Raw genomic sequence first — 524,344 nt, 5'->3', positions numbered from 1 at the left:
TTCTAACACAGGTCTTCCTGACTCCATTTGTTCAGTCGTTTTTATTTGTGTCTGACTCTCCAAGACCCCATTTGGGGTTTTCTTGTTAAAGATACAGCAATGGTTTGCCATTTCTTTCTCCAGCTCATTTTTACAGAAGGGAAAACTGAGAGAAACAGGCTTTAAGTGACTTGCCCAGGGTCATATAGCTAGGAAGTGTTTGAGGTTAGATTTGAACTCAGATTCTGACTCTAGGACCAGTGCTCAACCCCCTGCCCTTCTAGCTGCCTTCCTGATTTAATGTCCACTTAATCATATGCCTAGACATTCCAGCACCTCCACAGTTCAACTGTTTTTCTGTTTCATTCTCCTAGTACTCTTCTTCATGTGCTGTAATACCCTCCTCTTTAGCCAATATGGGTTGCTCCATTTTACTCAAACACATCTCCATCTCCCACTTCCTAATCTTTGTAATTTAATTGCAAACTCTTTTGTTTCCTTTTCTTCCTTGAAATCCTACTTTTCCTATAAGGTTAAACTTATATATCACCTCCTCTAGGCTGCCTTCTCTGATTCCCTGCCCCCCCCCCCCCAGCAGGAAACGATCTCTCCTTGCTTTCAGTCCTCAGAGAAATTATTTCTATCACCCTGTGACCCTGATCACAGAGGGGAAGAAGTTATAGAGAAAACTTTAAATTCCAAATGTAAAAGAATAAATAGTCCTTTACTCATGATAAATGGGCACCTCAGAATGGAATGGGGGTATCCAGAGTAGTAGTTAGTTCCTTTTCTTCAAGTGAAAATTGGATGATCTCTATAATCTTTTGACAAGGGAGTATCTGCTTAGAGGTGGGACAGACTAAGTGACCTCCTTTCTAGCTGCATAATTCTATTTTATTTAGGGCTGGTTTTTGGAAAATGTTGACCTTCATCTTAGAAAAGCTTCCTTATTTTTTTTTAAATATATGGCAGCTCAGTCCACAATCCTTTGAGTCCATTGTAAAGAACTCTAAATTCCTCTATCAGAACTGCTCTGGGATACAAAGTAGATAAACTAAAGAGTGAAGTTACAAGTAGTAGAGAATGGATGAATGAATAAATGAATGAATGAATGAATGAGCTATGTTCAACATTTGGGCTAAGCATAGGGCATTTAAACAGAAAATGGAGATAATCCCAGCTATCAAAAAGTTCATATTCTAATAGAAGGAAGAAATGAATATCAGAGTTTTTAGCCTTCTCTACCTGCCTCTCCCCCAGCCTTAGGGTACAGAAGTGACCATGGATCTTTTAAGTTTATTTATCTATCTATCTATTTATTAAGGCAATGGGGTTAAGTGACTTGCCCAAGGTCACCTAGCTAGGCAATTATTAAGAGTCTGAGGCCCAATTTGAACTCAGGCACTCCTGACTCCAGGGCTGTTCTAGCCTTTGTGCCACCTAGCTATCCCTAATGCATCTTTTTTAAATGTCATTTCCATTGATTAAAAAAAAAATCCATTTTTAAAGGTGAATCATTTGATAGTGTCAAAGATTTTGGTGTCCATAATTTCTTTCTAGATCTTCAGTAGCTGTTTGATGAATTATTCTTCCCAGAACAATTGGAATATTATTTTTGCTAATAATAATAGTACTAAAATTTAACATTTCAACCATACTTGAAAGCAGAGGACTCCTGAATTGTGGCACAACTCCAAAATTTACTAGCTATATAGACTTGGGTAATTTGAATCTGATTCTCAGATTTTTTTGGAAATAAAGATAATAGTTTTTGCTTTAAGATTAATGTGAGGAAAGAATTCTTTATACCTTTTAGTGCTATAGACATTTGGGTTATGGTAAGGAATAAATAGGAGGGGACCTATCTTTGGAGGGATTTTAGGAATGTCATTGACTTCAGACTTCTTAACTAAGTCAACTCTGTGGAGGAGGAGTAGAGTGATTCCTCCTAAGGCAGATTTTGGAAACACTGGAATGTGTAAAAAAAAAAACCCAGGGCATCTCCACTGGCCTTTCCCTATGCTTGATCTTATCCTGGGAGTTTATCTCCCAATGAGGTTTGTTGTTCATTCCTTTTCAGTCATGTTGGATACTTTGTGACCCTATTTGGGGTTTTCTTGGCAAAAATCCTGGAGCAGTTTGCTATTTCTTTCTCTAGCTCATTTTACAGATGAGGAAACAGAGGCATCCAGGGTTAGGTGACTTGCATAGAGTCACATAGCTAGTAAGTGAGGTCAGATCTGAACTCAGGAAAATGGAATTTCCTGATTCCAAGTCCCAAACTCTATTCACTGTGCCTACCTAACTGCCCACCCATCTTCTAATAATCTTTGTTAAAAAGAATAAATGAGGGGTGGCTAGGTAGCACAGTGGATAGAGCACTGGCCCTGGAGTCAGGAGGACCTGAGTTCAAATGTGGCCTCAGACACTTAATAATGACCTAGCTGTGTGACCTTGGGCAAGCCACTTAACCCCATTGCCTTGCAAAAAAAAAAACCCTAAAAAAAAAGAATAAATGAAGGAATGAAGGAAGCATTTATTATATGCCAGCCTCTGTGCTAGGTATTATAGATATAAATAAAATAAAAGCAAGCAAGTTGATCCCCACCCTTCCAAAGCTTATATTCTAACAGCTAAAGACAACACATAAAGGGCAAGGGGGAAGGAGGGAAGAAGGTTACCAACACAGAAGCATGGTTTAGAAAAGTTCACCTATCTGTAATTTCTTCATCTGTAATCAGTCAGAGTTTGAATTCTGATGAGGAGGCTGGCCAGAGTGCAGGTGGCATGGTTTGGCAACAACAATGAATAGGAAGCTATGGGGACTTAGAATCATAGCCGAGAGATTAGAGCAAGCAGTTAGTCCAATGCCTTCATTTTAGAGGTCTCAAAGGAGGAAGTGACATGGCTAGGGTCACACAGCTAGCATCTGTATCTTGACCCCCAAATCCATTATTTTTGTCACTATACCACACTTTATTCCAGTAGTCTATAATATGTATGCATATCAACCCTTATATGAAGATCAACTGAATCATTTCCTTCTGTAACCTTGCCAGCAGGAGTTGCCCAAGTGGAGGGAGCATCTGGCTTTTGAACTCAAAATTCCAATGAAATTATCCTCAGAACTCTATCTATTAAGTTTCTGCACAACTAAAACAAGTGAAGTTGCAATTACAAGAGAAAGAGGTGACTAGGAAAAAAATCTTTGCAGCATTTCCCTACAAATGATTTCATATCAAATATATAGAGAGAACTGATACAAATCTATAAGACTAGGAGCCATTCTTGGGAACAGATTGGATATGGGGGAAAATGAGGAAGAGGAGTTGAGAATGATGTCTAGGTTGTGAGCCTGGGAGGTTGGGAGGATGGTGATGCCTTTAGCAGTAATAGGGAAGTTAGGAAGGTTTCAGGGGAAAGATTTATGGATGGAGAGAGGAGTAATATCTGGAAATAACTATATATAAAGCAAAAAATCAATAAAACTTAAAAACAAAATGAGGTGGGGTTGAACTAGCTGCTCTCTGGGGTCTCTTTTAGCTCTAAATGCTGTTATCCATTTTCTTAAGTAACTGGGCTAGGATTCAAACCTAGGTCCTTTGACTCCAAATTCAGTATACCTTCCAACCTCACATAGTAATAAATCAAGTTAAGCAAGCAGGCTTTTATTTTCTACCATGTGTCAGACTCTGTGCTAATGCTGGCCTCTAGAATACATTTCTGGAGGGCTTTATGTTCCACAGAGTGCTTTTCTCATAATCACACCATATGATAGGTTATACCTCACATGGTAATCAGCCCATATTGTTTCTCATTCATTTTCTTCATTTTGTAGATGAAGTAACAAGGGCTTGGGTAAAGCTCTGATCACATGGTTAATATGCATCAAATACTTCAATTTGTTTCTTATCACTACAAGTCCAGAACTCATTCTAGTAGCTTTTATATTTAATGCCATACCATCTGTCTGAAAATGCTGTAGTCTTTCTTCTTCTAAGCCTCTTTAACCTTGACAATATCTCTTCAGTGTCACCGATGGGGACCTTCACTACAACTTTACCAACTTGGATAGATTTTTGGATCTTCTCTGGGAGAACCAACTCATTCCAGGTAAATGGATCAGGAAACACTGTCATTTTTATAATTTCAATGACTCCTAAAAGAATTCTGAAATTAAAGAATTCCAGTGAATTCTTTAATCCCAGTGATAGAGAGGTAATTAGAATCCAAAGGGGAGATCTAAGCCTTGTGCCGACTCTGTCCCTTCCTTTATGAGATAGTATCATTTACCTCTCAGACATCTTGCCTTCAAGATTAAATTCAAACTCCTTTCTCTGGCATTCAAGGCCCTCTACAATCTAACTATTCTGCTTCTCTAGCCTTAGCTTCTATAGCTTCCTTGACATAGGCCCTCATTTTCAATTCATGGAGTTACCTTATTGTTCCTGGAACATACCAGGCTCATCCATGTTTCTAGACATTTGTTTTATCCATTCTTCCTGCCTATAATATCCAGTTCCCTCCTGTTTGCCTTCCTAAACCTTACCTATCTTTAGTCTTGGAATTCTAGGAGTCTTCCTTCCCCTTATTGATCTCTCCAGTTTCTGAATTCATATAAATGAAGGAATCAATGAAGTCAACCAACTCATAGAGTGCAAACTGAGACCCTCCTGGGCACTGTCTACTTGCACTGGCCTTGATGGTTTGTCTATCATACTATTTGTTCCCATTTGGGAAAGTTTTCTTAATGAGACTGAAAAGTATTTTCATTTATTCAAGGGTTTGAGTTGATGGGGAGCCCATCTGGCTACTTTACCAATTTTGAGGACAAAAATCAGGTATATGAATGGAAGAACCTTGTCACCCTTTTGGCTAAGAGATATATTGGTAAGTTTTAAAAGACTTTGGTTAACTATTTTATTTTCCCCTAATTAAATGTAAAAACTGTTTTAAAACTTTGATTCTTACATTTTTGAGTTCCATATTCTCCCCTCCTTCTCCCCCCTCCCCTCCCCTGTCATTGAAAAGTCAAGCAATTTGATAGTTATACATGTGCAGTCATGCAAAACATGTTTCCTTATTAGTCATGTTATGAACAAAAACAGGTTAAAAAACCCTACCATACAATCTGTTTTGTTTTTTTCCCTTCCCCAGTATATTCTTGCCTCTTCCTTCCCCTTTCTCTTGTCTGTCATTTTTCTCCCTCCTCATCTTTTTCTTCTCCCTCTTCTTTTCCCTCTTTATTCCTCCCTGTCTCTCCTTTGCTTCCTATCCATTTTCACTCTCCCTCTCTCCTTTTTACCATGTTCTTTTCTTCTCCTTTTTTCTTTCACCTTTTCTTTTCTACCTGTCCCTATCAGCCCACATCCCCAGCCCTCTCCCATCACCAACACTATTACTTCTTCTCCTGTTCCAATCCCCTGCCTATTCAGGCTCCCCTTTACTGACTTCCCTACCAATCTAGCCTCTCCTTAGAGACCTTCAGTAATGAAAAATTCAGTATCTCCAAGAGCAGCCTATGCCAGTCAGTTATTCAGTCAGCTAGCATTTTTTTAACTATTCCAGCCATTGTGCTAAACCCTGGAGCCATAAAAAAAAAAAACAACAAAAAAAAAGGCAAAAGATAGTTCCTGCTCTAAAGGAACTTACTGTCTGTTGCCAGAAACAACATGCAAACAATTATGTTGCAGACAAACTATATGCAGGATAAATTGGAGATGATCTGAGAGGGAAGACCCTAACATTGAGAGGGTTCAGGAAAGCCTTCTTTCAGAAGAACTTTAGCTGATCCTTTGAGGAAGCTGGGGAAGCCAGGAGGTAGAGCAGATTTTAGCTAGGTCTAATTGTTAGCAATTTTTTCTTCCATTGAATCTAAATCTGCCTCTTTAACTTCCCCTTGTTCTCCTAGTTCTGCAAAGAAAGTATGTATATGATTGTAGTTCCAGACCCAAAAGCCACTGAATCCAACCTCCTTATTTTACAGATGAGGAAATTAGGGCTCAAGGTTTAAAGGGACTTCAACTTGGTATCAAAGGCAGGATTTGAACCTAGATTCAAAGGCACGGTTCTCTTCTCACTAAAATGATAAAAGCCAAACCTCTGTCTTGCATGGCATCCCTTCAGAATTGGGGCCAGGGGGCTTAGAACATGGAATGTCAGTGGTGTAGAGATCTTAAGAGATCTTAAGGCACTTAAAGACAGTAATCACATAATGAGGTGAGATATGGAGGAGAAAGCAATGTGAAAAGGATGAAGTGGGTTTAGAATGAATTGTTCACGTTTTATTGATGCTTTTCATTCAACTGTTCCTACCCCAGAGTCCCTGGAGAACCATCCCTTGTTACAAGGAAAAATGGTGGAACAAAAACAGTCATCTTCTCCCCTTGCTGTACCTCTAGCAGCCTGCCTGTTGTTGGACCACTGGGGGAGATAACTACTTTTCATTACCTGTTGGAGGAAGCTAGAGATCATAGCTCTAGGACTGACGTTAGGTTTTTGTCCAATTTTTTTTTATTTTTGCAAGGCAGTGGGGTTAAATGACTTGCCCAAGGTCACACAGCTAAGTAAGTATTAAGTGTCTGAGGTTGAATTTGAATTCAGACTCTCCTGACTCCAGGGCCGGTACTCTATCCACTGCGCCACCTAGCCGCCCCTACTTGTCAATTTTAACTTAGCAATGCCAGGAGACAAGGAACATTGGAAGTGGTCAAGAGAGCCAGGGAAGACCCATCTGAACCCATGAGGCTGGGAGAAAAACTTAAGGACTCTAAAAGAAATTAACAGAATTACTTTCAGGTATCCCCATAACTCAAACTAACAAAGTGACTTCAGTCAGGTTCATTCTCTTTCCTGTGCATTAGTTTCCTCCTTTGGAAACTGAGGGGGTTGGACTAGATAGTTTCTTAAGATCTCCACTCCAATCTGACATTCCATGTCCTAAGACCCCTCCCAGCTCTGAAATTCTATGTTCTCCCAACTCTGACATTCTGTATTCTGTGTTCCAAGATTTTTCCCAGCTTTATGGGACTATTCTATGTTTGTTTTTCAGTGTTTCAGGATAGAGTATCTCCAGGGATATTTAATAAATTTTAAGACTTATTTTTATAATTAATTCAATTTTCACATGCAAACTGCTGGTGATTAACTTAGATTTGCTTGCTCTCAGAAGCTGGAGAATAGCACACTAGCGCTCTCCAGGGAAATGGTTAGCATAGTGTTTGGAAATGTAGAATCACTTTAGGATCACTGGGGGTGGCAGTGTGTGGGCTGAAATGTTCATCACCAGTTCCTCTCTGTGAAGAGTGAGCTGACAGTATTCTTGACTTCTCTCATGATCTTCTTTGTAGAGAAATATGGGTTAAGCCATGTCTCCAGATGGAATTTTGAAACTTGGAATGAGCCGGATCATCACGACTTTGACAATGTGTCCATGACGATCCAAGGTATTTGCAATTGCACATTTTCTGAGATGGCAGCAGAATGACCAGAAGAGGATGGACTATGGGGTACTCACTCTAGGTGCAAGATGGGGGTTTTCCTACCATTAATGCAAATGCATTTATTTTTATTCTAATGTTTTATTATATATTTGTATATATATGTTTATAATATTTATAAACTTATTTGTATATATATGTTTATACATATTATTTATAGTGCCCCTGGAAGGGCAGTTCAGTTCAAGTTCAGTTTGGTTCTATTCCCAACTCTGCCTTTGACTCACTGTGTGACCTTGAACATGCCCCTTGTCTTCTCTGAACTTGCTTCCTTTTCTATTAACTGAAAAGAATAGAATAATAGGTAGTAGGATAGTCTCTAACTCTGGTTCTTTGACTCTGTGGTTTGCTCAGCTCTTTACTAGATCTTGTGAGGGAAATGACAAAATGATCTACAAGACCTTTTTACATGTATTGTATTATTACATCCTCAAAACGACTTGTAGAGGTCTGCAGAATTATTATCCTCATTTTGCAGATGAGCAAGTTGAGGCAGCTAGGTAGCATAATGGAAAAAGTGCCTCTAATACTAACTAGCTGTGTGACCCTGGGCAAGTCACTTAACCTCTGCTTCAGTTTCCTCATCTGTAAAGGGAGCTGGAGAAGGAAATGGCAAACCACTCCAGTATCTCTGCCAAGAGAATCCCAAAGGAGGTCACAAAGAGCCAGCAATGACTGAACGACAATAACGAGAAGTTGAGATTCAGGTATTAAATGACCTGCCCAGAGTCACACAGTTTGAGCAGCTCAGTTGGGGAGTCTCATGATTCTCAGTTCAACATTCTTTTACCATCATTCTCTTCTTTTGGCCTCTGTTCTTGAGGGCTTTATATGATGTTTGGGGGATGGGAAGGGATGCCATGAAATGACAATGAGAGAAAAGTTCAGCTCAGTATATGATTGGAAATCAGAGAATGTCGTGCAGACTATAAGTTCTATGGAAGGACAGAGAAGGAAGAAAACTGTGTGAAATTGAGAAGCCTGGGAAGAAGACAGGGGAGATTCCTTAAAGAATTGAAGAATTAGGACAATTCTTTGGTATAAACCAAATTGTTTTCAGTCAATGTTTAATAAGCACAGTGTTTGAAAGATTGGGTAGGTATATGGATTAATATATAAATTAATAGAAGGATGAATGAGTTAATGAAAGAGTAAATGGGGGAATGTTAGTGAGTAAATGAATAAATGATCAGCAAATGAGTAAGTTGGGTAGTTAGGTGGCTCAATGAATAAAGGGCCAGGCCTGATGTCAGGAAGAATTATCTTCCTGACTTCAAATCTGGCCTCAGACACTTACTGGCTAGGTGACCCTGAGCAAGTCACTAAATCCTGTTTGCCTTAGTTTCCTCATCTATAAAATGAACTAGAGAGGGAAATGGCAAACCAGTATCTTTTCCGAGAAAATTCTAAAATGGGGTGGTGAAGAATTGGACACAACTGAAAATGACTGAATAATAATAAATGAATGAAGTGGATAAAGCACCAGCCCTGGAGTCAGGAGTACCTGGGTTCAAATCCGGTCTCAGACACTTAATAATTACCTAGCTGTGTGGCCTTGGGCAAGCCACTTAACCCCACTGCCTTGCAAAAAAACCTAAAAAAAAAAGCAAACAAACAAAAAAAATAATAAATGAATGAATAGCTGAAGCAATGACTGCAATTTTTGGATGTAGGCTTCCTCAACTATTATGATGCCTGCTCAGAAGGCCTGAGGGAAGTCAATTTGGGCCTGAAGTTTGGAGGTCCTGGAGACTCCTTCCATCCATTCCCTAAGTCCCCCATTTGCTGGAACTTACTCAGTCACTGCTACAATGGGACAAACTTCTTCACTGGTGAGAAAGGTGTGCGCCTGGATTTTATCTCCTTACATAGGAAGGTAAGTGGGCTTCAGGTGGATCCTTCAGAGTGCTGAACTGGGGAGCTAAAGAAACCACAAGATTTCTGTCAGACTTACCATATATTAGATCCTTGCCCTCCATTGTGCCTTTGCTTATACCATCCTCTATGATTGGAACAAACTGGCCACACCCACCTTTTCATCCTTTAAGAGCCTTCTCTCAAGGCCCAGCTCAGGCAAGATACTCCTTCAATGAAGTCCTTCCAGATCTTCCCAACTTAAAATGACTTCTTATCAAATTAATCATAACACTTTAACTAAATGTCTGCTTTTTTCTTTATTATGTTCATTTTATATCATACTCACGTGTCTAGCAATAGTGGTGGTGCTGGAGTGGAATGTTACTCAGGGTTGATGATCCCTTTTATCCCATGTCTTGGCTACTAGCCAAACAAGTCAAGAAGCTTTTCACTGATCTTCTGCTTACCAGACCCTGTATTAAGTGTTGGGGATTCAAAGCAAGGCAACAAAATGTTGCTGCCCTTGAAGATATTACATCTAATGGCTCTTTCTGATCTACTCCCTGCTTTCCTTTCTAATGAATCAGACAAAAATGATGGGAATGGAAATGGCTAAAAACCCCCATCCTCTCTCAAAGCTAGCTCCATAGCTTACAGCTTACACACACACACACACACACACACACACACACACACAAGTAAAATTTACTGACTTATTTGCTTATTTGTCTTTAAAGATCTGGGTCAGAGTGGCTAGGTGGCACAGTGGATAGAGCACCAGCCCTGGAATCAGGAGGACCTGAGTTCAAATCCAGCCTCAGACACTTAATAATTACCTAGCTGTGTGGCCTTGGGCAACACCTAGCCAGTAAGTGTCTGAGACCAGATTTGAAGTCAGGAAGATAAGTCTTCCTGACATCAGGCCTGGCCCTTTGTTCATTGAGCCACTTAACTGACCAACCTATTCATCTGCTGATCATTTATTCATTTATTCACTAACATTCCCCCATTTACTCTTTCATTAACTCACTTAACCCCATTGCCTTGTAAAAAAAAAACCCTAAATATCTGGGTCAAAGTTTTTCCCAGTATTTAGAAGCTGTTTACACACTCACATGTTTATGTCTGTTTATATATTATCCACATATTCAAGTACATATGTACATACACATGCCCACATAAACACACATATGACTTGGTAATTCTCATTTTTTCACTCTGAGTCCTCAGACAGCACTGGCCCAGTAAGTTGTGAAATCTCATTTGGGGCATTCTCCCCATTGTCTCTCTGGCAATGATACACACAAATGAATGATTCAATGGTCATCCACATTGATCATTAATTAATCATTCACTAGACTCTATTATGTACCAATATTTTTCAAATATTATCTCGTTTACAAGAAGGGAAGAGAAGAATGGGGAATCACCAATTCTGGTCTCATCGACCATGTCTGCTCCATGGTTCCTGTTGATCATACAACCCCCATCCTGGAGTCCAACAATAAGAATTTCCTGACTGGCATGCTTCCTTGAAGTTCCCATGGGTTCTTCCCTTGATTCCCAATACAGCTTCTAGTTAAGCTGGCTGCCTCTTCACAGCAGCCAAGGTGTTGGCACTCTCCATCCTAGGCAATGACTAGGGAAGGGAGAGGACTATCTTGTCCAAGTCTGGGGCCAGGTCAGCCACCAGGGCAGGACAGTTCCCCGGGGAACTGTCCTGGGGAACTGGAAAGAATTGCTTGATGATTTCTCTCTTTGGTGAAGCAGGCACCAATCTCTAATATCTGTATGTCCTTGGTACCCCAAAGGGATGTATATATGGCTTTCTCCTCTCCTAGATTGTAAATTCTTTGAGGGTAGAAATGGCCACTGTGCACAACCCCTTGAACATAGGAAGTATGAAGTGAAAGAAGGGGGTGAAGAGTGACCAACCTCCTGGCCAATGCCTCTGTGGTCTGACAGCCTATCTTGGGATTCTTGCAGGGTGGGGGCAGCTCTATCTACATCCTAGAGCAGGAAAAGGAAGTCGCCGGGCAGATCCAGAGCCTTTTCCCCAATTTCACCCATGTACCCATTTACAATGATGAGGCTGACCCCCTGGTGGGCTGGTCCCAGCCCCAGATCTGGAGAGCAGATGTGACTTATGCATCCATGGTCGTGAAGGTGAGCTCCCTTCTATCTTCCAGGCTTTCTGTCTTTGTGGAACAAGATACTTCTCTAAAGCATTTCATAGATGTCCATACTTGTTCACTTCAATGTGACCAGCTAAAAATTACAAAGAAGGTGGAGGGGACAGGAAGGGAAAGCAGAAGTGGGGAGATACAGAAAGTGGGGGGAGAGAGAAGAGGAGAAAGAAAGAATCCAGAGGGGTGACTAGGTGGCACAGTGGATAAAGCACAGGCCCTGGAGTCAGGAGTACCTGGGTTCAAATCTGGTCTCAGACACTTAATAATTACCTAGCTGTGTGGCCTTGGGCAAGCCACTTAATCCCATTTGCCTTGCAAAAAAACTAAAAAAAAAAAGAATCCAGAATATGTGTCAGACACTGAACTGATTTATAAATATCTGACTGGATCCTCACAACAACCCTGGGAGTAAGTGCTATGATGATTCCTATTTCACAGTTGGGGAAACTAAGGCATGTTGAAGTGAAGTGACTTGAGTCACACAACTAGCAAGTGTCTTGAGGCCAGATTTGAACTTGTCTTCTTGACTCCAGGCCCAGCATTCTGATCACTGGGTTACTTGACTGCTCTTAGGTTTTAGGGGAGAAAGAGAGAGAGGAAAGGGAAAGTGGGGAGGTAGAGAGACAGTCAGACAGAAACAGAGATGGAGAGAGATAGAGAGACAAAGAGAGGGAGAGAGAGAGAGAGAATAGAAAAGAGTGAGAAAGGAGGAAGGAGAGATAGCAAAAAGAGACAGAAAAGTGAGACTGGCAAAGGGATGAGAGAGAATGAAATAAACTGAAAAGACTCTGGGCTGAGTCAGGAGACCTGGGATTTGTACTGGTTCTGACACTAATTGAGGAATTTTTTTTCCTTTCTCTGAGCCTGTTTACCCCACTTTAGATGATGCTTTCCCTCATTTTTAGATGAAGTGATCTCTGAGGCCCTTTCCAGCTCATATGCTCTGTGACTCTCTGGGACTTGAGAAGGGGAATGGAAACACCTCCTGGTGGGGTGCACTGTGGGTAGGTGGGAAGTTTCATTTGTTCCAGGCTACCATTCCTTCTAGGTCATAGCCCAGCATCAGACTCTGCTGCTGTCAGAGACCAACAACACCCTGAACTACACCCTGTTGAGCAACGATAATGCCTTCCTGAGCTACCACCCACACCACTTTACCCAGAGGACACTGACTGCCCGCTTCCAGATGAACAACACAAAGCCACCCCATGTGCACCTAGTCCGAAAGCCCGTGCTCACTGTCATGGGGCTGCTGGCCCTGTTGGGTAAGGTTCATCAACCCATGCAGATGCTGGGCATAAGGTTCCAGAAGCCCTCATTCTCTCTCTCCTACCCCCATCTGTCTGCTTTCCTTTGGCATCTCTGCCTCTGTGCCAGTCTCATTTCTTTCTCCCTTTCACCAGCATGGAATTATCTCTGTCCCCTCAGGCTCTTCTTTTTCTTGGTTCTTTCCCCTTCTCTCATCCCCTTCCTCTCATTTCTGTCTCTTCCTTATTTCTGATTCTCTCCCCTCTGTCTCTCCTGCTCCTTGCCTTCTTTCTTTCTTTCTTTCCCTTTCTGTCTCTCTCTTTCCTTATCTCTTCTTCTGTCTCTTTCTGTCTCTCCCTCTCCCATTCATCCCCCCGCCCTTTCTCTCTCCCATCTTTCACACTTCTCTTCCTCTCTGTTCTCTCTTTTCTCCCTTTGTCTTTTTTTCATCTCTTTCTGTTTCTATCTCTGCCTCCCATGTACATTCTTTATTTCTTTCCCCACACTCTGTTCCCCCTCCCTCCCCCCCCCATCACTTTCTTTTTTTCCTTGTCCCTCTCTTTCCCTCTCCATCTCTGATAGGGACTGAAAATACTATCCCTGGAGTAGGGGTAGGGGATAAAAGAGGATCTAGCGAGCTTAACCTGCTTAGCCTGAAGGAATGAAATTCTAAAGGTGGAAGGAATGAGGTAGGAATGATTTTCCTGGAACCCCTTCCTTCACATCCCATTGATATGTAGCCTCTCCCATGCACTGAAGCTTTACCAATCCAGTCCCTAACCTACAAATTTTGGTCTCTACTCCCATCCTTACAGGTGAAAACCAGCTGTGGACAGAGGCTCACTGTGATGGGCTACTGGTGGACAACAATCATACAATGGGAGTACTAGCCACCTCCCACTGGCCCAAGGAGTCCTCTTCATCAGACAGCTGGCAGGTCACAGTGCTGGTGTATGCTAGTGATGATAATCGGACATCTGCCAACTTCAGTACCATCACCATACAGCTCAACAATGTCCCAGCAGCTACAGGTGAGAGCCTGTAGGGGATTTGGGTGAACTTCCAACCCACTTTTGTATTACATTTTCTTCCTATTCAAGAAACTTCTGTGGGTTCCCATCAGGTATGGGATAAAGCCAGGATGCCTTTGTCTCACTGTCCAGTAAGCATTTTGGTATATTTCTTTGTGTTGTGCACACACACACACACACACAAGCACACATACACACTAAGTTCTAGCCAGCTGTGATATTTCTTAGTCATTTGCTATCTTTGGGCCTCAGTTTCTTTAAAATGAAATAATCCTTTTACTGCCCAATTTACAGGTTTGAGGCAGAAAAAAAGCACTTTATGAAATGTAAAGTACTATGGTCATAGGAACAATTCCTCAAATTCTTTGAGACCCTCCTAACTTCAGTCCTCTAGTCTCTGAATCTATGATTCCACCCTACTCTACCCTGACTAGGATAGGAACTTTGTCCAACTTAGCTAGTCTCATCATTGCTTCTCACAAAACCTCTTCTCTAAATCTTATGCATCCTTAAAAGAGCCTTCTCAACATCCTATCAATTTGAGGAAACCTGCCTCTCAGTGCTTCAACCCTCAGTGAACCACCCCCCAATCTCTCTCTCTCTCCCTTTCTCTGTCTCTCTACCTCTCTTTCCCACTCTCTGTTTCTGTCTTTCTCTGTCTCCCCCTTTCTCTCTTTCTTCTTGTACTGCCAACATCAATATGAAGCATAGAATCACATTGTCCAGGTTTTCCAGTCCTGTCTGATTCTCCAAGACCTCATTTGGAGTGATTTGCTATTTCCTTCTCTAGATCATTTTTACAAATGAGGAAAAATGAGGCAAACAGGGTGAAGTGACTTGCCCTGAGTCACATAGTGTCTGAGGCCAGATTTGAACTCAGGAAGTGTATTCCTGACTCCAGGCCCAGCACTCTATCCACTGAGTCACCTAACTACCCCTCAAATCATAGACCATCAAAAATGGAAGGGAACCTCAGGGATCAAGTCCAACATCTTTATGAGAAGATAGCTTCAGAGAAGGGAAGTATTTCTCTAAGGTTACACAGAAAGTAAATGGTCGGGGTGGCTAGGTGGCACAGTGGATAAAGCACAGGCCCTGGAATCAGTAGTACCTGGGTTCAAATCTGACCTCAGACACTTAATTACCTAGCTGTGTGGCCTTGGGCAAGCCACTTAACCCCATTGCCTTGAAAAAAAAATCTAAAAAAAAAGAAAGAAAGTAAATGGTCCTTGGTCATATCTTGCCCTGTATAATTTTGTCCAACTCAATACCCTGACCCTCAACTCTTGGTCTGAACACATTATTATGTCTTGGCCCTTTGACCTTAACTCTCTATCTACGAAATTGTAACCAGATGGGGAACTTCTAAGAGCAGGGGCTTCTTCCTTCTCCCATTTGCCTAAATTATAATGCATCACATCATAGTCCTGGGCACATGAAGGGGATCAATGGCAGTGCAGTTAATCATAATAGGGGAGGGGGTGAGGGAATTGATGAACACTAAGACTGGTCCTCTTATCTTCTGCCCTGGTCAGGTCCCATGGAGAATAGACATCATGTGTTAAGGAAGAATATGACAAACTGAAAGGCATCCTGGGGGAGGTATATGGCATGTGAAGACTGAACACTAACCCAGACAAAGATCCAGTCAGGGAACTGGACATATTTTTCACCTGGAGAAGAGAAAGCAAGGATTTGAAGTATCTAATCTATGGAAGAGAAATTAGTCATATTCTGCATGGTCTGAAGGCACTCACACACAGAGAATAAGGAACCAGTGTGATTTGCTAAAATGAGTGCCCAGGTTTAGAGTCAGTGGAACTAAGTTCAAATCATAATTTAGTCACTTATTAACTTTATGACCTGGAGCAAGTCACCTAACCTTTCTGTACCCCAGTTTCCTCATCTGTAAATGATCTTTTCTCACTTTCTGCTCCACATGAAGGGATTCACCTGACAGAGAGGTTTTGGTACAAAGTGGAAAATGAGTCCTTTTAGGGATGGAGAATATGACCAATGGAGGAGTTTTTGGTTTATTTTGTTTGATTATGCATATTTGTTATAAGGGTTTTATTTTTGTTTTTTTCTTTTTTTAGTGGGAGGGGATTTGAAGAGAAAATGGATTGTTAATTGAAAAAAAATAAATTTTTTTTTAAAATCAGAGGGTTGGACTAGATGATCTCTAAGTCTATGATCCTATGAATCTTTTAATAATCCTACAGCCTCAGCACTAAATGGGGCTTCTTCATGACCCCATCTGGGGTTTTCTTGGCAAAGATCCTGGGGTGCTTTGCCATTTCCTTTTCCAGCAAACAGGGTGACCCAGACATTAAGTGTCTGAGGTCATTTCCTTCTCTAGTTCATTTTACAGATGGGGAAACTGAGGCAAACAGGGTAAAATGACTTACCTAGAATCAAGCAGTTAGGAAGTATCTGAGATTTGAACTCAGGAAGATGAATATTCCTGACCCCAGAATCTAAACTCTAGCTACTTGCTCTTCAGAAGGCATCTACTCTTACCCAAATCTGAAGCAAGACTCTCAACACCAGTCCTAATGGGAGGTCATTCACACAGCCATCAGAAAATTCACTGATGGAAGACTACCTCTGGAAGGCAGATCATTCTGCTTGTGGAAAGCTCTAATTGTTGGGATGCTTTTCCCTTACCACAAATTGAAATCTGCCTTCTTAACATCTTCTGTCCCACTGCTCCTACTTCTTCTGCCTGAGATCAAACAGAGCTAATCTGAGTTCCCTTCCTCATTTAACCTTCAGATACTCAAAGACAGGGACCACATCTTCAGAATTCTTAAAGCCCCCTTGGCCCAATCCCCTTTACCTTGCCAACCTACCCTGTTTCCAGTCTTCAAACATGATTCATTTTCTACCCAACTCAACCTCTCCTGTTTATTGAATCTTGGATCCATTTCTCTCCAGACCTTGTCTACATGACCTACTATATGGACAATAATCTCACCAACCCTTTCCTGGAATGGAAGAAACTTGGCTCACCTGTCTTTCCCACCATGAAGCAATTTCAGCAGATGAGAGAGACTGAGGTACAGCCAAAGCTATTTGGTGGGGGGAGAGCCTGGAAGAAACAGGACTAGATGATGAGAAGAGATAGTCTACAGAATGGGAATAAGAAATGGAAAAAGGGGGCCAGAGCGGCTTTGGGAAAGACAGGGAAAAGATTCATGGATGAGGGATGACAAGAGGGACACAAGGGATCTAGATGAAACTAAAATTCACATCTCCTGCCTCTAGTTTTATGATTCATTTTACTTTATTCCTAGATCTTTCATGTGAAAGCCCAAGAGAAAAGAGGAACCAGAAAGACCCTTGGTCTGGGGGATATGGTCAGAGAGATGAAGGATTTACATTTGTCCTTACTCGGTGAAATGAATCATAGGACTAGAGGCAGGAGATATGAATTTTAGTTTCTTCTTTCTGGGAATCAGTTTCCCCCTCTGTAAAATGAAAGGGTTACATGTTTCCTCAGAGCCCTCCCACTGCTGACATTCTACAATCCAATTCCATGAGTCCAAATACTTGGAATAGTCATCCAGTTCTGTGTGAGGAGATTGTCTAATTCCTATAACCAGCTCCCGATGTTGTGTTTTATTTCTGTAGGATGCTGTAGCCATGGGCCCATTTCCATTTCCTGAAAATGGTCGGCTGACCCTGAAGCAAAAACTTTCAATACCATCAATTCTTCTCCTTCATGTGTGTTCAATGCCACACCTGCCCCCAAACCAGGTACAATATTGGGGTTCTCTGCCCAAAAATAAAGCATAAAACTCTACCCAAGACTTCTTCTACATAATAATTAGGTTCTTATCCCAGCCCATTTGTACAGTAAATATGAGACTGAGGATCTGGATTCAGATTTCAGTTCAGCTTCAAGAAATTGAAGTCATCAGGCCACTATCTTAAAATACCAGTCATCTCAGAAAGGGAGCTATTGAACACCTAAGAAATTGGAGGCCTCAGGAGCAGTGTGAAAAAAAGCCCAGGGGAGAGAATGAGCCAAGTGGGGGCAGAATAAGGGAAGGAAAGTGGGAAGAAGCAGGCCTTTCTGGAACTGAGAGACCTTCTTAGCATGAAGTATGAAGAAGGGGCAGGTTTAAGAGGAAAGGGAATAGCTTCCATTTTTGAATATGTTTATATTATTATCCTAATGGGACATCCATATGGAGATGCCCAACAGATAACTCAAGCTAATCACCTGAAGTTTCAGGCAAGAGATGAGGCTAGAAATGTAGTCTTGCACATCATTTGAATACAGATGATCATTGATCATCTTTATCATTGATAAGGTGAAAAAATGTTTTAAAAAAGAATATCAAGGTCAAAAAAGGATGATGGACCAGCAAGGTAGACTGACAAAGAGCCATCAACACGCAGGGAAGAGGAGAATGAGAAGAAAGCACTGTCATGGAGGCCAAAGACTATCTAAGAGAGAAGGGGAAAGTGGACAATATTGAAAACAGAGGAAATATGAAGTATGAGAATTGAGAGAAGACCAGGGGGCTTAGCAATTGTAGTAATGGAAGTCCTTGCAAAGAGCAGTTTCAGGTGAATGATGGGGTCAGAAGGCAAATTTTGAAAGGTTGAGGAGAGTGGATAATGACTAAGAAGTGGACCCTGAAAAGGGAAAAAATATAGGGTAATAAGGATGTCTGGGTCAGGTAAGGTTTAGTTTTTTTCAAATTAATTAATTAATTATTTTTAGCATCCTTTTCTTTTAAAATTTTGAGTTCCAAATTTTCCTCTCTTTCTCACCCTAAGAAGGTAAATAATGTCAATTGTGCATGTGAAATCCTACAAAACATATTTCCATATTAACCAGAATTTTTTTATAAAGAAATAATAGAATAAGTGAGAAAATTAAACTTCAATCTACTCTCAGAGTTAATCTATTCTCTCTCTCTGGGGGTGAAGAGCATTTTTCTAGATCAATAAATCCTTTGGAATTTTCTCAGACCATTGTATTGATCAGAATAGTCAAGTTCAGGTAAAGTTTTTAAGACAGGGAGATCTGGGCTTTCCTATCAGCAACCGGGAAGGTTCCCTAGGCAGGAAGTTCTAAAGTCTCTTGACCTTTCAGACTCCAAATGTAGTGCTCACTCCAGAGGACTGGGATTCATTAATTATGAACTGGCTCTATTCACACTGACAAGATTTCTTTTTCACTTTACCCCTGGATAGGTCAATGGTGTCCGCATCTTGCCTCTCACAAGAGGGCAGATCACTGTGCTTTGGGATGATAGCTGTGTCAACTCAAAGTATGTATATGTGATCCTGTGAACCCCCTTAGGAATGTGGGATCTCAGAGCTGGGAGAGGCTCTAATAGTCTTTAAGTACAAACACCTAAATTTTACTAATGAGGAAATCAAAACCCAGTGTCATGGGCTTCTTGTGCTGTTATAAGCACTCTCTTTAAATGGGGGGGGGGGTAACTCAAAGGGAATATTCTCTGAGAGTATGTATGCACTGACTTCTTTTATCTTTCATCAGGGGAACATAGACTATCAGAGGAATATCCTTAGAGACCATATCTTTCAACCCTCTCTCTTTACAAAGGAGGAAATTGAGACACAAATAAGGGAAGGGGCTTGGCCAAGGTCATAGAGCTGATTAGAGGCAAAAGCAAGACTATTACCATCTGCCATTGCCATTTCTGTAGCAAATTTCTTCTACACAAAGTGATTTCCTCACAACAGTTCTGTTAAGTGAAGTGTGTCAACAATACCATTTCCCTCTTTTTTAAATTATTTTTTTATTTTAAGCAATGGATTAAGAGTGACTTGACCAAGGTCACACAGCTAGGCAATTATTAAGGATCTGAGGCTGGATTTGAACTCCCATCCTCCCAACTCCAGGGCCAGTGTTCTATCCACTGTGCCACCTAGCTGCCCCCCTTTTTCCTCTTTTTATAGGTAGAAAATTGAGACTTAAGAGCAAAAATTTGCCCAAGATTTAAGATGATAATGTTTGTCCTTGGTTCTCAAAAAAGACCATGACATCAGGGAGGTGATGCCATGACAAGCACAAGAATTGGATTTGAGTGAGAGCGGCTGTGCTAAATCACCAGCCTCACTTTCTCCTCCAGAACCATCTGGGTCCAGTGGTCAGATATGAATCAGGATGATTGGAGATGGCCCTGGAGCAAGGCAATCAGGGTTAAGTGACTGACCTTGGAGTCAGAAGGACCTGAGTTCAAATTTGACCTCAAGACACTTGATACTTATACAAAATGTCTGAGGTTCAATTTGAACTCAGGTCCTCCTGACTCCAAGGCCAGTGCTGTATTCACTCTGTCACCTAGCTGTTCTTAGCCCAGAATACATAGAAAAAAAATAAATGTTGAGATAGATGCAATCAGGCGCGTGCTAAAGCCAGCTCAAACCCATACTGAGAGCTGATTGTTAAATTTTCAGTGTGAATATTTATATCTTGGAAATCAGCAAATGCAACAAATTGGCTTGGATTTATTGTTTTGTTGATTATGTAGACCTAAAAAAATGAGAAAGACAATATTAATAATGCAAATTCAATTTAAAAGTATGTTGGACTTCATTTTTTTTTCAGTTAGTTACTAAAACATTTACTATCATACCTTTGAGCCAAACTCCTGTGTCTTGGTTTCTAGTCCAGGACTCTCATCCGTAGACATCAGTGGAGAGAGATTTGGATTTGAAGCCAAAAGAGATGTAAATTCAAGTCCCAACTATGACATTCAATCTTTTTTTTTCCCTTTGCTGAGTCATAGGATTTTCCAGTAGACTTGTGTATAGACTTAAATGCTAGGAGACTTGGAGAATCATAGTGCTGAAAGGGACCTTAGAGAGATTGGTTGACCAGAGGGTCCTCTCAACCTCAAGATGGGAATCAGAACCCAGGGAAGAAAAGTGTCCAATGGAAAATCTTGCAGCTATTAAGTATCAAGGACTGAGAACCCTGCCTCCATCTGTCCTTATATACCCTTTCTCTGAAGGTCCACAGTAAATCACCATGGGCCTATTCCTTCCCTTCAGTTTCCCAGTTCAGTTGTTAGTCTCCCCCAATTGGATATGGTCCCTATAACCCAACCATGGCTAGTCTCCAATCTGAGCTCCCTCTGACCCCAGGCCCCAACAACCTTTTTTCTCCCTTTTATTCTGGCTCAGATACCAGAAGGGAGTCCTCTAGATTGTCAAATTGGGCTTCTATTATACAACACTGCCCCCTTCTGTCCTTTTGCAAGATCACTCACTGGAGCAACATCCAGTAATTTTGAAAGAAAAGCATTCATATTGGAATTGATAACTGAGTTGAGCTTTGAATGAAGCTGCAAAAAATGAATCAGACATAAGAAAGGGGGATTGTTTTGTGTTTTAAGTAGGAAATGGGATGCCACATAGATGGAAATTTAGGTAGTTCAGTCAAGCTGGAATGAGAATATATAATCTGAAATTAGTCAGAAGAGGGAGGTTGGAAATATATTTTTTTTTATTTTGGGGGGCAAGACAATTGGGGTTAATTGAGTTTCCCAGGGTCACAGCTAATTAGTGTCAAATGTCTATGGGTAGATTTGAATTCAGGTCCTCCTGACTCCAAGACTGTGCCATCCAGCTGTACCAGGATCCAGATTTCAAAGGTTTTTTTGTTTTTTTATTGTTCAGGGATTTTTTGGCAAGGCAATGGGGTTAAGTGATTTGCCCAAGGTCACACAGCTAAATAAGTATTAAGTATCTGAGACTGGATTTGAACTCAGATCCTCCTGACTTTATGACTGGTACTCTACCTATTGTACCACTAGCTGCCCCCTCAAAGGGCTTTAAATATCCAACCATAGTATCTGTGTTTCAATTGAATCATATTCCAAATTCCCCCCTCTCCTTCTTTCCTTGATTTACCCCTTACCCTGGGCTATGACTTGGCAGAATTAGCTGTTAGCCCTAATTCATGAAACTATGAATTGAATCTTCATCTGATCCTGACCTTAGTCCTAACCTTGATATACTTGACCCAATCCTGACCCTAAACTTGACCCAAAGGACAAAACTCATAGAAAGCAACAAAAATTTGTGGCGAGATGAATTTTGGCTCTATGATACTTTCTTGCCCAAGAGACTTCTATGGTTCCCAATTGCCTCTAGGCTAAAATATAAAATTGCCATCTCGGTATTTGAATTTTGTTGCAATGTGACTCAAGCTTATCTTTCCAGCTTTATTTACATATTCCCTTTCATGAGCATCTCATTCCAACCATATTGACTGATATATGACATTCCTGTATATGACATTTCATCTATCACCTTAATGTCTTTGCCTATGCCTAGGATTTATGTCCTCTTTGTCAGCCCTTAGAATAACCTTAGATTTTTTTTCAGGTACTGCTACCTACTACAAATAGCCTTTTTTGATGTTCCTAGTTGTTAATGTTTACCCTTTCCCCTAATTATATTATATTTCTTTATCTTTTTAATGTTATATTCTCCTACACTGTCACAAACACCTTGAGGACAGATTCTATTTTTACTTTGTATTTGTATCTCATGAGCTGAGCATGTCTTACATATAGTAGGGGCTTTAAAAATGTTTTTTGAATTAGATTTATGAATGGGAAAATTTTCTGATAATTGGAGAGGTCCAAACATGAAGTGGGCTGAGGAGGCAAGAGGTCTCCATCACTGGCTGGATATCTACTTGTTGGGATCCATTCTTGTCCCAAGAAGATATTCTTGGTCAGTTTTGTGACATACTCTGGAGCAATTAGATGGCACAGTGAATACAGTCCAGGGTCTAAAGTCAGAAAGATTCATCTTTATTAGTTCAAATCCAGCTGCAGTTTACCAACTGTGCAATCCTTGGCAAGTCACTTAACTCTTTTTTTTTTGCCTCAGTTTTCTCATCTGTAAAATGTGTTGGAGAAAGAAATGGCAAAACATTCTGCTATCTCTGCCAATAAAATCCAAATTGGGGGGTGGTTATTAAATGATCTTGTATCTTTCAACTGAGGCTCTAAGCATGACTCAAACTGGAGGGTCTTTCTCATAATTATTCTCCCTCTGTTCCCCCAAAGGTGTCTAAGGACATATGAGGTTGAATTCTCCCAACATGGACATATTTACAGAGGGATCCACAGGAAGGAGTCAACTTTCAACCTTTGTGTCTTTGCTCCAGGTGAGACTCCAAAGTCCTGGGATGTTTGCTTTTCCTTCCTCCACACCATCCCTAACTCAACCTTTCCAAGCTATTTCCTTTGGTCTCCTCTCCTTCCTCCCAAGACTTCACACCCCCCACCTTTTAACATCTCTCCCCTGAGATTTTCTCAGCCCTAGCATCCAAACTCCTTTCATTCTTCCACAGATGATGCCAATGTCACTGGCTTCTATCGACTCCGTGCTGTGGATTACTGGGGCCGCCCAGGCCCATTCTCCATCCCTGTTTACTACAAAGAGGCAGTGGCATGAGGTGGGCAATGATCCAATAAGACAATCCTTCCTGGAGAACTGAACAGGCTGGGAATCCTGAGACTGATATTCCTTGAGGAGAGACACCTGTGGTCTTGTATTTGCATTGGACCTAAAGTCAAAGGGCTCAAGCTAGAGTTCTAGCTTTAATACTTTACAGCTTTGTGAGCTTAGATACAGTTTGGACCTCAGTTTCCTCATCTGTAAAGTGGGAGTTATTATATTTGCCCTCATGAAGTAATTATGAGGAAAGGGCTTTTTTAATCTCACAATTAATACTCTATCAGTCATCCTGTGTAGTTTTTGAGGCCAGGTGTGAGATGATGGTCCCTCCTTCCTGCAGGACCAACATAGCAGTACTGGCCTCCTTGCTCTTTTCTTCCTTGACAGTTTGGTGAAAAGGCCTCTAGAACTTGCTTCCTAGCAATCATCGTAATAATCATTGTCATCCAAACTCCTATTTCTGTGTCCTTATAATACTGGCAAAATGCTTTCCCCATAGGAGTTATAAAAGGTGAATGATCCAAGGATTAGTTACAGATGAGGAAACCGAACCAAGAGATGAAGGGATTTGTCCAAGAAGGCCCTCTTGACTCTCAAGTGAAGTTCAGATTCTTTCACTTGGTCCTTCCCAGAGAGACACCATCATTCCTTTCTCTTCCATCCCATGTCACTCATCTTAATTCACTATGCTTCTCAGTTATCTTCTTCTCATTAGCTAATCAGTACCTGGTCATCCCTTCCCCATCACTCTACCCCATTTCCAGTTCCAGAGACATAATTAAATCAATTCTGTCATTGCTTTGGAGGGAGGTTAGGGTGGGCAGGGAAAGATCGGTAAGAGGGTAAAGAGGGGTGAGGGTGGGTGGAGCAGCAGTCCATGGTGGCTGGGGAGGGGAATGGTATCATCTACTTTAAGGCTCCATTCATTACCCCTATAATCTCCCAAACCCAATTATGCCTCCCTGGCCACCAATGCCCATCTATGTTATATTCCCAGCACAGATGACTTTTGGCACATATACTTTTAAAATTCTTGTTCCAGTCAAAATGCTCCATGGGTTGTTCTCTGAATCTTACTTAGACCATCCCCTATTCTTGGGACAACTTCTTTCCACACTTCTATTGGAATTTTTACCTATTCTTTAAAGCCCACCTCCTCTATGAAGTCTTCCTTGATCTCCTTTGTTTGTAATGACTTTCTACCTTAGTCCTTCCATGATATTATTATTTCTGGAACGAAGGCCTTCATTTCCCACAAGACTTGGACTGGATATACTAAGGTTTTGATGGGAGAATTTCCTATAAGGTAAAAGGTTTAAAAAGTGGGGTCAGTACACTTACACACTGTTGAAGGATCTGTTTCATCGGTCCAACCTTTACAGAAAAGAATTTGGAATTCTGTGAGAAAAATCATTAAACTGCATACTCTTTTGGTTAGAGATATCAACATACCCAAGCTAGTCAGAGAGAGAAAAATAGACCATTACATACTAATATAAAAACATCCTTCTTGCAGTAGCAAAAAATTTAAAAATAATTGAGTGCCTGCCCATTAAATGAGGAGTAACTAGTCAAATTGTGACATGTGAAAGTAAAAAGAGATTGATATTCTATGAAATGGATGTGGAACAATGGCTGTATGATCCCATACAGAGCAAAGTAAGTAGAATCAGCGAGGTGCTATACCCAATGAATACCAAAATGTAAAAGAAAATGGCATCCAAGAGCAGTGCAGCTCTCTGATCAGTGGGGGACCTTGTGCATAGGTTTTGCTGATTGGTTTTGTTCTAAGAGTTTTCTTTATTATAGGGCAGATATAATAAGAGAACAAAAGGGAACAATATAACTTTTAAAACCTGTTTTTAAAAGCAGGATTGAGTGAACAGTCATAGGAAAGGAAAGAAGCAGGCAGAGGAGAAAACAGAACATGTGATTATGACCCCAGGAATCATGACTGGACACAAATGACTTTAGAGCCTTGGCAAGTGACTTCAGTATTCTTCATCCTGGGCTCAACCAGGTGCGACAGTGGATAGAGTACCAAACCTGAAGTCAAGAGGATTGAGTTCAAATCTAGCCTCAGACACGTACTACCTGTGTGACTCTGAGCAAGTTACTTAACTTTGCCTCTTAAATAAAAAATATTCTTCAACTTGCCCCTGAAAAATTCTCAGGAAGACTCCTAGATAGCAGGTAGCACAATAACTTAAACATTGACCATAAAGATGATGTTCTTATATTGCTATATCCTTTAGGAATCAAAGGAGATGAAAGTGGAAGTTGATTGTAATTCCTCTGGAGCTGTGGGAATTTATACTCACTTCATATGTGTGGAAAATACTGATTCCTATCATTATTATTTATATTGTTTTCATGACTTGATTAAATACTTTTGCTATTGGACTTATGTCTCTTTTATGGTCTGGCAATAGAGAATAGATTGGATGGGAGTTCAGGTTGTGAGTGGTGTGACTGAGTCCTCCAAATACCCAAATAACCTGGGAATAACAAGCGATGTATATTATAAAGTATGATTGCATGTTATAAGTATGTTTATGTCTTATCCTACTACTACTTTATGACTTCCATGAGGCCCGGGACCATGCCTATCTAAACTTTATTACATTGTTAGTAAATTTAAATCAACTTGCACATCGAGTGGGTAGTTTTCTCATAGCCTTTTGAATTGGAAAATATTGTACTCTTACTTTATAGTTGAGAAAACTAAAGTCTCCAGAGGTTCAGGGACTTGTCATAGCCATGTCTTCTGACTTCAAATCCAAGACTCTTTCCTACTCCATCATGCTTATAAAACAATGATGATAGAGAATACTGGCTCTGACTGCATCAACAGCTATTGCTGTTTCCTGATCTTATTAAGGTGTGGTGTGTGTATGGGACGGGGTGGGGGTGGGGGCATCATTTGGGGATTGGGACCCAGGATCCTATTGTTCTGGAGTGTGTCATTTGCTATCCCTGGATAGCAGTTTGCTGATTCCCCAAAACATTGTTTTTATACAGTTGGGAAGACTGACTGAGATAGAGCATTCCTAGTGCCTAGTTTGGAAGGGAGAAATTGGGAGCTAGCAGGGCAGGAAATAATATAGTAAGAGGCCAGAGCTCAGATGATCTGGCTGAACTTCTAGCTCTAACCCTGACTTTCTCTCTAAAATGGGGGTGGGGTGGGGTTAAAATAGGGAGTTAGACTAAATGATCTTTAAGGGTCTTTCACCTCTGACCCTGAGTATCTGTGTGCTGAAAGAATAAGGGAGAATGTCCGATGGAAGGGAAACAGATGAATGCCCTTACTATGTAGATGGAAGTACATAGGGGAAAATGTCCAAGGCACTAGGATTTGAGTCCAGTTAGGAAGGAGAAGGTAGCAGCTGCTGCCAGCAAAGCTAGTGAGGGCAGCAGCCTCTAGCCTGCTCTGAAGATTCCTGCAGGCAACAGAGGAAAGCAGAGAGGGTCTGAACCTTTGGCTAGGGTTCCCTAAACGGGGCCTTCTATTGGACCTACATAAATGAACTTTAATAGGAGAAAGAACAACAGAATTAGATGAGACCGCCTTTTGGCAGTGCCATTGAGGTTTGGGGGACTCTGGTTTTCCATTTTTGTCTGTTACTCTGATGTCCTTGTGCTATGAGTCTGTTATTCTATTGTCATACTTGTGCTATGAATTGCCCAAGGTCTTGGATGCAGAGAACACTTGAAGTTCTGGGCAGAATGACTATGCCCCAAAGTTAGCGATAGCTGAAACTTAGGTGCCCCTTTAGGGCCCATTTTTGCTTTCTTGGGGACAGAGTTCAAAGACCTAAATGGAGAGGGCAGGAGAAGGGAGAGAAATTCCTACTTCTGAGAGTAGAGGGCTTATAATGGTGGGATATTGGGGAGGGTTGAGGATGGTAAGTCTAGGGCTGAGGTGTTAGCCTTGGGAGGAGAGTTGAAAGGAGCAGGTCTTCAGGGGTAGAGGTGTGTGTATGGGAGCATGGGGGAGGGGGGACAGCTAGGTGGTGCAGTGGATAGAGTAACAGCCCTGAATCAGAAAGACCTGAGTTAAATTCTGGCCCCAGACACTTGACACTTACTAGCTGTGTGACCTTGGACAAGTCACTTAACCCTGGGGCCATCTCCAGGTGTCTTGAGCCATATCTGTCCACTGGACTTGCCCTCATTCCCTCTCTTAAATTCAGCTCACTTACATTTTTTTTTTAGTTTTTTTTACAAGGCAATGGAGTTAAGTGGCTTGCCCAAGGCCACACAACTAGGTAATTATTAAGTGTCTGAGGCTGGATTTGAACTCAGGTACTTCTGACCCCAGGGCCAGTGCTCTGTCCATCACACCACCGTGCCACCTAGCCACCCCCCCCAACTCACTTACTTTTCAAGGCTTTACTTTCCTGATGTCATCCTCTTCTTTGAGAATAAAGGTTGAACATCATTTTGTGTGTTTGTGTGTGTGTGTGTGTGTGTGTGTGTGTGCATGAAACATCAAAGGAACATCAGGAGTAGGCTATTATCTCTTCTTTTCTCCTCGATGTCCAGGCTTCTGTCCTTTCCCAGTTGGGTGAAATGGGGAGGGAGGGAGGGAGGAGTGAAGGACAGAGGCCTGGGGCCAAGGAGCCAGATCTCTCCACAAAAACCTCTTTGGCCCTGTACATCTCCCCGGAAGCCAGATGCCATGTGTGTGGATGTTCAGCCCCCTGTCTTCCCTTTCAAAAACTGTTGTGCTGTTTCTATCACATTTATAACTCCAAGGATAAAGAGGAAAATGGGCATTTAATGTGTTTAGAGACCCCCCAGGAGCAGGCATCTCTGGGGGTGACCAAGCTGCAGTACAGTCTTCAGCAAGCTCCTGTAGATGGGGGTGGGGTGGGGGAGGGGAGAGAAGGGGGGAGAGAAAGAGAGAGTCAGAGAGAGAGAGAGAGAAGGAGGCAGAGAGGCAGAGAGGGTCGGGGGAAGAGAGGAAGAGAGGGATGGAGGAGAGAGAGGGAAAGAGGAATGAAGTGGGAAGGGAGTGAGGGAAAGACAGAGGGAAAAGAAATGAAAGGGAGGGAGAGAGACAGAGAAAAGGAGGGAGAGAGACAGGGGATAGGAGAAAAAGGAAGGATGGAGGGGGAGAGAGAGGATGGAGAGAAAGAGAGGGAGGGAAGGAGAGAGAGGAAAGGAAGGAAAGACAAACAAAGAGGGAGAAGGAAGGAGAGAGAGAGAGAAGGTGGGAAAGAAAAGAGAAATAGGGAGGGAGGGAGAGAGAGAGAATTGAGAAAGGCAAAAATGATTGTTCTGACCCCTCCCTCTGCACTCTGGCTAAGCTGTGTTTTAGTCACTTTGGTGCTAACATGTCTGCAGTGACTCCATAGGAGGTGTTGCAGCTCTTTCCTTGATGGGCACCTGTGCTATGACAGGAAGGCTTTCCATTCTCTCCCTTCCAGATGTTTTCATCGAATAGCCCCAAATATCTTGAATAATCCAGGCTGACCAAGGGGAAGCTGGGGGATGGGAGAAGTACTATCCAAGACTCCATGGGAGGGGCTGACACCAGCCAGAGATAAGCTGCCTAAACTGTAGGGATAGGAGGAGATTGGTGGGAAGAGGTTGGCAGCAGTGACTCTTCCTAAACCAGTAGGGGATTGAAGCCAGATTTGCATATTACAAGAAGGGATTCCTATGACTCTCCAGCACCCCTCCCCCAAACCCCAGCTTGTGGTTGAGGACCATCTACAAAAGATGGAAGAACAAAGCTTGTGTGAGTTTTAAATCACTTTTAGAGGCTTGTTTCTGGATCAGACTAGGGAGCTGATCCCTCATAAGGTCATTGGAGCAGGTGGGGGTGGGGATGTCACACAGATGCCCTGAGAGAACCAAACTTTAGAGAGCAAATGAAGGAAGAGCTTAGTGACAGAAAGCAGAGAGTGACATCACCAACAACACTGCTACCAAAGCTGAGGGCAGTGAAAAGGGTCTGGAGCAGAGGAGAAGTGACAGAGGGAGACCTGAGCAAAAGGAAGCAAGGTCTGGAGAGATGTCTGCCATCCCCTAGGAGCTCAGGGCAACTGGGAGCTAGTGATGCTGAAGGCGGGCATCCCACTGGAGCCAATGGGAGTCCTGGAGGGGAGCATTCAAAGAGAGAAGCAGGTCCTGACCCATGACTGGAGCCTTCCCCAGGGCTAGACCACGAATCCTGAGATAAGTCATCTCTCTGGGGAATGACTGCTTACTAGGGGCATTGTTATCATTTGGGGGATATGGATGTGAATTTGATACATTTCTGTTCAATTCTAAATAAGACAGTTCATGCTTAATGGCCTGTCTGCCCATTCCCTTGTAAGAGGAGCCTGTGGCTCTGTGGGGCAATGTCTATCTGGATAGGTCAACAAGTCAGACCCAAAATGCACTGAACCTACCTAGTCCTGACCTTCCTAATATCACACAATAAATAACAGAGTCAGAATTTGAACCCAGGTCTCCTGGGATGGTTCAAATCCATCCCTTTTTCTACCATAGCTATCAAACAACCAGCTACAATACTCCCAAGTATAATCTGAACTGGAAAACAGTAAACCAGATAAAGATCAAATATAATCTTGATAATGTCAATATGTTAAAATGAAATACAAAATAGATTATGTTGATATAAACATAATATAAGGTGACCCACAGTTTTATGCAACTTAGTTATTCCATTTCTATTTGAGTGTGATACCACTGGACTGCACAATAACATATATAAAGGAAATATGCTTTTATGAAGTACATACTATGTGCCAAGCACTATTCCATTGAATCTAGGTGCTATTATTTCCATCCCTATTTTACAGTTGAGGCAGACGGGGACTAAGTGTCTAACCCAGGGTCATATAACTAGGTCACATTTACAGTCATTTCTTCCCAACTTCGGGTTCAGCACTCTGTGCACTTAGGTGCCACCTCGTGACAGACTCAAATTTTACACTGATTTCTTCACAATGAGGTGGTTCAAATATTTTTTTATTTTTTAAAAGTTTATTTATTTGTTTGTTTGTATGTTTGTTTGTTTTGCAAGGCAATGGGGTTAAGTGACTTGCCCAAGGCCACACAGCTAGGTAATTATTAAGTGTCTGAGGCCGGATTTGAAATCAGGTACTCCTGACTCCAGGGTCAGTGCTCTATCCACTGTGCCACCTAGCCACCCTGAGGCAGTTTAAATTTGATGTATCCATTGCTATAGTTTAGGAAATTGAGGCTTAGAGTTCAAGTTCACGATCCTGTTTTTTTAATGAAGCAAAGTTCTGAACCCAAGATTCTCCTCTAAGTTCAAAAGAAAACATGGAGAGTGGAAAATGTTCTAGATTTAGAGTAATTCAAATCTTAGATTCAAATCTGCCACTCACTACCTGTGTGATATTGAGTAAGTTACTTGTCTTCTCTGTTCTCGTTTTTCCCATCTGATAAATGGGATGGTAATAATGATATTAATAATTGATAATAATAATGATAACAATAAATAGCCAGCCCTCCCTTCAAATTCCTAGTGTCCTTCAGGGCCATCTCTTATATCATCTCCTCCCTCCCACCCACCCACTTCATTCATTCTCTCTCCCTCTTCTCTAATTCTGTTGAACTTTGTGAACTGTTTACATGTCTTATCTCCAGAAGGATGCAAGGTCCTTGAAGGGAGCAGATAAATTTCATCTTTGTCTTTTTATCCCTGGGGCTCAGCACAATCTTACACTTCTAGCTTTACTTATAACTTTATAAATATTTGTTGATTGGATTGCTGATATCACAGGTTAATCAGGAGGAAAATGCTTTAAACTTCACCAAATGCTATATAAATTTAACTTTTTATTTCTACTATTTCATATGTCTACTTCTCAAGTCATTTTTTTGAGGAAAAAGATCATTCTACAGTTGGGGAAACTGAGACTCAGAAAAGGGAAAACTCTTGCCCAATGTAATAATAGCCAACATCTATATAGCACTTTGCATATATTATCTCACTGTACAACCTGTGAAATAGCCGTTATTGTTATAATAACCATTTTATGTATGAAACAGGCTGAGAAGTGTTAAGTAATTTGCCAGGTCACTTGCACAATGGATAGAGTACCAACTTGGGGTCAGGAAGACTCCTCTTCCTGAGTCCAAATCCAGTCTCAGACATAACTGTGTGACCTCAGACAAGTCATTTAACCCCACTTGTATCAGTTTCCTTATCTGTAAAATTAACTGGAAAAGGAAATGGCAAACCACTCCAGTTTCTTTGCCAAGAAAGTCCTAAATGGGTCAGACATGACTGAAACAACCGAACAACAACAAAACTTGTAACTATCTGAGGGAGGATTTGAACTCAGGTCTAACTCCTCTGCAGTCCTTTATCCACTGCACCACCTACTTGCCTAAATTGTACAGTGAGTCAGTGACAGGGCTAAGACTAGAACTCAGGCCATGAGGCAAGGTAGTGCCCTGGCCTACATGGGGTGTGGGGGTCCTTCCCTGGGACTCCATTCTACATGATTAATTCCTGTTCTTAATATTGACTGAGATATACCTGTCTGAAGCACTGGCTTGAACTGTCCAGATAAGCATATCTCTTCCTGCTTCTGGCGGACAATCCTCTGGATAGCAGGAGGGAGGCCCCGAGGATTTCGGGAGAAGACTATGGCATAGCCATCAGCACATGTCCCATCTTCTCTCAGAAGCCGGCAGGCATAGGTCACTGCATAGTGGTTATAGTCTGTATCGACCACCCAGTAGTCATCCCCTGAATCCCGAAAGAAAAGACAGTTATTTATTGGAAGAAAGCATCAGTTCAACAATGTCCACCCCCTTAAGACCTGTGCTTTAGAAGATAGAGAAATCGATTTGAAAAATAAAAAATAAAATCATCTATATTCCAAACTGAAATAAAAAGACAACAGGTTAACATTTAGTCCTTACTATGGGTCAGACCATCTGCTATATAAATAGAGAATTTTACTTTCAAATACAAGGCTCAAGCAGAGTATAAAAGAGTAAACTGAAAAAAGCAATAAAAGATTCAATAAAGTCAAACTGTTTGCACTCAAAAAAATAAGATAGAGAAATCTCAGAACTGATCATTGGGGAGTTTGTGGTAAAGAAAATGGGGGAGGCAGGGAATGAAAGGGGAGTGGTGAGAAGAACCCAGATCCACATGTGGAACAGATAATAGTACAGGGTAGTGAGACTTAGAACAAATAAACCTGAAATTGGAAGCCAGGATGCCCAGTTCTTTCTTGTTAAGACTGAATTGAGGAGGGGCAGCTAGGTGACGCAGTGGATAGTGCACCAATCCTGGGGTCAGGAGTACCTGAGTTCAAATCCAGACTCAGACACTTAAAAATTACCTAGCTGTGTGACCTTGGGCAAGTCACTTAACCCCACTGTCTTTCAAAACCCCAAAATAAAGAAACAAACAAACAAACAAATAAATAAAAGACTGAATTGGAGAGAAGAGGACTGTATCCTAAGGGTCACTTTAAAATTACTGGGCTTCCTATGAGGAGAATTCTGGTATCTGTTGAGTCAAAGAACCTTATTTTTCTCTTCTCTATATACATCCCCTCCTAACTCATCACCATTACAACCTGTGCAAAAAAACTATTGGCAGGGGTCCATTTCTGAGGTGGCTTTGCTGGTCCCTGGAAGAGATGGCTGGGCTCAGGGTCAACTCCTCACTCCTCAAACTTCACCTACCTCCACTGGACAGGTAGCTGGCCAACCCCTGGTAAGTCATGTACATCTTTGCTGGGGTTCTTGGGTCAGGGACTGTATACTGAGCTGCCATGTCTGCACAGATTACCCAGAACCTGGAAAGAGGAATGGAGATTTCTGGTCAAGTCTGCAACGAGAACTGTGTAAGCCATCATCCAACAGGCATTGGTTGAAGTAACCCTGAATGCTGGGTGAGGAATAGACTAACAGAAAATGACCCTTCTCTCAGGGAGCTCCTAGTCTTGGCAGGTGATGGAAGAGGAATGAGAGATGGCACAGACTCATACACGGAGCAGAGAACTAGGTAAACTGCAAGTAATTAAGGATTGATATGGGTACTTTAGACTCTTAAAGGTTGTTGCTGCTGTTGTTGTGTAGAGACTCAAAGAAGAGAATGATCCTGGGGGTTACTGAGCAGTCAGAGGTGGTTTCCTTAAGGGAGAGGGATGGGACTTAAGATATGTAGGAGAGAGGTTTGGTTTGGATCTTTAATTTCATTGGTGTATAGAGCTCCCAATGAGGGGGTGCCAAGCTCTTCAGCTTGTGATTTCCCCAGAGTCCTTTAAGTGTCAGAGATGAATTTTAATTGAGATCTCTCCCTAGTCTATTTACTCATTGCTGTTTGGGGCAGCTAAGTAGCATGATGATGATGACGATGACTTTATTCTTAAAGAAGACTATAAAATTGAGGAGGTAATGCTTGTGAATTGGATTTGAGTGAGGTGTGCTATGCTAAGTCATCAGCCTCACTTTCTTCTCCAGAGCCTTCTGGGTCAGATATGAATCAGGACAGCTGGAGATGGTCCTGGATTCAAGGTGATCAGGGTTAAGTGACTTGCCCAAGGTCACATAGCTAGTAAATGACTGAGATCGGACTTGAACTCGAGTTCTTTTGACTCCAAGACCAGTGCTCTTTCCAACGTATCACCTAGCTGTCCTACGTGGAACCATTGTACATAGAATTTTGGGTTTGAAATATGGAAGACTCATCATCCTGAGTTCAAATCTGGCCTTGGGCATACTCTAGCTGTGTGACCTTGGGCAGGTCACTTACCCCTATTTTCCTCAGTGTCATCCTCTGTAAATTGAGCTGAAGAAAGAAATGACAAACCATTCAATGTCTTTGTCAAGAAAACCTAAATGAGGTCATGAAGAGAAGGACACAATTGAACAAGAGCAATGATACTGCTTTAAGATTTGGGAATGAAATAAAGGTGGGGGAAAGCAAGTTGCAAAGCTAGGTTGGGGTCTGATTGCAGAGGGAATCTGCACATTTTCCTGGAGACAATGGGGAACTCCTAAAGGTTCTTTAACAGAAGAGTTATGATCAGAGTGGGGCATAAGGAAGATGCAGCAATGTATAGGATAAATGAGAGGGGTGAACCAGAGGAAAGAGGACCAACAAGAAGGCTGTGAGAGATAGCTCTGGGGCCAGAACAGGAACAGGCCTCCTGGTCCTTGCCCAGGTCCTCAGTGGCCTTTCTGACTTGTTAGGAGACAGCCAAGTGACCTAGTAAATAGGGTTGGTGTCAAGAAGTCTAGAATTCAAATTTTGTCTTTGTAATTTATTATCTGGGCAGCCCTGAGCAAGTGACTTAGCCTCAGTGTCCTCATTTATAAAATAATGATAAAGATAGTACCTACCCCATAGGGTTGTCTGAGAATCATTAAGAGGTAATCAATATTAGGTAAATATTTTGATAATCTTAAAGTTATATCCAAATGCTGGTTATTTTTCGCTTCAAGTTGGATTGTTTGTGGGCTCTTGCTAGGGGACAAGGCATGCCCCATTCCCTTTATGGAGGTAGGGTCTGCTCTATATAAATCTGTTAAATGAAAATTCAACCTAATGCAAAAAATGATTTTCATTGGACTTGATTTTCAAAACCATGATCACCCACCCCCCTGCCTAGGAATTTTACTGCTTACTCCACAAAAAATTCCTCTCTGTTCTTGAATTTCACAACCCAGATTCCAGCTCTGACTCTAATTCAATTAAAACCAATAAAGTGGGGGGAAAAGATTCTCATAAATCTTGAGAATTGTAACTCTTAACAGAGAGAATATACCTAGCCAGAAATGATGGACATTCATGATCTATCCATGAGACTGCTATCTAAAGAGATGTAACTGGCTTTAACCCCATTTGGGAGAAAGACTCTAATAACTCTCAAGAATCTTAACTCTTGGGGAGGCTAGGTGGCGTAGTGGATAAAGCACCGGCCTTGGAGTCAGGAGTACCTGGGTTCAAATCCGGTCTCAGACACTTACTAATTACCTAGCTGTGTGGCCTTGGGCAAGCCACTTAACCCCATTTGCCTTGCAAAAACCTAAAAAAAAATCTTAACTCTATTCGATAGAATATACTGATTGAGAAGTGACAGACACTCAGAATTTTCTATGACTTAGATACAATGATCTAAAAAACACTACCTCCTTAAAAAGGGGGGGGACAGGAAAGAGATGGGAGGAGGGAAGGGATTGAATGGGGGTAAATCTCATTACACTAAGAGGTACAAAAAACCTATGATAATAGGGGGAAGAAGGGAGCAGATAAGAAACACCTGAATCTTCTTCTCATCAGACTTGGCTTAAAGTCAACCTACACATACTCAGTTAACTTATAAAACATCTAACCTTTCAAGTATTAAAAGGGGAAAAGGGGAGGGGGGACAGAGAAAGGGAAGTGGAGTGGGGGGAAAAGGGGAAATAACAAAAGGAAGGGAAGGGAAAAGGGAAAAAGGGAAAGGGGAAAGAAAGGGGAGGGGTGATATGGGAGGGCAAACACACTGAAGGGGGTGGTATTCAGAAACAAAATACTGGTGAATATGGATAAGGGAGGGAAGGAGGAAAAATACAAACAGAGGGAAGATAGCACAGAGGGCAATAATTAGTAATTATAACTTTGAATGTGAATGGGAGGAACTCTCCCTTAAAACGTAAGCAAATAGCAGAGTGGATTAAAAACCAGAATACTACAATATATTGCTTACAAGAAACTCATTTGAAGCAGAGAGATACATATAGGGTAAAGGTAAAAGGTTGGAGCAAAATATATTTTGCTTCAGCTGAAGTAAAAAAAGCAGGGGTAGCAATCCTTATCTCAGACAAAGCAGCAGCAAAAATAGATAGCATTAAAAGAGATAAGGAAGGAAACTTTATCCTCCTAAAAGGTACCATAGACAATAAAGTCATTTCAATATTGAATATATATGCACCCAGTGGGACAGCACCCAAATTCTTAAAGGAGAAGCTGAAAGAACTACAGGAAGACATAGACAGCAAAACTCTACTAGTGGGAGACCTCAACCTCCCACTATCAGATCTAGATAAATTGAATCATAAAATAAACAAGAAAGAAGTTAAGGAGGTAAATAGATTGTTAGAAAAATTAGATATGGTAGACTTATGGAGGAAACTGAATGGGAATAGAAAGGAATATACCTTTTTCTCTGCAGTACATGGAACTTATACAAAAAATTGACCGTGTACTAGGACATAAAAGCCTAATGATCAACTGGAGAAAGGCAGAAATAGTGAATACATCTTTCTCAGATCACAATGCAATAGAAGTCATATGCAGTATTGGGCCAAGAGATATAAACCCAGAACAAATTGGAAATGGAATAACCTCATTTAAAAAGTGAGTGGACCAAAAAACAAATTATAGAAAGAATTAACCATTTTATCCTAGATAATGATAATAATGAAACAACATACCAAAACCTATGAGATTCATTCAAAGCGACTCTCAGGGGATATATTATAGCTCTAAATGCTTACATGAATAAATTGGAGAAAGAGGAAATCAATGAACTAAACATGCAACTACAAAAATTAGAGAAACAACAAATCAAAAATCCCCAATTAAATACCAAATTAGAAATTCTAAAAATTAAAGGAGAAATTAATAAAATCAAAAGCAAAAAACTATTGAATTAATAAATAAAACTAAAAGTTGGTATTATGAAAAAACCCAATAAAATTGATAAACCTTTGGTCAATTTGATTAAAAAAAAGAAGAAAAGCAAATTGCTAGTATCATAAATGAAAAAGGTGAACTTACCACCAATAAGGAGGAAATTAAAGTAATAATTTGAAATTATTTTGTGCAACTCTATGCCAATAAATTTGATAATCTAAGTGAAATGGATGAATATTTACAAAAATATAAGTTGCCTGGGTTAAATGAAGAAGAGATTAAATACCTAAACAACCCTATCTCAGAAAAAGAAATTCAACAAGCCATCATTGAACTCCCTAAGAAAAAATCTCCAGGGCCTGATGGATTCACAAGTGAATTCTACCAAACATTTAAGGAACAACTGGTTCCAGTTCTATATAAACTCTTTGGAAAAATAGGGAAAGATGGAACTCTGCCTAACTCTTTCTATGAAAGCAATATGGTGCTGTTACCTAAACCAGGAAGAGTTAAAACAGAGAAAGAAAATTATAGACCTATTTCCCTGATGAATATAGATGCAAAAATCTTAAATAAAATCTTAGCAAAACAATTACAACAAGTTATCACTAGGATAATACATTATGATCAAGTAGGATTTATTCCAGGAATGCAGGGTTGGTTCAATATTAGGAAAACTGTTAGTATACTCAATTATATCAACAACAAACCTATCAGAAATCATATGATCATATCAATAGATGCTGAAAAAGCTTTCTGACAAAATACAGCATCCATTCCTATTAAAAACACTAGAGAGTGTAGGAATAAATGGACTGTTCCTTAAAATAATTAGCAGTATCTATCTGAAACCATCAACAAGCATTATATTCAATGGGGAGAGGCTAGAGGCATTCCCAATAAGATCAGGGGTGAAACAAGGATGCCCATTATCACCACTACTATTCAATATTGTATTAGAAATGTTAGCATCAGCAATTAGAGAAGAAAAAGAAATTGAAGGAATTAGAATTGGGAAGGAAGAGACAAAACTCTCACTCTTTGCAGATGACATGATGGTCTACCTAGAGAATCCCAAGAAATCATCCAAAAAACTACTGGAAACAATTAGCAATTTTAGCAAAGTTGCAGGTTATAAAATAAACCCTCATAAATCCTCAACTTTTCTATATATGTCTAGCAAGATACAGCAGGAAGAGCTAGAAAGAGAAATCCCATTCAAAGTAACCTCAGACAATATAAAATACTTGGGAGTCTATTTGCCAAGACAGACTCAGAATCTTTTTGAAAACAATTACAAAATACTTCTCTCACAAATTAAATCAGATTTAAATAACTGGGCAAATATCAACTGCTCATGGATAGGTAGAGCTAATATAAGAAAAATGACAATTCTACCAAAACTAAACTATCTGTTTAGTGCCCTGCCAATCAAAATTCCAAAAAATTACTTTAATGAGTTAGAAAAAATTGTAAGTAAATTCATATGGAGAAATAAAAAGTCAAGAATTGCCAGGAGCTTAATGAAAAAAAGTGCAAAAGAAGGTGGTTTAGCCCTACCTGATCTAAAATTATAAAGCATCAGTCATCAAAACTGTTTGGTATTGGCTAAGAAATAGAGTGGTGGACCAGTGGAATAGACTAGGTGCAAAAGCAGGAGATGATTATAGTTATCTGCTGTTTGATAAACCCATAGAGTCCAGCTATTGGGATAAAAATTCTCTCTTTAATAAAAATTGCTGGGAAAATTGGAAGGTAGTATGGAAGAAATTTAGATTAAACCAACACCTAACACCCTTTACCAAGATAAGATCCAAATGGTTACAGGACTTGGACATAAAAAACAATACTATAAGCAAATTAGAAGATCAAGGAGTAGTTTACCTGTCAGATCTATGGAAAGGGGAGCAGTTTATGACTAAGGAAGCATTGGGGAACATCACCAAAAACCAATTAAATGATTTCAATTATATTAAATTAAAAAGCTTTTGCACAGATAAAACCAATGTAATCAAGATCAAAAGAAATGTAGTAAATTGGGAAACAATCTTTACAACTAATGATTCTGACAAAGGACTCATTTCTAAAATATACAGAGAAGTTAGTCATATTTTTAAAACAAAAAGCCATTCCCCAATTGACAAATGGTCAAAGGATATGCAAAGGCAACTTACAGATGAGAAAATCAAAGCAATTCATAGCTATATGAAAAAATGCTCTAAATCATTAATTATTAGAGAAATGCAAATTAAAGCTTCTCTGAGGTACCACCTCACACCTCTCAGATTGGCCAATATGACCAGGAAGGATAATGATCATTGTTGGAAGGGCTGTGGGAAATCTGGGACACTATTGCACTGTTGGTGGAGCTGTGAACTCATCCAACCCTTCTGGAGAGCTATTTGGAACTATGCCCAAAGGGCAACAAAAATGTCCATACCCTTTGACCCAGCAATACCATTACTGGGTCTATATCCTGAAGAGATGATGAAAAGGGGTAAAAACATTACTTGTACAAAAATATTTGTAGCAGCCCTGTTTGTGGTGGCAAGGAATTGGAAATCAGGTAAATGTCCTTCAATTGGGGAATGGCTTAGCAAACTGTGGTATATGTATGTCATGGAACACTATTGTTCTATTAGAAACCAGGAGGGATGGAAATCAGGGAAGCCTGGAGGGGATTTGCATGAACTGATGCTGAGTGAGATGAGCAGAACCAGAAAAACACTGTATACCCTAACAGCAACATGGGAGTGATGTTCAACCTTAAAGGACTTGCTCATTCCATCAGTGCAGCAGTCAGGAGCAGTTTGGGGCTATCTGCAAAAGAGAGTGCCATCCGTATCCAGATGGGGAGCTATGGAGTTTGAACAGAGTTCAAGGATTATTCCCTTTAATTTAGGAAAAAACAGATATCTTATTGTCTGATCTTGTTACCTCTTGGACTTCTTGTCTCTTCTTTAAGGATGTGATTTCTCTCTCATCACACCCAATTTGGATCAGGGTACAACATGGAAGCAAGGCAGAGACTGACAGATTGCTTTCCATTGGGGGGGAAGTAGGATTGGGGGGAAATTGTGAAACTCAAATGATATCTTTAATAAAAATAAATTAAAAAAACCAATTCAGTGATATTTATAGACTTACTATTATATTCGATGTGATTTAGCAGGAAAGCTTCTGGCCCTAGAGTCATAAAATCTCGGTTTCAAATAATAGCAATGGCAGTGATTTACATAATGTTCTTGGGTAAGATCCTGCTATGCCTCAGTTTTCCCATCTGTAAAGTGAAGGGGTTGGGTCAGATCCCTAAGATCCTTTCTAGATTTAACAATTGAAGAGCTAGGGACTGCCCAAACTCTAACATTTTATACTCTGTGTTCTAAGATCTTTCTCAGCTTGATCCTCTGAGTTAAAACAGAGGTGCTTGTTCTCATTCAAGGCCCCAGGTCCCAAGTAGGCAAACAAAGACTAGATGCCACTTCTCCCAGCCACAGCATTCTGTATACTGTTAGGGTCTTGGAGATCATCTAGTCCAGTGTCCTTATTTTTATCCATGAGAAAAATGAGGCTCACAGGTCAAAACTATAATAATGAATGTATGTTGTAAAGCAGTAGATTTAGGTTTGATGAAAGGAAAAACTTCCTGACTATTGGAGTTGTCCAAAAGTGAAATGGGCTCCTTCTGGGGATAGTGGGAAGAATGTCCTCATTGGAAGTCTTTAACCTAAAGCTAAATGGTCCTATTGGGGTAATGGAGAGGGAGATTCTTTCCAGGGCCAGGTGGGACTAGATTCTGTGATTCTAAAGATTCTGTGATTTTGTAAGATCACACATAGAGTTCATGAGAGAGCCAGAGCTCGATTTCCAAAGTCATTTTTAGGGTTCTGATTGCTCTTGGTTCTTCTGAACCTCTAGGGATATGTGGAATTGGGAAACTGTGTTTAGAATATCTTAGAAAGTCAGAACCCTTGGCTTTCACTCTTTCCTTCTCCCTACAACTCACTTACCCAAAGAGCTTCACACGTCCCTGGGAGGAGGCTGTCATGGTGCCATCCATCCCAATGGTATACTCTGCAGAGATGTTGTCCTGAAGAAAGAGGCCTTCTGGATCCTTCTTGGCCAGGGCATACCACTTCCCTGCATACTGGAAAGCAAGAGAAGTAAGGCATCAGCAAGGACCAGTGTCATTCCTGTTTGGCCCTAGGTGAGCCTGCCTCCTATTCAGGAGTTCTCACTCTGTTATGGTGCTTGGGACCCAACTCTTGTGCCCCTTCTCCCCTAATCCCTACTTTAGAACCAAGCCAGCTTTCACTAATTATTATGAATGATAATAATTAGCAGTCATATAGGACAAATAGCTCATATGCTTTTTCCAGTTTTCAGATGATAAAACTGCTCAGAAATGTTAAGTGCCTGGCAATCATAGTTCCTACCTTGACTTTGGAAAGGAAACTTGGAGATCATCCAGTCACCTCTTTCATTTTCTAGGAAAAGAAATTGAGGCTCAAGAGAAGAAGTTTTACCTTCTTACAAGACAAGGCATGGTGGGCACAACTGAGATTCCAGAGGATGGGAGCTAAAGCATGCCATACATCTACCGACAGAATGGAAGGAGGACACACAATTTCAGAGGAGGACAATGGGGACTTTGTTTTTCTTGACTATTTGTAGTTGTTCTAAGGGTTTTCTTTTTCTTTTCCCCCTTTTTCTACTTGAAAGTTGAGATAGAGGAGGTTAAAAGGGTGGGTGGGTGGGGACCAAGAGGGTCATTGAAGCATCTTAATAAAAAAATAAACAAAACAGAATAGATGGAATGCCAGAAGGGAATACAACTAAGTGGGACAGCTTTGGAAGTTCCATATTTAATTTATTATACACTTAAAAGGAAAAGGGAGCCACTCATGTTAGATAATGGTAGTATGTAGTTCTCTTTTTCTGTTCTATTGTGATAGGAAAATGTTCACCTTATTGGGTATTTGTTAAATACAGAATAATTTTTTAAAAACTAAATACATATACAACAAAGAGGGGCTTTTCATTTCTTGGAGGCAGTTATTAATTATTGTTTGAAGCCTGACTTAGGGGAAAAGGTCCTGCACTAAGAGTCAGCAATAAGTCTCACTCAGTTCTATCACTGATAGCTGTGTGATGCTGGGAAAATCTCATTTCCTCTCTAGGCCTCAGTTTCTCCAGCAGTAAATTGGGGTGGGCTGAAGAAATAGACTTGATGATCTATAATGTCCCTTCCAGTTTTAACTTCCTGCATTTCTGAATTATCCAGTTCTCTCTATCCTTCAGCCAGTCTCCTAAGAGCTCACAGCCAGCTCTGTCAGCAGATCCTAGAGCAGGAGTGTCCTGAGGGAATCCTGATAATAGAATAATGTTGATAATAATGATGATAATATTTATGGAGCACTTTAAGGTGACAAAGCATTTTACAAATGCTATTTTATTTTTTTCATTACAATTATTGTTATCTCCATTTTTCAGATGAGAAAATGGAGGTAGAGGGAGCTTAGAACTTGCCCAGGGTCACAGAACTAAGAAATATCTGAGGTTGGATTTGAACTTGGGTCTTCCTGACTCAATTTCAAGGGCTCATCTGCACCACTACATACCAGTCAGATCTGTTACTGGCTAAGCAGGAATGGCCCCTGGACATGGGAATGGGAGAGCAGCTAGGATGGATCACTAGAGAAACCCTAGAAGTTGGAGTGTCACTCACCCTCTTGGGGTCAAAGTCAACCTTCACAGGGATGGAGTCCACAACACAGGTCTGAGCCAGGCCAAAGCTGGGCAATGCCAGAAACAGGCAGATTCGCCAAGTCGACCTCATCCTGTACACAGGGGGCTTGAGAAAAATAGAGCAGACTGAATGATACAACAATAGTAATTGATATATAGACTGCACTTCAAAGTTTATAAATCTATCTCTTCAAGAGAACCCTATGGAGTGGTCCCATTTTAGAGAGGACAGGTTCAAAAAAGAAAATGACTTGCTTACAAAGGCCCAGACAATGGTAAATGTCAAAACCAGGATCCAAATCTGCAGTTGGGTGACTCTAAGTCCATTTTGCCCCATAGGTTGGAGTTCTGGGACACATCACCAACTAGATGGAGGGCTAGACATTTCCTCTGATCCTCTCAAATCTTTCCAAAGCAGAAATTACACACTCAAATATAAAGCTGCTTCAGTTGCCTTTCTGATCTAGGACAGCGATGCCAAAATCTGATAGAAATGGAGCCACTACTAAACTATTCATGAGGATCCCTGTGGGCAGCATATTGACTTAGAGAATGATTAAGACAATTAATTATTAGGATTAATAAATAATGAAATTATTAAAATAAACAATACTAACAAACTACTCATGTTAACATAATGGAGTTAATATTAATATATTAACTTATTACCATTATCTTTGCTCTATTGTATTTTTATTTATTTTGTTAAATAGTTCTCAATGTTATTTTAAATATGGTTCAGACTGTTTGCTACATTGATGCTGCCTTTGAGCAAATGTTTGACACTTATGGTCTAGAATATCCAGAATCCAAAAAATGATAAAAAGAAAGATAAAAACAAATCCAGGAATGGACTCTTTCAGCTCCTCTCTCCAACCTTCTATCTGCCAGTAGAGAGGCTAATTATACTAGGTGTTCACACCAAACCCAAGCCCAGACCTCTATCTTTCCTCCCCATCTCTGGTAGCTCCAGGCTGTGGAAGGGTACTCCAGCTAGGATAGCCCATCAGAGGTGCAGCAGTGTTTTAGGATATGAAAGCCTACTGAGTTCTGTGCTGCAAATGATTTCCAGAGGACAGCAGAGAACCAGAGAGATGGTCAGGATATGTGTCTGACCTTAAAATAGATTTCAACTCCACATCATTTGGCAAGCATGCAGAAGGGCTATGTTTGGGAATTTTATTTTGGTTTGTTTCATTTTTTCCTCAGTGGGAGATATGGGAATCAAGAGAAAATGAATTTTGGATCATTAAAAAATTAAATTGACTATCTCAGCATTTAGCCTGGTTTAGCTGGCCCAAAGAATTCTTGGAGAGGAGGAATTAAGGCTGAACAGGTAGACTGGGAAGGGCTTAAAAGGTTCCCTAGTTTGTGTTTCAACCTGGAGGTAATAGAGAGCCATTGGAGTTTGTTGAATATAGGAGTGACTTGGTCAGCTTGAACTGGGCAGGTTCCTCAACCTCTGTTTTCTCAACTTAAAAGCTCCCTTCTAGATCTGAATCTCCCAATCCCATATCTTCATAGAAAATTCAGTCCTTTTCATCTCTTGGAGCACTGAAGTACCCCCTTTAGCAGAGGGAGAGAGGAAAGGGAAAGGGAACGAGCATTTCTTGAGTTCTTGCTGTGTTTAAGTTATCACAAAAATTATTTCATTTGAGACAATATTTCCTCCCTTGCACCTTGATTCAGACAGGATTTCTGTTCATTCCCAATCCCCAGAAAAATGAAGTGAGACATCCAACCAGTAATTCTCCTCTCCCCAAAAAAGGGTTTTCCTTCCTCCCAACCCTCCACAGCCTCTCATCTTAACCAGGAAGAATTTTCCTCTCCCTCGTTGGCTTTCTGGGGAACGAGGGGTGCAGGATCTCTATCTCTGATACCAATAATTCAAAGCTCTGCTCTGATTTCCCTGAAATTACAAACATCTTCCCTGATAGGTGGCCATCCAACCAAGGCTTAGATATCTCTAGTGGTGGGAAATTTACCATCTCCTGAGGTGACCCAACCTATGGCAATAAGATATTTTGTTTTATATCCAACCAAAACCTGCATTTCTGCAACTCTTACCCCTTCTAGTCCTATCACAGATTCTATGCTCTGAGATCCTGCAAATCTTTGAGAAGAATTCAGATTCAATGGTCTTGTTATCAACTGGCAGAGACTCTCCTTACCTTCTGCTAGTGTCTCTTGGCTTCAAATTCCAGGACTCACTTTTCAGGTCCTTAAATACTATGAGGCAGCCAGTTAATAATCTCCCTCAGCCAATCCAAGGTAATCTAATTTTAGGTTGGATTAATAGAAGTATAATATGCAGAACAAAGTTCCATCATTCTCTGCCTTGATCAGACCAAAGGAAAAAAGTCTCAGTCTGCCTTCTGAATTCATCAACTCTCTCTCTCTCAGGAAATGGGTACATATTTCAGTGCAGATCCTCTAGAATCATGGTTGTTCATCGTGTTGATAAGATTTCTTAAGTCTTTTGAAGTCTTTTATCTTCACAGCTTTGTTACTGTACAAATTGTTCTCCAGAATGTTTACTCTGCATCAGTTCATCTCTGCATACTCTGCATCAGTTTACTTTTCTCTGTACAAATCTTCCCACTGTCTCTGAAACCATACTTTTATCATTTCTTGTAGCACAAAATATTCCATTAAATTAACATACCATAATTGTTTCAGTCATTCCCTAATTGACAGGGTACAATTTAAGAAAGCAGTTTTGTTAAACAACTTCAAAAGACTTAGGAACTCCAACCAACCATAACCCCAGAAAATAGATGATAAAGAATTATACTTATTTGCTGACAGAGATGTGGTAAATTCTGCTACAGAATGCAATATATATATATATATCTTTTTTTTTTGGACAGGTCAATAGGAAAATTGGTCTTCCCTTCCTTCCTCCTTCCCTCTCTTCCTCCCTCCTTCCATCTCTCTCTCTCTCTCTCTCTCTCTCTCTCTCTCATGGGAAAGAGATGGAAAGAGAGAAAATAAATTTTTCTTAATTAAAAAAATTAATTAATTAAAAAAAGGTCATGGGAGTCCAAAGCACTTACCAGCAGGATTTATCTCTTTGTCATCAGTTGCTATGAGTACTAATCAACCCTAAAGCCATCAGTTAAATAAGATGACATAAATGCCACTCCCTTCCCAACTGAAAACAGATGGTAATCTACTAATGTTAAAGCAATTAATGACCCTTTGTTCATTTTCTCATCCCCTTCATGTCTTTATTAAGATCACAAGAAAAAATTCAAAACTGAAATTCCCAGGATTTTAGCTTTTTGGGAAAGTTGGAAAATCTCCAATCAAATTAGAAATTATGTGTTGACTCTGTGAGCACCAAGGACAAAACTCATTCTCGCTTTGCAGGTGGCTGTGAAAATTCTATTTTTTCACTGTTCTCCTAACTCCCCACTGCAAGATAGGATGGCACAGGAGAGAGAACAATTTTCATACATTCAAAATGATCAGAATAATCTTTTCTCTATTCAATCATAGAGACATTATTAGGAAAGTTATAAAAGTGTTAACTGGAGTTGTCCTAAGCCTTTAGAGTTGGCAGGACCCATAGAAACCATCTTCTCCTTCATTTTACAAATGAAGTAGCTGAGGTCCAGAGAAATTAAATGACTTCACCAAAATAGTACAGGTAGTAAGTAGCCAAGCTACCTAGGATTCCTGAAATCCAGTGTACTTTATACTATATAGTTTAGTCAAGTGAAAAGACTATTGAATTGGGGATCAAAGAACCTGGGTTCAGACCTCCTCTACTTTACCCTCTCTGGGCCTCAGTTTCCTCAAATATGAAATGAGGCAGTTGTCTTCTCCAGCTCTAAATCCATGATCTTATAAGGGAAGAGGATAAGCCTTTGTTATATAACAACCCAGTGAGGTAGGTATTATTATTAATAATTCCATTTTATAGTTGTGATAGATGGCTAGGTTGAGTCCAATCTGGAGTCAGGAAGACTCATCCTCCTGAGTTCACATCCAGCCTCAGACACTTACTAGATGTGTGTTTCTGAGCAAGTCATTTAAGCCTATTTGCCTCAGTTTCTGCATCTGTAAAATGAACTGGAGAAGGAAGCATAGTTGGGAAACTGCCCAGAGTTTCAAAGCTAATGAGTACCTAAAACTGCAATTTGAACTCTTATCTTCCTGATTACAGGCCCAGTGCTTTCTCTATTGCACCATCTAACTCCGGTCTCACATCACACTGCTATTGGTATTATTTAAGGTATGTATGGAGCTCTCTGTAACCCTGAGGAGCTCAACTGAGGTTCTCTAAGCCTCCGTTTTTTACTTCTGCAAAATGATGATAAGCATTTACATGAGGAACTCACAGGGCTATTATGGAAAAAGTGACTTGCAAGCAGCCTTTGGAGTGACATAGAAATGGAATTTATTCCCATATTCAATCATCTGCTGAGTAGTGACCCCTCACTCTCATCTTGGCAATCACAGTTGAGGCATGTGACTTATAGGGACTGGATGTCCTCTGTTTCTGAGCCTTGGTCTAGGGCAGACCCGTCAGACTGTCTGCTTCCCATAAACCTGAGCCAAAACCTGATGTGGCCAACCTTAATCTGATGAGATTATAGATGTTCTAACCAGGGTTAATCTCAGCCTAGAGGTAGGAGTGGGGGAGGGGATGGGGGATGGGAGGAAGCTTTGGTCTGAGAAGGAGTGCAGGAGGCCAAATATCTGGGGCGTGGGGGAGGTTTTTTCTGAGTTTATCACTGCATCCTAGAAATCATCCTGTGAACCAACGACTATCTGAGGATCCAAGGCAAGGAGAAGTGAGGAAGAGGAGAATTCACAAGCTAAACCCACCTGCTACTATGGATAATCTGGAAAAGGCAAAGAACTCAATTTTCAGCTTCCCCTTTCTCCTCCCTCTCCCAGAATTCCTAGTCTTTCATTTTCAGTGAAAGAACTGGAACCATTTAGTTTAGAAAAGAGAAAACTGGATTCTAATCCTCCTCCTTCTGACGCTAATTCTTTGAGAGCCACTGGTTAAATCTTTTTTCTCTCCTAAGATCTCAGTTTTCCTACATGACTTGTAAAAGAACCCACCTATGGCTCAAAACTTATTGGAAAAATAAAATCAGATAAAAAAGATAGAAATGAGAAGAATTATTATTAAACAGTACAATAGAAATTTCTTAAAGGCAAGGACTTTTTTTTTTGTTTTTGTCTTTGTGACCCCAACACCTAGCCCTTGCATTAAGATTAGACTGGACCCTCTGATTTCATTGGTTAAAAAAAAGCTCCCTCTAACCTAACAGCTAAGTACTTACTCTGCATTTTCTAATCCCTGAAAATTATCCCGAGGTTAAGTGATTTGTTCATTGTCAGAGTAGAGACTGGAGGTTTCAGAGTCCAGCTCTCTAAACACTATTTCAGGTTATCTCCTGCCTTATATGAAGTCTATTCTTAATAAATGTTTTTTTTTTCTTTTCAACATTTTATTTGTTTTCCAATTATATACAATAGTAATATGTACCCACCATTTTTTGCCAGGCTCTGAATTCTACAATTTTCCCCCCTCCTCCTCCCTTCCCCCCACCCCAGAAGGCTATCTGACAGTCTCTACATTGTTTCCATGCCATACATTGATGTAAATTGAATGTTATAAGAGTAAACATAAGAATAAACATAAACCCCCTTCCCCCAAGAAGATGGGAAACCTCAAGGAGAGAGAGAGAGAGAGAGAGAGAGAGAGAGAGAGAGAGAGAGAGAGAAGAAAAAATGTACTTTAGTCTGTGTTCAGATTTCAATGGCTCTGTCTCTGGAGTGAGTTGCTTTCTTTATCATAAGTCTACCAGAGAAGTTGCTTCAATATTTTTCCCACAGTTGCTATTATTAGCTGTACCTCCACTCTATTTCTTCCCCCTCTCATTTATTCTATTCCCTCTCTCTCTCCTTTCATCCTGGCCCTGTCCAAAAGTGTGTTGCATCTGAGTACCCTCTCCCTCCATCTTCCCTCTCTTCTATCACCTATTCCCCCCTTCCCTCCCCCTATTCCCCTCATTCCATCCTTTTCCTCCCATCCTTCTCCAGGGCAAGACAAATTTCCTCACCCTATTAAGTGTGTATGTCATTTCCTCCCTGAGCCATTTCCAATGAGAATGAAGGCTCATTCATTCCCCTTTGCCTCCCCCCACCACTCCATTGAAAAAGCTTTTTCTTGACTTTTATGTGAAATTTCTCAGCTTCTTCTTCTTCTCCTTTTCCTTCCTTCCAGTACTTTCCCCCATCACCTGTTGACTCCATCCCTTTACCACATCATATCATTATATTCCACTCCTTCCTATGTCCTGTCTATATATGCTCCTTCTAACTGCTCTTATTAATGAGAAAGTTCATATGAGTTATCAATGTGCAGGAATACAAACAGTTCAACATCATCAAGTTCCTCATAGTTAGTTCCTCTCTTCCACTCCCTCTATGGTTCACCAGAGTCCTGTACTTGGAGATCAAACTTTTTGTTCAGCTCTGGTTGTCTCAATAGAAAATTTTGAAAGTCCCTTGTTTCATTGAAAATTCATCTTTTCCCCTGAAGGAGGATGTTCAGTTTTGCTGAGTAGTTGATTCTTGGTTGTAAACCAAGATATTTTGCCTTCCGGAATGTCATATTCCAGTCTCTACGAGCCCGTAATGTAGATGCTGCCAGATCCTGTGTAATCCTGACCATGGAACTTTGGTAGTTGAATTGTCTGTTTCTGGCAGCTTTTAGAATTTTCTCTTTGATTTGGGAGTTTGGGAATTTAGCTATAATATTCCTGGGAGTTTTTCTTTTGGGATCCCTTTCGGGGGTGACTGGTGAATTCTCTTGATTTCTATTTTACCCTCAGTTTCTAGGATCTCAGGGCAATTTTGTTGTATTATTTCTTGAAAAATGAAGTCTAGGCTCTTCTCCAGGTTGTGGCTTTCAGATAATCCAATAATTTTCAAATTATTCCTTCTGGATCTGTTTTCAAAGTCAGTTGTTTTTCCAATGAGATATTTCACATTTTCTTCTAATTTTGGAGTTTTTTTGGAAGAGTTTTATTTCTTCCTGCTTTCTTGCAAAGCCATCAGCTTTGCAAGTTCCATTTTGCATTTGAAGGAGCTATTTTCTTCAGAGAGTTTTTTTATCTCCTTTTCCAGCTGGCCAGTTCTGCTTTTTAAGGCAATCTTCTCCTCATTTGCCTTTTGTTTTGCTTTTTCCATTAGGCCTAAACTGGTTTTTAACATATTATTTTCTTCAGTATTTTTTTGTATATCTTTTACCAAGGTTTTGATTTGGTTTTCATGATTTTTCTGCATCACTCTCATTTCTCCTCCCAATTTTTCTAATACAGCCAAATTGCCCTGAGATCCTAGATGACCACAGCACTGCTCTCTGCCCTGGGGCTATAAGGAGGGATCCAACTATCTTAGTAGGGAAGTCCAAACAGCAACCTGAGTCTGAGTGTAGGCAAACAGCAGAGTCCTATCCCAGGGAGAGCAGAAAAATCTCTGGGGTTGCAGGCTGCTTTCTCCCAATTCTTGCTGCAGATTCTGTGGCTGTACTCCTCACTCCACACTCACCCAGGTGCAGCAGAGTTCTCTAACCGCCCCTTCAAGCTGTTGCTGGTGATCTCTGGGCTGTACTGGGCTGGGGTTTGCTAGGCTGCGCCATGGCTTTTTGTCTAACCCCTGGTCCTGGTGAAGCACATCTTTCCCAGGGAACTTCTAAGTTATCTTGGACTGGGAAAATGTATCACTCAGTCTTTCTGTGGATTCTGCCCCACTAAATTTTAGCTAGAGTCATCTTTTTTTTGTTTTTTTGAGGGGTTTGGGGGTTGGAGTTCTCGGGAATGCTGCCTTCACACCATCATCTTGGCTCTACCCCCCTATTCTTAATAAATGTTATTGAATTGTTTAGTTGTTAAATTCATTTAAATGTCAGTTAGTTCAAAGTGAGTACATGATTTAAATAATAAGGGTGATACATAAACAAATTTGGAGAGTCAGATCTAGGAGAAGGGAGGAATTTGTGACCAAATCAGAGGTAGAGAGCATTACAAAGTATAAAATGGATAGTTTTGATTATATTAAATCAAAAAAGTTTTGCACAAACAAAACCAATATTAACTAAGATTAGAAGAAAAGTCGAGGGGGCGGAGCCAAGATGGCGGCATTAAGTCAGCATTTCCTGGGAATTCCTTCCCCCCAAAACTCCAAATGACTCTAGCCAAAATTTAGAGGGTTAGAACCCATAGAAAGACTGGGTGATACATTTTCCCAGTCCAAGATAACTTAGAAGTTCCATGGGAAAGCTATATTTCACCAGGACCGGGTGTTGAAAATAGCCCTGGTCAAAGAGCAGTCCAGAAACAGCTTGAAGGGGCAGTAGAGAATTCTGCTACACCAGAATGAATGTGGAGTGAGGAAAACCAGCCGCAGAATCTGCAGTGAGAATCAGGAGAAACCAGCCTGTACCTCCAGAGCACAGCCTACAGATGGTAAGGGGGTCAGGGGAGACTACAGAAATTTCTCTGCTCTCCCTGGACTCTGCTGTTTGCCCACACTCAGATCCAGGTTGCAGTTTGGGTTTCCATACTAAGATAGCTGAGCAGGACTCCTCCTTATAGTTCCAGGGTAGAGGGAAGTGCAGTGGTCGTCTACATATCAAAGCACAGGCAAGAGAGCATAAGACCTTGGAGGAATAAAGGTCCCAGTGGGGTTCCCTGCTCCAAAACAACCCCAAAGCCTTGGAAGTGTTGTAAATTAGTCTTGGGCTGAGGAAATGAGTAAACAACAGAAAAAGAAGAATCTGACCATAGAGAATTACTTTAGTCCCATGGAGGAAGAAAACACTCAGATGATGACAAAATCAAAGCTTCCATATCCAAAACTTCCAAGAAAAATAGAAAATGGGCCCAGATTGTGGATGAGCTCAAAAAAGACTTTGAAAAGCAGTTAAAGGAGATGGAGGACAAATTAGGAGGAGAAATGAGAGTGATGCAGAAAAATCATGAAAACCAAATGAACATCTTGGGGAAAGAAATACAAAAAAATACTGAAGAAAATAATATGTTAAAAACCAGTTTAGGCCTAATGGGAAAAAGCAAAACAAAAGGCAAATGAGGAGAAGAATGTCTTAAAAAGCAGAAATGGCCTGCTGTGGGGTGACTAGGTGGTACAGTAGATAGAGCACCGGCCCTGGAGTCAGGAGTACCTGAGTTCAAATCCAGACTCAGACACTTAATAATTACCTAGCTGTGTGGCCTTGGGCAAGCCACTTAACCCCATTTGCCTTGCAAAAACCTAAAAAAAAAAGAAAAAAGAAATGGCCAGCTGGAAAAGGAGATAAAAAAGCTCTCTGAGAAAAATAACTCCTTCAAATGCAGAATGGAACTAAAGGAAGCTGATGACTTTGCAAGAAAGCAGGAAGAAATAAAACTCTTCCAAAAAAACCTAAAATTAGAAGAAAATGTGAAATATCTGATTGGAAAAACAACTGACCTTGAAAACAGCTCCAGAAGTAATAATTTAAAAATTATTGGGCTACCTGAAATCCATGACTAGGAAAAGAGCCTAGACTTCATTTTTCAAGAAATAATACAGGGGGTGGCTAGGTGGTGCAGTGGATAAAGCACCGGCCTTGGAGTCAGGAGTATCTGGGTTCAAATCTGACCTCAGACACTTAATAATTACCTTGCCGTGTGGCCTTGGGCAAGCCACTTAACCCCATTGCCTTGCAAAATCTTAAAGAAAGAAAAGAAAAGAAATAATACAACCAAATTGCCCTGAGATCCTAGAAGCAGAGGGTAAAATAGAAATTGAGGGAATTCACCAGTCACCTCCTGAAAAAGATCCCAAAAGAAAAATTTTCAGGAATATCATAGCCAAATTCCAAAACTCCCAAATCAAAGAGAAAATTCTAAAAGCTGCCAGAAACAAACAATTCAGCTAATGAGTCTCCATAGTCAGGATTACACAGGATCTGACAGCATCTACATTAAGGGCTCATAGGGATTGGAATATGATATTCCAGAAGGCAAAAGATCTTGGTTTACAACCAAGAATCAACTACCCAGCAAAACTGAACATCCTTTTTCAGGGGAAAAGATGGACTTTCAATGAAATAGGGGACTTTCAAACTTTCCTATCGAAACAACCAGAGTTGAACAGAAAGTTTGATCTCCAAGTACAGGACTCTGGGGAACCAGAGAAGGACTATGAGAAGCTTAATGATATCAAACTGTTTGTATTCCTGCATGGGAAGAAGATATTGATAACTCATATGAACTTTCCATTTATAAGAGCCATTAGAAGGAGCATAGGAGCATAAATAGACAAGGCACAGGAAGGAGCAGAATATAATGGTATAATATAGTAAAAAGTTGGTGATAAAGGAAAGTACTGGGAGGAAGGGAAAGGATATGAAGAAGAAGCTAAGATATTTCACATGAGTCAAGGAAAAGCTTTTTCAATAGAGTGGAAAGGGGGAAGGCAAGGGGGAATGAGTGAGCCTTCATTCTCATCAGAAATGGTTCAGAGAGGAAATAACATACACACTTAATAGAGTGAGGAAATCTATCTTGCCCTAGAGAAAAATGAGAATAAAGGGATGGGATAAGGAGGAATGGGGGGAGGGAAGGGGGAATAGGTGATAGAAAAGAGGGAAGATTGAGGAAGAGGTTACTCAGATACAACACAGTTTTGGACAGGGCCAGGATGAAAGAAGAGAGAGGATAGAATAAATGAGAGTGGGGAGGAATAGAGTGGAGGGAAATATAGCTAGTAATAGCAACTGTGGGAAAAATATTGAAGCAGCTTCTCTGGTGGACTCATGATAAAGAAAGCGACTCACCTCAGAGACAGAGTCATTGGAATCTGAACACAGACTGAAGTACAATTTTTTTCTCTCTCTCACTATTCTTGAGGTTTCTCATCTTCTTGGGGGGAGGGGTGTTATGTTTACTCTTATAACAAAATTATTGTAATAATAGTAATAAATTAAACTTTGATTGCAAAAAAGGAGGAGGAGGAAGAGAAGGAGAAGGAAGAAGAAGAAGAAGAAGAAGCAAGTATCTCTGACAAAGGCCTCATTTTTCGATATATGGTAAATTATACAAGGATTTGAACAAGAAGTTTTCAGTTGAAGAAATCAAAGCTATATATAGTCATATGAAAAAAATGCTCTAAATTACTATTAAAGAAATGCAAGTTTAAACAACTCCAAGATATCATCTCACATTTATGAGATTGACTATTATGAGAAAAAAGGAAAATGATAAATGTTGGAGGGGATGTGTAAAACTTGGGACATTAATGCATTTCTGGTGGAGTAATGAACTGATTCAACCATTCTGGAGAGTAAGTAGGAACTATACCCAAAGCAGAATAAAACTGTGCACATGCTTTGATTCAGCATCTCCACTACTAGATCTGTATCTAGTTACAGATATCATAAAAAAAGGGAAAAGGACCCACATATACAGAATTATTTATAAAAGCTCTTTATGTGATGACAAAGAATTGAAAATTGAAGGAACTCAAAACAAGGTTTAAATGAATGTTAAAACTTATCTCTTTATTTAATTGAAGAAAAATAAATGTATTTATTTATTTATTTTAGTTTTTGCAGGGTAATGGGATTAAGTGACTTGCTGAAGGTCACACAGCTAGGTAATAAGTGTGGATTTGAACTCAGGTCTTTGTGACTCCAGGGCCAGTGCTCTATCCACTGTGCCACCTAATGGCCCCAGGAAAAATTAAAAATTTTTAAATAAAATATTATTTTTAAAAATGTTGACTAATGATCTTTGTATCTTTGACCCCTATCCTCCCCACCTCCCAGAGTAATCTGTGTCTTAAGGACCTACCTGGGCACTTATGTCCCATCATACCTATCTCTAGAGCACTAAATCCTATTCAATTAATATTTTAAGTCTTCTAACTCTAAGATCTATGGGTCGCACCCTAAGGTCTGACAGGAATTACTGAATTACCTCAGTGATTGGAGTCAGAACTCACTGTATGATACAGTCTGCTGGAAAACTGGAAAGCTGTCTGGCAGAAACTAGGTCTAGATAAACATATCATACCCCATACAAGGTAAACTCTAAATAGACATGTGATTTAGAAATAAAAGGATAATAAATAAAGAACATGATGAACAATTTTGAGGAGAAAGGAAAAAACAAGCCTTTTAGATTTATGTATTGGGGAAGAGTTTATAATCAGGATCACAGATCCTGGGATCCTGGGATGAACAATTTGATTATACAAAATTGTTTTTAAATTGGCACAAAAACACCCAATGCAGTAAAATTAGAAGGGAAACAGATATCACTGAAGATTTGCAAACTAACTGGGCAAAATCCTTGCACCAATTTTTTTTGATAAGGATCTCATTCTAAGAATTAATTCAAATTTGTAAGAAAAAGAAGCATTCCCCACTTGATAATGGTCAAAAGATATGAAAGGTGCGGGGTTTTTCTAGGTTTTTTTTTTTTTGCAAGGCAATGGGGTTAAATGACTTTCCCAAGACCACACAGCTAGGTAATTATTAAGTGTCTTATGCCGTATTTGAACTCAGGTACTCTTGACTCCAGGGCCACTGCTCTATTCACTGTGCCACCTAGCCACCCGCAAAAGGTGGTTTTTAAAGGAAGAAATACAAGCTTTCAATAGTTGTATGAAAAATGCTCCAAATCACTAATAAGTAAAGAAATGCAAATTAAAGCAACTCTGAGTTTCCCTCTTATACTCAACAACAACAAAAAAGAAAGAAAATTAATATATGTTAAGGGGCTGTGGGAAAACAGGCACAGTTAGCTACTGTTACACCAGAGTGATGAATTAGTCCAGCCTTTCTACAAAGCAGTTTGTAATTATGCCTCAAAATGTCTATGTCTATGTCAACCCAGCTATGCATATTCTTTTACCCACTGATACCACTTCTAGCTTATTCCCCAAGAGAGCAAAAGAAGAGAAAAAAGCACTGTATTTACAAACTGTACTTTTAGCAACTTTTTTGTTGGCATCAAAGAACTGAAAACTAAGAAGGTATTCAATAATTGGGAAATGGCTAAACAAGTTATGATAAATGGATGCAATATATTATTGTGCTGAAATAAATTATAAATGGGGTGGTTTAAGAAAAGTTTGGGAAGATGCCTATGAACTGATTCAGAGTGACATGAGTGGAATCTTGTAAAACAATTTATATAATATCATTGCAAAATCAAATAAATTTGAAAAATTTAAGAAATCTGATCAATACAATGATCCCAGAGGACTCATGATAAAACATGTTCTTTCCAGAAAAAAAAAAGTTAGGACTTATAGATTTGGATTTTTGTTGTTGTTGCTGCTGATGATTTAATTTTTTTTATTTATTTGTTTTTCCAACTACATGCAATGGTAATTTTCACCCACCCTTTTTTTTTGCAAGTTTTGAGCTTTACGTTTTTCTCCCTCTCTCCCCGCCTCCCCCCTCCCCTTGACAGAAAGCAATCTGATATAGGCTCCACATTTATAAGCATGCTAAATGAGGATCCATATTGAACATATTGTGATTTGGACTTTTTAAAAAATTAATTTAAAATTTATTTATTTTTAATATGACCAATGTGGAAAGTAGTTCTCCATGACTCTTCATATTTGCTACAAGGGTTTTTCTTTTTTTTTTCTGTTAATGGGAGGGTGAAAAATAGAAAAATATGTTGTTAATTAAAAAAAGTTTACATTTAATTTAAAAAGGCAGCAATGAATTAGATGAGGGGGGAAGGGGAAAGAGAAAAGAACAGATAATTCTTATACCTAAAGACTGACAAATGCATTTATTTACAAGATTTGGGGCTGTAACTTTGGTGTATTAGAAAACACTTTAGATTGAATGCCTACAGACCTGGGTTAGAATCTTGGCTCCAACACTTAAAGGTTCTATGACATGAGTATTTTATTTTAGGATCCTAGATTTAAAGTTAAAAAGATCATTAATAATCTAGCTGAGGGAGCAACTACGTGGCACAGTGGATAGAGCACTGACTCTGGAGTCAGGAAGACCTGAGTTCAAATTCGACCTCAAACACTTAATAATTGCCTAGATGTGTGACCTTGGGCAAATCAATTAAGCCCATTGCCTTGTAAAAAAATAATCTATAATAATAGCTGAGCCCCTGCATTACCAAATGAAAACACTGAGACCTGGACCGAAACAATGATTGCATGGGTAATAAAGTAATGAAATGATAGAGATAAAAAGAAAGGCCCTAAATACAGCAAAATATTTGTAGCCTGAGTAAGTCACTTAATTACCATCTGCCTCAGTTTCCTTAACTGTAAAATAGGGACAAAAATAGCAGTTGTTTTCCAGTTGGAATGATCAAATGAGATAATATTTGTAAAGTGCCTGGGTCACTGTATTTATATAAATTCTAGGTATTGTGATGATATTTGCTAGCAAAACACTGTTTTAGAATGGGAATTTCTATTATTTGACAGAAAAAGAGAAGGGGGAACTACTCAGAGCATTGAGAATGAACCTCAAAGGAAGTTCCAAACCCTGGAGCTGTGGGAGATTTTGGATCTAGAGTGTGAAATGACTTTGAGGGGCAATAACCTCATTTTACAGATGAGTAACCTGAGAAATGGAGAAATTGAGTGATTTGTCTAGTTCACGAAGCTGACTGACATCTGAAATGGGACTTAAACCCAGATGTTCCTGACCCCATGTTCCCCACCCTGACACTTCAACTAATGGTCTAAGTCAAGGGGAAATAGTATATGAGTCACACGAAACAATGAATGCTAAAGCACGACACCCCCCCTTCTGGAGCACTTTCCCAAGCAGCATCTTGCCAATGAATTAGGATGTGAGATAGTGAGGGTGAGCAGGAAAGAGCCCTGGATTTTCACCTTGCCACCTCCACCTTGCTGGGTGATCAAGGATAAACGTCTTCCTTTCTTTAAGTCTCAGTTTTCTCCTTTAAAAAAAAACAACAATTAAACAAACAAACAAACCAACCAACCAGGGCTAATGTTCCAAAGGGTCGCCCTGACCATGGACATCTTGTAAATTGTAATGTGCCCTAGAAGAGTTGCTGAAGGGGATGACTGATGTTTTTGTTCCTGATCTAGGGACCGCTTTGTGTACACTGACCACCAGGGGGCACCCCACCCCGGTCACACTCTGAAGATGCTGATGACCCAGTAAGAAACCCCCTCTTTTCTTTTCCTCTTCAACCTCCTATTCTAGGGCAGGTTATTGAATTAGGGGTCTAGGGATAGATTTCAGGGATACTCACATGAGAAAACCATTCCATCTTTATTTCAATGAATTCGTTTCTGCTTTGTAATACAAAATATTTTTTTTATTCCTACAAAAATAATATTCTGAGAAAGGGTCCATATATACTATCAGACTCCCAGAAGGTCCTAGGATTCACTAAAAAAGGTGAAGAAGCTCTGGTCTAGAACTTGGCTGCCCTGAGAAGATGTTGAAATAGAAAGACAGGTGCTGCTGTTGGTTTTCTTTTCTTTATTTTTACTTAATCAGACTGACGTATGATGTCATGGATATGAGGAACTCCCTCTACCAGGGCAATTTCTCTCCAACTAAATAGTTATTTGAGAGTTGCAGAGTAGAGCTTTGAGTACTTGGAGAGTAAGCAGGCAAATGACTAGCCCAGAATTGGGGCTGGTATATATGTTTAATTCTTTAATTTTTTTCATTTTTTTTTTGTAATTACACGCAGAGGTAGGTTTTCAACATTCATTCATTTACAAGTTTATGAGTTCCACGTTTTTCTTTTTCTTTTTTTTTTTTGCAAGGAAAATGGGGTTAAGTGGCTTGCCCAAGGCCACACAGCTAGGTAATTATTAAGTGTCTGAGATCAGATTTGAACCCAGGTACTCCTGACTCCAGGGCCGGTACTTTATCCACTGCGCCACCTAGCTGCCCCGAGTTCCACATTTTTCTACCACCCTTCCATCCCTTCCCCCTCCCCATGGCAGCGACCAATCTGGTAAAGATAACAACTAGTTCTTTGAAAGAGGGGGGAAAATCTATGGAAAGGGAAGCAGTTTATGGCCAAGGAAGAGATGGACAATATCATTAAAAACAAACTGAATAATTTTAATTACATTAAATTAAAAAGCTTTTTGCACAAACAAAGTCATTAGAACCAAGATCAAAAGAAATGTAGCAAATTGGGAAAAATTTTTGCAGCTAGTATTAGTGTTTCTGACAAAGAACTCATTTCTAAAATATACAGAGAACTGAGTGAAATTTATAAAAAAAACCTCAAGTTATTCCCCAATGACAAATGGTCAAAGGATATGCAAAGGCAATTTGCAAATGAGAAAATCAAAGCTATCCATAGTCAGATGAAAAATTGCTCTAAATCATTATGGATTAGAAAAAAGCAAATTAAAGCATTTCTGAGGTATCACCTCTCAGATTGACCAATATGATCAGAAAGGACAATGATTAATGTTGGAAAGGATGTGGGAAATCTGGGACACTAATGCATTGTTCATAGAGCTGTGAACTGATCCAACCTTTCTGGAGAACAATTTGGAATTATGACCAAAGGGCAACAAAAATGTGCAATCGCTTTGATGCAGCAACACCACTACTGGGTCTATACCCTGAAGAGATCATGAAAAGGGGTTAAAAACATCACTTGTACAAAAGTATTCATAGCAGCTCTGTTTGTGGTGGCAAAGAATTGGAAATCCATGGGATATCCATCCATCATTTGGGGAATAGCTGAACAAATTATGGTATATGTACCTCATGGAATACTATTGTTCTATTAGAAACCAGGAGGGATGGGATTTCAGAGAAGCCTGGAAAGACTTACCTAAATTGATGCTGAGTGAGATGAGCAGAACCAGAAGAACACTGTACACCTTAACAGCAACATGGGGGTGATGATCAACCTTAATGGACTTGCTCATTCAACCAGTGCAATAATCAAGGACAGTTTCAGAATATCTGCAATGGAGAATACCATCTGCATCCAGAGAAAGAAACTATGGAGTTTAAACAAAGACCAAAGACTATTGCCTTCATTTTTTTAAAGAAAAAAGTTGTCCTATACTACATAATTTTGCTATCTCTAATATTTTATTTTTTTCCTCAAGGATATTTTTCTCTCTCAACACATTCAGTTTTGATCAATGCATAGCATGGAAACAATGTAAAAATTATCAGATTGCCTTCTGTGGGGGGGGGGGGAAGGAAGGGTGGGGGAAAACTGTAAAATTCAAAACCTTACCCAAAAAATGATAGGTAGAAACTACTATTATATATAATTGAAAAACAAACAAAATATTTACATAATTAAAAAAGAGAGGGGGAAACCCTCAATAACCCACATATGCACTCACTTTCGAGTGTAATCTATGCTATTAACATTTCTTCCTCACCTCCTTAAGTCTAGACTGTCCACAAAGCCTCGATAAGGCAGAATCTGTTGGTTTCAGAGGCATTGGCACTCACACTGAAAATGGAACAAATTGACTTTCAGGAAGATCAGAGCTGTGAGCTCCTACATACAACTGGGATGTTGCAGAGGTAAAATGTGAACCCAGATCTTGCTGACTCACTCTTTTTCCATTATTCCATAGTACCTTTCTGGTGAACTTTATCTCTTTTTTGTAGCATGTAGGAAACTGGACTTTCCTTTTAGGACCCCAGGAACTCTACATAATCCTGATGTACCAGAGGGGACAAGCTTTGAATCACTGGGAGAAGCAGGGGTCAACATTTTATAGGTGAAAAAATGAGGCTCAGAGAGAAATATTGATAATGGTCCCAAAGCTGGATGGTGGAGATGGAAAACTACAAAAGTCTTCTCTCCAAAACCTCTTCTTGTGTGTGTGTGTGTGTGTGTGTTTTCACACACCTCAGATTCTCCACTTGCCTGGGAGAATGCCACCTCCTCTCAACCTACATTATGAGCTCCAAGAGATAACAGCAATTGCCTTTTGATTACTACTTAGGACTGAGCCTAAACTGTCTCTTTTTCATATCAACCCTGTTCCTGGGAAAGGTATCATTATCTCCATTTTGTAGATAAGATTCAGATAGATTAAGCCACTTTCCCAAGGTGCAAAAAAAAAGTGAATGAATGACTAAAAGAAAAAAAAAATTATTTAGCTCTTGCAGTGTGCCAATCAACAATAGGTCCCAGGTGCCATTTGGTCATTGTTTGACCCTGCCTGATTGGCTCAGAAAGAAGAGCAATTGTTTCTGTTTTGGCCAAAAACCTGTTGTTGATTGTGCTAAAGAGGTCATTCTTTGTTTCTTTTCTTTTTTTTTCCTCCTGCTTTAATCTCTGAGAAACCCTGAGGGTCTTCTTTTCACAGGTTGATTTTTTTTAACTAGGTAAAAGTGGCCATTCTTTGTTTCATCTCTTTCTGGGCATTGTCTCAGTCAACCAGAGACCTGTTAACGACCTTAGTTCAAAAAGGTCAAGGTCTCCTAGGGCCATCTCCAGTCATTCTGATCCATATCAGATGGTACTAATGGAGAAAGTGGAGCAGGTGATTTAGCACAGTACCCCATCTCCCTCCACTCAAATCCAATTCACTTTTGTATCTTGGTATCACTTCCCTGATGCCATTTCTTCTTTCAGAATGAAGGACAAAGACCATCAAGCATCACCAACTGCAGGCTTAGCACCACAGGTGCTAAGGTTAGGGATGCCAGCTTCAAAAAACAGACAGTTCTTGCCCTCTGGGAGCTTGCTGTCAAAGACCAAAGCATTTTCTTTGACTAGAAGATGTCTCTCCTCATCTCTTCAGGCTCTTGGCTTCTCCTGCTTCCTTCAAGTTTCTATTTAAATCCTAACTTCAGCAAGAAACCTTTCCCACTAGTCCCCTCAATGTAAATGCCAACCCCTTGAGATTATCTCCAAGTTATCATACACACATAGATACACTTTTACTTACGTAAGTAAATATGGATATATAGAGGAGATGGATATATACACACAAATATACACACATATACACACGCAGACCACACATACATGTGTTTACTTATGCACATACATGAACACACATACACACATATAATACACATTTGCATAAACCTATCTACAAACATAGCTATACATTATACACATATACATACAAATATATATTAACTCATCTAAGCTATGCCCTCTTTGGGACTAAAGTTCCTATGAGCTCTTTTATTAAGTGACTGGCACACAGTAGACAAATATATATTGTTGACTTGAGTAGCGAGGCATGGTACCAGGGAGAGAAGTTTTTATCTGGGACATCCTAGGAAAGGGGAGTGGAGTCACTGGTCAATCCACTGGTGCACTCTTTTCTGAGGCAGTTGGGGAGTGGGGTTCTTGGAGGGGGGAAATTCTGTCACCATGAAATTCAAAACTGAATGCATAAATTCCTCCCTTTGGGGTGTAATCTATACTATTAACATTTCTTCCTCACCTCCTTAAGTCTAGACTGTCCACAAAGCCTCCATAGGCAGAATCTGTTGGTTTCAGAGGCAATTGGCACTCATATTGAAAATTGAACAAATTGACTCTTTCAGGAAGATTAAAGGTGTGAACTCCTACATACAAGTGGGATGTGTCAGAGGTAAAATGTGAACCCAAATTAAAGATGGAGAGGATTTTCACAGCAATAAAGTTAGTGGGCTGATGGTGAAGGTTAGGTCTGAAGTGTGAGTCTGTAGCAGGGTAGAACATAGTGAAACCAAGACCAGAAAAAGGTCTCCTGGCTCCAGGTCTGAATTTCTTCCTTTCCACCACTGATTCCTAGTCACTGTTGTTAACCCAGCAGAAATGGAACTGTGCCCTGGAGGGGGGGAGAGGCGGGAAGGGGGTAAATTGAGGCTGGGAAGGCAGGATGTAGTCTCATTCCATTTTGTGTAATCCATATTCTTACCAGATTGACCCACCTGCCATTCTTCTTATCTGAAATGAACATAGTGAGTTCATCCTTGTTTCTATCTGCTGAAATCCTTCCCTTCTTTCTCACTACCACCTCTCTTGGAGAAACTTTCCCAAGCTCTCAGCTCCTGTGAAAGTGGTTCCCCTTTCCTACAAGGCTTAGTGATTTGCTCCAGGTCATGAGGAGAGTGATCTGTCCTGGTGCCCTCAGCATAGATGCCTATCTTCAGACAGTTGACAAGATAACCCAGTGAAAGGGGCAGGTCTTTGGGTAGATTAGGTCTCAGGTTCTGAATTTTCATATTTTTTTCCCAGCTCTTTAGCCTGGCATTTATCTTGGAAACTTAAGCTAGACAGGCTAGTCTAGGTCAGATTATAATAAGAGACTACCTGTTCTGACGTTGGTATCTCCAAGATGAGCCAGGCTTTAGAATCCTCATGAGTGGGTGAGTGGGGAACATTGACCTTGTTAGTGAAATAGGACTTCAGTGTCTGTGTATGTTTAATCAGAGCTGGAACTAACTCCTCCTACAAATGCAGGTTGGCATCTTTTTTTTTAAGAGTTATTTTATTCTGTTAATAACATGCAAAGATAGTTTTCAACATTTCTCTTTTTGTAAGCTTTTAACTTCCACATTTTTTAGCTTCCTTCTTCTCTTCCCCCCTCCCGACAGCAAGTAATCTAATATAGATCATACATGTATAATCTTGTTTAACATATTTCCAAATTAGTCAAGTTTTGAAAGAAGAATCAGAACTAAAGGAGGAAAAACCCATATAAAGCATAAAGATAAAATAAAACATTTTAAAAAGTAAAAACAGAATACTTTGGTCTGCATTCAGATTTTATTGTTTTTTTCTAGATGTGGATGTCATTTTCCATTACAAGTCTTTTATTTATTTATTTTTTGACTACTCTTTCATCGCAAGTCTTTTAGAATTGTCCTTGATTGTTGTAGTCCATCATAGTTGACCATCATACAATGCTGCCATTATTGTGTACGGTGTTCTTTTGTTTCTGCTCACTTCACTCAGCATCAGTTCATGCAAGTCTTTCCAGGCTTTTCTGAAATTGGCCCACTGCTGATTTTTTACCAAACTATAGTATTCCATCACATTCATATATCACAATTTGTTCAAACAGCCTTTGCAACTTAAAGTCTGGAAGAATTACCTAGGGAGCATGTGATATGTTAAATGATCTGCTTGGATCCCCCACATATAATAAGAGACAGGATTTAGACCCAGGTCTTCTTGGCTCCAAGGCAGATCCTTAGCCTGTGAGACTTTTCTAATATTGTTATTTTGTTATCTACCATTGTATTTGAGTATCTCTCTTCTCCTACCCCACTTGGACAGTGTCTGCCACATAGTAGATACTCAGAAAGTGTCTGTCTTGTCTGCCTTTTAAATGTCTCCCCTTAAAATTATTGTTACTCTTTGCATAAAATCACAAACTTTTAGAACTTAAAGATAATTTGTTGGAGCAAGAAGGAAACATTAAAACATAGAATGTGAAATGTTAGAGCAAGAGAGGGTTATAAGGGCAGAGAACCATAGGAGCACAGATTTCAATTAGAATTGGTCTTGTATTCAAATCCCCTCATTTTACAGATGGAGAAACTGAGGACCAGAGTTGAACTCAGCAAAATGAGCCTTCCAGGCTCCAGACCAGATGCTCTGTGCTGTGCACTATGGGGTCAACTAGCATCCAAAGAGGTAAAAATCAGTTTTATTCATTTGGTGAGGGAGAAACTTTTAAAACAGAGCAAAGAGGGAGGTTATCAAGACAAGTTATGTGCCTATATGGTCACCTGCCTATCTATAAAGTGTGCCCGAATTGTTCTTCACCATCAACCCACGAACTTTATTCCTGTGAAAATCTTCTCCATCCTTAAGGACTAGTTCAAATACCACTGCTTCCTAAAAGTCTTCCTATTTTCCTTTCTTCTAGGATAAGAAATGATCTTTTCATCCATGACCCTTTCTAACTCTCCTATGTGGCTTCTGCAGGGAGTGGGTTTGGGGGATGGCCAATCTACAGTCTGGTGGGAGTGCAGAGGCCATGAAGGTGGATAAGTAGGAGAGTAGGCTGGAAAGATCTATTTTGCAAAATTTTGTATTCTGGGATCAATAGATAATATTTTAAATTGTAATAATAATAATAACTGATGTTTATATAGTGCTTTAGATTTTACAGAACACTTTGCAAAATTATCTTACACAACAGGCCTTTAAGATGAGTTCCACAACTCATCTAATGTCCATTTTATTGATGAGGATGTTGAGATTTGCTGAGACCAGATGACTGCTTCATGGCCACACAGCTAGTCTGGGTTAAAGTTGGGATCAGAATCTGGGTGTTCCTAATTCCAAATCCTATGGTCCAACCATTAGAAGATCCTGCCTTGAAAAGGAAAAATGGAAACGATTTGTTAAGAATTACTGTAATAAGTGATTTTCTCCATCAAGGACAAATTCTATAGCAGACCACATTGTGATAGACATAAATTGGATTGAAGAGAGCTTGGTGATTAGCACTTATTGATTTGGAAAAGTATTTTGTTCAGTATAACAAAATGTCCCTTTACTGTTCCCTTCGAGGAGGGATGTCACCTGTGAATGTCAATTTTTTTTCCTAGACAGGTGTATTGATAGAAATAATTTGGATGATGCTTCAATCATTGATGTCTGCAAGAAATAAAAGTGAGAGTCACTTACTGCCCAAAGGGATTCCCTTCTGTCCTACAAGACGTTACATGGTGTCCAGGGCTGAGTTCCATTCACAGAGTGTCCTATAGATTGGGAAGTTCTCCAGGTACTCGAGTCTATTTGTGGATAATATTGTACTGGTTGCATCAAAGCTAGAAATAGTGTGGAATCCACTGAGATCAGTAATCTCCCAAATGAGTTGAGTCTAACTATCCACACAGGAAAATCCAAGTGGATGAGGAATATCTGTTATCCTTTTATAGGAAATTGGAATAATTGCTTCTAGAGCATGTCCATCCATCAAGATATTACTCGGACAAATATTATGCATGAACAACGTGTCTAGAACCATATGAGATTTTGACCAGTGCTTTTAATGATCCTGAGCTTCTCTCAGAAATAAAAGCTCATCTTTTTAGCATTAAAATACTTCTGGTGATGCTATATAGCATGAGTCATGGAATACCATAGTCTCTGACAAATTCAAGTTGGGGGTCACCCAAAGGGCAATGGGGAGGCACATAGCCAATGTGAGTAAATTAAAGAAATGGTACACAGGATGTCCGATATGTGACTGGAAAAGGCAAGTCATGTAACTGGAATGGGAGTAACTAATGTTATCTATGTAATGATAAGATCTAGAGCAAAGCCTCTCTCACATTGGGTGGACCTCTTTGGGGGATTTATAGAGAGATAATGACCATTAACTATCCAAGAGGAGAGGGTATGAATGAATGATCATTTCTACTGGTGGTGATACTGAGGAAATCAGGAACCTAGAGAAAAGTCAAAGTCTTCCCCACCTGAAAACCTCCTCTGGTACTTCCTTGTGGAATGGAGGTGACACTGTGTCCACAAAGACTGTGCTGGTGCAGTGCAAGCTTTGGCAGATGCTAATAAGCCGAGAAGTGTTCGGAGTTTGACCTGATAATGGAGTGTGCCCATATTATTTGAGGATTTACCTGGATAAGCAACTTCCTTCTCACTATACTTTAAGATGGGAAGCTCTGAAGACACGTTGGATGTGAATCATGGGATATCACAGCTCTCTGAAGAATTCAAATTGGAGGTCACCCAAAGGGTAATGGTGGAGGGTGTGAGTCGATTGTGGTATGTGGATAATAAAGAATCACGTCATTAGAGAGAAGAAAGTGGGTCAGACATTTATTGAGAGATAGCCCATGTGGCCCCTAAAGCATGGGTTGGATCTTTTGTGGAGGTTTGATGAGAAGATATAAAAGTGAACCTAAAAAAGAAAAGAAGACATAAAAGTGATGCAGTGTCAACTAAGAGACTGGGCTTGGGGGTCACAAAGACCTGAGTTCAAATCTCATTCCTGAATGCCACCCAAACCAGATTAAAATATAATTGAGAAATATTTAACAATATAAGTAAAAATACATTCGAGTTTGAATAAAGTTAATATTTTTAGAGTCAATAATGTGGCTACAGGTATTATTATGGATAATTCAGTAGCCCCAGTTTCTTTTTGATGATATTGATGTAGACCACTGAGGAGAGTGCCCCATTAGTGTTATAACAGATCTTTTGAACTATGGCATCACTCCTCCGCTATGACCCATCCACTTTCTCATGGTGGTGTGTAGGTGACCTTGCCTTCTGGAAGGAAGACCATGACATCAGAGCACAGACTAGGGAAGGATGAGAGAAGCACAGTTCTAGAACAGGAAGAGTTTCTCCCTTTTGGTGCTCTTATTTTATAGATAAAGAAACTGAGGCTTAGAGAGGTTAAGTAAATTGTACAAAGTCACACAATAGACAGTAGAATAGAGTGCCTGACCTGGAGTCAGGAAGACTCCTTTTCCTGAGTACAAATCTGGCCTTAAATACTTACTATGTGACCCTGGGGAAGTCACTTAATTCTGTTTGCCTCTATTTCCTCATCTGTAAAATGTCCTGGAGAAGGAAATGGTAAATTACTCCGGTATCTCTACCAAGAAAATCCCAAATGAAGTCACAAGGAGTCAAACATGACTGTACATCAACACTCAAAATACTCTCTCCTAATGATGTGTAGTATCTCTTTCAGTGCACTTTTTAAAAAAATATCACTTTTACAGAAACCTGTTGTCATCCAAAGAACTGAAGGTTGCTATGTTTGTAAATTCTCTTAACACAAAGCTTTGCACAGATCAGGCCTGTAAGAAATGCTACCTTATTCCAAAGGCATCATTTTACAGATGAGGAAACTGAGAGATGTGTGTAATAAGTTGGTGGTGGAGCCTAACAGGCTAGAATTTAGGCTTCCAATTCTGAGGTCAGGACTCTTCCCACTACACTTCCCACTCTCTTACAGGGAAAGCTGTGTGGTCCTCCAGATGATGCCTCTGCAGATGATGCATTTGGCCATCCCCAGTTCAAAGCAGAAAACACCCTTAATCTACAGTAAAGCCAGGCAGACAAGTTCAATTGCTGCTAATTCCTGAAACGTGCTAACTGTAGAACAGATTGACTTGGCAGAAGACCTTCCAGAATGAACAAAGGCTGCAGGAAGTGAGGCCTTTGTGGGCAGATGAGAGCCCTGGGAAAACCCCTACATTTCCAGGGCCCCAGGTCTTTTCAGGAAAAGTGGAAGGAAAGGGCCAAAGTACATCTAAGTTTCTCCTGAGAGTCTATACTGAGGCCTTAGGTGATTTTAGGATTGTGCTACCAGACAGTTTCTGCCCTCAGGGAATTCATGGGGAGGGGAGGAATGGAGATCCTAGAGTAGTAGACCCCTGCCCTCAGGGAGCTTACATTTGGAAAGGGCAGATAGAGAAGATCTCCCCTTCTGGGAGCGTTATATAGTCTAGTCCTGCCTCCACCCCATACCAGCTTGGTCATTCTGCACAAGTATCTCAATCTTCCAATGTTCTTTTTTTTTTTTAATTTTGTTTATTTAAGGCAATGGGGTTAAGTGACTTGCCCAAGGTTACACAGCTAATTAAGTGTCTGAGGTCAGATTTAAACTCAGCTCTTCCTGACTCCAGGGCTAGTGCTCTATCCACTGCATCACCTAGCTACCTCACTTCCAGTGTTCTTGAGGCAGCTCTTGAGGACTAAATTTCAGAGAAGTTGCTGACCCTGAGTTGGGCTGAGGGAGTTCTTTTTGTCAGTGAAATTCCTGGTCTCTTTGCTAAACTCGGTTCTATCCCCAGGGCAATGATGCTCTTTAATTGATTGAATGCGAGATCTTAGAGTTATGGAGATCTAGGAGTTCAATCTTATTTTTCAGATAGAGAAACTGAGGCTCCCCATCTTGAATGTGGGATCCTACCATAGTATTAAATTCAAAAGTGGGCTTAATATAATCCTATAAATTGTGTAGATGAAAAGAAAGGTCCAAAGAAGAGAGTGATTTGCCCAAGGTCACACTGGGACTAAGTGGCCATTTGATTGTGGATTTAGTTCTTTCATTATATACCTCATTTCCTTCTTAGCAGGGACCTGAGTCCCTAGGAAGTGATCCTTCCACTTCACCTCAGTTGAAGATAATATGAAAATGATACCACTTGGTATCAAGACTTGGAATCAAATTCCACCCTGGACACTTATTTGGATGACCCAGCTCAAGTCAATTAAACTCTCTGTGTCTCAACTTCCTTATCTGTAAAATGGGGATAATAGTGCCACCTTCCTACAATGTCTTGAGGATCAATTGAATTAACAATGTAAAGCAATGTAAAGCATTTAATCCCAAAAGGTATTAAATTCCCACAAGAGGGAAGCAGGGTTGGGGATTAATATCTCCATTTTTAGGTGAGGGGAAAAAACCAAAACTCATGAATGACTGCACAAGCAGTCACAGCTGCTCATCATAGAATTTTGAATCTGGAAAAGAGACTGGTACTCTCATACCCTCCAAGAACTTTGATTAATTCAGTTCAATTCCATAAACATGTATGAAGTGCCTACTGTATTGAGAGTATTTGTAGCTGGAGGAGCCACACGAGACACACAGTTAATTTAAGACTGAATCCCTGCCCTCAGGGAGCTCACAGTCTGGTAGGGGGAAGAGATAGTTACAGATACATAGACCTATAATAAACAACCTCACATGGTGACTGCATTGGAGAAATTACCCTTGACTCTGGGGTGATGTAAGAGTGAAAAGAGATTACCAAGTAAGACTTGACCTATGGTCATGAAATTGAAAGCAATGCAAACCAGCAGATGAAAATGCTAAGCTTTGAAAAAATTCAGATTTGCTTCTTGGTTCCTCTTCTTCTTTAAGCAGTTCGGATTACTTCATTTCATACTATGTCTTTAGAGTTTGCCTTTGAAATGAATGTTTGGACCCTGGGTTTTTGTCCCCTTACAGAAACCTCCTAACCCAGTCTCTTCTCTACCCAATCTCCTTCTTTGACTAGGTTTCCATTCTCTCTCCATGTTGTTGTTTTGTCCTTTGTCATTTTTTTCTAAAGTTTTTGCAAGGCAATGGGGTTAAGTGGCTTGCCCAAGGCCACACAGCTAGGGAATTAGAAAGTGTCTGAGGCTGGATTTGAACTCAGGGACTCCTGACTCCAGCACCAGTGGTCTAACCACTGTGCAACCTAGCTGCCCCTTGTCCTTTGTTCTTAAAGGGGATCATGACATCAGGGAAGTGATATCATCACATGCAGGTGAGATAGATTTAAGTGAGAGGATGCTGTGCAAAGTTATCAGTTTCACTTTCTCCTCTGGAGTCCTCTGGGTCCAGTGGCCAGATACAAGTCAGGAAGATTGGTGATGGCCCTCCCTTCTCCATAGACAGGAGGGCAATCAGAGATGGTGCCACATGAAGCCTTACTCCCCATCCCAAAAGATGGTGAACAAGGTTACTCTGACAAGGTTGATGATGATTATACCAGGGGCTGGGGGCTGAAGGTATCTCTTCTCTGAGACTGGCCTTTTTCCTCTTCCCTTTGCTCAAATGTATTTGTTGAGACTTGGACATGGGTGTGGGCGGGTGGGGAAAGTGAATGAGGTTTGGCTAGGCAAAGTCAACTCCAGGTAGCTCACAACCATGGTGATGATGATGGTGGTGAGCATTAACTCATTTGCCCATGGATTTAAGGTCTGAAAAAGTCTTTCCTTATTCCTGTTCAGGTGGGTTGTATTTTTTTTTTTTTTGGTTTGTTATGTGTTCTTGCTTGTTTGTTTGTTTTTGTGTCCCCGTGTTCCTAGCACAGGAAATAGTGTAGAACAAGAGAATAATTTGTGCTTATTAATGAATTGCTGGAGGACGATTTGTAGAAATGAGGAAACTGAAGCTCTCTGAGGCTGAGGTGATTCATCCAAATACAGACTCTGGGTGAATGACAGTCAGGGATGTGAATCGCAATGGAACAAAAAGAGGATTAAATACCTGTGGTGTGCACATTCTTTGCAAGAAGACAAGGTTTTGAAAGATTGTCCCTTTCTCATCAGGGTAGGATTCTTTACAAAGTCAGTCTTGGGCCTGGTGGGTTGGGGGGTTGAAAGGAAAGGGCACTTTTCAACAAGATTGGAATTCTTTTTGAAATTCTTTTGAAATTCTTTCTAGTTTCAAATCTAAAAATACATACTTACAACAAAGAGAAATCAGAATCCTGCCCTCAGTGTGCTTATAGTCCAGTTGTGGGGGTGGAGTTGCGGACTAGATCCATTTATCAATAACTAAATTACAAACTTGGATTTTAAGGATAAGAATAGCAACTGCCATTTATAGGGAACTCTAGATTACCATCAGGGCAGTTTAGATGACCCAGTGGATAGAGAGTCAGTCCTGCAGAGGGAAAGACTCATCTTCCTGAGTTCAAATCTGACACTTGCTAGCTGGGTGACTCTGGGAAAGTCTCAGCAGATAGAGAGTCAGCCCTGGAGTCAGGAGGACCTGAGTTTATATCTGGCCTGAGACACTTGATACTCACTAGCTGTGTGACCTTGGGCAAGTCACTTAATCCCATTATCTCACCCTCTTTTCCCCCTCTAAAAAAAGAAAACCCCAAATGGGATCGTAAAGAGTTGATCACAAGTGAACAAGATATGTCAGATTTGTGCAGCATGTTGGATGGGATGGGAAGGGGAATCAATTCATCCTAGAGGAAACTATAGGGTGAAGAAGGCAGGCAATCATGGGACATATTTACAGATTTAGAATGGAAAGAGACTTTAAGTGATCCTATAATTCAACATAGTTTCCCCTCTCTATTTTGTATGAGGAAACTTAAGGTCAGAGAGGTTAAGTATATAGCAATTGAAAATAGGGCCTCTGTCCAAATCCTGTGTTCTTTCCATTATTCCTCACTGCCCCTACTGGGGGCTGGTAAGTTGTTTGTTTTAGTTAAAGTGGCTAGGTTGTAATTATGGGTAGACTGTATGCATTTGAATCTCAGGAATTTTTAGCACAAAATCCTAGTCTGTTCAATGATAAGAAACACAGGTTCATAGAACTGAGAAGCTACCTCAGAGGCCATTTAGTTCAACACCCTCATTTTACAGATGAAGAAACTGAGGCCCAAGGAAACTGAGTAGGCAGTTGAATGGATTAGGTCCATGTTGGGCCTGGGTTTAAATCTTGTCTCAGACTCTTCTTGTGCAAATCACTTTAACTTCTCACTGCCTCAATATCCTCTTTTGTAAGATGGAGATAGTAACTGCAGCTACTTCCCAGGGTTGTTGAGAGCATCAAGTGACATATTGGTTCCTGGGTTGATTCTTATCCTTCCTTCATTATCAAAGAAGACCAAAAATGACATCACTATAGAGGGAAATTACAATGTGTCTGACTGTAGCTGATCAGACCAATAGGAGTTTGGAATACTCTACCAGGCACAATAAGATCATGTGAACACTTTGTACATAAATGCCTTTTCCCTTCCCCCTTCCTTCTGGATAATAAGAGACAAGAACTCAGTTCTTCTGACTCCAAATTCAGTGTCCCTTCTATTATATCTCAGCTTCTGCCTCCTGGCTTAATTTTTGATTCATTCCTCTCCCCACCAGTCAGGGTATCCCACAAGGCTCTTAGACATAGGAGGTTGAAGCATGAATATTTGCATAAAATAGGATATTTACATGTAATTTGCATAGATGATGTTGTGGTCCCTGGACTTCATAATAATAGCTCCATAAATATTTCTCCTTAAGGATTATTTCAGAAGAAACACATGAAGTAAAGTGGATATAATTGCCTCCTTCTTACAGAGAAGCAAATCTAAGCTTAGAGTGGGGAAAGAATTTAGTTATTTGTCAGAACCAAGACTGCAATTCAGATCTCCTGATTCCCAGGCCACATTGCTCTTTCTATCTTACCACATTTTGCAGGAACCCTCATGGGCTGGGCAGGTATATGGGAGACTGGAGTCTAGAAGGAGGAATTGAGGACTGGGAGGATGGAGGAAAAATCTTGAAGTCATTCATTGGGGCTGAGTTGACAGATGCAGATCTAAATGTCTCCCTCATAAACATTGCATGTTATAGGGCAGCATATTTGTCTATTTGATCTCAGGATCTCTTTACACCAAATTATTGACTGTGAGGGCTTTTGTTTATATGGTTATATCTACGGATAGTATTTACCACGTTAGAATTAAAACTGATAAATTTCCAGAATATTAGTTTAAAATAAACTCATTACATGTTAACATAAATAACACTTTTTGTGAAAAATAATTACGTTTTCCAAAACAAAAACAATTTAATGAGAAGAGTGGCATTGCTTTACATATTTTTGCAAATCTCCTTAATGTCTGGTTTAGTAGAAGACAATTGGATTCTCATATTTGCTTTTACTTTCAATCTGTTATTTGAGATTTGGCAGAGGTAAATTAAGAAATCTGATCTCACACTGATATGTAGTTGGAAAAGGGAATCTTTTAATAAGCAGATATCACAGACATCATAGAATCATTACGAAATCACATTTGACCTCCGGGACAACCATTTTGAGACTGATGAAAGAGAGTTAAGAGAGAAGAATGTTCAACTTGGGTCAGAAACCATTAAGACCCATCCGCTACCATTTTCCAGCTAGAAAACCATGAGTTAGTCGATAGGAGTTCTCAGGGAATCTCCCTTTCTTCATCTATCAATAGGATAATGATACACTCAGTGTCAATTGTGTCCAACTCCTTATGATCCCATTTGGGAATTTCTTTTTTTGGGGGGAGGGGGGAGAAGGTGTGAGACAACGAATGGGGTTAAATGACTTGCCCAGAGCCATACAACGAATAAGTATCAAGTGTCAGACATCGGATTTGAACTCAGGTCCTCTTGACTCCAGGACCGGTACCCTCCTTATTCAACAGAACTTTTTATCTTCTCTGGGATGTTGAGATGTATTTTGCAAGCCTTAAAGAGCTATATATCCTCCTTTCCTTTTCTTAATCTCCAGGATAGAATTTTCAGTTAGAGGCGATCCCACGGAGTCATGTACTCCAAATCCATCATTCTCTGGGCTGGGAAACTAAGGCCTAGAGAGAGAAAGGACTTTTCCAAAGTCACCGAGATGGGACTTAAATCCGGCGTCTTATAGTCTGGGAAACTTAGGCCTAGAGAGAGAAAGGACTTTCTCAATGTCACGCAGGGAGGACTTCAGTCCATCATTCTAAGGGCTGGGAAACTGAGGCCTGGAGAGAGAGAGAGAAGGGGCTGGCCCAGGGCAGGCGGCTGGGACTGGGCTCCTCTGCACCGCTGCGTTCTCCCCAGACTTTTCTTGCCTTCTGGCCCGCCCGCTCCCCTGCCCGGGCGCTCCGGCTGAGGGGCCCGGCGGGCGCTATGGCCGGCTCCGGGCAGCAGGGGGTGGCCTGCGCCTTCGCGCCGCGCCGGGGCGAGCGGGCAGAGGCCGCCCCGCGGCCGAAGGGTTAACGTGCGGGAGGGGGCCGGCCGGAGTCCGAGGGGAGGAGGGGCGGGGCGGCGCGGCGGGATTGGTGGGAAGTTGTGTGGCGGGGCGGGGCCGGGCGGGCGCCGGGGCCACAAAGCCCCGCGGGGAAGGTCGCTCCTGGCCGGCCGCGCGCCTCCGCCTCTGCCCCGCTGTCGCCCCGCGTCCGCCCGCGCTCCCCGGCCGGCCCGGCCCCCCGCCCCCCGGCTCGGCGCCCCTCTCTCCCTCTCTGGCGCGGCCGGAGCCCGCCCCCCGCCCCCCGACTCCGCGCGGGCATCCCCGCCGCCTCGGTCCCGGGCCGGCTGCGTGGGGGCGGCCCCGGGGAGCCCCCCGGGCCGGGGAGCCCGGCAGAGCCCGGGGCCGCCGCAGGTAGCTCGGGCCGCGCCCGGGGGGCTCCCGCCCGCGGCCGCCCCGCCCCGCCCCCGGCGCCCCGCCCCCCCCGGCCCGGCCCGGGCCCCGCGGGAGGGAGAGGCCGGCGGGCGGCCGCAGCCTCCGCGCCAGGTAGCGCCCCCGCCGCGCCGCCCCCCGCCGGCCCGCCCGGCCGCCCGGCCCGCCCCGCCGCGGCTCCGGAGGGCGGAAGGGCCGCGGCCACCATGCGGAGCTCGCCGCCCGCCGCGACACCCTGAGCGGCCCGGGGCGCCGCCGGCAGCGCGGGAGCGCCCCGGGAATGAGCGCGGGCCGAGCCGCGGCCCGAGGCTGTGAGCGGCGCGGCTCCAGGTGAGTGCCGGCCCGGCCCGGCGGCGCAGGTGCCCTCCGGCCGCGGGGCAGGGGCTCCGCCGAGCCGGGACGCCCCGCCGGAGCTGCGGTCCCCGATGGGGCCCCCGGGCGGCAGCGCGGGGGACGGCGCCCGCCGCCCCCGGCCCCCGACATCCCGGGCAGCCCGCGCCCCGGCTCCCGGCTCCCGGCTCCCGGCAGGTGGTTCTGGGCCGGCGGAGCCCGGGGAGCCGGGGTGGGGGGCGGACGGACCCCTGCCTGGCCCCGGGACCCCAGCCTCGCCCCGGGCCGCCTTCGGATGCTCGCCTCGGCCCCCGCCGGAACGCCCGGCTGGAACCTGCCCGTCCACCCCGTAGTCCACCTCGACCCTCTGTCCAGTGATGGCGGGGCTGTGTGGGGGTCCCTTCCTCGGACTGGGGAGCCTTCCGGAAGGGCAGCAGTTCCCCCAGGTCTGGGGCTGCAATCGTGACCTCTTCATTCACTCCCTCGGCCCCCAGGCTCTTCAGGAGCCGCTCGGACCCCCCAGGGACTCCGGGGTGCCTGCACTGTGTGTGTGTGTGTTACTGCAATGTGCATATGTTTGTGCAGTGCGTGAATGTGTGTTTAGTGTATGAGTGCGTGTAGTGTGTATCTGTATGAATGTGTGCCAGGAATTCCGCCAGTGTTTTAGTGTGATGTGCATCTGTATTTGTGTAGTGTTGTGAGTGTGTGTGTGAATAGTGTGCGAGTGTGTGTAGTGTGTATGTGTTAGTGTAATGTGTGTATGTGTGTAGTGTGTAAGTGAGTTGTGAGTGTAGGCATAGTATGTATGTGTTAGTGTAATGTGCATATGTTTGTGTAGTGTGTGTGAATAGTGTGTGTGTATGTAGTGCGTATGTGTTAGTGGAATGTGATATGTGTGTGTGGTGTGTGAGTGTATAGTGTTCCAGTGTACAGTGTGTGTGTTAGTAGAATGTGTGTATGTGTTTGTGTAGTGTGAGTGCATGGTGTCCCCGTGTGTGTGCTTGTGTGTGCGCGTGTGGCAGACCGGGGCGGGAGGAGATCTTTCCTGAGGAGGAAGGAACTCCTCTCTCCCCCCAGCAGCAGAGCCCCCCAGCCCAGCCCTCTCGCCCTCCCCAGCTCTGGGACCTCCCCTGGACTTTTTTCCCTTCTAGAACCCACCCTTTCAAACTCGCCCCTTCCCCTCTGTCCAATGACGGCGACCGCCCGCGTCTCTAACCCCCCCTCCCACTCCCTCCCTCCCACGTGGGTCAGGTCTGCCCCTGGCCCCGGGGGCAGAGCCTCCGCAGAGCCCCCTCCCTCCCCCCAGGTCTGCTTCTCCAGGTTCAAGAACTTCTGGTGCAAATTTGTCGGCTAATGGCCGGGTGCGATTATTCTCCGGGTTGGGTGTTGTGCGCCCCGGGGGCACGGAGCGCTTACAACGGGGAGTTTACAAGGGCCAGGAATTCCGCCAGTGTTTAGAGAGTGAGAGGTAGAGGAATCCATGTCAACCCTTTGTCTGGCTTGGAGACCTAGAAAGATTGCCCCCCTCCTTTCTCCCCCCCCCTTCTGTCTCCCCCCTCTTTCTCTCTCCCTCTTCTTCCCCCCCCCCCCATCTCCTATTCTTTCTGTTTCTCTGGCAGAAACAGGAGCCCAACTTCCTTTCTGACAGGAGCCAGCAGCAAGTGCAACTTTAAATAATGGGGGGGGGGTAAGGGGAGGGGAGGGGAGGCCAGGCTGCCAGCGGCTGCTAAGAATAATTCAACCTTCAGATAATGCAGCCGGGAGCCAGCCTGCGCCGGGGGCTCCGGACTACTTCCCTGGGCAGAACACTCCGACCCCTGATGAATGGGAAGACTTAGTGCTTCACTTTTGCTCCTGGACTGTCTCGAAAGACTTCCCGGATCTCCTGCTGCTTCTGGGGCTGCTTGGGGGGGGGGGGGGGGTTGGGGGTTTTTTGGTTTTGCTGGAGAACTTGTCAACTTTTTTTTGTTTGTTTGTTTAAAGCCCAGTCAGAGGAAAGACCTGGGTCTGCCTTGCCCACCCCCACCCCCTTGTAAGTAGAGAAGCCTCCATTCTTAGGAGACCTGAGATTGATCGTCAGGGAAAGACAAGTTTTAGCAAACTCTGGAAGGGGAGAGCGATCTGGAAAGGCTGTTGGGGGTGGGGGGAGAGCCTAGCTTGCGTCTTTGTTTTGGGGGTGTTTGAATAATCCTGGTTCTGGAGGATCGGAGGTGTTGAGTCCTCTCTTCTCCCTTCTTCTCCCTTTCCCCTCCCCTCCCCTCCCCCTTTTGTTTTCTCCAGATTTTGAGGCCACAGAATATTTATACATGAGGAGGATCTAAGCCCAGAGATGGAATTTTGGTTTGCCTTCCTCTTCTTGGGGATTTTCTCGATGTCTGATTCTGCCAGAGGTGAGTAGACTGAGCTCCCAGGAGGCAGGCCGGCTTTGGCTCTCCCCAGCTGCTTCCCGGTTATTTCATTGTCTGTAGGTCAACTGGATTTCCTTTCCAAAAAGTATGAAATGTCTCTTTTTCTTGGTTTCTCTCTCTCTCTCTCTCTCTCTCTCTCTCTCTCTCTCTCTCCTGGCTCTCTGTTTCTGGCTCTCTTTGGATTGGTTCTGCCTTCCCTCTGCAGCCATATAGATTTGTTCACTGATGCGGAAAAGCAGGCCATGTTCTTGCTTACCCACATTTTCCCACCTGGCTCTGGGCTGTCCCGATGTGACATCATTAATTAAGACACAAACTCGTTTTTCTCTCTTTCTCCTTTTGGTTTTTGGAATACATTTAAAAAAAAATAAGAATACTCTAGTTACAGGTGAGTTCTGGGAAATGTCTTTGCTTACTGAAAGGTAGAGGAGAAGCCTTGGTTAAGTAGCTTCCAGATTTGGGGTATCATGGTTGAAAGCAGACAATAGCATTCCTGGCTGGCCGACAGGGCCTCTCTATCCCCCTCTTCCCCTCCCTGTCAAGCCTCCCCTTGTGTCTTCCCAGTAGCAGGCCAAACAAACACATCCATGGACTGGCCCAGCTGACAGACCTGTGACAGTCCTCAACAGCTACTGCATATTTGAGCTCTAGTCACCCCGGGCCAAGCACTCAGATTTCAATAAGCAGGTGACCCTGCCAACCTACCCCCAAGACATGAGTTTAAAAAAAACACAACAATGATAAAATAGAGGCCTAGTCCTGAAGGGGGAGGTGGTGGCTAGGGGGCTCAGCCCCCTAAAGGAGAAAAAGTTGGAATAAGCAGTGGCCTATTCTGGGCTGAGGGGGTACCTTCACCTTAAAGAAGTGGGGGGCTCTCTACCACAGTTAGGTGAGTCAGGATGGCAGTCCCCTTACTACCTTCCCCTTAACTCCTGGTAGGAAGACAAGTCTGTATTTCAGGAGGATAAAGAAATAATGATGGCGCTGATTAGATGGCATGGACTAATGGTTCAATACTTATTTCTCTTTTGGCCTTTTACTTGGGTAGCTGATCTTTTAGACCAGTTTAGAATCATCCTGGAAACCAATGGGTTTGCAAAAGCCCACTTCCTTTCTGGAAACAAGAGGTCTAAGGCTCAGCCTCCTTAGAGGCCAGAGCACTGCATTGGCCAGGCATCTGGGAGATGAATGAGGGGGAAAATAGCATTGAGGTAGACAAGGAGGCGGACTGAGAAGTCTGGATTCCAGTCTGGATGGGCCTGCCTCCATTGTGGGGAATGGAGGGAAGAAGGTGACCTCATGGATGTATATTATTCTTGCAGCTGGTCCCCAGGGCCTCTGCAGAGGGGGTAGGTTGCATGGGGGAGAAGTTCAGTCTTCAAGTCTCTGTGGGTTGGGGGCCCACAGAATAGAAATCTTTTTTAACTTCCTTACCTAATATTCTCTTCAATACTCTGGCCTAACTCTCTAGTTCTTTTGGGTTTGGGAAAGACATGCGTGTCCTGAGTTAAGTGAGTGGTTACCCGAGGTGAAACTTTGGTAAAGAGGCAGAAAACAGGAGAGCCAGAGTATTCCAAGTGATTTTGAAGCCCAAGGGAAGGAAAAACTCACTTTAGCGGAAGTTGGCTAGGGTTGCATGAAGACCTCATGGATGAAAATTGCAGTTCTTTCTCCAAAAGATAAAAATATCAAGTATATTCAGAGAGAAAGCAAGGGAATGCCCCCGCTGAGTCCTGGCTTCTAGGGCCACACAAACACAGATAGGAGGGTGGAGGTTAAACATAACACATCTTCTTCATTTTATCCCTAGGGGAGGAGGGGGAAGTAGCTCATCATCGCTGAGGCTAGGTGTTGTTATTGGAAATGGAGACTCAAGTCCTGTTCATTCCCCAGACTGAGCCTATTGGACTGAAGGAAAACCACTTTTTGTTCCTGTGTGTTGGTTTCATAGCCAGTCTTAGAGAATGTGTTTCAGGAAAGTTGGGAAGGTGACCTTGTTCAAAGAGAAAGCAAAACTATATCCTTTGCAGGGACATTGTCCCTGTCTTTGTAATTGTGATCCAACCAGAAGCCTGTAATATGATTTGTCTAGTGCCATTGTTTGGAGCTAGGAAAGAGTTGGTTTTGACCTGTTGGCCTGGTTGGGGCTGGCTCTTATTTGGAGCTATTATTATAATCCTCAGTGTTATACCAGGGTCCTGCTGAAGTTTTAAGTGTGGGGAAAGGAATCATCGAGTGACCCCCTGGCTGGACTAGTGGATAAAGACTCACATGGAGTATTTTTAGGGGTGGGAAGAAATCTTTCTTGAGAACTGACCATGTGTGTGTGTCCCTAATGGTAGATGTCCCCTGGAAGCAAATGGGGTTTCATTTTGCTGGGTCAGAGGACTAGCCACCAGGTTTGGCTTGGAGGCTCCTGGGAGGCATAGCTGGGGAGAAGGACTGGACACTGGCTGCATCCCCATGGTTCCCCCCAATCTCTTTTTCTTGGACTCTGTGCTCCTGGGGTCAGGGGATGGATTAATGTTAACTCACCCTCTCTGCCTCTTCTTGTACCCCCACCGTTTCCTGGCTTATGGTTCAGAGCCCCCCTCCAATTGGAGCGGCGGTTTCCAAGCCCTTCCTGCGCCTCGAGTGACCGTATATGGCAATGTTTGGGTCGAGCTGCAGCAGGTCCAGCAGGATTGGCCCAGGCTCGGCCCAAAGCCACACACACGTCCCTGCCCCCTCCTTCCTGCCCAGGGAGGGACGGACTAGTCCAGTGGGTGGGGGCTGCCCACAAGTTTGGGATCAGCACTCCCCAGAACAGGGCAAGGGGTTTGCTCTGGTGCCTTGGCTTAGGGGAATAGATATTCCTTTGGAAGGGAATGGGTTAATCCCCTTTCCCCCTACCCCCCCACCCTGGAATTGGCACCGAGATTTGGACTTTGATTTCTCTTTCATCTTCTTTGATCTAACTTGTCATCCCTTGTGCCCTCTCTCATTACGGGCCAGTTGGGAAGCCCACCAAAGTCCTTTCCAGTGCCCAGCCCAGGAGAAGCCCCTCTATGGGGGGAGGGTTGGAATTCAAACCTCGCTGCTCAGGAGGGAGTTATTCAGTGTCACTGGGCCTGGCATGAGACACTCCCTCTCTTTGAGCTGCTGGCACTGACCAGGGTTTGGTGGGCAAATGGGGAGGCTGAGTGGCCAGTCTTCTCCGGGGTTAATTTTATAGGATAATAATAATCGCTGTCATTTCTGTAGTTCAATAAGATTTTACTCTTTTCTCAGGATAACCTTTACAAGGAGGTAATATATTAATCCCATTGTACAGATGAGAAAAACTGAAGCCCAAAGAGCTGCCTCCATAGTTATGCCCAGGGTAGAAAGGATCCAATTTTATACTCAGATCTCCTTAGTTCAGATAGGTGGCCCCTTTTATGAGACTGATCATACTGGAGGAGAGAATAAGATTCAAAGGTAGAGACTTAGGGTGGAGACTCCCTATTATCTTCACCTGGCTTTTGACTCTGTTCTAAAGCCAGTGGAATGAAGTCTTACCAACTTCTTTTCTTCTCACCCCTTTTCTGGGAACTCAGTTTTTTCTCACAAACCCCCTCTTCATTGGCATGCCTGGGTCTTACAATTCATCTGATGCTTTTCTTAATCCTACACTCTTCTGAGTTCAAGAGTCCCATATACACAAGGAACTTCTGGAAAGGAACTGAAAGATTTTTCAGGGAATTTTTTTTTTCCTTTTGTTCTCCCCAGCTTTTCTTGAATTTTGTTTGAACTTCTCCCCTTCTCCCCCCCCCCCCCAACTTGAAATTTCTTTCCCAAATGTGTTATGTTTGTGAGTGGGCCAAGTTGTGTATGTTCATATGTGTTCCTAAACCAACAAAGTGTCATTACACTTGGAGAGAAGTACTAAGAAAATAAGTATTGCATGTTATCAGCTTTCCTTCAGATTTCTGTTCTTCAGATAGAGAGAGAGAAGAGAGGAGGGGAAGAGAGAGAGAGAGAGAGAGAGAGAGAGAGAGAGAGATTGATTGAGATTGCTACTTTCAAGATTTCCTTATTTAAAAATAAAACAGTACAATCAACAACTACTCTCTCTAAATTCTCCCTAAGTTACAAAACATTGAAATAAATAAAAAAAAACCAACTTTGACTTTAAAATACTTAAGTATTTACCTTCTTTTCATTTTTTTTGGATCCATGCCAATTTCCATTCTTGTAGAGAAGATTGGAGAGATTCAGTCCAAAAAACTTTTGCAAAGAGAGTGGTAAAGCAGAAGGTATTCCTTGTGCTGCATGCTGGGAAGTGTTTCCAAGGTGTGAACTTTTCCTGTGGAATGGTTTCTGATCTTTTTGGGTTTCCTCAGCATCCAAAGACAAAAGGATATTTTTTTCCCTGAGTTGTACCTGCAGTCACAGGGATCACAGCCCATAAAGAATACTAGATTAAGAGTTTACAGATAAGAAAATTGAAACCAGGATCACCCAGGAAGTGAGTGTTGAGTCCTCCTTCACGCCTGGATTCCCTCACTATAGAGCTAGGTGCTCTCTCATTTCAAATCACTCTGAGTCTCTCTTGCTCCAGCCGCTCATGGCCAGTGGCTTTTTGATTTTAAACAAAGTCTCATCACCACTTTGATTTTATAGGGTGCCCTAGTTATTAAAATTTATTAAAATAGATCTTTTTATTTGTTATAAAAGCAGCATATCCCCAAATTTCATCATACTTCTTTATTGGTGGTTCTTAGGGTCCTCTGGCTTCAACTATATGGGTCTTCCCCCTCACTACTCAGAACCCAACCTTTCCACTTTCCATGATAGTTCTGGAAGTGCTGTGATCCAAAAATTCACTCCTTCAGGGTCATCTGCCTGGTAATAAGCATTTTTTTAGTTTTTTTTCAAGGCAATGGGGTTAAGTGACTTGCCCAAGGCCACATAGCTAGGCAATTATTAAGTGTCTGAGGTCGGATTTGAACTCAGGTCCTCCTGACTCTAGGACTGGTGCTCTATTCACTGTACCACCTAGCCACCCCTAATAAGCATTTTCAGTGGTAGGGCTGGCAGTTTTTCCAGCACTTGGGATGACCTCCATACAAGTAACAGGATTCTCCTAGTTGTAAGACTTTTTTAAGCAGACTTTTAGGTAAAATAGTCATCCTGTGATTTTAAATCAGAAATTCTCTGAGGGCAAGGATTGATTCCTATACTTCAATTTAATTCAATTCAGTGTTTTTAATTAATTGTCTTCTACTTATCAGGAATACTGAGGCTAAAATGTAAAAAGCCCTGCCCTTCAGGAGGGGCTTATATTTAACTTCCTAACTCCCCCAAGGAGCTGGCACACAATAAGCCCCTTAATAAAAGCACTTTAGGTTTGAATTTGTATTGCTTTAAATGCTCATCCTCAGTGGCTAATGTTCCTGGGTTCACTGACCAGATGTGCTTATTAATAGCAACAGTGATAGTTAGCATTTATATAGATAGCTCGCTTAAGATTTTCTAAGTTCTTCACAAATGTTAGCCCATTTGAGCCTCCTGACGATGTTTCTCCTTTGTTCTTGAAGAAGACCATGACATCAGGGAGATGATACTATGACAGTATGTGAATTGGATTTAGGTGGGGGGGGCTATGCTAAATTACCAGCCTCCCTTTCTCTTCCAGAGCGTATTTAGGTCCAGTGTCCAAATATGAATCAGGATGACTGGAGATGGGCAATTAGGCTTAGGTGACTTGCCCAAGGTCACATAGTTACCTGGGATTTGACTTTAGGTCTTCTTTCTGGAGTCCAGTGTTCTTTCCATAGCATTAGACTGTGATGTTAGAATGAAAGAGTTTCTCTCTAATATGGCAGATTTGGGTGGGGGACCAAATTCTTAAGACTGGAGGTTGGATTTGAAGATTGAGGTGGCTGAATAGGAAGGCAGCTTCAGTCCCAGGGCTTGCTAAGACCTCAGGACTAGATGAACAGGAGTTTGTACAGTCCTGGTTGTGGGAGGAAAGCCTTTTCTGATGCTTGGGGAAATGAATGGAGTTGAGATGATGTTCTTGGCCTATTTTGGCCCTGGCTCCTGGAAACGGTAAATAAATCATTGTCACCAAGAGGGGTGGAGGGGAAAAAACCCTGAACAAAAGTCTTCTTTTGCTTGGTCTGGAAAAAATAAATGTGAGGCCGTTCCTTTATTCATTGCACAGGCCGAGAATCAATGGTGCTTTCTCTGCTCCCTAGGCTGTGGGCCCCAGTGAGAATTTGGAGTGTGTTTGAAAGTCCTGCCCTTCAATGCTCCCCTTTCACACGGAGTCCCAGTGTTGCTGTAATCAGTGGAAATATTTTTTTTTCCCCCAGCTTCGTTTAACTTAATAAACCACTTGTCCTATTTGGTTGCTTTCCCTAAGTTTGCCCTTTTATGCTGAGGATACATTTAGGGGATTTTGTGGGTTTAATGAAAGCTAAGGACCTTGGGCTTTCAATCCATTACCTTTATATTAGGGCTGGGCAACTGGGTGACCTTGGGGGAGTCATTTAACTTTCTGCTCTTTTTTTTTTTTCTCCCCTTCCCTCTCCCCAGTCTCTCTCTTGGAGAGGGGTGTAAGTAAGCTTCTCTGTAGATCTCTAGAAGTGATGGTGAACTTTCTCTGCCTTTCCTGAGTTAGCTTTGAGATCCTGTCTCCTTCATCCCAAATTGTTCCAGATACTCTAAGGTTAAGCACCTTGTTAATTTTGTAAATTCTCCTGCTGGGCAGATGAAGACAAGAAATCTGACCTTTTTAAAAACATCTTTTCCAAGGGCACTTGTCTTGGGGTTGGAGGCAGAATGGACTTGGGATCCAGGATTCACAGCTATGTCTTGGGCAGATTTCTTGGCTATTTTCCTAATTTCTCTATTCTGGAACATCAAAGCAGAAAGGGACCTTAGAGACCAGAAAGTTCCAATGCCTAGATGGGAAAACTGAGGCCCAGAGCCATGTCTTAGCCACATCTCCATGCAGAGACAGACAAAGACAGGATTTAAGAGTGTAGTTCTCCGAACTTCAAGCTCTTTCTACTATAGCTATAGACCACTTGAAGGTCTCGTATTTAATTTTGCCTTATACAGGGAAATTCAATAGGATTTAGAGCTGGACAGAATCCTAAAGAGCACTGAACCCAACTTACACCTTTATACAGAGAGAAGAAGTGAGTGGCTCAAAGTCCAATTGGTTAGAAGTGCTGGGATTCAGGCCAGATCCCTCTGACAACAAATTCACTGCTCTCTCTGTTGCCCCACATCACTGCATTTTTTTTTGTCCAAATATTCAGTGTAGGAGATAGAGGCACCAGGTTCCTCAGATTGTCCCTCAGTCCCACTGGGGAGCTAAGACCCAAAGAGGGCAATGCAAGTAATATGTTCCTAGATCATGCGTGATCAGATCACAGATTACAGAACAGATCAGATCAAACTTTTGCTTCCCCTGCAGGAGGTTAGAAGAAGAGAACTATACATTAGGGTCTAGGGAGACCCCAAAGGGAATGGAACTTGAGTGTTGAAGAAAGAGGAGATTTGAATATAGGGAGGGAAAGGAGTAGGCATTTTAGGGGGACATTATTTCTACAAGTGTGCAATGGGGCATGAACTCCAAAGTTGGGGGGTGGCTCTGGTTATAATGACTGACTGGAGCTGAGATATGTTTATCAGCTGAAGCAGTTCCAGAGAGTGTCTACTTAGAGAAAGTGGAATATGGAATGACCTGGAGGGGAAGGATTTCCCAAGGAGGTATGACACAAGTTAAGTCAGTCCTGAGATCCACAATTACATGTTACCTTATAAATCTAATCTAGTGGAAATGACTTGGAAACTATATATCCTAGCTCTTGACACTGTTTTTGATCCTGATTAACAGCCTCTCTGGATCTCAGTTTCTTCATCAGTAAAATGGTCTTTTCTAGGTCTAACATTCTATGGTTCTATGATTTTTGCCTCTTTAGTTTGTGACCCAGACTCCCTAGAGCATATTGATCTCAGAGCGTGAAGGAGACAGGTAACAATGTCCAACTCTACATTTCCAGGCTGTAAGGGTGAGGTCTTAGTCCCTTCCATCTCTAGTAAAATGGAAAGCATTATGGGTTTGGAAGATTTCAGGCAGGTTATTTCTGCCCTTTCCTTGACCTCCTCTCCCTCCCATCCTCCTTGGCTTTCTCATCTATACAATGAGGAGGCTGGAATAGATGATTTCTAAATCTCTTTTTTTTTAGTTTTTTATTTATATCTTCCATTTATCCCCATCACTGCTCCTTGGCACAGGACCTAGGTAGGGTGGAGGACAGGAGGTGATGTTTAGGAAATATTAATTGTGAAAATATTAGAGTAAAGGAATTCCAGGAATATCTTTCACTCAGAATCTCAAAGATCCAGAGAGGGGTGCCTAAAAATCCTGATGCTCAGCATAGACATATGTAGGAATGTGGACAGCACAGGAACTCAGATGACATGGATCTAGCCACCTAAGGAATACAGGGAGGGCAGCTAGGTGGTGCAGTGGATAGAGCACTGGCCCTGGAGTCAGGAGTACCTGAGTTCAAATCCGGGTTCAGACACTTAATAATTTTCTAGCTGTGTGGCCTTGGGCAAGCCACTGAACCCAATTTACTTGGCAAAAAAAAAAAGAACAAAAACCTTAAAAAAAAAGAAATCCAGGAACCTGATCCTGGTATAAGGCTCCAATTCAAGATTGAAAGTTGTAGAGATAATAAAACACTAAGATCTAGAAGTCACTGAAAAGAAGGTGAGAGTAACTCCATAACAATTACGAGAGTTATTTACATCAAAGAAAAAAAATGCTATGTGTTTAGAAATAAGCAATTTAAGTACAAAGAAATTACAGTCAAGATCTTGCAAGATATGGAGGTTTTTATAATGAAAGAGAGAAGATCTTGGAATACAAAAGGCAAAAAATTAAGACTTAAAACAAAGAACCACTTATCCTGAGAAATTCAGTATAATTCTAAAGGGGAAAGCATAGACCTTTTATTGCAATAGAGGATTTTCTTGAATTCATGAGAACACTCTACATAGTAATAACATTGAAAAGAAAAACAACGTTGGAATGCTGAGCATGTCAGTGGTCAACCAGGACCAGTGATGCAGCAGGCTATCTATCTCTTGGCAGATAATGAACTCAGCATACAGAGATAACCTTTTTTTTTTTTGATTGTGGCCAATGTGGATTTGTTTTGTTTGGTAGTAGTGATTTGTTGTGTTTTTCTTCTTTTCTTTTCTTTTTTGGTAGGTTTGGAGAGGAGGGGGTATTCAAAATGTGGCCCCTCCAAAAAAGGAAAAGAAAAAGGGTCATTAAAACATTTTAAAAAATGGTTATAAACTCTTAACTTCTCTCATTTAGTTTCCACAAAGTTCCTATGGATAGTGAGGGGCCATTATCTCCATTTTACAGATGATGAATCAGTCTGAGGTTGGTGACTTATTTGTGGTGAGACAGATAGCGAATGAATGAGCAGGTTTTTTTGATTTTAAATTAAAATGCCTGGACAAGAGAATAGAGTTAAAGAAAATTAGGTTCTTATTAGCTAAGCTCGTCAGATGTTGGCAGGATTAGGCAGAGTTCCTTGCAAGAAATCTGAGGAGGATAGGGAGCCCCTCTGAAAAATCCCTGGTCTTTCCTTCCATTCTGCATCTGAGCTTTGTCCTCCTGTTTTCATCCATCCATCCATCGGTCTCTCTATCTGTCACCCCATCCATCCATTCACATTTTGGACAGCATTTTCCTCGGCAGCCCTGTTCTCACTCACAGTCTCCCCTTTGTTCCGGGAAACACAGTGTTCCTATTTCATCAGAAATTACTCCAGTTTTTGAAGATGAAATCCAGCCAATAACTCCAGGCTACTTCTTCCATTAAGTGTTCAAACTTCATCTGAGGTTTCACTGTGGCAAATTGTGGCCCAGAGTTATTGTTTGTATTGTGACTGAGTGGATTAGGATTGTATTGTGATTGAGGACTTTGTGATATTTTTTTCAGGTCCCTTCTGTATGTGGCCCTTTTCTCTCTTTTTTTTTAACCTCCCTTACTGTTCTTGATTTCCCTCTTCCATCTCTCTTCTGTCCTATTCTTTCTTCTCTCTGTCTTTCTATGTGTCTCTTTTCTGCCTCACCCTTCCATCCTTATCTGTCTTCCCTCCTTCCTATTGCCTATCACCCCTCTTCTCTGACTCTCTCACTTCTTTATTCCCCTATCCCCAAACCCCTTCCTCTTTTGTTCTTTACTGACCCACCCCTATACCCCCTCCTCCTTTCTTCTTTATTCACCTACCCCCTACACCCCCTCCTCCTCTCTTTCTCTGTCTTACCTCACTCCCCATGATCTCCTTCTCTCCATGTTTCCCTTGCCCCTGCTGCACTTGTTGAAATCAGAGCACTTTGCATCTTGGCAGGAGACAAACTCATTTTTCCTGTGCCTGGTAAATTTGTTTCCTGAAAGATTTATACCATCTTGGGTATCCTGTCAAGCAGCTGAGGAGTGAGTAATGAGGGAGTGCCACACACTGGCTGAGACTCTAACTCTGTCAAGTTTGGATATGTTTGAAACTGTTCAGGGGTCCTGAAAAGCTCATGGGCAAATGGAGCCCACCAGTAATCTCTCTCATCTGTCTCTCTTGAGTCCCATTCACCTGGGGCTTGGCAAGTGAATGAATTTTCCTGTGATTTGGCTATTGGCAGTGAGGCACAGTCCTTTTTTCCCCGGTCCTCCCCTCCCCACCCCCACCCCTAGGCCTCAGATATTGCACTGCCCATTGCCCAGCACATTTTCCTTCCCTGGTTCTGCTTCTAAGAAAGCAAGAGGAGCTGTAGGTGCAGAGGAAACATGGCAGACTAGTTTCTCTTCATAGACTCATGTGCCTGTGATTGAATGAGGAAACCAACAATTTACCAGGGCTTGGGTGTGAATCTCAGCTCTGATTTTACCATGAATCCTGGCTCCAGTAGGAACAAGGACACAAGTTTTAACAATTCCCTTCTTAGAATATAAGGTCCTTGAGGTCAGGGATTTGGGATGATCAATGCCATTCACTGCTTGGACTCCAGGAATCACTTATTAAACATGTTTGGTTGGTTGAATTCAAGTATTTTCAGAATCATAGGCTATGGATAGGAAAGGATGTTGGACAACGTCCACTTCACTGCCCTTTTTTACAGATAAGGAAACTGAGGCCCTGAAAGGAGAATTGATTGGTGAAGGTCACTCAAGGAGTTAGTAGCCAGAAATTTAATCTAAGGCTTCTAGGTCTAAATTCATGGTTTTTCCCACTATCCTTATTATTTAACTAGAATTGGGGGTACAAGAAGATTCTTCTATTTTGGGTGTTCTCACGGAAGGGAGGTTAATTGTTTTTTTTTATGTCATGTTCATTTTCAAATATTTTCTTCTTCCCCTGTCTAGTGAACTTTCTTTTGTAACAGAAACGAAAAAAACCAGTTCGATAAAACCAACATGTAGATCACATCTGTCATCTTTAATATCATTTTCCACTCATGGTCTCCTGGCTCTGCAATGTAAGGAAATTTATTTTTTACAGCTTTTCTCCTAGAGGCTAGGTGAAATGAATGAGACGATTTAGTGACAGGATTTTAAAAAAGAAGTCCACTTTAAGTACTTTTCACTGTGCTCCAGTCCACTGGAAAGGCTGGAAGGTAGGAGGAGATTTGGTTTTTAATTCTGACAGTCATTGATTTTTGCTCTGTGACCTTAGATAAGTCACTTGCCTGTTTTTCCCCTTTCAGTCTCATTCACAAAAGAAAGGAGTTGGGCTTGATCTGTCATGTCCCTTCAAGCCTGAAGAAAACAAGTTTCTGACTTAACTTGTATTATTTAACAAGCTGTTAATGGTTAGAGGTCTTACTCTTATGTATAGAGAAAGCTCATTTGCAATAATCTGATTAATGCAAGGTGGCAGATGGATGCTGATAAAAGTATCTGAAATGTTGGTTCTCTTAAGTTGGTTGGCCTTCCCATCCATGATCCTTCCCCGTTTTATAAATTTTCTTATTTTAATAACTTTTTGTCTTTGTCAATAAGTCAAAAGACAATTCTATTACTGCCATGCTTATGGTCATGAATTCCAAGTTGGCAGGGTATTTCTTTTCTACTTTCAAGAGTTTTTCTTGTCCTTCTGGAGCTTAGATTCTCATAAGGAAGAGCAGCTCATGGTAATTGAGTAGTAAAGAGTCTATTTTAGGAGGACACATTATTACCAGCATCAAATAATCGCAGGGAGGTCAAGGATGAGGACTGATCTAAGGTCATTGAGTCTGGTGTCTGGAGAGAAGAGAGTTAGTTATCTGAGTGGTGAAGACTAAGGTTAGATGGGAGGGGGATGATGACATTTATTTTTGAGGAGGGATAGTGATTGTAGGTGATTTTTTCCAGAAAAGGAGCAAAATAGGATGATAGGGTAGAAAGGTCAAGGGGAAGTCTCTTTTTAGAATGGAAGGAAGTGGCTAAGGTAGCTTAGCAGATAGGGTACCAATCCTGGAGTTAGGAGAACCCAAACCCTGGCCAAGTCATTTAATCCCGATTGCCTCCAAAAGAAAAAAAAAGAATTGAGGGAGGGTAAGTATATTTTTAAGTAGCTGGGAAAGAAATTCACTGGGTCCAGATCCATCTCTTGAGGGGATGAAGACAAGGGCTGTATGTGGTACATGCATTGGTTGATTTAACTGAAGTAAAAACTTTTAAATTTAATTTCATTATTAACATTTTCTCCATCAAATTCTTCAGTCTAGAAAAACATCTAGACAGTAAATCAAACTGATTTGTAACCTCTTGCTGCTTTCTGAGAGAGAAAAGCTCACAATGAAACTTTAACTGCAGGGTCTTGTATGATGCACTGGCCTCAATATGCATCTAGATGAAGAAGGTATTAATGTCTGAAGACTCACTAGAAAGTTGCAGGAAGTCACACTGACAATCTATTAATGAGAGTTGAAAGTACATCACCAGGTCATCTGGCTTCTAATATATCCAGAACTGACCAGGTATAGATACAAAACAAAAGTTAGCAAAAGCAAAGAGTATATTTGAAAAACAAAAAAGAGCTGTCTGTCTCAGGAATAGGACATAAGTCTTTGCAGAGGATGATTCTGCTCCACATATAAGCATTCTTTAACTGAACTAAAACTGATTGGATGCCCTTTACATTACAACCAAATGGAAGAACTGGTCTTGGTCTGGATCGGGGGAGAGCTACTTCTTCAGAGATCAGAGGAGAGGAAGGGACAATGGATATAAACCTTTTGAAAACCTTTGTGCTGTAGGGGAAGAGGTAAATGAGGAAGTTTCTGTTGAATAGTCTTGATTTCAGTAATGTAGGAGGTCCATTCTAGGCTTAGATTCTAGGTTAGATTCTTGGTGCAGGAAGAGTTTGGAGGAGGGAGAGAAGGGAGCAAGGAAAGTTTTCTAGAGATGGAATAGGGGAGAAAGGAGGGGTTTGTCTTGGGAAGGAGGAAGAAGGAAGACATTGTAGACTCATAGCTCCAATTATTCAAGCTCCCTGTGTTATTGGTATTAAAACCTACAAGTAATTAGTGTTTCAGTCAATACTTGTTGAGTGAATATTCCTTTTTGGGGCTTGACCTTTCTTCCTCCTCTTAGTCCCAGACAGTCAGACAGACATACAGAGACAGCCTTGGCTTTCCCCTTTTTGATAACCAGGTCATGGTTTCTGAGGCAATTACTTGTTTTACTAGTAAGACCAGTTCCTTCATGAACCAAGTGGCTCCCTGGCTTGTCCAGCTCCTTGTCTGGGACTGTTCCTCCTCCCTCCAGCCTTCTGTTTCCCTCATTCTCCTATTCCCCAATGATGGGATTGGAGGCTGGATTTGGGGGTCTTGTGATAGATTTGAAAGTTGAATGGGGTGTTTCCTAGGGGCAGGTAGAGACTCTGGAAAGATTGTGGTTGGGTAGCCTGAGTTTCCAACAGAGATTGATCTGGTCTCCAAGTCCTGCTTTGCCTCTTTCAGGATTAGGGCTGAAGTTAGGTTTCTTTTGGCTCCCTCTGCTCTTTATCCTCCATACATCTGCCAAAATAATCTTTCTGGGACTGGATCTTTGTTAATTCCCTTAACTCAGTAACCTCCAATGGCTCCCTATTACCTCTTGGATAAAATCAAAGTTCTCTAGCACTGAAAGTCTTCCATAGATTGGCTCCAACTTCCCTTAGTACCCTTACCATCTTTCTTCTTGCACTCTGTGTTCCAGACAAACAACCTACAAACTATTCCCTGACTGAATGACTTGCTTCATCTGGGTCCTCCCTCTTTACTTGAACCTATCAGAATCCTCCTTTTTCTTCAAGGTTCCACCCAGGGTTCACCTTGCCCTTTGACTCTTTCTCAATGGTCCCCTCCAGTTGTTAGTTCTTTACTTCACTTCTGATGACTTGGCAAAGTATTTATTGGGGTTCATTCATGTATTTTATCTCACTTTTTTGAAAGTAAAGCCTGTAGGGTAGGGGCTATCTGATTTTTTTTTGTCTTTGTAATCCCAACACCTGGCCTCACACATAATAGGTAAGTTTAATCAATGAATTTTTTAGGTCATTTCTCAAATTTCTCATAGTAAGAAAAGGGAATTGGGAGGTTTTTAGTTTTTTTTTTTGAGATTTTTAGTTTTTTTTTCCTTCCAGATCCTAAGAGTTCCTAATATGAAAACTGAACAAGTGATGGTACTTCTGAGCCTTTTCCAGGGAAGTGTGATACCTGTATTACTTGCCACCCAGAAGTTAAGAAACTCAGGGTTCAATCTATACCACACACACACACACACACACACACACACACACACACACACAAACAATGTTGCATTTAACCGTTAACCTCCTAGGTAACTCTCAAAAACCCCAAATTGCAGAAGGGTTGTCTTTCTGCTTTGGAGGAGAGAACTTCAGCCCTGAAGTCACAGATAACAGATGAAAAAATTAATTGCTTCCCAAGGTCGCTTTGAGGAAAGCCCTAGACAGATCCCAGGTGATATAAATATGCTTAATTATTATCACTTACTGTTATGCTTAATGTTATCCCAATTTATAAATTTATTGTATTCAGACCTTTGGTAAGGCAGGGGGTGGTAGGGTAATTTTTTATATCTATCCTTTAGTTACCTACCAAGGATGCCATAGGCAGAGGGCCAGACCCCATGGATCCCTTTGATTTTCAGATGTATCTCAAGGTTTGGTATAATAAGAGAAAAGTAAAATATTTTGAAAATTGTAAAGTGATTATGGGATATGATTGTGATCTTCTTATCTTAAAGAATCCCCATATGGTGTGAGAGTTGGCAGGGACTTTAGAAGTAAATGAGTTTACTCCTCTCATTTTATAGCTGGGGAAACTGAGACCTAGAGAGGGAAATGTGATTTACCCAAGGATAAGCAGTGGGTTGGAGCTTCAAAGTTCTTTCTTTACCTGAGAGAAGAAAGCAAACATTCTTTTTTGAAGACTAAAGACTAGCCAAGTGGAGTTAGAATCTAATTTTTATTTTATCTCAGAAGATCCCATAAATCCAGGAAGTTTTCATCATGGACTTCCAAGGGATTTGGGTTCTATCTGCCTTGAAGATAATTTGAATAAATTTGGGGTTAGAGAAATCACCACTTAAGACAAGTCATAGATTTGGGGGGGGCAATAGATTTTTGAATGATGCCAGAGGGGATTTTGAATCCTAGTGTTGTGGGGCAGCTTAAGCAAAAATGATTTTCCCCTTGCAGAAAATTACCAAATTCTGATTGGCTCCAGTCCCAGGCCAGTGTCGTGGGGGTCACATGCATGGCCAGAAGAGCCCTGAGGCTGGACTGCTTGCTTGCTCTCCTGGGCCTCACTCAGGGGAGGTGGCTTGGTCTGCCGGCTCTGGACACCCTGGCAGGGGAGGAAGGAATGTGTGTGTGTGTGAGAAAAAGAGAGGGAGTTTGCAGTTCACAGGGGCTCCAGCTTTCCCCCTCCCTCCCTGTTCCCCCAAGTGATTGACGGATGTTTACTTATCCTTTCTGCTTCCCCCCCAGTTTATCACCATGCCTGGCCAGAGGAAATGAATTAACATAATTTACTGTTTTTAAAACAAGACGCATTGTGAACGCTGCCCCCCTTCCCCTTTCCCCCTAGCCAGGGTGTTCAGGGTGTTTCCAGTCCGGGCCCTGGGGGAGAACAATGCCCCAGTTATGGAGTCGGGCCTGGAGGAACCATGGACTGGGAGAGGGAAGCCAGTGACCTGGGATGGGACCAGCAGTGGGGACTGGGAGGGGGAAGGGGGTTTATGTGTGCAGTTCTGTTTTTGTTTCTTGGGGAATTTCTCAAAAACGGATTGGAGAGAAGCACTACATGGGGCGGGGGTTCAGGGGTGGCAGAAGGAGAGTGAAGCAGAGCCAGCCCCGGCCAAGGGCATTGTTCTGGGCGGAAGTTTTTAGCCCAGAGCTTTTTCCTTTGCCCTGAGCTTGCAAGTTTGTAGTACAGTTAGTCTAATTATCCAGGGCAAGAACTGAAGCACTGCATAGGATCTTGGTGTCTAGAACTGCTGGGGAGGCCTGGAGGCTGTCTGTTCCAGCCCTTTTGGTTTAAATGTGAGGAAACTAAGGCTCCCCAAACCTTTGTGACTTCAGTTCCCATAGTCACAGAGATGGGATCCTTAGCTTGCTTTCCTGACCCCAAGTGGGGGTCTCATTCCTAATAAAGAATTCTTGTCTGGCTGAGTCAATCTCCTATAAGTTCCTGGTCAAAGTGGAAAGCAAAGTTTGCTGGCCTCCAGGACAATGTCCTCAAACCAACCACACCAATAAGGACTGTTGGAGAATATGGCCCATGCAGGGATGGACCATGACCTATTGCCCCATCTCTGCTGGGTTAGGTCAAGTGGAAGGAGTCTTATTTTTGTTCCAACCCTGTTGGGCATGTCATGGCACCTCCCTGGGGCCCAGTTGACTTATTTGTAGGAAAATTTTAATCTCTGTCCCATAAAAAAAGTATAGAGCAGTTGGAGTAACCATCCCTCAGTAGGTGGGAGGGGGCTCAGCTGAGCCAAGGTCAGGGTGGAAGACCACTGGTCTTTGTGGGCATGATGATGTAAAGTGTTGGGAAAGATTTTAGAGAGGATCTGGAGATCAGACTCCTGGGAAATTCTGAAATTGTGGAGAGGGATTTAGGGAACTGATAGAATGGACTCCAGGGATTTGGGTCCTTTCTTGATTAATGTAGTATCTTCTGATGTTATAAGTTCATTTCATTCCAATTTAACTATAGTTTTACATGCTTCCTTAAAGAGTTAGAGGAAGATAGAAGCTTTCTTGGTCATCTTTTTTTTTTAATTGTTTTACAAGTTTTTAACAAAATTGAATTCCCCTTGAGAGCACAAGCCATACATCAATTATATATGTGGAATCAAGTTATTTAAAAATTGTTATCTTTTGTTTTATGTCATTTTCATATCCAAATATATCTTTTTCCTGTACAAAGTAAGCCATCCATGTTACTGAAAAATATGGTAAAAAAACCATGTTAAAAAAACAAACAAACAAAACAAACAAAAAACCACAGCAAGATAATCCAGCACATCTACTATGTCTGATGGTATCTGCAATATTCTGTACCCATAGTTCCTTTCCTCTATAAAGAGATGGGGGGGGGGAATGAAGTGTATTTCCTTATTTCTTCCAGGCTAAGCTTGGTTAATATAATTATAACATTCTATTTTACGTGTTTAAAAAAATTCTTTCCATTTATATTGTTTTAGTCCCCCGTGTATATTATTTTCCTTTTCCTGCTTACCTCACTTTGCATCTGAAAATATAGATCTTCCCATATTTCTGAGTTCTTCATTTTCTTTGATTCAATGCAACATATCTTTTGTCAGTAAAGGCAAAAGGGAGGTAGGCAAGGACAGACCAGGTCCCTGGCCTTGGGGAATTTATAGAGTCTACATTGATGACTTTCTCATCTGTGAGACTGGCCCATGTCCTTCCACAAATATTCCTTGGGATGTATGAGGTGAGGACATTTACTTATTGTCCTGGGGGCCTTCTCCCAGATCCTTGGACATGATGTGGACAACAGTAGAGCTTATGAGTTTGTCCCTCTGTCATCGCTGGGAAAATACTGGGTTTAAAAAGATCGTTTGTGTTGCAGGGAGGACTTTGGGGTCATTAAAAGTCATTAAAAGTACCATATACTTCCTCCTCCTTCTCCTCCTCTTCTTCAGTCCTCAGTCCAGATCATCTGTAGTGTTCTGCCAAGACATGTGCAGATGGACCAGTTCAAGGAGCTGACCATCCCACGCAAAGGACTGGATTGAGTAGGACTAAATGCTTCCTTAAAGGCTTTTCTCCAACAACAAAAAAACATTCTTAGAGAGCTATAATAACAGACAACTTTAGTTTATGATGCTCTGATAGTTTGGTTTAGGGATTAGCCCTATGATTTCCTTAGTATAATGAGTTCCAAATGAAGAAATTCCCTCTACAAATCCAAATTGCATCCTTTCTGCAACTAAAGTTTTAGGCAATTACTCACTGAGAGGTAGGTTAAGTGACTTGCCCAGGATCATACAACCATGATATATCAGAGCCAGGATTTGAACCTGGATCTTCCTAGTCACTGATTATCTCAGATAAGGCATAAAAAAGGGAGGCATCAGCATATGCTGCACTATCCACCTTGGTCCAAAGTGGAGATTTTCTGTAGATAGCAGGTGCTTAATTCATGCTTCTTCCCTCCCTTCTCTTCCCCAAAGAGGTAGTCCATTTGGATAATTCTATAAAAATTCAGCATTAATGGGGGGAGATGGAAGTGACCCAGGACTGTAGCCAGGTTGGTGAGTGAATGCACCCAATATGGGTCTGAACAAAAGAACTCATATACTACTTGGTTGCAAGTAGGGGAGCCAACCCTCAGGAGTGGAGAAGGAGGAGGGCTATGTGGGAGGTCAGGAGACACTTCTCCCTCAGTCTGGATTCCTGGGTTCTTGGCTCAAGGAGAAATTTAATTGTGTACATGGCTCTATGGAAGGATCTGAAATGTGGCCCTGGGGACAAGGAAAACATGATTGACTAGGCAAACACCACCTTCCCCTTGCTTTCAGTCTCAGATCCCATGACCCTCATTTGAGGTTATATGTCTTCTGGCAGCCCGATACTCATCTTTGGAGCTGGAGGATCTGGTTCTGTCTCTTGTTTGGCCTCGTTTGGTTAAGTTCTCAGCATCTCTGGCCTTGGCTCTCTCCTGTAAAAGTGAACGGGAAAATCTAAAATCCTCCTCCAGCCTTATCTTTTGCTCTTCCCAAATTCAGGGCTTTCTTTTATAAGCAGCCAGATCTCTTTGATCATCTGTAAAAGTTGGGTTCATGCCACCATCTTCCCCTCTCCAAAGCTGCCTCCTCCTGAAGGGCTCAGTTCCTCTCCTACCTTCTCCAGGAAGCTTGGAAGAACTTAATGAACAGTTTCAGGTTTTTGGTGTGCTTTCTTCCCAATCATCTTTTGAGGCAGAGGGAGTACCATTATCCCCATTTTACAGATGAGGAAACTAAAACCCAGTATAACCCAGCGATTTGCTTAAAATCAGATTACCTGATTAAGATCAGATTATTGGAGCTGGACCCAAATGACCAGGCTTTCTAGGGGTTTTTCTCTTCATCTTGCTTTGCTCTTCTCAGCCTCTAGGTCAACCCTCTTCTCTGAGCTCTAGCCTGCTCCTCCCCCTCCTCTTGCATGCCCCTGGTTGCTAGCCCTCTATGTTTCCCTGCCTTTCATTCTTTTCCTATACTTTGTATTCCTCCAAGTAGAGCTCCCTGAGCCAGGAGCTTAGGGCTGCTCCTGTATTTTTAGTTCTCAGATTCCAGGATCTTGTCCATCTCCTCCATCCTTCTCCTTCTGTTCTGTGATTGCCCTTTTGAGGTTGCTGAGTCCTTCTTCTGGTCCTGCATAGTGTGCTCTACCCTTAGAATGAGGAATAATGAATAGGTTTTCCCCAGGAAAACTTGTATTACAACCTGGAACTGGGACTCAAGAGACGAGGGTTCTAGACCCTGCTGCTTATTTCTTACTTTCTTTCTTTCTTAAAAGGTAAGACTGAAGAGAATCTTTGGTAAAAGTCTCTTCCATCTCTGCCCTACTTCTGGCTTGGGTTGGGCTTGGGGGTGAGATTTATGCTGGGAAGATCCCTGCATCCTGTATCCCTCTTCCTTTCAAATGGGAGAGTCAGCATGTCCTGTCCAGGAGGGCCTCCTGGTATCTCTGACGGCAGCCAGACCTCTTTCCCAGCTGTTGTCTCCATCAGTCCCTGTTACAAAGAAGATGTTGAAAAATGAACCTTAGGCTGCCACTTCTCCCTACCCCCCTTCTCCTTGCATTTCATTCTCTTCCATTAGTGTCAGACTGAGGTGTTTTATCACCACTGTGTAACTCGTGCTACCTGAGGGCCTGGAGGGGGGAGGGCCCCCCTGCTCTGAGGCCCAGCAGGACCCTCCAGGAGGCTGGGGGACTGTGATCTCACCCCGCAGAAGTGTGGGGCCCTGGGAGACAAGACAGATGACCTTGGAGCTAGAAAGCTCTGGGTTCTCAGTGGAGCCTCTGTCTAGTACTGGCTGTGTGATCTTGAGCAAGTCAGGTTCCTCTTTAAGCCCTAGGCAGCTTTCTGAGAAGTTACCAGCCTGCCTTGGGATACTGCATACTATGCCAGTGAAGGCAGAGATCCATCCCACATTTGTTCATTCTTTTATCCATTTCATCAATTTAGAATAATGCCTTATCATAGGGCTTAGCTTGTTAGAACCCAAAGGGGTCTTAGAACATAGATGTCAGAGCTTCAAGGGATGTTAGTGCAGAAAACATAGATGTATGTCAGGGACCATAGAACATCAGAGGTGGAAGGGGACATTAGAATATAGCCCATAGGAAGGGAGAGACCCCAGATCTAGCTTCTTTGGGTTCAGCTGCTGCATTTTACAGATTGGGAGAGACATCTGAGGCCCAGGGAGAGGACCAATGAATGTTCCCCTCACATAATGAACTGGGGATTTGAAACCCAGCCCAGGGCTTATTCTAGCACCCTGATCTCACTTCATTTCTAATGCATTCTATTACTCAGCATACCCTCTTATCTCCTCTGGGAAACCTTCTCTTGGTTATTGGTGATCTACCTCCTATTGCTGATTAGCTAGAGTGCTTGTCCTGGAGTCAGGAAGATCTGAGTTCAAATCCAACTTCAGACACTTGCCAGCTTTGTGACCCTGGGCAAGTCACATAACCCTGTTTGCCTTAGTTTCTCCAACTGTAAGATGAGCATAATTATAGCACCTACTTCTTAGGCTTTTTGCAAGGATCAAATAATATATTTGTAAAGCGCTTTGCACAGTGTCTGAGCTATATAAATGTTTATTCTCTTCTCCTCCTTCCCTCTGAAAAGCTTCCTCTCTGTGGTCTCTGTGGCCCATGTGGAGGGGGTTGGGGTTGGGGGGGATGGGATTTTAGGAATTGACAGGACCTGAGCTTCTTTACTTTACAGATGGGGAAAATGAGTCCCAGAGAGGGGAAGGCCACTACAACAGTTAGTCAGTGACAAAGCTGGGATTAGAAGCTGGGTCTCTTGACTGCCAGGCCACAAATTCCCCTTAGCTAGGCCCAGAATGTTGGTGTGGGGAATCTCTTCCTGAAATTCATTTTTTTTTTTTAGCTGAAAAGGAAGCAACAGACTAATGAACTTCCCAGGTGTCCCTGGTCCAGGGAAGGCCCTTCCCTTTGCAAGAACAAGGTTTTTAACCTTTCCCTGCCCAGTGACAATTCCATGTTCCACCTTCACCTCTGTCCCTACAAAAAAAAAACCTCTTCTTCCTCAAGGCTGAGTGACAGCTGGGGGGGGGGGTGTCACAAGACAAAACCTGAGAATTGCTGTAAAGATTGGATGCAATTAGAGTGGAGGCTTAAGGATTACTGGGAAAAACCCAAAGCAGCCAAGCAGAGAGATTTAGGAGAAAGGCCCCAGGCAACAGCAGACACCTCTTTGATTTAATCTACCTCTGCAATAAGTAAATAAATAAAAATCCTTCTCTTACCTGGAGCTTGAGCTTTCGGTCAGCCCTTCCCACTGAGGGGCATTGCCTGGGATGGCCTGGCATCATTTGCCATGCGTCATAGTGGAAGAGAAGACAAGATTTAGAGATCTTGCCTCTACCCCTTAGGGGCTGTGTGTGTTCCTGAGCAAGTTACTTCTGATTTTCTGCATCCTCTCTGATGACATCAGAGAGTTGGGCCAGATTAGTGGTTCCTTACCTTTATTTGCATCATGGGCCCCCCTGCCCTCCTCAGGTTAGGAGTTTTTGAACCTTTATCTAAAAAAAGTTTTAAAGACAATGAAATATATAGAGTTACCAGGAAAGGGAAACCAATTATATATTATAATGACATATAGCATATATTATAAATTATTATATAAAATAAACATTATATAATTATATAAATATTAAATATATTGAAATACTTTATCAAAATATTAAAAAAAACAAAAACAAGTTCTGAGGGACCAACTACATTCTTTCAAGATTCTGAACTTGCTCAGTTTTGGTTTAGGGGGGAGGTTTCCCATTCCCCAAGGTTATCATTTTCTAGTGGTGTGTCCTTTCTGAATTCCTATCCTCATCTCCCCCAGCTTGTACTGAGCCAGTAATTGTTTGATGATTTTGCTTTCCTAAGTCCTTGTGCTTGGTTGTATTGCTTTAGGAGCCAAAGGCCTTGCCTCCGGAAGTCCACAGTCTGATTGGAGAGAAAAAAACTAGCATGTGGTAGAGGAAGTCATAGAAACATGCAGAAACTGGGGACTGGAAGAAGGTGGAGAAGGCAGAGAGGGCGACCTGGAAGAGGCTGAGTCTTGAGCTGGTCCCTGAAACTGAAGGTCTTGCTTTAACTTTGCATAGTTCATAGATACTTGGAGGTTAATATATACAATAGAATGGAAACTCCTGGAGGCAAATCCTGGTTGACTTTTGGCTTTGCACACAGCTTCTGGCACAGTTCTGACACAGGGTGAGCATCTGAGTAAATGTTTGTTGATTGAATAATTGGCAGGACTTGCACAGGTAAGAAGAGGAAGCTAGAAGGAGAGAATTCTGGAAGAGGGCTGTGGGTGTGAGCATGAACAAAAAAGATCCCAGCCATGAGATTGGTGGGAATGGGATAAATAGGACCTGCCCTGATGCTGAAGATAGGTAGGTAGATCTGAGGTTGTTATTCTCATTTTACATATGATAAAACAGGACTTCAAAGGGCCTGACCCTGTATCAGCACTAATGTCAGAACTGGGGTTAGAACCCAGTCCTCCTGACTCTCCTGCTCAAATATCCTTTATCTCTCATCCCCTAATTATGCTTGTTCAACTTTCTTAGAAATATTGTTCCCAGAAGTGGCCCAAGTGGGGAGGGCTGCCTGGTGAGTGGACTAGCATTGGTTAGACAGGAGAATTTTTTTTAGACCTTGGCTGAACTCAGCTCCCAGGAGAGAAATGTTGGGCCATCTTACTCAGGAAGTCTAGGCAAGGTCTCCTGTCCAGGGCCAAACTTCTTCGAGACCGCTGATCATCAGGTCACTTGACTGTTCATCAGGAGAAATTCAGTAGCTAAGGAGAAAGGATCTGGCCCTTGGGCTTCATAGCTCTGCATTTTGTAGGAGGAAGAAAAAGAAATTGAGAGAGAGAAAACAAAAGCCGGGCGTCTGACATGTGTGAGCTACGTTTCCGAGCTTTAGGAATGATGGATTCCGCCCCTGTATCCGGTGACAGGCATCCCTGGAGACAGACAGTCTGTGTTGTTTTAGTGAGATGAGGAAAGATTAGTCGTTTGCAGCAGGGAGTGGTGTTTTCTAGGGCCTGAGAGTGGAGGTGGGGCCAGGAGGGACTCCCAGGCAGTGCTCATTCCTACTCCCAGCTCCTTCCCTCCTCTGGTCACCCCCTCCCCCCCAGTCCCCAACTCTCCTCCTAGGTTCTAGAATGCCCTACTCTGTCTTAAATAGACCCACAGATTGCCAGGATAGACCTCAGATCAAGCCCAGTACACACAGGGGGTAGGAATCGTCTCTATAAAAACTCATCAGTAAACATGTGCTGTGCTTGCTGCTGGGGGAGATAAGAGGTAAGGGAGGCCACTGATGAAGGTTAGGTAAGAGTCTCTATAATATAGTGACTTTAGAGTCAAGGCTGAGGTCATATTATTTCCCTACTATTTACTGCTGTTTTCCTCATCTGTAAAATGGGGTCTAGATGACCTTTAGCTCTAAATATAATCCTATCCATTCCTGCTCTCATGGAGCTTGCAGTCTAACAAATAAGACTTAATCATAGATAATGATAAGATGCTTTATTAGCATACACTACAGGAGACATTTTGGAGCAGAGAGATATAGCTTCAAAACCAGGAAGATATGGGCTCAAATCCTGCCTCCGATGTTTATGGGTTATGTGATATTCAAGTCACTTAACCTCTTATTGCTACAAACCAGGGCCTGTTTTATTGTTAAGCTCATTGTCTAGACTTGAGAAAGTGATAGAGAAAATGTCAGTAATGTACATTAAACTTAAGTGTCTTGGGTATGCATTTTTTTTTGAGGACTGATTTTTAGACATTTACTATCACCCCCTGAATTCAAGAAACTTCAGAGACTCACAAGAGAGGTTTTAGCAACATCAACACGGTGGACTTTGGTTTTGCATGGCAGAGTATGCATGTTCTTGGACATTTTGGGGTGACTGGAATAGTGTTTGTCCACTGACTATTTGGGATAGATGCTTCCTTGGCCAAGATGTTTATCCTCTCAAGTTTGAGGTTCCTCTTTCCTCTAAGGTCTTTGCCAATCATTTCTGTGAACACTAGGGATGCACTTTGAGCATGAGGAGAATTGAGTTTGCATCTTGGTTAGATATTTAGCCCAGGGCAACTTCCTTTTCCTACTCTAAACCATGGTTTCCCCATCTGCAAAACATGGAACATTACCTCTACCCTTCCCCCCTTCTCCCTCGCAAGTACTTTGTAAACCCTTCAAGTGCTGTAAAAGTGTGAGTTAATAATAATAACAGTAATGAAGATACTAAAGCAAAGAATGCCCTTGTAATGTGAGTAATTCCCCCCACGCCCTGATTTTATCCTTTTGTAAGGGAAGGTTTTCACATGTTTATAGGAGAGAAGGCACACCTGTTTTATGAGAGGAAGGGAACAGGCCCAGGCTCAGCCCGTCTCCAAAGAACCAAGTGTCTTTGGGTCTCCTGGAAGGTTGAGGGAACTCTCATCTGAATCCCAGACAGATTTCAATGACCATCTTCTCCCACATGAGCTAGAGTCAGCCTGACCAGCTTCTCCTGGGGTGTCTCAGGACCTTGTTGAGACTCTGGATGGCTGGCCAGCCTTAGTAGTAATGCCATGAAATTCTTCGCTGGGGCAAGGAACACGTTTTCTGTCATTTAATCTTTAAAAAATGTGCTTTGTGCAGAAGCCGTCAGACACTGCCTTTGCTTAGTGGGGAATGAATGACTTGGCCCTTTATTCCTGCCAGCTGTTGTCTGAACCCCCCTCCCCCTTCCCCAACCCCCCCCCCCCCATGTTTCCCATCTTGTTTGCTGTGAGGTCTTCAATGAGAAGGATGTTAAACCTTCATTGCCCCAGCTGGAAGGCTTCCAACTCCTGCCCCTCCTTTTCCTCATCCTCCTTCACCTCTTACCTGCCTCTTGACAGCATTGTTCCAACTTGGCTCCTTTCTCTCCTCTGCTAAGTAGCTTTCCTCTTCCTATTTCTCTTGATTCTGTTTCCTTTTTTCCTCCTTCCATTTCTCTTCTCTGAATTTTTTTCTCTCTTCCACTTCTTTCTGCTTTCCCCCCTTCTCTCATCTCTACTCTCTCCATCTCTCCTTTCTTCTCTCCTCTTGTCTTGTGAATCCTCTCTTCTTTCTTATTCTCTGCTCTTATTTTTCTCTCTTTAAAGCATAGATTTAAAAAAAATTATTTCCAAGTTCTCTCTCCCTTTCTTCATTCTTTATTTCTCTAATTCACTATTAAGTGCCAACTTAATACAACTCTCTCCCCTCATCACCTCATTCGTATTCTCATGATAATAAAAATGATCCATATTTATATATAACTTGAGGTTTGCAAAATACTTTGTCTTCCTGTTTCCTTCTCTTCCTGCTTTTCCTTACCTCTTCACTTGATAACAAGCTAATAAATATTAATCAGGTTGAATTGATCCCTTTTTCCCCCTCTCTCCAAGTTTCTACTGCCATTTTGTTTTAGCTGCTTCTGTTCCATTCTTTCCCTCTTACCTGTCTCTCTTTCTCCCTGTTTTTGTCTTTCCAACTTTATTGTCCTCCTTCAGTTTTCCTTTTCTTTGGTTCCTGTCCTTTCTCCATCTTTCTTAACTCTTTTCATCTTTCCATTTTTTATCTTCCATTCCCCCTTTGGATCTTCCTTCCTCCTCCCTTCTTTCCCTTTCCTCTTCCTCTCTGTTCTCTCTCTCTCTCTCTCTCTCTCTCTCTCTCTCTCTCTCTCTCTCTCTCTCCTCCTGCCACCTGTTTTTTGTCTTCTTTTTTCATTTCTCTCTCAGTTTCTCTCCCAACACTGCTTTTCTTCTCTTCCCTCTTTTTTCCCATAACCAATTAACTTTGCTATGGAGATAGAGAATTGAATGTGTTTCCTCAGTTTTAAATGTGGTTTAGCAACCTACAGGTTGGATGGACAACTGTCTATCTCAAATGCTTCTTTGGGAGCAGAGATACACCTGTGTAGGTCAGAAGAGTGGACATTTACCCTTTTCTTGCCCCTTTCCACCCCCTCCCCCAAGAGGCCTCTGAACTTGGCTTTGGCACTGGAGCAGCTCAGGGGTCAATTGGGAGCCCTGAAGCCCTTCCTGAGTGAGTCTGCATTGGGCACGCACAGCCATGCACCAAAGATTTTTATAGTCAACTGTTTCCCCATGGTTTTGCACCCTGAGAAAAAAGAAGCCCAGAGCATGTTCTCTCTCTATTCTTTGTATTCACATTCTCTCTCTTGTTTTCCCTTCTGGATCTCACTCTGGAGAGTCATCATGGTGGAACCCAGAGAGGGTCAGAATGGGAATGGGGAATCCCACATCTAGGCTATTTGAACCCATCTTTTTAGATCTTTATTTCCTACTTTTCCTCTCTCATTGGGCATATTATGAAACTCAAGTGGGAATATAAATGTGAAAATAGGAAACTATTTCTCCCTTCTCCCTCTCTTCTCCCCCTCCCCCCAATAATCTTTTCTGCTTTTCTCAATCCTGTCCATCTCTGAGGGCCAAGATGAATCCCTGCCTCCTTCAAGAAGCCTTCTCTGATTACTCTGACTCACATTGCTGCCTTTTTCCAGTGTTTATAGATAATATTAATTGTTTAAGCAATAGACTCTGTTGTCCTCTCTCTCTCTCTCTGCGATCTTTGAGACTGATTTTCCTGAGACTGGCTGAGTTAGAGGATCCTTTGGGGTGCCAGTTGACTTTCTCTCAACTAGGAGATCTTCACTGAGTGAAGAGCCCAGGTCTGTTCCTCTCTCCATCTTCTCCCTCCTCCCCACTCCCCCTGCCTTAAATGATGAGTTCTCTTTCCTCTTTGCTACTCTCCTTCCTTTGGCAAGGATTCAGAACCTAGCTCACAATTCATCTCTCTAATCCAACTCCTGCTCATTGGGGACTTTGATATTGGTGTCTCCCTGATTCATCCAATTTTCATTTGTGGCTCCAAGAAGCTTTAGCATACCTAGTTAAACCACCTCAGCAGACAGGCTAAACCAGGTGGAGGGTAATTTACAGGCATCAAATCTGTGGGTGAGTTAGGGGATGGCTACCCTAAGGATGTGAAGACTTCCCTCAGCTGAATGGGTGGTTGAGAACAGTTTCTTCCAGTGGCCATGATGGTGACTGAAGCAAGCACTGCGTAGCACCTAGAGCTTGGAGAGATGTTGATGATGCCAAGGTCATCTGCTGCATCTTGGCCCCTTCCCAGTATCCAGAGTTTTGTCTTGCTACTGGACTTATTAACTTAGGAAGAGAGAGAGAGAGAGGTTTACAACTTTGTGCAACTCTGCCTTATTTAAATCTAATTCACTGGGAAGTCAAAACCTCATTCCATGGTATTATTGATCCTCTTCAAAAAATGAAGGATGGGGGTGGGGCGGCTGGGTTGTGCAGTGGATAGAGCACCGGCCCTGGAGTCAGGAGGACCTGAGTTCAAATCCAGCCTCAGACACTTAATAATCACCTAGCTGTGTGGCCTTGGGTAACCCACTTAACCCCATTGCCTTGCAAAAACCAAAAAAAAAAGATAAAAACTGAAGGATGAACAACATCATACATACAAAAAAACTACAATCTTGAGTTTTATTATGCCTCAGCTACTCATAGTGATGTGCATATCTTAAATCTCACTTTCACAAATAACCGTCTAGTATATTGAGCTCTTAGCATATGCCTCTTAGCATAATCTTCTGTCTTTTTCTCTCCTGGCCTCTTTTCTGATAAATTGAGTCTTGCTCTTCCTTCCAGCTCAAGTCCTCCATCCCTCCCTTTTCCCCTGGTCTGTTACCCCGATCCCCACTTGATTCTCTTGCCTGGATCCTGAAGATGATGAGTTCAGTGACATATATTGCCCTTTGCCTACTTCAACTTTGCCAACCTGCAATTGTGGAATAGTTTTTCCAACCTCAGTGACTGGAAGAAATCCTGCCATCTTGCCAACTGAGTACATTCATTTATCTAATTTCAACTGCTCTCTTCCTGCTTTGGGGAGGAAGGCACAATATTTTTATTCATCTTTGATGGATTTACTATTCTACTCTCCTAGGGACTATTCCAAATGATCTCTGCCCAAGTCTTCTTAGCTCCCTAATTCTTTCAGAAGAAAATAGGAGCCATCCTCCACAAGCTCACTCTTCTCCTTAACCTTCCCTAACCTCCCCTTTGTCTTTACCAATCTACCTCCTTTCTTTTGCCTTTGAGGACTGTCAGCTCCTCTGTTCCTCTCATCCTCTTCTATTTCTTCCCATTTTTCCTTTTCAGTCTCTTCCTTGTCTAATGACTCTTTTCCCCACTATCTAAAAGCATATTTGATGTCTACTCTTTCCTCAAAATCTTTTCCCTTGACCCTTTCATATCCTCAAACTGTGGTCTCCTATTTCTTTTTTTCTCTTTTACTTAAAGATTCCTAGAAAGAATCAAGTACACTCTCTGGGAATACACTTAATTGCTTCCCAGTCCTTTTCATTCTGGTTTCCAAACCCACCACTTGATTGAAATTTCTGTCTCCAGGATTACTGATGAGCTTTTCACCATTAAATCTTAGGTAGCTTTTGATATGATTGTCGTCCTGGCTGCTTGGCCTACTTTGCCTTCCATGACACAGCTCTGTCTTGCTTTTTTGGGGGGGGGCAACTCAATGGGGTTAAGTGACTTGCCCAAGGCCACACAGCTAGGTAATTATTAAGTGTCTGAAGCCAGATTTGAACTCAGGTACACCTGACTCCAGGGCCTCTGCTCTACCCACTGGGCCACCTAGCCTCCCTGAAGTCTCCTTAATTCTTAACCTCCCCTCCACTATCTAATCAGTTTCTAAACCTTATGGAAATTACCTCTACCATATTAGAAATCTATTATTCCTCCCACTCTTAACACTTGCCTGTCCATTCTAATTTAGAATTTTACTTATCCTCTCTTACTTCCTAATTGCTATCCTTCCTTCTTACCTCTTTTTCTCTGAACTTCTTAATGCATAGATTTGATCATATTACTTTACTGCTCAAACACTTCTGGTGCCTCCCCATTGCCTCTAAGATAAAATACTGATTCTTTATCCTGGCATTTAAAACCTTCCACAAATTTGTTCCTATCTAGCTACCTTTCCAGCCTTATTTTCCTTTATTTATTTCAGTCTTTTTTCCTTTTTCCATTATTTCAGTCAAACTAGGCTACTAGCTATTCCCTGAAGTTGACATTTCATTTCCTGACTCAACTCATTCTGCCAAGTTGTCCAACATACCCACATTGCTTCTTTATCTCATTTCTACTTTTCAGAGACCTTGATTTTCTTCAAGGCTTAACTCTGATGCCACCTCCTCCACGAAGACTTCCTTGATCTTTGGTGCCCAAGTTTTTCCCTACTCTATTATTTGACTGTATATTACACAATAGTAGTGTCAGATTCACATAGAAACAAATCCCTGTGGATCTTGTAAGACATTCTCCTAGTTACATTTAAATCTGGTTTAGGCTGTTCTTGGGAGTTTTGTTGGCCATGTTATATTGAGTCTGACAATTCTAGAATATAGTATCTCAGAATAGAGGCTCCTTGCCATTAGGGATTGGATTTTTCCTCTTTGTATTCTCTGGGCCTAACATGGTGCTATGACCATAGTAAAAGAGATGATAAAGATGTTGAGTTGGTTCATCTTAACCTCCCTCAAATTTCTCCTTTTGGTATTTAAAGTCCCTTTACAAGCTGCTCCAACCAGGGGAAGCAGTTAGATTATGCAATGGATGGAGTACTGGACCTACAAAGCTCAGCTCCAAGGTTAACAGAAAATCTTTCTCTCCCTTTCCCTCAACTACCTACTGGTGCTTTTTCCTCCCCCACCCCAAATTGCCTTATATTTACTTTGTGCATATTTTGTATTTCCTCATGTCTATGTGTTGTTTTCCTTAATAAGAACAGGGACTGTGTTGTTTTTGCCTTTGTATATCAGCAGTTAGCAGAGTGCCTGGCTTAGAATCAGTGCTTAATAAATGATTGTTGATGGTCTGATTGAGTTGAGTTGAAGAGGACCCCAGAGGTCATCCCGTCCACCTGTGCAGGAATATCCTGTAAACCCTAATCCAGCTGCAACATGAAAAATTCCAACTTGGGAAATTCACCATCTCCTTAGGTCCCTTCCACTTCTGGATAGGTTTAATTGTTCCCTCCCTCAGTGAAATGTGGTTCCCTGGAACTTCCTCCCTCCTTCTTAATTCTTCCCTCTGGACCTAAGCAGAATGAATTTCCTCCTTCTCTGGAAAGCTCTTTTAATACTTGAAGGCAGCTATTGGTTTCCCTCATTGTGAGATTTTCTCTTCTCTTGGCCCCACTTTTCCCAACTGATTCTTACCCAACATGCTTTTTAGTCCTCTCTCTCCATCCTAAGTCTTTTTTTCATCAAAGAAGGTAGACTTTAGAGCTAGCCTACTTGGCACTGAGATATGGTCTGACTACAACAGAGCATAGTAGGACTTCCATTATTATCCCCTCTTTTGGAGGAGATTTCCATAGTGTAAACAAGCTTACTTAGGGAAGCTAGTGGGGATATGTAGCTGGAGAGAGGGATGTATCCCTATGCAAAATGCAGAGGGAAAACGCATTGTTCAAGGCCACATATTGAGTCAGTGTTACTCAGTGGTACCCAAATCTTTTGACTTATTGTTCAGGGCCATTTGATGAGTCAGTGATACCCAGTGGTGCCCAAGTCTCTTGACATACAGACTAGGGCTTTTTTTTCCCCCCATGTCATATTGAGTTTGCCAAGCCCTGAACCAGAAAACATTGCTACCAGGAAATAGAGGTAGAAGTCACTGAAGGAGGCTGGTGAAGCCAGAGAGGCTCCATCCCCACCCACGGGATGCTGGCTCTCTGGCCTGGAGCTGCTCACAAATGGTTAAAGGAGAGGTTGAGCGTCATTTTAAAAGGGGACCTACCCCCAGCTGAGATGGCATGTCCAAGCAAGCCTGGAGGTGTGGAAACCTGCCCTTGAGATTCTCAACAATGTATATGTGTGAGTGTGTGTGTATGTGTATGTATTAGATGGGAGCCCATGATTCTAGGCACATGCCTTTTCATAAGCCTTTATCTGAGGGCATTTATCTAGTTGTACTTACACCTGGTTTACACATGTATGTGTAAGTGTGCACCTGAATGTATGTGGGTATATGTGTGTGTCCTTGGGAAGGGTGAGAAACAATAACAGTGAGGCTTGGGGGCTGGGGTGGGGGTGGGTCAGTTGGTGAGGGTGAGAGGGCCAGAGGCCTATTTGAGAGGGCCAGACTGTCTTTGTCTGTCTCCTCCTGCAGATAAGGAGCTTGTGAAAGTCAGTGTCAGCCTCAGCTTGGTGTAATCAACCTTGGAAAAACCTTGTATGTGCTGGTCCCTTTAAGCCACAATTAGAGCGCGCGCACGTGTGTGTGTGTGTGTGTGTGTGTGTGTGTGTGTGTGTGTGTATGTGTCCACATGCAAACACTTGTCCCAAACCAGGCCCTTGGGAGACAGAGGGGGACATTTTTTTCCCTTTGGCTCCATTCCCAGGTGAGCCCTGAGGGGGTTCATTTGAAGACTTGACATCCTTTGCCCTGCCCAGAACATCTTCACTCCTCCTTTACCCAAATGTATCTTGTCTGTTTTTTAGGCCATCATCTTCAGAAATTCCTTCTTTGGGACAGGATGTCTAAGTTCTGAGCTTTGAACTCCCTTCAGCCCCTTCAGGTTGGAACTAGGTTTTTGATACTCTTATTTTGTTCTCTGAGTTCCTGAGGCTATGACCTTGCTGCCCAACCAGTCTGCCCTGAGGTAGGAAGGAACCAGACTCCCACATGGAGGTAGGTGATTGGTCCTTAGGACACACATAGATTCAGGATCAATATGATAGACTTAGCTCAGTGAACAAAGACAATTCTGAAAGACTTGTGATGGAAAATGCCACCCAAATCCAAATTTAAAAAACTATGGAATCTGAATACAGAGTATTTTCACTTTAAAAATTTGTCGTGATTTTTCCTTTCTCATTTTTCTCCCTTTTTTCTGATTCTTGTTTTACAAAATTACAAATATGGAAATGTATTAAATATAATTATACATATATAATCTATATCAGATTATTCTCTGCCTTAGGAAGGGAAGGAAGGAGACAGAAAAATTTTTTCAGCAAAAAAATCATTGTTGAAAACTATCTTTATATGTAATTGGAAAAAAATTCAATTTAAAAAAGAGAGAACATCAAGGATGCTAGGACTTTTTGAGATTGCTTGGTCCGGCTCTCATTTTATTTATTAATTTTTTAATGAAAATTTCCTTCTCCAAAGATCTGCCTTTTCTCTCTCTACCTTTACCCTCTTCCCCACTTGACAAAGCATGAAAAATAAAACTCCTGTTAGAAACCTGTATAGTTAAGCAATATAAATTCTTGAATTAGTCACATCCAAAAAAAATGATACCTCAGGTAGGTAGTCTTTCATCATTAGTCCTTGGAAATCCTGCTTGGTTATTGTGATGATCAACTGCCTTCTCATTTTAAAGAGATAATTAAATGGCTGAGGCAGGACATAAACTTAGTTCTCCTGAGTTGTGGGCCAAGATTCTTTCTTTTGTACTGAGCTGCCTGCTTGGGCATCTCATCTGCAGCCGATAGCTTTGTGATGGGCTCTGGGATTTCACATGCTTCATTGGGGCTTTGGAGATAGGTACAATCCTGGGGGGCTAGATTCAGATACAGACACCTACCTGTTACTCACACTTCTTTGGACATCACCTTTGGGCAGTCTGGAAGGAGCCAATGACAGGTTCTCATCAGGTTCTAGCTTTCTTGACAAGGTTATTGGAATTTTAATCTTTTATTTTCTCTCTCTCTCTGTCTCTCTCTCACATTTTTTTTTTTTTTAGGTTTTTTGGCAGGGCAAATGGGGTTAAGTGGCTTGCCCAAGGCCACACAGCTAGGCAATTATTAAGTGTCTGAGGCTGGATTTGAACTCAGGTACTCCTGACTCCAGGGCCAGTGCTCTATCCACTGTGCAACCTAGCCACCCCCCTCTCATTCTTAAGCTTTTTTTCTGCCATGAACTGTTTTGGCAATTAGTTTAGGGTCTTGAAGACCCCCTCTCAGAGTAAAATTTTTTAATGCAGATAAAATTCAGAGGATTTTAATCCAGAATTCCTTTTGCCCTTGGGGCTCCTCCCTCTGACTGGGATTCCTCTGAGGTATCCAGACCAATCCTTTCTTCATTTTCCACAAGGCTATACTTGGATATTCTGCCCCTTTGCCAAGTATCTCCCCATTTCCCCTTTCATTGCATTTCTATATATTGTCTTTCCTATTAGAATGTAAGCTCTTTGTGGGGAGGGACTGTCTTTCCTTTTGTTTATATTTGTATTCCCAGCTTTTAGCAACATGTCTGACATACTCTAAGAGCTTAGTACTTTTTGACCAGAATAATTAGTTAATAGTTTGACAGAATGGCAAAAGAAATCAATTGTACTGAAATAGAATTATCAACATTTTTTTAAAGGTTGGAGAACTCCAGATTGCTTTAGAAGGCAGCCAGGGAAAGTGCCTGAATGATTGAATCTTCCCCTGGTCCTCCAGGATCACAGGTTGGAGACACCCCAAATGGTTCCAGCTTGGGCTGGAGGAGTCAGGAATTCATTTTCCCTTGGAAAGGAAAGCCCTGGTGTTTGGGGAACCACTGTGTCATGGGGAGAGATTTCATGGGGAGAGATTCCTTTGGGATTTGCAGAAATTTTTAAGTTGGCAGTTTCAGAAAGAAAAGAGCAGGATTAAGATTTTTCTAGATTAGAGAGAAAGAAATGTATTCCACAAACTCCCAATTTTCCTTTCCCTGGAACCTTGTTCTTTCATCCACTCTTACCATATCTCCATGTGTTCTTCCTGTGTCTACTCTCCCACTCTATCCTTCTCTTCTCTATCTCTCTCTGCTTTGAGCTGTAATCATTCTCTCTATATTATACCTACTTTCCCTAATATTTTGTATTTACAGTAGATGTTACTCTACTAGTCTCCCCACCTCTCCAACCAGTCTATAGCACTAGTAATTTTAGGGGTTTAAGATTTTTTTTTTATGAGGCAATGGAGTTAAGTGACTTGCCCAAGGCCACATGGCTAGGTAATTATTAAGTGTCTGAGGCTGGATCTGAACTCAGGTATTCCTGACTCTAGGGTCGGTGCTCTATCCACTGTGCCACCTAGCCGTCCCCACTAATAATTTTAAAAGCACTAATGAGAGGTGGGAAGAGGTGGACACAGTCCTTTGCCCTAACCTAGACTTATTGAACCCCATAGTCTTCAGCTGAAACTTCACACCATCTCATCTCTCCATGACCTTTGGCCCTGTGAGGTGACCCTCATAAAGGAAAGGACTCAGGGTCCTAGGGACACCACAACCTTAGGACTAGTAGAGAACAGCTAGTCCTCCTCTTGGGACAGGGTGGGGCAGGAAGGGAGATTGACTTCTGCTCCTAGCTGGATGACTCTTCTGGCTGGGACTTCATATTTCATAGAACAGTTAATCCAGAAGGGACTGTCATTTTATAGAGGGGGACACTGACATCCAGAAAGGGGATAAGACTTAAGTCCCAACCCTGAGTTGATTGACCAGCTTTGTTTCCATTCTCCCACTTCCTGTCATTGCTGAGGTCTCTCGGGTTGTTTAGCCAACAGGGAAGATGCTGGCTTCCTCCCAGGCTAAAGGGAAATTAACCCCAGGGTATCCTGTACCAGAAGTTAGGAGGCCTGGGTTCTGAAGGCCTGGATCCTTAGCCTTAGTTCTGGTCTCTGAAGTGATAGGAATTTAAAGAGTTAGGATGAGATTAGAAACAGGCGACCCAGTGGTTCTAAACTTGGGTTACTGGTATCATTAACAGAAATAGGAAAAGCCAGAATGAATTGGTTTTGGAATAGGGAGAAGGGAAAATATTTTAAGATTATGGATTAGTTTCTGTTCTGCCCTTTAGAGAATGAAATTTAGGACACATAAAGTGTGATGTCAGGAGAAGTCAAGGAGGGCCCCCCAATGCATTAGGTAAATATTACTATAGCAAAAATAGCAGCTATCAAAGGAAAAAGGTGTATGGGTTGACATCTGTATCAGTAGAGGGAATACCCACTTTGGTGAGATCACATAGGGGTCATCATACTGGTGTTTAAGTGGAAACAATTCATTTTGGGACCTTGTTCCAAATCTCTGTGCCTCAGTTTTCCCCTCTATCAAATGAGGACTAGATGTCTTTTTGGTTTTCTAAAGTCTTAATAGTGTGGGTTTAAGATCATTTCTAACTCTGAATCCTGTGATCTAAACTTAGGTTTGATAAGGGAAACTGACACAAGCAGCATTCTTCTGCCATTTGTGAAAAAGAGAACTAGCAAATCTCCTGCCTTGTTGACTTTCCATGAGCTTTCTGGAGCCCTTGAAGGTTTCTGGGAAGCATTTGGAGGGCTCTGAGATTTATTTGTTTTTCAGTGGGGGTTGGGAAAAGGAATAGTTTTCTCTTAAAGGTCCAGGGCAGAATTCTGACCCAGACCCAGCAGGGAATAGAAATCAAATAAGAGCTTGTCACGGTGGGTAGAAAAAATGGCACGTGGGCCCTTGCCCCTAACTGACTCTGAGTTGGAAGGTCAACCACAAGACTTTACTTGACTACATCACTTGGTTTTGAGGAGGACAGATCTCTAAACCTGGCAGGACCAGGAGAAGAAAACTTTGGAAGAGGTAATGGCTAGTGTTCAGAAGGATTAGAAGTTTGGCAATCTGGGTTTGAATCCTGGCTGGTGCCATCTTTGGTCCAACCCTTTCCCTCTCTAGAATTCAATTTTTTCCTTTATACACATCATCTCTTAGAGATCCTTCTAGCTCTAAATCTTGTGATTTTGATTCTCCAAAAGGAAACATAAATTTAATTTAGACACTGAAAGACTGAACAAATTATTTTGGACCAGAGTGGTAAAATGAGGGTGTTGGATTAGATGACTTCTAAAGTTCTGTTTTTTTTTTATTGTGGTTCAATCCTTTTTCAGTTTTGTTCAACTTTCTATGACTCCATGTGGGTTTTCTTGACAGAAGTATTGTAGTGGATTGATGTTTTCTTCTCTTAACTCATTTTACAAATAAGGAAACTGAGGCAAACAGTTAAAAGTGATTGACATAGCTAGTAAGTGTCTGAGGCTGTATTTGAATTTAAGATGAATCTTCCTGATTTTGGTCTCAGCACACTAGTCACTATCTAACTCTCTGAGGTCCCTTTTGGCAACAAATCCCAGATCCATAGTCATGGGAGACCCTCTGGAGCATATGACCCTTAACCTTGGACTTCAAAAGATGAAGATGTAGCTGGGTGTAAGGAATAGGGATGGGGAAAAAGGGGTGACTAGTATGTGAATGCAAAGTTTAGACTGCTGTGTTTTCTTGAGTCTTTAATGACTTCAAGATCTAGCAACTTCCATTTTGTATTGATAGGGTCCTGAAGAGTGCTATTGGTCTAGCTTGGGTGACTTCCCAAACAAACTAGGATTTTCTGGAGTTTCTGATAGGAGACCTCCGAGTTGGCTCTGAGTGATTCCAGCTCATACACTCATCTCTGTCTGGGCCCTTCTAGAGGGATGGAGTCTGACCCTTGGGTCAGGACTATGAGGAATGCCATCTCCCAATGTTCCTCTTTGCCTTTGTCCTTTCCCCTGCTATCCTTTTCCTCCTTTCTTCCCTTCCTCTTTTAGTCCCTCTGTCCTTTTGCCTCTTTTCTTCAGGATAAGTAGAAGCCAAGGAGGATAAGGGCAGGAATTAAAAAAAAGACCTTTGGATATGGTGACTCTTTGGTCATTGATGATTTTTGAGAGTCCCTACTTAGTAAAATGCTGTGTGTGTGTGTTTGTGTGTGTGTGTGTGTGTGTGTGTGTGTGTGTTTAGATATTCAGGAGGACAGGAGTTTCAATAGCCTACTTGCCACTTACTGGCACCGGGCAAGTCACAATCAGGGTCATCTCTGTCCTGATTCATATCTGGCCACTGGATGCAGATGGTGCTGGAGGAGAGAGTGAGGCTGGTGACTTAGCACAGCGCCCTTCACTCAAATTCATTTCACATGTTTGTCATGACATCACCTCCTTGATTGTCATGGTCTTCTTCAGAAAATGAAGGATAAATGTGTGTGTGTGTTTAAAGCTACCTGCTGGTGAGTAAGATAACTTTTTCAAGTTATCAGGGAATGGTAGGAAAAATATAAGAGTTTAGATTGTATGCAATTGAACCAAAATTGCATTTCATCTTTACCATATACCACTTTAGGCAAGTCACTTAACCTTGCCTCCTTTCCTCATCTGTATAATGAAAGATTTGAATAAAATAATCTCTAAGCTCTGAATCTATATATTATGATCTGAGAGAGATCATGTGCTTTTTTTTAAGCATTTGGGGAGACCTGAGACTGTTAGCGCTTCTCATGGAGTGGGGCGATGATTCCTAACTCAGTCCCCATGGTGCCACTGACTCCTGGACAATGGAGTGTGGATGGTTCAGTGCAGTCCATCCCTTCAGCTGTTCGGGCAGCTTAGAGCTTACTGCTGAGGGTCAGGGCCCAAGGTACCCCCCCATGGTAGAGGTTTGTGCATGTGCATGGACACCCCGAGAGGATTCATGCAGATTTCATTTAGTCTCAGCCCGGCAGGGAGAGAACTGGCTCTGGGATGGGAAGCAGTGCAGCTTTTCCCTTTCAAAGTTCAGAGAAAATAAACAAACCAGCCTCCTGCTGATAGGCAAATAACTTCTGGATGAAGGCTGCCCTGGTCCAGATGTTGACAGAGGGGCTGCAGGACCCTTCCCCCGCTCCCACCCCCACTCCCCATGTTAATAGTTCCAACCTGTTGATCTGGAAGCCCTGCACTCCCACCCCCTGCAGCCTGTTTTTAAATAGAAAACCAGAGAGAAGAGGCATGTTTTTCTAGGGAGACAGAAAACAGAGCCAAGCCCCAGATAATCGGCCTGGCTGGCTGGTGAGGCCTGGTTGGGAGGGCATCAGGCGTCAGAACTCTGACAGATACTGTTTTCGGGAAGCCCAATTCCTTCTTCTTGAGGTCAACTGATGGGGGGAGGGGGCAATGGGCTGGGGGGCTTGAGCTTGGCTCCAAAAGCAACTTTTTACCCTCTTCTCAATTGGATGAATAAATGACTACTTTAACAGAGATGTAGAACCGCTGGAAGCATGGGCCTGGAGGACTGAGAAAGGGCTTTGTTTCTCCCAAGGCCTCCCATCCACTCAGCCTGACCTTGGCTGTAGCCTGAGACAGTGGAAGCCCCCAGGACCCTCCCTACTGGGTCCCCCAGAGGTGGAAATCGTGAGTTGTGAAGAGTGAGATGTACAATGAGGCCTTGATGACAGATTCATTCAGATAATATCCATGGGCTGCTGAGGCTTCCCTGTCATCAGATGCTCGTAGGGCTGGTGGGGGGAAGACGGGGGGGAAGACGGTGGGAGAGACATACACATGCAGGCAGAGACAGAGACAGGCCTGCCAGGAAGGGAGGCCCCTCACCCAGACTGTGGAAGCCACATAAGCCCAACTAGAATCACATGTTCTCAAATCTAGAAGAGACCTCAGAATAGCCCCCGCCCAGGGCAGGAATCCCCTCTGTCACATTCCTGAAGGAGCCTTTGCCAGCCTCCACTTGAAAATGCCTCTTGTTAGGAAGCTCAAGATCTCTCTAGTCAGCCCACATTATATGGGCAGCCTGCTCCCATCCTTAGGAAGCTCTTGGTTACAGTGACCTGAGCTGAAATCTGCCTCCTTCGATTCCTCTAACTGGGCAGAATATGGAAGAGAACATGTAATGTCTTTGTTCTTCCCAGTTCTCATGCTGCTGTCTCTACCCACCTGCTGCCAACCCCATGATCCCTCCCAGATCATAATATTATAGATTCAGAGTTTAGAGATTATCTTGTTCAAATCTGTCAGTATACAGATAAGGAAACTACCTAAAGTGATATAATGAGAGGTGTATATATATATATATATATATATATATATATATATATATATATATATATATATATATAATTTAAACTTGCCCTCTTTTGGACCCAAACCCCAACCCCAACTCAGGCTTTTATCCCAACTTTAACCTTGGCTCTACAGCCTGACCTGTGGCTTCTTGTGTGGGTTCTAACTCAAAATTCCAAGCCTCAGGCTTGGGTCAAACTCTTGCCCCAGCACTCCAACTCCCATTTTCCAAACACTGTCATTCCCATTCCCATGTCCTGTCACTTTTGAGATCAAAGATGTTGGAGCTGGAAGGTTTCTTGCTTCTTGGGGAGAAGACACAAAAAAGACTTACTGGGCTTATAGGAGTGAATTTGTTCAGTGTCCAGGTAACTTTGTTTCCCATTCTCTCTTTCTCAGAAGACCTAGTCTTTGGTTCTCAAGAATGGTCTTACTAGAATGTCCAGTTGATGGCCCTCAGACCAGTGTATGAGCTCTCTAGAGATGCTTCCCAAACCCAGTCTCTATGATTAGAGCTGGGGATAGAGGACTGAGAGCCATGAATTCCTAAACCCCCAAGGGTGGGGAGACAGGTAGGGGTGGGGGTGGGAAAGGGGAGAGCCAGGGATACTCTTGTATTAGCCTTGATGATCTCAGTTGTTCTGACTCTACTGTGACAGTATCCATTAGTTTGCTAGCATAGATGTCATGAGATTGATTTCAGAAATAGCCCAGAGAAGCAACCACATGGGGAAAGAACTTCTAGGCCTCAGTTTCCTCATCTGGAAAATGAGAAGGTTGCTCTAGTCAGTCTCCAAGATCCCTCCCAACTTGCATATCCTCAGAAATGGCCCAGCAGGAAGAACTTTGGGATCCTACTCCTTCTCTCCATCTTGCTTCTGCCTGGGGAGGTTGGGATAAATACTGAGCTTTGGGCCTTTAGCTCAGGCTTATGTGCTGACTTCATCTTGCATCTTAATGTCTGAAAAGAAGGAGAAGCTGTTTGTATATTAGCAAAAAAGAATGTTAGGGTTTGGAAATCTCAAGATCTGGGTTCAAATTCTGTCTCTGCCTATTACTGACTGTGTGTCTTTGCCTCTCTAGACTTATATTTCTTTATAAAATAAGAGTAACATCACTTGCTTTCCTGAAAATATCCTTTATTTCTCCCAAATAGTGGGCTGAATGACCACGAGTTTTCACTGGTCAGCGAGGCCAACAGCCCTCCTAGTGATGTAGGGGAAAGAACACTAGGGTGAGAGTCAGCAACCTCTGGTTTAGCTTCTGCTTCTGATGCAAATCTCATCCATTCTCTGGAGTTTATGAATGGAAAGAAAAACCCATTCCATGAACTTCCCAGGAGTGGGAAGGAGCGGGCGTTTTAGCTGGAGAGGCATCCTGATGTGGTGGACCAGGCTTTGGATTTGGGGGTTTGGGTCCAACCTCAGCTGTGGGATTCTCCAGGACCCCGGGGGATGTCCTCTTGCCCATGTCAGCTGCAGTTTTTGTGTCAGGAAAAAGAGGATAACAGCCCTGGCTCCTTCACAGCTATTGTCAACTTGGTCAAATTGAAAGCAACTTTGTAAACATGGGAGCAAGTAAACAAGCCTTTATTAGTAAGCACTTTGCTGAATACCGAGGATTAAGGAGCTGGAGATCTTATGGGAAAGATGGCATATAAACAACACATATATTTTCTCTCTCTGACTCTGTGTCTCTGTATCTGTCTCTCTCTCTTCTGTCTGTCTCTCCCTTCCCCCCTCACTCCCTCCTCTCCTTCCTCTTTCTTTCCTTTACTCGTCCTCTCTCTGTCTCTGTCTTTCTTTCTCCCCTTCCTCAACTTCTCCCTTTCCCTCCTCTCCCTCTTCCTCTTTTTTCTTTTCCTTCCTCTTCCTTCTCTCTCTGTCTCTGTCTCTCTAGCATGGTGGGAGACAGAAGAGATGACTGGGAAAGGTCTCTTGCTGAAAGTAGGATTTCAGCTGAGTCTTGAAGGAGGCAGGAGGGATGGGGAGGGGGTGGGAGGGACAGTGAGCCTTTATTGTTGTCATTAGCCCCCTAATTACAATGACTCCTTCTTGGTGGTTCTTATTAGCCAGGCCTGACCCTAGCATATCCTCCTCCTCCCCTCCCCTCCCCTCCCTGCCCATCCTCCTCCCTTTTTGGAGGATTGCTGGGTGCCTCAGGCCAGAGGCAGAGAGGCTAGTGGGAAAGCCGGGGGTCTGGAGCCCCCAGAGCTCCCTGTTGGCGGCCCTTGCCAGCCCAGGGCCCACAGGCTGAGAGCTGCCTGGGTGGTGAGCCAGGCTGATAGGTGGGGGAAGGAGGAGGAGATTGGTGGCCAGCCTCCTTCTTCCTCTGCACCCTACGCCTTCCCTGGCCCCGCTCCCCTGCCCTGGGGCGGCTCCAAGTCTCAGTGTAGAGACAAGATTTATACACTCACGGGACAATTAGAGAACAATGCACACCATGTCTATTCAGGTGCTAAATGGAGGCATGGCCTGGGGCGCCCTCCCTCCTGGATGGAAGGTCTTATTTCCCTACCTCTGCTTCCCTGAAGCCTCCCAGACTTTTCCTCTGACACAACTTTCCCTTCCCTTGGGACTGTCTTTCAACTGATCACTTGTCATTTTATTTAGTGAAGGAAGCCCTGTGGAATTTGGGGTCTGGTTTCAAATCCCAGTTCTGACTTTATTACTAACTCTGGTGCCTACCTTGGCAGTCCTGGGTAGTCACTTCATTTTTTTTTTTGAGGCAGAGTTAAGTGACTCATCTAGGGTCACACAGCCAGTAAATGTTTGAGGTTGGATTTGAACTGAGGTCTTCCTAACTGTTACCTAGCTACCCTTTCTTGCTTCATCTTTCAAGGTTCAGTTTCTTCATTGGTTAGGCAAAGTTCCTTTCAACTTTACATGTATGATTCTTTAATTTTTCTACTTATAATAAAAATTATTTTTGATATTTTATCTTATTTTTCCAATTATGTTATGGCAAATTTTCAACATTCATCCACTTTCCTGTTTATAAGTTGCACATTTTTCTACCATCTTTCCATCTAAACCCCCCACCCCCGACTGTGAATAGTCTGGTAAAAGTTGTACATGTACTTTCATGTTTGACATATCTACATTTTAGTTATTTTGTGTATGAGGAATTAGGACTAAAGGAAAAGAAAGAGAACCATGGAATAGGAAGGAAAAGCATAAGAGAAAAAGAAAAATGATTTTTAATTGATATTTTATTTTTCCAATTGTATGTAATGGAAATTTTTCAACATTCATCCATTTTTGTATTTAGAAGTTACACATTTTTTCTACCACCCTTGCTTCCCACTTCACCTCCCCTGGACTTTTGTGTTTAACATACATATTAGTCATTTTATATATGAGGAATTAGGACTAAGGGAAAAGAAAGAAAACCATGGGATAGGAAAGAAAAGTATAAGAGAAGTTAAAAAAAATATTTTTTACACTTATTTTCTTTTATCCTCAGTTACTTTCTTTCTGGGTCTCAGTTTCCTTTATGTGTTAGGTGCTTTCCTAAAAATCTCCATTATTTCTCCCTTGTAATGTGATGAGTGACCCTGGGTTTTCACTAACCAGAAACACAAGCAGCGCTCCCAGCTTAGATGAACTAATTCTAAAGGCTCCTTCTCCCTGTATTGTGTGACCTTCTTCGGAAAGTTAGTCTATAACCATTTATTAAGCTTCTGTTATAGGTCAAAAATGCTTCCAAATATCTCATTTGATCCTCATAATAACTGTGAGAGTTGGAGGGGGCAGAGTTATTATTTTCTCCATTTTATATTTGAAGAAACTGAGGCATAGAGAGGGTAAGTGACTTGTCTAAGGTCACACAATGGGTAAATGACTGAGTCTGGATTTGAATCCTCCTGCCTTGCTGGCTCCAGGACTTCTATCCACTGGATCACCTAGATGCCCCCAAGTCTACATCCATATACAAATTATCAATAGGATAAATAAAAACATTGAACAAAGGGAAGGCACTGGAATTAAGGGGGATAGGGAGAGGACTTCTGGGACTGAAGGAAGCTGGAAGTGGGGAGGTAGAGATAAGAGGGGCATACTGTGCTGGGGGCTGCCAGGGAAAATACCAGAAGGCTGGAAATGGTGACTAGTGAGGAAGGTGTAGAAGGGCCCTCCAACCCCCAACAAACAAGTAAATGTCTTCTCTCTTCCCAGAAGCCACCCTCTGCTCCTTTAGGGGACTGGCTGAATGTCTGACCCCAGCTCAGAGTTGTCAGGCCTGAGACTTTGGGGAGTCTTCTACCTCTTGGCCTCCTGGGGGAGTTGGGGGTCCCAACAGAGAGGGAGGAGATGATGGGAGTCTGGGGTAACCATTAACCAGGGTCTGCCTTGTATCTGAATGGAGCAGGAAGGGAGAGGCAGGCCCCTGCAAAGAAGGAAGGGGCTCCTTCCCCGTCCCTCCCCTCCCCTGCCAGGGCAGGGCCCTAATTGGCACTTTGGCTCCCCAGCAGGGTCCCTTCCAAGGCTGGTGACTTGGAAGGGGCAGAGTCCTGGGCTTTCCAGGGGACCCAGCCCTGCCTCCTTTCCTCAGCCTCCAGGGGGCAGGTCCTGGGGACGGGAGGGGCCCCCTTCTGCTTGTATTACAAGCACTGTCTTGTTATACAAAACAAAGCCCTGGGGGAGCAGGGAGCACCCAGAACTCAGTGAGCAGCCTGGATGGAGACTGAGAGCCTTTCTGGCTATGAGTGAGAATGTAGACTAGGCCCTGGGTGGGGTATCACTTGTGAGTGTGGACATTTGGGGTTCCCTGAGTGTGCCATTGAGTTGCTATATTTTTCTGTGCTTAGAATCTGGGAGAAAGGCTCAGGTCCTGGCCTCTTGTCTCATCCAGGCTGTGTGTCCCAGGACTAGGGACTCACCCTCTTTCTGGACCCAGACAGCTCCCCAAGACCAAGCTGCTGAAGTGGTTGCAGTCTGCTTTGGTAGAGGGAGTTTTCTTACCTGGAATTTCCTGCAACAGGAAAATCATAGGTTTGGATCCAAAACCAAAAAAATCTGACTTTGTATGTGGGAGCTCTCCAACATTTTTATGATGTGTGGCCATCTGCCTCTGTTTGTCCATCTGTGTAAATAGAGAGTATTCTGTCTGAGAGGGAATTTCAGCCTGTTAGCTGGGCAGTTCAGGACCATTTCAGAATGGGGGTAGTGGGGCAGGTCAGGCCTGTGAGAGGGCAATGAGTCTGGCCTTGCCCCCTTGTTTCAGCTTGAGGGCCTGGACTGCTTGGAGATAAGAGGGAAGTGTGAGAGAAGTCTGGCAGACGTCTGCCTCCCTGCCCCTCTGCCCGCCTGGCTGAGGCAGCTGCTCCCCTGGGCTAGATAAGCCTACCCTTTGAGCCAGGAAGTCCTGAAACACTTTTCTCTGGGCTACAGTAGGGGGGTAGGGAAGGGCATTGGAAAAACCCTCCTCTCCTTACCCCCCCACCAGTATCTGTATGACACCAGGAATGTGGTCCATGGTGCCTCTATCTCCCTATAACATACCTAAGAATCCAGATTAGGAGCTGGAAGGAAGCTTAGAGGTCATTGAGGCTGGGGAGGGGGAGGGGGACATCATCAGAGGAATTCTGAGAACTTAAAAGTGACTAGCCTTCTGGCAACCTGAGGCCTTTGACTGTATTCCTCTCCTCTGCCTCCCCCATACCATATCCTCTGCTTTCCCCAGGTCTGAGGACCCCCTCCACCCCACCAGAATTTTCCCCAAGGAACAAGGTTCTTCTCTTTAGCTCAATTTAGAATAAGGAGTGGCCTGAGTTTGAATCTTGCCTCTGACTCTTAGTTGTATAAGCCAGCTTCTTGGAAACTTAATAATCTCCTTTATAAAATAGGATTATTTGTCTGAACTTCCCATGGTGGTTGTGAGAACCAAATGAGATAATGTATGGAAAACATATTATTAATGAGTGGTGTTGTTGTCCCTCCAGGGCTCTTTTGGAGCAATAAGCCCTAGAAGCTTCAGCCAAGCTGGACAGGATCCAAAGTTGGGACTGGAGCTGAAAGGGACTCTAAAAATCACTGTTTGGTTGTTGTTAAAGCTGAGGGAATGGAGTCCCAGAGAAGGAAGGTTACTTATTCAAGGTCATACAGCAATACTGGATGAGCCAAGAATCAAAGAGTTTTCTGACTGCAAATTCCTCCTTCTTTTCATTGCTCTATGGCTCCCAACCCTTAGGTAAAGGGGTGTCCTCTTTGACTGTCTCTGAGTCAAAGTAGCCCGCCCACTTCTCTTCTCTCAGTGATCCCATTTGTGTTAAAGCATCTTTATGTTCAGGGGCCACCTCACCTAGTTGATGCCTTTATCTCATGATCAAGCTCTGATTTCACTCTTGAACCCTAACCTCAAGTCACTTAGACAGTGAAGAAGTCTGTCACCCCAGAATGGCAATTACTATTTATTTCATTCACCATTGTAAAGTTTCTTATTTTTGTTTGAAAACTGTTATTTTTCCTCTTTCCAAACTCTCATGCCTTATCCAGATTTTATATATATGATTTAATTTTCTCCCCGAGGATTGCTTTAGCTGCTTGTGCTTTAGCTGATATTGCTTCATCATTATAATTTTCTTTTCATAATTATTAATTGTTTCTATGATTTGTTCTTCTAACTCATTATTTAGGATTTCATTTTTTAAGCCTTCAATTGGGACTGTGCCTTTTGTTTTTGTTCCCTGAACTGATCATTATTTTTAGCATGTTATGATCTTCAAAGGATGTGTTTTACTATTTTTGCCTTTTCCCATTTATTTGCAGTGTTTCTAGGCCAATTTTTATAAAAGCTTCATGTGGCACTGACTATCACCTTCTTTCATAGTTCCATTTGAAAGATGCTCTGCCTAGATCTAGTTGATTGCTAAACCTTGTTCTATGTCCATAATATTTTTTCACCTTTTTTTTCACTCCCAGGTTAACCACCCTGATTTAGGCTTCCATCTCTGCTTACCTGAACTTTTGCAGTAGTCTCCTAATTGGTCTCCCAGCTTCTACTATTTTTCTTCTCTAATCCACTCTCTATAAAACTTTCAAAATAGTCTTCCCATTACACAAGACTGACTTTCATTTCCCTGTTCAAAACCCCAAACCCTCAGGATCTCCTTTTTATCTACAGAGTATAGTAACCAGTTCCTCAGCTTGACATTTATATCCTTTCCCAGTGAGCCTAGAATCCACCTTTTCAAACTTATTTTATATCTATCCTCATGTAATTCATGTCTGATTTTAATGTATTGATGTATTAATAATTTTGAAAAAAGCTACAAATACATGTGATTTTCTAAGTCAATGTGAGACTATTAAGCTTTTCATCCACCTTGATTTTTCTTTTTTTCCCCCTTCAAATCCAAGCTCAGAAGCTCTAGGAAACCTGCCCCATCTTTCTAGCTTAAAGTGTTGTCTTTCCCATCAAATTTTCCTTAAACTCTTTTTTTTGGAGGGGAGGTTGGAGGAGGCAGAATTTCTTTTTTTGATGTCCTGTTTGCTTAAGGACTTGGAATTAAGAAGAATTTGAGTTCAAATCCTGCCTCAATGTACTTAGTAGCTGTGTGATCCTGATAAACTGACTAATTTCTTTCATCTAAAGTTTCCTCATCTGTAAAATGGGTATAATAATAGGACATACTTTATAGGATGGTTATGAGGCTTAAATGAGATAACATGTATGTAAAGTATATTGCAGGCTTTATAAATGCTAAATGTTATTTTATATAATTATTTGTGTGCTTTGGGGACTTGCATTTTTTTCATTGTATCCTCAGAGACTAGCATAGTGGTTACTTAATACATGTTTATGCAATTGTATCCTTTTTAATCTAAATACTCTGGTTCAAAGACAATGTCCCATTTGATATCCCTTTCCTAGTATTATTAGTTCTGTTAGGGGCCTACTAGAAGCCAAGAGAATGGAATTTTAATGGTGGGACCTTGGGTACAGTGTGAATGTACATGGTAGAGTGTGGTCAGCAGGAATCCCTTTTATAATATTCCCCCTATTAGTGGTCATCCAACCAACCCTTGAAAACTTTGAGATGGGGGGGGGGTAAATTGTCCCCTGAAGCTGACCATTCCCTTTTTGCATAGCCTTCAATGTTTTTCCTACTTCCATCAGAATCTTCAATCCTTTGCTCTAATTTTGACTTCAGGGCTTCAACAGGACCACTCTAAGAGTGACCACTATTTTTTTCACAAGTTAACCCTTCAAATAATGGAAGACACCAGGCATATCCTTCTCCAGGTTAAATGTGTTTGGTTCCTTCTCTCCATTCTTCTTCTTCTTTTTTTTTTTTTTTGCAAGGCAAATGGGGTTAAGTGGCTTGCCCTAGGCCACACAGCTAGGTAATCATTAAGTGTCTGAGGCTGGATTTGAATCCAGGTACTCCTGACTCCAAGGCCGTGCTCTATCCATTGTGCCTCCTAGCTGCCCCATTCCATTTTTCTATGGTTATCTATTGTCTCTTTGTTATCCTCACCATCTTCTTTTGGACACACTTTATATTGTCTGTGTCCTTCATCAGATGTAATTCTCTGACCATCATACTTGCCATGTGGTCTGATAAGGACAGAAGAGAGGGGACTGTCCCCTCTCTTCTTCTGGATACTGTACTTTCCAAAGGGGCAGTTGGAGAGCTGGGCTCAGGTACCATCTCTGAAGACATATTGGTCATGACCTAGACTAACCCCTACCTCATCTCTCAGTGTTCTAAGTCAATGGTATCAAACTCAAATGGAAATTGGGACTCCTAAACAGCACATAAAGATTGCCATGAGCTGCCCACTGACTTAGAAAATCACATGTATATGTAGATTTTTTAAAAAATGTTAAAACTAAAATTAGACAGGACTACCTTTTATTTTGGTATGCTCAGGTGTGGACTGAATAGATCAGTGGGCTCTTTTAGAAGTCTCTTTGTCAGGTAATTTTTTTTTTGCAAGGCAATGGGGTTAAGTGACTTGCCCAAGGTCACACAGCTAAGTAAGTATCAAGTGTATGAGGTCAGATTTGAACTCAGGTTCTCCTGACTATAGGAATGGTGCTCTTATCAACTGTGCCACCTAGCTGCCCTCCAGCTAACTCTTAAGATTCCAAGTTACATTGGTAGGTGGAATTTCCTCTTTGGACCATTGCCAATCTCAATGAAATTCCAGGTCCAATGTTTGTTTCTATTCCTATATTTAATATCAGTCTAGAGTATGAGATTTTTTGTTTAGCATTTAAATAAAGAAGTATATATAGAATACAGACAACATTTTTAAAAGGTCAGTTTTGGGAGGAAGAAGGACCCTATAAATTTTGGGAGAAGGGGACGGGATTAGGAAAGATTTGGTGTGAGAGGTGGTGCTTGAGCAGAGCTTTGCTGGGAAGCAGGGGAGTCCATGGATGGAGGTAGGAGGGAGTCAGTGCATTTTAGTTATGTTATATACTCAGCTCAAAAGCCACACTCCAGTGGTCAGAGGCTTCCAGAATTATAGGGTTGTATATGGAGAATAGGTCGTCTCTAATCCCCTCATTTTACAGATGAAGAACTGAGACCTAGAGAGATTAAGTCATTTGCTCAAAGTCTCATAGTATGTGACATGAGAGGATTGGCAAGGCCAGGTTAACTATGCCACAGAGGAAGTTAAGGATCTCACAGTTACAGATTCAAAGCTGGATAAGATCTTAGTGGTCATCTCGCTCAATCCCTTCATTTTATAGATGGGCAGCTGAACTGAAAAGGGCCCTCAAGTCATTTCATCCAGGGTATCTTAACCTGCCATCTATGAACTTCTGAAAAAATGTTAATTATCTTTCAATATGTTTTGTTTCCTTTGTAATATATATGTATTTTTCTCATTTAAAAATATGATTCTCAGATGGTATCCAAGTGTCTCACAGGACATATAAAAGGTTAAGCCCAGTGAGATAGCCCAACACTCCCTCCTTACATTTTTATAGAGAAGGGAACTGAGGCCTGGAAAGGGAAGGTGATTTCTCATGCATAGTAAGTGACAGAGGTAGAATTCAAATCCAGGCCCCTTCCTAGGGCACCATGCTGCCTCCTGCTTGTCCCTGGGCCAGGCCTTCTAACCCTGACTGGGGCCACTTTTCCTGCTTTTAAGGAGGGTGGAAAGATGGATGGTTGAAGTGGCCCTGAGGGATTCCCTGAGGGAGCCGCTTGGGGTGAGACAGTCACCAGGGCAGATTGGATCACAGAACCCTTTTGGCGCCTCTCAGAACAGGGCCCCTGGGAGGAGAAAATAGAGAAGACTGATGGATGTCATACGAGGCCAGGCCTCTGTCCTAGGGAGAAACTGGGCCGGGAGCCTGTTGTCCTTTCCTCCCCCCTCATTCCTTCTCATTCTGGTGTTTTTACAGGTGTCCCACAGAGACTGAGGGAAACTCCTGCTCAGACACAGCCAGTCCTCCTCCTCTCTTTCTTCCTCTTCCTCCCAGTTAACCCTTATAGGCAGAGACTAAGGCAGAGATAAGCCAGAGATTGAGACCACTGCAATGAATTGCTTTATTTACTGCTGTAGCAGTCACTCCTTTTTCTTTGCTTTATGGATGTTCCTTTCTTTCTTTTTTCCATTGAATTATTTTTCTCAATTACATGTAAGTAAATTTTTTTAACATTTAAAAAAAAGACTTGAGGGGCGTCTAGGTGGCATAGTGGATAAAGCACTGGCCCTGGAGTCAGGAGTACCTGGGTTCAAATCTGGTCTCAGACATTTAATAATTACCTAATAATTAGCTTGGGCAAGCAAGCCACTTAACCCCATTTGCCTTGCAAAAAACAAAAACAAAAACAAAACTTGAGTTCCATGTTCTCTCCCTTCCTCCCTTCCTTCTTCTTGTGAAGGCAAGCAATTGGATATAGATTATACATGTTCAGTTTGCTTTGCCTAAATTTATATTAGCCATGTTGTTAAAAGAAAACACAGACCAAAAAAACCAAGAATAATAAACCAAAAAAGTATGCTTCAGTCTTCATTCAGAATCCACCAGTTGTTGCTCTGGAGGCAGATAGCATTTTTCATCCTAAATCCTTTGAAAGTGTCTTGGATCATTGTATTACTGAGAAGAGCTAAGTCATCCACGCTTGATTATTGTACACTATTGCTTTAATTGTGTACTGAGGTCTCCTGGTTCTGTTCTTTTCACTTCACACCAGTTCATCCTGAAAACATTCTACTCATCATTTCTTACAGTATTCTATAGCAATCATATGCTACAACTTATTTAGCCATTCCCCAATAGATGGCCCTCAGCTTCCCATTCTGTGCTACCACAAAAAAGAGCAACTATAAATAGTTTTGTTCATATAGGTCCTTTTCCTTTTTCTTTGATCTCTTTGAGATACAGACCTAGTAGTGGTATTACTGGATCAAAGGATTAAAGTTTTATTTCCCCTTGGACATAGTTCCAAATTATTTTCCAGAATAGTTGGATCAGGTCACAACTCCATCAACAGTGCATTAGTGACCCTCTTTTCCCACATCCCCTTCAACACCTGCCATTTTTGCCAGTCTGATAGGTTTGAAGTGGTTCTTCTTCTTCTTCTTTCTCCTCCTCCTCTTCCTTCTCCTCCTCCTCCTTCTTCTCTTCTTTCTTCTTCTTTTCCTCTTCTTCTTTCCATCACTTGTCACTCCCCATTCACTCTCCCTTGATCCTCATACTTGGAAAATTATACCATTCCTTTATCTCCACATTTCAGAACCTCTACTTTGGCTAGGTACCTCAGATGTCAGCTCCTACCTGAATCTTTTCCTGATCCTTCTCAGTTATTGTTCTTCCCCTTGGGAAAGATAGTGATGAATGGGCTGTTTGGAGCCTGGGTGTTAAGGGGTGTGTGTGTGTGTGTGTGTGTGTGTGTGTGTGTGTGTGTGTGAAGAGGTGGCATTTTCCAGACTTAAGGAAGTCTGGGGGAGGAGTTCATATTTAGACACATTTCTAGGGACACCAGACTGCCACTAGGCTCCAAGTATTGATGTACTCCATCTCCCCTCTTTCTCTGTTGCATGGATTCTGATGCTGTTGTTGCTGTGTTGGCTGACTAATTTCCCCAGGGTGTTTTGGGGCCTCCTTCTGACCTCTGTTAACCAGGAATAGCTGTCCCTTTCACAAGGGCTGTGCCCATCTCTGCTGTTTTTACCACTGTTCACACCTGCTCTCCCTGTTCCCTGTCTTCCTCCTGGGGAGTTGACTGCCTCACTCCTCTCCATCCTTCAGCAGCATCCCACCTCCCCCTACTTAGCTCTCAAGTCCTGCCTCACTGGAGCATTTGGGAACAGGACCCTGGCTCTTCCCTCACCCTTCCATTTGGCATCTTATGTTGCTTCAAGAGCTGAAGTAATTTCTTCCTCCAAATAATTATAATAATGCTGATGATAATTGTTCACATTTCTGTACTGCCTTGGTTAAAAGGTAGTAGACCAGTATCCCTATTTTGCAGCTGAGCAAATCAAGGCCCAGGGGGAAATGATTTACTTCAGGTCCCAGATCCCAGCTAGGCTCTTCACATTTTGCTCTGTTCACAGTCCACTTTCCCTTTCCCCTGACTCAGAATTTCCAGAGAGTTGAGGGATGAGTTTCTCTTAGAAGCCTCTAGTTGTGTGTAGAGGTGGGAGGGGATAATAGGCAGGGGAAGAAGGGTGTAGTTACCAAATGGTTTAAGTGCTGGGGGGTGTATATGTGTGGAAAAGTGGGTGGAGAAATGAATTGGGTACTAAAGGTGAGTTAGAGCTTAGGTCATTAATTGGGGTTAAAGGAGAGGTCAGGTCAGGCCTGGGGCACAGGGGGAGGAGAGTTCCCTCCCTCTCAGGTGGTTGCTTGGGTCTCTTGTAGGTTTTACTCAGCTTGGGCCCAAGGAGCATCCTGCCCTCTCTGGGCCAATTTGTGCGAGCCAAATGGGAAAGGAAAACAGGCTTCATTCACCAGTTATTGAGTTCACAGCCCAAACCTGGTCAGGACCTTCAGAGCAGAGACTTGTGGGTTGTGAGTTTGTTTGTTTTTAATGAGGAGATAAGAGAGAGAAGGGAAGGCCTTCTAAGTGATCCTAGTAGGAGGTCAGCAGGCCCCACTCTGCTGGGGACTGTCCCAGGTCAAGTCAACAGACCCTTCAGTGATTTAGGCAACTCTCTATCAATGATAGAGAAGGGTTAGGACTTGCCTTGGTGGAGGGCATTTTCTCCTCTGGGAGTCCCTTCCAGAGCCTACCCCCTACTTCATGTACATGAAATGATTCTACACAGTGCCTCAGGGCGATAGGCAGGGGAGATGTTCTCATTTTCCAAATGAGAAAATCTGACTTTCAGAGAAGTGCTACTTGAGTGAACTTGCTGTAGATGTGAGGACTAATTTAGGGGTATCAATGTTGAGGTTGGGCAAGGTTCGGGTTTTGCCAGGTACCCCCTTACCACTGAGATTTAGAATGTCCTGGATCTGTGAGGTCCAAAGAGGCTGGTGACTTTGTTCTCAGCCCTGCCTCACTTAAATCCAATTCATTTGTATGTCATGGTCCTCTTTGAGAAAGAAGGACAAACAACACCATGGACAAAGTCACCTTTTTCTGAGTCTCAGTTTTGTCATCTGTAACATGGGCATGATGTTAATTCTTAGCATGCTAAGAGACAGGGGAATCCTGCAGATGCTAAATAATTGTTATTGTCATCCATCTGGAAGAAAACCAATTCTTCCCCCAGCATGCCCTCAGCTACCCCCGTTTCAAGTTTCTAAAGTCATGTTTCTAACCCTGCTGAGAATGAGAGAGAGAGAGAGAGAGAGAGAGAGAGAGAGAGATAAAGATTGAGAGAGATTGTGACAGAGATAGAAAGAGAATTCAGAGAAAGAGAGAGAATGTAATTATCTTGTAATCCAACTTGGGGGCCCCACAGTGAGGACAGGAGACTAATTGAAGGAACTGGTCAGTCCCTGCAGGCCTTGGGGGAGCAGTCACCAGAAGAGGAGGGTGTTGGTGGACCCCCTTCTGTCCCCACCCCTAGTCCTCCCTTCCCTGCCCCCCTCCCCAACCCCTTAGACAAACAATGCTTCCCTTTCTCTACCTCTAAATATAGAGGCTGTGGTCGACTTTAGAAATATTGGGATGGAGTTAGAAGCCCAGCTCCTTCACTTTCTAAAAATAGGAGAAAATGAACCTCCCGGGTGAAATGATGAGTGTGTTTGAGAGAGAAACCCCAGAATCAGTAGGGGCCTCCTGACTTCAGCTTGTGCAGGGTTTTCTGTTTGAGCTTCCATGACATTTCCCTTTTCTGTGTGTATTTATTTGTTTGAAACAGAAGCCAGCAGGAGTAAAATGACTTGTCCAGGATCACACAGGAAACTGGTGTCAGAAGTGGTAGGAGAAGCCAAGTCCCTCAACTCACAATTGGGTTATCTTTTTTCTTGATCAAATCATCCATCTCTCCCAGGCCACAGATACATCTGCAGACTTGCCCAGAGTTACACAGACAGACAGAACACACATGCAGTCTTGTAATCCACATAGGAATTTACACATATAATCACAGACCTATATACACATGTGTGTCATCAATGTGTTCTTAAATTCTTTTATGGGAACTCACAGATAAAAATAAGTATTGGCACTGTCCGCATCGTCTGCACTATCCGCACTGTCCACACTATCCACATGACCACACTGTCCTCACTGTCTACTGGGTATACCTCCTCAAAGGGTGGCTACGTAGTCAAAGGTGAATTCCCTGGTTGTTTCCGGAGGCTTCCCCAGGAACGGGCGGCATCAGGATTCCCTGGCAGACAGTAACCCTGTGTGCTGGCCTCTGTGGGTGGCCTTTCTCTGTAATTAACCCCAGGTCTCTCCCTTCCGTTCCTCATTTGTAGGAAGTGGCTTATGACATCAACCCTAACCCTGAGCATTCCCATTCAACCTGCAGAGGACTGTACTTGTGTGTCTACTTCTTTTATTTTTTTTTAATTTTTTTGGAATTATAAAGATTTTATTTTTTAGAATTTTACATTTTTCCCCTAATCTTACTTCCCTCCCCCCACCCCCACAGAAGGCAATTTGCCAGTCTTTACATTGTTTTCATGTTATACATTGATCCAAATTGAATGTGATGAGAGAGAAGGAAGAAACACAAAGTATAAGAGATAGTAAGATCAGACAATAAGATATCAGTTTTTTTCCTAAATTAAAGGTAATAGTCCTTGTTCTTTGTTCAAACTCCACATTTCTTTCTCTGGATACAGATGGTATTCTCCATTGCAGAGAGCCCCAAATTGTCCCTGGTTGTTGCACTGATGGAATAAGCAAGTCCATCAAGGTTGATCACCCCCCGCCCCCCATGTTGCTATTAGGGTGTACAGTGTTTTTCTGGTTCTGCTCATCTCACTCAGCATCAGTTCATGCAAATCCCTCCAGGCTTCCCTGAATTCCCATCCCCTCCTGGTTTCTAATAGAACAATAGTGTTCCAGGACATACATATACCACAGTTTGCTAAGCCATTCCCCAATTGAAGGACATTTACTTGATTTCCAATTCTTTGCCCCCACAAACAGGGCTGCTCTGAATATTTTTGTACAAGTGATGTTTTTACCCTTTTTCATCATCTCTTCAGGGTATAGACCCAATAGTGGTATTGCTGGATCAAAGGGTATGCACATTTTTGTTGCCCTTTGGGCATAGTTCCAAATTGTTTTCCAGAAAGGTTAGATGAGTTCACAGCTCTACCAACAATGTATTAGTGTCCCAGATTTCCCACATCCCTTCCAACAATGATCATTGTCCTTTCTGGTCATATTGGCCAGTCTGAGGGGTGTGAAGTGGTACTTCAGAGAAGCTTTAATTTGCATTTGTCTAATAAGTAATGATTTAGAGCAATTTTTCATATGACTATGGATTGTTTTGATCTCATCATCTGTAAATTGCCTTTGCATATCCTTTGACCATTTGTCAATTGGAGAATGGCTTTTTTAAAAAAAAAAATTTGACTCAGTTCTCTGTATATTTTAGAAATGAGTCCTTTGTCAGAAACATTAGTTGTAAAGATTGTTTCCCAGTTTACTACATTTCTTTTGATCCTGGTTACAGTAGTTTCGTCTGTGCAAAAGCTTTTTAATTTAATGTAATCAAAATCATCTAGTTTGTTTTTAGTGATGTTCTCCATCTCTTCCTTAGTCATAAACTGCTCCCCTTTCCATAGATCTGACAGGTAAAGTAGTCCTTGATCTTCTAGTTTGCTTATAATATTGTTTTTTATGTCTAAATCCTGTAACCATTTTGATCTTATCTTGGTAAAGGGTGTTAGGTGTTGGTCTAATCTAAGTTTCTTCCATACTAACTTCCAATTTTCCCAGCAGTTTTTATTGAAGAGAGAGTTTTTATCCCAATAGCTATTTTTTGATTTTCATTTTAAAAAGTCCAGTCCAGTTCTCTCTCCCTGGCCTCCCATCCTTGACACTGCTCAGCTAGCTTCTTCTATCTCAGTTTGCTACTCTGTAAAATTAGAACATTGGGTTAGAATCATAAAGTTAAGTCTAGAAGGGACAAAACAGGCCTTTTGAGTCCATTTGACAGATGAGAAAACTGAATCCTACATAGCCGAAATGATTTGCCCAAATTCCGATAAAGAGTAAGGGATGGTAGATGGTTTTGATTTCAGGTTTTTGGATTGTGAAGGCAGCCCTCTGTGTAATGCTAAAAGTGTGTGTGGTGTGTGTGTGTATATTTATGTGAGTATGTTTGAGTGTTAATGTGAGTGTATGTTTATGTATGTGTATATGAGTGGGTGAGCATGTGTGTGTTTATGAGTGTGTGAGTATATTTGTATATGTGTGTGTGTATATGTATGAGTATGTGTGTGTGAGAGAGAGAGAGAGAGAGAGAGAGAGAGAGAGAGGGAGAGAGAAGTAGGTTTGGGTTGGGGGAATCTCCATCCAACTACCTCTAGTTCTTCTTTGTAATAATAACAATTTATATTTTGATGTGACTCTAATATTTCTTAGGCAACTAGGTAGTACAGTGAATTAGAGTGCTGTCCCTGGAATCAGGAGAACCTGAGTTCAGTCACAGCCTCAGCTACAAACTAGCTGTGTGACTCTGGACAAGTCACTCAACCTCAGTTGAATTTGCCTTAGTTTCTTCATCTAAAAAAAAAGCTGGAGAAGGAAATAGGAAAACGCTCTAGTACCTTTGCCAAGAAAACCCCAATTGGGGTCATAAAGAGTTGAACACTACTAATCCACAAAAGAACTAAGATTTCTACCTCATCACACTTCTATGAGACAGAAAGTACACACAAGCCTGGAATCAGGAAGACCTGAGTTCAAACTCAACCTCAGACACTTATTTGCTCAGTTTCCTCAATTGTAAAATGGGGAAAATAGCACCTACTTTCTAGGGTTGTTGTATCAAATAAGATATTTCTAAAGTGCTTAGCACAATACAGGACTCATTGTAGTTACTTCATAAATGGTTGTTCCCTCCTTCCCACCCTTTTTTACTCCCAGTAGAAGAAACTGAGGCCCAGAGAAGGGGAAATGGATTTATTCAGGGTCTCATGGGCTAGAGAGTGATAGAAGTGGATCCTGAGTCTTGTTGTTCTCACCAAGGACTATTCTTTTCCTCCTCCTTCTCTTCCTCCTCTTCCTTGTTTTTCTTCTACCTCTTTCTCTTCTTCCTCCTCCTCCTTCCTCCTCCTCCCCTCTCCCTACCTTAGAGCCTAGAATACTACTCTCAGGACAGATCTCCAAAGTCCCAGGAAACCTAGGAAAAGTGCAGATGGAATCATAGGGCCCTGGGCCTCAGGGTGTGTGTGTGTGAACCTCAGGTTCAACCCATGCCGTCCTCAGTTGGGGGACACTATGTTTTTAACAAGATTTCTGAGCTTGTGTTTTTGAGTGAGAGTAGGAGCACAGCTGGTGAGGCAATTTAGCTCTAATGGGGTCTTTAGCTACCTCCCAGCTCTGGTGCTACTCTCTCCCCTCTGTCTCTCTGTCTCTGTCTGTCTGTCTGTCTGTCTGTCTGTCTGTCTCTCTCTCACACACACACACACACATACACACACCTGGTTTTTATCAGCTCTAGGCATGAACTTTGGACATTCCTCTTAGCTTCCCCCCACCCTTGGCATCCCCAAGCAGGCTACTCAAACCTCTGTCCATCCCAGGGCCAGCAGAATGGGTGCTTGGTCTTCTCTGGTGTTGAAGTACAGAGAGCGAGGCTTTCTTTTGACTAGTATTATAGACAAAGCCCTGGGTTTGGTATCAGAAGCCTAGGGTCCCTTCCCTTGGCTGCTACTTCCAATTTCCCCAGCTGTACAATGAAGGGGCTGAATTTGATACACTCAGAGGTTCTGGCTCTAAGATCTTTTCCAGATTCAAGGAAAAAATTCTTTTTTCCTTAGGTCTGGGATTTGGGGGTCTTTGCTTTCCTCAGGTCTAGGGGGATGAAGTCTGAAAGTAAGTCTCAGGAGCTTAGCAGGAGATGCGGGCTCCACTCTGGTTGGGGTGGTGGACATTTCAGTGTGTGAATATCTTCTGCTTCTTCCTGCAAGAGGAAGCATTCAAGGCCTCTCCCAATCTAGGCCTGCCTTCCCTCTTAAAGTCCATTCCCATGGTTTCCCAGCATGGCCCCCTGACCATCTTTCTGTGGGCTGTAACTGCCTGGCCCATATCTGCCTCTTGTGTCTTTGCCCACATTGTTCCCCAGTCCAGAAGGCTTGCTCCCCTTCTTTTCCAACTCCTTCGAATTCTGTAGAATTTCACTGGAATCTCATATCCTACAGGAAACCTTTTCTCACCTCCCTAGTCCATGAGATCGCTCTTCTTTGCTGAGCTTCAGTCACTCTGGCGTCTTTGGTCCTCTTCAAGAATGAAGGATGAAAAGTGACTGGGAGAGAAATTCCCTTTTCTGGATCCAAGTTAAAAAGTATTCCTCATAAGAGTTCCTAGGGAAGTGTAAATAGTACATGTGTTATTATCCCCATAGGGGAAACTGAGGCTAAGAAGTGTTAGAGTTAGGTGTGAACTGGTAAGGGCCTCAGATCATAGAATTTCAGAGCCAGGAGGGGCTTTAAGTGTGTCAGTGCCAGAGCTGGGAGGGATCTTAGAACATAGGAGGATCTTAAAAGCATAGGCTTTCTGAGCTGAAACAGACCTTAAATCATAAGGTGTCAGAGCTGGGAGGGCTCTTAGATCATGGGATGTCAGAGTGGGAGGGTTTTTAAGCATATAGAATGCCAGAGGTGGAAAAGATCTTAAAATAAAGGATTTCTGAGCTGAGAGAAACCTTAGAATAGAAAATGTCAGAGCTGGGAAAGAACAAGAACCCAGAAGGTCAGAGCTGGTAAGGATCTTAGGTCATAGATGTGAAAGCCAGGAGGGATCTTAGAACATAGAATGCAAAATGTTTGAGGCCTTTACTCTAACCCCCTTATTTTCCCATATGGGGGAATTGAGATCCAAAGATGAGAAAGGATTTGTTTGGAGTCACAACAGGTGGATAGTCAAGCTTCTACTAGCACCTAGTTCTCTTGCCTCCTAACCCTGGATTTCCCCCCAACCCAACTCCAAGGGACAAGTGAGTCAAATTCTTTCTACTGGAACTCATGTCTGATATGTCAATGCAACACATCATATAAAACACCAGCGGGGTGGGTGCATTGTTTTAATACATCTGGTGCTTATTAGGATTTGGCTTCTTATCTGGAGCTGTGCCAGCCTTCTGAAAGTGATGTGTGAGGGTCACTGATAAAGCCCAGCCATCCTTCTGTCCATCTCCCTGACAGATCCCAGACCAAAAGCTCTTGGGGAAAACCCTGTCTCTCATTTGACCATCCAGGTTCTCTCACGGAGTCAGCATCCAAAATCTGGTAGATAAAACAGCTACTGTTGCTATGGTGCAGACAGACCCACAGAGACCAGGCGTCCGCATGGGAATCCAAGCAGACTGCTGCTCTGTTCTGTTCTTCCCACCGGTGGCAGACTGGTGGCTGCCAGTGTCGGGAGATTATGCAGAAAATGAGGGGAGAGGATTGGACTTAATCCAATAGAAAGACATCCAGTTTTCTGGGCAGATTGTGATCCTCTCTACCTCTGATATCCCATATCCCTCCCCCAGCTGACATCCCATGTTCTACGATCCCTCCTCCAGTTGACATCCCATGTTCTAAGATCCCTCCCAGCTCTGACCACTAACACACTAAAGCCCCTCCTGGCTCTGAAATTCTATGATCTGAGCCCCCTACCAGTTCACAGCCTAACACTTCCTAGTTATGCAGCCTCCCCAATCTGAACCTCAGTTTCCCCCATGGGAATAACACATGTAAGGCCTTGGATTCCTACTCTGCCTCAACCTCAGTTCTCAATTAAGCCCAAGTGCCATTGATTATATATTATTATGAGGATTTTTTTTAACTTGCAAGATAAAGTTTTAGAAACAACAGTTTGGACAGTGGAGGATGATGAAGGAAGAGAGGCATTGGTTTCTGGAGCCACCATTTTGGGATAAGGTAGCAAGGAGGGATACTGGAGTTGGCATGTTGGAATGAGATGGCAGAGGTCCAGGAGGTCTGGTCATGTCATCAAGGTATGGTCAAATTAATCTTGACCAGGCTTGGTGGTTAAGAGAGCCAGTGACTCAGTGGTTAAGGGACCAGATGTCTTAGAGATTTTGAACCACAGGTATCTAGAATATTTAGAGTCTTGAGCACTTAGGAAAGGAAAACCCCCTAGTGCCCAGGAAATGTTTCCCCTTGAAACTGATATATTGATGAATACATTCCTCAGAATGTGAGGGACCAACATGGGGATTCCTCAGATTTGGGAGTGGGTGGGCAGAGTACACAGGAGAGGGGAAATGCTGAATTGTTATCCTGACCCTGATCACCGAATCTAAAGGTCAGGGACTCAGAGTCCAGTGGCAAGAAGGCCAGCCCTGCCCACTTGTTCTGGGGTGGTTGGATTGTACCAACAGTCTTGATAGACGTCCAGTAAATATTTGCTGAGCAAACGAATGTAAACACCTGGGCCTTACTGTGTCCTCTATCTCAAAGGGAGGTGTTACATGGTGCCCTCTGACAGGTTCAGAATTTCAGGGGGCCCTCTCTGGGGGAGTCTACCTTGGAGCAGCTCCTACCTGCATTTAGGAAGTAGAAAAGCACTTTCCCTTGGGTGCCTCGATTCTCTCATCAGTAAAATGAAGGGGTTGAACTCAAAGATTCTTTCTAGCTCTGAATCTGTGATTCTATAATCCTGTGATTTCCCCAGCCTCTAGAAACCCAATGGAGGAGGGCAGGAGACTTTAAATGGGACCTTAAATGTACAGTTTAGAAAAGATAAACTACGCCTTTTCTCCTCATCCTCCCCTCCGTCAACTGAAGCTCACAGACTTAGCTTGTTGGAATCTAGGAGCTTAGGGAAAGAGGAATGTCAGAGCTGGGAGGCCTGTAGAAGCCATCTCATCAGTCCAATTGATGTGTTTTGCAAAACACGCTCTAATGGTGGTATTTTAGGCATGAAGATAGGCAAGTAAGGAAGGATTTGCTGAGGTTGGAATGTGCTGGGACTCTTATTCTAAAACCAAGAATGTCGTCCCATAATCATCCCTGGGAATTGGAGTAAGTGGGGTCTGTGTGTGTGTGTGTGTGTGTGTGTGTGTGTGTGTATGGGTAGGGGGGTGTTGGTATGCTGTTCCTGCCTCTCTTTGGTTGTGAATTTCTCAGTATCTGCACTGCTACTGAATGTGTGGACGGGTCCTGCACGTTTCTATATGTGTCCGAACATCTCTGTATTTTGATGTCTCTGTACTTCTTCGTGTCTGTGCTATGTGTCTCTGACTCTGTACTCCACATTCTCATGTGGGTATTGTGGGGCCTCTCTCCTCTCTCCTGGCCCCTTGGCTGCAGTAGAAAAAGGAACCATGGTCCCTCAATGGTTTCCCCTTTCCCAAACAGCTGCCCTGGAATGTGGGGCTCTGGTTACAGACAGACAGACCCTACCCCACCCTGCCAGCCTGGCCTCTCCCACCCTGGCTGGGACTCTGGCTCTGACTCCTGCTTGGCTGGGTCCTGGGGAGCCCGGGTGAGCAGTTGTGGGTGAGGGTGGGGGGTAACTTGGCCTGGGATGATGCCCAATACCCCAGGGATGCTGGGAGGGGCTGAGGTAGACTTGGAAAGGTGCTTTCCTCTTTTCCTGAAGTTCTCATACCAGTGGCAGTGATTAATGGAGTGGTAGGTATTGAGTAGGATTGTGGGCCCCCCCATCCCCATCTTCACCCTAGTAAATCCCTCATGAACTCAGCCCGGTCTATCTTTGGGATCCTTCATAATTTGCTAGGAAGAGCTGCGGGCTTGCTTTGTGAGGGAAGAGCCTAAAGAAGAGAGTCATGCTTAGCTCAGAGGAAGAAAATCAGCTTTGTGGGAGGGTAGGAGTGGGTACTCTTGAGTAGTCCTGCCAACCTGGATAAAACCTTCAGGACTGGGACAACAGTCCCTGGATCTAGACTCTCGAGGAAGATGTATCTGAGAAAATAGGGAATAGGGAGGCAGACCAGGGTGTGACTGACAGTGCAAAACATCTCTTTTCTTGAAGGGGATCCCTGGTACCATTTTGCCTTAGATTTGATGATTGTCATTGGAGGGATACTTCTGTGACCCCGTTGTTTCAGGCAGAACCAGGAGGGCCAGGCCCCACTTGACCTTCACCTCAGGGCCAGAATGGGCACTAATGTAGGTAGAAAAATCCCATTCTGACCTATATGCCCTTACCCTTCTGTTCTCTTCTTGGAAACAGGCGGCCTTTTGCTGTCCAGGCTGAGTCCATGGGGCAGAGGGGAAGGAGGGCTCTGGCTCCTCTCCAAGCTTTAAGTGTCTATGTTGGAGGGGAGAGCAAAGGGTCAAGAGCTGCCTATTTCTGCTTTAGCGGCCCAAGTGGCCAAACAGGAACCTTCCTTGGCTAAGGAGAAAGGTTTTGTAGGGTCATGGGATCACAGATCTACAGTTGAAGGGGAGGGGGAATCATAGAGATGAACTTATCCACCCCCACCCCCCCTTTACAAATAAGAAAAATGGAAGCCTACGGAGGGGAAGTGATATTTCTCTGACATCACATAGGTAGGAAGCGGCAGTTAGGATCTGACTCTTTTGTACCAGGCTCTTCCCTCAATACCCCCTATACAGAAGGGTTAGAGGCTAAGAGCTCTAAGTGTTGGGTAGGAAATAGAAGAGAGGAGACTTGGATCTACCCTCAGGCAGCTCACAATCTGGGGGACATAGAAAAAAAAAGACAAGGTAAGTAGATGGAGTGTTGAGGTGTAGCTACAAATAGCATTAGTATTTTGCCTCTTAGCGGGAAAGCCCCATTCTGTCCTGGTGTGAAGGACAGGAGGGACCTGGCCCACGTAACTCTGTGTGAAAGAGAGACACAGAAGAAGATATAACATTTAAATAGTGTGTCCCAAAACTATTAATGTACTCTTAAGCTATTAAAATGTTGCTTTGGGGATGCTCTACTATTCCTTATTCTTAAATGTTTTAAAGGGTAGTGGGTGTTGAGACCCCACTACAAATAGCTATGATATGCTGTCCTTATTACATATGAGAGTTTTAAACAAGGTGATGGATAGAAACCTGGGGAGGCCAAGGGGTGGGAGGGGAATAATCTTACTGGTAGCAGCAATGGTGAAAGGTATCTTGGAGAGGTGGCATCAAGCTGGTCTTGAAAAGGATGTTAGAATTTAGTAGAACAAAATATTCTAGGAAGCAAGAGCTATTTGGAATTGGGGAGGGGGTGCTTAGATGTTATATGGGCAAGACTTTGAGGAGAAAAGGATGATCCAGGCAGGGGGAATAGTGTGAGCAAAGCTTCTGAAGTAGGGATGAGGCTGGTCCTCTTGGCTAGAGGGAAGGACTTGTTTTGGAAAGGAGGATAGAATGGGGCAAAAGTTAAATTGGGGTCTCCTGCAGAAAACCTAGACTGCTCTGCTAAGCAGTTTGGACTTTATCCTATAGGTTGTGATGGAGCCTTTGAAGATATTTGAGTAGAATTCCCAGACAAGGATCTTCTATGTGAAATGAGTAAACAGGTCATTTAAAAAATAGTCTTATTGCCACGTTGGGGTTTTTTTGCAATCATCTCTCAATAATGATTCTCCCTCATCTCAAAGTATAATTAAGCAAAACAAAATAATACATTGACCTTCGATTGACCACCTCATCCCAAACCTCTAGCCCATCATTTTTCTGACAGAGCAGGAGGTGTGCTTCAGTCAGTCAATTCACAAACAACTCTCCATCTTTTTCTTTCTGCCAGGTATGTCATCATCTGTATTCTCAAGTCTGAATTGATTGGTGCATTGATCAGAATTCTGATTTTCATAATGTTATTCTTTGCATCATTTTGTAAATAGTAAAAATACAAGTCTTTCCAGGGCTCTCAGAATTCTTCATATTCTTCTTTTATTTCATCAAAATTATATTCCATTACTTTAATAAGCTACAAATTGTCCAACCATTCATTCCTTTCCCTTGGGTACCCTGTGTCCAAGTTCTTTATACTATAAAATGATGCTATAAAAATGTTGGTCCATGTTGCTTCTTTGCATTTAACTTTGACCTTCTGTGACTATCGGTGGTATTGATGGATGAAAAGATTATATACATATATATATATATATATATATATATATATATATATATATATATATATATTCTACAATGGTTGAATCAATACAGCTTCACTTGTATTGTATTAGGGTGCCTGCCATTCCACAGCCCCTACAAACATATTTGGGACTTTTGTCTCTTTATGTGAATGTGTGTGTGTGTGTGTGTGTGTGTGTATAACATATATAAATATAAACACATACATACATATAGATATATTATTTTTTTCTCCCTTCCCTTCCCCTTCCTCCCTTATTCTTCTCCCTTCCTCCCCAACTTCAGTCTTACTCTGATGCTTTTTGGAGATAATCCTTAACTTTTGACCATTGTACCAGGAGAGCAAACACCCTCCAACAGATCTTCACAGATCAGAGAATCTCTAGGTCTGGGCTATAGAATGGACCATATGTCCTATTGAAGGACCATCCTTAGTACTATTAGCATTCCTGTGGCTTTTTGAAGATTGAGCTTTCCCTGCTACTGTCCTATAGGGTGGATCATGCAGGCATCATTATTTTTGTTTTACAGGTGAGGAAACTGAGATGCAGAGAAACAGGGGAAAGAGGAGATTTGCCAAGTAGACTAAGCACCAAAGTTGGAATGAGAGATCCTAGGTTTGAAATCCTTCTCTGCTCTGCTACTTATTTTACTTGGACACAAGATAAAGTATGCCATGTCTATGGCTTCTATCTCTTCACCCACTAAGTGAAGATCTCTATCTGGAACAGATTTTAGTCATCTAGAGAAGTGACTTGCAAAAGGTCATACAGATAAGCATAACCTTTCATGGAGATTGTTTGGTTGGTTGTTGTCCTTCATTCTCCAGGGCAGATGCCTTATCCACTGGGCTATATATTAGGAACAACATTTTTTATTTCTCTGGGAATTACCCAGCACCTTTTGGTATGGAGATCATCTCAGAATGATCTTTTTGTTTTGTTTTTGAAAGGCAATGAGTATCCTTCATTTTCAAAGAAGATCAAAAGTGACATCTCTATGTTGGGGTCAATGTACAATCTGTCTATGACTGATCAGCCAATATGAGCTCAGAAGGCTCTACCACATGTTAGGCACAAATAGGCCAGTTGAACATTTGAAGAGAGATGTCTCTAAATTTGTGCATCTCACAGTTAAATGAGTGATGGATGGAAATGGCAGAAGTGAGTTCTGAATGCTTGTCCATTTACTGAGTTCAGTTATCTCTGGATGAAATGAGTTTCAGTGTTCTTTCTGGTTATATTCCCATGATGCTGTGACTGTAAGTATCAGATCTAGGAGTCAAGCCCCTGTTTCCAAGTATTTTTCTCACCATCACAGTAGCTAAAGTCAAAAAGACTCCTTGCTGGACCTGAGCTAGCCAGTTTTTCTTTTTTGACAACAATAACACATGAAAGCCTACAAAGGTGTAGTGATGTTGGGAGTTTTCCTTAATGGAGGGAGTCCTGAGATAGATGAATTTGGAGATTAGAAGTTGAGTAAGAAGATCAGCTAGAAAGAAGTTGTTGGCTAGGGGAACTGTAGTTGGCTTGAGTTGGAAGAATTGATTTTTACTTCTGTTTTCCCTCCTATTAAGTGGAATGAAGGGTAAGCTGGTCAGAGGTGAGCCTCCAGATGGATTCTCTGTTCAGGAGGGATTAGGGTTTGGTTTCAGGAAAGGGTAAGGAATTGGCAGCTAGGCTGGCGAGACCTTAATCCACCTAGGCTCCTCAGCTGAGGCAAAGTGAGAGCTCTTGGGCTGAGCTCCTGGTAACTCTGGACTGGGCCCCAGGCTCTGGGTGCATGGGATGGGCCAATTCACACCAGCATCCCAGACCCCAGTGGCCACTGCTGCTCCCCCCATAGGAAGCCCACTCATTAAGAATGTATGTGTGTGTGTGTGTATTTGATCCAATTTAAATGCCACATTCTATAGAAGACCATTTTTTATTTCTCCACAGTTGCTGCAGAAGAGGGTATGGGGGCTTATTGTTTTGTACCCATTTTGTGTCTACTTCTATAGATGTATAGATGTCATCTTTTCTTATAAATTATAAGCTTCTTGAGGGCAGGGATGTTTCTCCTTTGTCTTTTGAAATTCAGTTCCTACCCAAGTCCATTGTCTGGCTCTATACTGATGATCTTCATTCCACCAGTATAGGTTGCAAGCCTTCTGAAACTTTATATTGTGTGAGTCTTATCCATTTCCTTTCATATCTTTCAGAGAAGATCTACTTAGAAGTCTTCTAGTATTTCATGCATATCTTCCCAGTGCTCAGCAGTCCAGGTCCATCTGTTATCCTTTGATCTTTTTGTAGTTGTTTGTTGTTGTTTGCAAGGCAATGGAGTTAAGTGACTTGTCCAAGGTCAGACATCTAGGTAATTATTAAGAGTCTGAGGTTGGATTTGAACTTAGGTCACCTAGCTGCCCCTTATCCTTTGATCTTAGTTCATGAATGACCCAGCTGATTTTTCAGTCATAATCAGCCCTTTATTAATTTTTCATGTCACTTTGTGACTACAAGTAATTTTTGTTAACATGTTGTAGTCTGCTTATCTGTACTGTCTATCTTTCCATTTCCCTTTGGACCCTCTACAATTTCTATCCTTGTGCTGTTCCATGACTTGAAGCCAAATGGAAAATTTTTGGAAAATATTTTTGGAAAATATTAGTGTTAAAAAGATATTTAAGCAGTAGAGATTGTTTAATTCACTGCTAGTTCTTCAGGTGTCATATTACTTATTCTCTTTTCTCCTACTATTCTCTGCCCATCTATCTACTGTGTCTGTCTAAGACTAATGTCCTAAGTAGACTATCCACTCAACTGCATGTCATCATATGGTCAAAATGCATTCTTCATCCATTTTGTTTTTCCTGTGTAGATTGCTAAATTCTTCTGAATGACTTTGAAAAGTCTCTTTAGTGTTTTTAGATCTAATGTAATTAATAAAATGTCATATATAAATGGGAGCATCTGAAGAATATTACCATCCATAAAAAATTCTCTTTCCTTTTGGAATCTATATAGGACCTGCTCCAAAATTGTGTCAAAGCCTGTTCTTTAATAAGCAGAGAAAATGAAAAAAGTTCTTTGTAGTTAACTATATTAAAGGGATGTTTGATGGTGTTAAAGCACTATGGAAATGTTAGCAATAATATTATGTGTGGTGGAAACCCTGTTGGAAGAAAGCCATCAAGCCACAGTTGGTTTTGTGGTGGTGGTTTTGAAGTTTTTTTGGGAGTAATCAACAAACAGGTTTATATTTCTATACCTTGAAGTCATTTGTGTAGACTAGGCTGTAGAGAAGGGGCAGGAAACTGTCAGACATATTGATTTGGCATTGCCAAGGCAATTGCAGGCAGGACTCAAAATTTCAATAAATCTAGGTGCTTTTTAAATTATTAAATTATTTAATTAAGTAAATTACCCAAATATAGCCTGCAAATCATGTTATAAATATCCAAATGACCCTTGTCAGAAAAAAAAGGTTGCCTACTCCTGCTGTGGAAACTCATAAGGAAAAGGCAGCTGTTCCCTTGCTTGTATTTTTTATTAAGAATGCTGTCAATATGTGCATGGATCTTTTTAACTCTTTCAGTACAGGAGCATATTATGTTGAAAAATACATATTTTTGCAAGTTTTATTTGTTATTTAATTGTTTTAGGTTCATTTATAGGGTAGTTGGGAAGAAACTAACTTAAACTGCAACTATAATTGATCCCTTGTAAAATTCCTATTTTGGCCCCAATTTGTCACAAAATATTCAGCATTGGGATAAAAGGGAAAAAAATTGTTTTCAGCACTGGAAGAGTTAATAAAGATATTAAAGAGATGATTTTTATAGGCATGTGGGTTGCTAGTTACTGATATCTTCTGGTTGCCTTTTGGGGAGTGTTTAAATGATCTGTGATCTCTATTCTTTTAGAAATTTTAGAAAATTCCCTTATTTGAGTGTCCTAAAAATTAGACTCTGGCTACTTTAAAAATTATGTCACCCATTTACTTTGGGACATGACCATTGTGAGAATTTATTTTGCTTGACTATGCATATTTGTTACAAGGTTTTGTCTCCCTTCCTTCCTTCCTACATTTTTTAAATTATAGGATTAAATTAAAATAGAAGAAAACAGAAGGAAGGCCAAATGGAATTACAGATGAATGAGCAGGATCTTACCCCATATAAAATAATTAATTGATAAATGATGTTGTGATACCAAAGTGAGGAGGCAAAGAGATGTACAAAATTTCCTAGGCAGGAAAGGTGTGACCTTGTTCAAAGTCTCAGAGCCTGGAACCATTGATCCTCAATGCAAAATTCTTTCTCTGACTCCACAGGTCTGGATCATAAAATTTAGAGTTGGAGGCAAATTTAGATATAATGGATTTCAGGGATTCTGAACCCAGGGCCTGTGAACTTGGGTTAAAAACATTTTTTATAACCATATTTCGACTTAATTGATTTTCTTTCTATTCCTATGTATTTTATTCATTTCGAAAACATTATTCTGAGATGGAGTCCATAGGTCTTACCAGATAGAGAAGGTACTTAAGACACAAAAACTATCAAGAATCTTGGGATTAGTCCAATTTCTTTATTTTACAGATGAAGAAATAAAGTCCCAGAGAGGGGAATTGCTTTCCCAAGGTCACATAGGTAGCAATGATTCAGGTCCTCTGACTTCAAATCCATTCTTTTTGTCATTAACTCATCATATCACATATTCTTAACTTCAAGAAAAGGTGGGGAAAGCTTCTTTGGTGTTCTTCCATTAGAAAATCCCTCCTTTACTACTTGCTTACCTGTGTGCCTTTGAGCAAATCACTTCTCCTCCTTGATCCTGAGCTTCCCTATCTGTAAAGTGAGGTCTTGTTGCTTCCAAGGTTCCCTCAGAGAGATCAAGATGATGTATGTCATTGAAGTCTTTCATATTTTCACAGGGTTTGTCTGGCATAATTTGTTCAATATAGGGAAAAACCTTTGACCAAAGCTGTGTGATATAGGACAAGTTTCTTTCCCTTTCTGGACCTCAGTTTCCCCGTCTATAAAATATGGGCTAGGTGGTCTCTAAGGGCTCTTCCTGCTGTGATACTCTGTGAGAGGGTGCTGGGAGGAATGAAGGCTTCCAAGTTTGTCAGACGCCTTCTAGTTCCAAAGCCCTTCCTGTGATCATCTCATGTGAAGAAGGCCTCCATTGTGGGCCCATGCTCCAGTAAGTCAGTTATTTACAAATATCACCCAGGCAGGTCCAGGGCCTGGCTCCCAGTCAGCTCTTCACTGTGGTGGTTTCTCTCCTTCCCTGCAGACATAAACAATGACACTTAGAATTTCCTGTTGGGGAGCCTGGTGGGCAGTGTCTGTCTCTGAGGGAAATGGCTAATTATTTATTAAACCAGGATGTGCTGAAAGTGGGTTACACACAACTTCATGGGCCACTGGGGCATAGGGATGACTGGGGAGAATCTGTGTTTACACACTCGTGCCTGTTACATGGGAACCAGGGGTTGTGGGAAGGAGGAGATAGGGTGGGTCTTGTCATGTTTCTTCATTCAGTCCTTTCCAATCCATTTATGAGCACTGTCTGGAGGTCAGCAGACTGGATTCAAGTCCAAGCAGTGACTGCCACAAGTGAGCTCTCTGACCCAGGTGAGCCATAGGTGGGCTCACTCTCTCTTTCCTTTCTTATTCCCTTACCTGGAGTGCAGTTAGATAGCAGCTGAAACTCTCTCTCCAGGCTTATTGGAAGGAAACTCAAACCTTTGTAAATCCTAAAGGAATGCTTATGGTGTGGAAACTCTATATGGACTTTGGAACATGTACAGAAAAGAACCAGATGCTGTGATGCTTGTCTACCCTCATCAAGTTTCTAGTTTAGGACCTGAGAGGGCTATAATACATATTAAAACAGGGGCCAAAGATCACTTCTATATGGTCTGGGGCAGGGCTAGGGGCAGAGAAGGCTTCTCGAAGGAGGCTTTGATGGAAAAATGTCTACTTACTTCCTTTACTTGAGAAAGACCACACTGGCTCTAAGTAGATAGTGATATATGCTGGAGGATTCTTTTCTTGAGTCCTTATATGGGAATCTGTTCTCCCAGCCATTCTGGGTGCCTCTGAGGATAAGGAACCTCTCCTTCTTCCCAATTCCCCATATATGGTAGTGGTGTTTGGGTGAAAGGTCCCTTGTAGAACCGGGCACCTGGGCACCACAGGAGTTCACTCCCTTTTCCTGATTTTAAAATTCAGAGGTAGCAAAAACATCTCTTTTGGTGCCTGTGAAAGTTTGCATAATGATGTTAAACCAAGTTTTAATTTAATATAAGGGAGTTTATAGAGGCTGACCATGGAAAGCACTTGGGTTGGGGAAGAGGAGAGATGTTTTTTAGCATCATAGGACTTTGGATCCAGAAATAGAAGGCACTCTAGAAATCATCTAGACCTCATGTGATCCTCACAACAATCCTGGGAGGCAGATGGTATTATTAACCTCATTTTACAGATGAGGAAACTGAGGCCCAGAGACATTAAGTGACTTTTCCAAGGACACACAGAAAGCATCTGGGGTAGGATTTGAATGTAGGTCCATGCCTCGTGTTTTATTATTAGGAAAACTGGGGCTCAGGGAAGGGGGGTGCTTTTCTGGTATGACATAGAAAGTTAGTTGCAGCATATCCATTTTGGGATTTTTATCACCATCAATCACATAGTTACTAATAAACATTTGACTAGGACCAAAGGAAATAGAAATCTCTCCCCTCTTTTCTGGAAGGAGGGACGACTGTTCTCCCTTGGTCTCATTCAGGCTCCTCTGAGCTCTGCTCCCTAACCTTAGGCAAGGTATCTTCCATTCCACCTCCATAAAAGGAGGAGGTTGGACAACATGATCTTTCAAGTGTTTTTTAAATTCTATTTTTTTTTCTTTTTAGTTTTTGAAAGGCAATGGGATTAAGTGGAATGGAGTGATGTTTGACTTAGTAGGTAAAGCAGAGGCCTTGGGATCAGGAAGTCAGGAAGATCTAAATTCAAATCCTACCTTAGATGCTAACTAGCTTGTGTGATGCTGGGCAAATGACTTCTCAGTTTACTCATCTGTAAAATAGGGTTAATCATAGTCTCTGCCTCCCAAGATTGTTGTGAAGGTCAGATAACATAGATGCATTGCTTTTCACACCTTTAAATGTGATTTAAACATTACTATCTCCCAACTTTTCAGACCACTAACTGAGTTTGACTGGGTGACTTGAGTTCAGTTCTTTCCTTGGATCTGTTTCCCTATCTGGACTAATTTCTCTAGCCGCAGAACCCTAGTTTTGACCTCCTGTATTCTAAGGGGTCCACCCAGCTCCAATAGAATAATTTTTATCAGAGAGCCAGATGAGAAGCTGAGCTGCCTTTCTGCCAGTGTGGGCCTTCCCAAAGAATTCTTCTCTTCATGGGATGCGGACGTGTTGGCTATTAAACAATAAAATATATATAACCCTTGGGACTCTTTAAAACTTCTTTAAAATTTCTTTATAAACTTTACAGTATAATGTGTGGGTATATACATTTCTTTCCAATACAAGAGGTTGTTCAAGGCCCTGGCCTCCTTAGGAATTTCTTCTTTGTAATCGTTTTGGAGTATTTTTGGGGGTGGAGGAGAGGGTGTAAGAATAAAGTTCCCTTTGATGATTTCTTTTTGTGTGGGATGGGTAACCCTTGGCCATAGGCTAATCTTGGGAGAACAGTGACACCCTTTCCCAGGCCCATTAGATCAGATTCATAGATCATTCAAATCTTAGAATATATATATATATATGTATATGCTGTCTGACCTAGAGGAGACCCTAGAGGGATCATCCACCAACATGGCATATCAGTTTCCCCTTCCCCCCCCCCCCATTTTACAGGTTGGGAAACAAAGGCTTCACCAGTGGTCCTCTTGCTTCAGGTCCCACAGAGACTTAGCCTTAGAGCTGAGATTAGAACCAATATCTTCTGCCTCCCCTCCACCAGCTGCCTGTTGAAAAGCCTTTGGCCCATGGGAAGGCAGGAATGTGGAGTGCGAACTGACCCTCCCTTCCCTCTGAGGTGTTGCTAAATCTCTAGCCAAGGCTCCAATTGCTATCAAAACAGAGAACATCTAGTGGGTTTCCGGAAGGACCGTAAATCAAGTTTTAATACAGGGCCAGAGCTTGGGGAGTGCATGAACTTTTCAGTCTGACCCAAGGACTCCTGGTTCTTGTACCCTCATGCCCCTCCCTATCCCAGGAGTTCTGAGAGAGAAATGGGGCCTAGGAGCCTCCCCAGCCCCTCCCCTCCCCCAGTCTTATCATGTCCCCTTCCCCAGGGGATTCTTTCCAGTCCATCCCTTCCCTTCCCCTCCTCTTCAATCTGCTTCCCTCCAACATTCCCCTCCTTCTGAAATGCTTGGTTGGCAGGCATCCAGGGGTGTTGTGTAGCGGGAGGACCAATATCTGGGGGAATGGGGGAGGAGGAGGATGGGTGGAATCCTTAGAGAAGGAGAAGCAAAGAAGGACCTCTCTCGACCTCTCCCAGGAGCCTGCCGCCACTGGGATCGCTGATGGGAACGGATACTGAGCCAGCTGTTTGTGGAAGACAGGTGTGAGGCTGCCCCTTCCCAGGCAGGGCCAGCCTGGGACCAGGCACTCTGTCTTCCTTTTGGATGCAAATAGCTCAGCACATTTGTCTGGGTGTAAGTGAGCTGAAATATTTAAACAAATAAAGCAATGGTGAGCACTCTAGAGATGTCCAGGTACCCTATGGTGTATTTTCACAAAGGGAAATAGTGTACATCTGAACACTCACTTACAGCCAGAGAGGGAGATGCTAATTCACAGAGATGTGCATAGGGAGCCACGAACAAGGGTAGGAAGAGGTCTTTCAGAAACATCACATCTGGGTGGCTAGGTGGCGCAGTGGATAGAGCACCAGCCTTGGAGTCAGGAGTACCTGGGTTCAAATCCGACCTCAGACACTTAATAATTACCTAGCCATGTGGTCTTGGGCAAACCACTTAACCCCATTGCCTTGAAAAATCTAAAAAAACAAGTAAACAGAAACATCACATCATATGACATAGCATCAGATGCATAACATCACATCAGATACATTCAGATTCATAACATCACAAAAAAAGTAACTATTCTCAGAGACAGACACAAATGCTCACAGACACCCATTGTGTGTGTTTTTGTGTCCCTATGTGCCTACTGAGGTGTGGACAATCTTAAATATTATGTAGAGGTGTTTAGACTTTTCTTGGGAAGCAACAGGGAATCATTGAAGATTCTTGAGAAGGGGAATGACCCCATTAGATTCATGATTTAAGAAAAATCTTTCTTTAAAAAAAGTTTAGGGGCAGCTAGGTGGCACAGTGGATAGAGCACTGGCCCTGGAGTCAGGAGTACCTGAGTTCAAATCCGGCCTCAGACACTTAATAATTACCTAGCTGTGCAGCCTTGGGCAAGCCACTTAACCCCACTGCCTTGCAAAAAAAAGTTTAAAATTTTTCTTCCAAACAATACCAAACAAAATGGAAATTTCCACATATATAGTAGAACAGAAAAAGAAGATAGTTCACAAAACTGCAGACCTCTATTATGTACAACTGACCTAAGGAAAATTATTTTAATAGGACTGGTGAAGAACAAGACTAGAGGCAGAAAAACCTGTTAGGAAGCCACTGTTCAATCAGGTGATGATAAAGGTGTTGTGGTGGGGAAGTGGTGGGGAACTGGGGTGGGGGGAGAAAGAGAGAAAGGAATTAGTTTGAGAGGTGTAGCCATGGAAGGGACAAGACCCTGATGATTGGCTGTAGGAGGCAAGGAACAAGGAAGAATCAAGACACACAGCTCAGGTTTTATTATGACAGTTAATTGAGAAAATATTTTTCAATATAAAACATTGAAATTGTGTAATAGGAACTTTGGTTCCTCATTCTTTTGAAAGATAGACAGACAAAACATTTATCAACTGTTTACCATGACACAGGCATTATGCCAAGTGCTGAGGTTACAAATTGAAGCCAGCAAGAAAATCCTGGCCTCAGGGAGCTTAGATTCCAGTAAAAGATAACATCCTTGACCTTGTTGCCTCCTCCTTAGGGATATCTATTGGAAAGAAATTATTACTATCTTGATTTTGGTTCTAGAGTTGGGTCTCTTTCCAGACTCTGAGCTACTCAGGTCTGCTAGTAGTTGTCAGGTAAATTAGAAGGTGATGAATGTGATCATGAGGTACCAGTGACATGAGATCTCTGAAGCAACAGATTTCTGGGATTGGCTAGGAGAATCAGAGGAAGCTTTATTTCTCTTGAGGAGGTTGGGGTCACTCAGTTCTGGCCAGCTCACAACCTTATAGAGGAGACAAGATACTGATCCAAGAAATGAAGAAATGAGGAAAGATTCCTATAATAGATTTCAAAGATTTAGGGTTTCAAAATTCAGCAACAAATTGAGTAAGCATTTATGGAGTGCCTCCTGAAATCAGAGCCCTTTTGTTTGGTGCTAAAAATGGTTACAAGTAGTAGATGGACAACTTAGGTGGCATGGTGGATAGACCACTGGATATGGACCAAATTCAGCCTCAGTCACTTATCAGCTGTGAATCCCTGGGCAAGTCACTTACCTCAGTTTCTTCATCTGTCAAATAGAGAAAATAATAGTACATACTTGCTAAGTTGTTGTGAGGATCTGGTTCCTAGTAAGCAGTATTATTATTATTATTATTATTATTATTATTATTATTATTATTATTAGATAACATGCTATAGTGAAAAAGAGCACTGGATTTTTTCATCAGGAGAGATCTGGGTTCTAATTCTGCCTCTAATAATTATTAGCTATATGATCTTGGGTAAATCACTAAACTCTTGCCTTTCTAGTTTCTTCATCTGTCCAGTGATAATCATCCTTGTCTAATCTAATCACCCAGAGTTTGCTCACAGGCATTTTATAAAGTCTCTTAAAAGGAAAGCCTTTTATAGAACTTTCTGTTGTTGTTCATTCATTCATGTCCAACTCTTGGTGACCCTATTTGGAATTTTTTGGCAAGGATTTAGATTTCCTTTTCCAACTTACTTTATAGATGAAGAAACTGAGACAAACAGATGAAGTGACTTGCCCAGGGTCACATGGCTAGTAAGAATCTGAGATTGGGTTTGAACTTAGGTCCTTCAGGCTTCAGAGCTGGTGCTCTATCTATTGAGCCACCTGGCTGCCTTTCTAGAACTTGATTTTGTTGCTACTGCTTCTGTCACTGTCACCATCAAGCTTTTACTGAGTAATGTGGGACTCAGAGAAGGAGAGGATCAGTGTGGATTAGGGGTGGAATGGGAAAGTTTCAGGGAAGAGTTGGAGCTTCAGCTGAATCAGGATAATTGCATAATTGACTCCATGGCAGGTGACAAGGATGAGGTGGCATCCTTTCAAAGCATTTTTCTCATTACAGTTGGTTTCCTCATAGTTCTCTTTAAGGGAAGTGGGGAGGGCTTATCACCATTTGACAGAATGAAAAACTGAGGTCATTCATATATCTATATTGCTATATTGCTTGCCTTCTCAAGAGTTGTGGGAGGAGAATTTGGAACTCAAAATTTTTGAAAAATGAATGTTAAAATTTTCAAAACATGTAATTGGAAAATATTTAATGAAATTAAAAAGATGTAATATATATGTATATATATCATAGAGGTCCTGTGTGTGTGTGTGTGTGTGTGTGTGTGTGTGTGTGTGTGTGGTGTGTGTCCAGGAAAAAGGCAGTGACTTTAAGCAAGTCCTCCAGCCAGTTAGTGACAGACCTGCAACTTGAACTCATGTATCCTGATTCACAGTGTAGGGCAACTTCCCCCAAACAGGCCAGCATCTACCCTGTCCTTTAAAAGCTTCCTGGTCCTTTTGAGTTCCGCATCTGGTTCTGAGAATCTGGGAGGTTAAAACAGGAGGAAAGACTGACTTCTTCCAATTCTGGATTCTGGGCATCCATAGCCCCAGCTAGCTTGGGGTAGGGGGATATGCAAAGAATCTTAGCTCACCAGATCCTTTGTCCAGGATCCAAGGTTGATTTGGCCTGAGATTTATCTGTGTGTCCCTGGGGTGGGAGTGGGGGTGGGGGGTGGTCAGGGAAAGGGGAGGGAGGTTAGGTCAGTGAGGAATGGAATCAGCACATGGAAAGGATGATCTAGGGTTGTTTGGTAAAGAAATGTGCTATCTTGCAAATTCTTTAACCCCAACAACTGCTCCACTTCCACTCTGCCATTCTCCCATCTCTGGGATGACCACAGTCTGACCTTTAGAATTGCTGTACCTAGAAATGCATGAAGGAATTAGGACTCCTTGTTTTCAAGAGCCTGTCCAGTTATTTATTTGGGCTTCAGGGTATCTGAGGAGCAGTCATGGAGGAGCTAGAAAGGAACAGGCTTCCCCTGGGGCTTGGAGGTGTGTGTGAGTGAGTGTGTGTGTGTGTTGGGGGGGGGGTAGTTAGGATGTCTGAGAGGAAGGAGAAACCACAGTGATTCACAGAGCAGAGGGTACTCTTTTTTTTTCTTTTTAATTTTTATTCTGAATTAAAGTGAGCATTTCCTTTTATAAAAATGCAAGGGAGAAGAAAGGAGATTGTATGGGACACTACTGGTGTCTGACCCCTTGCTAGTCTTTTTAGGTATATAACAATAACACGAAACTTTCAAAGCTGTCTTGTTTGTCTATGTCTCCTTCTGTCCTCTCTATCCCCTATTGATTTGTAAAAATCTTTCATCTTCCCTTCTTTCTTTTCTTCAGGTTATGCTCTCTCTTCCTCTCCCCTCCCAGTACACATAGTAGATTTAAAAAAAAATTATTTGTTGAATAATTGTTTGGGGAAAAAAAGATTTAAAAACTCTTTCTAACTACTATGCAAAATGAAGCAAAATAAATTCCCATTATAGTGTGATTTGAAAATTGACATATCTTTCTGACCTTGAGTCCATCACTTTTCTGATAGTAGCAGAATCATGGCTAGTCTTTGTAATGCTAAAATGCTGTTGTGATTGTGTATCTATCTTGTGGATACAAGAAAACTATGTATATATTAATGTATATTTTATATATATTTATATTGTTCTTGGGCACAAAGTAAATTCTTATTAAAGGTTCAGGAGTCAGGGTGGTGTGGTAAAGCATGGGTCTCAGAATCTGGAGACCTGGTTTTGAATCTTTACTTTTCCACTTATTATCTGTGTGACTTTAGCAAATTACTTCCTTTTTTCTGGGCCTCAGTTTCCTCTATAAAATGAGGAAGTTGGCTTAAATAATCTCTGGGGTCCTGTGATTCTGTGAGGCTGAGGAGGTGAGTCAACTTTTCTGTGGTTGTATCAATAGTAGGTGTCAAACATTGGGAATCCACTGAGGTCTTCTAACACCCAGGCCAGTGCTGGTATAAGGGGGTGAATCACTAGGCTGCTGAAGTAGAGCCCAGCTCAGTTATATTTCCTCTTGTTTTGTAGGCCCTCCAAGGATCTCTGACCGTGTGGCTCCCAGGCAGTCGGCGCGGCTGGGGAGGACTGTCAAACTCCTATGCCCTGTGGAAGGGGACCCACCACCCCTCACCATGTGGACTAAGGACGGGCGCACCATCCACAGTGGCTGGGCCCGTTTTCGGGTCCTCCCCCAGGGTTTGAAGATCAAGGAGGTGGAACGAGGGGATGCTGGTACCTATGTATGCAAGGCCACCAATGGCTTCGGCAGCCTGAGTGTCAATTATACTCTCATTGTGATGGGTGAGTGTTATTGTACCCCAAGAAAGGGTGGTCAGTACTGGACATAGGAAGGAAAGAGGGCAACACCAGGCCTGGACTGAGTGTAGGGGGCTTAGTTGATAGAAGGGTAGTAGGGGAGAAGGGCTAGAGTTGACCAGTCTTATACAACATGGTGGCAGGGGAAGGAGTGTTCTCTAACCATTGTTCTATATCAACCATCAGCTTGAAGGAGTGTGGCTGGACTGAAGACCTTGTTCTGTGTAGAGTGTAGCCAGAGGGAAGGATGTTGGACAGATTGGTGCTAAAATGGTTGGTGCTGAATTTCTTAGATGTCTTGCAGAGAATGTCTCAGAGTAGCCTAGAGCACAGAAAAATAGCAAGGAAAGACAAGGATAAACAATGGCATATGGTGGAAATAGCATTGAGTCTTAAGTTCTGGAATTTGGATTCAAGTGCTGACTCTGCCCATTAATGTGTGTGGGGTGTGTGTGTGGGTGTGGGTGTGTGTGTGTGACCTTGGACAAGTCCTTTGCTCTGTCTCAGTTTCTACATCTGAAGAAAGAAGAGGGGATTAGGCTAGAGGGACATTTGGGCAGCTTTTCTCTCAAGATCCTAGAAGTCTCTTACATATGTGGCTTTTCTTTTTTTTTTGTTTTTTTCTTTTTTTCTTTTAGTTTTTGCAAGGCAGTGGGGTTAAGTGACTTGCCCAAGATCACACAGCTAGGTAATTATTAAATGTCTGAGAATGGATTTGAACTCAAGTCCTACTGACTCCAGGGCCAGTGCTCTATCCACTGTATAACCTAGCTGCCCCTTACATGTGTCTTAATGTGCACTTTGGTGTATTTGATTCCTTGAATTTGAGGCAAAATATAGAAAGCAAAATATGTATGATTGAAGTAATTCTGAAGCCCCCCTGTTGTTTCCTTAAAAAAACTTTTTCTCCCTTATAAGACCAGAACCTCAGAACCTTCTGGTTGCTCAACCCAGGTGCTGTTCATGACATCCTCCTTTGGTCAGGATCTAAGTGAGGGGTGGTGCAGAAAAGACTGCCTCAGGAGGTGGGTCCCTGGAGGTCTTCAGGCAGAGGCTGAATGACATCCCTTGGTAGGGATGCTTAAGGTGAGGTCCCTGTGGAGGACTTGATATAGCATATTTCTAACCCTGAACATAAGAAGACCTGGATTTGGGTTTCATCTTGAACACTCAGTGAGTGTGTGATCTTAGATAAGTCACTTTTCTTTTTGGCCTCAGCCGCTTGATCTAGAAAATGTGAATATTAATCCTCTTACTATTTATCTCCCAAAGTTGTTATAGGGAAGGGCACTCTTAACTGAGGGAGCTGGTCTATCCTGTCAGAAGGTGAGACAGGTTCTTTTGTTGGAATCCTGCATCAGAGTATCAAAGAATTCCTACTCATGATGGTTGGGTAGATCTGGGGAAATCATATCTCTCACAGGCTGTTTTGTCATTTCTGAAATGAAGGAGTTAGATGTGTTGATCTCTATAGTCTCTTCCAGTGTTAATATTCTATTATTCTTTGGAGTTCTCTGGAATTGGGAGACAACTCCCCAAAGTTCAGAGATGCCTCTGAGAAGATTCATTCTAGCCTCCTCTTCACAAGAGTAAGAACTACTAACAGCTTGCTTTTGTATATCTCCATACACTTTGTGAAATACTTTACATATATTTATTTCATTTGATCTTCACACCAACTGTGCCATTATTATGTCCATTTTACAGAAGGGGAAATAGAGACAGACAGAGGAAGTGTCTGAGGCTAGGTTTGAATTGAGATCTTTCTAAGTCTAAGGCCATCCATCACTCTAGCCACTGGTCTGCCTTGCTACCTAGTCCATTCACATTTTCAGTCACAGGGACTTTGCCTTCTTTCCCCACCCTACAAAGTAGCCTCTTCAGTCATCACTAGGGAAGAAGCTTCTTCCAGCAATACCCAAATCCATAACTTCTATCCATTGGTTCTAGAAATGGATGAGATAGTTCTCACCCTCATTGAGTTTCTAATTTGGGGAGGGGGGGGAGGAGGGTTGGTGATTAGTGGTGAGGTACATACAAATACTTATATTGTAGAGAAAAGGTTCCTTACAAAATAGACTGAGAAAATGGAGGAGGGACTGATCACTTCTAGTGAGGGGTTCAGGGATTATCTTCATGGAGGAGATTGGAGTTTCAGTGTACCTAGAAGGGTGGGTAGGCTTGAAAGGTAGAGAATGGTGTGTGTGTGTGTGTGTGTGTGTGTGTGTGTGTGTGTGTGTGTGTGTGGTGAGAGAGAGAGAGAGAGAGAGAGAGAGAGAGATTTTTGTAGTAGATGGTAATACATTCTGGCCAGCCAGAGCACAGAGTTCTGGTGGGAAATAGTTTCAGATAAACCTGGAAAAGTAGAATGGTGCCATATTGTGGCAGTTTATTCAGCAACCAGTTGAGAACCATTTAAGGTTTCTGAGCTTTTGCTGTATCTAATTTATTTTGCTTCCTCCTTCCTGGATCTCCAGGTCACTGGACCCATGGGATAACCCATACAGGGGTTCATAGAATCTTAGGACCATAGAATTTCAAGCTAAAAAAGGACATTAGAGATCATTCACTCCAAGTCCTTTATTTTATAAATGAGGAAGTAGAGAGATTTAACCTTCTCCACTCATGTGTCAGGGCCGGGAGCCTCTAAAGGCCAGAGGCAATATGCCAGCCTCCTCCTCAGCTGACCTCTCCAGTCCTTCTGGACACCTGATGCTCCTGCTTCTCCTCAAGCCTCATCAGTTCAGATACAGGAGCTCATCCTGCTCGTGGCAACAGCCCTGGGTGGCAAGTTGGGAAACCTGACTTCTCCCTGTGGCTCAGGCCCCAAATGGCTGTGTGACCTTGGGCTAGCCCCTTCAGTGCCATCACCAGACTTCACTTTGCCTGCCTATTAAGTTGGGGGGGGTTGTTAGCCAGCTGTCTCCAAAGTTCTTCCCTTCCAACTCTCCCCTTCCTTCTGCCTGGGACCTCTCAGGCTCTTCTTCCTGACCAGGGCCAGGCAGAGGGAGTTGGTTTTTTGTATTTCAGGTTTTTCACAGCTTGTTCCGCCGTCAGCGCCATTTGATGCGAGGCGCGTGGGGGAGCGTTTTACATGAGAGGGATCATCCCTCTTCTCCTCTTTTATGATCTGCACAGGCGCCCAGAGCAGCAGCCACCAGCAAACATCTGTTTGCTCTCGCAAAGGATCCCGCTGCTGGTTCTGAGGGCTTTGAGTTGTGGGTGGAAAAAACCAGAGGCTGTACAGTGGGACAATGTGGTTTACATTAGTGTGTTCCAGTGAACTCGTCGGCCTGTGGCCCAGCATCTCCAGATAGGGAGAGCCGAGTTTCTGGGCTGGCGAAGGTTCCAGTCATATGGTGGCAGAAAGTCGGATTGTAGTGAGATGAGAGAGAGCCCAGTGAAGAAGAAATAACATGGGATTCAGAAGATCTGGGTTCAAATCCCAACTCTGGCACTTATTATTTCCAAGATCCTGGGCAACTTCACTCAACCTCCCCGAGTTTTGGTTTCCTCCTGTAAAATGAAGATAATAATCCCAGCACTTCCCCCTTTACAGGGCGGTTATAAGGAATGCACTTTGTAAACCGCTATAGAAATGTGAGCAGTTACTACAGTTATTAGATACCATTTAGTCCAACCCCTTCATTTTCTAGAGCAGAAAGCTAAGACTCATAAAAGAGTCGTGATTATAAGATCATATAACCATCAGTTCTAAAGCTGGAAGGGGTCTTAGGGGGTCACCCAAGCCAAGCCTCTCATTTTTCTGGAAGAGGAAATTGAGACTAGGACGAATCCCTGAATGAGGAAATGACCTGGCCAAGGTTTGTTGTTGTTTAGTTATTTCAGTTGTGTCTGACCTTTTGTGACACTATTTGGGGTTTTCTTAGCAGACATCAGAATAGTTTGCCATTTCCTTCTCCAGTTCATTTTACGGATGAGGAAACTGAGGCAGACAGAGTTATGTCTTGCCCAGGATTATACACAGCTAGGAAATGTCTGAGGCCAGATTTAAACTCAAGTCTTTCTGACTTGACAGGGTTCTCTCCACTCCACTTGCCAGGGTTGCCAGCAAATTGATGTTAGAAACAGGACTTGAATCCAGGTTCCTGGATATACCTAGACCCCAAATGATTAGTATCTTTTACAGATTTCATGCTGAATTTGAAGACAATGATATACTATCACCTTAGTTCTATCTTTTTCAATATGGGAAACTTATAGTTTTCCTGACTTTTTCTAAAGGCTCATTTCCTGGGAGAGAAATTGAGGGCACAGTAGAAGCAGATGTCTCTTTGGGAGGGTTTGTTAGCACTTAAGAGTCAGCTGCCCAGACACATGAGAGCAGATGAGAGCCCTGCTATGTCTGAGGGTCTTGATCCCCTTTTTCTGTTTTAGGTCAGTGATGTAGGGTGAGATCTCTTCTATATGGAATTAGGGAAGACTTCTGGTCACTGGGAATACTAGTCTTGAAGGATGAATAGAATTTCAACAGAAGAGGATACAAGCTTAGGATTATGTTTCTTTTTTTCATTCATTCATTCATTTATAGGATGCAGTTTATATGCTGCTGGGAAGTGGGAGAAAGCTGGCTGAAATCAGGAAAGAGCCCTCATTCCAGTATTTCTAGAAAGGACTCTGGAGGAAGGGAGAGATAAGGCTGAAGAGATATTAGCTAAGCCACACATTGGCAGTCCTTGAACGCTAGGCTATGGATTTTGAGGAAATGAAGAGGAGTATTTCCCAAGGACATAAGTGTGTCATTCTTCCAGTGCTGTATGAATGTCAGTCCCCTCACCACCCCTCCCCCTCCCCTGAGCCCAGGCCTATGCTCAGCATTGGATCCCAGGATCTCAGAGCCGAACAGAGTCCTGGAGCCTTTGGTCCTTGGCACAGAGCTACTGACTGGCTGTGTTCCTGTAACTGAGCAGACTGGACTGGAAGTATAGATACAAAGTGGGGTGACACAGTACAAATAGAGTGAACTTGGATTTTACAAGACTGTAGTTCTAATCTTGACCCTGCCACTAACTATGTGACCTTGGCCAAGTCACTGGACTTTGTTGGGCTTCACTTTCTCACCGGTCAAATAATGATACAAGTCTTAATAACATAGTCTATATTAGAGATGATTGAGAGCAGGATTAAAACATTATCACTGGTACATGTTTGTATATGTTTAGTATATGTAAATATAGGCATATATGTGTATGAACAGTTAGATGGCTCAGTGAAACAAGCACCAGACCCTGGATTCAGGTGGACCTGAGTTCAACTATGGCCCCAGTTACTTGACACTAGTTTGGTGACCCTGGACAAGCCACTTAACCCTGACTGTCTGGGATCCAGGACCATCCCCAGTCATCCTGACTCATATCTGGACACTGGACCCAGATGACTCTGAAGGAGAAAGTGAGGCAGGTGACTTATTGTCACTCAAACCCAAGTCACTTGTATTTCATGGCATCACCTCCCTGATGCCGTGATCTTTTTTGGGAACAAAGGGCAAACATCATTATGTTTATATTATGCTATATTACATTACCTTAAGTTGCATTACATTATAATACTTTCTATTATTCTGTTCTATTCTATATTATGTAAGTTTTGTAAAAAGCTACTGCTGTTATGACCCCCATTTTATTGATGAGATAACTGAGGCTTCCATAGAGACTTAGTCATGCTCACAGAAGATTTGATCCCATCAAGAGTCTTCCTTACTCTAGGTTAAGTGTACTCTCTCTGTTGAGTTGCTCTTTGTGAGATGAAATTTTCAGAATTCCAGTCTTATCAGTGGCCCTGGAGGCAGCTCAAGGCTCTGTGCTGAAATGCAAAGTAGACTAAATTTGGAATCCAGAGACATGTATTCAAAACCTGCCTCTGGGCCTCAGCTTCCTCTTCCCTAGGGTAAAAGGGTTGGACTGAATGACCTTTGAGGTCTTTTCTGGCTCCAAATCTGCAATCTCATTAGGCTGGGCCTGGATCAGAGCAGGCCAAGACTGAGCTGAGCATGCAGAAAAGAAGTTTCCATCCTATTTCCAAACTCATTTCTCTTTTATGTTACTTGGTTGGGGAGTCAGAGGCATAAAACCTTTGGCCCTTTTCACTTGGTAAAATAATCCTTTTATGAGATGCCTCCTTTTCTGGGAGAGGAGTTAAGCACCCATCCCTGGAGGAGGGACTGGGACTCAGAATTGGGCCCACTTCTGAAACCTTTGGCCAAACCAATGCAATGGTTTGTTAATCTGCTATATAAAAGATCTTACCTTCTAGAGAATTCTTAATCTTTTTTTTAATTTAATGTTATGGAATGCTTTGTGATCTGTTGAACCTATATACCCTTTCTTAGAATAATGTTTTGTTTAGTTTTTGCAAGGCAGTGGGGTTAAATGATTTGCCAGGGGAGCATGTGATATGTTAAATGATCTGCTTGGATCCCCCACATATAATAAGAGACAGGATTTAGACCCAGGTCTTCTTGGCTCCAAGGCAGATCCTTAGCCTGTGAGACTTTTCTAATATTGTTATTTTGTTATCTACCATTGTATTTGAGTATCTCTCTTCTCCTACCCCCACTTGGACAGTGTCTGCCACATAGTAGATACTCAGAAAGTGTCTGTCTTGTCTGCCTTTTAAATGTCTCCCCTTAAAATTATTGTTACTCTTTGCATAAAATCACAAACTTTTAGAACTTAAAGATAATTTGTTGGAGCAAGAAGGAAACATTAAAACATAGAATGTGAAATGTTAGAGCAAGAGAGGGTTATAAGGGCAGAGAACCATAGGAGCACAGATTTCAATTAGAATTGGTCTTGTATTCAAATCCCCTCATTTTACAGATGGAGAAACTGAGGACCAGAGTTGAACTCAGCAAAATGAGCCTTCCAGGCTCCAGACCAGATGCTCTGTGCTGTGCACTATGGGGGTCAACTAGCATCCAAAGAGGTAAAAATCAGTTTTATTCATTTGGTGAGGGAGAAACTTTTAAAACAGAGCAAAGAGGGAGGTTATCAAGACAAGTTATGTGCCTATATGGTCACCTGCCTATCTATAAAGTGTGCCCGAATTGTTCTTCACCATCAACCCACGAACTTTATTCCTGTGAAAATCTTCTCCATCCTTAAGGACTAGTTCAAATACCACTGCTTCCTAAAAGTCTTCCTATTTTCCTTTCTTCTAGGATAAGAAATGATCTTTTCATCCATGACCCTTTCTAACTCTCCTATGTGGCTTCTGCAGGGAGTGGGTTTGGGGGATGGCCAATCTACAGTCTGGTGGGAGTGCAGAGGCCATGAAGGTGGATAAGTAGGAGAGTAGGCTGGAAAGATCTATTTTGCAAAATTTTGTATTCTGGGATCAATAGATAATATTTTAAATTGTAATAATAATAATAACTGATGTTTATATAGTGCTTTAGATTTTACAGAACACTTTGCAAAATTATCTTACACAACAGGCCTTTAAGATGAGTTCCACAACTCATCTAATGTCCATTTTATTGATGAGGATGTTGAGATTTGCTGAGACCAGATGACTGCTTCATGGCCACACAGCTAGTCTGGGTTAAAGTTGGGATCAGAATCTGGGTGTTCCTAATTCCAAATCCTATGGTCCAACCATTAGAAGATCCTGCCTTGAAAAGGAAAAATGGAAACGATTTGTTAAGAATTACTGTAATAAGTGATTTTCTCCATCAAGGACAAATTCTATAGCAGACCACATTGTGATAGACATAAATTGGATTGAAGAGAGCTTGGTGATTAGCACTTATTGATTTGGAAAAGTATTTTGTTCAGTATAACAAAATGTCCCTTTACTGTTCCCTTCGAGGAGGGATGTCACCTGTGAATGTCAATTTTTTTTCCTAGACAGGTGTATTGATAGAAATAATTTGGATGATGCTTCAATCATTGATGTCTGCAAGAAATAAAAGTGAGAGTCACTTACTGCCCAAAGGGATTCCCTTCTGTCCTACAAGACGTTACATGGTGTCCAGGGCTGAGTTCCATTCACAGAGTGTCCTATAGATTGGGAAGTTCTCCAGGTACTCGAGTCTATTTGTGGATAATATTGTACTGGGTTGCATCAAAGCTAGAAATAGTGTGGAATCCACTGAGATCAGTAATCTCCCAAATGAGTTGAGTCTAACTATCCACACAGGAAAATCCAAGTGGATGAGGAATATCTGTTATCCTTTTATAGGAAATTGGAATAATTGCTTCTAGAGCATGTCCATCCATCAAGATATTACTCGGACAAATATTATGCATGAACAACGTGTCTAGAACCATATGAGATTTTGACCAGTGCTTTTAATGATCCTGAGCTTCTCTCAGAAATAAAAGCTCATCTTTTTAGCATTAAAATACTTCTGGTGATGCTATATAGCATGAGTCATGGAATACCATAGTCTCTGACAAATTCAAGTTGGGGGTCACCCAAAGGGCAATGGGGAGGCACATAGCCAATGTGAGTAAATTAAAGAAATGGTACACAGGATGTCCGATATGTGACTGGAAAAGGCAAGTCATGTAACTGGAATGGGAGTAACTAATGTTATCTATGTAATGATAAGATCTAGAGCAAAGCCTCTCTCACATTGGGTGGACCTCTTTGGGGGATTTATAGAGAGATAATGACCATTAACTATCCAAGAGGAGAGGGTATGAATGAATGATCATTTCTACTGGTGGTGATACTGAGGAAATCAGGAACCTAGAGAAAAGTCAAAGTCTTCCCCACCTGAAAACCTCCTCTGGTACTTCCTTGTGGAATGGAGGTGACACTGTGTCCACAAAGACTGTGCTGGTGCAGTGCAAGCTTTGGCAGATGCTAATAAGCCGAGAAGTGTTCGGAGTTTGACCTGATAATGGAGTGTGCCCATATTATTTGAGGATTTACCTGGATAAGCAACTTCCTTCTTACTATACTTTAAGATGGGAAGCTCTGAAGACACGTTGGATGTGAATCATGGGATATCACAGCTCTCTGAAGAATTCAAATTGGAGGTCACCCAAAGGGTAATGGTGGAGGGTGTGAGTCGATTGTGGTATGTGGATAATAAAGAATCACGTCATTAGAGAGAAGAAAGTGGGTCAGACATTTATTGAGAGATAGCCCATGTGGCCCCTAAAGCATGGGTTGGATCTTTTGTGGAGGTTTGATGAGAAGATATAAAAAGTGAACCTAAAAAAGAAAAGAAGACATAAAAGTGATGCAGTGTCAACTAAGAGACTGGGCTTGGGGGTCACAAAGACCTGAGTTCAAATCTCATTCCTGAATGCCACCCAAACCAGATTAAAATATAATTGAGAAATATTTAACAATATAAGTAAAAATACATTCGAGTTTGAATAAAGTTAATATTTTTAGAGTCAATAATGTGGCTACAGGTATTATTATGGATAATTCAGTAGCCCCAGTTTCTTTTTGATGATATTGATGTAGACCACTGAGGAGAGTGCCCCATTAGTGTTATAACAGATCTTTTGAACTATGGCATCACTCCTCCGCTATGACCCATCCACTTTCTCATGGTGGTGTGTAGGTGACCTTGCCTTCTGGAAGGAAGACCATGACATCAGAGCACAGACTAGGGAAGGATGAGAGAAGCACAGTTCTAGAACAGGAAGAGTTTCTCCCTTTTGGTGCTCTTATTTTATAGATAAAGAAACTGAGGCTTAGAGAGGTTAAGTAAATTGTACAAAGTCACACAATAGACAGTAGAATAGAGTGCCTGACCTGGAGTCAGGAAGATTCCTTTTCCTGAGTACAAATCTGGCCTTAAATACTTACTATGTGACCCTGGGGAAGTCACTTAATTCTGTTTGCCTCTATTTCCTCATCTGTAAAATGTCCTGGAGAAGGAAATGGTAAATTACTCCGGTATCTCTACCAAGAAAATCCCAAATGAAGTCACAAGGAGTCAAACATGACTGTACATCAACACTCAAAATACTCTCTCCTAATGATGTGTAGTATCTCTTTCAGTGCACTTTTTAAAAAAAATATCACTTTTACAGAAACCTGTTGTCATCCAAAGAACTGAAGGTTGCTATGTTTGTAAATTCTCTTAACACAAAGCTTTGCACAGGTCAGGCCTGTAAGAAATGCTACCTTATTCCAAAGGCATCATTATACAGATGAGGAAACTGAGAGATGTGTGTAATAAGTTGGTGGTGGAGCCTAACAGGCTAGAATTTAGGCTTCCAATTCTGAGGTCAGGACTCTTCCCACTACACTTCCCACTCTCTTACAGGGAAAGCTGTGTGGTCCTCCAGATGATGCCTCTGCAGATGATGCATTTGGCCATCCCCAGTTCAAAGCAGAAAACACCCTTAATCTACAGTAAAGCCAGGCAGACAAGTTCAATTGCTGCTAATTCCTGAAACGTGCTAACTGTAGAACAGATTGACTTGGCAGAAGACCTTCCAGAATGAACAAAGGCTGCAGGAAGTGAGGCCTTTGTGGGCAGATGAGAGCCCTGGGAAAACCCCTACATTTCCAGGGCCCCAGGTCTTTTCAGGAAAAGTGGAAGGAAAGGGCCAAAGTACATCTAAGTTTCTCCTGAGAGTCTATACTGAGGCCTTAGGTGATTTTAGGATTGTGCTACCAGACAGTTTCTGCCCTCAGGGAATTCATGAGGAGGGGAGGAATGGAGATCCTAGAGTAGTAGACCCCTGCCCTCAGGGAGCTTACATTTGGAAAGGGCAGATAGAGAAGATCTCCCCTTCTGGGAGCGTTATATAGTCTAGTCCTGCCTCCACCCCATACCAGCTTGGTCATTCTGCACAAGTATCTCAATCTTCCAATGTTCTTTTTTTTTTTTTAATTTTGTTTATTTAAGGCAATGGGGTTAAGTGACTTGCCCAAGGTTACACAGCTAATTAAGTGTCTGAGGTCAGATTTAAACTCAGCTCTTCCTGACTCCAGGGCTAGTGCTCTATCCACTGCATCACCTAGCTACCTCACTTCCAGTGTTCTTGAGGCAGCTCTTGAGGACTAAATTTCAGAGAAGTTGCTGACCCTGAGTTGGGCTGAGGGAGTTCTTTTTGTCAGTGAAATTCCTGGTCTCTTTGCTAAACTCGGTTCTATCCCCAGGGCAATGATGCTCTTTAATTGATTGAATGCGAGATCTTAGAGTTATGGAGATCTAGGAGTTCAATCTTATTTTTCAGATAGAGAAACTGAGGCTCCCCATCTTGAATGTGGGATCCTACCATTGTATTAAATTCAAAAGTGGGCTTAATATAATCCTATAAATTGTGTAGATGAAAAGAAAGGTCCAAAGAAGAGAGTGATTTGCCCAAGGTCACACTGGGACTAAGTGGCCATTTGATTGTGGATTTAGTTCTTTTATTATATACCTCATTTCCTTCTTAGCAGGGACCTGAGTCCCTAGGAAGTGATCCTTCCACTTCACCTCAGTTGAAGATAATATGAAAATGATACCACTTGGTATCAAGACTTGGAATCAAATTCCACCCTGGACACTTATTTGGATGACCCAGCTCAAGTCAATTAAACTCTCTGTGTCTCAACTTCCTTATCTGTAAAATGGGGATAATAGTGCCACCTTCCTACAATGTCTTGAGGATCAATTGAATTAACAATGTAAAGCAATGTAAAGCATTTAATCCCAAAAGGTATTAAATTCCCACAAGAGGGAAGCAGGGTTGGGGATTAATATCTCCATTTTTAGGTGAGGGGAAAAAACCAAAACTCATGAATGACTGCACAAGCAGTCACAGCTGCTCATCATAGAATTTTGAATCTGGAAAAGAGACTGGTACTCTCATACCCTCCAAGAACTTTGATTAATTCAGTTCAATTCCATAAACATGTATGAAGTGCCTACTGTATTGAGAGTATTTGTAGCTGGAGGAGCCACACGAGACACACAGTTAATTTAAGACTGAATCCCTGCCCTCAGGGAGCTCACAGTCTGGTAGGGGGAAGAGATAGTTACAGATACATAGACCTATAATAAACAACCTCACATGGTGACTGCATTGGAGAAATTACCCTTGACTCTGGGGTGATGTAAGAGTGAAAAGAGATTACCAAGTAAGACTTGACCTATGGTCATGAAATTGAAAGCAATGCAAACCAGCAGATGAAAATGCTAAGCTTTGAAAAAATTCAGATTTGCTTCTTGGTTCCTCTTCTTCTTTAAGCAGTTTGGATTACTTCATTTCATACTATGTCTTTAGAGTTTGCCTTTGAAATGAATGTTTGGACCCTGGGTTTTTGTCCCCTTACAGAAACCTCCTAACCCAGTCTCTTCTCTACCCAATCTCCTTCTTTGACTAGGTTTCCATTCTCTCTCCATGTTGTTGTTTTGTCCTTTGTCCTTTTTTTTTAAAGTTTTTGCAAGGCAATGGGGTTAAGTGGCTTGCCCAAGGCCACACAGCTAGGGAATTAGAAAGTGTCTGAGGCTGGATTTGAACTCAGGGACTCCTGACTCCAGCACCAGTGGTCTAACCACTGTGCAACCTAGCTGCCCCTTGTCCTTTGTTCTTAAAGGGGATCATGACATCAGGGAAGTGATATCATCACATGCAGGTGAGATAGATTTAAGTGAGAGGATGCTGTGCAAAGTTATCAGTTTCACTTTCTCCTCTGGAGTCCTCTGGGTCCAGTGGCCAGATACAAGTCAGGAAGATTGGTGATGGCCCTCCCTTCTCCATAGACAGGAGGGCAATCAGAGATGGTGCCACATGAAGCCTTACTCCCCATCCCAAAAGATGGTGAACAAGGTTACTCTGACAAGGTTGATGATGATTATACCAGGGGCTGGGGGCTGAAGGTATCTCTTCTCTGAGACTGGCCTTTTTCCTCTTCCCTTTGCTCAAATGTATTTGTTGAGACTTGGACATGGGTGTGGGCGGGTGGGGAAAGTGAATGAGGTTTGGCTAGGCAAAGTCAACTCCAGGTAGCTCACAACCATGGTGATGATGATGGTGGTGAGCATTAACTCATTTGCCCATGGATTTAAGGTCTGAAAAAGTCTTTCCTTATTCCTGTTCAGGTGGGTTGTATTTTTTTTTTTTTTGGTTTGTTATGTGTTCTTGCTTGTTTGTTTGTTTTTGTGTCCCCGTGTTCCTAGCACAGGAAATAGTGTAGAACAAGAGAATAATTTGTGCTTATTAATGAATTGCTGGAGGACGATTTGTAGAAATGAGGAAACTGAAGCTCTCTGAGGCTGAGGTGATTCATCCAAATACAGACTCTGGGTGAATGACAGTCAGGGATGTGAATCGCAATGGAACAAAAAGAGGATTAAATACCTGTGGTGTGCACATTCTTTGCAAGAAGACAAGGTTTTGAAAGATTGTCCCTTTCTCATCAGGGTAGGATTCTTTACAAAGTCAGTCTTGGGCCTGGTGGGTTGGGGGGTTGAAAGGAAAGGGCACTTTTCAACAAGATTGGAATTCTTTTTGAAATTCTTTTGAAATTCTTTCTAGTTTCAAATCTAAAAATACATACTTACAACAAAGAGAAATCAGAATCCTGCCCTCAGTGTGCTTATAGTCCAGTTGTGGGGGTGGAGTTGCGGACTAGATCCATTTATCAATAACTAAATTACAAACTTGGATTTTAAGGATAAGAATTAGCAACTGCCATTTATAGGGAACTCTAGATTACCATCAGGGCAGTTTAGATGACCCAGTGGATAGAGAGTCAGTCCTGCAGAGGGAAAGACTCATCTTCCTGAGTTCAAATCTGACACTTGCTAGCTGGGTGACTCTGGGAAAGTCTCAGCAGATAGAGAGTCAGCCCTGGAGTCAGGAGGACCTGAGTTTATATCTGGCCTGAGACACTTGATACTCACTAGCTGTGTGACCTTGGGCAAGTCACTTAATCCCATTATCTCACCCTCTTTTCCCCCTCTAAAAAAAGAAAACCCCAAATGGGATCGTAAAGAGTTGATCACAAGTGAACAAGATATGTCAGATTTGTGCAGCATGTTGGATGGGATGGGAAGGGGAATCAATTCATCCTAGAGGAAACTATAGGGTGAAGAAGGCAGGCAATCATGGGACATATTTACAGATTTAGAATGGAAAGAGACTTTAAGTGATCCTATAATTCAACATAGTTTCCCCTCTCTATTTTGTATGAGGAAACTTAAGGTCAGAGAGGTTAAGTATATAGCAATTGAAAATAGGGCCTCTGTCCAAATCCTGTGTTCTTTCCATTATTCCTCACTGCCCCTACTGGGGGCTGGTAAGTTGTTTGTTTTAGTTAAAGTGGCTAGGTTGTAATTATGGGTAGACTGTATGCATTTGAATCTCAGGAATTTTTAGCACAAAATCCTAGTCTGTTCAATGATAAGAAACACAGGTTCATAGAACTGAGAAGCTACCTCAGAGGCCATTTAGTTCAACACCCTCATTTTACAGATGAAGAAACTGAGGCCCAAGGAAACTGAGTAGGCAGTTGAATGGATTAGGTCCATGTTGGGCCTGGGTTTAAATCTTGTCTCAGACTCTTCTTGTGCAAATCACTTTAACTTCTCACTGCCTCAATATCCTCTTTTGTAAGATGGAGATAGTAACTGCAGCTACTTCCCAGGGTTGTTGAGAGCATCAAGTGACATATTGGTTCCTGGGTTGATTCTTATCCTTCCTTCATTATCAAAGAAGACCAAAAATGACATCACTATAGAGGGAAATTACAATGTGTCTGACTGTAGCTGATCAGACCAATAGGAGTTTGGAATACTCTACCAGGCACAATAAGATCATGTGAACACTTTGTACATAAATGCCTTTTCCCTTCCCCCTTCCTTCTGGATAATAAGAGACAAGAACTCAATTCTTCTGACTCCAAATTCAGTGTCCCTTCTATTATATCTCAGCTTCTGCCTCCTGGCTTAATTTTTGATTCATTCCTCTCCCCACCAGTCAGGGTATCCCACAAGGCTCTTAGACATAGGAGGTTGAAGCATGAATATTTGCATAAAATAGGATATTTACATGTAATTTGCATAGATGATGTTGTGGTCCCTGGACTTCATAATAATAGCTCCATAAATATTGCTCCTTAAGGATTATTTCAGAAGAAACACATGAAGTAAAGTGGATATAATTGCCTCCTTCTTACAGAGAAGCAAATCTAAGCTTAGAGTGGGGAAAGAATTTAGTTATTTGTCAGAACCAAGACTGCAATTCAGATCTCCTGATTCCCAGGCCACATTGCTCTTTCTATCTTACCACATTTTGCAGGAACCCTCATGGGCTGGGCAGGTATATGGGAGACTGGAGTCTAGAAGGAGGAATTGGGGACTGGGAGGATGGAGGAAAAATCTTGAAGTCATTCATTGGGGCTGAGTTGACAGATGCAGATCTAAATGTCTCCCTCATAAACATTGCATGTTATAGGGCAGCATATTTGTCTATTTGATCTCAGGATCTCTTTACACCAAATTATTGACTGTGAGGGCTTGTTTATATGGTTATATCTACGGATAGTATTTACCACGTTAGAATTAAAACTGATAAATTTCCAGAATATTAGTTTAAAATAAACTCATTACATGTTAACATAAATAACACTTTTTATGAAAAATAATTACATTTTCCAAAACAAAAACAATTTAATGAGAAGAGTGGCATTGCTTTACATATTTTTGCAAATCTCCTTAATGTCTGGTTTAGTAGAAGACAATTGGATTCTCATATTTGCTTTTACTTTCAATCTGTTATTTGAGACTTGGCAGAGGTAAATTAAGAAATCTGATCTCACACTGATATGTAGTTGGAAAAGGGAATCTTTTAATAAGCAGATATCACAGACATCATAGAATCATTACGAAATCACATTTGACCTCCGGGACAACCATTTTGAGACTGATGAAAGAGAGTTAAGAGAGAAGAATGTTCAACTTGGGTCAGAAACCATTAAGAACCATCCGCTACCATTTTCCAGCTAGAAAACCATGAGTTAGTCGATAGGAGTTCTCAGGGAATCTCCCTTTCTTCATCTATCAATAGGATAATGATACACTCAGTGTCAATTGTGTCCAACTCCTTATGATCCCATTTGGGAATTTCTTTTTTTGGGGGGAGGGGGGAGAAGGTGTGAGACAACGAATGGGGTTAAATGACTTGCCCAGAGCCATACAACGAATAAGTATCAAGTGTCAGACATCGGATTTGAACTCAGGTCCTCTTGACTCCAGGACCGGTACCCTCCTTATTCAACAGAACTTTTTATCTTCTCTGGGATGTTGAGATGTATTTTGCAAGCCTTAAAGAGCTATATATCCTCCTTTCCTTTTCTTAATCTCTAGGGTAGAATTTTCAGTTAGAGGCGATCCCACGGAGTCATGTACTCCAAATCCATCATTCTCTGGGCTGGGAAACTAAGGCCTAGAGAGAGAAAGGACTTTTCCAAAGTCACCGAGATGGGACTTAAATCCGGCATCTTATAGTCTGGGAAACTAAGGCCTAGAGAGAGAAAGGACTTTCTCAATGTCACGCAGGGAGGACTTCAGTCCATCATTCTCTGGGCTGGGAAAGAGGTCTAGAGAGAGAAAGGACTTTCCCAAAGTCACAGAGATGGGACTTAAATCCGGCGTCTTATAGTCTGGGAAACTAAGGCCTAGAGAGAGAAAGGACTTTCTCAATGTCACGCAGGGAGGACTTCAGTCCATCATTCTAAGGGCTGGGAAACTGAGGCCTGGAGAGAGAGAGAGAAGGGGCTGGCCCAGGGCAGGCGGCTGGGACTGGGCTCCTCTGCACCGCTGCGTTCTCCCCAGACTTTTCTTGCCTTCTGGCCCGCCCGCTCCCCTGCCCGGGCGCTCCGGCTGAGGGGCCCGGCGGGCGCTATGGCCGGCTCCGGGCAGCAGGGGGTGGCCTGCGCCTTCGCGCCGCGCCGGGGCGAGCGGGCAGAGGCCGCCCCGCGGCCGAAGGGTTAACGTGCGGGAGGGGGCCGGCCGGAGTCCGAGGGGAGGAGGGGCGGGGCGGCGCGGCGGGATTGGTGGGAAGTTGTGTGGCGGGGCGGGGCCGGGCGGGCGCCGGGGCCACAAAGCCCCGCGGGGAAGGTCGCTCCTGGCCGGCCGCGCGCCTCCGCCTCTGCCCCGCTGTCGCCCCGCGTCCGCCCGCGCTCCCCGGCCGGCCCGGCCCCCCGCCCCCCGGCTCGGCGCCCCCCTCTCCCTCTCTGGCGCGGCCGGAGCCCGCCCCCCGCCCCCCGACTCCGCGCGGGCATCCCCGCCGCCTCGGTCCCGGGCCGGCTGCGTGGGGGCGGCCCCGGGGAGCCCCCCGGGCCGGGGAGCCCGGCAGAGCCCGGGGCCGCCGCAGGTAGCTCGGGCCGCGCCCGGGGGGCTCCCGCCCGCGGCCGCCCCGCCCCGCCCCCCGGCGCCCCGCCCCCCCCCCGGCCCGGCCCAGGCCCCGCGGGAGGGAGAGGCCGGCGGGCGGCCGCAGCCTCCGCGCCAGGTAGCGCCCCCGCCGCGCCGCCCCCCGCCGGCCCGCCCGGCCGCCCGGCCCGCCCCGCCGCGGCTCCGGAGGGCGGAAGGGCCGCGGCCACCATGCGGAGCTCGCCGCCCGCCGCGAGACCCTGAGCGGCCCGGGGCGCCGCCGGCAGCGCGGGAGCGCCCCGGGAATGAGCGCGGGCCGAGCCGCGGCCCGAGGCTGTGAGCGGCGCGGCTCCAGGTGAGTGCCGGCCCGGCCCGGCGGCGCAGGTGCCCTCCGGCCGCGGGGCAGGGGCTCCGCCGAGCCGGGACGCCCCGCCGGAGCTGCGGTCCCCGATGGGGCCCCCGGGCGGCAGCGCGGGGGACGGCGCCCGCCGCCCCCGGCCCCCGACATCCCGGGCAGCCCGCGCCCCGGCTCCCGGCTCCCGGCTCCCGGCAGGTGGTTCTGGGCCGGCGGAGCCCGGGGAGCCGGGGTGGGGGGCGGACGGACCCCTGCCTGGCCCCGGGACCCCAGCCTCGCCCCGGGCCGCCTTCGGATGCTCGCCTCGGCCCCCGCCGGAACGCCCGGCTGGAACCTGCCCGTCCACCCCGTAGTCCACCTCGACCCTCTGTCCAGTGATGGCGGGGCTGTGTGGGGGTCCCTTCCTCGGACTGGGGAGCCTTCCGGAAGGGCAGCAGTTCCCCCAGGTCTGGGGCTGCAATTGTGACCTCTTCATTCACTCCCTCGGCCCCCAGGCTCTTCAGGAGCCGCTCGGACCCTCCCAGGGACTCCGGGGTGCCTGCACTGTGTGTGTGTGTGTGTGTGTTACTGCAATGTGCATATGTTTGTGCAGTGCGTGAATGTGTGTTTAGTGTATGAGTGCGTGTAGTGTGTATCTGTATGAATGTGTGCCAGGAATTCCGCCAGTGTTTTAGTGTGATGTGCATCTGTATTTGTGTAGTGTTGTGAGTGTGTGTGTGAATAGTGTGCGAGTGTGTGTATGTGTGTAGTGTAATGTGTGTATGTGTGTAGTGTGTAAGTGAGTTGTGAGTGTAGGCATAGTATGTATGTGTTAGTGTAACGTGCATATGTTTGTGTAGTGTGTGTGAATAGTGTGTGTGTATGTAGTGCGTATGTGTTAGTGGAATGTGATATGTGTGTGTGGTGTGTGAGTGTATAGTGTTCCAGTGTACAGTGTGTGTGTGTTAGTAGAATGTGTGTATGTGTTTGTGTAGTGTGAGTGCATGGTGTCCCCGTGTGTGTGCTTGTGTGTGCGCGTGTGGCAGACCGGGGCGGGAGGAGATCTTTCCTGAGGAGGAAGGAACTCCTCTCTCCCCCCAGCAGCAGAGCCCCCCAGCCCAGCCCTCTCGCCCTCCCCAGCTCTGGGACCTCCCCTGGACTTTTTTCCCTTCTAGAACCCACCCTTTCAAACTCGCCCCTTCCCCTCTGTCCAATGACGGCGACCGCCCGCGTCTCTAACCCCCCCTCCCACTCCCTCCCTCCCACGTGGGTCAGGTCTGCCCCTGGCCCCGGGGGCAGAGCCTCCGCAGAGCCCCCTCCCTCCCCCCAGGTCTGCTTCTCCAGGTTCAAGAACTTCTGGTGCAAATTTGTCGGCTAATGGCCGGGTGCGATTATTCTCCGGGTTGGGTGTTGTGCGCCCCGGGGGCACGGAGCGCTTACAACGGGGAGTTTACAAGGGCCAGGAATTCCGCCAGTGTTTAGAGAGTGAGAGGTAGAGGAATCCATGTCAACCCTTTGTCTGGCTTGGAGACCTAGAAAGATTGCCCCCCTCCTTTCTCCCCCCCCTTCTGTCTCCCCCCTCTTTCTCTCTCCCTCTTCTTCCCCCCCCCCCATCTCCTATTCTTTCTGTTTCTCTGGCAGAAACAGGAGCCCAACTTCCTTTCTGACAGGAGCCAGCAGCAAGTGCAACTTTAAATAATGGGGGGGGGGGGTAAGGGGAGGGGAGGGGAGGCCAGGCTGCCAGCGGCTGCTAAGAATAATTCAACCTTCAGATAATGCAGCCGGGAGCCAGCCTGCGCCGGGGGCTCCGGACTACTTCCCTGGGCAGAACACTCCGACCCCTGATGAATGGGAAGACTTAGTGCTTCACTTTTGCTCCTGGACTGTCTCGAAAGACTTCCCGGATCTCCTGCTGCTTCTGGGGCTGCTTGGGGGGGGGGGGGGGGGGTTGGGGGTTTTTTGGTTTTGCTGGAGAACTTGTCAACTTTTTTTTGTTTGTTTGTTTAAAGCCCAGTCAGAGGAAAGACCTGGGTCTGCCTTGCCCACCCCCACCCCCTTGTAAGTAGAGAAGCCTCCATTCTTAGGAGACCTGAGATTGATCGTCAGGGAAAGACAAGTTTTAGCAAACTCTGGAAGGGGAGAGCGATCTGGAAAGGCTGTTGGGGGTGGGGGGAGAGCCTAGCTTGCGTCTTTGTTTTGGGGGTGTTTGAATAATCCTGGTTCTGGAGGATCGGAGGTGTTGAGTCCTCTCTTCTCCCTTCTTCTCCCTTTCCCCTCCCCTCCCCTCCCCCTTTTGTTTTCTCCAGATTTTGAGGCCACAGAATATTTATACATGAGGAGGATCTAAGCCCAGAGATGGAATTTTGGTTTGCCTTCCTCTTCTTGGGGATTTTCTCGATGTCTGATTCTGCCAGAGGTGAGTAGACTGAGCTCCCAGGAGGCAGGCCGGCTTTGGCTCTCCCCAGCTGCTTCCCGGTTATTTCATTGTCTGTAGGTCAACTGGATTTCCTTTCCAAAAAGTATGAAATGTCTCTTTTTCTTGGTTTCTCTCTCTCTCTCTCTCTCTCTCTCTCTCTCTCTCTCTCTCTCTCTCTCTCTCCTGGCTCTCTGTTTCTGGCTCTCTTTGGATTGGTTCTGCCTTCCCTCTGCAGCCATATAGATTTGTTCACTGATGCGGAAAAGCAGGCCATGTTCTTGCTTACCCACATTTTCCCACCTGGCTCTGGGCTGTCCCGATGTGACATCATTAATTAAGACACAAACTCGTTTTTCTCTCTTTCTCCTTTTGGTTTTTGGAATACATTTAAAAAAAAATAAGAATACTCTAGTTACAGGTGAGTTCTGGGAAATGTCTTTGCTTACTGAAAGGTAGAGGAGAAGCCTTGGTTAAGTAGCTTCCAGATTTGGGGTATCATGGTTGAAAGCAGACAATAGCATTCCTGGCTGGCCGACAGGGCCTCTCTATCCCCCTCTTCCCCTCCCTGTCAAGCCTCCCCTTGTGTCTTCCCAGTAGCAGGCCAAACAAACACATCCATGGACTGGCCCAGCTGACAGACCTGTGACAGTCCTCAACAGCTACTGCATATTTGAGCTCTAGTCACCCCGGGCCAAGCACTCAGATTTCAATAAGCAGGTGACCCTGCCAACCTACCCCCAAGACATGAGTTTAAAAAAAACACAACAATGATAAAATAGAGGCCTAGTCCTGAAGGGGGAGGTGGTGGCTAGGGGGCTCAGCCCCCTAAAGGAGAAAAAGTTGGAATAAGCAGTGGCCTATTCTGGGCTGAGGGGGTACCTTCACCTTGAAGAAGTGGGGGGCTCTCTACCACAGTTAGGTGAGTCAGGATGGCAGTCCCCTTACTACCTTCCCCTTAATTCCTGGTAGGAAGACAAGTCTGTATTTCAGGAGGATAAAGAAATAATGATGGCGCCGATTAGATGGCATGGACTAATGGTTCAATACTTATTTCTCTTTTGGCCTTTTACTTGGGTAGCTGATCTTTTAGACCAGTTTAGAATCATCCTGGAAACCAATGGGTTTGCAAAAGCCCACTTCCTTTCTGGAAACAAGAGGTCTAAGGCTCAGCCTCCTTAGAGGCCAGAGCACTGCATTGGCCAGGCATCTGGGAGATGAATGAGGGGGAAAATAGCATTGAGGTAGACAAGGAGGCGGACTGAGAAGTCTGGATTCCAGTCTGGATGGGCCTGCCTCCATTGTGGGGAATGGAGGGAAGAAGGTGACCTCATGGATGTATATTATTCTTGCAGCTGGTCCCCAGGGCCTCTGCAGAGGGGGTAGGTTGCATGGGGGAGAAGTTCAGTCTTCAAGTCTCTGTGGGTTGGGGCCCACAGAATAGAAATCTTTTTTAACTTCCTTACCTAATATTCTCTCAATACTCTGGCTAACTCTCTAGTTCTTTTGGGTTTGGGAAAGACATGCGTGTCTGAGTTAAGTGAGTGGTTACCCGAGGTGAAACTTTGGTAAAGAGGCAGAAACAGGAGAGCCAGAGTATTCCAAGTGATTTTGAAGCCCAAGGGAAGGAAAAACTCACTTTAGCGGAAGTTGGCTAGGGTTGCATGAAGACCTCATGGATGAAAATTGCAGTTCTTTCTCCAAAAGATAAAAATATCAAGTATATTCAGAGAGAAAGCAAGGGAATGCCCCCGCTGAGTCCTGGCTTCTAGGGCCACACAAACACAGATAGGAGGGTGGAGGTTAACATAACACATCTTCTTCATTTTATCCCTAGGGGAGGAGGGGGAAGTAGCTCATCATCGCTGAGGCTAGGTGTTGTTATTGGAAATGGAGACTCAAGTCCTGTTCATTCCCCAGACTGAGCCTATTGGACTGAAGGAAAACCACTTTTTGTTCCTGTGTGTTGGTTTCATAGCCAGTCTTAGAGAATGTGTTTCAGGAAAGTTGGGAAGGTGACCTTGTTCAAAGAGAAAGCAAACTATCCTTTGCAGGGACATTGTCCCTGTCTTTGTAATTGTGATCCAACCAGAAGCCTGTAATATGATTTGTCTAGTGCCATTGTTTGGAGCTAGGAAAGAGTTGGTTTTGACCTGTTGGCCTGGTTGGGGCTGGCTCTTATTTGGAGCTATTATTATAATCCTCAGTGTTATACCAGGGTCCTGCTGAAGTTTAAGTGTGGGGAAAGGAATCATCAAGTGACCCCTGGCTGGACTAGTGGATAAAGACTCACATGGAGTATTTTTAGGGGTGGGAAGAAATCTTTCTTGAGAACTGACCATGTGTGTGTGTCCTAATGGTAGATGTCCCCTGGAAGCAAATGGGGTTTCATTTTGCTGGGTCAGAGGACTAGCCACCAGGTTTGGCTTGGAGGCTCCTGGGAGGCATAGCTGGGGAGAAGGACTGGACACTGGCTGCATCCCCATGGTTCCCCCAATCTCTTTTTCTTGGACTCTGTGCTCCTGGGGTCAGGGGATGGATTAATGTTAACTCACCCTCTGCCTCTTCTTGTACCCCACCGTTTCCTGGCTTATGGTTCAGAGCCCCCTCCAATTGGAGCGGCGGTTTCCAAGCCCTTCCTGCGCCTCGAGTGACCGTATATGGCAATGTTTGGGTCGAGCTGCAGCAGGTCCAGCAGGATGGCCCAGGCTCGGCCCAAAGCCACACACGTCCCTGCCCCCTCCTTCCTGCCCAGGGAGGGACGGACTAGTCCAGTGGGTGGGGGCTGCCCACAAGTTTGGGATCAGCACTCCCAGACAGGGCAAGGGGTTTGCTCTGGTGCCTTGGCTTAGGGGAATAGATATTCCTTTGGAAGGGAAAGGGTTAATCCCCTTTCCCCCTACCCCCCACCCTGGAATTGGCACCGAGATTTGGACTTTGATTTCTCTTTCATCTTCTTTGATCTAACTTGTCATCCCTTGTGCCCTCTCTCATTACGGGCCAGTTGGGAAGCCCACCAAAGTCCTTTCCAGTGCCCAGCCCAGGAGAAGCCCCTCTATGGGGGGAGGGTTGGAATTCAAACCTCGCTGCTCAGGAGGGAGTTATTCAGTGTCACTGGGCCTGGCATGAGACACTCCTCTCTTTGAGCTGCTGGCACTGACCAGGGTTTGGTGGGCAAATGGGGAGGCTGAGTGGCCAGTCTTCTCCGGGGTTAATTTTATAGGATAATAATAATCGCTGTCATTTCTGTAGTTCAATAAGATTTTACTCTTTTCTCAGGATAACCTTTACAGGAGGTAATATATTAATCCCATTGTACAGATGAGAAAACTGAAGCCCAAAGAGCTGCCTCCATAGTTATGCCCAGGGTAGAAAGGATCCAATTTATACTCAGATCTCCTTAGTTCAGATAGGTGGCCCTTTTATGAGACTGATCATACTGGAGGAGAGAATAAGATTCAAAGGTAGAGACTTAGGGTGGAGACTCCCTATTATCTTCACCTGGCTTTTGACTCTGTTCTAAAGCCAGTGGAATGAAGTCTTACCAACTTCTTTTCTTCTCACCCCTTTTCTGGGAACTCAGTTTTTTCTCACAAACCCCCTCTTCATTGGCATGCCTGGGTCTTACAATTCATCTGATGCTTTTCTTAATCCTACACTCTTCTGAGTTCAAGAGTCCCATATACACAAGGAACTTCTGGAAAGGAACTGAAAGATTTTTCAGGGAATTTTTTTTTCCTTTTGTTCTCCCCAGCTTTTCTTGAATTTTGTTTGAACTTCTCCCCCCCCCCCAACTTGAAATTTCTTTCCCAAATGTGTTATGTTTGTGAGTGGGCCAAGTTGTGTATGTCATATGTGTTCCTAAACCAACAAAGTGTCATTACACTTGGAGAGAAGTACTAAGAAAATAAGTATTGCATGTTATCAGCTTTCCTTCAGATTTCTGTTCTTCAGATAGAGAGAGAGAAGAGAGGAGGGGAAGAAAGAGAGAGAGAGAGAGAGAGAGAGAGAGAGAGAGAGAGAGAGAGAGATTGATTGAGATTGCTACTTTCAAGATTTCCTTATTTAAAAATAAAACAGTACAATCAACAACTACTCTCTCTAAATTCTCCCTAAGTTACAAAACATTGAAATAAATAAAAAAAACCAACTTTGACTTTAAAATACTTAAGTATTTACCTTCTTTTCATTTTTTTTGGATCCATGCCAATTTCCATTCTTGTAGAGAAGATTGGAGAGATTCAGTCCAAAAAACTTTTGCAAAGAGAGTGGTAAAGCAGAAGGTATTCCTTGTGCTGCATGCTGGGAAGTGTTTCCAAGGTGTGAACTTTTCCTGTGGAATGGTTTCTGATCTTTTTGGGTTTCCTCAGCATCCAAAGACAAAAGGATATTTTTTCCCTGAGTTGTACCTGCAGTCACAGGGATCACAGCCCATAAAGAATACTAGATTAAGAGTTTACAGATAAGAAAATTGAAACCAGGATCACCCAGGAAGTGAGTGTTAGAGTCCTCCTTCACGCCTGGATTCCCTCACTATAGAGCTAGGTGCTCTCTCATTTCAAATCACTCTGAGTCTCTCTTGCTCCAGCCGCTCATGGCCAGTGGCTTTTTGATTTTAAACAAAGTCTCATCACCACTTTGATTTTATAGGGTGCCCTAGTTATTAAAATTTATTAAAATAGATCTTTTTATTTGTTATAAAAGCAGCATATCCCCAAATTTCATCATACTTCTTTATTGGTAGTTCTTAGGGTCCTCTGGCTTCAACTATATGGGTCTTCCCCCTCACTACTCAGAACCCAACCTTTCCACTTTCCATGATAGTTCTGGAAGTGCTGTGATCCAAAAATTCACTCCTTCAGGGTCATCTGCCTGGTAATAAGCATTTTTTTAGTTTTTTTTCAAGGCAATGGGGTTAAGTGACTTGCCCAAGGCCACATAGCTAGGCAATTATTAAGTGTCTGAGGTCGGATTTGAACTCAGGTCCTCCTGACTCTAGGACTGGTGCTCTATTCACTGTACCACCTAGCCACCCCTAATAAGCATTTTCAGTGGTAGGGCTGGCAGTTTTTCCAGCACTTGGGATGACCTCCATACAAGTAACAGGATTCTCCTAGTTGTAAGACTTTTTTAAGCAGACTTTTAGGTAAAATAGTCATCCTGTGATTTTAAATCAGAAATTCTCTGAGGGCAAGGATTGATTCCTATACTTCAATTTAATTCAATTCAGTGTTTTTAATTAATTGTCTTCTACTTATCAGGAATACTGAGGCTAAAATGTAAAAAGCCCTGCCCTTCAGGAGGGGCTTATATTTAACTTCCTAACTCCCCCAAGGAGCTGGCACACAATAAGCCCCTTAATAAAAGCACTTTAGGTTTGAATTTGTATTGCTTTAAATGCTCATCCTCAGTGGCTAATGTTCCTGGGTTCACTGACCAGATGTGCTTATTAATAGCAACAGTGATAGTTAGCATTTATATAGATAGCTCGCTTAAGATTTTCTAAGTTCTTCACAAATGTTAGCCCATTTGAGCCTCCTGACGATGTTTCTCCTTTGTTCTTGAAGAAGACCATGACATCAGGGAGATGATACTATGACAGTATGTGAATTGGATTTAGGTGGGGGGGCTATGCTAAATTACCAGCCTCCCTTTCTCTTCCAGAGCTATTTAGGTCCAGTGTCCAAATATGAATCAGGATGACTGGAGATGGGCAATTAGGCTTAGGTGACTTGCCCAAGGTCACATAGTTACTGGGATTTGACTTTAGGTCTTCTTTCTGGAGTCCAGTGTTCTTTCCATAGCATTAGACTGTGATGTTAGAATGAAAGAGTTTCTCTCTAATATGGCAGATTTGGGTGGGGACCAAATTCTTAAGACTGGAGGTTGGATTTGAAGATTGAGGTGGCTGAATAGGAAGGCAGCTTCAGTCCCAGGGCTTGCTAAGACCTCAGGACTAGATGAACAGGAGTTTGTACAGTCCTGGTTGTGGGAGGAAAGCCTTTTCTGATGCTTGGGGAAATGAATGGAGTTGAGATGATGTTCTTGGCCTATTTTGGCCCTGGCTCCTGGAAACGGTAAATAAATCATTGTCACCAAGAGGGGTGGAGGGGAAAAAACCCTGAACAAAAGTCTTCTTTTGCCTGGTCTGGAAAAAATAAATGTGAGGCCGTTCCTTTATTCATTGCACAGGCCTAGAATCAATGGTGCTTTCTCTGCTCCCTAGGCTGTGGGCCCCAGTGAGAATTTGGAGTGTGTTTGAAAGTCCTGCCCTTCAATGCTCCCCTTTCACACGGAGTCCCAGTGTTGCTGTAATCAGTGGAAATATTTTTTTTCCCCTAGCTTCGTTTAACTTAATAAACCACTTGTCCTATTTGGTTGCTTTCCCTAAGTTTGCCTTTTATGCTGAGGATACATTTAGGGGATTTTGTGGGTTTAATGAAAGCTAGGACCTTGGGCTTTCAATCCATTACCTTTATATTAGGGCTGGGCAACTGGGTGACCTTGGGGGAGTCATTTAACTTTCTGCTCTTTTTTTTTTCTCCCCTTCCCTCTCCCCAGTCTCTCTTTGGAGAGGGGTGTAAGTAAGCTTCTCTGTAGATCTCTAGAAGTGATGGTGAACTTTCTCTGCCTTTCCTGAGTTAGCTTTGAGATCCTGTCTCCTTCATCCCAAATTGTTCCAGATACTCTAAGGTTAAGCACCTTGTTAATTTTGTAAATTCTCCTGCTGGGCAGATGAAGACAAGAAATCTGACTTTTTAAAAACATCTTTTCCAAGGGCACTTGTCTTGGGGTTGGAGGCAGAATGGACTTGGGATCCAGGATTCACAGCTATGTCTTGGGCAGATTTCTTGGCTATTTTCCTAATTTCTCTATTCTGGAACATCAAAGCAGAAAGGGACCTTAGAGACCAGAAAGTTCCAATGCCTAGATGGGAAAACTGAGGCCCAGAGCCATGTCTAGCCACATCTCCATGCAGAGACAGACAAAGACAGGATTTAAGAGTGTAGTTCTCCGAACTTCAAGCTCTTTCTACTATAGCTATAGACCACTTGAAGGTCTCGTATTTAATTTTGCCTTATACAGGGAAATTCAATAGGATTTAGAGCTGGACAGAATCCTAAAGAGCACTGAACCCAACTTACACTTTATACAGAGAGAAGAAGTGAGTGGCTCAAAGTCCAGTTGGTTAGAAGTGCTGGGATTCAGGCCAGATCCCTCTGACAACAAATTCACTGCTCTCTCTGTTGCCCCACATCACTGCATTTTTTTTTGTCCAAATATTCAGTGTAGGAGATAGGGCACCAGGTTCCTCAGATTGTCCTCAGTCCCACTGGGGAGCTAAGACCCAAAGAGGGCAATGCAAGTAATATGTTCCTAGATCATGCGTGATCAGATCACAGATTACAGAACAGATCAGATCAAACTTTTGCTTCCCTGCAGGAGGTTAGAAGAAGAGAACTATACATTAGGGTCTAGGGAGACCCCAAAGGGAATGGAACTTGAGTGTTGAAGAAAGAGGAGATTTGAATATAGGGAGGGAAAGGAGTAGGCATTTTAGGGGACATTATTTCTACAAGTGTGCAATGGGGCATGAACTCCAAAGTTGGGGGTGGCTCTGGTTATAATGACTGACTGGAGCTGAGATATGTTTATCAGCTGAGCAGTTCCAGAGAGTGTCTACTTAGAGAAAGTGGAATATGGAATGACCTGGAGGGGAAGGATTTCCCAAGGAGGTATGACACAAGTTAAGTCAGTCCTGAGATCCACAATTACATGTTACCTTATAAATCTAATCTAGTGGAAATGACTTGGAAACTATATATCCTAGCTCTTGACACTGTTTTTGATCCTGATTAACAGCCTCTCTGGATCTCAGTTTCTTCATCAGTAAAATGGTCTTTTCTAGGTCTAACATTCTATGGTTCTATGATTTTTGCCTTTTTAGTTTGTGACCCAGACTCCCTAGAGCATATTGATCTCAGAGCGTGAAGGAGACAGGTAACAATGTCCAACTCTACATTTCCAGGCTGTAAGGGTGAGGTCTTAGTCCCTTCCATCTCTAGTAAAATGGAAAGCATTATGGGTTTGGAAGATTTCAGGCAGGTTATTTCTGCCCTTTCCTTGACCTCCTCTCCCTCCCATCCTCCTTGGCTTTCTCATCTATACAATGAGGAGGCTGGAATAGATGATTTCTAAATCTCTTTTTTTTTAGTTTTTTATTTATATCTTCCATTTATCCCCATCACTGCTCCTTGGCACAGGACCTAGGTAGGGTGGAGGACAGGAGGTGATGTTTAGGAAATATTAATTGTGAAAATATTAGAGTAAAGGAATTCCAGGAATATCTTTCACTCAGAATCTCAAAGATCCAGAGAGGGGTGCCTAAAAATCCTGATGCTCAGCATAGACATATGTAGGAATGTGGACAGCACAGGAACTCAGATGACATGGATCTAGCCACCTAAGGAATATAGGGAGGGCAGCTAGGTGGTGCAGTGGATAGAGCACTGGCCCTGGAGTCAGGAGTACCTGAGTTCAAATCCGGGTTCAGACACTTAATAATTTTCTAGCTGTGTGGCCTTGGGCAAGCCACTGAACCCAATTTACTTGGCAAAAAAAAAAGAACAAAAACCTTAAAAAAAAAGAAATCCAGGAACCTGATCCTGGTATAAGGCTCCAATTCAAGATTGAAAGTTGTAGAGATAATAAAACACTAAGATCTAGAAGTCACTGAAAAGAAGGTGAGAGTAACTCCATAACAATTACGAGAGTTATTTACATCAAAGAAAAAAAATGCTATGTGTTTAGAAATAAGCAATTTAAGTACAAAGAAATTACAGTCAAGATCTTGCAAGATATGGAGGTTTTTATAATGAAAGAGAGAAGATCTTGGAATACAAAAGGCAAAAAATTAAGACTTAAAACAAAGAACCACTTATCCTGAGAAATTCAGTATAATTCTAAAGGGGAAAGCATAGACCTTTTATTGCAATAGAGGATTTTCTTGAATTCATGAGAACACTCTACATAGTAATAACATTGAAAAGAAAAACAACGTTGGAATGCTGAGCATGTCAGTGGTCAACCAGGACCAGTGATGCAGCAGGCTATCTATCTCTTGGCAGATAATGAACTCAGCATACAGAGATAACCTTTTTTTTTTGATTGTGGCCAATGTGGATTTGTTTTGTTTGGTAGTAGTGATTTGTTGTGTTTTTCTTCTTTTCTTTTCTTTTTTGGTAGGTTTGGAGAGGAGGGGGTATTCAAAATGTGGCCCCTCCAAAAAAGGAAAAGAAAAAGGGTCATTAAAACATTTAAAAAAATGGTTATAAACTCTTAACTTCTCTCATTTAGTTTCCACAAAGTTCCTATGGATAGTGAGGGGCCATTATCTCCATTTTACAGATGATGAATCAGTCTGAGGTTGGTGACTTATTTGTGGTGAGACAGATAGCGAATGAATGAGCAGGTTTTTTTGATTTTAAATTAAAATGCCTGGACAAGAGAATAGAGTTAAAGAAAATTAGGTTCTTATTAGCTAAGCTCGTCAGATGTTGGCAGGATTAGGCAGAGTTCCTTGCAAGAAATCTGAGGAGGATAGGGAGCCCCTCTGAAAAATCCCTGGTCTTTCCTTCCATTCTGCATCTGAGCTTTGTCCTCCTGTTTTCATCCATCCATCGGTCTCTCTATCTGTCACCGCATCCATCCATTCACATTTTGGACAGCATTTTCCTCGGCAGCCGTGTTCTCACTCACAGTCTCCCCTTTGTTCCGGGAAACACAGTGTTCCTATTTCATCAGAAATTACTCCAGTTTTTGAAGATGAAATCCAGCCAATAACTCCAGGCTACTTCTTCCATTAAGTGTTCAAACTTCATCTGAGGTTTCACTGTGGCAAATTGTGGCCCAGAGTTATTGTTTGTATTGTGACTGAGTGGATTAGGATTGTATTGTGATTGAGGACTTTGTGATATTTTTTTCAGGTCCCTTCTGTATGTGGCCCTTTTCTCTCTCTTTTTTTTAACCTCCCTTACTGTTCTTGATTTCCCTCTTCCATCTCTCTTCTGTCCTATTCTTTCTTCTCTCTGTCTTTCTATGTGTCTCTTTTCTGCCTCACCCTTCCATCCCTATCTGTCTTCCCTCCTTCCTATTGCCTATCACCCCTCTTCTCTGACTCTCTCACTTCTTTATTCCCCTATCCCCAAACCCCTTCCTCTTTTGTTCTTTACTGACCCACCCCTATACCCCCTCCTCCTTTCTTCTTTATTCACCTACCCCCTACACCCCCTCCTCCTCTCTTTCTCTGTCTTACCTCACTCCCCATGATCTCCTTCTCTCCATGTTTCCCTTGCCCCTGCTGCACTTGTTGAAATCAGAGCACTTTGCATCTTGGCAGGAGACAAACTCATTTTTCCTGTGCCTGGTAAATTTGTTTCCTGAAAGATTTATACCATCTTGGGTATCCTGTCAAGCAGCTGAGGAGTGAGTAATGAGGGAGTGCCACACACTGGCTGAGACTCTAACTCTGTCAAGTTTGGATATGTTTGAAACTGTTCAGGGGTCCTGAAAGGCTCATGGGCAAATGGAGCCCACCAGTAATCTCTCTCATCTGTCTCTCTTGAGTCCCATTCACCTGGGGCTTGGCAAGTGAATGAATTTTCCTGTGATTTGGCTATTGGCAGTGAGGCACAGTCCTTTTTTCCCCGGTCCTCCCCTCCCCACCCCCACCCCTAGGCCTCAGATATTGCACTGCCCATTGCCCAGCACATTTTCCTTCCCTGGTTCTGCTTCTAAGAAAGCAAGAGGAGCTGTAGGTGCAGAGGAAACATGGCAGACTAGTTTCTCTTCATAGACTCATGTGCCTGTGATTGAATGAGGAAACCAACAATTTACCAGGGCTTGGGTGTGAATCTCAGCTCTGATTTTACCATGAATCCTGGCTCCAGTAGGAACAAGGACACAAGTTTTAACAATTCCCTTCTTAGAATATAAGGTCCTTGAGGTCAGGGATTTGGGATGATCAATGCCATTCACTGCTTGGACTCCAGGAATCACTTATTAAACATGTTTGGTTGGTTGAATTCAAGTATTTTCAGAATCATAGGCTATGGATAGGAAAGGATGTTGGACAACGTCCACTTCACTGCCCTTTTTTACAGATAAGGAAACTGAGGCCCTGAAAGGAGAATTGATTGGTGAAGGTCACTCAAGGAGTTAGTAGCCAGAAATTTAATCTAAGGCTTCTAGGTCTAAATTCATGGTTTTTCCCACTATCCTTATTATTTAACTAGAATTGGGGGTACAAGAAGATTCTTCTATTTTGGGTGTTCTCACGGAAGGGAGGTTAATTGTTTTTTTTTATGTCATGTTCATTTTCAAATATTTTCTTCTTCCCCTGTCTAGTGAACTTTCTTTTGTAACAGAAACGAAAAAAACCAGTTCGATAAAACCAACATGTAGATCACATCTGTCATCTTTAATATCATTTTCCACTCATGGTCTCCTGGCTCTGCAATGTAAGGAAATTTATTTTTTACAGCTTTTCTCCTAGAGGCTAGGTGAAATGAATGAGATGATTTAGTGACAGGATTTTAAAAAAGAAGTCCACTTTAAGTACTTTTCACTGTGCTCCAGTCCACTGGAAAGGCTGGAAGGTAGGAGGAGATTTGGTTTTTAATTCTGACAGTCATTGATTTTTGCTCTGTGACCTTAGATAAGTCACTTGCCTGTTTTTCCCCTTTCAGTCTCATTCACAAAAGAAAGGAGTTGGGCTTGATCTGTCATGTCCCTTCAAGCCTGAAGAAAACAAGTTTCTGACTTAACTTGTATTATTTAACAAGCTGTTAATGGTTAGAGGTCTTACTCTTATGTATAGAGAAAGCTCATTTGCAATAATCTGATTAATGCAAGGTGGCAGATGGATGCTGATAAAAGTATCTGAAATGTTGGTTCTCTTAAGTTGGTTGGCCTTCCCATCCATGATCCTTCCCCGTTTTATAAATTTTCTTATTTTAATAACTTTTTGTCTTTGTCAATAAGTCAAAAGACAATTCTATTACTGCCATGCTTATGGTCATGAATTCCAAGTTGGCAGGGTATTTCTTTTCTACTTTCAAGAGTTTTTCTTGTCCTTCTGGAGCTTAGATTCTCATAAGGAAGAGCAGCTCATGGTAATTGAGTAGTAAAGAGTCTATTTTAGGAGGACACATTATTACCAGCATCAAATAATCGCAGGGAGGTCAAGGATGAGGACTGATCTAAGGTCATTGAGTCTGGTGTCTGGAGAGAAGAGAGTTAGTTATCTGAGTGGTGAAGACTAAGGTTAGATGGGAGGGGGATGATGACATTTATTTTTGAGGAGGGATAGTGATTGTAGGTGATTTTTTCCAGAAAAGGAGCAAAATAGGATGATAGGGTAGAAAGGTCAAGGGGAATTCTCTTTTTAGAATGGAAGGAAGTGGCTAAGGTAGCTTAGCAGATAGGGTACCAATCCTGGAGTTAGGAGAACCCAAACCCTGGCCAAGTCATTTAATCCCGATTGCCTCCAAAAGAAAAAAAAAGAATTGAGGGAGGGTAAGTATATTTTTAAGTAGCTGGGAAAGAAATTCACTGGGTCCAGATCCATCTCTTGAGGGGATGAAGACAAGGGCTGTATGTGGTACATGCATTGGTTGATTTAACTGAAGTAAAAACTTTTAAATTTAATTTCATTATTAACATTTTCTCCATCAAATTCTTCAGTCTAGAAAAACATCTAGACAGTAAATCAAACTGATTTGTAACCTCTTGCTGCTTTCTGAGAGAGAAAAGCTCACAACGAAACTTTAACTGCAGGGTCTTGTATGATGCACTGGCCTCAATATGCATCTAGATGAAGAAGGTATTAATGTCTGAAGACTCACTAGAAAGTTGCAGGAAGTCACACTGACAATCTATTAATGAGAGTTGAAAGTACATCACCAGGTCATCTGGCTTCTAATATATCCAGAACTGACCAGGTATAGATACAAAACAAAAGTTAGCAAAAGCAAAGAGTATATTTGAAAAACAAAAAAGAGCTGTCTGTCTCAGGAATAGGACATAAGTCTTTGCAGAGGATGATTCTGCTCCACATATAAGCATTCTTTAACTGAACTAAAACTGATTGGATGCCCTTTACATTACAACCAAATGGAAGAACTGGTCTTGGTCTGGATCGGGGGAGAGCTACTTCTTCAGAGATCAGAGGAGAGGAAGGGACAATGGATATAAACCTTTTGAAAACCTTTGTGCTGTAGGGGAAGAGGTAAATGAGGAAGTTTCTGTTGAATAGTCTTGATTTCAGTAATGTAGGAGGTCCATTCTAGGCTTAGATTCTAGGTTAGATTCTTGGTGCAGGAAGAGTTTGGAGGAGGGAGAGAAGGGAGCAAGGAAAGTTTTCTAGAGATGGAATAGGGGAGAAAGGAGGGGTTTGTCTTGGGAAGGAGGAAGAAGGAAGACATTGTAGACTCATAGCTCCAATTATTCAAGCTCCCTGTGTTATTGGTATTAAAACCTACAAGTAATTAGTGTTTCAGTCAATACTTGTTGAGTGAATATTCCTTTTTGGGGCTTGACCTTTCTTCCTCCTCTTAGTCCCAGACAGTCAGACAGACATACAGAGACAGCCTTGGCTTTCCCCTTTTTGATAACCAGGTCATGGTTTCTGAGGCAATTACTTGTTTTACTAGTAAGACCAGTTCCTTCATGAACCAAGTGGCTCCCTGGCTTGTCCAGCTCCTTGTCTGGGACTGTTCCTCCTCCCTCCAGCCTTCTGTTTCCCTCATTCTCCTATTCCCCAATGATGGGATTGGAGGCTGGATTTGGGGGTCTTGTGATAGATTTGAAAGTTGAATGGGGTGTTTCCTAGGGGCAGGTAGAGACTCTGGAAAGATTGTGGTTGGGTAGCCTGAGTTTCCAACAGAGATTGATCTGGTCTCCAAGTCCTGCTTTGCCTCTTTCAGGATTAGGGCTGAAGTTAGGTTTCTTTTGGCTCCCTCTGCTCTTTATCCTCCATACATCTGCCAAAATAATCTTTCTGGGACTGGATCTTTGTTAATTCCCTTAACTCAGTAACCTCCAATGGCTCCCTATTACCTCTTGGATAAAATCAAAGTTCTCTAGCACTGAAAGTCTTCCATAGATTGGCTCCAACTTCCCTTAGTACCCTTACCATCTTTCTTCTTGCACTCTGTGTTCCAGACAAACAACCTACAAACTATTCCCTGACTGAATGACTTGCTTCATCTGGGTCCTCCCTCTTTACTTGAACCTATCAGAATCCTCCTTTTTCTTCAAGGTTCCACCCAGGGTTCACCTTGCCCTTTGACTCTTTCTCAATGGTCCCCTCCAGTTGTTAGTTCTTTACTTCACTTCTGATGACTTGGCAAAGTATTTATTGGGGTTCATTCATGTATTTTATCTCACTTTTTTGAAAGTAAAGCCTGTAGGGTAGGGGCTATCTGATTTTTTTTTGTCTTTGTAATCCCAACACCTGGCCTCACACATAATAGGTAAGTTTAATCAATGAATTTTTTAGGTCATTTCTCAAATTTCTCATAGTAAGAAAAGGGAATTGGGAGGTTTTTAGTTTTTTTTTTTGAGATTTTTAGTTTTTTTTTTCCTTCCAGATCCTAAGAGTTCCTAATATGAAAACTGAACAAGTGATGGTACTTCTGAGCCTTTTCCAGGGAAGTGTGATACCTGTATTACTTGCCACCCAGAAGTTAAGAAACTCAGGGTTCAATCTATACCACACACACACACACACACACACACACACACACACACACAAACAATGTTGCATTTAACCGTTAACCTCCTAGGTAACTCTCAAAAACCCCAAATTGCAGAAGGGTTGTCTTTCTGCTTTGGAGGAGAGAACTTCAGCCCTGAAGTCACAGATAACAGATGAAAAAATTAATTGCTTCCCAAGGTCGCTTTGAGGAAAGCCCTAGACAGATCCCAAGTGATATAAATATGCTTAATTATTATCACTTACTGTTATGCTTAATGTTATCCCAATTTATAAATTTATTGTATTCAGACCTTTGGTAAGGCAGGGGGTGGTAGGGTAATTTTTTATATCTATCCTTTAGTTACCTACCAAGGATGCCATAGGCAGAGGGCCAGACCCCATGGATCCCTTTGATTTTCAGATGTATCTCAAGGTTTGGTATAATAAGAGAAAAGTAAAATATTTTGAAAATTGTAAAGTGATTATGGGATATGATTGTGATCTTCTTATCTTAAAGAATCCCCATATGGTGTGAGAGTTGGCAGGGACTTTAGAAGTAAATGAGTTTACTCCTCTCATTTTATAGCTGGGGAAACTGAGACCTAGAGAGGGAAATGTGATTTACCCAAGGATAAGCAGTGGGTTGGAGCTTCAAAGTTCTTTCTTTACCTGAGAGAAGAAAGCAAACATTCTTTTTTGAAGACTAAAGACTAGCCAAGTGGAGTTAGAATCTAATTTTTATTTTATCTCAGAAGATCCCATAAATCCAGGAAGTTTTCATCATGGACTTCCAAGGGATTTGGGTTCTATCTGCCTTGAAGATAATTTGAATAAATTTGGGGTTAGAGAAATCACCACTTAAGACAAGTCATAGATTTGGGGGGGGCAATAGATTTTTGAATGATGCCAGAGGGGATTTTGAATCCTAGTGTTGTGGGGCAGCTTAAGCAAAAATGATTTTCCCCTTGCAGAAAATTACCAAATTCTGATTGGCTCCAGTCCCAGGCCAGTGTCGTGGGGGTCACATGCATGGCCAGAAGAGCCCTGAGGCTGGACTGCTTGCTTGCTCTCCTGGGCCTCACTCAGGGGAGGTGGCTTGGTCTGCCGGCTCTGGACACCCTGGCAGGGGAGGAAGGAATGTGTGTGTGTGTGAGAAAAAGAGAGGGAGTTTGCAGTTCACAGGGGCTCCAGCTTTCCCCCTCCCTCCCTGTTCCCCCAAGTGATTGACGGATGTTTACTTATCCTTTCTGCTTCCCCCCCAGTTTATCACCATGCCTGGCCAGAGGAAATGAATTAACATAATTTACTGTTTTTAAAACAAGACGCATTGTGAACGCTGCCCCCCTTCCCCTTTCCCCCTAGCCAGGGTGTTCAGGGTGTTTCCAGTCCGGGCCCTGGGGGAGAACAATGCCCCAGTTATGGAGTCGGGCCTGGAGGAACCATGGACTGGGAGAGGGAAGCCAGTGACCTGGGATGGGACCAGCAGTGGGGACTGGGAGGGGGAAGGGGGTTTATGTGTGCAGTTCTGTTTTTGTTTCTTGGGGAATTTCTCAAAAACGGATTGGAGAGAAGCACTACATGGGGCGGGGGTTCAGGGGTGGCAGAAGGAGAGTGAAGCAGAGCCAGCCCCGGCCAAGGGCATTGTTCTGGGCGGAAGTTTTTAGCCCAGAGCTTTTTCCTTTGCCCTGAGCTTGCAAGTTTGTAGTACAGTTAGTCTAATTATCCAGGGCAAGAACTGAAGCACTGCATAGGATCTTGGTGTCTAGAACTGCTGGGGAGGCCTGGAGGCTGTCTGTTCCAGCCCTTTTGGTTTAAATGTGAGGAAACTAAGGCTCCCCAAACCTTTGTGACTTCAGTTCCCATAGTCACAGAGATGGGATCCTTAGCTTGCTTTCCTGACCCCAAGTGGGGGTCTCATTCCTAATAAAGAATTCTTGTCTGGCTGAGTCAATCTCCTATAAGTTCCTGGTCAAAGTGGAAAGCAAAGTTTGCTGGCCTCCAGGACAATGTCCTCAAACCAACCACACCAATAAGGACTGTTGGAGAATATGGCCCATGCAGGGATGGACCATGACCTATTGCCCCATCTCTGCTGGGTTAGGTCAAGTGGAAGGAGTCTTATTTTTGTTCCAACCCTGTTGGGCATGTCATGGCACCTCCCTGGGGCCCAGTTGACTTATTTGTAGGAAAATTTTAATCTCTGTCCCATAAAAAAAGTATAGAGCAGTTGGAGTAACCATCCCTCAGTAGGTGGGAGGGGGCTCAGCTGAGCCAAGGTCAGGGTGGAAGACCACTGGTCTTTGTGGGCATGATGATGTAAAGTGTTGGGAAAGATTTTAGAGAGGATCTGGAGATCAGACTCCTGGGAAATTCTGAAATTGTGGAGAGGGATTTAGGGAACTGATAGAATGGACTCCAGGGATTTGGGTCCTTTCTTGATTAATGTAGTATCTTCTGATGTTATAAGTTCATTTCATTCCAATTTAACTATAGTTTTACATGCTTCCTTAAAGAGTTAGAGGAAGATAGAAGCTTTCTTGGTCATCTTTTTTTTTTAATTGTTTTACAAGTTTTTAACAAAATTGAATTCCCCTTGAGAGCACAAGCCATACATCAATTATATATGTGGAATCAAGTTATTTAAAAATTGTTATCTTTTGTTTTATGTCATTTTCATATCCAAATATATCTTTTTCCTGTACAAAGTAAGCCATCCATGTTACTGAAAAATATGGTAAAAAAACCATGTTAAAAAAACAAACAAACAAAACAAACAAAAAACCACAGCAAGATAATCCAGCACATCTACTATGTCTGATGGTATCTGCAATATTCTGTACCCATAGTTCCTTTCCTCTATAAAGAGATGGGGGGGGGGGAATGAAGTGTATTTCCTTATTTCTTCCAGGCTAAGCTTGGTTAATATAATTATAACATTCTATTTTACGTGTTTAAAAAAATTCTTTCCATTTATATTGTTTTAGTCCCCCGTGTATATTATTTTCCTTTTCCTGCTTACCTCACTTTGCATCTGAAAATATAGATCTTCCCATATTTCTGAGTTCTTCATTTTCTTTGATTCAATGCAACATATCTTTTGTCAGTAAAGGCAAAAGGGAGGTAGGCAAGGACAGACCAGGTCCCTGGCCTTGGGGAATTTATAGAGTCTACATTGATGACTTTCTCATCTGTGAGACTGGCCCATGTCCTTCCACAAATATTCCTTGGGATGTATGAGGTGAGGACATTTACTTATTGTCCTGGGGGCCTTCTCCCAGATCCTTGGACATGATGTGGACAACAGTAGAGCTTATGAGTTTGTCCCTCTGTCATCGCTGGGAAAATATTGGGTTTAAAAAGATCGTTTGTGTTGCAGGGAGGACTTTGGGGTCATTAAAAGTCATTAAAAGTACCATATACTTCCTCCTCCTTCTCCTCCTCTTCTTCAGTCCTCAGTCCAGATCATCTGTAGTGTTCTGCCAAGACATGTGCAGATGGACCAGTTCAAGGAGCTGACCATCCCACGCAAAGGACTGGATTGAGTAGGACTAAATGCTTCCTTAAAGGCTTTTCTCCAACAACAAAAAAACATTCTTAGAGAGCTATAATAACAGACAACTTTAGTTTATGATGCTCTGATAGTTTGGTTTAGGGATTAGCCCTATGATTTCCTTAGTATAATGAGTTCCAAATGAAGAAATTCCCTCTACAAATCCAAATTGCATCCTTTCTGCAACTAAAGTTTTAGGCAATTACTCACTGAGAGGTAGGTTAAGTGACTTGCCCAGGATCATACAACCATGATATATCAGAGCCAGGATTTGAACCTGGATCTTCCTAGTCACTGATTATCTCAGATAAGGCATAAAAAAGGGAGGCATCAGCATATGCTGCACTATCCACCTTGGTCCAAAGTGGAGATTTTCTGTAGATAGCAGGTGCTTAATTCATGCTTCTTCCCTCCCTTCTCTTCCCCAAAGAGGTAGTCCATTTGGATAATTCTATAAAAATTCAGCATTAATGGGGGGAGATGGAAGTGACCCAGGACTGTAGCCAGGTTGGTGAGTGAATGCACCCAATATGGGTCTGAACAAAAGAACTCATATACTACTTGGTTGCAAGTAGGGGAGCCAACCCTCAGGAGTGGAGAAGGAGGAGGGCTATGTGGGAGGTCAGGAGACACTTCTCCCTCAGTCTGGATTCCTGGGCTCTTGGCTCAAGGAGAAATTTAATTGTGTACATGGCTCTATGGAAGGATCTGAAATGTGGCCCTGGGGACAAGGAAAACATGATTGACTAGGCAAACACCACCTTCCCCTTGCTTTCAGTCTCAGATCCCATGACCCTCATTTGAGGTTATATGTCTTCTGGCAGCCCGATACTCATCTTTGGAGCTGGAGGATCTGGTTCTGTCTCTTGTTTGGCCTCGTTTGGTTAAGTTCTCAGCATCTCTGGCCTTGGCTCTCTCCTGTAAAAGTGAACGGGAAAATCTAAAATCCTCCTCCAGCCTTATCTTTTGCTCTTCCCAAATTCAGGGCTTTCTTTTATAAGCAGCCAGATCTCTTTGATCATCTGTAAAAGTTGGGTTCATGCCACCATCTTCCCCTCTCCAAAGCTGCCTCCTCCTGAAGGGCTCAGTTCCTCTCCTACCTTCTCCAGGAAGCTTGGAAGAACTTAATGAACAGTTTCAGGTTTTTGGTGTGCTTTCTTCCCAATCATCTTTTGAGGCAGAGGGAGTACCATTATCCCCATTTTACAGATGAGGAAACTAAAACCCAGTATAACCCAGCGATTTGCTTAAAATCAGATTACCTGATTAAGATCAGATTATTGGAGCTGGACCCAAATGACCAGGCTTTCTAGGGGTTTTTCTCTTCATCTTGCTTTGCTCTTCTCAGCCTCTAGGTCAACCCTCTTCTCTGAGCTCTAGCCTGCTCCTCCCCCTCCTCTTGCATGCCCCTGGTTGCTAGCCCTCTATGTTTCCCTGCCTTTCATTCTTTTCCTATACTTTGTATTCCTCCAAGTAGAGCTCCCTGAGCCAGGAGCTTAGGGCTGCTCCTGTATTTTTAGTTCTCAGATTCCAGGATCTTGTCCATCTCCTCCATCCTTCTCCTTCTGTTCTGTGATTGCCCTTTTGAGGTTGCTGAGTCCTTCTTCTGGTCCTGCATAGTGTGCTCTACCCTTAGAATGAGGAATAATGAATAGGTTTTCCCCAGGAAAACTTGTATTACAACCTGGAACTGGGACTCAAGAGACGAGGGTTCTAGACCCTGCTGCTTATTTCTTACTTTCTTTCTTTCTTAAAAGGTAAGACTGAAGAGAATCTTTGGTAAAAGGCTCTTCCATCTCTGCCCTACTTCTGGCTTGGGTTGGGCTTGGGGGTGAGATTTATGCTGGGAAGATCCCTGCATCCTGTATCCCTCTTCCTTTCAAATGGGAGAGTCAGCATGTCCTGTCCAGGAGGGCCTCCTGGTATCTCTGACGGCAGCCAGACCTCTTTCCCAGCTGTTGCCTCCATCAGTCCCTGTTACAAAGAAGATGTTGAAAAATGAACCTTAGGCTGCCACTTCTCCCTACCCCCCTTCTCCTTGCATTTCATTCTCTTCCATTAGTGTCAGACTGAGGTGTTTTATCACCACTGTGTAACTCGTGCTACCTGAGGGCCTGGAGGGGGGAGGGCCCCCCTGCTCTGAGGCCCAGCAGGACCCTCCAGGAGGCTGGGGGACTGTGATCTCACCCCGCAGAAGTGTGGGGCCCTGGGAGACAAGACAGATGACCTTGGAGCTAGAAAGCTCTGGGTTCTCAGTGGAGCCTCTGTCTAGTACTGGCTGTGTGATCTTGAGCAAGTCAGGTTCCTCTTTAAGCCCTAGGCAGCTTTCTGAGAAGTTACCAGCCTGCCTTGGGATACTGCATACTATGCCAGTGAAGGCAGAGATCCATCCCACATTTGTTCACTCTTTTATCCATTTCATCAATTTAGAATAATGCCTTATCATAGGGCTTAGCTTGTTAGAACCCAAAGGGGTCTTAGAACATAGATGTCAGAGCTTCAAGGGATGTTAGTGCAGAAAACATAGATGTATGTCAGGGACCATAGAACATCAGAGGTGGAAGGGGACATTAGAATATAGCCCATAGGAAGGGAGAGACCCCAGATCTAGCTTCTTTGGGTTCAGCTGCTGCATTTTACAGATTGGGAGAGACATCTGAGGCCCAGGGAGAGGACCAATGAATGTTCCCCTCACATAATGAACTGGGGATTTGAAACCCAGCCCAGGGCTTATTCTAGCACCCTGATCTCACTTCATTTCTAATGCATTCTATTACTCAGCATACCCTCTTATCTCCTCTGGGAAACCTTCTCTTGGTTATTGGTGATCTACCTCCTATTGCTGATTAGCTAGAGTGCTTGTCCTGGAGTCAGGAAGATCTGAGTTCAAATCCAACTTCAGACACTTGCCAGCTTTGTGACCCTGGGCAAGTCACATAACCCTGTTTGCCTTAGTTTCTCCAACTGTAAGATGAGCATAATTATAGCACCTACTTCTTAGGCTTTTTGCAAGGATCAAATAATATATTTGTAAAGCGCTTTGCACAGTGTCTGAGCTATATAAATGTTTATTCTCTTCTCCTCCTTCCCTCTGAAAAGCTTCCTCTCTGTGGTCTCTGTGGCCCATGTGGAGGGGGTTGGGGTTGGGGGGGATGGGATTTTAGGAATTGACAGGACCTGAGCTTCTTTACTTTACAGATGGGGAAAATGAGTCCCAGAGAGGGGAAGGCCACTACAACAGTTAGTCAGTGACAAAGCTGGGATTAGAAGCTGGGTCTCTTGACTGCCAGGCCACAAATTCCCCTTAGCTAGGCCCAGAATGTTGGTGTGGGGAATCTCTTCCTGAAATTCATTTTTTTTTTTTAGCTGAAAAGGAAGCAACAGACTAATGAACTTCCCAGGTGTCCCTGGTCCAGGGAAGGCCCTTCCCTTTGCAAGAACAAGGTTTTTAACCTTTCCCTGCCCAGTGACAATTCCATGTTCCACCTTCACCTCTGTCCCTACAAAAAAAAAAAACCTCTTCTTCCTCAAGGCTGAGTGACAGCTGGGGGGGGGGGGTGTCACAAGACAAAACCTGAGAATTGCTGTAAAGATTGGATGCAATTAGAGTGGAGGCTTAAGGATTACTGGGAAAAACCCAAAGCAGCCAAGCAGAGAGATTTAGGAGAAAGGCCCCAGGCAACAGCAGACACCTCTTTGATTTAATCTACCTCTGCAATAAGTAAATAAATAAAAATCCTTCTCTTACCTGGAGCTTGAGCTTTCGGTCAGCCCTTCCCACTGAGGGGCATTGCCTGGGATGGCCTGGCATCATTTGCCATGCGTCATAGTGGAAGAGAAGACAAGATTTAGAGATCTTGCCTCTACCCCTTAGGAGCTGTGTGTGTTCCTGAGCAAGTTACTTCTGATTTTCTGCATCCTCTCTGATGACATCAGAGAGTTGGGCCAGATTAGTGGTTCCTTACCTTTATTTGCATCATGGGCCCCCCTGCCCTCCTCAGGTTAGGAGTTTTTGAACTTTTATCTAAAAAAAGTTTTAAAGACAATGAAATATATAGAGTTACCAGGAAAGGGAAACCAATTATATATTATAATGACATATAGCATATATTATAAATTATTATATAAAATAAACATTATATAATTATATAAATATTAAATATATTGAAATACTTTATCAAAATATTAAAAAAAACAAAAACAAGTTCTGAGGGACCAACTACATTCTTTCAAGATTCTGAACTTGCTCAGTTTTGGTTTAGGGGGGAGGTTTCCCATTCCCCAAGGTTATCATTTTCTAGTGGTGTGTCCTTTCTGAATTCCTATCCTCATCTCCCCCAGCTTGTACTGAGCCAGTAATTGTTTGATGATTTTGCTTTCCTAAGTCCTTGTGCTTGGTTGTATTGCTTTAGGAGCCAAAGGCCTTGCCTCCGGAAGTCCACAGTCTGATTGGAGAGAAAAAAAACTAGCATGTGGTAGAGGAAGTCATAGAAACATGCAGAAACTGGGGACTGGAAGAAGGTGGAGAAGGCAGAGAGGGCGACCTGGAAGAGGCTGAGTCTTGAGCTGGTCCCTGAAACTGAAGGTCTTGCTTTAACTTTGCATAGTTCATAGATACTTGGAGGTTAATATATACAATAGAATGGAAACTCCTGGAGGCAAATCCTGGTTGACTTTTGGCTTTGCACACAGCTTCTGGCACAGTTCTGACACAGGGTGAGCATCTGAGTAAATGTTTGTTGATTGAATAATTGGCAGGACTTGCACAGGTAAGAAGAGGAAGCTAGAAGGAGAGAATTCTGGAAGAGGGCTGTGGGTGTGAGCATGAACAAAAAAGATCCCAGCCATGAGATTGGTGGGAATGGGATAAATAGGACCTGCCCTGATGCTGAAGATAGGTAGGTAGATCTGAGGTTGTTATTCTCATTTTACATATGATAAAACAGGACTTCAAAGGGCCTGACCCTGTATCAGCACTAATGTCAGAACTGGGGTTAGAACCCAGTCCTCCTGACTCTCCTGCTCAAATATCCTTTATCTCTCATCCCCTAATTATGCTTGTTCAACTTTCTTAGAAATATTGTTCCCAGAAGTGGCCCAAGTGGGGAGGGCTGCCTGGTGAGTGGACTAGCATTGGTTAGACAGGAGAATTTTTTTTAGACCTTGGCTGAACTCAGCTCCCAGGAGAGAAATGTTGGGCCATCTTACTCAGGAAGTCTAGGCAAGGTCTCCTGTCCAGGGCCAAACTTCTTCGAGACCGCTGATCATCAGGTCACTTGACTGTTCATCAGGAGAAATTCAGTAGCTAAGGAGAAAGGATCTGGCCCTTGGGCTTCATAGCTCTGCATTTTGTAGGAGGAAGAAAAAGAAATTGAGAGAGAGAAAACAAAAGCCGGGCGTCTGACATGTGTGAGCTACGTTTCCGAGCTTTAGGAATGATGGATTCCGCCCCTGTATCCGGTGACAGGCATCCCTGGAGACAGACAGTCTGTGTTGTTTTAGTGAGATGAGGAAAGATTAGTCGTTTGCAGCAGGGAGTGGTGTTTTCTAGGGCCTGAGAGTGGAGGTGGGGCCAGGAGGGACTCCCAGGCAGTGCTCATTCCTACTCCCAGCTCCTTCCCTCCTCTGGTCACCCCCTCCCCCCCCCAGTCCCCAACTCTCCTCCTAGGTTCTAGAATGCCCTACTCTGTCTTAAATAGACCCACAGATTGCCAGGATAGACCTCAGATCAAGCCCAGTACACACAGGGGGTAGGAATCGTCTCTAAAAACTCATCAGTAAACATGTGCTGTGCTTGCTGCTGGGGGAGATAAGAGGTAAGGGAGGCCACTGATGAAGGTTAGGTAAGAGTCTCTATAATATAGTGACTTTAGAGTCAAGGCTGAGGTCATATTATTTCCCTACTATTTACTGCTGTTTTCCTCATCTGTAAAATGGGGTCTAGATGACCTTAAGCTCTAAATATAATCCTATCCATTCCTGCTCTCATGGAGCTTGCAGTCTAACAAATAAGACTTAATCATAGATAATGATAAGATGCTTTATTAGCATACACTACAGGAGACATTTTGGAGCAGAGAGATATAGCTTCAAAACCAGGAAGATATGGGCTCAAATCCTGCCTCCGATGTTTATGGGTTATGTGATATTCAAGTCACTTAACCTCTTATTGCTACAAACCAGGGCCTGTTTTATTGTTAAGCTCATTGTCTAGACTTGAGAAAGTGATAGAGAAAATGTCAGTAATGTACATTAAACTTAAGTGTCTTGGGTATGCATTTTTTTTTGAGGACTGATTTTTAGACATTTACTATCACCCCCTGAATTCAAGAAACTTCAGAGACTCACAAGAGAGGTTTTAGCAACATCAACACGGTGGACTTTGGTTTTGCATGGCAGAGTATGCATGTTCTTGGACATTTTGGGGTGACTGGAATAGTGTTTGTCCACTGACTATTTGGGATAGATGCTTCCTTGGCCAAGATGTTTATCCTCTCGAGTTTGAGGTTCCTGTTTCCTCTAAGGTCTTTGCCAATCATTTCTGTGAACACTAGGGATGCACTTTGAGCATGAGGAGAATTGAGTTTGCATCTTGGTTAGATATTTAGCCCAGGGCACTTCCTTTTCCTACTCTAAACCATGGTTTCCCCATCTGCAAAACATGGAACATTACCTCTACCCTTCCCCCCTTCTCCCTCGCAAGTACTTTGTAAACCCTTCAAGTGCTGTAAAAGTGTGAGTTAATAATAATAACAGTAATGAAGATACTAAAGCAAAGAATGCCCTTGTAATGTGAGTAATTCCCCCCACGCCCTGATTTTATCCTTTTGTAAGGGAAGGTTTTCACATGTTATAGGAGAGAAGGCACACCTGTTTTATGAGAGGAAGGGAACAGGCCCAGGCTCAGCCCGTCTCCAAAGAACCAAGTGTCTTTGGGTCTCCTGGAAGGTTGAGGGAACTCTCATCTGAATCCCAGACAGATTTCAATGACCATCTTCTCCCACATGAGCTAGAGTCAGCCTGACCAGCTTCTCCTGGGGTGTCTCAGGACCTTGTTGAGACTCTGGATGGCTGGCCAGCCTTAGTAGTAATGCCATGAAATTCTTCGCTGGGGCAAGGAACACGTTTTCTGTCATTTAATCTTTAAAAAAAATGTGCTTTGTGCAGAAGCCGTCAGACACTGCCTTTGCTTAGTGGGGAATGAATGACTTGGCCCTTTATTCCTGCCAGCTGTTGTCTGAACCCCCCTCCCCCTTCCCCAACCCCCCCCCCCCATGTTTCCCATCTTGTTTGCTGTGAGGTCTTCAATGAGAAGGATGTTAAACCTTCATTGCCCCAGCTGGAAGGCTTCCAACTCCTGCCCCTCCTTTTCCTCATCCTCCTTCACCTCTTACCTGCCTCTTGACAGCATTGTTCCAACTTGGCTCCTTTCTCTCCTCTGCTAAGTAGCTTTCCTCTTCCTATTTCTCTTGATTCTGTTTCCTTTTTTCCTCCTTCCATTTCTCTTCTCTGAATTTTTTTCTCTCTTCCACTTCTTTCTGCTTTCCCCCCCTTCTCTCATCTCTACTCTCTCCATCTCTCCTTTCTTCTCTCCTCTTGTCTTGTGAATCCTCTCTTCTTTCTTATTCTCTGCTCTTATTTTTCTCTCTTTAAAGCATAGATTTAAAAAAAATTATTTCCAAGTTCTCTCTCCCTTTCTTCATTCTTTATTTCTCTAATTCACTATTAAGTGCCAACTTAATACAACTCTCTCCCCTCATCACCTCATTCGTATTCTCATGATAATAAAAATGATCCATATTTATATATAACTTGAGGTTTGCAAAATACTTTGTCTTCCTGTTTCCTTCTCTTCCTGCTTTTCCTTACCTCTTCACTTGATAACAAGCTAATAAATATTAATCAGGTTGAATTGATCCCTTTTTCCCCCTCTCTCCAAGTTTCTACTGCCATTTTGTTTTAGCTGCTTCTGTTCCATTCTTTCCCTCTTACCTGTCTCTCTTTCTCCCTGTTTTTGTCTTTCCAACTTTATTGTCCTCCTTCAGTTTTCCTTTTCTTTGGTTCCTGTCCTTTCTCCATCTTTCTTAACTCTTTTCATCTTTCCATTTTTTATCTTCCATTCCCCCTTTGGATCTTCCTTCCTCCTCCCTTCTTTCCCTTTCCTCTTCCTCTCTGTTCTCTCTCTCTCTCTCTCTCTCTCTCTCTCTCTCTCTCTCTCTCCTGCCACCTGTTTTTTGTCTTCTTTTTTCATTTCTCTCTCAGTTTCTCTCCCAACACTGCTTTTCTTCTCTTCCCTCTTTTTTCCCATAACCAATTAACTTTGCTATGGAGATAGAGAATTGAATGTGTTTCCTCAGTTTTAAATGTGGTTTAGCAACCTACAGGTTGGATGGACAACTGTCTATCTCAAATGCTTCTTTGGGAGCAGAGATACACCTGTGTAGGTCAGAAGAGTGGACATTTACCCTTTTCTTGCCCCTTTCCACCCCCTCCCCCAAGAGGCCTCTGAACTTGGCTTTGGCACTGGAGCAGCTCAGGGGTCAATTGGGAGCCCTGAAGCCCTTCCTGAGTGAGTCTGCATTGGGCACGCACAGCCATGCACCAAAGATTTTTATAGTCAACTGTTTCCCCATGGTTTTGCACCCTGAGAAAAAAGAAGCCCAGAGCATGTTCTCTCTCTATTCTTTGTATTCACATTCTCTCTCTTGTTTTCCCTTCTGGATCTCACTCTGGAGAGTCATCATGGTGGAACCCAGAGAGGGTCAGAATGGGAATGGGGAATCCCACATCTAGGCTATTTGAACCCATCTTTTTAGATCTTTATTTCCTACTTTTCCTCTCTCATTGGGCATATTATGAAACTCAAGTGGGAATATAAATGTGAAAATAGGAAACTATTTCTCCCTTCTCCCTCTCTTCTCCCCCTCCCCCCAATAATCTTTTCTGCTTTTCTCAATCCTGTCCATCTCTGAGGGCCAAGATGAATCCCTGCCTCCTTCAAGAAGCCTTCTCTGATTACTCTGACTCACATTGCTGCCTTTTTCCAGTGTTTATAGATAATATTAATTGTTTAAGCAATAGACTCTGTTGTCCTCTCTCTCTCTCTCTGCGATCTTTGAGACTGATTTTCCTGAGACTGGCTGAGTTAGAGGATCCTTTGGGGTGCCAGTTGACTTTCTCTCAACTAGGAGATCTTCACTGAGTGAAGAGCCCAGGTCTGTTCCTCTCTCCATCTTCTCCCTCCTCCCCACTCCCCCTGCCTTAAATGATGAGTTCTCTTTCCTCTTTGCTACTCTCCTTCCTTTGGCAAGGATTCAGAACCTAGCTCACAATTCATCTCTCTAATCCAACTCCTGCTCATTGGGGACTTTGATATTGGTGTCTCCCTGATTCATCCAATTTTCATTTGTGGCTCCAAGAAGCTTTAGCATACCTAGTTAAACCACCTCAGCAGACAGGCTAAACCAGGTGGAGGGTAATTTACAGGCATCAAATCTGTGGGTGAGTTAGGGGATGGCTACCCTAAGGATGTGAAGACTTCCCTCAGCTGAATGGGTGGTTGAGAACAGTTTCTTCCAGTGGCCATGATGGTGACTGAAGCAAGCACTGTGTAGCACCTAGAGCTTGGAGAGATGTTGATGATGCCAAGGTCATCTGCTGCATCTTGGCCCCTTCCCAGTATCCAGAGTTTTGTCTTGCTACTGGACTTATTAACTTAGGAAGAGAGAGAGAGAGAGGTTTACAACTTTGTGCAACTCTGCCTTATTTAAATCTAATTCACTGGGAAGTCAAAACCTCATTCCATGGTATTATTGATCCTCTTCAAAAAAATGAAGGATGGGGGTGGGGCGGCTGGGTTGTGCAGTGGATAGAGCACCGGCCCTGGAGTCAGGAGTACCTGGGTTCAAATCCGGTCTCAGACACTTAATAATTACCTAGCTGTGTGGCCTTGGGTAACCCACTTAACCCCATTGCCTTGCAAAAACCAAAAAAAAAAAGATAAAAATTGAAGGATGAACAACATCATACATACAAAAAAACTACAATCTTGAGTTTTATTATGCCTCAGCTACTCATAGTGATGTGCATATCTTAAATCTCACTTTCACAAATAACCGTCTAGTATATTGAGCTCTTAGCATAATCTTCTGTCTTTTTCTCTCCTGGCCTCTTTTCTGATAAATTGAGTCTTGCTCTTCCTTCCAGCCTCAAGTCCTCCATCCCTCCCTTTTCCCCTGGTCTGTTACCCCGATCCCCACTTGATTCTCTTGCCTGGATCCTGAAGATGATGAGTTCAGTGACATATATTGCCCTTTGCCTACTTCAACTTTGCCAACCTGCAATTGTGGAATAGTTTTTCCAACCTCAATGACTGAAAGAAATCCTGCCATCTTGCCAACTGAGTACATTCATTTATCTAATTTCAACTGCTCTCTTCCTGCTTTGGGGAGGAAGGCACAATATTTTTATTCATCTTTGATGGATTTACTATTCTACTCTCCTAGGGACTATTCCAAATGATCTCTGCCCAAGTCTTCTTAGCTCCCTAATTCTTTCAGAAGAAAATAGGAGCCATCCTCCACAAGCCCACTCTTCTCCTTAACCTTCCCTAACCTCCCCTTTGTCTTTACCAATCTACCTCCTTTCTTTTGCCTTTGAGGACTGTCAGCTCCTCTGTTCCTCTCATCCTCTTCTATTTCTTCCCATTTTTCCTTTTCAGTCTCTTCCTTGTCTAATGACTCTTTTCCCCACTATCTAAAAGCATATTTGATGTCTACTCTTTCCTCAAAATCTTTTCCCTTGACCCTTTCATATCCTCAAACTGTGGTCTCCTATTTCTTTTTTTTCTCTTTTACTTAAAGATTCCTAGAAAGAATCAAGTACACTCTCTGGGAATACACTTAATTGCTTCCCAGTCCTTTTCATTCTGGTTTCCAAACCCACCACTTGATTGAAATTTCTGTCTCCAGGATTGCTGATGAGCTTTTCACCATTAAATCTTAGGTAGCTTTTGATATGATTGTCGTCCTGGCTGCTTGGCCTACTTTGCCTTCCATGACACAGCTCTGTCTTGCTTTTTTTTGGGGGGGCAACTCAATGGGGTTAAGTGACTTGCCCAAGGCCACACAGCTAGGTAATTATTAAGTGTCTGAAGCCAGATTTGAACTCAGGTACACCTGACTCCAGGGCCTCTGCTCTACCCACTGGGCCACCTAGCCTCCCTGAAGTCTCCTTAATTCTTAACCTCCCCTCCACTATCTAATCAGTTTCTAAACCTTATGGAAATTACCTCTACCATATTAGAAATCTATTATTCCTCCCACTCTTAACACTTGCCTGTCCATTCTAATTTAGAATTTTACTTATCCTCTCTTACTTCCTAATTGCTATCCTTCCTTCTTACCTCTTTTTTCTCTGAACTTCTTAATGCATAGATTTGATCATATTACTTTACTGCTCAAACACTTCTGGTGCCTCCCCATTGCCTCTAAGATAAAATACTGATTCTTTATCCTGGCATTTAAAACCTTCCACAAATTTGTTCCTATCTAGCTACCTTTCCAGCCTTATTTTCCTTTATTTATTTCAGTCTTTTTTCCTTTTTCCATTATTTCAGTCAAACTAGGCTACTAGCTATTCCCTGAAGTTGACATTTCATTTCCTGACTCAACTCATTCTGCCAAGTTGTCCAACATACCCACATTGCTTCTTTATCTCATTTCTACTTTTCAGAGACCTTGATTTTCTTCAAGGCTTAACTCTGATGCCACCTCCTCCATGAAGACTTCCTTGATCTTTGGTGCCCAAGTTTTTTCCTACTCTATTATTTGACTGTATATTACACAATAGTAGTGTCAGATTCACATAGAAACAAATCCCTGTGGATCTTGTAAGACATTCTCCTAGTTACATTTAAATCTGGTTTAGGCTGTTCTTGGGAGTTTTGTTGGCCATGTTATATTGAGTCTGACAATTCTAGAATATAGTATCTCAGAATAGAGGCTCCTTGCCATTAGGGATTGGATTTTTCCTCTTTGTATTCTCTGGGCCTAACATGGTTCTATGACCATAGTAAAAGAGATGATAAAGATGTTGAGTTGGTTCATCTTAACCTCCCTCAAATTTCTCCTTTTGGTATTTAAAGTCCCTTTACAAGCTGCTCCAACCAGGGGAAGCAGTTAGATTATGCAATGGATGGAGTACTGGACCTACAAAGCTCAGCTCCAAGGTTAACAGAAAATCTTTCTCTCCCTTTCCCTCAACTACCTACTGGTGCTTTTTCCTCCCCCACCCCAAATTGCCTTATATTTACTTTGTGCATATTTTGTATTTCCTCATGTCTATGTGTTGTTTTCCTTAATAAGAACAGGGACTGTGTTGTTTTTGCCTTTGTATATCAGCAGTTAGCAGAGTGCCTGGCTTAGAATCAGTGCTTAATAAATGATTGTTGATGGTCTGATTGAGTTGAGTTGAAGAGGACCCCAGAGGTCATCCCGTCCACCTGTGCAGGAATATCCTGTAAACCCTAATCCAGCTGCAACATGAAAAATTCCAACTTGGGAAATTCACCATCTCCTTAGGTCCCTTCCACTTCTGGATAGGTTTAATTGTTCCCTCCCTCAGTGAAATGTGGTTCCCTGGAACTTCCTCCCTCCTTCTTAATTCTTCCCTCTGGACCTAAGCAGAATGAATTTCCTCCTTTTCTGGAAAGCTCTTTTAATACTTGAAGGCAGCTATTGGTTTCCCTCATTGTGAGATTTTCTCTTCTCTTGGCCCCACTTTTCCCAACTGATTCTTACCCAACATGCTTTTTAGTCCTCTCTCTCCATCCTAAGTCTTTTTTTCATCAAAGAAGGTAGACTTTAGAGCTAGCCTACTTGGCACTGAGATATGGTCTGACTACAACAGAGCATAGTAGGACTTCCATTATTATCCCCTCTTTTGGAGGAGATTTCCATAGTGTAAACAAGCTTACTTAGGGAAGCTAGTGGGGATATGTAGCTGGAGAGAGGGATGTATCCCTATGCAAAATGCAGAGGGAAAACGCATTGTTCAAGGCCACATATTGAGTCAGTGTTACTCAGTGGTACCCAAATCTTTTGACTTATTGTTCAGGGCCATTTGATGAGTCAGTGATACCCAGTGGTGCCCAAGTCTCTTGACATACAGACTAGGGCTTTTTTTTCCCCCCATGTCATATTGAGTTTGCCAAGCCCTGAACCAGAAAACATTGCTACCAGGAAATAGAGGTAGAAGTCACTGAAGGAGGCTGGTGAAGCCAGAGAGGCTCCATCCCCACCCACGGGATGCTGGCTCTCTGGCCTGGAGCTGCTCACAAATGGTTAAAGGAGAGGTTGAGCGTCATTTTAAAAGGGGACCTACCCCCAGCTGAGATGGCATGTCCAAGCAAGCCTGGAGGTGTGGAAACCTGCCCTTGAGATTCTCAACAATGTATATGTGTGAGTGTGTGTGTATGTGTGTGTATTAGATGGGAGCCCATGATTCTAGGCACATGCCTTTTCATAAGCCTTTATCTGAGGGCATTTATCTGGTTGTACTTACACCTGGTTTACACATGTATGTGTAAGTGTGCACCTGAATGTATGTGGGTATATGTGTGTGTCCTTGGGAAGGGTGAGAAACAATAACAGTGAGGCTTGGGGGCTGGGGTGGGGGTGGGTCAGTTGGTGAGGGTGAGAAGGCCAGAGGCCTATTTGAGAGGGCCAGACGGTCTTTGTCTGTCTCCTCCTGCAGATAAGGAGCTTGTGAAAGTCAGTGTCAGCCTCAGCTTGGTGTAATCAACCTTGGAAAAACCTTGTATGTGCTGGTCCCTTTAAGCCACAATTAGAGCGTGCGCGCGTGTGTGTGTGTGTGTGTGTGTGTGTGTGTGTGTGTGTGTGTGTGTATGTGTCCACATGCAAACACTTGTCCCAAACCAGGCCCTTGGGAGACAGAGGGGGACATTTTTTTCCCTTTGGCTCCATTCCCAGGTGAGCCCTGAGGGGGTTCATTTGAAGACTTGACATCCTTTGCCCTGCCCAGAACATCTTCACTCCTCCTTTACCCAAATGTATCTTGTCTGTTTTTTAGGCCATCATCTTCAGAAATTCCTTCTTTGGGACAGGATGTCTAAGTTCTGAGCTTTGAACTCCCTTCAGCCCCTTCAGGTTGGAACTAGGTTTTTGATACTCTTATTTTGTTCTCTGAGTTCCTGAGGCTATGACCTTGCTGCCCAACCAGTCTGCCCTGAGGTAGGAAGGAACCAGACTCCCACATGGAGGTAGGTGATTGGGCCTTAGGACACACATAGATTCAGGATCAATATGATAGACTTAGCTCAGTGAACAAAGACAATTCTGAAAGACTTGTGATGGAAAATGCCACCCAAATCCAAATTTAGAAAACTATGGAATCTGAATACAGAGTATTTTCACTTTAAAAATTTGTCGTGATTTTTCCTTTCTCATTTTTCTCCCTTTTTTCTGATTCTTGTTTTACAAAATTACAAATACGGAAATGTATTAAATATAATTATACATATATAATCTATATCAGATTATTCTCTGCCTTAGGAAGGGAAGGAAGGAGACAGAAAAATTTTTTCAGCAAAAAAATCATTGTTGAAAACTATCTTTATATGTAATTGGAAAAAAATTCAATTTAAAAAAGAGAGAACATCAAGGATGCTAGGACTTTTTGAGACTGCTTGGTCCGGCTCTCATTTTATTTATTAATTTTTTAATGAAAATTTCCTTCTCCAAAGATCTGCCTTTTCTCTCTCTACCTTTACCCTCTTCCCCACTTGACAAAGCATGAAAAATAAAACTCCTGTTAGAAACCTGTATAGTTAAGCAATATAAATTCTTGAATTAGTCACATCCAAAAAAAATGATACCTCAGGTAGGTAGTCTTTCATCATTAGTCCTTGGAAATCCTGCTTGGTTATTGTGATCAACTGCCTTCTCATTTTAAAGAGATAATTAAATGGCTGAGGCAGGACATAAACTTAGTTCTCCTGAGTTGTGGGCCAAGATTCTTTCTTTTGTACTGAGCTGCCTTCTTGGGCATCTCATCTGCAGCCGATAGCTTTGTGATGGGCTCTGGGATTTCACATGCTTCATTGGGGCTTTGGAGATAGGTACAATCCTGGGGGCTAGATTCAGATACAGACACCTACCTGTTACTCACACTTCTTTGGACATCACCTTTGGGCAGTCTGGAAGGAGCCAATGACAGGTTCTCATCAGGTTCTAGCTTTCTTGACAAGGTTATTGGAATTTTAATCTTTTATTTTCTCTCTCTCTCTCTCTCTGTCTCTCTCTCACATTTTTTTTTTTTTAGGTTTTTTGGCAGGGCAAATGGGGTTAAGTGGCTTGCCCAAGGCCACACAGCTAGGCAATTATTAAGTGTCTGAGGCTGGATTTGAACTCAGGTACTCCTGACTCCAGGGCTAGTGCTCTATCCACTGTGCAACCTAGCTACCCCCCTCTCATTCTTAAGCTTTTTTTCTGCCATGAACTGTTTTGGCAATTAGTTTAGGGTCTTGAAGACCCCCTCTCAGAGTAAAATTTTTTAATGCAGATAAAATTCAGAGGATTTTAATCCAGAATTCCTTTTGCCCTTGGGGCTCCTCCCTCTGACTGGGATTCCTCTGAGGTATCCAGACCAATCCTTTCTTCATTTTCCACAAGGCTATACTTGGATATTCTGCCCCTTTGCCAAGTATCTCCCCATTTCCCCTTTCATTGCATTTCTATATATTGTCTTTCCTATTAGAATGTAAGCTCTTTGTGGGGAGGGACTGTCTTTCCTTTTGTTTATATTTGTATTCCCAGCTTTTAGCAACATGTCTGACATACTCTAAGAGCTTAGTACTTTTTGACCAGAATAATTAGTTAATAGTTTGACAGAATGGCAAAAGAAATCAATTGTACTGAAATAGAATTATCAATATTTTTTTAAAGGTTGGAGAACTCCAGATTGCTTTAGAAGGCAGCCAGGGAAAGTGCCTGAATGATTGAATCTTCCCCTGGTCCTCCAGGATCACAGGTTGGAGACACCCCAAATGGTTCCAGCTTGGGCTGGAGGAGTCAGGAATTCATTTTCCCTTGGAAAGGAAAGCCCTGGTGTTTGGGGAACCACTGTGTCATGGGGAGAGATTTCATGGGGAGAGATTCCTTTGGGATTTGCAGAAATTTTTAAGTTGGCAGTTTCAGAAAGAAAAGAGCAGGATTAAGATTTTTCTAGATTAGAGAGAAAGAAATGTATTCCACAAACTCCCAATTTTCCTTTCCCTGGAACCTTGTTCTTTCATCCACTCTTACCATATCTCCATGTGTTCTTCCTGTGTCTACTCTCCCACTCTATCCTTCTCTTCTCTATCTCTCTCTGCTTTGAGCTGTAATCATTCTCTCTATATTATACCTACTTTCCCTAATATTTGTATTTACAGTAGATGTTACTCTACTAGTCTCCCCATCTCTCCAACCAGTCTATAGCACTAGTAATTTTAGGGGTTTAAGATTTTTTTTTTATGAGGCAATGGAGTTAAGTGACTTGCCCAAGGCCACATGGCTAGGTAATTATTGAGTGTCTGAGGCTGGATTTGAACTCAGGTATTCCTGACTCTAGGGTCGGTGCTCTATCCACTGTGCCACCTAGCCGTCCCCACTAATAATTTTAAAAGCACTAATGAGAGGTGGGAAGAGGTGGACACAGTCCTTTGCCCTAACCTAGACTTATTGAACTCCATAGTCTTCAGCTGAAACTTCACACCATCTCATCTCTCCATGACCTTTGGCCCTGTGAGGTGACCCTCATAAAGGAATGGACTCAGGGTCCTAGGGACACCACAACCTTAGGACTAGTAGAGAACAGCTAGTCCTCCTCTTGGGACAGGGTGGGGCAGGAAGGGAGATTGACTTCTGCTCCTAGCTGGATGACTCTTCTGGCTGGGACTTCATATTTCATAGAACAGTTAATCCAGAAGGGACTGTCATTTTATAGAGGGGGACACTGACATCCAGAAAGGGGATAAGACTTAAGTCCCAACCCTGAGTTGATTGACCAGCTTTGTTTCCATTCTCCCACTTCCTGTCATTGCTGAGGTCTCTCGGGTTGTTTAGCCAACAGGGAAGATGCTGGCTTCCTCCCAGGCTAAAGGGAAATTAACCCCAGGGTATCCTGTACCAGAAGTTAGGAGGCCTGGGTTCTGAAGGCCTGGATCCTTAGCCTTAGTTCTGGTCTCTGAAGTGATAGGAATTTAAAGAGTTAGGATGAGATTAGAAACAGGCGACCCAGTGGTTCTAAACTTGGGTTACTGGTATCATTAACAGAAATAGGAAAAGCCAGAATGAATTGGTTTTGGAATGGGGAGAAGGGAAAATATTTTAAGATTATGGATTAGTTTCTGTTCTGCCCTTTAGAGAATGAAATTTAGGACACATAAAGTGTGATGTCAGGAGAAGTCAAGGAGGGCCCCCCAATGCATTAGGTAAATATTACTATAGCAAAAATAGCAGCTATCAAAGGAAAAAGGTGTATGGGTTGACATCTGTATCAGTAGAGGGAATACCCACTTTGGTGAGATCACATAGGGGTCATCATACTGGTGTTTAAGTGGAAACAATTCATTTTGGGACCTTGTTCCAAATCTCTGTGCCTCAGTTTTCCCCTCTATCAAATGAGGACTAAATGTCTTTTTGGTTTTCTAAAGTCTTAATAGTGTAGGTTTTAAGATCATTTCTAACTCTGAATCCTGTGATCTAAACTTAGGTTTGATAAGGGAAACTGACACAAGCAGCATTCTTCTGCCATTTGTGAAAAAGAGAACTAGCAAATCTCCTGCCTTGTTGACTTTCCATGAGCTTTCTGGAGCCCTTGAAGGTTTCTGGGAAGCATTTGGAGGGCTCTGAGATTTATTTGTTTTTCAGTGGGGGTTGGGAAAAGGAATAGTTTTCTCTTAAAGGTCCAGGGCAGAATTCTGACCCAGACCCAGCAGGGAATAGAAATCAAATAAGAGCTTGTCACGGTGGGTAGAAAAAATGGCACGTGGGCCCTTGCCCCTAACTGACTCTGAGTTGGAAGGTCAACCACAAGACTTTACTTGACTACATCACTTGGTTTTGAGGAGGACAGATCTCTAAACCTGGCAGGACCAGGAGAAGAAAACTTTGGAAGAGGTAATGGCTAGTGTTCAGAAGGACGTTGGATTAGAAGTTTGGCAATCTGGGTTTGAATCCTGGCTGGTACCATCTTTGGTCCAACCCTTTCCCTCTCTAGAATTCAATTTTTTTCCTTTATACACATCATCTCTTAGAGATCCTTCTAGCTCTAAATCTTGTGATTTTGATTCTCCAAAAGGAAACATAAATTCAATTTAGACACTGAAAGACTGAACAAATTATTTTGGACCAGAGTGGTAAAATGAGGGTGTTAGATTAGATGACTTCTAAAGTTCTGTTTTTTTTTTTTATTGTGGTTCAATCCTTTTTCAGTTTTGTTCAACTTTCTATGACTCCATGTGGGTTTTCTTGACAGAAGTATTGTAGTGGATTGATGTTTTCTTCTCTTAACTCATTTTACAAGTAAGGAAACTGAGGCAAACAGTTAAAAGTGATTGACATAGCTAGTAAGTATCTGAGGCTGTATTTGAATTTAAGATGAATCTTCCTGATTTTGGTCTCAGCACACTAGTCACTATCTAACTCTCTGAGGTCCCTTTTGGCAACAAATCCCAGATCCATAGTCATGGGAGACCCTCTGGAGCATATGACCCTTAACCTTGGACTTCGAAAGATGAAGATGTAGCTGGGTGTAAGGAATAGGGATGGGGAAAAAGGGGTGACTAGTATGTGAATGCAAAGTTTAGACTGCTGTGTTTTCTTGAGTCTTTAATGACTTCAAGATCTAGCAACTTCCATTTTGTATTGATAGGGTCCTGAAGAGTGCTATTGGTCTAGCTTGGGTGACTTCCCAAACAAACTAGGATTTTCTGGAGTTTCTGATAGGAGACCTCCGAGTTGGCTCTGAGTGATTCCAGCTCATACACTCATCTCTGTCTGGGCCCTTCTAGAGGGATGGAGTCTGACCCTTGGGTCAGGACTATGAGGAATGCCATCTCCCAATGTTCCTCTTTGCCTTTGTCCTTTCCCCTGCTATCCTTTTCCTCCTTTCTTCCCTTCCTCTTTTAGTCCCTCTGTCCTTTTGCCTCTTTTCTTCAGGATAAGTAGAAGCCAAGGAGGATAAGGGCAGGAATTAAAAAAAAGACCTTTGGATATGGTGACTCTTTGGTCATTGATGATTTTTGACAGTTCCTACTTAGTAAAATGCTGTGTGTGTGTGTGTGTGTGTGTGTGTGTGTGTGTTTAGATATTCAGGAGGACAGGAGTTTCAATAGCCTACTTGCCACTTACTGGCACCGGGCAAGTCACAATCAGGGTCATCTCTGTCCTGATTCATATCTGGCCACTGGATGCAGATGGTGCTGGAGGAGAGAGTGAGGCTGGTGACTTAGCACAGCGCCCTTCACTCAAATTCATTTCACATGTTTGTCATGACATCACCTCCTTGATTGTCATGGTCTTCTTCAGAAAATGAAGGATAAATGTGTGTGTGTGTGTGTGTGTGTGTGTGTTTAAAGCTACCTGCTGGTGAGTAAGATAACTTTTTCAAGTTATCAGGGAATGGTAGGAAAAATATAAGAGTTTAGATTGTATGCAATTGAACCAAAATTGCATTTCATCTTTACCATATACCACTTTAGGCAAGTCACTTAACCTTGCCTCCTTTCCTCATCTGTATAATGAAAGATTTGAATAAAATAATCTCTAAGCTCTGAATCTATATATTATGATCTGAGAGAGATCATGTGCTTTTTTTTAAGCATTTGGGGAGACCTGAGACTGTTAGTGCTTCTCATGGAGTGGGGCGATGATTCCTAACTCAGTCCCCATGCATTTGGGGAGACCTGAGACAGTGCTTCTCATGGAGTGGGGCGATGATTCCTAACTCAGTCCCCATGGTGCCACTGACTCCTGGACAATGGAGTGTGGATGGTTCAGTGCAGTCCATCCCTTCAGCTGTTCGGGCAGCTTAGAGCTTACTGCTGAGGGTCAGGGCCCAAGGTACCCCCCCATGGTAGAGGTTTGTGCATGTGCATGGACACCCCGAGAGGATTCATGCAGATTTCATTTAGTCTCAGCCCGGCAGGGAGAGAACTGGCTCTGGGATGGGAAGCAGTGCAGCTTTTCCCTTTCAAAGTTCAGAGAAAATAAACAAACCAGCCTCCTGCTGATAGGCAAATAACTTCTGGATGAAGGCTGCCCTGGTCCAGATGTTGACAGAGGGGCTGCAGGACCCTTCCCCCGCTCCCACCCCCACTCCCCATGTTAATAGTTCCAACCTGTTGATCTGGAAGCCCTGCACTCCCACCCCCTGCAGCCTGTTTTTAAATAGAAAACCAGAGAGAAGAGGCATGTTTTTCTAGGGAGACAGAAAACAGAGCCAAGCCCCAGATAATCGGCCTGGCTGGCTGGTGAGGCCTGGTTGGGAGGGCATCAGGCGTCAGAACTCTGACAGATACTGTTTTCGGGAAGCCCAATTCCTTCTTCTTGAGGTCAACTGATGGGGGGAGGGGGGCAATGGGCTGGGGGGCTTGAGCTTGGCTCCAAAAGCAACTTTTTACCCTCTTCTCAATTGGATGAATAAATGACTACTTTAACAGAGATGTAGAACCGCTGGAAGCATGGGCCTGGAGGACTGAGAAAGGGCTTTGTTTCTCCCAAGGCCTCCCATCCACTCAGCCTGACCTTGGCTGTAGCCTGAGACAGTGGAAGCCCCCAGGACCCTCCCTACTGGGTCCCCCAGAGGTGGAAATCGTGAGTTGTGAAGAGTGAGATGTACAATGAGGCCTTGATGACAGATTCATTCAGATAATATCCATGGGCTGCTGAGGCTTCCCTGTCATCAGATGCTCGTAGGGCTGGTGGGGGGAAGACGGGGGGAAGACGGTGGGAGAGACATACACATGCAGGCAGAGACAGAGACAGGCCTGCCAGGAAGGGAGGCCCCTCACCCAGACTGTGGAAGCCACATAAGCCCAACTAGAATCACATGTTCTCAAATCTAGAAGAGACCTCAGAATAGCCCCCGCCCAGGGCAGGAATCCCCTCTGTCACATTCCTGAAGGAGCCTTTGCCAGCCTCCACTTGAAAATGCCTCTTGTTAGGAAGCTCAAGATCTCTCTAGTCAGCCCACATTATATGGGCAGCCTGCTCCCATCCTTAGGAAGCTCTTGGTTACAGTGACCTGAGCTGAAATCTGCCTCCTTCGATTCCTCTAACTGGGCAGAATATGGAAGAGAACATGTAATGTCTTTGTTCTTCCCAGTTCTCATGCTGCTGTCTCTACCCACCTGCTGCCAACCCCATGATCCCTCCCAGATCATAATATTATAGATTCAGAGTTTAGAGATTATCTTGTTCAAATCTGTCAGTATACAGATAAGGAAACTACCTAAAGTGATATAATGAGAGGTATATATATATATATATATATATATATATATATATATATATATATATATATATATATATATATAATTTAAACTTGCCCTCTTTTGGACCCAAACCCCAACCCCAACTCAGGCTTTTATCCCAACTTTAACCTTGGCTCTACAGCCTGACCTGTGGCTTCTTGTGTGGGTTCTAACTCAAAATTCCAAGCCTCAGGCTTGGGTCAAACTCTTGCCCCAGCACTCCAACTCCCATTTTCCAAACACTGTCATTCCCATTCCCATGTCCTGTCACTTTTGAGATCAAAGATGTTGGAGCTGGAAGGTTTCTTGCTTCTTGGGGAGAAGACACAAAAAAGACTTACTGGGCTTATAGGAGTGAATTTGTTCAGTGTCCAGGTAACTTTGTTTCCCATTCTCTCTTTCTCAGAAGACCTAGTCTTTGGTTCTCAAGAATGGTCTTACTAGAATGTCCAGTTGATGGCCCTCAGACCAGTGTATGAGCTCTCTAGAGATGCTTCCCAAACCCAGTCTCTATGATTAGAGCTGGGGATAGAGGACTGAGAGCCATGAATTCCTAAACCCCCAAGGGTGGGGAGACAGGTAGGGGTGGGGGTGGGAAAGGGGAGAGCCAGGGATACTCTTGTATTAGCCTTGATGATCTCAGTTGTTCTGACTCTACTGTGACAGTATCCATTAGTTTGCTAGCATAGATGTCATGAGATTGATTTCAGAAATAGCCCAGAGAAGCAACCACATGGGGAAAGAACTTCTAGGCCTCAGTTTCCTCATCTGGAAAATGAGAAGGTTGCTCTAGTCAGTCTCCAAGATCCCTCCCAACTTGCATATCCTCAGAAATGGCCCAGCAGGAAGAACTTTGGGATCCTACTCCTTCTCTCCATCTTGCTTCTGCCTGGGGAGGTTGGGATAAATACTGAGCTTTGGGCCTTTAGCTCAGGCTTATGTGCTGACTTCATCTTGCATCTTAATGTCTGAAAAGAAGGAGAAGCTGTTTGTATATTAGCAAAAAAGAATGTTAGGGTTTGGAAATCTCAAGATCTGGGTTCAAATTCTGTCTCTGCCTATTACTGACTGTGTGTCTTTGCCTCTCTAGACTTATATTTCTTTATAAAATAAGAGTAACATCACTTGCTTTCCTGAAAATATCCTTTATTTCTCCCAAATAGTGGGCTGAATGACCACGAGTTTTCACTGGTCAGCGAGGCCAACAGCCCTCCTAGTGATGTAGGGGAAAGAACACTAGGGTGAGAGTCAGCAACCTCTGGTTTAGCTTCTGCTTCTGATGCAAATCTCATCCATTCTCTGGAGTTTATGAATGGAAAGAAAAACCCATTCCATGAACTTCCCAGGAGTGGGAAGGAGCGGGCGTTTTAGCTGGAGAGGCATCCTGATGTGGTGGACCAGGCTTTGGATTTGGGGGTTTGGGTCCAACCTCAGCTGTGGGATTCTCCAGGACCCCGGGGGATGTCCTCTTGCCCATGTCAGCTGCAGTTTTTGTGTCAGGAAAAAGAGGATAACAGCCCTGGCTCCTTCACAGCTATTGTCAACTTGGTCAAATTGAAAGCAACTTTGTAAACATGGGAGCAAGTAAACAAGCCTTTATTAGTAAGCACTTTGCTGAATACCGAGGATTAAGGAGCTGGAGATCTTATGGGAAAGATGGCATATAAACAACACATATATTTTCTCTCTCTGACTCTGTGTCTCTGTATCTGTCTCTCTCTCTTCTGTCTGTCTCTCCCTTCCCCCCTCACTCCCTCCTCTCCTTCCTCTTTCTTTCCTTTACTCGTCCTCTCTCTGTCTCTGTCTTTCTTTCTCCCCTTCCTCAACTTCTCCCTTTCCCTCCTCTCCCTCTTCCTCTTTTTTCTTTTCCTTCCTCTTCCTTCTCTCTCTGTCTCTGTCTCTCTAGCATGGTGGGAGACAGAAGAGATGACTGGGAAAGGTCTCTTGCTGAAAGTAGGATTTCAGCTGAGTCTTGAAGGAGGCAGGAGGGATGGGGAGGGGGTGGGAGGGACAGTGAGCCTTTATTGTTGTCATTAGCCCCCTAATTACAATGACTCCTTCTTGGTGGTTCTTATTAGCCAGGCCTGACCCTAGCATATCCTCCTCCTCCCCTCCCCTCCCCTCCCTGCCCATCCTCCTCCCTTTTTGGAGGATTGCTGGGTGCCTCAGGCCAGAGGCAGAGAGGCTAGTGGGAAAGCCGGGGGTCTGGAGCCCCCAGAGCTCCCTGTTGGCGGCCCTTGCCAGCCCAGGGCCCACAGGCTGAGAGCTGCCTGGGTGGTGAGCCAGGCTGATAGGTGGGGGAAGGAGGAGGAGATTGGTGGCCAGCCTCCTTCTTCCTCTGCACCCTACGCCTTCCCTGGCCCCGCTCCCCTGCCCTGGGGCGGCTCCAAGTCTCAGTGTAGAGACAAGATTTATACACTCACGGGACAATTAGAGAACAATGCACACCATGTCTATTCAGGTGCTAAATGGAGGCATGGCCTGGGGCGCCCTCCCTCCTGGATGGAAGGTCTTATTTCCCTACCTCTGCTTCCCTGAAGCCTCCCAGACTTTTCCTCTGACACAACTTTCCCTTCCCTTGGGACTGTCTTTCAACTGATCACTTGTCATTTTATTTAGTGAAGGAAGCCCTGTGGAATTTGGGGTCTGGTTTCAAATCCCAGTTCTGACTTTATTACTAACTCTGGTGCCTACCTTGGCAGTCCTGGGTAGTCACTTCATTTTTTTTTTGAGGCAGAGTTAAGTGACTCATCTAGGGTCACACAGCCAGTAAATGTTTGAGGTTGGATTTGAACTGAGGTCTTCCTAACTGTTACCTAGCTACCCTTTCTTGCTTCATCTTTCAAGGTTCAGTTTCTTCATTGGTTAGGCAAAGTTCCTTTCAACTTTACATGTATGATTCTTTAATTTTTCTACTTATAATAAAAATTATTTTTGATATTTTATCTTATTTTTCCAATTATGTTATGGCAAATTTTCAACATTCATCCACTTTCCTGTTTATAAGTTGCACATTTTTCTACCATCTTTCCATCTAAACCCCCCACCCCCGACTGTGAATAGTCTGGTAAAAGTTGTACATGTACTTTCATGTTTGACATATCTACATTTTAGTTATTTTGTGTATGAGGAATTAGGACTAAAGGAAAAGAAAGAGAACCATGGAATAGGAAGGAAAAGCATAAGAGAAAAAGAAAAATGATTTTTAATTGATATTTTATTTTTCCAATTGTATGTAATGGAAATTTTTCAACATTCATCCATTTTTGTATTTAGAAGTTACACATTTTTTCTACCACCCTTGCTTCCCACTTCACCTCCCCTGGACTTTTGTGTTTAACATACATATTAGTCATTTTATATATGAGGAATTAGGACTAAGGGAAAAGAAAGAAAACCATGGGATAGGAAAGAAAAGTATAAGAGAAGTTAAAAAAAATATTTTTTACACTTATTTTCTTTTATCCTCAGTTACTTTCTTTCTGGGTCTCAGTTTCCTTTATGTGTTAGGTGCTTTCCTAAAAATCTCCATTATTTCTCCCTTGTAATGTGATGAGTGACCCTGGGTTTTCACTAACCAGAAACACAAGCAGCGCTCCCAGCTTAGATGAACTAATTCTAAAGGCTCCTTCTCCCTGTATTGTGTGACCTTCTTCGGAAAGTTAGTCTATAACCATTTATTAAGCTTCTGTTATAGGTCAAAATGCTTCCAAATATCTCATTTGATCCTCATAATAACTGTGAGAGTTGGAGGGGGCAGAGTTATTTTCTCCATTTTATATTTGAAGAAACTGAGGCATAGAGAGGGTAAGTGACTTGTCTAAGGTCACACAATGGGTAAATGACTGAGTCTGGATTTGAATCCTCCTGCCTTGCTGGCTCCAGGACTTCTATCCACTGGATCACCTAGATGCCCCCAAGTCTACATCCATATACAAATTATCAATAGGATAAATAAAAACATTGAACAAAGGGAAGGCACTGGAATTAAGGGGGATAGGGAGAGGACTTCTGGGACTGAAGGAAGCTGGAAGTGGGGAGGTAGAGATAAGAGGGGCATACTGTGCTGGGGGCTGCCAGGGAAAATACCAGAAGGCTGGAAATGGTGACTAGTGAGGAAGGTGTAGAAGGGCCCTCCAACCCCCAACAAACAAGTAAATGTCTTCTCTCTTCCCAGAAGCCACCCTCTGCTCCTTTAGGGGACTGGCTGAATGTCTGACCCCAGCTCAGAGTTGTCAGGCCTGAGACTTTGGGGAGTCTTCTACCTCTTGGCCTCCTGGGGGAGTTGGGGTCCCAACAGAGAGGGAGGAGATGATGGGAGTCTGGGGTAACCATTAACCAGGGTCTGCCTTGTATCTGAATGGAGCAGGAAGGGAGAGGCAGGCCCCTGCAAAGAAGGAAGGGGCTCCTTCCCCGTCCCTCCCCTCCCCTGCCAGGGCAGGGCCCTAATTGGCACTTTGGCTCCCCAGCAGGGTCCCTTCCAAGGCTGGTGACTTGGAAGGGGCAGAGTCCTGGGCTTTCCAGGGACCCAGCCCTGCCTCCTTTCCTCAGCCTCCAGGGGCAGGTCCTGGGGACGGGAGGGGCCCCCTTCTGCTTGTATTACAAGCACTGTCTTGTTATACAAAACAAAGCCCTGGGGGAGCAGGGAGCACCCAGAACTCAGTGAGCAGCCTGGATGGAGACTGAGAGCCTTTCTGGCTATGAGTGAGAATGTAGACTAGGCCCTGGGTGGGGTATCACTTGTGAGTGTGGACATTTGGGGTTCCCTGAGTGTGCCATTGAGTTGCTATATTTTTCTGTGCTTAGAATCTGGGAGAAAGGCTCAGGTCCTGGCCTCTGTCTCATCCAGGCTGTGTGTCCCAGGACTAGGGACTCACCCTCTTTCTGGACCCAGACAGCTCCCCAAGACCAAGCTGCTGAAGTGGTTGCAGTCTGCTTTGGTAGAGGGAGTTTTCTTACCTGGAATTTCCTGCAACAGGAAAATCATAGGTTTGGATCCAAAACCAAAAAAATCTGACTTTGTATGTGGGAGCTCTCCAACATTTTTATGATGTGTGGCCATCTGCCTCTGTTTGTCCATCTGTGTAAATAGAGAGTATTCTGTCTGAGAGGGAATTTCAGCCTGTTAGCTGGGCAGTTCAGGACCATTTCAGAATGGGGGTAGTGGGGCAGGTCAGGCCTGTGAGAGGGCAATGAGTCTGGCCTTGCCCCCTTGTTTCAGCTTGAGGGCCTGGACTGCTTGGAGATAAGAGGGAAGTGTGAGAGAAGTCTGGCAGACGTCTGCCTCCCTGCCCCTCTGCCCGCCTGGCTGAGGCAGCTGCTCCCCTGGGCTAGATAAGCCTACCCTTTGAGCCAGGAAGTCCTGAAACACTTTTCTCTGGGCTACAGTAGGGGGGTAGGGAAGGGCATTGGAAAAACCCTCCTCTCCTTACCCCCCCACCAGTATCTGTATGACACCAGGAATGTGGTCCATGGTGCCTCTATCTCCCTATAACATACCTAAGAATCCAGATTAGGAGCTGGAAGGAAGCTTAGAGGTCATTGAGGCTGGGGAGGGGGAGGGGGACATCATCAGAGGAATTCTGAGAACTTAAAAGTGACTAGCCTTCTGGCAACCTGAGGCCTTTGACTGTATTCCTCTCCTCTGCCTCCCCCATACCATATCCTCTGCTTTCCCCAGGTCTGAGGACCCCCTCCACCCCACCAGAATTTTCCCCAAGGAACAAGGTTCTTCTCTTTAGCTCAATTTAGAATAAGGAGTGGCCTGAGTTTGAATCTTGCCTCTGACTCTTAGTTGTATAAGCCAGCTTCTTGGAAACTTAATAATCTCCTTTATAAAATAGGATTATTTGTCTGAACTTCCCATGGTGGTTGTGAGAACCAAATGAGATAATGTATGGAAAACATATTATTAATGAGTGGTGTTGTTGTCCCTCCAGGGCTCTTTTGGAGCAATAAGCCCTAGAAGCTTCAGCCAAGCTGGACAGGATCCAAAGTTGGGACTGGAGCTGAAAGGGACTCTAAAAATCACTGTTTGGTTGTTGTTAAAGCTGAGGGAATGGAGTCCCAGAGAAGGAAGGTTACTTATTCAAGGTCATACAGCAATACTGGATGAGCCAAGAATCAAAGAGTTTTCTGACTGCAAATTCCTCCTTCTTTTCATTGCTCTATGGCTCCCAACCCTTAGGTAAAGGGGTGTCCTCTTTGACTGTCTCTGAGTCAAAGTAGCCCGCCCACTTCTCTTCTCTCAGTGATCCCATTTGTGTTAAAGCATCTTTATGTTCAGGGGCCACCTCACCTAGTTGATGCCTTTATCTCATGATCAAGCTCTGATTTCACTCTTGAACCCTAACCTCAAGTCACTTAGACAGTGAAGAAGTCTGTCACCCCAGAATGGCAATTACTATTTATTTCATTCACCATTGTAAAGTTTCTTATTTTTGTTTGAAAACTGTTATTTTTCCTCTTTCCAAACTCTCATGCCTTATCCAGATTTTATATATATGATTTAATTTTCTCCCCGAGGATTGCTTTAGCTGCTTGTGCTTTAGCTGATATTGCTTCATCATTATAATTTTCTTTTCATAATTATTAATTGTTTCTATGATTTGTTCTTCTAACTCATTATTTAGGATTTCATTTTTTAAGCCTTCAATTGGGACTGTGCCTTTTGTTTTTGTTCCCTGAACTGATCATTATTTTTAGCATGTTATGATCTTCAAAGGATGTGTTTTACTATTTTTGCCTTTTCCCATTTATTTGCAGTGTTTCTAGGCCAATTTTTATAAAAGCTTCATGTGGCACTGACTATCACCTTCTTTCATAGTTCCATTTGAAAGATGCTCTGCCTAGATCTAGTTGATTGCTAAACCTTGTTCTATGTCCATAATATTTTTTCACCTTTTTTTTCACTCCCAGGTTAACCACCCTGATTTAGGCTTCCATCTCTGCTTACCTGAACTTTTGCAGTAGTCTCCTAATTGGTCTCCCAGCTTCTACTATTTTTCTTCTCTAATCCACTCTCTATAAAACTTTCAAAATAGTCTTCCCATTACACAAGACTGACTTTCATTTCCCTGTTCAAAACCCAAAACCCTCAGGATCTCCTTTTTATCTACAGAGTATAGTAACCAGTTCCTCAGCTTGACATTTATATCCTTTCCCAGTGAGCCTAGAATCCACCTTTTCAAACTTATTTTATATCTATCCTCATGTAATTCATGTCTGATTTTAATGTATTGATGTATTAATAATTTTGAAAAAAGCTACAAATACATGTGATTTTCTAAGTCAATGTGAGACTATTAAGCTTTTCATCCACCTTGATTTTTCTTTTTTTCCCCCTTCAAATCCAAGCTCAGAAGCTCTAGGAAACCTGCCCCATCTTTCTAGCTTAAAGTGTTGTCTTTCCCATCAAATTTTCCTTAAACTCTTTTTTTTGGAGGGGAGGTTGGAGGAGGCAGAATTTCTTTTTTTGATGTCCTGTTTGCTTAAGTACTTGGAATTAAGAAGAATTTGAGTTCAAATCCTGCCTCAATGTACTTAGTAGCTGTGTGATCCTGATAAACTGACTAATTTCTTTCATCTAAAGTTTCCTCATCTGTAAAATGGGTATAATAATAGGACATACTTTATAGGATGGTTATGAGGCTTAAATGAGATAACATGTATGTAAAGTATATTGCAGGCTTTATAAATGCTAAATGTTATTTTATATAATTATTTGTGTGCTTTGGGGACTTGCATTTTTTTCATTGTATCCTCAGAGACTAGCATAGTGGTTACTTAATACATGTTTATGCAATTGTATCCTTTTTAATCTAAATACTCTGGTTCAAAGACAATGTCCCATTTGATATCCCTTTCCTAGTATTATCAGTTCTGTTAGGGGCCTACTAGAAGCCAAGAGAATGGAATTTTAATGGTGGGACCTTGGGTACAGTGTGAATGTACATGGTAGAGTGTGGTCAGCAGGAATCCCTTTTATAATATTCCCCCTATTAGTGGTCATCCAACCAACCCTTGAAAACTTTGAGATGGGGGGGGGTAAATTGTCCCCTGAAGCTGACCATTCCCTTTTTGCATAGCCTTCAATGTTTTTCCTACTTCCATCAGAATCTTCAATCCTTTGCTCTAATTTTGACTTCAGGGCTTCAACAGGACCACTCTAAGAGTGACCACTATTTTTTTCACAAGTTAACCCTTCAAATAATGGAAGACACCAGGCATATCCTTCTCCAGGTTAAATGTGTTTGGTTCCTTCTCTCCATTCTTCTTCTTCTTTTTTTTTTTTTTTGCAAGGCAAATGGGGTTAAGTGGCTTGCCCTAGGCCACACAGCTAGGTAATCATTAAGTGTCTGAGGCTGGATTTGAATCCAGGTACTCCTGACTCCAAGGCCGTGCTCTATCCATTGTGCCTCCTAGCTGCCCCATTCCATTTTTCTATGGTTATCTATTGTCTCTTTGTTATCCTCACCATCTTCTTTTGGACACACTGTGTCCTTCATCAGATGTAATTCTCTGACCATCATACTTGCCATGTGGTCTGATAAGGACAGAAGAGAGGGGACTGTCCCCTCTCTTCTTCTGGATACTGTACTTTCCAAAGGGGCAGTTGGAGAGCTGGGCTCAGGTACCATCTCTGAAGACATATTGGTCATGACCTAGACTAACCCCTACCTCATCTCTCAGTGTTCTAAGTCAATGGTATCAAACTCAAATGGAAATTGGGACTCCTAAACAGCACATAAAGATTGCCATGAGCTGCCCACTGACTTAGAAAATCACATGTATATGTAGATTTTTTAAAAAATGTTAAAACTAAAATTAGACAGGACTACCTTTTATTTTGGTATGCTCAGGTGTGGACTGAATAGATCAGTGGGCTCTTTTAGAAGTCTCTTTGTCAGGTAATTTTTTTTTTGCAAGGCAATGGGGTTAAGTGACTTGCCCAAGGTCACACAGCTAAGTAAGTATCAAGTGTATGAGGTCAGATTTGAACTCAGGTTCTCCTGACTATAGGAATGGTGCTCTTATCAACTGTGCCACCTAGCTGCCCTCCAGCTAACTCTTAAGATTCCAAGTTACATTGGTAGGTGGAATTTCCTCTTTGGACCATTGCCAATCTCAATGAAATTCCAGGTCCAATGTTTGTTTCTATTCCTATATTTAATATCAGTCTAGAGTATGAGATTTTTTGTTTAGCATTTAAATAAAGAAGTATATATAGAATACAGACAACATTTTTAAAAGGTCAGTTTTGGGAGGAAGAAGGACCCTATAAATTTTGGGAGAAGGGGACGGGATTAGGAAAGATTTGGTGTGAGAGGTGGTGCTTGAGCAGAGCTTTGCTGGGAAGCAGGGGAGTCCATGGATGGAGGTAGGAGGGAGTCAGTGCATTTTAGTTATGTTATATACTCAGCTCAAAAGCCACACTCCAGTGGTCAGAGGCTTCCAGAATTATAGGGTTGTATATGGAGAATAGGTCGTCTCTAATCCCCTCATTTTACAGATGAAGAACTGAGACCTAGAGAGATTAAGTCATTTGCTCAAAGTCTCATAGTATGTGACATGAGAGGATTGGCAAGGCCAGGTTAACTATGCCACAGAGGAAGTTAAGGATCTCACAGTTACAGATTCAAAGCTGGATAAGATCTTAGTGGTCATCTCGCTCAATCCCTTCATTTTATAGATGGGCAGCTGAACTGAAAAGGGCCCTCAAGTCATTTCATCCAGGGTATCTTAACCTGCCATCTATGAACTTCTGAAAAAATGTTAATTATCTTTCAATATGTTTTGTTTCCTTTGTAATATATATGTATTTTTCTCATTTAAAAATATGATTCTCAGATGGTATCCAAGTGTCTCACAGGACATATAAAAGGTTAAGCCCAGTGAGATAGCCCAACACTCCCTCCTTACATTTTTATAGAGAAGGGAACTGAGGCCTGGAAAGGGAAGGTGATTTCTCATGCATAGTAAGTGACAGAGGTAGAATTCAAATCCAGGCCCCTTCCTAGGGCACCATGCTGCCTCCTGCTTGTCCCTGGGCCAGGCCTTCTAACCCTGACTGGGGCCACTTTTCCTGCTTTTAAGGAGGGTGGAAAGATGGATGGTTGAAGTGGCCCTGAGGGATTCCCTGAGGGAGCCGCTTGGGGTGAGACAGTCACCAGGGCAGATTGGATCACAGAACCCTTTTGGCGCCTCTCAGAACAGGGCCCCTGGGAGGAGAAAATAGAGAAGACTGATGGATGTCATACGAGGCCAGGCCTCTGTCCTAGGGAGAAACTGGGCCGGGAGCCTGTTGTCCTTTCCTCCCCCCTCATTCCTTCTCATTCTGGTGTTTTTACAGGTGTCCCACAGAGACTGAGGGAAACTCCTGCTCAGACACAGCCAGTCCTCCTCCTCTCTTTCTTCCTCTTCCTCCCAGTTAACCCTTATAGGCAGAGACTAAGGCAGAGATAAGCCAGAGATTGAGACCACTGCAATGAATTGCTTTATTTACTGCTGTAGCAGTCACTCCTTTTTCTTTGCTTTATGGATGTTCCTTTCTTTCTTTTTTCCATTGAATTATTTTTCTCAATTACATGTAAGTAAATTTTTTTAACATTTAAAAAAAAGACTTGAGGGGCGTCTAGGTGGCATAGTGGATAAAGCACTGGCCCTGGAGTCAGGAGTACCTGGGTTCAAATCTGGTCTCAGACATTTAATAATTACCTAATAATTAGCTTGGGCAAGCAAGCCACTTAACCCCATTTGCCTTGCAAAAAACAAAAACAAAAACAAAACTTGAGTTCCATGTTCTCTCCCTTCCTCCCTTCCTTCTTCTTGTGAAGGCAAGCAATTGGATATAGATTATACATGTTCAGTTTGCTTTGCCTAAATTTATATTAGCCATGTTGTTAAAAGAAAACACAGACCAAAAAAACCAAGAATAATAAACCAAAAAAGTATGCTTCAGTCTTCATTCAGAATCCACCAGTTGTTGCTCTGGAGGCAGATAGCATTTTTCATCCTAAATCCTTTGAAAGTGTCTTGGATCATTGTATTACTGAGAAGAGCTAAGTCATCCACGCTTGATTATTGTACACTATTGCTTTAATTGTGTACTGAGGTCTCCTGGTTCTGTTCTTTTCACTTCACACCAGTTCATCCTGAAAACATTCTACTCATCATTTCTTACAGTATTCTATAGCAATCATATGCTACAACTTATTTAGCCATTCCCCAATAGATGGCCCTCAGCTTCCCATTCTGTGCTACCACAAAAAAGAGCAACTATAAATAGTTTTGTTCATATAGGTCCTTTTCCTTTTTCTTTGATCTCTTTGAGATACAGACCTAGTAGTGGTATTACTGGATCAAAGGATTAAAGTTTTATTTCCCCTTGGACATAGTTCCAAATTATTTTCCAGAATAGTTGGATCAGGTCACAACTCCATCAACAGTGCATTAGTGACCCTCTTTCCCACATCCCCTTCAACACCTGCCATTTTTGCCAGTCTGATAGGTTTGAAGTGGTTCTTCTTCTTCTTCTTTCTCCTCCTCCTCTTCCTTCTCCTCCTCCTCCTTCTTCTCTTCTTTCTTCTTCTTTTCCTCTTCTTCTTTCCATCACTTGTCACTCCCCATTCACTCTCCCTTGATCCTCATACTTGGAAAATTATACCATTCCTTTATCTCCACATTTCAGAACCTCTACTTTGGCTAGGTACCTCAGATGTCAGCTCCTACCTGAATCTTTTCCTGATCCTTCTCAGTTATTGTTCTTCCCCTTGGGAAAGATAGTGATGAATGGGCTGTTTGGAGCCTGGGTGTTAAGGGGTGTGTGTGTGTGTGTGTGTGTGTGTGTGTGTGTGTGTGAAGAGGTGGCATTTTCCAGACTTAAGGAAGTCTGGGGGAGGAGTTCATATTTAGACACATTTCTAGGGACACCAGACTGCCACTAGGCTCCAAGTATTGATGTACTCCATCTCCCCTCTTTCTCTGTTGCATGGATTCTGATGCTGTTGTTGCTGTGTTGGCTGACTAATTTCCCCAGGGTGTTTTGGGGCCTCCTTCTGACCTCTGTTAACCAGGAATAGCTGTCCCTTTCACAAGGGCTGTGCCCATCTCTGCTGTTTTTACCACTGTTCACACCTGCTCTCCCTGTTCCCTGTCTTCCTCCTGGGGAGTTGACTGCCTCACTCCTCTCCATCCTTCAGCAGCATCCCACCTCCCCCTACTTAGCTCTCAAGTCCTGCCTCACTGGAGCATTTGGGAACAGGACCCTGGCTCTTCCCTCACCCTTCCATTTGGCATCTTATGTTGCTTCAAGAGCTGAAGTAATTTCTTCCTCCAAATAATTATAATAATGCTGATGATAATTGTTCACATTTCTGTACTGCCTTGGTTAAAAGGTAGTAGACCAGTATCCCTATTTTGCAGCTGAGCAAATCAAGGCCCAGGGGGAAATGATTTACTTCAGGTCCCAGATCCCAGCTAGGCTCTTCACATTTTGCTCTGTTCACAGTCCACTTTCCCTTTCCCCTGACTCAGAATTTCCAGAGAGTTGAGGGATGAGTTTCTCTTAGAAGCCTCTAGTTGTGTGTAGAGGTGGGAGGGGATAATAGGCAGGGGAAGAAGGGTGTAGTTACCAAATGGTTTAAGTGCTGGGGGGTGTATATGTGTGGAAAAGTGGGTGGAGAAATGAATTGGGTACTAAAGGTGAGTTAGAGCTTAGGTCATTAATTGGGGTTAAAGGAGAGGTCAGGTCAGGCCTGGGGCACAGGGGGAGGAGAGTTCCCTCCCTCTCAGGTGGTTGCTTGGGTCTCTTGTAGGTTTTACTCAGCTTGGGCCCAAGGAGCATCCTGCCCTCTCTGGGCCAATTTGTGCGAGCCAAATGGGAAAGGAAAACAGGCTTCATTCACCAGTTATTGAGTTCACAGCCCAAACCTGGTCAGGACCTTCAGAGCAGAGACTTGTGGGTTGTGAGTTTGTTTGTTTTTAATGAGGAGATAAGAGAGAGAAGGGAAGGCCTTCTAAGTGATCCTAGTAGGAGGTCAGCAGGCCCCACTCTGCTGGGGACTGTCCCAGGTCAAGTCAACAGACCCTTCAGTGATTTAGGCAACTCTCTATCAATGATAGAGAAGGGTTAGGACTTGCCTTGGTGGAGGGCATTTTCTCCTCTGGGAGTCCCTTCCAGAGCCTACCCCCTACTTCATGTACATGAAATGATTCTACACAGTGCCTCAGGGCGATAGGCAGGGGAGATGTTCTCATTTTCCAAATGAGAAAATCTGACTTTCAGAGAAGTGCTACTTGAGTGAACTTGCTGTAGATGTGAGGACTAATTTAGGGGTATCAATGTTGAGGTTGGGCAAGGTTCGGGTTTTGCCAGGTACCCCCTTACCACTGAGATTTAGAATGTCCTGGATCTGTGAGGTCCAAAGAGGCTGGTGACTTTGTTCTCAGCCCTGCCTCACTTAAATCCAATTCATTTGTATGTCATGGTCCTCTTTGAGAAAGAAGGACAAACAACACCATGGACAAAGTCACCTTTTTCTGAGTCTCAGTTTTGTCATCTGTAACATGGGCATGATGTTAATTCTTAGCATGCTAAGAGACAGGGGAATCCTGCAGATGCTAAATAATTGTTATTGTCATCCATCTGGAAGAAAACCAATTCTTCCCCCAGCATGCCCTCAGCTACCCCCGTTTCAAGTTTCTAAAGTCATGTTTCTAACCCTGCTGAGAATGAGAGAGAGAGAGAGAGAGAGAGATAAAGATTGAGAGAGATTGTGACAGAGATAGAAAGAGAATTCAGAGAAAGAGAGAGAATGTAATTATCTTGTAATCCAACTTGGGGGCCCCACAGTGAGGACAGGAGACTAATTGAAGGAACTGGTCAGTCCCTGCAGGCCTTGGGGGAGCAGTCACCAGAAGAGGAGGGTGTTGGTGGACCCCCTTCTGTCCCCACCCCTAGTCCTCCCTTCCCTGCCCCCTCCCCAACCCCTTAGACAAACAATGCTTCCCTTTCTCTACCTCTAAATATAGAGGCTGTGGTCGACTTTAGAAATATTGGGATGGAGTTAGAAGCCCAGCTCCTTCACTTTCTAAAAATAGGAGAAAATGAACCTCCCGGGTGAAATGATGAGTGTGTTTGAGAGAGAAACCCCAGAATCAGTAGGGGCCTCCTGACTTCAGCTTGTGCAGGGTTTTCTGTTTGAGCTTCCATGACATTTCCCTTTTCTGTGTGTATTTATTTGTTTGAAACAGAAGCCAGCAGGAGTAAAATGACTTGTCCAGGATCACACAGGAAACTGGTGTCAGAAGTGGTAGGAGAAGCCAAGTCCCTCAACTCACAATTGGGTTATCTTTTTTCTTGATCAAATCATCCATCTCTCCCAGGCCACAGATACATCTGCAGACTTGCCCAGAGTTACACAGACAGACAGAACACACATGCAGTCTTGTAATCCACATAGGAATTTACACATATAATCACAGACCTATATACACATGTGTGTCATCAATGTGTTCTTAAATTCTTTTATGGGAACTCACAGATAAAAATAAGTATTGGCACTGTCCGCATCGTCTGCACTATCCGCACTGTCCACACTATCCACATGACCACACTGTCCTCACTGTCTACTGGGTATACCTCCTCAAAGGGTGGCTACGTAGTCAAAGGTGAATTCCCTGGTTGTTTCCGGAGGCTTCCCCAGGAACGGGCGGCATCAGGATTCCCTGGCAGACAGTAACCCTGTGTGCTGGCCTCTGTGGGTGGCCTTTCTCTGTAATTAACCCCAGGTCTCTCCCTTCCGTTCCTCATTTGTAGGAAGTGGCTTATGACATCAACCCTAACCCTGAGCATTCCCATTCAACCTGCAGAGGACTGTACTTGTGTGTCTACTTCTTTTATTTTTTTTTAATTTTTTTGGAATTATAAAGATTTTATTTTTTAGAATTTTACATTTTTCCCCTAATCTTACTTCCCTCCCCCCACCCCCACAGAAGGCAATTTGCCAGTCTTTACATTGTTTTCATGTTATACATTGATCCAAATTGAATGTGATGAGAGAGAAGGAAGAAACACAAAGTATAAGAGATAGTAAGATCAGACAATAAGATATCAGTTTTTTTCCTAAATTAAAGGTAATAGTCCTTGTTCTTTGTTCAAACTCCACATTTCTTTCTCTGGATACAGATGGTATTCTCCATTGCAGAGAGCCCCAAATTGTCCCTGGTTGTTGCACTGATGGAATAAGCAAGTCCATCAAGGTTGATCACCTCCCGCCCCCCATGTTGCTATTAGGGTGTACAGTGTTTTTCTGGTTCTGCTCATCTCACTCAGCATCAGTTCATGCAAATCCCTCCAGGCTTCCCTGAATTCCCATCCCCTCCTGGTTTCTAATAGAACAATAGTGTTCCAGGACATACATATACCACAGTTTGCTAAGCCATTCCCCAATTGAAGGACATTTACTTGATTTCCAATTCTTTGCCCCCACAAACAGGGCTGCTCTGAATATTTTTGTACAAGTGATGTTTTTACCCTTTTTCATCATCTCTTCAGGGTATAGACCCAATAGTGGTATTGCTGGATCAAAGGGTATGCACATTTTTGTTGCCCTTTGGGCATAGTTCCAAATTGTTTTCCAGAAAGGTTAGATGAGTTCACAGCTCTACCAACAATGTATTAGTGTCCCAGATTTCCCACATCCCTTCCAACAATGATCATTGTCCTTTCTGGTCATATTGGCCAGTCTGAGGGGTGTGAAGTGGTACTTCAGAGAAGCTTTAATTTGCATTTGTCTAATAAGTAATGATTTAGAGCAATTTTTCATATGACTATGGATTGTTTTGATCTCATCATCTGTAAATTGCCTTTGCATATCCTTTGACCATTTGTCAATTGGAGAATGGCTTTTTTAAAAAAAAAATTTGACTCAGTTCTCTGTATATTTTAGAAATGAGTCCTTTGTCAGAAACATTAGTTGTAAAGATTGTTTCCCAGTTTACTACATTTCTTTTGATCCTGGTTACAGTAGTTTCGTCTGTGCAAAAGCTTTTTAATTTAATGTAATCAAAATCATCTAGTTTGTTTTTAGTGATGTTCTCCATCTCTTCCTTAGTCATAAACTGCTCCCCTTTCCATAGATCTGACAGGTAAAGTAGTCCTTGATCTTCTAGTTTGCTTATAATATTGTTTTTTATGTCTAAATCCTGTAACCATTTTGATCTTATCTTGGTAAAGGGTGTTAGGTGTTGGTCTAATCTAAGTTTCTTCCATACTAACTTCCAATTTTCCCAGCAGTTTTTATTGAAGAGAGAGTTTTTATCCCAATAGCTATTTTTTGATTTTCATTTTAAAAAGTCCAGTCCAGTTCTCTCTCCCTGGCCTCCCATCCTTGACACTGCTCAGCTAGCTTCTTCTATCTCAGTTTGCTACTCTGTAAAATTAGAACATTGGGTTAGAATCATAAAGTTAAGTCTAGAAGGGACAAAACAGGCCTTTTGAGTCCATTTGACAGATGAGAAAACTGAATCCTACATAGCCGAAATGATTTGCCCAAATTCCGATAAAGAGTAAGGGATGGTAGATGGTTTTGATTTCAGGTTTTTGGATTGTGAAGGCAGCCCTCTGTGTAATGCTAAAAGTGTGTGTGGTGTGTGTGTGTATATTTATGTGAGTATGTTTGAGTGTTAATGTGAGTGTATGTTTATGTATGTGTATATGAGTGGGTGAGCATGTGTGTGTTTATGAGTGTGTGAGTATATTTGTATATGTGTGTGTGTATATGTATGAGTATGTGTGTGTGAGAGAGAGAGAGAGAGAGAGAGAGAGAGAGAGAGAGAGAGGGAGAGAGAAGTAGGTTTGGGTTGGGGGAATCTCCATCCAACTACCTCTAGTTCTTCTTTGTAATAATAACAATTTATATTTTGATGTGACTCTAATATTTCTTAGGCAACTAGGTAGTACAGTGAATTAGAGTGCTGTCCCTGGAATCAGGAGAACCTGAGTTCAGTCACAGCCTCAGCTACAAACTAGCTGTGTGACTCTGGACAAGTCACTCAACCTCAGTTGAATTTGCCTTAGTTTCTTCATCTAAAAAAAAAGCTGGAGAAGGAAATAGGAAAACGCTCTAGTACCTTTGCCAAGAAAACCCCAATTGGGGTCATAAAGAGTTGAACACTACTAATCCACAAAAGAACTAAGATTTCTACCTCATCACACTTCTATGAGACAGAAAGTACACACAAGCCTGGAATCAGGAAGACCTGAGTTCAAACTCAACCTCAGACACTTATTTGCTCAGTTTCCTCAATTGTAAAATGGGGAAAATAGCACCTACTTTCTAGGGTTGTTGTATCAAATAAGATATTTCTAAAGTGCTTAGCACAATACAGGACTCATTGTAGTTACTTCATAAATGGTTGTTCCCTCCTTCCCACCCTTTTTTACTCCCAGTAGAAGAAACTGAGGCCCAGAGAAGGGGAAATGGATTTATTCAGGGTCTCATGGGCTAGAGAGTGATAGAAGTGGATCCTGAGTCTTGTTGTTCTCACCAAGGACTATTCTTTTCCTCCTCCTTCTCTTCCTCCTCTTCCTTGTTTTTCTTCTACCTCTTTCTCTTCTTCCTCCTCCTCCTTCCTCCTCCTCCCCTCTCCCTACCTTAGAGCCTAGAATACTACTCTCAGGACAGATCTCCAAAGTCCCAGGAAACCTAGGAAAAGTGCAGATGGAATCATAGGGCCCTGGGCCTCAGGGTGTGTGTGTGTGAACCTCAGGTTCAACCCATGCCGTCCTCAGTTGGGGGACACTATGTTTTTAACAAGATTTCTGAGCTTGTGTTTTTGAGTGAGAGTAGGAGCACAGCTGGTGAGGCAATTTAGCTCTAATGGGGTCTTTAGCTACCTCCCAGCTCTGGTGCTACTCTCTCCCCTCTGTCTCTCTGTCTCTGTCTGTCTGTCTGTCTGTCTGTCTGTCTCTCTCTCACACACACACACACACATACACACACCTGGTTTTTATCAGCTCTAGGCATGAACTTTGGACATTCCTCTTAGCTTCCCCCCACCCTTGGCATCCCCAAGCAGGCTACTCAAACCTCTGTCCATCCCAGGGCCAGCAGAATGGGTGCTTGGTCTTCTCTGGTGTTGAAGTACAGAGAGCGAGGCTTTCTTTTGACTAGTATTATAGACAAAGCCCTGGGTTTGGTATCAGAAGCCTAGGGTCCCTTCCCTTGGCTGCTACTTCCAATTTCCCCAGCTGTACAATGAAGGGGCTGAATTTGATACACTCAGAGGTTCTGGCTCTAAGATCTTTTCCAGATTCAAGGAAAAAATTCTTTTTTCCTTAGGTCTGGGATTTGGGGGTCTTTGCTTTCCTCAGGTCTAGGGGGATGAAGTCTGAAAGTAAGTCTCAGGAGCTTAGCAGGAGATGCGGGCTCCACTCTGGTTGGGGTGGTGGACATTTCAGTGTGTGAATATCTTCTGCTTCTTCCTGCAAGAGGAAGCATTCAAGGCCTCTCCCAATCTAGGCCTGCCTTCCCTCTTAAAGTCCATTCCCATGGTTTCCCAGCATGGCCCCCTGACCATCTTTCTGTGGGCTGTAACTGCCTGGCCCATATCTGCCTCTTGTGTCTTTGCCCACATTGTTCCCCAGTCCAGAAGGCTTGCTCCCCTTCTTTTCCAACTCCTTCGAATTCTGTAGAATTTCACTGGAATCTCATATCCTACAGGAAACCTTTTCTCACCTCCCTAGTCCATGAGATCGCTCTTCTTTGCTGAGCTTCAGTCACTCTGGCGTCTTTGGTCCTCTTCAAGAATGAAGGATGAAAAGTGACTGGGAGAGAAATTCCCTTTTCTGGATCCAAGTTAAAAAGTATTCCTCATAAGAGTTCCTAGGGAAGTGTAAATAGTACATGTGTTATTATCCCCATAGGGGAAACTGAGGCTAAGAAGTGTTAGAGTTAGGTGTGAACTGGTAAGGGCCTCAGATCATAGAATTTCAGAGCCAGGAGGGGCTTTAAGTGTGTCAGTGCCAGAGCTGGGAGGGATCTTAGAACATAGGAGGATCTTAAAAGCATAGGCTTTCTGAGCTGAAACAGACCTTAAATCATAAGGTGTCAGAGCTGGGAGGGCTCTTAGATCATGGGATGTCAGAGTGGGAGGGTTTTTAAGCATATAGAATGCCAGAGGTGGAAAAGATCTTAAAATAAAGGATTTCTGAGCTGAGAGAAACCTTAGAATAGAAAATGTCAGAGCTGGGAAAGAACAAGAACCCAGAAGGTCAGAGCTGGTAAGGATCTTAGGTCATAGATGTGAAAGCCAGGAGGGATCTTAGAACATAGAATGCAAAATGTTTGAGGCCTTTACTCTAACCCCCTTATTTTCCCATATGGGGGAATTGAGATCCAAAGATGAGAAAGGATTTGTTTGGAGTCACAACAGGTGGATAGTCAAGCTTCTACTAGCACCTAGTTCTCTTGCCTCCTAACCCTGGATTTCCCCCCAACCCAACTCCAAGGGACAAGTGAGTCAAATTCTTTCTACTGGAACTCATGTCTGATATGTCAATGCAACACATCATATAAAACACCAGCGGGGTGGGTGCATTGTTTTAATACATCTGGTGCTTATTAGGATTTGGCTTCTTATCTGGAGCTGTGCCAGCCTTCTGAAAGTGATGTGTGAGGGTCACTGATAAAGCCCAGCCATCCTTCTGTCCATCTCCCTGACAGATCCCAGACCAAAAGCTCTTGGGGAAAACCCTGTCTCTCATTTGACCATCCAGGTTCTCTCACGGAGTCAGCATCCAAAATCTGGTAGATAAAACAGCTACTGTTGCTATGGTGCAGACAGACCCACAGAGACCAGGCGTCCGCATGGGAATCCAAGCAGACTGCTGCTCTGTTCTGTTCTTCCCACCGGTGGCAGACTGGTGGCTGCCAGTGTCGGGAGATTATGCAGAAAATGAGGGGAGAGGATTGGACTTAATCCAATAGAAAGACATCCAGTTTTCTGGGCAGATTGTGATCCTCTCTACCTCTGATATCCCATATCCCTCCCCCAGCTGACATCCCATGTTCTACGATCCCTCCTCCAGTTGACATCCCATGTTCTAAGATCCCTCCCAGCTCTGACCACTAACACACTAAAGCCCCTCCTGGCTCTGAAATTCTATGATCTGAGCCCCCTACCAGTTCACAGCCTAACACTTCCTAGTTATGCAGCCTCCCCAATCTGAACCTCAGTTTCCCCCATGGGAATAACACATGTAAGGCCTTGGATTCCTACTCTGCCTCAACCTCAGTTCTCAATTAAGCCCAAGTGCCATTGATTATATATTATTATGAGGATTTTTTTTTAACTTGCAAGATAAAGTTTTAGAAACAACAGTTTGGACAGTGGAGGATGATGAAGGAAGAGAGGCATTGGTTTCTGGAGCCACCATTTTGGGATAAGGTAGCAAGGAGGGATACTGGAGTTGGCATGTTGGAATGAGATGGCAGAGGTCCAGGAGGTCTGGTCATGTCATCAAGGTATGGTCAAATTAATCTTGACCAGGCTTGGTGGTTAAGAGAGCCAGTGACTCAGTGGTTAAGGGACCAGATGTCTTAGAGATTTTGAACCACAGGTATCTAGAATATTTAGAGTCTTGAGCACTTAGGAAAGGAAAACCCCCTAGTGCCCAGGAAATGTTTCCCCTTGAAACTGATATATTGATGAATACATTCCTCAGAATGTGAGGGACCAACATGGGGATTCCTCAGATTTGGGAGTGGGTGGGCAGAGTACACAGGAGAGGGGAAATGCTGAATTGTTATCCTGACCCTGATCACCGAATCTAAAGGTCAGGGACTCAGAGTCCAGTGGCAAGAAGGCCAGCCCTGCCCACTTGTTCTGGGGTGGTTGGATTGTACCAACAGTCTTGATAGACGTCCAGTAAATATTTGCTGAGCAAACGAATGTAAACACCTGGGCCTTACTGTGTCCTCTATCTCAAAGGGAGGTGTTACATGGTGCCCTCTGACAGGTTCAGAATTTCAGGGGGCCCTCTCTGGGGGAGTCTACCTTGGAGCAGCTCCTACCTGCATTTAGGAAGTAGAAAAGCACTTTCCCTTGGGTGCCTCGATTCTCTCATCAGTAAAATGAAGGGGTTGAACTCAAAGATTCTTTCTAGCTCTGAATCTGTGATTCTATAATCCTGTGATTTCCCCAGCCTCTAGAAACCCAATGGAGGAGGGCAGGAGACTTTAAATGGGACCTTAAATGTACAGTTTAGAAAAGATAAACTACGCCTTTTCTCCTCATCCTCCCCTCCGTCAACTGAAGCTCACAGACTTAGCTTGTTGGAATCTAGGAGCTTAGGGAAAGAGGAATGTCAGAGCTGGGAGGCCTGTAGAAGCCATCTCATCAGTCCAATTGATGTGTTTTGCAAAACACGCTCTAATGGTGGTATTTTAGGCATGAAGATAGGCAAGTAAGGAAGGATTTGCTGAGGTTGGAATGTGCTGGGACTCTTATTCTAAAACCAAGAATGTCGTCCCATAATCATCCCTGGGAATTGGAGTAAGTGGGGTCTGTGTGTGTGTGTGTGTGTGTGTGTGTGTGTGTATGGGTAGGGGGGTGTTGGTATGCTGTTCCTGCCTCTCTTTGGTTGTGAATTTCTCAGTATCTGCACTGCTACTGAATGTGTGGACGGGTCCTGCACGTTTCTATATGTGTCCGAACATCTCTGTATTTTGATGTCTCTGTACTTCTTCGTGTCTGTGCTATGTGTCTCTGACTCTGTACTCCACATTCTCATGTGGGTATTGTGGGGCCTCTCTCCTCTCTCCTGGCCCCTTGGCTGCAGTAGAAAAAGGAACCATGGTCCCTCAATGGTTTCCCCTTTCCCAAACAGCTGCCCTGGAATGTGGGGCTCTGGTTACAGACAGACAGACCCTACCCCACCCTGCCAGCCTGGCCTCTCCCACCCTGGCTGGGACTCTGGCTCTGACTCCTGCTTGGCTGGGTCCTGGGGAGCCCGGGTGAGCAGTTGTGGGTGAGGGTGGGGGGTAACTTGGCCTGGGATGATGCCCAATACCCCAGGGATGCTGGGAGGGGCTGAGGTAGACTTGGAAAGGTGCTTTCCTCTTTTCCTGAAGTTCTCATACCAGTGGCAGTGATTAATGGAGTGGTAGGTATTGAGTAGGATTGTGGGCCCCCCCATCCCCATCTTCACCCTAGTAAATCCCTCATGAACTCAGCCCGGTCTATCTTTGGGATCCTTCATAATTTGCTAGGAAGAGCTGCGGGCTTGCTTTGTGAGGGAAGAGCCTAAAGAAGAGAGTCATGCTTAGCTCAGAGGAAGAAAATCAGCTTTGTGGGAGGGTAGGAGTGGGTACTCTTGAGTAGTCCTGCCAACCTGGATAAAACCTTCAGGACTGGGACAACAGTCCCTGGATCTAGACTCTCGAGGAAGATGTATCTGAGAAAATAGGGAATAGGGAGGCAGACCAGGGTGTGACTGACAGTGCAAAACATCTCTTTTCTTGAAGGGGATCCCTGGTACCATTTTGCCTTAGATTTGATGATTGTCATTGGAGGGATACTTCTGTGACCCCGTTGTTTCAGGCAGAACCAGGAGGGCCAGGCCCCACTTGACCTTCACCTCAGGGCCAGAATGGGCACTAATGTAGGTAGAAAAATCCCATTCTGACCTATATGCCCTTACCCTTCTGTTCTCTTCTTGGAAACAGGCGGCCTTTTGCTGTCCAGGCTGAGTCCATGGGGCAGAGGGGAAGGAGGGCTCTGGCTCCTCTCCAAGCTTTAAGTGTCTATGTTGGAGGGGAGAGCAAAGGGTCAAGAGCTGCCTATTTCTGCTTTAGCGGCCCAAGTGGCCAAACAGGAACCTTCCTTGGCTAAGGAGAAAGGTTTTGTAGGGTCATGGGATCACAGATCTACAGTTGAAGGGGAGGGGGAATCATAGAGATGAACTTATCCACCCCCACCCCCCCTTTACAAATAAGAAAAATGGAAGCCTACGGAGGGGAAGTGATATTTCTCTGACATCACATAGGTAGGAAGCGGCAGTTAGGATCTGACTCTTTTGTACCAGGCTCTTCCCTCAATACCCCCTATACAGAAGGGTTAGAGGCTAAGAGCTCTAAGTGTTGGGTAGGAAATAGAAGAGAGGAGACTTGGATCTACCCTCAGGCAGCTCACAATCTGGGGGACATAGAAAAAAAAAGACAAGGTAAGTAGATGGAGTGTTGAGGTGTAGCTACAAATAGCATTAGTATTTTGCCTCTTAGCGGGAAAGCCCCATTCTGTCCTGGTGTGAAGGACAGGAGGGACCTGGCCCACGTAACTCTGTGTGAAAGAGAGACACAGAAGAAGATATAACATTTAAATAGTGTGTCCCAAAACTATTAATGTACTCTTAAGCTATTAAAATGTTGCTTTGGGGATGCTCTACTATTCCTTATTCTTAAATGTTTTAAAGGGTAGTGGGTGTTGAGACCCCACTACAAATAGCTATGATATGCTGTCCTTATTACATATGAGAGTTTTAAACAAGGTGATGGATAGAAACCTGGGGAGGCCAAGGGGTGGGAGGGGAATAATCTTACTGGTAGCAGCAATGGTGAAAGGTATCTTGGAGAGGTGGCATCAAGCTGGTCTTGAAAAGGATGTTAGAATTTAGTAGAACAAAATATTCTAGGAAGCAAGAGCTATTTGGAATTGGGGAGGGGGTGCTTAGATGTTATATGGGCAAGACTTTGAGGAGAAAAGGATGATCCAGGCAGGGGGAATAGTGTGAGCAAAGCTTCTGAAGTAGGGATGAGGCTGGTCCTCTTGGCTAGAGGGAAGGACTTGTTTTGGAAAGGAGGATAGAATGGGGCAAAAGTTAAATTGGGGTCTCCTGCAGAAAACCTAGACTGCTCTGCTAAGCAGTTTGGACTTTATCCTATAGGTTGTGATGGAGCCTTTGAAGATATTTGAGTAGAATTCCCAGACAAGGATCTTCTATGTGAAATGAGTAAACAGGTCATTTAAAAAATAGTCTTATTGCCACGTTGGGGTTTTTTTGCAATCATCTCTCAATAATGATTCTCCCTCATCTCAAAGTATAATTAAGCAAAACAAAATAATACATTGACCTTCGATTGACCACCTCATCCCAAACCTCTAGCCCATCATTTTTCTGACAGAGCAGGAGGTGTGCTTCAGTCAGTCAATTCACAAACAACTCTCCATCTTTTTCTTTCTGCCAGGTATGTCATCATCTGTATTCTCAAGTCTGAATTGATTGGTGCATTGATCAGAATTCTGATTTTCATAATGTTATTCTTTGCATCATTTTGTAAATAGTAAAAATACAAGTCTTTCCAGGGCTCTCAGAATTCTTCATATTCTTCTTTTATTTCATCAAAATTATATTCCATTACTTTAATAAGCTACAAATTGTCCAACCATTCATTCCTTTCCCTTGGGTACCCTGTGTCCAAGTTCTTTATACTATAAAATGATGCTATAAAAATGTTGGTCCATGTTGCTTCTTTGCATTTAACTTTGACCTTCTGTGACTATCGGTGGTATTGATGGATGAAAAGATTATATACATATATATATATATATATATATATATATATATATATATTCTACAATGGTTGAATCAATACAGCTTCACTTGTATTGTATTAGGGTGCCTGCCATTCCACAGCCCCTACAAACATATTTGGGACTTTTGTCTCTTTATGTGAATGTGTGTGTGTGTGTGTGTGTGTGTGTATAACATATATAAATATAAACACATACATACATATAGATATATTATTTTTTTCTCCCTTCCCTTCCCCTTCCTCCCTTATTCTTCTCCCTTCCTCCCCAACTTCAGTCTTACTCTGATGCTTTTTGGAGATAATCCTTAACTTTTGACCATTGTACCAGGAGAGCAAACACCCTCCAACAGATCTTCACAGATCAGAGAATCTCTAGGTCTGGGCTATAGAATGGACCATATGTCCTATTGAAGGACCATCCTTAGTACTATTAGCATTCCTGTGGCTTTTTGAAGATTGAGCTTTCCCTGCTACTGTCCTATAGGGTGGATCATGCAGGCATCATTATTTTTGTTTTACAGGTGAGGAAACTGAGATGCAGAGAAACAGGGGAAAGAGGAGATTTGCCAAGTAGACTAAGCACCAAAGTTGGAATGAGAGATCCTAGGTTTGAAATCCTTCTCTGCTCTGCTACTTATTTTACTTGGACACAAGATAAAGTATGCCATGTCTATGGCTTCTATCTCTTCACCCACTAAGTGAAGATCTCTATCTGGAACAGATTTTAGTCATCTAGAGAAGTGACTTGCAAAAGGTCATACAGATAAGCATAACCTTTCATGGAGATTGTTTGGTTGGTTGTTGTCCTTCATTCTCCAGGGCAGATGCCTTATCCACTGGGCTATATATTAGGAACAACATTTTTTATTTCTCTGGGAATTACCCAGCACCTTTTGGTATGGAGATCATCTCAGAATGATCTTTTTGTTTTGTTTTTGAAAGGCAATGAGTATCCTTCATTTTCAAAGAAGATCAAAAGTGACATCTCTATGTTGGGGTCAATGTACAATCTGTCTATGACTGATCAGCCAATATGAGCTCAGAAGGCTCTACCACATGTTAGGCACAAATAGGCCAGTTGAACATTTGAAGAGAGATGTCTCTAAATTTGTGCATCTCACAGTTAAATGAGTGATGGATGGAAATGGCAGAAGTGAGTTCTGAATGCTTGTCCATTTACTGAGTTCAGTTATCTCTGGATGAAATGAGTTTCAGTGTTCTTTCTGGTTATATTCCCATGATGCTGTGACTGTAAGTATCAGATCTAGGAGTCAAGCCCCTGTTTCCAAGTATTTTTCTCACCATCACAGTAGCTAAAGTCAAAAAGACTCCTTGCTGGACCTGAGCTAGCCAGTTTTTCTTTTTTGACAACAATAACACATGAAAGCCTACAAAGGTGTAGTGATGTTGGGAGTTTTCCTTAATGGAGGGAGTCCTGAGATAGATGAATTTGGAGATTAGAAGTTGAGTAAGAAGATCAGCTAGAAAGAAGTTGTTGGCTAGGGGAACTGTAGTTGGCTTGAGTTGGAAGAATTGATTTTTACTTCTGTTTTCCCTCCTATTAAGTGGAATGAAGGGTAAGCTGGTCAGAGGTGAGCCTCCAGATGGATTCTCTGTTCAGGAGGGATTAGGGTTTGGTTTCAGGAAAGGGTAAGGAATTGGCAGCTAGGCTGGCGAGACCTTAATCCACCTAGGCTCCTCAGCTGAGGCAAAGTGAGAGCTCTTGGGCTGAGCTCCTGGTAACTCTGGACTGGGCCCCAGGCTCTGGGTGCATGGGATGGGCCAATTCACACCAGCATCCCAGACCCCAGTGGCCACTGCTGCTCCCCCCATAGGAAGCCCACTCATTAAGAATGTATGTGTGTGTGTGTGTATTTGATCCAATTTAAATGCCACATTCTATAGAAGACCATTTTTTATTTCTCCACAGTTGCTGCAGAAGAGGGTATGGGGGCTTATTGTTTTGTACCCATTTTGTGTCTACTTCTATAGATGTATAGATGTCATCTTTTCTTATAAATTATAAGCTTCTTGAGGGCAGGGATGTTTCTCCTTTGTCTTTTGAAATTCAGTTCCTACCCAAGTCCATTGTCTGGCTCTATACTGATGATCTTCATTCCACCAGTATAGGTTGCAAGCCTTCTGAAACTTTATATTGTGTGAGTCTTATCCATTTCCTTTCATATCTTTCAGAGAAGATCTACTTAGAAGTCTTCTAGTATTTCATGCATATCTTCCCAGTGCTCAGCAGTCCAGGTCCATCTGTTATCCTTTGATCTTTTTGTAGTTGTTTGTTGTTGTTTGCAAGGCAATGGAGTTAAGTGACTTGTCCAAGGTCAGACATCTAGGTAATTATTAAGAGTCTGAGGTTGGATTTGAACTTAGGTCACCTAGCTGCCCCTTATCCTTTGATCTTAGTTCATGAATGACCCAGCTGATTTTTCAGTCATAATCAGCCCTTTATTAATTTTTCATGTCACTTTGTGACTACAAGTAATTTTTGTTAACATGTTGTAGTCTGCTTATCTGTACTGTCTATCTTTCCATTTCCCTTTGGACCCTCTACAATTTCTATCCTTGTGCTGTTCCATGACTTGAAGCCAAATGGAAAATTTTTGGAAAATATTTTTGGAAAATATTAGTGTTAAAAAGATATTTAAGCAGTAGAGATTGTTTAATTCACTGCTAGTTCTTCAGGTGTCATATTACTTATTCTCTTTTCTCCTACTATTCTCTGCCCATCTATCTACTGTGTCTGTCTAAGACTAATGTCCTAAGTAGACTATCCACTCAACTGCATGTCATCATATGGTCAAAATGCATTCTTCATCCATTTTGTTTTTCCTGTGTAGATTGCTAAATTCTTCTGAATGACTTTGAAAAGTCTCTTTAGTGTTTTTAGATCTAATGTAATTAATAAAATGTCATATATAAATGGGAGCATCTGAAGAATATTACCATCCATAAAAAATTCTCTTTCCTTTTGGAATCTATATAGGACCTGCTCCAAAATTGTGTCAAAGCCTGTTCTTTAATAAGCAGAGAAAATGAAAAAAGTTCTTTGTAGTTAACTATATTAAAGGGATGTTTGATGGTGTTAAAGCACTATGGAAATGTTAGCAATAATATTATGTGTGGTGGAAACCCTGTTGGAAGAAAGCCATCAAGCCACAGTTGGTTTTGTGGTGGTGGTTTTGAAGTTTTTTTGGGAGTAATCAACAAACAGGTTTATATTTCTATACCTTGAAGTCATTTGTGTAGACTAGGCTGTAGAGAAGGGGCAGGAAACTGTCAGACATATTGATTTGGCATTGCCAAGGCAATTGCAGGCAGGACTCAAAATTTCAATAAATCTAGGTGCTTTTTAAATTATTAAATTATTTAATTAAGTAAATTACCCAAATATAGCCTGCAAATCATGTTATAAATATCCAAATGACCCTTGTCAGAAAAAAAAGGTTGCCTACTCCTGCTGTGGAAACTCATAAGGAAAAGGCAGCTGTTCCCTTGCTTGTATTTTTTATTAAGAATGCTGTCAATATGTGCATGGATCTTTTTAACTCTTTCAGTACAGGAGCATATTATGTTGAAAAATACATATTTTTGCAAGTTTTATTTGTTATTTAATTGTTTTAGGTTCATTTATAGGGTAGTTGGGAAGAAACTAACTTAAACTGCAACTATAATTGATCCCTTGTAAAATTCCTATTTTGGCCCCAATTTGTCACAAAATATTCAGCATTGGGATAAAAGGGAAAAAAATTGTTTTCAGCACTGGAAGAGTTAATAAAGATATTAAAGAGATGATTTTTATAGGCATGTGGGTTGCTAGTTACTGATATCTTCTGGTTGCCTTTTGGGGAGTGTTTAAATGATCTGTGATCTCTATTCTTTTAGAAATTTTAGAAAATTCCCTTATTTGAGTGTCCTAAAAATTAGACTCTGGCTACTTTAAAAATTATGTCACCCATTTACTTTGGGACATGACCATTGTGAGAATTTATTTTGCTTGACTATGCATATTTGTTACAAGGTTTTGTCTCCCTTCCTTCCTTCCTACATTTTTTAAATTATAGGATTAAATTAAAATAGAAGAAAACAGAAGGAAGGCCAAATGGAATTACAGATGAATGAGCAGGATCTTACCCCATATAAAATAATTAATTGATAAATGATGTTGTGATACCAAAGTGAGGAGGCAAAGAGATGTACAAAATTTCCTAGGCAGGAAAGGTGTGACCTTGTTCAAAGTCTCAGAGCCTGGAACCATTGATCCTCAATGCAAAATTCTTTCTCTGATTCCACAGGTCTGGATCATAAAATTTAGAGTTGGAGGCAAATTTAGATATAATGGATTTCAGGGATTCTGAACCCAGGGCCTGTGAACTTGGGTTAAAAACATTTTTTATAACCATATTTCGACTTAATTGATTTTCTTTCTATTCCTATGTATTTTATTCATTTCGAAAACATTATTCTGAGATGGAGTCCATAGGTCTTACCAGATAGAGAAGGTACTTAAGACACAAAAACTATCAAGAATCTTGGGATTAGTCCAATTTCTTTATTTTACAGATGAAGAAATAAAGTCCCAGAGAGGGGAATTGCTTTCCCAAGGTCACATAGGTAGCAATGATTCAGGTCCTCTGACTTCAAATCCATTCTTTTTGTCATTAACTCATCATATCACATATTCTTAACTTCAAGAAAAGGTGGGGAAAGCTTCTTTGGTGTTCTTCCATTAGAAAATCCCTCCTTTACTACTTGCTTACCTGTGTGCCTTTGAGCAAATCACTTCTCCTCCTTGATCCTGAGCTTCCCTATCTGTAAAGTGAGGTCTTGTTGCTTCCAAGGTTCCCTCAGAGAGATCAAGATGATGTATGTCATTGAAGTCTTTCATATTTTCACAGGGTTTGTCTGGCATAATTTGTTCAATATAGGGAAAAACCTTTGACCAAAGCTGTGTGATATAGGACAAGTTTCTTTCCCTTTCTGGACCTCAGTTTCCCCGTCTATAAAATATGGGCTAGGTGGTCTCTAAGGGCTCTTCCTGCTGTGATACTCTGTGAGAGGGTGCTGGGAGGAATGAAGGCTTCCAAGTTTGTCAGACGCCTTCTAGTTCCAAAGCCCTTCCTGTGATCATCTCATGTGAAGAAGGCCTCCATTGTGGGCCCATGCTCCAGTAAGTCAGTTATTTACAAATATCACCCAGGCAGGTCCAGGGCCTGGCTCCCAGTCAGCTCTTCACTGTGGTGGTTTCTCTCCTTCCCTGCAGACATAAACAATGACACTTAGAATTTCCTGTTGGGGAGCCTGGTGGGCAGTGTCTGTCTCTGAGGGAAATGGCTAATTATTTATTAAACCAGGATGTGCTGAAAGTGGGTTACACACAACTTCATGGGCCACTGGGGCATAGGGATGACTGGGGAGAATCTGTGTTTACACACTCGTGCCTGTTACATGGGAACCAGGGGTTGTGGGAAGGAGGAGATAGGGTGGGTCTTGTCATGTTTCTTCATTCAGTCCTTTCCAATCCATTTATGAGCACTGTCTGGAGGTCAGCAGACTGGATTCAAGTCCAAGCAGTGACTGCCACAAGTGAGCTCTCTGACCCAGGTGAGCCATAGGTGGGCTCACTCTCTCTTTCCTTTCTTATTCCCTTACCTGGAGTGCAGTTAGATAGCAGCTGAAACTCTCTCTCCAGGCTTATTGGAAGGAAACTCAAACCTTTGTAAATCCTAAAGGAATGCTTATGGTGTGGAAACTCTATATGGACTTTGGAACATGTACAGAAAAGAACCAGATGCTGTGATGCTTGTCTACCCTCATCAAGTTTCTAGTTTAGGACCTGAGAGGGCTATAATACATATTAAAACAGGGGCCAAAGATCACTTCTATATGGTCTGGGGCAGGGCTAGGGGCAGAGAAGGCTTCTCGAAGGAGGCTTTGATGGAAAAATGTCTACTTACTTCCTTTACTTGAGAAAGACCACACTGGCTCTAAGTAGATAGTGATATATGCTGGAGGATTCTTTTCTTGAGTCCTTATATGGGAATCTGTTCTCCCAGCCATTCTGGGTGCCTCTGAGGATAAGGAACCTCTCCTTCTTCCCAATTCCCCATATATGGTAGTGGTGTTTGGGTGAAAGGTCCCTTGTAGAACCGGGCACCTGGGCACCACAGGAGTTCACTCCCTTTTCCTGATTTTAAAATTCAGAGGTAGCAAAAACATCTCTTTTGGTGCCTGTGAAAGTTTGCATAATGATGTTAAACCAAGTTTTAATTTAATATAAGGGAGTTTATAGAGGCTGACCATGGAAAGCACTTGGGTTGGGGAAGAGGAGAGATGTTTTTTAGCATCATAGGACTTTGGATCCAGAAATAGAAGGCACTCTAGAAATCATCTAGACCTCATGTGATCCTCACAACAATCCTGGGAGGCAGATGGTATTATTAACCTCATTTTACAGATGAGGAAACTGAGGCCCAGAGACATTAAGTGACTTTTCCAAGGACACACAGAAAGCATCTGGGGTAGGATTTGAATGTAGGTCCATGCCTCGTGTTTTATTATTAGGAAAACTGGGGCTCAGGGAAGGGGGGTGCTTTTCTGGTATGACATAGAAAGTTAGTTGCAGCATATCCATTTTGGGATTTTTATCACCATCAATCACATAGTTACTAATAAACATTTGACTAGGACCAAAGGAAATAGAAATCTCTCCCCTCTTTTCTGGAAGGAGGGACGACTGTTCTCCCTTGGTCTCATTCAGGCTCCTCTGAGCTCTGCTCCCTAACCTTAGGCAAGGTATCTTCCATTCCACCTCCATAAAAGGAGGAGGTTGGACAACATGATCTTTCAAGTGTTTTTTAAATTCTATTTTTTTTTCTTTTTAGTTTTTGAAAGGCAATGGGATTAAGTGGAATGGAGTGATGTTTGACTTAGTAGGTAAAGCAGAGGCCTTGGGATCAGGAAGTCAGGAAGATCTAAATTCAAATCCTACCTTAGATGCTAACTAGCTTGTGTGATGCTGGGCAAATGACTTCTCAGTTTACTCATCTGTAAAATAGGGTTAATCATAGTCTCTGCCTCCCAAGATTGTTGTGAAGGTCAGATAACATAGATGCATTGCTTTTCACACCTTTAAATGTGATTTAAACATTACTATCTCCCAACTTTTCAGACCACTAACTGAGTTTGACTGGGTGACTTGAGTTCAGTTCTTTCCTTGGATCTGTTTCCCTATCTGGACTAATTTCTCTAGCCGCAGAACCCTAGTTTTGACCTCCTGTATTCTAAGGGGTCCACCCAGCTCCAATAGAATAATTTTTATCAGAGAGCCAGATGAGAAGCTGAGCTGCCTTTCTGCCAGTGTGGGCCTTCCCAAAGAATTCTTCTCTTCATGGGATGCGGACGTGTTGGCTATTAAACAATAAAATATATATAACCCTTGGGACTCTTTAAAACTTCTTTAAAATTTCTTTATAAACTTTACAGTATAATGTGTGGGTATATACATTTCTTTCCAATACAAGAGGTTGTTCAAGGCCCTGGCCTCCTTAGGAATTTCTTCTTTGTAATCGTTTTGGAGTATTTTTGGGGGTGGAGGAGAGGGTGTAAGAATAAAGTTCCCTTTGATGATTTCTTTTTGTGTGGGATGGGTAACCCTTGGCCATAGGCTAATCTTGGGAGAACAGTGACACCCTTTCCCAGGCCCATTAGATCAGATTCATAGATCATTCAAATCTTAGAATATATATATATATATGTATATGCTGTCTGACCTAGAGGAGACCCTAGAGGGATCATCCACCAACATGGCATATCAGTTTCCCCTTCCCCCCCCCCCCATTTTACAGGTTGGGAAACAAAGGCTTCACCAGTGGTCCTCTTGCTTCAGGTCCCACAGAGACTTAGCCTTAGAGCTGAGATTAGAACCAATATCTTCTGCCTCCCCTCCACCAGCTGCCTGTTGAAAAGCCTTTGGCCCATGGGAAGGCAGGAATGTGGAGTGCGAACTGACCCTCCCTTCCCTCTGAGGTGTTGCTAAATCTCTAGCCAAGGCTCCAATTGCTATCAAAACAGAGAACATCTAGTGGGTTTCCGGAAGGACCGTAAATCAAGTTTTAATACAGGGCCAGAGCTTGGGGAGTGCATGAACTTTTCAGTCTGACCCAAGGACTCCTGGTTCTTGTACCCTCATGCCCCTCCCTATCCCAGGAGTTCTGAGAGAGAAATGGGGCCTAGGAGCCTCCCCAGCCCCTCCCCTCCCCCAGTCTTATCATGTCCCCTTCCCCAGGGGATTCTTTCCAGTCCATCCCTTCCCTTCCCCTCCTCTTCAATCTGCTTCCCTCCAACATTCCCCTCCTTCTGAAATGCTTGGTTGGCAGGCATCCAGGGGTGTTGTGTAGCGGGAGGACCAATATCTGGGGGAATGGGGGAGGAGGAGGATGGGTGGAATCCTTAGAGAAGGAGAAGCAAAGAAGGACCTCTCTCGACCTCTCCCAGGAGCCTGCCGCCACTGGGATCGCTGATGGGAACGGATACTGAGCCAGCTGTTTGTGGAAGACAGGTGTGAGGCTGCCCCTTCCCAGGCAGGGCCAGCCTGGGACCAGGCACTCTGTCTTCCTTTTGGATGCAAATAGCTCAGCACATTTGTCTGGGTGTAAGTGAGCTGAAATATTTAAACAAATAAAGCAATGGTGAGCACTCTAGAGATGTCCAGGTACCCTATGGTGTATTTTCACAAAGGGAAATAGTGTACATCTGAACACTCACTTACAGCCAGAGAGGGAGATGCTAATTCACAGAGATGTGCATAGGGAGCCACGAACAAGGGTAGGAAGAGGTCTTTCAGAAACATCACATCTGGGTGGCTAGGTGGCGCAGTGGATAGAGCACCAGCCTTGGAGTCAGGAGTACCTGGGTTCAAATCCGACCTCAGACACTTAATAATTACCTAGCCATGTGGTCTTGGGCAAACCACTTAACCCCATTGCCTTGAAAAATCTAAAAAAACAAGTAAACAGAAACATCACATCATATGACATAGCATCAGATGCATAACATCACATCAGATACATTCAGATTCATAACATCACAAAAAAAGTAACTATTCTCAGAGACAGACACAAATGCTCACAGACACCCATTGTGTGTGTTTTTGTGTCCCTATGTGCCTACTGAGGTGTGGACAATCTTAAATATTATGTAGAGGTGTTTAGACTTTTCTTGGGAAGCAACAGGGAATCATTGAAGATTCTTGAGAAGGGGAATGACCCCATTAGATTCATGATTTAAGAAAAATCTTTCTTTAAAAAAAGTTTAGGGGCAGCTAGGTGGCACAGTGGATAGAGCACTGGCCCTGGAGTCAGGAGTACCTGAGTTCAAATCCGGCCTCAGACACTTAATAATTACCTAGCTGTGCAGCCTTGGGCAAGCCACTTAACCCCACTGCCTTGCAAAAAAAAGTTTAAAATTTTTCTTCCAAACAATACCAAACAAAATGGAAATTTCCACATATATAGTAGAACAGAAAAAGAAGATAGTTCACAAAACTGCAGACCTCTATTATGTACAACTGACCTAAGGAAAATTATTTTAATAGGACTGGTGAAGAACAAGACTAGAGGCAGAAAAACCTGTTAGGAAGCCACTGTTCAATCAGGTGATGATAAAGGTGTTGTGGTGGGGAAGTGGTGGGGAACTGGGGTGGGGGGAGAAAGAGAGAAAGGAATTAGTTTGAGAGGTGTAGCCATGGAAGGGACAAGACCCTGATGATTGGCTGTAGGAGGCAAGGAACAAGGAAGAATCAAGACACACAGCTCAGGTTTTATTATGACAGTTAATTGAGAAAATATTTTTCAATATAAAACATTGAAATTGTGTAATAGGAACTTTGGTTCCTCATTCTTTTGAAAGATAGACAGACAAAACATTTATCAACTGTTTACCATGACACAGGCATTATGCCAAGTGCTGAGGTTACAAATTGAAGCCAGCAAGAAAATCCTGGCCTCAGGGAGCTTAGATTCCAGTAAAAGATAACATCCTTGACCTTGTTGCCTCCTCCTTAGGGATATCTATTGGAAAGAAATTATTACTATCTTGATTTTGGTTCTAGAGTTGGGTCTCTTTCCAGACTCTGAGCTACTCAGGTCTGCTAGTAGTTGTCAGGTAAATTAGAAGGTGATGAATGTGATCATGAGGTACCAGTGACATGAGATCTCTGAAGCAACAGATTTCTGGGATTGGCTAGGAGAATCAGAGGAAGCTTTATTTCTCTTGAGGAGGTTGGGGTCACTCAGTTCTGGCCAGCTCACAACCTTATAGAGGAGACAAGATACTGATCCAAGAAATGAAGAAATGAGGAAAGATTCCTATAATAGATTTCAAAGATTTAGGGTTTCAAAATTCAGCAACAAATTGAGTAAGCATTTATGGAGTGCCTCCTGAAATCAGAGCCCTTTTGTTTGGTGCTAAAAATGGTTACAAGTAGTAGATGGACAACTTAGGTGGCATGGTGGATAGACCACTGGATATGGACCAAATTCAGCCTCAGTCACTTATCAGCTGTGAATCCCTGGGCAAGTCACTTACCTCAGTTTCTTCATCTGTCAAATAGAGAAAATAATAGTACATACTTGCTAAGTTGTTGTGAGGATCTGGTTCCTAGTAAGCAGTATTATTATTATTATTATTATTATTATTATTATTATTATTAGATAACATGCTATAGTGAAAAAGAGCACTGGATTTTTTCATCAGGAGAGATCTGGGTTCTAATTCTGCCTCTAATAATTATTAGCTATATGATCTTGGGTAAATCACTAAACTCTTGCCTTTCTAGTTTCTTCATCTGTCCAGTGATAATCATCCTTGTCTAATCTAATCACCCAGAGTTTGCTCACAGGCATTTTATAAAGTCTCTTAAAAGGAAAGCCTTTTATAGAACTTTCTGTTGTTGTTCATTCATTCATGTCCAACTCTTGGTGACCCTATTTGGAATTTTTTGGCAAGGATTTAGATTTCCTTTTCCAACTTACTTTATAGATGAAGAAACTGAGACAAACAGATGAAGTGACTTGCCCAGGGTCACATGGCTAGTAAGAATCTGAGATTGGGTTTGAACTTAGGTCCTTCAGGCTTCAGAGCTGGTGCTCTATCTATTGAGCCACCTGGCTGCCTTTCTAGAACTTGATTTTGTTGCTACTGCTTCTGTCACTGTCACCATCAAGCTTTTACTGAGTAATGTGGGACTCAGAGAAGGAGAGGATCAGTGTGGATTAGGGGTGGAATGGGAAAGTTTCAGGGAAGAGTTGGAGCTTCAGCTGAATCAGGATAATTGCATAATTGACTCCATGGCAGGTGACAAGGATGAGGTGGCATCCTTTCAAAGCATTTTTCTCATTACAGTTGGTTTCCTCATAGTTCTCTTTAAGGGAAGTGGGGAGGGCTTATCACCATTTGACAGAATGAAAAACTGAGGTCATTCATATATCTATATTGCTATATTGCTTGCCTTCTCAAGAGTTGTGGGAGGAGAATTTGGAACTCAAAATTTTTGAAAAATGAATGTTAAAATTTTCAAAACATGTAATTGGAAAATATTTAATGAAATTAAAAAGATGTAATATATATGTATATATATCATAGAGGTCCTGTGTGTGTGTGTGTGTGTGTGTGTGTGTGTGTGTGTGTGGTGTGTGTCCAGGAAAAAGGCAGTGACTTTAAGCAAGTCCTCCAGCCAGTTAGTGACAGACCTGCAACTTGAACTCATGTATCCTGATTCACAGTGTAGGGCAACTTCCCCCAAACAGGCCAGCATCTACCCTGTCCTTTAAAAGCTTCCTGGTCCTTTTGAGTTCCGCATCTGGTTCTGAGAATCTGGGAGGTTAAAACAGGAGGAAAGACTGACTTCTTCCAATTCTGGATTCTGGGCATCCATAGCCCCAGCTAGCTTGGGGTAGGGGGATATGCAAAGAATCTTAGCTCACCAGATCCTTTGTCCAGGATCCAAGGTTGATTTGGCCTGAGATTTATCTGTGTGTCCCTGGGGTGGGAGTGGGGGTGGGGGTGGTCAGGGAAAGGGGAGGGAGGTTAGGTCAGTGAGGAATGGAATCAGCACATGGAAAGGATGATCTAGGGTTGTTTGGTAAAGAAATGTGCTATCTTGCAAATTCTTTAACCCCAACAACTGCTCCACTTCCACTCTGCCATTCTCCCATCTCTGGGATGACCACAGTCTGACCTTTAGAATTGCTGTACCTAGAAATGCATGAAGGAATTAGGACTCCTTGTTTTCAAGAGCCTGTCCAGTTATTTATTTGGGCTTCAGGGTATCTGAGGAGCAGTCATGGAGGAGCTAGAAAGGAACAGGCTTCCCCTGGGGCTTGGAGGTGTGTGTGAGTGAGTGTGTGTGTGTGTTGGGGGGGGGTAGTTAGGATGTCTGAGAGGAAGGAGAAACCACAGTGATTCACAGAGCAGAGGGTACTCTTTTTTTTTCTTTTTAATTTTTATTCTGAATTAAAGTGAGCATTTCCTTTTATAAAAATGCAAGGGAGAAGAAAGGAGATTGTATGGGACACTACTGGTGTCTGACCCCTTGCTAGTCTTTTTAGGTATATAACAATAACACGAAACTTTCAAAGCTGTCTTGTTTGTCTATGTCTCCTTCTGTCCTCTCTATCCCCTATTGATTTGTAAAAATCTTTCATCTTCCCTTCTTTCTTTTCTTCAGGTTATGCTCTCTCTTCCTCTCCCCTCCCAGTACACATAGTAGATTTAAAAAAAAATTATTTGTTGAATAATTGTTTGGGGAAAAAAAGATTTAAAAACTCTTTCTAACTACTATGCAAAATGAAGCAAAATAAATTCCCATTATAGTGTGATTTGAAAATTGACATATCTTTCTGACCTTGAGTCCATCACTTTTCTGATAGTAGCAGAATCATGGCTAGTCTTTGTAATGCTAAAATGCTGTTGTGATTGTGTATCTATCTTGTGGATACAAGAAAACTATGTATATATTAATGTATATTTTATATATATTTATATTGTTCTTGGGCACAAAGTAAATTCTTATTAAAGGTTCAGGAGTCAGGGTGGTGTGGTAAAGCATGGGTCTCAGAATCTGGAGACCTGGTTTTGAATCTTTACTTTTCCACTTATTATCTGTGTGACTTTAGCAAATTACTTCCTTTTTTCTGGGCCTCAGTTTCCTCTATAAAATGAGGAAGTTGGCTTAAATAATCTCTGGGGTCCTGTGATTCTGTGAGGCTGAGGAGGTGAGTCAACTTTTCTGTGGTTGTATCAATAGTAGGTGTCAAACATTGGGAATCCACTGAGGTCTTCTAACACCCAGGCCAGTGCTGGTATAAGGGGGTGAATCACTAGGCTGCTGAAGTAGAGCCCAGCTCAGTTATATTTCCTCTTGTTTTGTAGGCCCTCCAAGGATCTCTGACCGTGTGGCTCCCAGGCAGTCGGCGCGGCTGGGGAGGACTGTCAAACTCCTATGCCCTGTGGAAGGGGACCCACCACCCCTCACCATGTGGACTAAGGACGGGCGCACCATCCACAGTGGCTGGGCCCGTTTTCGGGTCCTCCCCCAGGGTTTGAAGATCAAGGAGGTGGAACGAGGGGATGCTGGTACCTATGTATGCAAGGCCACCAATGGCTTCGGCAGCCTGAGTGTCAATTATACTCTCATTGTGATGGGTGAGTGTTATTGTACCCCAAGAAAGGGTGGTCAGTACTGGACATAGGAAGGAAAGAGGGCAACACCAGGCCTGGACTGAGTGTAGGGGGCTTAGTTGATAGAAGGGTAGTAGGGGAGAAGGGCTAGAGTTGACCAGTCTTATACAACATGGTGGCAGGGGAAGGAGTGTTCTCTAACCATTGTTCTATATCAACCATCAGCTTGAAGGAGTGTGGCTGGACTGAAGACCTTGTTCTGTGTAGAGTGTAGCCAGAGGGAAGGATGTTGGACAGATTGGTGCTAAAATGGTTGGTGCTGAATTTCTTAGATGTCTTGCAGAGAATGTCTCAGAGTAGCCTAGAGCACAGAAAAATAGCAAGGAAAGACAAGGATAAACAATGGCATATGGTGGAAATAGCATTGAGTCTTAAGTTCTGGAATTTGGATTCAAGTGCTGACTCTGCCCATTAATGTGTGTGGGGTGTGTGTGTGGGTGTGGGTGTGTGTGTGTGACCTTGGACAAGTCCTTTGCTCTGTCTCAGTTTCTACATCTGAAGAAAGAAGAGGGGATTAGGCTAGAGGGACATTTGGGCAGCTTTTCTCTCAAGATCCTAGAAGTCTCTTACATATGTGGCTTTTCTTTTTTTTTTGTTTTTTTCTTTTTTTCTTTTAGTTTTTGCAAGGCAGTGGGGTTAAGTGACTTGCCCAAGATCACACAGCTAGGTAATTATTAAATGTCTGAGAATGGATTTGAACTCAAGTCCTACTGACTCCAGGGCCAGTGCTCTATCCACTGTATAACCTAGCTGCCCCTTACATGTGTCTTAATGTGCACTTTGGTGTATTTGATTCCTTGAATTTGAGGCAAAATATAGAAAGCAAAATATGTATGATTGAAGTAATTCTGAAGCCCCCCTGTTGTTTCCTTAAAAAAACTTTTTCTCCCTTATAAGACCAGAACCTCAGAACCTTCTGGTTGCTCAACCCAGGTGCTGTTCATGACATCCTCCTTTGGTCAGGATCTAAGTGAGGGGTGGTGCAGAAAAGACTGCCTCAGGAGGTGGGTCCCTGGAGGTCTTCAGGCAGAGGCTGAATGACATCCCTTGGTAGGGATGCTTAAGGTGAGGTCCCTGTGGAGGACTTGATATAGCATATTTCTAACCCTGAACATAAGAAGACCTGGATTTGGGTTTCATCTTGAACACTCAGTGAGTGTGTGATCTTAGATAAGTCACTTTTCTTTTTGGCCTCAGCCGCTTGATCTAGAAAATGTGAATATTAATCCTCTTACTATTTATCTCCCAAAGTTGTTATAGGGAAGGGCACTCTTAACTGAGGGAGCTGGTCTATCCTGTCAGAAGGTGAGACAGGTTCTTTTGTTGGAATCCTGCATCAGAGTATCAAAGAATTCCTACTCATGATGGTTGGGTAGATCTGGGGAAATCATATCTCTCACAGGCTGTTTTGTCATTTCTGAAATGAAGGAGTTAGATGTGTTGATCTCTATAGTCTCTTCCAGTGTTAATATTCTATTATTCTTTGGAGTTCTCTGGAATTGGGAGACAACTCCCCAAAGTTCAGAGATGCCTCTGAGAAGATTCATTCTAGCCTCCTCTTCACAAGAGTAAGAACTACTAACAGCTTGCTTTTGTATATCTCCATACACTTTGTGAAATACTTTACATATATTTATTTCATTTGATCTTCACACCAACTGTGCCATTATTATGTCCATTTTACAGAAGGGGAAATAGAGACAGACAGAGGAAGTGTCTGAGGCTAGGTTTGAATTGAGATCTTTCTAAGTCTAAGGCCATCCATCACTCTAGCCACTGGTCTGCCTTGCTACCTAGTCCATTCACATTTTCAGTCACAGGGACTTTGCCTTCTTTCCCCACCCTACAAAGTAGCCTCTTCAGTCATCACTAGGGAAGAAGCTTCTTCCAGCAATACCCAAATCCATAACTTCTATCCATTGGTTCTAGAAATGGATGAGATAGTTCTCACCCTCATTGAGTTTCTAATTTGGGGAGGGGGGGGAGGAGGGTTGGTGATTAGTGGTGAGGTACATACAAATACTTATATTGTAGAGAAAAGGTTCCTTACAAAATAGACTGAGAAAATGGAGGAGGGACTGATCACTTCTAGTGAGGGGTTCAGGGATTATCTTCATGGAGGAGATTGGAGTTTCAGTGTACCTAGAAGGGTGGGTAGGCTTGAAAGGTAGAGAATGGTGTGTGTGTGTGTGTGTGTGTGTGTGTGTGTGTGTGTGTGTGTGTGTGTGGTGAGAGAGAGAGAGAGAGAGAGAGAGAGAGAGATTTTTGTAGTAGATGGTAATACATTCTGGCCAGCCAGAGCACAGAGTTCTGGTGGGAAATAGTTTCAGATAAACCTGGAAAAGTAGAATGGTGCCATATTGTGGCAGTTTATTCAGCAACCAGTTGAGAACCATTTAAGGTTTCTGAGCTTTTGCTGTATCTAATTTATTTTGCTTCCTCCTTCCTGGATCTCCAGGTCACTGGACCCATGGGATAACCCATACAGGGGTTCATAGAATCTTAGGACCATAGAATTTCAAGCTAAAAAAGGACATTAGAGATCATTCACTCCAAGTCCTTTATTTTATAAATGAGGAAGTAGAGAGATTTAACCTTCTCCACTCATGTGTCAGGGCCGGGAGCCTCTAAAGGCCAGAGGCAATATGCCAGCCTCCTCCTCAGCTGACCTCTCCAGTCCTTCTGGACACCTGATGCTCCTGCTTCTCCTCAAGCCTCATCAGTTCAGATACAGGAGCTCATCCTGCTCGTGGCAACAGCCCTGGGTGGCAAGTTGGGAAACCTGACTTCTCCCTGTGGCTCAGGCCCCAAATGGCTGTGTGACCTTGGGCTAGCCCCTTCAGTGCCATCACCAGACTTCACTTTGCCTGCCTATTAAGTTGGGGGGGGTTGTTAGCCAGCTGTCTCCAAAGTTCTTCCCTTCCAACTCTCCCCTTCCTTCTGCCTGGGACCTCTCAGGCTCTTCTTCCTGACCAGGGCCAGGCAGAGGGAGTTGGTTTTTTGTATTTCAGGTTTTTCACAGCTTGTTCCGCCGTCAGCGCCATTTGATGCGAGGCGCGTGGGGGAGCGTTTTACATGAGAGGGATCATCCCTCTTCTCCTCTTTTATGATCTGCACAGGCGCCCAGAGCAGCAGCCACCAGCAAACATCTGTTTGCTCTCGCAAAGGATCCCGCTGCTGGTTCTGAGGGCTTTGAGTTGTGGGTGGAAAAAAACCAGAGGCTGTACAGTGGGACAATGTGGTTTACATTAGTGTGTTCCAGTGAACTCGTCGGCCTGTGGCCCAGCATCTCCAGATAGGGAGAGCCGAGTTTCTGGGCTGGCGAAGGTTCCAGTCATATGGTGGCAGAAAGTCGGATTGTAGTGAGATGAGAGAGAGCCCAGTGAAGAAGAAATAACATGGGATTCAGAAGATCTGGGTTCAAATCCCAACTCTGGCACTTATTATTTCCAAGATCCTGGGCAACTTCACTCAACCTCCCCGAGTTTTGGTTTCCTCCTGTAAAATGAAGATAATAATCCCAGCACTTCCCCCTTTACAGGGCGGTTATAAGGAATGCACTTTGTAAACCGCTATAGAAATGTGAGCAGTTACTACAGTTATTAGATACCATTTAGTCCAACCCCTTCATTTTCTAGAGCAGAAAGCTAAGACTCATAAAAGAGTCGTGATTATAAGATCATATAACCATCAGTTCTAAAGCTGGAAGGGGTCTTAGGGGGTCACCCAAGCCAAGCCTCTCATTTTTCTGGAAGAGGAAATTGAGACTAGGACGAATCCCTGAATGAGGAAATGACCTGGCCAAGGTTTGTTGTTGTTTAGTTATTTCAGTTGTGTCTGACCTTTTGTGACACTATTTGGGGTTTTCTTAGCAGACATCAGAATAGTTTGCCATTTCCTTCTCCAGTTCATTTTACGGATGAGGAAACTGAGGCAGACAGAGTTATGTCTTGCCCAGGATTATACACAGCTAGGAAATGTCTGAGGCCAGATTTAAACTCAAGTCTTTCTGACTTGACAGGGTTCTCTCCACTCCACTTGCCAGGGTTGCCAGCAAATTGATGTTAGAAACAGGACTTGAATCCAGGTTCCTGGATATACCTAGACCCCAAATGATTAGTATCTTTTACAGATTTCATGCTGAATTTGAAGACAATGATATACTATCACCTTAGTTCTATCTTTTTCAATATGGGAAACTTATAGTTTTCCTGACTTTTTCTAAAGGCTCATTTCCTGGGAGAGAAATTGAGGGCACAGTAGAAGCAGATGTCTCTTTGGGAGGGTTTGTTAGCACTTAAGAGTCAGCTGCCCAGACACATGAGAGCAGATGAGAGCCCTGCTATGTCTGAGGGTCTTGATCCCCTTTTTCTGTTTTAGGTCAGTGATGTAGGGTGAGATCTCTTCTATATGGAATTAGGGAAGACTTCTGGTCACTGGGAATACTAGTCTTGAAGGATGAATAGAATTTCAACAGAAGAGGATACAAGCTTAGGATTATGTTTCTTTTTTTCATTCATTCATTCATTTATAGGATGCAGTTTATATGCTGCTGGGAAGTGGGAGAAAGCTGGCTGAAATCAGGAAAGAGCCCTCATTCCAGTATTTCTAGAAAGGACTCTGGAGGAAGGGAGAGATAAGGCTGAAGAGATATTAGCTAAGCCACACATTGGCAGTCCTTGAACGCTAGGCTATGGATTTTGAGGAAATGAAGAGGAGTATTTCCCAAGGACATAAGTGTGTCATTCTTCCAGTGCTGTATGAATGTCAGTCCCCTCACCACCCCTCCCCCTCCCCTGAGCCCAGGCCTATGCTCAGCATTGGATCCCAGGATCTCAGAGCCGAACAGAGTCCTGGAGCCTTTGGTCCTTGGCACAGAGCTACTGACTGGCTGTGTTCCTGTAACTGAGCAGACTGGACTGGAAGTATAGATACAAAGTGGGGTGACACAGTACAAATAGAGTGAACTTGGATTTTACAAGACTGTAGTTCTAATCTTGACCCTGCCACTAACTATGTGACCTTGGCCAAGTCACTGGACTTTGTTGGGCTTCACTTTCTCACCGGTCAAATAATGATACAAGTCTTAATAACATAGTCTATATTAGAGATGATTGAGAGCAGGATTAAAACATTATCACTGGTACATGTTTGTATATGTTTAGTATATGTAAATATAGGCATATATGTGTATGAACAGTTAGATGGCTCAGTGAAACAAGCACCAGACCCTGGATTCAGGTGGACCTGAGTTCAACTATGGCCCCAGTTACTTGACACTAGTTTGGTGACCCTGGACAAGCCACTTAACCCTGACTGTCTGGGATCCAGGACCATCCCCAGTCATCCTGACTCATATCTGGACACTGGACCCAGATGACTCTGAAGGAGAAAGTGAGGCAGGTGACTTATTGTCACTCAAACCCAAGTCACTTGTATTTCATGGCATCACCTCCCTGATGCCGTGATCTTTTTTGGGAACAAAGGGCAAACATCATTATGTTTATATTATGCTATATTACATTACCTTAAGTTGCATTACATTATAATACTTTCTATTATTCTGTTCTATTCTATATTATGTAAGTTTTGTAAAAAGCTACTGCTGTTATGACCCCCATTTTATTGATGAGATAACTGAGGCTTCCATAGAGACTTAGTCATGCTCACAGAAGATTTGATCCCATCAAGAGTCTTCCTTACTCTAGGTTAAGTGTACTCTCTCTGTTGAGTTGCTCTTTGTGAGATGAAATTTTCAGAATTCCAGTCTTATCAGTGGCCCTGGAGGCAGCTCAAGGCTCTGTGCTGAAATGCAAAGTAGACTAAATTTGGAATCCAGAGACATGTATTCAAAACCTGCCTCTGGGCCTCAGCTTCCTCTTCCCTAGGGTAAAAGGGTTGGACTGAATGACCTTTGAGGTCTTTTCTGGCTCCAAATCTGCAATCTCATTAGGCTGGGCCTGGATCAGAGCAGGCCAAGACTGAGCTGAGCATGCAGAAAAGAAGTTTCCATCCTATTTCCAAACTCATTTCTCTTTTATGTTACTTGGTTGGGGAGTCAGAGGCATAAAACCTTTGGCCCTTTTCACTTGGTAAAATAATCCTTTTATGAGATGCCTCCTTTTCTGGGAGAGGAGTTAAGCACCCATCCCTGGAGGAGGGACTGGGACTCAGAATTGGGCCCACTTCTGAAACCTTTGGCCAAACCAATGCAATGGTTTGTTAATCTGCTATATAAAAGATCTTACCTTCTAGAGAATTCTTAATCTTTTTTTTAATTTAATGTTATGGAATGCTTTGTGATCTGTTGAACCTATATACCCTTTCTTAGAATAATGTTTTGTTTATTTGTTTTTGCAAGGCAGTGGGGTTAAATGATTTGCCCAAATAAGCATCAAATAGAATATTTTTCTTTTTTTATAATTTATTTATTTATTTTGAATTTTACAATTTTCCCCCTAATCTTGCTTCCCTCCCCCACCCCCACACAGCAGGCAATCTGTTTCCATACTATATATTGATCTAAATTGAATGTGTTGAGAGAGAAATCATATCCTTAAGGAAAAATAAAATATAAGAGATAGCAAAATTACATAATAAGGTAACTTTTTTTTTTATTTTGCAAGGCAAATGGGGTTAAGTGGCTTGCCCAAGGCCACACAGCTAGGTAATTATTAAGTGTCTGAGACAGGATTTGAACCCAGGTACTCCTGACTCCAAGGTCTGTGCTTTATCCACTACACCACTAGCCGCCCCTTGTTTTTTTTTTTTAATTAACTTTGTTTAAACTCCACAGTTCTTTTTCTGGATACAGATGTATTCTCCACCACAGCTATTCCAAAATTGTCCCTGATTGTTGCACTCTTGGAATGAGCAAATCCATTAAGGTTGATCATCACCCTCATGTTGCTGTTAGGGTGTACAATGTTCTGGTTCTGCTCATCTCAGTCAGCATCAGTTCATGCAAATCCTTCCAGGCTTCTCTGAATTCCCATCCCTTCGGGTTTCTAATAGAACAATAGTGTTCCATCACATACATATACCACAGTTCAATAAGCCATTCCCCAATTGATGGACATTCACTCACTTTCCAGTTCTTTGCCACCATAAACAGGGCTGCTATGAATATTTTTGTACATGTGATGTTTTTACCCTTTTCCATAATCTCTTCAGGGTACAGACTCAGTAGTGGTATTGCTGGATCAAAGGGTATGCACATTTTTATTGCCCTTTGGCATAATTCCAAATTGAAGTTGAATATTTTTAATGTATAAAATTATATATATATATATATATATATATATATATAGAGAGAGAGAGAGAGAGAGAGAGAGAGATTACAAAAGAAATCAATTATATTGAAATATGGTTATTGAAATTAAAAATACAACCCAACAACAAATTTTTGGGCATCATATTAAGACTACAATTTTCTAAGCATGGCCAATCTTTTGACCCTTCAAAAGTCAATCTTATGCTCCCTCTCTTCCTTCTTCCTTGGACCTTGTTCATCTTGTACCGACATGTACAGGACTGCAAATTCTCATGAGCTTATACTCATATATATCTAATCCATGTCCATACATATATTTATAGCAGCATATAAGGAATAGACAATCAACATACATTTATTTATTTATTTGCAGTTCTACAAGGGTAGACAGACAAAAACCTAATCAGAGATAAACACTAATATACACTTAATGAAATCATAGTTAGGCATGCATACTCCCCCCCCATACACACTCATACTCACTTTATCATTCTTCTGTCCCTTGTGTAAAACAGGGGTTCATGATCCTCATTCCTCTTGATCCACAGAACTCTCAGTACCCCAAAACTTCCCACCCATCTCAGGGCTTCCGCCCTCCTATGCTGTCCTGACCCTGGTCTCTATCCCCTGCCTCCTGCCCTCTGCCCTTTCTCATCACCATTGATCAATATTGACCTTATTTTGTTTGACTCCATTTCAGAACAACTTGTGATCTTTCTTTGGGAGGGTAACAGGGAAGAGGTTGAGGGAAGGTTACTCTGGTTCAAAATGGTAGCTTGGTTGTGATCAGAGGTGGGTTTTTTTGTCTGTCCTTGGATCCCATGGCCTTGCAGAACCTTGGGTACACAGTGGGTGATTAATACATACTTATTGCTTGAAGGGCATTTGTAATTTAGTGTGACTGGGATGGGCAGCCAGAACATGTGTTTATATAACTGTGATTTTCTCTCCCATCCTGAAATATTCAGCTGCCCTGAATATTTGTCAGTGGTTAGAAGGGTGATTGATTTCTCCTCCCTCTCCTACTCAAAACAGACACATAGGCCAAGGTTGCTGGCCCGTGGAGGATTAGACTGGGCTGGGCTGGGGAGGGGAGGGGAGGGGAGGGGAAGGGAGAGGAGAGAAAGGGAGTGGGGAGGCCCACTTCTTCTCTTTCCCAAGGACTCCCCAACCCAGGCCCAGACTTCCGTCATTGTGACGCCCTAGCAGCTACAAATGTTAGAAAAGGCCACTCAAACCTCTCCTCCTCTTGGCATCCTAAGTGCCCCAGGGATGGGGCTGATTTTCCCTATGTATGTGTCACTGGGAATATCCCAAGGATGCTCAAACTGGAGGGGGTGAGTGGTGTGCATGGGGCCTGGACATTGTTGGGGGGTTGGGCCCAACAGAGATAAGAAGGGGAAATTACAGACTCTTGAGTAGCCAGAGACAGACCCCCTCTCCCTGCCAAAACTGAAAGGCACAAACTCGACTTCATAAAAGAATCAGTCAGGAGAAGGAGCTCTAAAGATCACTAGTCTAGCCCCACCTCATTTTACTGGGTGATTGATACCCAGTTGAAGGCAGTGACATTTCCAAGATCACACAATTACTTAATGACACACTGAGAACTAGGTCTAACTCTCCCAATCTGGTGTTCTTTCTATACCCCTCCCCCCACCTTGGCCTTCCCAAAGGGCATAATAGATGCTGTGTAAATATTTATGGTTTTTATCATTTCTATTTTAAAATTCATTGTTTATTTTTAGCTTTCTTTTCTTCTCTGTTTTGGGATTTTTGGCAAGGCAATGGTATTAGGTGACTTACCCCAGGCCACACAGCTAGGTAATTATTAAGTGTCTGAGGCTGGATTTGAACCCAGGTGCTCCTGACTCCAGGGCTGGTGTTCTATCCACTGCACCTAGCTACCCCTCATTCTTGTCTTTTTAAATTGAGTTCCACCATCCGAGATGGCAAACAATATAAGACAGCAATTGTTCTGTGAATATTTGTGAATTATTCTCTCTCTCCCCAGAGTCTGAACTCTCCAAGTTCAGAGCCTAGATCTCTTCCTACTTTGTCTCCCCCATGATGGGGAGTTCTCTGAGAAAAATGTCTAGGTGCATCAAACATTTTTTCCGTATAGACTAACTGCATTATACTAAACATTGGGGCTAGTGGTTCAGTGGATCGAGTGCAGGCCCTGGAGTCAAGAGGACCTGAGTTCAAATTTGAACTGGCATTTGATATGTGTGGCCTTGGGCAAGTCACTTAACCCCATTGCCTTGAAAAAACAAAAGGAAAACAAACAAAAAACCCCAAAGTTCAATTAAAACCTATGTACATGTGCTATAAAGGTAAGAGATAAAACAATTCCTTCTGTCAAAGAGTTTATGTTTGACTCGGCACCTGATTAAATGGGGGGGGGTAGGAGTAAGGAAAGGGACAAAGTGATTGATGTCCCCAAAGTTGTATAACTAGGCTGGCTGGGAGGATGCTTGATATCATCAACACAAAAAAGTGGAGGAGTTTGGGAAGGGGCAATTTGGGAAGATAATGAGTTCTGTTTTGGATGGAATGCATTTGAAATTCCAGTGGGACACCCAGGTAGAGATCTCAGGCAGACAGATGACCATTTCATGTTTGACTGGAGAGAGAGGAAGGCTGGCTATATAGATTAGGGAGCCATCTGCATAGAGATGCCTATTGGACTGATGGGAGGAGATGAGGTCACAGAGAGAGAGTAGGGAGATGAGATCAGGACAGAACCTTGGTGATAGAGCTAATGAAATGGCAAGCACACCCAGAGACAGAATTCAAGTCACAAATACCAAATGAAGAGAGAGGGTATTTAGGAGTTGGAAGGGACAACATTGTAGAGAGACCCCGAGAATGGAGCAGTTAAGAGTTTCCTGGACGTCATCAGAGAACAACTTCAGTTGAAAGCTATCCTTGGAAGATAGATGATAAGAAGTCAAGAAGTGAGTGGGAGGTGGGAAAATGGAATCAAGAGTGTAGACAACTTTCTAGGAGTTTGGCTGTGACAGAAAGGAGAGATATAGGATGATAACTTGAGGGGATGGGGAGGTCAAGTCAAGGGTTTTTAAAGAAGGAAGTGATTTGGGTCTGTCTACACAGGTCAGAGCCAAGAGCAGCTAAGGAGACTGAAGATAAGAGTGAAGGGGAAGAGAGGGGAGTAGGGCAATGGTTCTGATCAAAGGACAAACTCTTAACAGAGATGGGAAAAGATAGGATCAAGGGTGTAAAGAGGTGGTGCTATCCTTAGTAAAAAAGGAGGGTCTGCTTGTCCTCAGAGACCAAAGCAATATTAATGGCCTGGAAAATAGTGAGTGTGTGTGTGTGTGTGTGTGTGTGTGTGTGTGTGTGTGTATGTGAGTGATTCCTTCCTTTTTCCCCAAAGATAGAGAACTGTCAACCTGACTTACTCAACTCTAATCATTGGAGTTTGGGATTTTGAATTTTATATGGTCCCTTGGAAGCCTCTTCCATCCTCCCAACAGAGTTCTCATCTGATGATAAGATATCATAGGGATGAAATCAATTCAGAGTCAAAGCTCTAGAACTGGGCAGGACTACAGACTTTCTAGTTCAGTCCCATTTTGTTTTATGCATGAGGAAGCTCAGATACTGAGAGATGAGTGACTTTTTCAAGGTCACACAGACAGTAAATAGCAGAGTGAAGTCTTCAGATTCTGAATTCCATACCTTGCTGCCTCCTCTCCATGGTTCAGGATAATTTGTCTGAGAGTGATTTAGATCAGGGGTTCTTAACCCAAAGTAGAAGACCTTTTTTTTTCTTTTTTAATATTTTGAAAACTGTATTTCAGTATAATTGGTTTCCTTTGTTTTTTACTCTGGATGTTTACAAATGTTATTATGGGTTTTTTTTTTTGTTTTTGTTTTTTGTTTTTTGCAAGGCAAACAGGGTTAAGTGGCTTGCCCGAGGCCACACAGCTAGGTAATTATTAAGTGTCTGAGACCGGATTTGAACCCAGGTACTCCTGACTCCAAGACCGGTGCTTTATCCACTACGCCACCTAGCCGCCCCTTGTTATTATGATAATAATAGGGTCATCTGACCACTGTGAGGAGAAGTGGTGCCTATGACAAAAATTAGTTTGAAGATACATGGTTTAGAAGTTTTAATGGACTGCGAGTTCCAGTGTGATAATGGTGGCCCCAAATGATGGCATCCTAGGCTGAATTAAGACTTAGTATCCAGGGCAGCTAGGTGGCGTAGTGGATAAAGCACCGGTCTTGGAGTCAGGAGTACCTGGGTTCAAATCCGGTCTCAGACACTTAATAATTACCTAGCTGTGTGGCCTCGGGCAAGCCACTTAACCCTGTTTGCCTTGCAAAAACCTAAAAAAAAAAAAGACTTAGTATCCAAAAGGATCCAGAAGATACTTCTGTTGTTGGCCTTTTCCCTGGCGATGTCTATCCAGATCATTGCATTCAGTACTAGATGCCATAATTTAGAAAGGACATTAACAGACCAGAAAGATTCTAGTGATGGGTCACCAATGTGGCACAGGGACTAAAAAACCCTTTCTTTTAAAAATCACTTGTGTGTCCCAGAGAAGTGCCTTGTCCCAGGCCATCATAGAGAAGGTTCTTCCCAATCAACAAAGATTTATCAGGCACCTATTCTACATATGATCTTGTATTCAGGTGCCACTGGGTACAAATGTCAATCTCTGCATGACCTGGGGAGCGGGCCCATATGGCTTCAACTGGGTTCACATTGTCAGGGAACTTGGAGCTTCCTAAGATGGGAACAAAGACTAGTTAGGATGTGTGAAGGCACAGAAGGGAGGCAGAGAGTAGTGCTTCTGAGGAGAAGGTTCTGGGACTGTTGAAGGTAGAGAACTTGGGTTCCCCTCCTGTCTCTCGGGCTCAGCTGGGTGATCCAGAACAAGTTTATTCTCCTCTCTGAGCCTTAGTTGAAGGGGTGAGACTTGATTTCTAAAGGTTTTCTTTGCTTTTTCTCTCTAGAGACTTACACTTTTGGTTTGGGTATCATAGAAATTGAATTTCAGCAGTAAAACTATGGGGTAGGTTGTCCTAGGTATAGGGGGACATAGTTAGACAGAAAGCCTGGAGGGGGTAGCAAGTTGCCTCTTCAGATTGGAACATAGGATGCCTGAGGGGGAAGTAGCTGGAAAGGTGGATTGGTGCCAGATTAAAGGGGCAGCTAGATGGCACAGTGGATAGAGCACCGACCCTGGAATCAGGAGGACCTGAGTTCAAATCTGGTCTCAGACATTTAATAAATACTTAGCTGTGTGATCTTAGGCAAGTCACTTAACCCCATTGCCTTGCATAAACACCCCCCCCCCAAAGGAGATCTGAATGCCAGGCTAACACTCATAGGTTTGGCATTGATGGGAGGCACCCTTTCCTTGGCAGATGCCAGTAAGGCTTAGAATTTGGAGCTTATCAGACAGCTTGGGTCACAGCCTTGCCTGACTAAAGACCTTGGTTGGTTTCTACTGGCACCCAGCAGAATGTGATGGCTTAAGCCAACATCTGGGATTCATTGGTGGCATGGAGCCTAAGCAAACACTAGGTATTTCCTCAGTCCTGGCTCCCCTCTCTCCTTCTGGCTCCCAGCTGCCTTCTTTGCTGTCCTCGTGTCCAGAGAGAATTCAATGATGACAATAGCAGAGTTAGGAATGGGAGCCACCACAGACCCCTTCTCTGGGACCTGCTCTTCAGCCATAGAGAAAATCTTGCCCTGATACAGACACATTCACAAGGATATGGGGAGAGGATGAGGGTGAGAGTATAAAGTATGGAGTGGAAGAGATGGAAGGCACTTTTGGGGAGATTCCTCTGCTCAGAAATCTCTCTTTGATGACTTTGTTACTGTAGTTAGAATTCTATTAAATTCCTTCCTTCCTTCCTTCCTTCCTTCCTTCCTTCCTTCCTTCCTTCCTTCCTTCCTTCCTTCCTTCCTTCCTGAATATCTGCTATATGTAATCTACTATCCTCAATACCGGGGATAAAAAGATAGATGCAACCTAGTCATTGTTCTTGGGAGACTTGGGGTTAGAATCACAGAAACCCAGAGCCCCTGGTTTCAAATCCAAGCTTATCATCTGTGTGTCCTTATGAATGTTATTTAGCTTCTGAACCTGTTTTTCTCTCCTCTCTTAGAAGAGAGGATTGGATTAGACCAGAGATTCTTCGTTTCTTTTAGGTTTTATTTTTTTTGCAAGGCAAATGGGGTTAAGTGGCTTGCCCAAGGCCACACAGCTAGGTAATCAGTAAGTGTCTGAGACTGTATTTGAACCCAGGTACTCATGACTCCAAGGTGGGTGCTTTATCCTGGGCCGCCTGGAAACTTATCACCCATCTCAGACTAATGTTTTTAAATGAACAAAATAAAGTCCATTGGATTACAAAGCAAACCAATTATACTTGAGATACATTAAGGATTATTAAAAACTGTTTTGACCCCCCAGGTTTAGAGCCCCCAGGATGATCTCTAAGTTCTCTTCTAGCTCAGTCCTATGATAGACTGAAGAAAGATGGAAAGGCAAGAAGAGCACCAGTAGTCTGAGATACAGGGGGGAAGAAGAGAGCCCTTTGATGGGAGTTGTTTTTCAAGACAATGAGACACCCAGCAGAGTTGGGCCCTTCTCCCCACTGTCTTTGCTATTCCTGAAGTCTGCAATTCTTCCTTCATTGTTTTCCAGTTTTTGTAATCTTCTCCATTCTTTTAAGCCACTGTTTCCATTTGAAATGGCCTCCCCTTCCCCATCTCTCTTTTATAATCTTTGCCTCTCTTCTGCTTCTTGTGTCTCACCATCATTCTGTCTCTGTCTTTACCTTTCAATGCCCTCTCTTTGTCATCTGTTTTCATCTGACTTTCCTATCTGTGTCTTTTCTGTCTCTGTACCCCAATCTCTCTTTCCACCCACCACCCCTAAAAATAGCCCTTTGGCCTTGGGTTGGCCTAGGAGCCATTTCCTCTTGCTTCAGAGCATCAGCCCAGGGAGGGAGGAAGGGAAGAACCACTCCATTGTGCAGCTGCTAGAGAGAGAATGTAAAGAATTCTGGGACCAGCTCTGCTTGGACTGGGCAGCCAGGACTTGTAGGAATGTAGCATAGAGGCCCAGCAGTGTTCCCTCTCTCCTTCCTTCTCTCCCTCCCTCCCCATTGCCTTCCTGCTTGAGCTCATTTGGGAATGTGTCTGTTTGTAGGTCCTGGGGTGGGGAGTGGGTGATTAAAGAGAGAGTCTACTCTTTGCATGAGTTCACTTTCACACACATGCACATTCACACACATATATGCACACTGATACTCACATACACTCACATGCATGCATGCATATACACACACACACCTAGAGACTATTGTTTTGATGGGAGAAAGGAATAACCATAGGTTATTGTGGGAGCCTGAAATGTATCTGTTTTTAAATCACATAGGCATTCCTTAAAAATTTGAATGAGTGAGAAGGCAGAGAATGGAGAAAAGTGTTGAGTATGAGGGCAGCCATCTGAGTTGCCCTTCCACCCATCACATTAGTCCCTTAATCAGGACTCAGATAGCTGAGTCCTAGACTTGATTGCCATCCACTCCCTGAGTAACTTTGCAGAACAGTCTTTCTCTGTCTGCTCTTCCATTTTCTGAGATATTAAATAAAAGAACCGGACTTGTTGATAGAGCTTTGAGATCCCTTCTAAGTTGTGTGGTGTCATGGGTAGACAATTGCAGTTGGAATCAAGAAGACTGAGTACTTGGGTACTTCTTAGTTTTGGAAAAGTAATTGTTCGTTTCTAGACCTCAACTTCTTCCACTGTCAAATGAAAGTATTATACTAGATTGTCTCTAGATTAACTGGTCCAGCCCTAGACCTCATAGGTTTATTCATTTCCTAAGTTCACTTATGTAGAACCCTATACTTAGCACTGCGGGAGTACAATGAGAAATACAAATCAGCCCCTACCTCTAAGGAGCTAAAAGTCTTCCTTAAACACATTTCCAAATTCCTTCACAATAAGGCAAGAGGAGGCAATAAATGGAAAGGACTCTGGACCTGTCATCAGAGGACCTTGGTTCAAATTTTGAGTCAGCTTCTATTGCCTGTGTGATCATGGGAATATTCCTCCCTTTTGGGGGGCCTTGGGTTTTTTTCCTCCAAAAGGAGACAGGAGAGTTTGGGCTATATTGGGCGGTCACTTTTTAGTTGCCTGGGATATGAGGTCCTGCTGATATTTGAAGAATTCTGGGCAGATTCCTCACCCAGATCCTGAGTCACCACTTTGCCCTCACCAGAGATAAAAGGACCCCAGTCCTTAATAGGTCCTAGCTGAGCCCTGGCCTTTTCTCTGGCTCTTTCATCTGGCCCGGCAGCCCTGGCGCTCCAGAAACACGTGGGCTTGGCTCCTCCCGGGTGACGACATGGAGCCTTTGCCAGGTGACACCTGGAACGTAGTGACCTTAATGGAGCTGCCAGGAAACTTCAGGCTCTTAGGCCAGTTTCTAAGTTTAAAGCTTCTCCCAGGCCTCGAATGCCCAGTTCCTTTTTCTGGATGGCGCGTCAGCTCTGCAACCAGTGGGATGAGAAAGACTTTTGATGGTTGTGGGCTTTATATGACAGATGCATTTGGAGATGAATCAGCTCAGAGATGTATGTGAGCGATAAGCCAGACCAGAGGCTTCCTGGGAGGTCTCAGACACTCCACACAGTGTCTGGCAAATAGTAGGTGCTTCATAAGTGTAGATTGACTGACTGGCAGGCTTTGCCCCTTTGTGATCCTCAGTCAAAAAAAAAACAATTCATGATTGGTCAGTTAGTTAGCACCAAGCCACATATGGGAGGCAGCTATGTGGCATAGTGGATAGAGCACCGGGTGTGGAGTCAGGAGGATTTGAATTAAATTTTGACCTTACACTTACTAGCTGTGTAACCCTGGGCAAGTCATTTCACCTGTTTGCCTTAATTCACTGGAGAAGGAAATGGCAAACCATTCTAGTATTTTTGCTAAGAAAACTCCCTGTTTAGTATGTCTGTTGGGTGATAAAGAGTCAGACATAATTGAGCAACAATAACAATGGCAACAAAATGCACAGCTGTGCTATGCTAGGTTTGAGGGGTCAGGGGATGGAGTAGAGTCCAGAGGAAGCACTCAGTCATTTTTGAGTTGCATTAGGGGAGAGGGATTCTTAGTCTAAAGTCTTTGGATTGATTTTAGGGATGAAGAAAATAAAATTACATCTTTATTTTTCCTAACCTCTTGCTCCAATAAAGCATTTCCTTCAGTTGTGAATGTAGACAAGACACATTATTCTGGGAAGAAGAGAGTCACCAGACTGCCATTGGGGTCCATGACCCAAAAAAGTTTAAGAATCTCAGCATTTTGGGCAATAGGCTTCATTCATTGCCTTGGGTTATTGTCACTGGTCTCTTCCCTGAGGTCTTATGTTTGCCTGATGGAGGAACTGTAGGAACTGGAGATGAAGAATTTTGAGCTGGTGGAGGTCATCTCATCTACTTCCCTCTTCTTCCAGTTAAGGAGAATGGAAATCCTAAGAGGTTAGGGAACTTTTGCTAGCTAGGTTACAGGTAGTAGCTGTATGAAGATTCAAAATCAGGGCCACTGACTTCAAGATCTGCCTCTTTTCTCTGTTTCAAAGTGTCTCTCTCAGGGGTCCCTGGGCTCAGGAACTCAACGACTGGCTGGCATTGTACACCAGTGACCCAAGTGAAGATGGGATAATTCTGTTTCTGGTCTAGGGTTACAGTGTAGAGGAGGGATGGGAAACCTTTTTTCTGCCATTTGGATATTTATAATATTTGTGGGCTATATGTGGTCAAACATTTAATTAATTCACCCCCTAAAAAAACTTAGATTTATTGAATGTCAAGTTTTGCCTTTGGTTGCCTTGGCAATGCCACATCCTGCCCCTGGTGTAGAGTGAACGCTCAATAATGAGAATGGATATTTAACTCCTATTATTGATGTTGTATGACCAAGGAGAAAGTGTATGGAATTATTATTCATATTTTAGAAGTGAGAAAACTGATCATCAGAGAATTAAAAGACTTCTTTGAGGTGAGATGCTTGAAAATGTTGAGACTAGGCCTGGCATCTGGTCTCCTGACTCTAAGTCTCTTAACTGATTTTTGCCATACCATGCTATCAGGGAAAACTTCCTGGAGGAGACGGATTTGACAAGAGACTGATTTTTGGGAAGACTCGTAGATCTAGCAAGATGGATACTATGAGATTAGACTATATGGAAAGCCTTGAATGTGGATTTCCTATGTGAGTTCTATAAGCCTAGGGTTCTTATAGATCCGTTCTTAGCAGGGGTTTGTGTTTGAGGCTCTCTCTTTTCTAAACTTTCTGAAATTTGTTTTCATTTTAAGAAAGGAATGAAGTACACCTGTTATGATCATTGAAAATCAAGTTAAGAGACACTTGTGAAGCACCTATTCTGTGTCTGATACTGTTAAATATTAGAAAAGGAAGAGACTTTTTGTAGTTGTCTTTTTTCGGTTGTAGACTCTCTGTGACTCTTTGGTATTTTCTTGGCAAAGATACTGGTATGGTTTGCCATTTCCTTCTCCAGTTCATTTTATAGATGAGGAAACTGAGGCAAACAGGGTTAAGTGAATTGCCCAAGACCACACAGCTGGTAAGTATCTGAAAGTTGGATTTGAACTTGGGTCTTTCTGACTCCTGGCCTCTTCACCACCTAGCTGCCTCTTAAGGGTCCTTACAGGTTATCTAATCCATTCTCCTTATGTTACAGATCAAGAAACTGAGGCATAAAGAAGTAAAAGAATTGATTCAAATTTACCCAGGTAGAGAGTAGAATTAGTAGGATTTTAATGCAAGTTTTCAGACTTGAGATCTGGTTCCTTTTTGATTGCACTAAATTGGGAGTATGGAGACTTTGAGTCCTGACTCTTGTTACTGTGGCCTTGAGTGAATCATTTCCTTTCTCTAGGCTTCAGTTTATCCCTTTATTAAAAGACAGTGTTGATACTAGGTGATCTCAAGGACTCTTTCAAATTCTGGTGTTTTATTCCAACTTTGTCTGATCTATAAGATAAAATAGGATAGGAGAAAGTGGAAGGGAAGGGAAGAAAGGGAAGAGAAGGGAAGGGAAAGGAAGATAGGGGAGGCTGGGCTGGTAAGGACTGTGCCAGAGAACTTATTTAAAGCAAGCAATGTTATTTACACAAAGTGTCGGCTTAGAAATTCCTCCCTGGGAAGTAGTATCCATCATGGGAAGCTCTGTTGGATAATCTGATGTCCTAAGGGGGCTCTTGGCTTTGGCTGAATCTTCCCCATTTTGGCCATTATTCCACTCTGATGACCCAGGACCAGTCTCTTAAATTGTCTGAACCTCACTTTGCACATTTGTAAGGTAAGTCTGGTGAGGCATGCTCTGCCACAAGTCTCAGACACTGAGACTGGAAAGCAAAATATTCATTCTACTTGTATTTCCAGGGGGCCTACTATACACAGGGCAAGGATTCTTGCTTCTTGACCTAGATTCTCCCTGCTGCTTTTCAGACCTAGACTTCTTTGCTTCTTTCTGACCCTTCCCTCATCACTAGCCTGGCAGACCCAGGTTTAAAGACCTCTTCATCTCCCATGGCTTCCAAGCCTGTTTGAACCCCTGGGCCCAGGGTCCAAATGACCCTTCCCCTTCTGCTCCTGGCAGCTCATCTGCATGCCCCTCTTAGCCATCTGCTCCCTCTTTTCCTATCCCTACATGCTCTAGGCCACATGTGTGTGAGGACCTTTCTCCACAAGAAGAGTGTCCTTATAATATCATCCTCATGGAAGGTTGGTAGAGGTGGATACAGGAAAACATGCCAGTCCCAGATTAGGTGTGCCTAAACTTTCCCAGCTGTCCTATGGGGTTTTTTATTCCTGGGATTTGGTTTGGCCCAAGACCCTTGTCAGGTTGGAGAGGCTCCCAACACCCAGCTTCCAGTGAGGATTCTCACTTTTTCTCCCACTATGCTGCTTGGGTATTTGTAGGTATCTAGGCCTGACCTTATTGGTCATTCCACAATACCTGGCTCAGTCTCCTTCACTTTAAGGAAGCTCCAAATTTATATTTAATCATAAGATCATAAATTTAGAACTGGAAGGAATCTTAGGGGTCATCCAGTCCAGCCTGCTCATTTTACAGATGGAACTGGACAACAGGAGGCTGAAGAGATGTGGCTTGTCCAGGCTTGTCCAGTTCTGTGGTGGGCTTTGAACCCCAGGCTACCTTACTTCAAATATGAAACTCCATCCGCCATGCTCCTTCTTTCATCACGGGAAGATAGACTTAGAGCTGGAAGGGACCATAGAGAAAGGACAGTAAGTCCAACTTTCCCATTTTACAAATGAACAAACTGAGGCACAGAAAATTTGGTTAAATGATGTATGCAGAGTTTCACAACTAGTAAGCATCTTAGTTGGGATATGATCCAGGTCCTTTAGGCTCCCTTTAGTGCTCTCTCCACATAGCTGATATCTATAATAAGGCACTGCCTAGATTTCCCTCTTTCTGATACAAAGCCATGGACAGTCATCATCATTAATCGTCATAATTCCAAATTCTACCTCATTTCCAGTGTTATGACGGCATATCCTGGCAGCCCTCAGGTATAATGCAGGGGCAAGAGTATTTCATTTGGATTTCACTTAACTACCTTTGTTATATTGTACAAATTAGGTCACCTGCCTTTGCTTCTGCTTCTTCATGTGTAGAATAAGAGGGTTAGACTAAGCCATCTTGAAAGATCCTCCCAGCACTAGGTCCTATGATAGTATAAGTAGGTAGAATAAGAATGTGACTGCTTCTTGCTATTCTACCCTCTGTTGGCTAAGCCCCAAGCCTCTTCTGAAAAGGGTATTTGATGAGGCACTAGGCTATTGGTGCAGCTAGGTGTCACAGTAGATAGAGCCCTGACCTTGGAGTCAGGAGGACAGAAGTTCAAATTCAGGCTTAGACACTTGACCCTTACTTAGCTATGTGACCTTGGGCAAATCATTTAACCCTGATTACCTCCCATCCAAGGCCATCTCCAATTGCCCTGATTCATATCTGGCCACTGGACTCAGATGGCTCTGAAGGAGAAAGTGAGACTGGTGTCTTGGTACAGCACCCCCCCCCCCCATCAATTCATATGCTTGTCATGGTATCGCCTTCCCTGATGTCATGGTCTTCTTCGAGAACAGAGGACAGACATCATCATCGACATCAGACTGTTTGAGGATTTCTCTGATTGTCCAAGATCCTTCTTCCACCTAGCCTCTAAGTAATATTTCTCTTTCTAGAGACTTGGGGAGGGAAAACAGTGGGGCTCACATTGAAAGGCTAATTTGATTGAATATAAATATTTCCCCTAATTCCCTTTGCAAAGTTTGCAAAGGATAATTGTAAACTGATCATGGATTAAGCAGTCACATCTTTACCAATTGCTCTGAAAATATGTCTCTGTATTTCTCTCATCTTTCTTCTGTCTGTCTTATGTGACTCTTTACGTGTCTGTGTCTATGTCTCTTTGTCTCTTCACATTCTCCTTGTTCCAACTCCAGACCTGCTATTGGCAGACTTGAATCAGTTTTCTTCATGTTCAGGATGCTTTTTGATCTCAGTTTAATAATTCCCCAGATAACACAAGGATTCAGAGACAAGACTGATACAATGGAAAGAGCACCAGATTTGGATTGGGAAATCAAAGCTTTCTGTTCTTATTTGCTATCTCTTCTCTCTTGGCTTCAGTTTTCATATCTGTGTGATGGGTCTGATAATATACTCTATCCCTAAGTGTTGTTGGGAGTCTTAAGTGAGATAGCAGATGTGAAGTGTTATGTATCCATAAATTATTATCAACCTATTACCAGTTGTTGGTGTTTCTGCCTGTACAACATTTAATTGTGGATCCCCAGAATTCAGGGTAGTGGAAAGAGTAGAATTATGGAATCTTAAGAGTTGGAAGATACTTAAGGGGTCACTTAATCCAATCCACAGAAGGATAAAAATCCCCTCTATATTCTATCTGAAAAGTAGCGATCTGTCTTTTCTTGAATACCTTTATTTGGGTGGGGCTGATGGGAAACCTGCTACTTATTACCTCAGTGGGTAGCCTTTGCTAATTGTTAAAGTTTTTCTTTGTATCAGACTTCAAATTTGCTTCTTTGTAATCCCCTTGTTCAAGCAGATCAAGTCTCTGCTGGCTTTCACATAACATGAAACTCTGATCTCCCATTCCACCATGTAGCCCACCAGTCTAAATGTCTCTGGTTCCGTCAACTGAGCATCATATGACATGATCTTAATGCCTTTCTCTAGACTCTGCCCAGTTTATCAGTCTCCTTCCTAAAAAAGTGAGTCTTGTTCAGACTGTCCCTTCTGAAAATCGAATAAAAATATTTTATATGTTGCCTGACCAGGGCAGAGTATAGGAAGTTTATTCCAATCTTATTCTGTGATACTATTTGTCTCGTTACTGTCTCAGACATCATCCATTTTCTGGTATGTAATATATTATTGTAGACTCATACAGATCTTATAATTCACTAAAATCTTATTTAAATTGTTATCTTGCCATATCTTTCCCATGTTTATTTGTTGATTTTTTTGAACCCAGGTAAGACTTTACATTTATCCCTCTTAAATTTTTGATTCAGTCCAAACATTTGGGCCTATTTAGGTAGATAGGTAGATAGATAATGTAAATAAATAGATTTATTAATCACTTACTTTGTATCAGGCATTGTGCAAGTAAAAAAGAAAGCAGTCCTTGCCCTCAAGAAACTTACATTCAACATAGGAAGAGAACACATAAAGGGATGCTTAAAAGTGGATTGGGGGTATTCTTGATGAAGTCAACACTAATTCTTGGTGGTCACTGCCTTCTTTTCAGGCTGATTATGAATAATCTTTTTAATGCTATATTCTAGACTTTGAAAAGGTCCCACAGCCAGTAAAATGTCAGAGCCAGGACTTGATCTCCTTACCTCAAATCCTATGGTATGTGCTGGTGACATAACTGTGACAACACATGTCCAATGAGGATGGGGACAGGGAAAGATACACGTTGGAGGATGCCATCTTGGAGTGCAATGATGAGACCTTGGGAGAAGATGACCAAATTAAAGGCTTGTTTGACCTCCTCTAACCCTGTGATCAAGAGAGCAACAGAATCTTCCATTTTAGGGATTCCAGGGAGAAGTCTAATAAAGGGATAGAATTAGGGTTATATGACATTGACTAAGTCATTTCCTTTCTCTGGACCTCAGTTTCCTATCTGTAAAATTAAATTTGTGCTCAAATTAGATGATCTCTCTGGTCCTTTTCAGCCAGGGTAGCTTTGGGATGCCACCCAATTCTTCACCCAGTGGCATCAATCTGCTGGTCCTGCAGAATCATCTTCTCTATGTGTGGACATGGGTTATTCCTATGCTCTGCCTTGCCCCAATCCCTTGCCTTGTAGAGATAGCCAGCTTCCAGCCTATTTTTGAAAGACTGAATCCCAGGGAGGGCCTTGGCTGTGATCTCACATCCGAGGGGAGCGGGTGGCTGCTGATGAAAGACAACAAATGCCTGGAAACCCAGTTACAATGAGTCACCACCTGATTGCCCCAAGTGATTGCACAATTCCAGAGTATTTCCCTGTACTGGCCACCCTGGTAGGTACCCACTTACCTCCCCAGAGACTGTGCATATTCCCAAGGTCTCAGGTCTTCTGGAGACAGACTGGGTGGGAGTTGGGCCTGCCAGGTGTCCTTCTGCCAAAGATCATTGTGGCATTCTTGTGGTGAGGAGAGACTTTTTGGAGAGAGTGAGATGAGTGTAACATCATCACCAGTCTGGTCCTCTCAGAGGGTCTTGTTCAGACCACTCCTTCCCAAATAAAAGCCCCACAGAACTCAAAGTACCTTAGCCTTAGGGAAGGGCCAGGACATGTGCTTTCTCCAACTGCAAGGAGAACCAGGGAAAGGAGGAGAATGAAAAGATGAATGAAAATGCATTTATGAAGTGCTTCCTATTTGTTTAACACAGCTAAATGCTGAGGTTACATGTACAAAAAGTCTGCCCTCAAGGTGCTTGCATTCTTTTCTTGTTGTTTTTTTTGCAAGGCAATGGGGTTAAATAACTTGCATAAGGTTACACAGCTAGGTAATTATTAAATGTCTGAGTTCAGATTTGAACTCAGGTACTCCTGACTCTAAGTGCCTACATTCTAATAGATCAAGAAGGAAAATGATGTTTTGGTATGGGAAATCAGAGACTAGAGACAAATACCATGTTATCTCCTTGGGTCTCATAATCCTGTTTGCTGCTTCTTCTCTTCTGGATCATTCCAGAGTCAGAAAGCTCCATTTCTCCAACTTCATCAAGTATCCATAAGCCAGGCACTATGCAAGGTGCCAGGCAGAAATGAAATAGCCTCTACCTTCAAAGAGCATCCTTGCCTAACCAGTTGGCAGCTAAGTCTATGGTGGGGCATTCAATATATAGCCAAATAAACAATATTGCTTGTTTGTAGGGTAGGATGTGATGAGAAGGTAAAGAAGGAATCCAAATGGGATGGCTAGGTGGTGTAGTGGATAAAGCACCGGCCCTGGAGTCAGGAGTACTTGGGTTCAAATCCAACCTCAGACACTTAATAATTACCTAGCTGTGTGGCCTTAGGCAAGCCACTTAACCCCATTTGCCTTGCAAAAAAAACCCTAAAAAAAAGGAATCCAAATAAAATACTCTAGAAAAATTTGAGATCCCTCAAATTAAGCAGATCAGGGATGGTTTCATGAAGTAGGGAACACCCATATTAGATATCTAAGGAAGAAAAGAATTTCCAAAAGTACATGAAAGAGAAAATATGCCAAATGGTTTGTATAACTATGGAGTCAGAAGTGGGCAAGGCAAGACAGAAGAACCATTAGCAGTCTTTATCAGCTGCAAAAGAACACTAGAAGGTGAGGGAACAAAAATGAAAGAAAGCTGTATAGGTTGGGGTCTGATCATAGAAGAACTTGAATGCCAGATTGGCACTAGGGAACCCCTGAAGGCTTTTGAGCAGGAGAAGGCCATAGTCCTACCTGTGCATTTTGGTAGAAGATAATTTTGTCATCCTAGTAACCCACTGACTAGAAAGAGGAAAGAGAGGAAGGGAGATCAATTAAGCCTTCTCAGTAGTTCAAATGAGAGAGGATAAAGGCCTATTCCAAGAGGGTAAGAAGAAGTCTGGTTTGGAGGGTCATTGCTGAAATGCATCGTTGGACAGCAAGGTCAAGAATAATTCTGAGATTTCAACTTGAGTGATTTGGAGGATGTAGTTAGTTATTGCATTGACAGGAGTTCTCAAGTCTTTCAAAGATGTTTATCTTTACATACTGTGATCCTTGTGTAAATTGTTCTCCTGGTTCTGCTCACTTTACTCTTCATTGGTTCATATGAAACCTCCCAAATTTCTTTTCATCTCTTTCATCATTTCTTACAGCACAATAGTATTAAAATAGGTATGATAGCCTTCTCATGGGATGGTTTGGAGGAAAGTATTTTGAAAAGTATAAAATGCCATATAAATCCAAGTGATTATGATTGTTTAAGTGGTGATTGACTGACCTAGAGGTTCTTCCCAACAATCCAGCCTCTCCAAGATTTCGCTTCTAGAACTCATCCCCTTCTAGAGGAAGGAGAAGATGCCAGTGGTTGTCAAGCCATTGGCAATGTCTGGGAGTTCATCTCCATACCCTCACAGAGTGAATTTCATGGAGAACATGTGTGAATAATTCTGGAATTCTTCCCCAGGCGGGACGGGCTGTCTCCAGTTACCCCATTTGCAAGGGAGCAGTCAGCCAGCTCTGAAGTCAGATTTATCATGGAAAACAAGCTGTGTGCACCATATTAGCATGCTCATTGGGGTGCTGACCACTGCCAGGTCAGCAGGGTGAGAGGGATGATGCCCACTAGCCTTGGAAAAGGGCCTCTTACTGGACATGAGTCAGTATGAATCAACAGGGTAACTTGGCAACCAAAAGAGCAGATGCCACGTTGGGCTGCATCAGAAGAACCACAGTTTCCAGAGGGAGGGAATCATTAGCTCCATAGTCCTCTACTCTGGTCTGATCATCTCTAGAGATTTGTATCCCTCTATGTGCAATGTATTTTAGGAAAGATGCAAATTAGAGCACATCCAAAGGAGAGTCAAAGGCAGGATGAGATGATTGGAGATGAGACCATAGGAGGATAAATTAAAGAAGTTAGGGCTGGGGGCGGCTAGGTGGCGCAGTGGATAAAGCACCAGCCCTGGAGTCAGGAGTATCTGGGTTTAAATCTGGTCTCAGGCACTTACTAATTACCTAGCCATGTGGCCTTGGGCAAGCCACTTAACCCCATTGCCTTGCAAAAACCTTAAAAAAAAGTTAGGGCTATTTCTCAAGAAGGGGAGAAGAACTGACATGAGAAGAGGTTTCTGATTAATTCAAGCTGATGGGGGTGTGGGAAGATCTTGCAAAAAGGCACAGATAGGAAAGAACTTGGGTCAAGTGGAATGGGTTGTCTTGGAAGTGAGCATCTCTTCTCCCATACTTGAATATGTTCAAGTAAAGACAGGATAAGTATTAGTAGGGCATGATGTCAAGAGAACTCTTCAGCAAGTATGGGTTAAATTAGATGACTCCCAGCCCTGAGATTCTGTGAAGTCTTCTCAGTTGAACCAAATTTGGTTAGAGAGATTCCTTTTTTTCTCCTACTTCTGGAAGTTGAATCACTAGATGTCAGAACTGAGGAATTCATTTCATATAGGAGGGAACAGAAGGTCAGAGATAGGAAGGTCATGCCTCAGTTCTTGTGTGACACAGGGAGGAGAACTATGGAGCTCAATCTGGGGTCAGGGTTTGAATAGCACTCTGCTGTTTTCCAGTTGTGTGATTTTTGAGGGTAATTCTATATCTTCAAGTTTCCTTCTTGGTAAAATGAGGATAATCATACTTCCCACTATCTACTTTGTAGGGGTGTTGTGAAGAAAAATGCTTTATAAATCTTGGACTCTGCTAAATTAATGAATCATTATTATCATTATTATCAAAGACCACCTTGGGAGGGAGTGACTCAGATAGGATCAAGGACTGAAGCCTTACCTTAGTCCCTTGTTCTTTTCCCTTCCTCAGATACAATAGACTCAATCCTAGGTTCTGCTGGGTCACTGGAGCAAACATGAGATCTAGTTGGGCATGTAAAATCCCAGGATTCCTGGCCCCATTCAGATTGAAGTGCACAGTGGAGAGGGGGTCAGGGATGGGCTGGTGATAGAAGTGTTTGATCAGGAAGGAGGAATAGCAGGCATGCAGGTTACTCCATTCCTTTAAACTCTCCATATGATGTAGACCTAGAAGGGATCTTTAAGATCATTTAGGAGAAATAGAGGCTGGGAAATATTGCAGTGAGTGAGCTTTGAATTAGGAGAGAGCTGTGTTAAATTCTGCTCCCAGCACATACTTTGTGGCTATGAGCTGTGAGACCATAATTAGGAAAGTAGGAGAGGGTGTGTGTGTGTGTGTGTGTGTGTGTGTGTGTGTGTGTGTGTAACACAGATGGACAGACATGCAGAGAGACAGAGATAGTCACAGATAGAGCAGTCAGAGAGCCTTCAGATTCTTTCCATTGGAGGAATGATAAGCCTGGTACAGTTTTACCTGGGGAAATTCTACAAAGTATGATGGTTACTTATGCTCAGCTAGAATGATCTCCATAGTTACTTCCCACTAGAAGATTCTGTCATTCTAAATACTTTAGGAACAGAGCTGGAAATGACCTCAAAGACTATTTAGTCCTACCATTTCATTTTATGACTGGAGAACTGAAACCCAAAGATAGGAACAGATCTGGCCAAGGTCACACAGTGATGAAATCTAAGGTGAGATTTAAACTCATATCTTCACCCACTCTCTTCCATATGGCTTTTCTTCCCACTCTTTGGTCCAGCCAAAACAACTTGCTTGCTGTCTCCATAAATGACATTCCATCTTCCACCTCTGTGCTTTTGCCTAGACTGACCCTCACACCTGTAATTCATATACCATAATTTGTTTAGCCATTCCCCAATTGATTAGTTTTCCATCAATTTCCAATGCTTTGCCACTACAAAAAGAGCTGCTATAAACTTGGTGTTACCATGCTCCTGGGCTCAGGCTTCTGTTTAAAGGGATTTCTGCTCCATTCCTTAGGGAACCTGCCTTTGCACCCCAACTGGTATTTTTATGACTTCTTTTGGATATAGGCTTAGTATTTGTATTTCTGGTTCAAAAGGTATGATCTGTTTTATTGTTCTTTGGGCATAGTTTCAGATGGGGTGGGGGATTTTTCATATGCATATAATTTTCTCCTATCAAGTGTCCTTTCTTTGAGGAAAAGGAGTATTATTGTTTTGATCTCTGACAATTACCCATGGCTTGGCCTACAGTGGAACAAGCTTCTTCAGTAGAAAGATTGTACCTGAGCAAATCTGGCCAGTAGGCAGAGGTGCCAAGAATCAAACTTGCTCTTTGGATGCCAAATAGCCACCCAAGCATCCATCTACCCTCCCACTCATTCATCCATCCATCTAAATTAAGTACATTTTTTTTACTTCATTCCCTCACCCCCACCCCATCAGTGGGAGGAGGGACTATTGAAGGAAGGAATAGGATTTTAACAGACCTCATGGTGGGGACTGGGGGACAGTTTGCCTGTGATTAGCCCTAGAAAGGAAAGAAACTTTTGTCCCAGTGAAAGGGAAAGCTTGTAGTTCATTAAGTGTCTGAGGATTAGTGGTATTGAGGGGCCAGGCTCTGTAAAGGTACTAGAGATGCTTGTGGGGGGCAGGGCAGGTTAGAGAGGGAAGGAGGTCCCCCTCAGCGGGGAGGGCTCCTGGAACAACTTTCTTCCTATTCTCCGACCTCTGAGAGGAGGAATCTTGAAGGGCTTCCCAGGGGTGGCCCAGGCTGGAAGGAGAGGCATTTCCCCTCCCCTTCACTCCCAGGGTTGTATTTTTGTTTTCATGGGGGTGGAGCAGGGGGCTGTTGGGAGTGTGCCCTGCTCCTTTTGGGGCCAGGGATGTATAGTTTCTCTTCAAGTCAGCATCAATCTAGGGCTAGTGGGGGCTGGGGCTTGGGCTTGGGGGGGTTGGCTCAGACTCCTGAATGGGAGCCTGGGATTCTGGCCAGAGAAAGGGAACTCTCAAGGAGAAGCAAGTACTCATGGGGTGGGAGCTAGGGAGGATACAGAGCTAGAAACAATGTCCCTTTTCAGCCCCCCTCCAATGTGGTCGAAAACACTTGGTGTTTACCATGCTCCTGGGCTCAGGCTTCTGTTTAAAGGGATTTCTGCTCCAGTCCTTAGGGAACCTGCCTTTGCACCCCAGTTTAAGAGATATTTGGAATGGCTTTGCTTCAGGGAAAGGGTCATGGACTAAGGAATCCAACACTCAGGGCTGACCAGAGTCTGTCTCCAACTTTAGCCCCTTAAGAAACACACCAAAACTTAAAGGAACCTTAAATTCTAACTGCCTTATTTTGCAGACGAGGAAACTGAGACAGAGAGGGGTTAAACATCTTGCCCAAAGTCAACCTAGTAAGTGGCAGAACTGGCATTTGATGCCAGATCTTACAATTCCAAAAACCCTTTATAGTAGAACATTCTGTTCTCCCTTGGTCATTATGGAGGGACATTGTGGCACAATAGAAGAGCTCTGGACTGGAAATCAGGAAGACCAGGACTCAAATTCCACCTCAGATGTGCTACCTCAAGTCAAGTGTCTTAATCTCTCGGAACCTCAGTATTCTCATCTGCAAAATAGGGGTGATCATATTTCATGGTTCCATCACAGGGTTGCTTGAAGAATCAAATGAGATGGTCCAGGACAAGCATTTGGTAAAATGGAAAGTGCTCTGGGAATGTCAGCTACTATTATTGTGCTGTGGCCAGCCTGGGCAGTGATAGACGACTCCCGAAGTCTGAAGTACTGTCACATGGAAAAGTCATTAGGCTTGCTTTGCTTAGATCCTAGACAGAGGTGGACTTCCAGGGAGGCAGTTTTAATGGCTCCAAGGGATAAATTCCTCATTGTTATACTTGCCTAGGAGCTGAAGAGTTCTCTGTGATGAGAAGTCTTTGAGCGGGGGCAGGATGACATGTTATGGATGCTATTAGAGGGGGAATTCTGTTGTGATACAAGCTAAACTAAGTATCTGTTAAGGCTTCTTTGAGATTCTATCCTCCTACCAGGTCTTGAATTCTCCCTCCTCCTATATCATTTATACTAGTCATCTTTCTTTTTTTTTCCTTTCTTTTTTTAAGAGGTTTTTTTTTTGCAAGGCAATGAGATTAAATGACTTGCCCAAGGTCACACAGCTAGGTAATTATTAAGTGTCTGAGATGGATTTGAACTTGGGTCCTCCTGAGGACCAGTGTGCTCTATCCACTGCACCACTTAGCTGCCCCAACTACTCATCTTTCATGCCACCTCCTCTACTCTGTCCTAACTCTCCCACCATCTTTTCCCCCCTTTTAAATATTTTTTTCTCTTAAGGATTTTATTTATTTTGAGTTTTACAATTTCCCCCCAATCTTACTTCCTTTCCCCACAGAAGGCAATTTGCCTACCATCTTTCTTTTCTTTTTTTAAATCTTTCTTTTTTAAAGAACTCATATATTTCCTAATTTTCTTGCCTATGTTACTTCTTGGCTGACCATGAGCTAATCCATTCCAATTTCTAGACTCAGTTCTCCCCCCCCCCAATAAAAGGAGAGAACTGGAGTAGATGATCCATAAATTCCCTTTCAACTCTGAATTGTGTGATATCTTTGATTCTGATTACATCCTACCTGTTAATGAAAATATTTGTATCTTTACTGTGTGTCCCATTCTCTGGGCTCCACAAAGTACCAAAGAATCTACAACCCTGAAAGGTTAAGAACTCTTGTCTCTTTAGGATCAGTGGGTCCAGTCTTCTTGCAGGCAGCTTGTGATGGTAGAAAGACCATTGGTTGGAAGTAGTAGCCCAAGGTTCTAATCCTGCCTCTGAATCCCCTTTGTGGCCTTAAGTCACAGGATTTTTCTGAGCCTTAGGGGACTCATCTGTAAAATGGAGTTGATTGATAATGCCTGTCAGAGAGCCCTGGAAAAATGAAGAGTTTCAGTGAAGTGGGAAGTGATAATGAAAGAACTCACCCCTGGATCCAATTCAGTATTCAGTTAATTAATTGATTAATTATTGAAGTATAATTGTTTAATAATTAATTAATTGATTTTATGTTGAAGTTAACGAGTTATTAACTACTATGTGCAAGGCCTTTGAAGAAGGGCATCCAAAACAGAACAGAACCCATTTTTTACCCTTAAGACACTTTGAATCTAAAAGGGGGGCTGCACCATGTAGAATGCAATGGAAAACTGAGAAGGGAGAGATCCCTTTCTCCTGGGATAGGAAATGGGAAAGGTGTCATAGAGGAAAAAGTCCCTGAAGGAAGAGAGAAATTTGAAAAGACCTAGGTGAGGAGTAGGTATGGTCCAAGTCAATGTCCTGAGACTAGAGGTGGCTTGTCATGACCAGAGAACAGCTTCATGGTCCAGAAGCCTGAAGGGGAAGATAAACCAACCAGGCTTTTCTATGAGCCAGACAGAGGATACATGGATATTACAAAGAAGCATATTATGTTTGGATGGGGCAAACCACTTACATATAAAAGTATATTTATATACATAAGCAAAAATAGAAAGCAAATAAATATGCACAAATACAAAGATGTTTAATATAAGGTGGTTTGGAAAGAAGGGTTCTAGTAATTGGAGGGATCAGAAAAGGCTTCACCTAAAAGATAGTGCAGAGAAATAAGGCAAAACAGGTAAGATGAGCCTTAAATATGTGCCAGCAAAAAAAAAAAAAGTTGGTTGACACCACTCCCCTGCTGGTCAACACTCATGTTGTGAACTTCAGACTTACATATTTGTGGATATTAAAATGCATTTCCATCTCTTAATAGCCATAGTTCATAGTTCAGGAAGAACCTTTACTGGAGTTATTAGCTTTGAGAACAGCAATGTAAACAGGTATGGAGTTTCAAGAGAGTTTTCCTCTTGGCGAAGCCGAGGAGCTCAACACTCCTTCTGTATATGCCATCCTGGTTTCCAAGAGGCGTTCCAAGAGCAACAGAATTGTTTGTGTTTCCAACACATGTTATCTTGGCCCCCAAGTGATTCTGGGAGATACTGCCGGGAATTGGGGCTGGGGGTACTCTGGGCACCATGACGTCACCTCCAGCTTTCCTGTTTCCTCCTCCCTGTCTCTTGTTTGGACCTTTGTGTTTCTCTGGTCAGACTGGGACCAAGGGAGATGTCCTCTCCCCTTTCTGGGACTTTAGATTAAGTTTAATCATTCACTCACTCCCCTGAATTTCCTATTTTTTTTTTGACAGATTCACTCATTCAGTCTTTAATATGTAAGAGAATTTCCAGTTGAGTAAAGTCCCTCAACCAGGATAGATCTATACCTTTTCTTCAACTTCAGCTTCTTAGAGAGTAGACTAGAGCCCTGAGAGGGTAAGTGATTTGCTCAGGGTCACAGGGTAAGAATATGTCCTAGGCAGAACTCAACCCAGCTCTTCCTGGCTTTGAAGCCAGTTCTGCTTCATACACTCAACCTTGATGCCTCTCTTATGTATGTGAAATATTTTGTAAATGAAAAAGTCAGATACTTCATGTAGTCAATAAAGCATCCCTGGGCTAGTTCCGAAAGGAACCACAGAATGATCTTCTCTTATCTCTTAAGCTTTCTCTTCCCTCTTCTCCAACCACATCTTCTATCTACCCAGGTAGAAAGGTCATGAAATCTGTCTTACAAATATTTTGAAATCTGTCTTATGGAGGAAGGGTTAGATTTGTTCTTCTTGGCTCTAGAGGACAGAACTGAGAGTAACAGGTGCAAATTTCCAAGGGATAGATTGAGGCTTGCTGTCTCAATGAGAGCTAACCCCACAGAAGCTACTTGGAGAGATAGTGGAATCTTCCTCTCCTTAAATCTTCAAGAAAAGGGTAGATGAACGTGTCTTAGAATTGCCCCTTCCCCAGTGGTCTTCTCCACCCCCTTTTACATATGGGAAGCACCATGGCCTAGTCACAGTGATGTCTTACTCAAATAAAAACCAATCCCTGCCTATGCATATTGACTTAGAAAGTCATTAAGATTATCTATTTTTAATGGTATTTATTTATTTATTTTGTGAAACTTTTCCCAGTGACATTTTAAGCATTCTCTGGAGTGAGGGACAGCTTCTTTGTATACTAGATAGCAGGAGTTTTAGAATTGAATTTTTGTAGATTTGATTTTGTCATCACAAAGAGACTGACTGACCACTTGTCAGTGGTTGTTGGGAGGATTGGGAGGTTCTTACTCTAGTTCCTGTTGGACTAGGTGGCCCTTCTTACCACTTCAGATCTTCCTAAGACAATGATAATGTTGAATACTTCCCATCTCTAGATGGGAAGTATTTTACTCCTAAATGTTTTTTTTATAATATTTTTATTTTATTCATTGATATAGGACAATATAGGTCAATCTAAGAACCGATAGTCACATCCATCCTATGGGTCACATATTAACTTAGTTTTAAAAAGTAATATTATCCATGTTTTACTGTATTTTTACTTTGGTCAGGTTCATCAAAGAATGTCATGATGGCTGTGTGTTTGACATATCTGGTGTAGGGAACTTTCCCAGTGTGTTTTAAAGTTTTTTTTTTTTGCAAGGCAAACAGGGTTAAGTGGCTTGCCCAAGGCCACACAGCTAGGTAATTATTAAGTGTCTGAGGCAGGATTTGAACTCGGGTACTCCTGACTCCAGGGCCATTGCTTTATCCACTGTGCCACCTAGCCACCCCTAACTTTCCCAGTGTGGAAACTCCCTCCATCTGCCTTTGCAGCTCTCTTGGGCTTCTGTTTCAGTCTTTGAGAGTTGTCTGGGACATTGAGGTGGTCAGTGGCTTGTGGGACTTGAACCTTGATCTTTTTGATGTGAAGGCTGCAATATTATGAATTCTATATCATTGATAAGTCCCACTGTATATTTTCCAGAGAATTTTCTTCTCCATTATACCATTTGATATTCCCCCTATCCCTGGTGAAAAAAATCCTTGACACAAAATCAGGAGACCTTGTTCCTAAACTGACTTTGTCTCTATGAACTAGGGCAAGTGATTCCCCTCTTAGGGTATCATTTTCCCCATTTGTAAAGAGAAGGGGATCAAATCATCCCCATTCCAAGAACAGTAGGCTTATCAGATCCATTTGACAAAGGGGAAAACCTAGAGGTCCATAGAAGGGAAGTAAAGAGGGTCATATAATTGTCCCCCAATTCCTCCTCCATATAGGAGAGATTTGTGGGGCAATATGAAAAAAAAACTTGGAGTTAAAAGACTAGGGGATTTAGGGTCAAATTTTGGTTAATTATTAGCTGTGTGATCCTGGACATGTCACTTTCCTAGAGTGAGGGATTTGGACCACATAGATTCTAGGGTCCCTATCTGGAAATGAAGACTTCTGAGATGGCAGAGTAGAGTTAAGCTAAAGACCAACCCAGGCCCTCTGATTCCTCTTCTGAGTCTCAGTATTTCCTAGAGCTGGCACCGTCTTCTGAACTCTTTGAATGCTCCTCAGCTAGCTCTGTTGGACTTTCAGAGAGCCTTGGGACCATGACCCTCCACATATTTCAGGGTCTATTCTGACTTCCTCAGACAATCTACCTTGTAACAACTTGGAATTAAAATCTGACCCCATTTTCTAAGTCCAAGGCAGAACCTAGAGCCAGGTGGTCATTATTCATTCCACAGAGAATGACTTGTCCTTTATCTGTCATGATAGCTGGCAATTTTCCTATAATTGTTTCTCCAACTTGGGCAAAGGAGTATTCATCCACACCCTTTAAAAAATCCATACCCTGAGTTGGCACAATGGATAGAGCAGAGCCCTGGAGTCAAGGACTTGAGTTCAAATCCAACCTCAAACACTTGACTCTTACTGGCTATTTGACCCTGGACAAGTCACTTAACCCCATTATCTCACCAAAAATAATCCACCTCACCCCACAATGATATTTACTCACACAGACTTCCATGTATGTTTTGTCTTATCACCTTATTAAGCATGTCTTAGCCCTAGACATCATGCTTTGCACACAGTAGGTGCACTATGAGTGTTTGTTCAACTGAGCACGTAACTAGATGGCCTTTCAAACTCTGAAGTTCTAGGACTTTGATTCTCTGTTTCTGTAAATTCATCCCATGTTTCCTTTCATGCTGTGGGCAGGCATATTATATAGTATATTATATGAGGAGCTAGGTGGTGCAGGGGTTAAGATCTTGGGGCTAGGCAGCAGGCAGAACTGAGTTTGGAGACTCCATCAAATTCTTACTAGCTGGGTGATCCTGGGCAAGTCACTTCGGCCTCAATTTCCACATCTACAAAATGGGAATGATAAAAATAGTGCCTATCTCCCAGCATTGTTGTGAAGATCAAATGAAATTAAGGCATTTTGCAAACTTTAAAGGACTATATGAATGCCAACTATTATTATTGAGGGCAGGAAGCCAACCTGTGGCCCACCATGTGTGAGAGCTCCCTTAGAAGGAAGATTCCAGGAGGCCTTTCTGACCTCTCTTTTCCTTCTCTCATGGACTTTTTTGGGGGGGAGAGGTGGGGTGACGGTATGGAAAGACTGTGTCCTGTGGGCTCCCAATCAGCCAGGCCCTGCCCGACCCAGCCCAGCTGGGGATGGGTTTCAAAGGGAAAGTTGACCAGCTGGTATGTGAGCCATGTTAATTCAGTGAAGCCTCTCTTCTCTTGATGTTGGTTAAAGTTACGCCCAGCAGCTGTAGAAGAGAATGTGCCTGGGAAACTTGAGGAGGGGCTCTCAGACCCAGGCCCTATGCTGCCGTCCTGCTGACCCCCATAAATTTCATGTTTGAGGAGGCAAAGGCAGCAGCACCCCCTCCTGTGGTGGGGGGAAGATGGGCAGCAAAGAGGGCCTGAAGGTCCAGGAGAAGGAGTCCAGGTGAGGAGTCAGGATACCTGGGTTCTCACCTCAACTCTCCTGTGGAAACTCATCATAGGACCTTGGCAGGCCTGGCCTTCTCCGAAACTCAATTTGTTCAGCTTGAAGAGTCAGGGCTTAAACTCGGTCATCTCTCAGGGTCCTTGCAACCTTAGTCATCTTTGATTTTAGGGTGTTAGAGGGAATAGGGGTGGGTACCCACCATTGAAGGTGATAGAGAGGTGAGATTGGCAGAAACTAGACAACCTTTTGATCTTAATGATCCTCCAAAGGAATCTTCTCTTCTTTCCTCTCCTCTCCCCTTACTTCCCTTTCTCTCTTCTCCCCTCCTTTCTCCTTCCTTTCCCTTCTCTCCTTTCCCCTCCACTTCCCTCTTCTCCCCTTCTTTCCCTTTCATTCCTCTTTTTCCTTCCCTCCCCTTCCCCATTGTCTCCTCCTCTACTCTTCTCTTTACCTCCTCTCTTCTCTCTCTTGTTCTCCTCTCCTGTCTGCTCCCCTCCCCTCCCCTCCTTTCCTCTTCTCTTCTCTCTTTTCCCCTTTTCTCCTTCCTTCCCCTTTTCTACTCTCCCCTGCTTTCCCTTCTTCTTCTCCATTTTCTCCTCCCTCCTCTCCTCTCCACTGTCCTCTCTTCTTCTCCCTTTTCCTCCTCTCCTATCTTCATCCCTCCCCCCATTGTTCCCTCCCCTTCTCTTCTCTTTATTCTCCTCTCCCCTCCTTTCCCCTCCCCTTCCCTCCCCTTTACTCTCTTCCCTTGTTCTCCCTCCTCCCCTCCTCTGTTCTCCCCTTCCCTCTATCTCCTCCCTTCCCCCTCTCTCCTCCCTTCCCCTCTCTTCCCCTCTGTGCTCCCCTGCTCTCCTTTGTGATTCCCTCCTCTCCTTTTTCCTTCTCTCTCATCCTCCCCCTTTACTCTCCTCTCCTATCTGATTCTCACAACACCCCTAGGAGGTAGGTGCTATTATTGGATCCCCATTTTCCAGAGGAAGAACCTGGTTGTGAGAGGGGTCAAAGTCACTTGTTCAGAATCTGAGTCTGAGTGAGGATTTGAACTCAGGTCATCCTAACTGTACAACACCAGACAGGACCCTCTTGCTGTCACATTATATCATACTTTCAACAGATATGTTCCCTCTTTGGACTCAGTTCATCAATCTTGCCCTGCTTTCTCCAGAAGCTCATTGTGTTTGTTTACTTAGTACAACTTTATTCATTGTCCTTTAAAAGAATCAGAGGCAACCTCAGAGGGTCCTGATCCATATTAGTCCTGGATTCAGAATCAGGTCTCCTGGCTCTCAGCTTGGTTTGTTCCATGGTGATGAATTCAGTCACTATGCAATATAATAGCACATTGGTAGGGGGAAGTGATTCCCCATTTACTAATCTTATGGATGCCCTTTGTCTTTGGTTTTTTGTAGAACTCATGGTTGCTTCTGGCCATTGCCTACAACCAACTCCATTCTTAATTTCAAGTCTTGAAATGTCCAGTTGCCATGTCAGGCCCTCAGCCCTCCCCCTGCCCCAACCCATCTCTGCTCCCTGGCCATTCACTTAATCCATTTCCAATGTCCCTCCAAGTTCCCTGTTCAACCACTGCCTCTACTCCCACATTTTCTCACCATACCTGGGTTGACGTACAGCTCTCTACCTCTTATGCCCTCCCATGTGAGTGTCCTAACAATCACAGCACCCATACCAGGCACCCCCTCTGACCTTACCAACAACAAACACTGGACACTAGGTCCTACATGGACCTAGAGGATGGGGAAGTCATGAGGTCATCTGGGGAAGTCAGAGCAAACTCTGAAGCCCCTGTTCTAAAACCTATCTGAAAACCTAGCAGAGATGATTTAAAGAGAGAGGGGAGAGCTGCGATTTGGAGCAGTCAGGATACACAACATTTAAGTTCCTGTTGTCTGTTATGGACATGGTTTGTGATACCCCCCCAAAAATTGCAATAGTAACTTCAAAGATCTCTGATTACAGATCACTATGACAGACAAGATAATAATGAAAAAAGGTTGAAATATTGCAAGAATTACCAAAGTGTGACCCAGATTCACAAAGTGAGCATGTGTTGGAAAAATGGCACAGATAGACTTGTTCTAGTGGACTGCAATAAAACTAAGTGCAATAGAATGAGGTATGCCTGGAGAGAGAGACAGAGAGACAGAGAAAGAGGGAAAGGGAGAGAGATAACATCAAATAGTTCAGTGTAAATGAGGGAGGGAAGGGTGAAGAGAGGAGCTGGTGGGATCAGGAAAGACTTTTTTGTAGAAAATGAACTTGAGAGGTATTCTGTCAGGAGGAATGGAGGAGGGTGTACATTCCAGACATGGAGAAGAGCCAGTACAAAGCCCTCATGGACTGAGAGTATTGCGTGTGATTTGGCTGGTTCAATAATGAAATTATAAATTAGAATATAACATATATTTATTATATATTTATATATTTGCATTTATGAAATCAGATTATTATGAGAGAGAATATGTGTTTGTATGTATCCATGTATACATATAGGCTTGTTATGAGAGCTTCTTCCTTCTGCATTCTACTGCATTGGGTCCATTTCCAAGTTTCCTGATTTATATCTTACTGAACCCAAATGGCATCAGAGGAGAGATTAAAGCTGATGACTTTGTACAACCCTCCCTCACTTAAATCCAATTCACTTGCAAGTCATGGCATCACTTTGTGACCATTTATTGGATATAGATTGGATTGGAAATTCCATGATTTTTGTGGGTTGAAATAAGAAAGTATCTAGCTTTAAAAATCTCATCCCCATTATTTATTAGTCTTGAGATTAGGGGCAAGTCCCTTAATGTCCCTAAGTCTCAGTTTCCTCATCTGAAAATGGTGATAACTACAGAACCTACCCCACAGGCTTGTGAAGTTCCAATGAAATAATCTGTGTAAAGTTGACAATTTTAAAACATTATATAACTATTAATTTTTTTCCAAAGATGTTTGACAGATCATTTTCTTTAGAAAATTTTTTCCTTGTAATATAACTTAAAAATCAACAAACAGGACATTTTAATATACAAAGAGGGAGGAAAAAGAGGATTGTATATGAAACTGAGCTTCTGTTATGTCTGAGTTTTTAAAGTGTATATTTAATTTAACACAGTAGTAGCAAGAGTCATTATGGTACTGTGCAGGGATGTCAAACTCAAGTAGAAGTGGAGGCCACTAAATTAGGCATCAGAATCCCTGCAGCTCACATATTGACTCAGAAAACCACATATGAACATTGTGTTTTATTGTGTTTTTATTTATTTTGTTAAATGTTTCCCAATTACATTTTAATCTAGTTCTGGTGGTACTTGAGTGTTGCTAGCTGTGTGAGCCCCATGTTTGATGCCTTTGGTATAATGGATAGGGTTGATTTTAGAGTTAGAAGTTCATCAACCAGCAAATATTTGTTTATGCACCTACTGGTACTGAGTATTGAGCTAGGCTTTAGGGATACAAGTACCAAGGACCAATCCCTACTCCAAGGAGTTTACATTCTAATGGTGAGACAGTTTGTATACAACTAAGTCCTAAGTAGTGTAAATAGTGAGTCTCCTTAACTCCTTGCATTTTTGGAATATGCATGTTTCCATTGGGCTGGAACAATATTTTATATAATTATAACTTCAAATAGTGCAATTTCAAATACATGTGATCACTTCATGGTATTTATTATTTGTACTAATTAGGACTTAGCTGAATGAATATACTGGGGGTTCTAAAATCACAGTGCAGGTTGAATAGCTTAAATAAGTATAAATAACTTCAAACTATACTGAGATTTTTCAAATGCCCAAACAACATTCATATAAAGTGAATAAATACTAGTAAATGAAGAATAATAAAATGTAAGATAGTTTGAGAGAGAACCTGCTCTAGTAGCTTGGAGGTAGATGCTTGGGTCTTAAAGGAAGGGAAGGGGGATTCCCTGAGACAGATGTGAAGATGATGGAGCTTTCATACATTTGGGAAAGCCAGACTAAAGATGCAAAGAGACATAGGAGAGATAGGTATGGTCAGACCTGCCTGCCTGTATCCCAGGGCAAGATGACAAAACAACCAGAAATCCAGATTGACTGAATATTATTAATATTGATATTAGATGTTAGCACTCAGAATTTGTTCTTTAATTAGTGTGCATTATTTCATTTTATCCTGATCATAACCTTATGGGGAAGGTGCAACAGGTGTTTTACCTATTTTACAAATGAGGAAACTGAGGATTGGAGAGGTTAAGGCAGCTAGGAAGTGTAGTATTCAAAGCACTGGATCTCAAGTCTGGAAGACCTGAGTTCAAAACTGGTGTCCAATACTTATCACCTATATGACCTTGGGTAAGTCACTTGACCTGCCTGCATCAATTTCTTCTTTTGAAAAATGGGGATCAGTTGTCTCCTATGGTTGTTGCGAGAAATGAGAGGATATTTGTGAAGTGCTCTACAAACCTTAAGGTAGAACTTAGAGCTAGAAATTCATCCATCAGCAAGTATTTATTGAGCATCTGCTATATGTCGAATGTGGGACTGGACATTCAGGATTCAAGTGCAATGAAACAATCCCTAAGTTCTAATGGTGGTGATAGTGATGGTGGTGGTGGTGGTGGTGGTGGTGGTGGTGGTGGTGGTGATGGTGATGATGGTAATGGTGGTGGTGATGATGATGATGATGATGGTAGTGGTGGTGATGATGATGATGGTAATGGTGGTGGTGATGATGATGATGGTGGTGGTGATGGTGGTTATAATGAGGAGGCTATAACAGCTTTTGTCACATAACTAATGAATGTTAGAAGTGGGATTTACAAACAGAACTTGCTGGTTCTCAGTTCAAGACTTTTTCCTTATGGAATGCTGCCTCTTTGAGGGTTGGAGCCAGATTGTGGAAGCCTCAGGTACCTGGCAAAGGAGTCATGGGAAGTGACAAGAGTAGGGTTGTGACACAAGAAGGGCTGAGCTTTAGGGATACCCCTTTGGGTGACTGGAGACAGGGCAATCAGTTAAAGAAATATTAGAACAACTTTGGCAAGAGCTTGGCAGTGACCAATGAGAAAAAGTCAGAGGAATTAGGAACCCAGGGATTTGGGGGCAATGAACCCTTTCCTTTTTAGTAACCCCTAAAGTCACTAGTGTGTGTCACAAGGCTGTAATAAATGTCATTTTCAATGATTTTGAGTTATTAAGAGAATGTCAGTGCTTTTTGTTTAATTTGGATTTGGAAGCATGTCTTACTAAAAATGGTCTGTGTTGTTTCCATGTTCAGGTCTCCTGGATCCTAACTGTCTGTTACTAATTTGTTCCATTCTACAGATGAAGCAACTAGAGTTTAGGAAATGGAAGACTTGTGCAGTCACACCAGTGTGATGGCATCCAAAGCCAAGCCTAGTGTTGTGTGGCACTGCATCCTTAGGGTCCCAGGGGTGGCTGACAGCACATATCTGCCTGTCCTGGGGTCTGTGCCCAGTGAGGCTTCCATGATCATTTAGACAGGATGACCACAGAGAAGTTAATTAACTTACCCAGGGTTACTCAGGTAGCAAGTAGTTTAGGAGGGATCCTAGCCTGGATTCTTTGGTCCCAGACCTGGTGTTTTTTCTGTCGTCTAGGGAGGTATGCTGGCAGGGCAGGAGTTTGTTTGTGTGTGTATAGTGGGGGCCCCACAGAGAGCTTGGGACAGAGCCCCTCCAGTCTCCAGATGTGCCGCTTAGCTGCTTGCCTCAGATGGGTCTGTTTGTGCTAGGACTTGCCGACCTCTTTCATTGTGTGAGCTCCAATGAGATCAAAGCAGTCCTGGCTAAACAGGCCCTCTATTTGTAAAGTGTACCCCCCCCCCCTTTTCCCTCCCCTACCCCCAGTTCCCCAATCTCTCAGAAAAATATTTACATGGGAGTCCGGGAATATGGACAGGCCTTTCTCATCTCCCCTGCCCTGCCCTGCCCTCCCTGCCTGGACTGCTTCATTAAGGGAAGGCCTGTAGGTAACTCAGAGGCCGCCTCTTCAAAGACTTGGGGTGGGGGGGGATTTGCATCGAGCGGGCGGCTCACATCAGAGGCCTGGCCACAGGCCAGGGGGCCCCGGAATGAATGCCAGGCGGCTGGTGTGTGTGAGGGAAGGAGGGAGAGGAGGAAGGGTGGGGTAACAGGGCAGGAGAGAGCAAGGTTTGGGAGGGGGAGGGGGGCAGCTGCGGACAGATGGATGGACAGACTGGAATATGCCATTGGAGGGTAGGACTTAGGGCCTTTGTACAGCCTGCGCAGATTAAGGGCTCTTTGCTCAGGAGGGTTTGAGATGACATCTCTAAGAGGTTGCTGAGCTTCAGACTCTAACATCCCAGCTACCTCCACCCTAAGGTCACACCACTTCTTTAAGGGCTTTCCTTAAAGCCGCCTTGGGGGATAGGTAATGTCACTGTTATTGGATCCATTTTATGGATGAGGAAGTTGAGGCACTAAGGGGTAAGAAAGGCCACCCCAATAGAACTGGATTCAAGAGAGATACTAACTAGGCTCTTTCAAATAATCCCTGAATCCTCCCATGTTTGTAGCTCTTCTAAAAATTTTCAAGACATTTCCCTCTTCTCAGAAACTTTCCTGAGCCCCCTATAGACTCATCAAACTGACCTTCAAGGTTTTCTGTGTGTGATCTGGTGCTGACCTGTGACTCTCACCAGCCCCCTCCAAAGCTGATCCAAACTTCAAGCATCCACTCGTGGACTCATGGCTTCCTAGGGTGTCTTCCCAGACCAGCACCTATGAATCAGGACCCTTCATTTCTAGGTCTTCTCACAGCTTTACAAGAGTACTTTTTTCATATCATTCCCAGGGAGATAGGGTAGTATTAGCTCTATTTTTAATGAGGAGATCAGAACTGAGAGAGATGAAGGGACTTAGCTAGGGCCACCTAGCTAGTCTGCATTTGAACCAGGACTTGATCATGGGTTAGAAATGAGGTGTTCTCTCTATTACCCTGTCCTGGTTCTCTTGGAGTGTGAATCACTTCTCATGTTGCCTTTGTATAGCTCTTCTTGCTTGTGTTTCTAAGAGAGTAAGCTGCCTTAGGACAGGACCTGGATCTGCTTTTCTTTTCTCCTCCTGAACCACAAACTCCTAGAGACAGTGGGCTCCCCAGCAAAACACTCATTAATGGACAGTGATCTAGATCTACCTTGCTTTCCTCTCCTTGGTCACTCATCTCCTCTCTATATATCCCCACAGATGACGTCACCGTGGGGAAGGAGATCCCAGGACCTGAAGGCTCCAATGGTGAACAGGAAGATGCATCTGGCAAGCAGTGGGGTAATCACTTCTAAAGTGGCTTTCTTCCTAATAACTAGAACTCTGGATCCCAGAACAAGGGCAGGATTGATAGTTCTATTCTGTTCTGCCCTAGTGAGATCAGAGTGGAGGACAGTGGTCAGTTCAGATTTTAGGAAGGACATTGCCAAACTGGAGGGAGCAGAAGGGGAAGACAGCTGGAGGCAGTGTCATATGAGCATCAGTGGAAGAACTGGGAATATTTATCCCAGAGAAGAGAAGACTTAAGGAGGGTCCTGATAGCTATCTTTAGCTAAAGGGTAATCTTCTTGTAGAGGGTTAGATTTGTGCTTAAGTGGTATAATGGGAGGGGAACTAGAAAGACCCCTTCTCCCCTTTCCTCTCTCTCTCTCCCCCCCCCCCCCCTTCTTTCTCTGTATATCTGTCTACTTCCCTCTTTGTCTTTCCCTTCTCTCTCTATTTCCCTTCATCCTCTCTCTCTCTGTCTTGAACTGTCTCTCTTTTTCCCCTCTGTCTCTGTCTCTCTCAAAATATTTGCTTTACCCATTGGTACTTACTATTTTATAAAACCCCTTGGTCCTTTGCTCTCTGCAATCAAAACATAGGTCTGATTTAGATTTCAGGTGTTTTTTTCTTGTTTTTAGTTTTATAAGAAAGGAAGGAGATTGAGAGAATAGGTCCTGGGCTAGCTATAACGGCTTGGGGTTTGGGGTGCCACTGGAGGTGATGGGGACATTGAAGACTTTGGTCTTCTGGTTGCAGTTATGTCTTCCCAGGATATAGGAGAGTTTAAAGAGTGGGACAGATATAATGGCCAGAATCCATAACCTAAAATGTAGAAGTCAGAGAGAACTCTGAGTTTTGTTGGTGACTTGTCACCAGAACTCAGAATCCCACCCCTTGGAAGTGTTAGCACCAGTTTCAGTGCTCAAAATCTCTGTGGCCTGAGATAGGAAGCCAGAGGTTTTGTTTTGTTTTTCCTGAAACTCTTAGTTGATGAAAGCTGGACTCTAGATCTTGGAGTTAGAGGTCAGAGTTTTTTGAGGAATGTTGATAAATTGGTTACCAGATGAATCTAGTATGAATCCAAGGTTTAGTTCCTGATCATATTTCTGACTTCTAGAATTATTTCATTTTTCCCAACCTGCTTTGGGACCCTGGCAGCTAGCTGATTGTCTTTAGGCTTCTGGGGTCCAAGTTCAAAACAGAAATCTGACTGTTTATCACAAGAACTGATTGGAAGGGTAAAGATGGAGCTGGGTTTGGGGAACTGGGAATGATAAGTGGAATATAGAAATCAATAAAAGGAATGAACTGCCTAGCATGAAGGTCTCAAAGAACAAGTTCCACCAATTGTCCAGGGTGACATGAGTCTTATTTTCTCGACCAGAACATGAATTTCTTGAATACAGTCTTGCCTTTGTCCTGCTCTACCTTCCTTACCCCTTTGGTATGCTGATGGAGAACTGACTTGTTTCTTGGACGTCCTCTGCCTTCACCTCACTATTCCTTTTTCTTTCCTTCCAGCCCGACCTCGATTCACGCAGCCCTCCAAGATGCGGCGGAGGGTGATAGCCCGGCCTGTGGGCAGCTCTGTACGGCTCAAGTGTGTAGCCAGTGGCCACCCACGGCCAGACATCATGTGGCTGAAGGATGACAAGACCTTGACACCCCAGGAGGTTGGGGAGAACAAGAAGAAGAAGTGGACACTCAACCTGAAGAATCTGAAGCCCGAGGACAGCGGAAAGTATACATGCCGTGTCTTTAACCGTGCTGGCGAGATCAATGCCACCTATAAAGTGGAAGTCATCCGTGAGTGTCAGATCATTCCCACTCCTGTCTCAAGATCTGAACCCAAGCCTGGGCTGGGGGACCAAGGGGTGGGGCTAGAATGGAGTCCTTTGAAATTAATTTGGGTATCACTAATTTCTCCTCATCCCCTTAACTACTCTACCACAAATTCATCAACATCACCCTCTGTCATCCTACCTTTGTTTTTTTTAACATATTTTATTTTTTCTAATTACATGTAAAAATAGTTTTTAACATTCACTTTTTTAAAATTTTTGAGTTCCAAATTCTCTCTCTCCCCCTCATTAAGAAGACAAGAAATTTGATATAGGTTAAACATACACAGTCATACAAGACACATTTCACATTAGTCAAAAACTATTAAAAAAAAAGTAAAAATATGCTTTGATCCACATTCTGATTCCATCAGTTTGTTCTCTGGAGTCAGACAGCATTTTTCATCATGAGTCCTTCAGAATTAGATTTTTGTATTGCTGAGAATCGCTAAGTCATCACAGTTGATTATCATCTAATATTGCTGTTAGTGTGTATAGTGGTCTCCTGGTTCTGCTCACTTCACTTTGCATCAGTTCATGTAAGTCTTTCCAGGTTTTTCTGAAAGCATCCATAATTAGGGGTATGGCTAGGTCAAAGAGTTGGGACAATTTTATAGCCCTTTAGGCATAGTTCCAAAATACTCTTCAGAATGTTGGATTAGTTCACAATTCCATTAACAGAACATTGGTGTCTTATTTTTTTTCCTCATCTCCTCCAACATTTGTCCTTTTCTTCTTTTGTAATATTAGCCAGTCTGATAGGTATGTGATAGGACTTCAAGTTGTTTCATTTTGCTTTCTCTAATCAACAGTGATTTAGAACATTTTTTTCATAGGACTGTAACTAATTTTGATTTTTTTCAGAAAACTATCAACAAGCTTTTTTAACACTAGAAGGATGAGGCATTCAAATGGATGCAAAAATTTACATGTTCTTTTGAAATATTCTTATATTGTGGCCCTTTTAGTAACTGTTATATATTGTACTTTCCTTTTCTCTATAATGAGAGAGCTAAATTTTAGTTAAGACCCAGTTCTGACCCTCCTACTTTAGTGAGGAGTAGAGTCAGAAGTTATTTAATGTGGTAAAAGAGCGACAAGAAGAGCTTCAGTAAAGTTTAATTTGACCTCAATTAAAAGATTGTCTCCTTAGGGTGGCTAAGTGGCACAGTGGATAGAGCACCAGCCCTGGAGTCAGGAGGACCTGAGTTCAAATCCAGACTCAGATACTTAATTACCTAGCTATGTGGCCTTGGGCAAGGCACTTAACCCTATTTGTCTTGCAAAAAAAAAAAAAAAAAAAGAGAGATTGTCTCCCTAAAAGAATGTATACTTTTTGAAGGTGGGGAATGTTTTTTTTTTGTTTTTGTCTTTGTTTTTTCCACCCCAACTGGCCTGGCACTTTGTTTGAATGGATGAATGAATGAATGAATGAGTCAATCCACAGGAATTTCTGAAGTAATGATCATAGACCAGGCAGTACAGGTGCTCTAAATAAAAAAAAAATTGAGGAATTTACTTAAACTCAAGGAGTTTATGTCCTTAGTAGAAGAAGAGCATTGATACCAAAAGCAATGGGTTTTTTTCTAGACTAGAAACTTGGAATAGAGAACACCCTGAGTTTTGCAGATACAACCCAGCCACCTTCTTCGCTAAGCAAAAATTCCATATTAGTTGAGTCCAAAACTTATTCTGCATCTGGAGTATGTTACCTACTTTTCTGTCAAAAATAGGTGGTGTTGGCATGCTTTATCATCAACCCTCTGAAACTAGGGATAGCAGTTACTTAGATTGAGGTTCTTCCTTTCAAAATTTTTTATTTATAATGATGATGTTATTGTATAACTGGTTCTCCTGGTTCTGCTCCCTTTACTTTGTGTTAGTTCATAAGAGGCTTCCCCGTTTTCTCTGAAACCTTCCATTTGTTACAGTCACTTGTATTTTCTTAAATCTCTAAACTGTAATTTATCTGACCATCCCTGACCCTTCCCCTATCCTTTCCCTAAGGTGGCAGGTGCAGAATGAGAGTCTCCCCCACCTCCCCCCCCCAACCTTGACCATGATGAAGCTTATTTTGTATTTACATTTTTTCATGGGTTGCCATGGTCAAAGAATTCATCATGTAGATGCTGACCTCCTGGTCATGAGTTTCTCTCTACTTAGCTAGACGGCCAGTCGGTAGACACTGTCTCTTACCAGAACTGAAAAGAGCATTGAACTTATGACCTGAGTTTGAATGACAACTCTACCAGTTGTATGTAGTGCATATGGCCTGTGGGACCCTACACCCATCACTTCACTTCTGAGGGAGTAGAACAGATAACCTCAGAGGTGACTCCTAGCTCATGTCTCCTCCCACAATTCAGTTTTCAATTCAATAGACACTGTGATAAGAGTTGGGAATACAAAAGATAACCCTGTCCTCAAAGAGCTTATCCCTTCCCCCCCCCCCCCATTCAATGGGGAAGACAACATGCAAACAGATTCATCCAAAGTAAGCTATTTATAGGATAAATAGGAATTAATTATCTGAGAAAAGTCATTGGAATTAAAAGGGGTTGAGGAAGACTTCCAGTAGGAGGTAGGATTTAAGTTGTGACTTGAAGGAAGCCAGAGAGGTCAGTAGGCAAAGTGAAGACTTCTGGAAGTCTTTCTAATACAATAGAAACCCAAAGCAAGGTTTGGGTTCTGCAGAGCAGAATAAGGGTCAAGGTCAGGGACAAGGGTCAGAGCAAGCAAAGGTCACCTCCATGCTAGCAAAAGGCATTAGAGTAGTGTGAGATATTTTAATATTTAAATAGTGAGACAGAAAAAGAGAGACAGACAGGAAGGCAGGGTGGTAGAATAGATTTAGAGATAGCTTTTAATCAGGAAGATCTGGGTTCAGGGTCTGTCTCTGATCACCCATTAAATCATACAGTAGGGGCCTGTCCTTGCATTTGGTTGAGGAAGGTTTCTTATTAGGATTCCCCGTTTTTAGAGAAATTACCTTCCCATCCTTCATTCAGTCTGCCCCGACACATATGCTACTATATATTATTTGGGGTATTAAAATTTTTTTTAACATTCTAGACTTTAATAAACAAAGTAGAATAGAAAAAGAAGATGGTACATGATACCACATATCTCATAAAACTTGTTTTTCCATTATTAGTTATTAAAAACCTTTTAGTAAGAAAAATCCATTTTTTTCTTTCCCCCAATTACCATAAAAAAACACAAAGCAAATCTATTGTAATGGCTATGTAGAGTTAAGCAAAACATTTCCCATGTTAGTGTCCAAAAATATAATGGATTCATTCTGTATCTCCATCACATCTCAGTCAGGAGGTAGATAATTTGGTTCATCATGGGTCTTCTGCAATCATGATTGTCATTGTGTTAATGAAAGTTCTTAAGTTTTTCAAAATATTAATTTTCACAGCATCATTTTTATTCTAGAAATTGACCTGATTCTTTCCCCTTCACTGCTGTTCTTCCTAGATTTTTTTGAAACCATTCCCTCCATCATTTTGGACAACATAATAGTTTTGTTTTGTTTTTTCAAATGGCATTCATATACCAGGCTTTCCCCAAATGATGCCCACCCTCCTTGGTTTCCAGTGCCACACAAAAATTGCACTAGAAATAAGTTTGTATAAAGGGGTGTTTTTGCTGTTTGGTGAGGTCCTTTGATTATTCTGGGAACCAGATGGGGTGGTGGTGGGGTGAAGAGGAGACAGAGTATTGACAAAGGGTTTTCCCATTCATTCCAGAACGGACTCGCTCCAAGCCCATCCTGACAGGCACCCACCCAGTGAATACCACCGTGGACTTTGGTGGGACGACATCCTTTCAGTGTAAGGTGCGCAGTGATGTGAAGCCAGTGATTCAGTGGCTCAAACGAGTTGAGTACGGCACAGAAAGCAAATACAACTCCACCATCGACGTTGGAGGCCAGAAGTTTGTGGTGCTCCCCACTGGTGATGTGTGGTCTCGGCCTGATGGCTCCTACCTCAACAAGCTCATGATCACCCGGGCCCGACAGGAGGATGCGGGCATGTACATCTGCCTGGGAGCCAACACCATGGGCTACAGTTTCCGAAGTGCCTTTCTCACGGTGCTGCCAGGTGAGGCACCAGAGCATTAGGCTCACCCACACTGGGCTGGTTCCCTGGATTGGGTCATTGACATCTCCCCTGGCTGTGACCTCAAAACCCCACTGTCCCCTTCCCTCCAGGATCTATGTCTCCAGTGCCCTTTCCCAAGCTCCCTTCCTACAATATGCCTTTGATCACCCCACACCTCTGTCTTTGGTGTTTGGGGGTGGCTAGGGCTATGAATAAAGAAAATCCCAAGAGGTAACCATTGTATGATGGGGAGCATCTGATTGAGACAGCATGATACAGAAGGGAGCAGCAGAGGGAGGTCACACAAATGCCAGGGTAGAGTGAGTTCAAGGGGACATGAATGCCCTAGACTTGAGAAATTTTGAGCTCTCCCTGCCCCAGGTTGGGGTTCAAGTGAAAAGGGCTCAGTTGGGTTTGGGGGGGAGGTCAGACTATTGGACCTCAGAATTACAAGGCTCTAGGCTCTATCACAACAAAAAGGCTCTTAAAGGCTATCTAGTCCAACCCTGCATAACCCTCTCTCTCTCTCTGTCTCTCTTCCTTATTTTATGTCTCTTTCTCATTGTCTTGCTCCATTTCTCTGTCCTCATTTTGTCTCTTCATCTTCCGCCTTCTCCATGTTCCTCTTCCCTGTCTCACCTTCTCTATCTTTATGATTTCCTTTATTCTCTCTCCATTTTTGTCACCTTCTTCATTGGCACTAGATTTGGAGTTTAAAAGCCCTAGGTTTGAATCCCAACTTGGCCACTTAATATTTGTGTTGACCTTGATTAAGTTCCTTTTCCTCTGAAGACCTCAGTTTCCTCACCTGTAAAATGCAGGGTTGGACTAGATAGCCTTTAAGAGCCTTTTTGTTGTGATAGAGCCTAGAGCCTTGTAATTCTGAGGTCCAATAGTCTGACCTCCCCCGCAAACCCAACTGAGCCCTTTTCACTTGAACCCCAACCTGGGGCAGGGAGAGCTCAAAATTTCTCAAGTCTAGGGCATTCATGTCCCCTTGAACTCACTCTACCCTGGCATTTGTGTGACCTCCCTCTGCTGCTCCCTTCCAAGTAGGACAGGTTAGAAACCCCAATTGGGAAGTCCTATTCTGCTAGTTCCTTAATAAACCAGTCAATCAACCCCTCATTGCCCTGCCTTCTTATGGTAAACTTTTTTTTAATCCTTTTTTTGTATCTCTCTCTCTCTCTCTGTCTCTCTTCCTTATTTTATGTCTCTTTCTCATTGTCTTGCTCCATTTCTCTGTCCTCATTTTGTCTCTTCATCTTCCGCCTTCTCCATGTTCCTCTTCCCTGTCTCACCTTCTCTATCTTTATGATTTCCTTTATTCTCTCTCCATTTTTGTCACCTTCTTCTTGTGTTTCTCCCCTCTGTTTCTGTCCTGTTATGTCCCCTCCCCTCTGTCCTTTTCCTCGCTTCTTCTCTGTCCTTATTTCTTCTCCTGTACTCTTATCTGTCCCTTTCTCATCAATCTCAATCTTTCTCTGTCCTTGTGCCCATCTTGATCTCTCCTCCTTTATCTGTCACTTTCCCTGGCTGCCTCTTCTGTCTTTACCTTGGCATCTCCCTTTACAGACCCTAAGCCCCCCAGCGGTCCGGCAGCACCCTCATCCACCAGCAGTCTTCCTTGGCCAGTGGTGATTGGTATCCCAGCCGGTGCTGTCTTCATCTTGGGCACGGTGTTGCTGTGGCTGTGCCAGACCAAGAAGAAGCCCTGTTCCCCACCCCCAGCAGCCCCGGGACACCGGCCACCTCCTCGGGACCGAGCCGGCTTGGCTGCCATGCCAGATAAAGACTGTCTGACCTCAGGACACTACGAGGATTATGGGATAGGGGGCCAGCCCCAGCTGCCCCCACCTGCACAACAGCACCTGCTGGGCCAAGGCCCAGGACCTACCGCCAAGCTGTACCCTAAGCTCTATACAGACATCCACACCCACACGCATACCCACTCCCATTCCCATGTGGAGGGCAAAGTTCACCAGCACATACATTACCAGTGCTAGGTGGTGGCGGCCGAGGCAGTGGGTATTTGATATCCCGGCTCTACCTAGTGGCAGGTGGGTAAGCAAGGCCCCTTTGAGGGGGGGTACTCCTGCCAGGACCCATACAGACCCCTCATGGGGGCAGGAGGTACAGAGGGACAGAGCCACAGAGATATGGAAGGATGCCGAGGGAGCTACAGGAGATGGATGTGGACAGAAACTGATGCAGAAACAGCTTCCGAGTCAGAGATCTAAAGAGACACATAGCTACAGAAACAAACATAGACAGAGCCTCAGAAAGAGAGAATCTATATAAAGAGTTCTATTTTTTTTTGTGACATTGCAGTGAATCTATAGTGATGGAATAATGAAGGAATTGCCCTCCCTTGCCCCCACTCTTGCTCCAAGGCAATTACCCTTGATTGATGCTTTATTTGCCTCCACCCTATCTCAAACCCCACTCCCTCACCCTTGAAGTGGTGGGTGCTTTATCAGAGGGTTCTTGGCTTTAAAGAAACAAAAGATGCCCTACCCCCCTTCATCCCCACCCTGTCCCATGCTCAGTTGTGGAGATAGAAGGAAGGGGGTTGGTCCCCTGATCTATGCTGGGGCCAGACAGAGAGAATGACTTCCAATAGGTCATCTCTGTTCTCCAAGCCTGGGGTAGGGTGTGGGGGGAGGGGGGGAAGGAGTCCTAGGCTGTGGACACTCTTTTAGCCTTCAACATGGTGCCATCATACATTGGACTCTCCAGACCTCCCTTTCCCTTCTTTCCCCACAACCCCCTTTGCTATTTATATTTAAGAAATTAAAAATAATAATAATATTAATAATAATAATAAAAAGGAGAGCCTTCCTGAGAGTGGGCAAGGGCCCTCCAGGGTCAGCAGCACCAACTTCAGTGAATCCCTTGTGGAATGGCCATTTATCCTAGAAATTGCTCCAGCTAATGTCCACACCCTGAGGAGATTAACCCTGGGCTGCCCATCTAGGGCCAAGGCTGAGCCTTTGCGAGAGACTCTGGGGCTTGTTTGCCCACCTCTTCTCCATAGGTTGTAGCTGGGTGTTAATGTAAAAGAAACACCCTGTTCAGCCTAGACAGTGTCTATACAGGAGCCATACATGTTTAATTTATTTTGTTTAACGTGGTCAAACGAAGCTTTTCATACAAGCAGGTTTTTCTATCTGTCCATCTGCTGGGCTAGAAAGGCAGGTCTTTTTGCAAGTCCACCACTTCTTGGAGCCTAGGGTTACCATAATCTAGGAGTGAACCTGGTTCTAGCAGGAAGGAACTTGACTAGGTCCAACCCCTCTAAAGTCTGGGTCCTTTGGGAATGACAGAGGAAGGAGGGTGCAGACCAGGACTGAGAATCTGAACCTGGCCAAAGACTTTGCCTCCTCATCTTCCCCTTTCCCCCATCCCATCCTCAAACAAAGAATCAGACAAATTTGGATTTGGAAAACTTATGTGACTTCATAATTCTTCAAAAAAAAAGTTGCTATCCCCTCTCCCCCAGTCCTGGAGGAGACTTGGCTTATGCTGCCAGTTTTTCCAGGGCAGGGGAAGAGATTAGAAGTGGGAGTGGGAATGTGATTAGGAGAGCCTGGGTTTAGCCACTAGCTTCTGGGTTGAGGGTCCAGATAACATGGGCCAGGCCATTCAAGAGGATACTGTTGAAACCAAGGCAGGGATTTTTGCTTTTTACCAGGGTCCCAGTCCTAGATCTCATCTCCCGGCAAGACTGGAGTTAAGATCCCAAGGAGAGAGAAGGCTTCTTCCTCCCCCTCCCTCCCTTTTTGAGCCATGCTGCTACCTTCCCCTAACACCTTATTATCTATCAACTTAGTTGCTCCTCAGAACACCTCATGTGAGGTAGATATTCATCTCCCCATTTTGTAGGTAAGGCAGCTGAGGCCCAGAGAGAAACCGAGGTCATGATAGCCTGCTTATTGCAGGAGCTTGGAGCTAGGTCTCACAGTCCAGGCTCTTCCCACAGTATCTAAAAATATATGAGGGAAGAAAGGTAGATTTGACCTCAAATCATTCTGATCATACCTCTGTTTCCTCTTGACTTCAGCCTCCTACCCCCCCCACACACCCTTTAAAGTCCTGCCCCAGGCCTTAGGATGGTGCTGCTAAAATTGTCTTAGGCATCAGAACCCTGAAAACAGGCTTGGGAGGTAGGAGATTGAGGTGGGAGGGGAAGGTTGAGATCATATAAATGGGAGGGGCCTATGCTTTTTTAATCCAAAATATTTCAAGAGAAGAGAATGTATCAGGGGGCTTAGGCAGGTGAGAGGTCCAGGAAGCCCTCCCCATAGCTGCTGACAATTCTTGCTCGCCCTTAGTCCAGGCCACAAGGGGAGCCCTCAGAATGGGGAGAGCTTTGGCTGACCATCAGCCATCTTTAGTCTCCACTGGCCAATCTGTTGCACCCTAAACATGAAGTTAAAACCATGAGTTTGTGTGTATGTGTGTGTGCATGTATGTGTGTATGTGTCTGTATCCGTGTCTGTGTGTAAACCCCGCCATCCATGTTGAGACAATCGTGTACAGTTGGCCCTTTCCTGTTGGATGAAAGCTTTATTGAACATTTATCAATAAATGCGTGAAGCTATGTTTGTCTTGAGAGTATTTTTATTATGGGAGATGGTGGGGTGGACAGGGAGGGCTCTTTGTCTGCTGAGTTGAAGGGGACTGACCTGGCTTAAGCAGTTCTTTGGTGTGTTGGTGGGAACATTGATTGAGTCAAAGGTTCTGGATTTGAATCTTGCATTACCTCTTTGTGTCTGTGCCCCATGGGCTTCAGTTAACCAATCATCTGCATAATTGAGAAAAATTTGAGTACTACCTATCTTCCAGGACAAGGGAAGTAGCATGTGCTTGGATGCATAACCAGTTCATCAACAAGATTTGAATTTAGGAGTCTTACTACAAATCTAGGGCTTCTATTCTTATATTCTGAGTAAATTCCTCCCTGCCTCCCCTTCTCTAATCCAGCAAGACATACCCTGTACAAACAATAAAGAAAGGAGAGAATGGCAGAACCAGCTACCCATGAGGTTATATGAAGTTTTCCATCTCCACAGTCTTCTACCTTCACTAAGAAGGGAAGGAAGTTGCAGCTGTAACTTCACACTTCTAGATCCACATTACTCAATATCCAGGATTGTTATGGATTTTTTTTTGTTGTTGTTGTTGATCTATTTTTATTGCTGTGTGTTGTTTTCCTGCTTCTGCTAACTTTGCTGTATCAGTTCATGTAAATCTTTGATTTCTTCATGGATATTATTATTTCACAATTAAGCTCCATCCCATTCATGGACTATAATTTGCTTAGCTATTCTCCAGTCAGTGGGCGCTTACTTTATTCCAGTTCTTTGATAGTACAGAAAATGTTATTGTAAAATATTTTGGCATATATGAAACTTTTCTGACCTTTGACCTATAAGTGGAGTGTCTGGGTTATAAAGGTATGGACATGTTGTGTTCCACTCTTCATAACTCCATCTGGTGTTTTCCTGCTGGAATAGTTTGCTGTTTCCTTTTCTAGCTCATTTAAAAGATAAAGAAAATGAGACAAAGTTTGAATGCATCTGAGATCAGATTTGAACTCATGGCTTCCTGACTCCAGACCTGGGGCTCTATTTACTGTACCACCTAGCTGCTCGAATGGACACATTAGTCACTTTATTATTTTTAAAGCAAAACTCTAAATTATTTTTTCAGAATGGTTGAATAATTTACAGCTCCCAGTAAGGACATAGGTCATGCTGACCAGAAACCTAGTCAAATCCAAAAATTGATGCAAGGAGTTATCTCACAGTCCTATATCTCAAGTAATATAAAAACAGGCTCTATATTTATTCATTAGGTATTGTTTCCATGTTTCTTTGATTATTTACAGATACTCAGGGGGAGTGAGATCTCTTTTTTTGAATTTAGGAAATGACACCTGGCTCTCCCCCCTCAACTTGGAAGTTGCTAATCTTTCTTCCAATTAGAAATTATATTACCTAATGATATATTGTTTCCTTTAATTATTTAATTTGATTTATTGTTTTAATGCATTTAAGTCTGTCTCTCCTTGTATTCAGGGTCCAGGCCTAGGTTAAGGAGGTTTGATTCCTTTTGTGGGAAAATTGCTGTGAACTGTTTAATAAATCAATATGCTTGGAAGATCAAACCTTTGTTTTCCCAGTCATTTATTTCATTTTTCATCCACCACATCAGGAGTTGGCAAAGTGTGGTCCTAAGACAGCTTCCTGGGAGTTCCTGAAACACTTTCAGGGGGTCTCTGAGGTCAAAACTACTAAGTTGTCAGTTGTCTATTAAAATTCTCCCCTTTCCAGCTATATATCTGTGTGAGACTAGTTTTTCTTTATATATTTAACCAAAAGAACATTGTGACAGATTGAATGCAGAAGCAGATATGAAGATCCATCTGTCTTCTATTAAGTCAGACATTTAAAGGGATTTGCAAAAATATAAAACAATGCCATTCTTCTCACAAAATCATTTTGGAAAATAAAGAATTTTTTCCTAAAATAGGTGATTTATGTTAACTTGTTATGGTTTTATTGTGATTTTTAAATGAATTGTTAAATTTTTAATTTTTTTCAGTTTTAATTTTTGATATGGCAACTCGATAGATATAATCTATGTCAACACAGGCTCTTTGGGGTCCTCAAATATTTTTTAAGAGTGTAAAAGATTTCTGAGACCAAAAAGCTTGAATTTAACTGCTTTAGTTAAGCTCTAACTCACCTGGTCCCTATAAGCAGTCAGTTCAACAAATCAAAAGCAGTTTTTATTCTCATTATATGCTTTTGTGGAAGTAGTGACTGGATGTGACTGGCTCTTGCTCTTTTGCCTGCTGCTCTAGTGGCTTTGTGATGATGAATGAAATATATGTCTTCCAATGGCTAGTTGTGATTGTGCACTGGGCATAATTTTTGCTGTCTGCTCAACCATTGGATAATATCAGCCATAAAAAGTAGCTGGGAGGATCGATGGTCTAGTGAGAGTTATAATAGCATTGGATTAAAGGACTAAGAGATGAAAGGGATCATAGATCACAGAATTATTAAAAAATGGAAGAAACTTAAGATAATCTAGTCTACTTCTTTTACCTGTGATTTCATCCATGTTGAAACTCCCGATGGAGAAAGTCCCTTTACTGATATGTATGGGCATCATATTTTAGAGTTGTCTGGGAGCATTGATTATGGAACCATTCTTTTTGTTTTTGACTTACTCAATGAGGCACTGAGGAGTTAAGTGACTTGCTCAAGGTTACACAATATGTATCAGGGGCAAGATTTAAATCCAGGTCTTCCTAATTCTGAGACTGGACCTTTATGCTATCTTTTCATTTTAATTAAAGATAATTTATTAGGGAGCAGCTAGGTGGCCTATTGGATAAAGCACTAGTCCCCTGGAGTGAGGGGGACCTGAGTTCAAATTCAGACTCAGACACATATTTACCTGTGTGACCTTAGGCAAGTCATTTAACACTATTATCTTGCAAAAACAAAAAACTAATTATTTTTAATCTGAACTTAAGAAAAATCATATACAATGAATAGTTCCATATAAAAAAATAGAGCAACAACAAAAAAGAGACTGTACTGTGAATCTATTATGTGCAACTTCCATTTCCATTTAAGTAGATAATAAATTCAACATGTAACTTTCAAAGCTGCCTTGTTTGTGATTTTAGCTTTCTATTTTCTGTGCAGTAAAAGAAAATGTCTCAATGACTGTCTTCTTTTGCTGAGAGAGGATAACTCTATTTCTCTCCCTCTTCAATTCCTTCTTGGAACAAATGTGCATAGTTGAGCAAAAGAGATTCCTATATTGTCCATGATAGCAAAGGTGACAAAAAAATGCCCAGTATTTTATTTTAAGGCAGACTGGGAATCCAGGCACAATATGCTAAGGAGATCAGACTAGGAATGCAAACCAATCAGTCTGGCAAGAGGCTTGGAAACAAAGTAAGCAGAAATCGATGACTGGGTTCTCTGAGGTTGATTCATAGACTTGTGGATCTCTGAGACATTTCCAGGGGATTTATAGGGTCATAATACTGACTGTATTTGCCTATTAAAAATAGAGGCTTCTCAATTTTTAAGAATATAAAGGAGTCCCAAGACTGTGCCAGCAGAACCAAAAAGCTGATGATTTACACTTTTAAAACTATATATTTTATTTTTTCCAATTACATGCAAAAACAATTTTTAACATTTGTTTTTTTAAAAGTTTGAATTCCAAATTCTGCCCCTCCCTTCTCATTAAGGAAAGCAAGTAATTTGATATAGAATTTAAATGGGCAGTAATGAAAAAACATTTCCATATTAGTCATGTTGTGGAAGAAAATACAGACTGAAAAATAAAAAGTCCAAGAAAAATAAAATAAAATTTAAAAAAGTATGCTTCAATCTTCATTGAGACTTCAACAGTTTTTTTTAATTGGAGGGGGAAAGCATTTTTGATCATAAACTTCAGAATTGTCTTGGATAGTATTGATCAGAATAGTTAAGTCATTCACATGTGATCATTCATTGTACAGTATTGCTGTTACCTTGTACAATGTTGTCCTGGTTCTGCTCACTTCACTTTGTGCCAGTTCATGTTAAGTCTTTTCAGGTTTTTCTGAAAGCATCCTGTTCATCCTTTCTTACAGCACAATAATATTCTATCACAATCATATACTATAATTTTTTAAGCCATTTTCCAATTGATGGGCATTTTCTCAACTTCTAGTTCTTTGCCATCATAAAAAGAGCTACTATAAATATTTTTGTGTGTATATATGTATATATATACATATTATATATGTGTATTATGCCTTTTTTCCTTTATAAAAATTTTATTTCTCTAATTAATAGTGATTTAGAGTATTTTTACTTGACTAATCAAAATCTGATTTCATCATCTGAAAATAGCCTGTTTGTGTCCTTTGACCTTTTATCATCAATTGGAGAATGACTTGTATTGCTATATTTGATTCGCTTCTCTATATTTTTGAGAGACTTGCTGTAAATTTTTTTCACAGTTATTATTACTGTGTATTTCCTTCCATACTATTTTTTTTCCATTTCTTCTCTCTCCTTTTGCCATTTTCCTCCTCAGATGTTTTGCTTCTGATTGCTGTCTTTCCTAAGAAACCTCTTCTATCAGGTTCTCCTGTTCTCTTATCCCTTTCCCTCTTACTTCCTTGTAGGACAAGTGAGATTTCTAATACTAATTGAGTATGTATGTTATTCCCTCTTTGCCAACCTCCCCCTCCCTCACCCCTCTGGCTAACTTCCCCTCCACTGTATATGCTATATTGTGTCTCTTTTATGTAAGATAACTTACCCCATTCTACCTCTTCCAATTACATTCCCTTTCTCCAGAGATGCTTTTGTCACTCCTAAATTTAACTTTTTTTTAGATATCATTCTATCATAGTCAGCTCACTCTCGTGCTGTCAATGTCTATTTCTTCTAATAGCTCTAATAAAAATAAAGTTCTTGGAAATTACAAGTATCATATTCCCATATAGGAATATAGCAGTTTAACCTTATTGAATCCTTTATGATTTCTCTTTGCTGTTTACCTTTTTATGCTTCTATTGGGTCTTGTATTTGAAGGTCATAATTTTTATTTAGCTCTGGTCTTTTTGTTAGGAATTTTTAAAGTTTTCTTTTTCATTAAATATCACTTTTTCCTTTGAGGGATTATTCTCAGTTTTTCTGAGTAATTGATTCTTGGTTATTCTAACTTCTTTGCCCTTTGGAATATCATATACTAAGCCTTCTGATCTTTAAATGTAGAAGCTGCTAAATCTTATGTTATACTGACTATGGCTCCATAATATTTAAATTGTTTCTTTATGAAGGCTTAAAATATTTTCTTCTTGACTTGGGAGTTCTGGAATTTGGCTAGAACCTTTCTGGAAGTTTTCATTTTTGAATTTCTTTCAGTTAGTGATCAGTAGATTCTCTAAATATCCATTTTATCGTCAAGTGCTAGGACATCAGGGTAGTTTTTTCCTTGATAGTTTTCTGAGATACAATATCAATTCTTCATTTAATCATGATTTTCAGGTAATCTAAGAATTCCTAATTTTTCTCTTTTTTGATCGGTTTTCTAGTTCAGTTGTTTTTTTTCAATGAGATATTTCAAATTTTTTTCTTTTTTTATCCTTTTGATTTTGCTTTATTGTTTCTTGATATCTCATGTAGTCATTAGCTTCCATTTGCTCAGTTCCAGTCCTTAAGGAATTATTTTCTTCAGGGAGTTTTTGAATTTCCTTTTTCAGTTGGTCATTCCCTGCTATTTAAGGAGTTCTTTTTTAATTGAATTTTTGTGCCTCTTTTACCATTTGATCTGTTTTTTTAAGGTATTATTTTCTTCAGTAATTTTTTGTGCCTCTTTTACTAAATTATTGATTTTTTGTGATTTTTTTTGCATCATTCTCATCCCCCGCCATGAATTTTTCTCCTAGCTCTCTTATTTAATTTTTAAATCCTTTTTGAACTCTTCCTGTAATTCTTTTTGAACCTGAGACCAATTCATATTTATCTTTAATGCTTTGGATCTAGCTGTATTGAAATTGTTGTGTACTGAATTTGTGTTTTGATCTTTCCTGTTACCATAGTAATTTTCTATGATCAGAACTTTTTTCCTGTAGTTTATTCATTTTTCCTACCTATTTCTTGATTTTTAACTTTATTTTAAAGTTGACTCTGCTCTGGGATGGAGGGGCGCTGTCCTAAGTTTCAGACGTTCCATGCCGCTGTTTACAGAGTTAGTTCTGGGGATCTGTAAGTTTTCAGTTCTTCTAAGGTGGTATGATTTAAGGAGAGGTGTGATCACTACTCTCCTGGCCTATGCTCCAGTCTTTGAGTAACCACTCAAAGAGTACTTAAAAGTACTCTTTTCTGCCCTGGGACTGTATCCAATATTTCTACTCTTGCTAGTACTTCCCTTTTCCTGAGCTCCAGAACCACTCTGGTTAGGTAATACAGCCAAGTCCTGCTTCCAATGTTAGCCAAGGATCCTTTATAATCTCCTTCTGACCAGTTGTTCAATCCCCTTTCCATCTACGGTCTGAGAGCTCTGGAAGATACTTGCAATTCAGTCTCCCCCAAAACCTACTGCTGCCTTGCCAAATATAGTCTATGGTGGAATGTGCTCCTCCCTCACCCCGAATTAAACAGACCTTTTCTGCCAACCTTATAAGTTAACTTGGGCTAGAAAGTCTACCCTGTCTTTTTTTTTTTTTTTAGGTTTTTGCAAGGCAATGGGGTTAAGTGGCTTGCCTAATGCCACACAGCTAGGTAATTATTAAGTGTCTGAGACCAGATTTGAACCCAGGTACTCCTGACTTCAGGGCCGGTGCTTTACCCACTGTGCCACCTAGCCACCCCTACCCTGTCCTTTTATTAGTTCTGCTACTTCAAAATTCATTTTGAGGAATTATTTCGAAGTTGTTTGGAGGGGAATATGAGAGAGCTCAGGTAAGTTCCTTCCTTTTGTCTACCATCTTAGCTCTTCCTTGATTATATTTTGATAGAAAGTAAGAGTTTGTCTACCTATCTGCCTAAGGAATGTATCCCGGACAGGGCAGCTTCCTAAAAGTGGTCAAACAGATAAACGCTAAACATTTCAGTTGATTCATTTGAGAACAAAGGATGCCTCAGAAGGAACCTGGAAAACATTTTAAACCTTGATCTTGGAGTCATACGTGATATTTCCATGGCACTTATTTATGAGAAGGGGATTTGGAAGAAAAAGGCAGATTGGGAAGTGAACAGCTGGCTAAGAAAGTGGTGTATTGTTCTAGAAGGGGTCCCACAGGCCCCAAATCAAGCAGCTGGTTTTGTTGAGTCTGGTTTCTCCAGCCTTCTCAGATTTGCTCATTAATCCCAGGTGAAAATAACATGAAGGGTACTTCTATTGGATCTGAGGAGTTTCCTCAGAGGCAGCAGGACACCTCCAAATACTCCCCAAAGATTTCCCACCCAAGGAAGGGAATCCAGGGGTACCTGGATCATTCACCTGGGAAGATCTCCATCGGTCTGTGCTAGCTGTGGTTTGTTGATCATGCAATCAAGTTCACGTTTGTTAATGGCCCAGTATGAGCCTATCATATGTATGAAAGCACAGTTTGGATTTCTGGATCACATCTTCAAATATTGGTTACACAGAATGGTATATCAATCCAGTTCTTCTCAATCCAATTCCAGCTTGTTCTCTTCACTGTTGACTGCTGCCTGTCAGGCTTCACAGACCACATAGCACAAACCATATCTCAGCAGGCATCCTTTGTTCTCAAATGAATCAACTGAAATGTTTAGTGTTTATCTGTTTGACCATTTTTAGGAAGCTGCCCTGTACAGTATACACTCCTTAAGAAGATAGGTAGAGGGGTGACTAGGTGGTACAGTGGATAAAGCACCAGCCCTGGAGTCAGGAGTACCTGGGTTCAAATCCGGTCTGACACTTAATAATTACCTAGCCATGTGGCTGTGGGCAAGCCACTTAACCCCATTTGCCTTGCAAAAAACCTGAAAAAAGAAGATAGGTAGACAAACTCTTACTTTCTATCAAAATATAATCAAGGAAGAGCTAAGATGGTAGAGAAAAGGCAGGAACTTACCTGAGCTCTCTCATATCCCCCTCCAAACAACTCTGTGTATATAATCCCTTATAAAATATTCCTAACAAGTGGTCATCTTGCCATCACTTTGTATAAGGAGAAATTTCCTGCCAGGGAGAGCTGCTTTCAAAATGCAATGGTCTGTCTAGTTAGCCACAGAGTTTCCTGTCACTAGAAGAGTTTGCTTTATTCAAAAGGACCATGATAGATTAGGGAGAAGGAGAAGAGTGGAGTAGTTTTGTATATTAAGAATAGAGATTTCTAAAGAAAACTTGAGAGTAGAAATATGACAATTAGAACCATAGGCTAAATCAAAGAAGATGAATTTTAATAGGAATAAATGTAAAGTTCTGAACTTGGCTAAATTAAATCAGTTTTACAAATACTAGATAAGAGAGGTATGGTTGACAACAATTGTGAAAAAGACCTGGGGTTTTTAATGGACTTCAAGTAGTATAAAGAATATTTGATAAGAACATCACAGGTCTAGGGCTGGAAGAGATCTCAAGCACCACTTGGAGACTTTGAGTAATGAGAATCCAATTAACTTATAAGGAGGCAGGCAACCTCTTCTGAGGTTGTACAGGCACAGACAAGTCAGAACTTTTGAAATAACTGCAAAGGATTTTATCTCTGAGGGGAAAAAAAAGACAATTAAGGCTCCCAAGGAGAGAGTTGACTTCTCCTCTCTTGTCAACTTGGCCTTTTTTCCCTTTTCTCTCAGCAAAAGAACTAACTACTTTATCCTAAAACCTTTTTTTCTATCACTCACTGGTGAATCACCTTCCTGCTTTCCCCATGATTAAGTCAGATTACTAAGAGGACAAATGATGCAAAGACAGCCTAGAAGCTGCTCTCAGAGAACTCTGTCTAGAGGAGAGATGTAGTTCACCAACATGGAACATTTAAATAAATAGCTTGAAAACAGGGAAAGTCTATCTGGAGGGAAGGAGAATTTTATTGTTTCTCAAAGGAAAGACAGGGACAGAGACTCTAGCATAATAAGTAAAAAGCAGCGGGGTGTAGTAAAAAAAACAGTTGTTTAATATTTATTAGGTAAATGACACTGGACTAGTTCTGAGCCTCAGTTTTCCTTATTTGTAAAATGAAGATAATGCTCCTAGTATCTCTGTCATGAGGTTATAGAGAGGTTCAAATGAAAGAATATATGAAAATCTTTTTAAGTGTTATGTAAAGAACAACAATTATTCTTTACAATGAAGGGAATAAATAGGTGAAGGGGAGTGTGTTCAGTTGGACTGGAATAGGGCCTAGAAGAGATATTAAAGAAGAGAGTCCTAAAGCCAATATTTTTCCAGGAATGCAAGGTTGACTAGTTCATCTGGAGATACAGTTTTGAGCCCTGATTCTGCTATAAAATCACTCTGTGACTTTGAATAGGGGAAATCACCTAGGCCTCCATTTCCCCTTATAAGAAAAGGGAGAGCAATGAGAAAATCATAAGATGTTCCTGTTGGAATGTACCTTTGATATTGTCTATCAATAGCAATATCAAACCCTATTATTTTATTTGAGAAGAGTGACTGTCTTCTCACAGATTCAGGTCGCTGAAGCTTTCTCAGCTTCATTAAACCTCTTTTACTGCTTCCCCCACCCCGTTCTCCAGTCACCCTGGCTCCAGACCCCTTCAGACTGCCCTGGCTGTAAGAATTGGCTGGTGAGGGAATAAGATCTGTGGGGAGGAATTAGGATCTCTAATCCTGGCAGGGCCTGCTGCACATGGTCCAGAAAGAGAGAGAGAGGGAGAGAGAGAGAGCCACTGATCAGGAAGAGGCCCAGCAGCTGGTGACTGAACAGATGTTCCTCAGACAGCCCCTGGAGAGAGGCAACCTGATTCAGCAAAGGTCAGATTTCATGGTGGGGGGTGGGAGTGGGGGTAAGAAGAAGAGAGGAGACAAGCTGGGGAGGGGGTTTGGTTGGAGGGGATGGGGGAATTGGAATAGGGAGAGAGAAGAGGATTGAGGTCTCTTACTTAGGGGACCCCCATCCCTCACATGTGAAGCATCAAAGAGGGAAGGTCCAGCTCATACTCCATCCCAGAACTTGGGTTCAAGAAGAACCTACTTAGACCCATCTTCTGAAACTGAAAGACAACTTCTCAGACATTGCCTTCCTTTTCTCCTGCCCCTTCTCTTCCTTTTTTCCATCCACAAATATTAAAGCTCCTGCTTCCTGCCCTTGTGGGAAGGAATTGAACCCACAGATATCTCTGGCAGGCAAGGCCAAGTTTCTTCCCTTCTTTTTACCTCAATTTCCCAGATTAAATCCCAGACTTGGATTCAGATGACCAGGGTTCATGTCCTCTTCCTAACTCTTTGAATCTTGGTTGTTTTCTATCCTTTATCTGGGCCTCAATTTCCCCATCTGTAAAATGAGAGCACATGGAAACCCTGATTTAAAGTAGATGATTTTAAAAGTATATTTTGTGATTTTCATGATCCTATGGAACTGAGTCTTGTAAAAGTAGGTTAACTTCTCAATGAAGTTCCAATAGATTTCTTGAGGTGAGTGGTGGCTCCAGCTTCCCCTTCTAAGACCATAGGAAATTTCACCTTTGTACTGAGGAAAGGAAGGGACTGAGCAGAGGAGACAGTAAAAATCAGAACATTTAAACATCCAAGTAGGAAGGCCATCATCTCCAAGTGTTACTTAGAGTATTAGAGCCTCCCAACAAGTTAGAAGTTGGGAGTTGGGGGGGGGTACCAAAAACATGTCATACCCTGGGGGGGAGCAACAAAGAGGGAGACAGGAGTGGACAAGACAGCCCCTGGACAAACAGAGCAGTGTGAAAACTAGTCTTCTAAATTTGAAAAAAATGCAACAACCTGTAACTAAGAGTCATGGTTAAACATTGTTCTTTTTCTCCTCCTCTTCTTTGAATGGAGAAATGTTTCTGTTTGTTGTTCTTTGCCAAGGTCAGAATAATAAAAGGGAAAATGGTTAAAAAAAAAACAAAACCAGAGCACAGTCCTTGTCTTAAAGGGGCTCATTTTCAGGCCACTGAGCAGATAACAAGTGCTTTAGATATTCAAAGACTCTATAGAATTGATATCTCTTTTGCTGTTAATTCAATAATTTTATTATTACAATGACTGCATTCCAGCTTTATTGGAGAGGGGGACAAGGTTGACCTCTGAGGGTAAGCTGAAGATTGCTCAATACAATAAATACCTTCTCTTCATACATTTACCACCAGCTGGCGAATCTCCACTCATGGAAGAAACTAGCTTGATGAGGCTTTGTTGAACCAATCCCAGAAGGGTACTAGATCAGATTTTCTTTGTATCTTTAGTTTTACCATGAGTCAATAGCGAGTGACAACCTTTGTAGAATTGGTCATTGAAAGTTTTGTTTTTACTTTTCTTTTTTTGTTGTTTTTTTGCAAGGCAATGGGATTAAGTGGCTTGTCCAAAGTCACACAGCTAGGTAATTATTAGGTGTCTGAGGCTGGATTTGAACTCAGGTCATCCTGACTCCAGGGCCTGTGCTCCATCCACTGTGCCACATAGCTGCCCCAATATAATTAATTGTTGACCTTGACCCAGATCTTTCCCCATTTTAATCTTGTCCTGAGCCTCCCCGGGTTTATTCATGGGGATTTGGTCTTTTTTTTTTTTTTTTACCAATTTGATGGCACATTTTTCTTATCATCTCATTGGAGCTTTGAGAGGTTGATGACCACTGAAGCCTAGCTATGTTGTCTGACAAAAAGGAAGGTAGGAGATAGCACTGTCCCTGGTTTACAGGTAAACTCACTGGGGCCCTGAGACCTTACATGACTTAAAGATAACACAACAAGCTAGGTCTGGGGTCAGAATCCTTAGAATCTAGGCATCTTGACACTAAATGCAGGGATATTTTCACTAGATATGATATAGGGAAACTGAGACTTAGAAAGGAGAACCAGTAACATTAGCCTCCTTATTATTCCCTGATCAAGATAAGCTACCTTTTGATTTGGGGAGCTTTCTCTTTCTGTCCCCCATACTTAGAATGATCTCCCTTCTCAGCCTTCACTTCTGGCTTCCTTTAAAGCCCTTCTAAAATCCCATCTTCTACAGGAAGACATTTCTAATTCTTTTGAATTTTAGTTTTTTCCTTTATTGATTATTTCCTGTTCATCCTGTAAAAATATAACTTGTTTATACAATTTGTTTACATGTCGTCTCCCCCATTAGACTGTAAGCTCCTTAAGGGCAGGACTGTCTTTGTCTTCCCTTGTAACTACAATGGTTAGGCCAGGGCCTGAAACAGATACTTAAAAAATACTTATTGACTGAATTACAAGGTTTTAAACAAGCTAGTAAATAGAGCTTAAACCCTGATCTTCTGGCTCTCAGGGAGGAGAAAACAATATTTTGGGACAGCAGGGTAACACAGAGGTGACCCTTGAAGGAAAGAAAGGGACTGGGTTGGGCAGAGAGAATTGGGAGAGGAAGAATATGGGAAGTAAGAGTGGTAATCTCAATAGTGTTGTGTCCAGATTGTGTTGCCAATCCAATTTTTCAAGCCCCACCTCTATCCCATCCCTCCAATCCAATCCAATAAATACTTATCAAATTTCTACTTAATAAATTGTAGCTAGACAATGTAAATGATAAAAAAAAAGGAATACCCTCAATGAACTTGCAATCTATAAGGAGAAACAATATACAAAAAGAGACAGGAGAAGGATGGTGGGGTGGGATTTGGTTGGGGTGGGGGGGATATTCAGACATCAAGAGTTATCTTGTTATATGGATTTTGTTATTGTTTTTTAAATTAAATTAATTTTTTTCCAATTGCTTGCAAAGATAGTTTTCAATATTCATCCTTTGAATTCTTTTGAGTTCCACATTTTTCTACTGTCCTCTCTTCTTTCCCCCTCCCTATGGCAGCATATAATTTGATATAGGTTTATATATTTCCATAGTAGTCATGCTGTGAAAGAGGAATTAGAACTAAGAGAAAAAAAATGAGAAAGAAAGGAAAAATATAAAAGAAGTTTTAAAATGTGAACATTGAATGCTTTGCTCTGCATTGAGCCTCCATAGTTTTTTCTTTATATGTGGATGGGATTTTCCATTACAAAACCTTTGGGATTGCCCTTGATCACTGAACTGTTGAGAGGAACTGTATCCATCACAAATGATCATCTCACAGTGTTGCTGTTAATGTGTATAATATTCTTCTGGTTTTGCTTATTTCACTTAGCATCAGTTCATGTAAATCTTTTCAGGCTTTTCTAAAGATCAATAGTACTCCATGTTATATGGATTTTAAAAAAGAGGAGAAGCAGTTGCAAGGTAGAGTGAACTGAGAGAATCCAGTTTTTGCCCTCTATAAAGGAAGGCATTTGGAGGAATTTGTCCCTTCCAGTTCTCTAATCAGAGAGGAGAGGAGACTGAGGAGGTAGTGTCAATTAGGACTTGAGTTAGCAGCTTGGTGGTGAGTCTAGAAGGGGTGAATTTATCCTGGACAGGCATCTTGTTCTATAGAGATGAAACAGGCAGGCAGTAGATGCAAAGTGGAGTGAGCTATCCACAAGAAGTCTTCCCTCAGCAATCTTTTACATCAAAGAAAAGGTAGCAAGAAGAGTAGCCTGGAAGTGTGGCCTTTTAGGGAAACTTTAAGAAGGAAGAACAAGGTACTGATGGCCAGCTTCCAGGATTGCATTGAGAGACAGAGAGAGAAAATATAAGACCAGAGTTCCAAGAAAGACTACCTAGATAGGTAAGCTTGAAAATTCTTTCCTTTCTTCCTAAAATTTTGGGATTGCAAACAAAAAGAAGAAAGAGTCTAGGATTGAGCATTAGGAATCCTGCCTTAGAGACCCTCCTCTTCCACTGACTAGTTATAGGTTCTGGTGCTACTCATTTAATCTTTCTGTATCAATTTCCTAATATGTCAAATGTGGAGGTTTAGTGTCATGGTCTCAAATGGACGCATCTTTTAATCCTCAAAGGATTAGTCACTTCCTCTCTTTGGACCTCAGTATTTCCATCTATACAATAAAAGCAGTGGACTAGAGAGTCTATGAAGACACTATTACCTCTGATGTCCAGGTGTCCTATATGGGTTTGTCACAGGGTTAATCCGAGAAATGGTAGAGATTGTGTCCCCTGCATGAGGACTAGGAGATCCTTCTCCACTAGGCAGTTTCACCACAAATTACCACTATTGCCTTAAGACACTGTCTTCAGAAGGAACTAGTGAATATGTGTTGTGGGATAGGGGTAAAGGCACAAGAGAACACCTTCACGGAATTGTGGGATCCTAGATTTAGAGCTGAAAAGGATTTTTAGAGCTAATCTAATCCAACCCTGATCTCCCCGCCCCCTTTGTCTCACTCTCAGTGACTCCATTTGGTTTTTTTTTTTGGCAAAGATACTGGAGTAGTTTGCCATTTCCTTTTCTAATTCATTTTATAGATGAGGAAACTGAGGCAAACAGGGTTAAGTGACTTGTCCAGGATTACACAGTCAGTGTCTGAGGCTAGATTTAAATTCATGAAGATGATGCTATAAGTAGATAGTAAACAATATTAGGCGGGATGGGAACCAAGGACTATGATCTCAAACTCAACATTCTCTGTCACCATGATTCCAGAAAGCAAGGTCCTAAGGGGCAGGGGAAGGTAAAAGGGAAGGACTGATTGATCAAGGTGATAAGAGATTAGGCTATTCATAGACTAGAACCATAGAATCTGATTTCCAGCTAGTAAAAAGACTTTGGGAAGAATTTAGAATTCTAGGATCTTGAGCTGAAAGGGAACAGAAAGATAACTTCCTCCCGCTCTCCTAACCACTAATTCCACCCCTTTTATATTTATTTTTTTGGGAGTTAAATGTCTTGCTCAGCATCATACAGCTAAGTCAGTAAGGCTGGATTTGAACTCGGGTCTCAGTTTAAGAGGTCTTTGAACTCTAGGTTCTGGTACTCTATCCATTATACTACCTAGCTGCCCCTACTCTATCCTTTTTATAAATGAGGAGGAACCTGAGACCAAGAGAGGGGAAGGGACTTATTCAAGAACACTTAATGAATGGTGGATATGAGTTTAGGGCCAGAACTTCTGGTTGTGAGTTCAGTTTTTGCCTTTTGGCAATATGAGAGGGACTGAAAAACATAGCTTCCTATTGACTGGGGTGGGGGTGGGGGGGCTTTGACCCCTGCAGAGGAGATTGAGACAATCATTTCCCTTCTTCTGGACATTGATGGAGAAAAACCACCTAGAATATTGTCTTCTACTCTCCCTCAAAGGATCACATCTGAATCACCGTGTTCAAACCAGGGACCACAGTTTAGCTTTCACAAGCTAGCACACATACTAAGAAAGGGAGGATAGTGAGGGACCTCAAAACAATCTCATTCAAGGATCAGTTGATGGAAATGGGGATATAGAATGTGAAAATTAGATGAAAGCAGGAGAAAATCAATGATCAAGGTCTCCAATATTTGAAGGTCTAGCTTGTGGAAGAAAGATTAGGCATGGTTTGTTGTTTTTTTTTTGTCTCTAGGGTAGAACCAGGAGCAACTGGGGTGGGGGATGTTGTAGAGGGGCAGATTTGCTCATTCAAAACTTCCCAACAGTTCTGATACCAGTGTGACTTTGGTCACTTCTTTGGGTCTCAATTTGAGGACATTCACTTCTTTTATGTTCCTCATCTCAAATCACTCTGGTAACTTCTGCCATTCTCTGCTCTTATTCCTGTCTCGCAAAATGACATGGCCTTACTCCATATCAGTACTAAGCCTCTGCCTGTTCAAGTGATCCCATCAATTTCTGCCTTGTCTTCTCTGTTTTCCCCACTCTTTCACTTATCTTCAATCTCTCCTTGTCTAGAAGCTCATTTCCTCCTGCCTCAAATATATCCATGACTCACTTGATCCCCATTAGCTATTATCCTCTATCTCCTCTGTCCCTTGGGGCTAAATTCCTTGAACAGGGCATCTCCAATAAATACCTCCACTTTTTCTCCTCCTATTTTCTTCATAATTCTTTACAATCTAGCTTCTGATCTCCTAAGTCATTGGAAACTGCTTTCTCCAAAAATAGCAATGATCTCCACTTATCAAATGTAATGACCCTTTCTCACTACTCATTCTTCTTGACTTTTCTGAAACCTTTCACCCTTTTCTTCTCCTTGATATGCTTTCTCTCTAGGTTGTTGAGAAACTACTCCTTCCTCCTTCCTATCATATAACTTCCCATTTTCCTTTGCTGGATCCTTATCCTCGTTGTACCTGTTGACTGTAGGTATCTTCCGGAGATCTGTCCTAAGTCCTTTTCTTTTTTCCCCCTTTATGCTATTTCACTTGATTTCATCAACTCCCCAAAATTCAATTATCGATTAGCTGATAATTGAATCAACTACTCCTGTGTAGTTGATTCTCAAATCTATTTATCTAGTCCTAACTTCTCTTATCTACAAGTGCCTGGAAAGTTCAGGATCAAGATCTTTAAACTGGGTATGCCATGAACATCTTAAACCCAATATGTCCATTATTTTTCCTGCCAAAACCTTCCCCTATCCAACTTTCCTTATCACTATTGGGACACCCATTTCCCTTCTAGTCACCCAGACTTGCAACCTACATATTATCCTTGACTCTCTATTTTCTCTCATTTCCCATACCTAATCAATTATCAAGATCTTTCATTCTGGCCTTCTCTGGTAGATGAGTTTCTGTGACTTTAGCAATGGGGAGCCATCATTAGTTCTTGAGCAGAGGTCTACTCATAATAGCAGACCATTGGGAGAATTGCTCTGGCTAGAACGGCAGGAAGTTAGCTCAAAGTCTTAGGCCTTAGGCAATCCATAAAACTGGCATCAGCACAGTTTCCATGAGACTCTCATTTTGGGCAGTATATGTGTGTGTGAGCAAAGTGTGAACTATGACATTGTAGGCTGAAGTCATCTGAGTTCCCTTGGAAACTGGGTGTAACAGACACGAAGCCCTCACCCTGGCCACCAGCTGGTATGTAAGACAGACCCAGGGACAGGGAGGTGAATGGAGGTTTTTCATGATGGCCTCCCTGCCTTGGGACTCATGGGCTCATTTTTTGTTTTTTCTCATAAGTTTCATCTAGTTCTGATGGGCTGGGGTGCTGGGTATGGGGTAGGGTAGAAGTGGGAGAATGTTTTTCCTGTTTAGAAAGAGCCCCCAAAACCCAATAATAAATACTCTCAGTCTGGAAAGGGGGTAGATCCTCAGAGATCTTTTGGAGAAATTGCTTAGGCCAGCTGTGATTTACTGTACTTATTCAATTCCCACAGTCCCCATAGGATGTGTTCCCACCCTCCTGGTCCACACCCTAAAAATAACTGATTCTCAGAGCTGAAAGGAACCTGAGACCAATGAACATCTAATTCAACTTCCCTCCTAGGGCCCACTACAATCATCTTCTCAGGGAGTAATTTGACCTCTGCTTGGGAGCCTTCAGTGATGGGGGACTTACACCTGATGGACTATCATTTTCAGACAACTCTGCATTTTAGAATAAATTTTCATAAACTGAACAAAATTCTAGCTTCCTATAACTGTTCTCTATGGATCTGATGTTTCCTCTATCATAGAGTTAGAACTGGTAGCCATTTGAGAATCTGTGTAATCCAAGAATTCTCAACCTCTTTTTATCTTTCTTTCTTTCTTTCTTTCTTTCTTTCTTTCTTTCTTTCTTTCTTTCTTTCTTTCTTTCTTTTTTTCTTTCTTTCTTTCTTTCTTTCTTTCTTTCTTTCTTTCTCTCTCTCTCTCTCTCTCTCTTTCTTTCTTTCTTCCTTGCTTCCTTCCTTCCTTTCTCTTTCTTCTTCTTCTTCTTCTTCTTCTTCTTCTTCTTCTTCTTCTTCTTTGTACCTTTTGGCAGACTGGTGAAATCTATAGAACTCTATTCAGAATCATATTTTTCAGTGCATAGAATCAAATATACAGGATTGCAAAGGAAACCTATTTTATTAAAATAAAGATGTAGTTTTTCCAATCCAAGTTCATAGATCCCTTGAAATCTATGTAGAAGCTCCTTGGAGGTCTATGGACCCTAGATAAGGACTCTTGATCAAGCTCAACCCTTTCATTAATCAAAAGAGGACCCGAGGATAGATGTCAACTGACTTACCCAAGATCACATAGATCATACACTTCTGGGTCAAGATTTGAATAACAGTTATCCTGACTCAAAATTCAATACTATTTTCACATGTTCCTTCTTAAAACTCCTCCTTTCCTTGAAGTTAGAACCATTATGGCATATTGGAAAGAGGACTGGGTTTTATTCAAAGGACTTGAGTTTACCACATATGGGGGCGGCTAGGTGGCACAGGGGATAGCCACCGGTCTTGGAGTCAGGAGTGCCTGAGTTCAAATCCGACCTCATTACCTAGCTGTGTGGCCTTGAGCAAAGCCACTTAACCCCATTTGCCTTACAAAAACCTAAAAGAAAAAAGAGTTTACCACCTGTGGGACCTGGAGTAATTAATTTTTAAAAATTCCATAATGAAGTGCCTAGAACATACTATGACTTAATAAATATGTATTGATGATGCAGGGGACATTATAACTTTTCTCAGGGTCTCAGTTTTCCTCTTTTTTTCTTTAGATCTCAGATTCCCCATCTGAGAAATGAATAGGTCAGAGGAGAATGTTTCTAAAACCCCTTATAGCTCTTACACTGGTACTCTGATTGGATAAGATGATCTCTGAACTCTTGTTTCCTTGGGTTTCTGCTGTCCTGCTATTGATCTCCTAATAGCTAATCTTGGGTTCTCTTATTTCTCAGAAGTTAAAAGGAGAAAAATCAGGCAGGGGAAGTAAAACAAAGGTTGCTGCTCATACCTCCTGATATCACCTTTTGGAGAAAAGATAAGAGAGGAAGATGTTCATTGTAGGTTTCCAGAACAGTGAGAATCAACCCCCTTCATGCATCACTGAACAAATTTTTTTCTCTCAAATGTTTGGTGCCCATGTAGCCTGGCTATCTCCAAACCATTCTATTTGCCCTCTAGTCATTATTCCTCTGATTTTCCATTGCAAATGAACTCTGCTCCTGGAACCATTCTAAATTTTGAAAGGTGAAATTTGGCAAAATCTTGTTAGGAACCAGACCTCCATCTTTCTCTTTGACCATCTTCAAACTACAGTCCTCACCCTGCTCTTTTTTACAATTTCTTTCTATATGTTGTTTTCCTCATTTGGAATGTAAGCTCCCTGAGGTCAGGCATTATCTTGTTTGAGTTTGTCTCTGTAATTCTTAGTACTGTGCCTAATAGTAAGCCTAATAGTAAGGAACTTAATTTCTCATCTCTCTATCTAGCAATTTATAGCTATATTTTTCTATTCATCTATTTCTATCCATCCATCCATCCATCTCTAGTAATAATCCCCATAAAGAGTGCTTATATAGTGCTTCTAAGGTTTACAAAAACACTTTAAATATTATCTCATTTGATCCTTACAACAACTCTGAAAAGTAGATGCTATTATTTTTCTTATTCTTTATTTTCTTATTTCTTATAGGAAACTGAGGCCAAAAGAGGTTAAGTGAAGCAAATTCAAGGCTTCCTGACTCCAAGTCTAACACTCTATCAAGTATGTTACTTAGCTTCCTGCTTATATAATCTCTCTCTCTCTCTCTCTCTCTCTCTCTCTCAGCTCTTTCTCTTTCTTATTTCTTCCTTCCTTATCCATCTATCCATCATCTATCTATCTATCTATCTATCTATCTATCTATCTATCTATCATCTATCTATCACTCACCTCTATATTGCTAGTCCATACAAACCATGGTTTTTGACTGGAATTTCTCCCCTTCTTTCTAAGGTGTTCAGCCTTATAGTCAATTTCTGTCAAGTTGTTCTGGTCCCCCTTCCTCACACCTCTACCTTGGGTGCTTGCCTTGTGAACTCAATTCTGGGCCAGGTTGTTCTGGGGGGGCGGGAGAGGGGTAAAAGGGTCATCTAAGAGAAGAGACTCAGACCATACTCTCAAGGAGCAGTTTGATGAAGACAAAGCAAAGGTTTGATTCCTGCCCTCAGGGATAGTCCAGAGGAGTCATAAGGAGAACAGAACCAGGCCTTGCTCTCAAGGAACTCACTGTCCGAGAAAGAGAGTGGAAGAGCAGACCTAGGCCTTGAGTCCAGGAAGCTCACTTTGGAGAAGGGAGAGACTGGAGAAAAGGAGACTATGTGAGGATATATCTTTATAAGCAAAATGCTCATGGAGAATAATACAATGTTTGTCCTTCATCTTTGAAGAAGACCATGACTTCAGGGAGGTGATGCCATGACAAGCACATAATTGGTTTTGAGTGAGGGAAATGCTATGCTAAGTCACCAGCCTCACTTTCTCCTCCAGAACCATCTGGGTCCAGTGGCCAGATATGTATCAGGATGACTGGAGATGGCCCTGGAAACAGTTATGGAGAAGCTGCTAGTATGAAAGACATCATAGAATTAGAATTGACAGAACATGGTGAGTAATTGGATGTGGTGGAAGAGAGATTTGCAGGATGTTTTGAGCTGGGAAAAATGGAGTTGTAGATAAGAAATGTGGAAATTGTGAAATGGGATGTGTTTGGGAGGAAGACAAAAATTTCAGTTTTGGACATGCTGGCACATTCAGGTGGAGATGCTAAGAGGACAGTTGTAAATATGGGACTATATTTTGGGAGAGAGATTAGTACTTGGGATAAAAATTGAGAAAACCTATATAGAAAACTGAGACTGAGATTGGTAAAGGAGAGAGATACCTAATCATCAGAGAGGAGGAGAAAGATGTTTTGAGCTGGAAATATTTGCTCCTGGAGGACCCAGACTTGATACAGTGCTGATAGACTCTGACCCTGTTTCCATAAATCCTGACATCTGGTCAAGGCAGCCCCAAACTGAGACAAACATCTGCATGTCTGGTATTAATAGGGCCAAACATCTGGATTAACTGTGGGCCAGACAATCACAATTCCTTCCTTCTGTAAGGTATGTTTTGCCTTTCCAGAGTTTTTTGTTTGTTTTGTTGCTGTTGTTCATTCCCTCATCTCATTACAAATTTAAATCCTATAAATTCTACTAGTCTTAATTATACTCCTACTGGGTTGTGAGACCATGGACTGGAGATATTATACTAAATAAAATAATGAGTCCCTGCCTTCATATAGATAAGCATTAATAAATTGTTTCCTATGCTTAAATGAGGATTAAAAGCAAAACAAGTCCTTGATTTCAAAGAGCCTGCATTTTGATGGGGATATGTAACACAATCATATATGCATTTTTTGTATTACTGTTCATTAGGGATATTGGTCTACAGTTTACTTTTTCTATTTTGATTTTCCCTGGTTTAGGTATCAAGTCATATTTGTATCATAAAAGGAAATTGGTAACATTCTTGGGTTGTTCTGTTTTCTTTTGGGAGTTCATTTATGATGGCTTAAATTTTTTTCTAAGATTTGGTTAAGTTCTTTACCTATTGTTCTATTAATCTGAGCATTTTATATTATTGGAAATATTCATCCATTTCACTTAGATTGGCAATTTTATTAGAGTATAACTGGAGAAAGTAGCTCCTAATAGTTTAATTTTGCTTCTTCGTAATTGGTTGGGAATTCACTATTTTCAGTTTTGATACTGATACTGGTTTTCTTTTTTAAAAATCTAGTTAGATAATAGTTCATTTATTTTTATTTGTTTTAAATAGATCTTAGTTTTATTTAGTAATTCATTTTTTCTATCAACCTTGTTCATATCTCCTTTGATTTTTTTTAGGATATTTATTTTAGTATTTGATATGAATTTTAAATATGTTGATTTTTCTAATTTGATCTTTAAATGTGTTCTCAATTCGTTTATTTGCTCTTTTATTAATGAAAATGGTTAGAGATAAATAAGTTCCCCCAGACACTGCTTAACTGTACCCCTAAAATTTTGGTATGTTGTTTCATTATTGTCATTATCTTTAACAAATTACTGATCTTTTTTTTAATCACTCTTTTTTTTTAGGTTTTTTTTTTTTGCAAGGCAAATAGGGTTAAGTGGCTTGCCCAGGGTCACACAGCTAGGTAATTATTAAGTGTCTGAGACTGGATTTGAACCCAGGTACTCCTGACTCCAGGGCCGGTGCTTTATTCACTACACCACCCAGCCACCCCCAAATTACTGATCTTTAATGTAGCTTGTTTTTTTTTATTCACATGTTTTCTAGGATTAAATTATTTGACTTCCAATTAATTTTAATAATTTCTTCAGTGGCCCTCTATTGATATTTTCTTATTGTATAATAGTTCACAAAATATGTATTGAATATTTCTGCTTTTTTGTATTTATCAGGTTTTATGCTTGAAATCAAGATCAATTTTTGTGTGTGAAGGTGCTATATATACACAACTGAGATATAACACATTCCTTTCTATTTTCATTCAGTAATTTCCCTAGGGCTACCATACCTAACTATTCTAAAATTTTATTCAGATCTTTCATCTTTTTTGTTTATTTTTGTTTAAATTTATTTAGGCTTATTCAGATCCTCCCTACTAGTATAGTTTTATTGTTGATTTTCCTTTGTATCTCATTTAAATTTTCCTTAATGTATTTTGATGATATGTTTTTAGTACATATATGTTTAGTAATGACATTAATTCATTGTTTTTTATCACTTTTGAGGAAAATGTACTTTCCCTGTTTAGTTTTTTTAGTTGTCTATATTTACTGTTGGTTCATACTAGATTTTGCTGCAGCATCTCATTTTAACTTTGTGTAAATCTTTCTGTTTCAATCCTATTGGGTTCTGCTAAGAAATTCTTCTGTCATATATTAGGGGTGAGTTCATATCATGCTTACAGCTACGAATGTTGATAATGAATTTCTCTCTCTTACTCTTATATTTTTCATTATCTTTGTTTTCCACTATCTCTTTATAAAGAAAAAAATGATAGTGAAAGAGAAGAAATAACTCAGCACCAGTGTTCTAGACTTGAAGTAATTTGCTTCTGCTCTCCAACCTTTTTTCTCTTTCCCTCACCCAGAACTCAATAACATTCTCTCATTCTATCTTTCTGATCTCTTAAGATACTATTTAAAAATCCACTTTCTTCTTTAGTTTGTTTTCTTTAAGACAAATCCCTTCTTTAATCTGCTCTCTTTATTTCCTCTTTTTTCTTCTCTTTCCCTCCTCTATTTCCCAATCAAAACAAATGTTTTTCTGTATTCGAGCAATCCTCAAAGTATGGTCCACTGGGAGTCCCTGAAGTCTTTTCATGAGTTCTGTAAGGTCAAAACAATTATAATAATATTAAAATAGTAGCTGCCTCTTAAAATACTCCTACTTTTTCTAACTACATATCTGTGTAAAGTCATATTTTCTTCATATATTTTAATCAAAAGGAATGTATTATAATATATTGAATTCAGAAACATATTTAATCATCCAGCTGTCTTCTATTTAGCCAGATAGTAATTAACAGCAACATATAATTCTATTCTTCTTGCTATTTATTATGTTAAGTCTAATTGATAAAAAAATCTAATTGATTTTCATAAAGATATGTTGTTTTGGTAACATAGAATAAGTTTATTATCATTATTTAAATGAATCAATACATATTCAAAAAATTGTCAGTTTTAATATTGATTTATGTAACTCACATAAACCAAAGCTCTTTGAGATGCTCAATAATTTTTTATGAGTGTAAAGAAGTGGGGTGGCTAGGTGACGCAGTGGATAGAGCACTGGTCCTGGAGTCAGGAATACCTGAGTTCAAATCCGGCCTCAGACACTTAATAATTGCTTAGCTGTGTGGCCTTGGGCATGTCACTTAACCCTACTGCCTTCCAACCTGCCCCCCCCCCCAAAAGAGTGTAAAGAAGTTCTTTACCAAAACATTTGGCATCTGTAACTTTATCTAACTATGTGTATGTTTGTGTCTGTATGTACATATGTATATTTGTCCTTACTTTGACCAGTTCACATGACAGTGAAGTTCAAGTGCTATGGGTTCTTTCTCATACTCATTTGTGTAGACTTCTACTTGCGAATTCTGATATTGTGAGATAATTTTCTTCTTTTTTTTAAGTTTTTTTTTTTGCAAGGCAAATGGGGTTAAGTGGCTTGCCCAAGGCCACACAGCTAGGTAATTATTAAGTGTCTGAAACCAAATTTGAACCCAGGTACTCCTGATTCCAAGGCCGGTGCTTTATCCACTACGACACTTAGCGGCCCCAATTGTGAGATAATTTTCATTACCCTTTTCACTTACCACTTCCCTCCCCAGTGATTTCCTCTTCTCCCTTTCCTTTTTCTAAGACCATTCCTAATCATTCTTAGATCTTCTTTCTAATTAAGACTCCCTCTTATGACCCCTGAATGATGAAAGAATTCTGGGGATACAAATATTATCTCACCATATTAGAATGTCAACAGTTTTTTAATTCTTTAATCTATTATGATTGCACTTTCATGTTTATCCTTTTAATCTTTTTTTTTTTTTGACTCCTGTCTTTGCATTTAAAAGTTTTTTGATAGCCTTGAACTTTTTATCAGGAATGCTTGGAAGTTCTGTATTCTATTAAGGTCTGTTTGTCCCCCTGGAGAATGATGTTCATTTTTGTTGGCTACATTATTCTTAGTTCCTAGCCTAAATCTTTTACTTTCTGGAAGTTCTCCACTCCTTAAGTAAGCTGGTAAATCTGTATAAACTGATTGTGATTCCTCAGTACTTGAATTCCTTTTGGGTACTTGAACTTTGATTTGGAAGCTCTGAGTTTTGACTATAATATTTCTTGGAGTTTAATTTGGGAAATTTTTTTCAGGAAGTGGTAAGTGAATTCTTTCAGTTTCCACTTTGCCCTCTGGTTCAATCAGTTCTTAAAATTATGGATTCTAGGTTCTTTGAAGGCATTCTATGAAGCCATGACTTGAGTCATTGTTTTCAGGTACTCCAATGATTTTTTTTCAATTTAAAAAATTTTTTTATTTAAAGTTTTGAGTTCCAAAATCTGTCTCTCCCATCCTTCTTTGTCTCCCTTCCCCATACTGAGATAAGTTATACATGTGTAATTATGTAAGACATTTCCATAACCCCCCTAAAAAAGAAGAAGCCTCACCAAAAATGCAGTCTTAAAAAGTATGCTTCAATCTGTATTCAGATACCATCATTTCTGTCTTTGGGATGGATAATATTCCTTATCATAAGTCCTTCAGAGTTCTCTTGGGTCACAGTACTGCTGAGAAAAGGTAGGTCATTCATAATTGATTATCCTGTAATACTGTCATTACTTATATAAGGTACCTTTCTCTTTGCATATGCTCGTGTAAGATCTTTTGCTGAGAGCATCCTATTCATTTCCCACAACAGAACAGCATTTCATCTCAATCATATACCACAATTTGTTCAGCCGTTCCCCAACTGATGAGCATCCCCTAAATTTTCAGCTCCCTGAAGCCAGAAAAAAGACTGCTATGAATATCCTTATACACAGAGGTCCTTTTTCCTTCCTGTTTTTCATCTCTTCTGAGGTAAAGACCTGGTATATTACTAGGTCAAATGATAGGCTTGATTTTATAGCCTGTTGGGCATAGTTCCAAATTGCTCTTCAGAATTGTTGAATCCTTCAGCATCTTCTCCAACAGTTCATTAATGTCTCATTTTTTCCCTATGTGCTCTCTAACATTTGTCATTTTCCCTTTCTTTCCTATTAGCCAATCCAATAGGTATGAGGTAACACCTCAGAATTGTTCCAACCCCATTTCTCCTATCAACAGTGAGTTAGGACATGTTTTGAATAGATAGTATTGATAACTTCATCTGAAAACTTCATCCATCAATTGGAGAATAGCTCACCTTTCACAAATTTGACTCAGTTCTCTATGTTTCTTTATCAAAGAAACTTGTTTCAATATTTTTTCCCACAGTTACTATTGCTAACTGTATTTTCCTCCATCCCATTCCCTCCACTTCCAATTATTCTATTGTCTCTTCTTTCATCCTGTACCTCCTCAAAAGTGTTCTTCTGACTACCTCCCCCCCACAATCTTTCTTCCCTTCTTTCATTTACTCCCCACCCCCCACAACTCTCTTTCTCCCATTCCTTTCCTCTCCTACTTTTCTCCATGGTAAGATAGATTTCTATATCCAATCAAGTGTGTATGTTATTCCCTGTCTGAGTCAATTCCAATGAGAGTAAGGTTTACCCCTCCCCCTTACCTCCCTCTTCTACTGCAAAAAACTTTTTCTTGCCTCTTTTATGTGAAATAATTTACTCCATTCAACCTCTCCCTTTCCCCTTCTCCCATTACATTCTTCTATCGTCCATCAACTCCAACTTTTGAATATATTATCCCTTCAAATTCAATTCCCTCCTGTGTCTTGTCTATATATACTCTTTTTCAGTGCCCTAATAAATGAGAAAGTTCATATCAATATCATCTTCGCATGCAGGAATATAAGTGGTTCAACATCATTAAGTCCCTTATGATTTTCCTTTCCTGTTTACCTTTTTTGTGCTTCACTTGAGTCTTGTATTTGAAGATATTTTTTCTGTTCAGTTCTGATTATTTCATAAGGAAAATTGAAAGTCCCTCATTTCATTGAATGTCCATCTTTTCCCCTGAAAGAGTATGTTCATTTTAACTGGTAGTTGATTTTTGGTTGTGATCCAAACTCTTTTGTCTTCTAGAATTTCATATTACAATGCCTACTGTCCCTTAATCTTGTGAAATCTTGTATTATCCTGACTATGGCTCCATGATATTTGAATTGTTTTTTTCTGACTGTCAGCAATATTTTCTCCTTGAAACTCTGAAATTTAACTATAATATTCCTGGCAGTTTTTATTTGGGGATCTCTTTCAGGAGGTGAATGATGCATTCTTTTAAATTCTATTTTATCTTCTGTTTCTAGAATACCAGGGCAGTTTCCCTTGATACTTTCTTGAAAAACCATGTCTAGGCTCTTTTTTTGGTCATATCTTCCAAGTAGTCTAATAATTTTGAAATTATCTATCCCAGATCTGATTTCCAATAAGTTATTTCACATTTTCTTCTGGTTTTTCATTCTTTTGACTTAGTTTTATTGTTTCTTTCTCACAAAATTATCGACTTCCCTTTGCTCCCTTCTATATTTTAAGGAATTAATTTCTTCAGTGAGCATTTGGTCAATTCTGCTTTTTTAAGGTAACCTTTTCCTCAATGGTTTTTTTGGACCTCTTTTTCCATTAGTCTAGTCTGGGTTTTTTAAGATGTTATTTTCTTCAATATTTTTTTTCTCTCTTTTACCAAGCTACTGATTTAGTTTTCATGATTCTCCTGAATCACTCTCATTTCTCTTCCCAATTTTTCCTCAATCTCCTTTACTTGATTTTCAAAATCCTTTTTGAGCTCTTCCCTGACTTGAGACTAATTTTGGGAGGCTTTAGATGTAGAAGCTTTGCCTTTGTTATCTTCTTCTCGGTGTGTATTTTGATCTTCCATATGACCACAGTAACTGTTTATGGTCAGATTTTTTCTTCTTCTGTTGTTTGCTCATTTTCTCAGCATGACTTGATATTAACTCTTTTTTTAGGTTTTTGCAAGGCAAATGGGGTTAAGTGGCTTGCCCAAGGCCACACAGCTAGGTAATTATTAAGTGTCTGAGACCGGATTTGAACCCAGATACTCCTGACTCCAGGGCCGGTGCTTTATCTACTACGCCACCTAGCTGCCCCTGATATTAACTCTTTAAGGTGGAGCTTTGCTTCCAGGGTGGAGGACCCACTGTCACAAACTTTTGAGGGTTTTTGCAGCTGTTTTCAGAGATACTTCTAGGGACCTGCAAGTTTTCAATTATGACTCCTCTCCTGGTCAGTGCTCTGGTCTGTGGGTGACCACAAGCACGCCTTTCTGCCTTGGAACTGTAGTAAGTTCTGTGGAACTTCTACTCATCTTCCTGAGACTGGGGACCCAGACAGTGACTCAGATCTGAGTATGAAGAAAAGCAAGAGTCCTGCCTCAGTGATAGCAAAGAGACCCCTGTGATCGCCTTTCAACTCCCTTACCCTCTGTGGGTAAAGAGCAATAGAAGTAGTTGTGGCTGCAAAGGATGCAGTGTGGAAGACTTTTCTAGCTAAACTTCCAAATTGTCCTTAGCAATCCCTAGTCTGAACATTCTGGAAACCGCCACCACTGACACTGATTCAGTCACCCCAGAGTCTGTTCCTGCTCTGTGTTCCTCTCTTACCCGGGTGAAGCAGACCCTTCCCCTGAATCTTCCAAGATGTCTTGGGTTGGAAAATTGTTTCACTCAGTTTTTTTGTGGGTTCTGTCACTCTAGAATCTGTTCAGAGTCCTTACTTAAGGTATTTGGAGTGGTTTGGGGGGGAGGTTGGTTGAGTCCCTCTTTTTACTATGCCATCTTAGTTTTACCAACTGATTGCTGACTTCTTGATATGATTCTGGCTATCAGCACTGTATTGAGTTCTGCATGTTTCCAACTTGGGTTTGGGTCTGCACAACCATCTTATGGGTTTGTCCCACTTGGAAGTTCCAGGAGACTGCTGTTGGGCTCAAACATTGCTAATCATTTGGAAAGCTCTGGATATTTAGGGTAACATAACTGAAGTCTCCCCTTTGGTCTGAGATTTCTGTTTTAGTTATTTTACTATAAACTAGACAAGGCTAGAGGCTAGAACTGAGACCCTGCTTAGCTTTTGGGATCAGACCCATATAGCTACTGTTGTCTTCTGAAATTATCCCTCCTTACCCTGAAACAACACCTCATCTCCTCTTCAGTTCACCCAAGATCAATGACCTAAAATTGTGTTACTGAACTAGTATGTAACCTGTTCCTGAATCCTGTTAAAGGTCAGGCTCCCACTGTTTGGATCTAGAACCACTTCTTGCTTTTTAGCTTTTTAATTCACAGTCTAAGTTCCATTTATAGCATTCTACATGCAGAGCATCTTTGGCTAGACTTGGTTGACAGTGTCCACAGATTTCACTGAATGTCTTCCTAAGTTTACCTAGGTGCGAAATATGATTCATTGTTTTTTACCTTGGATTTTCTGGTCAAAGCATGATCTGGTATATTTTCTAGATTTTTGTGGAGGACTTGTAGTGAGGAATTCAGTTGCATTTCCTGCTTCAGTATTCAGCCCTGTGACTTACACATAGTAGGTACATTAATAATTGCTAGCTGACCATCTGACAGCTACTTATCCAACTTGACTCTATTTGTCCCATCCACTACTCCTCTATTTTTTTTTAGTTTTTTTCTTTTGCAAGGCAAATGGGGTTAAGTGACTTGCCCAAGGCCACACAGCTTAGGTAATTATTAAGTGTCTGAGACTGGATTTGAACCCAGGTACTCCTGACTCCAGGGCCGGTGCTTTATCCACTGTGCCACCTAGCCACCCCTCATCCACTTCTCTATTAAGAGAAGGTAATATATTTCATAATCAATCCTCTGGATTAGAGACTGGCTATTAATTGATCTGAACTCTGATTTCTTAAAGTGGTTTTTTTTTTTTGCTTTTGTATACAGTTTGGTTCTGATTTTTTTCTTTGCTCTGAATCATTTCATGTAAATATCTTCTAGTTTTTCTGAATTTCTCATATTTGCCTTTTCTTTTGGCACAATAATATTCCATTACATTCACATCTGACAATTTGTTCAGCCATTCCCTAATGGATGGGCATTCATGTTGTTTTCAGTCTTTTTTTTCTTCCAAAAGAAGTGCTATGATGAATATTTTGGTTTATATGAAACTTTTCTTTGTTTTTGACTTCCTTGGGCTATACTTCTGTAGGTCAAAGTATGTGAAGAATTTAGTTATTTTTCTTACATAATTCAAATTATTTCATGAGAAAAAATTGTTAAACACTTTGCCAATATTTAGGAAAAGGGAGGCATTCTTCTGATCTGTCAACCTGTTACCCTGTCAAAAAGAGGAAATAAGGTTAGGCTGACATGATTTGTTTTTGATAAACCCTGCTGACTAGTAATTTCTTCACTTTCCTGAATAATAATTTCCATCTCCAAAAGAAAAAGGAAGCAATGAGAGGAACTTTGTACTAACAAGAAATGGACATCATGGCAACCTCGGGGGGAAAGCTGTTGTACTTTGGTCTGAGGGATGTAAGAGATGTAAGGTGCCCATCTCTACTCATGCCTGTATTCCAGCCTTGCAAGCTGTTTCCCAAACTCATCTATTTCTTCTTTCTGTCTGGGTGGTCTACGAAGGAGAGAGTGAGGCTGAGGACTTAACAACAACTCTATCTCACTTAAATCCAATTCACCCAAGATGTCATTTGTTTTCTTTGAGAACAAAGGACAAACAATAGATGACAGTATCACTTCTGTTTATTCTTTTGTTAATCTTCACCCAAATGCCACCTAATCATGCTTTTTCTGACTCTAATTTCTGGACTTGCTCATGACCACATCTTCTTAATATATAGCATTACTCAAAGTTCAAACTTTCTGCATTTTACCCATCTCAGACAATAGCCTGACACTTGAAGACACAGAACTGGATAGTCATAACCACCCAAAGTTAAGTACAGGAGGAATATCTATATTATATTTCAGTAACCTGTGAAATTGTTGCCCTTTTAAATCCCAGCACAGTGATCATTTCCAGTTCATCATGATGACTTTTGATTTATCAATAGACCTAACTTTTAGAGCTTGATTTTGGAAGCCTTTTAGTTTCTCTAGAAATAGTAGGAAATTATATTCCTCAGTCCTAAAAATTTCAAACCCCCAAATCCTTGGGAAATCCCTTTGGAAAGGTCTAATTACAGTAGCAACAAAGCATGGGTGCACTGTCCCTCGGACATCAGTGAGAAGAGTGAATGAACAACAGCATGTATTCTGGGGGAATTTAAGTAGGTTTTCCCGCATCATACTGCTCTCCTGATAGAGAACCTTATACATAAGTAACACATGTGGACCCAGACAACTTACCCTCCTGGCAAATCAAGGCCTGGGGATCCTTCTCCTGATCTTTGAGTACAACATCTCTGGTGGACAGATTGCTTATCTGGGCTGCCTAGGCCTGTTCACCTCTGGGAGCTCAATATCCCAACACAATTCATATACTGCAGATGCCTCAAAACTGTCTTATTTCACTATTCCTGGAAGGTGTGTCTTTCTTTTTAAAGGGCACCCAGGGATATGATCAATTCTTCAGGAAATCAGTCTCTAATCATCCTATAATTTCAGTTTAACTGAAGAACTTTTTCATACCCCATAAAGGAGAAACGGAGATTGGATATTCATTTGCATTTCACTTAATGTCTTTGTCTCTGCTTCCTACTCACAGTAAAACTGAGTTGTGGAAAATCACTTGATCAGGGGTATTCTTATCCCTACTCTCTGAAGCTATGATCTGATGGTAATGAGTTTCCCTTTCTCCCTCCTGAGTGTTTCCCCATGGAGCTGGGACCAAATAAGACTCTTTCCCCTTTGGAGAAAAATGTTGCAGAGCCAATGGTATCACCCCCTAATGTGTCACCTTCTGACTCTGCTTCTTTGAAAGGCTCCGGGGAATGGGAGCAGCTGGGGACATTGGAAGAGGCCTCTGTCCAGCCCAGACCACAAGCCCATCCATCAGTCAGGGGTCATAGGGAGAAAAGAGGAGCTAAGAAGCTTAAGACACACTTGAAGCTGAGCGGGCTGACTTGGAGTGAAGGCTGAGGAATTCCTGGCTAACTCATTTTCCCCCCATAGACAATGAGTCTTCAGATCCACTGCCCGGGAGAAGGCCTTTGGGCCTTTGTCCAGGGGAGAAAGCTAATGGGCTGCTGTAATTGCTTTCTCTCAGCGCCTACTTCAAGGCAACCCAACAATAGTCCTTGGGGGTGGGGATTGGGGCTCAGCAGGTCGAGGGCCAAGACCTGGCCCCCCTGCCCCCATTATCCTAGCATTCCAGGAAACATTACAGATACTCCATTTTCTCACCAGGGACTGGTGCATCCTGGGGAGTTGGGAGTAGAAGTGGGGGAAGGGGGGCAGTGAGTAGACAAAAGATGACCAGGGAGAAGACCCAGTTGGCATCAGATTTCATAGCATCTCAGTGCTGGAAGGGACCTCAGAGGGTAGAAGCCCTCTATTTCTTCTCCACAAGGTAGTGGTATCAGAAAGAGCCCTGAATTTGCAATCAGAGTTGAATCCAGGATAAATTGCTTTTCTTATCTGAGCCTTAATTTTCACCTCAGTAAAAATGAGTTTAGGAATTATAGGGATATGGTAAGCATCCAATAAAAAACACTTTATAAACTAATTCAATTATGTCAATATAAGTTCTTGTTATGCTAGCTCTCTGTCTTGGGATAATCCTGACATTGGAGACAATTTCCTTTTCAATTTTCTGGCTTAGACCAGTGGAGGCAGGGAGAGTCCTGAATAGGACCAGGGGAAGGGTCCAGGTCACTTTGGTGATGGGGTACCCATCTACCTTCAGTTCAATAACTCAATTCAATGTAACAAACATTTATTTAATCCTTTGATCAGGGATATTCTCATTCCTACATTGTGATACTTTGAACCTAGGGAAATAAGTTTCTCTTTCTCCTCAAGGGTGTTCCCTGTGACCTTGGAATGGAGCAAGACACTCTCCTCTTGGAGGCAAAAGTTCCAGGACTGTGTACAGGCCTTGTGCCTCTCACTGAGGAAAGAAAGATGAATAAACCACATTCTCTTCATTCAAAGAACTTACAATTCAGTAATAAAAGTGAAATACAAACAGAAATAACCGTTGCACAAGATGGAGTGTGACAATCCAGAGAAAGTGTGCAATGAGCATAGGACAACTATAAAGTGCTCTGGATCTGCCAAAGAGGAAGGATTCATTCTTGCTGGGGAAGGGGAGGAGGTTGGAGGCGGTTTCCTAGAGGAAGGATGGTTAGGGTTCCAGCGAGTGAAAATAAGGACAGAAGGCGCTGCAGATTGTGAATAGCATGAATATTGGTTCAGAGATATAGAGGGTACAGAGAAGTTCAGTTTAGCCAGAGCAGAAAAATGAATGGAGTATAGTAGTGGGAGATAAGGCCAGAAAGGTAGCCTCTCAGAGTGAGCAGAAATGAGGGATAATAGCTGGATGAACCTAGAGCCAGGACCCAATCTGTGTCAGGGACAGGACTGCATATGGAGGCAGGATGGGGACTCTAGATACAGGACGGATATGAAGACAGGAGGGAGACTTCAGATATGCGACTGATATGGAGTTGGGGGAGGGACCCTAGATACAGGACAAATATGAAGACAGGATTAGGACTCTAGATATGGGACTGATGTGGGGATTGGATGGGGACTTCAGATATGGGACTTCTGTGGAGACAGGATGGGGATTACAGCTTGATATGGGCTTAGTCTGAGGGCAGATGAGATCTCAGGCTATGGGTGAAATCAGAGCTCAATTCAAAGTCAGGATCATTGCTCATCCTGGAGACAAAGGTCAGTGTAAGGCTAAATCTATGATGAGGGTTGGAGCTTGGTCTGGGACCAGAGTTGGAGCTAAGCCCAGGGGTTGGGACCAGGGTTTAGTCTGGGATGACTAGCTAGACTAGAAAGGGAAGGGAGGGAGGTGAAACCAAAACCTCAGCCTCTGGTAAAGCATTTATGAAATTTGTGTCAGTCACTAAACTGACATATATAAGTTACCATGATAGCCCTTGCTCTCCAGGAGTTCCCTGCTAACATTGGAAGACAATACAAAAAAGAGAGCAACATGGGCTGTGGTCCAGCTGGAGATGATCAGGAAACTCAGACAGAGTCCAGAACCAACAAGATGAGGCCAGAACTCACCTGTTAAAGCCCAGAAGGGCTCAGAGATCACTGAGCAGGATGCCCCTGTGCTCCAGTAGCATGGGCAGAGGGTGATAAAGACAGCTCATCTTAGGCCTTTGAGTTCAGCCTCCTTGGAGCCTTCAGAGGCCTCCAGATCCTTAGGGGTTGAGACTCCCAATAATCTGGACTCAGGGAAAAATAAACCCAAGGAAACAGGGTCCCCGCCTTCCAGGGTAGGAAGGAATTATAGATGATTTATGCTTGTCTCCAGAGGGCAGAATCTGGAATAATGGGCAATTGGCAAAGAGGTAGATTTAGATTTGATTCATGTCAACACTTCTTAACAATTAAAGCTGTCCCAGAGAACAATGGCCTGTGTTATATATGGACAAAGGATTGTAGGATCATAGACCCAGAGTTAGAAGGGACCTCAGTCATCTAGCCCAACTTCCTTGTTTTATTATATGTTTAATTATATATACTATATATACTTATATAGATGCAATATAAATTATACATATTTTATATATACATATACAAATAATATATATTATACATATGTAATATATAAATTATGTACATATATAAATTTATATGTATTATATAAAATATATAAATTATAAACTTATTGCATATATATTCATATATACTACATATAAAAATTAGTCATATTGTATATATAAATAAATTATATAATAAATGTTATATAAATATTGTGTATATAATATATAAACTACATACACCTTGAATATATATATTATATGAATTATATACATATGTAAATTATATATATGTAGATACAAATTATATACATATTTTTAAAATAAAAAAAATTAAGAAGTATTTATTTTCTTTCACATTTTTCCCCTCACTCACCTCCCACTGGGAAAAAACCCCACAAAAATAAACCAAAAAGCCCAAACCCTTGTAACAAATAGACACACACATACACACAGTCAAGCAGAGTAAAATCACATCTTAGCCATGTTCAAAAAACTATGTATCATTATCCCTCCCACCCCTATCATTTCTCTGTCAAGAAGGGGTGATATGTTCCCAGAAATCATGTTTATCAGAGTTCATCTGAGTTCAGATCCTACTTTGAACACTCCTTAGCTGTGGGATCCCAAGCAACTCAATGACCCTCTCTCAGCCTCAGTTTCCTCAGTTGTAAAATAAGGAGAAAACATAGCACCTAGATCCCAAGGTGGGTATGAGAATCCAATGAGAGACCCTATGTGTAAATACTAGCTATTTTATTATTGGTGTCAATGCTGCTATTAAAGTCTTTCAAAGTCCTTGCAATATTGTTATTGGATAAATGATTCTCCTGGGTTTTGCCCCTGTATCTCTCCATGCAAGTCTTTCGCTGAAAGACTTTCTTCGTTTCTTACAGCACAATAGTATTCCATCCTCCACTGAATGGGCACCTCCTTTGTTTCCCAGGTCTTTGACACTACAAACAGAGCTGTTATAAATATTTTTGTACACATTGGCCCTTTTCCCCTTTCTTTGATCTCTTTGGGGTATAGACCTAGTGGAGATATCACTGGGTTAAAGAGTAAGCACAGTTTAGTAACTTTTGGAACATAGTTCAAAATTGCTTCACAGCTCCTTTTAAAAGTTCATTCATGTGCTTCTTTTCTGTGGTTTCTCCAACATTTATCATTTTCTGTTTTTGTCAACTTTTCAGCTCCCTTATTTCACAGAGGAAGAAACTGAGACCTATAGATGCTAAGAGACTGACTGGAGGTCTTCAAGCAGAAACAGAATGATCACTTGTCAGGGATGGTGTAGAAGGAGCTCCCTGTTCAGGTAGGGGTCCCTTTTAGCTATGAGATTCTAATCCCCCAGGAGAAATGGAGTATAATCTGACTTGTGACTTGACACTAAAACAGTTACTTGAAGACATGAAGGAAAGAATTGAGTAGTGATAGTTTTGGGTGGTATTCCTATTCAGTACTTCCTTCATTAACCCATTTTAGCCTTTTGAAGGTCCATCATTAAAGGTTTCTATTTTTGATGAATGAAAGTTGGTAAATGTACAATGTTACCTTTTAAGATCTCCAAGCCTGCTGGGAAGATGAACCACTCAGTCCTTAGCAGCCATTCCTTAAAGGAAATTAGTTGGCAGCCAGCTGACAGCAGGGTTCTGGGAACTGGAACTGGAACATAACATTAAGCTTGGGAGGACATTCTTGGGAAAGATAAGGGCACCAGGAAGAGGAAAGGACTGAAAATAACCTCTTGCTTGACTTTTTGCTTTGGAGAGTACCATTTGAAAGGTGCTGACCCTAAAGGGGCAGAGCCAAACAGATCTTCTGGCAAATTCAGATTTAACCATCATCACTTCTGAGGTTTAGTCCAGAGATGGTGATCAGAGCAGATAATCTGGGAGAACATTTTTTTTGCAAGGCAATGGTATTAAGTGACTTGTCCAAGGTCACACAGCTAAGTAAGTATTAAGTGTCTGAGGTCGGATTTGAACTCAGATTCTCTTGACTCCAGGATGGTACTCTATCCTCTGCACCACCTAACTAACCCTGTGGGAGAACTTCTTGAAGGAAGTGAGGATCAGAGTTATTTTGTCTCTGTTTTGAGAGACAGCATGAAGTAGTAGAAAGGGTACAGGACACAAGGGCAGGAAGACCTGGGTTCTAAGAGCACCTTTGATGCTTGCTAGCTATGTGACTCAGTTTCTTTGCTCCAGTTTCATCATTTGTAAAATGGAGGAGTGGGACTCAATAGCTATGTGACTCAGTTTCTTTGCTCCAGTTTCATCATTTGTAAAATGAAGGAGTGGGACTCAATAGCTCCTAAGTTCTTCAATGTCTAAATTGATGGTTTGATGGTAGGACCAGAAGGTAGGGATGAGATTCTTTGGCCAGATGAGGGAAGTCTAAGTTGGGAGCAGGGATCCAGATAAAGCAACATCCCTTTCTTTCTACTAGGCTTTGGCCTATATGATTTACATCTAATATGATAAGCATGTAAGAAAAGGAGCTAGGCTTATGGGAAAGGATGGTACTCTTTGTATTTGGTGGGGGAAGGATGAGCATAAGGGGAAAGGAAGAGGGAGAAGGAGAAAGAGGAGGAGGAGGAGTGGGCAGAGTTGCACAAAATCATCAACTTCACTCTCTTCCAGAGTCATGGAAGTCCTATGGCAGAACAAAGGTCAAGAGGACTGGAGAGAATACAGAATACTTGAAATTTCTTTATAAACATTGATCTCCATCTTAAACATAATCTTTCATCATATTTGTCTAGTATGAGAATCCTCAAAGATGACTGGGACTATCTGGGATTTCACCATCTCTGCCATAGAAGATTCTTCTTCTGTGATTGACAGTGGTATGCACAAGTATTCTGGAAGCTAAGCCCACCCTGATCTGGGAGGCCTGTACTCTTTGGAGGTCATGAGGTTCAGAGGCAACAGAGTCTTGGTCTAGGTCACGCTAGAAAGTGACCAGTTTGGGTTGAAACTTGACTCTGAACTCCTAACTCCAGGTGCTACTCCTTCCTTTGTCAGCCTGAGAAGTTAATTTATCTTCTTAATTTGATTTCTTAGGTTGAGATCCCTGCGTCTAAGCTACAGAATCTTAAGAACTAGATGGGACTGGCTTCTGGGAAGAATCCTCTAAAACATTCCTGCCAAGTGTCCATCTAGTGTTCATCTGAAGACCTCCAAATGATGGAGAGTTCATTATTTCTGAGGTAATTCCTTCCTTCAAAATCATCCTTAAAGATGGTCTTTTTATATTAAAAATATGCTTCAATCTGTATTCAGACACTATCAGCTCTTTTTCTGGGGATGGATAGCATTCTTCATAAGTCCTTCAGAGTAGTCTTGGATGACAGTATTGCTGAGAAAAGTAAATCACACAGCCCATCATTCTACAATATTGCTGCTACTTTGGACACAATATATTTCACTTTGAATCAAATCATGGAAGTCTTTCCAGATTTTTCTCAGAGCATCCCACTCTTCTTTTCTTAGAGCAGAATAGCATTCCATCATAATCACATGCTACAGTTTATTCAACTTTCCCAACTGATGGGCATCCCCTCAATTTCCAATTCCTTGCCACCAGAAAAGAGCTGTTATAAATATCCCTGTACCTATAAGTCATTTTTCTTTTTCTTTTTCATCTCCTTGTGACATTACTAAGTCAAAGGTTGGATATATATTGCCCTTTGGGCATAGTAAAGATGGTCTTTAAGCTTCCTTCTCTCTCCCTGGCTTTACTATAATATTATTGATTAATAAGCAATAGACTTTATAGAGAAAGAAATGTTCAGAAGGACCAAGATGGTCTTGTCTGGAATTAACTTCCTTACTAGGATGTGAAGAACATCCAGAGAGTGATATGTGTATGTGTAAGTGGTGCACCCTCTGGTGCAGATTACAGAGCTGAACTCTGTCATCAGGTGGGAGGCTGGATATCTAGCTGGTTAGATCTGGGTTAGGGGAGTAGAGGCAGGGGCAGGGGCAGGAGCTTACCCTGTGGCTAGAGCCAGGGATAGCTTTTCTGATATTTTTGGATCAGCTTTGACCCTCCCCAGGGCTGAATCACTGAGCCTGGTGGCCTCAGAAATATGAAAAGACCACAGACCCATGATGCTGTGGGAGGTCTTGGCACAAGAAAGGCTCTGACCCTTCTGGACAGGGTTTCAAAGCACCGTACCTCCCCATGACACCCCCCCCCCAAGTTATAGGCTACTTTGGGCACCTGCAGCTGTCCCTGGTGGTCTGTTTGGTGGTGACACTAGGAGTTTGTCCTGGCACAGGCTCTGTGAGTGTTAATGGGGAGGGAGATGGCATATATGAAGAGACTTTGAATAGGAATGATATTCTTCAGTATGTACTACCTCCCTCCTGCCCCTCCTCACTCTGATCTTTCTGCCAAAAGGGGACTGCATAGAGATCAAGGCATTCATATGACCTGGTGGCGGATGGAGCAAAGATGGCATTATACAATTAAGCCTACAGTGTTAGAGTTGACAGAGACCTTAGAGGACAGTGGGTCCCTCCTCAAAGAATCTAAAACAGCTCCATTTAACATGTGATCACTCACCACCCTTCTGGTTTCTGAAATTCATCTTGTGACTCCAAGCCAGATTGTGAGCCCTGAGGACAGGGTGGATCTGTTCTTCTCTGTCTCCTTCAGAATTGAAACTCCTTGAGGGCAGTACCTGGGGCTTTTCTTTTTGCCTTCTCAAGACTCTGAATTACTAAGGAAGGACCCAGCTCTTCTCTTTCTCTTCCTCTCTCAGCTTCCTGAAGGGCAGGGTCCAGCTGTACTCCTCTCCCTGCCTCCCAAGAGCATTGTTTGGGCACCCAATGACTTTCACTGGACACAATTGCTGTTCAGTTGTTTTAGTTATGTCTGACTCCTAATGATCCAGGTTGGATTTTTTTTTTACAAAGATACTGGAGCAGTTTTCTATTTCCTCCTCCAGTTCATTCAACAGATGAGGAAACTGAGGCAAAGAGACTTGCCCAGGGTCACACAATTAGTATGCATCTGAGGCTAGATTTGAACTCAGTGAGATGAATCTTCCTGACTCCATCCACTGCACCACCCAGCTCCCCATGCTAGACACTGACCTACATAGTCTACTTAGCAATGAGAGGAAATGACTTGCCCAGGGTCCACACTAAGTTAGAGAAAAAACTGAGACCAGTACTCAAAGTTCCTGTCTTTAGGGCCAGGGTTCTCTTTGGGATCCTAAAAGACAGGATTTATTCAATCTATTCATCTATTCAATGTCCTCAAAGAGGATATTTTTTTAATATAAAAATGTCTCTCTTCTTCTGATCTTCTCAGCACTGGGTATTGCCTCAGTCCCATCTGGGGAATTGTTCTAGTTTCTTTGAAATAAGGGTTCTTAATATTTTGTGTGTCATTGACAGACCCTTTTGGCAACCTAGTCTACGAACCATTTCTCAGAATAAAACTTTTAAAGGCATGAAATAAATAGGATTATAGAAAAACAAGTTCTATTGGAATGCAGTTTTCGAAATGTTTTTTAGCTATAGCAAATTTAGAGATCCAGTTGCCAGCTCCTCTTTAGGGAGTCTTTCAGTGATACATTTCTACCCATTTCACAGATGGGAAGAATGAGACTTCAGATCACTCTGTGAGTCAGAGAGAGGAAACACCTGGAAATGTTTACAGCCTTCCAAAAGGAACATATGTTTTTCATCCCCTGGAGTCTGGAACACTCATCAACCCTTCCAGCAAGAGAAGGGGCCAGAGGCCGGAAGTGGTTGGCTACTGTATGTGGCATTCCACAGAGCCCAGAAGGGCTGTAGGAGCTGACTCAGCAGCCCCAGCCCCCAACCCCTGATCCTGATGTCCAGGCCAGTGGCAAACAGAGGCTCCTCAAGGGACTATATCTGAGAGCCAGGTCTTTATGGAAATAAGTAAAAATCTCCTAATATTTTTTCCCCACAAATGAGACAGGATGCTTCCTGAGGTAGTGAGCTGCTCATCACTTGAGGTCTTCAAGTAGAAGGGGAATGATTATTATGGTGATCTGAAAACATGACATATGAGGATCATTGGAAGAAACTGGGGACATTCAGTAAAATGAAAGGAATAATCAGCAGGATCATAATCCTAGCAAATTGAAATATTTGAAAGGCTGATTTAGGGCGGAGGGCTTAGGCTTGTTCTACTAGGCAGAACCAAGAGCATTTGGAAATGTGTGTGTGTGTGTGGGGGGGTGTTTGTGTATGCACGTGTGCAGTGCAATTACAAGAGTGAGATGGCTCAGAATAAGAGGTTCCTAATAGACAGGTACAAAAAACCTTCTCCACTAGCTATCTATCCACTAAGGAATCGCCACTGAAGTCATTGGAAGGCAGCCAGTTGGGTGGAGTTTAGAAAAGATTCCTACCCTGAGAAGAGGCTGGGCTAGTTCTTTTCAAGCTTCCTTCTAGTTCCAAGAATATGCAGATCTATTTATTTTTTATGTCTCTACAGGGGCTAATGTAAAACTTTGTATTAGGGGAAAGGCAATAGAGAAAAGAGAAGAGAAGAAGAGAGGAGGGGAGAGGAAAGAGGAAAGAAGGGAAGGGGGAGAAAGGTTTGGAAAATGGATGGGAAAGGGAAAAGGAAAAGGGAAAAGGAAAGGGGAAAAGGAAAGACAGAGGGAAAGGTAAAAGTCAGGGGGGGAGGAAAAGGAAGGGGAAGGGAATAAAGGGAAAGGAAAAAAGGGAAAGAAGAATTTCTTTTCTCTGTGCCTTGATCTCTCCTAATTCCACCTGTCTGACCCATGCCAAACACAATCTCTGTATCTCTGTGAAATAATAAGAATCAGGAAACTCATTTGGCTGGGCACAGAAAGAATTGGCAGATTGATAACTCTTCCTCAATTTTTTGGGTGGTGGTATAGGCCTGTTCCATGGAATTACTCTTATTCAGGTTAAAAAGGTAGGTAACATTTTGGATATTTTGTCTGACCATACAGGAAGAAACTGAGGCCCAGAAGGGGGAAGTGATCTACCTAAGAGACCACATAGTAAGTGAGCAGCACAACTCTCCCCTCAAAGGATGTATAGATGAGTGTGTGTGTGTATCTGTGTATGTGTGAGTATGTGTGTTTGCACATAAGTGAGTGTGTCTGGGTATGTGTGTATGCATGTGTGTGCATTCACAGAAAATTCTTGTACAAAGATTGAATTTCCCTCCACTTTGTTAATGTTTCCCTCTCACCCTTGTCCCACTTAGCTCTTAATCCATCTTTCAGTCATGCTTCCCTGAAGGAATTTGCAAGCTTATTACATACAGTAATAATAACAACAACAATAATAATAATAATAATATACATAATTTGATTTCAAAGCCTTACAATTCAAATCAGCAAACATTTGTAAAGCATGTCCCATGTTCCAGGCCCTGTGCTAAGGCCAGGGATACAAAAGGCAAAAAAATCAGTCTATCCCCCAATGACTCGTTAAGGGAGGAAGCAGGAAACAGGAGTATGATTACTCTATTTTATACCTGATAGAGAAGCTGAGGCTTAGAGAGGCTAATATGATAGAGTGAGAGCAACACTGGATTTGGAATCAGATGAAATGACTTTGAACTTCAGCTCTGCTACTTCCTACCTATGTGACCTTGGGCTGGTCATTTTCCTTTTCTGGACCTCGGTTTCCTCTTTTGAAAAATGAGAGGATTGCATTAAATCATCTCTCAAGTCCTTTTCAGTTCCAAATCCCATTATCCTGCCTTAACCAGGATCTCCTGGGGAGAATGTGTCAGACCTCGGGCTAGACTCCAAGACCTCCTGACTACAAGACTAATGCCTGCTCTTTTAAAAGGAGCCCATTTAATAAAATGTTCTCATTTTACTGAGAATCAGTGGCAGAACTTGTACTGAACATTGCAGAATTGAAGAGTTTGAGAAAGCTTGGGGATTATCCTGCTCAACTTTGGCTCCCCTTTATATCTTCCCCATTGGATGGAAGTTCCTTGAGGGCAGGGCTTATTTTATTTTCTTGTATTTATATTTTCAATACTTATTTATGAAAATGATTAATAAATACTTAATCTGTAATAAATATTTTGTCTATTCATCTTTCACCTTTGTCTATTATCTCTCTCTCTATCCCCCTCTCTCTTTCTATATCTGTCTGTCTTCTATCACCCCTCTCTATCATCTCTTTTATCCCTTTCCCTCTTTTCATATCTGTGACCTATCTTCTATCTACCTATTACCTGTTTTTGTCCTCTATCACCTATTTATTTTTCTATTCTATCATCTATTCATCTATCATTGACCTATCACCTATCCATCCATCCATGCATCAATACATCCTCCTTTCTTTTTTCTCCCTCTCCTCCTTCCTTCCCTTCCTTTCTTTCCTTCCTTCTTTGCCCTTCCTTCCTTCCTTCCTTCCTTCCTTCCTTCCTTCCTTCCTTCCTTCCTTCCTTCCTTCCTTCCTTCCTGTCTTTCATCTATCTATGTCTATCTATCATCTATCTGTCTATCTGTCTATCTATCTATCTATCTATCTATCTATCTATCTATCTATCTATCATCTTAACCTACATTTCCTCCTACAAAATTCCTGGGCCATGTAGGTTTTTTGAAGACTTCTAATGTAGAGGAGACCACTACCCCCAAAGCTGCCCATTCCACTTTGGGGTAACTTTACTTTTTCCATCAAGCTGAAATCTCTCTACCCATCCATTGCTCCTCATTACCCCTCTGAGGTAAAACAGAACAAAGCTAATCTCTTTTTTACAAGACAGAACTCTAGATATATTAAACAAAGATGGTGACTGTTCCAAATGTTCTCTTCTATAGTCTAAGCATCCCTATTTGCTTTAACCTTAGAACCCAAGTCTCCTGATCACTAGAGTAAGGTTCTTTCCATTGTGTGAGATGCTGGGAAGGAAAAGTAAAGCTCCCCTTTCTTTTTGTCTGGAGACTGTGGTGGCTCCAAAGGGGCACCATCTGGGATCCTGCCCAAGGTGGGCCTGAAGACAAATTGGCATCAGATCTGTCCTTCCCCCCGCCTCTCCCCCAGCCTGCAGAGCTAAGCTATGTTCAGGGGCTGGAAAGCCAGCTGCAGCCTTTGATCCTCAGCCCTGATCCCTGCCCTAGAGTGCCTGTGAGGGCATCTCTTTGAAGTTGGGAGGTGGCATGTGCTCAGTGCTGAGCTTGAGGGCCCTGTGCCCAAGACCCACCCCTCTGAAGCTAATGACTGGGCAACTTCTGAGTCTCCAGACCTCTGACTAAATTGATCAGTCACCCATCTCTTTAGCATCCAGCACCCCCTAATGAGTGGGTGAAGTAGAGGAAGGGAAGGCTAGGCTTTGCTTTCAGGGAGCTCATTGACTTGGGCAAACAGAAGAGGCTGAAGATCCCATGGCACTGTCACACCTAGAACAGCAAGACACTTTGACCTAGTTCTCTATAAAGTGCCAATAGAGTTAGAAAGAATGGCAACAACCATGGTGGAAAAAGCACTGGTCTTATATTCATGAGGTCTGAATTCTGTTGCTCTCTCTATGACCATGGGGAGGTCTCTTCTCCTCCCTGAGCCGCAGGTTCCTAGTCTGTAAAATGGAGGAATTGAACTGGATGTTCTCTAAGGTCCCTGATGCACTAAACAGAACAGAACCTGGTACAATAGTTCAGGGATAAAAACAAATTAGAGGTCCTGAGTTCAAATCTCTGCTATTCCTCTCTGTGTGATCTTGGTCAAGTCAGTTAAGTTCTCTGTGGTCTATTTCCTTCTCTATAAAATAAAGGACCTAGTATAGAGAAGCTACTCTTAAATCAGCGGCCCAATGATTCAGAAATGTGTGGCTTATCGGGCCAATTCAGCAGAGGGAGGCAGGGAGTCTAGGAGAAGTGAAATCATAGTTAGCTTGAGGCACGAGAGAAGCAGACATTGAAGGTGGGCCTTGAAGATGAGGTCAGTTGTATTTACCTCAAAGAAGCCTCCAGGGACAGCACAGACTCTTTGTGGTTATGTAGTAAGATGGAAGCAATTTTTTAGAATCAATCATTGGCCTCTAAAAGGGAATCCTAATGTATACTCCCCTCAGACATGTTGATCTCCAGCATTCCAAAGAGGCCACCCAGAGTCTAAGCCCTGGGTCCTGGGAGGCAGTGGTCAGAATAAAATGACCTTAGGGAAGAGCAGCCAGGGCTAGTTGGCCTTTAGCTCAGCCTGGAGAAGTTAATTGTCTGGCCCCCAACCAGATGGGAGAGGCCAGCCAAGGCTGAAGTCCCAAGACTGAGTGAAGAGGAAGATAAGAGATGTTAAATGGGGGTATCAGTAGCTTCAGCTCTATGGGGGAGCCATAACCCAGAATGTTTGGGGTGGAGGGAGTTGGAGAGAAGGAGGAATCTCTTGGATGTTTCAGTTCCACAAAGAACAGTCTTCAAGGGAGTGATGGATAGATCTCTACAGTCCCAGGGTGGTGAAGAAGAATGGGCCAGCAACTCGGGGACAGAAATCCTACAGCCAGCCAGGTTGTACATACACAGATCACAGATTTCTAGATGGAAAGGACTTCAGAGATCAACCTGTCTAAATTGGATCATTTTATAGAAGAGAAAACTGAGACTTTGGAATGATCTGAACCCAATTCCTTTGACTCCAGACTGTTTCCCTTTCACAGGAGTTAAGCCAGAGCAGAGCCCCTGCCTAGGCCAAGCTTAGAACTACTCAGAGGGGTAGGAAAATGTGGCTTCTCTCCCAATCCACAGAACTACTCAGTTGAATAATTTTTTCATGTTTGAGGGACAATACTAAGAAATTAAATAGTCCCTGGCCTCAAGGAGCTTACATTCTACAGTTTACAAGCAGAGCATATAAACTGGCTTCTTCAGTCACCTCGCAGGCAGGGTTTGGTGAGTGGTTGAAGTAGCCATTCTCAGAATGGGATATCGCCATCACATTAAATGACAGGCCCCCTGAGGCATAGTAAGATACCACTTGGGCTATTACATGTTCTCTATGTAGTCAACCCAGGCCACTGAACTGTGGGTCTACATTTTTCTCTATGGAGGTGATTATCTGTGGAGCATTAGTGACTGCAAGGGCCATTGGATGAGTCCATTGATTAGTGAGAGAAGGAAAGGAATTGGTCCAACTTCTCTGAGTGCAGAGAATCCTCCTTGTTAAAAGATGTACTCTTTCATTTCCCCCCTTATTTTCATTGTCCAAAATTCATCCCCTTTACCTATGAGTTTTCCAAGGATCAAGATCTTCCTCCGTTTCCCTCAGACATTGAGCTACCTGAAGGCAGCCGTAGATATGCTCCTCCTTTCCCTACCCTACTTGCTGTGTGACCCTGGGTAAGTCACTGAACCCTGACAGCCTCGAATCCAAGACCATCTCCTGTCATCCTGAGCCATATCTGACCTTGGGACTCAGATGGCTGCAAAGGAGAAAGTGCATCTGGTGACTGCCTAGCAGTTCTCTTACCCCACCCCAATCCAATTTACTTGCATATCCCTGCATCACCCTGGAGTCACGGTTTTCTTCTAGAACAAAGGACAAACAACAACAACCCCCAGGTAAGGTGAATTTGGAGTTGAGTACAAAGGGAGCTCAGTACTATAGAATGGGACTCAAGTTCAAGCCTTTGAATTTCTCTGAATTCCTTCTCCTGGGCTCACCTCTATCAGCTTTAAAAGGGACAGTGATGAAAGTATTTGAAGAAGCCTTGGGGGTTTTTGGTCCTTCAGTCTCTTTCTCTGGGAGTGCCGCCCCTGGCTGGCTGCCAGCCCATGACTACCTAGCAATCCAGAGTTCTGCTATTTTACCAATATATTTTCCAGTGAGCATATTTGGCAGTGACAGAGCCTTCTTCCCTCTGGCCTCCCTTCTTCTACTGTTTTTTTTTTCCTTCTTCAAGAAGAGTCTGGAAATGGAAAGGAATGTATCTGGCATCTTAAGAAGAAAGACTGATGGAAAGAGGCACCGGAGTAAGGTCTGCAGGAAGACCAGTGGGGGCTGGCTCTCCTGCCAAAAATGTGATTACTCATGGTGAGCTGTCCGCAGGAGTCAATCCTTAGCAGCCCAGTGGTCTGCACAAACTCAGCTCTAACTGGTTACTCAGCCTTGTCTTAGAGAGGCCAAAAAGGAATCAGGCTTGGAATGCTTCCTTTCCCACCAAGTTCCTCTTTTCTTCTTCTAGGAAGCATGATTGGGGGGTCTTCCATTATAGCCTTTGGGGACCGAAGACCTAGAAGGAAGGGGACTTCGCAAAGAAACTTTGGAGTCAAGGATAGAATAACTTGTGTCTGTGAGCCTGCCAGAACACTGGATTTAGGGTCAGAAAACCTGGATTCAAATCCTGATCTGCTGTTTACTATCTCTGCCTATGGATATTCATTTGACCTCTTTTGACTCTGATTATCTCTTCTATAAAATGGAGGACCAGGACTAAATATCATCACTAAAGTCTCTTCTAGATATTTTCATGCCAATGAAAAATCCATTCTCATTGGTAACCTCTAGATTTCAGTGTTCTGAAATCTGGTCATTGCACTCAGATGGTCAGATTTGCTTCTGGGAGCCATAAGAGTGTTGAGTTCTCCTGACCAAGAGAAGATCATGGGGCTGAGGTGTGTTCAGGGAGGTTTAGTCAATCAATGATCAAACATTGATGATGAGGATGAGGATGATGAGGATGATGATGATGATGATGATGATGATGATGATGATGATTGGTTTTTGCAAGGCAATGGTGATAAGTGACTTGCCCAAGGTCACACAAGCTAAGAAAGTATTAAGTGTCTGAGGTCACATTTGAACTCAGATCCTCCTGTTTTCTATCCACAGTGTTCTATCCACTGTGCCACCCAGCTATCCCTCATCAAACATTTATTAAGCACCATCTATGGGCACAGAGATACAGAAATGAAAATACAGCGATCCCTTTTATCCAAGGAAACAACACTAATGGATAGATCTAAATATAAAAGATATACAAAGTTAAAGTCATTTTGAGGGAAGTATAAGAAGAACTGGCAGTTTGAGGATGGGAATGGGCATCAGGAAGGCTTCATGCAGAAGGCTGTATTTGAGTTGATCTAGAGATTAAAAGACATGGAATTGAGGAAGGCTACATTCCAACACAGATGAAAATCTGGACAGAGGAATAGAGATGAAAGAAGGAACACCATGCGTAAGAGCAACAAGTATGTCAATTTTGTTGGACTGCTTAGTAAATTAAAGGGAAAGATATATAATAAAGGTCAGCTGAAGTCAGATTATGAAGGACTTTAAATACTAAACATGATTGTTTTTTCCACAGATTAAAATGAAAGAAATAAAAATTTTAAAATATCAAACAGAAGTTTGTATTTGAGCAATAGACAACTACTGGAATTTGGGGAATTGGGCAATGACATGGTCAGTCAGATACTTTAATTTCAATGTGTTCTGCTTGGGAGGGCTCCATCTGGAGTATTGTTTTTAATTTTGGGGACCACATTTTAAGGACATTTATTAAAATGGAGCATGTCCAAAGGAAGGAGACTAAGACAGAATGGTCACATGACTGAAAACCACGACTATAAAATTGATTGGGGAAAATACCCGAGGCATAATTTTCTTAAGGAAGAGAAGATTTTAGGGTATATATACCTTCAAACAATAGAGATAGCTTCCATTTCTATATTACCTTAAGACTGTAAAAGTCCTTTCTTCCATTTTATGGAATGATGATTTATTTTAAGGCTCAGAGAGAAGTGACTTGCCAGAGACAAACCATTAGTAAGCATCAGGGTCAATTCTTCCTGACTCCAAGCTCAGCTGTCTTATTGTTTTTTAATTTTAATTTTTCTTTTAGCAAAGTTGTTTATGTTTTGGTAAATTTGAGGATGGATTTAAATTCAGGTTTTTACTAGCACTCAATCCACTTCTTAATCTCTTAAAGCTTCTCCAACATTTTCCATTTTCCATTTTTTGGTTGTCTATGCCGATTTAATGTAAACATGATGAAACCTCTACATTATTTTTTAAAATTTCTCTTCTTATTACCAATTTGGACCATTCTTTAATGTGGTTGCATTTCTTTTTTGTTTTTGAAAACTGTTCATATCGTTTGGTTCATTACCCATTAGGAAATAATTTTTGTTCTTATATGGTTGTTTTAATTCCCTATATATGTTGGCTATCAAACTTTTATTAGAGACATTTATTGCAAAGATTTCCCCAACTTACTGCTCCTATACTAAATTTGGCTGCATTGATTTTATTCATAAAACTTTTCATTTGACATAATAGGAATTGCTCATTTTATCTTTTATAATTACTATATCACTCATTTAGTTAAGAATTCTTCTCCCATTCATAGTTGTGAAAGGTTTCCTCTTCCAGGAACAGACTCAAAGGGCTTATAGATATAGAACTGGTTCAGAAACCACCTAGAGTAGTCCCCTTGTTGCACAATTTATGAGGAAACTGAGGTTGAGAGAGGTTAAGTGAATTATCTAAGTTGAGTTGAATATTTTTTAGTAAATATCAGAAATGAGATTTAACGTCAGAATGTCTGAGTCCAGAGTCAAGTTCTTTATCAAATTGCTTTACATTCTCTTCTAATTTTTTCTTTTTTAATGGTGTGGTCTTTTTTCATTTAGGTTGTATCCACATTTGGAACCTCTTATGGTGTAAATGCTGGTGTAAACCTTGTTTCTGAAAAGCTTCTTGCCAATTTCTCCAGTAGTTTATATTGAGTAGGGAGTCCTTACTCCCCTAGGAGTTTGTGTCCCAGGGGTTATTAAATACCACTTTATTATATTCAATTGCTTTTGGAATCTTTTTATTCATTCTGTTCACTTTTCTATATTTTAACCTGTACCAAATAGTTTTGATGATTCCTTTTTATAACCTAGTTTGAGATTAAGTATGTTGCCCTCCCTTCATTCCTATTTTTTTTAAAAAATTACTTCTCTTGACCTCTCATTTCTCCTAGTTTTTAAAAGAAAACTTACAGTAATCTGATGGATATCGCACTTAGCAAACATCTAGAAAGAAAAGCTGTGATTAAAATGAGCCAATATGACTTCATCAAGTATGGAGTATGACTTACTATCTTATTTCCTTTTCTGGCAAAATTACAAAACTAGATACTATGGATTTAGTGACTTAGATTTTAATCAAAACTTCTGATAAAGTATCTCATATTATTCACATAGGGAAGATAGGAAGATATGGATGAATACAGTCAGATGAATTTGAACTGGTGAGATGGTAGAACTCAGAATGTTTCCCAATATTTTAATATAAACATGGTAGGAAGTTTTGAGCAGAGTACCCTGGACATCTTGATCCTGTGCTGTTTGACATTTTCATCAATATCTTCATTAAAGGCTAGCAAGGACATTCATCAACTTTGTAAATGATACAAAGCTGGGAGAGAGAGATAATATGCTTGATGACAAGATTCAAACTTCAAAAGCATCTTGACCAGTTAATTTGGGATGAATTCAACGAGACGAATTTCAGTAGAAACAAATATAAAGTCTTAGACTATGTTACCAAAAAAAAATCACCTTCACGAGTATACTATGTAGAGATATGAATAGAAAACAATGGTAGTGAAAAAGTGATCCTGGGGTTTAAGTGGACTGAAAACAGTATGAGTCAATGAAGGAGTAGTGAAAAAACCAAACAAAATTAATGAGATCTTGGAGCAGTTTCCAAAGATAGGTTGCTGATAGTCCTCTCTGCAGTATTGTGTTCTGTTCTGAGTATCAAATTTTAGATAAAATAGAGAGTATCTATTGGAGGGCAATCGGAATGGAAAAGGGTTTAGAGTCTGCGTTGTATGAGATTAAGTTGATGGAACTGAGCATACGGAAGAGGGAACACTTGAGAAGGCAAGAGGGAGGGACAGGATAGATGTGTTCAAGTATTTGAAAGGCTATCATGTGGAGGAGAGATTAGAATTTGTTCTGTTTGGTCACAGAGACAAGAATCAGGAGCTATGAATAGAAGTTGCAAAGAGGCAAATTTAGGCTTGAGGTAAGAAAAGATTTTCTATTAGCAGTGGAACAGTCCTCTTCAAGAAGTGGTGAGTTCCCCTTCTGTAGAGATCTTCAAGCAGAAGCTGGAAGACTTATACTGGGGATTCTTTTCATGAATGGTCACTGAGGTCCCTTCCAATTCTCAAATTTTATGATTATTTTTCTTATATTAATTAGCATAACATGAACATTATTCATGCTATTTCAAAAGTTTTTTAAAGTTTAAGTTATTTAAGTTTTTCTTTATTTCTATAAATAATATTTTGTAGCTGTATTTATATAAGTCCTAAGTATGATTTGGTAGATTGACTCTTAGGCATTTTGTACATTTTGTAGTTGCTTTGAATGAACTCCCTCTAATCTCTTCCTGCCTTTTTTTTAAGTGTTTTTTTTTTTGGCAAGACAGTGGGATTAAGTGACTTGCCCAAGGTCACACAGCTAGGTAATTATTATGTGTCTGAGACCCTATTTGAACTCAGCTCCTTCTGACTCCAGGGCTGATACTCTGTCCACTGTGCCACCTAGCTGCCCCTCTTCCTGCTATTTTAAAATTTTTGTTAGAAATATATAGGTTAATAATTTCTGTTTATTTTATATCTTACTACTTTACTGAAATAAGTAACTATTTTAGTTTTTTCTATCAGATTGCTAGGGTTCTCAAAGTAAGCTATCATTTTATCTATTAATAGAGATAATTTAAAAATAAATATTTATTAAATTGAATCAAATAGTCTGAGTTAGGTACTATGTCCCTAGATCTGATTGGCAAGGTTTAATAATGTGGTATAGCAACTACTTTGGTGGAGATGGATGATTCAGATCCTTGCTCTGACAGTAACTATTTAATCTCAAAAAAGTCCCCTAGTCTTTTCATTTTTTTCATTATTTTTTCCAGATTTAGCTCAGGTTGAACATTAGTATCACTGGCAGGTTCTCACAGGACCCTACTATGTTAGCCAAGGTTATATGGGTTAAAAAGTATCAGAGACTTTGAATGTAAGTGGTGGGAGATGAGGAAAGGACTAGAAAAATGCTATCTTGCCCCATACTGAAGGATCCAGAGGTCTGATAGCTTTGGAGGGAAGAAAAATTCCTGTGATTGAATTCCTCTATCTTCAGAGAGGCTGGTACTCAGATCAACACTTGAATATCTCCTGGAAGAGTGTGTGTAAAATCAGGTATTACAAAAACAGGAGCACTGAGCCAGAGACTCAGAGTCTTCTCTGCCTATTGTGACCATGGTCAAACCTGGAGTCATTCATAGACATGAAACTTCAGAAATGGAAGTGCACCCCCCCCCCCCCCAGGGAGTTAGCCTGCCTCCTCATTTTATAGTTGAAATAATCAGGGTCCAGAGAGGGGATATACTTCTCCAAGGACACTCAGCAAGTGAGAAACAGATCTAGGTCTGTATCCTATGTTCTCTGACCTTGAGTCCAATTTTATTTCCATGGCACCACAATCCCCTTGGGAGATATCCCTCCTCTTAGTCCTTTCTCCCTGAATATGGGGTGGGGTGAGAAATAAGAGGAGTCCTCCTTTCTAAGGTCTCTGGAAGGGGAAAAGATGGGTCTTTGTTGGCTGCCTATTTGTCTAGACAGTCAAACCATATTCTGTCACTTATTCTCCATATGATTTTAGGAAGTCACTTAACTTTCCTTGGACTGAGTTTCCTTGCCTGTAAAACGAAGGGATTAGACTAGATGCTCTCAATTCTATGACCTGGCTCCTCTAAGTTTCTAGTCTTTAGGAAGTGCAAAAGAACTCTTGTCTTCCAGCTGCTGGTCCCACTGAACAAATCCTTGGGAATTGGTGGGGAGTGGGAAAGGGCCTGGGCTTCCCTGGAAATGGCAGGGGTATTAGACACATGTACTGGAAATCAGAAGAGAAGCTACTCCAGAAGTGGCAGGGCTGGGGTCCATCATCTGCAGCCTGATGGGAGCCTCCCTGCTGCTTGTTCTTCCCCATAAACTGTGTTGGCCAAGATATTTACTAGAGGATACATTTTTTAATCACCCTCCCCCACCTTGGCATTTGAACCCCAGTCATACACTTTCTCAAAGAGAGAGGGGAAGAAAAGTGTTCCTGGCCAGGATTTATGAGGGTTTCCCTATTTCCTGTTCTAACGGGGCCTCCACATCTCCCGAAGCTGCAGACGTGTGCACAGTGTCCGCATTGTTCCACATTGGCTCCTGCCCCTTCCTCTTGGTCCCAGGGCCAGAAATGGGAGAGCTTTGTCCAAGGTTCTGCTCTATAGAGCTGTAACTAGAACTTTTAATCCCTTGGGATGGAGCTATGTAAATTCTCTGGGGTGAAACCTTTGGTGGGAGGGAGGTGGTAGAGGTTAGATGAAATTTTCTTGGCCTATGCTGTTATCAAACTCTAAATATGGATACCTTGGGAGAAAGCCTTGACCAAATCCTGCTACTTATCGCTTTGCTCCTGGTGTAGGAGTGGATTCTCTGGGCTGAGTTTTCTCAGACATTATCTGGTTCAGAAAAAAAAAGTAGTTTGGATTTAGAATTAGAAGACAAATATTCAAGTCTCCATCACTTAACTCTTCGACATCTTGAAAAAGTCACTAATTTTTCCTAGGTGTTATTTCCTTTCTCTATCAGATTGAGGGGGTTAGATTAGTTGACACATAAGAGCCTCTCAATCTTCTGACCTTTACTTGCTTCCTCTTCCCTCATAATTAACTGCTTAGTACCTCATTTCCTAGCTTTTTGGAATCTCAAAGGGCCATAGGAGTGAGAATGTACATAGTAGATACTTGGAACATTCCAGTTCTCTAGTAAATCTGTGATATCATTGTTGAGAATATTCCTTTTAATGTTGTAGGTTGCAGGTCATCTCTTGACCTGTCCATCGTGGGTGATCCTTGTCCATGTCCTCCCTAAATTCAACACAGGAAGTCTGCCCAATATGTTGGGGGCCATCCTGGAGCTCTCTCCATGTGGATGGAGCAGTTGGGCCATCCATCTTCTGACTGTTCCTCACTCTCACCATATGGTCAGCCCATCCTTTTTTTTTTTTGGTGGCTATACATTTCTCCAGTGATATCATTTATATGTATGTGAATAAAAGAAAGAAAAATTTGTATTAAGCACTCAATGCATCAAACACTGTGCTAAGCTATGGGCATAAAAAGAGAAAGTTGAGACAGTATCATTTCTTGATGAGCTCACATTTTATTTTATTTATTTTAAATAATATTTTATTTTCCCCCAATTGAATGTCAAAATAAATTTTAACATTTTAAAAAAAGTATTGAGTTTCAAATTCTTCTCTTTTCCTTCCCCGAGAAAATAAGAAATCTGATATAGTTTATACATATGTAATCATGTAAAAAATTTCCATTTTAGTCATTTTAGGCAAGAAGACTCAAACAAAAAAGAAAGGAGGAAAGAAAGAAAGAAAGAAAGAAAGAAAGAAAGAAAGAAAGAAAGAAAGAAAGAGAAAAGTAGTATAGTTCAATTTGTGTTTAGGAATGAGTTCTTTCTCTGGTGGCAGAGAGCATTTTTTCATCATGAGTCCTTTGGGATCATCTTTGATCATTGAATTTCTGGAGAATAGCTAAGCCATGCACAGTTCTCATTCATTTTGTTTCACTTACTTGAATAGTTAGGGTAAACTCTTTTAAGTGATTTTAAGTTCTCAGGGCAATGGGGAAGGGAGTTGTTATAATGGAAAGAACCCTGACCCTAGAGCCAGAAGACCTAGATTTGAATCATAGTTATGTCCTTTACTAGCTGTGTGACTCAGGGCCTCCCTCTCTAGGCCTCAGTTTCCTTAATTGTAAAATGGTGAAGTTAGAGACAACAATCTCCAAGAATCCTTCTTGTAATTGTAAGCCTTGCCTTGTAATTCTTTGACTCTGTTTCTTGCAGTGCTATTGCCAATAATTCTCTATAAACATAGGTCATACAAGAAGGCACTTAAAGGGGTTTTGGGAAAGAACCAGACCCCACACTTCAGGGAACAAATTTGATTATTTCTCCAAATTTACCTGATAATATACTTGAAGCCCTTGGAATATGCCAATTCCACAGCAGTGGTGTAGCCTGGTTCCTGAGAGCCGCTCCTTGTTCTCCTCGATCATAGTCAATCACTCAGGCCCAGAGCCGGTGACCCACACGGACCAGTGAGCCATACCGGCCACTAACATCGGCCTGCTTGGAAGGTCCTCAGTGACACTGGCATATCCATTGCCAAGACATAAGGGACCACTTAACAATAGACACTTGTAGCTAAGGTAGCATGGCTCTGTGGCTGCTTTGATGTTTCCAGGCTTCCAAAAAAAATTCCAAGAGGATTGGGAAATTCCTCCCCTCCTGGGAAAGTAATGAGTGCTTTAGGCCAACCTGGATGAGACAGGTGAGGAAGAGAAGTGGAACTGGCTACTCTAACCACAAGGACTCAAGTGGCTGCTTTCCTTTGAAGGGACAATGGAGGCTTCTCTCTCTGAGGCATGTTGGAAAAAGAACATTGAATCACAGGAGACAATATAACTGAATGGGTCCTTCCCTTTCCTTAGCACAACTGACTTGTGTTTACTGACCACCTGCTCTGTGGCTAGCCCTGTGCTGTGCAGGGAGCTCTAGGAGGGGAGTGGAAGATCCATGATTTGTCTTCAGGGAGTATCATCTGGGACTGGAGACAGGACAAACTTAGAAAATATGACTAAAAATGCAGGGTAATATGTAAACAGGGTCAAATAAGTTGTATGCTGTAGGGAGAGGGGGGCGGGGGGAGGGAGGGGGAGAGAGAGGGAGAGAGAGAGAGAGAGAGAGAGAGAGAGAGAGAGAGAGAGAGAGAGAGAGAGAGAGAGAGAGAACTTTACAAGGAAAGCTTTCTGATCAATGATGTCTTATCTAGGCCTTGAAGGATGAGAAGGATTCAAATGGTTTAGAAGGAAGGAAGAGGGTATTTCCATCATGTACCGTTCTTCATTCATGCAGCCAGAACCTCCCAGAGATGTTCAGGAACCACCCAGGGTAATATGGTTAGTTTGTGGGATTTGAACAAAGACTTCTCTGCCACTAAGGCAGAAATCCTTCAGTACTTCATGTTGTCAATGCCAATGGCTAAAAGTTACAAAATACTTTCATACTCATTAGCTTATGATCTTCTTATTACCATCCTGTCAATACCCCTACCATATTCATATTGCTCAGTTGTTCAGTAATTCAGTTTTATAGAATTCTTTGTGACCCCCATGACCATATCGCAACTAATCCTTCCCATGGGGCTTTCTTTGCAAGGATAAAGGAGTGGTTTTCCATTTCCTTCTCCAGTATTAAGGCAAACAGATTAAGTGACTTGCACAGGATCACACATCTAGTACATATCTGAGGTTAGATTATTTTTTAGGTCTTCCTGAATCCAGGCTCAGTTATTCACTCAGTCATGACATTTATCTTTCACTCTTTACTCTTCCTTTTAGCATTTTTTGGCTCTGTCTCCCCCTCTATATTTCCACTGCAGTGACCTTAGTTCAAGATCTCATTATCTTTTACCTAGGTGATTGTTCTCCCAATCTGCCTTCAGTCATACACAGGCACACACTGTTCCAGAAATCTTTTTTTATAATTTTGGATTTTGCAAAGCAATAGTGTTATGTGACTTGCCCAAGGTCACACAGCTAGGTAATTGTTAAGTGTCTGAGGTAGAATTTGAACTCAGGTCTACCATGTCACCTGGCTGCCCTCATCCAAGTAATATTAATTCAAATCTAACCAGTCACATTTCAAGTCACCTTTCAACTACCAAGATAGTCAAAAATACCTAATCTGAGTAGAGAGAGATCACTAATAAACTAGGAAGTGCTCTATAAATATTAACCATGCCAAGGAGGAAAATGGATGAGGATTCCATTAAGGAGCATGCTGGGTACCAGAGATACAAGGAGCAAATTGAACCAGTCACTACCCTTAAGGGATGGCAGCATGAACATATATAACCGTATTTGAAACAGATGCAAGATAACCTTGGGTGTAGGGAGACACAAATAGTTAATGGGATGCTACCTTTGAGATGTGCTTCAAAAGGAAGATGAAAGTGAGCTAAGATTGCATTCCCAGGGAGACAGTAGATGAAGTATTGAACATGTGAGGAGTATAAAGAAGCATAATTTGACTGAATAGTAAAGTTTGTAGAGGAAGGGAAGTAATGTGTAAGAAGGAAGAAAAGTTATGATGGTACCTGATTGGGAAGTGCCAACTGTGTAATTGCCAAGTGGAGAATTTTAAATTTGTTTCTAGAGACCATAGGGAGTCACTGGAGTTTACTGAGTGGGGTGTGTGGGGTGTATTTATCTGTGTGTGTGTGTGTGTGTGTGTGTGTGTGTGTGTGTGTGTGTGAGAGAGAGAGAGAGAGAGAGAGTAAGAGAGAGAGAGAGAGAGTGTGAGAGAGAGAGAGAGAGAGAGAGAGAGAGAGAGAGAGGATCAAATCTACCTAAAGTTTTTAAGACAATCAATCACTTTGGTGGTTTTATGGATGATGGATGGAGTGAGAAGAAACTTGAGACAGGGACATCAATTAGGGGACTACTGCAACAGTCCCGTGAACATTGATTAGGGCCTAAAGTGGGTAGAGACTCTAGAAGACAAGAGAATAGATGTGAGAAATGCAGAGGGTAGAAACAACAAAATTTAGCAACTGTTGGGATATGTTGGGTGAGTGAAGAATAAAGAACACTAAAGCTGGACGACAACTGGAAGAGTGGGTAGAAGTACAAGAGAAACATTTTTGCTCAACAAACCCACTTCCTGAGCATTTGAGCTGTCCAGATGCAAAATGGACTGCCATGATTACTCAAACATATTGGTAGCTCTGTGGGATTTAGAAAATATTTTCCTTGTGACTGTGTGAGATAAGTAGGGGCTACTTCCATTATTTTTATTTTTGCAGATTCTAGAATTGAGATTTAGAGGTTTAAGTGATAACTCAAAGCTACACCACATCAATGGGCAGAATTTGAATACAGATCTCCTGTCCTTGCTTCCAGCAATAATTCTACTACACTTTGCTGCTTCTACTAAGTTCCCCTTCACTGGAGACCTTCATGGATGCCCTCTTTTTGGGAAACCCTTTTGAGTGGTGAGGGAATTCCTGTTCAGATATGGGCCATACGAGATGATTCTCTTCCTTCCCTGATCAAGCTGGCTGGCTTCCAAGTCTCGTGTGGCCTCCCCAGACCAGATCTGATTGTTGCTCCCCTCTCTGAAGGGATAGAGGGGTCCAGTTCTTCCCAATTCCATTGGGGGAATAGAGAATGAGCAGTGTGGGAACCAGGCCTTCCCTCCTTCTATGGGCTGCCCTCCTTCCAAACCAAAGACCAAGAGGAATGGAATGAAGGCTGGGTCTGCATTTTCCTGCAGCAATTCCAGAAGCCGGGACATCAAGGCCCACCCCTACCCCCCCTCCCATTTACAATGCATCAGAACTCCTCAGGAGCTGACAGCTGGGGCTAGAGCCGCCTTTGATGTTTCCCCTGGACCCGCTGCTCCTTGAGAGCCCGGAGGTCTAGAAGTCCCTGCAGAGATTGGGGGTGGCTGGCTGGGAGGGTGTGTCCTCTGTATCACATTCCCCACTAATCCGAGGACTTTATTAAGGGACCTGTTGCTCACCAAATTGCATTAGTGAGAGCCTCCAAGGGCGTGAAGGGTCCATGGCTTTTCTGCCTTTTTATGGGCTTGTAATTGTCTGAAACAATCCCCGCGGATCACATGAATGGGAGGAGGCAGCCATGTCCTTCAAAATGTTTGAGCTCTGTGTGTCTGTATGTTCATGTGTGTGACACAGACACATGTCTATCCTCACATGTCCTCAACCTCCAACACTGGATATACTTATTCATCATAACCATGTGCACCTGTATACTTCAACTGCACACACATGTCCTTAAAATGTGTATGTGTATGTTTACTCATAGATATTCACAGACATCAAGAACACCAGTCTGGGAGTCAGGAATCCTGGGTTCAAGTCCCCATTCTGCCACTGATTAGTAGGGTAACTGTGGGCATTTCACATTTTACTTCTCAGTGTTTCGATTTCTTCACCTGTTAAATGGGTCCTGCCTCCCTCCTAGGCTGCAAAAAGGGTCACGTGGGCTGGTGTCCATGAAAATGCACTCTAGCCTAGACTCATGTGTGGTCCCTTTAACATTATTGTACATGGATAAGTATTAAAGTCAGAGAAGCTGATCTTGAATCAGAACCCTGGTACTGAATGAATGAAATGAAAGGAATTATTTAAATGTTAACCATTAGGCTAAGGGCTAGAGATACATTTTTTTTTAGGTTTTTGCAAGGCAAATGGGGTTAAGTAGCTTGCCCACAGCTAGGTAATTATTAAGTGTCTGAGGCCATATTTGAACTCAGGTACTCCTGACTTCAGGGCCGGTGCTGTATTCACCACGTCATCTAGCCATCCCTGAGATACATTTTCTTCAAGAGATGCTTTTCACTTTCAAGGAATAGTACATAGAGGGGCACAAGGGAATTTTGTTTTAGAGGGTTAAAAAGCTGATAGGAAGTATGGGGAGGCAGGTGAATATTGGATGGAATATAAAACTCAAGCATGGTATCTTTTGGATATTGTAGGTTGCTCAGTCTTGGTTAATATAGTTTCACCCAAAACTGGGAGATCCAAAGACAAGTGAATTTATTTAGGATTTGAGACATGGATTCAGGATGAAGTATGAGCAAGTCATTTAACCACCATCAGCCTTCCAGGTTCCTTAGTTGTCTCTGATCTATTCAACTCTTTATGATTCCATTTGGGGTTTTCTTGGTAGAGATACTGGAGTAGTTCACCATTTCCTTCTCCAGCTCATTTTACAAATTAAAAAAAAATTGAGACAAATAGAGCTAAGTAGCTTGCACAGAGTGATACAGTTAAAAAGAGTCTGCAACTAGATTTGAAATAAGGTCTTGGGGTGGCTAGGTGGCGCAGTGGATGGAGTACTGGCCTTGGAGTCAGGAGTACCTGGGTTCAAATCTGACCTCAGACACTTAATAATTACCTAGCTGTGTGGCCTTGGGCAAGCCACTTAACCCCATTGCCTTGAAAAATCTGAAAAAAAAAAAATAAGGTCTTCCTGACTCTAGGTCTGGTATTCTATGTGCCACCTAGTTGGTTTCCATGATGATTAGGATCATAGATTTAGAGGTGGTGGGACTTTTTGAGACCATTTATTTTTTCTAAGGGGCAGCTAGGGGGTCCAGTAGATAAAGCATAGGACCTGGAGTCAGAAAGACTCATCTTCCTAGGTTCAAATCTAGTCTATGAGCTGGAGAAGAAAATGACAAACCTTTTCAGTATCTTTGCCAAGAAAACCCCAAATGGTGTCATGAAGAGTAACACATGATTGAAAATAACTGAACATCTTGTCTAAATCTTTTATTGTACAGATCAGAAAACTGACTCAGAGGGAAAGGTTGATTAGCCTAAGGTTTTATAGCTTGTGACAGAATCAGAATTTAAACAGATATTCTGACCTCTAATCCAGTAGTTGTGTCATAGTACCAGGCTGTGTCAGGTTCTTTATCTGTAAAAGAAGTATAGTGGCACTTGTCCTATCTCTCTAAGGAGCTATTGTGAGGATCAAATGAGATCATTTATGTAGTGTTTTTTAATCCTTAAAACATTTCAAAAGCTATTAGTAATCAATGAAAGATTGCTCTGGTGATAAGAATGATAATAATAGTAATAATGAATTATGGAAATTAAAGTTGTGCATCAGTACTGGCAAATTATCAAAGAAAATAATAGTGTTGAAAGTGTTCTGAAAAGATAGGCATATTAGTACATTGTTGGTGGAACTGTGAAATGATCCAACCATTAGGAAAAACATTTAGGAATTATGGTAAGAAAACAACTACATTGTCCATATCTTCAAACCCTGGTATCTCACTGCTTGGTATCTATCCCAACAAAGGAAAGGAAGAAATTGGAATCAGAAATTTTGAATTCCAATATAAACCCAGATGAATTTTAGATGTGTGACTGTGGGTAATTCATTTTTGAGCCTCAGTTTCTTCACCTGTGAGATAAGAGGGTTGGGATGGATGGCCTCTCAGGTCTTTTTCCTCTTTAATAATCCCATTTCTTAGGCTTGCTTTGAAAATTAAATTATGTATATATATATATATATATATACATACATATATAAATATATAATGTGCTTTGCAAATTTCAATTAAGCATCATATAAATGTGAGTTAAAATAATGTCTGTTATAAAAATAATCTCCATTGTGTATCAAGATGCCAGTAATGAGAGATAATGTGGAATGGTACTCAGAAGGTTGGCCTCAGAGTATGGGTTCAATTCCACCCTCTGACACAGACTGGCTGTATAACCTCTCAATGTCCCCAGGCAACTCTTCAAAATTTTGACTTGTAGGATAGGTAAAGATGTGCATTGACAGAAATGAATTCTTCATCCTACATGAGTGAAATCACAGATTCCATTCCATTATATTGTTATGACATATAAGTTATGTTTCTACATTGCCTTCATGTTTGTTAGCTACTTTCTTAATTTCTGTCTTCCTCAGTCTTCTCAATTACAAAATGGGGATAATAATGTACTTACCTTCCAGGGCTGATGTGAGTATAAAATAATATTTGTAAAGTATTTTTAAACTGTAGAAATGCTGTATACATGTTTATCATTATTATTATTAACTATCATTATTAACAAGTAAGTTGACCCTGATTGTCTGGCATTCACAGTCATTTCCATATGCTGATGTTGATTCATATCTGACCACTTCATATCTGGAGAAGAAAGTGAGACTGATGGCTTAGCACAGCATACCCCTCACTCAAATCCAATTTACATACATATCATGGAATCACCTCCCTGATGTCATGGCCTTCTTAGAGAATGAAGGACAAACATCATCATCATCATCAATAGGTAAGTATAGCTGTATGACCCTGGACAAGTCACCTAAACCACAAATACCTCACAAAAAAAATAAAAACAAAAAAAGATAAGTAGTATATTATTATCTCTGTTTTACAGCTAAGTAAACTGAGGTTTAGCAAGGAGAATTGACTTGTTTAGATTTCCCAGCTAATGAGTCAAGCCTAGGATTTAAGCTAATCTCTCATGGCTTCATAAACATACAATTTTGCACATAAGCCTGTTACACATAACTGCACATGCTTTCTCCAGTTCTATACACATCCCCCTCCCCTTTCCCCTGACCTCACCCCCCCCCCCCCATTCTCTTGGCCATTCCTAACTTTGCCTTAGTGTAGACTCTGACTCAGAGGAGAGGAATGTTTGGATATGACACTGCTCTGGAGAAATGTTTCCCTCTTCCATGGAGACAGTTCCATGATGTGTCCTTGTGTCCAGGGACACTCCCCCCCATTGGATGATGGGAAGGCCATAGTCTGAGGTCAGGGGCTCAGTCTGAGGTGGGGCTGGACAACCATCATGCTGGAAGAAACAAGGAGCCCTTTCAGCTTTAGAGAAATGAAGATGGAACCCAGGGCCACTGGAGACACTTCCAACCCTGTTGGAGTTCCTGGGGCTGTTTCCCAGTGGACTGATGGTAAGGTTGGCTGACTTAGGAGGCTGAATCAGTGCAAATTCCAATCAGCTCAGGGGCAGTGTATGTGGTGGAAAGCCTTTTTTCCCACCCTCTTCCTCCCATCTGACCTCAGGAGCTAGCCCGGGAATCACAAGACATAACTTCTAGCTTCCAGCTCTGTTACTCAGAAGCTGGACAGAGTCAAGAGAGGTCAGGATTTGGATTCTGATTCCCAACTCCCTCACATGTTTATTATTATTATTATTATTAATGAATCAAAGTTAGGAATCTCTGTAGATATCCAGAAGAGTATATCTGTTACCTTTTTACAAACAATATCTGGGTATGGTTTTACATGAGGAACAATGATGAAAATTGTTAGTAGATATTAGGAGAGTGAGAGATCTGAAGATGGATACAATCTTCTATTCCCTCAATGGAAGTAGTTGAAGTAACTGCTAAGCTTCATTAATTTAATACTTTATTGAATTAACCTACAAATTTGTCAAGATGCTGATCTACTGGAGAGACAAAGAGCAATTACTTCTAATCAATGTAAAGCTCAGATTTTGATAAATTCTGAATTACAATATCTTTTGGTTGACTATATGTGAATTCCCCCGATATATATATATATATATATATATATATATATATATATATATATATGTATGTATAACAAACAGATCTATTTCACAGTTGTTCCTGATAAATAGTTGGGATGTGCAAAGGGACCAGACCTAGAATTTCCTTGCTATAAAAATCACCCAGATGAGAAAGTATGCTTTCCCAAGGCAGACTGTACCATTTCTGTGACTTCCTATCTTAAAGAGTTGTTTAAAACACAATTTCTGTCAGAAGCTGAACTTGAACCCAGGTCTTCCCAGTTCCAAGATCAGCTATCTAGCCACCACTTCCCTCTGGGGCTTAGCACAAATTTGCTAAATGTTTGCCAAATAGGAATGATCTGAATCCAAAAGAGTAGCTTGGGTGGGAAGGATGGGAAGCCATCAATATTGATATCATGATAACACAGACTCAATTGACTATTGAAGAACTATCTAAAAAGATGGATGGAGGTAGTTCAACAGTCAATGAACTTGACTTTAAGGAAATATGATGATAGCTGGAGGCAAAAGTAGGAAACTGAGGCTTCAGGGAGCAGAGTGGCATGTTTCTGTGAGAAGAGTATGGAGAACATCATTGCTCCAGATGAACTGAGGCTGGTAACTAATGATGAATGCCAAAGAGAGACAGACAAAGAGATAGAGACAGTGAGAGACTTTGCAGGCTGTAATGGAGCAGGAAGAAGCTCAAAAAAAGAATAGGATCTCTGCTCAAACCAGCTGGAAATGGAATAATGGCAAAGGGAGTAAAGACAGAACTACTTAGTTCATTTTGTTTCTTTTTTCTCTCTCTCAAAGAGAACAGTTTCCCAATCTTCATTGGTTAATGGAGAATGAAAATCCAAGAAAAGTCTCTGGTTCAAGGTATAAATGATACCTTGAAGACCTGAAGGACCTGGTAGATGAAGGTGGAGTCAGGGAGATTCAGAAATTATTGAATAAATGCAAAGACTAATGGAATGATGTCAGATTCCCTTTGCCTATACATGATCTGCAAGTCTTCAGCTGTAGAAATCAGCTGATTTTCATGTTTAATGGTTGATAGGAAGTTATATGGTTTTAAAGGGGGCCAAATAAGAATTTCACAGTCACAAAAGTTCAGAGCAAGGAAGGGACTTCAGAGGGCTTCTATTCTATATTGTACTTGAAATAAAAAACAACCTGAGTCATCTACCAGTCTAATATCAATATTCAAGGTGTGCCAAATATCTTAATGAAAACTTAAACCTTCACTAACATTTTTGGGACAATATATATATATATATATCAGGTGGTCATTGAGCCTCCTCTTAAAGGCTTTGCACCCTAGAACAATGTCTCTACTACAGAGGCATAGGGATCTATCCTTGTCCCTATTGTGTATATCACTGTTTATTGGTGATTTGAATACAGAAATCTATGGTCTGAGGAACCTCATTTTCTGAAGGGTGTGGGCAAGCCAGAGCAAATCCAGAGGTGAGTGATCAGAAAGGTTGTAGAGATCAGCTATACACAAATTGTTTGGAGAAGCTAGGGTTGCTTAACATGGAGGAGGTTTCTTGGTAGGAGGGGCACATGGAGTTTCTCTTCAAATATCTAAAGGGCTGCTAGGTAGAAGAGAGAGAGATTTGTGTTTTTCTTGGCCTCAAAAAGCAGGACTAGAACCAATGTGGGGAAGTCCTAGAGTAACAAATTTATGGTTCACATAAGGAAAAACTTCCGAAAAGTGAAAGGGGGGTGAGAGAGAGAGAGAGAGAGAGAGAGAGAGAGAGAGACAGAGAGTGAGATAGAGACAGACACAGTGACAGAGACATAGATTCAGAGAGACAGAGACAGACAAAAAGACAAAGAAAGACAGACTGACAGAGAAAGACAGAGAAGGAGAGAGAGAGAGTCAGAGATGGAGACAAAAAGAGAAACAGAGATAGAGAGAGACAGAGACAAAGAGAGAGACAGAGAAAGATAAAGAAAAAGAGAGACAGACATTGGAGATAGAGATACAGAGAGACAGAAAGGGAGAAAGAGACAGAGAGAAAGATACAATCACATACAGACAGAGAGAGACACAGAGATAGAGACAGAGAAAGACAGAGACAGACAGACAATGAGAGACACAGAGACAGACAGAGGCAGAGACACACAGAGAGAGATAGACAGACAGAGACAAAGACAGAGACAGAGAGACAGACAATGAGAGACAGAAACAAAGAGAGGCAGAGACACACACAGAGACAGAGAGATAGAGAGACAGAGACAGAGAGAGATAGAGACAGACAGACAATGAGAGAGAGACATAGAGAGAGACAGAGAGAGGCAGAGACATACAGAGAGGCAGAGACAGAGAAAGACAGAGAGAAACAGAGAGACAGACAGTCAATGAGAGACAGAAAGACAGAGACAGACAGAATCAGAGAGAAGAGAGAGTTATTCCAGTGGAACAGGTGGACTTGAGAGATAATAGATGAACCATTCCTAAGGTCTTCAGGTCAGAGGCTGGAAAACCAGCTCTTGGGTGGGATGCTCTGGGTTGGGGTGGGGGAGGGAGATTTTTAATCAGCTGTAGATTGGAGCCATCTCAGCTTTGGAAAACTATGATAATAGAAATTCTAGTCTGGATCGATGAAGCCTTTTTAAGCCCTGTGACCATCTGTGTGTCTGTCTGCCTGCCTGTCGGTCACTGAACAAACTTGGCAGCCAGGCCAGGCATTGACCTTTGTCAGGGCCTCTCCCCATGTCCCCCAAAGCTGGTCTTCCCCCCTCCCCCCCCCCCAGGTGGCCCTATCCTAGCTCCCTGACTGACCCCTGGTAAGACGCTGGGTAAATCACGTAATCCTTCCAGATCTTAATTTCCTCTTCTTTAAAATGAAGGGGTGGGGACGATGATCTGTATGGCTCCCTTCAGCTCTCAATCCTCTGATCCTTGATCCCTCTCCTGCCTGGCCCCTATTGGGTTTCAGGGAAGAGACCTTGATTGCATGGCCTTCTTCCCACTTCCTTCCCAGCAGTCAGATCCTGGCCCCAAGGCCCCCTGGAGCCCCACTGATGTTCAGCTTTCCCTGCCCAGCTGTTGGCCCCCCCCCAAACCCTCCCTCAGTGCCCTTTAGGCCCCCTTTTGTGTAGCCCTTCTGGCTCCCAGGGCCCCTCCTGGGCTCAGTTTCCTGCTTATTATACTGCACCAGGTGCTGGGAAACTGATCCGTGGTTGTTCCCTAGGACAATAGTGGCCTCCTCCTGGTCCTCTCTGCCCTCACCTGGCTGGGCATACGCCCTTCTCCTTTTGTGGAAGAGCACGTTCACAGGCCAGGCTGAGCCTTAGTCTGCTCTCAGTTTTTCCTGGCTGCTCCCTTAACCCTTAAGTTAAACGTGACGTGTACCTAATGTTAAAAGTTTACAAAAGCACATTACCTTTGTTATATCACTGGAGCCTCATCCTAACCCTGTGAGATTGTAACTATGGGTCTGATGATGTCCATTTTTTTTTGCAAGGGGTTAAGTGACTTGACCAAGGTCACAAATCTAGGAAATTATTAAGTGTCTGAGACTGGATTTGAACTCAGGCCCTCTTGACTCCAGGGTCATTGTTCTATCCACTATACCACATAGCAGCCCCCATGAAGATGCCCATTTCTTTTTTTTTTTTTAGGTTTTTGCAAGGCAATAGGGTTAAGTGGCTTGCCTAAGGCCACACAGCTAGGTAATTATTAAGTGTCTGAGGCCAGATTTGAACTCAGGATGATGCGCATTTTACAGCAAGTAAAATGAGATTCAGACAGATGAGGTAATTTGTCATACTACCAAAGACAGGTTTTGAACTCAAACTTCTAGGCTCCAGGAATAGGATTCTACTCATTCTACTTCATTGTCTCTCAATGAGAAGGGATGTACTTTTCTTGTCATTCCTAGTTGTCCTTCCCTCTCTCCCCGTCTCCCTCCTCTTCCACTGCCCTCCTGCCATCCAACATCCTGAGTCCGGGGGCTTCTCCTTGTGGACTCCTTGCTTCCTAAACCCGGGGAAAATGGCTCAGGCCACAGAGTCACTCATTGTCTTTCCCACAGAGCTCAGTTCCTCTGACAGGATCTTGGCAGAAAAAAAAACTTTAATAAGTCCCCGTGTCTGAGGTCACTGTTGCTATAAAAGTCACACGTTTCTGTACAATTTCCAGACTGCGTTTTAAAGCCTTTAAAATGTTCTATCTCATTATGAGGCTACCAAGAGGGCCAACTCCAATCTGATTTAATCGGCGCTCCCCAGCCTAATTGATGGAGTATCTCAAGCGTGGAGGAGAATATTTATAGCTCCTGGCTGGGCTGGAAATGGATAAGTCCACAACCTTTCTCTTCTTTCTTAGGACAAAGGAGCAGGGAGTCATTTTGCTTTCAAATTTTACACATTTCAGTGAACAAAGGCAGAGTTCCGTTCTGACAAATCTGGGGCCGTAGTTATTTTTGAAATGTCTGCTTTCATCACACAAACACGCTAACTCATGTAGACACACACGTATTCAGGGACATTCTTGCATGCATATGTATATACCCAGGCCCAAGGGGAGAAGCAATGTGGTGTGGTGTCTGTAGTCCCACATTTAGAAGGGGATCAAATCCTTTCTCTGACACTCACCACTGTATGGTGTTGGGTAAGTCAAGTGGACTCTAGACTTCAGTTTCCTCACCTGCAAATTGGTGATAATGAAAGGTATAAAACCAGGCTAATAGAATGGTTATGAGGATCACTTGAGATAATGTATGTAAAATGCATTGCAAACTTTTAATAAATAAATGTTGTTATCATCATGTGCCTCTCTCCTCTTCCAAAGTCCCAACTTCTATCAAAGGTACCACCTCCTTCCAGTCTCTCAGGTTAGTAAACTCAGCATTAGACACAGCTCCTCACTCCCCCTCATTCCTTAAAACCAACCAATTGTCAAATCATGCCTTTTCTGACTCTACAATAGCTCTTACTTACTCTTTTTCTCTGCTTACATTGTTGTTGTTGTGACTCTCCATGACCCCATTTGGGGCTTTCTTGGCAGAGATGCTGAAGTAGATTGCCATTTTCTTTTCCAGCTCATATTAAATATGAGGAAACTGAGGCCAACAAGGTTAAGTGACTTCCCCAGGGTCATCCAACTAGTAAATATTGGAGACTGGATTTGAACTCAGGTTGTACTCACTCCACAACCAGCTTTCTATTCATTGTCTCTGCTACTACAGTTTAGGCCTTGCTCATCTTCCTTAAGTTATTACAATAGCCTCCTAATTGTTCCCCTTGTCTGGAGTCTCCCATTGCTACAGTCCAATGTACACGTTGCTGCCAAAGTAATTTTCCATAAGTACGGATCTGACCATGTACACCCCTTACTCAGTCAACTCCAGTGACTTCCTACTGCCTCTTGGAAAAAATATAAACACTCTCTGTTAGCTTTTAAAGTCCTTTACAACCTGGCTCCAATTTATCTTTCCAGTCTTGCTGGACATCACTTCTCTCCCACACTCTATAAGCCAGTGAAACTGCCCTCTTTCCTATTCCTCACAAATGATGCTCCATCTTCCAGCCCTCATGCTTCCTACTGGCTGTTCCAGAAATGAAGCTGATCCTTACTGCCATCTTGGAGAGTCCCTTTTTCCTTAAGTGTAGTGTAAGCCCCATCTTCTGCATGGAAACTCTTGTTTTTACCCACTTTGAGGGCAACTATGTGGCACTGTGGATAGAGTACTGGGTTTGGAATCAGGAGGACTCCTCTTCCTGAATTCAAATCCAGCCTCAGACAAAGGTCATTTGGATATTTATAACATCATTTGAAGGCCATGTAAAATTATCAACTTAAAAATTAGCCTACCCATTTAGTCAAACATTCAATTAATTCATCCCTAAAAGGTTCCTAGGGTTATTGAATTTTGAGTTCTGTCTGTTGCCTTGGAAGTACCAGACCAAATTTATTTTGCCAGCCTTATAAGACTCATAGATGTGTGACCCTTGTAAGTCTCTTAACCCTGTTGATCTCAGTTTCCTCAACAATAGAATGAGCTGGAGAAGGACATGGTAAACACAGTCCAGTATCTCTGACAAGAAAACCCTAAATGGGGCCACAACTGAACAACAAAAATTTATTCACTTTATATTTATGTAATATATGCATGTATGTATGCTTTCAGTCTTCTCCATTAGAATATAAGTTCCTGGGCTGTTTCATGGTAATTGTATCCTAAGGATCTAGCATATAGAAGATGTTTAATAAATGTTTATTAATGGATGGGCATGAATAAATCAATTCATAAATGTGTGTGATTAAACAAAATGAAATCTCCTTCTAGCTCTAAAATCTTTTGAAGTTTATAGAATCACTAAGATAATATATTTTGAATAATCTAAGAGTTTTGGTAAAACAAGGATGATGCCCTTGTTTCCCCATACTAGCCTAGACTCTCTCAATCAAACATTAAAATGTGGCATGTGAAATCATGTTTAGAGGTTTGAGGAACCAAAGTGACTGGGTCAATTTTACTCAAAGACAAAGAAATCAAGACCTGGTTTCAAGTTCTGATTCCTACTGGCTGTATGGTCAAATCACTTAATCTCTCAGTGTTTTAAGCATTTCATTAAGGCTTTAAGTTGCAGAGAAAGAGCCCACTAGCACTGGTAGAGAGAGTTTCTTCATCTTGGAGTTCTTAGATAAGTGAAATCACAGTTCTAGTCTTTATTCCTATCATATTTCTATTGCATTTTACAATATCTTTTATAAGTATCTGATGTTAGTCATTACATCCATTTTATGGTTGAAGAAACTTAGACTTCAAGGGACTTTAGAAGTCCTCTAGTCTAGGTATCCTTAACTTGTTCCTTCCATTCTTCTGTAAGTAAATATCAGGAGGTCCCTAGAGTTCAAATATTTGAATGATCTGGTGGCTTTAAGGTAGGAAGTCAATGCCTGCAGTAGGAATATAGAGAATAACACTGATAACTAGAAAAACCATAGAGGGGGAATGAAGTTCCTAGGCTGACCACCAGTGGGATGTGGATTATCTATGGTGACCTTATGGGAGGACATAGATGTAGTATAGGATGGGTAAGCAAGGCTGGGATGTAATCTGCATGGCTGGAGCTTATACTCACATTTAGGAGACTCTAGATTCTCTAGTGCAAGGGTGGGGAACCTTTTTTTTTTTTGCCAAAGGTCATTTGGATATTTATAACATAATTTGAAGGCCATGCAAAATTATCAACTTAAAAATTCACCTACCCATTTAGTCAAACATTTAATTAATTCATCCCTAAAAGGTTCCTAGGGTTATTGAATTTTGAGTTCTGTCTATTGCCTTGGAAGTACCAGACCAAATGATTTTGCCAGCCTTATAAGACTCATAGACTAGACATTCCCTGCCCCTGCTCTAGAGTTGGTGTGTTGGCCCCAAACACCTAGACTTTGGTTCATGTGATGCCAAATATTTGGGGGAAATGTAAAATATATGAATGATCAGATATTTCAAGAATCACTGAAATTCTTTTCCCTGATACAGTGAAGTCTCATTTGTTAGACTGCTTTTGCTTTCCTGGTCTGTCTATTAAATCCAACAGTCCTGTTAATGGAATTGTCAGATTGGCTAACCTATTAGACTCATGATGGTGGAAAGAGGGTAAGGAGGTGTGACCTTTATACACAACTCAAAACCAAATTAGGATCAACTTTGGACCAATCAACTATTCAGGGTAGACGGTCTGCTTCATAAAGTAGTGAGTTCCCCATCACTGGAGGTCTCCAAGTGGAGGCTGAATGACCATTTTTTTCAGGGATGCTATAGAGAAGCTTTCTGTGTAGCCAGAGATTGAATTGCATGGTTTTTTGTGATCTCTTCTAGGTTTGAGGTTCCGTGATTCTGTGGTATGCTATTTTCACATATCTTTCATCCTCTTCTTTAGTTTTCCACATGATTTAGACCATGGATGTCCAACCTTTTAGCTCTTCTGGACTGTATCGTACTACAAAAACTTATCAAGAACCACAGTTAGAATTTAATAATTATTTATGACTCAGTGTAACACATTCCCAAAGAGTATAATAGCAAAATGTAGTAATATAATACATTATAACACACTTCAATAAAGTTTAATAAAAATAATGAGTATAACAATAAAAAATTATTTTTTCAAACAAAAAATAAGAACATACCATTTTTAATGTGAGCATTTGAGCCTGATTTTTTGATACCAGTGCATCTATATCTGGTTTGATAGAGATTATAGTGATGAGAAGAATATTTTCTAGATGCTTGTCTGAAGTTTTTGTTCTATTTTTACTTTTTGAATGCTTCTTACAGGAACAACGTGGCTCACAAATATACATATTCCCCAAAAGAGGCATCATGAACAAGGTATGTTCGTGAATAAATTTTTGAATAAATTTTTCTTTAAGTTGTATATCCAATTGCAACTCTATACATTCTATTTGCAAGTTTGCAGGTAACATGTTAATGTCAACTGAGAATGAAATAGTAAATATACTGAAATGCAGTTGGTGTTTTATAAAATCTTGAAATCTATTCTCAAAGTCTTGTGGCAAAATAACAATTAATGCCACATAAACAAGGAGTCGTATAAGGTTTTAAAATAAAGATCCTAATTTCTATATGTATAACTTTTATAAAAACACAAAAAATTTTTGAGACTGCAAAAGGTTAGTTATATGAAAAAGTTGAGTTGTTTTAGTTAAGGGTTAAGCTGGTCTGTGATGTTGCATGTGCTCACCAGTTCCATCATTTTGTGGTTACATGACATGGGTCACTTGAATTGACTTTGAGCTCCTCATGCAGCTTGAGGGTCATGGGGTGGACTTACCTGGTTTACACCATACCCTCCTAGTGGGTAGGGACTGATAGAGAGAGCTTTGGTTGCACAGTAAATACAGAACATTCCATATAATTCAATGCTTAAAGCATACTGCAGGGGCAAGAAGGCAAACCTGGGTATCAGAAGATTGTACTCAAATATTCACTCAGCTACATGCTATTTAAATGACCTTGGACAAGTCACAGCCTCTCTGGGCTTCAGTTTTCTCATCTGTGATAAGAATGGGTTGGGGCAGCTAGGTGGCGCAGTGGATAAAGCACCATCCCTGGAGTCAGGAGTATCTGGGTTCAAATCCGGCCTCAGACACTTAATAATTATCTAACCGTGTGGCCTTGGGCAAGCCACTTAACCTCGTTTGCCTTGCAAAAAAAACTAAAAAAAAAGAATGGGTTGGATTAATTGATCTCTAAGATCTAGTTTTTATAACATGCCTGATAACATCATTAGGAGAGAGGCTGATCAGACTTCCAGTAGTCCTTTGAGTTCAACAAATCCAGGACTTGCTTTTCTTCTTCTGTCAGCATTTCTCCAACCAACCTCATCTCTGATCTTTTTTTTTACTACTTTTTTTTTGTTTTTTTTTTGCAAGGCAAACGAGGTTAAGTGGCTTGCCCAAGGCCACACGGTTAGATAATTAAGTGTCTGAGGCCGGATTTGAACCCAGGTACTCCTGACTCCAGGGATGGTGCTTTATCCACTGCGCCACCTAGCCGCCCCTTCTCATCTCTGATCTTTTCTCATGTTCTGGAAGGGACCTGAAAACTCAAAGGTCAATCTCTCCAAGTGCCAGCTCTTGCAAGTTGACATGAGGAGATCCTAGATTCTCTAGAGTGCCGAAGTCTATCTGGCCCCAAACACTGAGAATCCAGGCCATCATTCCTAGACTTTGTCCATGTAATGCCAAACATTTGGGGAAAATGTGAAACATCCAAATAATCAGATATTCCAGGTCTCATCCAGAGACTTCTCCATGATATAATGAGTCTCTAGATTAGATAGCATCAGAGTTAAAGTTAAAATCAGCTTGGATATACTCTCCAAAGACTAGATCAGCCAAGGATAATGGAAGTGAATGGGCTATTAGTTTTGTTATCATGTAGACAAAGCCAGGAAGTACTTTCTCCTCAAATCTAATCAGTGCCTTCAAGTAGTATCTAGAAGAGAACACTGGTGGCCAGAAAGTGATAGAACGTGAGTGACTTTTTTTGGTTCTTGCCTGGGCTCACTATATATAATCTCTGACTTAGTCTGTTGGCTTCCAGAGTCATTTCTAAGGTCTTGAGCTCCTGTAGCAAAACTCAGTATGTGCATAGCCAGGAGGTGAAATGTATTTCATTGTCCCATCCACTTATCTAATATTCATCCAGCCAGCCAGCCAGCCAGCCAGCCATCATCCAGCCATCCTTCATTCATTCATTCAAGCATTTAAAATTCAGTTCAGCTTGCCTAAAGGAGGAGCTATTGCATGACTTGGGACCAGTCACAACTTTTTTGGAGGTTATTATTATTATTATTATTTAGGTTTTTGCAAGGCAAATGGGGTTAAGTGGCTTGCCCAAGGCCACACAGCTGGGTAATTATTAAGTGTCTGAGGCTGGATTTGAACTCAGGTCCTCCTGACTCCAGAGCCGGTGCTCTATCCACTGCACCACCTAGCTGCCCCAACAGCAGGATTTTTTTAACTTAAGGTTCATAGGACAGATTTCAGGGATCTGTGAGATTGAATGAGAAAATTTACATTTCTTTCAATTATGATTTTAGAAAACCCTATTTTTCTGAGTATTCCATTGGCTTTATCAGACTACCAAAAAGGATCTGTATGGGGGGAGGGAAGAGAGAGAGAGAGAGAGAGAGAGAGAGAGAGAGAGAGAGAGAGAGAGAGAGAGAGAGAGAGAGAGTCATTGGAATAGATAGATTCTAAGATCCCTTAAAACTCTAAATCATGAGAAGTGTTGCTTTGTTTTCTTTTTTAGATTTTTGCAAGGCAATGGGGTTAAGTGGCTTGCCCAAGGCCACACGGCTAGATAATTATTAAGTGTCTGAGGCTGGATTTGACCTCAGGTTCTCCTGATTCCAGGGCCAGTGCTCTATCCACTGTGCAACCTAGCCTCCCCCTATTCCTTTAATTATTGAGGCAAACTGGTCTTGTCCCGAAGAGACAAACTTCTGAGGATCTAAAGGTGACCTGCTAGTCAGCTTGGGTAGCTACTGTAGAGCTAGTCAGCTACTGTAGGTAGCAGGGGACAGCAGGGGGTGGCTCAAGGGAGGCCAGCTGGGCCCACAGATGCTCTTCACTTCTGGATTGACTGGGGCCGAGTTCAAGGTCAATGTAAATAAATTCAAGGGCAAAAGTACGGGTTGGCCTTTTGGCCTCCTAGCCCCACACGAGACTCACTTGGGAGCAGCTGGTGGTGTCAGTTTTGCTGGATGTGATAAGGATTGGGAGCATTACGCAAGTGGACAAGAAAAGATTTGATGTATTTGAGAGCAGGTGTTCAAGGAGGATGTGACATGTCAAATGGCAATGGTTGGTTGGGAGCAGCAAATTTCAGGAGAGAACAAGACGGGGCCCACATTCCATGCTTCCTAACAAGGAAGGGACGATGATGGTCTGGCCGCATCCCAAGCATGAAGGGAGCTCGGATGGTCCTGAGATACGGGGAAGGGATGCAACTAGGAAGCAAGCAGAGGGAGACATACAGAGTACCCTTAGTGCTGGTTTCTGTTGAGCCCTGAGTTAGAGTTAGGGATATATCAAAGTGGTTTTCCTGTGTAGGAAATTGTCCAGGACAGCTAGATTGTGTAGTGGATAGAGTGCTAGGTTTGCAGTGAAGGACCTGAGTTCAAATCCAGCCTCAGACTCAGACTAGTTTTATGACTCTGACAAAGCACTTACTTTCTGTCTACTTCAGTTTCATTAACTGTTATAGAAATAACAGTATATATATCACAAGAATGTTGTGAGAATCAAATGAGATGTTCAAGTTTTTCAGTTATGCCCAACTCTTTGTGACCCTACTTTGGGATTTTATTGGCAAAGATATTGGAGAAGTTTGCCATTATCTTTCCCAGATCTTTATACAGGTGAGGAAACTGAGGCAAACAGGATTAAGGGACTTTCTCAGGGACTTATCACATCCAGGCCACACAGGTAGTAAGTATCTGAGGCTAGATTTTAGTTCAGAAAGAATCTTCCTGACTCCAGACCTGGTACTCTACCTCCAAATGAAGATTATTGAATTATTATCAAATGAGAAAATAGTTGTATTTAGTGTAGTGCCTGATACATAGTAGATATTTATAAATGCTTCATCCTCCTCTCTTTCCTGCCTTCTACCTGCCTTTCTTCCTTCCTTCCTTCTTTCTTTCCTTCTTCCTTCCCTTACTTCTTTTCTCCCCTCTTCCTCCCTTCCTTCTTTTATTCTTTCCTCCCTCTCTCACTTCCTTTCTTCCTTTCTTCCTCACTCCTTCCCTTCCTTCTTCCCCTCTGTCCTTTCCTTCCTTCCTTTCTCCTTTTCTTCTTCCTTCCTGCCTCTCCCTCCCTCCCTCACTTTCTTTTTCCCTTCTTCCCTTAGTTCTTCCCTTCCCTTCTTTCCTTTATCCTTTTCTTTTTTTTCTCTCCCTCCCGTTCGTTCTTCTCTCACTCCCTTCCTTTTCTCCTTCCTTCCTTCTGTGCTTCCTCTTCCTTCCTCACTCCCTTTCTCATTTCCTTTCTTCCCTCCTTCCTTTCTCCCTGTCCAGGATCCCTGGCCCCTTAATTGGTGCCAATGAACCAATCTGACATGGTTGCATGAGAATCTAATTTGGGTGACCTTCATTTGTCGGTTGGGGCAGATTTTCTTTTTGTTCTAACTAGCTGTGAGACATTGAGCACATGACTTTTCTTCTCTGGACCTCAGTTTCCTCATCTGTAAAATGAAGGGCTTGGATTGTTTGGTTTCTAAGATCCATTCTAGTTCTGACATTTGATGTTTTAAAGTCCCTATTAGCTTTATAATTTTATATTCTTTATTCTGAGATCCTTGCTAGCTTCAGTATTCTGGATTCTAAGATTCCTTCATGTTCTAGAATTTTATGGTCTGAGGTTCTTCTTAATGTTGATATTTTATATTTTGGGAGCCCTTTTAGCTCCAATAATGTGTCCCAAAATTCTTTTAAGTTCTAACATTCTTTGTAAGGTCTCCTTCAGTGTTGACATTCTAAAGTCTATGTTCTAAGATTCCTTCCAGGTCTGGCATTTTGTCTTCAATGTTCTAAGTTTCTTTTTCACTCTTCTTATCTTTGGGCCTATGACATGTGTCTCCTATGACCCTCCTTCTCCTTTTGTCCCCAGTACTTTACTAATGAGAATGAAAGCAAAAGTATGAAAAGTCCCAACCACAATAAGGCACAAGAGAAGCAGGCAAGGCCCTAGGGATCTTTCCAGAAAAGTGCCCAACCTTGTTTTTCTCTTCTATGTTAGAGGAAGAATATGTCACTGCCATGGACTCATTCTCTTGAGCCAATTTTCAGAAAATTGTCGGAAAAATTCAAGCAAGGAAAAATGTACAATTTGAGAGAAAATTAAGGTTGTGTTAGTAAGGGCAGAGTTGGTTTCCAGGATCAAATAACATCAAACACTTTTCTTTGGCCATATCGGGGCCTGGCCTTCTTATTTATTTATTTTCAAAGCCTCAGATTTCAGCTTCAGTCTTCTCTTCCAATCCCCACATCTGGGACCTTATTATCGGGGCTTCCTTCCCTGAAACTCCTTGGACAGCCATGCCTATCTACCATTTCTGCAATAAATTATTAGGGCAGAGTAACTGAAGTCTTCAGAGAGACTGGCAAGAACAGTTCCCTCCCGACAAACATCTTTTGCTTGTCTTTTGTGTGTTCTGTCCAAGAGTTTCAGTGAAAGAACAGCTTTGATTGAGTCCCATCCAATCCAACTGTGACAAAGAGGCTTGATTTCCCCAAGGTTGTAGCAATGGAACTTTTTCTCTCTTTTTTTTAAAGCAGCTGAGACAAGTGCATCTTGAGGCCCGGATCATGGAGTGGGAACTTTTATGAAATAATGTTCAAAAGCTAAGTGGAGGCTCTTAGGCTCCAAGCTACTTTTCCCACTGATAGTCCCAGGCTATGAATATTTGTCAGCCTAAGTGTGGGAAAATTAATTGGTAGAGGCCAGTCAGGCAACCCTCAACCATTCCTGTAATCTGAGGAGCAGAGCTGTTCAGACCCATTCACCAAAAAAAAAAAGAAAGCTTTAGGAGGGGAATGAACGCTGTACCCAATACAAGGACTTGCCTATTTGAGCAGCTTCTGTGGCCCCCAGCTTCCTGAGCCAGGGCAAGTCCTGCCAACTCATGGTGACTCCATGGAAAATTCAGAAGGGCATAAGAGAACTCCCTGGATTGGTTTTCAAAAGACACCTCCTTTAATCAACTTAGAAAGTAACCTCACTTACAATGGGAGAACAGATCTTCTATCAATAGACAGCAGGCAGCACCTAAAGGTGGGGAAGGGAACAAACAAGAAAATGTTGGACAGATTCGCTTGGGTTTTCTAAGCTGTCTCTAGGTGACTGACAACAAAAATGCTTCTGTTTGAGGTTGGGGCAGGGTATGTTTGGAACTGTGGAACCAGGACGATGGAAATGCTGCCAGGACCCTGACCACTGTGATTTGGGGTTTACTGAGCAAGGAAGGACAACAGTCAATACAGAATAACAGCCCATCTCACCTGCTGTCCTGTTCACCCATTTGGCAAGAGCAGAAGAATGTGATATAAATCTACCATTAGAAGGGAACTTAGAGACTGTTTTGGGTACAACTGCTCTCATTTTACAGATAAAGAAATTGAGATCCAGGGAGGTTAAAGTGACTTTCCTATTAACAATAGCCATCAGAGACTATATTTGAAAATTTTATTTGATTTCAAAGAACTATTTCCTCATTCTCACTCCTCTCCCAACCACTGGAATAAAAAAGGACAAGTAACAAAAAAGGTCTTGTAACAAATATGCACAGTCAAGGAAAAACCAGTCCCCACATTGGTCTTATCCAAAAACCACATACCTCCTTCTGAATCCTGAGTCCATCACTTCTCTGTCAGGAGATGGGTAACAGGCTTCATCATCAGTCCTTTAAGGTGGAATCTGAATCTAATCCTCTAATTCCAGAGCTAGATCTCTATTCACTAGACCATGAGTTATCCCTTCTTTCTAGATTCTGGCTATGCCCAGAGACTGGCAGAGAAAAGTGGTCAGAAATATGGATTCCGTTTTTTTGAGAGCATTGTTTCATTTCTCCTTTTGGTCTGGACCCAGGATTTCATTGATGTAAAGAGGAGCTTCCTTTCTGGATACAGAATTGGATGAGTTTCCTCAACTCCTGAGAGGTTAATAGACTTACCATACAACTGGTATGCTATGTACTAGAGATAGAAGCATTATGGCTACTGGATTGTGAACTCCTTGAGGGAAGAAATTGTTTTTTACCTTTTTTGTATCCTCAGTTCTTAGCATAGTGTTTAGCATACACACGGTGCTTAATAAATGCTTGTGGACTTCACTATAATTTGTCCAGACTATTTTTTGAGAAGTTACCTTTCACCCCTGAATCTATAGGGTTCCCAACATTTTGTTGCTTCGATGCATTCAAAGATCCCTGATTTCAATGAGTTAGAAGGTTTCTCCATTAATTTATGACATCCATACTACAGGAGGAATGTTGGTAAATTTATGTGGCTGAGAATTCCACCTCCTGGCAGCCAGTGTTCTGGCCTTTCACCACTTAGCCAGGCTTATCTTGCTGAACTCATAGTCTTTCATTTAATCTTCACTCAAATCCTTCTCCAGTTTGTAACTGAACTGACTATGTCATTTGGGGGACATAAATTTTTTAGTACAAGTCCTACCTTTGCTTTCTTCTCTAGCAAGTCTTTTAATCTTATTTGCCTCAGTTTCCTCATCTGTTAAATGAACAACCACTCTAATATCTTTGCTAAAAAAATCAAAATGGAGTCATGAAGAGTCAGACACAACTGAAAAATGACTGAAAAGCTGTGAGATCTTGGGTAAATTACTTAACTGTTCTGGAACCACTTTCTCTTTCATAAAATAATGAAGTTGGATAAACCAATACAATGGAAAGATGTCCTGGATTCTTCAAATTCTTCCTTGGACATAGGATTCCCTGCTTGGATTTGGAGTAGTCATAGACTCTCTGCAACTTCTTTTTCTCCTGTGTTAAACAGACTTGATGCCAATCCCATTTCTAAATCTTATAGCCTATGACCTATATCCTATGACTTTTTTAGTTGAAAAGCCTTTATTAAGAACCTACTATGTGCTAGTTCCTGTGTTAAAGGTGGGGACACAAAAATGGCAAAACATGATCCTTGAGCCCAGTGAGCTCATAATCAAATAGGGAAATGGCATATGAACAATGAATACACACACACACACACACACACACACACACACACACACACACACACACAAGGGTAAAAAGGAGGCAATTTCAGGAGTGAAGGCACTAAGCAGTGTCAGAGAAGGGTAAGTCTTAGTGGAGCTGGAGTATGCTGTTCCAGCCTTTGAAGAATTTATGAAAGGCTCTTGTTAGTACTGAGTAAATACTAAAGAAATGAAATAATAGTGACATTCTACTACCCTCTATACTAAGACAAATTTCTTTAAGAATTGTAAAACCTTCATGGAAGCAGTGGTGTCAAATTCTAATTGAAATACATTCTACTGGCAGTATCTTGACTTAGAAAACCACAAATGAGCAATAACTGTGTCATATTGAATTTTCATTTATTTTGTTGAAATATTTCCCAATTACATTTTGTCTGCTTTGGCTGTACTCAGAGTTTAGCATTTGGTTTCTGTGAGTTTTACATCACTGCTCTGGTGAAGGACCCAGATATGAACTGCGTTGGTTGTCTAAAACCAGACTAATCAGTCAGTTAGGGGGAAGTTCATCATCAGAGGGCTGACCATAAGGCAATGACTATTTGGCTATAACAGCTCAATAAATTGTCTATAAAGGTAGGGAGGGGCAGAGAGCCATAATGGGAAAAGAATAATAATATGGAGCCTTGCCCTTTTGAAGAATTGTGGCAATACTCAGGGGCCGCTCAATGGTGACCCCTTCACTCCTTAGGAAGGGTCTGGGGTTATTGCAAAGAACTCACTTTCATAATAGGGAACATTCTTGGATCATTCTCAAAGAATGGGCAGATGGGATTGCTGAGCTACTGCTCATGACTTCTGGGAGATTATCAAGAATGGGAAAGGTATTGTAATACTAGAGAAGGGCAAATATTGTTCCACTTTTCCAAAAAATTAAAGAGAATTATGCCTGCAAGTCATAGGTCAACCACCTTGATTTCAGTAGATAGCAAAGGATCATTTGTGAACATTTAGAAAGGGAAGCACTGGATGCCTATCAATTGGAGAATTGTATATGAATGCTGTGCCATAAGAAGTAATGAAAGGGATGGTGTCAGGAAAACCTGAAAAGACTCATTGAACCTTTGTAGAATGAAATGAGTAGAACCAGGATGATAGCTTATTTAATGACAACAACATTGTAAATATAAACAGTTTTGAAAGACAACAATTATGATCAATTCAATTACTAACTATGAGTCCAGAAGGCTGATAAGGAAGCATATTACCCACTTCTAAAAAGAAAGGGGGGAAAAATAAAAGGATAGATTTAAGATGCAGAATGAAACAATTTTTTTTAACATGGCTAATGAGGGATTTTATTTTGCCTGATTATGCATATTTTTACAAATAATTTGTTTTTCTTTTTTTCTCATGTGGGAGGGAGAGAGAGGGAGCAGGGAGAAAAATAGATTCCTTTTAAGTAAGTAATAAAATAATTTTTTTAACACTGATCACAAGCATAGATTCATCAAAAATGGGTCATGCCTGATTGTCTTAATTTTGTTGTTATTGTTAGGTTAACTGGATTGGTAGTTGAGAGGGATGTTGTGAACTTGGTGAAATTAGATTTCAGTAAAGCTTTGAAAAGTTTCTCCTGTTATTCTCATGAAGAAGATAGAGAGTTATGGTCTTGAGATGACCAACCATTAGGCAGACTAGAACCATTAATGGCTCAGTGTTAACCATTGAACCTATTGGATTGTGATGGAATACTATTGTGCAGAAAAAAATATAAATAGGATGATTTCAGAGAAACTTGGGAAGACTTGATTAAACTGCTGCAGAATGAAGTGAAAAGAATCAGGAAAACAATTTATACAATAATTACAACATAGTAAAGACAACATATTTGAAAAAACTAGGAATTCTAATCAACACAGTGATCAATCATGTTTCCAGAGAATTCACGACAAAATAGGTGACCTATCTCCAGATACGGAGCTGATGAATTCAGATTACAAACAAGATCTTTTGGGGGGAGAGGGCAGGGGGACAAAGGCAATGTAGGAATTTGTTTTGCTCACTCTATTTTTTTATAATGGGGATTTTATTTTTATTCCCTTTTCAGTTGAGGGAGATGGGAGGAAGTGAATGCAGATCTGAAAATAAAATAAAATGTAAATTGAAAAAATCAACTTCATAGGAACAAATTGTTGAGGTATGACTAGAAAGCAACTTGTTTAAAAAAAAAGATCTGGGGGTGGCTAGGTGGCGCAGTGGATAGAGCACCGGCCCTGGAGTCAGGAGTACCTGGGTTCAAATCCGGTCTCAGACACTTAATAATTACCTAGCTGTGTGGCCTTGGGCAAGCCACTTAACCCCGTTTGCCTTACAAAACCCTAAAAAAAAAGATCTGGGAGTGTTAGTGGACTTGAAACTCAACATGAGTCAAAAGTGTAATAGGGTAGCCAGAAAAGTGAATGTGATCTTCAAGATGGTCCTGCCATGCTCTGCCATGGCCAGGGTGCAGCTGGAATATTGTGGAATTCTGGGTATGACATTTTAGTAAGGACAAGTTGGAGAGGATGAAGGGAAAGATAACTGGGATGAGGAAGAGAATCAAGGGCATGCCATGAGGATCAGGTGAAGGAATTGGGGATGATTAGCCTGAAGAAGAGAAGATATGTTAGGAATAGTGAGGGTGCACAGTAGTCATTCTTGATTATTTTGAAAGGTTGTTTCTTGCTTAACGATAGAAAGCATGGATCGATATTGCAGAGAGGCAGATTTCAGCCTGCTGTAAGGAAAAATGTCCTAATGATTAAAGCTGGTGCAAAATGGAAGCAATGGGTTCCCTGCCACTGGAGGTAATTTTATTCTTTATGCTTTTTTTTTTAGGGTTTTGCAAGGCAAACGGGGTTAAGTGGCTTGCCCAAGTCCACACAGCTAGGTAATTATTAAGTGTCTGAGGCCGGATTTGAACCCAGGTACTCCTGACTCCAGGGCCGGTGCTCTATCCACTGTGCCACCTAGCTGCCCCCCGGAGGTAATTTTAAAAAGACAAGATGAACTGCTATGAGGTTGTGCTATAGAAGTCATCCTTATTCTAGTCTGTAATAGATTAGAAGACGCTGAGGGCCCTACGATTCTGGGACCATTTTCTGCATGGCCATAGAGCCCATATCTTGGGTTCTGCCTCACAGGGCAAGACTCAGTGATCTGCTCTGGACCATGGTAAAGGTAGCAGCTCGCACAACCTGCTAAATGGAGATTTGGCATCCCAGAGCGCCTGGCGCACTCTGCAGACAGGACAAGACTGAAAGGGCTGGGAAGGACATTATTATGTAATGTTATTTTTCCTTCCCTATTTGGAGCCCAGACTAGATGGCATGGCTGAGTACCTGATGATGCTTCTGGCCTGGGCCTCTCTTAACATTCTGAGAAATAGTCCCTCTTCCACTCACTGGAAGGTCAAGAGTAAAGAAACACTTTTGCAGCCAGTTTCTATTTTTAACTCTCCTTTTGACTGCTTCCCAGCAAAGCATTGACGCTAATCCTTAATTATGGGAAGAAGCCCCAAATGGGTTTGGAAAAAATCAAAATCTTTCCCAAGAAACCCCAAGGAATGGCACCTATGTGACTGACTATTGGAAAAGTAGTTAGCATACTCCCATTCAAAGCTGGATAGTTGGAAGAGAGATGGGGTACCAATATTAACAATAAAGGTACCATTAGTGTGACGTATAATCCAGAGCCACTCTATTTGTCCCATATTTTATAGGTGAACATTTATAGCATTGTAGGATTTTAGAGAAGAAGCAAAGCATAGTGAGAGCTGACTTTGGAGTAAGATGTGGGTTCAGTTCCTGCCTATGATGCATAATGGTTGTATGACCCTGGGCAAATCCTTGGACTTCTCACTGCTTCCAGGCAACTCTCTAAGACTAGAGATTACAGAAAAGGTCTGGTTTGAGTTGGTGGAGGGAGTTTCCTCATCAAGAGTTTATTAAAACAAGGTCACAGATCAAAATCAAAATTAAGACTGTGGGAGAGGGTAAGCAGGAATTTTAGAACTGAAAGAACTCTTAGGTACCAACAAACCCAGTGTCCTCATTTAACAGAAGAGGAAACTGAGGACCAGAGAGAGAACAAGATTTTCTTGGAGAAACACAGGGAGCAAGTTGAAGAAAGTAAGGATTCAGACTCAGTTTTCAAACTCCTAATCCTGTGTTTCCCTCAATAAATTGTCCTGTTATATAGCAAATAAAATTGATGAGGCCCATGAATCAGCTTTCACAGGAGGTGATTCAATACATAATACTTGAAAAAGTGAAGGTCCCTTCCAGAAATCACATTCCTTTGGTTACCATTCATATAGTCACAATAAACTTACTTTCCTGAGTCTGGGTTTTGAAATTTTCTTTTTCTCTCTCTTTCTTTCTCCTTCCCTTCCTCCCTCCCTCCCCACTCTTCCCTCCCTCCCTCCCTTCCTCCCTCCCTCCCTCCCTTCCTTCCTTCCTTCCTTCCTTCCTTCCTTCCTTCCTTCCTTCCTTCCTTCCTTCCTTCCTTCCTTCTTCTTCCTCTCATCATTGTGAAGCTGATTTCCTTATTTACTACTAGTTCCCTGAGAGCAGGGCCCATGTCTCTTTCCTTTTTGTTTCCCCAACAAAGAGTCCCTAAAATTCAAGTTGAATAATCAATTCTGTTTTCACATGGAAGTTACTGCTAAGCTACAGACTACTGGAGGTGTTTTATAGCTTCGAGCAGTATATTTGACTAATAGGAATACAGTTTCTGTAGCTTATGCCTGTCCTTCAAATTGGTCTAAGCTTCTAATTCTTGTGAAAGCAGTTATTATGAGAAACCATTGCCTCAGGTCTGGAAGATACAGAGAATAAAACACTTCAAGCTTTCAGAATAGCAGAGATCCCAACCTGAAAGTGATTTTCAACTACTACTGCTAAAGGGAAACTACACTCTTATTAATTATAGAAGATCATTTACTCATTCAATATAATATAAACAAATGATTGTGTTTACATACACAATGTGGTGCATTGGAAAAAGTGTTAGACATAGAGTTAGGAGATCTAGATTCAAATTATGGTATATTACTTATTTGCTGTCTCACCAGAGATGAGCCACAACCATTAACATTCTTTGTTGGATGCTGGGGGATGATTGGTCAACTGGAAGGGAAGGTAATAATAGGTAGGGGTTTTTTTAAGGTTTTTGCAAGGCAAATGGGGTTAAGTGGCTTGCCCAGGGCCACACAGCTAGGTAATTATTAAGTGTCTAAGGCCAGATTTGAACTCAGATACTCCTGACTCCAGGGCCAGTGCTCTATCCACTGTGATTATCTAGCCACCTTTATAATAAATAGTTTCTGTACTCTTTACTGTGGAAATAAAATCTATACAATGTTTGAATCTGTGTCCTTGGAAGGGGGAGCTGGTGGCCACTCTTTTTTAAAATTTTTTTGCAAGAGAACTTTAATTTATTATTACTATTATTACAATAATTTTGTTATAAGAGTAAACATAAACCCACCTCCCCCCCACACACACAAGAAGATGAGAAACCTCAAGAATAGAAAGAGAGAAAAAAAATGTATTTCAGTCTGTGTTCAGATTCCAATGGCTCTGTCTCTGGGGTGAGTTGATTTCTTTATCATAAGTTCACCAGAGAAGTTGCTTCAATATTTCTCCCACAGTTACTATTACAAGCTGTATTTCCCTCCACTCTATTCCTCCTCACTGTCATTTATTTTATTCTCTCTTTGCTTTCATCCTATGAAAGTGTGTTGTATCTGAGTATCTTCTCCCTCAATCTTCCCTCTTTTCTATCACCTATTCCCCCTTCCTTCTCCCCATTTCCCCTTATCCCATCCCTTTCTTCTCATTTTTCTCTAGAGTAAGATAGATTTCTATACTTTATTAAGTGTGTATGTTATTTCCTCTCTGAGCCATTTCTGATGAGAATGAAGGCTTACTCATTCCCCCTCGCCTTCCCCATTCTACTCCACTGAAAAAAAGCTTTTTCTTGACTCTTACGTGAAATATCTTAGCCCCTTCTTCCTCTCCTTTCTCTTCCTCCCAGTATTTTCCTTTATCACCTATTGACTCTTTTTACTATATTATACCATTATATTCTGCTCCTTTCTGTGTCCTGTCTATATATTCCTTCTAACAGCTCTTATAAATGAGAAAGTTCATATGAGTTATCAATTTCTTCTTACCATGCAAGAATACAAATAGTTCAATATCATTAAGTTCCTCATAGTCCTTCTCTTCTACCCCCTCTATGGTTCACCAGAGTCTTATACTTGGAGATCAAACTTTCTGTTCAGCTTTGGTTGTTTCAATAGGAAAGTTTGAAAGTCCCCTGTTTCATTGAAAGTCCATCTTTTTCCCTGAAAGAGGATGTTCAGTTTTGCTGGGTAGCTGATTCTAGGTTGTAAACCAAGATATTTTGCCTTCCAGAATATCACATTCCAATCCCTACGAGCCCTTAATGTAGATGCTGCCAGATCCTGTGTAATCCTGACTATGGAGACTCGGTAGTTGAATTATTTGTTTCTGGCAACTTTTAGAATTTTCTCTTTGATTTGGGAGTTTTGGAATTTGGCCATAATCTTCCTAGAAGTTTTTCTTTTGGTATGTCTTTCAGGAGGTGACCAGTAAATTCCCTCAATTTCTATTTAACCCTCTACTTCTAGGATCTCAGGGCAATTTTGCTGTATTATTTCTTGAGAAATGAAGTCTAGGCTCTTTTCCTGGTCATGCCTTTCAGATAGCCCAATAATTTTTAAATTATTTCTTCTGGATCTGTTTTCGAGGTCAGTTGTTTTTCCAATGAGATATTTCACATTTTCTTCTAATTTTTGGGTTTTTTGGAAGAGTTTTATTTCTTCCTGATTTCTTGAAAAGTTATCAGCTTCTTTTAATTCCATTCTGCAATTGAAGGAGTTATTTTCTTCAGAGAACTTTTTAAATCTCCTTTTCTAGCTGGCCAGTTCTGATTTTCAAGACATTCTTCTCCTCATTTGACTTCTGTTTTTTTTTTCCATTAGGCCTAAACTGATTTTTAACATATTATTTTCTTCAGTAATTTTTTTGTATTTCTTTCACCAAACTATTGATTTGGTTTTTGTGATTTTTCTGCATTGCTCTCATTTCTCCTCCCAATTTTTCTTCCACCTCTCTTAATTGCTTTTCAAAGTCTTTTTTGAGCTCATCCATAGTCTGAGCCCATTTTCTATTTCTCTTGAAGGTTTTGGATATGGAAGCTTCACTTTTGTCATCATCTGAGTATGTGTTTTGATCTTCCATGGGACTAAAGTAATTCTCAATGGTCAGATTCTTTTTCTGTTGTTTACTCATTTCCTCAGCCCAAGACTAATTTACAGCACTTCCAAGGCTTTGGGGGTTTTTGGGGGGACACCCCACTGGGACTTTTATTCCTCCAAGGTCTGATGCTCTCTTGCCTGTGCTTTGATATGTAGATGGACCACTGCACTTACCTCTGCCCTGGAGCTGTAAGGAGGAGTCCTGCTTGGCTATCTTAGTATGGAAACCCAAACTGCAGCCTGGATCTGAGTGTGAGCAAAGTCCTACCCCAAAGGAGAGCAGAGAAATTTCTGCAATCTTCCCTGACTTCCTTACCATCTGTGGGCTGTACTCTGGGGGTGCAGATTGCTTCCTCCAGATTCTCACTGCAGGTTCTGTAGGGTGCTCCCTCACTTCACACTCATTCTGGTCTAGCAGAATTCTCTCCCTGCCCTTTCAAGCTCTTCTGGGGTTGTGCTGTGACTGGGGTTTTTTCCAACTCCTGGTCCTGGTGAAACACACCTTTCTCACGGAACTTCTAAGTTATCTTGGACTGGGAAGATGTATTACTCAGTCTTTCTGTGGATTCTGTCCCTCTTAATTTTTGCTAGAATCATAATTTGTTGGCTTTTGGAGTTTTGGGGGGAAGGAGTTCCTGGGAAATGCTGCCTTCATGCCACCATCTTGGCTCTAACCCCCCTCCCCCATTGTGACCACTCTTAAAGGATATTATTTACTGATGTTATCAGATTTTACTCAGCAGGGTCACTCAAGTCAAATAAATTATAGGTCTTGGTGGCAGAATCAAGATAGAAGAACAAGATTAAGCATTTTTTGCCTAGCTCTCCTAAACATGCCTCCTCTAAAACAATCATGAAAACATTCCAAATTAAATTCTGATCAGGAAAGTCAACAAGAAGTCACATTGGGTTATTTTTCTAGCCCAGAGGAACTTAGAAAGACAGAGATCTCTGTGGGCACTAGAGTGGGAGCTGACTGGGAGTACACTGCAATGTATAAGACAGTATAAGACTGGCAACTTTCTAGTGCCAAGGGACAGAACAGAAACCAAGACACAAACAGTCAAAAAGAAAGAATTCAAGTACTGTGGATCCACAGTCAAGTTCTCTCAAAATTTAGCAGCTATCACCATAAAGGAACAGAGGACTTTGAATTCCTGAAGGTAGAGAATCTAGGATTATAGCTAAGAATAATCTATTCAGCAAGACTGAGTTTAAACCTACAGGGGGAAGTAGACATTTAATAGCATAGAGGACTATTCCTGATGAAAAGACTAGAACTGAATAGAAAAATCTTGTATTTAAACATAGGACTCAAGAGAAGCATAAGAAAAGATAAAAATGAGTGAGAATTCATAAGGGATTGTTAGGTTAAATTGTTTACATATTACATGGTGAGATGATAGATGTAACCCCTCAGGATTTTATAATAACTAAGGGTCTTAGAGTCAAATTAGGCAAAGAGCATGGGTATGATTCTATTATGTTTATATGTTTTCAAAAGAAGAATGCAAAGGTGGGGAAGAAGAATGTTTTGGGAGAGGGAAATGGAGAGGAAGAATAAAGGAAATTATCTCACCTAAATAGACCATGCATTCAATGAAAGGGTATTGGGGAAGGTAGTAGACAATCAGTGAACCTTACTCATATCTGAAATAGTTCAAGGAGGGAATACTATACATACACACAGTTGGGCACAGAAATTCATCTTATCCAACAGGGTTAAGAGAAAACAGGGAGGAAGAATAAGAGAGAGAGGAGAGGGTAGGTTAAGGAAGCAATGATTAGAAGCAAAACAGACTCTTAAAGATGAGACAGGGTTAAAAAAATGATGTGTATAATAGAATAAGATGGAGGGAAATATAGAGTTAGAAATAATAACTGTATATATGAATGAGACAAACTCACTTATAAAATATAGGTGGCTAGCAGAATGGAAGAGAAGCCAGAATCCAACAAAATATTGTTTACAAGAATTATACTTCAAAAAAACAGATATATGTAAAGTCATATTATGCAACAATTGAAGTAAAAAAGACAGGGGTGGCAATTATGATCTTAGGGAAATCAAAATAAAAAAGAATAAATTAAAAGATATAATCAGGAAAACTACACTTTACCAAGGATTAGCATAGAAAGGAATTAATATCAGTGCTGATCATATATGCACCAAATGGCATAGCATTTAAATTCTCAAAGGAAAAGATAAATAAGGAGGAAATAATACAACTGAAATAGTGGAAGAATCTTAATTTATTCCTTTCAAATCTAGATAAATCTAACTATAAAATAAGGAAAAAATTAAGGAGAGGAATAGAATCTTACAAAAATTATATATGATAAATATCTGGATGATATTGAATGAGAATAGAAAGGTGTATACTCTCACCTGTACATAGTAGTTCACAAAAATTGACCATGTATCAGAGCATAAAACTTCACAAACAAATATAGAAAGGCAGAAATATATTTAATGTTTCTTGTTGACTACAGTCAATAGGGAAGCAAAATTATTGTGAATTGCTGATGATATGATAGTATGATAGTATGTATATTTATATGCTATGAAGGGGAGACCTGTATGAATTGATTTAGAGTGAAATGAGCAGAACTAGGAGAACAATTTACATTGAATATTATAAAAATATTCAACTGTGTAAGAATTAGCAACTGATTAACATAATGACCATTCACAATTTCATAATACTCAATGAATTCAGGGTGTAATTTGAAACAAATTTCATACCATTTCTTCTTCTTGCTCCTCATTTCCCCAGTACATGACTTTTTTGAATATTATATATATATATATTTATAATGGGTTTTGTTTTTCTTGCTTTATCGATGGATAAAGGGAGGGAGAGAAAGTGGAACTGAAAATAAAAGCAAATTAAAAAAACAGGTCAACATAAGGATTACATACACAAATAATTGTTTCAGCTAGAACATAAATGTGTTATGAACATACACATAAATGTATGTGAAGATTCAGAGAAGGGATGGTGCACTTTGTTCTTGAAGGGATCAGGGAGTAAAGTGTATTAGATCTGTGTCTTGAAGAATGTGGAGCACTTGGTTAATCAGAGATTGGAGAAAACCAGATACAGAAAACCAGAGACAATGAATGAGTAAAGGAGAGGTGGGAAATATTCAGATAACACAAGCCAGAAGAACCAGCTAACCGCTAAAAAGATCTTAATTGGCTAAAATATTAGATTAAATCTAATAATATAAAGTTCAATAAAAAGAAATGCAAAACTACGATGGGTTCAGAAAGTAAATGGCAAAAGTACAAGACAATGATAGATAGCAGTCTTCCTGAAAAAAAAAATGGTCTGGTGGTTTTAGTGGATTGTAAGCTCAGTGTGATATGGCAGCCTAATGAGATGTTAGATTGTATTATGAAAGGCATATGCAGAATGATAGCTCTGTTGTACCTTGCTCTGATCAGACCCTATCCATAGTGTTGCATTCATTCTAGAGAGCCACATTTTAGAAGGAAAAGACAAATTGGGATGCATTCAGAAGAGCATAACCTCAATGTGGAAGAAATGAAGACTATGCTATTTAAAGATAAATTGAAGGCGGTGCACCTGAGTGGTGTAGTGGATAGAGCACTGGCCCTGGAGGACCTGAGTTCAAAACTGGCCTCAGACACTTAATAATTACCTAGTTGTATGACTTTGGGCAAGTCACTTAACCCCATTGCTCTGCAAAAACTAAAAAAAAAATCCCCAAAAGATAAGTTGAAGGAACAGAAGTGTCTAATCTGGAGAAGAAAATACCATCTAGTCTAATTGTCTGATTTGGTTTGTGGTATTGATAATAGCTATCTTCAAGTATTTGAAGACACATTATTTGGAAGAGTATAGCATAAAATCTGGCATCTAGTAAGCTTAATAATTGTTTTAATTGGGAGACATTTAGTATGATTTCATAGGCCAGAACTCGGAATAATGGGTTGAAGTTGCAGAGTAGTTTTAAGATAGATATATAGAAAAGGTTCCTAACATTTAGAGCAGGTTAAAATGGAGTGAACTGATCTTCACTAAGGGTCTTTCTGGCAGAGGGTTGATGATTGCTAGTCAGTGATCCTGTAGAGGGAATTCTCAGTTACCAGTTGACCTGGATGATGTGTCTAATTCTGAGATTTTGTGATTGTGAGTAGGATGGATGATAGACATGGAAACTGAGGAGTCTGGAGTTTATTTGGAAGTCCATAGGGAGATATTGAAGCTGCTGAACTACCCTTTAGGAGAAATATACTAAAAACTTGCACTGATGAATTGGAGAAGTTAGGGACTGGAGCCAGGCAAATCATTACAGAGACTATTTGAATGGTCCATGTGGGGAAAAAAATGAACCCTGGTCTGGGGTGGAGGATAGGGGAGTAGAGAAAGGGTCTGCAGTACCCTAGTTTTCTTATAGCATCACTGGATGCTTGAACCTAGAAAGCGCCTGAGGCTAGTTCTGTACCACTTCTTAAGTGAATGAAGATCTGAGTTTGAATTTAGCCTCAGACTCTACCTGCATGATGCTAGGAAAGTCCCTTAACCTCTGTTTGCCTCTGTTTCTTCATCTGTAGAAGGAGGATAATGGCAGTAACTTCCTCATAGAGTTGTGAGGATCCATTTTGTAAAGTGCTTGTCATTGGGTCTGGAACATAGTAAGTGCTAAATGAATGCTTATTCATCTTCCTTTACCACTGGAATTAGTTTGTAATTACATTTTGCATTTTCTTTTTACTTATATATGAGTTAGTCATTATATGGGTACTTGATCTTCCCTGCCTACTTCCTTTCCATTTCTTCTCTGCCATTTTTGTATTTATATTCCCCAGTCTCTGGAATAATGTCTGGCCCATGGTAGGTGCTTAAGAATTGACTCTTGATTGATTGACTGTTCTTTTCACTTTGTAAATAGGGAAGAGATAGAAATAGGGATGAGATTTGTGATTTCATTGGAATTAGGGATTAACAGATGAGAAAAATCCTTTTACAATAGAGGTCAGCAACTTCTCTGAAAAGTATAATCTTGGAGAATTTTATGTAGATTCATTTTCAAACTTTTTGGTCTCAAGATTCCTTTATACTCCTGAAAATTATTGAGGACACCCTCCCAAATAGCTTTTATTTATGTGAATTATATCCAGAGGCATGCTGGAACCAGATCAAATCGGATTGCTGGAGCCAATTGCTAAAAACAATTTTCAAACTTTTTGGTCTCAGGATCCCTTTATACTTCTGAAAATTATTGAAGACCCTCCCAAATAGCCTTTGTTTATGTGAAGTATATCCAGAGGTATGCTGGAGTTAGTTCAAATTGGCTTGCTGGAACCAATTGTTAAATTTTCAGTGTGAGCATTTACATTTCAGAAATCAGTAAAGTTTTAGATTGGGGCTTGATTTACTATTTTACTGTACTGACATTCATGAAATAATAAAGGATTCTGTGGGGAAAGGTTGCCATTGAGTTGGGTAGCTTTTCTAAGGGAGGATTTATGGATATCACAGAAAAGAACTAGGCAAGATGATGAGGTCATGATTATTGGTCTCCATACCAGTAAAGGAGGGACCTATATTAATGAGATCACAGATCCATTCAAGGTCACAAGTGATTTTCAAAAGTTTCCTTTATTTAAAAAATGGGGTTGGTTGATTCTCTATATCAACTTCCACTCCTATGAAACAGAATTTGATTTACAAAAGTCAGAATTTTGTCCAGGGATGCATACGGACAGATATAGCTGAACCTCTGGGGTATGTGGAATGGAGTCTAGGGAGAGAGAGGAGAGGAGAGAAGCAAAGATTACTGAATGGCATCAGCTCTGGTTTTGGATTGAAATTGATGGTGGACAGTGGCTACTCTACTTAAGGAGTCATGGTCATTTTTTTTTGCTTGTCTGTGTTGATCAAGCTAACATGGATGTCAGCACTTGTGGACCAGTGAAAAGTGCACAAAGTGTAGAATCATAAGACCTCAGGGCAAATACTGACTCTGTCATTTCCTAGCTGTAGAAAGTTTTTCTGATTTGCTATGGCTGAAAATATTCATTACTTGGAGGTAAACCTCTGAGGATGAACATCTCCACAGTTAGTGAGGCTGCTCCTAGAAAGATGGACAAACAGCCCATCATTGGGCTGGGACTCCAGGGCATCCTAGCTTGGATAAGACCTGCCAGTAATGAAACTCTATTGGTTTGGCCTTCAAGCACCCAGGTTCACCTCTACACCACAGTGACCCATCAAAGGAGGAATTGAGCAAAAGGCTTTTTTTTTTTAATTTTTGGAAACAGGACAGGAGAGCGGAAAGGAGGGTAATGGGTTTAATGGATTTTGTGGATTGGCTTGATCCCAGTGGAGGGAAGTAAGAGCAATGAGTGGAAAGTACAGAGAGGCAGATTTTGGCTAGATAGAAGGAAAAACTTCCTAACCGTTGTCCCAAAGTGGAATGTGTTGCCTTGAGGGACATAGTGGTTTCCTCTTCATCGGGGATTTTTCAATCAGAGTTGAGTAAGCACTTGGTCAAAGCTCTTAGTGGATTAATGCAAGGAGTGCCAGAATTGGAATTAGGAAGATCTGAGTTCAAATTTCACCTTCTCTCTGCTTCAGTTTCCTTATTTCAAAAGCTCTCTATCACCTGCCTCAAGGATTATCATATGAAGGAAGAGTTAGATTCATTCTGTTAAGAATGAAATAATGGGGCAGCTAGGTGGCACAGTGGATAGAGCACTGGCCTTGGCATCAGGAGTGCCTAGGTTCAAATCCGACCTCAGCCACTTAATAATTACCTAGCCGTGTGGCCTTGGGCAATCCACTTAACCCCACTGCCTTCAAAAATCTAAAAAAAAAAAAAGAATGGAATAATGAAATCAGGACTTGGTTCAATGGGTGGAAGTTGAAAGGCAAAATTCAGTTCAAGGTAAGCAAAACTTCCTTAAAGCCAAAGATGTTTCAAAATGAAATGAGCTCCCTTAGCAGGGAATGAGCATTCTGTCACTGAAAGTTTGCAAACAGAGAAGACATTGTCAAGGGAATTTCCAGCCAAGTATGGGTTGAACTCAATGGGACAGGAATCATGGGATCAAAAGTCAGAGGCTCATAGGATCATGGATTCAGGGAGGGGTTGTTAAAGGTCATCTTGACCAACCATCTCCTTTACAGATAAGGGAACTGAGTCCCAGAAAAGTGAATTATTCAAGGTCACAGAATTAAGAAGTAAGAAAGACAGAATGTGGAAAGTGCTTCCCGAGGGTTGATTTACACCCTCTAACTCTAAGGTCATTTTAGTTTTCCAAGAGGGTGTAAAGTGACCCAACAGTGACTCTGGCCCAAAGACCTCTGACAAGATCAGGGCAACAACAATAATAGTAGCTAGCATTTATATAAAACTTGAAGATTTATGGAACTTTTGGCAAATGTTATCTCTTTTAATCCCCACAATTGCCTTGGAAAGTAGGTTCTCTTATTATCCCCATTTTACAGATAAGGAAACCAAGGCAGACTAGTGACTTGCCCAGAGTCACACAGCTAGTCAGTATCTGAGATGGAATTTGAACTCTGCACTGTAGCTGCTAGAGAACCCTAGTTAGTCTGCATTTGCAATACTTTAGCAGTCAGAAACAACTGAGCTTAGCAACTGGTTAGCAAGTATAGGGATAGGGGCTAGACCTGTGATATCATCACTATAAAGAACTTTCAGATGAGGACACTCTCTACCAATGCACGTAGGTACCTTCCTTATAAGAAGTGAAATGACTTGACCAAGGCCACACAGCTAGTATGTGTCATAGACTGGGACTTGATTGAGATCTTGCTAGCTTTGAAGATGGCTCTTGCTTATATGCCACATTTTCTCTTTAGAAAGAATACTTCAGTTTCAAATGGAAGCTCCTGCATGGCCCTTGTCTTTGCTGGTCTTGGTCCCAGCAGCTACATTTAAGATAAACTCTTCTCTAGCCTCATTCTATCCTGCTCCTTTTCCTTGTCTCTCCAACACAGGTCAATGAGATAGAGTCTCCCTCACAAGAGAACATCATGTTCCAAGGTCTCTCTCTCTCTCTCTCTCTCTCTCTCTCTCTGTCTCTCTGTCTCTATCTGTCTCTCTGTCTCTCTCTGTCTCTCTGCCTCTCTCTGTCTCTCTCTCTCTTTGTCTCTCTCTCTCTTTCTGTCTGTCTGTCTGTCTCTCTCTCCCCTCAGCTCCTCCCTTCCACCATTTGCAGCTCAAGAGAGCTGAAGTTAACAAAAGCTGATGGGAGGGTATCTTTTGCATTGCTTGCCACAGGGACAAAAATTACTAGTTATCACTCTGATATTTCTTGCTGACCTTATGCAAAACAATGTGGAATCATGGTAAGATTCCTAGATTTAGAGTCAGAGAACCCAGGTCCAAATCTGAAGTTTTCCACTTACCTCCTGTGTGACTTTGGACAAGTCACTCAAATCTTAGTCTCTACTGTGAAATGAGGGAGTTGGGTCAGATGATGGCCAACATCCCTTTCAATTCCAAATCCTGGGATCTTATTTGAACTACAGCTAAGCATGCAAGCATTCACTGATGCGAGTCTCCCCTGACGGAACTTATTGCCTTACATTGACAGGTCACTGGAGCCGGAGGAATAGAGGAGGATCATTTCAGACATTCCAGTTGGAGCAGCTGAGTTCTTGGCCAACCTAGGAAACGACCATTTACTAATCCTTTGTGTTGGCCCCAGGTTGGCCTCTTTCCTCCTTCTGCTCTCCAGGGCCTGTGTACACCAAACCCTTCTTGTCCCAGGGCTGGCTGCTTCATAAGATCAAGGGAGATAAGGTCAAGTGGTTCAGAGATAATGAGTAAGGGGAAGGAAGGTCATCTTAGTTTTCCAAGTGATCATCACATTCAATCTCTGTAGGCAAATTACTGTCTGGACTCCTGTAGGGGAGATGTAGCTTCCCTGGTTGGGCTGGATTTTGCCTTTTTGCTTATAAATTCTTGGACAGGCTACTTCTCTTCCCAGCAAGCTGGGCCCAGGGGCCTAGGGTGGGGGTGGGGTGACTCATTGCTGTGAGAGAGGTCCGGACTGCTGAGGCACTCATCATCTTTCTGGTAGCCATCCAATAATAACCTTCCCTGAGCCTCCCTTTGAGGACTCCCCAGAGCCAAAGGCCCAGGATGACCCACGGGCCATGACTCAAACATCCCTGGGTTGGGCCAACAGCCCCAAGGATTTCTTATGAAACACCAGGGGACTGGATCCCTGATTTTGAACCTCCTTTTCTCAGAATTGTTGGCTTCATCAATAACATCAGAAACATAGTAGCCTCAAAAATAACTGAGAACTTGCAAGCAGGAGATTTGGATTCGAATTCTGACCCTGGTAATTAGCAGTTGTGTATCCCCAGTCAAATTCCTCTCCCTCTCTGGGCCTCGGTCTCCTCCTTTGTAAAATTAGAATAATTGTATTTTAGTTGATATGATTAAGAGCTGGAAAAAGCCTTAGAGATCATCATGATACAGTGGAAAGAATGCTAGACTTGGAATCATAGGACTTGGGTTCAAATGATGGTAGTACTACTTTTTATTGTTACCTATTATTATTATTACCTTTATCTATCTGTCTGTCTGTTACTCCCCATATATATGTATATATACATACATGTATATATACATATATATGTATGTATATATATTATCTACCTACTATTTATCTCTATCTGTCCATCCATCTCTCTCTCTCTCTCTCTCTCTCTCTCATTTCTGATCTCAGTTTCCTCATCTGTGTAAAGTGGTAAGATTGGACAAATAACTTTTAAGATCCCTATAATCTAGACAAAGGAACTCATTTTATATTTAAGAAAACAATTTAGGGACAAAGTATTAATCTTAATGATAGATATCATTGCTATTAATGACAATAATAATAATGATAATAATAATGTGCAGTAGTTAGAGTGCTGGGTCTAGAGTCAGGAAGACCCAAGTTCCAATTTAGCTTCAGGTGCATACTAATTGTGTGACCCTGGGCAAGTCACTTAATCTCTGTTTGCTTGGGTTTCCACAGCTGTAAAATGATAATAATGATAATGATAATAATAATGATAATAGCACTTACCTTCCAGGATTGTTGGGAGGCTCATGAGAGAATATTTTCCAAGTACCTAATGTCTGGTGCTCCATAAATGCTAGCTACTACTATTATAATTATTATTATCATTATTATTTAGCTAGCATTTGTAGATCATGTTAAGGTTTGCAAAGTACTTTACAAATATTATCTCATTTGATCCTTAGAGCAACTCTGGGAGAGAGGTGCTACTATTCACCCCATTTTATAGAAGGGAAACTTGGAACAAATAGAGGTTAAGTGACTTACCCAGGATCACACAACCTGTAAGTGTCTGAGGTGAGATTTAAGACTCCCAAAGGTCACATTCTGTAGTGAAAAAAGAACTCCCTTTGAAATCAGGATCCAGGTTTGGGTTTTCTCCAACCATTTCCTGGGACAGAAACTCAGCCCCTGGGGGAATTTGCCCTTTAAGGCTGGCTCACACCAGGCCAAGTTGGGGCTGGACTGGGGTCTACATGCACAAGGTCATAAACACCTCAGCTCTGATTTGAGTTAAGCTGTGTCAGAGTGATTCCCTTCCTTGTGTCTTAGTCAATTTTTCCTCTGTAAAGAGATTTTATAAACATGACATGATGCCCAAGAGTGAAAGAATGATTACTTTGACTCCTAGGAGGATGGGAGGGCCAAGAGTGAGGAGGCTATGCCAGTCCACACAGCTGAGCCATCAGTTTCAGGGATGGACTGAACTGGGGGAAATGGAGAGGTTTAATGAGCAGGATGATGCTTGGAGAAAGGGAGTGATCACACCCTCCTTAAATGTGAATCTTACCTTGAGGGGTGAGATTTAGACAGCCAGCTCTTTAAGGCTATCTCCCATGGGCACAGTGGAGAATAAGGTGAGGTCTAGCAGCATGTGGCAGTAAACAGGCCATTTTGGCTTCAGGTTCTGCTGGGTCTGAGTAACTTCTTTCTGACTGTCTTTCCTGGCAGGGGGTAGAAGAGAGGATATTTATAAACAAGACAGCATCAGGACAGATGTCTTGGGGAGTCTGTTCTGAGCAGGCAGGGCCATCTGGGCAATGACAGGTCTGACGTATCAGACTAGAGGCTAGAGAGGGACGTACTTTGAGATGAATTCATCTATTTGTTTCAGAGTCTCTGGCAAAGGGAATGTCTGTTTGGTGAGCACAGTTCCAAATAACAACACCCTATCTGCTAGTTTTACCACTGAGATTCGAACCTCTTTCAGAATTCAACAGAGAAATTTTTTCAAGGCATCTGTAGCCATGAAAGATATAAGTATTTGAGGTTGAAGAGGGAGGGCATCAGGAAAACTATTTGTGCTCAAAACTTCTCTCAATGTTGAAATATTTATATCTTTGACTTTAATCATTCTCTAGAAAACCTATTGGCTAGACAGTTACTCTGAAAAAGATCTTGGGGTCTTAATGGACTGAAAGCTCAAGATGAGTCAGTAGTATGACATGACCATCAACAAAAACTAAAGTGATCTGAGTGCATTAAGACAGTAATAGGATCTAGAACAAAAAAATATTATAGTCCTGTTAGACTATAGTATAGCTCCTCTTTTTGTGGTGGCAAAGAATTAGAAATTAAGGGGATTGTTCATCATTTGGAGAATAGCTGAACAAGTTTTGGTATATGGTTATAAGGGAGTACTATTTTGCTATAAGAAATGATGAGGGGATAGTTTCAGAAAAAAATTGCAAGATTTTTATGAACTGAGGCAAAGTGATGTGAGAAGAACCAAGAGATCATTATGTACAGAAAGAATAATATTGTAATGATGATCAATTGTGAAAGACTTGGCTACTCTAGTCAATATGATGATTCAAGACAATTACAAATAACTCATGATGAAAAAATGCTATCCACTTCCAGAGAGAACTCTCTAGTCAGAGCACATTTTGGATACTGTGTTCAGTTTCAGGGTACATTTTAAAAAGGATTTCAATCAGGTAGAGAATGTCCAGAGAAAGGCAACCAGGATGGAGAAAGACCTCAAGGCATCATGTGAGGATTAGTAATAAGAACACAGAGTTCAACCAAAATAAAGAGAAGACTTTGGGGTAAACATAAAAACTGCCTTCAAGTATTTAAAGGACCATCATGTATCATGTGGAAGAGTGCTATGACTTGTTCTTCTAGGATCCAGACCCAGAATTAGGAAAAGAAGAAAGTTAGCAAGAAATAGACTTAAAGTCTTGATTATAGGAAAAAAAAATCCTAACAAGATAACAGAATTATCTGAAAGTGCAATGGGTCACCTGAGGAGATAGTGACTGGGATGCCCCTCCCTTCAGGAGAAATGGAGGGGAAGGGAATGGACATTCATATAGCATCTATTGGGGGTACCAAGAATTGACAAAACATTTTTTATGATTCATTTAAGTATTTAAGTATTCTTCTCTCTCTCTCTCTCTCTCTCTCTCTCTCTCTCTCTCTCTCTCTCTCTCTCTCTCTCTCTCTCTCTCTTTAGATTTTTGCAAGGCAAATGGAGTTAAGTGGCTTGCCCAAGGCCACACAGCTAGGTAATTATTAAGTGTCTGAGGTCGGATTTGAACCCAGGTACTCCTGACTCCAGGGCCTGTGCTATTCTTATCTCTTTTAATTTTGATTTTCAAATTGTTTTCTTCTCTCCCACTCCTATATTTCCTGAGAGGGTAATGTAAAATCATGCAAAATATTTCCATGTTAAATGTATCATAAAAAAGAAAGCAAAAAATAAAAAGCTAGAAAATTATACTACACTTTTTACTCAGAGTTCATCAGTGCTCTCTCTGGAGGTAGATAGCATTTTTTCATCATGAGTTAACTGGATTTGTCTTGGATCATCATATTGATTAGAGTAGCCAAGTTTTTCACAATTGATCATCATTACTATATTATTCTTACTGTGCACAATGGTTCTTCTGTTCTCATATCACTTTGCCTCAGTTCATAAATGTTGTTGTTTTTTTTCCCCTGCAATAATAGCACAGTGGTATTTCATCACAATCATATGCCACAACATGTTCAACATTCTCTAAATGATGAACATCCCCTCAATGTCTAATTCTTTGCCAAAACAAAATATTTGGGGGTATACAGGTTCTTTTCCTCTTTTAAAAAAAATCTCTCTGGAATATAAATCTACCAGGGGTATTGCATCAAAGGGTATGCAGTTTTATACTGCTTTGGATATAGTCTCAAATTGTTCTCCAGAATGATTGGATTGGACCAGTTCACAATGTTACCAACAGTTTATTAAATGTACCTATTTTTCCTCCACCCTTTTAGCACTTGTCATTTCTGAAAAGTGTGAGGTGATACCTCAGAGTTGTTTTAATTTATATTTCTCTAATCAATAGTGATTTTGAGCATTTTTCATCTGCCAGATTTTTCTGGAAACTGCCTGCTCATTTCTTGACCATTTATCAATTTGAGAATGACTCTTTTTATAAATCTTTTATATTTGAGAAATGAGACTTTTATCAGGAAAAACTTGATGTAAGATTTTTTGATAGTTCTCCATTATCTATGTACCTTTCACAGAATATAGTTTTATTTTCTTAGTTTTATTTTGACTTTTATTTTGTTTGAGATCATGATTGCTATTCCTGGTTGTTGTTGTTTTAGTTCAGCTGAAGTGTTAAGTGTGAAGATTCTGTTCCAGCCCTTTATTTTAGCTGTGTGTTTTTCGTTTCAAGTATGCCTCTTGTAAATATATTATTGAATTCTGACTTCTAATCTATTCTACTATCCACTTACATTTTTTGAGAAAACTCATTCGACTCACATTCAGTTATGGTTACTAACTGTGTTCCCCTCTATCCTATTTTTTTTTTCTGTTTGTTCTCTCTCTTTTGACCTTGTTCCTCCTAAAAAGTTTGTTTTGCTTCTGACCACTGCTTCCTCAAATCTGTCCTTTTATTCCCCAATTGGATAAAACAGATACCTATATGTGTATTTATATTATTTCCTCTTTGAACCAATTCCAATGAGAGACAGAGTGATAATGTATTCAAAAAAACATGGAAAGATTTACATGAACTGATGCAATTGAAGTGAGTAGAGCCAGGAGAACATTTACACAGTAACAGCAGTATTATATGATGATAACTGTAAATGACTTAGCTATTCTCAGCAGTACAATGATTTTAGACAATTTCAAAGGACTTATGATGAAAAATGTTATCTATTGCCAGAGAAAGAACTGAGAGATTCTGAATGTTGATCAAAGCATATATAAAAAATACAACTTTCTTTTTCTTTTATTTTCTTGGAGGTGGGGAGGTCTGTGCTTTTTTCTCCCAATGTGACTGATTTAAGATATATTTTATATAACTGCACATATATAACCTATATAAAATTGTTTATCTTTTCAATGCAGGTGAAAAAGAAGAAAGAATTAGAAACTCAAAATTTTGAAAAAGAAATGGAAAAAAATTACATGTAATTGGAAAACAACTAAAAGAAAAAAATGGGGGCAGCTAGGTGGTGCAATGGCTAAAACACTGGCCCTGGAGTCAGGAGTACCTGGGTTCAAATCCGGTCTTAGACATTTAATAATTACCTAGCTGTGTGGCCTTGGGCAAGCCACTTAACCCCATCTGCCTTGCAAAAAAAAAAACCTAAAAGAAAAAAATGCAAAAAAAAGAAAATTTCCCCCATTTTATTTCTCTCTTTGATCTTCTTCCATTGCAACCTTCTTCCTCACCCCTTCCTTTTTTTTTGAGATCATCGAATTACATGCCCTCTGCCTATGTAGACTCCTACTAACTACTCTAATAATGATGAAGTTTTTGGAAATCACACATATCATTTTCATAAAAAGGAATTTAATCTATTAAATCTATTGCATATCTTATGATTATTCTTTTTTTACCTTTCTGTGCTTCTCTTGAGTTTTGTATTTGAATGTCAAATATTCTATTCACTTCTGGTTTTTCTTCAGAAATGCTTAAAAGTTCGGTTTCATTAAATGTTAGTTTCCCCCTCTGAAGGATTATACTCAGTTTTGATTATTGGTTATAATCCTAGCTCTTTTAACTTCTGGAATATCATATTTGAAGCTCTTTGCTTATTATGTCTCCTTGATCTGTTCTCCAGGTCAGTTGTTTTTCCAATGAGATATTTCATATTTTCTTTTCTTTTCTTCTTTTGACTTTGTTTTATTGTTTCTTGATTCTTGTGGAGTCATTAGCTTCCATTTGCTCAGTTCTCATTTTATGAAATTATTTTCTTTTTCCTTTTTTCAAAAATTTCTTTTTATTTATTTAAGGCAATGTGATTAAGTGACCTGCCCAAGGTCTTACAGCTAGGCAATTACCAAGTGTCTGAGGTCAGATTAGAACTCAGGTCCTCTAGACTCCAGGGCCAGTGCCTACTCACTGCACCACCTAACTGCCCCTAGGGAATTATTTTCTTGAGTGTACTCTTGTACCTCTTTTTCTATTTGACCAATTCTGCTTTTTTTTTCCCCAGAAGTTCTTTTCTTCACTCAATTCATGCAAAGCAAATTGAGCAGAACCAGGAGAACACTGTACAGGAACAGCAATATTGTAACAATAATCAACTATGAAAATCTTAGGTACTGTGGTCAGTACAGTGAATCCAGTCCATTCTGAAGGATACATGATGAAAAATGCTATCCACCTCCAGCGAAAGAGCTCAGTATAGATTGAAGTATAATTTTTTCATTTTCTTTATTTTTCTTGCTTTTTTTTACAACATGGCTAATATAGAAATATATTTTGCATAATTTACATGTAATATTGATTTCATTTTGCTTGCTTTCTCAATTGGTGGGGGAGGGACTTGAAGGAGAGAGAATTCTGAATTCAATTAAAAAACTAAAAACTAAATAAATAATGAATGGTTTCATTTAAGTTCATAATTTTGTTTTTGCTTTTTTGTTTTTTACAAGGCAATGGGGTTAAGCGACTTGCCCAAGGTCACACAGCTAGGTAATTATTAAGTGTCTGAGGTTGGATTTGAACTTAGGTCATCTATCCACTACACCATCTAGCTACCCCCTAAGTTCAAAATTAATATTAAAACAATTATGTTTCACAGAGTGAAACCTAGTTCCTAAACTGAAGAACTACAGTTGTGACCATCAGCATTAGTTCATTTTTTTCCCTTCAACTATTTGTCATCATGGAAGAAAATTGAGTTTATAGCCTTATTAATCCAACTGACCTTCCTGTTGCCTTGGGAAGTCAAACACATTAATCACTTCTAAGTAGTCATTGGAATGAAGACAACATAGAAAAATCCATTCCTGTAACACAACATAACAAACATTTGGAATATTGTTAGTTTATTTAATTTCTTTAAGAGTGAACTTAGTATTTTTTTAGACAACTAGCTCACCAAATTTTGTTATAACACATTTGAAAATAGAAATCTTCTATACTAACCTCTGTAATAGTAATATCAAAAATGACAAGGAGTAAAAAATTCAAATTTCCTTTGTCTTGGGCTAGCTATACATAGTGCTACTTCAGTATTTTGTTGTCATAGTTGGGGCATTTGTCATTGTTCATTTCTCTTTTAAAGTAAAGCTTTTAAAATTATAAATTTATTTTCTTTTTTTTTTCAGTCACATTTTTGAATGGCCACAAAATTGGGTATGGACTAGAATTTTAGACTCTTGAATAGCTCACTCTCTTGGACTTTCAAAACTCCAAGGTTTGAACTTGCAAAACTCTCCTTATGACTTCTGTAACTTAAAACAAAAGGACAAATTCTGAGACAGGCAAAGAGCTAAGATTGTCCTTGAAGGAGAAATGACTGGAGGCTTTTCTTCTCACATCATTGTCTATTCCTGAGCACCATCAACAAAGAGTCAAATGAAGAGAGAAGGTCTAATCCAGAGAGAGGGCCAAAGATGACAACACCTTTGAAAGGGTTCCCAGTTCTAGTTCTGACTGCAGCCAATCAAATAAGCTGATGCCCACCACGCCTGCAAACCAGAATCAGTCTACACATACTACAAAGTCTCTCCAAGGTGCTTCTATTACATGTCATCATGACTCTTCCAGAAGCAGCTTCCCAGCCTTTTCCATGTAGAGTTATATGCACAGTACTTTGAACCCTATGTTTCAAGCACTATTGACTATTATTATCATTGCTATAGGATTGATATTTTTTCAATGAATGAATAAACAAATGAAGGTGACTTGAACCCTCTAATACATGCATTCAAGTGTAATCATTTGTCTATTTGCTTGCCTTCCATCTCTGCCCTTGCCTTTCCCATTCTCTCTTACCCTAACCCCCCCAATATATGGGTTCTTGCTTTCCCCTTTTGGGGTTCACTGGCTTGTTCCAGTAGTCCATAACTACTCCAGTCAAATATATCTTTCACCAGGAATTATCAGCCCAATCCCTACAACACTGTTATTACTCCATGAGATTGGCACAGGGACCCATTGTACCTTCGAATCTCAGGTGGCTGGGCACAGTCAAGTCAAGCCAAGTCAACAAGCATTTATTTAAGAGTCTATCATGTGCTAAGCTTTCAGGATACAAAGAAAAAGGCAAAGACAACCCAATCCTTACTATCAAAGAGTCCACAGGCTAATGGGGGAAATAGTGGGCAAACAGCTATGTACAGGTTAAATTGTGGAAAATCAAAGGAAGAAAGGATGAGGACATCTGATTCCATTTATTGCCTTAATATTTATTCAGTCCCACTTTCTCTCAATGAAGGTTCTTTTGAGGGAGCACTACTAACTTTGGAGGAGACACATCCAGAAGCTCAAGATGAGGCATCAGATTATTCCAAGATGTAAACCTTCCACCCACCCTTCATAAACACTTGCACACATACATTATCTCATGCTTCTGTAGCTTACCCATATAATTATGTCATCAACTAATCCATCTTCCCTACTTCTAGAGTACAAATCATTCCAAATCCCACCACACTAATACCCTCTTTTCTCTGTGTACTTCATCTTTGACTTTTAAATTTTGTCAACCCAAGGGTTGGTTTTAGCCACCCTCACATCAGTATTTACCAATATCAGAAGGGTGTCTTGACTTTTTCTTGTAGTCTGTTTTCTGGGATAGTGGGGTGGGGGTTCTTCAATCACTATAAGCATCTGTGTGTCTCTTTCAACTCAAGGATGCAGCTGCTACCTCTTCAGTGTCTGTGAGTATTCTGGGCTCTGTGTGGCTTATGGAGGTCTGGATCTCTTGGGTATTTTCTCTTTTTCTTTGTATTTGATTATGCAGCCACTCTTCAAAGAAATAATGTGGCAGAACAGAGAGAATGCTGGGCTTGAAAATAGAAGGAGAGAGGTTCCAATTCTGTCTCAAAGACAGGGATCAAAAGGAGGATTAAAGAAGAGATTGGATCATACCTTTTGTGAATGGGACACTGACAATGCAAAACTACTCAACTTTTATTTATTTCTGTCCTCTCCACAAAGGAAAATGATCTTTTGACTGAGGAATAGAAGAAATGTAGTTAAGAGGGAACTGGAACCCAAGAGAAGGGAAGTGATTTTTAAGGATGAAGCAACTGACTGCCTTTAGTGTTGTTCAAATAATCAGACTCATGCGATTGACTTCTTGGGATACTGAGGAACCTCTCTGAGGAATGTTCAATCTTTGGAGGAATCAAGGGGGCATAGTGAAAAGTGTGCTGGGACTGGAGTCAGGAAGACCTGAGTTCAAATGTAGCCTCAGACACTTACTAGCTGTGTGACTATGGGTAAGTCATTTCACCCTACTTGCCTCAGTTTTCTCAATTGTAAAACAGGACAATAACTTTCTAAGGTGGTTGTGAAGATCAAATGAGATTATATTTGTAAAATATTTAGCACAGTATACAGGAGATACTTAATAAATGCCCTAAGATTAGGGGCAGTTAGATGATGGCATGAATAGAGAACTGACTCTGGAATCAGGAGGACCTAAATTCAATCCAGGCTCAGACACGTGATATTTATTAGTTGTGTGACCTTGGACAAGTCCTTTGACCCCACTGCCCCATCAAAAAAAGTAAGGGAGAGAGAGAAAGATCATGGTTAGTGCTATGGACTGAAGCTTGGCAGATGTTGTTCAAGTTTTCTCCAAGGGGAAGAGAATGAAACATGATTTAAACTGCCATATAGAGATTCCTGGCAAAATTCTAAAATGTTATTAAAAAGATAATTTGAAGATATTTAGAAAGGAAAAAGCAATCATGTGTTCATCAAAAAGGTATCTAGATTTTAGTAAAGCATTTAACAAAGTATTTGATGATAACCTTGTGAACAGGATGGATATATATGGGCTTAATAATATTTTTTTTAAGTTTTTGCAAGGCAAATGGGGTTAAGTGGCTTGCCCAAGGCCACACAGCTAGGTCATTATTAAGTGTCTGAGGTTGGATTTGAACTCAGGTACTCCTGACTCCAGGGCTGGTGCTTTATCCACTGCGCCACCTAGCTGGCCCTGAATAATATTTTTAGTGGATTTGGAACTGGTTAAATAACCAGATTCAAAGAATTGAGATTAATGCCTTGATATCTGCTCAGAGCAGGAATAAGTAAACTATGTTCCATGGATCAAATCCAGTCAGTTGCCTGTTTTTGTGTGACCTTGGAGTGAAGAATTTTTCTTTTTAACATTTCAGAATGTTGTCAACCCTTCACTTAGAAAGATGCCTCTAGTAGAGTACTCTAGGAATCTGTTAGCTCTCTTGCAGGTCATGGCATCATCTTCCTGATATCATGGTCCTTTTCGAGAACAAAAGACAAACAACCAAATTCAGTTCTGACCAACATTTTTTCAGTGACAAAGTTATAGTTGGTATAAAGATCAGTATCTTAAGAAAAATCTTGACAGCTAGAAAAATGGACCCAATTGAATGAGGTGAAATTGAACATTGGGTTAATGTTTAAATTAGGTTAATGCCTTTGTTTCTATTTTTTGCTGCCAGGGCTCTCAGAGATAAGTTTGAGAAGTTGGAAGTGTCTTTCTAATGTTAGAAACAAATTCTCATTGTATATGTTTTCCTAACATTGATTGACTGTTAAAATCTCCCCAATTTAAATTGTCAGTGATTACCTAATGTCAGGTAACCCATTGATATCTCCTAAATAACATTTAGCCGGCTAACAATTAGTTTTTTATAAAATATTTACTAAGAAAATATAGTGAGGACAGAAGTGCAGAAGTGCAAACACATCACCCCCAAACTGGGCATAGTCTGTCCTCTACATATTCATATATGGATATGGATATGTTTTGCATATATATATATATAATATATACATATTATGATGTCGTTATATTCACACTTAGTGCCTAATTAAAAATTAAAAGTTTTTCTCATCACTCTTCAGTAAGCCACCAGGAAATAGACACTTTACCTGAGTAGCTTTGAATCAGGATAGGAAAGGGATCCATCATCTCCATCACACCTTTACAGAAGCAGGCTCACTAGACCTTCATCTAGTTCCTGGGAGAGGGGACTCAGATTTAAAGTAGTGGCTGTTAACATTCCTCCCACCAAGAGCACTTCTCAGTGTGACCCAGTTGAGGGATGAGCTGCTCTCTTGGTTTCAGGTTAGGATATATCTGTTGCTGGGTCAATCTACTGCTCTGCTGAGGTAAGTAGGTTGCTCTTCTGTGCTGATTTTTTTCTAGGCTCAACTCTTGTAGCTACTAGAAGACTCTGTTATGGATTCTAGTTGCCACAACTCTGGTCTCTGTGACTTTCTTTTTTCTTTTTTTTTTAGTTTTTTTTTTTTGCAAGGCAAATGGGGTTAAGTGGCTTGCCCAAGGCCACACAGCTAGGTAATTATTAAGTGTCTGGAGACCGGATTTGAACCCAGGTACTCTTGACTCCAGGGCTGGTGCTTTATCCACTGCGCCACCTACTCTGTTTTGACTTTCAAAGTTCACAAGGTCATAATCTAGTCATCTGTCTCTGAAACTTCCTTTAGGATCAGGAAAGAATGGCCACGACAAAGACAGAAGAAATGGAAGCAACCATCCATTCATGGCCACGTGGTAACCTGGATGGAGAGATGAGTAACCTGCATCAAGGTGCAGACTATAAACCCCAAACTGCTGCCATGTCAGCCTTGCTTCCCCTCTGGAGGTTGTATGTGGTCTAATCCATATTTGACCAAGAATCCCTTTTTATGACAAGCAAAATAATTCTTGCTTTTATTGCCATAGTTTTTTCTTTTAGTAATTTATTTGCATTCACTCAGCAGCTAATTAAAAGTCTTCTCATCACTAAGCCAACAAGAAACAGTTACTGAATATCTGAGCATATTATGAAATGGGAAGAAAAGAAGATCCTAGGTCTTTCATCACAAATTGTTGTTTGTCCTTTGTTCTCAAAAAGGACCATGATATCAGGAAGATGATGCCATGACATGCAAGAGAATTGGGTTTAAGTGAGACAGGGCCATGCAAAGTCACCAGTCTCACTTTCTCCTCTGGAGTCATCTGGAACCAGTGGCCAAATATGGATCAGGGTGATTGGAGATAGCCCAATGCAGTAGAAGATCTTGCCCTTTTTTAAGTTAGGGCCTTGATCAGGTCTCCATATGTGTGTGAGGTAACTCCCATTCAGTGTTTAAAGATGGATAAGAAATGAGGCAAAGAATGGTTTCCTTTTCATAATCACACCTTTATAGAAGCAGGCTCACCAAACCTCCATGTAGATACCTACAAACTCTCTGAGCACTGGGCCATCATTGGCCTGTCTTCCCTGTTACAATAGAGGGATAATGTCAAGAAGGGACAGTCTGACTAACTACCCTTTTCCCCAGTTGGATCATACCTGGAACATTATGTTCAGTTCTGGCATCAAATTTTAAGAAGGATTTTGGCCACCTGGAGTGCATCCAAAGACTTAGAAACCAGAAGACTTAAGAAGGACATCATCACTGTCTTCAAAGATTTCGATGAGAGATGTATTTGAATGGCTGCAGTAAGGAAGAGGTGAACACAGAAGGTAGAATCAGAAGCAATGGGGGGGGGGGGGAGGGAATTCCAAAAAGGGGCAGATAGAGACTATAAGTAAGGGAAAACTTTCTAAGACTTAGCACAGTCCAAAAATGGGACTGGCTATCTTGGGAGGCAGCAATATCTGATACTTAGATTCTTTATAATATCCATTTGAAATATTTATAGGTTTTAGAGAACCTTAAAGATTTTCAAAGTGCTTTATAAACATTGCATTTAATTTCTTTTTTTGAAGCATATAGATATTTTTTATTTTTTTATTTTTTAATGCTTTTTTATTCTCATTTCATACAAATTTTTTTTACATTAATAAAATATACTTGTTTACAAGTAAACAGAATACCCCTCCCCCCATGAATATAGATAGACTTGCTTGGGCGAAAAAGTAAAGGGGAGAGAAAAAAATTAAAATTAAAAAAAATTATAGTAATAATTGTAGGTATGGCTAGGTGGCACAATGTATGAAGCACCAGCCCTGGAGCCACGAGCACCCGAGTCCATATCCAACCTCGTAAACCCAATAATCACCCAGCCATGTGATATGCAAGCCACTCGATCCCCACTGCCCTGCAAAAACCAAAAAGAAGAAAGAAAAAATAAAGACCCAAAATAAAATAAAATAGTAATAATAGTAGGGGTGGCTGGGTGGCAGACAGAGCATTGGCCCTTGAGCCAGGAGCACCTGGGTCCGAATCCGGCCTCAGACACCCAAAGATCATTCTGCTATGTGGCTCCAGGCAGGCCACCCAGCCCCACTTGCCCTGCACCCTCCCCCCAAATAATAATAACAAAAAATGTGCTTCAGTCTTTGTTCCAACACCATCAACTCTGTCGTGAGTGGATCACATTCTTTATGATAAATCCATCACAAAAGTTACTTCCATATTTTTCCAACGTTGCTATTGCTGATTGCAACTCCCTCCTTTCTTATTTCTTCACTACCATGTACTCTATTTTCTCTCTCCTTTCACTCTGACTCTGCTGTAGGGTTGCTGAGTGGCGCAGCAGACAGATCCCTGGTCCTGGGGCCAAGAAGCCCTGAGCCCCCATACCACCCCTTAGGCCCAGAATCCACCCATGGTCCTGGGCAGGCCATCCAATCCCAGCCCCTTGCAAGAAGTAAAAAAGAAAATGTGTTATATCTGAACACTGTCCCCCCCATGGTCCATCCTCTCCTCCTTTACTCACATCCCCACCCCTTCCCCCTGCTCCCCCCCTCCTTCTTACTCCAGATGTCTATACCCCATTGAGTATATTTGCTGTTTCCTCTCCTAGCCATCTTTGATGAGAGCAAAGGTTCCCTCATTCCCCCTTGCCTCCACCCTTCCATATCATTGCAATAGCTCATTGTAATAAAAAAAAAATCTTATTATGTGAAATATCTTGGACTATTCCCCCTCTCCTTTTTCTTTCTCCCTTTCCATTTCCCATTTTTTCCTATTGACTCCATTTTTACACCATAGTTTATCTTCAAATTCAGCTTTCTCCTGTGCTTCAATTATAAAAGCTCCCTCTACCTGCTCTATTAAATGAGATGGTTCATATGAATATTATCGGTATCATTTTTCTATACATGCAGTTCATCCTCATTAAGTCCCTCATATTTCCCCCCTCTCCTCCAATCTCCATGCTTCACCTGAGTCCTGTATCTGAAGATCAAACCTTCTGTTCAGCTCTGGCCATTCCAAAAGGAACCTTTGAAATTCCCCTGGTTCATTGAAAGTCCATCTTTTTCCCTGGAAGAGGACATTCAGCCTTGATGGGTAGTTCATTCTTGGCTGCATTCTAAGCTCTTTTGCCTTCCGGTATATTGTATTCCAAGCCCTACAAACTTCCAAATGTAGTTGCTGCTAAGTCCTGTGTGATCCTGACTGCAGCTCCACGACATTTGAACTGTGTCCTTCTGGCTGCTTGTAATATTTTCTCTTTGACTTGGGAGTTCTGGAACTTGGCTATAATATTCCTAGGGGTTGGTTTTTTGGGATCTCTTTCTCGGGGAGATCGGTGGATTCTCTCCATTTCTATTTTGCCCTCTGCTTCTAGAATATCAGGGCAATTTTCTTGTAGTAATTCTTTGAAAATGATGTCACGGCTCTTTTCCTGATCATGACTTTCAGGTATTCCAATAATTTTCAAATTATCTTTCCTAAGTCTGTTTTCCATATAAGTTGTTTTTTCAATGAGATATTTCACATTTTCTTCTAATTTTTCATTCTTTTGGTTTTGAAGTATTGATTCCTGATTTCTGGTAAATTCATTAATCTCCCTGAATTCTATTCTTTGTCTGAAGGATTTATTCTCCTCAGAGAGTTTTCTTATCTCTTTTTCCATCTGGCCAATTTTGCTTTTTAAAGCATTCTTCTCCTCAATAACTTTTTGAATTGTTTTATCCATTTGACCTAAGCTGGTTTTTAGCATGCTATTTTCTTCAGCATTTTTTTGGATTTCCTTGACTAAGCTGCTGACTTCATTTTCATGTTTTTCCTGCATCTCTCTCCTTTCTTTTCCCAGTTTTTCTTCCAACTCCCTCATTTGATTTTCAGTCTTTTTTGAGCTCTATCATAGCCTGAGCCCAATTTCTGTTTTTCTTGGAGTCTTTAGATGCAGGAGCTTGTGCTTCCTCATCTTCAGACTGAGTATTTTGATCCTTCTTGGGCTCATTTGCAAAATATTTCTCAATGGTCTTCCTCTTATTTCTTTGCTTGTTCATTTTCCCAGCCTAAGCCTGTTTTTTTTGGGTGCTTCCTGAGCTTTTGGGACACTCCCACAAGGGTCTCAGTGTGTGAGGTTCTGTCCTCCCTCCTGGTCTGTGAATGAACATAAGCGCCCCCCCTCTGCCACGGGGCTGAGGTGGGGGGGCCCTGTTGTTCTATGGGGGGGCCTAGACTGGGATCAGGATCTGAATGTGGTCAGAGCCCCAGAGTCCTGTTCCAGAGGCAGAGGACTGAGCTCTGCAGTCTCTCTCTCTTTTCACTCCCCTCCCTCAGCTCAATGGGCTCATGCCCTGGGGGTTCCTGCTTATGGGCTCCACCTGCTTCTGTTTCCTGGATTTGGGCTGCAGAAAGACCAAGCTGCTGGCTGTGTGCCCTGAGGGCTGAGCTCCATGTGCTCCCTCTGTCAGAGGCCCCTGCTGTTCCCCCACTTTCTGCTGGTGCTCCCCGGGGTGCAGCTCAGGAGACTCCCCCTCTGCTGTGAGCCTTGGCTCCCAGCGCCCTGGGGCTGCCTCCAGGATACTGAAGTTCTTTGGCTCTGGTGGGCCACCCCTCCAACCCCGGGGAGCAGAGCCTTTCTGCTCTTTTCCAGGTTACCTTGAGTAGGAGAACTGCCTCACTGGGTCCCTTTGTGGGTTCTGTCTCTTGAAAGTTTAGTTAAAGTTCTTAGTTTATGAGTTTTTATCAGAGAGCTCCTAAGACTCCATCCCTTCATGTCGCCATCTTGGCTCCACCCCTACATTTAATTTCAAAACAACAACTTTGTAAGAGAGGTACAGTAAATTTTTTTTTTTTAATTTAGACCTAGGATCATCAGCATGGGGAACTCCTGAGGAGGAAATGCTCCCTGTTAATGAAGATAGGCAGTTTTTCTGTAATCTAGAGTCTTAGAGATTTGTCTGGAACATAGAGAATATACATACATATGTATATATATAGATATCTATATATATAGATATAGATGTAGATATATAGATATAGATATATGTTTTATCCATTTGACCTAAGCTGTTTTTTTTAGCATGCTATTTTCTTCAGCATTTTTTTTTTGGATTTCCTTGACTAAGCTGCTGACTTCATTTTCATGTTTTTCCTGCATCTCTCTCCTTTCTTTTCCCAGTTTTTCTTCCAACTCCCATTTGATTTTCAAAGTCTTTTTTGGGCTCTATCATAGCCTGAGCCCAATTTCTGTTTATATATGTATATATGTATATATTTATATATGTATATATTGTAGGTCTTCTTGGCATTATTATTCCAATAAAGGTATTATTGTTCTTATTTTATAGATGAGAAAGTTAAGGTTCAGATTAAGTGATTTACCCTTGTTTGTGTCAGAAGCAGGAAGCAGGATTTGAATTCAGGTCTCTCTTGATTACAAGGTCAATGCTCTTCCTAATTTGCCATGGATTGGTGTGAGTTCTTCTTCCCTGGAAGTCTCCCAGAAGAGGTTGGATGCCCACTTCTCAAGGATGTCATAAGAAAGAATTCTTCTTCCAGTATAGGTGAGACTAGGTGATGTCAGAGATCTGCTCCAGTTCTGAGCTTTGGAGAGCCTGGTGCTTTTGATGGACTTTGAGAAGACTGATCAAGTGAATCCCCAGCACTGGCTTCTTTTAGAGAGGACTCAGAGATGGGGGAGGGAAGTGGTATTTAGGCATTCACTCCTTCCCATGAGGCATCTACATAGCTAGTTCCAAAGTGGGGCTTCTCGGGGTGGGGGGGTCCTGGAGTTGTAAGGGACATGTCCTGTCAGGACACATTTTACTCTAAATCCTCAGATTAAGTTCTTATTGAGTTTTCTCTTTCCTCCTCTCCTCTTCTCTCCTCTCTTCCCCCTCTCCTCCCTCTCTTGTCCCTTCTCTCTTCTCTCTCTTTCTAGTCTCTCCTCTCTTCTTCTCCTTTCTTTTTTATTTTTTCCTCTTTTTTTTTTGCAAGGCAATGGGGATAAAAGACTTGCCCAAGGTAAGTATTAAGTGTCTGAGGCTGGATATGAACTCAGGTCATCCTGACTCCAGAGCTGGTGCTCTATCCATTGCCTCATCTAGTTACTCCCTCCTCTTCCTTTCTTGCACTCACTCTTTTCTTCCTCCCTTCTCATCTCTCTTTTTCTCCTTTCTTCCTCTCCTTTCCTCTTTCCCCTTCTCCTCTTCTCTTCCCCCCCTACCCTTCTCTAGTTCTTTAAAAGCTGTGAAATTTCCTTTTACATTCCTTCATTTCTCTTTGAGGTCCCTCTTCCTCCTAGAGAATCCAAAGCCCAAGTGACAATCCTTGCTCAGGAACTCAACTTCCTTTTCCCTCTGAAGGCAAAGAGCAACCTCTGGTCTAGGTAGCTCCAAGGGATGGGGTAGACAGTAAAGTTCCACAGGGTGCTAGGAGGGAATGAAGCCCAGGCCCATGGGTTCTGTTTTTTTGCTCTTGGGATTGGGAGGACCTGGAAGTTCACACACAAAAAGAAGGCCTGTGCAAAGTTGGCCTGGGCTGATTTGCTGGAGGGTTCAGAGAGTTTGAATAAGGGTTGACCACACTCCAGACTGTGTGGGTGGGAGCAGCCCAAGAACCACAGCCCTGGGAGAGAGAAGAGGCTGCCAGGGAGATGGAGCAAGGTTCTCAGTCTGGGAGGCACAGGCAGGGAGGACCTGGAACAGTGACAGCTCCATCCTTTTCCAGCTCACCTCATGCCAAGACCCCACCCTCTATAAGGCCTGAAGATACACTGGCACCTCCAAACTGGAAGACAGCCAGCATCAGCTCAGGTACAGGATGGCCCCTCTGGAGCTTTACAATCATCTTGCAAGTTAGTAGCTTCAAACCATCTTCCCCTGTTAGATTCATTCTCAGGGAGGTCTTAGGGCAGGTATCAAGAAAAGTCACTCTGGAGGACAGAGGAAGGATTGACTAACAGTCTTTTTTATCCAGAAGGGAATTTAGAAACAACCATCTCTTTTTAATAGATAAGGAAACTGAACTCACAGAAGGGAGGGGCTTAACTATGGTCATAGACCTAGTAGGTCCTGGCTCCTGTTGAATGCTTTTCCCACTGGGTGAAATAGGCGGCAGAGATAGCAGGAGGCATGGGTCAAGTGAGTAGGCTTGTCTCAATCATCACCTCCCCTTAGAGTCTAGAAATGATATCTCAGGATCCTGTGTCTAGGAGCTCCATGAATAGTAGTGGTCCCTACACCACTGGCCCGAATTCCAGGTCAATATTTGAAACTGTTACTGAGGGAAGCAACCCTTGCAGAGAAGGGTCCCACCATCCATGCTACCACCACCACCAACTACTTAAAGAAGCCCAAGGGCCCTTAAAATAGCAGCATCTTCTGTACAACTGACCTTGATTCTAGTTATAGTCCAGGAAAGCAACCTATATGGAAATGTGACTTGTAACATCTCTGTTGGCATGGTACCTCCTCACCCACCATAGATATTGAAGACCTGGAGAAGAAGATTCTCACCAACAAAGTCCTTGGCATTGCTAAATGGCTCAAAATCAGAAACTAGTAGTGGTTTATTATTAGAGTGACATTGACTCTGATGCACTGTCATCTGTTTTTCTGCTAGATTCTTTGGATCAATGGACCTTTCCATCTGACTTGTACCTGAAATTTAAGTGTTGTCACCCACATCTGAATGTGAGCTTTTGAAGAGGAAGAACTGTCTTGCTTTTTCATTTGTATTACCTTTTCATCCATCCATCCATCCATCCGTCCATCCATCCATCCATCCATCCATCCATCCATCCATCCATCCATCCATTCATTCTCACTACCCCATGAGGAAATCCTTTTAGAAGCTAAGACTTTCAGCATGGTTGAATTTCTAGAAACTCAGGGTTGAAGTTTCAAAGGATCCTCATGGGTACCTTCCTTGACCCTGGAAGTCCATGAACCTGTGTTCTTCTCTTTTCAGATACTCTGGAGAAGCCTCTGCTTCCTTGGGAGGCAGTGTAATTGCAAAGGAAAGAGAACTGAGCATAAAATATTGAACTTGGGTTTTTGGAACCAAAGGTAGAATCCCAGTCATTTGACTTTCCTAGGCCTCAGTTTTCTCATCTGTAAAATGTGAAGGCTGAACTAGTTCTTCTCTAAATCCTTTCCAACTTTAAATTTATGAGCCTATGTTTTAATCACTGACTTATTATTATGTGTTTAGCCTTACATAAATCTCACTACCTTTCTGAGTCTCAGTTTCTCCTCCATAAAATCAAGGGCTTACAATAGAGCATGTTTTCTTAATTTTTGCGTGTATAGTAGATTCCTTTGGCCATCTGGAGAAATCACTAGAGTTCTTCATCTTTTTTTAAAATAATTAAATAAAATACCTAGTATAACAAAGAAAGGCAATAATATATTGATATGTAATTATCATAATATTTTAAAATGAAGACAAGTTTATGGACTCCAGTCTAAGAACCCTTGAATAAGATGATCTCAAAGATGTCTACCAGCTCCAAGTCTAGGGTTGCTTATATTTGTATAAATCTCACATTCTGCCAGCCACATGTTAAGGCCAGTATTCAAATTTTGAGAAATGGTAGCATAAGATGGTTAACTTCAGAGCTGTCTGGTTAATGTGAAATCTGGGAAGAATGAACCTTTTGAACAAATGCCCATTTATTGGGCTTTGTAAGCACGGTGGGCAATAGAGATGCCTGGGCACTGTACCAGCACCTGGGGCTCTTATGGTGAAGTAGGTCTTCAAGAAAAGACTTGGGAATAGGATCATAGGACTCAGAGTTGGAAGGTGGTTAGGAACCACCTAATCAAACTCCATCACTTAATAGAAAAGGAAACTGAGCCCTAGAGAGGGGAAGTTACTTGTCCAAGATCACATAGATCTTGTAACAAAGTTAAGACTTGAATCTGGGTTCTCAGACTAGAAACCCAAACTTTTTTCTGCTAGGATACATAGTATTCTCTGCTGTAATGGAGTGCTTTGTTCTCTCTTCCTCATGAAGCTGGAAAGAGTGGTTGGGGTCAGTTAATTGAGGGTCCTGAATGTAATCCTAAAATTTAGATTTTATCTTGAAAACAATGGGAAACTATTGGAGGTTTTTGATTAGGAAAGTAAGATGATAAAAATGGTGTTTTGAGAAGAGAAATATGGCCATAGTGAACAAGATTGGATGGAGGGGAAGAGAGGGAGGACCAAAGAAGTCATTTAAATTTATATTAAGAATAATCCAGGTTTGAGGTGATAAGAGTTTGAATGAGGGTGGCAGCTGTCGCATTGCAAATTTATGATTACCTGCTACTTAAACCCAGTCACTGAACAACCTCTGCTAGTTTTTGATTCTTTTTTCTTCTTTTCTTTTTTAGGTTTTTGCAAGGCAATTGGGGTTAAGTGGCTTGCCCAAGGCCACACAGCTAGGTACTCCTGACTCCAGAGTCAGTGCTCTATCCACTGTACCACCTAGTCACCCCCCCCCCCACTAGTTTTTTAAAAAAGATTGAGTGTGCTAGACCAGTTTGGTAATTTCAACATTAGCCATAGTTTGATTTTCACTTGGAATACAGATGAGCTGGCTGAGAGTCCAAGGACCCTTGGATTCTGCCTTTCAGTTTTTGTTTGGGAAATCCACCCTGACAGATACCACTGGAACCATTAGAAAGATGGGTATTCTCAGGCTGATGTGTCAGGAAAAATTTGACTGGATGTTTTGCTTTAGGGTTGGGAAATGTTGAATTGTTGGAGTTTCATTCCCTTCACTCATTCATTTAATATTTATTAAGAACCTGCTCTGTTTAGGGATGTAGGGAACACCAAGAAGTCAAAAAGCTTGCCTTTAGGTAGCTTATAATTTAATTTGAGAGACAATTTCTCTCCACAGAGAAAGGTAAATACAAATTATAATGTGGTACAGTGATGCCAGTGGTTTTGGGTTCAGACCTTGCCTTGAGTTCCCATAGGATTTGGGACAAATCACTTAATGTCTCCAAGCTTTAGTTTCCTCTTCAATAAAATTAGAGGGTTACATTAAAAGGGGAGCAGCTAGGTGGTACAATGGATAGAGCTCTGGCCCTGGAGTCAGGAGGACCTGAGTTCAAATTTGACCTCAGACATTTAGTAATTACCTAGCTTGGGCAAGTCACTTAACCCCATTGCCTTGCCAAAATAAAAAGATTAGAAGGATTCTCAGAAATTTGGAAGGGCTGTGAGCAGAGGAAGGACATGGCTGGATTTATCTATGGGGAAAGTAGAATATTTATAGATAACAGCAATAATAACAAACATTTACCACATGGCAGACACTGTGCTAAACACTTTCCAAATATGATCCTGTTCGGTCTTTACTGGGAGGTAGGTACTCTTATGCTCTCCATTTTATAATTCAGGAAACTGAAGGAAACAGAAGTTAAGTGGCCAGGGTCTGATGGCCAGGAAGCATCAGAAATAGAGACAAAGGCACAAAGACAAAGCTAGGGAGACAGTAGGAAGCAGAGAAAGAGAGAGAGAGAGAGAGAGAGAGAGAGAGAGAGAGAGAGAGAGAGAGAGAGAGACCGATAGAACAGTTGATAGATGGATAAAAAGATAGAACATTCATTGTGTTTTCCATGTGCTAGACACTGTGTTAAGCTCAGGGTTTACAAATACAGGGTCCCTACTCTCAAGGAGTTTACAGTCTAATAGGGAAGCCAACATAAAAGAGAGCAGGAAAATTGAGCAAATGAGGCGAGTAGGGAAAGGTACTCATGGGGAAGGGCAAGACACACGGGAAGGAGGTGGAAAAGTTTTGAGAGTGAAGAGTGAAACTGGGGAGAAAGTGAGCTGGACACCTCATGAAATAATATTGAGGTCAGAGACTCTCCATGAGAGGGAGAAAGGTATCGATTTCACATTTTGGGATTATCTGACCTAGAGGAATTGCAATATAAGCTCTTGGAGGGGTTTTTATCTCTGGGTTTTTTTGAAAGGTGATACTACTTATTATCTGTCACTGTCGGTCTTCTTCCTCACATTTTGCTAACAAGTTCATACTCTAAAACCAAGAAGTTCTCAGAATTTCTTAAGCTTCCGTGTTCTATGAGTGTTTAAGAATTCCTCTTTTTTCCCCTTCAGGTTTTTTTCTACTTTAAGTGATGAGAAACAGCTTGACTTTGATTATTATCAGTCTGTTCACACTAAAATTGAATTGCTAGGATGTTGGTCCAGTGCCTATGGTGGAGAATAGTCTTAGTGAAGTAATGCTGATTCTGGCTGACAAACAACAGGGAACATGACTTTTTCCATAGTACCCTTGTTCCTAAGGTGTTAGCATGTTGGTGATCTCACAAGGAACGATATGAATGGGAGATAGATTTTACTGCTCTCATTTCATGAATGAGAAAACAATGGCAGTGTTGAAATTACTTTCTTATGGTCAAAATCCATTCTCTTCCTTCCCTTTCCTCTCCTTTATTTCGCTTCCCTTTCCTTGCCTTCACTTTCCTTCCTTCCCTTGCCTTGTTTTGCTTTGGCTTGGTTTGGTTAACCTTATCTTGTTTTCCCTTTCCTTCCTTCCTTTTCCTTGCCTTTCCTTCTTTCCTTTCTTTGCCTTCCTGTGCCTTGCCTTATCTTGCCTTATCTTACTTTGGCTTGGCTTGGCTTGCCTTGCCTTGGCTTGCCTTGTCTTGCCTTGTCTTGCCTTGTCTTGCTTTGGTTTGGCTTGGCATGGCTTGACTTGGCTTGGCTTGCTTTCCTTTGTCTTCTCTTTTCTTCCTTCCCTTTCCTTCCCTTTTCTTACATCTCTTTCCCTTCTTTTGCCTATCCTTTCTTTCCCTTCCATTCTGTGAATGGCTACTAGCTAGTCAACATGATGCTAATGATAGAGGTGGGGTACAAATAAGAAGGAAACACCATTCTCTCCCTTTAAGAATTCAGTCATTGAGCACAGGTCATATCCACCTGAAACCACCACATAACACTATGTTGTTTTCTTTGACACCCTCTGAGGCTCAGTTGCTTGCACACTCATTACTACTTCTGGCTCCTAGGAACTCCTTCCTTTGAAATGCAGACATTTTCCTCCAATTATCCATATAATCTTGCAAATCACAAAGACTTCAGTTTCCTCATTTGTAAAATGAAGGTATTGGACTCAATCATCTCTAAGATGATCCCTTCCATTATGTAAACCCTTTGGTACTTCCCAGACATGAGTGGATGCGTTTTCTCTGGCTGCGAGGCCCCCTCCCAGGGGGATGTTTCTTCAGTACCCTTCCCATCATTCTGTCCACATTCCGTCCCCTGCCAACCATTCTATCCACTTTCGGAAAGCCTCGCCTGGAACTTATCTGGGATCGGCCTGTATTTGATTTGGATGGCTCTGAGGACCGCGAGGTCCTTTTTTTTTTTTTTTTTGCCAAATTCAGGCGCTCACAAGCTAATTCAACAAGAAGCATGATCTCCCGGATGACATTTCAGCCTCCCAAACCCCCTCCTTCCAGGCCTTTAATGCCCCAGAAAAGCCTGGACAAAGCTCCCCTTACCAGCTTTATCCTCAGATTCGAGATGAAAGAGAATGCAGTCCAAGCTCCCAGCACAGAAGGCAATTCTCCGCAGCTCCTCCAAACAGGACGTGAAACCTTTATCATAATATTTACGTGCGTTATTTTAACCTTGTAGCCAGTATTTAAGATGGAAGCACTGGCTGCTCTGGGGCCCTGCCGGACCCAAATTGTTGGAATTCATTTCACTTCATAAATCTGGCCTTGAAAGGAAATGGGGAGCAGCCTATTCTACATTTCTGTTTTGCTTCCTTTTATACTAATATTTTTCTACCAATTCTGAAGCGGTGTCTAAAACATTGATGAGGGATTGTGTTCAGGGTTTGGACAAAAAAATGCCCCAGGATCACGGGGAGGTTTTCCAGGCTCAGCTGTCCAAAGGGAAGCATGCAATCATACCCACCCACCATCCACACAGCAAGTCTGCAAAGATCTCAGGGCCACTTTTGTCAAAAATTCCCATTCTCTATCTTGACAACAGACAGGATTGGGAAAGGTCCCTTAAGGCTAGGTTCCAGAGCTCAGAGGTGAATTGTGCTTTGGGCTTGGGGATTTGGAGTTAGTTCAGAAACAGAAGGACTGTCTGTGCAGACTTCTCTGATTGGAACAAATTGGGGGGTAGCAGGGGGAGACAACTTTCCAAAAACAAATCACTCCCCAGTGAAATTTCAGTAGCTTGATTTCTCTACTCTTTGAGCCCCAGGAGCAGGCAAGGGGAAGAAGGGGCAACTCACAGGGCAGACACTACAGGGATTGAGTCTCTGGAGAAAGATGACAAAACCAAAATGTCAGATCTGAAAAAACAACCCAGGGCTCAGTACATAGAATAAAGCCCTTCTCCAGTACTTCCACTGCCACTCCTCCTCGTTCTGATGGGGCCTATGGTTCTTTTCACAGGAGGCCATCCTGAAACTCTCTTTCAGGAAGGATTAGAACCAGAAAGGGTTTCTCCTGCCTCCACTTTGTTTTTTCCTCTGGAGAGAACAAAACCCAAAGACCACCTGCTGAAAGTGATTGAGTAAAGAGCACATCCAAGAAGCATCCAAGTTATAACTTAACCTTTGGGCTTGTTCATCCAATGCCTGCTGACCCTGATGGGATGTGTGTTGGAGGACATATACACAACTCCTTGGGGGTGCTTATGATCTTTTTTTGAGTAAAGAGTCTTTACTTTGACTGGGAAAAATATCCATAAAACCAGTTCACAGAACAACTTCACCACTAAGCTATGTCTTGTTCTATGACATCCTTGATAAGTCATGATTCAGCTTCTTGAATGCCTATTCTAATGGGAAGCTCAATACCTAAAGAGACAGCCCTTTCTGATTTTGGACAGATGACTCTGATCATTAGGAAATGTTTCCATCTATTGGGCTGAATGAAACCTGCTTTGCTGTACTTAGCAACTATTTCAGCTAATTTTGCCCTCTGGGCCTTATAGAGCAAGTTTAATGCTTTTTTCCCATGACAACCTTCCAAATACTTGAAGACAGGGATTAGATCCCTCTTAAGTCTTTTCTTTTTTCAGATTCAACACACCCAGTTCCTTAGAGAATATGATTTTTCAGTCTTTTCAACACCCTGGTCATCTTTCCCTAGATGTGCAGCAACTTGCCTATGTCCTTCTTAAAATGAAGTGCTTGGAACTAGAACTCAATGCTCCAGATGTAGTCTCACAAGGGCAGATGTCAACAGAGCAATCATCTCTCTCGTTCATGGATGTAGTTTCTCTATTGATGCAGCCTGAGATTGAATGCTTTTTTTTATTGTCATGAAATACTGTTGACATATATAAATCTTGAAGTTTGTTAAATCTCCTTGGTTTTTAATATGAATTATTCTTGACTCATACAATTTATTTTTAAGCTCAAATGTAGGACTTTATATTTATCCCTTTTAAATTTCAATTTATTAGATTTAACCCCTAGTTCTTGCCTCCTAAGCCCTTTGTGGTTTCTGAATTTATTGTCCTTCATATTAGTTCTATCAACTTTGGCCCATAACCAAATCTTTTTTTAAACAAGGCAATGGGATTAAGTGACTTGCCCAAGGCCACACAGCTAGGAAATTATTAAGTGTCTGAGGTCAAATTTGAACTCAGGTCCTCCTAGCTCCAAGGTCGGTGCTCTGTCCACTGCACCCCCCAGCTGCCCCCACAACCAGATCTTGTAAAGATGTCCTCTATACCATCATATCAGTCACTGAACAAAATCTGCAGCAGAATAGGACTAGGATCAGATCCCAAGGGCACTCCACTAGAGACAATCACAGGGGGGGTAGAAAGACCATTTTATTTGGAATTAGATAATGATGTTGAGTCTATTCTCTGTCATTTATTATCAGTGTGAACTTTTGCAAGGTGATTAACTTCTCTGACTCTAAAATGATTAGGTTGTATTAGGATTCTTCCAAATCAAAATTCTATATCTGCTCTTGCCCTAGGTTGTCATTGGTAAAGTGAGAGCTATTATTCTGGTCTACTCATTTACTAATTTCTGAAACTATCTCACTGACAGATCATTTAGCTATTTCCCATGATATGTTTTGATGATATCATGTGAGTTTTTTATTTAGAAATCTTTGGTGAAATCTAGTGGGCTATATAATCAGTATTATCTAAATCTGTATAAGGAAGTCCTCCTTACTGATTGGGAAAATTTTCTTTATTAATTTAGAGTGATATTTTAAAAGGATAATTGTATGAGAAACATGAAAAAAGCAATCCCACAGAGAAGATAAAGTTAAAAAAATTTAAAGCCAAAGTTAAAGATAGTTAAAGAAACTGAAGTTTACAGTTTCCCAGCACCAAAATTACGTATTACTTACATGAGAACTTATTTGGTGACTACAGGAATATTGGATATTACCTCGTTGAGGTATGGCTGAAGTAAATATAGACTTTTGTTTCTTGTCATAAGATAAAGAGGAATATTTCATACTCTGCTTTTGAACTATTAGCATTGGTAAAGATAAGATATCCAAGAGGGTCAGAGTCAGCTCCAAGGGGCAATTTCAGAACTAAGACCAGAAAGACTTCAGAGCCTATACTCCATATGTTGCTTGGAAGAGAGAATACCTTTTCCATTAGGAGGAGCTTATTGAAGGAAAACATTTGTTGACTGAGGGACAAAAATTCTTTTTTTTTTTTTACCTTTTCCTGAACTCCCATCTACTTCTTGAGGTCTAGAAGGTCAGTTTCTAATCAAAGGAGCAGAAATGGGAAAACCCTGCAGTTCCTAGGCTTAAGGTTTCTGTTTTGTCCAAAAGAGCTTAACACTGCCTCAGCAGCCCAGAAGGGGGATGACCTGAATAGAGCAGCCAGAAGAGAAGCATGGAGGCCCAGAAGAGGAGCTTATCTATCTATTAATATCTTTTGGGTTATAGTCTCGGAGAGAGATCAAAGTCTCCAAAGCCCACACTTTAGAACAATGAGTTGCCTTGGGCACTGCGTATCTTACTCATAGGCCTTTATACTATGATTCTATAATTTTGTGTCTACTCATCACTGTGGATAATGTATGCGCTGAAGAAAGAGTGCTTTCCAAGTTTATGATTGAAATGTTATGTTTTCATTGTTCTTGCTTTGTTTTCTTCTTAGTAAAATATTTTTGATTGAGTTAATAGTCTCTTCCTGGCTAATTTGTTAAATGGGAAACACCCTGGTAGAGGCTCAGGTTCTAGAGTTATGAATAGTAAGAATCTATTCTCTCCATCAGAGTAATCCCAGAACCTTGAAAGTGAGTTAAAGCCCTGTGGTCACCCCCTCTGAGAGTTCTCTGACATGCAGTACAGGTTGGGTGAGCAAGAAAACCATTAGAGAAGGAAGAACATGGATGACTGATGATGATGAGCATGCTCTATGCTACACCTACATTATGGAAATCTTTTCACAAAGGAAATAAGGCATTAATGTGACATGATGTGCCAATTTTAACTTATTTCAACTTCCCATTATAAATATTTACAATTCATCCCTTTAATACTATTTCCTAAAGAAACCTATATCAAGGTCATTGTCTTTTAGTCTGAAAAGCTTACCAACTTTTCATTTTAACCATGGAATAACATATACAGTTCTCATTTTGGGTGAGCATTAAATTCGCATTAGTTTCCAGAAGTTGTTCATGATTGTATTTGTCTCTCAAAGGTGGTGGGGGAGTAGGACCTACAGGGTTATTCCACTTTCCTTAGAATAATGCAGTTGGTAATTGGGACCATGTAGAATATTTGCATCCCTGCATCCATATTTGAATCTGTTTATTGCTATGAGCTCTTTTCACTTATAACCTGGAATCTGATGGGTTTGACAAAGCAGCTGATAATAGGAGAGAAGATTTTTAAATAGTAATTATAAAAAAACTCATTTTCTTCCACCATCTTGCCCTACATTTACAGTGAAACAACCAGAGAGAATACTCTGAAATCCTCCTTTCTTAAAAAAATATTTATTGTAAACATTTAAAATTTTTTTGAATTCCAAATTCTCTCTACCTCTATTCCCTTCTCCACATACTGAGAAAGCAAACAATATGATATCAATTACATATGTGAAATCATGCAAACTATATTTTCATTTTGGACAATACAGCAATAAAAATAAAGTGAAAAATTATACTTCAAATTGCACTGAGTTTATTAGTTCTTTCTTGGGAAGTAGATAGCACTTATTTCTTGAGCTCTTCAAAATAATCTTGGACCATCATATTGATCAGAGTGGCTGTCTTTTTGGTCATCTTTACAATATTGTTGTAATTGTATACAATGATCTTTTGGTTCTAGTCCCAAAAGCTTGGGTCTTTGGATTTATCAAATACTAGATCTATGGTTATTTACTCCTATGTTTTTGTTTTTCAGTCATGTCCAACTCTTTATGACTCCATTTGGAATTTTGTTTGTAGAGATACTAGAGTGTTTTGTCATTTCCTTCTCTAGATCATTTTACAAATGAGGAACTGAAGCAAATGGGAATAAGTGGCTTGCCCAGAGTCACAGAGCTAATACATGTCTAAGATCAGATTTGAACTCAAGAAGATAAGTTTTCCTAACTTCAACCCAGCACTCTTCACAGTGCCATCTAATTGCACAATACTGTATCTTGTGTACCTAATCTTTTCTACTGATCCACTATTCTTTTTCTTAGTACAAAATTGTTTTGAAAATCATTGCTTGGTAATATAGCTTGAAATCTGGTACCAGTGGGCCTCCTTCCTTTATAATTTTTCATTGATTCTTTTGCTATTTTTGATCTTCTATTCTTCCAGATGAATTATTGTTCTTTTTTTCTAGAAATTTAAAATACTTATTTTGTAGTTTGATTGATATATGTTACCAAATAAGTACATTAATTTAGGTTACATTATCATTTTTATTATATTGGTTCAGCCTATCCACAGCAATTAATATTTCTCCAATTGTTTAGATCTGTCTTTAATTGTGTGAAAAGTATTTGGTAATTGTGCTCATACAGTTTCTGGATTTGTCTTGGCAGATAGACTCCCAAATATTTTATACTGTGTGCAGTTATTTTGAATGGAATTTCTCTTTCTATCTCTTCCTGCTGTGTTTTGTTAGTGATATATTGAAATGCTGATGGTTTTTATGGGTTTGTTTTTGTATCCTGAAACTTTCTTAAAATTGTTAATTGCTTTATTTAGTTTTTTTAATTGATTCTCCAGGGTTCTTATTCAAAGATACCATTATAACACCTGCAAAAAAGTAGTTTTGTTTTCTTGTAGCTTATTCTTATTCTTTCAATTTCTTTTTCAAGTCTTATTTATACAGTAAACATTTCTAGTGTAATAATAAGTAAAAATGGTGATAATGGACACCCTTGCTTCACCCCTGGTAACATTGGGAAGGCTTCGCTTCTAGTTTATATCCCTTTATAGATCTTGGTTTTAGATACAACTCAATCTATGCCTCCAAGGCCCTTTATCAAAGATAGTTTTTTTGTTGTATTATGATCTAAAAAGTATGCATTTAATAGTTTTGCTTTTCCAAACATTTGTGAAGTTTTTATTACCTAATATATATATATATATATATTCACTTTTTTCTGAAGTGCCATGTACAGCTGAGAAAAAGGTATATTATATTCTTGTCTTGTGTTGTATTCTCTCTTCTCTTCTCTTCTCTTCTCTTCTCTTCTCTTCTCTTCTCTTCTCTTCTCTTCTATTCCTCTCAACTCTTTTCTTGTTTATTTTATGATTAGATTTGTTTAGTTTCAAGAGGGGAGCTTTAAGGTTGTTCATAGTTTTATGTTCTATTTCCTTCTGTAACTCATATAACTTTTCCTCTAAGAATTTGGATGCTCTGTCATTTGGCGCATATGTTTAGTATTGCTATTACTTCATTGTTTATGGTATCTTTTAGGGAAATGTGGTTTCCTTTGCATATCCCTTTTAATTAGGTCTATTCTTGCTTTTGCTTTTTCTGGCATCATGATTGCTACTCCCACCTTTTTTTTTAAAAAACTCAGCTAAATCATAATCGATTCTACTCCAGTCTCTTATTTTAACTATGTGTGTTTTTCTATTTCAAGTGTTTCTTATAATTAATATATTGTTAGGTGGTGGTTTATAATTGATTCAGCTCAGTCCACTTCCTTTTTATGGGGGAGTTCATCCCATACATATTAACAGTTATGATCACTAGCTGTTTATTTCTTTCTATCCTATTTTCTTCTGTTTATCCTTCTTTTTCTCTTTTCACCTTCCCCTCTTTCAAAAGTCTGCTTTGCTTCTGAACATTACCTCCCTTAATCTACCCTCCCTTTTTCTCCTTTCCCCTTCTACTTTACTATTGGATAATATAGATTTTTATACTTATCTGCAATATATATATATATATAAATATACATACATACATACATGCACACACACATATATATATGCATCCATTAATACACATACACACATATATATGTATATATGTACACACATGCACCTACACATGCATATACTTCCCTGTTTGAACCACTTCTTTTAGGTGTAAGGTTCAAGCATTGCCCACTATCCCCTCAATTTTTCCCTCCACTGTAAAGGCTCTTCCTTGCATGAGTTTTTAGTGAGAACATTTTCCTCATTCTTCCTTCTCCCAGTCTTCCTTCTTCTCCCAATTTTTACCTCTTTATCAATTTTTAAGGATTATCCCAACATAATGGGGAATGCCTTTTTCCTAAGACAAGCCCCTCTACTTTGGGACAGTGCTAAGTGTAAGTAAGTTTTTCTTTAAGGTCAAACATCTCAAGTCTAATTATTCATCTCTAGGAAAGCTTTTTAGCTATGGGGAAACAGCTATCACACCCCCTTCCTACATCTTCTCTTCTCCAGATGATACATCCTCCATTGCTTCCATTGATGCTATTATGGAATATTCTTATTCCTTCAACCAGAATTTAATAAGTACCACCAGACACCATAGGAGGTGATGAATATACAAAGACAAAAACAAAATGAAGTCTGTCTTCAAGGGATTTATCGTGTATTGGGGAAAACAACATTAACAGAGATAAATAAATATAAAATATATTAAATAAATTGCAAAGTAATTTCTGAGTACAGGGAAAAGGGCAGGAGAAAACATTAAGAAATGGAATAGGTAGTCTTTAAGAAAAGACACTTGAGCTGAGGCTTGAAGGAAACTTAAGGATCTACAAGTTGAGATGAAGTTCATTCCAGGCACTGGGGACAGCCCATGAAAACCAATAGGAATTGGAGTATTGTATATGGAGGAACAGCAATTAGGTCAGTTTACTTAGAATGTAGAGTGTGTGGGAAGCTAATGTTTAATAGGGAAAGCTAGAGTCAGATTGTGAAGGGCCTTAGTGCCAAACTGAACTGTTTGTAGTTTATTCTAGAGGCAATAGGGAGCAAATGATTCTTGAATAAGGAAAGGACATGGTCAAACATCTGCTCTTAATAGATTATTTTGGATATTTTGATATTTTGATGGAGGTTGAATTAGAAAGGAGAGATTGAAAGAAATCAAGGAGACCAGTTAGCAAGCTATTACAATTCCATTCAAAAGTTATCAGAGCCTGAACTACAGTGGTAATCATGTGAGTGGAGAGAGAGAGAGATGGATGCAAAGAGATGTTATGGAAGCAAAATGATAATAAATCAACAAGCATTTATTAAATGCCTACTATGTGCCAGACACTATGATAGGCATTGGGAAGTGAAATAAATTCTACTTTCAATATGGGACTTGGTGGTGACTAGTAAGTGTGGTCAAGGAGACTGTAGAGTTGGGGATTATTTTAAACTCGCAGACCTTGGTGACTGAAAGGATGCTTAAAATAGCATAAAAGAGTTTGGAAGAAGAATAGGTTTCATTTTTGGATATGATGAGTTTGGGATGCAAATGGCATGTCCAGCTGGAGCTGTCCAACAGGCAGTTGATGATTTAGAACTGGAGCTCAGAAGAAGATTAAGCCCAGATATAAAGATCTGACAATCATCAACATAAGGACTGAACTCTTGGGAGTAATGAGATCATCAAGTGAAATAGTATCAAAGGAAAAGAGAAGAGGCCCTTGGATAGAGACTTGGTGAAAACTCACAATCAGAAGGAGAGTGTGTGTGGGAGGTAAGAGAGCATAGGACTTGTATGATGAGCTATCAAAGCAGATTGAATATGAGCAGTCATCAGATAGACAGGAGAACCAGGAATGACAGTTAAAGTTGGAAGGAATCTCAGAGGTCATCATTTTACAAATTAAGGTCTAAAGGGGTTAAACAATTGACCCTAGATTACATGGGTAGCAAAAATCAGAGGCAGAAATCAAATCTGGGTTCTCTGACTCCAAATTCAAAATTCTTTTCCTGGCCAAGGGATTTTTCCTGAGTAGGGCAGAAAATCTTGGATCTATTACAATATCTATCTCTTTTTGGATCAGGGAATCCTAGGATTTCATTAGTGTTGACTCATATTGAGCTTGGTTTCCACTAATATTCATAGATTTGTTTTCCTAAGAGTAATCACTAGACCCTACCTGCCCTAACCTGTGCTTAAACAGTTGATTTTTTGAACCCCCAAAATAGAAATTTACATTCATCTCCATTACACTTCATTGTATTAGATTTGTCCATCCTTCTGGACCATTGAGATCTTTTCATTGTTTGACTTGTCACCCAATTTATTAATTACGCCTCCTAGGTTTATGCTATCTGCTGATGTGACCTGCCATCAAACTTCATCCAAGTCAATTAACATTGCACATGAGAAACAGAAATGGCATTAATAATTCCTTGATGAGAATAATCTTTCTACCATACCAAAGTGATGTAATTATACCATCATCTAGTCTACATCTCTCCCTCTTTTAGATTCAGAGGATTCAGCCAATGGGGATGAAGCAAAGGGGAAGGAAGTTATAAGGAAATGGATTTCAGCTTGAGATAGGACTTAGATTAGGAAATATCTATAAAGATCATTTAGTTCAAACCCCTCCTTTTACAGAAGGAGAAATGGAGATATGTGGGGGTTTTAGGTGACTTGCCCAAAGTTCAGTCAATGGCAGAACTGGGATTTGAACTTAGATCTTCAGACTCTCAATCCCAGAACTCTTTCTTCTCTACCCCAGAGAGCTGTCTAGCTAAGGAATGAGCTCTTACATTGAGTTATCATATTTCCCCGTGTATAAGACATATGCTTTTCTGAAAAATTTGGGGTTAAAAACTGGGAGCATCTTATACAGTGTTGTAGATCTTTTTTCTTGCATTTCCTGATTTTTCAAGTTTGTTGTCTTTGAGCTCATTGTTTGGCACTTGTTGCTTATATATTAGGCTAAATTTTGCCACATTCTGCCCAGAAAAGCCTCAGAAAAGATTTTTTACAGGGTTAAATTCAAGTTAAAAGTGATTCAGTTTAAAATCTGGCCTCAGACACTTAATAATTACCTAGCTGTGTGGCCTTGGGCAAGCCACTTAACCCCATTGCCTTGCAAAAAAAAAAAAAACAATACCTAAAAAGTGATTCAGTTTGCATAGGTGAATAGGAATTGTGCTGCTGAATGTAAGTTTGGTTCTTCTTCAACTGAGAAAAAAAAATCTGAGTCTGAGACCTGCTTCAGGCAGAAGAAATCTGACTGATAAATCCATGGTAGAAGAAGACCATGAGAGGCAAGTCACCAAAATGCCCTGATTTGGAGAGGGAATTGAAGAGATGGATTGAAGAGCAAAGGGCCATTGGAATTTCTTTGGCCACAGAGATGGTTCAGCAGGAGACAAGAAGAATTGCTGATGAAAAAGAAAGGACTGGGACTTCTGGGGTGGAGCACCAGCACAAACCTAGGAGGCATAATTAATAAATTGGGTGACAAGTCAAACAATAAAAAGACCTCGCTAGTCTAGGAGGATGGACAAATCAAATAAAATAAAGTGAAATGGAGATGTATGCTTCAAATTTCTATATTTGGGTCCAAACATCCCCTGGGTGGGGGTGGGGGATTGTAAAGGGAGAGAGACAAAAGGCCATGGTTCACTTAACAAGGTGTTAAGTATCCTGGGTGGGGAGGGGGATGGAAAGTGTGAAAGAAATAGGCCTGGGGGGAGGGGCACAAATAATGGCTTTGGATGTACTTTGGCTTGCTAGGAGTATTGTGTGTGTACTTGAAAGATACTTGAAAAGGGGGTAAGGTTAAAAATGATTTTAATTATAATTTGATGCAATTTGAGTCAATGCTGCTTATCAAGCAATCAAGTAAACAGTCTGTGATGATATCTTGATTGCAATAGGAGCTTATCAAGCAATCAAATAATTGAACTGTGAACCTGATTAATAATATTACAGCACCAAGGGAAGAGGCACAAAACTTTATAATTTTAGAGTGAAAGAAGGGAGAATTTGAATGCTGAGTAAATTCTATTCAATAAATTTAGCCCAGTGAGGGACTAAGATACATTCCCACTTGGGTTTAAAAATCTAACTTAATCTACAAGGAAGGGGGAAACAGGGAATGGGAAAGATAAGGGAAGAATGAAGTGATAAAAAGGAAGGGAAGCTATAAGTAAAAGTAAACTGAAAGTTAAATTTCTAAAAGAAAAATCAAAGGGAAAAGGTAGTAAAATTTTGGTGAGGAAGAATAAGAGAAAAGGAAAAAGATAAATATAAATGGAGAAAGATAGCAAGAAGGAAAATACAAAATTATTAATCTTAACTGTAAATGTGAATGAGATAAACTGTCCCATAAAACAAAAGTGGATAGCAGAATGGATTAAAAACCAGAATCCTACAATATGTTATTTATAAGAACACATTTGAAGCAGAGAGATACATACAGGGTAAAGATAAAAGGTTGGAGCAAAATAGATTTTGCCTCAGCAGAAGTAAAAAATCTGGGATAGCAATCCTAATGTCAGACAAAATAAAAGCAAAAATCAATCTCATTAAAAGTGATAAAGAAGGAAACTACATCTTCTTAAAAGGCACCATTGGAATTGAAGCTATATCATTACTAAACATGTATGCATCTAGTGGTATAGCATCCAGATTCCTAGCTGAAAAGTCGAGTGAATTACAAGGAGAAATAGAGAACAAAACTTTAATAACAGAACCTCAATCTCCCTTTCTCAGAACTAGATAAATCTAACAACAAAATAAACAAGAAGGAAGTTAAGAAAGAGAATGAAATCTTAGAAAACTTAGATATGATAGACCTCTGGAGAAAACCTAATGGAGATAGAAAAGAATATACTTTTTTCTTAGCAGTACATGGCACCTTCACCAAAATTGACCATATACAAGGGCACAAAAACTTTAAAATCAAATGCAGAAAGGCAGAAATAATAAATACACACTTCTCAGGCCATGATGCCATAAAAAGTACTTGTAATAAAGGGTCAGGGAAAGATAAACAAAGAAGTAATTGGAAACTAAATAACTTTATCTTAAATAATGAGTGGATCAAAAAGCAAATAATAGAAATGATCAGTAATTATATTCAAGAAAATGATAATAATGTGACATCATTTCAAAATTTATGGAATGCAGCAAAGGTCATTTTGAGGGGAAACTTTATATCTCTAAATGACTATATGAATAAAATAGAGAAAAAGGAGATCATTGAATTAGGTATGCAATTAAAAAAGTTGGAAAAAGAACAAATTAAACAATTCCAATTAAATACCAAATTAGAAATTCTGAAAATGAAGGGAGAGATTAATAAACAGAGCAAAAAACCCATTGATCTCATAAATAAAACTAAGAGTTGGTTTTATGAAAAAGTCAATTAAAGTAAACAAACTTCTGGTTGATCTGATTTAAAAAAAAAGAAAAAATATAACCAAATTACCAGTATAAAAAATGAAAAGGGTGAATTAACCACCAATGAGGAGGAAATTAAAGAGATATTTTGGAGCTACTTTGCTAGCATATATGTCAATAAATTGGACAACTTGAGCAAAATAGATGAATATTTACAAAAATACAAACTGCCCAGATTAACAGAAGAGGAAATAAATTACTTAACCCCATTTCAGAAAAAAGAAATTGAAGAAACCATCAATAAAATAAAATAAAAGTCTCCAGGTCCAGAAGGATTTACAAATGAATTCTACCAAATATTTAGGGAACAAATAATTCCTATTCTACATTAACTATTTTAAAAAATAGGAGAGGGAAGGAGTTCTGCCAACTCCTTTTATGACACCAACATGGTGTTGATACCTAAACCAGAAAGAACCAAAACAGACAGAAAATTATAGACCAATTTCCCTAATGAATATTGATGAAAAATCTTTAAAAAATTTTAGCAATGAGACAACAACAAGTTATTACCAGGATAATATACCATGATCAGGTTGGATTTATACTAGGCAGGCAAGGATGATTCAGCATTAGGAAAACACTTAACATAATTAAACATATTAATAGTAAAACCAACCAAAATCATATGATGCTGAAATCAACAGATGCTGAAAAAGTCTTTGATAAAATATTGCATCATTCCTTTTAAAAACACTAGAAAGTTTAGGAGTAAATGGTATTTTCCTTAAAATAATAAATAGTATCTATCTAAAACCATCAACAAATATTATATTTAATGGGAATAAACTCAGAGCATTTTCAATAAATTCAGGGGTGAAACAAGGATGCTCATTATCACCATTACTATTCAATATAGTATTGGAAATGTTAGCAGTAGCAATTAGAGAAGAAGAAAAAACTGAAGGAATCAGAATTGGTAATAAGGAAGTCACACTTTGCAGATGATGTGTTGGCAAACCTAGAGATCTGAGAAAATAATCTAAAAAACTCCTTGAAACAATTAACAAATTCAGCAAAGTAGCAGGATATAAAATATACGCACATAAATCATCAATGTTTCTAAATATAAACAACAAAGCCCAAGAACAACAGATAGAAAGAGAAATTCCATTTAAAATGACTGTAGACAACATTAAATATTTGGGAATCTACCTCCTAAGATAAACCCAGAAACTATATGAATACAGTTATAAAGCTCTCCTCACCCAAATAAAATCAGATCTAAATAATTAGAAATATGTCAAATGCTCATAAATAGAGCTAATATAATAAAAATGACAATTTTACCCAAATTAAATTACTTATTCAGTGCCATACCAATCAAACTACCAAAATAACTACTTTATTGAGCTAGAAAAAATAGTAACAAAATTCATCTGGAGCAACAAAAGGGCAAGAATAGCAGGGGAAATGATGAAAAAAAATATAAAGAAAGGTGGCCCTAGCTCTACCAGATCTAAAACTATACTATAAAGCAACAGTCATCAAAACTGCCTGGTACTGGTTAAGAAATAGAGTAATGGGGGCGGAGCCAAGATGGTAGCATGAAGGCAGGATTTCCCTGAAACTCATTCCCAAAAAACTCCAAAAGCCATCAAATTATGACTCTACCAAAATTTAGAGTGGCAGAACCCACAGAAAGTCTGAGTGATACAATTTTCCAGTCCAAGACAACTTAAAATTTCCATGGGAAAGGTGTGTTTCACTGAGACAGGGGATTGGAAAAAAGCTGGGGTTGCAGCCCAGGGATCACCAGGAACTGCTTGAAGCAACAGTGAGAGAACTCTGCTGCACCAGAGTGCTGGAGCACTGGCCTCAGAACAGCCCTGCAATGAGAACCTACAGTGGGAACTGGGGAAGCCAGTCGAAATATCTCTGCTCTCCTTGGGGCAGGACTCTGCTGTTTGTCCACACTCAGATCTAGGTTGTAGTTTGGGTTTCCATACTAAGATGGCCGAGCAGGGATCCTCCTCACAGCTCTAGGGCAGAGGGGAGCCCCTGTTGTCATTCACATATCAAACTACAGGCAAGAGAGCATAAGACCTTGAAGGAATAAAGGTCTCAGTGGGGTGTCCTAAAAAAAACCCCAAAGCCTTGGAAGTGCAGTAAATTAATCATAGGCTGAGAAAATGAGCAAATGAAAGACAAAAGAAGGATACGACTGTGGATAATTACTTTAGTCCCATGGAAGGTTTAGAAGATGACAAACTCAAAGCTCCTGTATATAAAGCCTCTAAGAGAAATAGAAAGTGGACTCAGGCTATGGATGAGCTCAAAAAAAGACTGAAATGCAATTAAGGGAGGTGAAGGAAAAATTGGGAGGAGAAATGAGAGCAATGCAGATAAATCAGTAAAATCAAAGCAGCAGTTTGGTGAAAGAAATGCAAAAAAAATACTGAAGAAAATATGTTAAAAAGTAATTTAGGCCAAATGGGAAAAGCAACACAAAAGGCAAATGAGGAGAAGAATGCCTTAAAAAGCAGAATTGGTCAGCTGGAAAAGGAGATAAAAAAGCTCTCTGAAGAAAATAACTCCTGAAAATGTAGAATGGAATTAAAGGGAACCAATGACTTTGTAAGAAATCAGGAAGAAATAAAACTCTTCCAAAAAAGTCAAAAATTAGAAGAAAACGTGAAACAACTCATTGGAAAAATAACCAAACTTGAAAATAAATTCAGGAGAAATAATTTAAAAATTACTGGGCTAACTGAAAGTCATGACCAGGAAAAGATTTCATTTTTCAAGAAATAATACAGCAAAATTGCCCTGAGATCCTAGAAGCAGAGAGCAAAATAGAAATTGAGGGAATTCACTGATCACCTCCTGAAAGAGGTGAAAGAAAAACTTCCAGGAAGATTATAGCCAAATTCCAAAACTCCCAAGTCAAAGAGAAAATACTAAAAATTACAGAAACAAACAATTCAACTACTGTGGCTCTTTAGTCAGAATTACACAGGATCTGGCAACATCTACACTAAGGGTTTGTAGGGATTGGAATATGATATTCCAGAAAGCAAAAGATCTTGGTTTATAACCAAGAATCAACTACCCAGCAAAACTGAACATCCTTTTTTTATTTTAGAAATGTTTTATTTATTTTGAGTTTTGCAATTTTTCTCCCAATCTTGCTTCTTTTGCCCCACCTCCCTCAGAAGGTAGTTTGTTAGTCTTTACATCATTCCCATGGTATGCATTGATCTAAGTTGAATGTGATGAGAGAGGAATCAGATCCTTAAGGAAGAAACATATAGTATATGATATGGCAGAATTATAAAATAAGATAACATTTTTTAAAAAATTAAAGGTAATAATCTTCGTTCTTTGTTCCAACTCCACAATTCTTTCTCAGGATACAGATGGCATTCTCCATTATAGATATCCCAAAATTGTGCCTGATTGTTGCCCTGTTGGTATGAGCAAGTACATCAAGGTTGATCATCACTCCCATGTTGCTGTTAGGGTGTACAATGTTCTTCTGGTTCTGCTCATCTCACTCAACATCAGTTCATGCAAATCCTTCCAGGCTTCCTGAATTCCCATCCCTCCTGGTTTCTAATAGAACAATAGTGTTCCATCACATACATATACCACAGTCTGTTAAGCCATTCCCCAACTGATGGACATTTCCTCAGTTTCCATTTCTTTGCCACCACAAACAGAGCTGCTATGAACATTTTTGTACAGGTGATGTTTTTACCCTTTTTCATCATCTCTTCAGGGTATAGACCCAGTAGTGGTACTGCTGGATCAAAGGGTATACACATTTCTGATCCCTTTTGGGCATAATTACAAATTGCTCTCCAGAAAGGTTGGATGAATTCCCAGCTCCACCAACAGTGTATTAGTGTCCCAGATGTCCCACACCCCTTCCAACATTGATCATTATCCTTTCTGGTCATATTGACCAGTCTAAGAGGTGTGAGGTGGTGGTATCTCAGAGATGTTTTAATTTGTATTTCTCTAATAATTAGTGATTTAGAGCATTTTTTTCATATGAGTATGGATTGCTTTGATTTCCTCATATGTAAATTGCCTTTGCATATCCTTTGACCATTTGTCAATTGGAGAATGGCTTATTTTTTTCCCAAAATTTGTCTCAATTCTCTGTATATCTTAGATATGAGTCCTTTGTCAGAAACACTAGTTGTAAAAATTATTTCACTATTTACTACATTTCTTTTGGTCTTGGTTACAGTGGTTTTGTCTGTGAAAAAGCTTTTTAATTTAATGTAATCAAAATTATCTAGTTTGTTTTTAGTGATGTTCTCTATCTCTTCCTTGTTCATAAACTGCTTCTCTTTCCATAGATCTGACAGGTGAACTACTTCTTGATCTTCTAGTTGGCTTATAATATTGGTTTTTATGTCTAGATCCTGTATCCATTTGGATCTTATCTTGGTATAGGTTGTGAGGTGTTGGTCTAATCCAAGTTTCTTCCATACTAACTTCCAATTTTCCCAACAGTTTTTTATGGAAAAGAGAGTTTTTATCCTAATAGCTGGATTCTTTGGGTTTATCAAACAGTAGATAACTATAATCATTTTCTGCTATTGCACCTAGTCCATTCCACTGATCCACCACTCTATTTCTTAGCCAATACCAGACAGTTTTGAAGACTGATGCTTTATAATATACTTTTAGATCTGGTAGGGCTAAGCCACCTTCTTTTGGACTTTTTTTCATTAAATCCCTGAAGATTCTCGACTTTTTATTTCTCCATATGAATTTACTTACAATTTTTTCTGATTCATACCTGTCAAAGCAGACTCAGAAACTTCTTGAAAACAGTTACAAAACTTCTCACACAAATAAAACCAGACTTAAATGACTGGGCAAATATCAATTGTTCATGGATAGGCCAAGCAAATATAATAAAAATGACCATTCTACCAAAATTAAACTACTTTTTAAATGCTCTACCAAACAAAATTCCAAAAAATTACTTTAATGAATTTGAACATCCTCTTTCAGGGGAAAAGATGGACTTTCAATGAAACAGGACTTTCAAACTTTCCTATTAAAACAACCAGAGCTTAACAGAGAGTCTGATCTTCAAGTACAGGACTCTGATGAACCAAAGAGGGAAAAGATGAGAAGAACTAATTATGAGGAACTTAGTGATGTTGAACTGTTTGCATTCTTTCATGGGAAGAAGATATGGAGTTAACTCATATGAATTTTCTCATTTACAAGAGCCATTAGAAGGAGCATTTATAGACAGGGCACAGGAAGGAGTGGAATATAATGGTATAATATAGTAAAAAGATGGAGTCAGTGGGTGGTAAAGGAAAGTACTGGGAGGAAGAGAAAGGAGAGGAAGAAGGGGCTAAGATATTTCACATAAGAGTCAAGAAAAAGCTTTTTCAGTGGAGTGGAATGGGGAAGGCGGTGGGGGGAAATGGCTCAGAGAGTAAATAACATACTTAATAGAATATAGAAATCTTTCTTACCCTAGAGAAAAATGAGAAGAAAGGGATGGGATAAGGGGGAATGGGGGGAAGGAAGGGGGAAATAGGTGATAGAAGAGAGGGAAGAGAGTGGGAGAGGGTACTCAAATACAACACACTTTCATAGGATGAAATCAGGGAGAGAATAAAATAAATGAGAGTGAGGAGGAATAGAGTGGAGGGAAATACAGCTTGTAATAGTAACTATGGGAGAAATATTGAAACAACTTCTCTGGTGAACTTATGATAAAGAAAGCAACTCACCCCAGAGACAGAACCATTGGAATCTGAACACAGACTGAAATGCATTTTTTTTCTCTCTCACTATTCTTGGTTTCTCCTCTTCTTTTTTTGGGGGGGGGGTGTTATGTTTGCTCTCATAACAAGATTATTGCAATAATATAAAATTAAAAATAAAAAATTAAAGAAATAGATTAAGAGATCAGTAGATTAGGATAGGTTCAAAAGAAATTGTAGAAAATGACTACAGCAATCTACTATTTGAGAAACCCAAAGGCATCAGCGCTGGGATAAGAACTCACTATTTGACAAAAATTGTTGGGAAAACTGGAAAATAGTATGGCAAAAACTAGGCATAGATCCACATCTCACACCTTATACCAAAAAAAAAGGTCAAAATGTGTACAGGATTTAGGCATAAAGAACTATACCCATACATAGATTAATAGACTAAAAAGTTATCTATCTGATTTATGGAAAACGAGGGGTGGTTAGGTGGAGCAGTGGATAGAGCACCGGCCTTGGAGTCAGGAGTACCTGGGTTCAAATTCGACCTCAGATACTTAATAATTACCTAGTTGTGTGGCCTTGGGCAAGCCACTTAACCCCATTGCCTTGCAAAATCTAAAAAAAAATATGATTTATGGAAAAGGGATAAATTTATGACCAAACAAGAATTAGAGCACATTATAAACCACAAAATGAATGACTTTGACTATATTAAGTTAAAAAAGGGTTTGCACTAATAAAATTAATGCTGCCAAAATTAGAAGAAAAGTAGAAATCTGGGAAACAATCTTCACAACCAGGAATTCTGATAAAGGTCTCATTTCTAAAATATATAGAGAATTGCATCAAATTTATAAGGTTGCAAAGTCATTCCCCGTTTGATAAATGTCAAAGGATATCAACAGACAGTTTTCAAATGAAGCAATTAAAGCTATTTGTAATCATATGAAAAAATGCTTCAAATCACTAATGATTAGAGAAATGCAAATTAAAACAGCAATGAAGCATCATCTCACACCTATTAGATTAGTACAGATGAGAAAAAGGGAAGATGTTCAACACTGGAGAGGTTGTGGGAGGATTGGGACATTGACACATTGCTGATGGAGTTGTGGATGGATCCAACCTTTCTGGAGGGCAATATGGAGCTATGCCCAAAAAGCAATAAAACTGTTCATACCCTTTGACCCAGCAATTCCAATTCTAGAACTAGGATTAAAAAATTGTAAAAAATGGGAAAAAGTCCTACACATTCCAAAATATTCATAGCAGCCCTTTTTTTATAGTGGCAAAGAATTGGAAATTGAGGGGATAACCATCAGTTGAGGAATGGCTAAAAAAGTTATGGTACATGAATGCTATGGAATATTATTCTTCTATAAGAAAACATAAATGGTCAGACTCTAAAGAAGCAGGATCTAATGCTGAGTGAAGGGAATGGAGTCAAGAGAACAATGTACACATCAACAACATTATGAGACGAACAACTTTGATGGAAGCAGCTCCTCTCGACAGTCCAGAGAGCTGGGACAACTATATTAGATTGGCAATGGTTTATGTTATCCCCAACCAGAGGAAGAAAAACAAAACAAAACAAAACACACAGAAAAAAACACCTCTACCAAATCTGATGAACACTATAAAAATTATTTCTCCTGTATTTCTTTCCCTTAATCTTAATTCCTCATGCCAAAAATTACTAATTTGAAAATGCTTAACAAAATATGTATGTAAAATGCTAACTTGACTGTACCCTACTGAAAAGAGGAGGGGGTGGAAAGGAAAAGTGGAGGGAAATTTTGTAACTTGGAAATATGTAATAAAAATTTTTAAAAATTTAAAAATAAAAAAGTGACTGATTTCAAAGGAGGACACAGTTGGTGTTTCAGGTTCATAAAATAGAACGGACTAAGCATGCATCCATCCATGCACCAGACTTGCCTCTGAGATGCCTGAAAGCTATGAGCAGAAGGTCCTTGAATTTCATGATGAATAAAATTCGAGTTGAATAACTTTACATGTTTTTTTCAAATTGTGTGCACCTTATATATGGAGAAATATGGTAGTTCCCTATCACTGTACATTTTTTAGTAAAGCTTCTAGCATCACTTGATGGGGTAGGTGGAATTCTTAGAGGGAGAGAGGGTTGGACCAGATAACCTCTGGGTTTATGATGCTAAACCCCTCATCTTCCCTGGAAAGAAAACTTCTGGTTAATTACCCTAGAATGGTGTGTCTTTGCTGGGCTTCTTCTGAGTTTTGGGGAGCGGCGGTCAAGCATAGTTTATCATCTGCGCCAAAAAACAAAGGCCTTGGACAGCCCACAATCCAATGCTGGTGGCCTTGGACAGTCTAATTATCTGTCTGGTATCTGCTTGGTAAACAGCCAGGACAAATAATGTAAACAGGACTGGTGTTTATTCTAACCTAAGTCTGAAATTGGAAAGAATGAAACTTTTCCTCTTACCCCACCCACCCATCTATTGGGAGCATTTAGGAACCTTTTTACTTGGGGTAGCCATGGTGGACATCCTTCTACTGGACAAAGGGACATGACAATTTTGTCTTTTTTTGACAGAGGACTGAAGAGAAACATGCCTTTCATCTCCTGCAAGGGTGGTGATGGACTTAAAATCCAGAATGAAACCTTCATTTTTGCTCATGGCCAATGTGAGAATTTGCTTTCCAACTATTTGTGGGTTTTTTGTGAGGGTTGTTAAAATGAAACAATACAACAACAACAACAAAAACAGAAAAAATTATGACAGGCTATGCAACTTCCTCATCAGTTCCCTCAGATTTGGTCAAGATTAATAAAAGAAAAACACAGTCAAATGCATTTGATAGCAAGAGAAGGAGAGCTGGTAGTCAGGGAATAAAAATAGATTTTTTTTTTGTTTGTAAGCAAATGTCTGTTGTCACTGTTTGCCCAACTGATGTGACCTTTGGTAGAGGGTCCCAATGGCTACATTGCCTCAATATGAAGCTTACCTTCTCCCCAGAAGTGTTGTGAAGGAGAATATGATGAATTTAGAGAAATAATTGAAAACTTGTATGAACCAATACATGGAACTGAAAGTGGAACCCATTGAAATTAGTTACAATGACTATAATAATAATATACAAGGAAAACAGCATGAAATGGCAGCTGAACTCTGATTAAATATGGTGACCTATCTTGGTCATGCAGAGTAGATAATAAAACTTATTTCAGGGGAGAGGGAATGGAGAGGAGTTCAAAAAGTGGCATATTTTGAGGCAGCTAGGTGGCACAGTGGATAGAGCAACAGCCCTGGAGTCAGGAGTACCTGAGTTCAAATCCAGCCTCACACAGTTAATAATTACCTAGCTGTGTGGCCTTGGACAAGCCACTTCACCCCATTTGCCTTGCAAAAACCTAAAAAAGAAAAAGTGGCATATTTTGTCACAGTGGTCTTGAGTCAGTTTTGCTTAACTATCACTACAAGGGAGCTTTTGGTTGATGGGGGTGTGTGTGTGAGAAATGTCAGGAAACTATTCTGTCAGGTAAAAAAACAAAAAGCATCAATAAAGCAGAAAACAAATGTTGAAAGATAATTTGTGGATAAATAGATGGAAAAAATGTTAGATGAATAAATGAACAGATACATAGATGATGAATTGGTGTTTAAACAGATGTATGTATAGAGATATAGATATACATATATCTATATATGATATGGATTGGTGTTCAAACAGATGGATTGCATATATATATGGATGGATAGATGACCATCTGTTAATAGTTTATTATGTGTTAAGCCCTATTCTAAGCCCTGGGGACACATAAATACAAGCAAATAAGACAGCCCATCCTCAAGGAATTTACATTTTAGTGGAAGGAGACAGCACATAAAGAGAAGCTAGAAGGGACACCCCTGTTTATGGGAGTTGCACTGCTTGGAGCTGGTAGTTGAGAAATACTATGGAAATATTAACAAAATTTGAAAAAACATGTATTACATAAAGTTATTCAACTCAAATTTTATTCACCATGGTTACTTCTCTATTTTTCTCTGTTATACGTGATGAGAGGCAGTATGGCATAGTTGGTAACATGCAGGAAGATCTGGACTCCAGTCCCACTCACACACTAATTATTTGATCTTGGTCAAGTCACTTTACCTTTGACTCAGTTTCCTCATCGGTAAAATAAGGTGGGGTTGTACTTGTTCATCATTTCAGGCACCCTCCAACTCTAAATCTATAATCCTTTGATTATGAATCCATCAAGGGCAAGCTCTATATTGTATGCATCTTTGTAGTCCTAGACTATATAACAATACTTTGCATTTTTGGATGAATGATATAGTAGGGATTCCTGTTCCAGAGAAGATACTGGACTGAATGCCCTCTGAGTTCGAGATTTGTTGATTCTATGAGCATAATGAAAGATCAAACTTTAAAGAGATTCAAGTCATAATGTGGAGGACCTTGAATGTCAGGATAACTCTCCAAGTATGTTCCAGAGAGACCAGGATCTCTTCTAGAGCCTTATTCCATAGCAACAGGCACCTCATTCACAAGTACAGAATCTTCTCTCACAGGTCACAGTTTCTGGGTCTCCCTGGAATTCTGAGCAGGCTGTGTCCTACCTGGGGGTTGAAAGGAAGAGAATACTATTTATTTCTCCCCTGGAAAATCTGGAAGCATAGCAGGGAAGCAGATGAGGTCTTGAAAAACTCATGGAAACTGCAAATTTCAATAATACTCTAAACATTCTTGAGGTGAGGAGGGAATCCACACTGAACTAATGGCAGTAGAAGTTTTCTAAAGTCTCAGTTGACTCACACCCTGGCCCTTGAAGCTCCAACAATGTATTTTCTCACCTGACAGTCTGGCCTTCCTACATTGCCAGTTTTCATCTAGGATTTTGGCATTAGGATGTCATTATATCAACTGAAAAGAGCCAGACTGAGAGATTAAGAAACTGGGATTCAGTTTCATCTCTGATGTGACTTGCTGTATGAAGGTAAGTTTCTTATTTTCCTAGACTTCAGGTTCTCCACTTTTAGAAGTATTAGGCAGCTAGGTGGGACAATGCTGGCCTGGGAATCAGAAAAACCTGAATTTGAATCTTGTCTCAGGGACTTGTCTCAGTTGCATAACCCTAGGTAACCTCTCTCAGCATCACTTTCCTCATTTGTCAAATGGGGGATAATGAGATCACCAAATGAGATAAGATGTATAAAGTGCTTTGTCAACTTTAAAGAGATCTATAAACATCAGGGCAGCTGGTTGGTGCAGTGGATAGAGCACGGTACCTAGAGGCAGGAAGACCTGAATTCAAATCTAGTCTACTTATTAGCTGTGTAACCCTGGGTAAATCACTTCACTTTGTTTGCCTCAAGTTTCCTCATGTGTTAAATGAGCTGAAGAAAGAAATGACATAGTCAAATATGACTGGATGATAAATACTAAATATTAGTCATCATCATTATGATGCTTTGTCCTTGATTCTTTTTTTTAAATTTAAGGCAATGGGGTTAAGTGACTTGCCCCAAGGCCACACAGCTAGGTAATTATTAAGTGTCTGAGGTCAGATTTGAACTCAGGTACTCCTGACTCCAGGGCTGGTGCTCTGTCCACTTGTCCTTATTCTTGAAGAAGGTCATAATATCAGGAGAGGTGATTCCATGACATGCATATAAATTAGATTTGAGTGGGGGTGGGGCTGTGATAAGTCACCAGCTTCACTTTCTCCTCCAAAACCATCTGGGTTCAGTGACCAGATATGGATCAATGATGACTGAAGATGACCCTGGATGAGAATCAGGATTAAAGTCTTGCCCAAGGTCATACAACCAGCAAGGATCAAATGTCTGAGGTGGGATTTGAAGTCAGATCTTCCTGACTCCATGTTTGATTCTCTTTTTACTGCATTACTTAACTATACTCTCAGGCTATCTTGATGAAATGCAGAATCTCCAGGACCAGGGAACTAATGATCCCACTGGACTCTGCTTCTTGAGATCATATCTGGATAAAAATAATAATAGCAATAAAGATAGCTCACATGTATCTTATGTTTTATAATTTGCACCAAACTCTGCATATAATCTAATTTGGCTATTGTAGTCAATCTATTTAGTTGCTATAATCCTTCACATTTTATAAATGAGGAAATTTTATCATCCACAGGTCACTCACCTTATGCCTGTTGCTGGAGGTGAGGACTCGTCATCAAATCTGCCTCTAACTCTTATTTTTTTTAGGTTTTTGCAAGGCAAATGGGGTTAAGTGGCTTGCCCAAGGCCACACAGCTAGGTAATTATTAAGTGTATGAGACCAGATTTGAACCCAGGTACTCCTGACTCCAGGGCTGGTGCTGTATCCACTGCGCCACCTAGCTGCCCCTGCCTCTAACTCTTAAGAGATATGTGGCCTGTAATATGACCAGAAAAGATAATGATCATTGTTAGAAGGGTTGTGGGAAATCTGGGACACTATTACATTGCTGGTGGAGCTGTGAACTCATCCAACCTTTCTGGAGAGAAACTTGGAACTATGCCCAAAGGGCAACAAAAATGTGCATACCCTTTGATCCAGCAATACCACTATTGAGTCTATACCCTGAAGAGATGATGAAAAAGGGTAAAAACATCACCTGTACAAAAATTTTCATAGCAGCCCTGTTTGTGGTGGCAAAGAATTGGAAATAAAGTAAATGTCCTTCAATTGGGGAATGGCTTAGCAAACTGTGGTCTATGTATATCATGGAACACTATTGTTGTATTAGAAACCAGGAGGGATGGGAATTCAGGGAAGCCTGGAGGAATTTGCATGAACTGATGCTGAGTGAGATGAGCAGAACCAGAAAAACACTGTACACCCTAACAGCAACGTGAGAGAGATGATCAACCTAGATGGACTCACTCATTCCATCAGTGTAACAATCAGGGACAATTTGGGGCTGTCTGCAATGGAGAATACCATCTGTATCCAGAAAAACAACTGTGGAGTTTGAATAAAGTTCAAGTACTATTCCCTTTAATTTAGGAAAAAACCCAACATCTCATTGTCTGATCTTGCTATCTCTTAGACTTTTTGTTTCTTCCTTAAGGATATGATTTTTCTCTCATCACACTCAATTTGAATCAATGTATACCATGGAAACAACAATATAAAGACTGACAAATTGCTTTCTGTGGGGGGGTAGGGGAGGGAAGTAAGATTAGGGGAAAAATTGTAAAACTCAAAACGAATAAAATCTTTAATTAAAAAAAAAGAGAGATATGTGACCTGGACAAGCCTGAGTTTAGGCTTCCTCATTTAGAAAACAGAGATAACAATATTCATTTTCCCTGCCTCATAGGACTGCTGTGAGAATTCAATCAGATTACATATGGAGGCAGCTAGGTGGCACAGTGGACAGAACCTGAATTCAAATCTGACCTCAGACACTTAATAACTACCTAGCTGTGTGACCTTGGGCAAGTCATTTAACCCCATTGCCTTAAGTAAATAATTTTTTAAAAAAAGATCACATATAGAAAATGTTTTGTAAACTAAGACCTGTATAATTGTCAGTTATTACTTGTCTTTTTCTTTTGCAAATTAATGAAGTTAAGTAAGTGACTTGCTCATAGTCATACAGTTAGATAATTACTAAATGTTTGAGGCTGGATTTGAACTCAGGTCCTCCTGATTGCAGGACTGGTACTCTATATCCACCTAGCTGCCCCTATTGTCAGTTATTACTGAGGTCACAAGTGGTGTTAATATTCTCTTCATCTTCCCCATATTTCCCCATTTTCTGCCTTTGTGCTTTTTGTTTGGGCAGGGGAAATAGTCCAGGCAAACCTCAGGAAAGACATGGAAATCAAAGATGGGATGGAGATCAACAGAAGAGTAGTGGGTAAGGGAGTGTTTTAAGCCTGGAAAGATAAATTGGATTCAGATTGTGAAGGGATTTAAATCCTACATAGAGAAATTTCCATTATATCCACAGGAGAATAAAGAACAGCTGAAGGGCAACTAGGTGGAAGAGTGAATAGGCCTCAGCTCTGGAGTCAGGAGGACCTGAGTTCAGATCTGACCTCAGACACTTAATCATTGTCTAACTGTGTGACTTTGGACAAATCACTTAATCCCATTGCCTTAAATAAACTTAAAAAAAAAAAAGAACAACTGAAATTTCTTGAGGATGAGAATAATACTGTCAGATGTGTTTTAGAAATATCAGTTTTTCAGTTGAATGAAAAGTGGATCAGATCAGGGAAAAAGTTGCTGCAAAGACTCACCTCTCATTCTCCTTTCTACAGGTGGAGAAATTGCTTAGCAGGATGACCAGAATTTCATGAAAGACACGATTGAAAGAGAAGAACATCAACAGCCAGAGATGGGTATGTAGACCATTCCAAGTGGTGTAAACAAAGGCTGAGAAGCAGGCGAGGGATTAGGGAACACATTAGATTAGTGAAAGATAATGGCTGGAGAGATAGGTTGCAGCCAGCTTTTCAAGGATTTCAACAGACAGATGGAAGAGTTTACACTTTGTCTTATAACAATAGAATGTCACTGAGGATTTTGAGCAGGAAAATGATGTAGCCAAATTTTAGGAAGATGATTTTTAGTAGCAGAGGAGAGAATGGAACTAGGGTAAACAACTCCAATAGTCCAGGGAAGAGATGGGAAGGAAAAGTTCCATGTCATGAAGGTAGAAGAGATGAGAACCGAGACCAGATGTCTTCTTGATTTTAGAATCAGTCTTACATGGGCCTGAATGGATACAGGGGGTGAGAGAGAGAGGAAAGAGTTAGAGGTAAATAAAAACTTTCAAGTCAAAAGACTGGAAGCATGTTGATGATACCATAAACAAAAACAGGGAAGCTAGGAGTAGTGACAGACTTCAAAGCTAGGGGCAGAGGGAGATGATGAAATCAGTGTGGAGCAAGTTGATTTCCATATTGGTGGTCCAACTAAGTGGAATACTCTGTGGGTAGTGGGAGATAAGGGGGAACTCAGGAAACAGAGCAGGGCTAGAGATAGCTGTGAGTTCTCTGTTAGAGATTGTCGTTGAAGTCATTGGAACAAATGAGATGGACAAAGATGAGTGTTGTAGAGAGGAGAGGAGCAAGGATGAAACCCTAGGGGAATGCTAATTCTTGCAGGGAGGAGGAGAAACTGGGGGAGAGCAGTGTTAGCTCCATCCCACCCAGTACTGGTTACACAAAACATTATAAATAGCTTATAGTATGCTTTAAAAAAATCAAAGTGAGCAATAAACAAAATTTGGGGAAGTTATACAGATTAGACTAGATCAAATAAAGAGTAATGGATTCTTCAGTTGGGAGAGAGAAAGAGAAGCCCTCAGTTCAGATAATAATCTCACTGAAGGCAATCTCTGTGGTGTAAGCATTGAAATCAAAGGGAAGAGGAAGCTAGGTGATACAGTGGATAGAGCACCAGCCTTGGCTTCAGAAGGTTCTGAGTTCAAATTTAGCTTCAGACACTAGCTGTTTGAACTTGGGCAAGTCACTTATCCCCATTTGCCACAAAAAAGACAGGGGATTCATTGTGGGGTTGCCCCCCCATTTGTGTCAGTGGTTCCACCCAAAAGTCTGCATCTCAATTCTCTCAACCTCCCCAAATCCTCCAACAATCTCTCATCTTAAGAAATCCCTTTGGGGTATCACAGTGGATAGGGACTGGCCCTGGAGTCAGGAGGACCTGAGTTCAAATCCAACTTCAGACACTTAATAATTATCTAGCTGCATGTCCTTCAGCAAGTCACTTAATCCCATTGTCTTGCAAAAACAAGAAAAGAAAGAAATCCATTCCTATTTTTTGCAAATCTGCAATAATGTTCTCATAGGCAGCCAAGAGCCACATCTCCCCTTAAGGGTCACAGAACCCTAGAGATATTTTTGCAGCATCACAAATACCAAGGGGTGTGAGAATATACCAATAGAGGGGGTGTTTAGTTATATCAATGACTTCAGAGTAAACTAGTCCTGTTATCTGTTTGGTCTTGGACTGTGAAATCAGAAGACTTAGACTTGAACCCCAACACTTACTAATTCCCTTCTGAAAAATAAGAATAATCTATTGTACCATAGTTTATAGAACAATTGTGAAAAAAAGTACTGTACTTGGTGGATGGTAAACACTGAAGCTGAATAGAAGTGGGATCAGTTACTTTGTCCAGTTCTCAAAGGTCCACATCTGGTTTAATGCAGTTCTTTCAGGTTCAAGATCTGGAATCTTCCCGCACCCCTAAACTGTTCTGTCTCTCTGTCTCTGTCTCTGTCTCTGTCTGTCTGTCTGTCTGTCTGTCTGTCTGTCTCTCTCTCTCTCTCTCTCTCTCTGTTTCTATCTCTCTTTTTCTTCAGGAACTTTTTCCTGATTAATTTTCTCTGCTCTAAGACTTCATTCAAGAGGTACAGGTTGTTGACATGGGCTCGGTGAGGAGCTATACAATAGAAGCTTCAGCCAGAGCCACACCATAGACTTAGGTTGCTTTCTCCATAGTAGGAAACCAGGATAAGGTCTTGGTGAGATTTTGGATGGATGGCTAGGACAAGCAGGCCTGGACTGGAAGCTAGGCTACTGGGACCTCAGTGTCCAATTTCGAGGACCTGGCAGTACACCCCTGCATCTCCACCCCAATAACTACACAGGCTGGACTGCTTGAAGCTTGGCTGCCAGCCCAGCTTGGAGCTGAATGTTCTAACTCCTTTCCTTGTGCCAAGGTGTTCCCACCTCCCCACTGCTTTTGGTTGGCATTTTGTCTTTTTTCAGCTTATTCTGCAGAAATTTTTGAAAACAAAGCTATTTAGAGCGAACTAAAGTTCCCCTCCAGCTCCCCCTACCTACACAATTATTTTTAATGGATAGGCCTCTGGGTTTAGAATCAGGAAGATCTGAATTCAAATCTATCAACTTAGAGTTGAGTGACACCAAGTAGGCTTGAAGGATGGAACAGGGGGAAGTCTAGGGTCTTCTCAGTTCCCTCTATACATGAATAGAAGGCTATTCTATTGCCTGGCAATCTGAATTTTCCTTTTCTTTCTTTTTCCCTCTTTTTTAGTAGGAATTGGTAGGAGTTATATGGGCTCTTGTCAAGGTATGTATCCTCTATCCACTGCCATTCACTTTCAGGAAAAATTATGTGCACTCTAATTTTTAGGATTGTTTTTAACAATTCTATTTTCATTATATAGAGTCATATTTTATAACTTTATTATGCTTGCGCTGAGCCAGGAATTTCTTCTGCAGGTCCATGTGTTTGAGCTAATAATGACCCCTGGGAGTCATTTTATTGTTCCTATTAAATATCTCTCTCAGCCAAAATTGTGTCTTTATTTTGTGGGATTCAACTTTCAGGCATTGGATACCAGGCAACAAATATTCTGAGTATAGATAGGCTAACAGATTTGGATTGTAGGCAAGTTTGAGAAGAGAGGTCAAAGATGTGCAAAGTGTCCTCCCTGCCCCCACCCCCACCCCAGTCTCTCTCCTCTTCTAGAAGACTCAGTAAAAGAACAAAGTGATCATGTCTGTACAGATCGTACTCAGGGGAGAGTCACACTCAGAACCCAAGGCTCGGAATAACTGAAGCTCTGAAGAGGACAGGCATCAGAAATACTCTTCACATACACATTCTACACAGGTAATGCTCCATATTGCCTGCAAGATGAATTTTTTCCAAGGAGCAAAACCAGAGCACGCAACTGGTGCTTTGCCACAGTGTGGAAAATTTGTCCCAGAAGAAAAAATTTAGACAATGATGATAGCCCCTCTATTCCTAAAGGGAAGAAGCCAGGGGCAAAGACTGCCATAGTGAGAAGTACACACTGGGGAATGGCAAAGTACATCAACTACTCTGAGTGTCTAGTTTCTTAGTCAAAGGAGAAGCCATGGTTGGCGGAATCTGAACTCTAGCTTACCCTTGGGGGGGGGTGCAAAAGGAGGCACAGCTTTGGTATTGGTACCTCTCAAATTGGTCTTCTCAGTTCTTTTTTTAAATTTAAATTTTTTTTTAATCTTTATTTATTTATTTGGTCTTCTCAGTTCTAACAGAACTTACCAGGTAACCCGAGATCCTGAGCAATGGCATAGGGAAGAAAAGGGAGGGGAGTATATTACAGAAGCCTGCTATTCCACCTTACCCCAATAAAGACTGAAACAGCACCAGGTCTTGGCTTCCCTTGGAGTAGGCTACTAGTCTAACCTCCCTGGTATAGGTAAGACTGGAAACAGAGTAACCCTTCTTCATCCCTTGACCCCTCATCCTCCTCTTCCTCCATCTTCCAATAGTCCTCTCCTCATTTCTCCTTCCCTCTTAATAGGTTCATAGGCTCTTACCTTGTCCTCTCCCACCCCTAATTATGGAATAGCCTCTTTTCTGTCAAGTGGAAACATTTACCTTTATTGCTCATATTCAGCAGCCTCAAATTACCTTCCCTGAAAACCAACCCCCAGGCCAAAGTCCTCCTAGGCCAGATCTTGCCAGGGAACACAGCCCAACTCAGCTTAGTCCAACTCAACCCTTCCCAGCCCTGCTCAGCTCAGTCCAAGACAGCCCAGCTTAGTCTAGCCCAGCCCAGCAAAGCATAACAAATTTCAGTCACACAGGCCAGCCCAACCCAGCCTTGTCTATCACAATCCAGTCCAATCTCGTTTATTCTTTTTTAGTTCAACCTAGCCTAAGATAACTTAGTCTAGTCCGGCCCAGTCTAGTATTGCCCAGTCCAACTCAAACATGTCCAGTCTGGGCTAGGTGAGTCTAGATTAGTCCTATCTAGTCCAATTCAGTTCAGCTCCCAGCCCAGTCCGTTCCAGAACAGGCCAGCTCAGTTGAGACCAGCACAGCCCAGACCAGAGCAAGGAGGTAAACTTGGTCCACTGGCACCGTGGGATTCTGAAGCCCAGACTTACTTCTCCCTAGGTCCAGATTAAAGCTCATTTTTAGCCCTTTCAGTCTTCTCACTCATCTTACCCTCTGGAGTTTCAGATACCGGTCAGGCTCCTGAACCTGATTCAAATGTAATGGAGAAAAATTTAATGAAAGAAATGAAAATACAATAAAACATAGGAAACATCCCATTTTAATTTATATCAAAATGCAGAAGACAGAGATCCTTATGTGTAGATTAGTTTCTATTTGATCTTGATACCTCTTATCTAGGAAACTCTCAAAGGAAGTTAGACTTTAAATTCTGAGCTAGCCAGGTGAGGCATCAAGGTGAATATGCATAGTATTGTCCTGAGTCAGGAATGTCTAAGAATCCTAGAATTAGAGGGTTGGAGGGGATCTCAGAGAACACCCAATCCGTTTTTACCAAAGATCCATCCATTAACTCTCATAAGTGGACAGAGAGTGTCTGCTTGGAGACCTCCAGTGACAAAGTACTCACCCCCTCCTGAGGCAGCCCACCATATTGGGGCAGGTCTAATTGTTCTTACATCAGCATCCATTCAAGTGACTTCTATTGCACCTACTTCCTTCCTCTAGAAACAAACAGAATGAATGTAACCTTTCTTCCCTTTGAGAACTCAGAGACAACCATCATGTCCCTACCCCTCTCTTGCCCCACCTTAGGGCTTCTCTTTTCAAAATATCTTCAGTTTTCTTAACCCATCCTATTATGGCACATTCTCTAGTATTTTTACTATCTTAGTCACCCTCCAGTCTTAGGAAAGATGGATGTTTTTCCTGAATTGGAGTGCCCAGAATCTGAACCCAGTATTATAGATATGGACTGACCAGGAAGAGGTCAAGGGAATGATTACCTCGCTGCTTTTGGATACCATGTCCCCCTATGCAGCCTGGAATAGCATTGCCTTTTTGGATTGCCTTATCCTATTGCTGACTCATATTGACCATTCTATTCATTAAAAACCCAGATATTTCTCATGAACTGGGGGCAGCTAAGTGGTATATAGTGGATACAGTGCCCACTCCAGAATCAGAAATGCTTATCTTCCTGAGTTCAAATCTGGTCTCAGACCCTGGGCAAGTCACTTAACCCTATTTGCCTCCGTTTCCTCATCTGTAAAATGAGCTGGAGGGGGAAATGGCAAACTACTCCAGTATTTCTGCCAAGAAAACCCCATAAAGAGTTGGATATGACTGAAACAACTGAACAAAAGTTTCTTATGGAAACTATAATCCAGCTATGATTTCTCCAGATCAGTACTTGTGAAGTTGATTTTTTTTAACCAAACTAAAGAACTTTGTTTGTCCCTCTTATATTTCATTTGATTTAACACATTGTTCACACTTATTGAGATTTTTTTTGTATCCTACCATCCAACATTATAGCTCTTTTCCAACTTCTCATCTGTAAGTTTGACAAGCTCATCTGCACCTCCATTCTTCTCACCATCATCTGTTATCTCAATTACATCTGTCTAGAACAGGTTTTCTATTCCTTCTTTAGTCTTTCTCTTGCCTCCCACATAACATAAAGAACATATTCATTGCCAGTCTCAGGCAGTTATAATTCTGGGTTTTAGCTTTCCTGAATCAGTTATTTTTTAATTCAATTTATTTTCAGCTCTGAATTCTTTCCTTCCTATCTTCTGAACCCTGCTGAGAAATCAAGATAAACAAAACTTGTTACAAACATATATAGTCAAGTAAAACAAATCCCCAATATGCCTCAATCTGAACTTTGAGTCCATCCCCTACCTGTGTCCACAGTTGGGTAGCAGTTTCCTATTGAGTTTTCTGGAATTGTGGTTGGTCAGAGTATTAATTAGAGTTCTTAAATCTTTCAATTGATGCAATTGATGTATTGTAAGAATTGATGAAATTCTTACAGGATTGTGCTCCTCATATATATATTAATTCATTGTTGCTTTCACTTATTTCCATATTCTATATAATCATATGACATGGTTGATGAATTCTCTGTGCATCACATTTCCCCTTTTCCTACTCAGCATAATAATTTCTACTCCTATATTCAGAATCTCATCCATCTTGAATTGGGTCCTCCTCTAAAATATTAGGCCATTGAGCCCCACTAATTTTAGGCCATTGAACTCTACTAATTTTTTTCTCAGAATGCTTTAAAATGTTTGCTTTCCCAAAATCAAGAGTGCATGTCAGACTATGCCTGGTTTTCCTCCTCTTATCATTAGCTCTTTGAAAGAAGGGTCACTGACCCTTATGGTTCTTATCATTTCTATCATAGCAAGCAGTTGGTCAGCATTAGGTTTAGAATAACCTTGTTGCTCCTTTCACCTTCGGAAAAAATTGTTATCAAGACATTTGCTTTCATCCAAGACAGAGACAGAGATAGTACTCCAGCAGATGTAGAGATACATTATCTCCATCACTACAATACCATATTTTCATATTAGGTTTGGAGAGAGAGATAACTGCCTAAGGCAAAACAGGGTGGGAATATAGATTTGTCTGTAATTGAGGGTCTGTGATTGAGGGTCATTTATGAGCATTATCATCTCATCAAACAAAGAGAAATAGTGAAGAGTAAAATTAGCCAAAAAAAAACCCCACAACTTTGCAACATATCCAACTAAGCAAAATTATACCAAGGTCATTCAAAGCTAAAAGTGGAAAGGAAACTACAAACATTAGAAAAATGGAGGGGGCAGCTAAGTGGTGCAGTGGATAGAGCACTGGCCCTAGAGTCAGGAGGACCTGAGTTCAAATCCAATCTCAGACCCTTGATAATTACCTAGCTGTGAGGCCTTGGGCAAGCCACTTAACCCCATTGCCTTGCAAAAAAAAAAAAATCCGAAAAAAAGAAAAAAAAAGAAAAATGGAAAAGATGTACAAAAAATGTTACAACATAACTATTTTCTCCATCAAAAATGAGTGGAACCACTATATTTGAACCCAAACATTCCAATCCCAGAAATGAAGTGCTTATAGAGAAGGTAGAGATGACACTAAAGAAAACAAAGATGTGGGAAGTAGACAGATTGGATCAAAGAAAAAGATTTCGTTGGAGGCAATTCAATTTTGAGTAGGTGAGAAACCAAATATACCTAGAAGGGGATAAGATAATAGAGGTGTGGTATCTCAGACCTTAGGGCAGTTAGGTGGCACAATGAATAGAGCATCAGACCTAGAATCGGGAGTCCAGTCTCAGACAACTGTGCGACCCTGGGTTAGTCACTTAACCCTGTATAGATGAGTTTCCTCATCTATAAAATGAACTGGAGAAGGAAATGGCAAATTACTTCATTATGTTTGCCAAGAAAATCCCAAATAGGGACATGAAAAGTCAGATTCAACTGAACAGTAACAAAGTGAAGAAAGGGAAAGAAGAGAATTAATCTTATAGGACATAGGAATTGTGCTAAGTGCTTCATAAAATATTATCTTACTTGATTTTCACACCAACCTTTCAAGGTTATTATTATCCCATTTTTACAGCTAAGGAAACTGAGGCAGAGAGAAATTAAGTGTCTTAACTAGTGGGCCAAATAAATGTAACACCTTGAGCCAGGTACATGAGTTGTTGGCTTTTAATAGTTACTTGTGTCATCATGGATGGGTCACTTTCCCTCCCAGGGTCTCAGTTTTCTCATTCATCAAGTAGAGATGATGTTAATTCCCTTTCTCATAAGCTTATTGTGAGAAAAGTATTCTATAAACTTTAAAGCCCTATAGAAACAAAAGCAGCTTTTTTAATTGTTTATGGTCAGCTTTGAGCACATGGAAAGGTGAATTTGTATTTGGATGGTGGGGAGAGTGAGCATTTCCAATCCCTTGCAAGGAGGGAGGGCTGCTGTCATAATAGCTATAAAGAACAGATAAAAAAATATGTTTCATTGAAACAATGAGGAAAGCGATCTCTCTTTTCACTGATTGGTTAACAAGAAGGCTAGGGGGGGTAAGGCAACTTTCTTGAAGGTTGAGGAGAGTTAATTTTTTTTTAATACACAAATGTCTTTTTTTCTATCCCTCTCACTTCTCCCTCACCCTCTGCAATTGGGGGGGGGGGCAAGGTAAATACCCTTGTAATAAATATGCATAATCAAACTAAACTATTCCCATATTGGTTAAGGGCCCAGTCTACCTCTTGCATGCCTCCTCTCTCTAGTAGGAGTTAGGGAGCATGGTTCACCATTGGTCCTCTAGAATGCAGTTGGGCAGGACACTGATTAGAATTTTGAAGTCTTTCAAAGTTGTTTGTCTTTAGGGTTGTTACTGTGTAAATCATTCTCATGGTTCCAGTCACTTTACTCTGCATATGAATGACCTGTGCACACACATAAGCTTATAAATAAATATATGTATAATATAAATATATTATATCTATGTACCCTGCGTGCATGCGCGTGCACACACACACACATATGATAGACCATCCCTCCAGTTGCTCATAGTCTGAATCTGGCCCATTTTATGCCCATGAATTCCATGAAGATCTCCAAGAACATGTCTGACTCATGGGCCCCCAGGGATGTCTTTGGGGATCACGACACACTCCTTCTGGAGAGTCAATCATGCTGTCTTGAGTTGGAAAACTGGGAACCAGCAATGTTTTCATCTTATAAAAATGTCACCCAGGAGCCTTCCAGCTGCACAGCTTAAACTGCTAGCCCCTCTGTTCCCCTTGGCCTGAAATTTCATTATAGATAGGAGAGTCTGTGACCCCAGAAGAGAGGGAAGGGGGAGGGTCCTACAAAGCTTATCAACCCTTCCCTCAGAAAACAGAAGAAAAAGCAAAACATATGGCCTTCCTATATTTCTTTATCCATAACCTTGGTTTTCCCATTTCAATGGGCCATAAGACCTTCATGAATTTGCGTGTCATCCTTGCACAGGGGTCATACTAATCTTCTCTGTATCGTTCCAATTTTAGTAAATGTGCTGCCTAAGCGAGCACGACCTAGCTTTTCTTACATAAACAAAAATGTCCTAGGAAATTATAACAGCCCCTCCCTTTTCTACAACTCTTGTGGAAGGATATGATTCCCTATTTTCCAGATGAGGAACACTTTGCTGTAATTCTCACACTCCTTGGCTCCACCTTATTTCTAACTCATAAGGGTGGAAGACCTAAAGTTCTTTCCCAATTACTATATTGCCCCTGGGGTGAAGCTTATATCTCTGGGGTCTGACTTTCTCCATTTCTCCCAGGGAGAATAGAGACCTTGACTGCCTCAACCTTCCAACTGTTCATTTACAAACTTCCTGGGTCTGCCATTAGCTCTCTTTGCATGCTTGGACAAATCATTTTCCTGTGCTGAGCCTCAGTTTCCCCTTCTGTTAATTGAAAATTTTATCTCTCTCTCTCTCTCTCCTGGCTCTCTTTCTTCTTCTTCTTCTTCTTCTTCTTCTTCTTCTTCTTCTTCTTCTTCTTCTTCTTCTTCTTCTTCATCTTTCTTCTTTGTCATCTTCTTCTTCTTTCTTCTTTGTCTTCTTCTTTCTTCTTCTTCTTTCTTCTTCTTCCATTTTCACCAGGCAGACAATGGCACCTTAAGTAATTTCCTATAAAGATCATTAATCTATTCAGTAATCTATAACAGTAACCTATGATTGTGCCTTTTAAAAATCCTTTAAAACAAAAATATCTGTAAAAAATATTTAAACGAATACCAAATAATCAACAAATGTACATCATTTGAGAGGAAATCAATTTGGAACAAAATTAAAATAAATATTATCTCTTGGGAACAGAACAGACTTGTATTGTTTCTCTAATTACTACTCATTCTCAATCCTAACTAACCTTGGTTTTAATCTCTACTGAAATGTTCTCATCTAAGTTGCTTCATGCATTGTAACCCTTAAGTTTGTTCATGGTTTCCAGTAGCCAAAACCAACCACTTGAAGAATGCTCCCTGCTTTCCTAGAGAGTTGCTAATAGCATTATAGTTACCACTGCCAGTCATGTTCATCTCTCATTGAGTAAGTAGTTGCAGAGAACCCCTTAAACTGGATTGTCCTTATATCCCTTTTCCTTGACCTTTTTAAATATCCAATATTCTCTCTACTAATACCTAAATACCTCTTCAAGCCCTGATCACCTAATAACAACCTAACTGGTCTACCTTCAGTCTCTTCTCTCTTTAGTTGTACTTTATATCCCACATGAGAATTCTTTCTAAGGTTCTTACCATGTAAAAAAAAAAATCTTTTCTCTGCTCCAAAACCTTCAGTGGTTTCTTATCACCTTTAGAATAAAAGACAAATATTTATTCCAGATATTTAAGGTTCACAGTCTTCCTCCAAATTACCTTTTCAACTTTTCCAACAACTCTCCTTCACACATTCTATGTTCTAGCCAAACTTTACTACTAGCTGTAACCTTTGCTTTCTGCTTGGCTGCCATAGTAATTTCCCATCTCTCCATGATCTCCAAGGCAATGATGCTGTAAAGGGAAGCTGGGATTTTGCTTACATACAGATAAGGTTACAATCATCATCTCATCTTGCCCTCTCCCACCATGCCTCTCCCTCCATCCTTTCTCATTACTTCTGTATCTCTATCTAAATTCATCTCTTCTTTGCATGCCTAATTTAGGAGTCATCCTCTCAGAAAGCTTTCCTGGATTCTAAAATGTGCCCCTCCCTTATCAAATTACCATTAAGAACGTTATATGAAGCGTTCCTTTGTCCCTTCAAACTGATTTCTGATTTGGCCATTTGTTCTCCTGCATTCTGACTCTCCAGTCTTAAACTAACACTGAATAAAATGCTTGGCTTGAGGTTAGCTTTGCCATATCTAGTCTAACAGGAAGGGACAGGGTCCCTAGGCACTAGCATGATTCCATTCATGAGTCATCCAGGTGCAATGTAAAGGCTCTGTGTGTAGAAGAGGACCTGAGTTTGCATTCCTATTTTGCTCTGTTAAAGCCTGAGCAAATTTCTCCCTTTCTCTGAGAATCTGTTTTCATATTTGTAAATTAAGAAATTGGACTAGTTTATCTCACAGGGCACCCAGAATTAGAATAATGCTGTAGATAGTAAGTGCTTAATGAATATTTAATGGCTCACTGTTTCAAAACCTGTGTTATAAGCTATTGTGTGAGAAATACTATGGTCCGGCAAAATTGGCATTGGACAGAGAGACCTGGACTCTATTCCCATGTTTTCTAATACCTGACTACATGACTTCAGGTAAGTCCCAATTTCTCTTTGGGTCTCAATATCTTGATTTGTGAAATGAAGATATTCTATGAGGTGATCTCAAAAGGTTTTTAGAGCTTTAACTGCTCAGTCAAGAGTTAAGACGATGAAGTATTTTCTTATGATCCCATACCATGACTACTAGATGCCTAACTTTAGGCTCTAGAACTAGCCCTAAACCAGGGGAATCCTTTCAGAGCTTCCTGGAGGGAGAGGATAGAACTTTTTGGATCCCCTAGGATGCTTTGAGAAGGATGTAAGTGGTTTTACATAGAAAGGATCTCTCTGGGACTTTTGAGCTCAACAAAAATTGACTAGAGAAGGAGGCAGAAGTGTGAATGAGGCATGAGCTGGGAAGTGATTTGTAAGAAGTTTTCAGACAAAGTCATTTTGGCTGCCTCTTGGATTTCCGTTTGGCAAATCATCATCTCAGCTATACCCGCGCTTCTTGCTCTTTCCAATGTCTGAAATCTTGTTTGGCAAAGTGAAGTGGGGGAAGGAGAGGATAGGATAGAACGGTTGACTCCCAAGCTAGAGACTATCCATCTTCAGGTTCTGGAATGATCACAGTGGTTTTCCTGGGATATGGGACCCCTCAGTGACATACCCCTCCCTCACAGTAGGACTGGAGAACTCTCCATTTTGAGGTCAGATGAAGGGGGATGGGCAAAATTCCTTGGGCTATGGGAGAGGGGAGGGCAACCATCTGGAAGAAAGCTTGTTAAAGTTTTAAAATGGAAGTGATGCAGGCCTTTCCATGAACAACAAATCATTGCCAAAGGAAGTCCGCACAGGGTTGGGTTCTGCTCTTTCTTGGTCCTTACTTAACTTTCTATTCCCACTCTCTCCCCCATTTTATATTTTAGTGTCCCTTCTCTGACAGTTTAGGAGATTCTGCCCTGAGTTAGGGCTCTGTCATGAGTAAGCTTCTCCCTACTATGCAGAAATCCCAAACTCTCCCTATCCTGATTTTTGCTCCTGCCTCACCAAAGACTGAAATTGGGGCTCATTAGACCATATGATATAGAAGGGACCTCTGAGAGGATCTAATCTAACCCTCTCATTTGACAGATTTGAATCCGAGATTCAGAGCTGTGTAATGGCTGGCTTGATGTCACAGTCAATGGCAGAACTGGGATTCCAGTCCAGGTTTTTTAATTCCAAAAGTCAATCTCTTTTCCCTATACTATGTGAAAGAATTGTGGAAGTGTTGGGGTTGGATAAGGGCAGGAGAACTAGAAAGTTCTTTATACCAAGTCATTCATTCTTTCATTTAGTCAATAGCCAAAGACCTACTCTGTGGAAAATACAGCCTGGGGGTGAAACTGGAACCTGGGAAGAGAGGAGTCCTTTTGCCCCCAACTCCCATCCCAAATGAGTTAGTCAGTGGGGAAGCATTTGTTTGCAATGACTTAGGTGTGTTCTTGTATAGAAGGAAAGGGGAAATGGATCAGGTGAACTTTCATTACCATGACCTAGAAAGGGATCAAGATGGGGATACAGAGGTTCCTCAGATGATGATAAAAAAAGCCCAGTGTCCAGGACACCTGTCTCCCTGGTTCCTCTAGGGAAGCAAATGTCTGGGACTAGTATATACTATTTCTGAGGTGCCTTTCCTTCCTTGAGCAGAAGCAACTTTGTCCTCTTACCCCTAGGGGTCCTGGGGAGCTAAAGCAGCCTACATTAGGGTAGGGAACCTTTTTTTCTTCTAGAGGTCATTTGGATATTTATAACATTATTCATGGGCTATATTTGATTAAACATTAAATTAATTCACCCATAAAAACTGCTAGATGTATTAAATTTTGAGTCCTACCTGCAGTTATCTTGGCAGCGCCACACCAACATGACCCAAGGGCCTACATCTTGGGCACCATGTGCCACTGTATGTTAGTCCCTCTCCCTCCTAAGCCCCTACCTTAGACCATTCTCTTTTATAACTCCTACCCTGATAAATCTCCTCCTCCTCCAGGCAGCCTCATATAACTAGTATTTTTCTCCCAGGACTTGCTCTGCCTTCATCAGAGAGACTTCCCAGCTTACTCCTACCTTCACCAACATATTCCCATTCCCCTAGGAATCACTCCTTGACCACTCCCCCCTGGCCTGAATACACAACTTCCACTCCTAGGGATCATATCCATTCAATTTAGAAGGGACTTTCCAGACTGTCTAGCCTAATGGACTTTTTTTATAGTTGGGGAAACTTGGACAGAATCAAGACTAGCACAAAGGTCATCCAACTCCAAGACAGAGATTATCCTACTGCACATCACCTCCTCTAGGAAGTCTTCCCTGATTGCTCCCATTTTAATCAATTTTCCTTCCTTTTCCTTTCCTCCTCCCTTTTCTGACTTTCTATGTTAAGAGATTATCTCATTCCCACCCTCTTTCTTCTAGGAAGTTGTTTCTAATAACCCCCACTTTAAAAAAAAATTCATTCAGCAATTGTTTGGGCCCTTCCCCATGCAAATTGACTCTAAAGATAATGATAATTATAGCCAACATTTATAGAGGTTTTTAAGGTTTTTGAAGTGACACAAATATGGGTGCATTTATCTGTAAAATCTTGTTTATAACAATCCTGTGAGTCAAGTGCTAATGTTATCTCCATTTTACAGGATGTGAGCATAAATCACTTTGCAGCTAGTATCTGAGTCAGGATCTAAACTGGAATCTCTCTTCATACTCCAAATGCAGTTCTCTATCTCCTATGATCTGTTTTCCTCTCTCTCCTATGGTATAGTCATTGAGGTGGGCATGCACACTGATTGGCTGATTGATTGGCTCGTGGCTCACAGAGAAATCCCAAAGGCTTGAGACAGTCCCCAAGTGTCTGCAGGCTTTTCAAAAGCAACCCTCTCTGATGAATCACAGAATCTAGGAATTGGAAGGGACCTCTTGGCCATTAGTTCAGCTCAGACCAGAGCAGGAAATCTCCTCGGCATCATCCTAAATGTCCTCCAACACTTTCTTGAAGACTATAAGGCAGAAGCATCTCTTCACTTCTTGAGATCACATTGGGTTTACTTTGTCTCTTAGAACATTTTTCCCTTAAATTAAATTAGATACCTTAACTTTGCGATCTTTAAAGTGCTATAGGATAGTAGTTATATTATTATTATTATTATTATTAGTCATATATTGTTATTGTTGAGCCTAAATCTGCCTCCCTGAAATTATGCTCCTTTTGGTCCTTGTTCTGTTATCTGAGGTCAAGTAGAACAAATCAAAAAACCTTCAAGCACAATGAAATCTGTGATATCGTGTCCCTCCCTGAGGCTTTCCTCCGCTATTCAAAGTGCCTTCAATTTCTTTCACCAGGCCTCCATATGGCATGATCTTGAGGTCTCTTCAGTTTAATTCATCTCCAGTCTAGAAATAAATGTACTTTTTGTGATAATAAAAAGCTGGAAACTGAGGGGGGAGTACCTATCAATGAGAGGACAGCTGAACAAATTGTGTCATATGAATGTAATGGACACTATTATGTTATAAGAAATGAGGAGAGATGTTTTTTGAAGTGCCCAAACCCACCCACTTTTTCCCCAAATGAACAGCTGCCTAGCCATGCCAGAGTTTTTGAGCCCAAATGATGAGACTTTACATTTGTCTCCATGTTGAACTTCACATATCTATATAACATCCAATTAGAGATGTCCAATAAACAATTGAAAATGCAAGACTGGAATCTGATTAGGGCTCATAAAAACAAAGTAATTAGGGAAGAGCTAACAACTGAGAATAAAAGAAAGCTGTCTAGGAGGAGGTGACTTGAGTCAAAGTTTGAAGGGGTTCCAGGAAGGAAGCATAGACAAAGATTAATAACCTTCCAGACTTAGGAGACCTTTGCCCGAGCCAGTGGGGAGATGATAGATTGTATACAGAGCACCTCAAGTAGACCCAGGATCATTATTTCCTTTTTATTGACAAGAAAACTGAGATCCACTGGAAGAAAATGATCTCATAATTAATTACTGGAAATCAGAATTTGAATACAGATCTTCTGTCTTTAGATCTGGTATTTTTTGCTGAATACTACTGATGGCAATCTATCAGCCCCTCTGATAATTGTCTAACAAGGTAATCTACCCATCCTAGTTTTCTATCATGAGCAAATATCATAGATCAATCTTACCTTCAAAAATCTTTTCCTATTTTTAACCTTCTAAATTTCTATGCCTCATAGCATAAACTTGAACAGTGTCTGACACATGATGGGCACTTCATGAATATATGCTGATTGATTGAGTCTATGTTGAAATCTTTGCCTATTAGGACTGAAGGGAACTGAGAGATCTTTGAGTCCAATGCTCCCATTTTACAGATGACAGAATTGAGACCCAGAGATGATCGTCATAAAGCCAGTAAATTGCCAGAACTAGGGACCTGTTCTCCAACCCCCCATCTCCAACACACCAGAGCTGGTGCTCTGTGTTTTCCATGGGTGAATTCCGTCTCTCTAGATAGATTTGAGCTCCATGGGGGCAGGATCTGAATCAGCTTCCTCCCTCCTCTAGAGTAGCCACTGAGCACAGAGCAGTCATTCACTAAAGCTGCTTATCCATTGACTAACTGGTTCATGGCTCCTAGAGAGAACCCAAGGCTTCCAATAATCCCCCTAGAAGGACACGTGCCTTCTATCCTCCACCCCCACCCCTCCATGCTTCTACAAAGACTATTTTTTTTTTTGTAGAAATGACTGAATTAAGCTCTCGGGTATAGAAGTAGAGAGGGACAAACAGATCTGACAGCCTAGTCTCAGTACCCCTGCTTTACCTGACTTATTTTCAATGACTTCTAGGTATTTCCCCCCAGCTTTAGCATAAAAGAAATTCATATTTTCATAAATTTTTGAGGTTTACAGTGTATTTGCTCTGGTTGTGGAATAGCTGACATGGAAGGAACTTTAAAGATATTTTATAGAGGAGGAAACTGAGGTGCAAACTGAAAAAAAAATTTGCTTATAACAACCCTGTACAAAGTAATAAAGACATTATGATCTCTCTTTTACAGAAATATCAGAAATATCAGGTGACTTGCTGAAGGTCACCTAGCCAAGAATTGTTACAGCTGGGACTTAGATGCAGTTCTTCTGACTTTAACTCCAGTGCTCTTCCCATTACACTTCATTGCTTTTGGATTCCTGGCCACAGACAGAGCGGCTGGGCCCCAGGACCCTGGGGATGACAAGGGCAGCCAGCCAGCCCCAACACTGCCCACGGGCTGACTCTTTGCCTCTTTTCAGAGGCTTTTTTTAAAATTCATTTTTCATTTTCTTCTAAAAACCATTTTCCCCTCTGCTCTTGGACAGCCCCCAAGCACAATTCTCCTGCCACAGGCTCCCACACAGAGACACACAAAGCCCCATTGACAGCGGGACGGCTGCTGGCCTGGGTTGTGGAGGCGTTAGTTACATGAACGCTGCCTCTGGGGGAGTTTGATATGGCTCTCATTCACTCCTTCCTCCTGAGAGGACACAAGCACATACAGAGCACCTACTGTGTACACAGGGGTACTTTGAAGGAGAGAAGGAAAAGACCAAGATGAACCATCCTCTGGTGCTGCACTCATGGACTTCACAGATCAGCAGTGGAATAAACAGATCAACACACAACCCTATTAATTATCATCCCCATCTCTCCCAGAATTCTGAAGTATGGGATGTCTGAATGCAAACCCAGCCCTTTCTTCTAAATCTAGACATAACTCCCCTCTCCTTACAATAGATCAGGCTGCTTTACTAAATCTGGAGCCAGTTCTTTCTCCTAAATTGAGACCCAAATATTTTCTCCTAATTTGAAAGTCAGCTCTCTCTCTCTCCAACTTTGAGATCCACTTTCTTTTCGAACTTTAGAGTCAGCCCTTCCTCTTGACTTTGGACCTGGCCCTTTCTTCCAACTCTAGACCCAAATCTTTTCTCCTAACTCAAAAAATCAGCCTTCTCTCCAAATTCTAGAGTTAATTTCTTTTCTACCTCAGGAGCCAGTCCTCTTTTCTAGTTCAAGAGTCAGCCCTCTTTCAGAACTCAAGTCAGTTCTTTCCTTATTCTGGAATCAGCCGTCTTGTCTAAATTTAGATATAATCTTATTTCCTAACTCTAGAACCAGTTACATTCATTCAAGTTGCCTTTCTAAAAAAAGGTAAGTCATAAGAGAAGTACCATAATTTCCATCTGTGGGGATAAAGGTAGTTTGGGCTTTGAATTCAAAGAAGATGGTATTTTTAAAATAAATATGAGGGAGGAGAAATTTCAGATATATGTTGTAGGTTGAAAAAGAAAATGAAAGAGTCAGTAAAAAACATAGATGAATTTTGGGAATGAGTGGTTCAGTTTGACTGAACTGAAAAACTGAGGAACTACTGGATCAGGAAGATCTTAGAGTGCAATCATTGCCAGGGTTTGGACTTTCTCCAATAGACATCAGGAAGTCATTGAAGGTCTTCGAGCAGCAGAATGACATGGTAGACCTGTGAAAAGGATTCATCTGGAATTATTTTATTTATTTCTTTTTTCAATTTGTTCAGCCATTCACCAATTGATGGGCATTCCCTCAATTTCTAGTTCTTTTCAAGTATGGTATAATTTTTTAAATGAACAGCAGCAGTGGGAAAAAATGGAAACAGGGAGAATAGTTAATTATAATAGTTCAGGTGAGAGTTGATGAGAGCTTGACCTAGTAGAGTGGTAATGGGAATAATGATAATAATATTAACAATAACTGGTATGTATACAGTGCTTTTAAGTCTCATCTCATTTGATCAGGGAATATGCTCTGTGGGGAATGGTCAGTCCTCCCAACTACTGCCCTCAACCTCTCAGATAGATCTTAGTGTAATCCTACTCTACTGGGGGGAGGGGGAATAACTCAGCTCTCAAATGTTTTTAGATTTCTTCTCCCCTTAGTTTAGGTTCTGGAACAATTAAAGGATCTAGTCATCTGGCTTAGCTTCCAAGAAGAAGAAAGCAGAAAGAAAAAGAAGGAGGAGAAGGAGAAGTTAGAGGAGAAGGACAAGGGAAGAAGAAGAAGAAGAAGAAGAAGAAGAAGAAGAAGAAGAAGAAGAAGAAGAAGAAGAAGAAGAGGGAGAGGGAGAGGGAGAGGGAGGAAGAGAATGAAAGAAGAAGACTGGATGAGGCATTTTAAGAAATCATAAATGAAAACTACATAACTATTGAAAATACCAAAGCTGACAAGAAACTTAACATGCAATCATGTGTTCAAGGAAAGCAAAAAACAAATTTCTTTGAGCATTTGAAAGGAGTTAAATAGTGATGCAGTGCTAACATTCTATTGGGGGGAAAGAAACAAATGTCTTTCAAAACCTCTCCAAAGGATATTGAAGACATAAAAAAAGAAAAACAGAAGTACTAAGGGTGGATTGGTTCTATTTTGAGGATTTTTAGAGGAAAAAGAGAAGGGAAGGTTTGAAAAGGAATATACTAATATTAAAAAGAAGGAAATAAGGAGGAAGACTTGGTATTTTTCAAAATTAGGATGGTGAGAAAAGCATACAAACATGGAAGAAGGGGAAGGAGAGAGTGCCATCAGACGAACCTCACTCTTATTTGAAATGGAAAAAGAAGGAATGAACACACATATACCCACTTAAACAATTTGGTGCTAAAACTACATCAGACTCAGCATGGAAACATGCAGCATTGGGGAAGAGGTTAGTAAAGAGGAAGGTAACCAAATACCCACAAGCAAAACAAAATTCCTTATCTTGAAGTAGGTTTTAAAAGGGGCGGGGGAAGAAAAGAAATAGATACAGGGTAGCATTCCCTATCTTAGAACCTCTCTCTCTAAGCAGAACTGTTTAGAATTAGCTTAATCTAAATGATTCTTAAATTGTTAATATTATTATTACAGTGATAAATATTATTGCATATTTTAAAATATGTGCTAAGTTGTTTTGATAAGGCTTATGCTAGAAACAGAGAGTACAGGAATCCTTCTCGTAAAGACCAACCCCTTCATTTCTTAAATCAGGGGAATGAGGTGCAATCAGGGGAAGTAATTTTTGAAGGCCATGGGTGATGGGGGAAAGGGGCCAAAGAATGAATGAGGGGCACAGCCAAGAGCCCATGTCTCAGAATGGTTGAGTCCCTGCTCTTTTCCCTGCACAATGATGCCTCTCTATTAAGGCTGTGGGGGCCTTTTCAAGACCAGCTCCTTTTGGAGCATTCTTAGTTGGTGAAGGGATTTAGACAAGGCTTCTCTCTGTGCTGCCTCCTTCCATTGGCCTGGACCACTGTCTGGAGAATTTCATGGCTGTCCTGAGACATATAGGTTTGGGTCCAGGAGGAAAAGAAAAACAGACCTGTACTTTTCTTTGTATATGGAGAGGGCACAGAAGACTAGTCTCACTAGGCAGGTCCTGGGCTGGCCAACACAAGCCATCTCAGCAAGTTTTGTTAAACTCACTCCTGCCAAGGCTAAGGTCTTCACCACTGACCTTTGGGCGAGACAGAGTTTCCATTCTCCTAAGGTAGGAGGAGATTACTGTGAAAAATAAAAGATCTTTCCCCTGACTAACATTTCACTGGATGCCAGAGGGACTTATTTTCTGAGCAGACCTGGAAACAAAACTAAATTTTAGGAAAATCTACATCCTCAAGATTAAAGATAATGGAATTGCCACAGAGTGATGCATAGTCTGTTGGTGAGACGTTGGGGAATACACCGAAAAGAGTTCAAGACTTAGGGTTAGAAGATGTGTATTGAAGCCCAATCTCACATTTCCAAATGTGTCAATTAACCTTCGAGAACCTCAGTTTCCTCATCTGTAAAAAGGAGTGAGAAATGAACTTCTGATTTCACTGATACAGGTAATTTCTCCAGGTGAAGAAACACCCTCTTCCAGAGAAGTGCAGCACCTTCTCTGCAATTTGTAGTCTTAGTGGCTTGTGGGCACTGGGAATTTTAAGTAACTTGATCAGGATCACATAGTCGGTTCATGTCAGAGATGGGACTTGAGCCCAGGTCTTCCTCTGCCCTCTATCCATCCATCCATTCCACCTCCGTCATCTATAAAATGATAGGGACAGTGTTTGCACCATCCAAATAATATCATAGATTTAGAACTGAAAGAGACCTTCTAGGTCATCTAGTGCAATCCTCTCATTGAAAGAAGGAAACTGCAATCCAGAGATGCTGAGTAACTTCCCCAAGGATCCACAGATAATAACAGATCTAAGATTCAAATCCAAGGTCCTCTGACTCCAAATCCAGAACTCTTTTCCATTGTGCTCTTCTGACTCCCCAAGGTTGCATCAGTGGTTAGAAATAGTTTACAAACCTTAAAGGGCCAAAGATCTAATGACTCCAGTTAAATGGAAGACAGCCAGGGTTGTGTTGAAGCTCTAATGAGATAATGAACAAAAAGCATTTGTCATTATTGTTGTTGTTGTTTTATGGCTGTAGCTCTCTGGTGGTAATGATAATTTCATTATTCAACCCTTCTACTGTGCTCCTGTTATTTATGGAGTAATACAAGGCATTATTAATACTTTCTCAAATCTAGAGAATCACTGACATTCCTGGCTTCCTTTTAGCCCAAATAAAATTCCACTTTCTATAGGAGCCCTCCCAACCCTCCTTAATTCCAGTATTAACCCTCCCCTGTGTTAATAATTTTCCATTGTGATGGGTGAAATTAGAAATGACTGAGGAAACCAAGGTTTGAGATTCCAAGTATATTGATTTATTAAGTACATGCCAATTGCACAACAAATTGGGACCAGGGCCCCCTCAGAAAGGCTCTGGACCCAAAATACAGGGAATGACAGATTTTTATGCATTAAAAGAAAAAAAAACAGGATATAAACCAGGATACAAGATAAGGTCATCTGATTTCTAAATGGTGGAAAGATTAGGGACTTTCTGAGTTGGGAGAAGATGAACAAGTTTTGGGAGTGGGAAGAGTAAGCAGATCACTTTCCTGGAAGTGCAAAATGGCATAATTCTCTCACTCTTTGACTTGTACATAGCTTGCTTTGTCTATATTTGTTTTCATTTCTGTCTCTCCCATTAGATTGTAAGCTTTTATTTTAACCTCTTTTTGTATCCCCTAGAACTCAGCACAGGGTCTGGCAAATTAATAAATGCCAATTGATTGATTGAACAAAACAGCAAATCAAGTTCTTATTTATAACCTTTGCAGATTTCTGAAGTGTCAATGCTCCTAACTGAAAATGTAACCATTGACTCTTGCTGACTGGTGAGAGCTGGCTCCAGCACAACCCTGAAAGCAGCCTAAACTATCTTCACTAAATTGAGCACAAACCTGTTTTCAATACATTGGTCCAAGTTCCCTTTTTTGGGGCCAAGAAGAATAAATCTAATTCTTCTTCTTCCTCATCATCCCTCAGCTACTTAAAGACAGAGATCATCTGTCCATTGCTAGCCTTTCTTTTTTTAGGATAAGCAGTCTTAGTTCTTGAAACTAGTCCTCATGGACCATAGTCAAACAAGCTAATATATGTCATGTACTTTGCAAACTTTATATTACTATATAGGCTTTAGTAGCTTAATTCTGTACTGAGATCTTTGAAATTCCTTGTATAAATGTGGTTGTTTTAGTTTTTTCCTCATCCTTGTTATTCAACTCCAAATGTAGGGTTAGAACTAAATGCAATATTTCCACATATGAACTGTTCAGGGCTGAGATCATTAGGGTTTTCCTCTTCTGCTCTAAGTAAAACAACTAGAGAGGCAGCTAGGTGGACTAATGGATAGGATGTCAAACCTGGAGTCAGGAGGACCTGAGTTCAATTCCAGCCTCAGACTCGTCCTAACTGTGTGACTCTGGGAAAGTCACTTGATCTCAATTTGTTTCAGTTTCATCATCTATAAAACGAGAATAATCATAGAGCCTACCTCCTAGGGTTATCACAAGGATCATATTTGTAAGAAATATTGCAAATTCTAAGTAATGCAGTCTATAACTACACCAGCTGCAGCTGTTTCTCCTTACGGTGGAGCCTGCTGTTCACTAAAGGACCTAGGTCTTTTTCATGTGAAATGTTCTCTGGTCATGATGCACCTTCTTATACTTGGGAAGATGATTTTTTTTTGAACTTAAGTAAAAGACTTTTAAGGAATCCTTTTTAAAAATGTCATTGGATTCAGTTCATCATCCTGATATATCCAGATCTTATTAGATCCTGACTCCTTGACCCAATATACCATCAATCCCACTTTTGTGTTAACCACAAATTTTATAAGTATGATATCAGTGTCTTTCTCAAGTCACTAATACACATGTGGCACAGAATAGAACCAATGACAGATATTTGAGGTACTCCATTAGAAATTTCTTTGTTGGGTTAACTCAATCCATTAATCACCATTCTCTGGTCATTTAGTCAAGTACAAATCTACCTTTCAGTCCACATTTCTCCACATTGTCCATAAGTTATCATGGGAAACCATACTGAAATCTCAGTAAGTCAATTCTCACTCCTTAGTTACCAATATCTTATTCTGTCACAAAAGGAAATGAGGTTATTCCAAGATCATTGATTCTTTTTTCTTTTCTTTTTTTTAAATTTATTTATTTATTTTGAATTTTACAATTTTCCCCCCAATCTTGCTTCCCTCCCCCCATGCCCCATAGGAGGCAGGCTCTTAGTCTTTATGTTGCTTTCATACTATGCATTGATCTAAGTGGAATGTGATGAGAGAGAAATCATATCTTTAAGGAAAAAATGTATAAGAGGTAGCAAAATTACATAATAAGATAACAGGTTGTTTTTTTATTTTTAATTAAAGGTAATAGTCTTTGGTCTTTGTTCAACTCCACAATTCTTTCTCTGGATACAGATGGTATTCTCTATCACAGATACCCCCAAAATTGTGCCTGATTGTTGCACTGATGGAATGAGCAAGTCCATTGAGGTTGAAGATCATTATTCTTTTTTTTTTAATTGAATTTTATAATTCTTCCCTAATCTTTCTTCCCTCCCCCCACCCCTCACAGAAGGCCATCTATTAGTCTTTATATTGTTTCCATGGTATACATTAATCTAAGTTGAATGTGATGAGAAAGAAATCATAGATCATTGGTTCCTTTTTTTAGAAAGATTTTATTTATTTTGAGTTTTAAAATTTTCCCCCATTCTTGCTTCCCTCCTCCCACCCCCTACAGAAGGCATTCTGTTAGTCTTTACATTGGTTCCATGTTATACATTGAAGATCATTGATTCTTTTTTTTAAAGAAAGATTTTATTTATTTTGAGTTTTACAATTTCCCCCCATTCTTGCTTCCCTCCCCACCCCCTACAGAAGGCATTCCATTAGTGTTTACATTGGTTTCATGTTATACATTGATCTCAGTTGAATGTGATGACAGAAAAATCATATCCTTAAGGAAGAAAAATAAAGTATGAGATAGTAAAATTACATAATAATATAATTTTTTTTCTAATTTGATGGTAATAGTCTTTGGTCTTTGTTCAAAGTCCTTAATTCTTTCTCTGGATACTGATGGTATTATTCTCCATTACACATAGCCCAAAATTGTCCCTGGTTATTGCACTGAAGGGATGAGCAAGATCATTGATTCTTAATGAGTCCATGTTGGTTGTTAGCAATCTGTTTCTCTTTCTAGGATCACCTTAATAGTACATTGTAGAACTTTGTAAGAGATTGAAGTCAAACTCCCTGGTCCAGAGTAGAAGAATCTACACTCACCCCATTTTTGACAATTTGATTTTGTGGCATAATCTCCCCTTTATTGTCACTTTGACTAGCTAACACTCTGACTTCTTATAAGTGTAGCCATTTTCAAATCAATATAAATGTATTCAAACACTTTTTGTACTCTCCATGAGGACTCAACCCAGTTCAACAATTTTATTCAGAGTCTATATTTATCAAGCAAATTTGCAGGCTAGGAAATCATGTCTGCCTCAGCCCCCATGATCACAAGTTCCCAATAAGAGTGTTTATGAGGTTTATTGCACACAAAGTGATAAATGGAGGTGAGTGTGTTAGTCTATGGAAGAAAGTCAATGATAAACATATTCCCTTCCTATTCCTGTTGCTCTCTTGCTCTTTTACCAAACACATTTTCCCTTACCATGTAAGATCATTTCCCAGGTTCTTTCTGAAGAGTGACTGGTATTAGAAGTCTGAAATCACAGTGGCATAGTCAAACTAGACCTTAGAGATCCTCCATTCTAATTTCCTTATTTTAAAGATGGGGAAACTGAGGGAGAATCATAGATATAGAGCTGGAAAGGGCATCAAGATCATCTAATCCATCCCCCTCACTATTTGATAATGAGATGAAAGCTCCAAGACTTGCCTAAGGTCACAAAGCTAGAAGACAACAGAGAAAGCATTTGGGAAATCTAGGTCCTTCATTCCAATATGATTTTTGCTCTCTGAAAAGAACACTGAATTTGGAGTTACAAAACTTGGTTCAGGATCCTCCTTCTGCCATTTACTATGAATAACCATTGGCAACACACTTCATCTCTCTGGGCCTCAGTTTCCATACCTGAAAAACAAAGTTGAACTAGATCAGGAATTCTTTTTTTTTTTAGGGTTTTTTTTTTTGCAAGGCAAACGGGGTTAAGTGGCTTGCCCAAGGCCACACAGCTAGGTAATTATTAAGTGTATGAGACCGGATTTGAACCCAAGTACTCCTGACTCCAGGGCCGGTGCTTTATCCACTACGCCACCTAGCTGCCCCAAGATCAGGAATTGTTGACCTTTTTTTGAGCTAGCTTTGGTAGTCTGGTGAAGTCCGTATACCCCCTCTCAGAATAACATTTTTAAATGCTTAAAACAAAACATACAGTGTTACAAAGGAAATCTATTACAGTGAAATAAATTGATCAAAATATTTTGAAAAACAAGTTCACAGACCCTAGGTTAAAAATCCCTGGACTAAATAATCTTCAGGGTCCCTTCCAATTATTAATTTTATGCTTCTTTTTTTGGGAAAGAACTCTGGAGTGAGAGACCAAAGACCCAGGTTCAAATTTCAGTTTTGACCCTTAATATTTATGTGGCCTTAGTCAGGTCACTGTCCTTTTTTTAAATCTCCCTTTCCTAAAGTGTAAAATGGGGAGAATAATATCAATATACTCTGCCTATGATTGCTATGAGGAAAAGGCTTTTGCCACACTTAAAGACTCCAGAAATGTGATGGGGTTATTTTTGGTGACAAAACTGAGATTCCAATGTAGTCTCTCTTAATCCCCATCCTGAAGACTTTCCAGTCTACAGAACTGAAGAAACTGGGTCCACAAAATGCTTTCCCTCCTTTGGATTTGGCTGAGGAAGAAGTAGCAGCAGTGTAGGTCCAGGCTTTGCAAATGGTGGGAACAGGGATATTTTTCTGCTTAACATCATTATCACAGGGCAGAATGACTCTCCAAGGAGAGCAAAGCAAGCAAGACATACCAAATTCCGGGCCTGGAGATGGCTGGGTCTGGTGGATGATCCCAAAACAAACTGTGTGAAGCCCAAAAAAACAATCCCAAAGCTCAGTCCCTGGCCAGAGGAATAGGAGAAGATGGCTGGAGTAGGAGAGGGGCTAGGAGGAAAGCATAGGAGTCACAGAATCAAGGGTTAGCCATTCCTCACTGTGAGGTATTTTCAAATACCAGCTCTCTCCCACCCCCTCCCAGTCCCAGCCCCAGCCCCAGTCCCAGACTTCATAGAATGCAAACAAGTTGCTGTTCTTCTATCTACAGCTTATACAATTAACTTCAGTTGTGCAACTTCCCCCCTACCTCCAGGACCAACCTGGCTTGCATTTTCCTATGCATCTAGAAGATCAGATACATAGAATGTCAGACCTAGAAGGTAGCTGAAGGATTTTTCAGCCTAAAAACTGACTCTCAGAGAAATTAAGGGATTTGCCCAAGATCATATGGTTATTAACAAGCAGAGTCAAGATGTGAATTCAGGGCTTCAGATTCTGAATTCTGTATTCTCTTCATTTCACAGTAAAGGAAACAGAGAGAGAGAGAGAGAGAGAGAGAGAGAGAGAGATCCAAGGTTGCACTACTGATTGATGGTAGAGGTAGGATAGATATCTGTATTCCCAAATGAGCCCTGGAAACCTCTAGTCCTGTAGATCCTGCTTTTATCCCAAAGGTAGGCTTCCAGGGGCAGGTAGGTGGTGCAGTGGATAGAGCACCAGTCCTACAGTCAGGAGGATCTGAGTTCAAATGTGACCTCAGATGCTTGACACTAGCTTTGTAACCCTGGGCAAATTACTTAGTTCAGATTGTCTGGCAAAAAACCCAAAACCAAAAAAAAAAAAAATCAAAGGTAGGTTTCCTAAAAGCCTGTGTTTTCATCAAGTCTGAAGTACTTTGAAACTAGAAGGTCAGTCTAGAGGATAGTGGCCAGGGTGGGGAAAGGGATGAGATGCAATGTTTCACAAAAATTGATTGAAAAATTTGATTCTTTTTTTCACAACATGACTGCTATGCATCTGTGTTTAGCATGGCTCTACATGTAGAACCTGTAGTGGATTCTTAATGTCATGGAAGGAGGAGGAAAGGGAGGAAGGGAGAAATAATATAAAATGCAAAACCTTGCAAAAAATGATTGTTGAAAACTTACCTTTACATGCAATTTGAAAAATAATTAAAAAAAAAAAAGAATTGGTTGGTTATGGGGCAGCTAGGTGGCATAGTGGATAAAGCACTGGCCCTGGAGTCAGGAGTACCTGGGTTCAAATCTGATCTCAGACACTTAATAATTACCTGGCTGTGTGACCTTGGGCAAGTCACTTAACCCCATTTGCCTGCAAAAAAACTAAAAAAACTAACTAAAAAAGAATTGGTTGAATGAAGCAGGGATATTTAACCTGAAGAAGGGGAACTTGAGGGAAACAGGGATATTTTTGAAGGGCTGCTTACAGACTGAGGGAATTAGATTTGTCTTGCTTGCCTCTAAAGGGTGGTCCGAGAACCAATAGAGGTTAAAGCAGAGGTATTTAATCTCTTTTTTGTGTCATGGGCCCCTTTTGGCAGTTTTGCAAAACCCAAGGATGTTCAGAATAATGTTCTTAGATGCATAATATAAAATGCATAGGATTACAAAGGAAACTACTTAGATTGAAATGCAGCTTTGAAGATATTTTTTTTTTAAGTTCACCAACTCCAGGCTAAGAACTTTTGGGCTACAGGGAACAGGTTTTGACTTAGCATAAAGAAGAATTTGCCAGAGGTGAGGTCTGTCTCAAGGTGTATTAGGTTTTGTTGTGAAGGACCAAGCTTCTATCCCTGGAAATCTTCAAAGAAAGACTGAGGAAGGAATTCCAGTTAAGGTAAGGGTTGGATTGGATGACTTGAGATTCCATCTAGCTCAGAGTCTGTCTGAGATTCTGGGAGTCAGAGAGGAAGTCCCTCTTCCTCAGAGAGAAAGGACAGAAGAGAGTTAAGGTGTCTGCCTGCCTAACTTAACACATAGCTGTACCAAGGAACAGGGAGTCCTTGCCCAGGGGCCTACCACCATCTGGCTGAGGTTCCAAATGGATTTCTTTCTATATGGCCTCTTGGCCTTCTCAGCTGCTTTCCAAGACGCATTTAGACATTCACTTACTCCATCAAAGCTTAAGAAAATCCCACATTTGCTGGCCCCTCAGTCAAATTCCTATTTTGGCTGGAAATCCTATCCCCATATCTCAGCCCAGATCAATAAAAGTCAACCTTTACCATAGGCCCTCCTTTCATGGGGTTGGCCTCGACTGGAGTGGGAAACACGCAGAAATCTTTGGAAAAATTGGCCCCCTTTTCTGAAGCTGAGACAGAAATAATCCTCTCTTTGTTGCAAAATGAAGAAAAAGTCATTATTAAGGTACAGGAGGAAATTAGATTAGTCTTGCAAACCAGGCTGGAACCTCACTCAGCTTACACAAGGAAGCTCTTCTGGGCTGGGCTGGGCTGGGTTGGCAGAAGCTGAGAGTCCACAGGGAGCCTGGTTTCAGCCAGATCATGGGTAAGGGGCACATGGCTTTAGAGTTGGCCTATCTGTTCACTACACACTGGCCACATTTCTTCTTATCTCTTCAGACCCTATTCCTAGGATGTCCTCCTTTCCCTTGCTCCTTCTCTCCAAACTCTACCTGTTTTTTATTAAAAGCTCCAACTCAAACTCGGACTTGGTAAAGGAACTTTCCCTGACTCTGCCAACCCTTTCCTGAAGGTCTATACATTCCTAGGCTGTATTGTTCATAAAACCCTGAATCACGTCTTTTCATATCTATGTCTCTCATTCAAAATTAAAGAACATCAGAAATATCAAAGAAATAACAAAGACTATCAGAACTGAAATGAACTGAGGAATGATCAGTTCTGAAACTGAGACCCAAAGAAAGAAAGGTCATCTAATGAGTTGATTCTGGGGTAAGAATTCAGATTTTCTAACTCCTGGTCAAGCTCTCTTTCTGCTATCCCCATAAATTCCCTTTATTTATTTATTTTTTTAGATTTTTGCAAGGCAAATGGGGTTAAGTGGCTTGCCCAAGGCCACACAGTTATGTACTTATTAAGTGTCTGAGACAGGATTTGAACCCAGGTACTCCTGACTCCTAGGCCCGGTACTTTATCCACTATGTCACCTATCATACATTCCCTTTAAAAAATGTCTATATCTACCCAGAATGCAAGCTCCCTGAGGGCAGGGACTGACTCTGATGTGCTTCCTTTTGTTCATTCCACAATGCAGCCCAGAACTACACCCACAGTCAGCATCAGGAAATATTGACTGGTAGTTTAAGGTTTATTCCCAATCCTCCATTCTGAGATAAGTCTTTCTTAGGTCTTCCCAGGACTTCTCACAGATATCCTTCCATTTACAGAGAATATCTCTTATCTGTGTCTAGTTTGCACATTTTGTCTTGCCCTCAGAATGTAAGCTCCCTGAGGGCAGGTACTATTTTTGCCTTTCTGCTACTTCAGTGCTTAACATAGTGTCTAGCTTATTGTAAAGGCTTAATAAGTGTTTGTGGATATACTGGATGGCTAACAATTAAGGAACATTCAAAGATGGGCAAAGATCAAGGAAAACTGGTACATCCCATTTCTTAGCTCCCCACATGGGAGTGCTGCCTCCTATTTCTTGTGCCCTCCTGGTAAAGTTCCTCTGGTATTTTCCTCACAATAACCCTGAGAAGTCATAAGTATGTGTATGATCCTCCCCTAATTTACAGAAAAGGAAACTTGTCCCTGGCCACATCTTGGGCATGCATGGAGTATGAAACCCAAACACAGGTCCTTCTGATTTCTCCTCCATTCTGACTGTCTCTGCTGAATTTCCAAAGACTCCTACAGTCAGTTCTGGGGTCTGCATCACATCTATAGAACTTTCATTCAACAAACATTTTCTAACAATATCTCTATTATTATATGTCTCAGGGCACCTAGATGACACAGTGAATAGAGCATTGGTCCTTGAGTTAGGAGGACCTGGGTTCAAATCCAGCCTAGCCACTTCCTAGTTATGTGTCATTGGGCAAGTCACTTAAGCTTGATTGCCTCAAAAAAACCCTAAGATCCTTATTGTAAGGCTTGTCTCTATAGTATTTTATATATTACAAGAACCTTCCTCCAAAGAGTTCTGAGAGGTATTCTGGGTAGTGTCTTGTTATCTTCATTTTACAAATTGTAAAGCTATGGCTCAAAGGAGCCAAATGACTTGTTCACCTGCACATATCTAATAAATGGTAAAACTGAGACTGGAACCCAGGTATCCCAGCTCCAGTTGTACCCTTTCTATTCTACCATGCTACCTTCTACAATAAGAATGTGTAATGAGGGAGTAGTTAGGTTGCCCAGGGGAGCACCGGCCCTGGAATCGGGAGGCCCTGAGTTCAAATCTGTCCTGAGACACTTAATAATTGCCCAGCTGTGTGACCTTGGGCAGGTTATTTAACCCCATTGCCTTTCGAAGACCAAAAAAAAAGAAAGAATGTGTAGTGACTGTATGCTGTATGTGAATCCTGCTTCAGATGCACTCTACCTATGTGACTCTGGACAAGCCTGAGTGAAGGCTTCTGTAGCCTCTGTTTTCTCATATGTAGAACGGAGATAATAAAAATAGTACCTATCTCACAGGTAAGAAACTTTAATTGTTGCTGCTGTTGTTCAGTTATGTCTGATTTTGTGACCATAGAACACCAATATTGTCCATAGGGTTTTCTTGGCAAAGATACCAGAATGGTTTGCCATTTCCTTCTTCAGTGGATCAAAGCAAACAGAGTTTAAGTGACTTATCCAGAGTCACACAGCTTGGAACCATCTGAGACTGGATTTGAACTCATGTCTTCCTGACTTTGGGTCTAAGGCTGTACCCACTGAGCCGTCTGGCTGCCTTCACAGCCTTTAGAATGCTATATAAGGGCTAACTAACATTTGTTAGCTCCATTTTACAGATGAAGAAATGGGTTGAGAAAGGAAGTGACAAGTTTAAAGGCAGAGATGGACTTTGAACCCAGATCTCCTGACTCTTATTAAGGAAATGGGCTGCCTGGGTGGCCTCTGGGGAGGGTATGGGGAAATTCCCCACTACTGTCCAAATCTGGGATTTAGTGTGCCCAGTCTCCTACCCAATCTGGCCTAGGATGGGTGGAATAGTATCTTGTCACTTGGGAAGTCAGGCATCCGAGGTCTATGTCTCCTCAGATTTACCAAAGCATTTAGTGAACTGGCCCCTCAGGTAGATCAAGAGGGTCATTGATGGTACTGTAGAATCCAAGAAAAGGGGCTTCAGAAGTGATCTAGTTCTTCCTGTTTTTGAACCAGAATCACCTCCCCATTATTTCTACCAACTGAGGGACTTGGACTTCATGATGGCTCCTTTGGATTGATAGTCCTATGGTTATCTAGCCTCCATAGGTGGATAGACTAATAATGGGGAGCTTCCCTATGGGGCAGCCTGGCATTGCTTCTCCCTGGGAGGCAATGATAGGGGATCAATCAACAGGAGATCTTAGAGGCCATCAGGTTCAACACTCTTGTTTTACAAATGAGGAAACTGAGGCATATTTCTTTTTGGATATTAGGAAAACCCAGAAATAGCAGTGACTGGAGAAACAGAGGCCCTTCTCATGAAAAATCTGCTATCATTTAAACAGTTACTTTGTCCACAACAATGTGTGAACAAAGTATTGAGCAAATTTATAATATATACATGAGGGACTATTTAACCTACTGGAAAAAAACATTAGCTTCGTGGTCAGACCTGGGTTCAAGTTTTAGATGATTTACTTTGTGAGCTCCACCTAAGAGAAAGCATTAGATTTGGGTCATAAGAGCTGAGTTTGAATCCTCTCTCTGACATTTACTAAGTTGTGACCCTGAACAAGTCACATAACTTCAGGGAGAATAAAACTTGCTCTGTTTATCTCCTTAAAAGTGTTCAAGTGAGGTTTAAATGAAGCATTATATGCAAAATTCAAAGCAATTTACAAATATATATATATATATATATACATATATATATATACATATGTGTATACATAAACTTTGATATCTTAAAACTGTAGAAGACCTTTGGAACATCCTGTTCATATATATACATATATATATATATATATATATATATATATATATATGTGTGTGTGTGTGTGTGTGTGTGTGTGTGTGTGTGTATTATTTGTGTGAGGTTTATTAGTGGGCAAGTCATTTTCCTTCTGTGTGAGGTTTATTAGTGGGCAAATCATTTTCCTTCTTTGGGGTTTATTTTTCTTATTCTAAAAATGGGAGTTCATAATCCCTTCCCAGTCTCACCACAGGGTGATAATTCATACAAAAGAAACTACTTTGAAAAGTCTTCAAGATAATAGAAATGCCCATTCCAAAGGGTTTTATCTATCTTCCTTGTGAGGAGCTAGGTGGCTCAATATAAATAAAGTGCTGAGCCTGGAGTCATAAAGACCCATCTTCCTGAGTTCAAATCTGACCCTAGACTTCTTACAGGCAAATGTGACTCTGGGCAAATCACTTATTTCTGTTGGTCTCAGTTTCCTCAATTATAAAATGAGCTAGAGAAACAAATGGCAAGCTATCTCAGTAGCTTTGCCAGGAAAATCCCAAAGGAGGTCATGAAGAGTTAGACCTGCCTGAAAATGGTTGAACACTACCTGAAAAGCAAGTTTCTTAGTGCTTCCACTAAGTAACATTTTAGAGACTGATAATAGACCTGTGAAACACCTGGGTGGTACAAAGGATAGAGCACTGGACCTGGAGTCAAGAAGACCTGAGTTCAAATCCAGACTCATAAACTTTCTAGTTGTGTGTGACCTTGGGTCACTTAACCTCTGCCTGCCTCGGTTTCCTTCACTGTAAATAACACTTACCTCCTAAGGCTGTTGTTTGTTTTTTTTAGATTTTTCAAGGCATTGGGGTGAAGTGACTTGCCCAAGATCACACAACTAGATAATTATTAAGTGTCTGAGGCTGGATTTGAACTCAGGTACTCCTGACTCCAGAGCCGGTGCTCTATCCACTGTGCCACCTAGCCATGCTCTAAGGTTGTTTTGAAGATCAAATGAGACAATATTTGTAAAGCATCTATCACAGTGGTTGAGCTATAGTTGTCACTATCTAAATGTTAACTATTTTGATGATGATAATGATGTGGAATAGGGACAATCCAGGTGAGGAAATCCTCTCTACCAATGCAGTGTACCACCTTCTCTATAATTTATAATCCTAGAGAGTTGCCTAGAACATCAAGAAATTAAATAATTAGTTTCAGTGTCTAACAACCTATGTCTTTTAGACCCTGAGACACAAGTTTTCTATTTGCTATTCCAGACTGCTTTTTGGGGGTAACTTAAAGAGACATCTATTATTAGAACTGGAGGATTTTTCCAAACCCCCTCTTCTTGATTGATGAGAAAATTTAGGTTCAGAGAAGGTTCATATAACAATATTAGGATCAGAGACCACATTCAAGCTGGAGTCCTCTGACAAGCAGACCAGGACCCTTTTATTTGTTTTAATCTCAGATGTCTGAAATATGACTTCATTTAAAAATACTGAATTAAAAAAGTAATATTCTTGATTTCAGATTTGTCACCTGCCTTATCTAGTCTCTTTCCAAGTCCCAATTTCCAAGGTCTTTTCTCTTTGGACTGAATTTTTCCATCAGTGACTCTAACTATGCTACCCAGAATAAGTCTAGGGCCTTGATTTGATCTCCCCACAGGGGCCTGGAGTGCATGGCTCAGGTCATTCCTTAATAAAAGAAAAATAAACCCGACTGGTAGGGCTAGCATTTCTCAGTGGTCCCAGTAGGGAAGCCAGTCTGACTCTGAGCATCCCGACTGTGGCCATTCTTGCTGCAATGAGCTCAGATCAGAGAAGTCTTGGGAAGAGAGAAGCAGAACTCCTACTTTGCTTCTGAGTTTACTGCAAGAGTCCAGGTGTGAGGTGAAGATGGCCTGGGCCAGAGTGATGGCAGTGACAGAGAAGAGAAGAAGGCATGTGTGACAGAAAGTACAAAGGGAGAAATAGGATTTGACAATAGATTGGAAGTAGGGGATGGGAGAGAATGAGAAGAGGATGACACCTTGGTTGCTATTCTAGATGCCTGAAAGGATGTTGGAACCCTAGATAGTAATATGAAAGGAAGGAAATATTGGAAGAAAGATAATGAGATCAATTTTGGATAAGTTTAGTTTTCAGTATCCGTGAGACATCCAGATGGAGACACCCAGTAGACAGTTAGGAATACAACTCTAGAAATACTAAATACTTAGGAGAGAATTGACAATTGAGGAAATCAAGAAAGTTTTCTAGTGGAAGATGACTTGAGTTGGGATTTAAAGGGGTTCTAGGAAGAAAACATAACATACCCTTCCAGGAAAAGAGAAACTTGACTTGTGCCAAGTCATAGAGTAGGAAGATGAAATATGAAAGTACAAGCAGATAAAGGGTCATTATTCCTGTTTTACTGATAAGGGAACAGAGACCCAGAGAAAGAAAATAACACAGCCAAGGTCACAAAGTCAATTAGTTACTGGGAGTCAGAACTTGAACACACATCTGGCTTCAAATCTGCTGCTTCCTCTATCTAATATTCATGGCAAACCATCATCAGTCACCCAGAATCACTGGATTCGGCATCTTGGCATCTTTGCTCTCTACCCAGGGCTCCTGTAACCCCAGAATATTAGTATCTCAACATCAGTGTGAATCTCAACATCTGTTCTGACTCAGGGGAGGGAAGAAAGCAACTAAAGCCATCCATCCATCCATCCATCCATCCATCCATCCATCCATCCATCCATCCATCCATCCTTCCATCCATCCATCCATCCATCCATCCATCCATCCATCCATCCATCCATCCATCCATCCTTCCATCATCCATCCATCCATCCATCCAGCCATCCATCCATCCATCCATCCATCCATCCATCCATCCATCCATCCATCCATCCATCCATCCATCCATCCATCCATCCATCCATCCATCCATCCATCCATCCATCCTTCCATCCTTCCATCCATCCATCCTTCCATCCATCCTTCCATCCATCCATCCATCCATCCATCCATCCATCCATCCATCCATCACTGCTCAGAAAAGTAAACAGGACTCAGGCTGAGTCACTTCCATCTGCAGAGAGGGTGGAGACCAGGGCTGTCCTAGGCAGCAAGACCAATTTCAGACATCTCGCAATGGCCAGCAGCAAATATGAGGATTAGGGTGGCCCCTGGTGCTGTTTATTTAGTTCAGAGCTGCTTCAACTCAGAGAGCATGTTAGTAAGAATCAAGTCTTAGACCCCCTAGCACCCATTTTCCTCATCCAAGGCTCTTTTCATTGAACCCCTTGGCTTGCCAGTGATAAAATTTCTTCCATCAGACCTTCATTTCCTTGTGGGAAGGAAGCATTGCCCTCTCCTCACTGAAGAACTAATACTTCCACTCCTCCTCCTCCTCCTCCTCCTTCTATTATTATTACTTCTACTACCACTATTACTTCTACTCCTACTCCTATTTCTACTCCTATTCCTACTCCTACTTCTATTCACTCCTCCTCCTCCTACTATAACTACTACTGCTACTGCGCCTACTCCTATTCCTACTCCCTCCTCCTCCTCTACCTCCTCTTCCTTCTCCTACTACCACTTCCACTACTACTACTACCACTGCTACTACTACTACTATTGCTGCTGCTACTACTACTACTACTGCTACTACTACTACTACTACTGCTGCTGCTACTACTGCTACTATTACTACTATTACTACTACTACTACTATTACTACTTCTATTGCTACTACTACTACCACTACTACTACTCTAACTTCTTCACTCTTCTTCCTCTTCCTTCAAATTTAGGAATACGTCTTTGGTCACACAGCTAATAAGATTTTGAGTTAAGATTTGAATCAGGTCTCCATGAGCAGTATCCCAATCCCTATACCACAATCTTTCACCCCTTGCCTTGAATTTGCAGACCCTTGGTGGGGGGGAGGGGGAGGGAAATGTGAAGGTGTTTTCTGGTATATTGAAGAGCAAGATCAGGATTTCTTCATAAGGACTCTGAGATAGACCATTTTATGGTTGAAAAGATTAAGACTTGAAATAAGTTCATTGGTTTGCTCAGGCTCTCACCATTTAGCATTTGAGCCAGGGTTTGAATGCAGATCTCTTGGCTCCTAGTCCAGGGCTCTTCCTACAACTTCAGACTCTGCTTGATAGGAAAAGGGAATGGGGAATGGTCCCAGAATCTTCCCATCCCATTATCATCTGTTCCTGAGTTCTTTCCCATGGAGAACTGGGAACTGGGAGCTGGGTCTCTATCTTCACCTCCTCTCTGAGTCACCATACTCTTGCTTGGATTCAGCACCAGGACAGGAGATATCTCATCTTGGTGGGAGTCAGAGCTAAAGAAACACTGGGAAGGTGGCCTGGGTGAGCATTGACTGCCAAGAACCCAATTCTCACCAATTAAGTCTCAAGCTCAGAGAAATTACGACACGAGTCTGGCTTGAAGATCCAGGAGGGACCAAAGTGAAATTTTTTTGGCTCATCCAAGGCTCCAGTCAGCCAAGGTAGTGGGGGAGGGTGCATTTGGTCACAGTCCACATCTCAGTCCCCCCCAGTACCCCTCAAGGCCTCAGAATCTGCAGGCCCAGAGGGTCAGTCTCTCAGGACCAGCCTTGGGGCCTTGGGACCCAGTGGATGGTACAGAGGGAACAACAATCAAAGATCTTTTTGACTTGAGATCACAGTGTAGGTCCCTTGGGGAGATGTGGTGAGGCCCTGCCAGGACAAATGCCACTTAGAAACAACAGGATGGCTGGCCTCAGCTATTCCTAGCTTTCCTTTATAGCCTGGCACTGGTCCATTTGCTTTCCCTGGGATTTCCAGCCTCCTTTCCTGCCTGCTGCCCTCTGCTCTGCCTTCCTTGACCCATCTAGCCCAGAAAACCAGGCTCCAGTGGACAAAGCTCTTTCCCCCAGAGGACTTACAGGAAAAACAAACAAAAGACAAAATCACAAAAATGGACAAGTTGACAGAACCAAAGTCCTTAGCTTAGCACAAGAGCAGCTCCTGGTTTTGTAAGATTCTTTTTAAAATAGACTCAGAGGGAAACAGCATAAGATTGGCTATCTCCATTTTTTTTGGTGAAGTGCTTGAGTCTTTGAAGAAGTCATACAGCTAGCAAGGGGACAAACAGAATTCCATTACCTATCCTATGATACTATTAGAAAGAAAGCTAAATCTAAAGACAAAAGGTCTGGATTCAAATCCAGACTCCGCTTCCTATGAATCACTAGGCCTTGCTTTTTTCATTTCTATCAAATACTGTTTCTAATACTACTTCTGTGGATTGGATAATTTAAGTCACTTCTCTAGGGTCAGTTTTCTCACTTGCAACAAGAGGGGTCTAAATTAATTGGTTACTGAGGGACTATCCAGAGGATGATGTTCTAGCTTCTGCTAGGACATATTTATTAACAAGGATCTCATTCCCATTGTGGCAGTTTCTCCATTTTGGTCCAAGCTGGATACTTAGGAGATCTTATAATCTTAAGTTGAACTGAAATCAGTTTTCTTGGAGCTCAGGGATAGTGGAAGTCATTCAAAGCTCCCCAAACTGCATCATGTTCAAAGGGCCTGTCTTGTCTCTGAGTTGTTCTCTATTCTTTTCTTGTGCCTGAATTGAAAGATGAACCCTCTCCTCCCTGCCTGGTGAGAGGTGTAGCTCTTCTCCCCACCTCCTTACTAACCCCCACCCCCCAACCTGTCCTGTCTCTCCCACGATCAACACAAAAGGAAGGCTTTCACAGGCTTGATCCCAACATCAAAAGCTCTATTCTCTGTCCTCTCCCTCCTAGGCAAACCCAATTCCCTGATGGAAGAGTGGCTCTGTGTACACAGACCTGAAATGACATCCTGTCCTCTTCCTGGAGTTTCACTGTCTGAGCCTTCTGTTTGATAAAATCCATCTCCTGGGTGAAATGTTTCTCATTGGAGGAAAAGGAGAAGTAACTGTGGGTATTTAGCCTAGAAAAGAAAAGACCTGATGGGAACATCATCATTGTCTTCAAAAGGTCATGGGCTAGCAGAGCTGGGGGAGGAGGGATTTATTAGTAGAGTCAATGGACAAAATTCTAGGGTGATAGGCTGTGAATATCTGGAAAGGGAAACAGTAGTCACTGAAAGCCATTGTGGGTTTAAGAGCAAGTAGTGTCAAGTTAATCCTATCTCCATCTCTGGCAAGGTCACCTGACTGGTAAATCATGGAATGTTAAAAGACTACACACATACTCACACATACATACATGTGCTCATGCTCATTACATGCATGTTTGTACATATAGAGATATTTTTTTTTCAGGAATGCTTTTGATGAAGTTATTCATGATATCTCTGTAAGCAGATTGAAGAGATGTGGGCTAAATGACACTATAGTTAGGCAGACTTGAAACACACTAATTAAATGGACCCAAAGCATCTTCATTAATATCAACATGGAAAGAGGTAGAGGTCCCAGAACTCACTCCTTAGTTCTATTCTGGTTAGCACAGGTACACTAAAAAGAGGCTGACTATGAATTCAAAGGACCTGGGACCTCTGATACTTTTTATATGTCTGACTTTGGACACTTAACCTTGATGGACTTTAGTTTCCTGAAGAACCTGGGTTAGATGACCTCTGTCATCTTTCTAGTTTAAGATATGAAACCTATCAACCCTCTTATCAGTTATTTTGAAAGAGAGATAAATGTTGCCCTTCTCAAAAAAGTTGTGGATGACATAAATAGATAAGATATCTCCCATAATGGTCAGAGAACTTGCCATCCAAAAAGAGTTTGATATGAAGTAACAGATCAAATCTAATATGATGAAATTTAGTGAATGATGAATGTAAATCAAAATACATAGTATAGTGGAAAGATCTGGTCCTGATATCAGGAAGACCTGGGTTCAAATCCTGTCTTTGACACAGGTATGTATGTAATACTTGGTCATCCACTAAAGCTCTCAGTGTTCTAATTCTCCAAGACTATATGATACATTGACAGAATGAGTTTCTTTTTTGAGAGTTCCCAGCAAGGTGATGTAGTGTTTAGAGTTATGTCTAGATGCAGGAAGACTTGAGTTCAAATCAGACCTCAGGCACTCAACTAACTGAGTGACTCTGGGTAAAGTCACTTAAATTCTGTCTAATTCAGTTTCCTCAACTGTAAAATGGAGATGATATTAGCATCTACTTCCCAGGATTATCATAAGAATCAAATGAAATAATATTTGTAAAGTACTTAGCACAATATCTATAACATTTGTCTTTTCTATCTCCCTATATTAATGAAATCACAGGTCTGGTAAAAAAAAATCTAAATAGGGATCAAAAACCCAATTCTTCAAGTATGGGATGAATGGGGGAACAATACCTAGACAACAGCTCATGTTAAAGGGATCTGGGGTTCTTAGTGGACTGCAAGACTAATTTAAGTCAATAGTATGACTTGGAAAGCCAAGAAAAGGTCAATGGATTTTTTGGTTACATTAAGAGATCATAGTGTTGGGGCGGCTAGGTGGCGCAATAGATAGAGCACTGGCCCTGGAGTCAGGAGGACCTGAGTTCAAATCTGATCTCAGACACTTGATAATTACCTAGTTGTGTGGCCTTGGGCAAGCCACTTAACCCTGTTGCCTAGAAAAAACTTTAAAAAAAAGTGATTGATAAAAAAAAAGAGATCATAGTGTCAATAATGAGAAAATTGCCACCATAGCTATTAAGATCAATTGCCACCATAATCATTTCAGATTTGAAATATTGTATTCAATTCTAGATGGTAAATTTTTAGAAGGACATTGTAATTAGCTAGATAAGGATAAATCAGGAAGATAAGAAGACTGGACTGTGCCATATAAGAAATGATAGAAAGCGGATTTTTGGCTTTGAGAAGACAAGACAGGGAGAACATGATAGATATTGTCAAATACTTGAGGAAAAGGAGATTAGATATTTTATACAGTCTTAAAAACAAGTATTTAAAGCTAGAAAAAGGCTGAGACAAGTTAGACACTTCTTTTGGATGGCTAAACTGAGAAGGACAGATAATATACAAAGCAGGTTTTTGTTCCCCTAAGCCTATGCCATTAGGATGGAGGCACAGTTTTATAATCTTGCCTTGGGTACTACATTAGCTACTTCTTGTATTAGAAACAAGGGAAGAGGGGGCAACTAGGTGGCACAGTGGATAGAGCACCAACACTGGAGTCAGGAGGACCTGAGATCAAATTTGGCCTCAGACACTTAATAATAATAACTGCCTAGCTGTGACTTTGGGCAAGTCACTTAACCCCATTGCCTTGCAAAAACCCAAAAAAAAAAAAAAAAAAAAAAAAGCAAGCAAGCAAGAAAGAAAGAAACAAGGGGAGAAGGGGGAATTGAAGAGAAGCAGATTTTTGGCTCAGTATAAGAACTTTCTAACTACTAGATCTGCCTGAAAATAGAATGGGTTACTTTGGGAGGCAATGACCTCTCCATCACTGTAGGACTTTCTTTACAAGTTGAAAGACCACTTATCAGTGATCTCACAGAATTCCTATTCCTGTTCATAATAGACTAGCTCAGTATTTCAGCTATCCAGTGACTTGGGAGCAAATCACCTAATTTGACCCAAAAGGTCAACAACAAAATTTAAAAGTTGTCCATGCTTCCTCCCATTCTTCTTCCTCCTTTGTCCTGTTCCATCCTTGGCCCCCTCTTTCCTCCAACTCTAGATTCCCATTTCTTGAGATGTCAAGGTCAGAGTGGGCTATGGTAGAGAATTTAGATCCTTTCTCACTTTGCAATTTAGTTAGGGGCTTGAAACCCTGAACCAGATGATGTCCAAGGTCCTTTTATCCCGGTCTAAGAGTTTACAAATCTGTGACCTTCAAGTCTAAATCGTCCCCTCTCTCATTTTATTTCACACTTTAAAAAAAAACAACTAATTTTCCTTAGGCTTCTCCCCTCCAGTCATATTCTTCTTTGAAGGAATCTGAGCTTTGATTTTGTTGTTCCTTTTGGTTTTGCGTTTTGCGTTTAAGTTGTCTAGTACTTATGTTTCTTTATTGTATTGTCAGGGAAGCAAATTCTTCAGAAGCATCTATTTCAGGCTAACATGACTGAGCCCAGGCTAGGGTCAGTCTCTCATCACAACTGTTCCCAGGCTGATTGTAATCAACTCCGATCTTTCAACCAGTCGGCCGGTTCTGTTACTTCCTACCTGTGTGGCTTTAGTCAAATTATTTTTCCAGTCTTGCACCTTAGTTGATTCTTCTGTAAAATGAGTGGGGGAAGGGGATGGCACTAGATTTTCAAGGGATCTCTTAGATCCCTTCTAGCCCTAAATCCTATGGATTCTACTCCTGCTATTCCCTACTTGGGGCTCATACAGTGATTCACACTGTCCTCAAGATAGCCACAGGTAAAATTTACTCCCTGAGATCTCAACTGTAAAACATGATCACAGGGGCAGCTAGGTGGGTGCAGTGGATAGAGTACCGGCCCTAGAGTCAGGAGGACCTGAGTTCAAATCTGGTCTTAGACACTTAATAAATACCTAGCTCTGTGGCCCTGGGCAAGCCACTTAACCCCCATTGCCTTAAAGAAATTTAAAAGAAAAAAAAAGAAAAGAAAAAACATGATCACAGCAGTGGCTCAGATGGTATAAAAGGTTAACCAAGTGTTCTAGTCTCAACCTACCATGAACTATGGCTACAAATCCGATTCTCAGATTTAGTCCAATGCCAACATGATGATAATAATAATGAGGAGGAGGAGGAAGAGGAAGAGGAGGAAGATAAAGATAAGAAGGAAAAGGATGATAATGATGATGGTAATGATGATAAAGAAGAGGAGGAGGGGGAAAACTGACTTAGATGTTGAAGTATCTGCTTCATAAGAGGGAAGCCAAATTTTCAAATTACAGTGAGAATTTCCTATCCTTTTGTTTTGTTTTCTTTTGTTTTTTAACCATCACACACAGTAGAATGTAACCTCCTGAAGGACAGGGTATATTTTTCTTTTCAGGTATAGAGATGAGTTTCATAGTATCCCTAGCATGAATCAGTTTTGTGCATTTCAACCAATGAGCACAACACTATATTGCAGATTTTTGCTAAGTTCTGATGATATATGGTAGGTACTTAATAGAATACATAGGGAAAGGAATAAACTCCATTTCTAAATAACTCTAGGGTACCTAAAATGCTTTGCTTGTTGTCACAGTGGGCACAGGTATTATACCTATCATTAGCCTAGGGGCAGCTAGGTGGTGCAGTGGAGAGAGTACTGGCCTTGGAGTCAGGTGGATCAGAGTTCAAATCTGACCTCTGACATTAACTGTGTGACCCCAGGCAAGTCACTTAACCTTGATTGCCTCACATCCAGAATCATCTCTAGTCATCCTGACTCATATCTGATCACTGGATCTAGAAAGCTCTGGAGGAGAAAGTGAGGCTGGTGACTTAGCACGGCTCCCCCTTCACTTAAATCCAATTCATGTGCTTGTCATAGCATCACCTCCCTGGTGGCATGGTCTTCTTTGAGAATGAAAGACAAAAACATTAGGAGGGAAAAGGATGCTAAGAGAGCAAATCTCCTGCATAGTCTCACACATTTAGTTAGTGTTTCAGCTTACTATTCCTAAAAAGCCCTGAAATAATCCCAGACTTACTATTAGAGATCCTGGGAAAATCATTTAAATTTTCTCTGTCTTAATATCTTCATCTGAAAATAAACGAGTCACATATTTGGGGAAAAACTGCTGAAAAAAGTAGATAACAGACTGGTAAAAATTAGGCAGAGGTCAACACCTCACTTCATCTCCACTAATTTTACCATATAAACTCCAAATGACTACAGAATTTAGAATTAAAGGTCACAGCATAATAAAATTAGAGGGGTAAAGAAGAAAATACTTTTTGGACCTGTGAAGAGGGGGAAAATTCTTGACCAAATAAAGGATAGAGAGGATCACAGAAGACAAAATGGAATTTTGATTACAGAAAATTAAGGTTTTGCACAAACAAAACCAATGCAATTAAAATTAGAAAGAAACAATAAAGTGGAATGAAAAAATTTACATGAAGTTTCTCTGATAAAAGCTTCATTTCCAAAATATATGAATTGATTTGAATTTGTAATAACAATAGCCAATCACCAATTTGATTAACAGTCAAAGAATATGAACAAGTAGTTTTCATAGGAGAAAATATAACCTATTAACTTAAGGAAAAATGCTCCAAATCACTAATAATTAGAGAAATTCAAATTAAAGCAAGTCTGAGTTCTACCTTATACCCATTCAATTGTCAGAGATTGCCAAAAAAAATAGGAAAATGACATGTGTTGGAGGGGTTGAGGGGAAATAGTGGAACCAAAAATTAGAATAATCAATTCTACCACACCATCATCACTATCCCCAAATTACTAACCCAGCCTTATTCTTTGAATGCCAGCAGTACCACTACCAAGTCTATACTCCAAAGAAATCAAGGAAAGAAGGAAAGAATTCATATGGACAAAAAAAATCAGAAGTTTTTTTTTGACTGTCAAAGAACTGCAAACAAAAGATGCTTCCATTAGCTAGGGAATGACTGAATAAATTATGGCATATAAATGTAATGGAATATTACTGAATTGTATGAAATAATGATATACTATAAACTCGAGATGACCTATATGAACTGATGCAGGGTGAAGTAAGCAGAACAAGAGATTTCGCAACTCTGATTAATATAATGACCATCTTAGGGAAGTGATAGAATCAGTCTGCAAAATGAGAGATAGATCTTTGGAGATGAACACTCTGGGAATTTGCTTTAAATTAATCAGAGTTGTGAAGTCTTTTTAAATTGTCTTTATGTTGTTATTATGAGTATTTGTTACAAGGAATTTGTTTCTCCAGGCTGTCAACATTCTTCCTTATTAAAGTCTAGGGCATTCATGTTCTGACATTCTTCTTACAAGCTTGGGCCACTTTCCCTTCTGGTCTATTGAGTTTCATATTTCCTCCTTACCTCCTTCCTTGCTCCATATACTCCTCAAAGACAGATCCTATATCTTAATCATATGATCAGAAAAGCACTGGACTTGACTTGAAAAAACCTAGGTTCCAATCTACTTTTCCAACATTTAGCACCATAGGATCAGAAATTTAGAGTTGGAAAAAAACCTTGGAAAAAAATCTCTAAGTTCAATCCCCTCATTTATTTTTTAAATATATTTTATTTTTCCATAATTATATATTAAAACAATTTTTACCATTTTAAAAATGAGTTTTGAATTCCAAATTCTCTCACTCCTTTTCTCTTTGTCCCTTTCTGAAGAAGTGAGCAATCAGATATAAATGTGTGAAAAATGGTAGAAGACTCAAATAAGAGAAAAAGAGTGAAAGGAGAAATAAAGTGAAAAGTAGCATGCTTCAGCCTGTAATCAAACAATTATTTCTTTGGAATTAGATAGAATGCTTCTTCATTAATCCTTTGAGATTGCTGTGTCTTTGAATTACTGAGAATAGCTAAGTCATTTACAATTCATCAAACAATAGTGTTGCTACTATACACAGTGGTCTCTTGATTCTATTCACTTCACTATATATCAGTTCAAGTAAGTTCTTTCTAGGTTTTTCTGAAATCATCCTGCCTGTAATTTCTTATAGCATGAAAACATTCCATCACAATCATATACCGTAACTTTCCCCGATTGTCTTCGATTTCCACTTTTTAGCCACCACAAAAAGAGTTGCTATAAATATTTTTGTGCAATAGTTCTGCCGCCCCCCTTTTTGGGGTGTATATAGACTTAGCAGTTCAACCTCTTCATTTAAAGATGAGGGAAACTGAAGAAAGTCAAGTGACTTGTCCCAGAGGTGCACATCTTGTTAGAGTCTAGGGTGGAATCTGAAGAAAGAGATTTCTGACCTCAAATCCATCAGCATCTATATACATATTGCAACAATGACTCTTGTGTATGATCATGGGCATTTCACTATCTTCTAAGTCTCAGTTTCTTCATCTTTAACATGGGATAATAATAAATTCTCTCCCTCTTGGGGCTATTTTAGTGAAAGTGCTTTCCCAAGTCATAAAAAACTAAAGAAAAGGGAGCTGCTGTCATTATCATTATTATACTCTTTTTCTCTTTGTCCACCTGCAACACAGAGGTCCTAAGGTCCCAGTATTTGTGGAATGATTAAATGAATATTCCAATCATTGGGCCATTTTTTAAATTTAAATTTTATTTTTTTCCAATTACCTTTAAAGATAGTTTTCAACATTCATTTTTTTGGTAAGAGTTCTACATTTTTCTACCTCTCTCCCTTCCTTCCCCCCTCCCCTTGACAGCAAGTAATCTGATATGGGCTAAACATACATATAGAATCATGTTAAACATATTTCCATATTAGCCATATTGTGAAAGAAAGATTAGAGCAGAAGGGGAAAAATCATGAGGAAGAAAATAATATAAGACAAATTTTTAAAAACTGAACATAATATACTTTGGCCTGAATTCAGATTCCATAGTTCTTTCTCTGGATGTGGATAGCATTTTCCATTTTAGGTCTTTTAGGATTGTCTTTGATCACGGTACTGCTTAGAAGAGCTGAATCTATCACACTTGATCATCACACAATATTGCTATTAATGTGCACAACCATTGGGTCATTTGGCTTAGAGTTGCAAGGAGAAGTATGACCCTCCCCCCCAGCTCCACCCAATGGGCCAAAGAAAGACACTGGTCTTTACTTCCACCATCAGATGAAACTTCCCTCATTCTTGCTTTCTCTCCTTTGCCTCAGGTCAAAACTTTCTTTGTCCTTGTCTTTTTAGCTTCTGACAATGAAGACACAAAGACTTGGGTGAGTCTAGAGAAGTTCTTGATCTGTCATAGATCAAAGCCCCGTGCATGTCTAATATGTCCTATCAACTGCAATCCCACAAATTCCTGTTTAAATCCCCTGGAACTGAACAAACTTCCCTGGGGAAACAAAGAGCCATTGTTGGACCTGGTGTTTAGAGTTGCTGTGTTTGCTGTATCTCATGAAAGAGCCCTGGGGCTTGGCAGGTCCGGGGTGAGGCAGTAAGTGAGGCAAAGTTGGCTCCAGCTGTTTTGTACAGTGTGGTTTTGGAAGGGTGGAACATTAGAAATCATGCTAGAATTAGAGAAGGTTTGAATTCAAATCCCAGTCGTGCCACATGTTCACCTTGTGATCTTGGGTCAATCATATCAGTCTCAGTTTCCCCATCTACAAAATGAGCTCCCCCAAGATTCAGCTCTAAACCTCTGAGTCTATGATCCTACATGTTGGAAGAAGAGACTTGAATCCAGGTGTTCTGGGTTTTCAAAGTCAAACACTTTCCCCCTGACTTCACAAAGATAAGTTTCCTTCTCTGTAAAATGAGGAGGTTGAAGTAGATGAGCTCTTGGGTTCCTTTCAGGTCAAAGACTTAGGATGCTATGATCTCACAAGGTGAGTGGCACCTTGCCTGCCTGCCTGCCTGTCTGCCTAGACAAAAAAAAACCCTGGCTAAAGTATCCGGGAGCCCAAAATGAGTTTAGTTGCAGGCAGGGCAGCACTCAAACCTCTGAAGTCACTGGCTTCCTACCCTCACTCCACGTTGTGTTTATTCTGGAAGCTGGACAAGTCATTGCCGCCATGGAAATGAGTGGAATGACAGGTTTTGGGAAAGTGGAGAGAGGGCCCACAGTCTGAAAATATTCACCGTGGCAGAGACCGGCTTCTGGTTTTCTTTGTTTCTTTTTTTTAAATTTTAAAATCATGGCCAATGTGGTTTCCTGGCTAGATTCTAAATTCCAGAGTAGCCCTTAGAGGTCATCTTATCCATTCCTCCATCACCTTGTACCATTCCAGAAAGGTGGATATTGGCACCCTGAGGGAAGACAAAGAACCATGACTTCCAAAAAAAACTAGTCAATACCAGGGATCAAAAAACACATCTGTTCTGTTAAATGGAGTAAACTAAGCCAAAAGATCAGTCAAACGATAGAGAGATGGAAGGGTTCTTGGACTACAGAACATCAGATGTCAGAGTGACAAGGGATCTCCAATCCTGTAATGCCAGAACCAAGAGGAATCTTAAAAGAAAGAATATCAGGGGGCAGCTAAGTGGTGCAGTGGATAGAGCATTGGCCCTGGACTCAGGAAGACATGAGTTCAAATTCGACCTCAGCCACTTAATAATTACTTAACTGTGTGACCTTGGGCAAGTCACTTAACCCCATTGCCTTGTAAAAACCAAAAAAAAAAAAAAAGGAAGCTTCTGACATCTTTGAATGGTACAATGAAAGAATATCAGAGCTGAGAGAATTTAAAACACAGAACATTAGAATTGTGAGGGATCTTACAACACAGGATGTTAGAGTTAGGAAGAATCTTAGAATACAGAATATTATAATTGAGAGGGACTTTAAAACACAGAATACAGAGCTAGGAGGAATCTAAAACCATAGGATATCAGAGTAGGAGGAACCTTAAACACTATGCCAAAGCAATTGGAAGGGACTTCATCTAATCTCCTAATTTTACGGATAAGGAAACTAAGACACAAAGGAGTTAAAGTACTTACCCCAGATCAGCTCAGGTTTCCTGATTTCTGATCTAAACGGTTCTCTCCAGATCCATGATCCTAGTATCCACAATTCTTTGTTTTTGCAGACCTGATGATCTAAAAGGAAAAACCTTGAACTATGAGTTTGTAAAGCAGAGTTCTAGCTATGCTACTGCCTATTCTGAGACCCTGGTCGATTCACTTCCTTTCTCCGTGACTTTATTTTCTCTTCTGTAAAAGGAGAGGGTTGGGTTCCATAATGAACAAGGTCCCTTTCAGCTCTAGCATTCTCTGACACCGTCTCTCTGGGTCTTGGATTTGATCATGTCCGTGTGGGAAAGGTCTAGCAGAGGGAAGAAGGGCATTTGCCTTAAAGGTATGTGGGTTTTGGTGGGGTTCAGGATCTAATCCCCATGCTGCCCATGAGAATCTCTTCCAACGAGTGGTCTTAGTGACCTGATGCTGACCCCGATGCTCTCCTGATGCTGGCGCTAGGGCAAGCCCTCTTGCCCAGACTGATGGAGGCTCCAGGGGCTATAACTGTGACCAGGTAAACAGTCCCCGGAATGAAAGACTTGGGGCCTTGGTGATCACAAGTCGTAATGTGCTCATTTCTGAGAACCGCAAATGCTCCATGGAAAACTTCAGTCTAAACAGAACGGTTTTTCCAGTGCTGCCCGGAGGCCCTTTTCCTGGTTTATGTTTTCATTCCTTCTCCTGTTTCTGAGGCAGGACATTTCCACAGTTTCAGCCTGAGGAACCTAAAGAAGCTGATCTGAATGGACTTATTCTCCCTTGCCCAAGTCCCCAGTCTCATGTTCCGTGAACCAAGAACAAATAATCCACCCTTGAGCTTTTCCAGTATCTGTTCTACCCCAAACAAGCCTTCATTTTCCTATCTCCATGTTCAGTCCCTTGACCTCCTCCCCACTCTCCTCTCATCCCCAGCCCCCCATGGATTAGTTGTCTATCCACCATTCAGGGCCCAGCTTTATTTTCTGCTTCCTCCAAGAACCCTTCCCTGGCTATGCCAAAACAGCAGATTTCCCCTTTCTCTTAATCTGGCACTGAACCCAGATGGCCTGCCATCTTCTATGGCTTAATGGGCAGAGAACTGTTAGACATAAGAGGACCAGGATCAGAGTCTCAGCTCTATGGCTTCTATTTGCCTGCTTTGAGGCCATTTAACCTCTGGACCTCAGTTTTTTATCTATAAAATGAAACAGCAATGGAGGAATTGGATTAGATGGTTAATATGGTCACTTCTATCTTTACATCTAGGACTATGAGTTCCTTGTAAATAGGAAGCACTGTATCTTACACTAATCCTATATCCTCACTGGAGCTCTACCCCAAAATACCTTGCATTTGTTTTGTAGTCATGTCATCTCTATGTATATATGTACAATGTTGTCTCTCCCTTGAGGGAAGGTACTGCTCCATACATATTTGTTTTTGTTGGTGTATTGTTATTGTCATTTTTGTGTTGTATCCAATACTTTGTGATCCTATTTTATAGATGAGGAAATTGAGGCAAACAGGGTGAAGTGACTTTACTCAGTTACACAGCTAGGAAGAGTCTGAAGTTAGATTTGAACTCAGCTCCTCCTGACTCCAACATTGGTGCTCCAATCATTGTGCCACCCAGTTGCTCCAATAAGTCCAATTTTCTTCAAATTATTAGGACCCAAAGTAACAAACTTTAAGAGTTGTTAGGAGTCTTAGAATTCATCCTATCCAAATAAGAAGGTAGAACTAAAGTGAACCTAAGTGAAAATATAAGCTCACACAGTGCCTTTTCAGCAGGGTCAAGAATAGAACTTGGCAACAATCATAGAATCAAATTCACATTTGAGAAATCTAATGCAATAGAACCATTTGATTTGAGAGACACCAGCTCTGATCTTCCCTTGCCTCACCTCCCTAATCCTCACTACCCATCAACTCAAATAAAGATTCCTTCTTCATCGTAGGGCCTGAAAATTCCACCACTGAAATTTCCACAAAATTGATTGGCATCCTATGGAAGAAAAAATTCCTAGGTAGAGGGTCACAAGGCCTTGTTCAGTTCTCAGATCTGCCATTCATTTAATGTGTCACTTGAATAGGACTCTGGGGGGGAGGGTGTTTAGTTTTCCATCTAGGGGGTAGACTACATATCATATAAAGTCTCACCCAACCCTGGCTTTTCTGTTTTCATCCATCTCTGATAATCAGTGTTCTAGGTCCCTCCCAACTCTGGTATGCTAAGGTTTCCCAGCTCTGCTCTTCTATGTCTAAAGTCTCTCCAAGCTTTGATATTCTCTGTACTGTGTTCTAAGTTTACTCTCTTCTTTGACTCTTGATGACTCCATCTTTAAGTTGACAGTTTTGTGGTCTTCCAAAATCCCATGCCTCCCCTCATTTTTACCTTTTGGCTTCCCTGGTTTCCTTTAAGTCCCAACTAAAATCTCACCTTTCATCTACAGTAAGCCTTTCTCAATCCTTCTTAAATCTATTACTTTTCTATCTCATTTATTTCCTGTTTCTTCTTTTTATAACTGTTTTGCACATAACAGTTTGCTTGTTGTCTTCCTAATTGATTGTGAGGGTAAGGATTGTATTTTTGCATCTTTTTTGTAGAGCCAGGACTTAACACAGTGCTTATCAAAAGGTGAGCCTCAAAAAGTCTCCATCTACTACTTTATTGTCTACTAAAATGCAATTAACCTCTGAAAGAGAAATTTCTTAAACTATCCATTAATCAGTGACACCTTATGGGGTGATTAGATCTATGACCAAGACTCACCTTGAGATAGAGTGAAGTCCTAAGAGACTAGGGCATAGGGGAGAATAGTTTTAAGGAAGGGTAAAAGGAAAGGCTGTGGGTGGGTGCAGGTTGGCAGTTCCAATGATAGAGGATTTGGGCGACTTGGGGGGAGAATTATAAAAAGAGTTCTGAGAAGGGAGAAAAAAAGAGAAATTTAAATTGCATAATTCCATACCTACGCAGACGTTGCTATTTCCTTATTTATATTGGGGTACTGGGAGTCAGGATCAAACCTCAATTGAGTTTGAGGGTGTTATAAAGGAGATGTTTGCTTTATGTTGAAAGAGACATTTGCTTGAACTTGATAAGGGGCCCCAAGTCTGAGTCCAGAGGCAAGCTGAGAATCTGATTAGCCCACTGGATCTCAACTAGACCCCACTGGACCCACTGGTTCTTTTAGAAACAGACTAACCTCAAAAAACTGGAAATGACCAAGAGGCTAAAACAGCAGAATGAAGGATCTGGGTCTTATGTCTGCCCAGATGTGATAGCTAGCTTACAAATAGTCTAGACTGGATGAGGAGAGAGGGGAGTCACATAGTTTTCAGCCTCAATTGCCTCATCTATAAAATGAAACCATACAACCCCTTTCTAATCTCAGGGCTTGGCTCTGTTCTTCTTCCCAAACTACAGTGAGCAAGCATCTGTCCTTCCCACAAGTATTTATTGAGGACACATAAATCTGTGCCGGTGTACTGATAGACACAGATAAGAATCTTCCATTTCAATGTTTTCCTCTGGTTCCCAGGTAGGCTTCCTTTGGGCCCTTACCTGTACTGCAGAATCTATTGGGGTGAGAATTTCAGGGGGTAGGGTAGAGGTGGGGGAGCAAAGCCTCCTCCCTGGAGCTTCATAGCTTCCATTACATTATACTGTGGGGCAAACAGCTAACTCCTCTTGCACATCAAGTTTATTCAAAGTTGAAAGACATAGGGAATCATTGGCTCATGCATTGAATGAACAAATGCATTTTCTGAACCATTTTATAGTGATGCTTTTCTTAAAACACACACACACACACACACACACACACAACCAAAAACCTGTCCTTTCCTTATATAGGCCCCCACCTCTCTATTGAGTCTGGAGAAGTATGTCATTTACTCTATAGGAACAAAGGACCATGAATTTATAGCTATCTGAGTATGGAAGAAGATTGACTCTCCTCTGCCCCTTTACCTCTTTTAGAGTAGGTATTACAAAATAATATTAGAACAATACTTTAGTCTAAAGTCTTTGATCCCACCTGAAAAAGAAACCTTATCAGTCTTTTTACTACTAGCTCTAAAACAATGTCCTACACTGTAATCTTTTTACAATATTCTTATCAAAAGCCTAACCACTTCCGGAGGAAAAATCTGGGGCAGTTTGTTAGAGGGAGGTCTAACCTCCTAGGAAATGCATTAGGCTGCCAACTAACTTTAGCGCATAAGAGTTTAGTTTAATTAATTACCTATCTCCACCTTGGCCATATTGAATGACTCAGGAAAATGATTCTCTGGGATGCTGAGACATTTAAAGGAACTATTGTTCTGTTTGAAGAATTAAGACTGATAACCCAACTTCCTACAAAACACAGTAAAGATGTTTTATCTTAGTGTGGAATTTTGCCTTTGTTCAGAAATTCTAGAAATTGTAACTACAGTAAGATTTGTGTGTGAGAGAAATTTTCAAAGGCAAGGTGAATTTCTGTCCCCTTGGATTTTCTAAGTGTTGATGCTTAAAATTAGATTCATTTAAATATACATTTATCTTTGGCAGACTGGTGTCTATAATATAGAATCCTGATTTTTTTTTCTTCCAATGTCTCCCATTTTACAGATGCCCAGAGTTGCAGAGATAGTGTCTGAGAACAGACTTGAATTTGAGTTCTTCCAAAACCCTGTTTTTTGTGCCAACATCTCAATTGTCAAGATCAAAAGGAGAGATATGTGGTCGGGTGTAAGGAAGTCACTGATACATGAGAAATGACATCAAAGATATTATCAACAAGGCAGTGTATGACTGGAAAAGAAGGTGGGCTCTCGGGATCCAATATTGGGTCTAAGACATTTTTTAGGCTTGTTAGGCTACTAGAAAGATTATGACTGTAAGATTCCTTGTAAGATAGATACAAGAATCAAAGAGAATGTACAGAACCAAAACTGAAGAAATCAATTCATTAGAACCTTCTAAACTTAGTCTTTCAATTCCATTGAATATACATTTATTAAGCATTGGGTTTAGGGTTTAGAAAAAACTGCTCTCAGTAGGCTTGCAAGTCTAATTAGGTAAAAAGACACATGTGAGGGGAATTGAATGGAGTTTTACCAATTAGTTTGAATTAGCTTTCTCAGAATAAATATAGTCATTAGTACAATCAATAAATTTGTTTTTGGAATTTATTGTGCCTCTAATCTGTATCCAATCTATGTTAGATATGATATAAATTTCCTAAAGTTTATAGCAAGGACTAAAGTTCAGTCTGTATTTGTATATACTAGCATTCATAATCAGGCAGAGATTTGTGCAGCTTCAAATATTTATATTACTTTCTAAGCTTTAAACTATATAAAGGCATGGAATTATGCTGATTTGTAATTGACAAAATCTCTCATGATATTCTTATATATAAGATGCAGAGATATGTGTTAGGTAATAAATAATATAGCTAGGTGAATTTGAACCTGAATGAATGTCCAGAGCCATAAAGATGATTGCTGGATAAATGTCAACCAAGTTGTAGATTTCTCTTAGTGTACTATCAGAGCTCTACCGTTAATCCCACTCCATCAATATTTGTATGAATCAATGAGTTGGATGAAGGTATAGATGGAGACTAATTGGATTTGTGAATTAAACAGATGTCTTACTGAAATCCACAAATGCCATCACTCCCCTGATCTTTTGTTTTGTTTTGGGCCAGATCTGTGATTCATATTGTGGAAACCCTGTCCAAGATAAGTAGTTGTTTGAAATATATAATCTTTTAGATTTGCCTAGGACCCTGAGTGTTTTTAAAGTTGGGGGTGAGGAGAAAAAGTACTTCAAAGGCATGGGAACAGATTTCTCTCATGGATAGCAATAACACTCAAATTATGAGATCATCAATGGTGATGGCCTCATCACGTATGACTGATGAATCAGGTTAGATCTAAAGATGTAGAAGCAAGTAGCCAAGATCACTATGTTGAGATCAATTCTTTGAGTGATGTTATTACACTTTGAATCATGAAATACCCTGCTGACTCAAGAATCAGAATTGTAGGGGTCCTCAAAGAAGTTGAAAAAATTGAGTTACAGGTATATAGAGGTTATAACATATTACTTATGACATGTATAGAAGTGACATAAAAGAATCCTCAAGAAGTGAGTGAAGAAGTCCAGAGCAAAGGCAGGAATTCACCTGAGTTCTTCAAAATCCCCTTTCAAACAAATTTAAATAATGCCTCAAAGCAAATTTTGGAGGAATAGGACCCACAAAAGGGGCAGGGTGAAACAATTTTTTCAGCTCAAGACAACTTAAATGGACAGTAGGAAAGGTCTATCATTCTATGTTGAAAATGGACCACAGTTTAACCACAGCAGAAGACCTCAGAGGTAACTGAATCAGCAGTGATAGTGATTGCCTTCAGAATTCTTAGACCACAAATGGTAAGGATGTAGGACTACTGATCATTAGGAGATTATAGGGATCTCTGCTAGCACTGGGTGTAGGGCTCTATTACATTCCTTAGTTAGATCTGGGTTATAGTGCTGGATTGTAGTCTCAGGTTGTAAGTCTAGCACACTAGAATTTTTGGCTGCAAGGCAACCAAGATCCTGATCACAGGGCAGAAAAGATTTGTGGTTGTTCAAGGACCAGAGTGCAGGCTAGGAGAGTAGTAAACACACTTCTCCTTAGATCATACCAACTTACAAATCCCATACCTAGCTCTGAAAAGAGCAGCACAAAAAAACCTCAAGTTTGGGACAGTGCCATTTCCACCCTGGAATATAAAGTTAAACATCAAGAAATAGAATGGGAAAATGAGATCAGGAGCTATCTGACTACAGAAAGTTATTATGGTGATAGGGAAGACCAAAAGATAAATTCAGAAGAAGGCAACAAATTCAAAATGCTACATCCAAAGCCTCAAAGAAAAATATGAATTGATCTTAAGCCCCCTAAATTCCTGGGAGAGTCCCCAAAAGGATTTTAAAAAGCAAATAAGAGAGGTAAAAGAAAAATTGAGTAAGAGTCAGTAGCTAAGTAAAGAAGGTACCAAAGCTTTTGACTTTTGGGTTGGAGTCAAGATGGCAGCATAAAGCTAGAATGTTCCTGGAGCTTTTCCCTATGCAACTCTAATGAAGCCTCTACACAGACATTAAAGTTAAAAGATTCTACCAAAAAAATGAAAAGATTAAAACAAGTTTTCAACTGTAGACATCATGGAGGACCTTCAGTGAAGCTCTATCTCCTTGGGGGGGGGGAAGGGGAAGTAAAGTCCAGGAGAGCAGGGAAAGCCAATGGGAGGCTTATAGCCACAGTGCAGCCCAGGTCCCAGCAGGTAGATAGCAAGCCAGTAGGGAGCATCCCAACCCTAGACAAAGTCTGAACCCTAGAAATACTGGGGCAAAAGACAGTACTGAGTAGGGAATAAACCACTGCATAGGCAGAGTCAGGATATAAAGAAGGAAATGACCTCTTCATAGGCAACACCTGGGCTTCATAGACAACATCATGGCCAGAAATAAGCCAGGAATCAGACTCCAGCCCTAGCCAAAAAAATTTGGGTCTAATCTCCCTATTGCCCAGGAACAGAGTTCAAATGATCAAAATGAGCAAAAAAGCTAAAAGAGTGCTAACAAAAGAAAGCTATTATGCAGATAGAGATGATAAAAATGCCACCTCAGAAGAAGAAAGAAGTGACAAATTACCTACATGGGAAGTCTCAAAGGAGTCTATGAGTTGGACTTAAATCCAAAACCTCATAGAAGGACTTAAAAAAGAATTTAAAAATCAAAGAAGTGAGGAAGAAGAAAAATGGGGAAAAAATGAGAGCCATGAAGGAAAAGTATGAAAAATTGACCAAAGAAATCAACTCCTCTAAAAGTAAAATTAACTAGGAATAGAATGAAACTCTTCAAAAAATAAAACTGAACAACTAGAAAAGAAATACAAATCATCTAAAACTCAAATCTACCAACTGGAAAGGGAATGCTACTCAGCAATTGGAAAAGAAAATCCAAAAGCTAACAGAAGAAAATAAAACCCTAAAAATTAGAATTGGACAAATAGAAACCAAAAAAAATCTATGAAATACCAAGATTCCATCAAACAAAGTTGAAAGGCTAAAATAATTGAAGAAAATGTAAAGTACCGTTTAGGAAAAACAACCTGGAAAAAAAGATCCAGGAGAGATGATTTACAAATTATTGGTCTACCATAAAGTCTAGATATAAAAAAAAGCCTTGAAAAGCCTTGACTTATCAACTTCAACATTAAAAGATTGGAAGGCCTGAAATATGATATTTCAGAGGCTAAAGACTCTTGGATTACAACCAAGAACCTGCTACCCTGAAAAATTCAGCATATTCTGTCAAGGGGAAAAATGGTGTTCAATGGAATAGAAGACTTCCAAAATTTTAATGATAAAAATTTCCAGAATTGAACAGAGAATTCAGTCTTCAAATACAAGATTCAAGAGATGCATTAAAAAGGTAAATGAAAAGAGGGAAAAAATTAGTCAAGAATATTAAATTGTACACAACTGTGCAAGGAGAAATAATTAACTTGAGAATTACATTTCTCTTAGGTTAGTTAAAGGGTTGAAAAATAGTTGAAGAGACTATACTTTGAGGATATGGATATGGTTGGCTCTTGTCCTTTGTTTTTGAAGATCAAAATGACATCACTATATTTGAAACAAATTACAATGCGTCTGACTGTGGCTGATCAGGCCAATTTGAGCTCAAAATGTTCTACCACAGGTAGGGCACAAATAGAACAGGTAAACACCTGGGGTGTTTAATCTATATATCTTATGTTTCCTTTGAGCTACTTTAATTCTACCTTGCTCAAAAAGCTCAACACATTTCTCTGATAAGGGAACCCTATGCTGGGTGATCCTGTGCCAGTGTCTCCCATGCCCTACAATCAATGTTAAAGTTCTTAAGGGAGACCTTCAAGGAGTCCCAATAGAGTATTTAGAGGTTCTACACTTAATTAAATCAGAAGTGATTTTACTAGATACTTAGAGGTTTATAGTCTAATAGAAGTAGAGGGTGGGAGTTCTAAGAGTAGTAGGACATAAAGAGATAGGAAGTGATCTTATCTTAATCCATACTTTAGTTAAAGAGGGTTTTAGTACCATATTTGGGGGTGCTAAAGGGACAGTGGGAAAGAATATACTTTGGTTGGGGAGGTCTGTAGGACGATGGTTGCAGTCCTATAGAGATAGAGAGACTAGGCATCATGAAGAGATGTGCCTTGATTGAAGTTTTAGCTACAACTGGAGGAAGTATGTTTGAATGGGGGGGGGGTCACAAATGGTTCATGAAATGATTTGGCTTTGCATAATGCTTTGGCTCATGAGGATTGGATGTCTATGGAGGATACTTGAAAAGGGAGTAACATATGAAGTGATTATAATTTGATGTGATTCATGATCCTTAAGAAGTGTATTTCTTATGAGACAGAAAAGGGAAGCATCAAGCAATTAATCAATCAATCAACTTCGTTTGATTGTACTTTGATAGTACTTCTATCAGGTCAGATAAAAGGAGTATATATATATTTTTAAAAATTTATTTATTTATTTAATTTGAATTCCACAACCTTTCCCCCAATCTTGCCCACCCCACACAGAAGGCAGTCCTAGTCTTTACATTGTTTCCATGGTATACATTGATCCAAGTTGAATGTGATGAGAGAGAAATCATATCCTAAAGGTAATAGTCTTTTGTCTCTGTTCAAACTCCACAATTCTTTATACATTGCTAAAATATTCTTGTTTAAGAGCAAACATAATACCCCTCCCCCACATAAATATAGACCCTCATGAGAAATAAAGTAAAAGAGGAAAAAAATGTGTTTCAGTCTGTGTTCTGATATCATCAGCTCTGTCTTGGGTGGATTGCATTCTTCATCATAAGTCCATCACAGAAGCCATCACCATACTTTTCCACAGTTGCTGCCACTGACTGTAACTCCCTCCATCCATTCCTCTTACCACCATATATGATAATCTCTCTCTCCCTTCACCCTGTCCCTCTTCTGAAATGTGTAGTAGGACACACAAGTGGTGCAGTGGACAAAGCACTGACCCTGGGACCAAGAGGCCCCCAAGCCATCATACCTCCCCAGAGACCCAGCAAGCACCTGGCCCCGTGGTCCCAGACAGGCCACCCAATCCCAGTACCTTGCAAAAAGTAAAAAAGATAATGTGTTATAGCTGACTATCCTCTCCCATGATCTATCTTCTCCTTTACCCGCATCCCCCCCTTCTTTCCTCCTTACTCCAGATATCTATACCCTATTGCATGTGTATATAGTTTCCTCTCTGAGCCATGTCTGATAAGAGTGAAGATTCCCTCATTCCTCCTCGCCTTCCCCCTTCCATATCATTGCAAAAGTTCAATGCAAAAAAAAATGTCTTTCATATGAAGTATCTTTAGCCTGTTCCACCTCTCCTTCCTCTTACTCCCAGTACATTTCTCTTTTAGCCATTGACTCCATTTTTACAATATATTATATCTTCAAATTTGGTTCTCTCCTGTGCTTCATCTATAAAAGCTTCTTCTACCTGCTCTACCAAATGAGGAGGCTCATATGAGCATTATCAACATTATTTTTCTATGCAGGAATACATGCAGTTCATCATCATTAAGTCCCTCATAATTTACCCTTCTCCTCCACTCTCTATGCTCCATCTGAGTCCTATATTTGAAGGTCAAACTTTCTGTTTAGCTCTGGTTATTTCAACAGGAACATTTGAAATTCCCCTGTTTCATGAAAGTCCATCTTTTTTCCCTAGACATGGATGTTCAGTTTTGCTGGGTAGTTGATTCTTTGTTGCATTACAAGCTCTTTTGCCTTCTGGAATCCAAGCCATTTGAGCCCTCAATGTAGTTACTGCTAAATCCTATGTGATCCTGACTGCAGCTCCACGATATTTGAATTGTGCCCTTCTGTCTGCTTGTAATATTTTATCTTTGACTTGGGAGTTCTGGAACTTGGCTATAATATTCCTGGGGGTTGGTTTTTTTAATCTCTTTCCAGGGGAGATTGGTGGATTCTCTCAATTTCTATTTTGCCCTTTGCTTCTAGGATATCAGGGCAATTTTCCTGTAGGAATTCTTTAAAAATGAGGTCAATGTGCTTTGCCTGATCGTGACTTTCAGGTATCCTAATAATTTTAAAATTATGTTTCTTGAATCTGTTTTCCAGATAAGTTAGTTTTTCAATGAGATGTTTCACATTTTCTTCTAATTTTTCATTCTTTTGGTGTTGAAGTATTGTGTCTTGATTTCTCATAAAGTCATCAGTGTCCTTTAGCTGCATTCTATATCTGAAGGATTTGTTTTCCTCATAAAGCTTTCTTATCTCCTTTTCCATTTGGCCAATTCTGCTTTTTAAAGCATTCTTCTCCTCAATAACTTTTTGAAAATTTTATCCATTTGACCTATGCTGGTTTTAAACATGTTATTTTCTGCGGCATTTTTTTTGGATCTCCTTGACTAAGCTGCTGACTTTGTTTTCATGTTTTTCCTGCATCTCTTTCATTTCTTTTCCCAATTTTTCTTCTATCTCCCTTACTTGATTTTCAATATCTTTTTTTTGAGCTCTGTAATAGCCTGAACCCAACTTTCATTTTTCTTGGAGTCTTTAGATGCAGAAGCTTGTATTTCCTTATTTGATCCTCCTTGGGATCATAGACAAAGTATTTGTCAATGGTCTAGTTCCTCTTTTTTCTATGATTACTCATTTCCCCAGCCTGTGCCAGGTATTGGGGTGTTTCCTGAGCTTTTGAGTATTATTGGGACACCCCCCCATACACACAAGGGCCTTTGTGTGTGAGGTTCTGATTGCTCTCCTGGTCTGTGAATGACTGCAAATGCACCCCTCTGCTATGGGGCTGGGGAGGGGTCCCTGTTCTATAGGGGGACCTAGACTGAGACCAGGATCTAAATGTGGTTAGAGCTCCAGAGTCCTGTTCCAGGGACAAAGGACAGACCTTGGGAAGTCTCTCTCCCCTACCTTCAGTGGACCTGGAAGCTCCTGCTTACTGGCTCCTGCTTCTGTTTCCTGGATCTGGGCACTCTGACTGCCTCCACTGGGCTGACTGCACTGACTGCTGAGGGCCTGGGCTTCAGGCTCACTCTAGCAGAGGTCTTCTCGCTGATCCTCCAAGTTGTGCAAGTGCTCCCTGGGGTGTAGGTCAGGAAACTGCTTCTGCTGCTGAGAGCTGCAGCTCCCAGGCTCTCTGGGGCTGTTCCCAGAAGGCTGAAGTTTCTTCACTCTGGCGGGCCACCCCTCTAACCCAGTGGAACAGAGTTTTTCCACTATTTTCCAGGTTACCTTGGGTTGGATAATTGCCTCACTGGATCTTTATGTGGGTTGTCTCTCAAAAGTTTAGTTAGAGTCATATTTTTAAGATTTTTGAAATATTTTGGAGAGACCACTTAGGAGATGCTCTTCTCCTGCCACCATCTTGGCTCCACCCCTGAAAAGGAGTATATTTTGACAAAGTGCAAGACAGGGTTAAAACAATAAAAACATAAAAAGAATGACTATACTAGGCTAAGCAGATAAATAACATTAGTTGAAGAGGCACAAAGATGTAAGGAAAGAAAGGAGGGTATGAACACTGAGTAAATCCTACTCAAGAGATCTGACCTAAAGAGGGAATAACATACATTCACAACTGAGCTTAAAAATCTATTCTACCCTACAGGGAATTAGGTGGGGAGGGGGGAGGGAAAGGGAAAGAAGGGGCTGATAATAGGGAAGGCAAAAGTATAAGTGAAAGTAAACTTAAAGTTAAAATTTAAAAGAAAAGTTAAGGGGGAAAGGGAGGAAAATATTGGTGAGGAGGAATAAGAGTAAAGGAAAGAGAAAAGTACAAATAGGGAAAAATTACATGGAGAGAAATAAAGATTTATTAATCTTAACAGTAAATGTGAATGAGACGAACTCTCCCATAAGTGAATAGCAGAATGGATAAAAAAGACTATAATTCTGCAATATGTTGTTTACAAGAAACACATTTGAAGCAGAAAGATCCACACAGGTTAAAGGTATGGAGTACTATTGTTCTATAAGAAACCATGAATGGTTGGACTCTAGAGAAGCATGGAAAGAATTACAGGAATTGATGCTGAGTGAAGGGAGCAGAACCAAGAGAACATTGTTCACATCATCAACAACATTCCGATTTGATCAACTTTGATGGAAGCAGCTCCACTCAGCAGTTCAGAGAACTAGGACAACCCTGGGAGATGTATTATGGACAATGCTATCCATATCTAGATGAAGAAAAAAATAAAGCAAAACAAACAAAAAACAAACTAAAGAATCTGAACGAACACTATGTTCACTTTTTTAAAAATTTCTTTTCCTATTTAATGGTTTTCTTTCTTTTCCCTTACTCCTAATTCCTCATACAGAAAAGGACTAGTATATAACATGCTAAACACAAATGTTCATGCACAATGTTCAATAGACTGCTGCTGAGGGGAAGGAGGTAGGAAGGGAGGGTAGAAGGAAACTATGTAATTTATAAATGTACATGTGGACTAATGTTGAAAAACTTTCATAACATGTAATTAGAAAAATAAAATAAAAAATCAATTAAAAAAGAAGGCACCAAGAATATTGAATAAAACAATCATTTAAAAACAGAATTGACCAAATGGAAAAAAGATTGGCTAAGAGCAAAAATTCACTGAAGAAAGGAACTCCTTAAAAAGTAGAATTCATCAATTTGAAAAGGAGATACCAAAACACAATGAAGAAAATAATTCTTTAAAAATTAGAATTAGATATATATGTCCTTTGATCCAGCAATACCACTATTGGGTCTGTACTCTGAAGAGATTATGGAAAAAAGGGTAAAAACATCACTTGTACAAAAATATTCATAGTGTCCCTGTTTGTGGTGTCAAAGAATTGGAAATTAAGTAAATGTCCTTCAATTGGGGAATGGCTTAACAAACTGTGGTATATGTATGTCATAGAATACTATTGTTCTATTAGAAATCAGGAGGGATGGGATTTCAGGGAAGCCTGGAAGGATTTGCATGAACTGATGTTGAATGAGATGAGCAGAACCAGAAAAACACTGTATACCCTAACAGCAACATGGGGGTGATGCTCAACCTTGATGGATTTGTTCATTCCATCAGTGCAACAATCAGGGACAATTTGGGGGTATTTGCAATGGAGATTACAATCTGTATCTGGAGAAAGAATCATGGAGTTTGAAAAAAGACCAAAAACTATTACATTTAATTTGGGAGGGGGGATCCTGTTATCTTACTATGTAATTCTGCTATCTTTTATACTTTATTTTTCTTCCTTAAGAATATGATTTATCTCTCATCACATTCAACTTAGATCAATGTATACCATGGAAACATTGTGAAGACTAACAAACTGCCTTCTGTGGAGGGGGGAGAGAAGGAAGATTAGGAGAAAATTGTAAAACTCAAAATAAATGAAATAATTTAAAAAAATCAGAATTAGACAAGTGGAAGCTAATGATCATATGAGCTGGAAAGGGAGCTAGGAGAGCATCTAGTCTAATTAGGAAACTTTCCAAAAATTGATAATGCAGATTTTTCTTAAACGCCTCTGATAATGGAAAATTCATAACTTCCTCAGGTATCTCATCCACTCTGGAACATTTTTGATTGTTAAGAAGTTTTTCCTTTTATGGTACAAGCCTGTTTCTTTGCGAATTGAGGATTTGTAGATGCAAAGGAATGTGGACCTGGATGGAAACTTAGAAATTATCTAGTGCAATCTCCCTTTTTCAGGTGAGGTAACTAAGGCCAAAGAGAGGTAAGAAACTTGCTTAAGCTGCCCCAGAGGATAAATACTACCTGGTAGGATTTAAACCCAAATCTTGTGGTCCTTAATCCAACGTTCTGCCCATGACTCTGAACTGCCTCTTTTCCACTCATTGTTGCTACTTCTACATTCTTCCTCTTGTCAATATTGGCTTTTCATCTACTTGAGAGGAGTCAGTATGTCTCCTTTAAATTTTCTCTTCTTGGGGTGGCTAGGTGGCGCAGTGTATAAAGCACCGGCCCTGGAGTCAGGAGTACCTGGGTTCAAATCCGGTCTCAGACACTTAATAATTACCTAGCTGTGTGGCCTTGGGCAAGCCACTTAACCCCATTTGCCTTGCAAAAACTTAAAAAAAATTCTCTTCTTCAGGTTATATATAATTATAAGACTGCCTTATATGCCCACTTTAACATTACCAAAGCCTCTTCCATGCTTACATTGAGGTACAGGGGGAAGAATCTATCAAACAATCAATAAACACTTATTAAGTGCCCACTAAGTACTGAGTATGTAAAAAAAGAGTCAAGAGATAGTTCCTGTCTTTAAGAAACTCAAGGTATATGAAAAATAAATAGGAAATAATTAATTGAGGGATAGGGAAAGGCTTCTGTAGAACAGGGGTGGGGAAACTCTTTTTTTTTTGCCAAGGGCAAAAACTTAAAATTTAGCCTGCTATATTTGGTCAAACATTTAATTCACCCCTAAAAATCTCCTAGATTTATTGAATTTCAAGTCCCTCCTGCAGTTGCCTTGGCAGTGGGTCAGACCAAACGATTTCACTGATCTTGTAAAACCTGTGGGCAGGACATTCTCCTGGTTTAGAAGGTAGCCATTAGTTGGACCCTAAAGGAACTGAGGAAGGTATGGAGAAAAGGAGAATCACGGCTTGGAGCTCAACACATATTGGCTATATATTTACCCATGAACAAGTCACATACTCAACTGTAAAATGGAGACAAGAATACTGCCAAGAATACTACCTCATAGAACTGTGAACATCCTGGGAAAGAATGCCCAGGGCCTCCAAGCACTATGTAAATATTAGTTATTATAGTTGAATTTGCTGAATGAATCCATGAATGAATGGATGACTAATTGAGTGGGAAAGGGGCAATAAACACTTTGAGGGAAGAGACTGTTTTACCTTAATAACCAATCTGCGATCCTCCCACAGACTCCCATTACCTCCCACCTGGATTATTGCAACAATCACTGTCTTTATTCCTTGCCCCTCCAATCCATTCTTCCTCTTGGTGCTGGAATTATCTCTTACATGTCAGTCTCTGTTGCATCTCTGTTCAAAAATCCTCGATTACTCCCTACTACCTAACAATTAGCATCCAGACTTCTCTGACTAGGATTCAAGGTATTCACAGTCTGGCAGCACCCTCTCTTTCCTGACTCATGCTATGTTAATTCCTGATACACCCACTGCATACCAAACCAACTGGGATACTTTCATACACCCTCATCTCTCTCATCTTTCACCCCTTACAAACACTAAATCATAGATTTAATTCATTACACCTATTTTTCAGATGAGTAAACTGAAGCTCAATTAGTAATGTTAAGTTGCTCAGGGTTAAGGTTTGGAAAGTGCTTTATATAAATTTCCCATTTGATCCTCATGATAATCCTGTGACATAGCTGTCATAATTATCCCCATTTTTCAGAGGAAGAAACTTATACTCAGAGAGATGATGATGGACCTGGTGTCACACAGCTTGAAAACATCTGAGGTAAAATTTGAACCCAGATCTTTCTGGCTTCCAGTCCAGCGTTATAACTATGATATCCCACTGCCTTTAAGAAGGGTCAAATGATTTACTCAAAATCACACTGGATGAATAGTCAGGTCTTTTGATTACAAATCTGGTATTTTGCTGCTCACTCCTTCCTTGGTGCCTTTGTACATATTATTTTACATCCCTGAAATATTTTCTCTTCCTCAAGACTCAATTTAAAAGACATTTTAATTTAACTTAAAATTTAATTTTATTTAAATTTAAAAGAAGCCTTATCTGGGCTGTCACACAGTTTTGCACTTCTCTATTGAAGTTGATAAACAATATTGTGTAATATTGTTGAGTATAGGTATCTTACTCCTTTGTTGTTGTTGTTGAGTCCTGTCCAACTGTTTGTTACCCTGTGTATCCCATGGCCTGCCAATACTGTCCAGAGGGTCTTCTTAGCAAATACTGGAATGGATTACCATCTCTTTCATTAGTTAAGGCAGAGGTTAAATGACTTGCCCAGGGTCACATGGCTAATAAGTATCTGAGGCTGAATTTGAACTTGTCTTCCTGACTCTACATACAGTGTTCTACCCCTTGCTGCCTCTATCTTACTCCCTTATAGTACTGCACATTCCATGAGAGTAGACAACTGGTCTTACATAAACTTTGCATCTCCTCCAGCACCTAGGACAGGGCTCTCTCCAATTTCAGAGACCTGTTGTTTCTTCAGCTTCCTCCATCTGTGTTCATCACACCTAAATAGTCAAGGCTCCCTCCTTAGCACTCCAAGTTCATTCCCTGGTGATCAAGCTGACTTTCTAGTTCATTACTTTGCTGAGCTCAAATCTTAGGTAGTGCTTAAGTGACTTGTCCAGTTAATAAGTGTCTGAGGAAGGATTTGAATTCATGTCTCCCTCAAGTCTCTTACCCTTTTCACCACCTAATTCAATATTATTATCATCATCATCAAGCCTTTGAGGTTCAGGACTGTTCTGAGACAGTATAAATGTCATATCTTTATTTATCTGTTATACATAAGGAAATCTTAGTCCAGAGTTGAGGTAATCACATCCCAAGGCCAGACCACTCGTGTTAGAGCCAGACCTGAAATCTAGGTTCAGTGAAATCTAGGTTCAGTGATATATCCATCTCACCATGCCTGTAGTAAGGAAGGAAGAAAACAAGGATTTGTTCCATGCCTACTATGTGCCAGTCACTGAGTCAAGCTCTTTACAAATATTTTCTCATTAGATTCAGACAGCAACCCTGGGAAGGAGATGCTATTATTTTCCATACTTCACAGTTGAAGAAATTGAGGAAAATAGAAGTGAAGTGACTTGTCCAGTGTCATATAGCTTTTAAATGTCTGCCAAATTTGAACTCAGAATTAAAAAAACAGAATAAAAAAGGGGGGTATAAGCAAGGTGTTAGGGACATTTAAGGTTGGGGAGGGGGTGTTGCATCATTTCTTCCTGGTGATACGTATAAGTTTCTTGTAGAAGGTAAGATTACAGCTGGCCTCAAAGAATAGGTGGGAGAGGCCCAGAAATTTATGGGATTTATCCACAATTCCCTGCAGCTGGGGCCTGAATGAATGTGACAGATGAAACGGATTGTCTTTCCAAAGGCAATGAGACAATTTGTTGTCTTCAGATAAAAAATAACTGCTGGATTCAATACCCATCAGAGACAGTAATTTTGGATTAATCACATCAATGTTTCTTTTTGAAAGTTCTTTCTTGACCCCAAGGGTTATAATCAACACACCTTCTTTCTGGACATGATCTGCTGCTGGCAGATGTCTTGAAATAGGTGGGGATAGGTTGAGGGTGAGGGGGATTGAAGGGAAAGAAGAGACTTGGCTAATCAAGCCTGATCTTTTTTCTCCCTGAGGCTCTGGCTCTTTGGAAAGTGAGCCACAAACAAAAGTAAGAGAGCTGGGGAATAGGGTCCCTCATCACTCTCAAGAAACTATCAGGGTTGGGCTCAAAAGCCTTGACATACAACAGTCTGTGACTCTTTGACTTTGTGTTGGCTCTCCACCCATACCTGGCATGCTCTCCCTCCTCATCTCCATCTTCTGGTTTCCTTCAAGATTCAACTCAAATCCTATCTTCTTGAAGAGGTCTTTCATTGGGGGCAGCTAGTGCTGACCCTGAAAGTAGGGGTACCTGAGTTCAAATCCAGACTCAGACACTTATTAATTATCTAGCTGTGTGATCTTGGGCAAGTCACTTAACCCCATTGTCTTGCAAAAACCAAAGAAGGGGAAAAAAGAGTCCTTTCACTGGCCCCCAATTCCACTTCTAGTGCCTTCCCTCCAATGTTTATCTCCAATAATCATACATAAGTTTGTAATACATGTACATATACATATATGTGTGATACACATACACATGTATATATCTATATATTAACATATAGAGAGATTTAGATATATAGATACATAAAATAGTTGTTTGCATATTGTCTCCCCCGTTAGACTGTAAACTTCTTAAGTCCAGGGACTTTTGGTTTTTTAAAAATTTCTTTGTATCTCTAGAGCTTAGCAGTGACTGGTACACATTAGTGTTTATTTTTTTTTGTTGTTGATGGTGGTGATGTTGAAGATTGAAGGAAAAGGAATATTCCAACTGGAAAAGATAAGTCTTGGTGGTTGGGGGAATCACAATTACCCTCAAATATTTGAAGGTCTGCCATGGATAAAAGGAATTAGAGGGCAGCTAGGTGGTACAGAGAATAGAGCACTAGCCCTGGAGGCAGGAAGACCTGAGTTCAAAATTGACCTCAGACAATTATTAGCTGTGTGAATCTCAGCAAGTCATTTAACCTCAGCTGACTCCTAAGATAAAATAAAAGGAATTAGACCTGGACTTAGTCATAGGAGGTTTGGATAGAGGTTTCAACAAGAATTTTAGCTCCATGTGAGGAAGACCCTCCTAACACTTAGAGCTGTTCCAAGGTAGAATGGTGGGTCTAAGGAGGCTGTGGGTTGTGCCTCACTGGAGGCCACTTGTCAGGTATGTGCTGGAGAAGATCATGGTTCAGATATGACTCCAGGTTGGACTAGACAGGCTTGGAAGATCCCTTTGAACTTTGAGATCCTAGAATTCTGTAAACAGTTATTGTTCCCTTCTCAAAACCATCCTCCGACAATAAAAGATCAAACAGCCCCAGTTGGTTTTCTCTGCCAACATTAAATTTTAATGTAGGAGACCTGAAGCCAGAATCATGGTTGTGAATCCCAGCTCTTACCGGTGTTGGCTTTGTGAGCCTGAGCCAACCAGTCTGCCATGCTCTGGGGTCAACAATGGAGGCTCTTCTCCTGGAAACACCTTTCCCAGGACCCCAGAGGCACTCAAGCCTGGTCTTCCATTAGGCTGTACTTTCAGAAGGATAACTTCTTTTCCCTTTTTATCTCATCTGCTAGCTCTAAGCTTGGCTTTTTTCCATATAAGTTGACTCAGGAAAGGCTGGCAGTCCTAATGCTCTCTACCCTGGTCAGACCACACCCGGAGAAATGTATTCAGGCCTAGGCACCACCTCCAGGGAAGGGCATCATCAAGATAGAAAGTAAGCATTTTATTTGGGCAGAGACTGGGGGGCCACTTTTTGAGGAAGCTTCAGAAGGGATTCATGCTTCAGGTAGGGGGTGGAATAGATGATGTCTAAAGAACAGGGATGGCTGACAAGAGCTAATTGTTCTATTTTCAGTGTGAGTATACCTCCCAAATTCATAAACACTAGCTACAAATCAGACTTTCATTTTTTTATTGACTATCTAGACTAAAATCAATGGAAAAACATTAATAATAAATATTAAAATCAAAAGTATGCTGACTTTTTTGGGGGGGAGAGTTGCCTCTTAAATACCCTAAGATGCTATAATTCTGTAGGTCAGTTTGCCTCCCTGACTCTTAGTTTCTTTACCTGCAAAATGGGGTTAATAATCTTTTCACTCATGATAACCATAGTATTATCTCCATTTTGCAGATCTGAGAGGTTAAGACCTGTCTGTCATTATACAGATAGTGTCAAAGGCAGAATTGGAGGATTTGAACCCAGGTCTACCTGATGCCAGATCCACAGGTTTATCTCACAAGGTAATCATGGAAGGAACTGTTTTGTGAATCTTACATCTCACTTTAAAGTGAGAATGATGTATACATGGGGTGGTAAGATACAATGCTAGATTTGGCATCAGGTAGACCTGGGTTCAAATCTTCCAGTTCTGTCTTGGACACTAACTGTGTAATCATGGACAGGTCTCTTAACCTCTCAGAGTCTCAGTTTCCTGCTCTGTAAAAATGCAGATACAGATATTGTTGGGAGACATCTATTTAGAAAATTTCACAAACTTCCAAGTCTGCTAAAATGGCCAATTCTAGACATTTTGGGGTTATCATAAAAGTGTAGACCTGGAAGAGAGGCTCTTAGACCTCCCCTCTGCCTTTGTTTTCCTAGGCTAAGATAAGCCGGGTTTGCTCCCTCCATTCAACAGAGAGACTGAGGCCAGCAAGGGCAGTGAGTAGCCCCCAAATGATCCCTTATTCACATCTGCTCATCTAGGTGGATGCATTTCAAGTCTCCACCTGCATCTCAAGGTGAAAGCCAACCCTGGCAGATCTTTATCTCACCAAAGAAAGCAACTGTTTTCCTTTCCTGGCTCTGTGGGGGCTCCATTCTCACAGCCAGACCATTTTACTAGGAGCTGCTTTGATTTCATCGAGAAAACAATCAAACCCAGAGAGAGCAGCCAGGCCTACCCAGGGCCTGGGAAAGAGACTCCCTCCTCCCCACCTCATCCAGCCCTGGTAGTCAAGGTGAGTGCCTGAAAAGAGAGTCTCACTTTGCAAGAGCACAGCCCTGGACCAGACAGCCTGGCTGATGGCAGAATAGGGTCTTTATATCATTTGATGTGATAGCATCAAGACAGTTCAAACCTTGCTTTCAGGAAACACTTGATCCTCTCATTGGAAACAGCAGATGAGACCCTGAGTGTCAGCCCTGATGGGTTGGGAATGGGGACAGGGAGGGGATGGAGGACAGTTATTTTATATCACCCAGTGGAATGATGAAGGCTCTTCGTAATTACTTGAAGGATGGTGTGAAAAGGGTGGGGAACCTTTTCTCTGCCAAGGGCCATTTGATTATTCATGGGCCATACAAAATAATCAACTTAAAAATTAGTCTGCTATATTTGGTCAAATATTTAATTCACCCTTAAAAAGTTCCTAGATTTATTGAATTTCAAGTCTCACCTGCAGCACACCAAATGATTTCAAGGGCCTTATACGACCCATGGGCTGGACACTCCTCACCCCCCGGTGTAGAGGAAGTGGTTGGAATTCTTAACTACACTCCCGTATAGTCTCAGTTCTATGCATGTGCTGAGCATTGGGGGTTGAGTCAATTCTAAGACCCTTGTAGTTTTTTTTTATTAAGCTCTGGAAATCCTCATCCCAATTCCCATTCTTTCCTTAGAAAGGTTAACTTTCCCCTAACAGGTTACTTCCCAGACTGGTCCTCTATGGATTCAGAGGTTTCTTTCACAAATGAGCCCCCATTATGGGGTGTTCTCTTCAATATTAGCCACCAGTGACTGGAACTTTGCTTTCATTTAACCAATTGACATTACAAGTATATATTTACTGAGAGGATATAGCAAAGACACAAGTTCAAACATCAGCCTTCTCCCAAAAAATCTGAGGGCCACATTGTCCTCTATATAACCTCAATCTCTGGGTAGAATGGTTTCAAAATGAACAAGGCTCTACCCTTTGTCCTAGCAATGCCACAACCAGGTCTATATTCTGGAAAAGATAAAAAAACAGGAAGGAAAAGGATCTCTACATAAAAGGATATTTGTAGTAGCTCTTTTCTGATGGCACAAACTGGAGATTGAGGGGATGCCTTGTTGGTTGGGGAACGGTTGAAAAAATTAAGGTATACAATTAAGAGGAAATGCTATTCTGTTATAAGAAATGGTGAACAGGATGCTCTCAGTAAAAAACTTACATGAGCAAATGCAAGGGGAAATATTCTATATGCAAAGTAACAACAATGTTACAGGATGATCACCTGGGAATGATCTTCCTTCTCTCAACAGTGAAGTGACCCAAGAGAAGTCTGAAGGATTTATGATAAAGAATATAATCATCCCCAAGACAGAACTGATGGTATCTGAATACAGATTGAAGCGCACTTTTTTTTAACTTCATTTTTCTTGAGGTTTCTCTTTTTTGGGAAGGGTTATGTTTACTTTCTACAACATGACTATTGTGGTAATGTTCTTCATGACTACACATTTTTAGCCTATATCAAATAACTTGTTTTCTCAATGAAGGGGAGTGGGGTGGGAGGAAAGGAGAGAATTCAGAACTCAAAGTTTTAAAAATGAATCCTGAAATTTGTTTTTGCATGTAACCAGGGGAAAAATAAAATAAAATTTTTAAAAATGAGTAAAAAATTTAACAAAGCTACCACGAGCATTTATTCTACCAAATTACTCAAATTCAGTGTAGCTACTAGATGAATCCCTATTCTCCCCTCATGATTGTTCTTAATCTATATTGTACTGACCAGGTCATTAGGACTTCATTTTTCATGAGTGCCTGCAACACCCACCTTGGACTTTGGTAGCCAGATATGCTGAGCTTTCCTAGCTAACAAAATTTTAACTGATTTTAGTATTCCATCACCTCAAAATTAGAATAATAGATCTACCAGAGACAGAAACAACAGCAGGATCATGCACTCCCAGACCCCACTGGGAAGGCCCCAGTGGGGAGATAAAAGCTGAGGCTTCATAGGTGTCCCTGCTTCTTCAAGCAAGAAAGAGAAAGAGTCCCACTTTTGCTGGCTAATACTTTCTAGGTGCACCCCAATTTCAGCTCAGTAGCCAGTCACAATATGATTAGCAAACCATTAACAGTTTCCAGTTACAGTATATTGATGCCAGCTCAAAAATGGAGAGCAAGGTCCAGGTTTCCATTACATGATTTTTCTGGAAATAATCCCCCAGTCTCTTCAATATAGGGTAGGGGATGGGATGAGCTCAATCAGCCAGGATTCTTTTTACTCACTAATTCATTCATGCAATGACTTTTTCATATCTGCCCAGTCCCGTTTGGCTGAGACCTGTGAATGAATGAATGAATAAATAAATGCACGGAAAAGCATTGTGCTGAACCCTAGAGATACAAATATAAAAGAAAAGATAGTCCATGTCCTCAGTAAATGAGGAAGACAATCCACCAAGGAGAATGTTGTCTTAGGAGGAACATTTTGGACAGCAAAGGTAGAGAGATGATGGGTGAGTGAAGTTTAGGGGAGTAGTTTGGCACATCCTTTCTAGATACAATGACAGAGTTGATTTTAATATAGTTCATGGTGCTAGAATTGGAGGGGGAAAGGGGAGAGGCTCAAAAAGGGCACACATGAGGTGGTTAGCATAGAGATGGGGAAGGAGGTGGCTATTGAGGAAGGAGTAAAGTGAAGCATGTCTGAATTCACCTAAGTAGCAGGAAAGGAGCATTTTAGG

At 41.4% G+C, this 524,344-nt stretch overlaps 2 protein-coding genes, 4 long non-coding RNA genes and 1 other non-coding gene across 15 annotated transcripts; 5 read left to right on the top strand and 2 right to left on the bottom strand.

Moving 5' to 3' along the window:
* The first annotated feature begins 3,825 nt into the window (after positions 1 to 3,825).
* Positions 3,826 to 25,888, top strand: LOC141518187 (alpha-L-iduronidase-like). Its single transcript, XM_074229989.1, has 12 exons — positions 3,826 to 4,092; positions 4,762 to 4,869; positions 7,329 to 7,424; positions 9,152 to 9,354; positions 11,322 to 11,501; positions 12,573 to 12,789; positions 13,588 to 13,803; positions 16,741 to 16,862; positions 17,437 to 17,562; positions 19,015 to 19,091; positions 22,875 to 22,975; positions 23,162 to 25,888. Exons 2-12 carry the CDS (start codon positions 4,773 to 4,775, stop codon positions 23,263 to 23,265), a joined length of 1,539 nt encoding a protein of 512 aa, XP_074086090.1. The 5' UTR covers positions 3,826 to 4,092; positions 4,762 to 4,772; the 3' UTR covers positions 23,266 to 25,888.
* A 4,990-nt stretch (positions 25,889 to 30,878) lies between these two features.
* Positions 30,879 to 41,602, top strand: LOC141518185 (uncharacterized). Its single transcript, XR_012477123.1, has 3 exons — positions 30,879 to 32,995; positions 33,066 to 33,286; positions 41,396 to 41,602. It is a non-coding gene; the product is annotated as an uncharacterized LOC141518185 (long non-coding RNA).
* A 33,154-nt stretch (positions 41,603 to 74,756) lies between these two features.
* Positions 74,757 to 304,573, top strand: FGFRL1 (fibroblast growth factor receptor like 1). Of its 7 annotated transcripts, none has more exons than XM_074229980.1 (8): positions 74,757 to 74,845; positions 77,126 to 77,235; positions 155,145 to 155,417; positions 253,367 to 253,639; positions 296,235 to 296,315; positions 297,822 to 298,106; positions 301,897 to 302,250; positions 303,826 to 304,573. In XM_074229980.1, the coding sequence occupies exons 2-8, from the start codon at positions 77,175 to 77,177 to the stop codon at positions 304,254 to 304,256; spliced, it is 1,758 nt and encodes a 585-aa protein (XP_074086081.1). In that variant the 5' UTR covers positions 74,757 to 74,845; positions 77,126 to 77,174; the 3' UTR covers positions 304,257 to 304,573. The 7 variants fall into 7 exon arrangements, with proteins under 7 accessions (XP_074086081.1, XP_074086080.1, XP_074086082.1 ...); XM_074229979.1 differs by lacking the exon at positions 74,757 to 74,845 and adding an exon at positions 76,147 to 76,313; XM_074229981.1 differs by lacking the exons at positions 74,757 to 74,845; positions 77,126 to 77,235 and adding an exon at positions 111,051 to 111,641.
* Positions 260,163 to 261,550, bottom strand: LOC141518184 (uncharacterized). The gene is made up of 3 exons (XR_012477122.1): positions 261,432 to 261,550; positions 260,763 to 260,904; positions 260,163 to 260,682 (listed from the first exon to the last, which is right to left on the bottom strand). It is a non-coding gene; the product is annotated as an uncharacterized LOC141518184 (long non-coding RNA).
* Positions 304,574 to 327,288: 22,715 nt separating the features above from the next.
* On the top strand, positions 327,289 to 349,117 carry LOC141516433 (uncharacterized). Of its 3 annotated transcripts, XR_012476705.1 has the most exons (4): positions 327,289 to 327,355; positions 342,331 to 342,452; positions 344,206 to 344,351; positions 348,114 to 349,117. It is a non-coding gene; the product is annotated as an uncharacterized LOC141516433 (long non-coding RNA). The 3 variants fall into 3 exon arrangements; XR_012476704.1 differs by lacking the exon at positions 327,289 to 327,355 and having other exon boundaries at positions 342,300 to 342,452; XR_012476706.1 differs by lacking the exons at positions 327,289 to 327,355; positions 348,114 to 349,117 and adding an exon at positions 346,750 to 347,668 and having other exon boundaries at positions 342,300 to 342,452.
* Positions 349,118 to 368,562: 19,445 nt separating this feature from the next.
* On the top strand, positions 368,563 to 410,123 carry LOC141516432 (uncharacterized). Its single transcript, XR_012476703.1, has 2 exons — positions 368,563 to 368,724; positions 409,531 to 410,123. It is a non-coding gene; the product is annotated as an uncharacterized LOC141516432 (long non-coding RNA).
* Positions 410,124 to 461,801: 51,678 nt separating this feature from the next.
* On the bottom strand, positions 461,802 to 461,908 carry LOC141519831 (U6 spliceosomal RNA). The gene has a single exon (XR_012477462.1). It is a non-coding gene; the product is annotated as a U6 spliceosomal RNA (small nuclear RNA).
* Positions 461,909 to 524,344: the final 62,436 nt, after the last annotated feature.

Source organism: Macrotis lagotis, chromosome 3, assembly GCF_037893015.1.
Source record: "Macrotis lagotis isolate mMagLag1 chromosome 3, bilby.v1.9.chrom.fasta, whole genome shotgun sequence".
NCBI lineage: Eukaryota > Metazoa > Chordata > Mammalia > Peramelemorphia > Peramelidae > Macrotis > Macrotis lagotis.
The sequence above is the reverse complement of the archived record's forward strand: the minus strand, read 5'-3'. Positions and strand labels throughout refer to the sequence as shown.

Bases quoted from the DNA above. Each gene is read 5' to 3' on its own strand.
- FGFRL1 (XM_074229980.1), top strand. From the start codon at position 77,175: ATGGAATTTTGGTTTGCCTTCCTCTTCTTGGGGATTTTCTCGATGTCT. The intron at 77,236-155,144 runs GTGAGTAGACTG...CTTGTTTTGTAG, and splicing joins GATGTCTGATTCTGCCAGAG to GCCCTCCAAGGATCTCTGAC. The intron at 302,251-303,825 runs GTGAGGCACCAG...CTCCCTTTACAG, and splicing joins CTTTCTCACGGTGCTGCCAG to ACCCTAAGCCCCCCAGCGGT.
- LOC141518187 (XM_074229989.1), top strand. From the start codon at position 4,773: ATGGGGAGCCCATCTGGCTACTTTACCAATTTTGAGGACAAAAATCAG. The intron at 12,790-13,587 runs GTAAGGTTCATC...CCATCCTTACAG, and splicing joins GGGGCTGCTGGCCCTGTTGG to GTGAAAACCAGCTGTGGACA. The intron at 17,563-19,014 runs GTACAATATTGG...ACCCCTGGATAG, and splicing joins CACACCTGCCCCCAAACCAG to GTCAATGGTGTCCGCATCTT.